The 576,716-nt window shown below is 39.8% G+C and overlaps 1 protein-coding gene across 1 annotated transcript; it reads right to left on the minus strand.

The window, feature by feature from the left end:
- Positions 1–27,803: 27,803 nt before the first annotated feature.
- GRIN2B (glutamate ionotropic receptor NMDA type subunit 2B) lies at positions 27,804–432,801 on the minus strand. Its single transcript, XM_070755979.1, has 13 exons — positions 432,632–432,801; positions 349,040–349,468; positions 242,326–242,924; positions 165,040–165,154; positions 79,735–79,943; positions 76,734–76,905; positions 74,473–74,626; positions 70,147–70,272; positions 58,927–59,156; positions 41,735–41,895; positions 39,198–39,385; positions 35,412–35,650; positions 27,804–30,300 (listed from the first exon to the last, which is right to left on the minus strand). Exons 2-13 carry the CDS (start codon positions 349,448–349,450, stop codon positions 28,402–28,404), a joined length of 4,503 nt encoding a protein of 1,500 aa, XP_070612080.1. The 5' UTR covers positions 349,451–349,468; positions 432,632–432,801; the 3' UTR covers positions 27,804–28,401.
- Positions 432,802–576,716: the final 143,915 nt, after the last annotated feature.

A 576,716-nucleotide genomic window follows, 5' to 3' on the forward strand; every position in this document is an offset into this window, starting at 1 on the left:
ACTATAATTTCCAGAAAGGAAATTCCATGTGGATGCCAAAGAAGAAAGCATATGATGAAATCACAGAAACCAGCTTTTATAAATAATGCATTTTCTTTTTCATCAGTGGGAAAAAATTAAGTTCCAACACAGAATTATGTTACCCTTAGGGAAGATACAAGCCAGTTGTTTTAGAAAATCAAATGTTGGGTTTTTCAATATCCCTTTCAGAAATGATTTCTGAAAACTTAGGTGGAGATACAGAGCTCATTCAAATCATTGAACATCAGATCTCAAAAATGGATGAATACATTTTTTAAAAATGGTATTAAATATTCAAATTATCTGAAGACACAGACTTTTTTACTTGGACATTTCAACTTATACTTTTTATTTTGGGAAAATAAAGTCGTGAAGATTCTCGCCTTCATGATCCCTTTGGGTAAGGAGGAATGACTCAATTCTGAAACATACACTGAGAATTACAGATTCAAAATCTACTGAAGTAAATAGATATAAACATGCAGAACTGTGTTGGAAAATAGCCATTATCTGATTATTCCATTGTTATGGCTGATAAATGAGCATTGTTCATCTTAGCTTTCCTAATATATCCCTGATCAACTATAATTCGCCTCAGCCAACTTGCTGCAGCCTAATCTATAAGGCTTTTGATACAGTAGGATATGATAAACTGCTGTTAAAATTAAAAGTCTTACGGAATTTCTGGACCTTTGCACAAATGGATTGCTGCTTTCCTATCTAATAGACTGCAGAAAGTCAAAATAGGGAACTCACTATCTAATCCTGCATCAATTAACTGGTGTTACACAACACAACATTCTAGATCCCACATTTTTTTTGTTTTATATCAATGATATATGTGATCAACTTAAAAGCAATTGTGTTCTCTTGAGGATGATGTAAAATTACTCAATTCTACATATAATTCTGTTGTTTTGCAAAATAATCTCGACTATGTGTCCGAATAGTCATTTCTTTGGCAACTTCAAATTTTGAGTCTTCGGAGAGGGACGGCATACAAATCTAATAAATAATAATTAATAAATGCTCTGTCTTACATATTGGTACACATAATCAGAATGTCAAGTATAAGCTAGGTGGCATTGATCTAGCAGATGAACCTCACTTTGTTAAGGACCTAGGAGTACTTATTTCTAATGATTTATGCTCCAAAGCACACTGTAACACTGTTGCTAAAAAAGCATTAAAAATTATAAACTTAATTTTGCTAAACTTTTATTCTGGAAACATTGTATGGGTAATTGGAGCTTGTAAAACATAGACCAATTTTAGAGTATTGTTCAACTGTTTGGAATCCCCACCATATATCTGACATCAGTATGATTGAGTGGGTTCAGAAGTACTTCACGAGAAAAGTCTTGCACTTTTCTGAACACAATAGAATTCCTTATGCTACTCAGCTCAAAATTCTCGGTTTGGGTAACTTAAAACTATGTTGCTTGCAGTCAGATCTAGGTATTCCCCACAAAATTGTACATAGTAATGTTTTACCTGTAAATGACTTCTTCTGTAATATAATATTACGCGTGCAAACAACCACTTTAATCTCAATGTAAATTGTTCTAAACTTGACTGTAAAAATATGATTTCTGTAATAGAGTTGTCAAAGTCTGGAATGCCCTACCTGATTCAGTTGTTTCAGCTACAAATTTTCATAGTTTCAGTTAAAAAATTGACTTCATACTTAAGTAGTCAGTAGAGGGGGCCTATTATTTCTGTCATTGTATTTTTATTCTCTTACTCTTGTTCTTGTTTTTGTTTGACAAGTTCCAATAAATCAATATTTTAAAAATCTCCATGGGACAATTTGCTATAGCCAAATTGCCACAGGACAAGAGTTATGCTAATAGCAAAGAAATAGTGGAATAGAATCATTAAAGAAATGATGACAAGGAGGAACAAAACAAAATGTGAATGACAAAAAATAAAGTAATTTTTAAAACTGTTTAAAAAAATTAAATGAATTGTTCAGTTGAGTTGTCCTGTGGCAAGTTGGCCGTGGTGAGTTGGCAGTGGAGAGTTGTCCCATTCTGGACTGAGAAACAAATTAAAATCTAGCACACCAGGAAGAAACCATTTTATGGAAAAGCATGTTTAGTTGTCTATCTCAGTGTTTCCCAACCTTGGCAACTTGGAGATATTTGGACTTCAACTCCCAGAATTCCCCAGCCAGCGAATGCTGGCTGGGGAATTCTGGGAGTTAAAGTCCAGATATCTTCAAGTTGCCAAGGTTGGGAAACACTGGTCTATCTGATAACAGAATGTAGATATTTTCAATGGCAGCTAACAATCAGGAGATAAAACTTAAAGAGTTTAAACGCCAGTAAATGTTTATATCTGTGTTATCCAGAGATCTGGAGATGGAGTTTATTAAGAACACTATATCTGAGTTTGAGGCAGCTAAGGGAATAAAGGAAGCTGTATCTGAGAACTGAATCCAGTTAGAGAAATGAGGAGAAAAAAATTACATAAGTGGTATCATACACCTGCACAACTTGCGTATATTTATCGTGCCTGGAGATAGGTGTGTTCATGCATATGTTTTGGGAGTGTCTGGGAGTGCAGAAATTCTGGAAAGAGGTGCAAGAGGAAATTAATAGGATGTTAAACATAAAATGGGTGATTACAAAGGACACGGCAGTATTAGTAATAAGGAGTAATAGGAGTGAATTCAGAGGAATTAAAGAAGCAGTTATAGAAAGTGCCCAAGTGGTAATAGTTTTGGGTTGGAAGGATGCAACAAAATGGGCAATACAAAATTGGTACGTGGTGGAACACATTCAGTTTGAAATTATAGATACAAAGATGAATATGATTAATGAAAATAAATTGCGGGAACTGATGGGATTATGGGACAGGGCTAGAGGTTATACGGTTAGTAGAATTTGAGACCAAGATATAAAGAATAAATTGGAATCACTCTATAACTTGTAAATATGGTAATGTTCTTGGTTTAAAATGATATTAAAAAGTCCACCCTCATTTTGGTGGAGGGGTCTGAATGAATGATGTTGGGCGGTAGGAGCACACATCACTGTGCAGTGTCTTTTATGTAGTGTGTATCTGTTATTATTAAAAAGTAATAAAAATTATTTTTTTTTGAAAAAGAGAACTGAATCCAGAATTTTAATACATGGGCGTTTGGCGTTTAAAAAATATTTTTAAAGAAAAGATCGCCATCATGTGATACATATCCAGTATTCTTTCTTTATAATTATTCCAAAGGAAACTACGTTGAGTAGTATTCCAGTCCTATAGATCAGTGGTTCCCAACCTTGGCAACCTGAAGATATCTGGACTTCAACTCCCAGAATTCCCCAGCCAGCATTTGCTGGCTGGGGAATTCTGGGAGGTGAAGTCCAGATATCTTCAAGTTGCCAAGGTTGGGAAACACTGCTATAGATGGCCCTGTACAAATAGTCCTCAACTTCTTTTGTTAAGTGAGACAGTTATTAAGTGAATTTGCCCCAAGTTTACAATCTCTCTTGCTATAGTTGTTAAGTGAATCACTGCAGTTGTTAGAAAGTTAATAATATACGGTGTTAAATGAATCTGGCTTCCCCACTTACTTTCGTCTGTCAGAAGGTCGCTAAAGAAAATTCTCTTGTGTGACCCAGGATACTGCGACTGTCATATATATGAATCTGAATTTTTGATCATGTGACTATGAGGATGCTGCAAAGGTCATAACTGTGAAAAACAATCATAAGTCACATTTTCCATGCCTTTGTAACTTCAAAAATCACTAACCGAATGGTTGGAAGTTGAGGACTACCTGTGCTTCCTGTAAGAACTTACAGGAAGTTCTTAATATCAGTAAGAACAATGAGTTGCTTTCCCATCAGTGCTGCAGGACAGTCTAATAGTTCTCAGGAAATAAACGGCTTACTTCAATCAGCAGTTCCTAGCAGCTGAGATGCAAAACTAGTCCTGACGTCTTAAAAATGAACTCACAGTATAAGACTTTATATACACTGCTCAAAAAATAAATAAATAAAGGGAACACTTAAACAACACAATATAACTCCAAGTAAATCAAAGTTCTGTGAAATCAAACTGTCCACTTAGGAAGCAACTCAGATTGACAATCAATTTCACATGCTGTTGTGCACATTTAACTTTGTACAGAACAAAGTATTCAATGAATATTTCATTCATTCAGATCTTTGAGTGTTCCCTTTATTTTTTTGAGCAGTGTATTAGAGTTGCATTTTGCGCTGTTTAATTCCCTCATGTTGATTCCCTAATGCTAACCAGTAGTATCACACAAGCAATCTGCAAAGGTTTAAAGACACTTGTTTTAAATATTGATAACCCCCAAATCATTTTATAATCCACTAGAAGCAAGCATTTGCTCGCATGCTATATTGTTAAACATCACCCACTTTCCTAAATAATCAGGATTTTATTTTCTTTAGATTACTGAGGTCATATAGTGACTTTATAATACAGTATTTTATTTACAAATATGTAGGGAAACTTTGTGGAATCAAAACTGCTGATCTTGCAACAGCTTGGTGGAAAATCAAGCAGTGATGAGCTTTCGGGCCAAATGGCCATGGTCTAGTTTTATTTTGGTCTCACATTTTGCCAACAGCAGTGGCTGGCATCTTCAGAGACAGAGAGAACTGCTTTGTGGTATATCTTTCAGCAGCTTACAGGCAAGATTGCTATAGAATCACCATGTTAGAAGTGCAACCTTCTGGGCATCTTCCACTCAAGCTAAACTTCCTATCAAACATATAACATTCACACATGGCATAAATCAGTGTTTTGTGAGAAAATCTCATTGAAATGAAATAGTGATGGTATTGCTTATCTCCCATTCACTTCAATGAAGTTTGCACAATATTTTTTCTTGGTGAACTGTGCCCTTTAGAGATGAATAAGTCAAATTTAAAACTCCTTGAAGTTTTACTAATGGTTTAAGCATGTTATTTCCTTAGCTTAAATCAATGGGCCATAAAAGTATCTTAGTCTGCTTTCTGTGATGGTTTTTTAATATTATTTGCACATATCTAATTTATTCATTAGCAAATGCCACATAATTCTGTAAGATTGTGCAAAACAACTTGCATAATATACACTGCTCAAAAAAAAAAGGAACACTTAAACAACACAATGTAATTCCAAGTAAATCAAACTTTTGTGAAATCAAACGGTCCACTTAGGAAGTAACACTGATTGACAATCAATTTCACATGCTGTTGTGCACATTCAACTTTGTACAGTGGTACCTCTACTTAAGAACTTAATTCGTTCCGTGACCAGGTTCTTAAGTAGAAACGTTCTTAAGTAGAAGCAATTTTTCCCATAGGAATCAATGTAAACGCAAATAATGTGTGCAAACCCATTAGGAAAGAAATAAAAACTCGGAATTTGGATGGGAGGAGGAGGAGGAAGAAGAGGAGGAGGAGGAGAGTCACTGCCAAAGGAAGAAGGTGAGGTGAAGTGAATCCAAAAAAATCCAAAACTTTACGGCTTAAAAAAAAAAGAGGGACTCTGAGACAGCAAGGAGGAGCACATGCCTCCCATACAGCCGGCGCAAGGCTGCCTCCCATAAACTGGCTGCTGCTGCTGCCACTTGCTGCCTCTTCCTTCCCATGCTGAAGGACTCCCCTCTCCTCTTGCTTGCTTGCTTTGTAGCTGGTGCCTTTCCTTCGCTGTGCTGACTCCTCGGCTGCCCAGAGCGAAGGGAGCGTTTCTTTTCTCTGGGCGCTGGTAGAGGTTTATTCCCTGTCCAAGCGCCCAGAGAAAGAAAAATGCTTCATTTGCTCTGGACTGCCAAAGCCTCCTTAAGCGCCACCAAAAGGCTTCTTTGGCAGCTCGAGATGGCCGGGATTAAAGGGGAAATGGCAGGAAACTGGCCAGGCCTTCGTGCCACTCTTAAATTTCCTGGGAGATTTTTCCAGGCTTAGGTCCTTAAGTAGAAAATGATTCTTAAGTAGAGGCAAAAAAAAAATCTAACACCCTGTTCTTATCTAGAAAAGTCCTTAAGTAGAGGTGTTCTTAAGTAGCGGTACCAATGTACAGAACAAACTATTCAATGAGAATATTTCATTCATTCAGATCTAGGATGTATTATTTGAGTGTTCCCTTAATTTTTTTGAGCAGTATACATAGATGGTAGAATCTGTCAGTTTACCTGTTATTGTACATTCTAACATAAACACATTTAAGGTTAATGATTAGATGGTGATGGCTTCAAGGGAGAAGTCTACATCCTCACAGCTTTCCATTGTGAATAGGATCAGTTTTGGTTAAGGTTCAGTTACACTTGTAACAATAACCCAAACTGGTGCCAGGCTTGTGCTCTAGCTCAGTGTTTCCCAACCTGGCTGGGGAATTCTGGGACTTGAAGTCCAGATATCTTCAAGTTGTCAAGGTTGGGAAACACTGCTCTAGCTTATGATTTTCAGGCTCAAATTTTCAAATGATATGTCATATAAACAGAAACCGCGTTTTTTAACAGGAAAGAGAATAATTCAAGAGGTTTCTTTTTAAAAAAAGGAAAAGCTGAGTTTCGAAAACTTCTGAATGGTTACTAAAATACCATGATCTGCAATATTTTAGGGACAAAAGAGTGGGGCTACTTTTGCAAGCTAGTCAGAGGTGGTATTCAGGCAGTTCAGAGTGGTTCGCACATGCTCACATTTGCGAAAAACTATCTGCAATATTATCTTACTGACATTGAAAGCTGGCAGAAGAGGTGGTTTGTAGGCATGTAAAGTGGAGTTAAAGATTCTCAGTGAGTCCCTTTGGCTGAGTAACATACTATTAAAAAGCTAAGACTGACCTTTCCTGGTGAGAAATTGTGCAAATATACCTTCTCATATAGACATTACAATTGTAAGTAAAAATAATGACAGCAGCTGGCTTGGCATAATCCACAGTCTTTTCTGTTGGGTGGTTATTGTTGTTTTTTGGAAACAAAAGGAAGAAGCTTGGAAATAATAATTAAACCCCCTCAACTTCTTTGTTCAAGCAGAAAAGTAATTGAGATCATTAACTCTATTATTGAATGCTCTTTTCATAATTTTAGTTTTATACTATAGCCTTTCCATAACTTTCTTTCCCTGTTCTAAAAATGTTTTCTTTTCTTATAACAAGGGATAAAATGGATGTATTAGGAAGTAAGGCAGTATTAAATTGATAAAGCTGATCAAGTCAGCAGTCGATCGTATTTCAGAAAAGTAAAAGTTAATAGATTTTTGGCTAAAGTAGGAGGAGATCCTGGATGGTTATGGGTGCAAAGATGGAGGAAGGAAGGAAAGGGACAAGATGATATTATATGACCATAATGCAAATTTTGCGTTTGATGTGAATAAGATATCCTCTGTATGGTTTATTTATTCTGCAAATTGATACTGTTGTCCATCCTAATCAAATAATTCTGGGTGCTATCTGTAATAACCTTAATAAGCCATGATGATTATGTGTTGCTTATTTGTTTGTATTTTTACAGCAAATGTATCCAGGACATCTTCCTCCTACTATTTTTCCCATATCAACAACCTATTGAATTGGTTTGGGCTGAGAGAGAGTGATTGGCCAAAGGTCATATCCAACAAGAAGTGGTATTAGTAGGAAACTTCCAGACATTTTGCTAAAGCCTGTCTGCAGCAGAAAAGAAGGACTCTTATCAAATGTGGAAAAGGCACAGAAGCTATTCAACTCCAGTACTGAAAAACAGGCAAGATAGGCCCCAAGTGATACAGTGAGCTCTGGAAACAATGTTAATGAACACTCTTAATGCTTGTATTTCCCTACTAACACTTGTAAAGTTACAGGCATTTGTGTAAGGCAAAGAGCCATCAAAGTAGTCACTAAATAAAATATGCTTATTTGAACCTTCTTATTTAAATCAAAAGTGAACACTAGATTATACTGAATATACTGTAGAATACATGGATAAAATTGTATACTGCACACAAACTATGTCTACGTTTTCTTATTCATATGTTGAATGTGATATCTTGGAATAATTCTAGTATTCAACATTTTATCAGATCCTGCTTAAGCCTTTCCAGAAGAAGAAGAATTGACATCTTCTATCAATCATTATTCATTGTGTAAACAAAAGTCCTTATCCTGTCTTTCCTGTCTGGGAAAACAAAAAGAAAAAGGCAGATTATCCCTTTACTTCTTACGTTTAGCTTATTAATAATTTCACATCACTTTGAAGTCAGAACTTAATTTTGTCTTATTGCTAGGTTTCTCAAACTATCTAGCAACTCAAAAAGGAACAGGTTTCTGCTCGACTGAGAAAATTGTTTCCCCTTTCTCTTTCTTCTGCCTTTTTCATCTTTATCCAAAAGGAAGCTAATCCAGTTTCAATACAGCCAGAAAAAATTAAGAATTATTGCAATTTTCCTCTTTTTTCTGTCCACTTTGTTTATATAGAGAGGATAATGAGTCTCCCATTTAAATGAACAGCTATATTCTCTCTCTCTTCCCTAATTAGTATCCATCCTTTGCAAGACAGAAGACAATGACAAGTAACTGTTTTCTACTTCCTTATTAATTCAGAAATTAAGTAATTTCTGTACGTCTTTTTTCTTAAATTTCCTCCATGAATTTAGTTTCTTCCAAGCCTTATTCTTCTTTATTTTTTAAAAGATTGCTTTTAACCCCTTGTTTTCCAGTTTTCCTAAGTCATCTGGGCCATTGACCAAAGCAAGAATTCTGGCTTAGCCTCAGAAGTATTAACTGCTTATTTCTGGGTTAATCTCTGATGTATTAATTGCTTAAGACTTCCCCTAAAACTATCAACATCCCAAGACCTCTGTTAATCTTTAACATTAATTGTACCTATTAAATATTATGATTATGACCTTCTAAACCAAAAGTTTTAAATATTCTTAAATAAGTTGTATCTATTTGCTATTACAAGTTTCAGATCATTTCATTTAGCTGATAAAACAATATTTGCAGTTTCATTTACCATTAGGATATTTTTTTAGTGAATTATTAGAGACAAGAATATTTTCTATCGTTGGAATCAGTAGGGTAGGTTGTTATAAAGCAGATAAAGACTGAAATATTACCTATCATTCACATTAGGTCAAGTGCTTCTCCCAATGAAAATTCGGTAAAATGGCAAGCAGACATATGAATACATCCCAAAGAATGCTCAAGTTTTCAAGTTGTGGTGGGGAAATACAGTCCCTGCCCCTTCAATGCTAAACAGGAACATTTGAAATGCTATTTCCTTTGTCATTGGAAACTTTGTACAATCAGGATTTTCTTATACAAGGCTGATACTCAGGTCAACTGTAATAACAATCTCCCTTTGTAGGAGATTTGTGATGTAGGGGAAACAAGGAATGTACATTTCCCTGCTTCCCCCCTAGGGTTACAATGTTGAACAAGATTAAGATATCAAAACAAGAAGGACAAAATAAAATTGTCCAATTAATTCCCTGTGCAAAGGTTGCTGAAATAAATTAAATCTCTACAATCATTTGTTACGAGAGGATTCTTTGGAAATGGATAGTGCTTATTTGTAAAAAGAATAAAGAATAAATTAATGTGTGAGTTATAAAACCATCACAACCAAATATTGTCTGACTTTTGTTGGATCCGTATTATGATTACTCTATTAGCACAGTGATCGTAGAGATTCTGGAAGCTTCCTTTAAGTCAACAATGAAAGAGAAGCTCAAGTATAGTATGCTGTATAAATTTTTACAGTATAAATACAGTATATAATACAGTCTAAATTTATACAGCATCCACAAAAATGGAGGTACATTTTTAAGTTTTCATGTACCTTTACAATAAAAGAAAACAGATGCTTTATCATTCACACATTTAGCCATGGATCCCATGTTTTTTAAACTACTCTCAACCCCAATATTCATTTGAAACAAAGAATATACACTGGAAAATATGCAGGAATTTGGAAATGCCATTGAAAAACACCAAATCTCAAACTTATCTAAGAAGAGATGCTGAGTTAAGATTTTCTATTATCAGTCTTTGTTATACTGTATCTCACAATTGCACCTTTTTGTAGTTGTTGTTTACTTTCTCTCAGAGAAAATTTGTAAGAAGTTGCATCTTTATGGCCAAAACAATTTAGGGAAAAGCAAGAAAAGGACATGGTAACAGATTAACATTGAGGGATTCTGAACCAGAAACACCTGTAGGAAATTTTGAGCTGAGGCACCAAACTTTTATTGAAACTGCATTTCCGATGCCTTCTCTTGATACAGAGCAATTCCATATCCATAAAAATATTTTCTTTGTATTTTATATTCTTATCAACTAATAAAATATTCAAACCACAAAAAGAAGTAGGGCAAATCCTGATGTGCACACCATGACTTTCACATTTTGACTATTACACTATCCTCCCAGATATCTTACTTCCAAACAATACCATTCAGCTGTTCTGGAGTTTCCATAATATTCTCATATTTCTTTGCGCTACAGGCCTCTTCCCTGGGTCCCTATTTGCACCATATCTTAGTTTAAGTTACTGGCACCTTTGGTCTGTCCTTTTTTTCTCTACAATTCTGTTTGTTCTTTACACTGATGTGAATAGTAGTTTCTTTTTTTGATGGCTTTTAAGAGTTGATAAAACTTTATTTAACTATTATGTTAATGTTGATACTGATTACCCCATTCTATTCTCATTAATATGGACAGTTTCCAAATTAATCCTTGTTTCACTTTATAATGAATTATACATGTCGGTCTTATAACATGGTGTTGTTTTAAATATGTATGGTTATTGTGTGGGGTTTGCCCTAGGTAATATGTATTTCCTGGTTTAGCTTTAAGTTGTGAACTAATTTTATTGGTCACAACTTTGTAATTTACTGTGTCCTTCTATCTCACTCATTGTTTTTGAATACCAACAAATTGCAGGCCATACTGTTGCCATGTCCTTTGGCTCTACAAAATTAGCTGAGAATTTTATAAATAATGTGGGATTAGCTTGTAAAACTCCAAAGACTCTAATAAGAACTGAGCACTAAAATATCTTGCTCTTTCTTTACCCATACATTTGCTTCTGAACATATTTACACAAGGCAAATCAAATTTCTGACCAAAATCTTAGTCAAAATCAAATTTCTGACTCTGTTTATTGATCTTGTCTCCAATGAATTTTCCCCACCTCTTCATGAACCCCAATTCAGTTTTCATCTCTCTTAACCTTAAAAGGAGATATTCACTTTTTTGTTACCTTCATTAATAAGTAAAGGAGCCCAGTTAGCATTATTTCCCTGTCTCCCTTTCTCATTTTTTAAAATGATCCGGGAGGTCTGGAACAAAATTCTCAAAAATCTGGAGTAAAATGGCATTATTATTTGAAAAACAGTTGCTGGCCGGGCCAAACAGTTGTTCAAAAGTATCACAAGTGGTGAACCACCTCCTTGACTCATCCAAGTGCAAATTGAAAGGTTAGATAGGAAATAATTTCACTGTACACCATTTATATTCCATATTTGCTTTCAACAAAGCCTTTGATGAATAGAAGCTAACAGGTATTGACCCATATTTTACAAGGGACAAAATCACAATTAAAGGGGCTACTTGCTGAAGTGGGTGCATCTATACAAGGATAGGCAATTCAAATCCCTCTTGTAGTAATCCTAGTATCCTTCAACACTGGACTGGATGGTTAAAATTACTGAAAGTAGCTCAGCAATAACTGGAAAGCCAACAAATCCACATAATGATTTGGGGAGGTAGTTATGTCTCCATCTTTTAATTACTTAATTAAAAATGTGGGTAGCATACATTCATCCAATGTATTAGCGATCATAGTGCACTTCCTCTCCCTCCCTCAAATATATATACATATATATGGACATGCACATGTGCACATACACACACACCTCATTTAAAGAAAAATTAACAGTAAACATAAAAACAATTAGTAGTGCTGGACTACTGGTCTGATTAAAGATTTATATCCTTAAGTCTAGCATTTTGGTGCAACATCAGGCCTGCAGGTATTCATTTATTCATTTATTGGATTTATATGCCGCCCCTCTCCGAAAAGGTATGCTGGTTGTGGCTGCTTAAGTTATGGAACTGTGAACCTTTATCAAAAAGATCTTCCTCTGGCTACTCCACTTGCAGAAAATGTAAAGAATACCATGTGCCAAAGAAACATGGCTATTCCTAAGTGCCCCTCTTCCCTTCCACCTGATCTTCCTTCCTTCCTTCCTTCCTTCCTTCCGTCTTTCCTCCCTCCCTCCCAACACACTCATCCCGCAACCTTCACTCTTCCCTTTATTTTCAGCAACAAAATTTAAATCATGTTAAATTCACATTACTGCTTTCCTATTTTTAGGATATTCACAACCACCAATTTTAGGAAATTGGTAGAAGTGGATGATAGCAGTAAGAGTTGGAATCATTTTTGAACTAACTTTAGGGAAACTGGCAGGGAGGAGGCAGGGTCAACTTAACCTAGTCCTTGCACAGCCACAAGAGGCATAAGTTTAACCTCCTCCAAGATCCTTGAAGCCTTATCTGGTTATTCCCAGAGGAAGGCAAACAGTCTGGGAAGATTCTTGCAACAGACAGAGAACAATAAAGCTGCTTACTTTAGATATTTACGAATGACTTTGGTTGCTGGTGTCTAACACTGACAAAGCAAATGACTGGGAAAATCTCAGGTAAGTTTTCTGAAATGAAAGGACTTTTTACAAAATCAGTCTCAAACACACTACAAAAAATAAGACCTTGTCTTATAGTTTTTTGAACCCTAAAATAAGTGCTTGGCTTTATTGCCATGCACTCATAAGCGCAATTAGGCTTATTATCAGGGGGTGTCTTATTTTGGGGAAAACAGGGTAATATCCCACTTTAAATGTAGAATTAAACATTTGAAAACTCACTGAATTTTATAAATTTTATATCATCCTGCTCAGAAATGGGCAGCAAATTTGCTGCTGCAACTGGTTTATGGTATACCTTTCAGGCATCTACCTTTAAACTGCAACAGGAACACATTTTCAATGAATTTAGGTCATCAAATCTACTTATGTGAAACTGCCGAGAGTCACTGCAGAAGCATCAAAGGAAATGCCTCCAGTGTCATGCAGGATGCACAATTAACTCATCACTAACACCTTGGTATTATTTTGTTAGAAATCCTTTCTAATACATTCAGCACTATTCTAAAACAAAATCTCAGTAAGCAGCCAAACAATCAAATGCCATTATTTTACTTGATCTTCACCCACCCATTTTGCAGGCACTTTTTTCCCCACTGAAAACTCATTTCAGGATGCTCAGATAACACTGCTTGTCAAAAGGCTGTGACATGCACTACTATAACCCAGTATAGAGCAATCCCTCTCCATCAATTATTTGTGTTATGCAAATTCGGACAAGCATTACAGTACAGCATTAGAATACAATCTAGGTTTACTAATCCCTGAAAAAAACCCTCAGAATTAAAAATAAGGGAATATAAAATAGAATAGTACAATCCCATTTTACTATAATTTTTGAACAAGTGTTAATAAGATTAAAGCAAGAAAGCAAGGAAACAAGCAAAATAAAAAAAGAATAGTGAATGCGATAGAAAGGAAACAAAGACAAAAGAAAGGAAAAGTTATAAAGAAGTGGAAGGAGGGAGAAATATAGGATTATAAAAGTGAGATTTATCAGAATGCCATTCCAATATTGATGTGCGATGCATATAGTTGCATATGGATGTATATGAAATACTTGTATAACAGACAGTGTGCTACAGAGGAATTATAATGACACCAGTAGATCCTCAACCACAGAAGTTGAATGGATGACTTTGGGTTAGTTACTCTGAGTCCAGCCTTTCTCATAGAGCAGAGATTGCAGTGGAAACTAGGCAACATATAGTGTCTTGAGTTCATGTAAGAAAAGCAGTTTAGAAATCTAATGAACAAATAATATACTAAATGAAAATTTGCGCAATTATGTTCACACCATAGGAATTAATAACAAAATATAAACATGTTTATCACTAAACAGAAACAATCTTAATATTTTGGTACTGTTATGTATGGATGCTCTACAGTTAGATTCACACTCTAAGACTAGTGAAAACTTAATAATTCAAGTAATAACTTGAATAGTCTATGAATTATTACGATAATAATCAAGGTATTATTAGTATTATTACTATTATTGTTTTTACATACATCATCAAATCACAGCCGTCAGTTTTTTTAGCTAGTATTGGCCTTCATCTTCCCAAGAGCCTAGGATGTTATGTTTCAGCATAGCATATGAGCAGATCCATTGAGGCCTTTTGTAATTGATTATGACATTATTGATTGCTATAGCTAGTTGCTCAGTCAGCCACACATGTAGACTGAATTTGGCGTTTTTATCTACCTACAGAGCCCTTCCTAAGGACCTGGGATAGGCAAATGTTGTTGGTTTTTTAAAATTATATTCAAAGTTTAGTTGTAGGATGTAAGCTGTTCTAAGTAAAACTGCCTTTTATATTTTATTATATATGCATGTATATACATGTATGTCAACTGAAGGTGATGAACATACCTAAGTTTCCCACAATAAAGGCTGCATGAGATAGGTTGGGCTGAAAAAGATTGGCTGGCCCAAAACCACCCAGTCAAGTTTCACGCCTAAGGGAGGCCTAGAACTCAGAAACCCCTGGTTTGTACACCAGCACCTTCACCACTACATCAAACTGACCCTCTGTGTATGTATGAGGATGTGGGACAACAACAACAACAACAACAACAATAATAATAGTCTACGTAGAGGGGCGGCATACAAATCTAATAAATAATAATAATAAATTATTATTATTATTATTATTATTATTATTATTATTATTATTATTAGTTAGATTTGTATGCTGCCCCTCTCCAAGGACTCAGAGCGGCTCACAAAAACAATACACAAAACTAATGTTAAAAGAACAATTTTAAAGAAAGAATACCACAAAGTGGTTGTGAAAGTAGGGACGTTTTTGATTGTTAAAAGAAAATGATTGGAATAAAGACCACTGGAAGGTCATCCAGCCTTTATCTGAAACTGTTTTCTGAGCCTATGGAGAAAACCTGTACAGCGTAACCACTCTCTGTTGGCAAGTGAAGATCTGAGACATGGTATCTGCATGCAGATCTAGAGTTTGCCCTACTTTTGGGAGTGTTATCTATTCTAACCACTTAAAGGTGATGACAGATTGTAAGAATAGACAAAGCACAAACAAGAACACATTTTCTCCCATTTTAAGGGAGAACTGGGCCACTTCTAAGCTCCGGAAGTCCCTAGACATTTTAAAAACTGACATGTAATTTTAATATTTTTAAGTAAAAAAATTAAAACTACAGGACTTGAGATCCAGGCCAAATATCCTTCCTATTTTCTTTTCCTCTGACTAGCGCTGAACAGCAACTTTCTACTCTATCTTCATTTCTACAGAAATATATTTGACTAGGAAAGACTCCTACAAAGTTGATATTTGACATGCAGGTATCAAGTCTGATTTGCCAATCTGAATCTGAGACAGAGAAAATGAATCTTATTTAGCACTGGCATAAGATCATTTAAATTGATCAAATGAGGAATTCCCAAGTGAGAGAAGAGCTGTTCTTACAGGGATAACTTCAATGACACTAAGGTAGTTTACTTTTAGTAGGGAAAAAAGTGATTTCTTTGCATATCAATATGTTATGTTTATTGCTGCTTCATACAGCAACATCAAAATACATTAGAAAAAATAAATTCACTATTTCTTATTCTTAAAAGTAACAAAAGTGTACGTCTTACTTCAACAAATTTTGGCACACTGCTCCTTGCAATAAAATTAACATTCAATGTTTTCAAACTTAGGTGATCACTACATCCTACCTCTATTATGTACTTTTTGCCTCCTAAAGTATGATATAAAAATAAAAAATTATTACATTTTTATGCTGCCTAGAATCTAGCAATTCTGGGATACACTGGCCATTAGCTCACTTTTCTCTTTTGTTCAGTTAGAAATTAACAAAAATAAATGTATTAGATGAGATTAATATTCCTTGTTTCAGGTACTGAAACCTTGATCTTTCAACAGTTAATGTTGAGTATATGACTATTCACAGGAGGGTAATTTCTCGCTCTCCATTACAGCAAATCCAAGCAAATTTCAACAAGTAACTTGCCAGATGTATAATCACTGCTATTCAGCTCTGACTTTTTAATTCTATCTTAAATAGTTTCTAAATAAAGACCAGTTCCAGTCAAGGCTCTCCGTTATAGTTCAAATTTCAGATTCAAAATACAAGTATGATACTACAATCTCAGAATTTTTAAAAAAATGTTGCTCAGCTAAGGATAATTAGACCATATGGTACAATCTTCAGATCTGATTCTTTTCAGAACTGCTTAATCATTAAATTCATTCACTGTGATCTGTTATTCCTAGAGAAATTTTAATCCCTATGGTATAGGAAGTTTATTTTCTGTAAATAACTAACAATAACTATTAATATTATTTTGAACCAATCCTAAATCTTGAATATATTTTGAATGGGTTTATGAAGCCAGGGTTATACTTTGGAGAGCTGGATTTAAATTTCACTTTAATATTTTGCTTTTGGCATAATTTCCCTGTTCTGTGAGCATTTATAGAGAAGAAAAAAAATCAAAAAGCATGTTTATTTGCATAAAATAAATTGCAGTGAAGTTTTGGATGGAGCGGTTCATAGTGTTAAATAAAAAAAAATAACACAGCTAACAAGGTACATCATGGTGATACATATTAAGGCACATTGATACGATGTCTTTCTGGCACTTCAGAATCAGCTCTATGCTTATGTGATCATAAGTCATAATTTTATTTGGCACATGTACTGATTTATTTGCTGATTTATTTATCTGCTGTGGCATATTTGAAACCACAGTAAATATCACTATTTACTTTGTGCATTGTTCTTTCCTCATTTGTCCAATCATTTGAATCACCCATTTTCCATTTCTTAGGCAAATGGGAAAGAAGGGTTGTTGGCTTCTCAGCTCCTAGGGATTTCAGAGGTTGGGTTTTTTTTTTCCAGATAATTGGATAAATGAACATAATATGAAATAAGGACATGGATAATGGTTAAGATGCAAGCAATTTATTCATCCCATTTATATCGATCCTGTTTTATAGAGTCCAATATGTTGTGCCTTGTTGGGTCATTGTTTCAGAGATATTTCCCAACCAGGTCCTCAATGCCTTCAACAGTGGCAGAGCTTTTAATATACTGCTTTTACTGAAAAAAGCTGGGATACATTCCCAGATGTATATGCCTTGGGGAAAAAGCTCACGATGAATGGTATAGCCAGTTAAACATAAGCAGGAAGCCTTTTATAACATTTTGTATTAGGTTATAAATTGCTTTACGATAATGCTTATATCATAAAGTGTTTTATAAAACTTGCCAAATATCAATTCCACGGAAGTCGTGATCCTGGATTTTGAATGTAAAATAGCCTATTTGAGGTACCTTGGTTCAAAATGATGCATTGTTTTGCCCAGTTAAAGGTTACTGAAATCAGAGTAGCATATATAGTAGATAAGATGGACATCTCACAGGGCAGAGACAAACACGGCAGTAATGAAGTAATACATTTTGTTCCCTATTCATATAGTTTTTAAAGACTAATAAAATCATAAAAGTGGGACTTTTTTAATCCAAACTCTGACCCGAAAGAAATCCTCAAATCTTTCTTCCCCAGATAAATGTTGTCCAACCTTTGCTTGATTCCAGGAGACAAATTGCTCTACTATTTAATAGCTTCATCGTCAGAAAAATCCCACTTATTTTGAGTTTTAGTCTCCATCTAAGAAGCTTCCTCCCATTGATTCTTGTCCTACACCCAGGAGTTATGGAGAATAAATCTACAGTTTCTTCTCTGTAATCGACACACCATTAATTTTTGAAAGAACTACTATTACATTTCCTTTTAGCCTTCTCTTCTCCAGGTTAAACATACCCAGTTCCTATAACTCCTCTTCGTATCATTTAATTCCACGTTTTTCGTCATTTTTGTCTCTTCCTCCCACCTCCAAACTTTGCCTGACTCCTCAGCCTCCTCCTTGATTTGTGGCAACCAGAACTGGGCACAGTATTCTAGACTGGGTTTGATCAACACAAAATACAGCATAACCACCATTTCCTATGAAATTTACATTACAACTTTGATGTAGCAAAATATTGTTTTGGCTGTTTTGTTAGCTGCAGCACACTGCTGATTCATGCTTAATTTGTAATAATCTAGAACAGTGATGGCGAACCTATGGCACAGGTGGCACAGGTGGCACGCAGAGCCATATCTGCTGGCACGCGAGCTGTTGCCCTAGATCAGCTCCAACGTGCATGTGTGTGCTGGCCAGCTGATTTTTGGCTTGCGCAGAGGCTCTAGGAGGGCATTTTTGGCTTCCAGAAAGCCTCGGGGTGGTGGGGAGGGTGTTTCTATCCTCCCCCAGCTTCAGGGAAGCCTTTGGATCCTGTGGAGGGCAAAACACAAGCCTACTGGGCCCACCAGAAGTTGGGAAACAGGCTGTTTCTGGTCTTCAGAGCGCCTCCAGGGGGCGGGGAAAGCTGTTTGCTCCCTCCCCGGGCATTGAATTATGGGTGTGGACACTCGCGCATGCATGATAGTGCGCGCCCACGCTCTTTTGGCACCAAAAGAAAAACAGATTCGCCATCACTGATCTAAGATGCCCACAAGTCCTTCTCACAAGTACTGCTGCCGAACCAGATTTTGCCTTGCTGCGCACCTGTCTTTTCCTCCCTGCTAAGCACAGAACCTTACTTATTTTTGCCAATGAACTGCATATAGTTGGAGAGGACCCACTAGTGTCCATGTTCAGTCATGTTAGCAGTCTTCCCATCCCATGGCCTAAGATTTGTGCCATCAACTCTTAAACTGGCAGGGCTATTTTAAGGAAGTCAAAGGTAGAAACATTGCTAGTGATCTTTTGCTTCATAGAAAGTTAGACCCACTCTAGGCCAGTAAAATGTTGTTAGTAATACAGGAAAAAAAGTGAATTACAAATTGCTACATTAATGAAAGGCACTAGTGACATTTATTCTGATAAGCACCACACATAAACCAACAGATAAACCATGAGAACTGGATGGGGAATTGGTCAGCCAATTTCAGCAAGAAGTCTCCCATGGGAAAGTATTATTAAGCAAATCTTTATAGAGCAGAATTTTTTTTAGAAGGCACAATAACTGAAATGGCAGATTGTTTAGAATAGTAATCTACATTGAGCCTCACTTGACTTTAAAAGATGGCCAGCTTATATATCAACTTGAAAACAAACAAATTAAATAACATTCTAGAATTCTTTTCAGTCTATGAGAGAGGGATCTGAATACTTTTTTTTAATAGTTGCTGAAGATACATTTTAATTATATTTCCTTTTCTCTTTTATTTTCTAGCTCACATTTTACCATACTAAAAATATTGCTTTCCCACATCATTCTCTACAGAATTCCCCAACCAACTCCCATAAAAAGCCATGCATCTACAAATTGATTATGGACATAATCCAAAAATGTGTCTTCAATATCCTGGTGGATCCCATTCTATGGATACCATGCTATTAGAATGCAAACCAATATCTGGACCATTAAGTCTCCGAATAAATAGAATTAGAAGAAAAAAGTCCTGTTCAATAGGACAATGTTAAATATTATCATGCAGTGCTACAAACCCTTATCAAATTATGATTTTTTTAAAATTCTATTTTCAATCTTTAGAAAAAGGTGCTGATAAATTCAAAAGAGCAAAGAGAAGAACAGCAAACCACTTAAGCCACGATAGAGTGGTTAATGACTGGGCATTGAAAAGAGGATGATAAAAATGAAACTTTATGAGACATTATGAGAGGTTTCTCATAAGAGAACACAAAAGACTGAATAGGTAAAATTGATTAACAGTGAGTACAGAAAATTCAGATGAAATAAGAAGTCATTTTGCAGACTACTGATATGTGTGATCACCAAACTGCTTGTCTATATCTCCTGTGATGTCGTGCTTCCTGTTACACTGATTGTATTTGATAAATTTAGATGTACATTAAAAGAAGAGGAAGTCTGGCGGCCTATTAAAAAGTACCTACCACTTTATTGACAAGAATATCTCTGGTAACGATAGAGACATTCTTAGAAAATAATGATGTGACTACAACCATGTGCTTTGTTTGGGAATATTCCCAGATGCCTTCATTGGGTTTTCAACCCCCATTTTAAATCCTGTTCCTAAGAGAGCACTGAGTTTGCCCATCCTGTAATGCTGGTTTGTTTCAAGGGATGAATCAGCATTTTTCTGTTCTATTCCTGTCTAATTAAATCCTAAGGAAATTGAATCTTATTGTTGCAGTGCTAATACATGTCAATGATTTCCTTTTCTTTCCTGTTGTTTTACCATGTTACATGCTACCCTGTCTTAGGAAAGGAATACAACTAACATGATCAGAAAACATGATCTTAATTCTTGTAGGCAACTTCCCTAATCCTTACAAAATCTGTCTCAGCTATCCTCACACATCATCCAAATATCAAGCACCAAAATCATTTATCTTTCTTTTTAAATTAAATTAATTACTGGCATCATTGCGACCAGTAAGGGGCCATAGAATCAGCCTTCTCCAGATCCCATCGTCCAAGCAATGTCGGTTGGTGGGACCTCGGGGGAGAGCCTTCTCTGTAGCTGCTCTGACCCTATAGAATCAATCTCCTCCCTACTGGTCTTCCGGAAAGCCGTTAAGACCTGGCTTTTCCATCAGGCCTAGAATTAGATTGCCTGTAGTGTATGAATGGTTCTTTTAGGGTATTGTTTTATTATATTATTAATTTTATTCTGATTGGTTTTTTAACTATTTCTTTATTTTTCTATTGTTGTATTTGTTAGCCACTCTGAAACTGTTTTGGAATGAGCGTCAAATAAATAAATAAATAAATGAATGAATGAATGAATGAATGAATACATACACACACACACACACACACACACAAACAAACAAACAAACAAACAAACAAGTAAGTAAATATTCTATTTGATAACCCTATTCCTGCCTTTAGGCTCAAGAAAATCATTTAAGTCCCTCATAGAAAGACTCATGCTGCAGTGTCGATCCATAATACCACATAGATCCATTTACCATGTTAATATGGTGCTGCATTATGTTTCCAGCATCATAGGTATTTTTTTTTGAGAAAGAGAACTGACTCTTTCATAATATGAATAACAACTGCTCTGGTTTGTTGGCAGATAGTCCAATATCCACCTTATGTAAAGAAAATGTATAATGGAGGGCGTTAGCCATTAATTTTCTTTTTATTCGAAGTAGGAACAGAGGAATTGTCATTATTCCAGAGTTGCAGCAATTGATGAGGCAAGATACTGATTAAATCACATTTGTAACTCTCCTATTGGTCAACCTCAGTGAGAACAGATTGATTTACAACAATGCCTACCTGATGTTATGAGGTTGACAGAAGTGAAAACAATTGAAGATTGTCTTCCAATTAAGAATTCACTATGGAATTAATTAATGTCATATGGAAATAGCCTAAATGTTTCAGACAGCCTGCCTAGCATAATCTGAACTGTGATCAAAAGATCATATTCTACTATCATGGCTTAAGATTCAACTACAGTATATCAACTTTTAACCATGAATGAAATGATGGTGAAAAGACAATCTTATATTCTTTCTCAGGCAATAAAAGAGGCCCTCGTCTAAAATTATTAATCAACTGACATTTTACAAAAGAAGAAAAGATACACAATAAGAAACCATCTCTCTAGTTGTCCATGCCTTAATTTTATAATAACTTCAAGTATTTATCACAGTCACAAATTAAACATATTCGTGTTTGTGCCATTATCTAACTAGCTGAATTGTAATATTGGCTCTTATCTTAATACAAATAGCATAAACTTCAAGGAAGTCTGATATTATGAGTAATGAGAATAGTGAATAAGAAAGGTAACGTTGCAATCATGGTTGTATACAACAGTCCTGTCACAGTCCTGCACTCTATAGTGAACAATAATGCACAATCCCAGGCCACATAGAAAACTCAAACTGAGAAAGGATTCAAAATTCCAGTCCAATTTCAGTCTTTAATCCACTCCACATTTTCTCTGTGGTTTAAATGTGTGTGTTTCACAAACATACACGCATTTGTTTGGGTGAACATAGCTACCAAAGAAGGGGGAAAGGGAGGAAGGGAAGAGGGGAAGGACAGCAAAGACTCTAAAGATTTTGAATGGAATATGGGAGAATCTGAACATGAGAAGAGAGCTACCAGGATGGATGTCAAATTGTTCAGAGTTTTATCACCAATGAACAAAGGGAGGTTATTAAAACAGGAAACCTCTCTGCAAAAAAAGAAAAAAAGGAAGAGTGATAGAGACCATGAATTAAAAACCCATGGGTCTTGAGACAGTGAATGCTGCTAACAGCCCAGAACAAGGAAAATAGAAACAACCATGATTTTTAGTTGGAAGAAGAAGAAGAGTAGATGGCCCTGAAGTAGGAGCTTGTCTGGTGTTTCAAATATATCATCTCAAACTTATAGTCTCTAGCAATCAATACATGTTCTAATTAAGGAAACTATTAACACCCTTTCCTCCCCTCCCAACACTAGACCCAACCTCCCCTAACATGAGTCCCTTTCTTAGCACACATATAGAACATCCAGATAAATTTCCCAAACTGGCAAAAGCAATCACTGAAACAACTTCAAACACCACAGATCAAGGAAAACCACAACTCATAAGTCAACTCCCCTTCCCCTACCCCATGCCTTTGCTTAATAAGGAAATACTGTACATATAAAAAAATTACCCTCTTCCCCTAACCTGAATATAACGCTATAATAAGCCTCTATACATATGTACATTTATATCTACATACAACCGCAATTAAATAAGCGGATGATATATATGGCACAACATGAATACAAAACATTAGTAACAATGTTAAGAAATGTTGCATTGTTTCTGCTTTGAAAAAAAAATTGAATTAAAACGAATCAAGAAAAATAGTGAATTTTATATTTGGGGTGTGCCCATGCACACTCAATGGGATTTTGAGATATACATTTTTATATTAAATTATCTTCATCTGTCCCAGAGGTTATTATGAAGTAACACAGTTGACTCAATAGGATTGGGTGTTCAAAGAATTTAACCTAGCATTTGCCATAAGTTAATGAATAGAATATAATAGAATTTTATTGGCCAAGTGTGATTGGACATACAAGGAATTTGTCTTGGTGCATATGCTCTCAATTATGTAATCACTGACTTATAATATAAGCATTTTTTTAAAAAATTGAATAGTTCAAATTATCAATTTGCTATACTGGTTTGACTGATTGGATGCAAATTTAAATTGGCCTTTGGTAAAAAAAATATTCATGAGTAAAAATTTATTTCGAATAACTTTGTAGTGGTATGGTAAATATGTGTTAACTTAGCACACATGTCAGTTTTGCCACATACAAACCACCTTCTGGATCCATTCAGCCCACTAATTCATCATAAAAAACAACAAATCTGAAGTTCCTCAATTTAGTTCAAATGTTGACCTTTGTACTCTTCAGGAATTTCAGGAAATAAGTCTAAAATATACATCATTTAGAAAAGGCATGCCCCTTGCCTCCCTTGGCTATTAATCTGTTATTATTCTGGTTATACAAATTGACATTTCATCTTCTTATTAAGTTTTGGCTTTCAGTGGTCTTACTAATAAAGCATAGCTCCTTTATATAAAGATGTATGCATATAGTCCATAGGATAATATAATAAATCATATTATTGTACATCAGTATAATCCAGGAACATTTAAAATGTAGAAAGTGGTTTCAGATTTACTGTCTATTAAGAGATGCTTGAGCTTTGTTTGAGGTTTAGTTTGATAGGTTCCAAAAATGGAAATGAAGCTGGATCTCTAACTGGTGATTATAACCCCAACCAACCTTTCCAGTGGTGAGGATGTAAGGAATATTAAGAACAGGGATTATGGCTTAAAAGCCTTTTTGGCTACAAATGGGAAAGAAGCCCTTGAGGGACAAGGCTAGTGTCCCATTAATACGTTCTTCATATTGGAGTAGTGTCCAACAGGACAACAGACACAATCACTTGGACAAACCTAGCATGTTCAATTGCAGGGAAGCACTTACAGGAGAGGACATAAAAACAGATAAGAAAAGTTTATTTCCCTCTTCTTTTGATGTCAGGAACTTGAGTTCCTGGTCATCCGGTGGACAGAATTGGCTGAAACCAACAGAAGTCCCATTTTGTAGCAGATGGGAAATAGACATAAATAACATACTAGCTTTTTCTGGCAAGAATGCTATGCTAAATGATGTAAAGGAACTCATACATGCCTGTTCTAGTTTCTATATAATAATAATCTCAAGAAAAAGACAGTGATCAGTTTATCAGTATCATGTTAATGGCTTCATTTAGAAATCCTGGAATATTTTTCAGATTTAAATGAAGAAATCTGGGGTTTTACTCATCCTTCCCCACTCCCTGCCATGAGCAGTGTTAAAAAAACAAACATTTGAATCCAAATTGAAAGTATGTTGGATTTTTGCAAGTAGAAGAAAAACAGATTTACCTATTAGAAGACAATTTCAGGAAAACTTTTAAAACCAGTGGATTAGCGTTGAAACAAGGCAACACATTTTCTCTGATGTTTTTGGTGACATACAAAATATTCCACTCACCATATTCCTGAAGTACCACACATTATGGCAAAATATAACATAAGATGGTGTATTGCTACATTGGCAGACATTATATCACATCTGTTATAGAATGCCAGAATAAGTGGTCTGGCAGCATGCCATACTCAGTTAAACAGCTTGGAAAATCTGCCATTTTTAAAACAAGAAGAACAACTTCACATCCCTTATCCCCTTACACATTTACAACATATGCCATGGCTCTAGAATTAGTATTAAGAAAGTATTTCAATACATTATCCTAAAGCATCTGAATAGCAAAAATGTCAATTATGTATGTTCAGGTGCAGAACCACTCACCCAAGCAGAAGGCAATGAATCTTAGTTCACGGGAAAATCAAGTTTATGCAATGAGAAAACTGAAGAACACATCCCATTTTTCTAAGCAGGAGGAGGAAGCTGAGTTTTTAAAATGATGAACATACAATTTTGTGTGTGTATTATACAAAGTTTCATGTATTTTTGGCAAGTTAAACAACCAACATCACTGTCGCCATAAACAGCACCTGCAGCTAAAATGTTCCATCATGTCCACATTTGATATTTTTAGTGGAATAATATCCAGAACTTTAAATTATAAAACCATAATAAAATTTAAAACATAACCTATGTATGTGGTTGAACCAACCTTCTTCTTCTTGGCCAAATTTCAAGAGAAAGAAAAATAAGGTAGATGGAGAGATCAAGAGGCTAATTTCTTATATTAAAGCAGTAGACACAATACCTGCTTATTAACTGTTATTGAAAGTCCCCCAACATTTCTAATCATCTTTAAGCAGACATGTTTCATGCTCTGTGCACGCAAATTAACATTGGTAATTTAATATTATCAAATCTTAGGTATAGTGTAAACACGTGAATTTAATATCAAACTGAGCTAGATTGCAAGAAACTTAAAACCAGAATAAACCTATACCCCCAATATACATCTAAAATCATTCTGAGAGTTCAGTTAATATCTTTTTTGGCTTGCTTTTTAGTGGACTTTAGTGAGCAATACTAATATTTTTGGTTTCAGCTGAGAAAGGAAGTGACCCAGAGGCACGCTTATCACTAGAACCAAACCCAGCTGTTAAATAAATTTTAAGTACTGTTAATTGAGATATTTCTCAGTCCCAAGATTTCCAAGCTAATATAACTTTGGAAAAGTTTCTGTAATTTGGGTGAGATTTAAACTGAACATTCAAAATGAATTTATTCCATCTGAAGGAAAACAGCACAATGCTTCAGGGCCCAGATTGTAGAGAAAAAATATGAGTTTATAATCAAGCAAGGAACATGAAGGCCTTGCTAGTGAGGTTTAAGATGATCCATTGCCATTTCCTAAACATGAGGAAAAATGTGACAAGTGTGATTTAGAAAGAGGTATTCAATACATGCAGTTTTTTTCTTATTATTTCCCATTTGTAACGGCATGGGCCAACATAAAGCTACTTCCATATACAAAGACTGAAAACTGTTGGGGAAAATGCAACAACTAAAAACCCATATCCTCTCAAAACCTGAATATTCACAAGAAGAGAAGCACTAGTTTTATACAAAATGCAATAGAAAAGAAATCTCAATTTACAAATGAGATGAATGCCTTCCCAAGTGCCCTTTGTTAAAGAATTCATCCTCAGTTACTTTGTGTGCTGCAGACTGCTAGGAAAGTAGCTTTTTCGAGAGGGACAAGGAAAACGAAGGAAAAGGCATTCGGCTCTTCCAGACATCACTCCTTCCATAACCTAATAAAGTTCAAGCCCATATTTACCCTCTCTACCAAAAAGACAACACCTTCCCATGGCTTCAATGCAGCAAATATATTTAAAAATATATAAAGCCCGATGGTGTGTGTGGATGAAAGGACATGAGAGGAGAATCAGTTGCTCAAGAAATGTGGCTCAAAAAGGAACAGCTGCTTCCAGAGTTCAGAGCTTGTGCCTCTCTCCGTTTATTCAGTTCAATTGCAATCTGCCCGCTCTTTCAGAAGAGATACTTCCGCCCTCTTGTTTTGTTAGGAAAGCAGTTCAACAGACCCAGGAAAAAGTGAGATGTCTTGCCACATATTTGGGAGGCAACAGTTAGCCTGTTGCTCTTACCTGAGGGTTCCTGATGTAAATGAAACAATCTCACTTTAAGTAGTTTTACTCACATTTCCAATTATTCCTCCTTGAGAGAGAGAGGGAAAACCTGCTGCAAGCATTACTGCATTACACCAAGAAGACGTCCAGAACAACTCTAATGCTGCCAAATAATACTACTTTTCCTGTTTAGCATCTCCTGGCCTTTCTTTCTTAACTTTCTTGCTTCTTGCTACCTCTGCTTTTCTGATCTCCACTACAGCAACTGTGGGAACTAGTATTTCACCTCCTCATGCCCTGTGGAAGACAAGCCATAGTTCCACAACACTATAGTTATCAAATATAAGTATATATTCAATAAATATACATATACACATGGTATGGGTTGTGCTGGTCCTATTCTCCCCACCAGCAGCACCACCTCCTGCACTTTCTACTCAACTCCAACAGCAGAGAAAGCCTTTTTTTTCCTGTAGTCTCTCAAAATCTCCTTTTGCAAGAGAAACAAGGACATGGCAGATGTGAAACCTCCCTTCCACCTTTAATTCATCAAAAGAACAGTGGAGTTTATGGAGCTGCCAGCCTTCTTTTCTAATTGTTCAGCCTTTTTATTCATCCACATTGCAGAGGCTTGTTCTGCTGGGGTGTGTAAGAAAAATACTTCAGTGATGTTACATTGGTTTTATTTTTTTTGTCTGTATTTGATGTAAATCATTATTTAAGAGAGCTGTGCACAAATCAATTCACATCCAAAAGTTTATGGTTTCAAAATTAACAATGAGTTTTCGTGAGTAGAGAAAACCAGACAGATTCCCCACCCTGGGATCCCACCTTATAATTTTCTCAAGACTCTTGGTAAGAATTTCCTGTTCTCACTTGTCCTAGCTTCTGTAATTTCAGCCCATCCTTCAGAAATGGCCTTGCTGGACTGCCGTAACTGAACTTCCAAGCAGATCTCCACACCTCCTTTTCCCGCAAGATACACTGCATTCCTGGATGTAAGTATCTACGCAACTTTTTACCCTTTCCCTAAAGTCTTTATAAAAGATCTGAATGCTTTTTTATTAAATAAATTCCACATTAGTTGTATCTCACATTTTTCTTTAAAGTACAAATGTAAAAAGAACTAATCTTTCTTTCCTCTGCTCTTTACCATACACGGCATCCTCCTATCAATACTAACCATCCCTGTTTTCCGCCAAGAAAAAAACCCCAATTCTGTATCGGGGTATTGCCCCTACCCATGTGCTGACCTCACCTGATCCATGCCCTGTCTTTCCAACTGTGAAAACACAAGCTAAGCTAGTAAGCTCTGACATGTGATGGACAGGAATGGAAATGTGAGTAGGGAAATGAAAAGAGATAATTAGGAGTTCAGGTGTGGGGAAAGAAAGAAGTGGCACTTCTCAGCAGCTCTGCCTAAGCAGAACTCCAATATTCCACTTTCGTTTTGTTTTTTTTAAAAAAGGAAAGAAACAGTAGCAGAAGAGTAGCAAATGGGAGCTAGGACTAAACCCACCACTTGCCCCTCCCATGCTTTGCATTTCCTGCACCATCCCCTCCCATGCTTTTTTTCCCATCACTCAGACATCAGATTCAATACTAGAAAGTTTCTCATAAACATGCCCATTGCTAGAGCCATTGAAAGCCCTGGGGTTTTTGTTGTTAGGCACACAGGGGTTGGACTGGTTCCCTATACAGATGTCCTTCTGGAAACGGGCTGGCACAGCTCCATGAAGAGCTGAGACCACTGGCTTGTTGGCGGTGACAATGGCTCGGAAGTCTGGCCTGGCCTTGGGCCCTCCTGCCACCACAGGCTGCCTGAAAAAATAGGATTTGCTGCCATGGAGCAAGCACTGGTCATCCCCAAAAGTGGGGATGAAAGGGTTTTGAGTGACCCGATCGGGGTAGAGAGACTTGCTTAGCATATAACCACCACTAATGCCAGGATTGTTGTGGTGGTGGTGGCTGGTGGCAGGCAGTGAGGACTTGTTGTTGGCAAAAGTGGACTCGCTTGCTGGCATTTCAAACATATGAGCATAAGGGCTTCCCTCCAAAAAGCGGCCTTTGTCCTTTAAGCTCACACTGCGTGGGGCCAAGGCTGCTTCTTCCTTCTGCAGATCCACAAACGTGTCATAGGAGTGCTGCCGGCGGAGCTTGTTGCGATTCTTTTTCTGCACCTTGGAGGCAGAGTTGGAAGGGCTCTGAGGGTACTTGGTGGTGGAGGTGCTGGTGGCCACTGGCACGGGAGCAGATGGCTGGTCCAGCTCTTGAAGGGAGTTGTCCTCACTGATATCATAGAGGTTGCCTGCCTTCTTGCAAGCTTCACACCGGATGCATGGCTGACGGGTGGAGTTCTGCCCTACCACAGCTGGGGTGTAGTTGTGCAGCTTAGATGGGCAACTGCGGCAATAATTAGACCCTGGCCGTTCCTCCCAATCGAGATTGGTAAGGTTTTTTTCCCATGGCACTGGTACCCCACTCACAACACTGTGCTTGTGCTCATTGTTTACTCCAAATTCCCCTGACCCGTGTTTGTGATGGGTCCTGTTTGTACACGTCCCTGTTCCCCCTAGAGTGTCACGCTTAAAGTCATCTCCCCGTTCTTTATAGATATCTGTCAGATCTACATGTTCCCAATGTGGTGAGTTTTCCTTAGCCCGGAATTGGTCCAAATAGAAATCCCTTAGCCCTTCCTTGTCTCTAAAGTAGCGCTTGTGATCAGGGGAACGGGGACGCCGTCGATAGGCCAGTTCAATCTCATCGAATTCTCGCCGTGATTTAGCCGAGGCTGGGCGTTTCTTTAAACTATCTTTATATTGCTGTTTTCTCCGCTTTGCTGCATTGCCTTCAATGTTGCCATATGTTACCGTATGAGTGGATATATCAGAAACATCTGAACGGATTAAATCATCATGTGCCCCTCCTCCACTATATCGATCACTCTTGAATGAAAGCTTGCCATAAAGGTCACCTAACTGGCCATGCTTGGCTGGTGGTAAACCAATATCTAGTGGCTTTTTACTGATGGATCGAGACTGGGAAGAGAAAGGTGGATTATCACAGTCATATAGTCCATCAATAGAACTGGCACTACCAATGCTATGGGGGCGATGATGATGATGATAATGGTCTTGATAAACATTACTTTCTTTCAGTTGTAGATTGCCGAAAGTCCTTTCTACCTCACTAATATAATCACTGAAAAGATTCTCCTCACAAGGGGGGTTATTATAAGACTTGCAATCAGAGTGGGTGAAGCTACGGCGATGTTCAGAGATATCGTAAACTGATGATTCACGGCGGATGAAATCCAGGGCACTTTGTGGTGATCCATTGACACCTGAAAGGTTAGCCATGTTCTTTGCTGTTCGGAGCAGACGCAAAATATTAGAATGGGTATTGTTCATGGTGGCTGTGGGAGAATTCATAGAAGACTGACGGTCTTCAATAGCCACTCCATGGATGCAGCTGTAAATACCCTGAAATGGGAAAAAGAGAAAAAATGGTTATCAGAGAAGCTTAGCAGAGAAGCTACAGAACTGGAAGTTGGGAAAATGTCTTTTGGTAAATAAGATTTTATCTTTCAAGGTTTCTTACGGTATCCCTTTCAAATGAGCAACGTATTTACTTAATTCTCATTCTGCTTTCAGAAAGAAGGATCACTTGCATTTGTGTACATTGATTCAGATCATTAATTATTTCACTTTTACCTCTAATTGTGCTTTTAGTTCCTTTATATTTGGGGATCTATTTCTTTATTTACAAGGTTTGCTAAAGAGCATCAATCAAAATTATTCTGGTTTAATATACAATAATAAACACAGGAAGAACAAGACAAGAAAAACACCAACACTTAATATAAAATCAGAAAGCCAACCAGAATCAATCTATAAACCCAAACAACATTGAAATAAATTCAATGTTCAAAAATGTATGAAGAGCTGTGCCAAATTGAGATACAAGGACAGTATGATGATGATGTTTGTCCATCGTTTTTGAAGACATCTCGAGGAGGATCCCTCCCAGGGACAGTATATCGTGTGAAGGGAGATTGCCCAAGAGACAATCCCATACCTGTGTTATTCACATGAAGTGGGTGACTTAGCAGGCCCTCTCTTAATATTTGGATTGGGTGGGCAGAATCAAAGTCTCTGGTATATCCCGTATAAGACTTTATAAATTATTGGGTCCAAAAATCAATTGACCTTAGGATTAGAAATAAATAGATTCTTGACTAATCAAATGTGGTATTTTGCCCCTGATAAACAGTAGTTTACAAGTTTCAAAGGTTCCCCCAATTTCAGGATATTGTGGTAGACAGGTTGTGAAATGATCACCAGTTTAGACATTGTCATCAAGGCTTCTTGAGCAAGTAAAATCCATATATCAGTATGCTGATGATTTACAGCTGTATACCTCTACTTCTACCTAGCTAAGCAATGATGTTGACATCTCAGTGTTTAGAGACTGTGGTGATCTGGATGATTAACAACAGCTAAACCCTGAAAATTAAGTGGCACCGAGTTTTGGGGCCTTCTGGAGCTGAAACTTTGGCAGGTGGCAGTCACGTAAGGGGTTTTAGATTTTTTTTTTAGATTTTTAAAATTAATTTTGCATATGTTTTTTAAAGTAACTAGATTTCTTATGTATATTGTGTATTTACAATGTTGTATGCCACCCTGAGTCATTTTGAGAAGGGCGGCATAGAAATCAAATCAAATCAATCAATGTATAAGATACCCTTTGAACAGCTTCACAGTGTGTGCCAGTTGTGCCCCTTCCTGGACTTTAAAACTTTACAACTCAGTTACTCAGGCTTTGCTCACATCCACGACGATAAAGCACTCTTCATTGGTCTATCTTTGAAGAGCATCTGAAAGCTTCAGCTGCTGCAAAGTGCAGCTATGCAGATATTATGTATGTCCCTATTATGTGGTGCATATTATACCTATGTTCATGACCTGCACTGGCTATCAGTTTGCTTCGGGGTCCAATTCAGGTTGACTTTTTTTCCTATGGCCCCCACCTCATTGCCCCTGTGATTCTTCCATAAGTCTTGGGGATGCCATGGTGAGCTTGCAAGCCTCCTTCAATAAGGGGGTTTGTTTTTTATTCATATTTGCATGTTTATTTTTTAAAATTGTCATTATGTTTGTATTCTGTCCAGAATCATGTTTTGTAAAATTGACTGTTATGTTAATTTGATCCATACATATATACATCCATCCATCCATCCATACATTCTTGGCATACCAGCCAAAGATTCCCCTGAACATAATTTCTAGCTGTTGCTGTAGCAGGAACCAAATCACAGATTATCTCTAGGATAATGCAACCCTATCAAGGGCTGATGTTACTGGATAGACATAATGTCATTTGACTAGCAGTAACTCTGTTTCGCAGGAATTAATTTGAATTTGTTACATCTTATCCAGTTTATGAGAACCTTTGAGCATCAGTTTAAGATCTCAATAGATTTGTTTTGGATTAGGTACCTATATTAGATTACTTCTCTCAGAAATTTCATATAGATTTTAAATAATGTTGGAGAGGAAATCGAGTTGAACTGTCATGCCACATGAAAGCACTTCAGCAACCAACTTGACCACTCTTTGCCTGTGACTATGAACCAGAACTGCCACTTGAATGGGAGTAAAACCTTTCGAAAAGGTGCCTTTGACTTGAAATCCTTGCAGATGGCCCCAAAACCACCATGGTTGAGTATATTTAATTTTGTTAAGATATCTATGAAGACTAGAAAGGTATTAGTACCCACATTCATTTCCCAATAAAGATTGACTGCCAGAATGAACATTATTGTTCAGTCTCATGATCAGCCCTGAATCCAGAGTTAAAGGAATCTAGATAATAGTATCCTCCCCGATATTATAGAGATGAATCAGGGAAGACTGACACTTTGTGAAAGTTATTAAAAAGAGAGAGATGGTTTCTTTCCCTTTCAGTAATTTCAGTAAGTGTGACCATTTTTTGTTATATTATTTTTGTTTATTTGTTTGTCTGTTTATCTGTTTGTTTGTTTGTTTGTTTATATTTATTTATTTATTTATTTGTTTGATTGATTTTTATGCTGCCCTTCTCCTTAGACTCACCTTACAACATGTTAGCAATAGCACGTTTTAGCAGAGCCAGCCTATCACCCCCCCAATCCGGGTCCTCATTTTACCCACCTCGGAAGGATGGAAGGCTGAGTCAACCTTGACCCGGTGATGAGATGTGAACCGCTGACCTTCAGATCTACAGTCAGCTTCAGTGGCCTGCAGTACAGCACTCTTTCTGCTGCGCCACCCCGGCTCTGTTAACTAACTCATCTGCTCATTTTAAACATGGTTGCAAATATTCTGGTAGATTAGAAGTTCTGCTCAGGAATGATCTTAAAACATACATTTATTTCCAATATATTCATTGTTCTCGCCAAGAATGTTGTTCTTAATTTACATGTGACATATTTCATTTCCCCCCCTGAATAATAAAGTCTACCAGGTCACTGCCTACCATTATCTTGTTACCTCTCTCAAAATACTGCTACTAAAATGCACTAAGAGACTACTCTGAAGCTCAAGATACCTTCAATTCCATTGTCTCATACTGTATATTTATTGAATGATGAGACTGATAATTGATCTATGGTTTTGACTACTATTTAGCTTCTAATTCTGATTGAAGGTGCTCCTTCTTAGTTATAATACCCTAAATGAGGCCAACCTTACACTTTGTAGATGTTCTTGGGTGCTGTCCTGAGATTTGTTAACTCGGGAATCAAGAAACTGTCAAGCCAAGTAGAATATATGGTATTAGTTCACTTGGCACCATCTCCAGTCCCTCTGCTCAGCCCAGTTTTTGTTATTATTTGAATCACAGCTTGTGATCTTACAAAGTCACACTTGCTCTAGTCCTTCCTCAGCAATTGTGACAAAGAAAACAGAACATACTGTAACTCTGTATCTAACATATCTTTCTCAAGCAAAACCCATTTTTGTTCAATATCTGAATTTGACTATTCTGGCTACATAATATGATATTTAAAGAATTTTGAATTAATTTTATAATTTTATAATCAAAATGAGATATACTTTAAAGCTGAATGAATTTGCAACTTTATAGTTTAGGTTTAAAATATTTCAAAATTATATTTGATGACGTTTCACCTAATTTACAATATGAAAGCATTTGCAGGAATATTTGATTTTTAATGATCATTAGAAGAGCTGTGTACAGCAGAATTAAAGCAATGGTATATCTACTCCAATATTTTGTATTTTATAGTGATCAGCTACCTTTTCCATTAAATTGTGTTTTCATTATCCTTGAGAAAAAAATGCTAATAAAATTGTTTGAAAGTACTGTGGTTTGTATTTAATGCTCCTGATTATTACCTTTGCAGGAATGAAAGGTTCTTCTAATGAGGAAAAGATTCCTTTCAGCATAATGGATACAACATATCTCTCTTTTTTTAGGCATGGGGTGTGCAACCTATGACCCAAGGACCACATGCAGCCTCCCAAGGTCATGAGTGAACATAAGAACATAAGACTTTCAATCCTGGGCCTAGAAAGCTTAAAACTAAGACGCCTTAAACAAGATCTAAGTATTGCCCACAAGATCATATGCTGCAACGTCCTGCCTGTCGGCAACTACTTCAGCTTCAACCACAACAACACAAGAGCACACAACAGATTTAAACTTAATATCAACTGCTCCAAACTTGACTGTAAAAAATATGATTTCAGTAACTGAGTTGTCGAAGCGTGGAACTCATTACCGGACTCCGTAGTGTCATCCCCAAACCCCCTACCCTTAGATTATCCACAGTTGACCTATCCAGATTCCTAAGAGGTCAGTAAGGGGCAAGTACAAGTGCACTAGAGTGCCTTCCATCCCCTGTCCTATTGCTCTTCTATATCTCTTATACCTTTCTTCTATTCCTATATCTTCTCTTCTATTCTTTCTTAGATATATTTTACTATGAGTATATCCTCTATAACCTTCATCATGTATTTTACCCTGTGTATACCCACTAAAACCCTCATTGTGTATTGGACAAAATCAATCAATAAAAAATAAATAAGAAGAGCCATGCTGAATCAGGCCAAAGCCCATCGAGTCCAGCATTCTGTGTTACACAGTAGCCCACCAATTGTCCTTGGGGACCTTGAGCAGAAAGAGAAGGCAAGACCCTCCCTTTCCCCTGACCCCCAACAAATGGTACTCAAGGGAATCCTGCCTTCCTCAACCAACATTGAGGCGGCACATGGACATCGGTTTCAATAACCACCGATACACTTGGCATCCTTGAATCTGTCTAATCCTGCCTTGTTACTCCATTGGCCATTCATAAGTTGTTATCAAACCATGATTTTAAATGTGACAAAAGGAGGATGCTCTTAAATTCATGAAGATTACTTATAGAGATAATAGTTTTGTTTTAATTTACCTCCTTTATCCACTTCTTTGATCTAGCTCTCTATCCATTTTCAAATGCATGCTCAATGATCAAATGTCACCCTCAGTTTTATATTGGACTAAATACACCACTGTATCGTAATCCCTGTATTAGATCGAATACACTTACCCTGCTAATGGAGAAGACAACACCGGGCTTGCCAGAACAGACTCCCATGAAGCAGTGGCGAAATTGCCAATAAAAGAGATGTTCACAGATGAAGGTGATGAGGCTGAGGGCCATGGCTGCTCCCAACATATAGAAGACTCCTGCCATGTTGTCAATATCCAGCTGACTACTCATTACCTCGTTCTTCTCGTTGTGACAAATCCCAGTGAGCCAGAGAGCTTCCAGTTCCTCCATCTCCCCTATAAAAGAGTTTGGGGGGGGGGATGAAACATGAAATCCATTTGGGTGTGTGAGAGAGTATGAGTGAGTGAGTGAGACAATCCGAATAATAGAGACTTCTATTTTTAACTAATTTTATTTGGTATTTTAAAGCATTCTTAATGACAAATAGGCTCTGCAGTCTTCATCCCTGTGAGTCACAAAGCTTCTTTTCTGAGATTATTCCCCTTTTCCCATGAACTGAGGGGGCTTATGGTGACTTGACAAATATTATTTGTGAACACACAGCTAAAGGTGATCAGAGATTCATGTCTGTGAGGCCATAGCTGATCTGCAGCCTCCTGGATAAGACTGGCACTTGTGTTCATTTGTAAAAAGGGAATGACAGAAGGGGTAAACTATGTTTTTCTTCTTAAATCAGCTTGGACTTCGCTCTTACGTGGGACAAACCCCCCCCCCCCCTTAACATATTCCAAGGAATTCATTATTATTCTCTATTATATGGGTAAGTTTAAGATAAGTACAATTTTCCTTAGATCTCCCGCCTTATAAATAAAATAACTTGGTCATGCAACATTCAATACTGTTCAGTTAGTCTCTTCGGCTGCTTGAATAGTAGCTTGTTTAATAGCAGCTGTTTTGGTTTTTTTTTAAAAAAAAAAGATCATAAAATAAGATATTGACAAAATTGAACGGGTCCAAAGACGGGCTACAAGAATGGTGGAAGGTCTTAAGCATAAAATGTATCAGGAAAGACTTAATGAACTCAATCTGTAGAGTCTGGAGGGCAGAAGGAAAAGGGGGGACATGATCAAAATATTTAAATATGTTAAAGGGTTAAATAAGGTTCAGGGAGGAAGTGTTTTTAATAGGAAAGTGAACACAAGAACAAGGGGACACAATCTGAAGTTAGTTGGGGGAAAGATCAAAAGCAACGTGAGAAAATATTATTTCATTGAAAGAGTAGTAGATCATTGGAACAAACTTCCAGCAGATGTGGTTGGTAAATCCACAGTAACTGAATTTAAGCATGCCTGGGATAAACATATATCCATCCTAAGATAAAACACAGGAAATAGTATAAGGGCAGACTAGATGGACCATGAGGTCTTTTTCTGCCGTCAGTCTTCTATGTTTCTATGTTTCTAAATTGCATAACAGGTGCTGTATTCGGAGTATTCTTTATATACTTTAATTCCTTATCAGTTCAGTGCCAGATGGCATATTTGCAAAGTAATGACCTCAAATTTGTGGTGTGGACAACTACATTGGGAATACATTTTGAGACATAATTTACCATTCCCATGGTCCTCTGAACTTCATTTTGGCATGTCAGTTTTGATACATCTGCAATTGCTTTTCCCTTTGTGTGGAAAAAGGTCTGGTTTAATGCCATCTTTAGTAAATCTCTCAGATACTGTATTTCTTCAAGGTTTGCTTTTGTTCAATTTTCAATGTCCTTGAGATTTTCCAATGCTGCCCTCTCTGCAGAGAGGCCCAGCCTATTTAAATGGACTCGTCCCAGCGACTGATGGACTCAGGTTCCAGGGGAAGATGGGGGATATTTAGTTATTGGTCAATTCTTGCAAAGCAACATTTCACTGAAGATTCTTATTCATCAAATTCCAAATCTCAAGCCCTTGGATAATGTCATGCCGAAAACGTTTTCAAACTGCAGATTGAGAAGAAAAACTGGAGGAACTGTGGATTTGTTTTAAAATGTATTGGGACTAATTGGCAATTTGGAAGATAGAAGATGTGGCAGAAATCATTAACTTTAATAGCTGAGTAATCTTATTTATATCTGCACCACATGCAACATAGTCCTCCTGATTATAAAGACATTATACCAGTGGTTTATTGCACATTTTGTTGGTGTTCCATAAGTACAATCAAAATCCAGCATTACTCCAAACTTGCTGATGGTGTCTTATGCTTACTGCTTCTTACATCTTGTCTGTAGTTCACCCAAAAAAGACTTACATGATTGACATGTACAGGGATGGGTTCTACTTACTTTCCACACTGGTTCTCATCAGGATGAAAGTGCACATTTTGTGTGTGCGCACTCTTATTGCTCGCATGCGTCACTTCCCAGAAATTACCCTCTGTGCATGCTTAGAAGCAAAAAACAAGATGAGAACTGGCCCAGTGATGTGGCAGGCTGGGTGGCTGCTGGTTCCAGTGACCTTGCCATGTTAGTACCAGTTATGTAGAACCAGTCCGAACCAGGAGGAACCCACCTCTGGATATGTATGAATTTATGTACTGCCGAGGCTGGAAATACTTGTTGGAGTTCCTATCAAATACAGTGGTACCTCATCTTACGAACGCCTCTTCTAACGAACTTTTCAAGATACGAACCCGGTGTTTAAGATTTTTTTGCCTCTTCTTCCGAACTATTTTCATCTTACGAACCCAAGCCGCTGCTGCTTGGATGAAGGAGTTTCTTTTCCCCCACTTTTTTGAAGAAAGAAAAGGGAGGGGCGGCTTGGAGGGGGAAAGACTTTGCATTAACAAAAGTAGGAGAACAGCGTGCTTGCAGGCACTGAAAGGGTGTCTTTTGAAGAAAGAAAAGGGAGGGGCGGCTTGGAGGGGGAAAGACTTTGCAGAGAACAGCAAAGGGTGTCTTTTGAAGAAAGAAAAGGGAGGGGCGGCTTGGAGGGGAAAGACTTTGCAGAGAACAGCAAAGGGTGTCTTTTGAAGAAAGAAAAGGGAGGGGCGGCTTGGAGGGGGAAAGACTTTGCAGAGAACAGCAAAGGGTGTCTTTTGAAGAAAGAAAAGGGAGGGGCGGCTTGGAGGGGGAAAGATTTTGCAGAGAACAGCAAAGGGTGTCTTTTGAAGAAAGAAAAGGGAGGGGCGGCTTGGAGGGGGAAAGACTTTGCAGAGAACAGCAAAGGGTGTCTTTTGAAGAAAGAAAAGGGAGCCCCCCCCCTTGCCTTTCTTCCTTCCCACTCACCCTTTAGCCTAGCCTTACTTCTTCCACCTGCCCCCTTTAGCTGCTCCTCCCTGCCCTCTGTTCGCCTCCCTTCTAAAGTTTGGGATTTTCCTGAAGGATTTGCACGCATTATTTGCTTTTACATTGATTCCTATGGGAAACATTGTTTCGTCTTACGAACTTTTCACCTTACGAACCTCCTCCTGGAACCAATTAAGTTCGTATCATGAGGTACCACTGTATGCCAAAATGATTTGACTGTCTTTGACATACATTTGCCTTTTAATGTCTTTAGTCTGTATTCATAATTACAAAGTATATTTTATTTCTCCCTCCTAACTTCTCTGGGTGACAGTTAGGATACAATGAAAGTATAGCTTCTGTGTCTTTGAGATTTCTGAAACTCCTCCTAATGATGTTTATGACTACAAGCCACTTTAGTAATTGCCACTGAAATATTGAACTGTAAATCTCCCAGATAAATAAAAGGCTGTAAAACTAAATATTCACTATGATGCAGTGGGCCAGAGTCTTTGAAATAGTATTCTCTATTAGGCTAAAACACTGGAGGGTTTAATGGAGTAATCTTAGTAAAAATATCTTTTTTCTTCATTATCCAAATTACTCACCATCGCCAAAAAGCTGTAAAATTGCAAGATCCACTTGCCGCTTCCAGCCAGAATTCTTCTGGATGGCAATGCCGTAGCCAGTAGAAGCAAAGACCTTTCCACTGCCAATTGTCACTAGCTTGCAGCCTTCATCTCTGCCAGCCATATAGTTTAGCACAGCAGCATCATAAATAAAAGCATCCAGTTTCCTACATAATGTCAAAAACACAAAAAGGGGAAAAGAATAACAGAAAAATGTACAAAGTCAATCCACCCTTTAGACATCAACTGTGAGAAAGGATGAATCCAGGTAATACAAATATTTATGCAGAATTAAATTTGAGCAGTCATGGGATCAATGCACATATTTCCAGCATCTTTCAGTCTTTAAAGGTATCTTCATAACCCAAGCAAGAAAATATCTTCCATTTCTCTCCATGACTCAAACCTGAAAACTCCCTCAATCACTACAACATACCCTTCCTTAACTATGAAAACCATGTAGCAATAATTCGGCAACATGCCTAGGAAAAGTACACAGTGATTAAAGCAGTAAAGCATACCATTTCCCAATCAAACAGCTGGAGAGATAGAGTTAAGCAAAATGTAATTACTCAAATTAGATTTGGCCAGGACCCCTGCTCTTGTGAAGAGTCCCATGAGCATCTTTAAATATGACAAGTGGCTGGAGATCATGTTATATCTCAATATAAGGGCCGAAATGTAAACTTTATCTTGCCCAAGCAATCTTGTCGTGAAGATGGAAGTGGTACTGAATATTTATAGACAGACAACTTTTGTCACCAAATCTATATTGATGATGGGGAAAATCATTCTGTTTATATTTTTGAGAGTCTTTAATCCCTGAAAACAGGGGTTTTATTCTGTCACTTTCTTAGAGAGTCAATTTCTTGAAAAATATGTAGAAAGCACTATTCAAAACAAACCCTGCTTCTTACGACACATATAAACACTGCAACAAGAATTGCGATAGCACAACTTTGGAAGATTGACCAGACCCCAACGGAAAATTATCTATAATTAAATTTTCCGTTGGGGTCTGGTCATTCTTCCAAAGTTGTGCTATCGCAATTCTTGTTGCAGTGTTTATATGTGTCGTAAGAAGCAGGGTGGAGATGGACGAAATCACTAATTCAATCAACGGAAACAAAATCATGGAATTAAAGCGAACATGGCAAAAATGGCATGAATGGGTCCAAAAGAGAATATAGAAATAATATAATATGAAGCAATAGTACAATTGAAACAAACTATAGTTACCTTTTAAATAGTTTTATTTATCGTTTAGTGAATGTAATAAATATTAGAAAATAAATGTACAAAGTTTAATGTATACAATGCAATGTACAGTAACAGGTAAAAAAATCTACTATAAGAACATTAACAGAGATGGTTTATAATCTGTAAAATGGAATAAATTGTGAGTTGAATTATATGTGAAAACTTAATAAAGATATTTTGCAAAAAAAAGATGGATAGATAAAAAAATATGTAGAGAGAAAGAAGGGAGAGACATCCTTCATCTTTCCCCACTTTTCTTTCTTTTTCCATCTCTTGTTTTAAAACAACTCTCTTGTGCACTAGTGGTGGCACTAATTTCTTTTTGCCTCATTTAGTGGTCAATCTTCTTGGAAGAGTGGGTCTCATGCTGTTGGTTTTAATGTGCCTCCAAAGTTAACGAATGTTTGTGGGGAATAGATTAAAGGGAAATGTTTGATATGGCATTCTTTAACACTAGCTATATTTCGACACGTTGAACCATTTCACTGGTTCGGTTCACATTTTATTCTTATTATTCACATATTTCCATAAGGTTTTTGTATTTATCCCAGTAGGACACTCTTGGTTATAAACAGCATAAAACTCTTAACTGGCTCATAAAACGTGGCCCTGCTTTTAGTCTTTATTTCATCTCAGGCCCTTCTTTCTGGCAGCTTGTCAAAGAGCTGCTTGGTCAACTGCTGTGGAGGTGCCAGTAGAGTGGCGAATGGTGTTTCTGGTAGTCTGCCAGTGAGTTCTTTGGCAAGTCTATTGCTCTCTGTAGCTGCCTCCTCCTCCTCCTCCTCCTGGGATTTTCCCCACGTGCATATATGTACCCAAAGAAGGTGTATTTTTCTGTTCATGTGTGTGAACTAGATTTTACATCCTAGTAACAATGGGGTGTTGTGCCCAAAATATTTATCTATTTGAATTTATAAAGTGTGTTGTTCTTTGAACATATGCAATGGACAGTTTGTCCAGGATCAACACCAAAAAATATGTTTGCCCAATTCCTCAATAGTACTTCCTTATTTTGTCTTCATTCCACTCTGCGTCCCTTGTTTCATACTGCTGATCCTCCTCCTGCATTTGACTTAAATGGGTATAAATATTTATGCTTTAAAATTTCCTCAAACATCTTCTAGACAATGGAATGGAATGGAAGGCATGCAATATTTTGGCAAAATGAATATTTTGAAGAAGTGAGATGTCTGAAGAGGCAAATTTATGCAGTCAACCTTATTATATATGCTAAATTTGGAAGGCAGCAGTCTCACCCTGTCTTCAGTGATGATAAAGCATCTTGTACCGATTTTTGGTTGAACTTCACCATATAGGCATGCATCAGTTCATAATTGTTGCGAATATTCCTCTCCGTACTGCCATTGGGAACTGTTCCAAAGCGGAAAGGTGGTGAGAAAGCATTTGGATTTTGGAACTATAAGAGGAAAGAAAGAAAGAAAGGCAGGAAGACAGGAAGGAAGGAAGGAAGGAAGGAAGGAAGGAAGGAAGGAAGGGTCTTTCAGTAATTTATTTGAAAATGGATTAGATTGCCTGAATTTAAGCAACATTAATGTTAGACGTTATCAGTTCATAATTGAGGTCCATGCATGAAGTGGCAGCTCTTTTTGAAGTCTTTGTTGCTGAGGTTTATAGAATAAAGTATAATTTTAGTGGAACTAAATGAAGCGGGTTTGTCTGCTACTTACCTTCAACAACTGAATCAGAATTATGTATTTTGAGGCTTGAGATCATTTATGCGTAGTGTCATCATGTAAGTTTTCATCAATTTATATCATTTGAGTAATGATACAATACAGATGGTATAAACTGATGCAATTGATTTCCTCCACATAATAATAACAATAAATTGCAGCAGAAATGTATCTATTGCATGCAAAATTCATTGAGTTTTAATGTTCTGCAAAGAGACAAGTTTCTAAATTAAAAAAAGCAGTACTGCACTTTAGGCATCAAAATGATTCAAATAAATCAGCTGCACTAGCAAACACATAAAAGATATTCTACCTGCAGTATACATAGTTTAAAACTGACACACACACACACAAAAATTCAAACAGTAAAATATTTATGGCAAATTATTAGGGTAGGATAAAACAGTGCTTTGATTCAAGAACGCTTCAATTAAATCATCTTGACTCACTAATCATAGCCCAGACTTGTTTTAAAGCAGCAAATCAAATTGGGTGGCTTTGTCTACTCAGTGATTTGGGAGCTGTTACAGATAATGAAATTTCTTTCATTCCTATATGGAGAGAATGCTTCTGAGCATTGACATTGCCATATTCAATATAACTTATTCAACCAATCAATTTAATCTTTCATTAACTCTCTGCCTATAAGAGTTCTCTTTTGGGGTGGCAAAGTTAACATTCCTCTAAGCTTTAATAATTTCCTTAGCCTTCAAATTCTTTAAGGCAGCAGGTCACCATCCTAATGCAACGTTACAAGTCTATGCTGATCATTTGAACATAGCCTGAACTCAATTTTCTTTTCAATATTGCGAATTTAGGCTCAAGTCTGGTGTTACTTGTAAATTCTACATGCTTGGTTAAGTCTCTTAAAAACGAATAAATATGTGCCAGGGTACAAATCACAAGTGTTGAGTTAATTGATTTCTGCTTTGGGTTATATTGTATTCTTAAGTATTCCTATTTGTTCTCTGTGTCATATTGTGTGATTATGTTATTTCCTTATATTGCCTGGAAATAAAGTCTTAAGTATTCATATGGATATGGCTATTGTTTTCAAATCCCCCCCCCCCAAAAAAAACCCTGCAGAACCAATGAGCCAAACCTGCTGAGATGGGAATGAAGAAATATAGTACTAGATAGATTTTTATCCTTATCTGATATGGTTCACCTTGTATCCCAGTGTTTTTTCTGCCCCTGATAAATACATCCTTTAGAAAACTGGATACAATATTGCAAGTGTGGTCTTATCAAAGCATTTTAAAGTGGTATTAACTCTTGATTCTATCCCTCTGTTAAGGCAGACTAGAACTATGCTGGGTCATATTTAAGTGACTGTCCACTAGGTTGCCAAGATCCCTTTCACAGTTACTACTAGTCTTCTATACCTGTGCATTTTATTTTTCTTCCCTAAGTATAGAACCTTACATTGTATTTCATTTTGTTAGATAGGGCTCAGTTTTCAAGATCCTTCTGTATTTTGGAGTGTCAGCCATTCCTGACAGGTTGGTGTCATTACTAGTGTTGGGCAAACCGAAGTTGCATTGTTTGGGTCCATGTCGAACTTTGCAGGATTCAGCATACCAAACCCGAACTTTTCCAGAAGTCCGTGTTCAGGTTCGACGTTCGTGCCGAACCCCACGGTGGGCAGGAGGGGTGGGTGGGGAGGGCTTTGAGGCTCAAATTGCCGAATTGGCTTGGGGGGGGGCAGGACGGGCGACTCCAGACCCGGAGACCAGTGTTTGTACTTCACAGAGAGAGAGAGAGAGAGAGAGGGAGGGAAGGAGAAAGAGAAGGAGAGAGAGAGAAAGAGAGGGAGAAAGAGACAGAGAGACAGAAACAGGGAACCTCACAGCGATGGAGGAAGGCACGCAGCAGGTGAGAAAAGGGGGACAACAAAGCCCGTCGCCCGCCAGCCTTCCTTCCCTGCATGGTCTCTCTCTCACTTTCTCTGTCTCTCTCTCTGTGAAGCACAAACACTGGTCTTCACAAACACACTGGCTCACACCCAAAAAACGAGCCAGGCTGCAAAACTCTTTGGAGACTAAAAGGTAAACTCCTTCCAGGTGCCACTGCTATTGCCTGGCTCAGTTTTTGGATGTGAGCAAGTGTGCTTTTGTGTGTGTGTGTTTTCGCTTCGGGAGAGCCAGGACGACACGGAGGATTAAGGCAGCCGAGCAAGGGGAACCAAAAATAGCCTTTCCCTGCCAAGGAACAAAAGCAGAGTCCTGGTGTGTTTGGATAAGATCACTCTTCCCCCTCTTTCCCTTTCTCTCCCATTGGCATCCTTCCTCCCCGGTATCCTCCTCCAACTTTGCGCCCCAGACCTTTGCGGGGTATGTGAATGCACAGGGCAGGGGGATACAACCACCCCCCTTCAGTCTTCTGTTGGCTTCTCAAAGAGCCTTCCCCCTCCTGCCCACCACCCACTTGAAGCTGCCGGCTGGGATCCTGAATAGCCGGACAACAGAACCTACCTCCCGAGTCCTCTTGCCTGGCAAGAGGCGAAGCGCTGGAGGGGCAGGTCAGGCTCCTGGGTCTGGAGTCGCCCATCCTGCCCACCCAAGCCAATTTGCCAGCTTGGTGGAGACTGACACACACCCTCCAGTGCTTCGCCTCCCGCCGGGCAAGAGGTGTTGGGACTTGGGTTTGGCAAACTTACCCGAAGTCTGCTGGCAAGTTCGGCTGAACCCGCCAAACCTGAACTTCAACGGATTCACCCAACACTAGTCATTACCTTAATTATGATGATATTGAAGAGTACTGGGTCTAACACAGAGTCTTGGGGTACCCACTTCTACTCCTTTTCATGTAGATACAGTTCCATTACAAATTTCATGTTGGTTGGTCAACCAGTTACAAATCCATTTGATGGTGATGCTGTCTAACCAAGTAGTAAATTTTGGTCTACTTTATCAAATGCCTTACTGAAGTCCAACTAAATTATATCCACAGTATATCTCTGGTCCACTAATTTGGTTACTTTGTCAAAGAATGCAATAAGATTTGTCTGGCATGGTCTGTTTTTGACAAACTCATGTTGGCTTCTAGTTATGACTTTATTTGCCTCTAGGTGTTTGCAGATTCATTGCTGGATTATCTTTTCCAGTGCTTTCCTGGTATTGATGTCAGGTTGATATGTCTAGTTTTCTGGATCAGTTTTTCTTTTTCTTTTCTTTTTTTGAAGATGGAATCACATCAGCCCTTTTACACTGCTCTGGTAGTTCCCTGGTGCTCCAGAATCTTTGAAATATATGGTTCAATAGTTCTGAGATCACATCTGCCAGTTCCTTTTGAACCTTGAGTTCTAATTCATCTGGTCCTGGTAATTTGAAATAGTCTAGAGTGAATAGGTGAGTAAGTGTTCTCTTACAATTTTCCTGTTCATTAGTACGAGAAGGGAATGAGGTTTGCTCTTATTTTTTAAATACTAGTGGCTTTCCCTGTCAGTGTTGCTACCCTATATATAAAAATAAAAGCAAACCCTAGCCTGGATGCAGTTACAATATCTGCAAGATATCACTTGTTTTTATCCATTGTATTTAGTATTTTAACCTTTGCTACTATTTTATTGCTATAAGTCACCGTGAGTGCACTAAATAAGAAAATTAACAAGCTCTGAAGAGAATCAAGGACAACTTAGTTCAATCCTAAACTACAAATATTATCTTATACTGATATGGAAGATGGCATGAAAACAACACCAAATTGAGCTCTGAGCTAGGAGCCACAAAATTAATATTAAAAGGTAGAATTATGCCAGTTTATTAACTAAATGGAAAAGTTCTTCAGTACTGCAGAAATATTTTGCATGGCTTAGTAGCATTTTTTGCCAATGTAGTATCAAGCAAAAATGCAAGAACTGAAATTTGCTTAACACTAAAACAAGGCAATGTTATGTAAAATAAAAGACTGATGGGCCAAGGCAATTGACACAACAACAAGCTTCTAGTCCTGTGATGGCGAACCTATGGCATGTGTGCCACAGGTGGCACACGGAGCCATATCTGAAGGCACACAAGGCCAATGCATGTGTGCCTTGTGTGTCTTTGTGCATGATGGCCAGCTGATATTTGGCCTTCTGGAGGCTGGGGGAGGCCTCCGGAGCCTGTGGATGGTGAAAAACAGGCCCAACAGGCCTACTGGAAGTTTAAAGGCTTCAGTGAGGCCTGCACACATGTGCATGGGGGAAGTGCAGTGGGGTTGTGCACACATATGCAAGGGGAGGGTCTTGCATTATAGATGTGGGCATGAACATGCATGCTATCACGCACACACATGTCCTTTTGGCATTAGAATTAAAAAAAGGTTCACCATCACTGTTCTAGTCTATTGAAACGGTAGATGTACATATCAACGTATATATGAACCATCCACTTTTGCTGTAAAAAATGTGGTCTTTATCCATGTTGCTAAAATTAGAATTTTCTAAAATAGATTGAAGTGTATGGATTTCCATTCAAAATGATACTGTTTTTGTGGTTATCTCAATACCTTCTTAAGTAAACATTTTCTACTGAAAAATAAGCATCTGTAGATAACTGTGTTTTTGCACTGGTAATAGTTTGATAAAAAATATTAGGTTGCACATATCTTCAAAGGAATGCTTCAGTTCAACATAGCTTTGAATGAGCCATCCCATTAAAACAAAAAAGGAATAGTTACAGTATTATGGCAAAACCCTTGAAGAAATCCAGCTGGAACTAGACAGACCTATTATTCTCTAAAGAGTCTACCATCTCAGCTCTCTCCGCTCCATTCTGTCAAAAAATGTAACAGCTGCAGGCACTCTGATGTTTCCTGATTATAGGCTGTGGACAAATTCTTTTTATGAATCATATTTTGCATCTCAAAGGAGTGGGAATCAATTTGCCTTCAAATCACAAATTTGAATTGAATCATGCTCCCTTTAAATCTCTAATCCGAGTAAAATCAAACTGCCTGCCTGCCCCCTTGTGTGTGTGTGCTCATATTCCCAGTGAAAGAAAAGTTTATAGTATACTTGTAGCATACTACAAGTATGCTTTTAAAGGAACAAAATTATACGAAAAGCAAATGTTATGGCGAGTCTATAAATCAGTGTAAGAGCAGTAAAACGTGGATGTGCAGTGCTAGGGAAAATGGAAGCGATCAGAATGACCTACTGTAGAATATCTGGTACGTTTCATTACTACATAAAGTAGTACAGAATAAGTCCCTCATTCCCAAAACTCAAGGGCTATATTAGAAATATCCCAAAGTAAAGTAAAGCTATATATATAATAATGGTGATATTGGACAGTGACATTGGGTGTTGTTCCTTCTTTCAAGAGGTGGGCATTGGAATTTCATTTTAATATGTGCCTTGATATATACAGTGGTACCTCTACCTAAGAAGGCCTCTACTTAAGAACTTTTCTAGATAAGAACCAGGTGTTCAAGAACCATTTTCTACTTAAGAACCCGAGTCTGGAAAAATTTCCCAGGAAATTTGAGAGCGGCACGAAGGCTTGGTCAGTTTCCTGCCATTCCCCCTGGGTTTCTCTCTCGGGCACAGTGTATGGGAGGCAGCCTCTTGCTGGGTGTACAGGAGGCATGTGCTCCTCCTCACCACCTCAGAGTCCCTCTTTTTTTTTAAGCCTTAAAGTTTTGGATTTTTTTGATTCCCATCACCTCACCTTCTTCCTTCAGCAGCAAGTGTCCTCCTCCTCTTCCTCCTCCTTCTCTCATCCAAATTCTGAGCTTTTATTTCTTTCCCAATGGGTTTGCATGCATTATTTACTTTTACATTGATTCCTATGGGAAAAATTGTTTCTACTTACAAACTTTTCTACTTAAGAACCTGGTCATGGAATGAATTAAATACTTAAGTAGAGGTACCACTTTATAGGATAATGACAATAAAAGTTAGTGCATTTTATTATTTATCTATCTATCTATCCATCCATCCATCCTTCCTTCCTTCCATCCATCCATCCATCCATCCATCCATCCATCCATCCATCCATCTATCTATCTATTAAATTGGATTTGTATGCCACCCCTCTCTGAGGACTCGGGGCGGCTCACAGCATATATAAAAAAAGAACAGTAATATAATCCAATTAGTACTACAATATTAAAAACAATTAGAAAAAGAAGATTAACCTAAAAAATTAACTTATTAACCAAACATTCAGCAATCATACTTAAGGCATTCAGTGGTCAGGGGAAGATCTAAGAGTCCCAAGCCTGGCGGGAAAGATGAGATTTTAAGCTCTTATCTAGTCTTATCATCTTATCTTGAGCCAATACATTCAGTTATTCCAGAGCCATGATGGCAAACCTATGGCATTTGTGCCACAGGTGGCACACGGATTTGTATCTGTGAGGTGTTTATTTATTTATTTATTTATTTATTTATTTATTTATTTATTTATTTATTCAATTTTTATGCCACCCTTTTCCTTAGACTCAGGGCGGCTTACAACATGTTAGCAATAGCACTTTTTTAACAGAGCAAGGCTATTGCCCCCACAATCCGGGTCCTCATTTTACCCACCTCGGAAGGATGGAAGGCTGAGTCAACCTTGAGCCGGTGATGAGATTTGAACCGCTGACCTTCAGATCTACAAGTCAGCTTCAGTGGCCTGCAGTACAGCACTCTACCTGCTGCGCCACCCCGGCTCTATGTGTTGCCCTATGTCAGCTCCAGTGTGCATATGTGCACTGGCCAGCCGATTATCAGCCTTCCAGAGGGAGAGTTAGGCCATTTTCATCCTCCCCAGGCTTCAGGAAAGCCTCCAGAGCCTGGGGATGGCAAAAAATGGGCCCAATGGGCCTACAGGCGCTCTGGAGGATTCAGTGAGGCCCATACAAATGCAAGGGTGGGGACAGCACAGGTTGGGTTGTGTGCCAAGCCACAGGGCATGGCATTATGGGTGTGGGCATGCACGCATGCGCTGTCGCGCACGCACATGCCCTTTTGGCACCCAAGCAAGACAAGGTTCGACATCACTGTTCTAGAGGGAACAGTAGAATCAAATTCTTGGTGGGAAAAGCAATAATACTTTAGCAAATTAGGAAGAACATTAGCTGGGAGAGTAATAGCTATATTAGCCCTTGTATCTGCAGCTTGCAATTAGTCCCCTTTGCAAATCTTAGCTCCAGCTCTGTAGCCCAATGAAAATAAAATGCAGAAAAGCGTATGTTGCCTGAATTCAAATGTATTTGACTATAAGTTTGACTATTCACGCATAACTCTTCTTAGTTTGTAACACTTGCCGCCCAACTGCATTTACCAACCTATGGGACCTAAGAAATAAAGAATCTAAAGAAATGTTTTACATTCACAAAAAAAAAATCTATTCTTTTTATAGTATAAGAACCTCATTTCTGCTCTTGAGACTAGAGATTTCAACCAAGTATTCTGAGCATCTAATACTAGGAAATTCAATATGCTTTAAAGAGGCCAGAAAAATTAGGATCGTGTAAAGGATTGATAATCATCATACTGCTGAATTGAACCAATTAATGAAAATCCAAAAAAGAATTGTTTTTGTAAAATTGCAGTAACTGTAATTACTTAATTGCTGAAAATATATATACTGTTATATTACAATATGATGTATTGTAGAACATGTGCCAGCTCAATTCACAAAAGGTAATGCAGGATCAAAAGTCACTTGGAGGCATGAAAAGTAGCAATTAATGCTTTACACACACACATACACACACACACACACACACACACGTTCTTCCAGTAGAACCCCTTTAAGAAGTTCTGGGTCTAAACTAATGATGATGATGATGATGATGATGATGATGATGATGATGATGTATTATTATTATTATTGTTGTTGTTGTTGTTGCTGCTATTATTATTATTATTATTATCATTATTATTATACAAATGGATAAGGTACTGGTGCATAATACACAAGCCATTACTCTGGTTGAGAAAAACAAGGTGCCTATCATCGACATCACAATACCAGGGGATAGCAATGTCAATAGAATACCCTATGAGACTAGACTTTCAATCCTGGGCCTAGAAAGTTTAGAACTAAGACCCCTTAAACAAGATCTAAGTATTGCCCACAAGATCATATGCTGCAACGTCCTGCCTGTCGGCGACTACTTCAGCTTCAACCACAACAACACAAGAGCACACAACAGATTTAAACTTGATATTAACCGCTCCAAACTTGACTGTAAAAAATATGACTTCAGTAACCGAGTTGTCGAAGCATGGAACTCATTACCGGACTCCATAGTGTCATCCCCAAACCCCCAACACTTTACCCTTAGATTATCTACGGTTGACCTATCCAGATTCCTAATAGGTCAGTAAGGGGCGAGTACAAGTGCACTAGAGTACCTTCCGTCCCCTGTCCTATTGCTCTCCTATATCTCCTATACCTTTCTTCTATTCCTATATCTCTTCTTCTATTCTTTCATTGATATGTTCTATTCCTATATCTTCTCTTCTATTCTTTCTTAGATATATTTTACTATGAGTATCTCCTCTATAACCTTCATCATGTATTTTACTATGTGTATATAGATATATATCCACTAAAACCCTCATTGCGTATTGGACAAAATAAAAAATAAAATAAATAAATGAAAAGGAACATGACAAAAATTGCAAAATACCAGGACTTAAAAACCGAAATCCAACGATTATGGCACAGACTAGCAGTGGTACTTCCAGTGCTGATTGGAACACTGGGTGCTGTCCCAAAAGCACTGGAATTACATTTAAAACATCTTAAAATCAACAAAATCAACATCAGTCAAATGCAGAAAGCTGCACTGCTCAGTTCAGCACATATGCTTCAAAAATATATTATGACATCCTAGGCCAGTGATGGCGAACCTATGGCAAGGGTGCCACAGGTGGCACACGGAGCCATATCTGCTGGCGTGTGAACTGTTGCCCTAGCTCAGTTCCAAAGTGCATATGTGTGCCAGTTACCTATTTTTGGCTTGCACTGAGACTCTGAGAGGGCATTTTTGGCTTAAAGAGAGCCTCTAGGAGGATGCGGGAGGATGTTTTTACCCTCCCCCGGCTCCAGGGAAGCCTTTGGAGCCTGGGGAGGGTGAAACATGAGTCTACTGGGCCCACCAGAAGTTGGGAAACAGGCTGTTTCCGGCTCCCAGAGGGCCTCCAGGGGGTGGTAGAGGCTGTTTTCGCTCTCCCCAGACACTGAATTATAGTGTGGGCACTCGCACATGCACGCTCACACTCTTTTGGCACCTGAGGAAAAAAAGGTTCGCCATTAATGTCCTAGGCCCTTGGGTGGGACTCAAATAGTAACTAATGCAAAATCCGGCGAAACAACTAGCTGCTGTGATACAATTGTAGATAATAATGTATTATTATTGTTGTTCCATGTGATTTTATGGTTTGATTATCTATAAGCAGAATAAGTTAATTTGTAATTGTTATTTTTCTTGATTCACTTTAGTATTTTAACTGAGTCCATACTTCCATTTTTCTTCTTTAATCTGTTCACTATTTAATCTCTCTGTCCATTTTTCCAGAGATGTTATGTATGACAAAACTTTTTTTATGTATGACAAAACTATTTATATAGATCTGGAACTTGTCAGGTGCAAGCCATCAGAACCACACACGAAAAGGCCCAAGTAGATATTTTATTGTTGATCACCTATATTACAAGAATCTCGCCAGACTGTGTACCTTCTCTTTGGAAATGGCTGATATAGACCAAAAGGTCTGACATCAAGACAGTTCCTCTACCAAATTGACTCCAAGCTGGAATGTCTCTTTATTGTTCTAGAAAGGCCTTCTCCTTCAGTTGGTAATTCCATCACAGAGACAGAAACCATTTTTTTATAAAGAACTCACATATTTATAGCCAACATTTAAACTTAATTTTATAATGTGGAAAATTAATGATGAGGTATATAAGAACAGTTTTTTCCCGAACGCCATCACTGTCAGACTTTCTATTAAATCTGCACTTCTATTCTACTAGTTTTTCTCATCATTCCTATCACCCATTTCCTCCCATGTTGACTGTATGACTGTAACTTGTTGCTTATATCCTAAGATTTTTATTAATATTGCTTCTTCATTGCTTATTTGACCCCTATGACAATCATTAAGTGTCATACCACATGATTCTTGACAAATGTATATTTTATTTTATGTACGCTGAGAGCATCTGCACCAAGACAAATTCCTTGTGTGTCCAATCACACTTGGCCAATAAAATTCTATTCTATTCTATTCTATTCTATTGTGCAATGCTGAGACCACAATCTCATGACAATGGGATTGAGGATAAGAACAGAAATAATTAATCAGTTATTTTTTAAAATTAAATGAAAATTCAATATAGCAAGATTAAAGGAAGTTGGCCTTATTATCGAAAATCAGATTGGCAGATGAACCTTCCATATGTTCACACATGTTTACTGAAAGCAAAAATTGCTTTGATAGTTTGCCAAGGAGATCACTATATATACATTCTCTGCATTAACCAGAATATTTAAGAATTTGGGCTGCAGCCAATTTCTAGGATGGTGCTGAATTTCTAATCCAAACAGGAGCCTGCAACCAATTTTAATTAAACTATGCTGTCACTTCACAAGAACGGTATTGCCTAAAGATTAAAAAGTTGGCTAGTAGTTCACACTAACAATTTCCTAGGCTCAAATTCTATTCAACCAGAATTCAGTTTTAATTCTATCACAGAAATTATTCAAAATATCCCCAAAACCCCTCCGGTAATGAAATCTACTGTGTCACAATAAATTTATCAAATCTGTAAGGCTGCCCAACACCATGAGCACATACAATATTAAAAATGCATTAAACAATACATAACCAAAGAATTAGATATGCTTATCTGAGTTAAGTCTCACCAAACTACATCCAGACATAACATTAATACTTATATGCATTGTATGTTGTTTACAGAAAAAAAAGTCCTGTTTTTTGTGCACCGAGTATGTAGTTAACAAAAGCAGCAGCTTGAGTGGTTGCTGTTCATTACCGAACTCCATAGTGTCATCCCCAAACGCCCAACACTTTACCCTTAGATTATCTATGGTTGACCTATCCAGATTCCTAAGAGGTCAGTAAGGGGCGAGTACAAGTGCACTAGAGTGCCTTCCGTCCCCTGTCCTATTGCTCTCCTATATCTCCTATACCTTTCTTCTATGCCTACATCTCTTCTTCTATTCTTTCATTGACATGTTCTATTACTATACCTTCTTTTCTATTATTTCTTAGCTATATTTTACTATGAGTATCTTCTCTATAACCTTCATCATGTATTTTACTATGTGTATATAGATATATACTCACTAAAACCCTCATTATGTATTGGACAAAATAAATAAAAAATAAAAAATAAAATAAATAATAATAATATTTTTTCCACATATTTAAATTCCTAGAAATAATTCTGAGAATCAACATCGGGGCATAAATGACATATACTTAATTTGGCCAACAATATGTGTGTTAGGCCTAAACCCCAAAATTACGCTGCAAGATCCAATTTAGGCCAATTTTTTATTTGCTTACACCTAATGGACAGAATCTTGCCAACTAAAGCTATAATATTTTAACCTACTGTGTATAGCAGTGGTCCCCAAACTACGGCCCGCGGGCCGGAAGCGGCCCAACGAGGTCTTTTAACCGGCCCGTGGCAAGCTCACGAGATTTTACTGGTCGATAAAATAAGCTCCCGAATCTCCTGTCAACTCACCGCGGTCGGCTGCTCAGCGAGGAGAAGATGGAGAGGCAAGGGGGCGGGGAGGAAAGCGGGACTGCAATTGGCCCCTTCCTTTGTCGCCTTTAGGGAGAGAAACTGTTGCTGCCCTATGGCAGAGCAGCAACAGTTCCTCTCCCTAAAGGCGAGAAAGAAATTGGCCAATTGCAGGCCCGCTTTTCTCCCCGCCTCCTTGCCTCTCCACCTCCTCCTCCCCTCCTCCTCCGCGGTGAGGGACGCGAAATTCATGAAAAGGCGATTTGCAATTGAAAAACTGTCCACTGAAAGTCACAGCTAAGTGCACCATGGCTAAGTTTGTGTGTGGGGGGGAGGCGGCTGCTTGAAAACCCCTGACCTCCATCGCCTCCCCCCCATGGCACAAGGCAAGCACACCTCGCCGCTGACACAGGCGGCGGGGACTGCCCTGTCCCCCTGTCCCCCCTGCGCAAAACTACGCAGCCCCAGATCGCTCGCTTCTCCAGCCAGCAAAGCCGACTGCCCGGCTTTGCTGGCTGATGCAGGAAAGGAAAGCGTCACATTTAAAAAGCACGCCACTTTCTGCGACTGCGGCACCGTGGTGGCCTTCAAGCGTGGCCCTTCGCGGCGCCCCACCACCCGTTCCTGCAGGAAGAGATCGGGCACTTTACCGGGAGGTGGAGGCGGCGTGGGGCCGGACGCTGGGTGCCGGGGAGGGCGAAGGCGTGGACGCGCCTCTCAGCTGCAGAGCGGAACGGGGGTGGAGATCAGCGGTGGAGTCCGGCGCTGGGGCCATGCGGGACCGCTCATCCAGGCGCGCGTGGACCGGCAAGCCTGGATGAGCGGTCCCGCATGGCCCCAGGCCCCCAACGCCGGACTCCGCCACTGATCTCCACCCCCGTTCCGCTCTGCAGCTGAGAGGCGCGTCCACTCCTTCACCCTCCCCGGCACCCAGCGTCCGGCCCCACGCCGCCTCCACCTCCCGGTAAAGTGCCCGATCTCTTCCTGCAGGAACGGGTGGTGGGGCGCCGCGAAGGGCCGTGCTTGAAGGCCACCACGGTGCCGCAGTCACAGAAAGTGGCGTGCTTTTTAAATGTGACGCTTTCCTTTCCTGCATCAGCCAGCAAAGCCGGGCAGTCGGCTTTGCTGGCTGGAGAAGCGAGCGATCTGGGGCTGCGTAGTTTTGCGCAGGGGGGACAGGGGAACAGGGCAGTCCCCGCTGCCTGTGTCAGCGGCGAGGTGTGCTTGCCTTGTGCCGTGGGGGGGAGGCGATGGAGATCAGGGGTTTTCAAGCAGCCGCCTCCACCCCCCCACAGAGATAAGAGAGAGAAAGAAAGAGAGGGACAGAGAGAAAGAAAGAGGGACAGAGAGAAAGAAAGAGAGGGACAGAGAGAAAGAAAGAGAGGGACAGAGAGAAAGAAAGTGACAGAGAGAAAGAAAGAGGGACAGAGAGTAAGAAAGAGAGGGACAGAGAGTAAGAAAGAGAGGGACAGAGAGAAAGAAAGAGGGACAGAGAGAAAGAAAGAGAGGGATAGAGAGAAAGAAAGAGAGGGACAGAGAGAAAGAAAGAGGGACAGAGAGTAAGAAAGAGAGGGACAGAGAGAAAGAAAGAGGGACAGAGAGAAAGATAGAGAGGGACAGAGAGAAAGAAAGGGAGAGAGAGAAAGAAAGGGGGACAGAGAAAAAGAAAGAGAGGGACAGAGAAAAAGAAAGAGGGACAGAGAAAGGGAGAGAGAAAGAGAAAGAAAGGGAGAGAGAAAGAGGGAGAGAGAAAGAGAGTGAGTGAGAGAAAGAGAAGAGAGAGAGAAAGAAAGAGAGAGGGGGGAGAGAAAGAGGGAAAGATAGAGAGGGAGAGAGAAAGGAAGAGGAGAGATAGAAAGGGAGAGAGAGAGAAAGAAAGGAGGAGACAGAGAGAGGGAGAGAGAAAGAGGGAGAGATATAAAGAGAGTGAGTGAGAGAAAGAGAGAAGAGAGAAAGAAAGAGAGAGAGAGAGAGGACAGAGAAAAAGAGAGAGAACTAGAAAGACAGAAGGACAGAGAGAAAGGGAGAGAGAGAGAAAGAGGAAGAATAAATATTAAATATTGTATTTGTTCCCATTTTGTTTTTTACTTTAAATAATGTATGTGCAGTGTGCATAGGGATTTGTTCACACGTTTTTTTAATAGTCCGTCCCTCCAACAGTCTGAGGGACAGTGAACTGGCCCCCTGTGTAAAAAGTTTGGGGACCCCTGGTGTATAGTATATACTGAGAGATTCTAGTGTGTGGTTATATTGAACCTCTTCTTATCTCGCCCATTCCACTTAGGACTGTGCAGTCTCTTAATCGGGGCTCCTCTCTCGGAATGCTCTGGGTTCCCAAAGCTTTCCCCACTGCTTTTCCAGGTGCATATTCTATCACATCATGCATCATTTAGTGTTCTGTCGAGCTCTCTGGTAGAATTCTCCCGAAAATTCACAGATACAAATTTCAGACACACACACATTTGAAAATTCAAAACAATGTTCTTTATGCCGAAAATTCAAATAAACTAAGCACTCTTTTTACATAGCAAAGAGCACTTGTCTCCAAACAAACCGGTAATTTGTACAAGTCCCTTATCAGTTCTGAGATACTTAGCTTGCAGCAGTGAGGCAATTCACAGCCCTTCTTCTTTCACAAAGTGAAACACACTTCGCTCTGGTTTAGTTTCAAAGCGGGGAACAATCAGCACACAAAGGTCGAAGTCAGCAAGGCAGGCACGAAACACAATGATCAGATAATCCTCCACAAAGGCCAAACCCACAGGCTGCTATTTATAGCAGCCTCACTAATTATCACAGCCCCACCCAACCACAGGTGGTCTCATTTTCTTCGCTCTCCGCATGCGTGGCTCTATCATTAACTCTTGTTCCAAATCCAAGGAGGAGGTAGATAATTGATCTCCTTCTGAGCTGTCTGCCACACTCTCTTCCTCCCTGTCACTCATGTCTTCTTAGTCAGAGGAGCCTTCATCATCAGATTCCACCGGGAGCAAAACAGGCCTGCGGCATGTGGATGTCTCCCCTACATCCACAGTCCTTGGGGCAGGAGCTGGGGGGGCAGTCCTTGGGGCAGAGCTAACCACAACAATTTAGCATGTGAATCCACAGTCCTTGGGGCAGGAGCTGGGGGGGGCAGTCCTTGGGGCAGAGCTAACCACAACAATTTAGCATGTGAATCAACTTTGCGGCTAAAACATATAAATACGTACCCCAGTGGGAGATGTACAAGGTTCCTCTTTCTACTTCATATTAGACATGAAAAAGCAAGTGATTCTTTCCCTTTATCCCTTTCTGCATGCCAAGTAAAATTGATCTGATTCCAGGTGTACCAGAAGTGGGATTCAGCAGGTTCTGACCAGTTCTAGAGAACTAGTAGTGGAAATTTTGAGTAGTTTGGCGAACTGGTAGAGGAAATTTGGAGAACCAGTAAATACCATCTCTGACTGGCTCCACCCCCATCTATACTCTGCCTCCCAAGTCCCAGCTGATTGGAAGGAAATGGGCATTTTGCAGTAACCTTCCCCTGAAGTGGGTAGGAATGGAGATTTTACATTATCCTTCCCCTGCCATGCCCACCAACCCACACCCACCAAGCCATGCTACACCCACCAAGCCATGCCCACAGAACCGATAGTAAAAAGAAAAAAGAATCTCACCACTGTAAACATAATTCTACTTTATTGAAATTAGGTGTGTATTGAACTTACTCCTACATTCATCGACGGAAATCGAAACATCCAGTGGTGGAATAAAATAATTTTATTATTATCTTCTGAACTAAATATAACACTCAATTTAGATTTTTAGTAATATCAATGGAATATGGTGTTCCCAAACTCCTGCAATTTAGTTTTAGCTAAGCATATAATCTTCATTTCAAACGCTATAATTTTAGTCTTATTTTTTATTCCTAGATCAAGTTTTAGATATTTTAAACTTAATATTATTAATAGCATGTTAAAATACCACATACCCATACAAAGAAAAAAAAAAATCAAAATTGGCATTTTCTTTGATTGTTTGATTGATTCTAGTTTTTATGCTGGTATTTGACCTAACTAAAATGAAACGGAAATTGATTTAATTTTATGCAAGAGGAAAAGGTTAAGAAAATTATGGGAATTTGTTTTTAAACCTACATGGCACTTATCTTTTATAACCTACTTATACTGCAGAAAAGAAATGCAATGCTTTTGTCTCCTCATCCTGTTAATATACTGGCTTAAGAGTCAATCTACCATGTTTTAAAACATTTCTCTTATAGGAAATTATAGGAAAATTGATAATCAATGGGGGGAAATTAGTGAATAAGGGAGAAAAAGCATTCTGCAACTTTATCCATATTTTTAAGTAGTTCCACTTTTAATTAAGTGTTAGGAGAAAAGGCAGGATTTTTCACACGTTGATAACAAAAGATCCATAGCTCTACAACAAGTCAGTTGTCAGTAGAGAGTGCAAGAACATTAAAATGAAGAAAAGTTGAATCTGAAAATTCTGGGGGAAACTTAAAATACAGGTCCTTGTATTACTACTTCGTGTACAATTATGTAAAGGGATAAATCACTTTATCTATTAATTAAAATAGGATAGGTCTAATATCTGTTACTGTGGAAGATCTCAACAAATAGTTTGTGATTCTTCCAAATAAGTTCTTTCTGTTTGAGAAAGATGCTGTTAGAGAATCACAGCCTCATAGCTCACAGGTAATAAGAAACATTTGCTGCACAATTTCTGTAATATGTCAAGTATTATAACATACCGTTTATACTATATGTTATCATTGTTAAAACAACATATGCCAATTGAAACCGCCCCGAGTTTTCGGAGAAGGGCGGCATACAAATCTAAATAATAATAATAATAATAATAATAATAATAATAATAATAATAATAATAATAATAATAATAATAATAATAATAGGAAGAAGAAGAAGCAGAAGAAGAAGAAGCAGAAGCAGAAGCAGAAGCAGAAGAAGAAGAAGAAGAAGAAGAAGAAGAAGAAGAAGAAGAAGAAGAAGAAAAAAACTTGGAATGGGGCAGGAGGATTACCTTTCTGTCACTCAATCCAGACACCTGGTCAACATATTCTTCTTGGATCATAAAGGCAGCCAAATTGGCAGTGTAACTGGCCAAAAAGATGACAGCAAAGAAGGCCCATACTGATACCATGATCTTGCTGGTAGTCCCTTTGGGATTCTGCACTGGCACAGAGTTGTTGAATACAAGGCCCCACAGTAGCCAGATAGCTTTACCAATAGTGAAAGATGGACCGCCAGGCTCTGAAATGACCAAAATATAGTAGAAAGTGTAAGAACTGGCACAACAAATTAGTCTAAGTAACGAATGAAATGGAATTTTAGCTTTATCCAATACCAGATGTTATGCTGTTGGCTAAGATTGTGATAAGACTGTGATAAAAGTCAACTCTAGTTCAAATGATGCTGCATTAGTTTACAGCATAATTTATGTACTAAAAGGTTAATTCCACAGTCCTCCATAATCCTGTTTGTGAATGTGGGCACAGAAGTGCAATCTCAGGATTAAATATGATTTAAATTGAAACCAGCAGTTTGTACTAGCTATACTCATCAGGCAATAAATGACAATAAATGGCAGACCTTCCTAAATCATTCTGTGTGCATTTTTAAGAGTTTGTGAGGAGTCCTTGGTGCTCTCTGATCTTGGTTGTTTTCTTGCAAACTTTCATTACCCAAATCAGTGATGGCAAAGCTTTTTTTCCCTTGGGTGCCGAAAGAGTGTGTGCACGTGCCATTGCGCATGTGTGAGTGCCCACACATCTAATTCAATGCCTGGGGAGTGTGAAAACAGTCCCCCCCCCGGAGACTGGAAATGGCCTGTTTTCCAACTTATGGTTGGTCCACTAGGCTTGTGTTTCACCATCCCCAGGCTCCAAAGGCTTCACTTGAGCTGGAGGAGGGTAACCACGCCCTCCCCCATCCCCCAGAGGCTCTCTGGAAGCCAAAAACACTCTCCCAGAGCCTCTGTGTGAGCCAAAAATCACCTGGCCGGCACACACATGCACGTCGGAGCTGAGCTAGGGCAAAGATTTGCGTGCCAGCAGATATGGCTCCACTTGCCACTTGTAGCACTGTGCCATAGGTTCGCCATCACTGACCCAAACTATGTTAACAACATTGATGATACCTATTTTGGGTAATGAAATGTCAGCAAAAACCTCCCCAACAACAACCCCAAGCTCAGAGGGCACCAGTGACCCCTCATTTCAACCCGAAGTTACAAATATTCTCCTTTAAGAGTTTGTGTATTGTAACATCTACATAAATGAATACATTGCATAAAACAGGTGCATATATTCCTTTTTTTAACAGTTCTTCTCCATCAATCGTCATCAAACTTTTGTAACTTGGTACCTAGAAATATGCTGGATCCAAAACTCTCATACCCAACATGACGGATGGCCAAATTAACTAGAAATTTGGCTGTTGGAGGCTTGATATATCTGAGTGTATCAGATGGGAAGGCTGAATTAATATATTTTCTCAGTTATTAAGAGACGTCTTTCATACATTATTCACATTTCTAAATAAAGAAAACACATTTTGCATGCCTAAGATATTGTAGTTGGAAATGTGACAACCCTAAAATGGAATAGTTGCCTTGAGAAAAGTTGGGTAGGTCATCAACAAAAATTAGTGAATAGAAACATGAGCTTGGGGTTAAGATAGTCCAATACAGTTGGAATTTGGACTGAGAGGCTTGTTAGATAACCAGTCACTGCCTGGCATCCTAATAATCAAACCCTGGACTGTTGGGTAGATGAATTCTATTTATTATGAGTACCCCAAAGAAGTATACAAAGAATAAAGGATGGAACAAAAATATCAATTAATTTGCTTTATATTAATAGGCATTATTATACACCCTGAAAAACTACTAACTGCAAGCCATTCCAGCAACAATTGTTAGGCAGGGATTTACAGTATATGCAAGTGCAAATATAAAGTCAAATGCAAATGCACATATGCAAATATGCTATACTACTCTTAGCATTTTTCATTGTAATACAGAGACAGGTATATTTTTCATAATATTTTTCTGAGATATTTAGAAATACTCCCTTGAGGAAATATGATTTCAAAATGATACAGATTCTGTAATGGCTATGAAAATATCCCCATACATGGAATAGACATACACATGGAAAAAATATCATTAAAAAAAAATTGGTTTCTACAATGTCATTATGAATTGAGTCAGCATTATCCCTTCAGTGAACTACAAGATAAAAATAATATTGTCAATTTGAAGCATATAAATTGTTATTGAGATTTCATTTATACAAAAGGTTTTGTGATGGGGGTCGTTACATTTCAGACTGAAGCATATAGGCTTCAGTCAGGTCCTCCATTCTGGAGGGAAAATTCTGACTGTTGATTGGCTAGGCTGGCAGCTCCCTATAAAAGGGCTCGTTGTCAGTCTTTGCTGGGTTGTAAATAGTTGCCAAATAAAAAGCTGTTATTTGGAAGCCACTTCTGTCTGCCTCTTCCATTCACCCTGTCTAACACTGGTGACGAAGGTGGGATTGAAAGGTAGATAGGCCAGAAAAGGGCTTACAATCTCGCAATAAGTCTTTGACAAACTGCCTTTCTAAAGCACCATCTCAGCCAACATGATGATACTTCCAAAGACCACCCTCACTCTCCAGATTGTGTTGGATAAGGCCAGGGCAGCTGAAGCATTCACTAGGTCGAGTGAGTTACTACAGCAACCAAGCAGCCTGAAAAGCATGTGAAAGATGGTCAATGTGTGTCACAAGAGCTCGGTGCGAAATTCTCACCTGACAGAGATGAGGAGGTTTGCCGCTTTTAATTCAAAAAGGGCAAAGTGGCAAACACATCTGATGATAGATTTCCATCATGTGCCAGCTGCAGAGGGCACTATCACTGAACCAACTGCCGATACCGTGAGGCCATCTGACAACATCATGGTCATCTAGCAAGAGTCTGCCGCGCCAAGCTACCTTCACCACAGGCAACATGAAGAGCAACATGCAAACCTGGCTATGTCAAGAAACGTCAACATGGTGGTTGACAGCCACATGGCTATGTCAAGCAGTCTCAACATGGTGATTGGCAGTGAGGCCTGCCAAACAACAATCTGGCAAACAACCACACCACACCGAAAGAAGCTGCAAGTCACCATCCTGCTCAAGGGGTCACCATGCAGCCACACTGCAACAAGCAATCCCAGGGATCCAGAAAAAAACATCTGTGGCGCCAAGAGCTGGGCTGACTGACTACCAAGACAACTGCATTCCAGTCATTGGTTGCAGCACCTTCCTGAGCTGAAATCCAGGAACTTCCATTGGTTGAGGCCGGGATCAACAGAAGCTCATCCAACCTGACTGCTCACCCACTCCGATTGAGCTGCGCAAGTCAAAGACCAACTAAAGGCCTTGCCTACCTGGTGACTATTTCATATTGAGTTAGTCCAACTAAGAGGGGAGGGATGTTACATTCTTAGATGAAGCACATAGGCTTCAGTCAGGTGCTCAACTCTGGAGGGAAAATACTGACTGATGATTGGCTAGATCAGTGTTTCCCAACCTTGGCAACTTGAAGATATCTGGACTTCAACTCCCAGAATTCCCCAGCCAGCATTCGCTGGCTGGGGAATTCTGGGAGTTGAAGTCCAGATATCTTCAAGTTGCCAAGGTTGGGAAACACTGGGCTAGATTATCTGGCAGCTCCCTATAAAAGGGCTGGCTGTCAGACAGAGCCTTTGCTGACTTGTAAATAGTTGCCAAATAAAGATCTATTGGTTTTGAAGCCACTTCTGTCTCCCTCTTCCATTCACCCTATCTAATGGGGAAGTGCTGGAATGTTCTCTTTGTAACTAGGCAACAACATTCTACTTTTCTTTGACCTGTTGCCCTCAACTGTAAATTTTGTCAAGACAGTTGGTGGTCTTTGTGCTTGCCTACTAGTAAGGTATTTGACTTGAATCTTCTTATATATTCTTCTATCACTTCATATAATGATTTGTTTAACCAACCACATAGTTTTATACTTATTCAAGGGTGCAAAGGAATGGTGTGGAAGAAAGATTTTCTTGAGTCACAGTTTCTCTCTTTCTGCATTTGTACAGAACTTAGTTGAACCAATTCCCTAGTGTCTATTAACCATACTATTAATACATGCAGCGACTTGGACTGACTTTCAATAAGAATTGAATGAATGTACCTAATGACAAATCTGGCTTCTCTGTATGCAATTCAGATGAGATGTTATTATGAGAAACATTCATTTTGCATTTCATGGCTTTTTGAAAATTCAACAGTGAAGTTTTTCATCAACATTAATTTTTCCATACAAATTAATTTATAGGTCTTATAATTTGCATTTTTAAAAATCTGAATATGCAAGTGAGGGCCATTTAAAAGAAAGAAATACTGCAGAATTATAGACTTCATATTTGTTTATTACACTGAAACACTACTGAAAATTTGCATTACTTTAAGTTATAGGAGTAGTATAAAATTTCCATGTGCTATTGGCATTAAAATAAAAAATAAAAATAAAAGCTTGTGTGTTGGGAATGTGATGATAGAAGCATGATTAGGATTCTGAATGCATATTTATCTTGAAAAAATCTATTTGTGACCACACTATGGTATACACTTTGCTGCTAAAATACAAAACAAAAGTACTCCACAACCTTAGCTAAACCTCTAAGCATAATTTTTGAAAAATCCTTCAGGATTAGCCTCTTACCCAACTTGTGGTCACTAGACACACATCCTATTTTCGAAAAAGAAGATTCAAGTAACGTTGAAAATTACAGACCAATCTCTTTGGGTTGCGTCACTTGTAAAGTCATGGAATCAATCATAAACCAATCATAAAACACTCTGCTTAGAAACTAATAACCTATTCTCCAACAAACAATTTGGTTTCAGGAAAAAATATCCTGCAATCTGCAGCTCTTACAATGCAAAAAATATATGGACCACTCAACTTGATCAGGGTAAAACAATATACGAGAATTTACACATACCTTTGTAAAGTCTTTGATTCAGTAGTACACATCAAATTACTTCTGAAACTAAAATCCCATGGCATCTCTGGACCACTACATGATTGGATAACTGCATTCTTGTCTAACTGACAACAGTGGTCAAAATAGGGATGCCATATCAAATCCTGCTCCTGTCAATAGTGGTGTCCCTCAAGGAGGTGTTCTACGACCAACACTCTTCATACTCTACATAAACAATCTTTGTGATCATATATAAACAACTGTGTTCTCTTTGCTGATGATGTTAAACTATTTAATACCGCTGATAACGCTGCTACCCTTCAAAAAGACTTGGACCATGTAGCAGAATGGCCAGACAACTAGCAACTTCAAATCTCAACCAACAAATGCTCTGTCTTACACACTGGCAAAAAGAATCAGAATACAAAATACAAACTTGACCGTCACTCTGTCAAAGACCTTGGAGTATTCATAACCAATGACCTAAGTGCTAGAGTCCATTGCAACAACATTGCCAAAAAAGCAATAAGATTGTTAATCTAACCTTACTTAGCTTTTTCTCTGGCAATATTATACTGCTAACCAAAGCTTACAAAACATTTGTTAGACCAATTCTGAAATACAGCTCACCTGTCTGGAACCAGCATTGCATATCAGACATTAATACAATCGAGAGAGTCCAGAAATATTTCACAAGAAGAGTCCCTCACTCCTCTGCTCGCAATACAATACCCTATTCCACCAGACTTGAAATACTGAAATTAAACTATTTATAACTACGTCGCCTTTGATCTGATCTAAATATAGTTCATAAAATCATATACCAAAATGTCCTTCCTGTTAATGACTAGTTCATCTTCAACTGCAGCAATACATGAGCACATAATAGATTCAAACTAAATGTAAACCGCTCCAAACTCAACTGCAGAAAATATGACTTCAGCAATAGAGTGATCGGTGTCTGGAATGCACTACCTGACTATGGTTTCTTCCCCAAACTCCAAAAACTTTAACATTAGACTGTCTACAGTTGACCTCTCCCCATTTCTAAGACATCTGTAAGGGGGGGGGGTGCATAAGAGCTCTACTGTGCCTATTGTCCCTGTCCTACTGTCTTATTGTCCTCTTTTATTATTACTTTATACAAACTACTACTATCCTATACATGTTTGACAAATAAATAAATAAAATAAATAAAGCTTCTTAAATGATTATCAGATGCTGATAATAAGTGTTTCATGGCCAAGTACCTACTATGGATGGTTGGATGGATGAATGGTTTGTTTTTATTGGTTTTGTTAGCTTATTGTGTTTCACTTCTACCTTACTATGCAAAAATTTTAAAAAGTTATATTTAAGATTTGGAATACATTTTCTCACAAGATAAGATATTTATGCAATTACTTTCCTTCAAAAATAAATATTTGTAAACATTTTATCACAATTTTTTTTAAAAAGTTAGCATCAGGTTTCTGACACACTTATTTGTTTTTGTCATAACTGTAGTGCAACATTTAGAGAAATTCAAAATCTAAAGGATAACATTTTAGTGAGCACATTATATAAGTACTACAATATAAATATGGGTTTTTTGGGAAATACACAGAGAATAGATGCCTCAAAAAAATTATTATAAAGGATTACAAGGAAGTGGATGGAAGTTTCACAGAATCTTCAAACATATTATTTTGAAATAACCCACTAAACCATTGCTGGAGCAAAAGTCTGTAAAGATTCTCAGTCATCCAGGCCATGGTTGTCTCAAAGGTGCTTTCTCAAGAGGCAACTGGACTTTCTTGTTTTCCATTCTTTCATTCCCCATTATCCTATCAGAGTTGAAGTAGCTTCTTGGATGAAAAGCGAAACGTCTTCAAAAGAAAAAAAAAACAAGAAAGTCTAGTTGCCTCTTTAGGAAATTAGGAAAATGTTCCTAATTACAACCTAAAATAAATTGAAAGGTAATTATATTAAGAATGGAATATTTATAATATTATATCATCATCATTATTTTAACCATTGTCTATCCACTGCAGGGTGTTTCCAACCAATACGGTCCTGAGCTTTCCTTGACCAATTGGGTTCATAATGTCCTTGATCCATCTTGTTTTAGGTCACTTTTGTGGATGCTTTTTATCAAGTGGGATCCATTCTATGACTTGGTCCATCTGTCATCAGTTTTTCTTGCTATGTGACCAGTCCATTTCCATTTCAATTCTTTTAGTCTCTTGATATTGTATACTTTTGTTTGTTCTCTAATCCATTTGCAGATCTTTCTATCTTGACTTGTAATGCTGAACATGTATCTTCCCATGGCTCTTTGTGCCACTCGTAGCTTTTGTATTGATTTTGAGGTTAGTGTCCATGTGTTCATTGGCCTATGTTAGAACAGGTAACTGATCACAAACTTTTCTCTTCAGGCATAGGGGGAGGTTGTTATTGAAAATTTTGCTTAGCTTGTGAATGCCTGCCAACCACATTTAACACGGCATTCAATTTCCTTTATTGTATCATCTTCCACCCGAAATTCATTGGCCAAGGTATACTGTATATAGTGGTCTAGTATGTCTAGTTCTTCTCCAGATATAAATTATTTTCTTCTTTTACTGAATTTATTAAACATAAGTTGGCTCTTTTTCAGATTTATTTTTAAGCCAAATGGTTCTCCTGCTTCATGTAGCTCTTCTGTGTATCTTTGTAGCTCTTCTGGGTCTTGTGAGAAGAGAATAACATCATGTGCAAATCTTAAGTGATTTAAAAAGGGGCCATTAATTTTTGTTCCAACTTTTGTCCAGTTTAGTATGCATAATGCTTTTTCAAGGCAGGCTTAGAAAAGGATAGGTGATATTTTATCACCTTGTTATACACCTTGTTCTATGTTGATTTCCATTTTAAAACTATTAAGGCAAATTGTCACCATTGGTTTTTTATATATTGACACTAGTAAGTTTATGTAAACAGTGTCTACACATTGGTTGAGCAATGCATTAATTATTGCTGGCTGGAATACTGAGCCAAACGCCTTTCTGTAGTCAATGAAAGCCATGCACAGAGGCATAGTACATTTGCTGTGTCTTTCAATGGCTTCCTGAACACCTGGATGTGATCTATTGGGCTGTAACCACAATATTATATAGACACTTATATAACACAATAATAATCTTAAGCAAATGTTTTTCTTTCAAGAAATACACAGCATCATATTATCATATCCATCATAACCACAAAGGTATTACTATTTAAATCATTTTTCTAACAAAAATAATTACATTACCAATTCCTTTATAGGGAGGGCATCATTTAGCCAAAATATGTGTTATCATGATTTATTTATTCATTCCACTATCTATCCTCCACATAATTGAATCCTTGTGTATACATACCAATATTGTGTACATTAATGTGTGCCTACATACATCCTTTTAGATATGTATACTAGTCACACACACAATCCACAACACTCTAACATTGCTTTATTTTAAGATTTGGCAAAAATTATATTAAAACTGTCCTTTTTTCAAGATGTAGAAAGCTGGAGACATAAATCTGCTTATGGCAAAATTGACAAACATTTGAAAAGATGTTCCAGAAACATTCCTTTCTAAATATGTTAGCACTATTGTCTTAGAGATAAAACAGAACATACTAAGGAGGGGACCATTTAACAGTTTAGAGAAGCCAGAAGTACACCCACTTCTTTTCATCTGCTCTAGTATCTGTCTTAGTTCTCTAATCATAAATCAACTGGTTAGACTTGCTCTTTTCATTTTTATTCTCCCCTTCCTGAGTTTCTGTAAATTTCCGGATTTTCACCTTTTGAATTGATTTCATTCCATTTCTGCATTAGTTTGAAAATACGTGGAAATATTAGCAGAAGCAAGGCAGGGAAACTGATAAAAACTTTCTATCCATCAAGTAATCAGGGATACAAATAATAAGTGCATTATGTGCCTACCATACCATTAGAAACATAGAAGACTGACGGCAGAAAAAGACCCCATGGTCCATCTAGTCTGCCCTTTTACTATTTCCTGTATTTTATCTTACAATGGATATATGTTTATCCCAGGCATGTTTAAATTCGGTTACTGTGGATTTACCAACCACGTCTGCTGGAAGTTTGTTCCAAGGATCTACTACTCTTTCAGTAAAGTAATATTTTCTCATGTTGCCTTTGATCTTTCCCCCAACTAACTTCAGATTGTGTCCCCTTGTTCTTGTGTTCACTTTCCTGTTAAAAACACTTCCCTCCTGAACCCTATTTAACCCTTTAACATATTTAAATGTTTCGATCATGTCCCCCCTTTTCCTTCTGTCTTCCAGACTATACAAATTGAGTTCATTAAGTCTTTCCTGATACGTTTTATACTTCAGACCTTCCACCATTCTTGTAGCCCGTCTTTGGACCCGTTCAATTTTGTCAATATCTTTTTGTAGGTGAGGTCTCCAGAACTGAACACAGTACTCCAAATGTGGTCTCACCAGCGCTCTATATAAGGGGATCACAATCTCCCTCTTCCTGCTTGTTATACCTCTAGCTATGCAGCCAAGCATCCTACTTGCCTTTCCTACTGCCCGACCACACTGCTCACCCATTTTGAGACTGTCAGAAATCACTATCCTTAAATCCTTCTCTTCTGAAGTTTTTGCTAACACAGAACTGCCAATGCAATACTCAGATTTAGGATTCCTTTTCCCCAAGTGCATTATTTTACATTTGGAAACATTAAACTGCAGTTTCCATTGCTTTGACCATTTATCTAGTAACGCTAAATCATTTACCATATTACAGACCCCTCCAGGAATATCAACCCTATTGCACACTTTAGAGTCATCGGCAAATAGGCAAACCTTCCCTACCAAACCTTCCCCTATGTCACTCACAAACATATTAAAAAGAATAGGACCCAGAACAGACCCTTGTGGCACACCGCTTGTAACCTGTCTCTGCTCAGAATACTCGCCATTAACAATAACTCTCTGATGTCTATGCTTCAGCCAGCTTGAAATCCACTGAACTATCCAGGGATTAAGTCCAATCTTCACTAATTTATCTATCAGCTCTTTATGTGGAACCGTATCAAAGGCTTTGCTGAAGTCCAGATAGGCAATTCTCTATTATTAGTACCAATATGCTGCTGATACAGTTCTACAGAGGAAATTGACCTCTGTACCTCTATAACTGTCTGGTTTGGTTCTGCCACCCAACAAGACCGACACAGACTTCAGGGGATAATCAGAACTGCAGAAAAAACAATTGCTGCCAATCTGCCTTCCACTGAGGACCTGTATAATGCGCGAGTCAAAAAGAGGGCTGTGAAAATATTTACTGACCCCTCGCATCCTGGACATAAATGGTTTCAACTCCTACCCTCAAAATGTCACTACAGAGCAGTACACACCCAGACAACTAGACATAAGAACAGTTTTTTCCTGAACGCCATCACTCAACACTGTCAAACTCTTTACTAAGTTTGCACTTCTATTTATACTAGTTTTTTCTCATCATTCCTACTATTTAGGAATAACTTGTTGCTTGTATCCTAAGATTTTTATTAATACTGATTGTTTCTTCATTGCTTATTTGACCCCTATGACAATCATTAAGTGTTGTACCACACGATTCTTGACAAATCTATATTTTCTTTTATGTACACTTAGAGCACATACACTAAGACAAATTCCTTGTGTGTCCAATCAGACGTGGCCAATATTCTATTCTATTTTTCTCTATATCAGGTATATAAACATTGTAATATCTTTGTATACTACCAATACGTACTTGACTGACTAACTAACTGACTAACTAACTAACTAAATAAATAAACTAATAAACAAACAAACAATAACAAAACAATAACATTTTACACAGTTGTTAATATCTCCAACTAAATTAATATTTCCATTTGACAATAACTTTACTTTTAAAACGTTGCAAAATAAATATATGCAAAAGATTTGGCTTCTAGTTTCTAATCTTGTTAGAAATGAACATTTCAGTATCTTGTGCTGCAGAGCTGCTTTATCATTCAAAGAGATCCATTCAGATTTGCTGCTGTTTGTGGACTATTTTTTCTTCCCTTTAGGCATGAGGGAAAAGGTCTGTACATGACTGATTTCTGGAGAACATCTATTTATGTGGTCACTAGAGTTGACATCAACCATGGTTGACATGTATACCAATGGAGAAGAAGTGTATTTCTGTCCAATATGGATTATAAAGATTGCATGATAAAAGATGTGTCTCCTTACCTCTGCCATCAGCCAGACACCGATTGTATCCCACAGGGCTGAAGTATTCAAAGACAAAGACAGCCACCGCAGAGATTATAAGCAGCATTACAAACATCATCACCCACACATCAGCACTGAATGGCTCTGGACAGAAAAGGACAGGTAATTATTTCCACAGGAACCTTTCCAGCATACACCAGAGTGCAAACCACTAGACATCTAATTATATCTTCTGAAATAGCTTGACTAAACTTATAGAGGGATCTTATATATCGTCTAAAATGTTGTAAACCAAACCTCACAGTGACTAAACAATGTTGAGTTGGTCTTCTTACATTTCTGTTACATTATGCGACGGTGGCAAATATCTGTAGATCGAGTGTAGGTTGAGGGTGGAGGTTCATTGTCTGAACTTGTGGGTTGGTTTCCCAAAGTTTTGTTGCCAAGCTATGTAACATCTTCAATGGGGTATAGTGCTCTAGGACAGTGATGGTAAAGCTATGGCACGGGTGCCACAGGTGGCACACGGAGCCATATCTGCTGGCACACAAGCCGTTGCCCTAGCTCAGCTCCAATGTGCATGTGTGTGCCGACCAGCTGATTTTTGGCTCACACAGAGACTCTGGGAGGGCATTTTTGGCTTCCAGAAAGTCTCTGGAGGGATGGGGGAGGACGTTTTTATCCAGGAAAGCTCTTGGAGCCTGGGGAGGGCGAAACGCGAGCCTACTGGGCCCACCAGAAGTTGGGAAAAAAGCTGTTTCCATCCTCCAGAGGGCTTCTGGAAGGCAGGAGAAGGTGTTTTTGCCCTCCCCAGGCAATTATGGGTGAATCATGGGTGTGGGCACTCGCACATGTGTGATAGTGCACCTGCGTGCCCTTTTAGCACCCAAGGAAAAAAAGTCTTGCCATCACTGCTCTAGGATGTTACCTAACCTGGTAAAAAAACATTCGGAAATGAACTCACAAGCTCGGAGAATGAACCCCCACCCTCATCTGTTACATTATTCTAGATTACTACTAGTTATGGGAAAGAGGGAGCATTCATTAATGGCTCCACCATTAAGCTACATTTTAGCATATATACATGGACATTTACCTTCACCTGTACTTTCAAGTACTTCTTCCCTGTAAGAATTTGAAGTTGGCTTTTATAAAAATGAATACTGAAATGTATAGGAAGCTAAAGCATTCACTTAGTATTACATTCTGCCATCTGACTTTCTCAAACTGCAGCATTCTCGGCATCCTGCCTGAACATTGCATTAATCACAAAGTCCTACTCAATCACAGGGTTGACGTGTCTTTTCTTTCAATCTCCAATTTTGTGTCTTTAACAAAATTAAATGCAGAAGTAGACAAAGAATCCAAAGAAACATAAGCACAATTAAAAGTTTACGGAACATAGAGGAATATATCTTATTGATAATCTTAGCAGTTTTCAATGTCATTAATCACACTAGCATTCTGAATTTGCCATGTGGCTGGGCCTGGGGATGTATATGTGACTCTACCCCTACATACTTTTTTTCCTGCTTGCTTTTGGTTTATGGATTTGGAGCAAGTCACTGGATTTCTCACAAAAAATATCTTGATTAGTGATGGGCGAACCCAACGGTGTTCGGGTTCGGCAAGTTCGGACGAACTTTGCACAAAATTCGGCTGAACCCAAACCCGAACGGTTCGTGGCGCCAAAGCTCCGCTCCCGGAATCCCATCATTTTTTATTTTTATGGATTTTTAATTTTTATTTATTTTTATTTTTACGAAAAAGGATGCCGCAGCGGCGCTGCAAGCAAAGGGAAGTCCTTTCACGTAAAAATAAAAACTTTTATTTTTACATGAAAAGATCTCCCTTTGCTTGCAGCGCTGCTGTGGCATTCTTTTTCGTAAAAAAAAAAAATTTTTTTTACATGAAAAGACCTCCCTTTGAAGGAGCTGGGGAATCCCTCCCACGAAGAGATTCCAGGGGCGGAGCTTTGATGTCATGTATACTGGCAGGTTGCTAAGGATGCCAAAGTGATCCCTTCCTGGATTCCATGGAATCCAGGAAGTGTTCACTTTGGCATCCTTAGCAACCTGCCAGCATATGTGATGTCAAAGCTCCACCCCCGGAATCTCTTCATGGGATTCCCCAGCTCCTTTTGTGCCTCCCTCCCAGCCTCCCGACCGGCCGACAGCTCCCCGGTGTTCGCCTTCCTCCGCCGCCACCGGCGCCCAGCTCCTCGTCCTCTTCTCAGCAGATGACAGACAGGCGGTGGCTTTCGCGGTGTTTGGCACAAACGCCGAACTAAAGCATGATTTTTTAAAATAATTCAGGTTCAGGTCCAGCATGCCGAACACCACAAAATTCTGTACGGACCCGAATTGTGCGGGTTCGGTTCGCCCAACACTAATCTTTAATGCATAATTATGTTTCCCTTTCTATCTAATCCCTGGAAGGCAGCAGAAATTTTAAATCAACATTTGGGAAATTGGGATAGGTGAAATGTTAAAACATTGAAACTTGTATCAAGGTAAAACTGAAATATTGATCAATAGAAAAGTCTACCAATGATTAATGATGTGAACTATTTTGAAACAAAGAGCTTTGTTTCCAAGAAATAAGCTTCAGATCATCTTTGGAAGTATCTTTGATTAGATTTAGTTAGTGAAGCAAATAGAAAAAGCATAATGGTCTATAGTCATACATATGTAACATAGATGACAATAGATAATTATTAGTATATATCAGTATATCCATATTAATATATTTGTACCTGCATGAACAATGACACGCAGAGAGAGAGAGAGAGAGTTGTAGAGACAGAGACAGACGGAGAGACACAGATAGAGATACAGATAAGATTGAGAATATAAGGGACCTGGTCGTAATATAGTACCAACCCTTAGCTTTAAATTTTTTTTTAAATATCTATGAATAAAAAAATCTATCTCATCTATAAAATGTCAAATAGTGTGTCTTGGCAATCAAAGAATGGCCCATCTCTGCTCTATTTGAATGTGCTGTTCTGGGCTGCTTTTGAAAAAGTGCTTGGAATGCTGTTGTCACTGTTAAAAGGCCTCTTATATAGAAATTGTGATTTCATGGCTGTTCATGATACTTGTAGAGCAGGGATGGCAAACCTATGGCATGCGAGCCATTGCCCTAGCTCAGCTACAACATGCAAGTGTGTGCCGGCTAGCTGATTTTTGGCTTGCACAGAGTCTCTGGGAGAGCGTTGTTACCCTTCCCCGGCTCCAGGGAAGCCTTTGGAGCCTGGGATGGGTTAAACACGAACCTACTAGGCCCACCAGAAATTGGGAAACAGGCCGTTTCTGGCCTCCAGAGGGCCTCCGGGGGATGGGGGAACCTGTTTTCACCCTCCCCAGGCATTGAATTATGGGTCTGGGCACTCGTGCATACACGATAGCACACACTCACACTATTTCGTTACCCGAGGAAAAAAAGGTTCACCATCACTGTTCTAGAGTATTTCTAAATTAAGTTCAAACAACTGGTTATAATATTTAAGTTCTGAGTATTTTGAGGATTGAATACTCAAAATACCATATTGTATTGTTCATGTGCTGAAACTTGCAGAGTGAATTCTACTTTAAATTCGACCATTGTCTAATGAATAGTGACAACTGCTTAGGACAAGGCTTTCAATTTGGTTGAATCTCGATTCTGGAGTTCCTATCACCAAAGAGATACTTGGGGTTTTCCATGCATAATTCCAGAGTCTAACAAAGATTGACATAATTAATAGACCCTTTAAAATGCTATAATATGCAACATTTTTAGGGATTATATAAATTATTTTGATGATTATTTACTCTTATTTATTTAAGAATCTTGCATGCATCTGAATTCCCAAAGACATTTGGGAAACTTTAAAAAAAAAAAAACTATATCATTGCTCTGAGGGCTTTGCCAAAATGGGTTTTATAAATCCCCAAAATAGACTGCTATATTCCAGAAATAAACTCCTGCATTTCTTTACATACAAGACAAAGTAATATTTCTGCATGGCATAAATCTGGGGCTAGCAGCAAAACAGTTAGAAATTTTACTGTAACAAGCGTTACCCAGCTTAAGAAAATACAGGTAAAAGAAAAACTGAAAACATTTATTTTAATACAGTTATACAATGATGTTCACTAGAAATATATAGTTTGAGAATCTGGTGTTTGTATTTCTAAGTTAATTTCTTATTCTCTTATCGGGTGTTGATTCTTGAATTTGACTCAAGCTACAACTTCAATACATCCAAGACTGAATATAAATGCATGCTTGTTTATTTAATCAGAAAAAAAGGCTGCCAAGATGTTTTTCTCTGCATGTTGCCTCTGAAGAATGCCTTACCTAAAAAGGCAGAAGGTGAGACAGTCCCATTACTTCGTGACACCATTACACTGATTCCTGTCTCAATGAAGGGGACGGAAAAATCTACCACTTCTGAACGCTCTGCATTTATGGTGAGGGATCCCACAGCCATATAGGCACGTTTGGCAACCACCTAGGATAAGGGGAAAGCACAAAGATTATTTTTTTAAAAAAATAATAATTTATTGATTTATTGAAAAAGGGACGGGAAAGGGCGGTACAAATTTCAAAAGGGAGGGGGGGAGGGGGAGAAAGGGAGTACAAATATAGGGAGTTTGAAAATAAAAATTACACATATCCATTATACTCTATAATATATATACCCTGTTGTAAACCAGTTCGTATTGTTACAATAATTCTATTCATGTTACATTCACGGTTTACAATTTCAATGAGCAAATAGATAAATTATTATCTATACCCTATGTTGCTTAATATTTGTCAGTTCAAGACATTGGAATATAATTAGTCTTATTGTATTCCATAATTTTTTCCTCTGATACATATTATGGTTGGGAGTGAGGTTAGTAAGGAATTGTGATTTTTAGAAAGTACTTAAAAGGGTAGAGATTGGGTAAGGAGATTATTTTTGACATGAAGGCTGCATCTTTCCCGTTCTTGATCACTTCTCTACTGCCCATGATAGTAGAATAAGGGACTCAAAATTCTTTAAGAATAATAGAAAGTTTTAAAACACATAATTCCAATATTCATGACAGTAAGTTGAGTGTGTAAGCACATATGAAACACAATGGATAGACACATATTAATCAGTATCTATACAACTGGTCTAGATAAATATAAAATATGCAATAAAATAAGTTTCCAATTTAAAACATGATTTTAATGACAGGAGACAGAAAGCAAGGGGAAAAAGTAACAATACATTCAGAGGAATGAAAATTAAAAGAAATCAAATGAGAACTATCTCATTGTGTTAGAGTTAGTCAATGTAATATAGTAGAAGTCTTCAAACTTGGCAACTTTAAGACTTGTGGATTTCAACTCCCAGAATTCTCCAGCCAGTATAGCATAGCTGGAAAATTCTGGGAGTTGAAGTCCACAAGTCTTAAAGTTGCCAGATTTGGGGACCCCTGTAATATAGCAACTAATAGGACCAGGGAGATCAAGATTCATGTCCACTTCAGCCTTGGAAGCTCACTTAACCAGGCATTTTCTCTCCACTCAAAATAACACACAACTGAGGAACAACTTGAAGGATGGAATGTTACATATGCAACCTTGAGCACTTGAAGTAAAGGGGGTATATAAATTTAACAAAAAAAAATGGAACCAAAGGAAAGTATGTGGTTTAAGAATTAATGTACATATTGAAAAATTATTTCTTTTTGTTGTGATTCAGCCTGAGGCTCCTCAGGGACCGGCTGGAGCTCTGTTGGATCCATGCTCAGAGGAGGAGGACAGTGACCAGGAGGGGGAGGACCAGGCAGATGGGGGAGAGGAACGTCAGGAAGAGGAGGAGGGAGAGCAGCCTGAGACCCCCGGGGGGGGGGCTCTCCCCAGCTAGTAGCCTGGATTCATTGGATGAAGACGCACAGGCTATAATAGACATGCGGCAGAGACGTGCAGCTCAAAGAAGGGGCCAATTAGAAAGGTATTTCCATCCCTGAATTGACAACAGCTGGGTTTGGGTGTGGTTCTCCTCAGCAGGGTTGAAAAGGCAGGCCCGCCCTTACAGTCTTGTGGAGAGTTATCAACTGGGAGTCCTGTGACCTTGCTTCGATTCTTGGTGTCTCTGATCTTGGCTTGTGGCCTAGAAGGCTGAAAGACTTGTGGGAGGCATGTGTTTTATTATCTCCAGTGTTGTTTTTGCCAGCAAGAATCCTGTTTTATTGCCTGGCCTTCGTGAAACCTCTGTGAAGCTTCATCGTGTTCCTGTCTGTTTTTGTTACCTGTGTTTGCTTTCCAGTATATAAACTGCCTTTGCTTTTTACCAGTGTGTCTGGATACTCTTTTTGGTTGGTGTTGGCGTCTGGGGGGACCCAGACAGAACACCTTTATTGGCAGTTTTCCATTTTTAAACTATTTATTATTGTGTAAAGCAGAAATGGAAATCTGTGGACTTCCAGATTTTGTTGGATTGTCAGCAGCCCTAGTCAAGTATGGGCATGATAAAACCAAACTGCAGTTTGGCGATGTGTGTGTGTGTGTGTGTTCAGACATACTCAGTTTTGTGAAAAGCCTGTGATGAGATAAAACTTCAGTCTGTCTTGCCTTACCTCACCAATCATTCCATTCCATGTTCCATTGACCTTCTTTCCATGTTTACCATTGGTTACCAAATAAAGATCATAGGTGAACTTCACAAACTTGGAAATTTTTTTAAGAATGTCAATACAAAACCCTTTGCAACATTTCTTGATATAGGCAGTCTCTTCATCTGTTTTGTTTCTAGACAAAGACAACGAGATATATTTTTACAGAATAAAAATATGCTACATCTAAAAACCAAAAAGACATTGGTCCATGGTTAGCATCATGTTGTATTTAAACTTTTTCTTTAGAAATATTTTGATGAACACCACATATTTTTAAAAAGAATTCCCACTCTTGATTCTAAACTGAAATCTAAATCTAGCTTTCAAGGATAGCAGAAACTGAACAACTTTAATAGAACTATTGATAAAACAAATGTTTTTTTCTTTAAACAAAAGCACAATTTTTTTGCCAAAATATGATTGAGAATTGAATATTTAGCTTATTTAAAGAACTATCTCAGAATTTACACATGAACATGCATAGTAAGCAAACACAGAACTTTTAAGAGATAAACGTTTGGATAGGATTCCCTCCTTCCCTTTATACACTAGATCTGACTTCAACTTTCCCCTGATTTCCAAATACTGGTAGATCAGCTCTGGAAGAGAAGAGATGAAAAAAAAAGAAACTATGTAAGAGGGAAAAAGGGTTCTATGAATTTACAGGTGGCCATCAAAGAAATTCTAATCAAGTTTCTTTCTGGGAAAAATAAAGAATGATCTCTTTCTTATTGATACTGCTCAATAACCAGTTCTTCTTTACTGGGATCCATATAAATTACAAATATAAGTGAGTAACAAGTTACCTGATGATGGGAAGTACTGTATTTTTCAGACCATAAGACACGCCTTTCTCCTCACTAAAAGAGGCTGATAATTTGGGTGTGTCTTATACTCTGGATGTAGCTTTTTCCAAAGCCTTTTTTCCAGCCCTAACTAGGTGCTAAGATGATGTGCTGAAACCGACCAGACTAATGATGCTAGCCAGATGAATATTGTGTAAGCAGATTCTTTTCCCTATTTTCCTCCCCAAACTTAGCTGCATCTTATATTCCGGTGTGTCTTATACTCAGAAAAATATGGTAAGGATCCAGAGAAGGTATTCATGCTCTCCTAAAAGCTACATATTAATGGACTGAAAGTCAAGCCTCTAATACTTAATAAAAGTGGAAGGGTGCAATAAAACAACTTGAAATGTATCGCGAGGCCATAGCAAAACTGTGGACAGTGCACATTGAGTGAAAGCTGATGCCTCTGAATACAGGATCCTGACAGCACAGCATAGAACATCAGGATCAGAATCATAGCCTACTTGGAAAACTATTGCATTAATAATGACAATTCCTGCCTTGAGTTATCATAGAAATAGATGTGGAATTCTACAGAACAATATTATTTCCCGAGTCCTTCGGGATTGGGCAGCATAGAATATATATCATGTTTTTGCTGAATTTTAAAATTAAGGGAAACTAGGATAGTACTATTTCGGCCTTGTTCTGGCCTCATCAGCTAGCCATACTCTCACTGGGATTTGATCCTGCAGCTTCTGCCTTTTCCGACAGAAAAAACATATATACACTGCTCAAAAAAAATAAAGGGAACACTCAAACAACACATCTTAGATCTGAATGAATGAAATATTCTCATTGAATACTTTGTTCTGTACAAAGTTGAATGTGCTGACAACAAAATGAAATTGATTGTCAATCAGTGTTGCTTCTCTAAGTGGACAGTTTGATTTCACAGAAGTTTGATTTATTTGGAGTTATATTGTGCTGTTTAAGTGTTCCCTTTATTTTTTTGGAGCAGTTTATATAAGATAAAATGCAATGGAGGGGCTTGTCTGAGATGGATGCTCAACATTACATTCTTGGCCCCGGTGTCTGCACCCCATTGCCTTCTGTAGTGTTTTTTCCTTCTGCCGTCAAAGCCATTCCCTCTTTCCTTTATGTTCTATCCTGATGTTCTATCCTTGATGTTCTATCAACATCAAAGTGGAGGAGGGTTCAAAGGGAGAGAAAAAAATGAGAGGGAATCAGTTATCAAACCTGATAATCCCACCATCATACAGCTAAGTTAGCAGTCAAATAACACAAGTGCCAGATAAGTAAATAAAACTAAAATAAATAGAATACTGCATAGCAGAATTGACTCAGGGAACACTTTGCATATTTTGGAAATGTTATCACTAAGCTGACCAAAAGAGAACTGAGCAATAGGTGGAAGCCGAAGGCAGAGCTGTATAAGGAAAAAGGTTGGTTCCTTTCCAGGCTCAAAAAATAAGCTGCACACAAACAAAACAAATTAATTAAAACATAACACTAGAAAATTCCACATAAAGATATCATGCAAGGATACAGATGTTATGAAATTAGATTTATTCTGACTCTCAGAACTAAGTGAAACTTCACTTTTTAATTCCCAGTTTTCCTATAGCTGTGTTTGCATTCCTTGATATAATATTGTACCATTTGAGTTAAGGCTGGCTCTGACCCTGCTGGACTTTCAGAAAATCCTTAAGACCTGGCTATTTTCCCAAGCATGAGGGCTGGAAAAGCAGGAGAGCCCAAGAAATGTGGTTTTATTAATTTCTTTGGTTGCCATTTTATGCCCCATTGTGTTTGGTTCTAATTCTTTTTATGTTATTTTTGATTTGTACAGATTTTTAAAACATTGTTAGCTGCCCATAATTATCTTTACAAGATAAAGAACCCTATAAATTATAATAAATAAATAAATAAATAAGTAAGTAAATAAGTGAGTGAGTGAGTGAATGAATGAATGAATGAAAGAATGAATGAATGAATGAATGAATAAATAAAATAACCACCACTGAAAAGCCCACTTGATTTAGATAATGCTTCAGAATGGAGGGAGAGAAAATGAATTAAACATACTCTTCTGTAGATGTATTACCATTGTTGCAGGAAGAAACATTACAAAAGGTTTTTTTGGTACCTACTCTGATACAATTCGCTTTTGACATGGAACCGTGTTCCTCATACAGGTACCACTTAATGGGTCCACGTTTTCCACAATAACAAAAGGCGCTTCTTCAAGGGTTACTATGCTAAGATGGTCATCTTCACGTTCCTCACAGTTTGGATATAGCTCAGAACGTGGCCACACATAATACTTCATCTTGAGGCGTTTGTCCTTCCACCATCCCACCTGAAATGATACGACAAAGAAAGAAAGAAAGGTATCATTGCTAAAACCATGCTTCAAATTTTAATTCCAAAGGAACAGCTGAATACATACCTACAGAATACAGAAAAATGATGTTTAAACCAAGAACTCCTCGCATCTATTTATAGATTTCATGTGCTTGTTAGTATTATTTATATTCCCGTTTTCTGTCAGTTTTGCTCAAGACAGATAATTATATTCCAGTCAAAACCAGATAATCAAAACCAATAATCTAATATATCTTCATTACTTTGAACCTAGCCCAACCTCTGAACAAAGGAAAAGAGTTAGAGTCATATCCTAACAAAAAGCAAGACTTTAAAATAAAAGTTGATCTGAAACAGTTCTGGCTGTTTTTCAAAAGCAATAGCGCTAAATAGAAGCCCACTCTCAGAAAAAAAATTGACCATTGACAAAAAAAAGACCCTCTTTTTCCTCTCATGCATTTTAGGGCTTGGCTCTGACAAGTCAAGTTTAAAATCTCTCCCTTACATAGTTCTTCATGTAATTTAACATGGAAGTAAGTTGGCTAGATAAATAGATGAGGTCAACTTCAATTTTTCCAGGGAGGTATATAGTTAATATATACAGCCCCAACTCCATGGAAAGGGGCAGCATATAAATCAAATAAATAAAATCAAATGAATGAATGAATGAATGAATGAATGAATGAATGAATGAATGACAGTCTATCAGCTAAAATGCCTGTAGCCATCACTGTTTTTAACCTCTACCATTCCAGATTTTTGCATGAAGCTGAACCCTGATTTTTAGCATAAATTTGAGCTTGGTACCAGGGGCTTTAAAAATCAGAAACAGAGCCAATTGTACTGGAATACTGTACTATAAAAGATCCCATTTTAGGGCTTGGCTCTGACAAGTCAAGTTTAAAATCTCTCCCTTACATAGTTCTTCATGCAATTTAACATGGAAGTAAGTTGGCTAGATAAATAGATGAGGTCAACTTCAATTTTTCCAGAGAGGTATATAGTTAATATATACAGCCCCAACTCCATGGAAAGGGGCAGCATATAAATCAAATAAATAAAATCAAATGAATGAATGAATGAATGAATGAATGACAGTCTATCAGCTAAAATGCCTGTAGCCATCACTGTTTTTAACCTCTACCATTCCAGATTTTTGCATGAAGCTGAACCCTGATTTTTAGCATAAATTTGAGCTTGTGAAAATTACTATGTGTGAGTTGGGTTGACAACAAATGAAAAGTTGCACACCTATACTTACATGAAATGCTAGAACAGCAAAGAAAAGTGGATAAAATTCATATTAAGAAATGAAAACACATAGAATCTAATTTCTAGACTGAATTGATTGAGTACTTGCATTTCTTAACCATTAATTTGATTTTTTTTTGTCACCTCAAATGTAAAGCAAGTGGTTAATTGTCTGAAGCATAAAACAGGGCTGTTGTCGCAGTCTGCAGCCCTAATGCATCATGTCCCCAATTGGTTTAGCAAAGGGGGGGCAGGGGGGGCTACTGCCCAGACATGGGGGAACGCAGTGGGGTAGCGAAAAGGGAGCTCCACCTCACAGCAACCAATTTGCACTGAAAGATGTTGAAAGAAAATGCATAAGCACGCCCACAGAATAGAATAGAATAGAATAGAATAGAATAGAATAGGCCAAGTGTGATGGGACACACAAGGAATTTGTCTTGGTGCAGATGCTCTCAGTGTACATAAAAGAAAAAGATACATTTGTCAAGAATCATGTGGTACAACACTTAATGATTGTCATAGGGGTCAAATAAGCAATGAGGAAATAATCAATATTAATAAAAATCTTAGGATTCAAGCAACAGTGTGGTAGTAAAAATTTTGGTAGCCCTTCACTGGGGGCGGGGGGAGTCCCAATATATCACATGACACCACTATGGCAACACAAATTTGACAGTCCTGTTTTAAAGGATGCTCAGATGAGGCAGCAATAAAGTATGAAATACCACAGTTCCTGAGTTACTATACTTACTAAATATTTTTCTATCAGCATATCTATTAAACAGGAACGTTTAAATAAAATAGTTTCTTTCTCTATGACTGGATCAGGACTGATGATCCCCAACATGCAATATTTCTTTAAGATATGCCCAAATATTATGTACAGCATTTTTTCACACACAAAAGCTATTGCACCTTGTATCTCTAATCGCTATCTTATTTAACACTAATCTTGATTACTTGACATCATCCAAGAAGCCATAGGCTCAATGAGTCTGGAAAAAACCTCTTGTTTGCTGTAGATGCCGTTCTCTACCTTCTCCCACAGGGCTTAAGTTGAGGCAAACTGACAGCAAGGGTGGCGTGGGTGGAAGACTGCCATCAACTCCAGTTGTTTCCTCTGTATCTGCTCTATGAGCTTCAGTTCCCTGTGGTTGTCAATTCACTCTTTTCTGTTGTTTCAGAATCACTAAACAAAAACACCTTTTTTAGTTGGCAAGAGGTCACTTTTCTACAGTCAAGAATTTTCTGGTGTTTTAATAATAGCATCCAATGCTATCATTAAACATTTACTGCTTCTTTAAGGCCTTGATTTGATTTTTTTTAAAGACAAGATCCAATGTGAACTATATGAATACCTTATTTTAAGAAATAGAAAGTCATTTATATGCATCTGTGACATTCTTACACGGTCCCAAAGGATATCGATTCTATGACAATAGAAGGCTTAAGCGCTGAAAGGCATTAGGTCAACTCTTCAGTTATTTCAGGAAGTGGCATGAAGTGGTATGAACCTCTTTACTTTCTCTTAAGAAGCCACTACTATCATTCTCAGAAAAAATGTTTCTTAATGCTATTTCATCCCACTTAATATCTCATTTATTTACAATATTAAATAGGTGCCATGTGTAATGCATATATTTGTGCATGTCCACATGCACATGTACTTTCTTTGCCCAAATATTTCAGTTCTGTACAAAGGAAGAGGCGATGGGAGTTATCACCATTAACCTTTCAAAATTCTGCCTTAAAAATGAAACCAGACACAATTGTTTGTCCTGTCAATTTCTGCAAGGTACATCATACATTTTATGATCCAAAAGATCAAGAAGAACAATGATGTCATGTCGATTGGGCTATTATTAAAATCATCCCCTAATTTCCGCGACCCAAACAGTATTGATCTCTCTGCAGAGCTGGCTTTTGTGATTGTGTTCTGAAATAATTATAGAAGTACAGTGGTACCTCTACCTAAGAACGTCTCTACTTACGAACTTTTCTAGATAAGAACTGGGTATTCATGATTTTTTTGCCTCTTCTCAAGAACCATTTTCCACTTACAAACCCGAGCCTCCAAAACTGTAACCGGAAAAGGCAGGGAGAAGCCTCAATGGGGACTCTCTAGGAATCTCCTAGGAGGAAACAGGGCTGGAAAAGACAGGGAGAAGCCTCCGTGGGGCCTCTCTATGAATCTCCTGGGAAGAAACAGGGCCTCCACCCTCCCTGTGGTTTCCCCAATCGCACAGTATTTGTTTTTACATTGATTCTTATGGGAAAAATTGCTTCTTCTTACAAACTTTTCTACGTAAGAACCTGGTCATGGAACAAATTAAGTTCGTAAGTAGAGGTACCACTGTACACAGTTCTATTTAACTGATTTTATTAAAGGTTGATAAAGTTTCATTTAAGGAATTAATAAAAAGAGCCAATTTAGGGTGATTGGATAATTTCTGTATTATTTGGTTTTTTCTGCTATTACTTTCTTGTCATCTCCTCAGAAGACCTCCTTGTCTATCTTTCTGCTATTGTTTTTGCCGTCCCATAGAACACATCACTGATATTATCAGCTAGCTATAGGTGAATGGTATGTTAGAAATCTGTTTCCAAATACTTAGAAATTGGTCGAAAGAGATTAATGTTGCTTGTAGAATTAATTAGCATGAAAAATGTTCTATCGTGAGCCCAGAGCTAACTTAAAGCAGGGTATACTAAACACCTTGCAGTTATTAATGGGATTTCAGTTTGACAAAATAGGATAGCTACATAGCCAAAGATCATTACTGCTTCCTCTTATTTATCAAAGTGGCTATACATGAATTTAATGCTATAAGGAGAAAATGATATTTTAGTGTGTATACTCACTTCTTTAATACAAATAATCATTTCCCAGAAATGATTCTTCATTCTCATTGTCTCAAATTGGCAACCATCCTGGATTATACAAGTACCACAACTTTGTTAAGAGGTTATTAATTACTAGTTTCATTATTGCTCAATTTCCATGCTTTCTACAACTGCTAAAATCTTGCCCTCTGACTTAGTCTGAAGAGGTTAAAAAGGTATATCTTAAAAGCTTCTATGTTTAGCACACTACACTAAAATATAATGGCACATAAGGAATAAGGGCTTTGGGTATTATGGATGGTGTTGTGGTTGGCTCTGGCCCAACTCCTGCTCCAAGGAATGTGGAGGTGGATGTGGGGGAAACATCCACATGCCACAGGTCTGTTTTGCTCCCGATAGAATCTCCCAACGAAGGCTCCTCTGATGAAGGAAGCATGAGTAGTAGGGAAGGGGGGAATTTGGCAGACAGCCCAGAAAGAGATCAATCATCCTTATCATCCCTGGATTCTGAACAAGAACTTATGACAGATCCACGCATGTGTAGAGTGATGCATAGGAGAGAACAATTGAAGGATTATTACAGGAGATTAGTGAGGCCACCTGTGGTTGGGTGGGGCTGCTGTAATAGGTGCTACAGATAAAAAGAACAGTGTGCTGGTTTAGCCTTGTGGAAGTTTGTCTGATTCATAGTTTCGTCAAGATCGTGGTTTTTGCTGTTTCCCTCTTCAAGATTGTGTGTGGACTTTCTGGACTTTGGAATTGGACTCAATTTTCCCAGTTACTGGGTGAGAAATTGGATTGCATTTAACCTGTGCCTTGTGTGTATCAGAAAATCCCTTTGACATTTAAAAAGGGAGTTTTTTCTGCTTTTCTGTTGATAAAGACTTTTGGTTTTCCTTCAATCGTGTGGTGTGTGTCTTTCTGGACTAATTACCCTGTAATTACAGGCGGTTGGGACACGCCGGCAGAATAGGATGGTACCCTCCTAAAACTATTTCCATTTTGTTTAGTACTTTGGAGGTTGTAAAATTGACAAATTTGCTTAAGGACCACTAACTACGAATAATGACTTTCAGTTCACATGGAAGAAGGCATGACAACTACAATATCATTGGCTTTTTCTGCAGGTTTTCTACTCAGTGCTGGATATGAACAAGCTGAAACAGTGGATAGCATACATGAGCCAATTGAACCTAACTTGGTGTCCAACATTTATTGCCAATGAATCAAAGAGGTAATCTTGGATTTTTCTATAGGTTTTTAGGTTTTTCAAAAGATTTTGGATAGGTAGGTAGGTAGGTAGGTAGATAGATAGACAGACAGATATAGATATAGAGATAGAGATAGAGATAAAGATAAAGATAAAGATAAAGATATAGATATAGATATATAGATATAGATATAGGATATAGATATAATTAGTTTTTTTAATCTTGTGTATATTATATTCAGGGGTGCCCGGACAGGGGAGAACGCAGTGGGGTAGTGAAAATGGAGCTTCACCCAGAGCACCAAATTAGTACCAAAAGATACTGAAAGAAAATGCAAGACGTCCTCTTTGGGCAGCCACTGAGTTCTTCCCTAAAGCGTTTAAAATCCCGAAAGCCGGCGATTCTGCTACAAATAAAAGTGTCTAGGAAAAGTATAAAGAGATAAGATCTGGAATTAATTCTATGTGATCTGAGTTTCTGCCTCCCCCTTCTTTCTGAATGGCTAAGGTATTCTCTAGAACAGAGGTCTTCATTCTGGGAGAATTCTGGGAGTTGAAATTCACAAGTCTTAAAGTTGCCAAGTTTGGGGACCCCTGCTCTAGAAAATAAAATGAATAATGCTTGAAATCTAATGTTTTGCCAGATTCCTTGAGTTTGTTTGGTAGTCTGCAGGAGGAGGGTTAAGACTGTTATGTGGAATGGAACATTTTGGGATATTTACTTAGCCTGTGAAAGTAGCAAGGAACACTTTAGATTGTTGTCTTTGAGTAAGTGATTATTTTGTGAGTGGCCATTTTAATCACGAAGGTGCCTGTATGTTAATGCTCAAAATGTGCTTTCAAAATTTTAAGTGAGATGTTTCTGTCATTTCACTGTTCTATAGCTGCTCACTGCTTGCTTTGAGTCCATTGATACGGGTATTGTTTTGAGGTTCTTGGTAAATCCTTGGTCAAGTCACATGATCATCAAGCTACTCCCACTTGGTCACATGACCATCAAGCCACACCCACAAAATAAGCCACGCCTACAGTGTGGTAGTAAACATTTTGATAGCCCTTCACTGATTATATTCTTTTGTAGTTTTTAAAATTATTGTGTTTTACCCTTCCTAAGCTTGTCTATGACCATAATAAAGAATTGATTTGATTACTTAAAGCAGACAAATATCTACAGAAGGAGGATTCATGTAAATGAATAGTCCAAAATGTACGATATTCTATATACAATATAGAATAAAATAATAAATATATGGTTATGCACATATTGTCACAAGATGTAATGTAATGAAATGGATTCAACATGATTAAAAAAGAATTAGACAAAATAATAGTTTGTCTGTAATTGTTACTATTTATTCAGCTTTATTAAATTTTCCATTTATTGGAGAGTTTAAAAAATAAAATTGCTCCAAGCTATACTTGTAGAATTTGCCATAATGTGTAATAAATAGATATTTCTTCAGGGCAATAATTGCATCACCACCTTGGCATTCAGTAAATGTGATTACAGTGGTCCCTCGACTTGCGCGTTCTCGATTAGCGCGAAACGCTGCAACGCGGTTTTTCAAAAAATATTATTTAAAAAAATAAAATATTAAAAAATAATTTTTTTTTTATTCTGTTCCCTGAATGGAGACCGCCGGCCGCTCAATCGGGCCGGCAGGGAACAGAATGGAGCCTTCCGCGGCGGGGCTGGTAAGGGGGGGAGCCGAGGGGGGAGCCGAGCCCAGCCCCGTGGCATTCGCTTTCCTCCCGCCGGCAGCTGACTGATCGTGGGCTCCTTCGCAACCTCGGAGAGCTTCCTGGTTTTCGTGAGCTTTCATGCCCCGGAAGCTCTCCGAGGTTGCGAAGGAGCCCACAATCAGTCTCGGCTGCGGGTGGGAGGAAGGCGAATCCCCCGTGGGCTCCGTTACATCTTCCGCTGCCAGCCAGGCCATGCTGGCGGCAGCGGAACAATCGCTGGCTGTCAACTTTTCTTTTTAAAACTGGGCAGGAGCTGACTTGCCTCCCCAGTGCTAAAAAGAAAAGTTGACAGCCAGCGCTACGACTGACGGAATGCTGAGCCTCCCGGTGGAAGGCTGCCGCTTGGCCGGGGAGGCTCGGCCGAAAGGGACTGGAGCGGCAGAGCCAAGCACGCCTTCCGCCCGGGAAGTCCTGCCCCTTCATCCCCACCCCTCGCCCCTGTGGTCGGCGGGGATGAAAGGGCAGGACTCCCTGGGTGGAAGGCGTGCTCGGCTCTGCCGCTCCAGCCGCTTTCGGCCGAGCCTCCCCGGCCAAGCAGCCAGGGAAGTCGAGCCAGGCGTGGCGGCGGCAGCGCTGCTTCTCCGGTCGCCCGGTCCTCTCCTGCCTCCTGCGCCGATGTTCCCTGCTGCGACGGAAGGCAGTCGCTTGGCTAGGGAGGCTCGGCCGAAAGCGGCTGGAGCGGCAGAGCCGAGCACGCCTTCCACCCAGGGAGTCCTGCCCTTTCATCCCCGCCGACCACAGGGGCGAGGGGTGGGGATGAAGGGGCAGGACTTCCCGGGCGGAAGGCGTGCTCGGCTCTGCCACTCCAGCCCCTTTCGGCCGAGCCTCCCTAGCCAAGCGACTGCCTTCCGTCGCAGCGGGGAACATCGGCGCAGGAGGCAGGAGAGGACCGGGCGACCGGAGAAGCAGCGCTGCCGCCGCCACGCCTGGCTCGACTTCCCTGGCTGCTTGGCCGGGGAGGCTCGGCCGAAAGGGGCTGGAGCGGCAGAGCCGAGCATGCCTTCCGCCCGGGAAGTCCTGCCCCTTCATCCCCACCCCTCACCCCTGTGGCCGGCTCATCCAGGGGGGCGTGTGTGGACTGGCAAGCGGCAAGCGGGAAGACCAAGGGAAGGTTCCTTCAGCCGCCCAACACCTGATCCGCTCCGCAGCGCGGCAGCAGCGAGGAGCCGAAGATGGGGTTTCCCCTTTGCCTTTACCCCATCTTCGGCTCCTCGCTGCTTCCGCGCTGCGGAGCAGATCAGCTGTTGGGCGGCTGAAGGAATCTTCCCTTGGTCTTCCCCGCCGCCCACACGCAAACTCCACCATCTGCGCATGTGCGGCCATGAAAAAAATGGCGCACATGCGCAGATGGTGGTTTTACTTCCGCATCCAATATAACACGGAAATCGGTTAGCGCGGGAGGTCTTGGAACGTAACCCCCGCGCTAACCGAGAGATCACTGTATTTGGATTTCAGATCCAGTCACCTGCATGGTGCCAAATTGGGTGAGGCTAACATGCAATATTTATAACAAAAGTCACAATAAGGCAAAATTAACAAAAAGTCCTTCATCTAGTTATGCATGTTCATACAATATGCATAAAGACAACTACAGTATTTTAAAAGCAGATTAATCACTTTATAAAGATAAAAGCGTAATAGTCAATGGATACAATGTTAAACTATACAGGAGGAAAACACTATATAAAATTTGTAACTTATTGCAGCATATTACAGAGATGTTCACTTGTGTTCACTGTGTGAGATGGGTAGACATATAACTGTAGTTAATAATTAAACAAAAGTTTCACTGATGGCACTGTGATTTATTTAGCAATCCAAGAAAGAAAGAAAGAAAGAAAGAAAGAAAGAAAGAAAGAAAGAAAGAAAGAAAGAAAGAAACTAATTTGAAGTTTTAAGCAAACATTCTGAAAGCCAGTTCAATATAAGTGGTTAAGACACCAGACGAGAAATTGGGTGATTGTAAACTGTAGACCTGCTTTGTACACAAAGATGGTTAGCTGACTTTGGACAGTTGTTCTCTCTCAATCCAAGTAAGGCACTGGTAAACAATTTCTAAAAATCTTGCCCAAAAAACTTCTATAACAAATTTTTATTAAGTAAAATATTTAATTATAATGTTTAATTATAGCAAAGAATCAGGAAACTGTACTAGAAATGTTATAAACATCAGATTCTTCATTATTTGCCATATACAACTTACATTTCATGACCATTCGAAGTTACAATCGCAGTAAAAAAAAAAGGTGACTTATGATTATTTTTCACACTTAACAATTGTTGCAGTATTCCCATGGTCATGTGATCAAAATTTGGACACTTGGCAACTGGCTCAAAACTATGATGGTTGCAGTATCCTGAGATCACCTTTTACAGCCTTCTGACAAACAAAATCTGCAATGCTCTCTACAAGGGTTTTGTCTTTGAAGAGTGTTCAAAGACTGCAAATTGTGCAAAATGCAGCCGTGCAAGCTATTGCGGAGCTCCCAAGATCTGCGCACATTTCAACATCATTCCGTGAACTGCATTGGTTGCTAATTGGTCTCTACGCTCAATTCAAAGTGCTGGTTATGACCTACAAAACCCTACATGGCTTAGAACCAGACTACCTACAGGTCTTCTGCCTCATGCATCCCAGCGGCTGTTTAGGTCCCACAGAGTTGGCTTTCTCCAGGTCCCGTCGGCCAGACAATGTCAGCTGGCGGGGCCCAGGGGAAGAGCCTTCTCGGTGGAAGCCTGGCCCTCTGGAATGAAGTCCCTCCAGAGATACGTACTGCCCCCTCCTCCTGATCTTTGGCAAAGCTCTGAAGACCTACCTCTGCCGGCGGACATGGGGGCTGTAAGCGATGAGATTGTCTCTGGCTGATGTTGTGAATGATTGAATGTGGATGACTATGCATGAGGTTTTTAGAATTTTGCTAATTTTATATATTTCTTTTAAAATAATTAGATTTCAACACATATATTGTTTGTATTTACTATGTTATATGCCACCTTGAGTTGCTTTGAGAAGGGTAGCATAGAAGTCTAATTAATTATATCATAATAATAATAATAATAATAATAATAATAATAATAATATAATTTCGCTAGAGAAATTAGTGAAATACGAAGATCTACGATGACTCTGGCATAAGCCAGTGAAAGTGGTCCCAGTGGTACTTGGCATGCTGGGCGCAGTGCCAAAGGATCTCAGCAGACATTTGAAAACCATCGGAATTGACAAAATCTCCATCTATCAATTACAAAAGGCCGCTTTAGTGGGATCGGCAAACATAATTCGCCGCTACATCACGCAGTTCTAGGTGCTTGGGAAGTGCCCAACTGGTGATGAAATACGAAATCCAGCATAGTGATCTCGTTTGCTGTCTTGTATTGACATAATAATAATAATAATAATAATAATAATAATAATAATAATAGGGAAACCAGATTCACTTTACAACTGTAATGATTTACTTAACAGCTTTGACAAGAAAGATAATAAAACGGGGCAAAACTCAATAAACGTCTCACTTTGCAAAAGAAATTTTGGGCTCAATTGTGGTTGTAGGTTCAGAACTACCTGCATTGAATTTAAAACAATACAATTTCTAGAATCATTTTGTTCGAAGCATTTCTAAGATACCACCTAATATGCATCACATGATTAAATTATATGGAGGTTCTAACCAGCCAACGAACCCTTATCTCAACATCAAGCTAAATGCAGAAGTGAGAAGGGAAAATAAAGATTGTATAACATAACATATTTTTCTATTTTAAAAAAAATCTCTGCAAGTTAAAATTTTCCACCTCAATAACCAGATTAAAACTGAGGTATGAATCATACAATATAAGAAGGCCATCAAGTCCCTTTAAACAATTCTAAGTGAAGGTATGTCTACCACCTCCCAAGGCAATCTGTTCCATTTTTTAACAGCTCTTACCATAAGGAAAAATTTTCCTGAAATTCAACTGTAACCTATTTCCTTGTAATTTAAATCTATTGTTTCTTACCGTTTTTTCTTGAACAACTCTGTATAATTCTGCTCTGCGTTATACATGATAACCTTTTAAATAACTGAACTGAAGAACTTGGATGGCACAGTGGTTAGAGTGCAGCACTGCAGGCTCCTTCAGCTAACTGCTAGCTGTAGTTCAGCAGTTCAAATCTCACTACCGGCTCAAGGTTGACTCAGCCTTCCATCTTTCCAAAGTGAGTAAAATGAGGACCCAGATTGTTGGGGACAATATGCTAATTCTGTAAACTGCTTAGAGAGGGCTGCAAAAGCGCTATGAAGCAGTATATAAGTCTAAATGCTATTGCTATTGCTAACAAACCTGTAAACTTCTCTAACTCAGGCTAAAATATGACCAATGCCTAAAGCTTTCCTCACGGGTCTTTCCATCCACATACTTGTATCAACTACCTCCCATTTGGAAAAGTCATTTCTGAAATGAAGTGCCAGAACCAGACATAATGTTTTAGGCGTGGCTTCATTAATATAGAAATGAGAGAATATAACTTCTCTTAATCTCGGTACTCTTCTTTTAATGTTGCAACCTAGGATTATGTTTGCCTATTTTGCAGATGCTATTGGCTCATACAGTGTTCCCTCGATTTTCGCAGGTTCGAACTTCGCGAAAAGTCTATACCACGGTTTTTCAAAAATATAAATTAAAAAATACTTCAGTTTTTTCTCCTATACCACGGTTTTTCTCGCCCGATGACGTCATATGTCATCACCAAACTTTTGTCCGCCTTTAATAAATATTTTTTTAAAATAAACTTTAATAAATAAACATGGTGAGTAATAATCTAAATGGTTGCTAAGGGAATGTAAAATTGCAATTTAGGGGTTTAAAGTGTTAAGGGAAGGCTTGTGATACTGTTCATAGCCAAAAATAGTGTATTTACTTCTGCATCTCTACTTCGCGGAAATTCGACTTTCGCAGGCGGTCTCGGAACGCATCCCCCACGAAAATCGAGGGAACACTGTATTCAGCTTGTATTCATCAAGTCACCCAAATTCTCTTCACATGCACTCCTGCAAAGTATAGTTCCCCATTGTTCTATATTTACATTCTTTTTTTTTCTTATATAAATATAGGATTTGGCATTTGTCCTTGTGGAAATTCATTTTTCCTGCTTTCTGCACAGCGTTGTCAGGATCTTCCTAATTCTTCATGCTTTAAACTTTAATAAATAAACATGGTGAGTAATAATCTAAATGGTTGCTAAGGGAATGTAAAATTGCAATTTAGGGGTTTAAAGTGTTAAGGGAAGGCTTGTGATACTGTTCATAGCCAAAAATAGTGTATTTACTTCTGCATCTCTACTTCGCGGAAATTCGACTTTCGCAGGCGGTCTCGGAACGCATCCCCCACGAAAATCGAGGGAACACTGTATTCAGCTTGTATTCATCAAGTCACCCAAATTCTCTTCACATGCACTCCTGCAAAGTATAGTTCCCCATTGTTCTATATTTACATTCTTTTTTTTTCTTATATAAATATAGGATTTGGCATTTGTCCTTGTGGAAATTCATTTTTCCTGCTTTCTGCACAGCGTTGTCAGGATCTTCCTAATTCTTCATGCTTTCCTCTAATGTATTTGCTATCCTACCCTAAGGTTATGTCTTCTGTGAATTGGTTAATCATATTTTATAACCAGTCATCTAAGTTGTTTATAAATATGTTGAAGAGCACAAAGCCTAGAACAATATTCGACCTACCACGCTTAACTGAACATCTTTTCAGCTTGAATACAATTGTTGCCTACAATTGTTCAGCTCAATTTTGGTCTAATGATAGCATACGTCCAGTTCACATTTGGCCCTCTTCTGTACTAGGATCTTTTGAAGACTTGTTGAAAGTTTTGTCAAGTCAAATGACAATTATGTCAACCATATTCTCATGGCCAGGACAACTAAGCTAGTCATTGTATTAAGAAGCAAGGTTGAGTTAATTTGGTATGATTTGTTATAGAATAGAATTCTTTATTGGCCAAGGGTCATTGCACATACAAGGAAGTTGTCTTTGGTGCATTTGCTCTCAGTGTACATAACAGAAAAGATACATTTGTCAAGAACCATGAGGTAAAACACTTAATGATTGTCATGGGGGTCAAATAAGCAATGAAGAAACAATATTAATAAAAAAAATCTTAAGGATGCAAGCAACAAGTTACAGTCATAAGTTGGAGGAAATGGGTAATAGGAATGATGAGGAAAAACTAGCAGTGATAGTAGTGCAGACTTAGTAAATAGTTTGACAGGGTTGAGGGAATTATTTGTTGAGCAGAATGATAGCATTCGGGGGGGGGGGAACTGTTCTTGTGCCTAGTTGTCTGTAGCGACGTTTTGAGGGTAGGAATTGAAACAGTTTATGTTCAGGATGTGAGGGGTCAGTAAATATTTTCACAATGGAGGATAGAGGAGGAGATATAGAGATACAGTGGTACCTCAAGGTACGAACTTAATTGGTGCTGGGAGGAGGTTCATAAGGTGAAAAGTTCGTAAGATGAAACATTGTTTCCCATAGGAATCAATGGAAAAGCAATTAATGCGTGCAAGCCCAAAACTCAGAAACCGGGAAGCCGGCCGCCACCACCAAAGGAGGCTTGAGCCTCCCTTTGCCCCACGCTGCTTCGCCCTGCCTGTTGTCCTGGGTGAAGTGCTGGGGGGAGGGAGTCAGGAAGGTCCTCCTGTTCCCCTCGCCAGCCAAAAACACAAAGACAGGCAGGGCGGAGCAGCGTGGAGCAAAGGGAGGCTGAAGCCGCCGGCGGCTTCAGCTTCCCATTGCTCCGCGGGAGCGGCAGACCGCCTTTGTATTTTTGGCTGGGGGGGAAGCAGGAGGCGCAGGATCGGGCCGGCGGTGGGTGCGCCGTGAGGTAGCAGGTCAGCATCCTGGGCGGCTAGGCGGCGGGCGAGGAGGCGCGGCCGAGCAGACCTGGCTCCGGCTCCGGCTAGACCTCCAGCGAGAATGGGGCGGGCAGTGGGCGCTGCGGCAGCGGTATCGGCGAGGGTGCGTCCGATTCGGGGCTGGCGGCCCCCGACGCAGTGGGGAACATCGGCGCGGGAGGCAGGAGAGGACCAGGCGACTGGAGCAGCAGCGCAGCTTCTTTTTGCCTGGGAGGGAAGGTGAAATGCCGCCGGCTCTAGCAGCTGCTACGAGCGGCATTTCACCTTCCCTCCCAGGCAAAAAGATGCCGGGGAGAGGGGCACGCCTTCCGCCTGGGAAGTCCGGCCCCACGCCTTCCGCCTGGGAAGTCCGGCCCCATCATCCCAGAATGCCGGCATCTTTTTGCCTGGGAGAGAAAGTGAAATGCCGCTCGTAGGAGCTGCTACGAGCGGCATTTCACCTTCCCTCCCAGGCAAAAAGATGCCGGGGAGAGGGGCACGCCTTCCGCCTAGGAAGTCCGGCCCCATCATCCCAGAATGCCGGCAACTTTTTGCCTGGGAGAGAAAGTGAAATGCCGCTCGTAGCAGTTGCTACGAGCGGCATTTCATCTTCCCTCCCAGGCAAAAAGATGCCGGGGAGAGGGGCACGCCTTCCGCCTGGGAAGTCCGGCCCCATCATCCCAGAATGCCGGCAACTTTTTGCCTGGGAGAGAAAGTGAAATGCCGCTCGTAGCAGCTGCTACGAGCGGCATTTCACCTTCCCTCCCAGGCAAAAAGATGCCGGGGAGAGGGGCACGCCTTCCGCCTGGGAAGTCCGGCCCCATCATCCCAGAATGCCGGCATCTTTTTGCCTGGGAGAGAAAGTGAAATGCCGCTCGTAGCAGCTGCTATGAGCGGCATTTCACAGCCGGGCTGGGGGGCTTCCCAGCAACCTCCCGAACCCCGAACTTCCGGGTTCGGGGTTGGGGGGTGCTGGCATGCCCCCCAGGCCGGCTGCGACCTTTTAAAACACCCGTGCCGCTTCGCAGCTGTCTCCTGAAGCCGAACGCTAAAGCCGAACTTCCGCGTTCGGCTTCGGGAGACAGCTGCGAAGCGGCGCGGGTGTTTTAAAAGGTCGCAGCCGGCCTGGAGGGCTTCCCAGCAACCTCCCGAACCGAACCCGGGGTTCAGCAAAATTTTGCCTCTTCTTACGAACTTTGTTCGAGTTACGAACCGGCGTTCGGGAGGCTTCTGGGAAGCCCCGCCGCCCGGCTGTTACCTTTTAAAACAGCCGCGCGGCTTCCCAGCAGTCTCCGAACACCGGTCGTAACTCGAAAAAAGTTCGTAAGAAGAGGCAAAATTTTTCTGAACCCCGGGTTCGTATCACGAGTTGTTCGTAAGACGAGGGGTTCGTATCTTGAGGTACCACTGTATATGAGTGGAAGAAAAGAAACATGAGATATAGGAGAGATAATTGGACAGGGGAGGGAAGGCACCCTAGGTGATCACATTACCTCGGGGTACTGCAGCTAATATAAATATGAACCAGTTGGCAAACATCTGAATGTTGCAATGGTCATAAATGTGAAAAAATACTTATGTTACTTTTTTCAGTGCCATTATAACTTTGAATCGTTACTAAATAAATGGTTGTAAGTTGAAGACTACCTGCATAATTAAAGCATTCTATTATTATTGTCTTGTCTTTGATATATTTATTTACTTACTTACTTACTTACTTACTTACTTACTTACTTACTTACTTACTTACTTACTTATTTATTTTGTCCAATAGACAATGAGGGTTTTAGTGGGTATATATCTATATACACATAGTAAAATACAATATGAAGGTTATAGAAGAGATACTCATAGTAAAATATATCTAAGAAATAATAGAAAAGAAGATATAGTAATAGAACATATCAATGAAAGAATAGAAGAAGAGATATAGGAATAGAAGAAAGGTATAGGAGATATAGGAGAGCAATAGGACAGGGGACAGAAGGCACTCTAGTGCACTTGTACTCACCCCTATGTGTAATTTATTCCAAGAATACAAAATCTTTTGACTGAGATGACTGCAACAACTTACCTGTATTATTATCCAAATTACAAACTACAAGGGTTGCCCAGGAAGTCATGCACCACATTTTTTTCTTCAACAATTATTTATTGTACACAATGAAACATACACACAAGAAAGAATGATGTTTCTTCTACACTCCCTATTTTTCCACATAATCTCTGTCCTGTTCTATGGCCTTCCTCCAGCGAGACACAAGGGTGTGTATGCCCTGTCAGTACCACTCCTTGTTCTGATCACAAAGCCATTTCTGCACTGTGCGAATCACCTCTTCGTCATCCTCAAAATGTCTTCCACGAATGGCATCCTTTAATGGCCCAAACAAGTGGAAGTCTGAGGGAGCTAGGTCAGGGCTGTAGGATGGATGGGGTAACACTATCCAACCCTGTTTAGTGATGTGTTCCGAAGTCCTCAAACCTGTGTGAAGCCGAGTGTTATCATGTTGAATCAAACATTCACCTGGGTTTTATGGTGCCGAAGTCGCTGAAAGCGCTTTTTGAGTTTGGTTAATGTCTTCACATAAGCTTCAGAATTAATGGTGCTGCCTCTTGGTATCACATCAATGAGTATGACACCCTCACAGTCCCAAAACACAGTGACCATGACCTTACCGGCCGAAGCACTTGCTTTGAATTTTTTCTTCTGTGGAGATTGAGGATGATGCTCAAAATGGTGAACCCTGGTTTCATCGCCTGTCACAATCCTGGACAAGAATGCTTCCCCCTCAGTTTCAAAATGTTTCAGCAGCTAAGAAGAAATGTTTTTTCTGAGAGATTTGTGGTCAACCATAAGACAGTGCAGAACCCATTGTGCACACACTTTTGAGTAATCAAGAGCACGGATGATTGCATCCACACTTCCTTTGCTGATTGACAGCTTCAGCGCCAACTGCCGAGTCATTATTCGTCAGTCCTTGCAAATGAGCACATCAACAAGCTGCGTCTTGTCAGGTGTGACAGCCATGGCTGGCAGCTCTGAACACTGCAAATCTTGGAGCTTTGCAGAACCATCTAATGGCCTCGCCCTCTGTGCCCAGCGACTAACCGTACTTCTGTCGACTGCAGATTCGCCATAAACTGTACACAAATGTTTGTGAATGTTCCCAACAGTTTCTTTCTCCGCAGTGAGAAATTCAATGACAATACGCTACTTGTAACGTACATTACTTACAGGTGTCATTTCGAAACACTGCTGCAGCTACGCTGTCTGAAGAAATGCAAAATTTACACACACACTCCTGACAATTCAAGTAATGTATATCTAAAATTTCACATTTGTGCCATTACTGTAGGCTGAGAAAAAAAAAATGGTGCATTACTTTCTGGGTGACCCTCGTAGATCCTTCTGATTAATTTCTTAGATCTCACAGTATGTGGCAATTCTTTCACATATAATGCCACTTCTTCTTGCCCTTTATTTAGCCACCCTTCAATGAATTAATTTCTTCAGTCTATGAATTCTACTCATGAATTTTATGCCACAAGATTTCACTAATGCCTTTTAAATTATATTCACATTTGGCATTAAGATTTTTATTTGCTCCCTAAACTCTGCGTATTGTATTGGAATGCTTGAATTACTTAACTTAAATTATTCCTTCCTATAGGTACGCCATGCTCTTTTCTGGAGTCTATTCCTTCATCGCCAAAAGGTTTTAACTTCAAACTCTCCAGTTCAGATTTGCAAGACACCATCTAGGGACATTCTTCCTAGCTTTTGTTAGGTGCCACATATCTTTTACCAGAAGTCCTTCCACTTAGAACTGTATCGGATTATGAATTTGCAGAATCCAAACTCTTCCCACTGAGTAGAATCGAAACCAGGGTAGCCAGTATTCTTGTCTCTCTTCCTGGGTTACTCCCAGTGAAGGGCTACCAAAATTTTTACTACCACACTGTGGGCGTGGCTTATTCAGGATGCCCTGCATTTTCTTTCAACATCTTTCAGTGCAAATTGGGTGCTCTGAGGCAGAGCTCCATTTTTGATACCCCACTGCGTTTACCCCCCATCCAGGCAGTAGCCCACCCCTGGTTACAACCTTCAAACATGAAGGATTGAGGAAAACATAACTTGTGTATCCATCTCCTTCATCCACCTACCCAGTGTTTATAACACCTTGGGGAGTCATCAAGGCTCTGCCTTGCTGTCACATTCCATCTTGTGTGGTAAAATGTGGGTCCAACAGTCATAATGGAAAGCATAAAGAACATTCTCTATGGGGAATCACTCCTCTATCAATTACACAATGCTATTCAAATGTAAAGATTTCATTGGATTGTTGCTAGAGCAAGCCATGTCAGATATTCTTGTGATGGCAAACCTATGGCACGCGTGGGTGGCGCAGCAGGTGGAGTGCTGTAATGCAGGCAGACTGTAGATCTGTAGATCAGCAGTTCAAATCTCATCACTGGCTCAAGGTTGACTCAGCCTTCCATCCTTCCGAGGTGGGTAAAATGAGGACCCAGATTGTGGGGGGAATATGGTGGCTCTGTTAAAAAGTGCTATTGCTAACATGTTGTAAGCCACCCTGAATCTAAGGAGAAGGGCAGCATAAAAATCGAATGAATGAATAAATGAATGAATGAATAAATAAGTACATAAATAAATAAATAATAATAAATAAATAAATAAATAAATAAATAATAAATAAATGTGTGCATGCATACATAAATACATACATACATACATACATACATACATACATACATACATACATATCTGAAGTCACGCAAGGCATTGCTCTATGCCAGCTCCAGTGCGCTTGTGGGCTCTGGTCAGCTGATTTTGGCCTTCCAAAGGGCAGGGGGAGGTCTGGAGGGTGATTGGGCCATTAGGTCCTTTTTTTTTACAGGCTTCAGAGACTTTCATGAAGCCTGGGGAAGGTGAAAATGACCTTCCCCCACTGCCCTTCAGAAAGCCTAAAATCAGCTGGAATCCATGTTTCACCATCTACAGACTCTGGAGGCTTCAGGGAGCCCTTCAGTGAGCCCTGCGTGCATACCCAGGGGTGGCAGCTCAAGGGGGTTGTGTGCGCAAGTGCGGGGAGCAGGGCATTACATTGCGGGCATGGGCACACATGTGTATGCTATTGGGCACGCAGACGCCTTTTTGGCACCCAAGCAAAAAAAAAAAAGATTCACCATCACTTTTCTAGCTTATTAGAAAGGTAGAAAAGTCAGGACAGGGAAAGGCATGACAGGCAGAAAATGTTAAACAACTGTAATATTTAGTATGAATGAAGATTTTCTGGCTTCTCAAAAGATATCAGCCTTGTTATACAGATACATGATCATTGTGTGTATTGGGCATTTGTTCTAAAACAATTGTGATAAGTCATAGCAGTATCTAAAATAGTGGTGGGAAAACAATCAATTAAATAGAATATTTAAATAGAAATGATTAAAAATACCAAGAAACAGCAGAGGGCAAAGAAAGAAAGAACAAGAACAAAAAGAGTTTTCAGATAACCTTTTGGGGGGTTTATATGTTCTATTACACTAATACAATTGCTGTTCTATTTTTTAAAAAAATTGGATTCACATCTAAAATAATTAGAATATTGAATCCAAAGAACGGATTAATAAGGCGGACAAAACTAAGGATTTTGACTAATCTTACACATTCTCTTATTCTTATTTCTTAAATTAGAATACTGCAAAACCTTTCTGGATTTCCATTGCTGTCTTAGACCAATATAAAATACATTTAAACATTCATTTTGAACAGGGGGAGAAATATGTATAAATATTGTAAGCAATGCACAGAAACCAGGATCATTGATCCTATTTATTTAATTTACTTGGATACCTGACTCACAAATAGAAGCCATGGATAATTTACATTTGATTAGAAAACTAGGTAAACCAATAACAGAATTATATAGGATAGATGTGATTAAACATGTGACAGCATATTCCAATCCAATGTCATGTCAGGCAGGTTCATCCAACCCTTTGGCCCAAAGTTTGGGGAGAAAACAAGTTTTCAGGCCAACAGAGTAATATCTTGAGTTTGGCTCTTCCAAAGAGCCGATACTTACACAGAAGATGCATTCTCCTAGGTCTCATAAGGTGTCATTATTTCATGGAAGGAACCTGGACAGAAGTGGTATTCAACTGGTTCAGGCTGGTTTGGGTGAACCAGTTGTTAATTTGTGCAGTTCAAAGAATCGGTTATTTGCATCACTGGCAAATAACCTATGCCACCTGCCCCTTCCCTCCCACTCACTCCTTATCTCACCTCACCCACCTGGGCTGCTCACCTAGAGTCACACCCGCGGTATAGCTGCTGCTGTCCAGTTCCCTCATTTGCCTCAACCAGAGAGTACAGCTGATCTCTGTCTGGTGAGCCTTCCTTGACTCCTCACCCTGCTGGCTCCCACACAGCCCCTACAGCCTGGCTTGTTTGCCTACTGCCACTGCCTCATTACCTGCCCATTGGCAAACAATGTGTGCTGCATAGACAGGGCGATTTCCTACATACCATTCTGAGCCCCCTCCTCCCCTTGGACTGACAAAATAAAAGCCCATTTAAAGACCTCAGCTGCCTGCCAAGACTGCCTGGCACATGACGGCAAAAGGAGGCTGGGGAGGAGGGAAATGGCTGATGGAAACCTCCTGTTTTCTGCATCCATTGGGTGATCTGCGCTACACTGGATCAGGATGGGGAGGTGGGGGAAAAAAGCAAAAAGCCCACTCGGTCCATACTTACTAGCATGGTGGTGAATCTCTTTTCCTGAAAAATCCAGAACGCTTACTAAAGATACACTACCTACCCCATCTTATCCTGCCCAAAATCATTGTTGTAAACATTTGAACATGTTTGAATACAGTGATACCTCGTCTTACAAACGCCTCATCATACAAAGTTTTCAAGATACAAACCCGGGGTTTAAGGGTTTTTTGCCTCTTCTTACAAACTATTTTCACCTTACAAATCTACCACCGCTGCTAGGATGCCCCTCCAGACTTCTGTTGCCAGTGAAGCACCCATTTTTGCGCTGCTGGGATTCCCCTGGGGCTCCCCTCCATGGGAAACCCCACCTCTGGACTTCCGTGTTTTTGTGATGCTGTAGGGGAATCCCAGCAGGGGAATCCCAGCAGTGCAAAAACGGGCGCTTCGCTGGCAACGGAAGTCTGGAGGTGGGGTTTCCCAGCGAGGGGAGCCTCAGTGAAATCGCACCATTGCAAAAACACAGAGGTCCGGAGGTGGGGTTTCGAGGACTTTGGTGTTTTTGCGATGCTGCGATTTCACTGATGCTCCCTTTGCTGGGAAACCCCACCTCCAGACTTCCGTTGCCAGCGAAGCACGCATTTTTGCGATGCTGGGATTCCCCTGCTGGGATTCCTCTGCAGCATCACAAAAACACAGAAGTCTGGAGGTGGGGTTTCCCATGGAGGGGAGCCTCAGGGAAATCCAAGCAACGCAAAAATGGGCACTTCAGCTGTCAAAAGGAGTGAATTTGGAGCTTGCACCCATTAATTGCTTTTCCATTGATTCCTATGGGAAACATTGTTTCGTGTTACAAACTTTTCACCTTAAGAATTAAGAGACCGGGCGATTTCGCCCGGTCGATAGTTGCGCCGGCGGGGAGGGGCGAGAACACCGCCTCCCAGCTGGGCGTGCCTGCGCAGAGCGCAGGCGCGCCCACGCGCTGCTTTAGGCAGCAAAACAGCTTGCCCGGCCAGCAGGGGGAAGAATCGCCCCGGCTGGAAGCCCGCCGCAGCTGGGAGGGGCAGGACGCCGCCTCCCAGCTGATTGGCGGGGCGCCAAGCATCTGAGCCACCACGAGCTGTGGTTGGCTCGCAGGGGCCGCCGGGAGCGAGGGGAGGGGTATTTCAGGGGCTGCACCCCTCGCCCTCGCCCCTTTGCTCCCGGCTCGCCCTCCAGATCGGTCCTCTGAGATCCGGAGTCGCCTTTGGCCTTTTCGCGGGAAAGCAGGATCATCGGAGGACGTCTCGCCGCCATTGCTTGTGACCGCAAGTAGTTGGGTGGTGTTGGGCTCTTGGTTTTCTTTTACTTTTCTTTTAGAGTTTAATTAAGTTAAGCTACTGGGTTAACACTTGGGTTTGCGTTGGAAAATTTCCCTTGTGGTCCTTTAAGAAGTTTAATTGTGGTTATTAGCAGGATTAGCCTTTTAACCCGGATTTCCCTCGGAAGGTCCGGAACTGCCTGCAGCCTTTCGGATCGAAAAAGAGGAAGTCAGGATCACCGGAGGACGTCTCGTCGCCATTGCTCGTGGCTGCAAGTAGCTAGGGGGGGTGGTGTTGACTCTCTGGTTTATGTTTTGGCAGCTAATTTAATTTTGTAGTTAATTAGTCGGGACAAGCTAATTTGATTAGCCTTGTTTTCTTGTGTTTGAGTCCGCCGGGTGTTTTTGTTTTGTTGGTGGAATTTGCATCTTCTGTGCTTTGTTACAAATACCCCTCCTTCCCCTAGAATTTGTTTGGTGATTATTAGCAGGCTTAGCCTGTTTATAGTTTTTTAATTGTATACGTTTTATTTTTGGAAGGGTCTTTTTACAAACCAAGCCGAAGTTACCTTTTGGAATTCGCATAATCTTAAGAATTATTAAACTAAGTGAACTTTGAATTTATTATATATATATATATATATATATATATATATATATATATATATATATATATATATTTAAACAATTATACTTTAATTGCTTAATTGAGGCAATAGTCTCCTCTGTGGGGCTAATTTAACCGAGGATAAGGCAAGTTTAAGCCAGTGCCAATTAGGCCGGAGTACTAGCTGAGCCATAGCCTTTTATTACCAGCATTGTTAATTTTTCCAGTAATCCAACAGTTTGGTGCTTTCATTTGGGTGTTGCCTTGCATTACTTTCTCATTTATCGTGGACCACATCATTTTGGGTGCGTAAAGGGCAATTTACCGGTCGTTTGATATATACATTTAATTTTATTTTTATTTTTATTTTTTAAAAAAAAAGGGGGGGGGGTTACCTGCCTAAGGCTTTGTTTTCTTGGATTTAGTATTGAGGCATTGTTACTTAGGCTAAGTTGATTTATTACTTATTCAGAGCCATTGGCTTTACGGTCACGGTTACTGTATTATAGGATACATTTTCAATTTAAGTAAGCGTTGATAGTATTGGCATTCATGGCTCCACGAAAGGATAAGAGAAAGAATGTGGAGCCTCAGGCCATATCCCGCCCCAAACGTAGAACGGTTCCCACGCAAAAGGCTAAAGAAGCCAATGTAGCCAGAATGGCTACGAGTAGCAATAGTGGGAGAAACGAAGGTGAAGGTCTCAACAATAATTTACTTTCTAAGATATTAGACCACATGGAGGTGATGCAAAGTTGGATGCGAGCCGGAGGCAATCAAGCATCAGGAGGAGGTGCTGGGCCTACATCCCAGAATGTAGCCGGGACATCAGCGGGCACCAGTGGAACTTCAGAGCCTCCTGGGGTGTCAGGCGGGCTCCCAGGGAACCTGCAGGGAGAACAAGGCAGAGTCGCACTACCAGTGGGTGAGTATAGCAGCACCACACCGATCTCGAACACTGACTTGGTTTGCAACAGGGTTTGGTCTGGTGGGCAAGGCACAGGGTCACAGCCTGCAGGCATTTTTACTGGGAAGACAAACTTGGGGGCCCCCCAAGGCATCAGTACACCAGCCCCAACCCCGATCATGGCAATTCAGAGCGGGGCACAAGCAAACACCCAGTCAGGGGGGGAGGCAGAAACTTCCCCCTCGGCCTGGAACTACTCTCCCACGATGCTCGGGTTCCATCTTCACCCCACTGTGAAGGAGAGAATTTGGAGGGGGGAATACGTGGATGTGTTCTCTTTACTGAACAGGGAGGTCCCCAAAAAGGAAAAAGAGGAAGAGGGGGGCACAGAGAAACAAAAAAAGACAAGGGTGGACAGAAGCATTAGCTCCTGGTTATATGGGTTCATGACCTATTTTTATGTTAAATTGGAGAAAGAACCTAACCAGGCCAAAGCCATGCTGAAATACATGGACATGATTGTAAAGACCCACTACGAATATGATGGCCCGGCCTGGCTTCAATATGATGAAATGTTTCGTATGCGGGCCGCAATAGACAAAAGACTATCATGGGATGGGATGGTCAATGATTTATGGACTCATATAATGCATTCATGCCCCCCCCCGCAAGGGCGAGCGCACAGAGAGTGGACATCTTATGCTGGCAAAAAATAACACACCGGCAGCACCCCGCCACTGGGCGGGGCAGGGGGTTCGGACACCCCTGCTTTGTTATGAATTCAGCGCCAAAGGTGTGTGCAGCCGGAAACAATGCAAATACCGCCATGCGTGCTCCAACTGCGGGGGAAGGCATGCAACGCATGCATGTTCCAGACATAGGCCTGGGAAATTTAATCAGGACGGGTCAGCGGGGAACAGAGCCCACCCGCAAAATCAATGAAAAGGGACCCAGCCCAATTAAATTGTCACGCCTTGCACTCTGGCTGCGGGGGTATGGTGTGGCGGATCATGCAAATGAGTTAATTTTGGGTTTTAAAGAGGGGTTCAGGATACCATACCAGGGCCCCAGGAAAGTATTTGTGGCAAACAATTTAAGGTCTGTTAGAGGTTTGGAACATGTTGTCCGCAATAAAATACGCAAGGAAGTAAAAGAGGGTCGAGTAATTGGCCCATTCCTGTCTCCCCCATTGAAGAATCTCAGAGTGTCCCCACTAGGGGTAGTGCCCAAGAAAGCCAAAGGCGAGTTCAGGCTGATTCATCATTTGTCATTCCCCCCGGGTGAGTCAGTAAATGACTTCATTCCAGAAGCAATGTCTTCGGTAAAATACACCTCGTTTGACGAGGCCATAAGAATGGTCCGTCGTTGTGGGATGGGTGCTTTGATGGGCAAATGTGACATCAAATCCGCTTTTCGGCTGTTACCCATCCACCCCGATGATTTTGAACTTCTGGGGTTTCGCTTCGAAGGTGGATACTATATTGACAGGGCCCTACCCATGGGCTGTTCAATCTCATGTTCCCTCTTTGAGTGTTTCAGTTCATTTCTTGAATGGGCGCACAAGCAGTGGATGGGCTCTGATTCCATTGTCCACTACCTAGATGATTTTATGATGGCCGGCCCGGCTGAGAGCACCCAATGTAAATGGTTAATGGATGCTTTTAAGGCTCTGTGCGCTGATCTGGGCGTACCCCTCGCGGATGAAAAGACGGAGGGGCCCTCTCCTGTTATTACTTTCCTTGGTATTGAAATAGACTCTGTGGCCCAAACTTGCAGGCTTCCCCAAGATAAATTGATTAAGCTCAAGGATAGGATATCAAGAGTATTGACAGCTAGAAAAGTGACGTTGAAACAATTACAGGAGATCTCTGGCTTGTTGAATTTTGCGTGTAGGGTGGTAGCCCCGGGCAGGGCCTTTGCCAGGAGAATTTTTTCAGCAGCCAAGGGGCTTAAGAAGCCACACCATAGGACCAGAATCAGCCTGGGGGCCAAGAGAGATCTGCGTGTGTGGGAACAATTCCTTGACCAGCACAATGGGGTTTCCTTTTGGAGAGAGGAACGCAGGTTGGAGGCTGAACTACAGGTCCATTCAGATGCTGCAGGGGGGGGTCGGTTTTGGGGTTGTCCTGTCCAACCAATGGTGCCAATCCCCCTGGCCTCTGGATTGGCGGGAAAAAGGCATTTGCAGGGATCTGACATTCCTAGAATTTTTCCCCATTGTAGTGGCTGTTGAGATCTGGGGGGAAGAGTTTAGGAATAAAACTGTCCTGTTCTGGTGTGACAACCTAGCCGTAGTACACGTCATTAACTCATTATCATCCAAGAGCGAACGCGTGATGCGTCTAGTTCGCCACTTTGTTAGCAGGTGCCTCGAAATCAATGTTTTATTCATGGCCCGTCACGTTCCGGGCGTGGAGAATGGCCTAGCTGACGCTCTATCACGGGGACAGCTGGCCAGGTTTCGGGAGATGGCGCCGGATGTGCAGCAGTCTTCACACAACGTCCCACCTCACCTGTGGCAGCTTGGGAACTTGAGGTCAACAGAGCGGTAAGCATGTCGGTGGCTCCTGGCACCAGACAAGCATACTTCAAAGCAGGTGAGGATTTCTGGGCTTTCGGGCAGGGCAGAGGACACACACAGAGCTGGCCCATTCCGGTAGAACACCTGCTGGAATTCTGTGTTGAGAAGCACCAAGCAGGGTGCGCTCCCAGGACAATACGTGACAAATTGGCTGGTTTGGCATTTCTAGCAAAAGCTAATGGCTTCCTAGACACAACCAGGGAGTTCAGAGTTAGAAAGATGCTGGAGGGATGGTCCAGGGAGCAGGTACCAAGAAAGGTTGACCTAAGGAACCCGCTTTCTGTTGCCCAGTTAGTGAGGATCTCTCGGCAGTTGCAGTTGTTATGTTCCTCAGGTTACGAAACACACCTGTTTCGGGCGGTAGCTTCCATACTGTTTTTTGGGGCTTTTAGAGTCAGCGAGGCCCTCGCCTCTTCCCGCAATGATGCATCCTTAAGAGCATTTCAGGCCAAAGACCTGTCTATGGCCAACGATAGGGTGTCGCTACACTTAAGATTCTCCAAGACAGACCAATTAGGTAAAGGCAAGGTGGTCCACCTCTCGGCAGCCGGAGTTAAGGAAATATGTCCTGTCTCGACTTTAATAAGTTTTTTAGAAGCAAGAGGAGACAAAGAAGGTTACCTTTTTTGTCACCAGAATATGGCACCTTTAACGATATATCAGTTCTGGACCATCACCAAAAAGGCCCTATCAGGTATTGGTTTGGACCCCCAGCTATTTGGGACACACTCATTCCGGATTGGGGCCGCATCAACAGCGGCTAGGTTGGGGCTCCCGGCGAGCCAGATCCAGGACATAGGCAGGTGGAAATCTTCGGCTTTCAAGGGATACATAAGGACAGCAGTGGAAACATCCGCTTTGCCCGGTAATTAAACCTGCTTTGTTTTTGTTTTTTCTCATTGTTCTAGGTCCTGGCCCAGCTCCACGGTGTGTTGTACGACGGGTGAAGGAAATACCCATGAGGCCGCCCACAATACTGTTGTGTGGACACAGTATGATTTTCTGGGCTGGCAGAAGAGCAGCAACATCCCATTGGGGAACACAGTTGGCGTTAAGTCGCTATGCGAAGGTGGAGTGGCTGGGACGAAGAGGGCTGCGTTGGGATGGACTCCTCCCACTGCTGAGTGGCTTGAGCCGTGCAAGGGCTGAGCCTGGTGTTTTGGTGTTGCATTTGGGTGGCAACGACCTCGGACTGCTGAAGGGCTTGGCACTGGTGGCCCAAGCTGGTGAAGACCTTAAGGTCATAAGGAAGTGGTGGCCGAGCAAGCGGCTGGTGTGGTCTTGGATCCTGCCTCGCAAGGTTTGGAGGTTTGCACAGCATCCAAGTGCGATCGACAAACAAAGGATTCAAGTTAATAAAGAAATTGGGAAACTAATTTTGGCAGAAGGGGGATTTATAATTAGGCACCCAGACATTCGCATTCATATTCCCGATCTTTACATACCAGATGGGGTACACTTGACAGATGCTGGCAACGACATCTTCTTGACAGACCTGCAGAGGGGCCTGCTGGAGCTGGTGCAGGCTTAGGGAGGGAGCTGGGGGCCAAGATAGAGATCTGACCCCCAGCTGTGGCAAAAACGGGGTGGAAAGGGTGTCAGTTGCAACCGTGTGTTCTCCCTTGGGCATCTGTTAAAAGGTGATGGGCTCCTTCTTCTCACAACTCACGCCTCCTCCACGGACGGAGTGGTGGGAGGGAGGAGCACTTGGGGCTCATCTACGTCACTTCCGGTTCCGGGTCATGGAGGTGAGCCCTCCCACACGCTGGGCTTTCAATTTGGGTGAAGGCGGGGCTCGCTTCACCCTTACCAAGCTAGGAGTTCGCCCATTGGTTGCCCAAGTATGTTTTGTTCAGGGTTTTTCACCCCATTTAGCACCCTCTACAGGTCTATTACTGTAATCAATAAAGTGACCCATTTTTCATCCAGCTCTTGTGTTCGAGTTTCATTCCCTGTCCGGTGCAATTAAGAGACCGGGCGATTTCGCCCGGTCGATAGTTGCGCCGGCGGGGAGGGGCGAGAACACCGCCTCCCAGCTGGGCGTGCCTGCGCAGAGCGCAGGCGCGCCCACGCGCTGCTTTAGGCAGCAAAACAGCTTGCCCGGCCAGCAGGGGGAAGAATCGCCCCGGCTGGAAGCCCGCCGCAGCTGGGAGGGGCAGGACGCCGCCTCCCAGCTGATTGGCGGGGCGCCAAGCATCTGAGCCACCACGAGCTGTGGTTGGCTCGCAGGGGCCGCCGGGAGCGAGGGGAGGGGTATTTCAGGGGCTGCACCCCTCGCCCTCGCCCCTTTGCTCCCGGCTCGCCCTCCAGATCGGTCACCCACCCACCCTCCGCTCTATCCAGGGTGTCTGGCAGAGGTCGCCCTTTGGGGCCGAGAAGGAATTTTTGGCAGTCTGGAAGCTTTATTTCGGATTGTTTTTTTCGCCTTCTCCATCCTGGTCAGGTGTGAGGTTTTTTATTGGGTTAGGGGGTGTATCGCTGTAAATAGGTTGATTGAATTTTCTTTATCTGGTCACTATTGGCAAAAACGGGGTGGAAAGGGTGTCAGTTGCAACCGTGTGTTCTCCCTTGGGCATCTGTTAAAAGGTGATGGGCTCCTTCTTCTCACAACTCACGCCTCCTCCACGGACGGAGTGGTGGGAGGGAGGAGCACTTGGGGCTCATCTACATCACTTCCGGTTCCGGGTCATGGAGGTGAGCCCTCCCACACGCTGGGCGTGGCTTTCAATTTGGGTGAAGGCGGGGCTCGCTTCACCCTTACCAAGCTAGGAGTTCGCCCATTGGTTGCCCAAGTATGTTTTGTTCAGGGTTTTTCACCCCATTTAGCACCCTCTACAGGTCTATTACTGTAATCAATAAAGTGACCCATTTTTCATCCAGCTCTTGTGTTCGAGTTTCATTCCCTGTCCGGTGCAACCTCATCCCGGAACCAATTAAGTTTGTGAGACAAGGTATCACTGTACTGTGAATTGTAATGTTTTGGAAATGGAGGTATTTATTAATCCTGATATGCCCCCTAAATCCTCATCTATACTTCAATTAATTTAGTGATGAATTGGAGCCAAGTCTAATCTTTAACCTGCTCCAGCAGATTGGTTGACACTCTTGTACTCTACAGCATTCATTTCCAAATCAACCATTTTCCAATAGAAGAGACTAATACCTTTGCATTTTCCTTGAGCAACTGCTGTTGCCTTCCCAGATATGGAAAGACATGCTGCAGTTAAATCAATAAACTAACTACCCCATGTCTTTCCCTCTTTTGAAAAAGTACAAGGCATCTCAGAAAATGTTAATATATTATGAACTTTCCCTGTTGGAAAAAATACATTGCTGGCAAACAGAGAGAAAGCATGCTGCTTCTTTTCCCATCAAGAAAAGTATAAAATGGTAACAATAAGTGCTTTGAGGGAAACCAGAAGCCAGACTGGAAAACTAAATTAGAACCACAGGTATAAGGTTTCCATCAGGTAATGGGTAAAGGAGAAAACTTAGTTCAACCAGAATCAAAGTAATATTTTGTCAAGTCAGGATTATCAGCCCATCTGCTAGGAATAGTTCAAAAGGTGGACATCCCAAGTAGACTCTTTTTATCCCCTCCCTAAGCAACTTGCTCATTAGGCCACATGGGACAAAACCAAAACATTTTGTGTAGGGCAGGGGTCGGCAAACTGCAGCTCACGAACCATATGTGGCTCTTTGGGCCTTATGCTGTGACTCCCTGTCCCATCACTGATTGTCCCTGCCTCTTGTTGCTTTTAGTATTTTTTTGGATATAAACTTCAGCTTGAAGTGACAGGAAGTTTTGCCTTCTTTTTCTGCTCAATGTGACCCCATGGACAATTGGTGGGCCACTGTGTAACACAGAATACTGGACTCGATGGGCTTTGGCCTGATTCAGCATGGATGTTCTTATTATTATGTTATTATGTTCTTATTGGGGGAGAGAGAGGGGGGAGGGAAGCCTCCCCCACAGGTTGCACACATTGCTTCGTTGCTTATTTCCCATAGAAAACACGGAGCCCCAAAACTTAGGTAGGTGTGGCTGGGGGGGAGGGGTGTTATGTGACTGGGTGGAAGTGAGTGACATTGAGTTGGCCACGCCCATCCAGTTTTGTGACTCCGGGTGTTTTGTTTCCTCTGGGAAACTGGCCCAAGTAGCTCTTTGACCATTTAAGTTTGCCGCCCTGCTGGTGTAGGGCAATCCTGGAACTGTCTGAAAGAGTCAGAGATTTAACTTGCTAACAAGAACCTAACATTACAGCTTTCTCAATTTGATTGGCCTTTATAAAATATGAAAAAATAATAATCTCACCTCACCCACCTGGGCGGCTCAACCTAGAGTCACGCCCACGGTATAGCTGTTGCTGTCCGGTTCCCTCATTTGCCTCAACCACAGAGTCCAGTTGATCTCTGTCTGGTGAGCCTTCCTTGGCTCCTCGCGCTGCTGGCTCCCACACAGCCCCCATGGCCTAGGTTGTTTGCCTGCTGTTGCCGCCTCATTGCCTGCCTGCTGGCAAACAATGGATGCTGCATAGACAGGGTAATTTCCTACATACCATTCTGAGTCCCTCCCTCCCGTGGGCGGACAAAATAAAAGCCCATTTAAAGACCACAGCTCCTTTGCGAAACTGCCTGTTGCATGATGGTAAAAGGAAGCTGGGGGAGGGAGGAAAATCCCAGCGACCAGTTAGGTCCCACAGAGTTGGCCTTCGCCGGGTCCCGTCAACTAAACAATGTCGTTTGGCGGGACCCGGGGAAGAGCCTTCTCTGTGGCGGCCCCGACCATTTGGAACCAACTCCCCCCAGATATCAGAGTTGCCCCCACCCTCCTTGCCTTTCGTAAGCTCCTTAAAACCCACCTCTGTCGTCAGGCATGGGGGGATTGAGACTTTCCCTCCCTCCCTCTAGGCTTATAAAATTTATGCATGGTATGTTAGTATGTATGATTGGTTTTTAAATTGGGGTTTTAAATTAACTTAAACTTAAATATTAGATTTGTTTACATTGTATTATTATTGCTGTGAGCCGCCCCGAGTCTGCGGAGAGGGGCGGCATACAAATGTGATAAGTAAGTAAGTAAGTAAGTAAGTAAGTAAGTAAGTAAGTAAGTAAGTAAGTAAGTAAGTAAGTAAGTAAATAAGTAAATAAATAAATAAATAAATAAATAAATAAATAAATAAATAAATAAATAAATAGGCTGATGGAAACCTCATTTTCTGCCTCCATTGGGCAGTTTGCACTACACTGGATCAGGATTGGGAGGAGGAAGTAGCATAAAGCATACTCGGTCCGTACTCACTAGCATGGTGATGAATCTCTCTTCCAGCTTGCCAGTTCGGGCATAGGGAGCTTGAGGGATAAATTGTCCGTCTGCTGGTCCTCCAAGTTGCAGCCAACCATCCAGACCCTCAGCTACCAATGGGCTTTTAAAGGCATGCAATATGCTACCACTAAACTTCTGGATTCCCTGCATGAGCGCTGGAAGTCCAGGTTGGCACATTGCTCCTTTGCCTATTTCCCATAGAAAACACAGAGCCACAAAACCTAGGTAGGTATGGCTCGGGGGAAGTGTTATGTGACGGGGTGGAAGTGAGTGGCATTCTGTTGGCCATGCCCAGATTTTGTGACTCCGGGTGTTTTGTTTTCTCTGGGAAACTGGCCCAAGAAGCTATTTGACCATTCAAGTTTGTCACCTCCTGGTGTAGGGCAATCCTGGAACTGTCTGAAAGAGTCAGAGATTTAACTTGTTAACAAGAACCTAACATTACAGCTTTCTCAATTTGATTGGCATTTATAAAATATGAAAAAAATAACATCACAAAAATACCATAAGCTTATCAAGGAGCTCCTTTTAAGGAAGCCAATACCAGGTTAAATGTGTTTATATGCTTCTGTAATCCATGGAGACTCACAGTGATTTACAAACATCCTAGATAAGAGGATTAAAAACAATACATCAAAAGAAATAAGCCAAAACAATGAATTTGAAATTGTTTAGAAATAAACTTCACGCTAGAGGAATAAGTGAACACCAACACTTGCTATATCAGAGGGCTTCCTTCTTGACAAATATTGCCCTCCCCACAAGCCTTTGAGAATAGCTAGCTCCTAATGATTTCATACAATGTGAATAGGGAAGGAGAAAGTCTAATTTCTACCATTGCAAAGAAGGGGGTTACAACTGAGAAAGCTTCTTGCCAGGACTTTGGCATGTGACTTTCTCTTAAAGAAGGGCACAAGAAAACCCAGTCTTCCTAATCTTATTGGAGAGAGAAAAACCAATGGGAGTACGAAGATACTTGGATCCCAAGCCATGGATGATTTTCTGGACTAAAATAACAAACCAGCACTTTAACTTGTTTTTCGGTTATCTGTGTTGCCATGGTGTAGGTCTGGATCTGTTGAGAAATACAAGCATCTTTGGCATTTTCAAATGCCCAGATCACAAAAGATTGTAAAAATGCTAAATCTGGCTTTTGGTTTTGTAAAAAGATGAAATCTGTTGAGCTATAAAATGTGATGTTCATACTAACAATACAAAAATATTAGCTTGTTTCTAATTACCATATAAAAATAACCAATTTTTGAAAGTTTGGAATTTGCATTACACAAGATTCTGCATACAATATGTGTCCATGTATGTCACTTTTTGGCAATTTTTTTTTTGCTGAGGCTGAGCTTTCTCTGTTCTCATTCAGTTTTTTAAAACATATTTTTAGCAGGAGATCTTTCTAGTGTATATGATAACCTGGCGAACAGCATTAACACGTTTACTAACCAGAAATGATTGTGGTGACTGTAGAGAAGACTTGTTATAACTGTACTGTGCATTCTATGAAGCCATGGCACAATTTAAGTTCAAAACTATTTCTGGGCTATTCTGAAATCATTTATTGACACAAGAAGCCTAAACAATTGACCAGAAAGACTCGATGTTGAAAAGTGATGCTGAAGCCAATGTAGCTTGGTGTAGTGATTAACATTTTGGACTAGGTTCAAAGAGACCCAGATCCAAGTCCACCTTTAATTATGGAAATTCACTGAGTAACTTTGGGCCTGTCATTCTCTCTTCACCCAACTTATCTCAAATAATGCTGTTGTGGGGAAAATTGCAGAGACTGCAATGCCTGTTCCCTTATCCTGTTGGAAGAAAGAAGGAGTAAAATCAAATAAATACATTTTCACTTTTATTTACTTAAAATGCCATATTTAGAAATGTAATTAAGAAAATAATAAGAACATAATTACAGCCCTGCTGAATCAAGCCAAGGCAAATTTTAATCCAGGATTCTGTTTCTCACAATAGTCAACTACTGGAGATTTTCAGGGGAGCATGAAAACTGAAGAAAGAGGGATAACTTTATTTTACCTTGATTTCACTACAATTGGGTTTTGTTTTGTTTTTGAAATTCAGTTCCCAACACAGTGGGAACATTGAGGCTTCAACATTAATAGTCCTTCATAGATTGTTTTTTTTTGTGAATTTATTTAAACTCCCAACATCAATGCCCATTAACATGTATTTAATATAGAACCAATAGGTTCTTCTATATTAAAGTAGGACCAATACTATTAAACAAAATAAATTAATTTGCTAATGTAGCAGATCGTAAAATTAATAAAGGGAAATACAAATCTAAATAATAAATAATAAATAAAATAAACTAAAAATTTAACGAATATACAAAATCTGGCAACCAGTGCAATGCTTTAAGCACAGCTGTAATACCTTCTTTTCGGTCTTTTTAAGATTGTTGAGTTTTATATCAATTCAAATTTCTAAAAGTAAAACAAGATGGTATTTGCATGACGATGTCACTGAATATGTGTCAAAACCTTCACAATGTCATGACTTACGGTAATCATCACTATTGGGGTTATGATCTGTAACAATAATTAAATATCTATTCTGTGAGCCGCCCCAAGTCTTCGGAGAGGGATGGCATACAAATCTAAATAATAATAATAATAATAATAATAATAATAATAATAATAATAATAATAATAATAATAATAGGAATAGGAAGAAGAGGAAGAGGAAGAGGAAGAAGAAGAAGAAGAAGAAGAAGAAGAAGAAGAAGAAGAAGAAGAAGAAGAAGAAGAAGAAGAAGCAGCAGCAGCAGCAGCAGCAGCACTGTTTTGCCTGGATTGAGTTCCAGTGTATTCTTCCTATCCAGCTTATTACTGATTTAAAATAGATATACAGGGAAACCACGCTAAAATTACAAAGAAATAGATATGGATGTATCATGTATTGAGAATATCCAGCTACACATCTCCTGGGGATCTCTCCCCGTAGCCTCATACAAATGTTCAAAAGCACTGGAGACAGAAGAGCAACCTAAGGGACGTCTATAACAGCTCTTATTTCAAGGAGCAACTGTCTTTAAATTGCACTATTTGAAAACTGCCTGAAAAGAGCAAATAGAATAATTCCAGATCTGTGTTTACTATTCCTAAATGAATTGGGCAATTCAACAGCATACCATTGCTGACAGCACTGAATGACACTGAGATGTCAAGAAGAACCAACAGACTCAAACCCTTTATCAAAAATCATCCATTAGACTAATCAAAGACATTTCAACCATATAACCCATATTAAAGTCAGAAGATAATTCTTCTAGGATCATCTGTGCTTAAGAAGCTACTACTATTGACAGCACTTCAATCTTTCCCTTACCTCTAAACCATCCAGCTTTGAAGGATACCTGTCTTATATAAACTAGGAGATTTTCTACCCTCTCTTAGAGAGGCATTTATAACGTTTAGCAAGTCATCTCTAATAACCTTCCAGCTGGAAGTTAGACACCAACTTGGGCAAGAATCCAGAGGACAACTGGAGGAGCATATTGCTTCAAGCGCCCTGTATACATCCTCCAAGCAGCTTGCCTAGAAATTGAAACTGATCCAATTTAACTATGCAAGAAAAATTATTAGACACCTCCATACTGTCTAATAACTGGATCTCTTCCAATCAGAATTCAGAGTCTGGTGGATTACAGTATTTTCAGTTCAACCATGGTATGTGTCTTGTTCTGAATCAGAGGTGGGTTCCTCTTGGTTCGCCTGACTCGGTAGTGACCCACTAGTGATATCATGATGATGTCATGGAATCGATTCAGTCGGTGCCAGTCCATGGGTGCCACCATCTTATTTATTTTTTCAGATTTTTTTTTTTCATTTGGGAGGGATTTTTTCTGGGGTTTTGTCACCATCTTGTTTTTGCTGCTTTTTTTTATTTTGGTGGGATTTTTTTGCCATTGTACATATGCAACCATGCAGCATGGGAGGAAGCAAACTAGCACAGTTAGAACCCACCCCTGTGCTAAATGCATACTAGCTTGCTGCTTTAATTCCACCAGTTCAACCATGTAACATTCTTCCAAGGAGGAAGATGAACGGATCTTAGAAATAAGCATTCAACCAGGACATTAAGAGATGCACTAATAGAATCTTCTCCAAACACTTTCAGTGTGTATAAGAACCCAGCTGGATCCAGTAACTTTTCAGACAGATCACAATAATCTTAAATCCAGGGGAACAAAGGGTTATCACTAACCTAACATTAATCATTAGTGAACTATCCATGATAGTGAGAATAGAATAGCTCCCTGATGCAAATATCAATTGATTGTTTTATTTATTTATTTATTTATTTATTTATTTATTTATTTATTTATTTACTTATTTATTTAGACAGACAGAGAGACAGAAAGACAGACTTCTATGCCACCCAATCTCGAAGGACTTGTGTGACTTGCATGAAGTTTTGGACCTATGATCAAGAGGGATGCACCCATAGTTTGTTACTATAGATCCCTGAGTTACTCCCGATACAGTGACCTCGAAGTAGGTATTGAAATCCCTGGGCACAATGACTCTAATTTCGGATACTAAGTCAGGATTCAGAGAAGAATTCCATTAGGCATTGCACTAAATGGATTTTCCAGTCTTTCATTGATCCTAAGATTAAGTACATATACTAAACAGGAAATAACTTTCTCTTGCTCCTATTTTGATTACTATTATTCTAAGAAATCACAACCACGTCATATTCAAACTATTTTTTTCTGGCTTCCTCTATTACAGAAATAACCAATAGAATCTAGGCACACACTGGCTAATCTTCTCACCAGGTTTCCTTTACCAAATGATGAGTCCTTTATTATTAGTGGACTTCAACTCCATGGCTGGCTCAAGAATTCTGTGAGTCCACAAGTCATAAAAGTGCCATCACTCCCAATCCATTCTTTAGACAAAACAGGTCAGTTTTTTCAACCTGAAACAAATCTTGAACCTATATGGTGTTCTGTCTGGGTGCCCCCAGACTTCAACACCAACTGAAAAAAGCAGCCAGACACGCTGGTAAAAACAAAGGTACTTTATAGTTGGGAAAACAAACACAGAGACAAAACTGTTCTTACAAACAGGGTTGTTAGGAGGCTTCACAGCAGAGTCATGACGGCCAGACAATACAACAAACTTCTTGCTGGCACACACACCTCTGTAGAGAATAAGACCCACGCCTCCCCCCAAGGTTTCAGCTTTCAAGGCCACAAGCCAGAATCAGAGACGCCAAAGAGCACAGCCAGATCGCAGGACTCCCAAAGATAATACTCCACAATTAAAGGAAGGGTGGGCCTGCCTTTTCAGCCTTTCTGGGGAGAACCACACCCAAAACCAGCTGTTGCCTATTTAGTGCTGGAAATACCTGGCTAATTGTCCCCTTCGCTGGGCTGCTCTTCTCTGCCTTAGATCAATTATGGCTTGTGCATCCTCAGCTAAGGACTCCAGGCTGCTTGCTGGGGAGAGCTCCATCCCAGGGGACTCAGGCTGTTCTCCCTCTCCCTCGGCCTGATATTCCTCCTCCCCATCTGCCTGGGCCTCCTCCTCCTCCTCCTGTTCCTCCTCCTCCCCCTCTGAGCATGGAGCCGGCAGAGGTTCAGCCGTTCCCTGAGGAGCCTCAGACGGAATCACAACATATGGCATACAGAACTCCAGTCTCTGAACTATTATCTAAGAGCTGAGAGCTGAGAAAACCACCAGAAAGGCTCTTAAACGTCTATTCTGCCATAACAGCCTGCTGGCTTATTACCTATCAAATCTTCTATCCCCCACCTGTTTTGTAATTGCACTCCAAGTTCTATTGATACAGACCCCTTTCTTGGTGTTGATTCATTTCAATGCATACTTTAACAAAATTACTTAATTTTTTAAAATCATGTGTGTGCAGCCCAACCGTTAGGAATATTTGGTAGCTTAGTACCCATCAAAGAGACTACATTGAATTTGTAGTGAAAACTATCAATTTCCAGTATTCCAGAGGCTTAAATCCCTCATCACTGCCCTGTTTTCACCCAGGAGCAGCATCAATTGCATACACAAAAAATACAAAGCTTTCCAAGTTAACTGAATCATCTTAACCATACTATGAAGAATTTACCCACCACTTTGAAGGGTGGAAGAAATATAGAGGTAAAGGTTGAGAAGAGAACAGTTAGTTCACATTTCTTTCTTTGAAATTTCCACTGATATTAAACAGAGTCTCCTCTCCTGTGTCTACAAAATCTATTACAATATTAGTAAAGCTAGTGGAAAGGATCACTCTTCACTTTCTTTTGTACCTATGATTTTTTTTTAAATGTGTGTAAACATTTATATTTCCATGGTAATATTTTTAATGTAAAACAATTATTTAATAGCTCTTAGCATAACTTCATAAATGGACATTTATGAACTGTACAAAACAATTAAGTAGGCTAAAATGTCATCAACGAGATTATGAAAGAGCTATCAAAAAGGCAGAAACAAAAGCAAAGAAAACAGTCCCAGGAGAAAAGTAAGTAATAGTCAAAAGCAACAAGTCAGACAGGTAGGGTAAAAATAGAAGTATATTGGAAACAGAGAAAACTGAGTAACATGAAGTTACAGCATAGGCTGAAATTGAAAAAAAAAAGTTATGAAAAAATGGGGGGTATATAAGGAATAGCAAGGCTACCTTCTCTCATTTGATTTTTTGAGAAAAGTAATAGGAGATATAGTGTGCAGAATTTCTGCTGATATCAGCTGCAAGGAGGTTGTTATTTTTCCAGGAAAGATTGAGAGAGGATAATGTTGCTTAATTGGTACAAATATATGTAATGTATAGGAGTGGCTATTAAACTTTTGGTCTAATACTTCATAGAAAAAAACCCCTCTGTTCATAAAGCATCTTCCTTTCCTTTCCCCTCCCCTCCCCTCCCCTCTCTCCATATTCCAGAAAAAAATAATCAGGCTGATAGATTTTAGTTGGAGAGAAAACATGATGCTAATTTTTATTATCCCAAATAAGCCATTTAACCTCTCTGTCACTCATTTTCCGCATCTGTAAATTGGGAATAGCAATTCGCAGTGCATCAAGGCTAATTTAATCAATGTTAATGCACCAAAATAGGTGTCTTGGATGACAATATCCTAATCAACAGCCTCTTTGATTTGAGAAGTTAACACTGTGCATTTAGAGCAGTTTTAAAAATGTAATAGCATCCCACGTTCTGGTGCTGTGTCCATTAACATGTGAGTTTGCAACATCAAAGGATGTCGAAAAAATTAGAAGGGAAAGAAGATTCAGAATATTATAAGATATGGGGAAATTTTTATGACTGGCTAGAGGAAAGGACAACGATAAAATAAATAAATTATAAATTTTCAAAAGACAGTTTTTTTAAAAAAAGGCAAAAGCAATGCAAAGCAATACGTTAACAAAATAATAACAAGTTATGGGGAAAAATTCTCCAATTGAACATTCAAAGAGTGGGGAAATTACTTTTCCCAAATGTTTTGTGTATGTTTTGTTTTGTTTTCTGTTATGTTTATTTGTCCATATGTTTGTTTTGTTTTTATTTACTTGTATTTAGTTTGTTTGCAAAATAAATGTCTTTGTATGTATCAAAATATAAAAAATAAAATAATAAAAAAACATGTGAGTTTGCAATATCATGCCTCTTACTATCCAAAATAGCAATAGTACATAGACTTACATATCACTCCATGGTGCTTTATAGCCCTCTCTAAGCAGTTTACAGAGTTAGTATATTGCCCCTAGCAACCTGGGTCTTCATTTTATCAACTTTGGAAGGATGGAAAGCAGAGTCAACCTTGAGCCCAACTCTGTGAGCTGTGGGCAGAGTTTGCCTCCAGTACTGCATTCTAACCATTGTGCCCTCCAAACCTCCAAAATATACTACTATACTAGGGTTAATTTGAGGAGAGGTTTTTCTCTTTCTAATCATACCATTTTTAATATGTTCAACTCAGAGATCTATTCCATTCTGTTTCCACTTTATGGCTGGTTTAAAAAGCCATGAAAATTTATTTATCTATTTAGTAGATTTATTAGCTGCCCAACTCCTTCCGGACTCTGGGGGTTGTACAAGAATTCGTTATTATTATAAAATATTTTTTTAAAATATGCACATTTTGCTATTTTTTTTCCAAACTGAAATAAATTAATAATACAATATAAAAGAATTGTAGATTTTACAGCTTTTAAATGCCTGTAAGTTCAATACCTGTAGGTTTTAGTCATGAATTTTATTATTGTCTAACTCATTGTGAAGATAGTAATTTTTAGCTCCAAAATATAAATAATTTTACAGAATGAGTATATAAAAACACAGTGTTTGAGCCCTTAAAAGTTCCTTCCTCCCTTGCTTCCTTCCTTCCCCATCTCACCAATAAAGCAACTCCGGGCGGCTTACAAACAGTAAAAAGATAAAAACAAGAACAAGTGAAATATTTACAAAATGATCAAAGCACAAATGACCTCCATGAAGGTGATATAGAAGAAATGTCACATCCCTTATCAGTCTGCAAAAATGTTCTTCTAACAGGAGGCTAATAAGTTTAATTATTGAAATATAATTGGCTTGCATAGCTATGAAGTCTCCATTTTAAAGGAAAATATAATTGGGGTACTATTTAAAATTTCAGTGTGTTTAGCAGAGAGAAAGGAAGGGGTGAAGTATTTTTTCCAAATTAAATAGATTTTTACTTGATATTGTATATATATATATCTGTGTGTATGTTTGAATGCATCTTTAAGGGACAAAATGGTATTCTTTGTAACTGAGCTAACAATAAAGAATAGCATTTAATCTGAATTTAAACCTACATTCATAAATAGTGCATGTTTATTTCACTGTATGTCTGTATGCCTGTACGCCTAAAATATGTATACTGGTAGCATAACCAAGTTTATCATGTACTTTTGTTTCATATTTTTGGCCTTCAAATGAAACTCTAAAGTGATTCTTACCAAAATACAGTATTTTCTATTATTATTACTGTAGGTCATCTAACTTCTGTCACTCCACAGTAGCATCAGAGCAATTTTTGCATACAATTCACTCTTCCAAAGATAAGAGATAAATAGAAGCAGTAACATTCAGTCATCCATATGAATTGGTTCAAAGATACAAGAGGTACGTTTTGGCTAATTCAACACTAGAAAAACAGTATAAATGTCTTGCTTTCTGATATACAGTACTTTATTTTCCATTAGCAGATTTTAGTAGGTATACACATTAAATACTCCTGTAAAGAGAAGCAAATTTTAAAAACTTTGGGAGAAATAGATACAGCAGTACATATGAAAGGGTGAAATGCTCCCAGTTTGGATTGGTTTGTGCATACCGCTAGTGGTGGATACCAGTGGTTCACCAAACTAGTAGCAACCGCTGCCCAACCCGAACCAGTCCGCTGGTTGCCACTCGCTTGCCCTGCCCCGCCAATCTCTGCTCTGCAGCTTGCCTGCCTGAAGTGCTGCACCTGTACCCCTGATCTGCCTGCCAGGTAAGCCTGATAAGTCACTTAGCTGCCCCTGCCCCCCCCCCCCCAACATCATCCCAGCCATTCCCTGTGGTCCCCTGACATGCTTTCCTGCCTTCCACACACCCTTCTCAGCGGTCCCCCACACCTGCTTGCCTTCTGAGATCAGCATCCAGCCTGGCCCAGCCAAAGATTGAGCAGGGGGCTATTGGTGGAGACACAGCCATGAAACAAAAGTAAATGGTGCTGCCACGGTGGTACTAAAGGAGAGCATGTGCCAGGTGGATGAGAGAGTGCGGGGCTGGCCCTGGCCAACAGCAGCATCCTGCTGCAGCCCACTTAAGAAGTCTTTGTCTCCATGTGCCATGCCTATGGAGGCTCGGGGAATTCAGATGAGGAGCTATCACACACCCCAACCCTGAGGCTTTGATGATGAGCTAAAAGGTGCTCATTTCTCCATTGCTCTAGTATTCAAACCCTCCCTCTAAGTAAATGTGACAGGCAACAGGGAATCTTGTGCAAGTTCTATTACTCCTTCTCAATATGCCTGGACTTTTCCCCGTGCTCTCTCTGTCCCATGCTCAGTTTGTTTTCTTTCCATGCTCGCCCTTTAACATGTTTGTAGACCTCAAATAGACTCTCACTTCACAGGACTATTTCTGACTGCAGAGCTAATGAAATGCAATCTGCTTGGCAAGTTGCAACAAGGGAGCGCATGCTTGGCAGTGTTCCCTCTCCCCAAAGTCTCGGAGTCTCCGAGTCTCCGGAGAGGGGCGGCATACAAATCCAATAAATAAATAAAGTGTCCAGCATCTTTTTGGCCTGAAAAGAGGGTGAAAAGCATGGCAACTGGCTAACCCAGTTGGCACCAATATCAAGTGCTCAGGACCATGGACAGCTGCCGTCTCCCTGCCCCTTTGCCGCTATCAGCTTGTTGCAACTGGAAGGTCCCTGCCAGTTGTTCATCAAGTGGTGCCCAGGGAAGCTGCTGCTATCCTTCCCCCCCCCCCCACTTCTCATCTTCTTTTTTGGCCAACAAGAATTTTCCTTCATTCACTGCAGGGACTGAAAATCAGCTATGAAAGGAGTGGGAGGGAAGCGAGCACACCCAAAAACAACCCAGAGATTGAAAGACCACGTTTGCCGCTTTTTTTTATTTTTGAGGTTTAGAAAGACAGTTTAGTGAGTTTTACCTCATTTTCAAGTTGGCCATGCCCACCTGGTCATGTGACCACCATGCCATGCCCACCATGTCACTGTATATAGGTATGTATGGATACACACACTCCATATACAACATTCTTGAAGACCTAAGAATAAGGATGTGATAAATGATAACTTTTAAATTTAAATGCACTTGGTTATAAAATAAGCTCAGAAGGATGAAGGATCCAATACAAAGCACAGTGTTTATTTCAGTCTTAAGAGACTGACTGCTGACATCATATTAAACATTACTTAAGACACTAGACATTTCCGTTATGCTTTTGACAGCATGTGATTAAAACTCTTGGATAACAACCTTGGAAAGCAGAGCCAAGCTCATAGAAGTACAGGCTGTTCTTATCATTGCTTCCCCAAAATGACCCCTTGCTAATAAAAGCCAATCAATTCAATTTTGCTAAATTAACACCTGCAGCGCCCCCACATTCAACTATTTTAGACTATGTTTGTCCATATTACTTGATGTTCCCCAGGTCCCAAAGTAAGAGAAAGTTTGAAACTCACACAGCCTGGCTGAAAGTAGTCAGGATTTGCAACAATTAATGGGGGGTTTCTCCATAGCTTTCATTTTCAAATCAGTTTCTATGCTGATGGGATGAGAATAACAGAATAATGGAGTTGGAAGGGACCTTGAAGGTCTTTTAGTCCAATCCCCTGCTCAAGCAAGAGGCCCTATACCAGTGTTTCCCAACCTTGGCAACTTGAAGATATCTGGACTTCAACTCCCAGAATTCCCCAGCCAGCATTTGCTGGCTGGGGAATTCTGGGAGTTGAAGTCCAAATATCTTCAAGTTGCCAAGGTTGGGAAACACTGCCCTATACCATTCCAGAAAAATAGCTGTACAATCTCTTCTTAAAAACCTCCAGTGATAGAAGAGGACATAATGATCAATGACTGCTGGTGACTTCTGTATACGAGATAAGACCATTCTTTTCACTTCCTGCAATTAGCTTAAACTAATCTAAGTGCTAAAATGTGCAGGTGGAATTTAGTGCTCTGTCTATATAATGGTTGAATCAAACTTAATGTACAATAGATTTTTAGTAACTCCATTAATTAACTTTCTATAAATCAAAAGCTGGTCAATTAAATCCATATATTTCTAACTTAAGTATCATACTTATGATGCCCTTTGGCATAAATTGCATATGTATGCAAATCAAAAAACCTTGTTTTTAGAATCCAACATATTCATTTTCTAAAGGCTACTATTTTTTCAAAAACAAGGCTGACAAAGTTAGGTAATTCAAAATACAATTTTAATTAAACATATTTATTTGTTTGTTCGTTCGTTCATTCATTCATTCATTCATTCAATTTTTTTATGCCGCTCCTTAGACTCAGGGTGGCTTACATGTTAGCAATAGCCTTTTTTCACAGAGCCAGCAAATTGCCCCCACAATCTGGGTTCCCAACTTAGCCTATTTTAGACATTTCAAATTTGTATACATGGGTAAAAAAATGCTCAGTCTTTGCACAGTCCTTCGTAACTTTAAATACTGCATACATCTAAGAAAACAAATCTGGTAAACCTCTTTATGGAATCTTTGTTGGCAAATTCTCTTGCTAATTTCATACGTATAGCAAAATCTAGAAGGATTTTTTTTTGTCTGAGTACAAGCTAATGTAAAATGTATCTTCACTGATCACTAAAAATGAATTAAAGAAATGAATTTTATATATAAAAAATAGATTTACATCTAAAACAAATAACAAAGAAAGAAAAGATAAGGTGTAGGAAAGGCTCTAGACAGAGCAAACAGGATATTCAATAGAGCAATTTAGATAAACCCGACCATGATAATCAATTTTGACATGTACCCGACCATGATAATCAATTTTAACATGTACTTATAAGTCAATTGATTACCATTTATAATGTAAATTGTGATTCCTTTTTTTGCCCTGTATTTGTTCTAAAGATTAAGTTGCAAATCATTGCAATATGTGATCATTTCAGAAGAAAACTATGAAAAGCCTAAGGACAAAAAAGTGTCCAGGCTATTGAAGGGAAATAAGAGATGGAGAAAAAAGGAAGCTGAAGATATCTGGCATATCTGAATTATTTTAGATAAAAGTACAGTAATCCCTAGCTACTTCCAGGTTCACCTTTTGCAGATTCGCTACTTCACGGGGTTTCAAAGGGGGTTTAAATCCATTAAATCCATTGAAAATTTTAAATCCATTAAAAATTCATAAAATTCTTCTACAGTACTACTGTACTCTACTGGTAGGGTATCATATGTAGTTCCAGCTGAGAAACATTATAGAATGACTGTTTAATGCAAAGGGTGGGTTTTAAAAGTCAAAATACTCGTTAAATATTTTCCCTCTACTTCACGGAAATTTGTTTTTCACGTGTGATATTGGAACGCATCCCCCCGTGAAAAATGAGGGATCACTGTATCTCCTTCAAGATCTGCATGGGCTCTGTAAAGGGACTTGGTTTGCTTACAACACTTTCTTTTTCTATAACAACAATTAAGTTAGTTACATTTACCCATGTTACCCATCAGCAGCCTTTCATGGAACAAGAAAAAAATTAGTAACACCACCCAATGATCAAGAACAAAAGCAGGTTCTCTATTTTACCCACAGGAATCCAGAACACCTGTATTTTTATCCAATTTTGTATACAATCTGGCAGGCAGCAAAGAACATAGGATATAAAGAAAACTTGCTGCATTGTGAAATGATTAAGTAGTGCAAGCGGACACATAATTTTACTCATTTCAAATTGCTGCATATAAAACTCATTAATCCACAAGACTGCTGGGTTGCTATTTCATGTCTTCTTAAGAGGGCTCAGCAGCTCTTTCTGGAAACATAGTCCGTGTTCCTGACCTTTATAAGGGCAATTAAGAGGAACTTAAACCTTCTACCAGCGGTATATATCGAGAAACTCTTAAGTATTTTCAAGTTTAAGGGAGGGAAAAGACACCATGGAGAAACGGTAGATCGAGTAATCATGTTAATTTCAGTAGAGGCCTGAATCTGCAGCCAAATTAAGTATTCTCAAACAAATTGAAATGCACGTTTTGAGCACTGCAAAATGTTGTTGTGACTTCGCTTAGATTAATTCATGGGAACAGAAAAGGAGAAAGACAAGATACTATCATGATAGTTATTAGAATCTCCCTTGCCCCACAGCTTCTTCAGATAACTTTCTAAAAAAAAATTAAAATTAAAACTAATGAAAATTAATGCATTGTAACTAACAACAAGCACTTCAAATTCAATAAGGAAGACGAGTGCACACAAGCATTGAACTCTACCCAGCCCAAGAAATCGTGCTTCCTGTTTGAAATAACTGATATCTTCACTAATTTGGGATTCTATAATGTTTGTGGTGACAGCTGGTTTAAAGTATTGGGATTTTCTTTTTCCTAAATACCACTTATGAGCCAACCCTCTGAATTTCCTATAGACCATGCTGGCAGAAGATTGTAAACATTCTGGAAGCTAAATTGAGGAAGACATAAACAAACTCTCATTTACCCTGCAAAATGTAATCATTCCATAATCCACGCTCTTGTTCAAAAGCACACTTTTATAATGTGCTCTATTTTCTTCAGCACCACAATACTTTATAAAACATTTTGTAATTTTATTTATCTTTTAATAAAATATGTTAATTCCGTTGCTATTTTATTCATCTTCACCACCCCTTAGATCAGCTACCATCAGCCTGAAATGTGTTGGGATAAAACAAAAATTTGAACAGCATAACCTTTAGCTGTTTTGATTCGAATTGCAAGAATTGTAGTCCAACACAGCTGGAAAATATTAAACTTGGAAATAAAAAGAGATAATATCCTATTAGTTTATGATAGCAGTTTAATGTAAATTCACATGTACTTTTCAATTTATTTTACCCCCACCTGACATAAATATGCAAAGAATGGCAGTGCAAAACAATGCACTATAAATTCAATTTCTGATTATCTATGCATAGCTAAATGCCTACATTTGAAGTCTGTTTTTCCTTTTCCTTTTTAAAATATATCTTGTATAAACTATTAACATGAGAAAAAAATAAAGCAAATGCAGTTTACTAACACTGAACCAATTGTGTTCAGACCAGAAGAAAAATTGTACCAAACAGAAAGTATGAATGCGTCAACTTTTTTAAAAATGATCAAAAATGTTAAAATACAAATTAACAACAAAAATTAACAACAACAACAACAACAAAAACCCTAATGGATAGAACATTAAAAATGTGCATAAAGAAGATAAACAAAAATACAGATACAAATATGATTCCCCCACCGGTTGATTACTGATATATTGAAACAATGTTAGTTTCTCCTTCTTGCAAAGCAGGCCCACAATCTATGAACTTCTACATCTATTTATACCTACCTTAGCCTGCCATCTATTTACTATATGTAAAAACAAAACAGGTAACAGGAAAATCAATAGCAAAGTTAAACTTAAAATACCTTTATTAAAAATCTGTCATTATATTTAACCTGTAGAAACTCTACACCAGCTTTAATTATAATCTCTGATCTATCTGGGATCAAATATTTTTGTTTGGTTGTTAATAATAAAACTTGCCTTTAAGACTTTTAGTGGAAGCTTTCCCAACAATATCTCATCTTCTAATATGCTAAACCTCTGCTAAAAATATCTCCAACACATCCATTGTTGAAGCAGTCTCACTGTGAACCAAGCTTTAAACTTTCTTGTAAGTTGTTGTCTGGTTAGGTATAATAAATCAGTTTTCAAAAATTGATCCATCTTCCCAGTAAAGTCTACTCCAAATTGTTCTCCAACCAGGTTTGATAATTCTCCCTCATTAACAGAGTCCAGTTCATCTCTCATTGAATCTGCCAATTCTAAATCTGTAAAATTCAAATATCTTTCAAATATCTGCAACAGGTCTTTTACTTTCTAGCCAAACTTCTCCTTCTTTAAATCTGTCAGCACAAATTTAGATTCCAGTCAATCCAATTATAGTTCTAGCTTGGTTGTGATTGTTTGTATCTGGATATTCTCTTTAGATTGATTTAAAACCCAGCTAATTTTATCAATGATTTTTTTTTAACCACATTTTTTTCTGTGAAGTTAGCCCAATAGGCTTTAACTTTAATTTGATACAATAATTGCATTTTTAACATAGAGCACAATCAAATGTAGGTACTTGATCTGGGATTAAATATCTTCGTTTAGTTCTTAATAATAAAACTTGCCCTTAAGATTTTTAGTGGAAGCTTTCCCAACAGTATCTTATCTAAATCTGTGCTGTAAATATCTCCACCACATCCATTGTTAAAGCAGTTTCACTGTTTCTAGTTGTGTAAGTTCTGTATCTGAACTTACACAAAGAAAACAATTTCTTTCAAAGACTAAACGGATACATATACTGTAACAAATAAGCATTAAAATGATATTTCTCACAATGAAGGAGTGAAGAAAAAAGGGAAAGAAAAAGTCCCATTAAAAATTTCAAAACAACAACACCAAAACCAAAAAACCAGAACTTTTAAAGAGTTCAATCCTATAGTGAAATCCAATATATAATATGAATTCAGTATGCTCAGTTTCGTTACTCAGAAAAGTTGCCTGTTAGCTTCCATCCTGAAAGTGAAAGTAGTTCAGAGTAAACTAATAGTAGTTTACTATTTGGGGGAAATAGTAAAGCTAGGAAAGAAAGTTAACAATTAAAATCTGGCAGAGGGTTAGAATAAATCAAACTTAAACCAGTCATTTAGCTTACTGACTGAATCAAAGAAGATTCAATCAAATTTTAAAAACTTTGAAATGTGCAATTAAAGACTTGTGCTTAAAAAACCTGAACAGCTGAGAGAAAAGATGGAGACTGGGACTCTTCAACCACCCCTACCAGGAGTGTCCATGGTCATCCAAGAGTCATCTTGGATCATTCCTAACTCCTCCCATTTGATCTAGGGAGCCTGTTGCCAAGGAACCCACCTTAGCAAGAAAATTAAGAGGCCAGGCGATTTCGCCCGGCTGATAGTTGCGCCGGCGGGGAGGGGCGAGAACACCGCCTCCCAGCTGGGCGCGCCTGCGCAGAGCGCAGGCACGCCCACGCGCTGCTTTCGGCGGCAAAACAGCTTGCCCGGTCGGCCGGGGGAAGAATCGCCCCGGCTGGAAGTCCGTCGCAGCTGGGAGGGGCAGGACGTCGTCTCCCAGCTGATTGGTGGGGCGCCAAGCGCCTGAACCACCACGAGCTGTGGTTGGCTCGCAGGGGCCGCCAGGAGCGAGAGGAGGAGTATTTCAGGCTCTGCACCCCTCGCCCTCGCCCCTTTGCTCCCTGCTCGCCCTCCAGATCGGTCATAGTTGGCGGATTGTCCTCTGAGCTCCGGAGTCACCTTTGGTCTTTTCGCGGGAAAGAGGAAGTCAGGATCATCGGAGGACGTCTTGCCACCATTGCTTGTGACCGCAAGTAGCTGGGTGGTGTTGGGCTCTTGGTTTTCTTTTACTTTTCTTTTAGAGTTTAATTAAGTTAAGCTACTGGGTTAACACTTGTGTTTGCGTTGGAAAAATTTACCTTGTGGTCCTTTAAGAAGTTTAATTGTGGCAGGATTAGCCTTTTAACCCGGATTGCCCTCGGAAGCTCCGGAATTGCCTGCAGCCTTTCGGGTCAAAAAAGAGGAAGTCAGGATCACCGGAGGACGTCTCGTCGCCATTGCTCGTGGCTGCAAGTAGCTGGGGGGGGGGGGGTGTTGACTCTCTGGTTTCTGTTTTGCAGCTAATTTAATTTTGTAGTTAATTATTCGGTACAAGCTAATTTGATTAGCCTTGTTTTTCTTGTGTTTGAGTCTGCCCGGTGTTTTTTGTTTCGTTGGTGGAATTTGCATCTTTTGTGCTTTGTTACAAATACCCCTCCTTCCCCTAGAATTTGATTGGTGATTATTAGCAGGTTTAGCCTGTTTATAGTTTTTAATTTTATACGTTTTATTTTCTGGAAGGGTCTTTTTACAAACCAAGCTGAAGTTACCTTTTGGAATTTGCATAATCTTAAGAATTATTAAACTAAGTGAACTTTAAATTTATGGGTATGGCTAGCTGATGAGGCCAAAATAAGGCCGAAATAGATCTATCCTAGTCTCCCTTAATTTTCAAATTCAGCTTAAACATGTGACATATATATACTGTGTGTATATATATATATATATATATATATATATATATATATATATATATAAACAATTATACTTTAATTGCTTAATTGAGGCAATAGCCTCCTCTGTGGGGCTAATTTAACTGAGGATAAGGCAAGTTTAAACCAGTGCCAATTAAGCCAGATTACTAGCACATTACTAGCTGAGCCATAGCCTTTTATTACCGGCATTGTTAATTTTTCCAGTAATTCAACAGTTTGTTGCTTTCATTTGGGTGTTGCCTTGCATTACTTTCTCATTTATCGTGGACCACATCGTTTTGGGTGCGTAAAGGGCAATTTCCTGGTGGTTAGATATATACATTTAATTTTTTTTTTTAAAGAAAAAAAAGGGGGTTACCTGCCTAAGGCTTTGTTTTCTTTGATTTAGTATTGAGGCATTGTTACTTAGGCTAAGTTAATTTATTACCTATTCAGAGCCATTGGCTTTATGGTCACGGTTACTGTATTATAGGATACATTTTCAATTTAAGTAAGCGTTGATAGTATTGGCATTCATGGCTCCATGAAAGGATAAGAGAAAGAATGTGGAGCCTCAGGCCATATCCCGCCCCAAACGTAGAGTGGTTCCTACGCAAAAGGCTAAAGAAGCCAATGTAGCCAGAACGGCTACGGGTAGCAATAGTGGGAGAAACGAAGGTGAAGGTCTCAACAATAATTTACTTTCTAAGATATTAGACCGCATGGATGTGATGGAAAATTGGATGCGAGCCAGGGGCAACCAAGCATCAGGAGGAGGTGCTGGGCCTACATCCCAGAATGTAGCCGGGACATCAGCGGGCACCAGTGGAACTTCAGAGCCTCCTAGGGCATCAGGCGGGCTCCCAGCGAACCAGCAGGGGGAACAAGACAGAGTGGCACTACCAGTGGGTGAGTATAGCAGCACCACACCGATCTCGAACACGGACTTGGTTTGCAACAGGGTTTGGTCTGGTGGGCAAGGCACAGGGTCACAGCCTGCAGGCATTTTTACTGGGGTGACGAACTTGGGCCCCCCCCCCCAAGGCATCAGTACACCAGCCCCAACCCCGATCATGGCAATTCAGAGCGGGGCACAAGCAAACACCCAGTCAGGGGGGGAGGCAGAAACTTCCCCCTCGGCCTGGAACTACTCTCCCACGATGCTCGGGTTTCATCTTCACCCCACTGTGAAGGAGAGAATTTGGAGGGGGGAATACGTGGATGTGTTCTCTTTACTGAACAGGGAGGTCCCCAAAAAGGAAAAAGAGGAAGAGGGGGGCACAGAGAAACAAAAAAAGACAAAGGTGGACAGAAGCATTAGCTCCTGGTTATATGGGTTCATGACCTATTTTTATGTTAAATTAGAGAAAGAACCTAACCAGGCCAAAGCCATGCTTAAATACATGGACACGATTGTAAAGACCCACTACGAATATGATGGCCCGGCCTCGCTTCAATATGATGAAATGTTTCGTATGCGGGCCGCAATAGACAAAAGACTATCATGGGATGGGATGGTCAATGATTTATGGACTCATGTAACACATTCATGCCCCCCGCAAGGGCGAGCGCACAGAGAGTGGGCATCTTATGCTGGCAAAAAATAACACACCGGCAGCACCCCGCCACTGGGCGGGGCAGGGGGTTCGGACACCCCTGCTTTGTTATGAATTCAGCGCCAAAGGCGTGTGCAGCCGGAAACAATGCAAATACCGCCATGCGTGCTCCAACTGCGGGGGAAGGCATGCAACGCATGCATGTTCCAGACATAGGTCTGGGAAATTTAATCAGGACGGGTCAGCGGGGAACAGAGCCCACCCGCAAAATCAATGAAAAGGGACCCAGCCCAATTAAATTGTCACGCCTTGCACTCTGGCTGCGGGGGTATGGTTTGGCGGATCACGCAAATGAGTTAATTTTGGGTTTTAAAGAGGGGTTCAGGATACCATACCAGGGCCCCAGGAAAGTATTTGTGGCAAACAATTTAAGGTCTGTTAGAGGTTTGGAACATGTTGTCCGCAATAAAATACGCAAGGAAGTAAAAGAGGGTCAAGTAATTGGCCCATTCCTGTCTCCCCCATTGAAGAATCTCAGAGTGTCCCCACTAGGGGTAGTGCCCAAGAAAGCCAAAGGCGAGTTCAGGCTGATTCATCATTTGTCATTCCCCCCGGGTGAGTCAGTAAATGACTTCATTCCAGAAGCAATGTCTTCGGTAAAATACACCTCGTTTGACGAGGCCATAAGAATGGTCCGTCGTTGTGGGATGGGTTCTTTGATGGGCAAATGTGACATCAAATCCGCTTTTCGGCTGTTACCCATCCACCCCGATGATTTTGATCTTCTGGGGTTTCGCTTCGAAGGTGGATACTATATTGACAGGGCCCTCCCCATGGGCTGTTCAATCTCATGTTCCCTCTTTGAGCGTTTCAGTTCATTTCTTGAATGGGCGCACAAGCAGTGGACGGGCTCTGATTCCATTGTCCACTACCTAGATGACTTTATGATGGCCGGCCCGGCTGAGAGCACCCAATGTAAATGGTTAATGGATGCTTTTAAGGCTCTGTGCGCTGATCTGGGCATACCCCTCGCGGACGAAAAGACGGAAGGGCCCTCTCCTGTTATTACTTTCCTTGGTATTGAAATAGACTCTGTGGCCCAAACTTGCAGGCTTCCCCAAGATAAATTGATTAAGCTCAAGGATAGGATATCGAGAGTATTGACAGCTAGAAAAGTGACGTTGAAACAATTACAGGAGATCTCTGGCTTGTTGAATTTTGCGTGTAGGGTGGTAGCCCCGGGCAGGGCCTTTGCCAGGAGAATTTTTTCAGCAGCCAAGGGGCTTAAGAAGCCACACCATAGGACCAGAATCAGCCTGGGGGCCAAGAGAGATCTGCGAGTGTGGGAACAATTCCTTGACCAGCACAATGGGGTTTCCTTTTGGAGAGAGGAACGCAGGTTGGAAGCTGAACTACAGGTCCATTCAGATGCTGCTGGGGGGGTCGGTTTTGGGGTTGTCCTGTCAAACCAATGGTGCCAATCCTCCTGGCCTCTGGAATGGCGGGAAAAAGGCATTTGCAGGGATCTGACATTCCTAGAATTTTTCCCCATTGTAGTGGCTATTGAGATCTGGGGGGAAGAGTTTAGGAATAAAACTGTCTTGTTCTGGTGTGACAACCTAGCCGTAGTACACGTCATTAACTCATTGTCATCCAAGAGCGAACGCGTGATGCGTCTAGTTCGCCACTTTGTTAGCAGGTGCCTCAAAATCAATGTTTTATTCATGGCCCGTCACGTCCTGGGCATGGAGAATGGCCTAGCTGATGCTCTATCACGGGGACAGCTGGCCAGGTTTCGGGAGATGGCGCCGGATGCGCAGCAGTCTTCATACAACGTCCCACCTCACCTGTGGCAGCTTGGGAACTTGAGGTCAACAGAGCGGTAAGCATGTCGGTGGCTCCTGGCACCAGACAAGCATACTTCAAAGCAGGTGAGGAGTTCTGGGCTTTCAGGCAGGGCAGAGGACACATGCAGAGCTGGCCCATTCCGGTAGAACACATGCTGGAATTCTGTGTTGAGAAGCACCAAGCAGGGTGCGCTCCCAGGACAATACGTGGCAAATTGGCTGGTTTGGCATTTCTAGCAAAAGCTAATGGCTTCCTAGATACAACCAGGGAGTTCAGAGTTAGAAAGATGCTGGAGGGATGGTCCAGGGAGCAGGTGCCAAGAAAGGTTGACCAAAGGAATCCGCTTTCTGTTGCCCAGTTAGTGAGGATCTCTCGGCAGTGGGAGTTGTTATGTTCCTCAGGTTACGAAACACACCTGTTTCGGGCGGTAGCTTCCATACTGTTTTCCGGGGCTTTTAGAGTCAGCGAGGCCCTCGTCTCTTCCCGCAATGATGCATCCTTAAGAGCATTTCAGGCCAAGGACCTGTCTATTGCCAACGATATGGTGTCGCTACACTTAAGATTCTCCAAGACAGACCAATTGGGTAAAGGCAAGGTGGTCCACCTCTCGGCAGCCGGAGTTAAGGAAATATGTCCTGTCTCGACTTTAATAAGCTTTTTAGAAGCAAGAGGAGACAAGGAAGGTTACCTTTTTTGTCACCAGAATATGGCACCTTTAACGATATATCAGTTCTGGACCATCACCAAAAAGGCCCTATCAGGTATTGGTTTGGACCTCCAGCTATTTGGGACACACTCATTCCGGATTGGGGCCGCATCAACAGCGGCTAGGTTGGGGCTCCCGGCGAGCCAGATCCAGGACATAGGCAGGTGGAAATCTTCGGCTTTCAAAGGATACATAAGGACAGCAGTGGAGACATCCGCTTTGCCCGGTAATTAAACCTGCTTTGTTTTTTCTCATTGTTCTAGGTCCTGGCCCAGCTCCACGGTGTGTTGTATGACGGGTGAAGGAAATGCCCGTGAGGCCACCCACAATACTGTTGTGTGGACACAGTATGATTTTCTGGGCTGGCAGAAGAGCTGCAACATCCCATTGGGGAACACAGTTGGCGTTAAGTCGCCATGCGAAAGTGGAGTGGCTGGGACGAAGAGGGCTGCGTTGGGATGGACTCCTCCCACTGCTGAGTGGCCTGAGCCATGGAAGGGCTGAGCCTGGTGTTTTGGTGTTGCACTTGGGTGGCAACGACCTTGGACTGCTGAAGGGCTTGGCACTGGTGGCCCAAGCTGGTGAAGACCTTAAGGTCATAAGGAAGTGGTGGCCGAGCACGCGGCTGGTGTGGTCTTGGATCCTGCCTCGCAAGGTTTGGAGGTTTGCACAGCATCCAAGAGCGATTGACAAACGAAGGATTCAAGTTAATAAAGAAATTGGGAAACTAATTTTGGCCGAAGGGGGATTTATAATTAGGCACCCGGACATTCGCATTCATATTCCCGATCTTTACAGACCAGATGGGGTACACTTGACAGATGTTGGCAACGACATCTTCTTGACAGACCTGCAGAGGGGCCTGCTGGAGCTGGTGCAGGCTTAGGGAGGGAGCTGGGGGCCAAGATAGAGATCTGACCCCCAGCTGTGGCAAAAACGGGGTGGAAAGGGTGTCAGTTGCAACCGTGTGTTCTCCCTTGGGCATCTGTTAAAAGGTGATGGGCTCCTTCGTCTCACAACTCATGCCTCCTCCACGGACGGAGTGGTGGGAGGGAGGAGCACTTGGGGCTCATCTACGTCACTTCCGGTTCCGGGTCATGGAGGTGAGCCCTCCTACACGCTGGGCGTGGCTTTCAATTTGGGTGAAGGCGGGGCTCGCTTCACCCTTACCAAGCTAGGAGTTCGCCCATTGGTTGCCCAAGTATGTTTTGTTCAGGATTTTTCACCCCATTTAGCACCCTCTACAGGTCTATTACTGTAATCAATAAAGTGACCCATTTTTCATCCAGCTCTTGTGTTCGAGTTTCATTCCCTATCCGGCGCAATAAGTTGTTCTACGGTAGCAGAAGCAAAATTTATTTTTGGGGAAATGCCATCAAATAGGCAATCTGGGTGAACCTTCCTGGTAAGAAAGTCTGGGGCAGAGATTTATTTAGATGTGATATGAGAGACATCTATAAGTCAGAAGTAGGTATTAGACATATAAAAAATTCTAAGAATATAGAAATTCTTAATGAAGAGGCAAATAAAATGAAATAAGGCTGTCCAATACAAACTATTAAAGACGTTTAAAGCAGAGGTGAGTTCCTCCCAGTTCACACTGGTTCTATACCATTGGTAGCAAACCATTGGCAATGTCATGGTGACGTCACAGAACTGGTTCTGTCAGTGCCGGTCTGTGGATGCTGCCATCTTTTTTTTTTAAAATGTTTTTTTGATTTTTTTTTTGGTTTTTTTTCTTCTGTGCATGTACAGAAGCCATCTTGTTTTTGGCTTTTTTGGGGGGGGGATATTTTTTTGCACTGTGCATGTGCCCGCGCGCCCATGAGGCACAGCCACACAGTGTGGGAAAAGGTGAACCGGCAGGGAGGTAAGTTAGAACCCACCCCAGATTTAAAGTTAGAAAAGTTATAGTCAATTGAACATGTAAACTAAGAGGTTGTGTTTCTGTTTGTGTGTGTGGCATGAATGCATATGTGTCTATATGCATTTTTCTCAGTAATACATGGAGGTGCTAATTAATATTTCACTCCAGTGACTACATGGACATGCTTGCAAAAAATGCATTGAAAATTTTGGTCTTCTTCTACAATGGTTTTTAACATCTTAGTCTCACAAGCCAGGGATTTCCTGGTGACCTATCATTCAAACATTAATATTTTTTGAACCTGTTTAATCAGCCAGATTAAACGAGGAGTAGTTAGCTGCTCTGACTTACTCTCTTTTGTTGAGAGCTCTCTTTTAAACCAGTGGTCTTCAACCTTGGCAACTTTAAGACTTGTGGACTTCAACTCCCAGAATTCTGGGAGTTAAAGTCCACAAATCTTAAAGTTGCCAAGATTGGATAATCCTGTTTAAAACGATGCAGATGTTGCATCATCTCTGAGCTACTTGTCCTTTTCATTTCTTAATGAAAAAGTTTACATTTCTTAAAACGTTTACGCTTATAATTAAGGTAAATGAGAGTAAAAATATTGATTTCTAATTGTAATGCATTTCTTGACTCTTAGAGCACAGACAGAAGCACCTGAAAGACAGCTTCCTGCATATTTACCTTAAAGGATTATAAAGTAGTAGTGAAGCTGAGTTAAAATACCTTAAAAGCTGACAAAGATAATTAAATTCAGGATTAAACATTTACATTTAACTTATTTTAATTTGCACATGTTTTGTTCAATTTTTAGCCAACAATCATTTTTTTAATTTCGGTACTTTCAATAAATGTCCTTTGTGAATTAATCCAACAACTCGCAAAAAGTGGTAGTAGACAAATTTCTCCATGCTTGTTAATAGACCTCTTTCCTTTTATAGTTTCCATGTTGGTGTATATATTTTATTTATTTATTTATTTATTGGATTTGTATGCCGCCCCTCTCCGCATATATAAGTGCATGTGCATGTGCTACTTTAAATACTAGCATTTTTATTATGATTTTATTTTTCAGACTACAAAAAATTCATGTGCAGAGAAGCAAATTTTTCCTAACCTTTCCCCAGTGTTATATTATGGTGCTATTCATTATTCTTGAGTCAAGAGAAAATAATAACCTGCCTGAAATTTCTTGTCCCCATTTTTTTATCTTGGTCTTGCATCTCTCACCTTTACTCTCAGTCACTGCTATTCGTCTGATTTTCCTCCAAGATAATGGGTCATAAAACCTATCCAGTTTTGTAATCTTGAAGCTGTCCTTGGACATATTGGTGCAAGAAGAAAACTATTAGTTCGGAACTGTATGGCTAACATAAAACTGAGGCTGTTTCATTCATTGGCTAAGAACAAGATGAAGTCAATGTTGTAGAGACAAAGGAGGAAATAGCTGATGTCAAGGAAAGCTTGTACCATGGTTAGGTGCAAGCTGGGACACAGCCACAACCCCATCATTTACCATATTAAGTAGTGCGTACATTATGTGCACTTTCAGAAAGATTCAATCTATTCTTATCACACTAAATTGGAATAGTTGCTTTCTTAATTAAAAAGGACAGGCAATTTCACTTGAAGTATCATAAACAACATAGTGATTATGGTCTTGTTTGATTTTCACCAAGATGCTTGTAATTATGGGGCAAAGGGGGAAACAAGAACTGTACATGGAATAACATTTCATTGCCTGACATATTTTGAAAATGAAGTTTAATAGAGAGAGACATGGGGAAAATCAAGACAGATAATCATTGCTATCTATCTATGTAGAGAGACACGATGGCTCAAGGATTAAGATGGTGGGCTTGTCAAATGGAAAGTTGACAATCCAGGTTGAGACCCAAGTGCCATGTGACAGGGAGAGCTTCCATTACTGGCCCCACCTCCTGCCCACCTAACAGTTCAAAAGCATACAGATAGATATCACTTCAGTAGATAAGTAACAGCATTCCGTGCACCTGGGCATATTGTCATGCTGGTCAAGTGACCACGGAAGTGTTTTCAGACAGCGCTGGCTCCCTTGGCTAAGAAGCAGAGATGAGAACCTGTCCCTAGAATTGGATACAACTGGACAGCTTCTACCTTTATCGTTGTGTCTACAGGACAGTTTAATATGGATACCCACCTGTTCTGCCGGTGTGTTTCAACCGCCTGTAATTACAGGGTAATTAGTCCAGGAAGACACACACCACGCGATAAAAGGAAAACCCAAAAGTTTTTATAAACAGAAAAACAGAAACAGCTCCCTTTTTAAATGGCAAAGGGATTTTCTGGTACACACAAGGCACAGGTTAAATGCAATTCAATTGCTCACCCAATAACTGGGAAATTGAGTCCAATTCTAAAGTCCAGAGAGTCCACACACAATCTTAAACTGCACACAAACCACGATCTTGACGAAACAATGAATCAGATAAACTGCCACAAGGCTAAACCAGCACGCTGTTCTTTTTATCTGTAGCACTAATTACAGCAGCCCCCCCCAACCACAGGTGGCTTCATTTTCTCTTATAATAATCCTTCAGTTGTTGTCTCCTATGCATCACTCTACGCATGTGTGGATTTGCCATTAATTCTTGTTCAGAATCCAAGGATGATACAGATGATTGATCTCCTCCCGGGCTGTCTGCCAAACTCCCCTCTTCCCTGTCACTCATACTTTCTTGGTTAGAGGAGGCTTCGTCAGCAGATTCCATCTGGTGTATTTATGTATTTTCCATTCCTTGGGTGGGAAAATACATAAACAGGATTGGTTGGCTCAGCCTGGCAGCAAGGATATAAATAGCTGCCAGGCACGGTCATGTTGTTGTATTACTAGTTCCAGTTACCTATAACTTCGTTCAATGGTTCACAGACTATGCTGTCTCATTCCTGCACTGATCTAACATTTACCATTATCTATCTATATACACATAAATAATATGGAAAGAGAGCAAAACAAGAGGGAGTCTGACATATGAAAGGGAGAGGGAAAGGAAGAGAATGCATAATATCAACCTACAAAATGGCTGCACATAAACAGGACTTTTGAGTTGTCAGGTTACTAACTATGGGAGCAGTCAAAGGACTGGAGGAAAAGGGTTCTGAATGTGAGTTTTATCTAGCTACAAAATAAAGTTGCTAGATGACAGACACCATCACAAAATCCTGTCTTCTTGGCATCCAGTTGCCTGCTGTTTCATTCAATTTCTCTTGCTGATTTAAATTCTGCAATGAGTGAAGGAAGTCATGCTCCATCTTTTGGCATGAAGTTTTCAGAAATTATGTCATTGTTATACATATTTCACAAGCAGGACAGTTTTCTTTCATAACTAATACACATAGAAATCCTTGGTCTCCAAAGAGGATTAATCCCCAGTCTAACAATTGATTTAAGAAAAAGGAGACAACAGAGAAAGAAACATATCTGTACCACTCTCCTAAATTTTCTGAAGATTTGCTTTCTTTAAAAGACACAACTGCAGTCACATGAAACATGACTTTAATTTCAAAATATGAAAGGTTTAGAAATTTTACTATTTTGATAAGGTACGAGTGGCAATGACATTTGAATGAAGTTATATTTATAGGAGTTCTGTTAAAGTTTTTATTTATAGTTTCGTATCATTTCTATCTGTCAAAATGGAGGCTCATTTTCAATCTCCTCATATAAAAATGAATAAATCAAATAATGTGGACCTAAACATTTAACTACTTATAAATAAATGATTCATAGGAGGACCAATTTGCATATGCTGAAAGCATTTTATATAGTGTTTTGCAAATAAAACATACTGCATACAGACCTCTGGAGGAAAGATGTTTCACTTGTCACTGTAATAATTAATGTGCTAATATTAATATGTCTCAAGATTACAAACACTGTGAATATGATATCAGGGTAGCTCCTCCCAAGAGAATTTCATTTTTGTCACACAATCATTGTAAACTCATTTATTCAAATTTTAATTATATCCCTAAAGTGCATCTTTTTCAGGTTGGCTAATGCTGGGCTTTAGCTGTCTTGCCATGTTGTACAAAGTTCAGTCTAGTAGATGAATACAAAAAAACAAGGCCTGGCTCAGGAATCAGGTATCTCTTTGTCTAAAAATGCAGGTAACTAATTAGAAACCTTTATCTTATTTCTTCCCTTTGGGACAATTGATTTATAAATGGTGCAGTTAGTAAAACCTCCCAGACCTTCCATGCAAAACCCGAACTATTTTTATTAGGAATCATAAGACAAAACTTTAATAAAGAAAACAGATATATTATAATTCATATTATTACAGCCGCAAGGATTTTATATGCACAATTCTGGAAACAGGAAAAAACCCCAACCATTCTATCCCTTTTGGTTAAAATAATGGAATGTGCAGAAATGTCCAAGCTAATAATGGAATTGCAAAACAAGGATGAGACAGATTTCTACAAAGCATGGGACAAATGGTACCATTGGTTAAAAAAAAGAAATTACTTAAAAATTATTCATCAAGAAAAATATCCAACAAAAACAACTTGTAAAACCAGCAATCTACGTTACAAATCATAATATCAAATTGAAACGACAAACTGTAAACATCGATTGACACAAATTTTGAATAACAAAGAAACTGAATGAACAAACCCTTAAACCACTGATACGTATTGGCACTAGCAATTACCTCAAAAACATATGCATAAAACCTTAGGGAAATCTATACCACCTATGTGTTTAAACCACAGGCCGCAAAGCATGGAAGCCCCAGTTCTAACGCTGGCCCTTTACACTCTTCTTACTATTCTTCTTTTATATCTCTTTCCCCTCTTCCCCAACCCCCTCCCCTTCTTCTTTTCTCCCTCCCCACTTGCGTGTACTATATAAGTAAATTATAATTGCTAGAATGTACATTACATATATTCCCTTTGCCTTTCTGTACCCTGTTTTTAATGTATATATTCAATAAATTTTTTTTAAAAAAGTAAAACATTTAAATAACATTTTTTCCAATTGTGCCCACTGTTTTGCTAGACTTATATTATTTTTCCTTTTAGATTTTTGATAAGTACAATGTGACATGTTCTCTCCCCTGATTTTTCCTTTCCCTCTTCCTTGGGTGAAAACATTATTATGATGGGAAAAGAGAACAACAAATAAATCAATTTCTGATTAAGAAAATACAGTATATCAAAACAAGGCCTTTCCCCAGTGCTGAATTAAATGTTATCCACCCATATTTGAATGGGCAACAAACAATGCTAGTATAAAATACAATGTCTACATTGCTTATCCTACTCAGGACTATTCCCAGGGGCTTCTGAATAGCATTATATTGATTTGTGAGTAAGTTTACTATTGATTTGATAAGTAAGTTTACTATTTTGCTTCTCTGGTTTTCCTATCATTTCATTTTAGCACAATACCAAAACAGCAAACATCTTCCAATCAAGGTCAATCAAACTGGAATTGAGCAGGTCTTGCATCAGGGTTGTGCTTGAGCTTCTCTAAGCTAATTTACAAAATATTGCCCATATGGATCATGTCAAGCTAAAAGATTATGTGAAATGAAGAACAATATGGGAAGAAAGACACCAAGGCAGGAATAGTTCTGGACAGAAAGGAGGCAGGTCCTACCTACAATTAGGCTTTATAGAGTGAGATAATTGAAACTATCTGCTAGGAAACCAATCTCTTGCTTCTGGGGATCAGGAGACAGAATAGAAGGAATTTACTTACTGTTCTGTCTGGGTCACTCCAGAAGCCAATACCAACCCAAAAAGAGAAGCCAGACACACTGGTAAAAGGCAAAGGCAGTTTTATAAAATTCAAGAAAAACACAGGTAACAGAAAATGTCCTTACAAACAGGAAAATGCTGTATCTTCAGATATATCCACGAAGGCAAAAGTCCATGCAGCAATACAGAATTCTTGCTGCCAAGCCGAGGCTGTAGATAGCAGACCTACACCTCCCACGGGTCTTCCAAAGCTGCTGGGCCACAAGCCAGGAACAGAGACGCCGAGAAACAAGACAGGATAATGCAACTCCAAACTGATAACACTCCACATGGCTTCAAGGGCTTGCCTGCCTTTTAAACCCTGCTGATGAGGACCACACCCAAACCCAGCTGTTCCTAATTCAGTGCTGATAATACTTCTTTAATTGCTCCTTTCTTTGATCTGACCGTCTCTGTCGCATGTCAATGACGGCTTGAGCTTCATCACCTAATGACTCCAAACTACTGGCTGGGGAGAGCCCCCCCCCCCCGGGGGCTCTCATGCTGTTCTCCTTCGTCCCATTCCTGATTTTCCTCTCCCCCGTCCGACTGTTCAGCCCCCTCCTCTTCGTTGTCATCCTCCTCCGGGCATGGAGCCAGCAGAGACACAGCCGGTCCCTGAGCAGCCTCAGGCTGAACCACAACACTTACTTACTTACTTACTTACTTACTTACTTACTTACTTACTTACTTACTTACTTACTTACATATTTTAATTGGAAGGGACCTTGCAAGTCATCTAGTCCAACCCCCTGCTGGTGCAAGATAGCCTCAAAAAGTTCCTCCTTATTTACAGGTTGAATTTCTCCTTGGATAGCTTCCAACCATTGCTTCCTGTCTAGCTCTCTGGTGCTTTGGAAAAATAATGTGTTCCCCTCCTCCCTGTGGCAGCCTCTCAAGTATTTGTACACTGCTATCATGTCACACACACACACACACACACACACCGAATCTAGTCCCTTTATCATTCTGGTTGCTCTATTCTGCACCTTTTCTAGAGTATCAATGTCTCTTTTGTAGTGTGGTGACCAAAACTGAATGCCGTACTCTAGGTGTGGTCTAACCAGGTAACACTGATTGAAGCTAACAAATTTTAAAAATTGCCAAATAAGTACACACACCCCAAAAAACCCCAATATCCTTCATTTTTTGCTGGCTACTGCAAAAGGGAGAAATGGGGTGATTACATCGAAATAAACAGAAATTTTGGTATAGCGTTAAAGCAGAATATGCTAACACATGCTCTCTTTTGAATGACAAAGCATTACAGATTTTTTACACCTTAAAGCTATGGCAGAATAAGTGTCAGCTTAAAGGAGAAAAAATTACTTTAAAGATACTGTATACATATCATGATGTTTCTCTAATAATCTTGAACTGAAACGAGAGCAATGTCATGAGTCTAAGAAAAAAGACTGGCTCTTAGGGCATGGTGATTCAGTTCAGATAGGGACAGAGCCACGGCCTCAGCATAGAACAAATAAATTTATTTTAATATAATTCATTGTTTTCATGGTTTTATATGCTTTTCATTATTACTCTGTGTGTGTCCAGAGTCACTATGGGAGAGAGGTTATACAAATATGATTTAATAAATAGATTTTAAAAATAGACCTATTCTTTCAGAGTTTCCCTCAGCAGCCCAAGGTAGCATTCTTTTTTTATTTAAATGTATTTTTAGTTAGAATTATATTCTCCCAATTTTCTGCCAATTACAGACTATTTTGGCAATGTATACATTTTCTTGTTTGTTTTCTAGTTATTTGCTTGAATACCCAGAATCCCAAATGTTACTCACAACTCACAAATACAGCACTCCATCTATAATGATCAATGGCCAATCCAGTATTAGAACCTTACTATATAATCCCACTCACAGAGAAAGGCCAATTAAAATGTCACATTTTATGGTACAAATAACCTGGAGTACCAAAACAACAGTACGGTTTCACGCGCATGGTAACCAAACAGTTCCCAATTCTATAAGATATATTATTTAGTACTCAGAAACAAAGTACAGTAGGCATTATTCCATTCAGAACTCAAGGAACCACAAATGAAATGTATTTATTAATTTAATTTTGATAAAATTGACTTTTTTGTGCAACAAAAACTATGAAATAAATCGCCAGCAGAAATTTCCTAATTTACTTTATCTCTTGAAAAATAAATATGTTACATTTTCAAAACAAATTATTCATATCTATTCTAATGAGAAGAAGCACATGCATAAAAAGCAGAAATATAGATAAGACATCTCAGATAAGGAATGGGAACTATCTATATAGCACAAAATTCTGTCTATATCATAAAAAAGCATCGTCATATTCAGTTAGTACTGCTTGGTAAATATACATGTAATGAAGTTAGAAAAAATTATGAACAGCACTCTTAGAAAAATATTACAGAGTTAAAATGATCTCAATTTCAACAGTTCTAACTCCACTAATAACAAGATCTCTGAGCTTGATTTTTTTTAAAGGACATGCTTAGGTTATGTTTATAATGAACAATTTAAAATAACAATAAATACTGCAGTGTTTTTATTAAATTAGTAGCCCATTTTGGTTCTTCAGCTTGCTTAGTTTTTTCCTCATTTGTAACTAAATATTGTTTTATTGCCTTCAATAATATATGTTCGAAGTATGCTGGCCATCAGCTATAAAGCCTTTCATAGCATAAGATTCAGTAATTTGAGGAACTACGTATCTTCCATGATTTCTGCCTGACCAGTAGGTGTGGCAGAGTTGACATGTTCTGGATTTCTTTTACGTGCAAAATCAAACTTCTGGGGAGAGATTTCATAGTAAATTAGATGTCTCTGAAGGAATGGAGATTGTACTGTAGCAGAAATCAATGGCTAGGTGATGAATTCTGACTGGCAAATTTTCACCAGAAAAAGGAGAGATTATGAAATTGGGAGATTGCCCATATGTACGCCAGACAGCTGCTCTTATAGGTAGACTGCATGGTCAACCTATCAATTAAGCAGCTGGTAGTTAAGGGATTTCAATGGAGATAATGTTTGCTGCACATCATTTCTTAATCATTTTTGGAAATTATTTCTTAACTGCTTCTCAACTAATAGGAATCTTTCGATCTACATGTTTTATAGAATAGAATAGAATAGAATTTTTATTGGCCAAGTGTGATTGGACACACAAGGAATTTGTCTTGGTGCATATGCTCTCAATGTACATAAAATAAAATATACATTTGTCAAGAATCATGTGGTACAACACTTAATGATTGTCATAGGGGTCAAATAAGCAATGAAGAAGCAATATTAATAAAAATCTTAGGATACACGCAACAAGTTACAGTCATACAGTCAACATGGGAGGAAATGGGTGAAAGGAATGATGAGAAAAACTAGTAGAATAGAAGTGCAGATTTAGTAGAAAGTCTGACAGTGTTGAGGGAATTATTTGTTTAGTAGAGTGATGGCGTTTGAGAAAAAACTGTTCTTGTGTCTAGTTGTCTTGGTGTGCAGTGCTCTGTAGCGACGTTTTGAGGGTAGGATTCAACAAGTGGGTTTCCTTCAGACTTTAGCTAAGAAAGTTTAAAGATTTTGAAGAGATTTTTAATTTTTTTTAATAAATAGCAAAACACTGATTAGAATATTGATTTTGGAAAGTTACAAATGGACTAAGGGTCCAGATGGATTTGAAATATCATTTTGAAATTAATTATAAGAGCTCTTCCCATGGAAAAATGTGGTTGCTCTAAATTCTTTAGAAAAGTTTACAATGGGAGTTTGAAGGTTGGATGCTAGAGGGGACCAAAAGGAATTAGTTTACAATTAAAGAAGAAGAGTTAAATTTGACTTACTGATACAAAATGGACATACTGAAGAATATTTGTGAATAATGGAATCAGAAGTTAATTTTAAGAGTGTCTGTCATTACAGATAAAGTATGTTTAAAAGGGACAAGTTATATCAAACAAGACTAAGACTCCTTTGAGAGTAGATTTTAAAATGATAGCTTAAAATAATGATGACGTGGAGTTAGAGACTTTGGCCTGCCACAGTAGAATAGTATTAGGGGAACTGGGAGGGGTAGTTGCATGAGAGGAAAAGTTACTAGCCACAACAAATTCCTTTCTTAGAGTCCAAGGTCATCTTTTGTTCTGCATCAACAGAAGTAAAGAGGAAGTCTGTGAAATCCCTGCACTCGGACTGGTCCTCGTGATGAACTTGTGGGTGTGGGGATAAGGGACAAACTTTGACTTGGGTGAGGAACTTGAAGGAAGATAGTATCAGGATAGCAATGGCATGACCAACTTGGCTCTGTTAATAAATCGAACCTTGAATGAGAGAATTGGACTTGAATCTGATTTATTTCTCAGATGCTATTTGCGGCACTGACAAATGATATGGCAAAAAGATGCTACACTGGATATACAAATGAAATCAGTTGATATTTTAATAATTAAAATGGATGTACAATTAGCAAAGCAAAAGACATCTTATATTGGATTTACAAAAAGGTTTTGAAGTATTTTGTGAGACAGGACAAAGAAAAAAATAAAGTTCTGGAATGTTAGTTGAAAGAAATTAAAGATCACAACTGTTAAAACTAAAAGAAAGGATTTTTTTATCTGATCAAAGTTATTATTATTAAGTTATTATTAAAGTGACTTCCGAAGGCTTCAACACAAGATTGAATTTATAGAAGGATTTATGAATGTTCTGGGGGGGGGGAATTTAAACTATCCAGAGGAACAAGTTGGTTAGCTTTGGGACATAAAGATTCATGAATATTGAACTTTTTGAGAAGTGATTTTAGGTTTGAAAATATGGTTTTTGAATTATTGGACAAAAAAGGAACAAAATAAACTATAATGAGATGTTCCACCAGCAAGAAATTTGAGGAGAAACTGTGTCGATAACTCATAGAATTAAGGGTACTTTGACAAGAACCTATAAGGAGATTATGAATAAAATTCAGAGCATAGATGAAGAGCTGGAAAACATGACACAAAGGACAAGGAGTGATCAAGACAGCCAGGAAGAGTCAATTGAAAGAGTAGATGAAAAAACAGAATAGACAAACCAACAAATAAAAAAAGGAGGGTATTTTAAGGGAGGTAAAAAAGGAACTGGAGTTGCGGGAAGACTTTTTTGGAAGAGACATAGGGGCAAGAGTAGCTATTTTGAAAATTAGACAATGGAATAGGAAGGGAGAAATGTTTAAAATGATTGGTCAAGATATGGTAAGAAAATAGAGATAAAGATCCAAGAGTAATATGGGAGGCAAGATAAGAAATGAACAATTGAAGTTTTAAAGCAGTCAAGAGATGATGGATAGAAAGGGAACATTTTTTAAATATAATAGTGGCATAATTTAAAATTAGAATAAGGATGGAAACTAGAGGGAGGGGGTTTAATGAAGTAATAACAAGAGGGGAAATCAGAACTTGAACAATGGTAGTATTAAGCATGTTTAAATAATATAATGATTGGCATAAAAATAACATACTGAAATATTGAATAATTAAATAATGGGTGATTATAACTTAACATAAATGTGTATTATTAGATCCATATAAATCTGTTAAATGTAACAAATATGATTATTAATATTTTATTTATAGTAAAAGGAATGACACTCAGAATATGATGATTGGCATAAAAATAACATGTTGAAATATTGAATCACTAAATAATGAAAGATTATAACTGAACAAAAAAATGTGTCCTATTACCAGAACTATATAAGCTTGTCAACCATCGTATATATGATGAATATTATTTTATTTGTACTAAAATGTAAGACACTCAGATGCAACATTGTTCGTGCATTGATACGTTTGTAAAAAATAAAAAAAACTTTTTAAAATGGGCAAAAAGACAAAGATACTTATTTATAAAATTTATTGGTTGCCCATCTTATCATAGGTTAACTCTGGGTGTCTTTCAGTCATAAAAATGTATGTATACCTATACTTTAAAACAAATTAAATTAAATAATCTGATACACACCTTTGCAGAACCACCTCTATTATCCTAAAGAGTCACAGAATCATCCTGCTACATGTAAATATACTTGGGAAAGGGATGTAGGAGGCAGCTAAGATTTTACCTGAATGAAGAGAATTTAGAATGGCATATTGATGTCATAGAGTTTTGGTGTGGGATTGAAAATTGCTGACTGAAGATTTGTTACACAGAAGAGTAGATAGGAGATTGCTGAAGATGACATGGAGTACTCTAGTCTGTGACTCTGGAAGAAAATTGAAGACCTAAAGAAAGGTTAGCCTAAGTAAGTTTTGTGTAGTGCAGAGCTATCAAAACTCCCAGCTCCTGGGCCGGATGCGTCACACACTGGTGATGCCCACACCCGGTTTAGCGAAGGTGGAAAAGTCCTGATACATCATGTAACGTCACTGTGACGATGTGAGTTTGACATCACTGATGTGGTGGGTTCCAGGAGAACAAAGCAATCAAAGTTCGAAAGAGAATGACAATAGCTCAAGATTGAAGCATCAGCTGAAAGAAATCATGGCAGAGCAATGAAATGGTGGGTTTTCTAGGGAAAAAAAGTTGTCAATGCAGAGGCAAAATTTTGAGAGAGATCAACTAGGTAGTTCAATCAATGATGAGTGGAAATATCAAAATGCTATTGGTTTTGGTAGTTGACATAGTAAAGAGGAAGAAAGCCAGAGACTAACAAACCTTGACAATTGCTGATCGTGTCTGGCAATATATACCAAAGCAGGGAAGAAAGCCAGGAAGGTCAACTGTAGATGAGGTCAGGGATGAGTTCCAAGTTACCTTGCTGCCGGTTCGCTTCCTCCTGCACTGTATGCAAAAAAACTTCAAAAAAAACCCCTCCTGCCAAAAACCAAAATAGCAACACATGCAGACTGCTGGAAACTTTTAAAAAAAAACCTGGGAAAAAATGCATTTTTTAAAAAAAAAAAAGATGATGGAGCCCACAAACTGGCATTGACTGATCCAGTTTGGTGACATCATCATGACATCACCACTAGATCACTCCTGGTTCGAGTGAACCAGTCTGAACCGGGAGAAACTCACCCCTGGATGAGTTAGAGCAGCCACAGAACTAGCCAGGCCATCAGTAATAGTTAATAAAGGGGAATATTAACAGAGGGGAAGACAAGGAGTTTTTAGATTGGGTTCTTCTAAACTTAGTCCCAGATAGCAGCACCCCTTCATGGATGGGTGTGTTTGTCCCAGATGAGGGACAAATCAGCAATTTTAACTTTCACAAGGAAACAGAGGGAGAGGACTTACATTTTAGCTCTGTGTCGAAAAATAATTATCTCTAACAAGTGAATTTTTCAGCTTTTCATGGAAAAGTTCTGGGAAAGAATCCAAGGTCAAATCACCCAGCTGGAGAGATTGCCAGGTGTTAGATTGGAATGATGCCCAGAAATTAAAAGTGAAAGCCAGAGATCCAGGTAGGAAAGACAAGAAGGATGAGAAAAAGCAAACATTTACTGTATCCTACTTATTGTTTACACAATAAAAAAGGGGGGGGGGAGAATCTTTTAGCCTGCTACTCAGAACTCTGTGACATAATCAGATTCCTCCCTTTTCTGAACTTTCAGTATTTCTTCACATTTTTAGATGAAAAGCTAACACTTTTCAAGTATTTAAAGCACTTCACATCTATTTTATAGCAATCATTAAAACAACACTATAAGTTAAATCAGAGTTATTATTCCCATGCTGAAATTGGAGAACAGGAGTATACTGAAAGAATAACAGATTGCCTGAGATAGTAAATGAATCACAGAAGTAAAATCTGAATGGATTTTTTCCTGTGGGGTCTTTCTCACAGTCCAATTATAGTACAATTCACTAGGGCTCGAGCCAGCGGAAAAGTAAGCCAACAGAATGCTGCCCTATTGTTGACCCCCATCAAGAGTGTATTAAGAGATCATTGAGTGTTGCAGTCATGGGGGAGCAGCTGTATGAGGTTGCTCCTAGAAGCATTGTCAGGTTAGAGCAACATCTGCATCATTTTTTCAGATATTTATAAAAATAAATTAATAAATGTGACAGAAGTGTTTGACTTAAATTAAACATTTTTTATTCTTAAGACTGTTTGATTAGGATAAGTAGCAAATCTAATAATGTTCACAACCAGAAAGTATTTTTTCTTTGTTGAATTACTCAAGGAGAGGGATAAGAATTGACCGGTTGGAGCACCTTAGCCCTGGGTGGAACCATCCCAGGATGCTACTGCTCTTTGGAGAAAAATATATAATGTACTGAGAAACACAACATTATATCCCACTCCCAAAGTTTTTTAAGCAACAAAGTCTCTCAAATTTGACTAGCATTAAATGCCTGTTAATGATTAGTGCAGATGTGTGAAATCTGCAGGGAAAATTCTGATGCCGGTTCATTTTTGCTGCTTCAGAACTGAGAAATTGCATAGGAGATCCAACCCAGCCCAAATATTTTACTATATGATTGTAGCTGCTTCTTCTATTTATTCAAGGAAATAGATGTTGCATGCTCCTGGGTTCTAGAAAATATGGAACTGCCCTCCTTGCTTTCCGCCCATTTCTATATAATTTCAGCTTGAGCCTACATTGAAACACAAAATCTAATTCCACCACAGTAATGAGACCTGGGACTACTACTGACCCTTCTATTTTAATGCAGACTGTCAGATGCAAACAACTAGAGCCACCGTAGAGTTCAAACTAGGTGCAGTGATCCCTCATTTTTCACGGGGGATGCGTTCCAAGACCACCCGTGAAAAACAAATTTCTGTGAAATAGAGGAAAGATGTTTTTTTATGTATTTAACAAGTATTTAGACTTTTAAAACCCACCCTTTGCATTAAACAGTCATTTTATAACATTTCTCAGCTGGAACTACATGTGATAACCTACCAGTTTCTTTAATAGAGTAATTAATGGATTTAATTAATTTTTAATGGATTTAAAATTTTTAATGGATTTAATAGATTTAAGCCCACCCTTTGAAAACCCGTGAAATAGCGAATCTGCAAAAGATGAACCGTGAAGTAGCGAGGGATTACTGTACTTGAATCTTCCTATACTGACAGCTTTCACATGTGAAAAAAGTAGATAAGGCTTAAAATCATGTGTGTGTGTATGTGTGTGTGTGTGTGAGAGAGAGAGAGAGACCTTGCCCGCTTGTTTCCTCATTGAGTCCTCCTCACAACTGGGACACTTGCTGTCTAACACAGACTAATGAACGAAATATTGGTGGATTCTCCAGCCTTAATTTCCCATCTCACACAGTATCATTTGATCAGTGGGGAAAAAAATAATAATATTGCCAAATGTTGAGTGGGGCAGATTTATGCAAGTGTAGGACAGTAACAAATGGTAACCAATTAACAAATGGTAACCAATTAACTAATCCTGTAACTTCTTAGTCCAATGATGGCAAAGCTTTTTTTCCTTGGATGCCGAAAGAACGTGGTGCACATGCTATCGTGCATGAGTGAGTGCCCACACCCATAATTCAATGGCTGGGGAGGGCAAAAACAGCTCTATCTGTTCCCTGAAGGCCCTATGGAGGCCAGAAATGGCCTGTTTACCAACTTCTGGTGGGCCCAGCAGGCTTGTGCTTTGCCCTCCCCAGGCTCCAAAGGCTTCCCTGGAGCTGGGGAAGGATAAAAATACCCATCCCCCATCCCCCATAAGCTCTCTGGAAGCCAAAACTGCCCTCCCAGTGTCTCTGTGTGAACCAAAAATCAGCTGGCTGGCACACACATGCACATTGCAGCTGAGCTAGGGTAACAGGTCACATGCCAGCAAATATGGCTCTGCGTGCCACTTGTGGCACTCACGCCATAGGTTCGCCATCACTGTCTTAGGCTATTGCTAAACACAGGTTTAGCATTCTTCTAAAGCAGTACTAAACCTGTGTCCAGAAGCAGACACCTGACAAGTTACAAATGCTGCAAGGAAATGCCCATGCTGGTAGCCTGTCCAGTTCTCTCCATATGGCCAGAATACTTGGGGATACTTTGGGGATACTATGGCCAGAATACATGGGGATACTTTGTGGGTGGCTACGGATCTAGAACAGAGTAGAAGCAAAAATGCATCTCAATAAAGTGATAAGAGCAATAAAAAGTGCAATCATGCAAAAGTCCTTGTTTGCCAAACCTCTAATGAATCCAACAGTGACAGAGCCAGCAACATACAGCCGGCAGAACCCTGCTTTCTTTCCTAGTTTAAATTAACTGTCTGTGCAATATGGGAGTGTTGCATAGTCTTCTCTCAAGAGAAAGCCGGTTATACATTTTTAAACATTTTAAAAATATCACTAAACTCGTGTTTATAGAAAGTCATACATAAGCACTTTAGAAAATTATAGCCAAACATTATAGTGGCAGATGACTCTGCAGAAGCCAAGTGTTTGCTCCCTCCTGCATGCAACCTAAATGGATATTGTGAGAGGTTCACAACAGCTGGAGGAAATAGGAGTTTCTACAGAAGCTAAAACGGCCAAAAGAAGCTGGGCAGATTCCACCACCGGCTGCCACATTAGCCAAGTGATGGTTAAAGCATGGAAGAATGAGAAATCTTCATTTAAAGACAGAACAGCAGAAAATGACTTCACACTTTCTCAGATGTGAGTGGAGTATGAGAAAAAGGCAACCCCATATTATTTCTGCCATGATTAAAGTATTTGTGGGCATGAGCCTGAAATACTCCATCTTCAACTGAAAATCACTTCAATACCATTTGCTGCCATGGTAGTGCAGTGTTGGAATGCAGTATTGCAGGTTGATTCTGCCCATTGCCAGGAGTTCGATCCTGAACAACTCAAGGTTAACTCAGCCTTTCATCCTTTTGAATTGGTAAAATGCAGACCCATATTGTTGAGGGAAATATGCTGACTCTGTAAACTGCTTAGAGAGTGCTGGAAAGGATTATGAAGCAGTACACAATTCTAAGTGCTATTGCTATTTTAATAAATACTGTAATAAATATTTGTCTGGTATATCAGCGAAATTATGGTACAGGCCAAATTAAAATAATGAAACAAATCTTCACTATGTTTCTGATAATCAAAGATAACTGATTTTGTGATTGATGCATTACGAGTAACAAATAACAAAATTGTTTTACCAGCCTGTAGGGAACTCACTTCCCAATAGGACATGGCAACTGTCTTCCAGGCTGGCCTTTAAAAACATAGCCATCAATCAGCTTTTAACATTGTCTAGTTGTAAGCTATAAAATTTCATTTGATTGTGGGATTTAAAAAAAAATATGTATCTGTTTAATATTTATTACAAATCTAAATAAACAATGATAAAAATGGGTTAAGAATTACTAAATAAAGGAGAAGGCATGGTCATCCACCATGGCAACACAGCATTTTTCTGCTCCTGCATGAAATTGCCGAACCCCCACTGTCTGTGGGGTGCTGATTTTTTTGAATCAGCCCAGAACCTCTCTGAAGGGGAGGGAAAGAAGGGGACCCAGTCTGGTGCCTGTTTTGGGATTTTTACACACCCCACAGGCGTTGTCCAAGAGCCTTCACCAGCAGTGGAGTGGAAGCAGTTTGCTGCCTTTAGCCTTGGGAGACTGCGAACGGAAAATCGGACTGATTAATTGATGTCATCCGGAATGAAAAGGAAAGTAAATTTTGTGCTGGAGGAAGAGAAACAGAGAATTATTGCACTGGCTGGAGGAGAGATTTTGTTAAAGAACTGTGTTATGATAAAGGAACTTTCTGACTAATTGGGGTAAGTGGCTAAACTGAAACCAGAACTTTCTAACTGCAAATTAAGGAGAATAAGGAAGCGATTCTAAAACCCATTTGCACAAAAATTTGATGGTTGGAGGCTTTGAAATTGGATTTTTTTAAAAAGAACTTTAAGAGTTTAAATAGTTAAATGGAATCATTTTGGTTTAAATGATCTTTAATTGCTGTTTCATAACAAATTGGTGGAGCCATCTGTTGGTCAAAGCTTATGAGAACTTTCATTTATTTAGAGAATTTGTCATTTAAGCCCTGGCCTTGGGAAAGAGAAACTAACTGGACATTTTATCTGCAAAGGAGACCTTGCAAAACTTGTGGGAGTCTGAACTTTGTTTGTACTGTTCTGCAAAATATAACTAGGCTGCTGGGAAGAGCTTGCAACATCTGGAGATACGAGACCTGAGAAAATGGAAATGGAAATTCAAGATATAAGAAAATTGTGTAAACATTTATTTGATGACCTCAAAGAATTGAGAGGAATGATGAATGGATTTTTTCAAACTACTAAAGAACTTACAATTGAAGCTAATAGAAAATTACACAATGTGGTAGAATTAAAGGAGACTTTTGAAGACAGAAATATTATAATTATGGATTTGCAGATTGAGGAAACAACAAACGAACTAAGCAATGATAAGAATTAAGTTCCACTAGTTAGTGGACATGATATTAAATACTTTGATCATCAAATTTTGAGTGATGATATAACATTTTTTTTAAAGAATTGGCTGGATATGGAAAGGGCTGATGATCACAGATTTTACTATGAGCGCATTGAGATAAATATAAATGGGGAAAGATGTGGTCAAAAGCACTGGAATTTCCAAAATAAAAGAAGAGTTAAAAATAAAATTGATTGGTTGGGATTTGTAAGAAAGCAAAGGAGACAGAATAAAAAAGAAAGAGAAGGAAATGGGGATTTAAAATGACTAGAAAGAAGTTTAAATTTGGATTTATACAAGCGATTTGGGATTATGAGAATGGTTGCAATTATGAAAATGGTTGATTAGATTTAGATTAATTTCTAATTATTGGCTTCTATTGAATGTCTTATTTAGGATTTGATGTGTGGATTTTATGGAAATTTTAGGTTTATTGATTATATTAAAATAGGTTTAACTGAATTTAATAAAATGTATTAAGTATGCTCAGAATTTTGGGAAATATTTGATTGTTGAATATATTAAAATAGGTTCAAACAATTTTAATGAATATATTAATGAATTATTAGGTTGGTTCATTATATTAAAATAAGCTTAATTAATTTTATTGAAATGTACAAATAAAGGAAATTGAATATGATAAGTAAAATTGGAATATAAGAATAGAGATATTTTAAAAGAAATATATTAATAAAGCAAGTCAAATTTGATAAGTAAAATTGGCATATAAGAACAGAGATGGTTTTGAAAAATTCATAAACATGGAATTAATGAACAATAGATGATATATGGTATACTGAAAAAAATATATGAAATTGGTTATATATATTTTCTTTTTTTAGTATTTTCAATGTTTGTGATTTGATACAGGGGTTGTTAGATTTAAGTAAAATGTGTAAAGAGAAATAGGAGGCACTGTGGCCTATCAATTAATTAGAATGTTAGAAATATTACTTGTCAGTATATATTTGAGGGAACATTAATGAAGAGAGGTAATACATGATGATTGTGATTGCTGGATGACAAGATTAGATGAATATTTTTATTTTGTAATAAGGGACAAAAGATCTATAGAGAAATTAATAATTTTGTATTATGGGTTTTTTTCTGGGATTATACAAAAGTTACTAACAAAATACTGCATTTTATTGTACTGGAAAAAGAAGATATTTGACATTGTACTAAAGCGTATGAAGGGGAAAAAAATATATACTTAAAAAAATTAATAAATAAAAAGAAAGGACTATGAATATTTGCATCAGTATCTATTGGCAATAGATTGCTTGAATAGGTCCTAAGAGCAATTAATGATTATATTTATGGAAGTTAAAATAATTGAATAACGGCATCTTGCCAATTCATGTAAAAAGATCTGGTGAGGTATTGCTCACACATTGTTGCTAACACCCAAATCTCTGAAGTGCTTTTTCTTGGCTTGGTTTTAAAACATATATAGCAAAAAAAAAAAAAGATGCTTAAAAAAGAAAATAATGAATGGGAGGAAATAAAATCAAACTGGCAAGGAAAATTGAACATTGTGCATAAATTAAGATCAGTACAATCAATCATTTCATTTATAAAGCCTTGAACTTGCAAACGTAAAAAATAAACAGCAGGATAAAGGGAATGTATTAAAATCAGATATTCTTTAGAATATAAGAAAATCAAGGGTAACACTCAATGGTTGAATATTGGGCTTTCATCCATATTCTCATGTATTCAGGTCCCCCTTGCTGTTTCTGATTCATCCAAATCAAGTAATTTATAGACTGAACAATAAATCATATAATGATATATATCTTCTCCCTATTCTGGAATGAGGATAAAATTGAAGTATGTGAGAGAAGAAGAAAACAAAGAAATGTGGAATTAGTGTACATCAGAAGTGGAATTCAGCCGGTTCAGACCAGTTCAGGCAAACCGAAGGTAGTGACCAGTGGGTGGGTGCGTCCACCCATTCTGGTGCTATGCCGTCCTATTTAGGCATGTTTTTAAAGCTACGAGCATGCATGCAAGCTGCGTGTGTAAGTAAAACGCCTGCATGGAAGGCTGTGCGCATGCCAGGAAAAGAACATGTGTGACCAAACTGAGCGAGTGAGCGCACACACTCACATTTGCGAAGTGGTAGGGAACGTAAGTGGATACCACCCCTGGTTTATATAATTGTAAAATAATATGATCCAATATAAGCTAATGCTATTTATAGATAAACACATGATTTGTCATTGTTTGCTTTTGTGTGGCAATGAGTGTTTAAATAACATTCAATTTTTAAAAAAAATAAAATACAATAAGGAATCACGATGGGAAGGAAGAATACTGAACCCTGCCATGCCACCATCTGTCTCATGTGCAAACCAGTCCCAAGTGCATTTAATATTCATTATCGAGTCTGGTGCTACTAGAATGCCTTCAGCTGAGACTGAGCCAGCATATTCCACAGAATATGAACCAATTAGCATCCCCCATTGATACACATTCAAATTGTTGGTTTACAAAGTATTGAACGAATTTTTACTTTGCTTTATCTCTATCAGGAGAATCACTCAGATACACTTCCAGGAAATGTCCATTACACACCAAGATGAATTCCTTGTGTGTCCAATCAAGCTTGGTGAATAAAATTCTATTCTATTCTATTACATTCCTTATAAAATACAGTAAAATAGTACAGAAAGAGTGTATTTTATGAAATAAAGTATAATCAAACCAATACAAAAAACTCCGTAAGTAACATATTTGTTACATTAAGAGAAGTCTTGCTAGACAGAAATCTGTTGGGTTTAACCACTCTACTACATGCTTGCACTGTCTTGTAAGCACATCTCTATGGTCAGGTCGCAATTATATAAACCTCTGCAGAGTAGATGCTCCCCCCTCTTCTGAACTCTTTTGCCTTGATGACCCTTCCTTGTCCACCTCCTGTGTGCTCCTTTTCTTCGGCTGAGGACACATGTGTGAGATGAAATCCAAAGCCATCCTCACACATGGGACCATCCAGAAGTTATTAATATGGACTGGAATATAAACCTATCTGCCTGCAATTTGTAAATTGCATGAATCAACATAATTGTAAGTAAAGATTGTATTTTTCATCTTTATGAAGGAGTGATCATTCATTGCTAACAAATGGGATTCTGAACCACGTGTTATTTCTTGCCATGCTAAATCCGCTGCAAATTAAGCCAGCTGAACTCTGATAATACAAATAATATTAATAATAATCAAAATACCCAACAAAATCTTCAAATATTTTTTGAAATTATATATTCCTCTGATATAAGGTTTGGGTTTTGTTTTGTTTTACATGAAGCAGCCTAATCTAACTGGATGTCCTTTGGATGTGTCAAAACTTACCCATAATTCCCATAATATCCAACCATATCCGTTGTGTTCTAAAGGGGAATATGAGAATATGTCAATTTCTGTTTGTTGGGTGGAATGTATGGCTTCAAATTTCACAACTGTGACTTGGCAGTATACAAGGATTAATCTCTTTATAATTTCATTTTCAAATTTAGGTCATGCAGGAGTGCTATGACAAGACAAGACCCTACATGCAATGTACCATCAAGATACCATATTTTTGGGAATATAAGATGAACTGGAGTAAAAGATGCACCTTAGTTTGGGGGGGAGGAAAACTGGGGGGAAAGACCTCTGCCTCCCAGCAATTTGCCAAACAGCAAACAGCACAGAAGATATACACTGTTTGCTGTGCATTTCTGTGCATGTGTGCCTGGCCCATAGACAAAGCAAAGAATTGGAGAAATGTATACTATGGCAATACATTAATCCCAGAAAGATTTCTTAAATGGAATCATGCTAACTTGAGCCGGGGTGGCACAGCAGGTAGAGTGCAGTACTGCAGGCCACTGAAGCTGACTTGTAGATCTGAAGGTCAGCGGTTCAAATCTCATCACTGGCTCAAGGTTGACTCAGCCTTCCATCCTTCCGAGGTGGGTAAAATGTGGACCCGGATTGTGGGAGCAATAGCCTTGCTCTGTTAAAAAAGTGCTATTGCTAACATGTTGTAAACTGCCCTGAGTCTAAGGAGAAGGGTGGCATAAAAATCAAATAAATAAATGAATGAATGAATGAATAAATAAATAAAAATAAATAAATTCATCCCAATTATTTAAATAGATCTACTCCAAACATGACTAAGTGAGGGCTTAACTAAGCTGCTTTATCTTAATACTAAAACAGGGCACTGTTACATTTCAGATAATACTTTTACAGATCTTTAAAACTGATGTGGCTTTCTGAAAGTATTCTCTGCTATTTAAAAGAAGATACAATAGCATTGGGATTCATCAGATGAAGCATTTATTTTAAAATTTTTCTTCATTTTGCTAAGTTCATAACAAAGCAGTCTTTCAAAAATGACTAATAATTTGAACATTCTATAGGCATTTGTAGTTATTGACTTACCTCCTTGCAGCAAAAAACAGCCAGTTTCAGCATTTATTTATTTATTTATTACTTGGATTTGTATGCCGCCCCTCTCCGAAGACTCGGGGCGGCTCACAACATAAGTAATCAACAATTTAAAATTTTAAAGATTTAAAAAACCCCACAAACTAACAGACTCACACACAAGCATACCATATATAAATTCAACGTGCCCAGGGGGGGGGATGTTTCAATTCCCCCATGCCTGACGGCAAAGGTGGGTTTTAAGAAGTTTACGGAAGGCAGGAAGAGTAGGGGCAGTTCTAATCTCCGGGGGGAGTTGGTTCCAGAGGGCCGGTGCCGCCACAGAGAAGGCTCTTCCCCTGGGGCCCGCCAACCGACATTGCTTAGTTGACGGGACCCGGAGAAGGCCCACTCTGTGGGACCTAATTGGTCGCTGGGATTCGTGCGGCAGGAGGCGGTCTCGGAGAGTCTGATCCCTCCAGCAATTTGCCTCGTGCAGCTTTAGTTTCACTTTCATTTTAGCATGTGGCTTGCCGGCAACTTCAATCAATCAGCTGAATGTCGGGAGGCAGATAATCAATGGCTTGTGCTAAGCAGGCTCTGCTGGTGTTTGCTGCGAGGAGGTAAATTGCTGGCAGGCAGAGACCAAAAAATATGGGGGTGGGTGGGTGGGGCTACATTCAGTGTATAAGACACATCCAGGTTTTCACCCTCTTTTGGGGGGGGGGCAAGATGCAGGCAAGAACAATTTACACTGAATGGCATGACCAAATAACTGGCATTGTTGCACAGAAACTTCTGCACAGAATATGGGTTACACCCAATGAAGGGCTACCAAATTTTTTACTACCACACTGTGGCCGTGGCTTATACAGGATGCCCTGCATTTTCTTTCAACATCTTTCAGTGCAAATTGGGTGCTCTGGGGTGGAGTCCCAGCCCACCCCTGGTTACACCCTCCTATATCCAGATGGGAGATCCTACAGAAGGTTGAGGAAGAAAGCTTAAATCCTATAAAACTTCCAGATTCAGACAGGCAGACATGTACTTAACAAGGGTTAGGAAAGCCTTTAGCACGACTTAACACTATTCACTTCACTCCACCCAAAAATGTATTTTATCAACAAAGTTGATTTCAAAATAAGCTACGTTTTTTTTATGTTCTCTTCTCTTTTACTGATCCCATTGATGAAGGGTCCTTGACACTCAAAAGCTTGTAATTGTTTGTGCTATTTAGAAGGTACTGACGCTATGTGAAAGCAAGCTTCTCATCTTTACAGTAATAAAGACTTAATAAAACACTTGATGTGTCTAGTTGCACTTAAGGAAAATTAGAACAAATGCACAGGAAGACTTTATTTTTTTAAAAAAAACATTTGTTAAGTTCTACACAGAATAGAATAAAATAGAATAGTAGTGCACAGCCATGTTAACAGCATTATCTGTCAATCTATTTGCTCAGTATGCAAATTGCAAGAGGTCTAATAATGTATCTATGATGGCTTTCAAGGTTTTCATAACTACAGATATTAGAGCAACTAGTCTGTGGTCATTCAATTCTTTGATGGAGGGCTTCTCCAGCACTGGGATGATAGTGGAGCATTTGAAGCAAGAAGGAACATGGCATATCTGTAGTGATTTATTGAAGATTTGGATGAAGATAGGAGCCAATTGATAGTACAGACTTTTAAGCAACCTCAAGCATCTCAGGGATTGCCACGAAGAAGGAGTCACCCTATTCTCCAAAGCACCTGAGGGTAGAACAAGAAGCAAGCCTCAACAGTCATAAGTGTAAAAAGAACAAGAAGGTGGAGACTAAAAAAGGAGAGAAGTAACTTAGAACTAAGGATAAATTTCCTGACGGTCAGAATGATTGATCAGTGGAACAGCTTGCCTCCAGAAGTTGTGAATGCCCCAACACTGGAAGTTTTAAAGCAGATGTTGGATAACATCTGTCTGAAGTAGTGTAGGGTTTCCTGCCTAAGCAATGCAAATGAATGTTTTAAAGTTAGAATTTTAAAGAATCTTTTTAGTATATTAATTGGATAAACTGTATTGTTATGTTTTTGGTATATGCTGTGAGCTGTCCTGAGTCCGTGGAGAGGGGCGGCATACAGGTCCAATTAATAGATTCATTTGAGGGTCAAATTGAAAGTCTACACTATGCAAATAATGTAACAGAAACATAGCTTACTATCTCTAATGAAATAATACAGTCCCTTTTAACTACTCATTAATCTTCCATCTTTAAGTATCAATTTATCAAGCCCCATCACATAGTTGTGTAGCAAAGCACAGGTATCAGCTAATAATTAATATATCTATTATATGGCTAGATATTTAAACAGGTAAGGGTTGCACCACGTTCAAGCCTAATAGAATTTGATCAGTTTAGCTTTTTCTAGTTATTCTTTCCAAGTTAATCAGGCCAAATAGTTATAAAGTGACTATTCTTTAAATCTTTACCTGCACAGTATTATTTGCAGGCGCAATTTTTTTTGTCATACATTCTTTTAAAAATATATGCCAGGCTACTAGAATAAGGGAATTTACCAGGCAGAATGATTGATGCTGTCATCACTATGCTGATGTTATATTACAGTATTCAGTTCTACATGTCTTTGTTTGACTTCTTATCTAACAGGGTTGATAAATTGCCAAGGAGTAACTAAGTTGTTCATCAAATACTGTATATACAGAAAAGGACATGATATTTTATAAAACCAATACATTCATTACTAGAAGCTTTTATGGATCATAGCCCACTTCGTTTGATGTATGAAGCATGTTGACTATGGGGAGAAGCAAGGAGGCACAAGTGCAAAATGTATGTCATAATGTTGCAACAAAAAATGCATTTCATGATGCAAATTCAGAAAGACAAAGATGCATATTTCTTAATATTGGTATCATCATGGTTAGAAACAGATCCAGATCAGAGGTAGGTTCCTCTTGGTTCGGACCGGTTCTATGGAACTGGTAGTAACTGTGAGCTGCACTGGCTACCGATTGGTCTCCGAACACAATTCAAAGTGTTGATTATGACCTATAAAGCCCTTCATGGCATGGGACCAGATTACTTATGGGACTGTCTTCTGCTTCATACATCCCAGTGGCCAGTCAGGTACCACAGAGTTGGCCTTCTCCAGGCCCCGTTAGCCAGTCAATGTCGTATGACAGGGCCTAGGGGAAGAGCCTTCTCTGTGGTGGCCTCGGCTCTATGGAATGAACTCCCCCAGAGATCCGTACTACCCCCATTCTCCCTGCCTTTCATAAAGTTTTAAAGACCCACCTTTTCCAGCATGCCTGGGGCCATTGAAATTTTTATACCTTGCCCTTGAATGTTTAAAGCATGATATCCGAATCTGCTTTGTTGGCTTGTTTTTAACTATAGGGATTTTTAGTTGTAATTTTGTAGAGATTTCTATCATGTGTATACTACTTGTTGTAAGCTGCTCTACGTTCCAGGAGAAGGGCGGCATAGAAATTGAATAAATAAATAAATAAATAAATAAAATAAATATAAATAATAAACTTGGTGACCTAGTCCTGCCACACTCCTGAATTGGCGACTTGGTGGCACCATAGGCTTTTTAAAGCACTGTGCATGTGTACGCACACACAAACCATGTGTATGCCGTGCCCCTGAATGGACCAGGAGTGGGAGAAACCAGAACCCCTCCCTGATCCAGATGATTTTAACTTGTATTGGGATACAATCATACAAACAAAAATATATGGGGAAAATAATCAGGCTCTTTAACCATTAATTTTATATTCTGCTTTTCAAGGCTAGCCTATGTCAGATTTGCCTTTCTGCCTTTTTCCTAACATCCTATGAAGTAGCACTGATGGGAGATTTTAACTGTCAGGATTATGATTTTTCTAGACTTCTCGTGATTTCTAATTTGTGTAGCTGGCAAAGTGCAATAATCCACTAGTAGATCAGCTATTCTAGTTCTGAAACCAACAACAATCAGGCAATGGAAGTAGCAGAAATTTGAGAAGAACGTGACAATGTGATACTAGAATTCTTTATTGTAAGGAAAAATAAAGCTGTGAGTAAATGAACACATATCTTGGAATTTTTAAAAAACAAACTTTAGCAAACTTAAAACCACAGCAGGGCAGGTTGGGGGTATCCAAACAATAGCTGAGCAGAGCTTCTTTCATTTATAGTTCTGCACTAAAGGAAATGTTGCATTGCATGGCCTAAATAAACCCATGCAACTGATACTAGATGGTTTAGGCTAAGAGATAATAACTAGGCTAAAATCATCCAATGAATTTTTAGGGATGACTTAATATAAAATTAAGTATCCTCATTCCCCCCCCCCAGGTCTTAGATCCACTACATCATAGTCATAAGACAAAACAAAACAGACAACATTTAACATGTAAAGGAGCTACAATTGGTCCGCTAAGTATAGAAGTCTTCTTAATGCACACAAAAAAACTAATTCTAGTTTAGATCAATACAGAAAGGTAAACTTGTCAATGAAATATCTCTATGTATACAATAATAACATAAAAAATCTAAACTTTCGAATACTTTCTAGTCATTATGTAGTTATAGTTAAAATGATTAAAATCAATTAGTAAAAATAAGCTTATCTATCGAATATCACTATATAATATATTCAACCTTATAAATTTAACTATTCCATGCTTATTTTAATACCTTTAATTATCCTTTTTTGCATTCCACCAATTATAAACTTTCTCCCAAGTTTTATAAAATTCTGTTTCCGCTTGGTTATTTATTTATTCAGAAAATAACTTAATTCTCTGAAATGCAAATGTCATCTAATTCAATTCATAAACAAGGAAATGATTGATACTTTTCAGTACTAAATATAACTGAATTTAGAATTTAAAATAATCTCTATCCAAAACCTGTGCAGCCATTTCTTTGAAACCTAGCAGACCTCATTTTCAGAGCAATTCCAACAAAATTCACTCTATTTTATTGAAAGCAAGGACAATTGTAGTGATATAATTATTTTATCAAGATATACAGGTAATCCTCATTTGGCAAGCACAACTGGAACTCAGCAACGAAGTTAAATCACAACTGTACTTATGGAGTTACTTTAGCTATTTTTTTTTTGTTTTACAGACCTGCAAATCGTGAAACAAGGGCTATCTATATAGTCAATGGCAAGCACACATCTTATCCTGAATTAGCTGTGAAATTAAAGAAAGAGAACTCTGATGTGATCTATTCCAGCATGCTTATTTATGTAAATGAAGTCATAGTATTAGCAGCATCCAGTGACTTCTCATGTGCAGTGGCTTTCAAAGGTGGGATAGAAGCATATTGTTATATTGGAGCTCTTCGGGCACAGTGATTAAACTGCAGTATTGTAGGTGAACCCTGCTCACAGTCTGGAGTTTGATCTTGATGGGCCTGAGGTTGACTCAGCCTTGCATCCTCCCAAAATCGGTAAAACAAGTACCCAGATGGTTGAGTCAATATGCTAACAATATGCTAACAATATGCTAACTGTTCAGAAGGTGCTGTAAAGCACTGTGGAGAGGTATATAAGTGCTACTACTATCAATATTGCTAATATCAGCTTTAGGACAATTTATAATTCATTTAATTCCAAATGCAATTACTGTTCAATCTATACATTTTTATTTTGTAGACAGGCTGAGAAAAAAATATTTCTGCTTCAGGAAAAATTGAATGCTATTTGTTTTTAAGACCTCTCAAAGTTTCCGTTTCTAAAAGTCATTGCAAAATATTGAGAAAAGTAACGATATATTACAGTTTTAATATGTATGTGTAAATGTGTGCATGTTCTCAGATACAGTTAAAACATAAAGCCCTTCGTGGCACTGGACAAGATTACCTCAGGGACCGCCTTCTGCTGCATAAATCCCAGCGACCAGTTAGGTCCCCCAGAGTGGGTCTTCTCCGGGTCCTGTCAACTAAACAATGCTGCTTGGCGAGACCCAGGGGAAGAGCCTTCTCTGTGGCGGCCCCGGCCCTCTGGAACCAACTCCCCCCAGAGATTAGAATTGCCCCCACCCTCCTTGCCTTTCGTAAGTTGCTTAAAACCCACCTCTGCCGCCAGGCATGGGGGAATTGAGATACTCTTTCCCCTTAGGCCTCTACAATTTTATGCATGGTATGTCTGTATGTATGATTGGTTTTTATATAATGGGTTTTAACTGTTTTTAGTATTGGATTATACTATTTTGTTACTGTTGTTAGCCGCCCCGAGCCTGCGGAGAGGGGCGGCATACAAATCCAATAAATAAATAATAAATAAATTATAGGAGGACTTAATTCTTAAATAAAGGAATGTCTCCAGACGTGGAAGGGACAGATATTTGTGAAATAGGAAACTGAAAAGTTCTGGCATCTTATTTACAGTAGCATACAAGCTTTTCAAGAACAAGAAACTTTATATTTATTACCTCAACCCCATTACTGAGATTACCCTGCAACATAGCTAATGATTTATGAACTTCCCATTAGGAAGTTCAATATATCCAACTGAAATATTGCTCTTATATATAGCTCAAAATCTGATTTGACTAGAGCTTGCAGTGCAGTTCTACTCACGTGCGCTTATTGTAACCTTATTGTAAGCCTGATTGTATTCATTGGGGCACATTGTCAAGTGGGCATGCATGGACTGCAGCTTCTTTGCAACAGATAACCACTAGCCTAAACTTTATGAATCTTTAGATAGACCTAATTTCACCTTGCTCACCCAAGCATCTTATTCCCATCAGTGTTTATCTCATTAGTAGTTAGCTTTAAAAAATATTTATTCATTGGACTGGCAACACTCAGTTAAAATTTATCAGACTAGGAAGGAAAAATTGCATTTCATCTGTTTTATGAGTTTTTTTAATATAAGTAAAACTTTTAAATTTTTAACATTGGAGAAAAGACTTTACATCCAAAAATTTTATGACGATTTTAGATTAGCAATACAGAACCTCCCCCATCACAAAATGTCTATTTTTCTAAATTCCACCCACTCATCTTGGCCATGTCACTTTACTTACTTCTATCAAAAATCTTGTAATACAAGAAAATATGTTCTTTTCCTACACTGGTTGTTCTGTTGAAGTCCGCTCATTAAAAAGTGTCAGCTTTTAAACAACTAAAGTGATGAATAAAATGTGATCAGAAGTTTGCAAACTGAACCAGTAACCACCAGGTGTCCTGAAAAAATCTCTGAGATGATGAGCATCCTGGTAACAGGACCAAAGAAGAACATCTTTGCCCCAATTCTAGTTCAAAAAGTAACAAATGTATCTTACTCTATCCCATGTTCTCGTCTTGGTCAGAAGTATGATAACCAGTTTAGGGTGCATCTGATAGCCATCTTCACTGAATGATAAATTCCTTCCTTCAAAGGTGACATTAATCAGGTATCTGAAATGAAAGAAGAAAAAATAATGAATATCATCAGGATGAATAGTGTGGCCACTATGGAAAATAGTAAGACCCTTGGTACAAGCTAGATAATTAAAACAAAACACAGAATACTATTGCCTGGAATAGTCCAGCAAATCAATTAAAAGTTAAAATGAGAGAGAAAGGAAGGAAAAACTGGAAGAATACAAAGAACATTTTTAAATTCAAAAGTTTTGTAAATCTTACCTATGTCATAAAAAGGTCCTGCTGACATATTTTCCACATTGGTTCATACCAAGTTCCTGCCTAAAATACCATTAACTATGATATTTATATAAATGCATCTTTGTTATTTAATTCATTTATATATACAGTACTTCATAAATATCATATTTGTTACATTAAGAATGACCAAAGATTAGTACACTCATACTGATGGTTGTTGTTCTCCTCCACCAAGGTTGCAGTTTCAAAAAGGAAGCAGAGCGGTGAGGGAGGAAGAGACCAACCTGTTTAGCCAGCTAGATCATCTGAATCTACCTTAGCAATGAATAGAGTGACAGATATCACAGCCAAATGACTCTTATATTGGTAGGCCCGTTTTTCCAGGAAAGGCTTCCCTGGAGCCTCGGGAGGGTGAAAACAGCCTCTCCTGCCCCCAATCCAGGTCCTCTGGAGGCCAGAAATGGCCTGTTTCCCAATTTCTGGTGGGCACGGTAGGCCCGTTTTTCACTCTCCCTAGGCTCCAGAGGCTTTCTGCAAGAAGGTTGTCATCACAGTCCTATAACATGAAGATTCTTCAAGAATAAATATACATGTGGCAGGCTTAAATGTGCTCATCATTTATTTATTTATACTTCTATGCCGCCTAATCCCGTTGAGACTCAAGGCAGTTTACAACAATAAAATGCAATACAACATTAGTAAGAAGTCAAATATAAACATCAAACTATAAAACCCCATTATAAAACATTATAAAATCCCATAATAAAACCCACCATACAGTCCTATGAAACACATACCAACCAACCTATTTTGATCATGACAGGTGTTAATATTCACGCCCCAAAGGCCTGCCAGCAAAGCCAGGTCTTCACAGCTTTCCGGAATGCCAGTAGGGTGGGAGCAGTACGGACATTGGGGGGAATTGGTTCCATAGAATTGGGGTAACCACAGAGAAGGCCCTCCCATGCGGTCCCGCCAACCTGCACTGCTCAGTCGACAGGACCCGGAGAAAGCCAGCCCTGTGGGAACTTATTGGTCTCTGAGAGATATGCAGCAGGAGACAGTCCTGTAAATAGTCTGGTCCTAAGCCATGTAGGGCTTTATAGGTAATAACCAACACTTTTAATTGTGACTGGAGGCTAATCAGTAGGCAGTGCAGCACGCAGAGCGTTGCTGTTATATGGGTGTACCAAGGTGCACCCATGACGGCTTGCGTGGCTGCATTCTGGACTATCTGCAGTCTCTGAACACTCTTCAAGGGTAGCCCCATGCAGAGTGCATTGCAATAATCAAGACGGGAGGTGATGAGGGACTGAGTGACTATGTATAGAACCTCTAAATAGCACTGGAACTGGTAAACCAAGCAAACTTGGGCAAAGGTACTCCTGGTCACAGCCGAGAGATGGTAATCAAGGCTCAGCTGTGGATCCAGGAAGACACCCAAGTTGTTCCACGAAACACCCCTCCCCCCCCCAGAACAATGGACGGACAGATCGAGTGGTCCTTCGGAGGAAATGCCCAGAGCCACTCGGACTTGTCTGGGTTGAGTTTGAGCCCAATGGTGTAATTTAACAAAAGTCATCCATGTAAGTTGCTTTTAGCAATGCATAGGAATGTTTTTCACACTTATTTACTTATTTAAAGTTATTATCAAATTAAATTTATTTTAATTTGCAATTCAATTGTTTATCCTCATAATTCTAACTATTCTTAAGAAAGTACTATATTGCATACAGAAGTATTTTATTCTGTAATCTATTTTTTATTTATTTGTTTATTTAATCAATTAATTTATATGCTGTCTTCTCACAATCCAAGGCAGTTCTGGCTAACTAGTTGATAACTATTTAATTAAGTTATCTTGCATAGACAATCTTTCTTTACCATCATTTTAAAATTAAAACATACTTATTTAGTTATTAGAAATTGAATACAATAGACTACAGCAGGCATGCAAAAGTTATAAACACTCACGGTCATGTCTTCTATCTTATAACAGATACCGCGATCTCAATATAATTTTGATTTTTTTCAAACTAAGAACTGTTTAAAATGTTTTTCTATTTAACGTGAGCCTAATTCATCTCACATGGTTCTTGTTTTGTGGGGAAAAAGAAAGGAAGTGATTATGTATGTTCACCATCTTGAGTTACTTTTAAAGTGAAACAGGTAGTCCTCAACTTATGACCAAAATTGAACCCAAAATTCCTATTCTTAAGCAAGACAGTTGTTAAGTGACTTTTGCCTTGTTTTGTGTTTCTTGCCACAGTTGTGGCAAGACTGGCTTCCCCATAGACTTTGCTCATCAGAAGGTTGCAAAAGGCGACCACATAACCCTGGGACAAAGTAACTGTTATAAATGCAGGCCAGTTGCCAAACATTCAAATTTTGAACATGTGATATTGGGGATGCCTCAACAGTCATAAGTGTAAAAATGTTCATAAGTCACTTTTTTCAGCGACATTGCAACTTTTAATATTTTAACCTTTTAACCACTAAACAAATGGTTATAAGTTAGGCCTACCTACAATAGTGGGATAGAAGTGGAACATATAAAATAAAATAAACATTTTCTTTTCTAGCACATCATAAAACATATTGATTAAGTAACAAATACAATGGAACAATTAATAGGTTATAATGTTGATGCCCTTTGGAATTCATTTCTGAAAGTATGATGCATAGAAGATGAAAATGTGAATATATTTGTAAAAAAACAGTCCAACGAAATGCTTTGCCATGAGTGCCATTATACTTTCTTTCTTTCTTTCTTTCTTTCTTTCTTTCTTTCTTTCTTTCTTTCTTTCTTTATTCAGTCAGTCAGTCAGTCAGTCAGTCAGTCCAATACACAATGAGGGTTTTAGTGGGTATATATATATATATATACACATAGTAAAATACATTATGAAGGTTATAGAGGAGATACTCATAGTAAAAAGTATCTAAGAAAGAATAGAAGAGAAGATATAGGAATAGAACATATCAATGAAAGAATAGAAGAAGAGATATAGGAATAGAAGAAAGGTATAGGAGATATAGGAGAGCAATAGGACAGGGGACGGAAGGCACTCTAGTGCACTTGTACTTGCCCCTTACTGACCTCTTAGGAATCTGGATAGGTCAACCGTGGATAATCTAAGGGTAAAGTGTTGGGGGTTTGGGGATGACACGATGGAGTCCGGTAATGAGTTCCATGCTTCAACAACTTGGCTACTGAAGTCATATTTTTTACAGTCAAGTTTGGAGCGGTAAAATATTAAGTTTAAATCTCTTGTGTGTTCCTGTGTTGTTGTGGTTGAAGCTGAAGTAGTCGCCGACAGGCAGGACGTTGCAACATATAATCTTGTGGGCAATACTTAGATCTTGTTTAAGGCGTCTTAGTTCTAAGCTTTCTAGGCCCAGGATTGAAAGTCTAGTCTCGTAGGGTATTCTGTTTCGAGTGGAGGAGTGAAGGGCTCTTCTGGTGAAGTATCTTCGGACATTTTCAAGGGTGTTAATGTCTGAGATGCGATATGGGTTCCAAACAAATGAGCTGTATTCGAGGATGGGTCTGGTGAAAGTTTTGTAAGCTCTGGTATTTTATTTGGTTAGATAAGAAAATTTTCCCAACAGAAAGCATCAGAGCAACTATTGTATAATAAGAAGGGGGGAAATGGTCTGCATTAGTGTCAAGGAAGAGAACACGAGGAAAGACCAAAGGCTTCTACTGTATATGTACAAACAACTAGGAAAGCAAAGAAAAAGAATGGGGGCTAATTAAGCAGGAACAATCCTCAAAGAAGAAAGCAGGTACCGATAAACCCATGTACAGAGAAGCCTTCCTTACAAAAATCGGGAGAATGATCAGTCAGGTCCTGCAAGGACTGTAGTCCAGAAGGAGCACCAACCAGGTCCTGTTGCCAAATCACTGTCATTTGGACTGGAATATTAGCTGACTTCAGAAACAAACTGGAGTTGCACAGATGAAAAACAGTTTAGACTGCAAAAGGAAATTGCCCAAAGAATTGGAATTTTTAATTTCCTTTTTTAAAAAAAACTCCACATGTTTTATTTACAGTTTTCTTTCCACGCCATACATATTTTGTGGACAATGTATTGACTGGGTCAAATCTTTTTTTAAACCATGTTAACAATAATAATACAAATAAGTATGTGTAATCCTAATCATCCAACTTCAACAATACTATTCTCTCTTTCATTTAAACATAGATAATATTTCTTTGCACCATGTATTTGTTATCCCCTACTAAATTACTAATATTTAATATTTTAAATATTACTCATTATTCCACCATAACTTCGATATTCCAAATGTGTAGGATTACTAGTAAAGCCAAATATTAACAATATTTAATCAATCCTGGGAGTGTATCTCAAAATCCCCACAGTTTCTAATCCTTAATGTTTTAAATTCAGAATATACTTTAGCACACTATTAATGTTGATAATACAATTAGATTACCAAATCCTAAATTTCCATCTACTAAATTTAATTTCCTTTTAGTTATAATAAGTTATATTGTCTGTTAATATATATACTACTATTTTCCCTATTTGTATATTTCCATTTTATTAGTATATTTTCTCATTATCCATTGTCTCTTATTGACTTTTTAGTCAGCCTTTTATATCTCTCTCTCTTGGAATCTTGTAGCTCTTTTTGATATACAGTAGTACCTCTACTTCTTAAGTAGAAAATTTTGTAAGCAGAAGCAATTTTTTCCATGGGAATCAATGTAAAAGCAAATAATGTGTGCAAACCCATTAAGAAAGAAATAAAAGCTTGGAATTTGGGTGGGAGGAGGAAGAAGAAAAGGAGGAGGATAGTCGCTTCCCAGAGCAAAGGGAGCATTTCTTTTCTCTGGGCGCTGGCAGAAGTATATTCCCTCTCCAAGAGCCCAGAGAAAGGAAAATGCTTTGTTCGCTCTGGACTGCCAAAGCTTCCTTAAGCACCACCAAAAGGCTCCTCTGGCAGCCCAGAAAAACCTGAGATGGCCAGGATTAAAGGAGAAATGGCAGGAAACTGGCTGGGCCTTTGTGCTGTTCTCAAATTTCCTGGGAAAGTTTTCCAGGCTCGGGTTTTTAAGTAGAAAATCGTTCTTCAGAAGAGGCAAAAAAATCCTGAACACCTGGTTCTTATCTAGAAAAGTTCTTAAGTAGAGGCGTTCTTAAGTAGAGGTACCACTGTATTTGCGTCTACTGAACATTCCCTTGTAGGTGCCTCTTGTCTCTTTCTGCTGCATTATTTGAACATCCATCCACAAGACTTCCTTTTTCTAAATAGAGATTTTACTTTTCCTCCCTCTAAATCATTTTTTGAAGAGATTATTTTTCTCACTGTTCTCTTATAAGCTTTTAAAGAGTTACCTAGTTGAATCCTATTTATTAATCCTTTCTCTTGTTTATTTTTATCTTCTTGCATCTCATTTTGATTTTTCCCGTCCACTGCTTTTTCTAATTTCTCATCTATTTCCTGAATATCATGTTGCTCTTACCTCTCCCCCAATAATTAACATTTATTTCTGTGTCTTTAAACAATCTCTTCGTCTCCTTATTGTTCTTTATAGTTTTATGCACACTTTTTAACATCAAGAATATTTCTTCATATGTCTCAATCATCCCCTGTAAATCTATTTTGTAAGAGTTTAATAAAAATTACTTGGCACATTTCTATAGTTCCAACATTTTAATATTTCAAAACTCCTGCTTAATAATATTTCATCAATACAATAATTGTACCCCCTAAACCCCTAAATTTATTATCTTTAAAATTCTTTAGTTATTTATATCTTCCCAATTGTCCAGATTTTAAAGTCTTATTTAACTTTCCTTCTTTTCTCTTTCCTTCTATTGCCTTACTTCTTTTGTCTCGCAAAATATTCTGTTAAATAACATTAATAGTCCAAATTCAAATTAATCCATTAGATTCTTCCAATCTTTCAGATCCATAATACAATTGTCAATTAAATACACTAAGTAAATACATAATTTAATACTATTTAGTTATTTGTAAGTTAGTTCCTTTAAAAAATCTTCAGAAGGGGAAAAAAACTCTCATTAAGTATTTTCAAATTATCCAAATTATCTTCTAACATAAAGTCAATGTCAGTCTGTCTTCCAGATGTTGTTACTTTTATTCTGTGTATTAGACTTTGTGTGTATTGGGCTCACTTTCACTGAGCATACTGTGACTATTGTGCTGTAGCATTTCTCTTCTTCCAATAGATGGCGCTCTTGTTCCCAAATCCAATGTTAAACAATCTGTCAAAAACAGCTGATTATTTGATAAATCCATGGGGGATAGAAATACAAATATGCAAGACAGTTTTTCCCAAAAATCACCTTTGCAATTGTTTAAGGGGTTTTTTGTGTTTTAAAGCTGCCCTTGGGCTTCTTTTGCTTCTTGATTTTTAGTTTCCCTCCCCCCTCTCCATGTATTTAATCATCACTTTCTTAGACTTTGAAGTTCTCTTTTAAAATTCTTGTACTTAAATCAGATCTTTAGAGTAAAACCTGGTAATTATCTCACCCAGTTTCAATGCTCTGTCCAGGATCTACTCCAGCACAAATTTTACAGTGTCAGTTGTCCCAGCTTTAGGACTGCCAAAAAATGGTCGTTGTCCCTACTGCTGTTCTGGAGAGCTTGCATGGACCTAATGAGGAAATTGTAAATTCCTCACTGTAAGAAAAATTCCCCAGACCATGAGAATAAAAGTAAAAAATCTTTATTAACCACATGATATATATATTATAGAAACATTTATCAAACATAACATAAAGATCCTAAAGATGCCAGCATGATAATACCGTATCATACCAGGACCAATTGAAGTCACAGGTATTTTCCCCGTGTACCTCAATAGGTAAAGTACCTAACTTCGGGAATCATCTTATATAGAATTGTCATGTCTGGTTTACACCCCCTTCCTCCTGTCCATATATGGGATTGTCTTGCATCCAATTTCATCATAGTTCCTTGGAACTCTCTAGATTAATCCATCAAGTTGTTGTCCTGCCTTTATGAATGTTTCTTGGCCTACAAAATAGGATTTCTTCATCTCTGATACAGGATGTAAACATGTTATTGTACTTGCTTTTCTGGCAAGGTCTGCTGTCCAAAAGGTCGGAAGTTTAGTACTCTAATAAAAGTGTTTTGTATCTATCTAGGCCTTAGATGCCTAGATTCTATAGATAATTCTCACACTCACGGTCAGCAAAGTACATCTCCTTCCTTCATTACCCCTGCAAGGTAGCTATTATAACTCCATAGGGTCTCCTAGCAGCAATTACCAGATGGATTTCGCAAGGCTCGACAGAGACGACTATTTTCCAGACATTCTCACCATGACGTCAACCAGAAGTAGTCAGAATTTTTAATTTCCATTATTATCTATAAAAGTAGTGAAAAGTTGAACTTTAAGACCAAATACAGTATACTATTTACCTGATGTTGTGATATTAGAAAACAGAAGATGCTAAAAGCTGTATTAATATAATTCATTATTCCTTTGCATTGAGAAATTACCAAATCCACAGATTTTCTAAAGTACCATTTTCTAAAAAAATAAAATTTCCTAAATAGGCGAGGTTGTGTACAGACAGAACTCAGTGCATTATATCGTATAACTATCAGTCCATTCTGTGGTGTAATTAAAACCGGCACTAATTATTAGAGAATTATCATGATTTTGATTTAGGAGGTATAAACTGAGCTTTTTAAGAGCAGTTTCACAGTTCATTGATAGGATTAATCTCCCAATCTGAATTGCTAATGTTTCAGAAAGCAAATGAATTCCTTACTACTTTAGAAAATATGTATGCATAAAATATTTATACTTCGAAATGTTGCCTTTTCCTCCCAACAAGTTTACCAACAATATAGAAAGCATAAAAAAAACATATTTATATAAATTTATTTCCCCTTATATTAGAACTAGAAGTCTGAGGGTTTTTTTAAAAGAGAAAACATGATTCCTCTTGAACAAAGTCAGTTAAGAAAAAAAGTCATGTTCAACTCCATCACATATTTCATTTCGCCATAATTATCAACTTGCCATATTAACTAAGTGGCTCTGTTCAGCACAATTGGACTGAGATATCATCAAGGAGTATTAAAAGATCAAATAATGAAGGAGTCTAAAATAAGCTGCATGGAGAACAATAGGAAAACTTATTTTCTCAAGCAGTTAAATAAAGAATTGAAAGCAAGGGCATATCTAGCATTTCATAAGAGATCAGAGACAAAACAAATGATATAACACACTGATGGATTATGGATAATGGTAAAAACATCTGAAGCACAGGACATAACCTTGATTAATATTTGCACTATGATACAGTATCACCATTTGTGACCTCTGTCATAATACTAACATATAGAAAACTTTTGAGTTGTGAACAAAGGCACTAGTGGGCATGCACAAGAGGGTGCATAAACACACACATACAGTAGATCCTAAACTGCTACGCTTTCATGCTGTAGCACAGGTGGGTGGGGACAACAAAGGAACTGGGAAAGAATCCCAGTTCCTGAACTCAGACAGAAGGCATATGAAGATAGAAGACATGTGTGCAGTAGGTGGTAAACGTGGGTGAATAATGTTAGAAGGATAAAATCACAAGCTGTAGGTTGTAAGGTTTGGTTAAAGGCTCTAATGATTTCCTTACTCTTTATAGTTGTTAGTAACAGATATGCAATGATGCCGGGTTTTGGAACTTGCTGATTAGAGTATGAAAAGGGATTCTTTCAAGATTAACAAAGTTAGAGTGCAAGGGTTTTTTTACCCCATCAATCTGCAATTTCAATAATAATAATAATAATAATAATAATAATAATAATAATAATAATGGATAAAGTGGCTAGAGAAAAGACCTGGTCATGGCTCACAAGTGGAACACTCAAAAAGGAGACAGAAGGACTAATACTGGCGGCACAAGAACAGGCCATTAGAACAAATGCTGTCAAAGCCAGAATTGAAAAATCAACAGACGATCCAAAGTGCAGACTCTGTAAAGAAACAGATGAAACAATCGATCACATACTCAGCTGCTGCAAAAAGATCGCACAGACTGACTACAAGCATAGACATGATGCTGTGGCACAGATGATCCACTGGAACTTGTGCCGGAACTACCATTTACCAGTGGCAAAGAACTGGTGGGATCACAAGCCCGAAAAAGTGGTCGAAAATGAGCAAGCAAAACTACTGTGAGACTTCCCACTTCAGACTGACCGAATTCTGAAGCACAACACACCAGACATTGTGATCATGGAGAAAAAGAAAGTATGGATCATCGACATTGCAATCCCAGGAGACAGCAGAATTGAGGAGAAGCAGCTAGAGAAATTAGTGAAATACGAAGATCTAAAAATCGAGCTGCAACGACTCTGGCATAAGTCAGTGAAAGTGGTCCCAGTGGTACTTGGCATGCTGGGCGCAGTACCAAAGAATCTCAGCGGACATTTGAAAACCATTGGAATTGACAAAATCTCCATCTGTCAATTGCAAAAGGCCGCTTTACTGGGATTGGCAAACATAATTCGCCGCTACATCACGCAGTCCTACGTGCTTGGGAAGCGCCCGACTGGTGATGAAATACGAAATCCAGCATAGTGATCTCGTTTGCTGTGTTGTACTGACATAATAATAATAATAATAATAATAATAATAATAATAATAATAATATTATTATTATTATTATTATTATTATTATTATTATTATTATTATTAATTAGATTTGTATGCCGCCCCTCTCCGGATTTGGCCTTCTAGAGAGCAGTCAGGGCTGATCTCCTCTAGAACTGACTGGTTTGATCGCCTTGCAATCCATTTCTACCTCCATTTCTTGTCAGAGTTATTTTGAATTTGTGTTGGAAACATGACAGATATCAGGAACAAGATAGTTTTCTCAATAAAAACACAACAGCAGGAGTTCTTTTTTCAGAAAGCTCTTTTACTTCTTCAGTAGTATCAAAAAGTAACTATTTATTCTACACTATATTACAGAACAAACCACCAACCAACCAACCACTATTAGATCCCACTACACTAAAACACTATACCAAACCATCAAACCAAACAACACCCACACAAAAGATGTATTACATTATATATTGTACATGTACTGACCAATCAGATCATAGAACAGATATCAAACCTACAAAGCTTTATTTTTATCATAGCAAGTGTCAGCGGCAGAGTAGTGGAAGCCTCTATGATAATATTACCTGTGCACAGATGTTAAAAAAGGGTGGGAAGGTGGTTAAATATACCTTGAACCTAAATTCCTTTCATGTTGATGGTGCAAAAACATTGTTGAATGATTTGAGAGTGGTTCTAATTTGTATGAGATTAGCAGTTGCTGTCAACTTCTGACACATACATATGAAAAGCTGTATTAATAGATCTTGCACTTGTAACCCTATTACAAGGCCTACTGTTCCATTGGTTGACAGCTCTTACCATCAGAAAAACTTTTAAGTGTCTAATCTCAATTTAGTTTGCTGTAGATTCCACTCATTCTGGTAGCCAGAATTGGATACTGTATTCCAAATAACCAAGGCACAGCAATATGGAGCAATTATATACCAGCATATGGACTCCAATTTAATTATTAAATCTATTAATACCTCCAAAATGGCACACGTCTTTTTAAAAGCTGTATCATGCCATTGCAGGGCTATCAGACTCCCGTCACATAGGGCAGATGCATCATGTGCTGACCACACCCACGCCCAGTTTAGCAAAGGGGGAATGTCATGTGATGTGATGCCAGTGTGATGACATGAGTTTGACACTCCTTGGGTTATATTTAATTTGTGATTTACTGATCCAGAACTTCCAGTTTCACATGCCAAGTCCCCCTCATCATTGCATTCTTCTTTTTTCAATTTTTTTTGAGTTGTACAATTTTATATTTTATTGTTCAATTTGATCTGCTGAGATCTTTTTGAATATTTTCTTTCTCTTCTATAGTTACTCCTCTTAAATTTGTTTTATTTGCAAATTTGATCATCATCCTCTCAATCCTTTTATTCAGATCATTGATAAAAATATGGAACAGGCAATCTAATTCATATAATAATTGTATCTTGTAGACAAGGGGCGTACATAAGTGCACTGGTGTGCCTTTCGTCCCCTGTCCAATTGTCTTTCCTTTCTTCCAACTATCCTATATATTCTCTTCCTTTCATATATCCTCTCCTCTAAGTTCACTTTCACCCTCTTTTATATTATCACATGTCTATCTTTCTTCCTATGTATTTCTGTATTGGACAAATGAATAAAATAAAATAAAATAAATAAATAAATTTTGACATCATCATCATCATCACCACCGTCATCATCATCATCATCATCATCATTATTATTGCAAGAGTTCAACAATATTTTGATATAATCTACAAATATATTTCCCATGATTGCTGCATACCATATGCATTGTCATAAAGTAACTCCATCAACTGTTTTCATCACAAGCTCCCACCTAAGGCAAAGATCTTTGTAATTTCTCCGTCATTCTGTTTTGTAGGAATAGAAAATAAATCTTTAATGTGCCTGCTGAACTAGTATGAATGTAACTAGTAGATATTATAGCTCTCCCGACCCCCACTTTGAAAAATATTGTCTGCTTTGTGATGAACATTTCACGGTCTTATTAATGTCACCTCCAACAGACAGAACAGGTTGGGGTATTATTATTCTGTGTTGGGCCAATATTGGGACTAGATGCATCTTTGATCTGACAGTACAAGACAGATATTAAGTACACTCTGGCTACTCAATGTATGTTCTTGTCATTAATATACAACAGTAATGTGAAGGGATAACATGGTACAATTGCTCTGTTAATACTGGAAACATTCCCCAATTACTAAATACAGTACGTAGTACACAGAATCTACAAATTAGCAGTTAGTTTATATATAGACCTATATAGGTAATAGCTAAAAAATCCAATTGTTCTGATTTTAGCCACTGAGGTATAAACGAGAGTGGCTAATTTGAACAATTTAAAGGATTGGTTATATAATGAAGTTAATTTGGGGAAAACACTTAAACAAATTATCATGGTTTTCCATTGTCTCAAATACTGGCCCGGATTCTGAATTCAGAAGTATCCTTGAATTAAATTGATTGTTGTTGTTGTTGTTTTCTAAATATTCCAGGGGAGCAATAGAGAGATCTCACTCATCCCTTGCCATTGGTGTTTTGACATTAGCAGTCAGCAGGTGCAGTCATTCTGAAAACCTTATGCTTATTTCCACATTAGTTATAAAAACAGTTAAAAACAAATTAATAGTCTTCATCTAACATCAGTATAGAGGTTGTCAGTGAAGAGTGATCGCTTTTTATCCTCAGCGACAGAATACAATCAATTTTTTAAAAAATTAGAAAAGCTATATTTTAGTCTGCAATACAGACGAAGCATAATTCATAAAAAAGAATGGTGTTTTTGATGAATGAAGAAAAAAAAGATACTGAGAATTATAGCTATTGTGCACACTTGAGATTGTCTAAATTTTAATAACTTATCATTTAACAATTGATTACATTTGTTCTTTTAGCCTCTTGAAAAAATTGAATCAGCATGCGATTTCTTTTTCTTTCCGTTCCATTTAGATCAATACTGACCAAAAAAACCCCAAAACCCAATATTTTCCTCAGTAATTTGAAATGACAGCATTAGAGAAAAATAGTACGCAAAACAAACAGTACATTTTCACAGCTTAATTTCTCCTCCAAATTACTGCATTATTGTTAAATACATCTTTATATTTCTTCAACATTTACCTTTGCTCTAAAGATGTACTTATTGAGAAGCAAAATTATGAATCAGTGACAAACCCTCCATAGTTATGCTGCTTTAGAAATATGTGCAGGATAATGCAAAAAAGCAACAAATCAGAAACTGAGCCTATATGCAACAGGGGATTATTCAGCAAGCCCCCACCCACCCCCAGGAGCAGAATAACATTTTTCAGTCCTAATAAAGCACCAAACTAGAAAGCAGTGGAGCTAGGAAGCATTCCACGATCCTATGATTGCCCTGGAGATTGATATCATATAATGCACCAAAAATAGATCAGAAAAATATGGTTTTAACTATAATTCCCAACATTGCACAGTGTTGTTCATCCTTTCCAGAGATGCTAGAAATTGTATGTTAACAACATCTTAACAACTGCTTGAAAGCAATTGTGAAAAGTAAGTTAAGGATATTACCAAGTCTTTAAAAAAAACCAAACCAACTCTAGGTTTACATTAAGTACAGGATCCTTGTAATTAATTGAATTAGAAAGATAGATTTGTATAATATTTATTAAATAGTGATGGGTTTTTGCTGCCACAATTCCTAAAGTTGCATCTCAGACTATTCTGAGCTACTTTCCTTGTACAATTTATGAAAAATTGGGCCATTCCCATTTTACAAATTAAGAATGAATATAACAAACACGCCCACACGGACGGACACACACACACACGCCTGCTTTACACATAATAGTTCACACCCTGTAAAATATGAAGTGCTCTTAACCCATAAATTCTTACTGTCCAAAACAAAAACAAAAAAATCCAGCACAGCTATACTGCTATCCTCTTCAAATTGAATGGAAGAGCTCTTCTGCTCTACTCGCGATCAGAATAATAGTATCGATTTTGGTAAATTACAAAATTGGGATACTAAATAACGGCAATGCAAAAAGGGACTTCCTGTACTTAAACATGAAAATTCTGATCTAAAAAGATTAATAAATTAAGCATCTTAAATGCTTATCTCAGTTTGTCACTATTGTTTCTGCATTTTGTATTATTTTGTATTTGATGGGTAGCAATCTCAACCCCCTGATATTTTAATTTTTAATTGTCAATTAAAAAGTACAAATAATGATTTATCAGTATAAAGTAAGGATATAAATATGGCTGTTCCACCTTTCTCAATTTCTCCTTTCTCTATTCTTACAGTTTCTCCCTTTGTGGGTTGCTGTTTCCATAGAAACATGTTCTTCTATGCTTTCAAAATTATTTTGCATTTAATCTGTTTACTCCTTTTTAGCCAACTTGCGTCTTTAAACTTTCCCCCCCCCATTTTCTTATCTATTTTCTTGACATCAGGTATTCATGGTTTATCTTATAAAACCAGAGGGGAGCATTTATGGGAAATAATATACAGAGTAACTTATTATTATATATCTACTTTTTGTACCATTTAAAAATACAATTTAACTATACAAATTAAATCTGAAATCAATTGCAACTATTATGATGTGTGCGTGTGTGCGTGTGTTACTGAAAAATGAGCATTTCACCTAGGCAAATATTTTTCGAGAAATGCTGAAATCACATAGAACTCACAAGCTACCTACCAACTGTTGAAACATTGCTTGCATTAAGCAGCTAAGGCATTCTTTTCATTTAGCTTTGCTTCTTCATCCCACCTCAATTAGTTACTTTCATTCACATTGTTACATTTAAATTCTCATTTATCTGGAACAATCAGTGGTTCTTCAGTCTTACTGGGACTAAGCCATTTTTCCATCTAACCTATTTTCACTACCATTCTTTTGCGCTTATCCTGTTTTCATCATTTTGTGCTTATCCTATGTATTAACAGAAATGCGGGGTTTTTTAGTCCAACAACTCTTTCCATTTTATCTCCCACTCTTCTCTACCTTTTGTTGTAAAATAAGAATTGGACATTTAGAAATTAAACATAGTTGAACAGGAGAGAGGATAAAGGAAATTCATATGTCCAGGTACATGTGAATAACCGATTTTAAAACTGGCTCAAATTTTTTTTCTTGGAGAAAATCTGTTGAAATCCTAAGTACAATATACACTAGGAGCTGCTATACTAATGAATTGTAAGCCAGAAGACTATTATATTTTTATTGATTGTTGTAAATTCAAACGTCTGTCTCAATGAAACTGAGATGCGTAGCCTCTCAACCTAATGAGTGTCATCTTTATTTATTTATTTATTTATTTATTGGATTTGTATACCGCCCCTCTCCGTAGACTCAGGGCAGCTAACAACAGTAATAAAAACAGCATATAACAATCCAATATTAAAACAGTTAAAAACCCTTATCATAAAACCAAACATACATACAGACATACCATGCATAAAATTGTAAAGGCCTAGGGGGAAAGAGTATCTCATTTCCCTCATGCCTGGCGGCAGAGGTGGGTTTTAAGAAGCTTACGAAAGGCAAGAAGGGTGTGGGCAATTGGTTCCAGAGGGCCGGGGCCACCACAGAGAAGGCAACATTGTTTAGTTGACGGAACCCGGAGAAGACCCACTCTGTGGAACCTTGTATGCTTCTTTAGGTGTACTTGTCAAGGGTATCATTGGACTGAACTGCCAAACGTAGAGAAGAAGTTTACAGAGACAGCATATTGCTCTCAACAATTTGGGTCCTCATTTTTCCCCACCTCAGAAGGATGGAAGGCTGAGTCAACTTGAGCTTGGTGAGATCTGAACTGCCAAATTGCAGGCAGCCGGCAGTCAGTAGATGTAGTCTGCAGTATTACATCTAACCAGTGAAAGGCTACCAAAATTTTTACTACCACACTGTGGGCGAGGCTTATGCAGGACGCTCTGCATTTTATTTCAACATCTTTCAGTGCAAATTGGATGCTCTGGGGTGGAGCTCCATTCTCACTACCCCACTGCGTTCCATCCCGTCGGGGCAGTAGCCCACCCTTGACTCTAACCCACTGTGCCACTGCGGTACAATGTTTAACCCCAGCCAATGTTCAGTGATGCACCACAAGGTTCTCCATATGATTTTGTGCATTTGAAACCTTCCTACTTTTCCCCATCTCTTTCCTCCTTTTCTCTGACATATGCACATAAATGCATTCTCTGTAATATGAACACTTAAGACTTCATGAAATCCTTATCCATCACTAGCAGATTTTGTCATTTTTGTTTAACAAAAAATTGCAACCCCCACCTCCAGGTTTCTAGAGCATTCGGCTGTTTTACCTTAATGTGTTTTGTCTCAATAAAATAAACCAAAATGGGGGAAGGGGATGATTATTGAAAATTATGGTGGATTATAAGTTTTTCCATGGCAACAGGCTTCAGAAAAAGAAGAGGGTGGGATAGGAAAGGCAGAGAGAAAGCAGTGTGCTGGATTCTGTTTCCATGGCAACCCTATGACATACACAGTTAACTGTCAAAGTAAGTCAGGATCCCAGAAAAGGAAGGAGAAGGAGGTAAGTAAAAAGGCTGGAATAGTGTCACACCAGGTTTAGAAAACCCAACTGTGCATATATTTAACACGACGACTATTTAGTAAAACCCAATATCCCCAGATATTATTTCCACATAAAATGGAATGAAATTTGCTAAAGCTATATACAGTGTACACATATGCACGTATTTAGGGGTGAAATTCACCAGGTTCTGACAAGTTCTGGCGAACTGGTAGCTGAAATTTTGAGTAGTTTGTAGAACGGGCAAGTTCCACCTCTGGCTGGCCCCAGAGCAGGGTGAGAATGGAGATTTTGCAATATATTTCCCCCAGGAGTGGGCAGGGAATGGAGATTTTGCAGGATCCTTCCGCCCACAGTCACGCCCACAGAACCAGTATGGAAAAATTTTGAATTTCACCCTCTATAACTGTCTGGTTTGGTGCTGCAACCCAACAGAACCGACACAGACTTCAGAGGACAATCAGAACTGCAGAAAAAGCAATTGCTGCCAACCTGCCTTCCATTGAGGACCTGTATACTGCACGAGTCAAAAAGAGGGCGGGGAAAATATTTACTGACCCCTCGCATACTGGACACAAATTGTTTCAACTCCTATCCTCCAAACGTCGCTGCAGAGCACTGCACACCAAGACAACTAGACACAAGAACAGTTTTTTCCCAAACGCCATCACTCTACTAAACAAATAATTCCCTCAACACTGTCAGACTTTCTACTAAATCTGCACTTCTATTCTACTAGTTTTTCTCATCATTCCTTTCACCCATTTCCTCCCATGTTGACTGTATGACTGTAACTTGTTGCTTATATCCTAAGATTTTTATTAATATTGCTTCTTCATTGCTTATTTGACCCCTATGACAATCATTAAGTGTCGTACCAGATGATTCTGGACAAATGTATATTTTATTTTATGTACGCTGAGAGCATATGCACCAAGACAAATTCCTTGTGTGTCCAATCACACTTGGCCAATAAAAATTCTATTCTATTCTATTCTATTCTATTCTATTCTACATAAGCATTCATGTGCCAAACCTGCAAGTCAAAGTAAGAACAGAAAAGTGAAAGGTGGAGGAAAATGGGACTAAATGTCTCTCCTGCCCCCCCCCAACCCCCCACCCCCCGGCTAGTCCAATAAGTTTCTTTAGTCTTTCTGGATCCAACTGAACTACACAGATGCCTCTGTTTTCACTGCACAGATGGTTCAAGAACAAAGACATAATTTGTAATTGCAGGAAGCAATATAGAAATGTTACTTCCTCATAAATTAACCATACTTTGGGGGGGGGGGTTTGGAATTAACTCATTAACTCCTACTTCATTTGCTCCATTTTATCTTGGATGGAGTTGATGTTTAAAATGTAATCAAATGCTATATATTAAGACAAATAAATGGAACCAAATAATAGAGATACTTTAGTTCTGTTTTCAGAGTAAACTCAGGAAGGCGCCTGGTCCAGAGCCAAATGTTCTACATACAATGGAACTGTGATTGTTTGAAACAAAAATAAAATTCTAGGAAGAATAGCCATGCTGTATGCAGCTATTCTATCATGCAAAATTAACAACACAAAAAGCTGATATGACTTATATTCAGTTTAAACTTTTAACAGGTGAGGATCACCAATTTTTTGTAGTGAGTACTGTACTCCTAAATATCTACATGTGTGTGGAGTGAGATGAAGGCTGGAAGATCACTGAAGCTGCCTCTGTGACTCTTCATGTTAATTAACACAGTGGATAACTTATCAAAATTAACTTCTAAACCAGCTACTCCATAATATTTAATTAAAAATGTAATGACATACCTCTTTTAGAATTTTTGTTTTGGGGGGGATAATATCATCTGCAAATGTATTATATGACATTCTATTTTTTATAACATGATCTTGAATATTACTGTTCTCCGTATAATTCCATGTTAACATTTCAGTGAGGAGATTGAACAAAAGAGGAGCGAATGGACATTTTTGTGTTTTTAGATACAGACTATTCTAACAATTTGCTGCCATCTGGGGGCTGCCAGGTTGGATTTTTGCAGTCCAAATCTCTCTGTATTAGATTTGTATGCCGCCCCTCTCTGAAGACTCGGGGCTGCTCACAAGAATAATAAAAAACAATATTATAGCAAAACAAATCTAATATTAAAAAAGAAGATGTACATAATATAATTAATAATAATAATAATTTATCAGATTTGTATGCCGCCCCTCTCCGAAGACCTTTATTATTCATATAAACTCTATATCCGCATAACACCAGAGTTAGCCATGCCAGTAATATTGAAATCCTGAACTGGGGTATTAGATTTTATTTATTTTATTTATTTATTCATTTGTCCAATACACAAATACATAGGAAGAAAATAGAACTTAGAGGAGCAGATATATGAAAGGAAGAGAATATATATGATAGGTGAAAGAGAGGAAAGACAATTGGACAGGGGACGAAAGGCACCACCAGTGCACTTATGTACACCAAAGGTTTTCCTTTTTCTCCCACAAAACACGTCCTCTTTTTTGTTCTTATATTTGCCTTTTCTTCTTGCCCAGTTATGGCAATTATCTCTGGATAGGCCTGATTACAAACTATACATGACTCCTTTGCATCTGCAGGTCTTTTTTCTCTGAACAGCTTAAGAAATGTATGGCAGCATTTGTATCCATCTGCTTCTTGAGAGAGACTACTTTGGTAATAATGCCTATGAGTCAAGCAGTGCTCTAGCATCTTTTGGTACAACACACCATTCATGAAAGAGCCTCACGGTGCAGCAGGGATGGAGCATGGTTGCTCATGAGGTTAGGACCCTCGGCTAACAATTAGCAGGCTTATTGCCACAGGACAGGGTGAGCTGCTGCTGACCCAACAGCTGGAAAGCAGGTGACCAAAACTAGATAAATGGGTACCACTTTGGTAGGCAACTTAACCCTGCTGTCATGTTTTGAGTCTGTGGGACTCGAAATCAAAATTTGAGACCCTGTAAAAAAAATTCCCTGCATTTCTGAAACTTGAAATTTCATGACTTTTCATCATTTCAGGGGTTCTCTCTATGAAAAAAAATTTTTTTGGGGGGGCTTAGTTTTTTCTGGGCAAAAAAACCTCATGTTGAGTCTGTTTCGGGTCGTATACTGCCCCCCCCATTTTTTGAGCATTTTGTGTCAGTTTATATTTTTTTAGGCTACAAATCTCTAAGGAATTCCCCCCCCAAAAAAGTTTTGATATACTAAATTGAACATTCCTGATCATAAGAAAAATAGAAATGAACTGAAAAAAATGATGTTTATTTGTTTATTTGGCTCACAAATTGGACACCCCCCTCGGCCTTTGAAAGGCTAGTGATGTTCCACTTGAAAACAATCACAGATCCACTGTTAGACCCCCTGCAATTTGCCTACCGAGCAAATAGATCAACAGATTTATTTATTTATTTATTTATTCATTTGTCCAATATACAAATACATAGGAAGAAAAATAGACATGTAGTAATATATATAAGGGTAAAGTGAACTTAGAGGAGAGGATATATGAAAGAAAGAAAATATATATGATAAGTGAATGAAAGGAAAGACAATTGGACAGGGGACGAAAGGCACACCAGTGCACTTATGTACGCCCCTTACTGGCCTCTTAGGAACCTGGAGAGGTCAATCGTGGAGAGTCTAAGGGAGAAATGTTGGGAGTTAGGGGTTAGATGATGCTGTTAATATGGCTCTACACTACATCCTTCAACATTTTGAATCTCCAATGATCTACGCTAGGGTGTACTCTCACCATTTCTCTTCTCTATATACACTAATGACTGCATCTCAAACGATCCGTCTGTTAATGTTAAACTACTGAAGTTTGCAGACAATATAACAGTGATCGGATTCATTCGAGACAATGATAAATCTGCATACAGACAGGAGGTTGAACAACTATCCTTGTGGTGTGACCGTAACAATCTAGAACTAAACACACTCAAAACTGTAGAAATGGTGGTAGACTTTAGGAGAAACCCTTCCACACTTCCGCCTCTCACAATACTAGACAATACAGTATCAACAGTAGAGACCTTCAAATTTCTAGGTTCTGTCATATCTCAAGACCTAAAATGGTCACCTAACATCAAAAACATCATCAAAAAAGCACAACAAAGAATGTTTTTTCTGTGCCAGCTCAGGAAACTCAAACTGCCCAAGGAGCTGCTGATACAGTTCTACAGAGGAATCATTGAGTCTGTCATCTGCACCTCTATAACTGTCTGGTTTAGTGCTGCAACCCAACAGGACCGACACAGACTTCAGAGGACAACCAGAACTGCAGAAAAAGCAATTGCTGCCAACCTTCCTTCCATTGAGGACCTGTATACTGCACAAGTCAAAAAGAGGGCGGGGAAAATATTTACTGACTCCTCGCATTCTGGTCACAAACTGTTTCAACTCCTACCCTCAAAACGTCGCTACAGAGTACTGCACACCAAGACAACTAGACACAAGAACAGTTTTCCCCCGAACGCCATCACTCTACTAAACAAATAATTCCCTCAACACTATCAGACTTTTTACTAAATCTGCATTTCTATTTCTACTAGTTTTTCTCATCATTCCTATCACCCTTTTCCTCCCACTTAGGACTGTATGACTGTAATTTGTTGCTTGTATCCTAAGATTTTTATTAATATTGATTGTTTCTTCATTGCTTATTTGACCCTTATGACAATCATTAAGTGTTGTACCATATGATTCTTCACAAATGTATCTTTTTCTTTTATGTACGCTGAGAGCATATGCACCAAGACAAATTCCCTGTGTGTCCAATCACACTTGGCCAATAAAATTCTATTCTATTTTATTCTATTTCTATTCTAGCCTTTTAGTTGGGCTATCAAGATCTCACTACACTCACTACACTGCTTGATTTGTGTCTGGCATATAGCACTTAGACTTATATACCACTTTACAGTTCTTTACAGCCTTCTCTAAGTAATTTACAGAGCCAGCATATTGCCCCCAATAATTTAGTCCATATTTTACCCATCTCAGAAGGATGGAAGGCTGAGTCAACCTTGAGCCTTGTGAAATTTGAACTGCCAAATTGCAGACAGCTGATAGGTAGCAAAAGTAGCCTGTAGCACTGTACTCTAACCATTGCATCACTGTGACTCATATATTTTCTTGTATTACTGCCAATACTCCTTATTTTGCCTATAACTTTTTGTTTACTTCTTGTAAATAAACTTTTTGTTTATTTCACTGTCTGGGAATTTGAGAAGTATACCTAGTACATACTCATGGCACTGACACATTCTGTCCTATGTATGAGTACAGTTAAGGGCTTTTTTCCCATCCAATTCTAGTTATATAAGGCAAATTTACACTTGGAATCAATTAGCTCAACATTTTAAAATGTTGAGACTAGAACACTTCTTTTTCATGATGCCCTATGAAGTTGTTTCAATATAAATATATTTTTATTTATCATTTTAAATATTGAAAGTTTGCTATTATGCCACTTTTTAAAATAATGATTTTATTGTAAGCCATAATTGTTTTGGATAGTGAGATTGATAGCATATGAATCAATCAATTAATTAATAAGAGCATTTGCATTTAAAAGATTATACAGTGGTACCTCGAGATACGAGTTTAATTCGTTCCGGACCTGGGCTCTTAAGTCGAGCAGCTCTTATCTCGAACGACTTTTCCCCATAGGAATTAATGTAAATAATTTTAATTGGTTCCAGCCCTCAAAAAACTCACAAAGTTAGTCTAAATTATGCAGAAAGACATGTTTTTAATGAAGAAATGTACATGTACATATAAATGAATAATGAAGTTTCTTTCACTTAACTTGTAAACTTTCTTAAACTTTTAAATTTACATATGTTCAACTTCTCTGCCACCCAATCCTGTAGGACAGAGGTCCCCAACCCTTTTTGCACCAGGGACCGGCTTTAAGCGATCAAGAGAGGAATGGGTGAATGAATGGACGGAGGGTGGGAAGGAAGGAAGGAAAGAGGGAAGGGACAGGAACAGAGGAAGGAAGCAAGGAAACTTATGAAAGGGGAGAGTAAGAGAGGAATGAGTGAAGGGAGGGAGGGAGGGAAGAAGGTGGGAAGGAGAAAGAAAAGAAGAAATAGAGGAAGGGAAGGTAAAAGAGAGAAAGAAAAAGAGCAAGAAAGAAAGAAAGAAAGAAAGAAAGAAAGAAAGAAAGAAAGAAAGAAAGAAAGAAAGAAAGAAAGGGGGAAGGGACAGGAACAGAGGAAGGAAGCAAGGAAACTTATGAAAGGGGAGAGTAAGAGAGGAATGAGTGAAGGGAGGGAGGGAGGGAAGAAGGTGGGAAGGAGAAAGAAAAGAAGAAATAGAGGAAGGGAAGGTAAAAGAGAGAAAGAAAAAGAGCAAGAAAGAAAGCTGCAAGCACCCCCCCGAGCCCCCCAGGCCGGCTGCAACCTTTTAAAACACGCGCGCCGCTTCGCAGCTGTCTCCTGAAGCCGAACGCGGAAGTTAGCGTTTGGCTTCAGGAGACAGCTCCTTGGCGCTTGTATCTCGAATTTGGGCTTGTAAGTAGAACAAAAATATCTCTCCCCTCCCAGCTCTTATCTCGAGTTGCTCTTAAGTAGAGCAGCTCTTATGTCGGGGTTCCACTGTATAGGAAAGATTCTGGAAAAGACAATCAAGCAACAAATCAGCGAACACCTAGAAGCAAACAAAGTAATAACCAAAAGCCAACATGGGTTTATCAAAAAACAGATGAAGGACAAAAATGACAAGTATGAAAAGTGGAAAGGGAGCAGATTACTAAGGCAAAATATCAGCAGGTAGCCCGAGCCTGTAAAACAGAGGTCTTCAAACTTGGCAACTTTAAGACTTGTGGACTTCAACTCCCAGAATTCTCCAGCTGGCACAGCTGGCTGGAGAATTATGGGAGTTGAAGTCCACAACTCTTAAAGTTGCCAAGTTTGGGGACCCCTGCTGTAAAAGATGAAGTGAGGAGAGATAAGGCTCACAATGAACAAAGGTTTGTAACAAAAGAAGAAGAAGAAAGCTTCATCCAACATGTTAAAAACAAGAAAAAAGTCAAGGAAACAATTGGTCCATTGCTGGGAGAAAGTGGCAAGAAGGTGACAAGCAACAGGTAGAAAGCAGAACTACTTAACGTTTTTTTCATCTGTCTTTACACAAAGGGAAAAATCCAGTCCAACCTATCAAAAACAGCACCACTAAAAACAGATTAGGAACACCAATTAAAATAGGAAAGAAAACGGTAAGTAAACACCTGTCTAACCTAGATAACAATAATAATAATAATAATTTATTAGATTTGTATGCCGCCCCTCTCCGAAGACTCGGGGCGGCTCACAACAAGCGATAAAACAATATTGTACAGGCACAAATCTAATATTAAGAAAAAACTAAAAAACCCTATCAATTAAAAACCAAACAGCACATACATACCAAACATAAATTATAATAAGCTTGGGGGAAAGGTGTCTCAAATCCCCCATGCCTGGCGGTATAGATGGGTCTTAAGTAGTTTACGGAAGACGAGGAGGGTGGGAGCAGTTCTAATCTCCGGGGGGAGTTGATTCCAGAGGGGCGGGGCCGCCACAGAGAAGGCTCTTCCCCTGGGGCCCGCCAGACGACATTGTTTAGTCGACGGGACCCGGAGAAGGCCAACTCTGTGGGACCTTATCGGCCGCTGGGATTCGTGCGGTAGTAGGCGGTTCCGGAGGTATTCTGGTCCAATGCCATGTAGGGCTTTAAAGGTCATGACCAACACTTTGAATTGTGACCGGAAACTGATCGGCAGCCAATGCAAGCCACGGAGTGTTGTAGAAACGTGGGCGAATCTAGGAAGCCCCACGATAGCTCTCGCGGCTGCGTTCTGCACGATCTGAAGTTTCCGAACACTTTTCAAAGGTAGCCCCATGTAGAGAGCGTTGCAGTAATCGAACCTCGAGGTGATAAGGGCATGAGTGACTGTGAGCAATGACTCCCTGTCCAAATAGGGCCGCAACTGGTGCACCAGGCGAACCTGGGCAAACGCCCTCCTCGCCACAGCCGAAAGATGATGTTCCAATGTCAGCTGTGGGTCGAGGAGGACGCCCAAGTTGCGCACCCTCTCTGAGGGGGTCAGTAGTTCCCCCCCCCAGGGTAATGGACGGACAGATGGAATTGTCCTTGGGAGGCAACACCCACAGCCACTCCGTCTTGTCTGGATTGAGTTTGAGTTTGTTGACACCCATCCAGGCCCCAACAGCCTCCAGGCACCGGCACATCACTTCCACTGCTTCGCTGACTGGACATGGGGTGGAGATGTACAACTGGGTATCATCCGCATATTGATGATACCTCACCCCATGCCCTTGGATGATCTCACCCAGCGGTTTCATGTAGATATTAAATAGCAGGGGGGAGAGGACCGACCCCTGAGGTACCCCACAAGGGAGAAACCTAGAGGTCGACCTCTGACCCCCCACTAACACCGACTGCGACCGACCGGAGAGGTAGGAGGAGAACCACTGGAGAACAGTGCCTCCCACTCCCAACCCCTCCAGTCGGCGCAGAAGGATACCATGGTCGATGGTATCGAAAGCCGCTGAGAGGTCAAGAAGCACCAGGACAGAGGACAAGCCCCTGTCCCGGGCCCGCCAGACATCATCCATCAACGCGACCAAAGCAGTTTCCGTGCTGTAGCCGGGCCTGAAACCCGACTGCTGGGGACCTAGATAATCGGCTTCTTCCAAGGACCGCTGGAGCTGGAGTGCCACCACCTTCTCGACAACCTTCCCCATAAAGGGAAGGTTGGAGACTGGACGATAGTTGTTAAGTACGGCTGGGTCCAGGGAGGGCTTCTTGAGGAGGGGGCGCACAAGCGCTTCTTTATAGAGTGATGGAAAAACTCCCCTCCCCAAGGAAGCGTTGGTAATCTCCTGGGCCCAGCTCCGTGTCACCTCCCTGCTGGCCGAAACCAACCAAGAGGGACACGGATCCAGTAAGCAGGTGGCAGAACTCACAGCTCCAATGGCCTTGTCCACTTCATCAGGTGTCACCAAGTCAAACTCCTACCAGACAGATGGACAAAGACGTTTAGCCCCAGTCACCTCGACTGACTCATTGTCAGCCGATACTGCTATGCAATTGGAGTCGAGTTCAGCTCGGATCCGAGCGACTTTATCAGCGAAAAACGAGTTAAATTCCTCAGCACTGCCCTGCAAGGGTTCCCCAACTCCCCCCTGATTTAGAAGGGAGCGGGTTACCCTAAACAGGGCAGCCGGGCGGGATTCCGCTGATGCAATCAAGGCGGCATGGTACGCGCATCTTGCCGCCTTGAGCGCCACTTTGTAAGTCTTAATAAAAGCTCTTACAAGTGTTCGGTCGGATTCGGACTTACTCTTCCTGCATCGCTTCTCTAGACGTCTCTTCTGGCGTTTCAACTCCCGGAGCTCCTCATTGAACCATGGAGCTCTACGGGGTCTAGTGCCACAGAGAGGTCGCAGTGGCGCAATTCGGTCAAGAGCCTCCGCTGCAGCCTTGTTCCAGGCCTCAGCAAGAGACTCTGCCGAGCTGTGGACGAGCGAATCTGGTAAAACCCCAAGCGCCTTCTGAAAGCCCTCAGGATCCATCAGGCGTCTGGGGCGGAACCTCCTAATCGGTTCCGCCTCCCTGCGGGGGAGGATTGGAGCCAGGAAGTTGAGCCGCAGTAGAAAATGGTCTGACCATGACAAAGGCAATGCTTCTAAGCCCCTTAGTCTCAGACCACTATTCAATTGCTCCGAGAGGAATACCAAGTCGGGTGTGTGTCCACCCTCGTGAGTCGGACCCTGAACTACTTGAGTCAGGTCCATGGCTGTCATGGTGGCCATGAACTCCTGTGCTAATCCTGAGGAACCGCCGAGCGACGGCAGATTGAAGTCCCCCAGGACAATAAGTCCGGGGAACTCCACCGCCAGCCCGGCCACCTCTTCGAGCAGCACAGGCAGGGCTGTTGACTTGCAGCTGGGAGGCAGGTACGTGAGTAACAAGATCAGGTCAAATCACAAGGATCAGAATGCAGCTGCGAGAGCAAACATGGGCTTCCCCAGGTATGCCCATGTTACACCAACACTCCGCAGTCTGCATTGGTTGCCGATCAATTTCCGGTCACAATTCAAAGTGTTGGTTATGACCTATAAAGCTCTTCATGGCATCGGACCAGAATATCTCTGGGATCGCCTTCTGCCGCACGAATCCCAGCGACCGATTAGGTCCCACAGAGTTGGCCTTCTCCGGGTCCCGTCGACTAAACAATGTTGTCTGGCGGGTCCCAGGGGAAGAGCCTTCTCTGTGGCGGCCCTGACTCTCTGGAACCAGCTCCCCCCGGAGATTAGAACTGCCCCCACCCTCCTTGCCTTCCGTAAACTCCTTAAAACTCACCTCTGCTGTCAGGCATGGGGGAATTGAGGCATTCCTGCCCTCCCCCGGGCCTATACAATTTATGTATGGTATGTCTGTGTGTATGTCTGGTTTAATAATCGGGTTTTTAAATGTTTTTTAAATTTATTAGATTTGTTGTGAATTGTTCTATTGTATGTTGTGCGCCGCCCCGAGTCTACGGAGAGCGCCGGCATACAAATCAAATCAAATCAAATCAAATCAAATCAAATCAAATCAAATCAAATCAAATCAAATCAAATAAATAAATAAATAAATAAATAAATAAATAAATAAATAAAAATCAGGTGGATTACACCCCAAGGTTCTTAAGGAATTGGCAGACGAGATATCAGAAACCCCTGAACTATCAGTGGGACTCTTCTGGGACTGCCAAATGTAACTCCTGAGATGATGGAATATATTAGGTACTGTTTCAATAATTATTTTATTTTAGACCTATACTGTATTTAGTTATAAGTACATAATAAATCAAAACTAATGTTATTATTACCCAAATAAATCACTCTAATGAAGGGCATGTTTTAAGAAGATGTCATGTGGACACTCATGTCTGAGCACATCCAGCAAGCTCACCAAGTGAGGAGGAGGAGGAACAACAGCAGCATCGAATTCAGGCACTTTGCACTTAATATTGATTCTTCAAAAACTTATCATCATACATGCCAAAACCCTGTCTACTTTTTTGCACATGCTTAAAGTGACAAAGGACAGAATTTCAGATATGCAAGAATGTTATCAGGAAAGTCTTAATGAACTCAATCTGTATAGTCTGGAGGACAGAAGGGAAAGGGGGGACATGATCGAAACATTTAAATATGTTAAAGGGTTAAATAGGGTTCAGGAGGGAAGTGTTTTTAATAGGAAAGTGAACACAAGAACAAGGGGACACAATCTGAGGTTAGTAGGGGGAAAGATCAGAAGCAATGTGAGAAAATATTATTTTACTGAAAGAGATGCTTGGAACAAACTTCCAGCAGACGCAGTAACTGAATTTAAACATGCCTGGGATAAACATATATCCATCCTAAGATAAAATACAGGAAATGGTATAAGGGCAGATGAGGTCTTTTTCTGGTGTAAATCTTCTATGTTTCTATATGTTCATGGAGGTTTGGTCCCATGTTATCACTTAAAGTCATGCAAAACTTTGAGTAAGGAAACCAGGATTAATCTGTGTGCTTGTGTACTCATGCAAAAAATAAAAAATACTGATAATTTTTAAAAGCACATAAAATATTTCTAATGAGTTTGAGAAATTAAAATAGGTATAATTTTGCATTGCCTAATAGGGACGTTAGGGGATTTTAAGGATGAGATTGGAATCAGTTTATTCCTTGGAAGTCTTAAAAGCCTGAAGAAAAATAAAAATGGGTCATATCCTTTTTAATGCTATCACTAGACCATGGATAGTCTCCTGCATTACTGTTTTAGGGATAATCAAAAGTCAAGTTCATTATCACATAGTATTTAATATGACTTAGACATCAAACTACCCCTACTTTTAATTTTAATATTTACATATTTCAGCTTTTTGCAAAATATGTCACTCTTGGATAGAATGCCATTATCAATTACTATTAGCGTTTGTTGTGATAATAACAGTTGCGATAAAAATCAAAGAATTTCCAAAGCTGCTTGTATGAAAGCAATATAACAACTAGAAATATTGAAGAATATTACTGCTGAAAACTGAATCTACCTTATACTGTGAGAAAGGGGCATGGTAATAGTGATTTTGCATATGCATTCACTTATCCAGTCAAAGTTTTGTTTTTATTTATTTTATTTAGTTTTCAAACATGTATGAGATAACAGGTATAAGTATAAATTATAAACATGAATACACAAAATGAGTACAAATAAATGGGGACAGTAAGATAGGGATGGTAAGCATGCTGGTGCCTTTATGCACAGCTCCTTACAGATCTGTTAGGAATGGGGTAAGGTCCATGGTAGACAGTTTAAGGTTAAAGCTATAGGGGTTTGAGGCTGTAACAGAGTCAGGTAGGGCATTCCAGGCATTGACCACTCTGTTGCTAAAATCGCATTTTCTGCTATTGAGTTTGGAGTGGTTTACCTTGAGTTTGTATTTATGTTTGCCTGTGTATTATTGCAGTTGAAGCTGCAGTAGTCATTGACAGTTAGGATGTTGTAGCAGATAATTTTGTGTACTATGCATAGGTTGGACTGTAAGGTTGACAAAGCCCCAAATTTCAAGCCTGGTGGCATAAGGTCTTCTATTGTGAGCAGAGGAGTGGAATACTCTTCTCATGAAATACCTCTGGACCCACTTAATTGTATTAATGTCTTATATATAGTATGGATTCCAAGCAGACTAACTGTATCAAGAATTGGTCTGGCAAAGTTTTGTATGCCCTAGTTTGCACTACAATGTAAAATTCGCAAAATTAGGTTAACGACTCTTAATGCCTTTTTTTTGCAATGCTGTTGCAGTGAGCTCTGGAGCTTAGATTGTTTGAGATGAGTATTCTTAGATACTTGACAGAGTGAGGGTCCTCTATGAGGTCGTACCCGCCCAGCTTGTATTTGGTGTTCTGATTTTTGTTGCCAATGTGTAAGACAGAGCATTTGTTGGTTGAGATTTGGATTTGCCAATTGTTTGACCATCTGATACATATTCAAGGTCACTTTGTAGGGCAGCAGTATTGTGGTGGTGTTAAACAGTTTTACATTATCAGTGAAGAGGATGCAGCTGCTCATAATATGATCACATTTATGTAGAGTAGAAAGAGTGTGGGTCCTAAAACACTACCTAGGGGGACACCACTATTAACTGGCGCAGAGTTTGATAGGATGCTCTTTATTTTGACTACTTGTTGCCTGTTCGACAGGAATGCAGCTACTCACTTGTGCAGGGATCCGGAAATGCTGTAAGAGCTTAGTTTTAATAGTAGTTTTCATGTACCACTGAGTCAAAGGCTTTGTGAAATCTATGTAAATTGCTATTGCTTTACCTTGGTAGAGTTGTGTTGTCCAAATGTTTCCGCAGTGTAGGAGTTGCAGATTACAGGACACTTATTTCCTGAAACCAAACTTTGTTTGTTAGAGAGTAGGTTGTTTGTTTCTAAGTGGTTAGTGATTGGTTGTTTATAGTTGATTCCAGGTGATGCAACAGGGTGAGATTGGTCTGTAATTTTCTTTCTTTTTAAATTAAATTTATATACATCTAAAAAGACATCACATCATTCATTACTTAATTGTGTTATAACCATTAGTTCGTCTACTTTTAAACACATACAAAAGAACTTAAAGGGGGAAAAAACTAAAAAAAACTACACACATTAATTCCCCTTGCTGTCCCCTTTGGCCACCTATTCCTTTTCTTCTGAAGTATTCTATGGTGCATGACATCAATGGTTCGCGTTCGGTTTTATGTATAAACTACTTTTTCAGTTACTTTCCTATTAACTTTCATACTCCCATAATTTATGTCTTCCTATTTAATTATAACAATATCTTTTACTTTCCTAACATTAGATTTCTATAACTATTTAACTATTTAACATATTTACAGTTCTTTTAAACAGCTTCCTTTTCTTTCCTCTTTTCCATAAAAATCACTCCATATCTCATAGTATTTCGAGTCTTCCCTATCCTTTAGCTTCAAAGTCATTTTATCCAATTCTGCACATTTGAATATTTTTCTAATCATACTTCTATTTGTTGGTATTTCTTCCTGTTTCCAATGTTGAGCTATGTTGATTCTTACAGCTGTTCTAATATGCTGTATTAAATAGCTCTTTTTATTTTTGCTCAATTAGTCCAAGTAAAAAAAAATCCAGTTTCAATACAAGTTTTTGCAATATCACTTTCTTTTCTTGTCCTAATAAAATTTGATTCAATACTGTATTTTGTTTTTGTATTCCATATTTTTTCTTGTCACTTTGTAAACTTGATTTGATCTGTAGCTATGGCCACCAGTCTATATTAATTCCTTGTTTCTCTAATTGTTGTATTGATTTTAAGTTTCCTTCTTCATCTAGTATCTGTGAGTATTTGACCATTTTAATTAAATTTTGTTCCATATCTCAAGTAACACATCTCTAATTTAGTGGTTTCTAAAATAATGTGTTTTATGTTTATCCTCCCAGAGAAATCAGTGCCACCCTGCTTGTATATTATTTATTTATTTATTCATTCATTCATTCGATTTCTATGCTTTCTAGGTTTTAATTATATAGATTCTTAAATGTAGCGTATTGTTGATTTTGTACCTTTTATGCTGTAAGCCGCCCTGAGTCCCCTGGAGAAGGGCGGCATAGAAATCCAAATAATAAATAAATAAATAAATAAATAAATAAATAAATAAATAAATAAATAAACAAACAAACAAACAAACAAATGTAATAAATAAATGTAATAAATAAATGTAATAAATAACCAAACCTGCTATCTCTGTTGTATAGAACATTTAAAATAATTTTTCAGCTATTACAGAAGCAATCTTTAGACATGGAGTTACATCTATCCTTTAGAATCAGAGAGACTCCACAAAATTTAGAAAATAGAAGCATATACAGGTATAGAATGAGGAAATGTCTGTTTCAGTAATAGTACTTTTGAAAAAATCTGGGAACATTAGTTTTCATAAATTTAAGTGTAACGTGACTACAAAATGTAATGCAACAGGAATGATCAGGGAACTAGAAATTATGTCATATAACTTGAGATCTGTGTAGTTGGGAATGTTTAGCTTGAAAATTTAAAAATTAGAAGCAGGAAATGATTATATTACTCAAATTGTTGAAAGGATGTTATGACGAATGTCAGGCCAGTGTTGTGCCTATCCACAAGAAGGGCAGTAGAGAAGAAGCTGGTAACTACAGGCCAGTTAGCTTGACATCAGTGGTAGTTAAAATGATGGAGACTCTACTCAAAAAGAGGATAAATCAGCACCTAAAAAACAATAACTTATTGGGCACAAATCAGCATGGCTTTACTGAAGGCAAATCATGTCAGACTAATCTCATTGATTTCTTTGACTATGTCACAAAGGTGTTGGATGAAGGTGGTGCCGTGGATATTGCCTACCTGGACTTTAGCAAAGCCTTTGATACGGTTCCACATAAAGAGCTGATAGATAAATTAGTGAAGATTGGACTTAATCCCTGGATAGTTCAATGGATTTGCAGCTGGCTGAAGCGTAGACATCAGAGAGTTATTGTTAACGGCGAGTATTCTGAGCAGAGTCAGGTTACAAGCGGTGTGCCACAAGGGTCTGTTCTGGGTCCTATTCTTTTTAATATGTTTGTGAGTGACATAGGGGAAGGTTTGGTAGGGAAGGTTTGCCTATTTGCCGATGACTCTAAAGTGTGCAATAGGGATGATATTCCTGGAGGCATCTGTAATATGGTAAATCATTTAGCTTTACTAGATAAATGGTCAAAGCAATGGAAACTGCAGTTTAATGTTTCCAAATGTAAAATAATGCACTTGGGGAAAAGGAATCCTCAATCTGAGTATTGTATTGGCAGTTCTGTGTTAGCAAATACTTCAGAAGAAAAGGATTTAGGGGTAGTGATTTCTGACAGTCTCAAAATGGGTGAACAGTGCAGTCAGGCGGTAGGGAAAGCAAGTAGGATGCTTGGCTGCATAGCTAGAGGTATAACAAGCAGGAAGAGGGAGATTATGATCCCGCTATATAGAATGCTGGTGAGACCACATTTGGAATACTGTGTTCAGTTCTGGAGACCTCACCTACAAAAAGATATTGACAAAATTGAACGGGTCCAAAGACGGGCTACAAGAATGGTGGAAGGTCTTAAGCATAAAATGTATCAGGAAAGACTTAATGAACTCAATCTGTATAGTCTGGAGGACAGAAGGAAAAGGGTGGACATGATCGAAACATTTAAATATATTAAAGGGTTAAATAAGGTCCAGGAGGGAAGTGTTTTTAATAGGAAAGTGAACACAAGAACAAGGGAACACAATCTGAAGTTAGTTGGGGGAAAGATCAAAAGCAACATGAGAAAATATTATTTTACTGAAAGAGTAGTAGATCCTTGGAACAAACTTCCAGCAGACGTGGTTGGTAAATCCACAGTAACTGAATTTAAACATGCCTGGGATAAACATATATCCATTGTAAGATAAAATACAGAAAATAGTATAAGGGCAGACTAGATGGACCATGAGGTCTTTTTCTGCCGTCAGACTTCTATGTTTCTATGTTTCTAATGTCAAGTTCTACTTTTTATCATCCTAAAATACAAGACTCAAACTTTAGAGATAACTGTATAGAAGAGAAGTAAAGCTTATAAGAGAGGAATCTTAATAAGGCATGAAGCAAAACAGAAGAAAGAACATAATAGATAAAAATTAGAATTAGAAAATAAAATAAAGAAAATAGAACAGATTCACAAAACCAATACAAATCAACAAGCATTAGAATGTTAAGTAAAGTTAAATAGCAATTAGATTTATTGGAAACAGCAGAACTTCAAAAGAAGATAAAATGTATCAAATAAAATCATTTTGAAAAAGTGAACAAGCCAGGGGACCTCTGGCATGCTGAATTAGAAAAGAGAGGAAAAAAGGAAGGTAACAGATAAAAAGAATGATGAATAAATCATAAAATAATAAATGTTGGACATGCTGCTGCAAAGAAGGAACATTTTATCATAGATGTGGTTGTGCAAAATCACTCAAAATACTGGAAAGAAATATACAAAAACATTTTGAAAATTCTGAAAATAAATTCAAATTAAAACCACAACTATTTATATTACGTATATTACTAATATATAAAAAGTAGAAGCATCACAATTTATTAAATATATGCTGACATGGCAAGAATCAATTTGGCACAATACTGGAAAAGGAAAACCATGCTATCAGTACAAAATAGGGAGACTAAAATAAACAAATATGATAGTAGAAAAATTGTATATATTTAAAGAGGGAGGGAGGAAGCAAGGAAGCAAGGAAGCAAGGAAGCAAGGAAGCAAGGAAGCAAGGAAGCAAGGAAGCAAGGAAGCAAGGAAGCAAGGAAGCAAGGAAGCAAGGAAGCAAGGAAGCAAGGAAGCAAGGAAGCAAGGAAGCAAGGAAGCAAGGAAGCAAGGAAGCAAGGAAGCAAGGAAGCAAGGAAGCAAGGAAGCAAGGAAGCAAGGAAGCAAGGAAGCAAGGAAGCAAGGAAGCAAGGAAGCAAGGAAGCAAGGAAGGAGGAAGGGCTACTATGAGCTTTTTATAATGATTTTTTATCTTTTTGTTTATTTTGCTTTTTTAACTTTTTTTTAAAAACATGGATGGAAGTTGCCCTGAGAACTGAGGAAAAGAAAGAGGACCATGCACACTAGCTTTGCCTTACTTTCTCTGTTTTGTGTGAAAACCAGAACAGCCAAAGTTCTGGGATTCATTTTTGGCAAAGTGTGGCTGACTTGAAACCAATTGGTAGAACTTGTGGAACATGATAGTTTCTTCTGGGTTTGAAACAAATTATTATTGCTGTTTCATATATTCTCCTGGTATTAAGATTATTTAAGGCTCTCATGTTAAAATATGTTAATACTTAGAACAAAAGATATAAAAACAAGAATTCGTTTCAACATGAACTTTATGTTTGCACTTCAGTATAGCTTAATATCAGAATATTGTCTGCATATCGACAGTATCTGCATATCGATAATATAATAATAATAATAATAATAATAATTATTATTATTATTATTATTATTATTATTATTATTATTATTTATTCGATTTGTATGCTGCCCCTCTGCAGATTCAGGGCGAATACTATTTTCAAGAACTTTTCTGGCGCAATCATGGTCTGATATTTTGTAACTATGATACAGAGATAAGAGACATCTTCTTTTCCCCATATTCCACTGACAGATCAAATCTGTCAGCTTGTCATCTTTCATTGAATCCAGCTTGACATAAGTCCACGCAGGGCCATGAAAATCTGTTTGCAGTCAGTTCTTCCAAAAGCTTCAGTGAATATAAAAGTGGAACTTTTTCAAAACATAATATCTTCGTTGGCTTTAAAAGGGTCCACATTTTATGATGGTCTCAAAAATGTCTTTCACTGTTGTTTCGTATTCCTTATAGATCTTAGAGCTAGAGTTCATGAAATTTTTCAAAATGTAATATTTGGGCTTATCAAGCTGATATTGAAACTTCTTAAATGCTACTAATAAATTAAGCTATAAATTCCAAGTAACCGTTTGCTGAGGAATGTCTCTAAATTATACCTTTGTAATGAAAATCACTGAAACCTTGGGAATAGATAATGCCTTAGCCATTCTCAAGTTTGTTCAATGAAGGCATCGTCTGACAGGGATCCAAAACAATTGGCAAAACCTCATGTAGCACTAAGAGGTAAATTACTGTGGTGCTTTATGTAGACAGTCATTTAAAGTAAGATTTGGGGTTCTTTTGTCTAAAAATATATATTTTCAAAAACTAAATTGCCTCATATTTTTCTAGCATCTATCTTTTGCGCTTTCATAGAAGATCAACTCTGAAATAAAATGTGATGACAAAATATATTCAGTGCTGGAATTCATTAAAAATTATGAATATAGACTCATATTTCCTCAAAGTTCAAAATAATTAGATAAAAAAAACCTGCTGAAAGAAGTCACTCATATACAATGGAGTTCAGGATAACAGAGGTTTTTTGGGAGGGGAATCAAGGTGAACAGCATACACACAATTCAAAATCTTGATAGATAAACAAATCTTAAGATAGATTATTCTGAAAAATGAGGTATTGAAAGCAGAGACACAACTATGAGAAGAAAAATTGGAGACAAAGCAGCATACAGGGAAGAGGTCCAGAGGTTGTCCACATGGTGCTCAGAAAACAACCTGCACCAGAACATCAGCAAGACAAAGGAGACGGTGCTGGACTTCCAAAAGGAGAGCAAGGAACCTGCCCCACTTTACATCGAGGGGGCCTGTGCGGAGAGAGTCCCCTCCTTCAAATTCCTGGAAGTCCATCTTGGTGAAGATCTCACCTGGAGAAAACAACACAACCCAAATTGCCAAGAATGCCCAACAGAGACTCCACTTCCCTAGGGTCTTGCGGAAGAACAAGGTGGAACAACAACTGATGGTGGCATGGACTCAAGTCAGTTCCTGAGGTGTGTGGGGTGGGGACATGGCGGTGATGTCTTCAGGTCATCACCAGCAGGCCATCACTACAAGTGCGTGTGCACCGAACTGCACTGGGAGGAACCCACCTCTGAATGTTACACACATATATGTATAGAGGATTGTGTGTTGTTAGAATGATTTCTTGTGATAGGTATTTTCTTTCTTTCACTGTCAAGTTATTGATATATATTTATGTTTGGGGGTTGCACTAGGGGAGGCTCAGCCAACCTCATTGAACACATGTTGTGCATTGACAATAACAGTTGAATTGAATTGAACATTTTAATTGGACTAATTAATGAGACTATTATTCTGAAGGAGATGCATAAGAACTGGAAACCTGGGCTAATAACTACAGTAAGGAGGTCTAAAATGTAATCTCAGTCCCAGAATACTAGTGAGGGAATGGAAGAAGTGCAATCATAGAATCATAGGGCTGGAAGGGATCCTGGAGGTTTTCTAGTCTAATCCTCTACCCAAGCCAGGAGATCTTATATTATCCTTGAAAATTGAAGTCCATTTTTGTTCTTGAAAATCTCCAGCAATGGAGCACCTACAACTCCAGGATGTGATCTTTTCCTCTAATTAATTGTTCTCAGATCAGGAAATTTATCCTTAGTTTCAGGTTGGATCTCTCTTTAACAAGATTCCACCCATTGCTTCTTGTCCTGCCCTTGAGTGCTTTGGGGAGTAAGTTGATCCCCTCTTCTCTGCGACATCCCCTCCCCTCAAGTACTTCCTTAGGCTAGACATACCTAGTTCCCTTAACCATTTATCATGGACTTTAGCTTCCAGATCCCTTATCATCTTTATTGCTCTTCTCTGAGCATCTTTTAGGGCAGTGATGGCAAACCTATGGCACAGGTGCCACAGGTGACACGCAGAACCAAATCTACTGGCACACGAGCTCTTGCCCTAGATCAGCTCCAACATGTATGCTTTTGCCTGCCAGATGATTTTTGGCTCACACAGAGGCTCTGGGAAGGCATTTTTGGCTTCCAGAGAGCCTCCAGGAGGATAGGGGAGGACGTTTTTACCCTCCCCGGCTCCAGGGAAAGCCTGGGGAGGGCAAAACATGAGCCTACTGGGCCCACCAGAAGTAGGGAAACAGATCATTTCCAGCCTCCAGAGGGGCCTCCTGGCCACAGGGGAAGCTGTTTTCGCCCTCTCCAGGCATTGAATTATGGGTGTGGGCACTCACGCATGCACAATAGTGCATACCCATGCTCTTTCAGGACCAGAGGAAAAAAGGTTCACCCTGTTCTAGGGTCTCAGCATCTTTTTTGTTTTGTGGCAACCTGAACTGGATGCAGTATTCCAAGTATGGACTCAAGTGCAGTATAAAGTGATACTATCACACTCCTGGTGATCTTGTTGCTATCCCCCTGTTGATGCAGCTGAAGATTGCATTGGCTTTTTTTGGCAGCTGCAGCACACCACTGGCTCATACTTAAATGGTGGCCTACTAGGATATGTAGATCCCTCTCACAATACTGTTGAGCCAGTACATGTGGGGTTTTTTCCTGCGTAAGCTCAGTAGCTTACTTTTCTCATCACTTAACTGCGGCTTATTGAATAGAATTGCCTCATTTAGTCCTAACAGTCAAAATGGAGAAAGGAAATTGTACACATTGAACAGCTGTAAGTTATAGATCTAAATAAATTATTTGTAACCCATCTTGAAATTGACTACTTTAGCTGCTGCTGCAAGAGCTGGAAAGTTCCTGTGGCAATAACTTTGCACATTAATCATCTGGACCAGTATAAAATCAGAGCAATAGCTTCCAGAAACCAAGCCAAGTTTATTACTAATAGCAGAGCAAATTTATTATTTTAATTTAGTGATATTCTGATAGCCTTCCGTTTGTCCAAGAAAGTCAAAATGAGACATAAAATTCATCTCCCAATTTTTACAATCCCTAAACCATTTGAGAAAAAATAAAATCTGATATAATAACTACTTCTTTAACCACCAAGAATCTGCTGTCTTTTCCCACCACTCTGATCAATGCAGCATGCTGGATTTCATAACAAATGGGAATCATTGTAATGATCAAATTGGTGGGCAAAGATTTTTAAAACATTGTTTAAATAAATTGATTTCACTCATCTGGGGGGGGGGGTTGTAATAAACAAGTAGCAAAGACAACTTTTAAAATATTTTAAAAACAAAACATAAAGTTCAATATTTCTAATGCAATAAAGTACCAACCTTGGGGTATTTTATACTTTGAATGACAATAGACAAACAGTTTTAAACACAGATTATTACTATAAGAGATTTGGCCTAATTGTCATAGCAGCTGGACACCAATACCTCTAATTTGTTGCCCAAATTAAAACAGGAATGAAGACTGCAAAGTCTGCATATAATATATTTCAACACGCTCATTCAACTATTTTAGCCTTCTTTCCGAAGTATTAAAAACATAAGACAGAAAAGTTTCAGTAATTCTAGTTTATTCTTTTTTCAACTATCTAGATGGCCCCAACAGTCCCCCCCCAGAAGAATATCTATCCTTTTTACACAGACCATTTTATATTACAGTGTTCCCTCGATTTTCGCGGGGGATGCGTTCCGAGACCGCCCGCGAAAGTTGAATTTCCGCGAAGTAGAAATGCGGAAGTAAATACACTATTTTGGGCTATGAACAGTATCACAAGCCTTCCCTTAACACTTTAAGCCCCTAAATTGCAATTTCCCATTCCCTTAGCAACCATTTAGATTATTACTCACCATGTTTATTTATTAAAGTTTATTTAAAAAAATATTTATTAAAGGCAGACGAAAGTTTGATGATGACATATGACATCATCGGCCAGGAAAAACTGTGGTATAGGGGAAAAAACCGCTAAGTATTTTTTAATTAATATATTTGAAAAACCGTGGTATAGACTTTTCGTGAAGTTTGAACCTGCGAAAATCGAGGGAACACTGTATACCCAATCAGAATGATACCCAATGAATATGTTAAAGCTGAGAATTGTCAACAGTTTTATTCTGCAAAGAGAATCAAAGACCTTCCTAAAATAGCCAGAACTACAAACTCTATTTCCCAATGAATATAGGTTGGCACAAGATGTATGGGATAATCGACACCTCAAGAGAAGCTAATGTACTTTTACCTTCTGCTCTAAGGTATTTTCACCTTCTACCCCAGCATTCAGCATCATCACTCCAATAGCAAAAGCAAAGTTGTGATGTGAGACCAAGAGGATAGATTTTAAGAAATGCAGATAGATTTCTATATCAACATAATTAATAGGAAACAATTTACCACCTAAATGTACGATTTAAATAAAATCAAGTCAAGTCAATATATTTTATAAACATGTCTGTAGTTTGGCATGGTGCAAAGTACAAGGCCAAGCATAAAGCTTATGAGACTATCTCTCTGCCACATAATGACATGATTTGCAGGGTACTCACTTCCTGATGAATACCGCTCTGATACTAAATTAGGGAAGATTGAGAAACCCTAATGATTATGATCACTTGTTATCAAACATGTCAGACATTTCAGGCAGAAATAGTAGGTCCCATTTAGAACAGTGAACAGGAAAGTTATAGAATGTAGCAAAGTTGGTCTATCACAATTAAAATAAACTACATAATAAAAATATTCTAGCCTGAATTAGATCATACATGATCATTGTGTTCATAATCTAAAATAATTTAACTGCACCATCGCCCAAGCACTGTTTAGAATTGAATTAAACCTGTGAGCAGCACACTAACTATAGAGAATACTATCCTAAGGGAGCAGACCAACCATTTTCCAGACTTTTCTTTCTGTTTTCTTCTTATGGATATAATTATGTTTAAAGTCACATGGAGAATGCAAATGACTGTATAAGCAATATATTTCTGATCTTGCTTAACTAATCACTATATGGGTCAATTGAAACACAAAGATGGCAGGAAAGCATGAAGGCAAAATTCCCTGGTTTTATGCTAGTGGTAAAAATTGATTTCTTGGATGATGAGATATGGGAAAAATCAAAAGAAAAAGACAAAAGACATTTTCCCTGTGAACTGATTCATTTTGCATGGGTTTTGGAAGCATAAATGTCTAACTAGACTGAGTTTTTCCTTTTCAATTGACGGTGTTTAATCTTGCAAATCTCTGCAATACATTGGAATTTACCACCTTTTGACCTAGTTAACAAGTGCATATGCAGTCTGATTCATATTAAGTTGTGTAAGACTAGATGCTATCCAATTGCTTTAAACTGGCCAGATAAAATTTTATTATTATTTATTTTATTTATTTATTTGTCAAAACATGTACAAGATAATAGATATGGTATAAACATAAATAAAAGCAAAGCAGGTATAGGTAAATTTGGACAATAGGACAGTAGGACAGGGATGGTAGGCATGATGGTACACTTATGCACGTCCTGTATAGACCTCTTAGGAATGGGGTGAGGTCAACTGTAGATAGTCTAACGTTAAAGTTTTTGGGGAAGAAACCACAGAATCAGGTAGTGCATGCCATGCATTGACCACTCTCTTGCTGAAGTCATATTTTCTGCAGCTGAGTTTCGAGCAGTTTATATTGAGTTTGAATCTATTTTGTATGTCTGTGTTGTTGCGATTGAACTGAAGTATTCATTGACCAGTTGGACATTGTGGTAGATGATTTTATGAACTACAGTTTGATCAGATTGAAGGCAACATATCTCCATGTTTTCTAAGCCCAAAATTTCAAGTATGGTGGAATAAGGTATTCTGATGTGAGCAGAGGAGTGAAGGACTCTTCTTGTGAACTATTTCTGGACTCTATCAATTGTATTAATGTCCGATATGCAGTGTGGGTTCCAGACAGGTGAGCTGTATTTGAGGATTGGTCTGACAAATGTTTTGTATGCTCTGGTTAGCAGTTTAATCTTGCGAAGAAGCTATGCAAGTTTAGGTTAACAACTCTTAGTGCCTTTTTGGCAATGTTGTTACAAAGAGTTCTGGCACTTAAGTCATTAAGATATGAGTATTCCAAGGTCCTTAACAGAGTGAGGGTTGTCTACAAGGTTGTGTACTCCAAGTTTGTATTTTGTGTTCTGATTCTTTTTTGCAAATGTGTAAGACAAAGCACTTATTGGTTGAGATTTGAAGTTGCCAATTATCAGACCATCGTGATACATGGGCTAGGTCTTTTTGAAGGATAGAAGTATTGTTGGTGGTGTTGAATAGTTTAACATCGTCAACATAGAGAACGCATTTACTTATAATTTGATCACAAAGGTCATTTATGTAAAGAAGAATAGTGTTGGTCCTAGAACGCTGCCTTGAGGGACACCACTGTTGACAGATGCAGGATTTGATAGGGCACTCTCTATTTTAACCATTTGCTGTTTGTTTGACAAGAATGCACTTATCCAATCATTTAGGGGACCAGAGATGCCATGTGATTTTAGTTTTCAAAGTCATTTGTACTACTGAATCAAAGAAGTATAGTAAATTGCATCTATTGATTTATCTTGATCGAGTTGTGAAGTCCATATATTCTTGCAGTGTAGGAGTTTCAGGTTAGTGGATATTTTTTTTTCTGAAACCAAATTGTTTGTTAGAGAGTAGGTTGTTAGTTTCTAGGTGAAGGGTGATGGATTGGTTTATGATTGATTCCATGACTTTGCAGATAACACAACATAAAGAGATTGGTCTGTAATTTTCAACGTTACTTGGATCTCTTTTTTTGAAGATAAGGATTATTGTAGCTAGCGACCACAAGTTGGGTAAAAGGCTAGTCCTGAAGGATTTTTCAAAAATTATGCTTAGAGGTTCCGCTATGGTTGTAGAGTGCTTTTTAAAGAAATATGCACATAGACCGTCAAGTCCAATGGATAGAGATGGTTTTATGTTGCCTAATACTTTTCCAACATTATCTTATGTAAAATTGATTTGTGTTAGAATGTTGCAATTGTTTGGGGTGCAACTAGGAAATATTGGGCATGAGCCATTGCTGTTCACAAAGAGAGAGCCAAAGAATGTGTTAAAGAGGTTGGCTTTAACAATTTCATCATTATATTCTTTACCATTTGGTCCTTTGAAGGGTGGGATGGATCTCAAGTCTTTGAGTTTGTTGTTTACAAAGTTGTAGGAGGTGCGTGTGGAATTTGTGCGCATAAGTTTTTCTTCTTGATTGATGTGATAATTGATACATTCGGTCTTTAATTTGGGTAGAATTTGCTAAATGAGAAAATTACAGAAACTCATAAATCACATGGTATAATACATGTGTCTAGACTGCAAAATGAGATGTTTGTGGCTTCTTGGGTAACAGATCGTATTATATACAATTTACATTTAGCAATCATTCTTAAACTCCAGCCATTGGTTAGAATGAATGCCTATCATCAATTAAACGGGTCTTGGATTTATCATTGTCTAGACAACTCTTGGATTTAAGAAAACGCTGCAGAACTAATGACCTAGAGGCCAATCAAACTAATAAAATTACAATAATTTATAACTATTTATAAATTATTAGTTGTTGTCAGCCTTTTAAAAAAAACAATTCAAAACAGGTATATGTGTGGGTTATATTATGCAAAACACAGAAGACATATTGCATTTTGATATATTGTTAGCTCTGCCATTATCTGAGAAAAAAATGTTGTTAATCTTGTTGAAAAAGTTTGTTGCATTAGAAACATCCTTTCAGGATGAAGGGCAGAATAAAGGCACAAAACTGGACTGTGCCAGTGTATGATGCAAATAAATTATACTGATATACTATATTAATAACAAAATTTAATTAGGACAAATGTTTTGCAATACATTATTACAAACAGAAATTTCTGGGGGGGAAATGTCAGACTGTTAAAATATCCTACAGAGCTTTTAAAAAGTGCAATGCCTAAGCTATTGCTTCTTCATTAGAGTTCCTGCTGGTTTTAGAGCATGAACAGATTTAAGGCTTCATGATTCTCATGCTTTGATAAAAAAAAAAGTGAGGTAAATACTTGCTTTAATGAGCCCAATTCATCTGAGCACATAATGATTTAATCATTCATATTATCATTCATACATACATTTTAACCGATTCCATAATACACCGACTGAGAAAGCCATAAGCATAAGCTCATTTGCCCCCTCAGTAATTTTGCACAGAAATGATGCTTCTCATTGCAATTGATAACATTTTCCCTATTATATATTTCAAAAAGAATGATTTAACAGTATCATTTCTATATAGAAATATAAAAATTGATAACTGAATCAGAATTGTGTTGGGAAATATTGCATTTTCAAAACAGGTATCAAAAAGACAATATGTAGAGCCCATATAAGAAAAAAACACCCCATTCTTTTTTTCATAAAACGCTAAATCCCTGTTGGAAAAGGACCATATCAGACCACTTCAAAATTGGATGAATATATTTGCCCTGAAGACATTTAAATGTATAATAATAAGTACAGTTCTTTATGTAACTATAATTTATCTACCTCCTTACTTGTATTCACATTTATTATGCTCTGTTATAAATACCAGCCTGCAAAGTATTTTCTTATTTAGAATTAAAAATCACCTCCCATATTTTTCGGTGTATAAGACCACCTTTTTCCTCCCTAAAAGAGGCTGATGGGGGTGCTCCCTAAAAGCAGCTAAAAAAAGGTGCGTCTTATACTGTGAATGTAGCCCTAACTAGCTGCTAACAATCTTCCCAGCTCTTACCTACAGGCTCTTTCACTGTTTCTCTCTGCGAAAAATGTTTTCCAAGCCCTAAGTCTTTGCAGAGTTTTTTTCATTGCTCTAACTTGCTCCAAGTAAGTTTCTTTCCAGCTCTAACAGGTACTAACAATGTTCCCAGCTCTTACTGCTTGCAAGCTCTTGTTACTCTCTGCCAAGAATGTTTTCCAAACCCTGTCTTTGATTCCCACCACCACCACCCATTCTCTATTTGCTCCAAATGTTTCTTTCCAACCCTACCCAGGTGTTAACAATGTTCCCAGATTTTACTGGCTTGCAAGCTCCTTCATTGTTATTTTCTGCAGTCTGGAGAAAAGCTCTTTCACAAACCTGCAAATACTCCAGTCCAAATACTGTAAATCAAATACTTCCAATCAATCACTCCCATAAGGCAAGATAATGAGTTCCAGATGGGAAAAATAATTCCAGCAAGACAAGATAAGCAGGCAGTAGCATAGCATTGATTCAGGCAGTCCAGGAGTGCAGGATACACTCTCAATACTAGATGAAATCAGGATTTGTTTCCGACAAATGCCTCTTCCAACTGCCTCTCCTTTAAACTCCATCCCCAGGTGTGCCTTGTGAAGGGAATCAGGGGCCTTTCTTTCCTTGTAAGTAACACAATCATGTTGCTCTCTTTTGTGTTCTTCCATGTGTGCCCTAGGATGAAGAGGGGGTGTGCCTTGGTCTTCATCTGACGCCCCTACTTCTACTTCTTCCCTGCTCTGTCGAGTCTGACTTTGCCCTTCCCCAGTTTCCTCCACAACCAACAGAGCCACTCTCCTGCTCTCTGTCAGCTGTTCATCTTCCATCTCCGATTTAGACTCCAATGGAGGCATGATACATATTTGGTTATTTTATTTATTTGTATACAGTACAATTTCTCAAATATTAGAACTATGTTAATATCCATATATCTATAATGTTGAAATATACAATATTTCTGCATTTTATTTCAAAACATGGATATCACACCAATCCATTCTGTCCACAATGGGCAATTTGAATAGAAGGTTTTACTATTAATAATGTGCAAAAAGGAAAAGGAGCATTTTTACTGAGATAAGTAAAGAAGCATGGCAGGGGAAGTCTTAACTTTATTTATATACAGCATACGTATAAACATGCACATAAAGATATGTGAATATGGAAAGCACCTATTTATTCAGATAATAAAAATGGGCAAAATGATTGCTTCAAACAGAAGTTTAATCTTCTGTGTTGTGTGTTAATTTGACAGAGGAATTCATTTGATTAGGGTCTCACAGTAAAATAGGATATTATTATTATTTATTAGACTGGTATGCCGCCCCTCTCCGAAAAGCTGGGGCAGCTCACAACATACAATGCAAAACAATATGAATACAAATCTAATAGTTAAAACAGCAAGATAAAATCCCATTATGTTAAAAAAAAAACACAGTCAGTCTACTCAATCACATCCATATATAACATTTAATGGTCAGAGAAGAAGGGGGCATGATCTAGCTGCCCCATGCCTGGCAACATAGATGGGTCTTAAGGGTCTTACGAAAGGAAAGGAGGGTGTGGGCAGTGCGAATCTCTGGGGGGAGCTTATTCCAGAGGGCTGGGGCCACCACAGAGAAGGCTCTTCCCCTAGGCCCCACCAGATGACTTTGTCTGGTCAACAGGACCTGGAGAAGGCCAACTCTGTGGGACCTTATCCGCCGCTGGGATTTTTGCGGCAAAAGACGGTCCCATAAGTAATCTGATCCAATGCCATGTAGGGCTTTATAGGTCATCACCAACACTTTGAATTGTGTCTGGAAACCAATTGGCAGCCAATGCAGGCCGCAGAGTAGATCATATTTTGGTTAAAGTATTAAAGAAAATGCGGGAAAAGTAATATAAATAAGACCTTCTCAAACATAACTAAATCAATACCTGAAGGAAGCAGGACCTTTAATCCTGGGAGTATAATAATCATTGCATCCACACAATAAGATATTTTGATTACTAAATACAGAGCATTCCTCTTTCGCAGGCACACTTAGGCACATTGCTACTCTTTTCAATGGGTTTGTCCATTCATGAAATGATTGTCATATTGAGTATAGCCACCAGTCATTGGTTTAACAGAAGGCCAACTGGTGAAATCAAGCTGCCTTATCTGTTACTCTCACTGAATTAATTTTCCACTAATTACAACATACTTTCTTCTTTTCTCTGGATAAACAAAGCACTGGATTGCAGTCACTTGACGTATTTATTTTCTAAATGGGACTGAGAGAGAAATATTTAGAAAGGAATGTAGAAATCTGGCACTTTATCATTACAACATGCCAACTTTCCTTTTAGAAAAGATTAAATGAAGTTTTTAAAATGCCTAAATGTTCAGGGGGACAGAAAGTCATATCACCTCAGGACCTCAGCTGTTTTTCTTGTGCTCATTCACTTCCAATTATCTCTCTCTTCTCATATTTTACTCCCAAAATTGTCAAGAAAGATAAACTACAAATTAACCCAATATGTAAGAAAATGTTTTTTTTTCCTAAAGTGGTGAAAAGAACCAGCAAAGAAAGATCTACTGACCATAATGACCCCCTTAAAAGAGATTAAAAGAGAGATTGATGATGAACTGGAAGACTAAAGCATGAACACAGGATGCTACAAACCTGGATTTGGGTAAAGTAGATTAGAATTTAGGGGGGGAAATAGTACAGTATAATTTGATGATTTCTCAACCGTTAAAAATGGATACGGCTGTGAACAGAGAAATGTGAAGGAAAGTAATTAAGAAGAGTGGGTGCATGAGGACTGCATCATGAAATAAATATATGAAGGGAAATGAATGCGTTGAGAAGAAGTAGAAGATGGAGAGAGTGGGAAAGAGTTAGTGAGATCTTCATTAAAAAATGTGAAAAGATTAGAGCAAAAGAATAGAGGATGAAGGATGTAGATGTGGTGGAAGAATAAAGGAGGGAAAGATGGAAAAACAAGAGAATAAATGTAAATGGTTTGTGTGAACTGGACACACAGACTTCCTTTTCATTTCATTTTATTGGTAAGTTTAATTTTTTTTTTGCCTACTACATCTAAGATTCTGCATTTCACATAATAGTTTAACTCAGAAAGGAATAAAATGGCATGCTTTAGTATGGTCAACATCAGATGTACAATTCACATACAGTGGGGGGGGAAGTATTTAGTCAGATATCAGTTGTGCAAGTTCTCCCACTTAAAAAGATAAGAGAGGCCTGTAATTGACATCATAGGTAGACCTCAATCATGAGAGACAACATGAGAAAACACATCCAGAAAATCACATTGTCTGATTTTTAATGAATTTATTTGCAAATTATGGTGGAAAATAAGTACCGTATATACTCGAGTATAAGCCGAGTTTTTAGCCCCAAAAATGGGCTGAAAAACACAGCCTCGGCTTATATTCGGGTCATTGACAAAGTCACCACACGAGGGCGCCATTGCTTGAGCCAGAGCGAGGAGGCACCAGCTTTTGTCCCCTCTGGCACGCCGTAGTTCCTCTCCCTGCCTCAAGCAAAGAAGGCAGCCATTTGCAATGGTGAGTCGGATTAAAAAGGCCCCCTGCTGTCAGATTCTCCTCCCCCTCCTTTGAAAGGATTTAAACTGTTTAAAAAATGGTATTTTGTGGTAGTTGCTGTCCTTGCTTGGATAGGATCTAATAATGTGTTATGAGGCAGAGCTAGACAGGAATTCTTTTTCTATCTGTCTATCTTTCTATCTATCTATTTTTCTATCTATCTATTTTTCTATCTATCTATCTATCTATCTATCTATCTATCTATCTATCTGTATCTATTTCTTTCTATCTATCTATCTATCTATCTATCTATCTATTTTTCTATCTGTCTGTCTATCTTTATATCTATCTATCTATCTATCTATCATCTATCTATCTATCTATCTATTTCTATCTATCTATCTATCTATCTATTTTTCTGTCTGTCTGTCTGTCTATCTTTCTATCTATATCTATCTATCTATCTATCTATCTATCTATCTATCTATCTATTTGGTTTTCTATGCTGATAACCTCACAGCAGCTAATGCTGAAGCTCTTCTTTGGATACACTTATTTGTTTGTTTGTTTGTTTGTTTATTTATTTAATTGGATTTGTATGCAATCCCTCTCCAAGGACTCAGGGTGGCTCACAGCATATATAAAAACAGAACAATAATGTAAATCCAATTAATGATGAGAAGGAATCCAGTTTTGAAGGATTTTAACTCTTAGGTTTTAGCTTTGTTCCTGATCGAGCTACTTTTTTTACTTTTTAATTTATTGTTAATATTGTTAATTTGTTTACCCTCTTTTAAATTTACAGAGCTAGTTTACTGGTTTTCTTTAAAATAAATATTCTAAAACATGTCTCAATTAATGTAATTTTATTGTTTTCCATTTTTATAAGTTACCAGTAGCCACTGCATTTTCTAACCTCGGCTTATACTCGGGTCAATACGTTTTCCCAGTTTTTGTGGCAAAAATTGGTGCCTCGGCTTATACTCGGGTCGGCTTATACTCGAGTATATACGGTATTTGATCACCTACAAAGAAGCAAGATTTCTGGCTCTCACAGACCCGTAACTTCTTTTTTAAGAGGTTCCTCTGTCTTCCACTCATTACCTGTAGTAATGGCACCTGTTTGAACTTGCTATCAGTATAAAAGTCACCTGTTCACAACCTCAAACAGTCACACTCCAAATGTCACTATGGTGAAGACCAAAGAGCTGTCGAAGGAAACCAGAAACAAAATTGTAGCCCTGTACCAGACTGGGAAGACTGAATCTGCAATAGGCAAGCAGCTTGGTGTGAAGAAATCAACTCTGGGAGCAATAAAGACATACAAAACCACTGATAATCTCCCTCAATCTTGAGCTCCATGCAAAATCTCATCCCATGGGGTCAATATGATCACAAGAACCGTGAGGAAAAAATCTCAGAACCACACTGGGGAACCTAGTGAATGACCAGCCGAGAGCTGGGACCAACATAATAAAGGCTACCATCAGTAGCACACTACGCTGCCGGGGACTCAGATCCTTCAATGCCAGATGTGTCCCCCTGCTTAAGCCAGTATATGTCCGGATCTAGATGAAACCAAAGTAGAACTGTTTGGTAGAAACACAACTCGTCATGTTTGGAAGAGAAAGAATGCTGAGTTACCTCTAAAGAACGCCATACCGACTGTGAAGCATGGGGGTGGCAATATCACGCTTTGGGGTTATTTCTCTGCAAAGGCACCAGGACGACTGAGCCATGTACATGAAAGAATGAATGGGGCCATGTATTGTGAGATTTTGAGTGCAAACCTCCTTCCATTAGCAAGGGAACTGAAGATGAAACATGGCTGGGTCTTTCAGCATGACAATGATCCCAAGCACACTGCCAGGGCAACGAAGGAGTGGCTTCATAAGAAGCATGTCAAGGTCCTAGAGTGATCTAGCCAGTCTCCAGATCACAACCCTATAGAAAACCTTTGGAGGGAGTTGAAACTCCATGTTGCCCAGCAACAGCCCCAAAACATCGCTGTTCTAGAGATCTGCATGGAGGAATGGGCCAACATACCAGCAACAGTGTGTGGCAACCTTGTGAAGACTTACAGAAAATGTTTGACCTCTGTCATTGCCAACAAAGGATATATAACAAAGTATTGAGAAGAACTTTTGTTATTGAATACTTATTTTCCACCATAATTTGCAAATAAATTCATTAAAAATCAGACAATGTGATTTTCTGGATGCGTTTTCTCATGTTGCCTCTCATGGTTGAGGTCTACTTGTGATGTCAATTACAGGCCTCTCTCATCTTTTTAAGTGTGAGAACTTGCACAACTGGTGTCTGACTAAATACTTTTCCCCCCCACTGCATAGAAGGATTCTACTGATAACCATTTCTATTTCCTGGAAAATCCTTTTTTTTTTTTGACAGTTTTCATCTGCTAATTCTAGAAGAATGACTAAGTAATAGCTAAGTAATACAATAGCTACTGTTGATTTAAAAAGAAACACTATTTCTATATTCACCTCAGCATAACAATGTCCCAGCTAAGCTTGACATTTGATAAATTATGTTAATAAAATGCTAATTTACAATATTAATAACACAAACTTCCCATACAAATGATTTGTTGACCTTGAATACAAATTTCTATTTCTGTCATTGGGATTGGATCTCATTGAATGTCAATTCATACAATCAAACCATAGTGTTGAGAATGTAAACTGAAGAGCACACAGTATGTCTGCTTACATGTAACTACCGTGAGAGACATGAGACATCCCCTGATAATAAGCCCAATCGGGCTTTTGAGTGCATGGCAATAAGGCCAAGGGCTTATTTCAAGGTTGAAAAAAATATAAGACAGGGTCTTATTTTCAGGGTGAAATGCTCCCAGTTTGCTCTTCCTTGTTGGTCATCGGAGAGCCAGTCATCAAGGGAGTATGAGGCTCCGCCCACCTGCTCGGACACCACCATCTGGGGTTATTTTACCTTCTGCACATGCGCAAAGCATTCTGTGCATGTGCAGAGGGTAAAAGAACGCAAATGGTAGCGTCTAAGTGGGTGGGCGGAGCCTCACGATCCCTTCTCAACCAGCTCTCCAATCACCAACAAGCATGAGTGAACTGGGAGCACTTCACCCCTGCATGGGTACATGTACATTCATAAATAAATATGCACAGGGAGTAAGAATGTAGATTGTTTATTGTTTCACCATTAAAATAACCATTTATTTGGGAGAAGGAGGAGACAGCATCAAGGAGAAACAAGGATATAGATTAAAATAATTTTCAACTTTTAATTTAATCTGGTTCTAGATTGCAATGAAACCTGCAATTTTCTAAAAAAAAAATTTTTTATTTGTTTTGTGCAGCTCCTAACCAATGTATATCTTTATCCTAAATTTCTATTAAAGAATAATATATTTCTTGATTCATATAATAAGTTATTATATGAATAAATTAAGCAGTTCAAGAAGGCATTTATTTTAATTTATTTGATAATATTAACTAAATAAAGCAATGAAAGTGAGGATGTTTTTACGCCCGACTCGCTGTGGTCTTCTCTTCTTTTTCCCAACATCTCTGACATGAAGTTAAAAGAGTAGAATTCTTAAAACTATTCTGTTAATCTGCATCAAGGTACTAATTACTATGACAGTAATAATATCATCCTTATGCACTGATGTCCCTTATTCTCAGACTCATGTTTATTATTATCAATGTTTGCAAGTGATTTTAGAGTTCTGATGATGAATAGCAGGGTAATTTTATGATAACTACCAGTATCTGATCTATTGACAGAAGGTATTCATAACAAGTATCAAAACAGAAGTCAACAATTGCTTTCAAAACACCAGATTGGATCTCAGCATGTCACCCACAAAGTAGATCTACTAAAACCAAGTAATCCCATGGATTTCAATAGATGCTAAGCATGACCATACCTTTATAATACACACAAGCCCTCAAAACAACATTTTTGTCTCTAAGATTCTGAAGCTATAATTATCATTAGAAATCCTGATTCATTAATGAAATGCTGTAAGAAATGTCTAAGTGCTGATAATGACCAAATGCAGTCCCATTAGTGTTCAAACAATCCAAACAGTTTTTAGCACCTTTATGTAAAAAATAATGGTCGTGACATTGTGAAAACAAACAGGCTCATCGTATTCTTGTTGAATTCAGCCACATAGCAATTTCAAAATTATTCATAAAATGTCACAATATAGTTAAGTAAATGTTTCCCTTCTAGCCTCAGTACTACTTGAAAAATTACCCCTGCAGTTGTGGATGAAGCTTTTTCTCTGTGGAGAAAACATTGTATCAAAAAATATGTATACCAATCTTTGTTAAATTGATAAGCAAGAAACCAGTCAATACTTTGGACTAAAAACTGTTTTTTAAAAAGGAATTACTTAAAGATCTCTATAATAGCTGTTTATCCAGTCTTCGATGCACCGTTACTTTCATCTTTCATCAGTGAGATTCTGTTAATGATATACAGTGATCCCCCGCTCGTTGCGAGGGTTCCGTTCCAGGACCCCCCGCAACGAGCGGGTTTTCGCGAAGTAGCGCTGCGGAAGTAAAAACACCATCTGCGCATGTGCAGATGGTGTTTTTACTCCCACAGCGCTAGCGAGGAGCCGAAGATTGGGGGCGGCGCGGCTGTTTGCCGCCGGCATGGAGGGCTTCCTAGCAGCCCCCCAAACCCGGGTTGGGGGTCCGGGGGGTGCTGGCTCTCGCCGCTTTCGAGCTGAATCCGGGAGCGAATTCGCTCCCGGATTCAGCTCGAAAGCGGCGAGAACGAACGGCAAGGAACCGCTTTTCCACGCCGTTCATTCTCGCCGCTTTCGAGCTGAATCCGGGAGCGAATTCGCTCCCGGATTCAGCTCGAAAGCGGCGAGAACGAACGGCAAGGAACCGCTTTTCCACGCCGTTCGTTCTCGCCGCTTTCGAGCTGAATCCGGGAGCGAATTCGCTCCCGGATTCAGCTCGAAAGCGGCGAGAACGAACGGCAAGGAACCGCTTTTCCACGCCGTTCGTTCTCGCCGCTTTCGAGCTGAATCCGGGAGCGAATTCGCTCCCGGATTCAGCTCGAAAGCGGCGAGAACGAACGGCAAGGAACCGCTTTTCCACGCCGTTCGTTCTCGCCGCTTTCGAGCTGAATCCGGGAGCGAATTCGCTCCCGGATTCAGCTCGAAAGCGGCGAGAACGAACGGCAAGGAACCGCTTTTCCACGCCGTTCGTTCTCGCCGCTTTCGAGCTGAATCCGGGAGCGAATTCGCTCCCGGATTCAGCTCGAAAGCGGCGAGAACGAACGGCAAGGAACCGCTTTTCCACGCCGTTCGTTCTCGCCGCTTTCGAGCTGAATCCGGGAGCGAATTCGCTCCCGGATTCAGCTCGAAAGCGGCGAGAACGAACGGCAAGGAACCGCTTTTCCACGCCGTTCGTTCTCGCCGCTTTCGAGCTGAATCCGGGAGCGAATTCGCTCCCGGATTCAGCTCGAAAGCGGCGAGAACGAACGGCAAGGAACCGCTTTTCCACGCCGTTCGTTCTCGCCGCTTTCGAGCTGAATCCGGGAGCGAATTCGCTCCCGGATTCAGCTCGAAAGCGGCGAGAACGAACGGCAAGGAACCGCTTTTCCACGCCGTTCGTTCTCGCCGCTTTCGAGCTGAATCCGGGAGCGAATTCGCTCCCGGATTCAGCTCGAAAGCGGCGAGAACGAACGGCAAGGAACCGCTTTTCCACGCCGTTCATTCTCGCCGCTTTCGAGCTGAATCCGGGAGCGAATTCGCTCCCGGATTCAGCTCGAAAGCGGCGAGAATGAACGGCGTGGGCGGGCGAAGGGCGGGCGGCAGCGAGGAGTTTGCGTGGGCGGTGGGGAAACTCCTCGCTGACGCCAGCAAGAGGGGGAAGACTCAGGGAAGCCGCCCAGCAGCTGATCTCCCGGTTGCCATCTACGCATGCGTGCCCACGGGCACGCATGCGTAGATGGTATTTTGACTTCCGGGTTGAAAAATAGCGAAGTACCCTGTTCGCAATGGTTGGGGACGCAATAAACGGGGGATCACTGTAGTCTGGTTATTTTCAGTTCTTTAGATTGTGCCAATGCTTCCTCACTACTTCTTTAACCCAACAGTGAAACCATTTAATCCTAGAGATCTAAAGATTCTAAATATATTTTGAAGGCTTTGGGTAATGCCTGTTACTGATCCCTGCATTGAGCCCTTTCATTTATTTGTTTTGTTCAGTGCAGCGCAAGGCAACCAAATGTAGCCATCCATTTAAATTTCCATAATATCCTCAATCTAACTTCATTTTGAAGCTTGTAAACAATTAAAGGGGTGACTAGATCCAATTATCTTGCACTGCTTTGAATGCTGGCAATGTAAGGACAAGAATAAGGCCCGCCAAAGGGCACTTTAGATGAGATGCTGATGGGATCATCAATAACCAAGTGGAAGAAAGCTTGGAAAGCCTATATCTTACGTTTCAAGTTTTTTGACAGAAGAGAAGCAGTGTATAATTGAAAATGCTAAGAAAAAATAATTAGCTAAAGATCAAAGTAATACCACATACTTCTATTGTGATGTTAGGTACCGGAGTAAACAAGATGGAAATCAGGGCAGAGTATTTTATTCCATAGGTATGGCTATCTCATCAATTTACTGTGGAGCTGATATATTCAAAAAATAAAATAATGTGACCATAATTTATACATATAACATATAGACTATATAAATAATATATACCTTCGGAACTGCCTTCTGCCGCACGAATCCCAGCGACCAATTAGGTCCCACAGAGTTGGCCTTCTCCGGGTCCCGTCGACAAAACAATGCCATTTGGTGGGCCCCCAGGGGAAGAGCCTTCTCTGTGGTGGCCCCGGACGTCTGGAACCAACTCCCACCGGAGATTAGAACTGCCCCCACCCTCCTTGCCTTTTTAAAGCTATTAAAGACCCACCTATGTCGTCAGGCATGGGGAAGATGAGCCCCTGGGTTATATTATTTATGTATGGTATGAGTGTATTGTATGGCTTTTAAATAATGAGTTTTAGACTTCTTTTAATGTATTAGATTTGTTACATTGTTGTTATTGTTGTGAGCCACCCCGAATCTTCGGAGAGGGGCGGCATACAGATCTTATACATATATATATGAGACGGTCTTGGCATATGTATGTATGTATGTATGTATGTATGTATGTATGTATGTATGTATGTATGTATGTTATAATAAGAATGTAGTAGTCTGAGTGAAATTAACAAGCTTGTTGCTTTTTTGCTAAAAATAATAAGAAAAGAATTAAATCATCCATAACATCCATGTAATAAATTAATGGTAATTATTTCAGTTCCATCTACAGAATTTTTTGAAATTAGAAAAAAAAGCCCATAATAGTATGAAAATAAAACCTAATATCCAATTTTGCTTAGACTATCCATTACTACCTTTGAGCCACTTCCAATGATTCATAATGGTGAACTGATGTCCCTCTAAAAGAGGGAGACGTTGCCATTGAAATAGTGTCCAATTGCAGGAATCTAACTCCAGAGGCATCCTCAAATTAGTCACAGGTACTTCTAGTGATGGCCTGCTTCCCCACGAGGGAGGGGGACACACAGTGGGGGTAGTAAGTTTATGCACTATTTTTTATTGTCCTTCCTTCTCTAGTACCTTAGTATGATACTTAATTACTTTTTAAATAGGAAATAATTAAATAGTATGTTTTTACCTCTAAATTTTTAATCATTTTAATCATTATCTAAAACTGAACTTTTATAGCAATTAAAGAAAATTGAGCTACTTGCCTAATCTTGCATCATACTGAACCTTGTGGATTCAGTAAAAAACCTTAGAATGTTACTGTGCTCGTCAACAAATAATGCTGTCTATCATTTGTCCTTTTTCTGGCTATTCAAATAATGTGAATCAACTGAAAAAGAGTCCAAGCACCTATTTGAAAACTTATCTTGGTCCGTAAGCCATCCCACCCAGTCACATGACATTTAAGCCATCCCCGATCACAAGATTGTCAAGCCACTCCAACCTGATCACATGGCCAGCAAGCCACTCCTACCCAGTCACATGGCCATCAAGCCACACCCGCACAATAAGCCATGCCCACAGTGTGGTAGCAAAAAAATTGCAGCCCTTCACTGGGTACTCAATATAGTTATTTTGAGAGAGTGAGCGAGTGAGTGGATGGCAGGAACTATGTTTTTGTGATCAGTTTGGGGTCAGCTGGGAATGGCAGGATTCCATTGTGCTTATGAGTAATGTTGTCTATATGAACTCTGAGTTCAACTGTCTCCTCTTATTATTTCATACTTTATTTTTTATCCTTTGGTTTTCTTTAAACATTAAGAACTTCAGACTGGTAAGTGATATTGGAATCCCTGGGTGAGTATCCTTCAATCCTTAAAAAAAACCCTATAAATTTAACAGTTGTATTTTTAAAAAATATACACCAAGAGGAAGATTATTACTGGCTTTATAAAGTTTCACATGGATTAAGGATTCCAGGGAGCTTGATTTAAGATTTTGATGTTGATTGAAAGGATCTTCTCCCATGAGGAAGATCTCTTTTTACATTCTGTACTGACAAAAAGTCTTTGAAGATTAGACATTAGAGGCACCAGATGACTCCTTTGAAAGAAGTACATGACTTATGGCAACAGGAGATTTTGGAACTACTTAACTCTTTTTTATCATCTGCTGGTATAATTGCAGAAAATCAAGTCCCAATGAATAAAGTAATTTACAGGTAGAATTAAAAATTCCAGCTTACATGAAAAGATGGAAATAATGGATTTGGAAATGAAAATCATCTTGAAAATGGAAAAAGAAATACTAATAGTAAACCAATGGTACTATTTACCAATAGTAAAATTATTTGGATAATTTCCTTATACTGAACTTACAAAAGGGTTTCCTGGAGTTGCTGCACTAAAATATAAAGAAGGCTTGATAAAGATGGGAAAAAGAACTGCAAGAAAAGACAAGAATATGAGAAGGCAGATGTTAGGATTTCTTTGAGAACTTTAAAGCCTTTTCCAAAAGAAGAAATACTATAACAATGATTTATTTGACCAAAGTTAAAAGTATGGGCTGTTATTTGGTGGGAGGGGTGTTTAATAGTGTATTGATAAAGATTGGATGACAATGGTTACTTCTGGTGCTATTTAATTATCTTTGAGTGGGGCTGAATTTTCATCATTTGAAGAAAACAAATGAGATTTGTTTAAAAGAAAATGAAGGATTCAGATTGAATCCACAATAGATGCAATTTATAGTGCTTATGTGGTTATTTCTAATAAACCTTGATTTTTACTGTTTAATAAGGAGAGATGAGGTTTAGAGAAGAGATTCACAAAAATCAGTTGAGGTATGGAATGAAGAGATTTTGGTTTATTTTAATAGATACAGTACTGGCAAATTCTTAATTTTGATTATACTTGTTGGGGATGAATGAAGAGGTTTCTTTTTCTATTTTTTACCATTTTCTCACTTTTTATTTTATTTTTAACATACGGTTATCAGGATTCCAAATAGCATCGGAAATTAAATCAGAGTCCGAGGCAAAGTATTCCTCAAAGTTCCAATTTATTAGCAAAGCCATGTTGGTACATCAGGGAGAAACCTGAATTTGAAGTCCCAGGGGTTTCTCCACCCAGTTGAAAGTTCAAGCCCTTGTCCTCACAACCCCAAGTCCATCATGTTGACCAATCTTCATCTGCCAACTTGGCAGCAACTCCCATCTCCTTCAGTGCAGGTGCAGAAGTGCAAAGACAAAGGATGACTTTGACAATCTAGAAGGAATTTGTTATGGCTACATGCAGACATCCCTCAAGCAATGACCCGTCCAAAATTCCCATAGCAAAGAATACATTTTAAAATAGCATAAAGTGTGGCAGGCCAAAGACCCCAAGTAAAATGGCTTCGGACTGACAATGGTACTTTTATTTAGTTTTATAAGTTTTACTTATATATAAGGCAATCTTTTATAAAATTATTGAAAAAAGATTATGCATGCTACCTTTAATTAACAGAATAACAAAGTTGGAATGGACCCAGTGATGGCGAACCTATGGCACACAGGTACGCGAGCCGTTGTCCTAGCTCATCTCCAACAAACATGTGTGTGCCTGCCACAGAGGTTCTGGGAGGGCATATTTGGCTTCCAGAGAGCCTCTGGAGGGGTGGAGGAGATCATTTTTATCTTCCCGTGGCTCCAGACAAACCTTTGGAGCCTGGGAAGGGCGAAACACAAGCCTACTGGGCCCATCAGAAGTTGGGAAACAGGCCGTTTTCGGCCTCCAAAGGGCCTCCAGAGGGCCTCCAGAGGCATTGAATTATGGGTGTGGGCACTCTTTCGGCACTCTAGTAAAAAAAAGTTCTCCAACACTGTACCATACCATTCCAGACATGTGGCTATCCAGACTCTACTTAAAAGCCTCCAGTGAAGCCTCTGAGGGAAACCCATTCCAATAGTTAATTGTTCTCACTGTCTAGGAAATTTCTCCTTAGTTCTAACTTGCTTCTCTCCTTGATTAATTTCCATCTACTGTTTATCGTCTTGCCTTCATTGCCCCCATCTTCTTTGCGACAACCCCTTAAATATTGGAATATTACTACAATGTCATCCCTGGTCCTTCTTTTCACTAGAGTAAACATGCCCAATTCCTGCAGCCATTCTTCATGTTTTAGCCTCCAGCCCCCAAATCATCTTTGTTGCTTTTTTCTGCACTCTTTCCAGAGTCTCAACATCTTTTTTATAATATAGTGGCCAAAACTGGAGGCGGGACTTTAAGTATGGTTTTACTAAGGCTTTATAGCATGGCGCTAATACTTCACATTATCTCAATTGTACTCCTCTGTTAATGCAACGTAGGATTGCATTGGCTTTTTTTAGCACCTGCAGAACACTGCTGGCTCAAATTCAAGTGATTCTCCACTAGGACTCCAAGATCCCCCTCACAGTTACTGGTATTGAGCCAGTTTTTATCTAATCTGTTTTGGTTTTCTTGACTAAGTATAAAATCTTACCTTTATCCACATTGAATTTCATTTTGTTAGATAGGGTGCAGATTCAACGCTGTTGAGATTTATCTGGTTCTTAAGTTTCATCTTTTCATAAATTTTGCATTTTTTTCTTTATTGCATATAGTTATTCTATTTTCACAAATCTCTAAGATGATTGTCACTATTCAAATTATCAAGGCAAATGTCAGACATTTTAAATCTGTTTGCACATGAGAAAGAAAAACATATATTGCAGATGCTGTTCAGTATAATTACTAGATACCGTAAATGAAACAGTCAGACTCAAATAGACAATTAAATACATTTTCCTCCTATATTAAATGTTTCAATGTCATCCCTGTATCAAAATTATAGATCTCTAGGAATGAAAAAGCATTATTTAGCCTATTTATATGACTCTCAGATGGAGTATATAATGCAACACCCCCCCCAAACCTAGACACATGTTCCTTAAAACTTGGGGGAACAGTTTCTATATATGTTTCTAGAATTTAGTTATCTGACATTCTACAGCATAATTGAGCTGTATCTCCAATTGTTGCCAGCTAAAACAAGCATTCTGAATGAAGGAACATGTTGTAGTCGAAAAATAACCTCAAAGACATTAGGTTTCAGAATGTTCCAATAATGTGTTACTCTTCTAAATCATCAGGGCTGGTAAAATGGAAAAATACATGATTTAAAAAATTGTATGCTAATGCTGCCCACACTCCTGAGATAAATGGGATTCATCATATTCTGCAATGCTGAAGAGTTATAACAGAAAATAATAGATATTAATTATATATATCGACATCAAAGCTCTTTGCCCAAACAAGCACAGTAATAGGAACTGCTAAGACCCTGTGCAAAACCCTCAAACTCGTAGTCCTCTAGCAGAGGACAAGTGATAGAAGATGACACCTACCATCCACAAGGGTGAGAAATGTGTGTGTGTGTGTTTAACAAAATACAGTGGTACCTCGGTACTCGACCACAATTCGTTCCAGAAGTGTGGTCGAGAACCGATTTGGTCGAGTACCGAATTTATTTATCCCATAGGAAATAATGGAAATGGATTTAATTGGTTCCCAGCCCCTGTTAACTCGCTGGGAACCAATTAAATCTATTTTCCTTATTTCCAATGGGATAAATAAATTCGCTACTCCAAGCTGCAGGAAAGGTGGGGGCTGCTGCAATCCCGGCAGCTTTGGGGGGCTCCTTTCCTCATTGCTTCCTTTTATTACCTGTAAGGAGCTTCAGAAACTTTTTCCCTGTGGCTGCAACAGCGGCGATTTCCCTTCCAGTAGCAACAGCGCCGGGAACGTCACGTGATGAAGGGAAGCTGGCGGAGCCATCTTAGCAATTGCTGCCGCTCCAGCAGCTTCCCTTCATTACGTGACTTCCCGGCGCTCTTGCTACTGGAAAGGAAGCCGCCGCTGTTGCAGCCACAGGGAAAAAGTTTTTGAAGCTCCTTACAGGTAATAAAAGGAAGCAATGAGGAAAGGAGCCCCCAGAAGCTGCCATCCCGGCAGCTTCAGGGGGCTGAGGAGCTCTCTAAGAGCTCCAAGCTGCAGGAAAGGTGGGGGCTGTTGCAATCTTGGCAGCTTCTGGGGGCTCCTTTCCTCATTGCTTCCTTTTATTACCTGTAAGGAGCTTCCGTTTGAGCATGTTGATCAATTTAGATCATACTGCAACAGCCATTTACTTTAAAGGTTAAATGCATATAAAGTGGAAGAGGCCTAGAAAAATGAAGCAAACTGTTTAGTTCAGGGGTGCCAACTCAAGACCCAGGAGCCAGATTCAGCCTGTGAGGTACTTAGACCTGCCCCTGGGGGCCACCCTGGAAAAAGTGAAGGACTGGCCCATGGTGCCTTTGCCAGACAAAAGAGAGCTTGGGAGCCCATTTTTGCTGGCAGAAAGCTTAGGCCGCCACAGGCGCCCCCAACTTGAGTGATGTCAAGCTGGCGATGCCCACCCTGGCCATGCCTCCTGGCCACCTGAGGTCAAACACAACCCTGATGTGACCCTCAATGAAATCAAGTTTGACATCCCTATTTTAGTCAAATTGTGACCCTATAATGTAAGGGATTTCAGGAGTCTGCAACCTTAAACACTCAAAGAGCCATTTGGATCCATTTTCCACAGGAAAAAAAAAACACTGGGAGCCACAAAACATGGATGGCCGTGGCTAACTTGATGTCACTTACCCAGTCACATGACCCTCCAGCCACACCTAGGAAGGTTTTGTGGCTGCAGCTGTTCTCTTTGCTGTGGGAAATGAGTCTCTCTCTCTCTCTCTCTCTCTCTCTCTCTCCCCCTCCTCCCCCCCTCTCTTAATGAGTTGATAAGCAAAATGATAAAACTACTTCCAGGACTTTCAGAGACCCATTTCACCCTTACAATACACAACATCTCTCTCTCCCTCTATGTCTCTCTCTCTCTTTCCCTCGCTCTCTCTGTCTTTCTCCCCTTCTCAGGATCCCAGGAGCAGCACACCAAAGACCAGCTGGCTGGTGGGGAGGTGAGGCATCACAACACTGGCAACTCTGCAGGAAAAGCAACTGACATCCAGGACACAAGAGCGAGCCCACGACAACACTGCTCTTGCCAGGGGCACATGGGGCAGGTGTCATAATGGGCTCCAGGAGAAAGAGACCTCATCTCCCCCATTGTGAAGCACATTAAATTTTACTGTGCTGCATAAGGCACTCACACAACTGGGTGACAGGGAGCTGCAGCAGAGGAATGAATGAGCCTGATGCGGCTCTGGAGCCACGGGTTGCCGACATCTGTTCTAGCCGAACCAGATGCTACACTGAGCACTTCCAATATTTGCACTGATATTCCTGATGACCAGATATTTTTCTTTGATATGTAAGTTTCACAGGACATACAAAGCTGATCTCTTGATAAACCAGCTTTTTAAGAGAAAATGTACTGGGGGTGAAGATGAAAAGAGGTTTTAGAAATATTCAAGGAGCCATAGCAACACAGCAATTTCTATTTTTATATCATGAAATATAGTTAAAAGAAACATTGGGAGCAGCAAGGAATGACAATTAATAAAATGAAAAAGAGGTCTTTGTGTTCTTTCAAAAATCAAATTATTTTTACAGGACACAAAATTATCAGTAGCAATTTACTTAAGTAGCATGATCATTTACTCTTTTCACTTTATTATTCTGATGTTTTGAGGCAATTATTCATTGTCTCACATCAACAAGCTCATAGGATCATAAGCATTTTAGTTACTAAAAGGGAGTTGTTACCTGTCATTTAAAGAGGGCTTTCTCATGTAAACTGTTGAATATTCAGAAATAAATGTGTACACAATTATTAGATAGGTTGTATTTTGGAGGATTAATTTTATTATTGAACAACTACAGTGGTCTTGGTTAATCCAAAATAAACCTCAAAATTATATATTTAAGAAAGTAAAAGTGAGATTTTGACTTTCTTAGAAGAATATATGTGCATAATTATTGGGCAATTATTAGTGTGCAGAATTCTTATGCGACTAAATGAAAAACTAAAATTAGCCCATCTCACTCATTTATTTGCATCTGTTAAAGTGAGAACAATAGACAAACAATTCAAAATGTACAAATAAACATTTCTGACATGCAGTAGCAACCACAGCCTCCCAGACATTGTTTAGAGAGGTGTACTGTTTTCCTTCACTGTAAATCTCCCATTTAAGTTCTCAATGGGGTTTAGGTCAGATGAAGAAGGGGGTCATTGTTCTTTCATCTTTAAGGCCTTTACTGGCTAGCCACACCGTGGAGTACTTCAATGCCTGCGATGGAGCATTGTCCTGAATAAAATTGATGGTTGTCTTGAAAGATGAAGACTTTTTCCTGTACCAGTGCTTGAAGAAAGTGTCTTCTAAAAACTGCAGTAGGTTTGTGAGTTGATTTTTGAATCCATCTTCAATCTAAAACGGTCCAACTAGCTCATGTTTAATAATACCAGCCCACACCAGTATCCCACCTCCATCTTGCTGGTGTCTGAGTTGAAATGGAGCTTTGTGTCTGTTACTGATCCAGCCACGGGGCCATCCATATGGTCTACCAAGAGTCATTCTCATCAGTCCATATAATCTTTGAAAAATCTGTCTTCAAACACTTCTTGGCCCTGTCTTGCCATTTTAACTTATGTTCAGTGATTATCAGATTTCAGACTTACTTACTGACTTGACTTGACTTGACTTGACTTGACTTGACTTGACTTGACTTGACTTGACTTGACTTGACTTGACTTGATTTGATTTGTATGCCGCCCCTCTCCAGAGACTCGGGGCAGCTAACAGCAACAATAAAGCAGTGTACAATAGTAGTCTGATGTTAGAAACAATTAAAAACCCATTAATATAAAAAAACCAAACATACATACATACATACATACATACCATGCATAGAATTGTAAAGGCCTAGGGGGAAGAGGGTCTCAATTCCCCCATGCCTGACGGCAGAGGTGGGTTTTAAGCAGCTTACGAAAGGCAAGGAGGGTGGGGGCAATTCTAATCTTTGGGGGGAGTTGGTTCCAGAAGGCCGGGGCCGCCACAGAGAAGGCTCTTCCCCTGGGTCCCGCCAAGCGACATTCTTTAGTTGACGGGACCCGGAGAAGATCCACTCTGTGGGACCTAACTGGTCGCTGGGATTCGTGCAGCAGAAGGCGGTCCCTGAGATAATCTGGTCCGGTGCCATGAAGGGCTTTATAGGTCATAACCAACACTTTGAATTGTGATCGGAAACTGATCGGCAACCAATGCAGATTGCGGAGTGTCGGTGTAACATGGGCATATTTGGGAAAGCCCATGATTGCTCTCGCAGCTGCATTCTGCACGATCTGAAGTTTCCGAACATTTTTCAAAGGTAGCCCCATGTAGAGAGCATTACAGTAGTCGAGTTTCGAGGTGATGAGGGCATGAGTGACTGTGAGCAGTGACTCCCGGTCCAAGTAGGGTCGCAACTGGTGCACAAGGCGAACCTGGGCAAACGCCCCCCTCGCCACAGCTGAAAGATGTTTCTCTAATGTGAGCTGTGGGTCGAGGAGGATGCCCAAGTTGCGAACCTTCTCTGAGGGGGCCAGTGATTCTCCCCCTAGGGTAATGGACGGACAGATGGAATTGTCCTTGGGAGGTAAGACCCACAGCCACTCCGTCTTGTCTGGGTTGAGCCTAAGTTTGTTGACACTCATCCAGGCCCCAACATCCTCCAGGCACCGGCACATCACTTCCACTGCTTCGTTGGCTGGACATGGGGTGGAGATGTATAACTGGGTATCATCGGCGTATTGATGATACCTCACCCCATGCCCTTGGATGATCTCACCCAGTGGTTTCATGTAGATATTAAATAGTAAGGGGGAGAAGACCGACCCCTGAGGCACCCCACAAGGGAGAGACCTAGTGGTCGACCTCTGACCCCCCACTAACACCGACTGCGACCGACCAGAGAGGTATGAGGAGAACCACTGAAGAACAGTGCCTCCCACTCCCAACCCCTCCAGCCGGTGCAGAAGGATATCATGGTCGATGGTATCGAAAGCCGCTGAGAGGTCAAGAAGCACCAGGACAGAGGACAAGCCCCTGTCTTGGGCCCGCCAGAGATCATCCATCAACGTGACCAAAGCAGTTTCTGTGCTGTAGCCGGGCCTGAACCCAGACTGTTGAGGACCTAGATAATCAGCTTCTTCCAAGGACCGCTGGAGCTGAAATGCCACCACCTTCTCGACAACCTTCCCCATAAAGGGAAGGTTGGAGACTGGACGGTAGTTATTGAGTACAGCTGGGTCCAGGGAAGGCTTCTTGAGGAGGGGGCGCACAAGTGCCTCCTTATAAGGGGCCGGAAAGGACCCACTCCCCAAGGAAGCGTTGACAATCTCCCGGACCCAGCTCCGCGTCACCTCTCGACTGGCCGAAACCAACCAAGAGGGACATGGATCCAGTAGACAGGTGGCAGAACACACAGCTCCAATGGCCCTGTCCACTTCCTTAGGTGTCACCAAGTCCATCCCAGACAGATGGACAAAGATGTTTAGCTCCAGTCACCTTGACTGACTCGTTGTCAGTCGACTCTGTTTTACAATTGGAGTCGAGGTCCGCTCGAATCCGAGCAATTTTATCAGCGAAAAACATGTTAAAATCCTTGGCACTACTCTGCAAGGGCTCCCCAACTCCCCCCTGGCTAAGAAGGGAGCGGGTTACCCTAAACAGAGCGGCCGGGTGGGATTCCGCTGATGCAATCAAGGTGGCATGATACACGCATCTTGCCGCCTTGAGCGCCACTTTGTAAGTCATAATATGAGCTCTTACAAGTGTTCGATCGGATTCGGACTTACTCTTCCTCCATCGCTTCTCTAGACATCTCTTCTGGCATTTCAACTCCCGGAGCTCCTCGTTGAACCATGGAGCTCTGCGGGGTCTAGTGCTGCGGAGAGGTTGCAGAGGCGCAATTTGGTCAAGGGCCTCTGCTGCAGCCTTGTTCCAGGCCTCAGCCAGAGACTCTGCCGAACTGTGGACGAGTGCATCTGGAAGAGCCCCAAGTGCCTTCTGAAAGCCTTCTGGATCCATCAGGTGCCTGGGGCAGAACAACTTAATCGGTTCCGCCTCCCTGCGAGGGAGGATTAGAGCCAGGAAGTCAAGCCGCAGCAGAAAATGGTCTGACCATGACAAAGGTAACACTTCTAAGCCCCTTAATCTCAGACCATTACTCAGTTGCTCAGAGAGGAATACCATGTCGGGTGTGTGCCCCCCCCCTCATGAGTCGGACCCTGTACTACTTGGGTCAGGTCCATGGCTGCCATGGTGGCCATGAACTCCTGTGCCAGTCCAGAGGACCGGCCGAGTGATGGCAGGTTAAGGTCCCCCAAGACAATAAGTCTAGAGAATCCCACCGCCAGCCCGGCCACCTCCTCAAGTAGCACAGGCAGGGCTTGTGCCACGCAGCTGGGAGGCAGGTACGTGAGAAGCAAGCCCACCTGAACCCCTAAGTCCAACTTCACCAGGAGGGACTCACAACCCGCAATCTCCGGAGCAACGAGTCTGCGCAGGCAAAGGCTCTCCCTGGCTATAATAGCCACTCCTCCCCCCTTCCCTGGGGTCGGGGTTGATGCCATATCTGAAACCCGGCTGGGCAGATTTCAGAGAGAGGGACTCCTCCCTCCGGGCCCAGCCAGGTTTCAGTTACACATGCCAGGTCGGCCTCCTCATCCAGGATTAAATCCCGGATGAGGAGAGCTTTATTTACCACTGACCTGGCATTGAGCAGCAGCAACCTGAGTCCAGGGCCAGAGTTACACTCATCACCAGTGTCCAGGGTTGAGCTCATGGAGCCAGAACAAGGAATCGTTATTAAACAGCGATCTCTTGTTCTCCTTGAACGGCTAACTCCGTGGCTCCCGCCATATCTGCCTCTCCCCAGCAACACCGGGATATTCCGACCCTCCGCCACCCCAGAGATCGATGCCCCCTCTCCTCCTGCCTTTCCAGCGTCAGGTGGGCCAAATATATCATTCATACTATTTCCAATCATCTCATCCATGCCATAACTCCACTCATCCCATCCATCCCACTCATACCAATCATTTATCCCATATATATTATTGCACTCACCCCAGTTATCCATTAGTTTTTTTAAAAAAAAAACCAATTAATTAAAAAATGAATTAATTCACAGTAATTAAAATACTAATTAATTAAGAAACTCACCAATAATTTAGTTAAAAAATAAGTTAATTATTAAAACACAAATTGGGGAGTATAAGATCTAATAATTTAAGATAATATATATAAATATAGAATGGAATATAGGAAATTGGTCAATGGCAAAACAATGTTGAGATCTTAGATTATTAAGTTCTGGATTATTTAAAATTAATTAGGGTGTTCAAAAAAACCCGGGGGATTTGGCTTGGCAGAAAAAGTCTCCTCTTGATGCCAACTACCCTTCTTCCAGTTCCTTGTTGTTAGCCTTTGCCACCAGCCGACATTCCCAGGTCTCTTCTCTCTGTTCTCTGTCCGGCAAATGATATTGTTCGGTGTCCAAACACTCCTAGCACCACCTCGGCGTCGCCTCAACCTCATCCCCAGCCTCCTCACTCCTCTCATGGGTCTCTTTCTCAGTGGCAAAGCCAGCCCGGTCTCTTCACCTGACAGATCTTCTGACGTTGGGAGTCCCCACCTACCAGTGCACCAGCGTTCCTGGTTTGTCCGGAGGGTCCCGCTGTTTTTGGCTGCTTCAGGCAGCAACACCTCCAACCAGCAGCCTCTAAGTCTCCCGTTCTCTCAAATCATCCAGGGCGGCCGCCATGATTACTCAGCAATATCCCCGTTGCGAAAGTGATTAAACCAAACGCCACAGAGCAGGGGGCACCGGGGTCTTCGTAGACTGGATGCAAAGAAAAACTTTCTTCTGGGAGTTCGTGACCTCCTCTCTGTCCTCCCCAGTGTGGATGTACGAGAGGAGGCAGCAGGCAGCGTGTCGCAATGTTACAGATGACAGGCAGCTCAGTTTGGTGTCGTGGCCGCCATTTTCTGACGTCCAGCTGATTAAAGTACTGATTCCGGGGCGAAGAAAGAAACAGAAGAAAGGAGCAGAAAACAACACGGGGAACAGGAAGCGAGGGTTTTTTTTTGTTTGTTTGGTTTTTTTGTCCAGCGGCTGCTCACCTCACCAAACTATAGGGTCGCAGATGACAGGCGGCTCAGTTTCGTCTCTGTTTCGACTCACTGTCAGTTTCATCTCGCTGTCATGATCGCGGTCGCCATTTTCCGGAGCCCAGCTGATTATAGGCTCCAAACAAAAAAGACAGCGCAGAAAAGTGCAGAACAGCGTGGAGAGACAGAGAATGTGGATCTTCTTGGGCAGTAACTGCTCACCTCTCTGAACTATAAGTCCAGTGCTGAATAAAACCACAGTTCCCCTATATTTCTTGATGTTATCGCCATAGTCCTCAGATTGTCTACAGTTGACCTCTCCCCCTTTTTAATAGGTTTTTATACACCATGAACTGTAATTTTCTCCATTCAATTTGCTTAGTGACTTTTGTAACCAATCCCCAGACATTTTGATAAATCTTCAGAGAAAAATTTGCACTTTTAATACTGTGCCTTTAAATTTTCTCCTCACACACTCCCCAACTGTCACAGAAATTCCATCTACTGCAGTTAACACCACCAACTGCCACAGCTTTGCTGCTCCTCTTGGTTGTTGATGTTTCTTTTGCTCAGAAAACACTATTCCTTCTAGACAAATTTGACCCAATTCACTAGCTATTATCCTGATTTTATCCTGTTATAAGTTGGAGAATATTTTTTTAGCTTATTTCCTGTTTTTAATCTATTTTGACCTAGCGTTAGGACTAGCAATGAAACCTAAGTATCTACCCAGGTCGCCATCTTGTTTTCTCTATCTTTGGCATGTCTCTGAGCACTGAACACCTTGTACTTCTAGGCACAACAGGTAAGTTGTAGTTGTGGAATATGACACAACTCAAGGATAATGGGTCCCTGGTAGCTTCATGTTTGATTCTTCTCAAATCTTTGGCAGTGAATTGCATCTTTTGTTCTCAACATGTTTCTTGCAACCCTGTTGACTATTTGCAACAAAATGTTTGTTGGTTCTGTGATCACACCCCAATATCTTAGCAATTTCAACAGTGCTACATGCCTCTGAAAGACAGTTTTAACTTAGTTAAATCTCCTTTTGGTTCATTTTGCCTGAGGAAAAGAAGTGGCCTAATAATTATGCACTCCTTGATACAGGGCTTGGTCATCTTGGGCCATACTCTCCCTCATTACACAAATATACATCACCTGATATGCTTATATCAACTAAGCATTCACGTCTATACAGCTTGCAGTGGTGCAGTGGCCTAGAGGTGGAGCTGTTGCTTCCCAATCTATAAATTCAACCCTAGGTAGATGCAGATATTTCTCTCTCTAGGCACAATGAGAACATATCTACTAAACAAAACTCCACATTGGCAACAAGAAGGGCATCCAGTCATTAAACACTCTGCTAGCTCCATTCACTGCCCAGACTCCTCCCTGCAAGGGATTACAGGGGGCCATTAAAAGACGATGATTCATGTTTATATAGCCTAAAGGTGGAAAATATGCATAAAATTACAACATGATCAAAATACTTGCCTAAAAACAGTTCAGTGTGTGTGGATTTCCTTCATAAAAGGCAGATGGACTAAAAGGAAAAATACTGAAAATACAAGACCTTATACAGTACAGGAATACAGTGCATCAGTTGCGACCCTATTTGGACCGGGAGTCACTGCTCACAGTCACTCATGCCCTCATCACCTCGAGGCTCAACTACTGTAACGCTCTCTACATGGGGCTACCTTTGAAAAGTGTTTGGAAACTTCAGATCGTGCAGAATGCAGCTGCGAGAGCAATCATGGGCTTCTCTAAATATGCCCATGTCTCACCAACACTCCGCAGTCTGCATTGGTTGCCGATCAGTTTCCGGTCACAATTCAAAGTGTTGGTTATGACCTATAAAGCCCTTCATGGCACCGGACCAGATTACCTCAGGGACCGCCTTCTGCCGCATGAATCCCAGCGACCAGTTAGGTCCCACAGAGTGGGTCTTCTCCGGGTCCCGTCAACTAAACAATGTCACTTGGCGGGACCCAGGGGAAGAGCCTTCTCTGTGGCGGCACCGGCCCTCTGGAACCAACTCCCCCCAGAGATTAGAATTGCCCCCACCCTCCTTGCCTTTCGTAAGCTACTTAAAACCCACCTCTGCTGCCAGGCATGGGGGAATTAAGATCTCTTCTCCCCCTAGGCCATTACAATGGTATGCATGGTATGTTTGTATGTGTATTTGGTTTTGTATATTAAGGGGTTTTAATCTGCTTTTAGTATTGGATTATTATTGTATACTGTCTATGATTGCTGTTAGCCGCCCTGAGTTTTCGGAGAGGGGCGGCATATAAATCCAATAAAACTAAACTAAACTAATACACCTCAGGTGATTTGGAAAGACAAATAAGATAATAAATTGGGAAGAAATGGGTTTCTTTGCAAAAGCATTATTGGATTTGAGAGATTTTTCTCACCTCCTCCTTTCCCTTCTCTCTTTTTCTTTATTTCTTTGGTCCCAGTCTTGCCTATTATCGCACTACAACTCTTTTCCTGGCCACTTACCACTTCTGTTGTTTCCACTGCTACAGACCTTTCCTTCCTCCCTGCTCACCAGCCGACCAAAGAAACATTATTATAATACCATACCACTATAATAGGCATCCAGAAGCTGCAAATGTATTCACAGCTGCAGCCACTGACTCATTATAGTGGGGATTCTTTTGCCTGATATCCAACTTTGGGTCCAAACGAATGATGCCATTCTCGCTATGAAATAATCCAGGAGGTGGAAAGAAAGAAAGTGAGTGGAAAAATAGACCAACAGTACTGTATATCGCAGATTAAGATGGGAAAGAAAGAGAGAAAACTAAGCATCTCTGGGAATTTTGAAGGAATCATATGGCAATGCAAGCATTTATGAGACAGCAGCAACAAATCTGTCCCTATTTTTTTAAGCACTCAACTTTGTTCTTAAAAATTATTGTAGTACGTAAAACTATTTCAAAAATTACCATAATTTAGGCACATGGGAGTGTTATTATTAAAGTATTTTTAATAATATTAAATAATATTCCTGCTTTCCAAAGAAACTTTAAATAGGAGCAGCAATTTGCAGTTGTTGGAATTTGTTTGTTTGTATTGCTGCCTATTCATACATGGTGACTCAAAGTAGCTTATGGAATATAAAGTTTCATACAAAAACAATAAATCTAATAAATATGGGCAGCAAGAAGGAGCTGTATTAAATAAATACAGTAAAGTATTTAATGGCTCACTATAGAATTTGAATAAAATGTAATTGCAAAACTGTTCTTCTTTTTCATGAATCTCGTTCCATGCACTGAGAGGTGGCAACCCTGCTCTCTTACTCCCGTTTAAATTATATGAATGGGAGCTGCTGCCCAAAATAAAAAGGCGCAACTGGATATACTTTATAATCTTTGATGTCTGCAACATATTGGATTATAATCTTCTTTTTCATATTTGTATCATGGGATGCATATAGATGGGAGGTTGAACAATTAGCCTTGTGGTCCAACCAGAACAACCTTGAACTAAATACACTCAAAACTGTAGAAATAGTGGTGGATTTTAGAAGAAAACCACCTATACTTCCACCTCTCACAATACTAGACAACACAGTATCAACAGTAGAGCTGTTATGTCCTGAGAAGCAATTTTCATTCCAGTCCGCCCGGGAACTCAAGCAGATAAATTCTGATTGGCTCCTGAGTTAAAGCGTTCCCTATTTAAACTCCTGCCTTTGGCAGGACCTTGCTGATATTTGCTCGCTACAACCAATAAAGCGCTGAAATCACTAAACCGTCTCTTGCCTATTCAGTAGAAGGGTTTAAAAGGAGTCAAAAAGAGGGCTGTAAAAATACCTGTGGACCTCTCACATCCTGGACATAAATTGTTTTGACTTCTACCCTCAAAAAGACTCTATAGGGCACTGCACACCAGAACAACTAGACACAAGGATAGTTCTTTCCCGAATGCCATCACTCTGCTTAACAACTAATTTCCACAGTACTGTCAAATAATTTACTAAGACTGTATTATTATTATTATTCTCTTCCTTACTAGTATCAATCTCTTCCCATTTATTACTATAACCATGTTGCTTGTATCTTTCAATTATATTGTTTTTATTTGTTTTCTAGTACGATTTGATAGATTACTAGTAACCTTGACTATTACTAAGTGTTGTATCTTTTTATTATTGATGAATGTATTTTATTCTCCTTATGTACACTGAGACCATATACACCAAAGACAAATTCCTTGTACAGTATGTCCAATCACACTTGGCCAATAAAGTATTCTATTCTATTCTATTCTTTCATATACAGTGTTCCCTCGATTTTCGCAGGGGATGCGTTCCGAGACCGCCCGCGAAAGTTGAATTTCCGCGAAGTAGAGATGCAGAAGTAAATACGCCATTTTTGGCTATGGACAGTATCATAAGCCATCCCTTAACACTTTAAACCCCTAAATTACCACTTCCCATTCCCTTAACAACTATTTACTCACCATTATTACTGGTACTCAACATTGAATAAGACACTTAGTGATCCTGATATTTATAAACATAATTATTTATTAACAATATTTTTTTTGCTATTTATTTGCAAAAAATATTAGTTTGGCAATGACGTATGACGTCATCGGGTGGGAAAAACTGTGGTATAGAAAAAAAAACCTGCAACGTATCTTTTAATTAATATTTTTTTAAAAACCGTGGTGTAGGCTATTCACGAAGTTCGAACCCGCGAAAATTGAGGGAACACTGTATTTGGGATTATCGGTTGCTAAACATTAGGGGAATGTTCAAGGAAAGAACAGTATTGTAGCAGCATAATTATTGTTGGGAATCATTTTTTCCCCTATAGAAACTTGTTATTATATATTTTCACAGAAACTAAGCAGCAATATTGTTTTTTCTGTGGGAATGAACTTATTATTGTAAGGCATTATATGATGAGATTATAAGACATTCATATAATCACATAAAGGCAGCCCATAAACGTTGCTCTTTTATCCCCCTTTTTTCCTCATCATCTTGTCAGCAGTTCTTCAGATTTATTAAACGGGGCAGAAAAAAAGGCCCCTCATGGAAATACTTTATGAATAACAGTTTCATTTAAAATTTATAACCTTCTGCTTACAGTACATGGACTCTTCTTGCCAAAGAGACAGAATCTCCCATGTAAGAGTATAGTGAGTTTATAATGATGTCTAAAATTTCTTGCTTTGGCAGTTTCAGAGCTTCATCTCTCTCTTGAACCAGAAATGAAAGTGACACTGTATGTATGCATGGCTGCCTTCAAAACCAGCAGCCCCACATTTTCTGCTCTCATCTTCCCCATAAATGTGAGGAATCACAAAATATCAGCTATGTCAGCATTACATTGTGAGCCTCTCATTTCACTGACTGCTACTTATAAGGCAAGTAAAACCTGTAACCACTAAAAATGTAAAACCTCTAACTTTCCTTAGAAAAGCAGCTTAAAACTGTGATTTCAAATCTTTCTCTTTTTTTTTGCATGTCCTGTGTGAGCTTGTCATAATTATCTTTTTTCAAAGTATTGTTGTTTGCTGAGATCGTGATGCCTAAGTATTTGGTTTTTTTCACTATTTTTATATTAAGGGCTTGTTCCAGTATAGAATTTTGTTCTACTGTCATGTTTTTGGTTATAATTTGAGTTTTATCAAGGTTGATTTTAAGACCGGTTATTTCCCCAAATCTATGGATTTCACTCATTAAAATGTGGGCTGATTTGAGGGGGTCTTGAATTGTAAGTACTATATCGTCTGCGAAGGCTTGAGTTTTGAATTGTTCCTTTTTTATTTTAAGTCCAATTATTTGTTCATTGTTTCTTATATTTTTTAGAAATGTTTCAATAGCTAATATAAAAATTAAAGGTGCTAAAGGGCATCCCTGGCGTACTCCTCTCATTATTGCTATTTTTTCTGTAATGGCTTTGTTGAAAAGTATTTTTGCTGTTTGTTGGGAGTAAATAGATTTTATTAAGTTAGTAAAGTTATCTCCAAATTTCATGTGTTTGATTTGCATTATAAAATATTCCCAATAAAGGGAATCAAAGGCTTTTTTCAAGTCAATGAACATGAGTGCCGCTGATTTATCACGATTTTCGTTATAATATTCTATGGTGTTAAGTATAGTTCGGGTATTATTGCTTATATTTCTTTTTGGTAAAAATCCGTTTTGGTCCGGGTGTATGATATTGTTTAATATATTTTTGAAGCGTTCTGCAATTATGGATGAAAAGATTTTGTAGTCTGTGTTTAGTAATGAGATTGGCCGGTAGTTATCTAAGTATTTTTTGTCTTTGTTTACCTTTGGTATGATGGTAATGTAGGCTTCGGACCATGTTTTCAGAAGCTTGCCTTGTTGTAATGCCTGATTATATAAATTTAGCATTATTGGTTCTAGTATGTCCTGGTGATGCTTATAGAATTCTGAAGGAATACATACCGTCAGTTCCTGGTGTTTTGTTATTATGTTGTTTTGCAATAGCCAATTTAATTTCTGTAGAAGTAATATTTCTATTTAGTTTTTTTCTTTCTTCCTCTGTTATCTGAAATGTTTCATTTAGAACTAAGTATTTTTTTAATTGCAAGATTATCTGGTTTGTCTGAGTTGTATAGGTCCTGATAATATTGTTGTATTATGTCTTTCTTTTCCTCTGTGCTTGTTTTCAGTAAGCCCGAATTATCATAAAGAGATTCTATAATTTTGTCAGCTTTTTGTTGCGCCAGTTTAAAGGCCAACCATCGACCAGGTTTATTAGCGGATTCAAAATTTAGTTGTTTTAGGGTTTTATATTTAGCAGTAACTTGTTGTTGGGTTTCTAGGTTTATTTCATGTTTTATGGTTTTGATTTTAATTAGTGTTGCTGGGTCATCTGGATATTGCTGTAATGTTGTTTCTGCTTCTTGTAGTTTTATGTTAAGGTTGTTAAGTTTCTCTTTTTTTTGTTTGTTAGTGTAGGCTGAATAGGATATATATATTCCATGTATATAGGCTTTCATTGCATCCCAAACTACCTGTAAAGTTGTATCTCCTTCACAGTTAGTCATTATAAAAGGTGGCAATTCATTTTCTATTTTGGTTTTAAAATGTTCTTCATTTATGGTGGAATAGTTCATAGTCCATCTTTTGTATGTTATGGAGTCTTGATTATTGAGAGTTATGAGTATGGGGTTATGATCAGCCCATGTGGCAGGTAAGATTTTTATTTCTCTTGTTTGATTTATTATATAGGAATTGGACCAAGCCATATCTATGCGCGACCAGGATTTGTGTGGGTATGAGAAAAAAATGTATTGTGTATTTTCCAGGTGGTGTGTTCTCCATATATCTTTAAGGGCAAATTCATATGTTAAGTGATCAAATGTAGATGGGAGGATTTTTTGAGAACAGTGGTGTTTGCTAGTCTTGTGGTCTTTGTTTTTGTTGTGTATCGCATTGAAATCACCTATTATAATAAAGTTTGTTAAATTTAGTTCTAGAATTTTTTTATGTAATTGTGTGTAAAATGCTGGTTGATTAATAGTGGGTGCATATATTCCTATTATTGTTAATTGTTCGCTTTTTATCGTTATTTGTACTATTAAAATTTGGCCATCAGGTTCTTCATATATAAGTTTTGGTTTGTATTGACTTTTGACGTATATTGCTATTCCTCTCCTTTTAACTAATGCTGATGAGGTGAAAAGTTCGCCAAGACCTGGGAGTAATAAGGTCATGATGTCTTTTTTTACGATATGTGTTTCTTGTAGACATGTAATATGAAAATTATGGCTTAGGAGTTTGTGGAAAAAATTTTCTCTTTTTCTGACTGAGTTCAGTCCATTAGGGTCAATGATTGCATGGACACAAAACTTTGGATACACAGTAACACTCACGGAATGGGAAAAAATATACACAATTAAAACTGATTTCAATCATTTTTCTGTTGCACATATTGAATGTTTATGTGCAGACACCATTTTCTATGAAAAAAAACAAAAAAATGAACAGAAACTATGCAAAAGAATCTACTTCTCATAGAATAAATCAAAGGAGTGCTGTGAATAAAGGGTTTTTGATAAATTCTAGTACAGTGATACCTCGTCTTACAAACTTAATTGGTTCCCGGAGGAGGTTCATAAGGCGAAAAGTTTGTAAGACGAAACAATGTTTCCATAGGAAACAATGTAAAATCAATTAATGCGTGCAAGAAAAAAATGCAAAAATGGCGTTCCGCTGGGCGCTACTGCCCGGCTGTCACCTTTTGAAACAGCCGTGCGCTTCTCAGCGTTCTCCCAAATGCTGGACCCGGAAGTTCGGCAAAAGTTCGGGTTCGGGTCGCCGCCCAGAAGCCCCGCTGCCCGGCTGTTGCCTTTTGAAACAGCCGGGAGGCTTCTCGGCATCCCCCCGAACCCAAACGCTGAACCCAAACTTTTGCCGAACTTCGGGGTTCGGCATTCGGGAGAACACTGAGAAGCCCCCCCGGCTGTTTCAAAAGGCGACAACCAGGCAGCAGGGCTTCTCAGTGGCCTCCCAAACGCTGAACCTGGAAGTTCGGCAAAAGTTCAGGTTTGGGGTTCGGGAGGACACCGAGAAGCCCCCCGGCTGTTTCAAAAGGCAACAGCCGGGCGGCGGGGCTTCTTGGCGGCCACCCAAACCTCAACTTTTGCCGAACTTCCGGGTTCGGCGTTCAGGCGGCGGGTTCGTAAGGCACAAAAAGTTCATAAGAAGAGGCAAAAAATTTCCGAACCCCGGGTTCGTATCTTGGAAAGTTCATATGACGAGGGGTTCATATCACGAGGTACTACTGTATGTATATTTCATGGATCAAACATAACTTCCGCTCTTGGGAAAAACAAGAAACAAAATCTGTCTTATTTGTACTACACACTAATAAAATATTCCAACAAGAAGGTAATTCTAAATGGGTGAACACTAGCTTTTATTTCTAGCTAAATATTTTAAATTTTAAGGCCATAATCCTTAATAGGGATATGCATCCCATAGAAATTAGAATATGATGTTTATTTTCTTAATAATGGGTTCCTGTAACTTCATCCCAGAGTGCAGATGTAATGGCAGAGATCTAATGGCTCAAAATCTCAAATACCCAATAGAATTCTGGAAAAATAGGCCTACTAAAACAGATTGAAGTAAAATCCTGTTTCTCCTGCATGTTGCCCTAAGAAACACCCAGCCAAGCCACAGATTCAAAGTCTGAATCCATATTCATCCCAGCATGTAAAGGTTTTCTTCTCACTTCAGGCTTAGAAAAGGACTCTGTCTCTCTTGGTTAGTTCAGGCTAATTACATAGTACACCAAATATGTATCATACCAATTGATTTACTAGATATTACTTTCCTACATTATAAGTAATGCAAATCAGAGAACGTGCATTATATTCCCTCCATGTGCTACTTTCCCCACAATAACAACTCTGAGGTGGGTCAAGCAGATGGCTTTCATGCATAAATAAGAGTAAAACCAGTGATGGGCTCTTATGAGAATGGTCAGGAACACAGTTCCGGTAGCAAAATTTGGAGCTCCAGCCCAGAGCACCCAATTTGCACTGAAAGATGTTGAAACAAAATGCATAAGCCACGCCCACAGTGTGGTAGTAAAAATTTTGGTAGCCCATCACTGAGTAAAATTTATAATCTCCTGATTTCTAGGCCAGCACTTTAACTACTATCAACATACCATACTCCAATCCTATCATTCCTATAGTTTGCTTTTTCATACTGACCTGTGGCGTTTTTTTGTGTGCCAATCCTGTGCCTAATACCTTCTCCTGATGATCTCATTATCCTTGATTTTTTCCCCCTTTCTTAATGTGACTCATGTGTTCTATGGTATGTGAACTTTGTTCTTATCGTCCTGGTACAACAGTTTTTCTTCCCAGGGTCTAGCAGCTTTTTGCTTTGTAGCCATGTTTCCCTATTTATCATATGTTGCCAAAATTTCATTGTACTTAGAGGTAACTTAAATTATTTTTTAAAACATTTATTTTAAAATAAATGTTTTCACTGGTTATACTTAATATCTTACAGAAGGGCTTGAGAATAGTTCCAGAACAACAGTATAATTTACAGCATTAGAAATATGGAGTTGTTATCATCCCATTACCAAGAAGTTCATATTCATATACATGTTCCTTATTGCTAAGTATAGATTCAATTAGTTTTGCATTGGATGAGAATCATATACAAGTGGGGGGGGGGAGATTCCACAAAGCTACCCCAAAACTCCAACTATTTTAATATCTTTTAATTATGATCTCAATTCGTGAGTAACCAAGTTATTATTAGATTTATTTCCCTTACCTATTTAACATGTTAGATTGGTAGATCCTCTTGTCTTGTGTATTGTAGCAGCTACTCTTGGGCTCGGGAATAAAGCTATGTTCAGACAGCATATCAGAGGCAGCCGTGGTTATTATGGCTATTCCATCTTTCACTCTGTCACGAAGACCATAGTCCCACTCATCGTATGACACAGAGATGAGTCCAGGGGGAAATTCAGACGGAACTGTGTCTGTATCTCCAGCCACCAAACTGGGCACAATCCATGTGTAATCATACCCAGTCAGACCAACCGAGTTAGCCACCTCAAAGATATAAGTGGCCTCTTCCTTAGTACAATACAGTAACATGACAGGACTCTGGAGTTTCTTGAGTTGATTCTGGATCTTTGAATCGCCATCATCCAGAGACATGTCCAGCAAGAGGACTTCTTCTAGCTCCCAGCCAACAAAGCTGTTCTCAATAGTGCTACGGACCTTGTTGACAAAATCTTGGTAGCCAGGAAAGTAGGTAGTGACAATGGAGAAAATATACCAGTCATATTCTTCCATGATGTTCAGCATAACAGAAGCCTGTTGTTCTATCGATGGGCCAAACTGGAAGAACATGGATGATTCATCCTATTAGAGGAGAAAAAAGGAGGAAGAAAAGTCAAAAAGAGAACATAATTTAAAAATTGCTTTCTTTCACTGAGATACACAGAGAAGAGAGACTCTAATGTGCTGATTTGCTTTGCATTTAAAACATGGCATGATTGCATATAATTATGCATGCACACAATCATAAATTTTTAATTTTATAAATTATTTTTAAAACCTGCAATCATATTGGAAAAGATACAATAAATCTTGATACAATGGCTTCTCTGAAAGCATGCCAACTTCTCTTACTCAAGTTCTGCTCAACAAGTATTAAAAAGTATCTAATATAGAACCACACACACACACACACACACACACACACACACACACAAACTCCCCCCTTTCCTTCTACTTGGAAAGAAAGCAGCAACAAATCTAGGGGAATGACTGTCTTTCACATTTTGTTTAATCTAAAGTCCATGTTAATGGTTATAACAAATTATGGGGATCATATTCTAGATCTTTGTTATTTGTTATAACAAATAGAACAATTTATTTTGCATGTTTTCAAAGCTGATGTATATTCCTCCTCAAACTCACAAGCTGCTATTGAAGAATGAATGGAGAGCCATATCCAGATATTTACTAAATAGAAAATATTCTAACTATGAAGCATATAGGCTAAATATTAAACATATCAGGATTTTTTTCCTTAATAAGAATTAATTTGTGTGTGTGTACATACTTATACACACTTATAATACATACTTATACTTATATATGTATATATACACACTCATACATACATTCATTCATACATACATACATACATACATAATGTAGTATGAAATTAATGTAAACTTAGACAATCTGTTCTAATATTCCAGAGTCAGTGAAAACATCCAAGCATATTCCTTGAAGTAGTAAAAACTCTATACTGTAGTCTACATTTCCTTTAATTTTTCCTCTGGTTTGAGCAGCCTCAGGTTGCCTTTGTATTCTCTCATATCAAGTGAGAATAGTCAAAAGAAATAGTGATAATTTAGCAATCAACTAATTAATCATACCGAGGCTAGAATGCTACAGAAAAAGACAGAATATTTCAAGGGAACCTCGTGGATAAGTTAAAAAAAAGAACATGGGAAGAAGGGATAGATCGGGTGCTGGCTCCACCCCTTCCCGGTTTAGCGAAGGGGGAAAAGTCCTGATACGTTATGTGATGACACCATGACAACGCGGGTTTGACACCCCTGGGGTAGATGAAGAAGGTAGAAAAGAAACAGTCATTTGGCTTCTTCTATTGCCAGTCTTCAAAGAAAAAGATAGCAAAATATTTGAGAGCTGGCTGCTGGGTAGTTATATCTTATGATGTTAAGTAGCATAAAAATAAACGAGAGTGCCAATAAAAGTTCACCATTTTCTTTTTTTCCCTCCCATCTGGAAAACTGGAAAAATCTTCACCCTACCCAAATTATAAGCCATTCAAGGTTTGTTGATGATGGACAGACCGTATGTTAAACCAGCAAGAAACTAAATGGGATGAAAAAAAAATTCCAAGTTTTGTAAAAGAAACCCAACTTTCAATTTAGAACATCATTCCAAATGCTTTAAACTATTATTTGTGGAATGGGGATGCTAAATGAAGTACTTAGAAAACCACTTCATCTCATCTATCCATTATTTGTACAAAAAGAAAAATAAATCACCATTACCAAGCTTACATTACAGGGTAAAGAATGAAACCACATTGACTGTGAAGATAGATTTGTTAGCAAAATATGTTGCTACTAAAAGTTGTTTTACAAACCACATATCTCATTAGTGTGTTTATAGTTTATTCCTATAGTAATAGTTTGAATCACTAGATATATTTTTTTTTGCATTTATTAGATTTATTGAAACATCAACAGAGTGGCTAAATTTTAAAACTTGGAATTAATACAAAATTTATAGTGATATGCTAAGCAATTTTTGATTCAATAATTATAACCATTTGGCACTAATTCAATATAACTGCCAGCTTTATGATTTAACTGAAGTTATATACAGATTAACAGAGTTGGAAGGGACCTTATAGGTCATCTAGTCTAACCCTCTGCCCAAGCAGGAGACCCATTTCTGACAGATAACAGTCCAGCCACTTTTTGAAAGCCTCTAGTGATGAAGCTCTCACAACTTCTGGAGGCAAGCTGTTCCAATGGTTGATTGTTTTCACTGTCAGAAAATTCCTATTTCTAGGTTGAATCTCTCCTTAATCAGTTTCCATCCATTATTCCTTGCCTGGCCTTTAGGTGCTTTGGAAAACAGGTTCATTTCTTCCTCTCTATGACTGCCCCTCAAATATTGGAACACTACTGTCACGTTTCCCCTAGTCCTTCTCTTCACTAGATTAGCCATGCGCAGTTCCTGCAACTGTTCGCCATATGTTTTAGCCTCCAGCCCCCTAATAATCTTTGTTGCTCTTCTCTGCATCTTTCTAGAGTCTCAACATCTCTTTTATAGAAAAAGCAGGACTGCAAATTGTTTGTTTGTTTGTTTGTTTGTTTGTCCAATACACAAATACATAGGAAGAAAATAAACATGAAGTAATATATATAAGGATAAAAGTGAAAATAGAAGAGAAGATATATGAAAGGAAGAAAATATATATGATATATGAGAAAAAGGAAAGACAATTGGACAGGGGACGAAAGGCACACTAGTGCACTTATGTACGCCCCTTACTGGCCTCTTAGGAACCTGGAGAGGTCAATCATGGATAGTCTAAGGGAGAAATGTTGGGGTTTAGGGGTTGACACTATTGAGTCTGGTAATGAGTTCCACGCTTCGACAACTGGATTGTTCAAGTCATATTTTTTACAGTCAAGTTTGGAGCGGTTCGTATTAAGTTTGAATCTGTTGCATGCTCTTGTGTTGCTGCGGTTGAAGCTGAAGTAGTCATTGACCGGTAGGACGTTGCAGCATATGATCTTGTGGGCAATACTTAAATCACCGTAGTTTAATTTCAAGATGTCAGAAAACACACAAAACCAATGTGAGTTGGAAACATGGATGTTTTGATAGAAAAATGTTGGAAAATTATTGCATCTAATAAGATTATGAGTTTGTTTGATCTCCCTGGTAGCAAGCATTTGTTTCTTTATTAATTTAATTTATTAATTTGAAAATGTTAGATCAATGTTTCTGTATTCATTCACAGAAAGCTTCAATTATTCTCAATAACAGGAATAGTAAAACTTGGGAGGGAAAATTCTGCCCCTTGTGCATACTATGATTGTTTATTGGTTGCTGTTTCAGAAGGATGTCATCACTGCCACTAAACTGACAAATCCATTATAAACTCCTACCCAATTTTTGCGATGTGTTAGAAGCTGCACAGCAGAAATTAGAGGAAGTGTTATAGGATGGATATCAACATCTTAGTTTTACTATGTACAGTATGTACATATTCTGATAAATCCCCAAGAATATCCAGTGACATTAGTGCTACCAATTAGCATTATTTTACATTTTCATTATCTATCATTAAAATAGTGAATATAAGAATCTTAATATAATTGTCCTTTGATTTTGAAATTATAGTTCTTGAAATCTTCTTTCATTGAAATACAGAAGAATACATAAATACACAAATACTGTACATTGAGCTACATGTAAGAAATGTTGGGGGCAAAACCACAGGAAAAGTAGTTCTATTTTAGAGTTTCTGCAGTTTTGACTGTTATAATATCATCAAGAAGTTACTTCAGTTCAAACAGAAGAGCTAGAATTGTTCAAACCAATCTATATTAGTACCTGGCAGTATTCTTTAACAAAATCAGCAAAATCAGCTATTACAAAAATGAGATGTACTAAAGTAAAATATTACATTGCAAAGAAAAGTGCTTTTCCAGAAATTAAACTGAACAAAAATCCTAATACGTCATTATGCTAAATTAGCCATAAAAACATGTTGAGGACCCCAAATGCTTTGAAACTTATCAGAATTTTGCCTTCTTTTCAGTTACAACAGCCATTAAAAATTAAGATACAGTATATAAAAAGCTATAGCTCAACAGCAGTCATTCAAGATTAGATTAGGCTTTATAGTAAATGCTAGGAAAAATAATATAAGCTATAATTAGCATCTATTTATTTATTTATTCAAAGAAAATTATGCCGCCCTTCTCCTTAGATTCAGGGCGGCTTACAACATGTTAGCAATAGCACTTTTTAACAGAGCCAGTATATTACACATTACCCTAGGGGGAGAATCACTGCCCCCCTCAGAGAAGGTTCGCAACTTGGGCGTCCTCCTCGACCCACAGTTCACATTAGAGAAACATCTTTCAGCTTTGGCGAGGGGGGCGTTTGCCCAGGTTTGCCTTGTGCACCAGTTGCGACCCTACTTGGACTGGGAGTCACTGCTCACAGTCGCTCATGCCCTCATCACCTCGAAACTCGACTACTGTAACGCTCTCTACATGGGGCTACCTTTTAAAAATGTTCGGAAACTTCAGATCATGCAGAATGCAGCTGCGAGAGCAATCATGGGCTTTCCCAAATATGCCCATGTTACACCAACACTCCACAGTCTGCATTGGTTGCTGATCAGTTTCCGATCACAATTCAAAGTGTTGGTTATGACCTATAAAGCCCTTCATGGCACCGGACCAGATTATCTCAGGGACCACCTTCTGCTGCACGAATCCCAGCAACTAGTTAGGTCCCACAGAGTGGATCTTGTCCGGGTCCTGTCAACTAAAGAATGTCGCTTGGCGGGCCCCAGGGGAAGAGCCTTCTCTGTGGCGGCCCCGGCCCTCTGGAACCAACTCCCCCCAAAGATTACAATTGCCCCCATTCTCCTTGCCTTTCGTAAGCTGCTTAAAACCCACCTCTGCCGTCAGGCATGGGGGAATTGAGACCCTCTTACCCCTAGGCCTTTACAATTCTATGCATGGTATGTATGTATATAAACATAAACTTTCAGTACAATCTACAAGGCAACTAATTCTTCAAAAGACTACATTGATTTTCAATAATTCCACTTGTAACACACAAATACTATAGAATAGATTGAATAGTCAGAACCCTGAAACAACTCCCAATTTTAAAAACATCTATTTTGTAGATGGGAGAAAGGTCCAGACACTGTCATTCTAATATACTTCTAAGATACTTCTAAAAGGGATTCCAACATTACTGACCTAATCTTACCAGAAATAATTTGAAGTTATATTTCAGTGAACTGTGTAGTACTATATTATTTATAAAGCTAAATATACTATACCTATTTCACTACTGCATTTTTGTTTTTGCTATATGCTGTGTTATAAATAAATTAACACTCTCCAGCAGTGAAATTAAGGAGCTCATTCATAGTTATATGGTGTATTGATAGATGTAATGCTGCATATGTTTCTCGCTATATGTTTTGCCCTTGATCTGTATTATATGCTCTCAGCTATTGCTAACGATTCAACTCTAATTTACTGCAACCCTAATTGTTTCAAATCTACTGTTTGAAAGAGATTAGAATTTTAAAATACTTGAAAGAAAAAGACTTCTGCTGTTTTCAAAATCAATGTTCTTGATATTCAATGAAAAAGAACATGAAATTTAAGAGGAAAAATAGCAAAAAAGAAAAAAAAATCATGTTAATTTTCACTGAAGTTAGACTTGACCAATAAATTCACTGTTGCATTTAATATGGAATTTAAATGTGAAATATTGTATATAATGTTTGAAAATGTTAACTCTAGCTATCGAATTGCAGACTGAAAATATTTTAAAAGAATATGATATACAAAATTAAGTGCCATTATTCATTATATTTAGCTGAAGCATTTTTCAATGGATTCCACCTTTTATTTTCTTTATTTATTTTAATTAATTAATTTATTTATTTATTCATAGGAAGAAAATACAGTACATAGGAAGAAAAATAGACATGTAGTAATATATATAAGGGTAAAGTGAACCTAGAGGAGAGGATATATGAAAGAAAGAAAATATATATGATAAGTGAGAGAAAGGAAAGACAATTGGACAGGGGACGAAAGGCACACCTGCCCCTTACTGGCCTCTTAGGAACCTGGAGAGGTCAATCGTGGAGAGTCTAAGGGAGAAATGTTGGGGGTTAGGGGTTGACACAATTGAGTCCGGTAATGAGTTCCACGCTTTGATAACTCGATTGTTGAAATCATATTTTTTACAGTCAAGTTTGGAGCGGTTTGTATTAAGTTTGAATCTGTTGCGTGCTCTTGTGTTGTTGCGGTAGAAGCTGAAGTAGTCATTGACCGGTAGGACGTTGCAGCATATGATCTTGTGGGCAATACTCAAATTGTGTTTTAGGCGCCATAGTTCTAGGCTTTTTAGTTCTTTTGAAATCAATTGTAAATTAATTGATTGCATTCCAACATAAATCCTATATGATCTAAAACAGGCAGATAAACTTTATGTGTTCTTTGACCAGCATGAGCCCTAATGTAGCTCTTTTTTATAGAGAGAGCCTGACCTTGGAGAAGGAATCTCTCTTTCACACAAATAAACAAGCAAACAAACAATTTGGATTTTGACATACAACTTCACACATCAGAAGGAAATCCCAAAGAAACTATGAATAAAATATTAGACGGTCACTACTGTTTAAATAGAAATTGAAAGAAGCTGGGCTTTTTCAAGAACAAATAAAACAGTCTATAGAGTACTGTATAGGCATTTTAACTATAAGGTGAAAATTAGGATATGAAACTTCTAAGCGTTAGATCCTGTTCATCTTCCAAGATGTGCCAAACGTCCCTGAACAGCCCAGCTGGGAAGCCATAGAAGGAAAGCCAGCTGCCACAGTCCAAGGGTTGCTCCCTTCTCCCCCTTGACAATTAAAAGAAGTGGTTTGATCAGTGACACCCCAGAGTTAAAATGCTCGCTGATGTAACCTATGATTAATTCCCACTCAGCCAACAATGAAGCCAATGTATTGGAAAATTATATAAGCCAAATTATATATTAAGGGTAGTTTCTAAGTATAGCATGTAGATAAACCAAAATAACTGTAAAAACCTCCCACCAAATTTTTTACCCAGTCCCAACAGTTTATAACTTTATGCTCAAAAAATCCCTGCTCGAGAAGTATATGCTGCTGAAAGCTGGCCAGATTGCCCTATGAAGAAGTCATCATTCCTTCTTAACTGGCTTAATTTTTTTTTAAAAAAAAAGACTAGATGGGATGCCTTTGATCCTTTCCCACCTCTTTCTCCCCTATTTCCAATATCAGGCTGCAATACGAAGGAAATACTGTACTGACAAGTTGGAATTTGAGACCTATGGGAAGTGGAGGGAGAGAATTCTTGACCTAATTTTAGATACAAAAAAATTCTCTTGATACGCAATCAAAATATCGAGATGTTTTTCACTTCAATGGCTTTCAAAATACAAACGTCATTATAATTATAGAAAACGCAAGATTTATGTAATGCGGATTCAGTTCAGATGTGTACATTATAACATACACATTTAAATAGGTTTAAATTTAAGGTGGTGGTTGTGGGTAAAATGGGAGAAAGGAGCACTAGTTCTGTTTGTTGCCTTCTAAAGTAATAAAAGTAGGACGATATATATAATAATTAAGTAAATGTATACAGTCCAAACCTAATACAATGGCATTAATACATTTTTTTTTCAGATGCAGAACAATGGCCAGAGATAAACCGTTTCCTCGTCACTACCTACTAGCATCCAGTCAACGATTAAGCTCATAGTTACACCTTGTGTGTTGCTCCCTGCTACAAGCATCATATTTCCTATTGCTGATGCTTCCGAAGAACAGCAAGATACTTCACAGATTCCTCAAAAGTCTGAAGCAGAATCACTGCCTTATCTTCTCCCTTCTTAATATAAAAAGCTCTCTCCTTCTGAATTTTTAATCAGCATTCTTAACTCATAGGAGTTGAGAAAGTTGTGGATCCAAATTATACAGTGTATTAGCCAAGTCAAATAGATTATTACCCTGAAAAATCTGTTGTGAAATGATTACTGCTAGCATAGCAAATATCCTGCTTTGTTCCAATAATTATTCTCCTTTGCAGATTACAAAAAAATCTACATGAAGTCAGTGGGGAATGGTCAGAAAGAGTTTTGGTTAAAGATGTCAAGAATATACATATAATACTTGGCTGGTGGCTTTTTAAAATTGTTTTTATTAAGTAATTTTAAAATCACATATATAACACACAAATATTAAAAAGGTAAACATATATGTACATGAATACATAAAAAACAATTACAGATCAATACAAAGGACAGAACCAACCTAACAATTTCCATAACTCAACAAGTCACAAAATCTACCATTTATTCTTCACTAAGCAGTCAAATCTATCATTGTGTTTCTATATATCGCTATTACTCTCCTCTTATTTAAAGAGAAAAAAAGACACCCAAAAACTTCTTATATTCCTTAGTTCTAAGGGTTTTTAAAATCTGTGTTTCACTTAATTGCCTATTCTTTTATTTCTACATATCTCATGCAACTTACATCTTTTGGTTTTTATGATTCAACTACTCAAATAGGTTATCCCAAATTTTATAAAAGTCAGTTTCCTCCTTGTCGCTGGGATTCACGCGGCAGAAGGTGGTCCCGCAGGTATTCTGGCCCGATGCCATGTAGGGCTTTATGGTGGTACATGCCCAGTTCTTTTTTACACTTCCAACATTTTGGTGGTAACTTGGGAGAGGCTTTTGCCAATCTTGTCAGAGATAGATGGCATCTATCTTTACTGTAACATTGGGTGAATGTAAGATGTGATAGACATGAAGCAAATGGCAAGTGGATGGGTATCCACTTTATTATGAGAGTATATAAAGAGTGATTTAATTCAGGCCAAGGAGGAGCTGATCTCTGAGTGCTAGTAATCTTGTAACTAAAGACGGTATAATAAATATTATCAAGTATTTTTTTTCCCCAGCTAAAAGGGTTAGACTGTAGGGAACATGTCCAAGAACTATTTTCCAGTGCTACAGAAACTGGGAGCAGAAATATTGGGTAAAAGCTGCAGCTACCAGATTTCAGTTAAATAAAAGAATTAACTTCCTGATTGCAGTCAGTGAAACAGTGAACAAGAGGTCGCAGGTTTTCCATCTCTGGAGGTTTTTAAGAAGAGGCTGGAGAGCTACTTCATAGACAGTTTAATTGGTTTTCTTGGACATTGCCAAATGTTTAACTACTAGATGAGCCTTCTGGACTTCTCCAACAATTCTACGGTTCTCTGAGCTACGAAAATAAAATCCACAGTAGATATACCAAGGCTGGGCAAAGCATTTGAAAGAGAAGAATGAAGCAGCCCTCTTCAAAGAGCTAAAACAACTATTTCTTTTGTGAAGTTTGCACAGCTGCTGCAGAAGCTATTCTACTGTTGCACTGGCCCATATCTCAAGCCTCAGGTGTGATTTTTTTTTTAAAGGTTTTTTTGTATTTCAATACTGTCCTGTAAGACATTTAGCTGCCCGCTACCCATGTAATAACTCTTGTCAGTTCATTTACCTATAAACATATTTTCTAGAGGTCTCTGGTCATCAGCGTAGAAAGGTTTAGTGCCCTGTAGAACCTCTTCAAGTGGAACTTTTACTTCATACAGAGTGCAGCAGCTATTTTTCAAAAGGAGGCAAAGAATGCAGTTTTGCTTGATTTATTGATCAGTAATTCCCTTTAGCTTGTTTTTCAGACAGACTTACCATCTATCAGTAATAATAGCCAGGCTACAAAACATGCAAACCTGGATGTATGCACGTATGACAGAACAGGAGGACACCTAGACTGCATATACCTGATTTGTTTGGGACAGTAACACCCCATCCAGACCCAGAGATGGGACATCCTTGTCTCCAAGGGTCTAAATTCCTACAGCCACTTTGTCTTGTTAAACTTGAGTCAGTCTAGTCCACCCCATCCAGTCCCCAACTGCCCCTAGACACTGGGATAGGACATCCACTGCATCACTCAAATGATGGGTAGAGAAATAGACCTGGGGGTCATTCACATACTGAGAGAACAGAGCTCTTAATGCAACCCACAAATTAGGGCCCTTGGGCTAGATCTCTCTCCCTCAATCAACACCAACTGGAACTGACCCTATATGAAGAAGGAGAACCAACATAATACAATGCTGCCCACCTCCAGTTCCTGAAGCCGCCCCATAAGGATGCCATGATTGATGGAGCCGAGGTGGCCCAGTGGGTAGAATGCAGTACTGCAGGCCACTAAAGCTGACTGTAGAGCTGTAGGTCAGCAATTCAAATCTCATCACCGGCTCAAGGTTGACTCAGCCTTCCATCCTTCCTAGGTGGGTAAAATGAGGACCCAGATTGTGGGGGCAATTTGTTGGCTCTGTTAAAAGGTACTGTTGCTAACATGCTGTTATGCCCTTTGTTAAAAGAGCACTATAAATAAATGTTTATTATGGTACTGAATGCTGCCGAGAAATCAAAAAGACCCAGGATGGATACATTATCTCCATTCCATTCCTGCCTGAGGTCATCCATGACTGGGATCAATACCAACTCAGTCTGAATCCTGACTGAAAAAGGGTGTAAATACTCTGCTTCACCCAGAGTTCCCTTGAAAATGTCCAAAGATACTTCACAAGAAGAGCCCTTCACTCCTCCACTCAAAATAGAATACCCTATGAGACTAGACTTTCAATCCTAGGCCTAGAAAGTTTAGAACTAAGACGCCTTAAACAAGATCTAAGTATTGCCCACAAGATCATATGCTGCAATGTCCTGCCTGTCGGCGACTACTTCAGCTTCAACCACAACAACACAAGAGCACACAACAGATTTAAACTTAATATTAACCGCTCCAAACTTGACTGTAAAAAATATGACTTCAGTAACCGAGTTGTCGAAGCGTGGAACTCATTACCAGACTCCATAGTGTCATCCCCAAACCCCCAACACTTTACCCTTAGATTATCTACGGTTGACCTATCCAGATTCCTAAGAGGTCAGTAAGGGGCGAGTACAAGTGCACTAGAGTGCCTTCCGTCCCCTGTCCTATTGCTCTCCTATATCTCCTATACCTTTCTTCTATTCCTATATCTCTTCTTCTATTCTTTCATTGATATGTTCTATTCCTATACCTTCTTTTCTATTATTTCTTAGATATATTTTACTATGAGTATTTCCTCTATAACCTTCATCATGTATTTTACTATGTGTATATAGATATATACCCACTAAAACCCTCATTGTGTATTGGACAAAATAAATAAATAAATATAATAAATAAATAAGGTGCCATGTGACCATTCTCTCCACACCTTCCATAGAAAGGAGAGATTGGACAAGAAACTGTCCAGGCTAACTGGGCCAAGTAAAGTTCCTTTAAAGAAGAGGTGCACCATTCCCTCTCTCCTTCGTCGCCAATGAAAAATACTGAGGCTCTAGTCAGTTTCAAGCAGCTTTTATTCTTGGCATAGTAGAAACAAAGTTGCTATGCGAGCTCTAACCCAGGCGCAAACTGAAACAGTATCGACTCTTCCGCTTTTATACATTGTTTCTTCCCGCTCAAAGTAACTGACGCTTATTTGAATTTCCCGGGCATTTTAAACCAATCACTATTCAACATTTTATGACTCAACTATTTACATCATGGTAATGAATATTCAACAGATTCCCTCACATTTCTCTTCCCATGAGGCTTTAATTAGGCAGGAGGAGCACAGGCTTAACACACAAGTTGCCGATCTATGTAGCAGCTGAGAGAGCCCTTTCCACTTGCTCAGGTTCAACAGGGTCAATTTGTTCCTGGTTGGCTTGCAAACCTTAGTTCCCATCACTTCCATAGATTCTGCTCCAAGATTGGAGCCTAAAATTGAGCAAATGCAACAGATTTTATGTGCCAGATGTGCAACAGCATATTCTTCACAGCAACTCTTTAAGCAGACTTCAGTTTTACTCCCTTCAAAGAAGGACTGAGTCACCCAGACGAAACTGCTGGACAGCTATCAGCAGATACAATAAGGGCAGAGAAATAATCATGTTTCATCACTCTTATCACCATGAGGAGGGCCTTAATAGCTTGTGTCCAATTGTCATCAGCAATGCTTTAGGCATCACTTAGCCTGTTTAAGTTCCCTTAATTCTATTGTGTACCATAGGGAACATCAGAAACAGAGAGACCTTTCAGGCACAATCTGTTCTACAGCCACTTGTTATTGCATGGCTTCGTCTGGACCGAATAACAGGCTTTCCAGAATACGTTCCCTCTGGAACTCAATAGGGTCCATTAGTCACCTTGGATTGAGCACGGTGGTTCATGTGGTCAGAATGCTAGGTGGACAATCTGCAACTGTGCACTTGTTAGACCCAAGTGCTGCTGCGTAGCAGGTGAGTTCCCATCATTTGCTCCTGCAGACCTAGCAGTTTGAAACTGTGCAAATGCAAGTAGATAAATAGGTACCAATTTGGTGGGTTCATTTACAGGGACATGCAAGGAAACCCCAACTAGGTGTCCTCTGGGCAACAGGGATGTCACCAGTTAAGCTTTTCAATCTGGCAGTGCCTTGCTTTCTGACACAAACACAACAAAATGACAGTCGCTTATTTATTTATTGGATTTGTATGCCGCCCCTCTCCGCAGACTCGCTTGGGGCAAGACAGTCCAATAGGTGCAGGATTTCTGTGGAGGAGGATGGCTTCCAACAAAATGGAGTTTCCCCAGTGAATAGACTGTCCATGGCAGTGGAGAAATCAAAATCTCTCCCAATTCCATTGCTCCATCAGAAAAATCAGAACAGGTTATTATTGCTACTATGAGATGGGTCCTGGATACTTGGGCCAAACTCATGGCTCCATAAACCCTCAATATGCCTCTGACCCCACACCTAGGGACAGCATAAATATTTTATTCTAACAAAACTGATTAATTATAATTAATAATAATAATAATAATAATAATAATAATAATTTATTAAATTTGTATGCCGCCCTTCTCCGAGAACAAATCTAGCCTTTGATTACTTAAGACCCGAACAGATCTGAACAGAAGCATGAGTCTATTCAAGGATTTTTTAAAATCCTAATCTAGGAAAAGTGGAGAATAATATTTAATTTACAAAAATGCAACCATAAGGGTTTTTGTTTTCCAAAACGCGGTTATCTTATCTGTTGAAAGAGATGAGGGGTCTATTTATTTAGATGTGATACTATTATCAATTGAAATCATATCAATCTATGGTCCGTTCTCAGTATGATAAATAGGCTGTAACACAGCATTCATAGAATCATTTAAATGCCTCATATTTAGAGGAGAAAAACCGATGCCTGTATTACTAGTTCCAGCTGAAATTTGTTTGTTTCCCTAGCAACCATTCACAAATTGCATATCTAGCTCAGAAGAGCTAGCAATAGCCAGAAGATGCCAGTTCCTACTGCGATATCTTCATGGACATGGTTTGCTGCTACTCATTTTCTCTTCCAAACCTGAGAGGACAATCAAGTACATTCTGGTTGTTGTTGTTTTTTTTTAAACTGTCTTAAAAATTAGGGAGCTTATTCATTTTTAAATATGAAGAAATCTTCTCAGAGACTTAATCTCATTCAGGCTTTGCAAATGTTCTTTGCAAAGAAAAGGAGAAAAAGGAAAAGGGGAAAGGGGAAAGGGGAGGGGAGGGGAGGGGGAAGAAAGGGGAGGGAAGGGGAATCTCTGAAGCCCACGGGAGCAAAAAAATGGAACTTCCGGTTCAACCGGAATGTGGCAAACGGGTCATTTCTGGCCTCCAGAGGGCCTCCGTGGGAGGATGGGAAAGGCTGTTTTCACCTTCCTCAGACTCCTAGAAAGGCTCTGAAGCCTGAGGAGAGTGAAAAACGGATGTGCCATCACATGCTGGGAGTGGGGGGGCTGTCAGGCAGGCATGCGTGGGGGGGGGATGGAATTATGGGTATACTATGGCAGTGTTTCCCAACCTTGGCAACTTGAAAATATTTGGATTTCAACTCCCAGAATTCCCCAGCCAGCATTCGCTGGCTGGGGAATTCTGGGAGTTGAAGTCCAAATATCTTCAAGTTGCCAAGGTTGGGAAACACTGTACTATGACATGCCCATTAGTGCCCAGGCCTCTGTATTATGAATCAACTGTAGCATCTAAGTACTCCTCAAAGACAGTCCCATGTAGAGCACATTGCAGTAGTTTATTTGTAAAGTGACTAGAGCAGTGATGGCGAACCTTTTTTTCCTCGGGTGCCAAAAGAGCATGGGCATGCATAACTCAATGCCTGGGGAGGGGCGGGAAACGGCCTGTTTCCCAAGTTCTGGTGGGCCCAGCAGGATCGTATTTTGCCTGCCCCAGGCTCCAAAGACTTCCCTGGAGCCGGAGGAAGATAAAAACTCCCCCATCCATCCCGGAGGCTCTCTGAAACCCAAAAATGCCCTTCCAGAGCCTCTGTGCAGGCCAAAAATCAATTGGCCAGCAGACACATGTATGTTGGAACTGAGCTAGGGCAACAGCTCGCATGCCAGCAGATATGGCTCTGCGTGCCACCTGTGGCACCCATTCCATAGGTTCACCATCACTGGACTAGAGCATTAGTAATCATCTGGATGGCCTCCCAGTCTAGCAGTGGGTTCAATTGTCAGTTTTCTTCCTACACCCAATTGGTGTCCCTTCAAAATAATTCTTCCTCAAAACAGAAGCTGTTGTGGGATGTTCCTTGCAGTTTCATTCTGCTTCACAATACATATATTATTCAATATCCTCAGAACCACAGATATGAAATCGTATAGAATTATAATAGGATTATAATTCCCAGAAGGAGAAGATATAGAGTTTATATACTGTATTCACGTGGCTCTGTGGTATCCCATACTCATCTCGATATTGGCTGGAATATCTTTCATCAGCTTTGGATAACATCTACTGCATATTCTCCTAGAATAAAATTAATTTAAAATAAAAGTACACATGCTAGTAAATTTCAAACTCAGTTGTCATAATGTAACCTATAGTTTTACATGTTTACATTAAGCAACTTTAGGGAGGCCTTTGGTATGTTTCTTCTGCCTTTCATAAAAACATCTTCCAGCAGAGTAGAAGAATATACAGTATTACACTAGTACTGAAAGCACTATACTGAGTATTAATTTGTTTCTGTGCAGAATATAAATGCTAGGAGGGAACAGAAATCCAGTTTGTGGTGCAGAAAAGGTTCAAAGTACAGATGGTTGCATACATAGTGTTGTGGTTAGCTCTGGCCCAGCTCCTGCCCCAAGGACTGTGGATGTGGGGGAGACATCCACATGCCGCAGGCCTGTTTTGCTCCCAGTGGAATCTGTTGATGAAGGCTCATCTGACCAAGAAGACATGAGTGACAGAGAGGAGGAGAGTGTGGCAGACAGCTCAGAAGGAGATCAATTATCTAGCTCCTCCTTGTATTCGGAACAAGAGTTAATGATACAGCCACGCATGCAGAGAGCGATGCATAGGCAACAACAACTGAGAGATTATTATCAAAGAAAATGAAGCCACCTGTGGTTGGGTGGGGCTGTGGTAATTAGTGAGGTGGCTATAAATAGCAGCCTGTGGGTTTGGCCATTGTGGAGGATTATCTGATCGTTGTGTATCCTGCCTGCCTTGCTGACTTCGACCTTTGTGTGCTGATTTTTTCCCACTTTGAAACTAAACCAGAACGAAGTGTGTTTCACTTTGTGAAAGAAGGACTGTGAATTGCCTCACAGCTGCAAGCTAAGTATCACAGAACTGATAAGGGACTTGTACAAATTACCAGTTTGTTTGGAGATGAGTGCTCTTTGCTATACAAAAAGAGTGCTTAGTTTATTTGAATTATTGGTATAAAGAACATTGTTTTGAATTTTCAAACGTGTGTGTGTGTGAAATTTGTATCTGTGAATTTTCGGGAGGATTCTACCAGAGAGCTCGACAGAACACATAGGATCTTTCAGAAAGCCTTTAACATACGTGAATCCTTTTCTGGGCTCATTCCACTACCTGTCCATTGCAGATGTGCAATCCCATGGTGGAGGGAAAGTACTTTTAGTTTATGGTATTCTGACAATTGCAGTATGTATGGCCATTCATTCTTCACATCACATTTAACCCTTTGAATTCAGATCTCTGCACAGCCCTACAAGAAGCTGGTTATTGTATAATTAGAGGTTTTATTATACCTGATGCCCAAGCAGAATCACTGATTATATTCAGAGTCCATTTATTTCTCCAAGCAGGAGCAGTTTATAGTTACCAGCAATTAAAAGAAAATATGACACCATGGAAAAAAAATCTTCGCTGTCACCTGTATTGTTTTCCAATTGACCAACAAACAATTGATGCATGTGAAAGTGGCCGTTATACATTCTAAGCTCAGTTAATTGATTTGTTTAACACTTACTGATTTTCTCTCTTCCCAAATGAACAATTCTAGTAAAGCTCAGATACTATTTATAAAAATATCGAGGGAGTCAAGATACTCCTAACTATATCTCAGTTATTTCTGAGAATAGAAAAGTATTATTATTATTATTATGTCAGTACAACACAGCAAACGAGATCACTATGCTGGATGTCATATTTCATCACCAGTTGGGCGCTTCCCAAGCACCTAGGACTGCATGATATAGCGGCGAATTATGTTTGCCGATCCCAGTAAAGCAGCCTTTTGCAATTGACAGATGGAGATTTTGTCAATTCCAATGGTTTTCAAATGTCCACTGAGATCCTTTGGCACTGCGCCCAGCGTGCCAAGTACCACTGGGACCACTTCCACGGGCTTATGCCAGAGTCGTTGCAGCTCGATTTTTAGATGATGATGATGATGATGATGGTTATTATTATTATTATTATTATTATTATTATTATTATTATTATTATTATTTATTGGACTTTTATGCCGTTCCTTATGTCCTTGTTTAAACAATAACAGCAAAACATTTCATACATACAATATATTATTTTGTATATGAATGCATCTTATTTTCTTCATTATTCATATAATTAGGATAGGCTGGGAAAATTTTTATCTTGCCAGTTCTAACCAGTAAACAGGCTGAATGATAATTTTACATATTATCTTTCAAATCAAAGTAATGGATTTTCTAGAAAATCCAAATATTATCTCCTTTATTACAAATATAGGAATAGGATGCATACAATTTTGTAGTTCCTTAACATATTATATAACCATAGATATAATTTATAGCACTGCAAATATGTAAAATAATATTAATGACTATGACAGACACTTCCTGGGAATGGGTTCTTGAAATTTCTTTTCTTTTAACTCATTTTGTCTTTGAATCACTGTTCAGCCTAATTATTCTGATAAACATCTCAATTTATTTTCTCAATGCATAATTTTTACGCTATATTTTACTGATTTAAAAATAAAAAGCCAATATTGTAGCTTTTTCTCATTCAGAGAATAACTATTCCAAGCCTTTGATAATTAGGTAGCACATTTTCCAGTTTTTCAATATTTTCTTTGAGGTGTAGGAAGGAAAATGGAACATCATAGACTATAGTGGCACTTTCATTACTATTTTTTTCTTGATACTGTACATGGAATGGCATCATTCACAGCAGCTGTATTCTGAACTGATATAGCTATGCGAAGTGGTAGTTTTTATGAATGTACAGTGGAACCCCGACATAAGAGCTGCTCTACTTAAGAGCAACTCGAGATAAGAGCTGGGAGGGGAGAGATATTTTTGTTCTACTTACAAGCCCAAATTCGAGATACAAGCGCCAAGGAGCTGTCTCCTGAAGCCAAACACTAACTTCCGCGTTCGGCTTCAGGAGACAGCTGCGAAGCGGCGCGCGTGTTTTAAAAGGTTGCAGCCGGCCTGGGGGGCTCGGGGGGTGCTTGCAGCTTTCTTTCTTGCTCTTTTTCTTTCTCTCTTTTACCTTCCCTTCCTCTATTTCTTCTTTTCTTTCTCCTTCCCACCTTCTTCCCTCCCTCCCTCCTTTCACTCATTCCTCTCTTACTCTCCCCTTTCATAAGTTTCCTTGCTTCCTTCCTCTGTTCCTGTCCCTTCCCCCTTTCTTTCTTTCTTTCTTTCTTTCTTTCTTTCTTTCTTGCTCTTTTTCTTTCTCTCTTTTACCTTCCCTTCCTCTATTTCTTCTTTTCTTTCTCCTTCCCACCTTCTTCCCTCCCTCCCTCCCTCCCTTCACTCATTCCTCTCTTACTCTCCCCTTTCATAAGTTTCCTTGCTTCCTTCCTCTGTTCCTGTCCCTTCCCTCTTTCCTTCCTTCCTTCCCACCCTCCGTCCATTCATTCACCCATTCCTCTCTTGATCGCTTAAAGCCGGTCCCTGGTGCAAAAAGGGTTGGGGACCTCTGTCCTACAGGATTGGGTGGCAGAGAAGTTGAACATATGTAAATTTAAAAGTTTAAGAAAGTTTACAAGTTAAGTGAAAGAAACTTCATTATTCATTTATATGTACATGTACATTTCTTCATTAAAAACATGTCTTTCTGCATAATTTAGACTAACTTTGTGAGTTTTTTGAGGGCTGGAACCAATTAAAATTATTTACATTAATTCCTATGGGGAAAAGTCGTTCGAGATAAGAACTGCTCGACTTAAGAGCCCAGGTCCGGAACGAATTAAACTCGTATCTCGAGGTACCACTGTATTCATAAAATTACAGTATGCATATTTTGCAATACTATAATATCTCATTGTAGAAACATAGAAGATTGATGGCAGAAAAAGACCTCATGGTCCATCTAGTCTGCTCTTATACTATTTCCTGTATTTTAGCTTAGGATGGATATATGTTTATCCCAGATATGTTTAAATTCAGTTACTGTGGATTTGCCAACCACGTCTGCTGGAAGTTTGTTCCAAGCAGCTACTACTCTTTCAGTAAAATAACATTTTCTCACATTGCTCCTGATCTTTTCCCCAACTAACCTCACATTGTGCCACCTTGATCTTGTGTTCACTTTCCTACTAAAAACACTTCCCTCCCGAACCTTATTAACCCTTTAACATATTTAAATGTTTTGATCATGTCCCCCCTTTCTCTTCTGTCCTCCAGACTATACAGATTGAGTTCATTGCCACTAGAAAGACACTATAATAATCACAGGCTTTATAGGGCAATCAGCTGAGGGATCCATTAGCAAAGCACTATCCAATGGGGCCCCATCAGTTGCAACCACCAAATTTTAGTACAGCAGTATTCCAGAAGTGACTTTATTCCAAAATAGCCTAAAGATCATAGAAGTTATTATGAAAAAACACACTAACAAAGGAAATATGATCAAGCTGGGGTGGCGCAGAAGGTAGAGTGCTGTACTGCAGGCCACTGAAGCTGACTGTAGATCTGTAGGTCAGTGGTTCAAATCTCATCACCGGCTCAAGGTTGACTCAGCCTTCCATCCTTCTGAGGTGGGTAAAATGAGGACCCAGATTCTTGGGGGCACTATGCTGGCTCTGTTAAAAAGTGCTGTTGCTAACATGTTGTAAGCCATCCTGAGTCTAAGGAGAAGGGTGGCATAAAAATTCAATGAATGAGTGAGTGAGTGAGTGAGTGAGTGAGTGAGTGAGTGAGTGAGTGAGTGAGTGAGTGAGTAAGTAAGTAAGTAAGTAAGTAAGTAAGTAAATCAATAATATGCATTCTCAGAAAATAAACATGATGGCCATGATCAAAGGACACCAGGGGTGAGTTCCTTCCGGTTCTGACAAGATCGCCCAAACTGTTAGTGACCCACTGGTGATGTTATTTTGGTGTCATAGATCTGGTTCTATCTGTGCCAGTCCATGCTCCCCACCATCTTAATTTTTGGCTGATTTTACCAAAATCAGTGTGTGGATGGCTTCTCCTCATTGTGTGCTGTGAAAAAAGCCCTCCTCCTGCCCCGGGGTTAATACTCACCTTTATTTCTTTGCCCAAAGCACTTAGCTTTGTTTCACACTCAATCCACCTTTGAAGCATGCACAGAAGTGATATTGCACGAGGGGATGCACATGGACGAGCGGCATGAGAGCACATGCACAAAATGTCATGATGCGAATGGTGGGCATGGTAAGTGGAACCCACCCCTGAAGGAGACCCAGAGAAGAAATTCTAGTGTACGCTAATATTAATGGTGATTTTCAGCAGCTGTTGAAGATGTCCAGTAAAAATAATGAGCCCTGTGGACAAAGTTCCCTCTAAGCTGCAAGGGCACGCACCCGCGCAGCCATCAGGAACTCCCGTGCAGAAACCTTTGAAGCAGTGCAAAGCTGTGGAGTCCCAGATCACTCGCTAGCTTGCTCGCTTCTTCTTGGTTAAGATTGCTAAGATCTGCCGAAGAGAAAGTTTGGCCCTGCGTGGTTACTGTCCCAAGCAAGATGATGGCACCCATCAGGCACTTCCGCCCCTCTTTCGGCTGGCTTCGCTGAATCCAGGCAGCGACGGCGTCGGCACTCGACAAGCAGGGGCGGAGGGATGGGTGCTGCTGCTACTGATCAGAAGGAGCCAGCCAACCAGCTGAGAGTGAGAGAGGCGAAAACAGCCTGCTTTCTCCTGCCAGGGTGCCCGGCTGTGCTCACTCTTGGCGATGACCAGGAGGGCAGCTCTGCCCTTTTGATTTAATATTAACCACACTACCACAGAGATTTGTGTGCCACTTAGACACTATACACACCGAAAAAAAATTAGAGGGAATTGCCTGTGGATATTATATTCTAAGCATTAACATAAATATGTATTACTTAAACATTAACTTACCCAATATGTAAGAAGCCTGAAGTAATTATAAAATTCTCCTATAGGCATGCTTTGGATAGAACATTTCCAGTTCTTACATCCCCCAATAGAACCAGGTAAAATATATGTCTCAATTGGATAACAACTACTATTCACTTTTCTATAAGCCAGGATTAAATAGAAAACAATCTGAATAAAACTACTGTTATGAAATTTATATGCTGGTTGTCTTCCAACAATTCTGGACAGTTTCAAAGAAAAATGTTGCAAACAAGAAAAAAAGATAGGAAAAAACCGAAAAGTATAGCTAGCAAGGATTACAATAACAACAATAGCAACAAGACTAAAACAAATAAATAAATAAACCGGTACAATCCAAATACAAAGCTAACATGAATAAGCTCATATGTCATACTAAAGTACTATATAATAATTAACTTTGAAATTTAAAAATATACACCTTATTAAGAATTAAATCAATCAATTTTCTTTCTTTCTTTCTTTCTTTCTTTCCCCTTTTTATTTTCTACTCCTGGCTTCCTCCTCCTCTCCATCCAGATTTAGAATGTTCCCTTTTGATTATAACTACCCAACTTCAGCTGCAGCTTTTTCCTAAGAATGATGCATGTAAAGAAGAAAAAATAGATCAGTGGCATATGTGAAACAAGATTTCTAACACAGAGACTGAGCAGCAGGAACATTTGCCTTGGTTGCTAAGTGCAGGGAGAATAGCATTAAGAATAAAAGGACTTGGAAGAATAAAACCCGAGGAGAAGCTTGTAAGGTTTTGAAACATCCTTTACAGGCTTAAAAAAGAATCCCAAAACATCTTGTTTTCTGCATCTCCCATTGCCCACTCTCTTTCTTACACACGTTCCAGCACAATGGCAAAGTGGGGTGTAGGTAGAAGCAACAGCAGGAGATACAGCTACTAAGAATGAAACGGGCTATTCAGGCTGAAGGCTTCCACAGTTTGAACGCTCAACAAAGGAAGATAAATATAAGAAGAGAAAGAAAGTATTGGAGGGTATTTAGATGAACAGAGATCAAGGGCTAGCTGAACCACAGAGAATCCATGTTTGAACAGAATGTAACCTCTTTGCAGACTGGCCCAGCAAAATAATACGTATTTTCTAGTGATTATGATAGATACTGAGCTTAATGAACCATATGATGAATAATCAAATCTAATGAAGCACATACTGACCATATGAACACACAGTGTATCTAAAGTGCAGCAGCATGCAAGGTGGATAAAACAATGATATGCCAAATATAGGAAAAGATCAAAGTATGACTGATGGGTTAAAAAAACCCACCAAGAATTGAGAGATGAGGGTTTATAATCAAGAACTGCCCAAGAAAAATTAGATGCCTCCAAAAATTGTAAATTAAAACATTCTTCCATCACAACACTGATGAAAGCCAGACCACCAGAATCCGTTTTTGTATATATGTGTAGCATATGCAATATTTTTCTTGCTGCTTGTTGCCAGCAACCACTTTTGCCAACTTCACTACACAATTTTCTATATTTATGGAATGAAAAAGTAATAAGACATTTGCCATCTACTTTACATAACCTTTCTGTGTACATTAGTTAGGAAAAGCATGTTGGCCAGCGTCATGTCCCTCTAAAGATAGAATTGAGAAATGTACTAAAGGAACAACTATGCACAGGTGCAATTTAATTCTATGCAATTGTGTTGCTTTCCATGATTCCAGTGGGAATCTGCATCCCAGTGGGAACAAGAATTCTTAGAAATAGGGAAGGCATTCTGTGTTTTTGCCCTCCTGAGAGAAAATACCATATTTAGCAACCCCCAACACTTTACCCTTAGATTATCTACGGTTGACCTATCCAGATTCCTAAGAGGTCAGTAAGGGGCGAGTACAAGTGCACTAGAGTGCCTTCCGTCCCCTGTCCTATTGCTCTCCTATATCTCCTATACCTTTCTTCTATTCCTATATCTCTTCTTCTATTCTTTCATTGATATGTTCTATTACTATATCTTCTTTTCTATTCTTTCTTAGATATATTTTACTATGAGTATCTCCTCTATAACCTTCATCATGTATTTTACTATGTGTATATAGATATATACCCACTAAAACCCTCGTTGTGTATTGGACAAAATAAATAAATAAATAAATAAATAAATAAATAAATAAATAAATAAATAAATAAATAAATAAATAAAATAAAATAAAATAAAATAAAATAAAATAAAATAAAATAAAATAAAATAAAATAAAATAAAATAAAACAATTTGGCCATGCTATACCTGGCCTTGCAGAGCTTCAAGCAGCCACAGACCTGCACCGCTCTTGGGAGGCTTGCAACTTCACAGCAAGCTGCAGCCATGCCAGCTTATTCCCAACCTCACAACCCTGCAATCCAATTGTGAGGTTCAAGATTTTTTACAACCGGTTCTCGGTGGGCATGGCGTGGCTTAATGAGCATGGCATAGCAGGTGAAGGACATTGTTAAATCTGTGTTAGATAGGGTGAATGGAAGAGGCAGACAGAAGTTGCTTCAATACACTAGTTCTTTATTTGGCAACTATTTACAACTCAGCAAAGGCTCTGCCTGACAGCCAGCCCTTTTATAGGGATCTGCCAATCAGTCTAGCCCAATGTTTCCCAACCTTGGCAACTTAAAGATATTTGGACTTCAACTCCCAGAATTCCCCAGCCAGCATTTGCTGGCTGGGGAATTCTGGGAGTTGAAGTCCAAATATCTTTAAGTTGCCAAGGTTGGGAAACACGGAGTTAGCCAATCAAGAGTCAATATTTTCCTTCCACAATGGAGCACCTGACAGAAGGCTATGTGCTTCAGTCTGAGATTGTAACAATCTCCACTCCTAATCCAGGGGAAGGATACTGCAAAATCCCCATTTCCTCCTGATCAGCTGGGACTCAGGAAGCAGAGAATAGATGGGGGCGGGGCCAGTCAGAGGTGGTATTTACCGGTTCTCTGAACTACTCAAAATTTCCCCTACTAGTTCTCCAGAACTGATCAGGACCTGCAGAATAACACTTCTGCTGCGGTTTCAGAGACCTTCTGCTCTATGTTCTACCATCTCAGCTGACCTTTGGCATCTTCTTTCTCTTGCTTTCTCTTCTTGGATCTGATTGATGGGCCTGTCTGGGGCTGGGCTTCATGCTCCAAAAAATTTAAATGCCAAAAAGAACCCCCAGAGCAGTGGCACCAAAAAGGCCCTTCACCTTGGGAAGAGGAGGGAAGGCAAAAGCAGCCCCAGAGCCACAATGCCAAAAAAGGCCCTTTGTGCAGGGGCGGGGGAGCAAACTCAACCCAGACAAGACGGAGTGGCTGTGGGTCTTGCTTCCCAAGGACAATTCCATCTGTCCGTCCATTACCCTGGGGGGAGAATCATTGACCCCTCAGAGAGGGTTCGCAACTTGGGCGTCCTCCTCGATCCACAGTTCACATTAGAGAAACATCTTTCAGCTGTGGCGAGAGGGGCATTCGCCCAGGTTCGCCTGGTGCACCTATTTGGACCGGGAGTCACTGCTCACAGTCGCTCATGCCCTCATCACCTCGAGGCTCGACTACTGTAATGCTCTCTACATGGGGCTACCTTTGAAAAGTGTTCGGAAACTTCAGACCGTGCAGAATGCAGCTGCGAGAGCAATCATGGGCTTTCCCAAATATGCCCATGTTACACCAACACTCTGCAGTCTGCATTGGTTGTCGATCAGTTTCCGGTCACAATTCAAAGTGTTGGTTATGACCTATAAAGCCCTTCATGGCACTGGACCAGATTATCTCAGGGACCGCCTTCTGTTGCACGAATTCCAGCGACCAGTTAGGTCCCACAGTTTGTGTCTTCTCCGGGTCCCGTCAACTAAACAATGCCGCTTGGCGGGACCCAGGGGAAGAGCCTTCTCTGTGGTGGCCCCGGCCCTCTGGAACCAACTCCCCCCAGAGATTAGAATTGCCCCCACCCTCCTTGCCTTTCGTAAGCTACTTAAAACCCACCTCTGCCGCCAGGCATGGGGGAATTGAGATACTCTTTCCCCCTAGGCCTTTACAATTTTATGCATGGTATGTCTGTATGTATGTTTGGTTTTTATAATAATGGGTTTTTAATTGTTTTTAGTATTGGATTATTATATGCTGTCTTGTTATTGCTGTTAGCCACCCCGAGTCTCCGGAGAGGAGCGGCATACAAATCCAATAAATAAATAAATAAATAAATAAAATAAAGCGGCTTTTGGTGCACTGTGACTGGGGCTGCTGTTAGGCTGTTGTTGTTTTTTGTCGTTGTTATCTTTTCCACAACACAAAGGAGCATTTTGGTGCTGCAGAACTGGGACTGCTTCTTGCTTGCTTGCTTCTGCTTCTTGCAATGTTCCAGTTTGGGTCTGGGCTTCCTGGTATGATGCAAAAAGGCAAAAGCAAGAAGCATCCCCAGGCCAGAGTGCCCTAAGAAGCAACATGACTAGCACTGATGATATTACCTGCCGGTAGTTTGGGTAATGAAATGTCTACAAGAAAACAAGCAATCTCAGAAAGCCCCAAGAATTTCTCAGGTCAACGATGAGCTACAATATTCTCTTTTATTTGGGCATGAGTTGGCCAACAAACTATATATCTATACCTTGGAGAAAGGTTAGATTCTACCTACTCATCTACCTTTAAATAAGAGCATTATAGTAGACTAACATTAAGTATATATTTTATTTTATTTACATTTAATGCAAATCTAAATTCAACTGGTTTTTCTTCTCTCCCACCCACTTCTAAATTCTGTTCCTGTTTATTTCTGAGTTACAAAGAGATGTATGCCTTCCAAGGGCCAATAGGGCTCCTGAGCATAAGTTCTGGATTCACATATAGGTATAGTCCTAAATTGTATATGTAATGTGTACATATGTATATGTTTTGGGAGTATTGATATCAAGTGCCTCAGGGGTCGGTCCTCTCCCCCCTGCTATTCAATATCTACATGAAACCGCTGGGTGAGATCATCCAGAGGCATGGGGTGAGGTACCATCAGTACGCAGATGATACCCAGTTGTACATCTCCACCCCATGTCCAGTCAACGAAGCAGTGGAAGTGATATGCTGGTGCCTGGAGGCTGTTGGGGTCTGGATGGGTGTCAACAGACTCAAACTCAACCAGGATAAGACGGAGTGGCTGTGGGTTTTGCCTCCCAAGGATAATCCCACCTGTCCATCCATAACCCTGGGGGGGAATTATTGACCCCCTCAGAGAGGGTACGCAACCTGGGCGCCCTCCTCGATCCACAGCTCACATTAGAGAACCATCTTTCAGCTGTGGCGAGGTGGACGTTTGCCCAGGTTCGCCTGGTGCACCAGTTGCGGCCCTATTTGGATCGGGACTCACTGCTCACAGTCACTCATGCCCTCATCACCTCAAGATTCGACTACTGTAATGCTCTCTACATGGGGCTACCTTTGAAAAGTGTTTGGAAAATTCCGATCGTGCAGAATGCAGCTGCGAGAGCAATCATGGGCTTCCCAAGGTATGCCCATGTTACTCCAACACTCCGCAGTCTGCATTGGTTGCCGATCAATTTCCGGTCACAATTCAAAGTGTTGGTTATGACCTATAAAGCTCTTCATGGCATCGGACCAGAATATCTCCAGGACCGCCTTCTGCCGCACAAATGCCAGCGACCGATTAGGTCCCACAGAGTTGGCCTTCTCCGGTCCCGTCGACTAAACAATGTCGTTTGGTGGGGCCCAGGAGAAGAGCCTTCTCTGTGGCGGCCCCAGCCCTCTGGAACCAACTCCCCGCAGAGATTAGAATTGCCCCCACCCTCCTTGCCTTTCATAAGCTTCTTAAAACCCACCTCTGCCGCCAGGCATGGGGGAACTGAGATACTCTTTCCCCCTAGGCCTTTACAATTTTATGCATGGTATGTCTGTATGTATGTTTGATTTTATAATAAGGGTTTTTAACTGTTTTAATATTGGATTGTTATATGCTGTTTTTATTACTGTTGTTAGCCGCCCCGAGGCTACAGAGAGGGGCGGCATACAAATCCAATAAATAAATAAATAATATATTTTATTTTATTTACATTTAAATGCAAATCCAATCTAAATTCAACTGATTTTTCTTCTCTCCCACCCACTTCTAAATTCTGTTCCTGTTTATTTCTGAGTTACAAAGAGATGTATGCCTTCCAAGGGCCAATAGGGCTCCTGAGCATAAGTTCTGGATTCACATATAGGTATAGTCCTAAATTGTATATGTAATGTGTACATATGTATATGTTTTGGGAATATTGATATCAAGTGTATATACATACAAATTGAGTTAAAAATTCACAAAATTCATTTAGGAATTTAACTGTTGAATAGTTCTACCATATCCCTTAAGGAAAGGAGAGAGGAAAAAATGGGAAATACTGATATGGCTTATAAAACCATTGTTTGGCCTCATTCACTGGGCAGAGAAAGAGGCAGTTCATTACCTCCCACAGCAGGATCCAAAGAAACAGTGTAATTTGCTTTAGAAAGGGTCAAGAGAAATAGTTCTTATGTGAAAGGAAAAAAACCCCAAGATGTTTCCTTCTCAGCAGGGTTCAATTAAGCAAATCAAATTATCACCTAACAACACTTTACTTGAACAAGTCAAGTTTTTGAACTTTCAGTCTGTGCCATGGGACATCTATCAGCACTTTCATTCAATGTTACATATGAATACACTCACCCAAGCTTTGCCTATTTTGGATTTAATGTAATGTTAGATATACAAAAACACACCAATCAGTACCTCTTTTTTTGTTTAATTATATACACTGCAATATCACTGGACATCATGTACCACATTTTAGAGGCAAACCTTGGCTATAAATTAAGTATGAAATGTTTCATAGTACTTTATATTTTTAATATACAGTATATTAAAGCTGTGTATTCCTTGATAAAGCCCTCCAGCAAGGAACTGAATGACTACAGACCAGTTGCTCTAACATGTAGTTATGAAAACCTTTGAAAGATTATTGATGTCCCACCTGAAAACTATCACAAATCCACTGTTAGACCCCTGCAATTTGCATACCAAGCAAATGAATTGACAGATGATGCATTTAATATGGCTCTGCACTACATTCTACAACATTTTGAATCTCAAAAGATCTACACAAGGGTCCTCTTTGTAGACTTTTGTTCAGCATTCAGTACTATCATACCGGACATTTTTCTAACTAAGGTAAATCAGCTAGTGGTACCTAAACACACTTCCTAACAGACAGGAAGCAGCAGGTAAAGCTAGGCAAAATCGCATCAAATACCTGTACAATTAGCACAATGATGGTAGATATTAGGAAAAACCTTCCCATTCTACCACCTCTTACAATATTAGACAACACAGTATCAACAGTAGAGGACTTCAAATTTCAAGGTTCTATCATATCTCAAGACCTAAAAAGATCACCTAAGATCAAAACATCATCAAAAAAGCACAACAAAGAATGTTTTTTCTGCACCAACTCAGGAAGCTCAAACTGCCCAAGGAGCTGCTGATATAGTTCTACAGAGTAATCACTGAGTCTATCATTTGCACCTCTATAACTTTCTGGTTTGGTTCTGCAATCCAACAAGATAGACACAGATTGCATAGGATAATCAGAACTGAAGAAAAAACTATTACTGCCAACCTGCCTTCTGTTGAAGATCTGTATACTGCGTGAAAGAGGGCCATGAAAATATTTACTGACTCCTCACATTCTGGATATAAATTGTTCAAGCTCCTACCCTCAAAACGATGCTATAGAGTACTGCACACCAAGATAACTAGACACAAGAATAGTTTTTTTCCAAAATGCCATCACTCTGCTAAACAAATAATTCCCTCATCACTGTCAAACTATTCACTTAGCCTGCATTACTATTATTATTAGTTTTCCCATCGCTCCTATCACCCATCTCCTCCCACTTATGATTGTATAACTGTAATTTGTTGCCTGTATCCTTACAATTTATATTAATATTGATTGTTTCCTGATTGCTTATTTGTACTCTATGACAACCATTAAGTGTTGTAGCTCATGATTCTATTCTATGTTACTGTCATATATTAGTCAATATTTGTTGATTATCCATCCTTATTTTATTATTTAAATTTATCATAATCATCATTTTAGTGTCTATATTTGTATATCCTTTTAAAACTTTACTTATATTTTATTACATGTTCTCCTTGAAAATTGTAACATATAGCTTGTAAGAGTATCTAAATGGTGTGAGGGGGTAAAAACAAAAAATATATATTATAGGAACGTATAAGGGTTGTAAGGGGAAAAGAAAACATATGTCACTGTATGACAGAAAAATAATAAAACAGACTTCCTGTGCCAACATTCATGTCCTTTTATCATACTCCCTTCTATGTATGGTACATATGTTTGTGTGGAAAGTAGTTTATAATAACTTATTGAACTGAATAAGCTGATCCAATCCTGTATTTTTTTTAAAAATGCATTGTTTCTATTCTAATCCTATTAACTTCAGCCTTGCAGTCAATAAGATACAGTGACATTCAAAGTGAGTCTTACTACTCAGAGGTGAGCCTTTCATTGTTCAAAATTATTTATTTCTAGGTTGTACTCAAAGAATGCAACTATAGCCATTATTGAAGATCATAAAAGAAAAGGATTGGAATTCATTTGAGTCTGCATTTTTGCCTTTGCCTTTAATTTTTGACTTGCCAAAATATGTATTTCATTTGGCACTTTCATTTCAACCTCACTACTGTATAGAAAGCAAATTTCAGGATTCTATGCATAAGCACTCACAAAAATTAAATTTACTCATACAAACAGTTTTGCCTCCTTTCTTCTTTTTTCAATCAATACTTGATAATGACCCAACCATGCATAACTAAGAAAATTTTAAATATTGCAACTCTTTTATTTAGTACAAATTTGCAAAATTAGATCAAAAGAAGGAAATTGAGATTTTTATTTATTTCAAGAATGTATTGATAGTATACAAATATATAACAATGTTTACATACATGATACTGATAAGAGAGAAACATTAGGACAGGAGATGGAAGGCTCACTGGTGGAGTTATGCATGCCTCTTACTGAGCTCTTAGGAATTGGGAGAGGTCAAAAGTGGATAATCTAAGAGTAAAGTTTGGGGGATTAGGTGATGATACTACAGAGCCAGGTAGTGAGTTCCATGCATTAACTACTCGGTTACTAAATTCGTATTTCCTGCAGTCGAATTTGGAGCAGTTTATCTTAAGTTTGTATCTGTGATGCAAATATAACTGCAAATATACCATATTTAGGAATACTTACACAAATTCTGTAACACAATTCAGACCAAGTTAGTCATATTTTAATCCCATTAAATTCAGTAGCCTTCAAGAAAGGCTTGACTATCATGGTGCCTTAGTTTCAAAATATCTATACAATGAATACTGGTAACAAAGCCTGGATCAAATACACGATATAGCTCTAAATCTCATTCTAGATTGAGAGTCATATTCAAAGGGAAATATTTTTTTTAAAAAATAATGATGTACTACAGGATGATTGTAACTTCATTAAACAATAGCTTACAGTGGAAACATACTGTATGTTTTAATTACCTACATTCAGACTTTATAGGTCATAACCAACACTTTAAATTGTGTTTGGTAGCTTGTTTTTTCTGAAGTTCTAATTATCCATTGAAGTCTGTGTTTGTCTTGTTTGGTTGCTAAGCCAAACCAGACAGTTATGGAGGAGCAAGTGACAGACTCAATAATTTATTTGTAGAACTGAATTAGCAGCTCTTTGGGCAGTTTGACCTTTCTGAGTTGGCGCAGAATGAACATTCTTTGTTGTGCTTTTTTGATGATGTTTTTGATGTTAGGTGTCCAATTTAAGTCTTGAGATATGATGGACCCTAAAAATTTGAAGGACTCTACTGTTGATACTGTTCTCTAGTATTGTAAGAGGTGGTAGTATAGGTAGTTTTCTTCTAAAACCCACCACCATTTCTATGGTTTTTAGTGTATTTAATTCAAGATTATTCTGTTTGCAGCACAAGGCTAGTTGTTCAACGTCCCATCTGTATGCAGATTCATCATTGTCTTGAATAAGACCAATCACTGTTGTGTCATCTGCAAACGTCAGTATTTTAACAGAGGGATCCTTTGAGATGCAGTCATTGGTGTACAGAGAGAAAAGAAATGGAGAGAGTACACAGCCCGGGGGGGTGGGGGCTCCTGTGCTAATTGTGTAGGTATCTGGTGTGATTTGGCCTAGCTTCACCTCCTGCTTCCTGTCTGTTAGGAAGCTTATGATCCATTTATAAGTGTGTTTAGGTACTGCTAGCTGGTTTAATTTATTTTTTAAAAAAGTAATTTTTATTAATTTGTTTTTAAAAAGCATAATCAAGAAAATATATACATTGACATATTTGCAATATTTGCAATACACAAAAAAGAAAATAGAAAAACATACATACACTTCTAAACCAACAAAAAACACCTGGACAATTACAAAATTACAAACAACATAGAAATATCATCAATTTCCTCTTGAGAGAAGGAGAGTTACAGTCTTGTTGTATATCAAATTATTTTCTGGTGAATAGAAATCATCGGCATTCACTGTTGTTATTTTTGGTTATCAATGTCTTCTCTATTATTATTATTATTTTTAAACCGTCTTCCGTACCCTTTTAAATTAATTAATTTAGTTAAATAAAGATTTGTTTTCACAAAAAATCATTGTAATTGCATCACATTTCACCTTTCTGTCAATAAATACATATCTTAAAGCATCGTTATTATCGTAATTCAATTTGAACTTCTATTTCTCCTCTTAAACCAATCATAAAATATGTTCCATATTTTATAATAATCAGAGTCTTCTTTGTTTTTTAACAAAGTCAAGAATTTCAAGCTGGTTTAATTTAGTTAGGAGTCTGTTCTGGAATGATAGTGTTGAATGCTGAGCTGAAGTCTACAAAGAGGATCCTTGCATGGGTCTTTGGAGATTCAAGATGTTGTAGAATGTAGTGTAGAATCATATTAACAGCATCATCGATCTATTTGCTTGGTGGGCAAATTGCAATGGGTGGGTCTGTGGTTCTGTGATAGTTTTCAGCTGGGACATCATTAGCCTTTCAAAGGTTTTTATAACTATAGATGTTAGAGTGACTGGTCTGTAGTCATTCAGTTCCTTGATGGAGGATTTATTAGGTATTGGGATGATATTAGAAAGAAGGAACATCACTCATCTCTAGTGATTTATTAAAGATGCGGTGAAGATGGGGTCCAGTTGGTGAGCACAAGTTTTTAAAGAAAGAGGAGTTATCTTGTCTGTACCTGGTGCTTATCCTGGCTTTTGTCTCATTCATGCATTGCACCTATTCTCTGTAATCACCAGAGATGGGTGGCCCAATGAGATTGAGTAGGTTGTAGGAGACTTAGCTGTTGTTGGTATATCTGAGTTGGAGATTGTGGAGATGGGTGGCAGTACTGGTAGTTTTCTGTCAAATCTGCAGTAAAACATATCGAGGACATCTGCGAGTTGTTGATTTCCTTCAGGTTGGGAAGAGGATTTGCTGTAACTGGTGATATTTTTATAAGTTTTCCACGTTTGCTGGTTCATTTGTTGAAAACTGATTCCTTAGCTTTTCAGAGTAGCTTCTTTTTGCTACTCTGATCTCCCTTGTTCATACGTTTCTCACCTGGTTGTACAGCATTCCATTGCCTTTTCTGTAGGCTTCCTCTTTGGAACAATGTACCTGCTTAAATTCAGCTTTGACCCAAGGTTTATTTTTACTGTATATTTGCAGATTTCTGGTCAGCACACATAGGTCTTCACAAAGACTGACATATGATGTTACAGTATTTGTGAGTTCATCCAAGTCTGAAGAGGTATCTTCAAATACATTCCAATCAGTGCAGTCAAGGCAAGCCTGTAGCTTTAACTTTGCCTCTCTCAGTCCAAGTCCTCACTGATTTAATTGTTGGTTTGGTGGTTTTAAGTTTTTGTTTGTAAGCAGGTACAAGGTAAATCATGCAATGATCAGAGTGTCCCACAGCTGCTCATGGTAAAGACCGATAAGCATCATTTAATGTTGAGTAGCAACATTATATTTTATAATATATTATTTATATTAACATATTTTGTGAATTTCTCCAGTTCTTTCTCTTCTCTTCTGCCCTCTCCTGGCATTGCAACATTCACTATCCAGAATTTCCTTGTCTTCTTTATCAACAATTGTTAAGTTTGGGTTATTGTGTGACAGGTGCTTGTCCATTTGAATTCTAGAGCACTTAGTTTCATCATTTTCTATTACTATGTTCATTTTGTGATCCCACCAGTTCTTGCTTGCAGGCAAATTGTATTTTTGGCAGATCTTCCAATGTGCCATTATTTCTACTTTGTTGTGCCATTGTTTGCAGTCAGAGAATAAGATATTCTTTCAGCAGTTAACTAGGTTTCCATTGTTTCTTCAGTTCCATTAGAGTGACAGCATTTGCTGTCTATTGCTGTTTCTCAATTCTGATTTTCTATGCATTGCAGCCAAAAGTAGACCTTGTTCTTTCTCCAGTTTTCCTGCTCTTAGCCACTGACAGCCCTTGTTATCTGCTTTGCCTGCTAAATTTTTCTTTTAAATTACTGGCCATATAATACTTTGCAATGTCCCTTTTTTATTCTTAATTTAATCTTTTTTGACAGCCAGTTGGATTTTCTGAGATATGGTAAGCCCTCATAGTATAGCAGCTTCAGTGGATGTTGTTCAGACTATCTTCAATGAATATTCTTAAGACTAGCTTCAGTGGATCTCCTTCAGATCACCTCTTTCCTTCTCCCTCCCTCTCCTCCTCCTCTCAGCTACCTCTGCTCCTTGGTAGAGTCAGTCAATATTGCTGTATGCATAAAAGACATAATTCATTGTCATTATATTGCTTCTCTTCCTTTTAGATCTTTTAATTCTATTTGAACTCAGTCCACTACTGCAGTTGCGTATCTAATGACTGGAATTGCCCAGCTGTTAATTGCTATCATGATATTTCCACCAGTTTGCTGAATGTAAGTGAAGATCTTCATCACTTTGTGAAGTACAGTAGAACTTTTCTAGATAAGAACTGGGTGTTCAAGATTTTTTTTTGCCTCTTCTTAAGAACCATTTTCTACTTAAGAACCCGAGCCCAGAAAAAATTCCCAGAAAATTTGAGACCAGCATGAAGGTCCTGCTAGTTTCCTGCCATTCCCTCTTTAATCCCATCCATTTCAGGCTTTTCTGGGCTGCCAGAGGAGCCTTTCGGTAGCGCTTAAGGAGGCTTTGGCAGTCCAGAGCGAACAAAGCATTTTCTTTTCTCTGGGCGCTTGGAGAGGAAATAAACCACTTCTCTGGGGTGACTCCCTCACGCTGCCTCCCACACACCCGGTGCTAGGTTGCCTCCCGGAGCATCTGGGTGTGGAAAGGCAAAAGGGGGCACTTCGCCCAGCCAGATCAACTTGGCTTCGGCCAAACTGAGGAGTCATCACAGTGAAGGAAAGGCACCAGCTACAAAGTGAGTGAGCGAGAGAAGAGGGGAGCCCTTCAGCATGGGAAGGAAGAGGAAGCAGCTAGCAGCAGCAGCAGTAGCAGCAGCCGCCTTTCAGTCAAAGGAGCGGGAGTTCCCCCTTCTTGCCCACCTGGTTTCTCTCTCTGGCGCAGAGGTGGGCAAGAGGGGGAAACTTCCCGCTCCTTGTATGGGAGGCAGCCTCGCACAGGGTATATGAGAGGCGTGTGCTCTTCCTAGCCGCCTCAGAGTCCCACTTTTTTTTTTAAGCCTTAAAGTTTTGGATTTTTTTTATTCACTTCACTTCACCTACTTCCTTCAGCAGTGACTGCCCTCCTCTTCTTCCTCCTCCCACCCAAATTCTTTTATTTATTTCCTAATGGGTTTGCACACATTATTTGCTTTTACATTGATATGGGAAAAATTGCTTCTACTTACAAACTTTTATACTTAAGAACCTGGAATGAATTAAGTTCTTAAGTAAAGGTACCACTATATTAACCTCTAACTTTCTTTATGCTTCAATATGCTTGATCGAGTCAGCTTGAAGGATACGTGGATCTTCTTTATCAGACTCATGATATTATTTCCTTAGGACAACTTGATTCATTCAGTCCTTCAGTTTTACATATATATTTTTTTTTTACTGAAGAAGAATTTTGTACAGAATTAAAAACTACAAAAATATAAGAAAAAAAGACAAAAAAAATACCAAATACAGTAGTAGAAGAAAAAATGAAAAAAAAATCCAAGTCAAAGAAAAAGAAGAAAATATTAAAATTATATAACATTACATATAATTCCAATTACATATCATAGTATTCTTTTTCTTGTAAACAATCTTTTTGATCAGTAATCTTAAAATATCAATTTGTGTTTATCCATTTCCAGAAAAAAAATCCATCAAGGGTTTTCAATTTTTTATTAAAAATGGTTATTATTCCTTCCATAATCAAAGAGGCCTATATAGTCATTTTAGTCTACCATTGTTCCACTCCATTCTTGATTGTGGTTAGTTTCTTCAAATTTCTCCATCTTTGTGCATATATGAGGGTCGCCCAGAAAATAATGCACCACATTTTTTTCTCAGCCTACAGTAATGGTATGAATGTGAAACTTTAGATATACATTATTTGACTTGTCAGGACTGTGTGTGTGTAAATTTTCTGTTTCTTCAGACAGATAACGTAGCTGCAGCAGTGTTTCAAATTGGCGTCTGTAAATGATGCATGTTACAAACAGTGTGCCGTCATTGAATTTCTCACTGCAGAGAAAGAAACTGGAAACTTTTGCATCTCATTTGGAAATCAAGGACCCAGAGTATGGAGGAACAATGGAGAGGCACACACTGCAAGATGCTTGAGGTCCAGTGTAACATTTCCACAGTCTGTGTTGATTTGGGGAGCCATGTCATCTGCTGGTGTTGGTCCACTTTGCTTCAGTAAGTCTGGGGTCAACACAGCTTCTATCTGTATATGAGCTTTATGGGGATGGTGACTTATATTTTCCAGCAGGACTTGTCATCTACCCACACTGCCAAAAGCACCATCAATGGTAAAATATTCTTTCATACAGGTGATTCTCAATTTAAGATTGGCCAGTTAGTGACCCAGAGCTGATGACGATCCGATTCCAAAGTTCCAACAGCCACTCCCTCTCCGTGGTCACACTGACTGAATTTCAGGTGCTTGATAACTGGCCCACATATATGGCAGTGTAAAACATCTCATAATCATTTGACCATGTTTTACTATCTATCTATCTATCTATCTATCTATCTATCTATCTATCTATCTATCTAGTTGTCGGCTATAAATAAATTAACTGCCTTAAAGTGGCCCTGGGTTGGGCCTAGAGGCAAAAAGGAGCTGTGACGTTCCTTGAAATATACCAGGGTGATCCGACATAAAAAAAAACATATAGCCCCTCCCTGGTACACAGCTGGAAGGGATCTGATCTGATAGCACCTCTGCTAAGTCTCTGCCTTACAAGGCAGAGTCCACAGGATCAAATCCCAGTAAGGAAGGGTGTGGCTAGCTGATGAGGCCAGAACAAGGCCGAAATGGGATCATCCTAGTCTCCCTTAATTTTAAAATTCCAGCCAAAAAAAAAACAACATTTCACACACACACACACACACACACACACACACACACACACACACACACACATATATATATATATATATATATATATATATATATATATACTGTATATATATTCGTAAATTTTCACGGATATATGTATGTAGATTGTTCTGAGTTCGGGTTTTGCCCCGTGTAATATTTTGAGTGTCTATGCGACGTTTCGGTGAAATCACATTCACCACAATCAGGCTGAAGTTATAAGCTTCGTGCTGCTGTAAATATATTTACAGCAGCACGAAGCTTATAACTTCAGCCTGATGATGGTGAATGTGATTTCACCGAAACGTCGCATAGACACTCAAAATATTACACGGGGCAAAACCCGAACTCAGAACAATCTACATATATATATATATATATATATATATTCGTAGATTTTCATGGGTACAGGTATGTTGGTCTTGGTATATTCGGGTTTCTTCCCGTGTAGGATTTAGAAATTTCTGGCGATGTTTCGACGAGGTCCCTAAATCCTACACGGAAAGAAACCTGAATATACCAAGACCGTCATATATATATATATATATATTTAAACTAGAAGTAAAAGTGGTTTTTGGAAAACAATAGCCTATAAAAAAACAATTGGTTTGCTTAATGAGAAAAAGTGTTTGTTTAATGCAGACCTGGGCAAAATGCGGCCCGAGAGCTGGATGCAGCCCACCCACTATCTGTGACCAGCCCGCTGAGGTCAGTCCAAGTTTTCTAGATAAGAACTGGGTGTTCAAGATTTAATATTTAATATATGTTGCATAGGCAACAACAACTGAGAGATTATTATAAAAGAAAATGAGGCCACCTGTGGTTGGGTGGGGCTGTGGTAATTAGTGAGGCTGCTATAAAGAGCAGTCTGTGGGTTTGGCCATTGTGGAGGATTATCTGATCATTGTGTTTCGTGACTGCTTTACTGACTTTGACCTTTTGTGTGCTGATTTTTCCCCGCTTTGAAACTAAACCAGGGCAAAGTGTGATTCACTTTGTGAAAGAAGAAGGACTGTGAATTGCCTCACAGCTGCAAGCTAAGTATCACAGAACTGATAAGGGACTTGTACAAATTACCAGTTTGTTTGGAGACGAGTGCTCTTTGCTATACCAAAAGAGGGCTTGGTTTAAGTGAATTTTCATTATAAAGAACATTGTTTTGAATTTTCAAACATGTGTGTGTCTGAAATTTGTACCTGTGAATTTTTGGGAGGATTCTACCAGAGAGCCTGACAGAACACTATACTATACTATACTATACTATACTATACTATACTATACTATACTATACTATACTATACTATAACTATAACTATAACTATAACTATAACTATAACTATAATATATATTATAATTATAATTTATAAATTATAATTATAATATAATTAACTCAGTTCTACCGAATAATATACAGTATTGCGTAGAACTGAGTTAATTATATAAGTCCGGACCTCTATAACAATCTCAATTTCTCATGTGGCCCTATGGCAAAATTAATTGCCCACCCCTGTGTTGGTCACAGATTCCATTATGGTCATAAGTTGAGGATTACCTGTACTTTTCACATTTCCAGGAACAATTCAAAGTTCTATACCTGGTACATTTTAACCATATTAAATCTCTCAATTGTACACATGAAAGCCATTTTCCTGTACTAATAAGTCTTGATATGTTAATCATTTATCTTTTCTATAAATGTTTCTTGAACCAAGGCCAATAAAAGACATAACTTGGGTTTACATCTATTCTATATTCATATTACATTCCTAATATAATTTTTAAATTCCATATTAACTTTATCATACCATAAAAAAACGAGTAACCCAAACCTCAGCCCATGCCCTGCTAATTTCAACATTCTTTGATTTCTTAATAAAATCCATTCCTTCAATAGGCCATAAAATACAATTTAAAATCAAGCAATCCCAGTCCTCCTCTTTTCTTTGCACCTCAGAGAAGCTTATATTAATCCTTGGTATTTCTCCAATATAAAAATCTGAATATATCTGTTTGCCATTGTTTAAAGGATGTATCATTTCTCAAAACAGATTTTGGCTGGAATAAAAACAACATTCTAGGTAACACATTCATTTTGATCATATAAATTATTCTTATTAGTGATCGTTGTAATCTTTCTCATTTTAATAAATCCTTAATTTCATTCCTTATTTTCATAATTATTCTGAAATAACTTACAATTACAATACAGTACAATAGTTTATACAATTGGTTAATTTACTCTCCCTCCCTTCCCCACTTCTCTCAGTGTAGATTAACGGCTTCCAATCTGCTGGCCCCTATATTGTTTCAAGTTTATGGGCATGGTTTGCTTAAACTTTTTACTGATTCTTCTGTTGTTTGCTATATTTCAGGAGGTGTGCTGTCCCCAGAGACAGAGATAGTTGGACTGTATCTGGGCATGTCTCTTTAAGATATTGCATTAGGGGAAATGTAGTGAAATTGCACTCCAGATAATGTAGTTTTACATGTGACCACATTTGTGTATTGCTATTGGCTCTGACTCAGGATGAGGGGTAATTGGAGAGAACATTCCAGCAGGTCTTGGTCTTCACTCACAAAGCCAGCATGTAGATGCTACACCTAGAGCCTGGGTCAATTCAACCTCTTTTTACCTGCACAATGGGAAAGATTATACTGCAAAAGAATCGCATCATAACTGTGAGTTATTGTGAGAATTCCTGTAATAAAATGATCTGGGATATCTCGTGCTAAGTTATCTGACTGGGAAAAGTTGATTTGTACCAGAACAGGAGGTATTCTAGTAGTTTGTGTAGATCTTCAGCTTGATTTTATTTTTATTTTATTTGTTTGTTTTGTCAAGTACGTTTTAGTGGTATACAGAGATATAATATTTATACACATGACATTAGTAAAAGAAAAGCAGTAGGACAGGGGACGGAAGGCACTCTGGTGCACTTACGCACGCCCCTTACTGACCTCTTAGGAATCAGGAGAGGTCAACAGTGATAACAATATCTTCATTGACATTGATTATTATTTATTATTAGACTTATATGCCGCCCCTCTCCACGGATCCGGATTGATATGTTAATGAAGACTCAATTTTCCAGGCCAAAGGTTGAATCATGGCAACTTTACAAAACTTTGCTAACGTAAGATGTTTCATTGCTAATACAAGCAACTTCATCAGTCAAAGGAAAATCAGTTAGGCAGGGATTCCGAGAGTCGTTGGAATGTACCAACTGTTGCCACACCCACTATAGGGGTTTCTCCCTAAAATGTGTTGCAATATGTCAAAAGACTCAATCATCTTTAGACATCTTTGACCTGGATGATTGAGTCTTCATTGACATATTGCAACGTATTTTCGGGAGAAACTCCTGAAGTAGGTGTGGCAACAGTTGGTACATTCCAACGACTCTCTGATTCCCTGCCTAACTAATTTTGCTGACTGCTGATGTTGCCATGATTCAATCTTTATACATACTTCAGCTTGATAATGACCACCGTGCTGATCTACTGTAATTTCATCTTCTAATACTAGAGATTCTTGTAAGTATGGAATATATTATAAGGTATCTTGGATGGTTGCCAGACCATACCTTATTTTAGAGTACTCCTTCCATCTTTCTTTGACCTCCTTTGAATAAGTTACTATCTCTCCATTGGTATCCTTTAGCAAACCAGTGTGAGCCTCCTTCTGTTCAAAGGTCTTTTAACAGACTTGCCTTGCTTTCCCATGCCTCTTTCCTCTTCAGTGTCTTTACAGATGTTGTTTTAATATTGCTTCTTGTACTACTGTAGCAGCACTCAGAAATTATTTAAGTTCCTTTTGAGATTTATCTTCCTTGGCTTTATCTTCTCTGCTCTTCTTGGCAGTTTCCAGGCTTTTCTTCGAAATGCCATTTGCTTTCTTTTGTTTCTTCATCGTTTAGTCTCTTTTCACATTCATCTTAACAACTTGTTTCATTCTATAATTCCACCGTTGCTCTATGTTCAACTAGAATAGAAGACTTGTGCACATAGACATGTGCAACCTAATAGAGGTAAAGTTGTAAGTCTGCTAGTGTTGTATTTATCTTATTTAAGTGTCAATTAATTGTAGTTTCATTGCTTTTAAGGTTCTTTTCATTTTTGAAATATTAACCATTATTTATTTAATTACGTTATATGCCATGTGAATGGGGTTGATATAGATTCCAGAATAAAATAAATGATTGACAGCATTATCAGTATAAAATGGAGAGATATTCGTGTCTTCCCCAAACCGCAGTAATGAAATACAATGTATAGAAAAGCAGTAGTTTCCTGTTTAAATTATATTAAGTGGAGATTAGATTGAGTCAATAGGAAATTTGAATTAGGATTCCTGCACTAAAGATCTATATTAATGTTTCCAACTCTATGGTTATGTGAAGCTTCACTACTGTAGCACATTTCCTCAGCTATCACTCCTAAAACATTTTAAAGTTTTAATTAAAGCCCCATCCCTTTACACTTCAATTATTGATAGGCATCCTCTAGAAATCTATATGATGAGCACTGAGGACATTAGCAATAGAAAACTGACCGAATCAGTCTCAAGAGAAAAGAGTTTACTTTTTACACACGAAAGTTTTTTTAAAAATAGCGATGCCTCCAAGAAAGACAGTGTGTAAAAGACAACTTGAGGTGATTCAAAATTTTCCCAAAGAACATAAAGTTGTTAAGAATACTTGTGCCATGGGTGTCAAGATAAAGGGGTGTTTATGCATATGATTTGGGAATGTCCAGTAGTGCAGAACTTTTGGAAGGAACTGCAAGAGGACACCAATAGGATGTTAAACATACGTTGGACAATTACAAAGGAAATGGCGGTACTAGTCAAAAGGAACGAGATGGAAGAATTTAGAGAAATAAAAGAAGCAGTGATAGAAAGTGCTCAGATGGTAATAGCCTAAGTTGGAAGGATGCGACAAAATGGACAATACAAAATTGGTATCAGTACATGGTGGATCATATTCAGTTTGAGATCATGGATAAGAGGATGAAATTGGCCGATGAAACTGAGTTGCGGGAACTGATGGGACGATGGGACAAGGTAGGAGGATATGTCGCCAGTAGAATTCGAGACCAAGCTATAAAGAAAAATTAGAATTACTTTATAATATATAAAAAGATATATTGCTCTTGAGTTAAAGTAGTATATAGAAAATATGTCCCGATTTTGGTGGAGGGGTATGAATGTTGTCTGGTTGCAAGCACTTTGAACACTGAGCACATTGTTTTATGATGTGTGAATGTTTTCTTGTTATAAAAATCAGTTAAAAAAAATTAAAATAAACCATAAAGTTGTTTTAATCACTGACTGTTGCTATAATGTTTTTCAAAGACAGAGGAAGAATGGTTTTCTGATATTAGGTAGGACTGAAGTACAGTAGTTCTACCCTATGAAACTTGAACATCTATGATGCAGTCAAATTATTAATGATTGTGTAGTATAGGGGATGGATTCAAATGATGTGCTAATCTGTAGCAATATGGAATATTTTGATGGGGTTATGATTGCCAGCAGTTGCTGTTTTGGGAAAAATACAGTATCTGAAAATACATATTTGTCCAAAATACTCCAACAAATTTGACCATCACGATGGCAATAAATTTAAGATAGTGGCCACAACTGTGCAATTGAAGGCTTACTCCTTTTTTGACACACTGTGATCAATGTTTGTGGACATCTTTATTGATAGGAGTGATAATTTGCTGTTCGTTTCACAATTATTTATATAATACGAAGTTTCCTGCACTCATTCATCCAAAAGAAAATAAATAAATAATTTACATATTTGGGAGGGGGAAAAACAGTTTGATTTTTATGTAAAACATCTTTCTTCACATGAGTATTCAGGATGCTGCTGATTTTACCAAAATAACTAAAGTTGTGTTATGCCATTGCATCCCAAGCTCTACTCAGGTCGTACGAAAGTCATGTCAATTATACGTTGCATAGAGTACTTTTATCATTTTAACAATAACACCACCACTGTTTCTCCTATGGGCATTGCTGTTTCTCAGTTTTAATTTTAAGCGTTATATTAAGGATTATTTTCAGAAATTACTGAGATTAGGTAGCCAAGCACTTTAAAACCTAATAGCAATGGTGTACATTGCTACAACTACTACTGTACATAAACTGATAGCATTCTGGTTAGAAACTTAGATGCTTAGATTCCATTTGTGAGAGAAATGTCTCTTTCCAAAAAATATCCATATCCTCATATTTAATTCCTTCTTTCTTATTTCTAACAGATCCCTACTGCAAAGATCACTACACTACCATTTTTCAGCCTGAGGAAAGGGAGGAAAAACATTCGTTGCTACACGTAGAAAGAAAATTCTAGGCAGAATGTGATTTGCCTTATTTTTTGCAAGCAGAAACAGGGATGGGAATAGTCTAAATTAAGCTGCTTGATTAGAAAAATTAATCTTGTCATTTAGTGTCCCTGTTCCAGAGAACAGGGCCTTTGATTAGCCTTCTTGTTTCAGAATATTACAAGCAGAAGGCACTTTTCCAAATAAGAATAGAAGAGAGTGAATGAGAAGAGCACAAGGCCACTCAGCTAATTCAAAACCCAAGACATTTGGCAGATAACGCAGACTGTCTCTTAGAATGAAAAGCTATCAGCGATCGCAAGAAACTACAGGGAGCCCTCATTTAGTGACTGCCCTTTAGCAACTGTTCACAGTTATGGCAATGATGCCAAAATAACTATGCAATCTTCCCAGAACTGCTGTATATACTATATGTTTAGTTCTGTTATGTCATGTTGTCATCATATGTTAAGTAATAATAATAGGACTATTTATTTATTATTTATTTATTAATCAGATTTGTATGCCGCCCCTCTCCGCAGACTCGGGGCAGCTCACAGCAATAATAATACAATGTAAACAAATCTAATAATTAAGTTAATTTAAAACCCCAATTTAGAAACCAATCATACATACTAACATACCATGCATAAATTTTATAAGCCATGGGGGAGGGAAAGTCTCAATTCCCCCATGCCTGACGACAGAGGTGGGTTTTAAGGAGCTTACGAAAGGCAAGGAGGGTGGGGGCAACTCTGATATCTGGGGGGAGTTGGTTCCAAAGGGTTGGGGCCGCCACAGAGAAGGCTCTTCCGCTGGGTCCCGCCAAACGACATTGTTTAGTTGACGGGACCCGGAGAAGGCCAACTCTGTGGGACCTAACTGGTCGCTGGGATTTGTGCGGCAGAAGGCGGTCCCGCAGATATTCTGGTCCGGTGCCATGAAGGGCTTTATAGGTCATAACCAACACTATAAACCAACACTATAAAGGAAAGCTGAACTAGATCATAAAGAAAGCTACAGTTTCATATTATGACTACTTCACTTAATGACTGAGTGTACAATCCAAATCCAAGGACTAACTGTAAATGTGTTGTACATGTTTTCCACCCTAGCCTAAAATTTATATAGCAAAGGCATACGTCCTATCACTTGAACCTATCAATTCAAAAGCTTGCAGCATAAAAATAACAATTTTTGCTGAGCTGGACACACTTGAGTTTGTCATTTATTCACTGATCCTGATACATTTCTTATACACATGAATATAATATATCTTTCTGACATCTGAATAATAATTGTGTGTGGAAACTTATTTGCTTTAAAATGAACAGAAATATTTCCCAAAATTGGAAAACTAATGTGTCGACCCATTTAAGAAGAGGGAAATGGATGTTACATGACGGGAAAGAAACAAGCCACCTCTTTAAATGTTAATTGAAGTTCTACTGTTAGAAAGCTTATTTTTTTTCTCTGCCTGTCAAAACAAGTTAAGAAAACAAGGTTATTCAATTAAAATTATAATCTACAAGTATTTTAAAAACATGTCAGAAATAAGAATGATGATTTATTTTTCTGATTGTAGATTTTGTTTTTACAGAAAATTGAGCTTTGTGTTAAATTGCTTATTGTCAAACATTTGTCATCATGTTAAATATTTGTTTCTTTAAAATTAGGGAAATTGCACAGTAGAAATTTTGGGAACAGTTATGGAATGAGTAATACTCTGGATCATTTTGTTATTTTCATAAATTCTTGAACAGATCTGAGTATGTAAGAGAATGGTGGTGAACAGGGTTAGGATTTGTACATTTTTAAAATGAATGCACGTATGCTTTTTTATTTCTTCCATTTTGCAGAATCATCAAGTCATAAAATAAACTTTCCAGTACTGATAAAAATCTATATAAACTGAAAATTGCTTATGTAGAAACTGAGTTAATACAAGGCATTCATGATAGAAACATGTGGTTCAGAATCTGATTTAAATTAAACTTCAGGAAGTAAGAATATATTACTAGTAGGTATACACAATGATTATTCCATGTTGATTAGCTAAGCGGAATTCTTAGAATATTTTCTGTTCCAATCCCTCCTTTCCAGCCAATTACAAAAAGTAATCACTCAGCAATGGGATATGGATCCTATTAATTGCCACTATCCAAGAAAACAGTCCCATTACTGTTTACCTAACAACACTCCTTTAAATTCATTGGAGCTCTTCCATCATTGGTAATGGCTTTGTTTGCATTGTGGATGCTTTGGGAAGCTTGAAGAGGCAAAATCAAGGTACAGTGGTACCTCTACCTAAGAACTCCTCTACTTAAAAACTTTTCTAGATAGGAACCGGATGTTCAAGATTTTTTGGCCTCTTCTTAAGAACCATTTTCTACTTTCTACCCAAGCCCAGAAAAATTTCCCAGGAAATTTGAGAGTGGCACGAAGGCCCAGCCAGTTTCCTGCCATTCCTCCTTTAATCCTGGCCATCTCAGGCTTTTCTGGGCTGCCAGAGGAGCCTTTTGGTGGTGCTTAAAGAGGCTTTGGCAGTCCAGAGCGAATGAAGCATTTTCCTTTGTCTGGGTGATTGGAGAGGAAATAAACCTCTGCCAGCATCCAGAGAAAAGAAACGCTCCCTTCATTCTGGGCAGCCCAGAGCGAACGGAGTGTTTTCCTTTCTCTGAGCACTTGGAGAGGAAATAAACCACTTGGCTGTGGTGACTTCCCTCACGCTGCTTCCCATACACCCAGCGTGAATTTGCCTCCCGGAGCTTCTGGGCGTGGAAAGTCAAAAGGGGGCGCTTTGCCCCGGCTCGATCAACTCAGCTTCAGCCAAACTGAGCGAGAAAGAGGAGAGGGGACACCTTCAGCATGGGAAGGAAAAGGAAGCAGATAGCAGCAACAGCAGCAGCAGCCGCCTTTCAGTCAAAGGAGCGGGAGGTTTCCCCCCTCTTGCCCACCTGGGTTTCTCTCTCTAGCGCAGTGTATGGGAGTCAGCCTCGTGCCGGGTGTATGGGAGGCGTGTGCTCTTCTTCACCACCTCAGAGTCCCTCTTCTTTTTAAGCCTTAAAGTTTTGGATTTTTTTTTAAATTCCCCTCACCTCACCTTCTTCCTTTGGCAGCTCCTCCTCCTCTTCTTCCTCCTCCTCCTCCCATCCAAATTCCAAGCTTTTATTTCTTTCCTAATGGGTTTGCATGCATTATTTGCTTTTACATTGATTCCTATGGGGAAAATTGCTTCTACTTACAAACTTTTCTACTTAAGAACCTGGTCGCAGAATGAATTAAGTTCTTAAGTAGAGGTACCACTCTATCTTGGTTTCAGGAAAATTAAAACATCTATTACATCCCTTAAAATTCTTGAAACCCCTTTCAAAAATGGTCCCTATCCCTGCTTGCAGTTAAATTAGACACAAAATCTAGTATGGCTCTCTAGGTGACTACAGTTCCAGAGCTCAATTCTAAATTCAGTTTCAAGATCTACATTCTAAGGACTATATTGACAGAATAAATAAACAAACATGTCCATGGTCAACAATATGGGTGATGGTGAGACAACTGAAAAATACACACCATATTCATATTTTTTTAATTGCCATCTTTTAGAAGACCCTCTTAAAATCCTATTCAATATCTCAAATGAGGAAAAAACTATAAAACAAAGATAAAATGTTAATAGGTTTAATAATAATATTGTCAAAACCAAATAACCAGTTAGCCAGTTTGATCTAGTACATAGAACACCAGGCTAGAAAGCAGGGGACTATGAGTTCCACCTTAGCCATGAAAGCCAGTTTTGGGTGACTTGGGGCCAGTCATTCTTTCTCAGTTCAACCCATCTCATTGTATTAGTATGGGGACAATAGGAAAAGGAAGGTATATTGGATATGTTTGCCATCTTGAGTTATTGGGAAATATAAGAAAGATGGGATACAGATAGATAAATAAAAATAAATAAATAATAGCAGATGCAGACATTCTCTTATATCCAAAAATGATTTAAATAAATCATTTAAATAAATGATAAATAAAATAAATTTAATTTCTACAAGCAAGCACATAACCATGACTTCCAGAAGAGTTTAGTATGCAAAATTAATCCTTTCAATAATATTGATTTAAACTATGCGTGGGCTTAAAAGCTAATGCCAACACTTTAATATAAACATGTCACATGATCTGGCAGCCTGGCACTTACTAGAATTTGAATTACCATGCTTTGTTTTAGATGAATTTTCTAAACAGTCCTTAAACCCAAACACATATAGACATTACAGTAATATAACCTTGAAGTACCTGGAGTATCAATGTAAAACAATGAATGTCCATCAAAATAGAATCTCTATATACAGTTATTTGTAAATAAGCCTTCAACTCACAACTGAAGTTCAAAAAAAGGAGGAATCCAAGACAACTTTCAACCTGTGAATCTACTTGTCCTTTAGGAAGAATAGAACCATCTTTTGTATATTTCTATCCAGATAGTGATATATTCTTAGCTACAATATCCCTTATGTTGTTTGTGCTAGATTTAAACTTGATTGCTCTCTTCAATCCCTACCTCTTGATTCAAAAGTTTCACAATCTTTCTAGGATGAGAAAATGGAAATGTTGAGTTGAACATCATTTGCTTGCTAGCCATTTCTCAGTACAAGCTGATGCACTTAGGTAATTTTTTAAATGCTGAACTTCCTTGGTCTAAAACAGCCTTCTTTTAAATGACTATGAGAATAAAATTACTATTTATCTTCCTTCCCGTAAAAAGCTACTCAAAACTTTACTAATAAAACTACTTCTTTAATGTCTTAGAACAAATGAAACAACTCTGAAGTTAAACTCACTTGAACCACACTATTATCAACATTCAGGAGTAAAATAAAGCTCGCTTTTAAAACATTGATGAGATAAGCAACGCTTACTGATGCTTCCCAAGAGCCCAGACATGCTGATGCAGAGAAGATGAAAATGCAACATCTATTTGTTACTGAGACCATTCACCTGCATTCTTGGGTAGTCATTAGGGAATCTAATGATGGAGTTTGAACTTTGACACAAGACCCTATCCAAACCATTGTTCAGAATATACTTTAGATTACTTCACTAATTATTTGAGGATACAGTATATTTAAAAGAAAACTAATTGTTCTTCAATGTCAGCTCCTGTATGATCATCTAAGAAAGACTGAAATTATTGTACATATTCATTCATTCATTCATTCATTCATTCATTCATTCATTCATTCATTCACTTTTTTTAATCCTTAGACTCAAGGCGACTTACAACATGCTAGCAATAACACTCTTTAACAGAGCCAGCATATTGCCTCCACAATCCGGGTCCTCATTTTACCCACCTCGGAAGGATTGAAGGCTGAGTCAACCTTGAGCCGGTGATGAGATTTGAACCGCTGACCTGCAGATCTAGCAGTCAGCTTTAGGGGGCTGCAGTACCACACTCTACCCATTGCACCACCTCGGCTCATATAAACATTCCAGACCAGAAAATACCATTGTTAATTATACTGAATCCTGAAAGACATCCAGATATACCAGTAGTTGAGCTATGACAAAAAGCATCCACCTAAAACAAGATGGATCGGCGACATCAGCAAGTATTGAGGACCCAATTGGCAAAAGTAAGCTCAGGGCCATATTGGTTGGGAACATGCAGAAGGGGTCTTCATCCTGCAATGGACAGACAATGGCTAAAATGCTGATTGTACAGGTAGTCCTCTACTTACAACAGTTCATTTAGTGACCATTTAAAAATATGCTGAAAAAAGTGACTTTTTAAAAAGCTTTTTTCCCCCTTCCACACATCAAGTATTTACATCACCATAGACAAAACATAATAAAATATCAGCACAAATACTGTACATTGCTTTGGCTTCAATCTATACTGTTACTGTCAGTCTGAACTTCCATTGCCTTTTCACTCATCCCTCCTCACTCCCCCTCCTCTTCCATCTAGTTTCTTTCCATTTCTCTCCCCCTTCTCTCCCCTCTCCACCATCTAGCTCCTCCCTCTCTTCCTACTTCCTCTTCCTGTGTGGCTTTGGCCAGGATATGGCAAGCAGCAGCCCCAAAAGGCAGCAGGATCCCCAGTACCACAGAGCAGAGTCAACACCACCTCTGCCAAAGGCTGCCTACTCTTCAAGTGTAGTGCCCACACCATCACATTTCAAGTGTAGTGCCCACACCATCCCATTTAATTTGCAGTTTACTGGTGGACACCATGCTCACAAATAAACATACTCATGAGTAAAATGCATATATGATTACAGGCAGCCGGCACATCCTGGCTTGTTCGCTCAGCTGCTCATCCCCCGGAGCTCGCAGGCAATAAATGAAACTGCCCCTTCCTACCTCCACGCATCGAAGAGCCCAAGCAGCAGAGGGAAGAGCATGGACTTCAGAAGATGCCAGTGATGCCCTCAGGGAAAGATGTGAGCAGGGAGGCTCGATCCCATTTAGGAGCCTCAGTTTACTCTTGAGCATTATTGGTCTTTCTCCCTGCTTCTCCCGGCTACGCCGTTCCCTGACATAAGAAATCTAATGCAAAAAAGTTACATCATACTCCAGGACTCTGCTATTTGGGATGCATTATATCAGGGGTATCGAACTCAAGGCCTGTGGGTGACGTGGTCAGATCCAGCCCACGCAGCTGTCTTGGAAACAGTAAGGATCCGGCCCACATCACTTCAGCACAACCCTACCCATCCCAGGAGGAAGTGGGTGCATATGCGCAGAGACCCAGCCCATGCCATCCCAGCAGGCACACATGTGCACAGGAGGCAGAGGGCACACACAAACCCGCCAGAATCTTTTCATTCATACAATTATTAACCACATTTTAGATGTGCAAAGTATCCAAATGCAGTCTGTGCAATTATAGTCGAGTTATCATATTAACCTACAAAGTTGAATAATTGGCAGGTTCATGTTAAGCTCAACATGAAGAATGCATTGTGCAAACACAGACAAAATGTATATATACTGTACTCCAAAATCACACGTGAATTTGTTCTTAGCAAACACTTCCCTCTCCTTGGAATAGAGAACTATCTTTTAGAAGTTATGTTAGGATGTAGAAAACTCCCCCTCTTAAGCTTCTTTATCTAGTATCCCATTTCTTTGCTCTTATGATTAAAAAAAAAACAAGGTAGTAAGTTATAAGTAAGTTATCAGTTATAAGTCACTGATTCAGGAATGTTATAAGTCACTGATTCAGGAATGTTTGAAATAATTAATACTAAATGCCCAAATTATAGAATTTATAATGTACCCTAAAATATGCTGAAATTAGATATGTATCTAAATCATGTTTAAACATAGTTTTCCAAAACAAGCAAGCTAGGGCATATTGGCCTTTTTAAAAAGTAAGCATAAATACATATGAAGATCACTATTAGATACATCTAAAAGTCCAACCACATTTAGCATTTGCTCCAACGAACTATTGCTAATATTTAGGGTTAAAAAGACCTCAGAGAGGACTATTATTTTAGGAGTTTCCCACCCAAAAGGTAGTATCATTTCAACCATATGAGTTGAAAGGAACAACATGAGTTACACCTTTTTTCACACAAAAATAGAGGAAATCACAATTTCTTTGACAACTTGCTATTATCTAGTTAATAGAGCCAAGATTCAGTTATATGTTCTTACTAAATTAGGATGTGTACAGTAAACAATAGAAGTAGTGAAATAATGAGTTACTATTGTGAATAATTATAATGGCCTTGTCCATAATCCATCCAGGATGTATCATACTAAGAAGTACAAGTCAAATCTGATCCTATCTTGTATTGGTAATCATTGGAGATTTTTTTAAATTTAAAAAATACCTGTGTGTTTGGTGTTGAAGTTATTAAGCAACATTATTTTAAACATAATTTTTAAAAACCAGTTTGGCCTAGTGGTAAAGGCAACTGACTAGAAAGCAAGAAAGTGAGTTTGAGTAATTCCAGCACACCTTGTAGGGTTGTTATTGTGGGAAAAATAGGAGGATGAAGCTGTGTTGATTGATATGTTTGTGGCCTTAAGTTATTTATAAAAATAATAAAGGCAGGATCTGTCTATAGTGTGATGTATGTGTGTGCACAGGAGTTTTCTTATAAAAGAGAGTTGGGTATTTGGCTCATTTTTCAGAATGTAGATTTTGATTCAGCAAATATCTGGCCAGAGAATACTATTCATTATTCTGGCTGGGGGGGTGGAATTCTGACCTTCTCAGAGAGGGTACACAACTTGAGCGTCCTCCTCGATCCACAGCTAACTTTGGACCATCATCTTGCGGCTATGGCGAGGGGGGTGTTTGCCCAGGTTCGTCTGGTGCACCAGTTGCGGTCCTATTTGGACAGGGAGTCTCTGCTCACAGTTGTTCATGCCCTTATTACCTCAAGGTTCGACTACTGCAATGCTCTCTTCATGGGGCTACCATTGAAGAATATTCAGAAACTTCAAATCGTGCAAAATGCAGCCACGAGAGCTGTCATGGACCTCCCTAGGCATGCCAATATTTCTCCAACACTCGCGGACTGCATTGGTTGCCGATTGGTTTCCGGACACAATTCAAAGTGTTGGTAATGACCTATAAAGCCCTACATGGCATCGGGCCAGATTACTTGCGGGACCGGCTTCTGCTGCATGAGTCCTAGCGACCGATTAGGTCCCACAGAGTTGGCCTTCTCCAGGTCCCGGAAGCCAGACAATGTTGCTTGATGGGGCCTAAGGGAAGAGTCTTCTCTGTGTGGGTCCCAGCCCTCTGGAATCAGTTCCCCCTGGAGATTCACACTGCCCCCACCCTCTTGCCTTCCACAAGAGTCTTAAGACTCACCTAGGTCGCCAAGCTTGGGGCAATTAAGTCTCAGCCCCTGGCCAATGAAATGAGATATACAGTATGTTGTATGATTGAACTGGTACGATTGTTTGTAAATATTGGATTTTTAGATTGTAATTTTAAATTTAATTAGATTTGCCATTGTACTGCCATTGTTATATTATATGCTGTTAGCCGCCCCGAGACCTCGGAAAAGGGAGGCATACAAATCTAATAAATGAATGAATTAATGAATGATACATCATTAATATATTCTTGTTCATTTGTGTTCATTACCTAGGGGAAGAATGGATGGATGGATTGGTGATCTTGTGAAATTATGAACAATGAAAATTAATTAGAGACTATCAAAGCCTGATTATTAGATTCTTATATTTTTTAAAAAGTACTTTAATATTAAATAACAGGCACTGAAAAAAATCCCAGGGAAAGTAAGGAATGCTTTTCAAACTCCACATTTGAAGATTACTATTTAAAAATTGATTGTATAGTCTTGTGCCGCCTGGTATGTTTATGTAGGGGAGCAACAAAAAGTGAAACAAGGAAAGAATCCACATGCACAAGAAACACAAGTGATCCATTATCAAGTCTCCATGGAAATGTACATGTCTATTCATACAGACTGAAACATATATTCCATTAAATACATTGGCTCAGTGTTAAAGTTTTTAATTTTTAATAGAATATGCTTTTACAGAGAGCTCTGTTGAATTCTCATTTACTTTAGTGTATATTCCTCCCCTGAATTCTTTGGTATCACATTAACAATTCACCTGTTATCAAGTTCTTACTAAAGAAACGAAAGCTTATTCATATCTACGTTCATTCAAGTGGAAGATTTACATTTTTTAAACAAGAGAGACACTGGCATCCACCAGCCACCTGTTTGTAAAAATCCAATCTTCAACCCAGCTCTATTTCACCCATGAAAAGCACAGGCCTACAAACTCAAATCTTGTCAGGAGAGAAGATAACTGGCATAAAGCAGCAAGATAACCAGTAGAGTTAAGATATGAGATGTCTTCAACGCTAAAAAAAATGATAACTGAAATGTCAAGAAGAAAAATGTGTTGTGTTGTTGGAGAATATTGATGAATAAAAACAGTTTTCTCTGAACAAAAGAACAACTTTCTCACAAACTGCAATTTTTAAATATAAAATGGAGAATGAACCAGGAATAAAGCTTTAAGGGCAAAGTAACTTGTGCAACAAGAATTAAATAAGCACAGAGGATATTTAAAATAACCCTATTGGAGCAACTAAATAGAGGCCACGTTGTGCTACACTCTATATCTTGGTGTTTGTATATATGTACAGAGAATTTTTGACAGTACCAAATTAATTTCCAAAACAGAACACTACAGCAAAAGAATAATCATGGAAGCCATCGAGATAGAAAAACATCCCCAAAATATGAACAAGCGGGATGATACCTCTCGCTTACCAGACATCTGGAAACCAGCCCTCAAACGTATCCCAGCCATAGAAACCAGACTCAGAACACACATTGTAAAACAATCAAGTAGCCTGCAAGTTCCAACTACTCAGGATCACGCCTAATCTACAACCATTAACTAATCAGCATACCTCAGCTACATCAACGACCCCAATTGTTACCCCACTGACTCACCAGGAAGTTTCTACACAGCAGGCAATTGCTGAGCCATCAAACCACACCCAGCCACCAGTATTTATAGAAGGAATGCAGCTCAGGTCTCGCAGTGTTCGCCTGAGAACAAGGACAGAAACACCAGCCTGAAGATGACGAGTGAGACCTCGTCGAAACGTCACCAGAAATTTCCAAATCCTACGCGGGAAGAAACCCGAGTATACCAAGACCGTCATACCTGTACCCGTGAAAATCTACGAAAACAAGTACAGAGAATTTTATATATACATAGAATATTCTTAATTAAACTTTTAATAAAATGTGCTGTGTATTTGATCCTGGGCTTGTGCTTGGATTGCTTAACATTCTACTAAATTGAGCAATATAAACTTGATCTGTTTGAAAGTTTAAAAAAAAAATAGGACAAATTTTCATGTAACACTATGAGCTGAGTATGTGATCTCAACAGTTGGTCTAAAAACCCAGCTACAAAATATGAGAAATACCATAGAACAGATGAGCAACAGAAAGAAGGTTGCTATGAAGAGTGGCAAACAATGGAAGAAACCAAGGATTTGTCCGTTCAGATGCCCATGGGCAAAACGTAATACAAAAAGTGTTATAACTGAAACTTGCAGATCAGTGCTATGAATGACGTAAATTGCAACCAGAGAATGCAGAATATATTTTACAGATTGCAGAAAACTCCTAGAAATGGGAAAAGAAGATTAAGCTGAGTTGGAATAATGTGGCAGAAACAAGTGTTGGCAACAAGAAGCTGCTGTTAATATCTTCTCCAAAGGAAGAAAGGGACAGGAGGATAAAAACACAAGAACACATGTTGAATCTTGCCACAACAACTGTCTATTTATCCAGAAACCAATGAACTCTCAGATCCAGTCACAGTATCCAGCAGGTGGGTGCTGTATCTGAAGTGACCTTTGCCCAATTTCAGCTGCAGCCCGAACAGGAGCAAAAACCTCAGCAATAGCGATTCTAGTCTTATCACCACTAAACTACAGAAATGAGCCTGCACATGAGGCCTGTCTTTGTAAACCACTTGGAAGCTATAATTGATGCAAAATGCAATCTCCTGCATACCAGCAATTAAGAGTATTTCGGGGGTGGGGAGAACAATGTCACAGGTGTTGCATTGGATTCATCAGTTACTGGAGTTTATTATTATTATTATTATTATTATTATTATTATTATTATTATTATTATTATTTATTCAACTTCTATGCTGCCCAATCCTGAAGAACTCAGGGCGGTTTACAAAATAATATAATAAATACAAAAAGATACAAGCGATAAAAAGCAGTCAAATATAATATATCTAAAACTAAACCCCATTATAAAGCCCATGTGTATAAAAAACAGTCATAGTCCTAAGCATACACACCATTCATACAGTTTGGGAAACATGTACAATTCATGGTCCCCAGGCCTGCTGGCAAAGTCAGGTCTTCATGGCCTTGCGGAAGGACAGTAGGGTAGGAACAGTATGGACACTAAGGGGTAGTTGGTTCCATAGAGTCGGGGCAGCTACAGAGAAGGCCCTTCCCCACAGTCCTACATTGTTTAGTCGACGGGACCCAGAGGAGGCCAACTCTGTGTGCTCTTATTGGTCTCCAGGAGGTATGTGTACCCTTTAGCTACTATGGGTTTTTTTTGTATGGTCTGTTAGGTTGTGTGATTGTTTTTTATAATAAGGGTTTTAAATTGTTTTTAACAGATTTGTACATTGTGTATTGTTGTGAGCTGCTTCGAGTCCTCGGAGAAGGGCAACATACTACTGTGCCTTCCGTCCCCTGTCCAATTGCCCCTCCTATATCTATATATCTTTTCCTCTATTCTTCATTGACGTATTCTATTCTCATATCTTTTCTTCTATCCTTTCCCTGATATTCACTACTACATGTTTTTATTCTCTTTAACTTTAATAAATTATTATTACATAATAGATATCAAACCAGTTTTAAAAACATGCCAAGAGAACTGCCGGAGAATTGTGTGGGCAGTTGCCAGAGGTCAACACTGATTTAAAGGTAATGACTGCTCTGCTTGCTGTTGTGTTGAGGAAAAGGCCTACACCTCAGATACACTCTTCTGAATGTCCCAAATATATGATGGTTCTCCCTCATTAATAATTTTATCCCTTCTTGTCCATCACATCTCAGTGATTCCTAGGATATCAATATCATAATTGTAGAATTCTCATAGTAGTTGTTGTAGTCTGCAATAATAATATAATGTAAATACATCCCACGTTCCAATTCAAGCAATTGATTTTGCATTAAAGATTGAATTCCATTTCATGGGTTGGGCAACCGACTCCTTCATAGAGGATGAGGCCTTATCATCTGGAGCCAATCCATCATGCTGCAATTTATCTCTTAGGACAGGAGTGTCAAACCCATGTCATTAGGGCAGCATCACATGATGTATCACAACTTTAAAAAAAAGAGGTGAGAGCATGCTAGCACATGATGGAGCCAGCCTGTGGGCTGCAACTTTGACACCCCTGTCTTAGGACATTGCTTGTAGTTCTTGTTGCAAGAATTTTTCATAAGGCTGAGTTGCAAACCTGATGCCCATGACTAGGCACTGTGTAAAAACTTAAAATGGCAGTACTGATTTCTTTATGATTGATACCAGGGTAAGGCAGGGCTTTGTCCTATCCGCATTTTCATTTCTGATTACCATGGACTATACAATGAAAAGGGTAATAAATAAATTGGAATTCTGTGGAAAAAACAAGTCAAACTGACTGACCTTGATTTTGCCGATAACATTGTTTTGCTTGCGAACACTAAGAAACAGTTGAAAAATATGACAGTTAAAGCAAAAGAAATAAAATGAGCTTAAAAATTAGTGAAGACAAGACCAAGCTGATGCAAGTTGGCAATGTTCAAGACAGCATCCAAATCTCATTAGGAGTACATGCTTTAATTTTTTGGGACAATTCAACTATTTTTGTATTATCATGAATGGGAGAATAGACACAGATGCAAAATTCCAAATAGGCAAAGCAATTGCTGCATTCCAACAAATGTACTCAGTATGGACCACATCCACCATAAGTACAGCAACCAAGATCAAACTATTTAATGGTATTGTCATACTGACTGCCATCTACACCAGTGAGACCTGAAAAATCTACAATTCATAAGATCAACATCTTCTAACAACATTGCCTTAGAAGGATTCTTCATATCTCATATTAGGGCCATGTCACAAATGAGGAAATTCTACAAAGAAGTGATTCCCAAAGACTCTCTGAGATAGTGGCAGAAATTGCTGGATGCATATTGCCCATGAGTGAACAGCGTCCAGCAAAAACCGAATGTCAACTCGCAAAGCTTTCAAGTTGCCATAAGCAGGAGAGGCGGAGAACTATCAGAGCTTCTGGGCTGTCCCAACTGAAAAGACATTCCACACATCCCTTTCTCCAGATAGTACCCTGAGTTACTAGAGTCAGCAGGAAGAGTGGAGGTTTTATAGCCAACCAATGTGATCCATTGGAAAATGTGATTTATGACATGGCCAGGGAAGAGGGAGAGACAGGATCATGAGGGTCTGTAAATTACATGAGGTCAGAGCTGACTCCACCTGAGTAATTGCTGGAATGTTGCTCCTAATAAATGACTGTATTTCTTTTGAAACTTGGCTTGCAACTCATGAATTAATTAGGACAACTTTCAGAAACTTCACAGAGTCAGCTCTCATAAATCAAATGAGATCACTGGGCTACCTGAGCCCTGGACTCCTAAATTGCTCAGTGATATCTGTGGAGCTTGGAAAGAAGATCAGGCAACCATGGCAGAGGGCAGGCTATCTGAAGAAAGTCTGCTGCAAGTGACTGAAAAGGAGGTAAATCCAGAATTAAAGGTGATATAATATACGGTAAAAATCTTTTAAACCGGCTAAATTGACAACATGGAGTTGTATATGTATGAGGAATCATTTAAAATATTAAAAAATATGGTGTGAAACTTTAAAAGGTAATAAAGAGTCAGAAATTTTACTGAAATATACACAGCAGGAAATAGGAGAGAAGGTGGTCAAAGAGAATATAAAAGATGAACAAGAAAACAACATTGAAGAAAAGGGGACTGGAAGTAAAAAAAACCTGTTTGATGATTTCACTGGGATTAATAATGGCACGAAAAGAGTAGATAGAAGAGAATATCCCTCAAAAAAGTATCAATCAAAGGGTGAAGACGGTGATAGTAGGAAGAGACCAGGGAAAATTTGGGGGAGAACTACACAAATAATATATTCCAAAAAGAGAAAGGGAAATCAGGATAAAATATATAACACATATAAAAAAGAAGAAACTAAGGGAATGGGACAAAAGGAGAAAATTAACAAGAAGTGAAATTTTTTAGAGACCAAAAGAAAAAGGTTAAAGAGGGGAAGTGGAAAGGAGGAAGGAAAATCAGGTTCTTATTAGTAGATTTAAGGAAATTGTATTAATATTATTAACTGTGGATAGTCAATCAAGTTAAAGGCTTTTTATGTTAGATTTGAATATGATGATGTATATTATTTATAGCAAAATAGATCAGTAGAAAAGACTAGCAGAGCACATTTGTGAACACCGACCAGCAGTCAGAAGACACAATAAATCCTTAATTTCACAACAAATGTGACTTCACTTTAGTTTCTGTAGTTTCAATTGGTAAATTGAGAGCATCCTAGATCAAGCTAAATCCAAAAACACTAAAGAATTCCTGGAAGTTTGTCACTCAGATAAATTCGCCTTCAACAGGCACGTAGAAATAAATAATATTTATATACTATTAAAAAAAACAAAAAAAGAAACAAAAACATATATAAACAGAGATTATAATCAATAATAATAGTTTGGCTAGACTAATAACTAAAGTTAATATACTATATTAGTCAATTTTTGCTATGTGTGTTGAGGGAATAAAGATGTTTTCTTCAAAGCCAATGACAAATTGTTTTGCATTACGCATATAGTACTGTTCTGTGTTTTGTTAAGTATATTTTGCTCCAAGCACTACTATGTGTTTTTCCATGCTCTAAAGCAGGGGTCTCCAAACCCGGCCATGTTATGACTTGTGGACTTCAACTCCCAAAACTCCCCAGGCAGCAAAGCTGGCTGAGGAATTCTGGGAGTTGAAGTCCACAAGTCTTAACATGGCCGAGTTTGGAGACCCCTGCTCTAAAGCACGAAAGGTATATCACAAGATATCTGATGCATTTATTTAGTACTCCTGACATCTTGTTAGGGAAATAATAATGATTAAAAAAAATACTGCCATGGGTAAACAATTGACAATCACTTTTCTTCCTGTGGGATCTTCCTGGATATGTATAGATGTGTGTATTCGCATGTGTGTGCATGTGTGTGTGTGTGCAATATTTTTCTTGTTTTTAACTGCATTGCTGGACATTTAAAATATGTAACTAGCTCAGAGTTAAATGGGTGGATAGATTTGTATGCCATTCGATACCTGATGACTCTGAGTGACTTTAAAGGAACAAAATGATCCCTCGTCAGGAGCAACTGTCTGGGACACTTGGAGGTGATCTCACGTCCCCTCATTGTTTGGAGATTTATTATGAACAGTCAAGTCTACTTTCCGGCTCTTCATTCTGCTGGATGTTCAGTTCACCATTTCTTCCTTGGAAGTTGCGACCAAAGCAATCCTATAACAAAATAAGTCTGGTTGCCAATCATAGATACACATGGCAAGACTTATTCCCTAACATTGGTGTCATGCGTCTATCATTGTCATAGTCAGTTTAAATTTTTGTGATTGCCATAATGGCAAGCATTTTTGGTTATTATTAGATATTGTACTTGGTATCTCATCATCATGGATAAAAAAAATAAAACCTAAACAAAATTGTATCTGCTCTTCTAAGAAGTAATCGTGCACTTTTTCAGAATAGAAATTTTTCAATTTGCTGGTTACTTTAGTTTTACATATTTGTGCATCACTACTGTAACTGAATATGCAAGATAATCTGGTACTATGAATTCATTGGTCTTCAATATTCCAGCCCAAGAAAAATGCTTGATGACCTCCAGAAAGTTACAGGGTTCTAACACTTGCTAGTAACATCTTTGTTACTTAACTTTTGTCAATGAAATGGTTTCAGCTACAATATTTATTTATTTTAGTGTGTTATGATGAGGGGATTATACAAAGCAAACAGAGCTCAGTCGCTTGTAGTATTGATAAATATTTATCACAGCACTTCTCTGGCTTTAGCATCTTCTGTAATTTCAAATAACGAAACATTGGCTGTAGTAAATAAAGAGAAGAAAGATCTACTACCATGCAATAATCAGATAAGCTGGTCAATTAAATGATTTGCAAAAATCTCTCAAACTGTCCCCTCCCTTCAATTCTCATAAAAAGATAAAAGATGGAGAAAAGGTAGCACATTCAGACTTGCAATATTACTTTATTATTCTAGCTGTTTTAATAGGTCTTAAGGTCTTAAGCATAAAACGTATCAGGAAAGACCTAATGAACTCAATCTGTATAGTCTGGAGGACAGAAGGAAAAGGGGGGACATGATGGAAACATTTAAATATGTCAAAGGGTTAAATAAGGTTCAGGAGGGAAGTGTTTTTAATAGGAAAGTGAACACAAGAACAAGGGGGCACAATCTGAAGTTAGTTGGGGGAAAGATCAAAAGCAACATGAGAAAATATTATTTTACTGAAAGAGTAGTAGATCCTTGGAACAAACTTCCAGCAGACGTGGTTGGTAAATCCACAGTAACTGAATTTAAACATGCCTGGGATAAACATAGATCCATCCTAAGATAAAATACACAAATAGTATAAGGGCAGACTAGATGGATCATGAGATCCTTTTCTGCCATCAGTCTTCTATGTTTCTATGTTAATACATTGAGAATACTTTTAGCCCTATTTCTTTCTCTGGTCTATCTGTCAGAGCTGACATGCACTGAATTGATAGCAGTCAATTTGAGTGAAAACTAAGGGGAGGAAATTATTCTTCTGGTGTAACTAATTCATTAAAGGAAATTGACTTGAGGAATTGGGATGAAGGGTTGGGGTTTGATTTCGAGGGGGAAACAGGTTCATATTTCCAACTCAGATAGCAGATCTGCTTTATATTCAATTTCCAATGCTGAACAAGCAAGTTCCTTTCTTACCCTACCCAATTACCCTTTTTGCAGAACAAATGAACAGCAGCAAACAGGGAATTCAAAGAAACATAACCAATGTTCACAAATCAGTGGTAATTAATATATAGTTCTGGGGATGAATGAATGAGATAGTAGAAACCGAGACACACTATAAATTACTTGTTAACTGGCATTTGGAGGTTTGTTGAGCCACTCTCAGTCCCCCAAACCAGGGGTGGATTCTAACTTACCATGCTGCCAGTTCACTTCCTCTTGCACTGTGTGGGCGTGCCTTATGGGCAGGTGTGAGCTTTGCGTGCGTGCATGCACAGTGTCTCTGCTCCAAACACACTCCCTATAGTACAAATAAAGCCCACAGAGTAGGAGCATGATCATAGTGCAAGATCCAGGTTTCCAAGTCCAGTCCACAAGGCACAGTCCAGGCTCAAGACAATGGCAGTCTTCAGGAGAAAGAAAGGATGCAACAGAAGAAGTAGTTCCAAAGACACAATGAAGCAAAGGCCAAAAGCAGTCCACAAGAGAAAAGGTGAAGAGCAATCTTCCAAGCATGGCAAGGCAAACAGCAACAGGGATGAATCAAAGCCAGGGTAGTGTAAGCCAAAGCAAAGACTAACTTCCCATGGCTTCTCCTTAAGTTATTCCCATCCAGATGTTCCTTATGAGGAGGGGTGGGGTGACCTCCTCCCAAGAAGTCTTGCAGTCCTTCTCTGACCCTCCTTACCTTTGTATCAAGTGAAGTAGGCAGCTGTTCTTCATCAGAGCAAATCTGTTGCCTGTTAGCACTATTGCTTGTCAGCAGCTGATCCTCTCCGGTGTCTGTGCAGGCAGGCAGCTCTCCATCTGGTCGACCATCTCCCCCAATGCTTGAGGGACCCGGGACAGCATCATCCTCAGCCCCTAGCCCCGTGACGGCGATGGAACAAGGTGGCAAAATGTTGCCCTATGTCAGCTCCAGCGTGCATGTGCATGCTGTCCAGCTGGTTTTTAGCCTTGAGAAAGGCCATTTCATCCTCCGGATGCTTCAGGGAAGCTTTCCTGAAGCCACGGAGTGCAAAAAAAGCCTCAATCAACTTACAAACCGGAAATTCAGAAAATGCACTTCCAATTTGCTGTTGTGCTTTTTTTTTTTTTTTTTTTTTGCATTCCAGGGCTTCAGGAAGCTTCCCTTAACTCTCCAGAGTTCAAAAACCAGCACAACTGCAAACCAGAAGTGCTTTTTCTGAACTTCCGGTTTGCCCGTTGTGCTGTTTTTTTTGCACTCTGGGCTTTCAGGAAGCTTCCCTGAACCCTCTGGAGTGCAAAAAACAGCATAACATCAATCCAGAAGTACATTTTCTGAACTTCCAGCTTGCCGTTTGGCCGGGGTTTTTGTGTGTCCCAGGCTTCAGTGAGGCCTATGCACAAGCACGGGGACAGGAGGGATTATGTGCATGTGCGGGGGCAGCCTGGGGGTGCACATGCATGAGGGGGAGGGAAGGGGTGTGGCATGCTAGCACCCACACACACACCCTTTTGGCAGGCGAACAAAAAAGGTTCACCATCACTGCCCTAGTCTCCCCAAACATGCCAAGGGATGGTTGGATGTGCCATCCATGTCAGACGGTCCCAGTTCCAGCTCTTCCTCCTCCTCCAAAGGGGGCTCCGATGGGGCCATGACACTTTCCTCCAAGAACTCAAGGGGACATTTTATCTCAATAACAGCAAGGACTGAGAAAGAGGGCCTAAAGTCTCCACGCAGTTTCCATGCTAGGGGTAGAGTTGAATCTGGTCTCCCTCTTCCAGTTTCACTACCACAACCGTGATTATTCAAAGGAATGTCTAGATAAAAATGAAGAGGCGGTACTATAGATATTTTAAGAAGGGGGAGGTTGTAAAAGATATTTGAAATATGGCAGGAAATGTTAGGCCTCTGACCCAAATGCTTTAGGTTTCACACTTTGAAATATTGCTGATGTAGATTAATAAGAAAAACAAAATTCTTTTTGTTTATATATATTACAGTGCATTTGTTAAAACCCATCCAAATGCCACAAAGCAGCTGTAAACTTCACATGCTCAATGGCCTATCTGGGTTGGTAAAAATTAAGCAAAGTCCCTCCAACAGCAGATTCTTCATTCTTTTAAAAGCACTCTGGAATGATTCTTGCATTTTATGAGCAGAGCAGAGCTTGTCTTTCATTTACGGTAAGTATAAATAAATTTAAATTGTACACAGTATTGGGAAATTTGGGATGCTATTTATTTTGACAAACATTCCATAAGAATTAATTCACAATAATTAAACTATATTCCTTTCCAATGTATAAATGGAAAAGTAGGCGATTTTTGCAGGTTTAAAACCAATGAGATAAAAAATAGCAAAGGGGGAGGGGGAATGAGGTAGTAGACATTTTCATCTAGTAAAGCAGCAGAATTTTTTTTCTGATTTGGAGGATGGTTCTCATTGCCATAATAAATCTGAATCACCCCACAGCAGCTAGAATCAGCTTTTCGTAGTGTTAAATGGCTGAACAATTATGAGGAAAATACCAAAGGGGATAGTGAGATAAATTACACGTTTGTATATGCTATTTAAAATATGAAACCATATTTTATATGGTGTTTTTAAGACTCAGAAGTTATTTTAATGTGTCAATCCCCAAGCACATGCACTGAAAGGAAAAAAAATGCAAAAATGCAAAAAAAAAGTATTTTAGAATGCAAAAAACCATAAGTTCTTTTAATTTCCTTCTTTTAATGGTATACAGTACTTCAAAAGAGGCCCAAGTGAGTAACTAGAGGTTTGCAAATCAACCAAAATCCTATTCAGATGTAATACTGCAAAATGGCAAGATTAGGTTTAAAACTATGTGAGGTTCATGTTAAATTCAGACATTGACTATAATGAGAAATCATTTAAATACAGTGGTGCCTCTACTTACGAACTTAATTCGTTCCATGACCAGGTACTTAAGTAGAAAATTTTGTAAGAAGAAGCAATTTTTCCCATAGGAATCAATGTAAAATCAAATAATGAGTACAATTGGGGAAACCACAGGGAGGGTGGAGGCCCTGTTTCCTCCCAGGAGATTCCTAGAGAGGCCCCATAGAAGCTCCTCCCTTCCTTTTCTGGCCCTGTTTCCTCCCAGGAGATTCCTAGAGAGGCCCCACGGAGGCGTCTCCCTGCCTTTTCCAATTACAGTTTCGGAGGCTCGGGTTTGTAAGTGGAAAATGGTTCTTGAAAAGAGGCAAAAAAATCTTGAACACCTGGTTCTTATCTAGAAAAGTTCGTAAGTAGAGGCATTTGTAGGTAGAGGTACCACTTTATATACAATTATTTCCCCTTCTTTTGCAGAGTAGATTGAAAATAGCAGATTATTAAAGATGGAAATATCAGTAATTTTGAATATAATTTTTTAAATAAAATTAAGTATATGACGTTAGTAACTAATGTGCACATTTACTGAAACATTTTCACTTTGCATTTTTATGACTTTGCTCAACACAATATGATTAATTCATTTACTTGGTTTAGTGATTAAGATACAAGCCTAATAACCAGGAAACTGTGAATTCTAGGTGTCCCTTAGGCACCAATGCAGCTGGGTGATTTTAGGCCAGCCGTTCTCTGTTATCTCAACTAGGGGTGAAATGCTCCTGGTTCACTTGTGCCTGTTGGTCATCGGAGAGCCGGTTGCAAAGGCAGCGCGATGTTCCACCCACCCGCCTAGACGCTGCCATTTGGATTCTTTTACCCTCTGTGCATGCGCACAATGCTTTGCACATGTACAGAGGGTAAAAGGACCCAAATGGCGGCATCCAGGCAAATGGGCGGAGCCTTGCACTGCCTTCGTGACCGGCTCGCCAATGATTGACAGCCACGAGCGAACCAGGAGTATTTCACCCCTGACCTCAACTCATTTGCAGAGTTGTTGTTGCAGGGAAAATAGTATACTTAGTATGCTTGATGCCTTGAATGCCAAAATATATACTATTCATATATGGATTAAAATATACTGCTCAAAAAAATAAAGGGAACACTCAAATAACACAACCTACATCTGAATGAATGAAATATTCTCATTGAATATTTTGTTCTGTACAAAGTTGAATGTGCACAACAGCATGTGAAATTGATTGTCAATCAGTGTTCCTTCCTAAGTGGCCAGTTTGATTTCATAGAAGTTTTATTTACTTGGAGTTATATTGTGTTGTTTAAGTGTTCCCTTTATTCTTTTGAGCAGTGTATTATTAGGGTTGGTGGCACAGTCAACCAGATGTTTAGACTGAATTTGCCATTCTCTTTCTGTGAATATTTTGTATTATAAATCAACATTAATCTGTTAATCTCTATTCTGTTATTTCTGATTCTGGATGTTGTTGTTTCCAGAACTAGTGCATTCTTTTCAAATATCCTCTTCTTGTCACCATTGGTGCACTAGATGAACTTGTGCAAAGATCCCTCTAGCAACAGTTCCAAATGTTGATCTAGTTTTAGTTGTGAGTCTAGGAGGACCCCCAAATTTCAAACCCATGAGAGGGAAAATTTCTGCACCCCTCCTCAAGTGTCAAGGATGGACAGTTGACATAGTCTTTAGGAGGCAATATACATAGCCACTAGGTCTTGTCTGGGTTGTCTAAGCCTGTTGACTCCCATCCAGATCTTCACAGCCTCAAAGCACTGGCAAATCACATCCACTGCTTCACTGAATTGATGTGGGGTAGAGATACATAACTGGGTATCTACATATTGTTGATACTACACCCCGAATTGTTGGATGACCTCACCCAGTGGTTTCATGTAGATATTAAATAGGAGGGGAGAGAGGACCGAGCCCTGAGGCACCCCAAAAATGAGGGCTCTAGGGTTCAATCTCTGTCATCCTACTAACATCCAACTGAGATCGACCAGAGAGATAGGAGGAACCACCATAACACGGTGCCTCCTAGCCCCAACCCTCTTAGTCGTCTCAGAAGGATACCATGATCAATGGTATCAAAAGCAGCTGAGAGGTCAAGTAGCACCAAGATTGAGGAGTGCTCCCCTCTCATGCTCACCAAAGATTGTCCATCAGAGTGACCAAATGAGTTTCGTGCTGTAGTCAGGCCTGAAGCCAGACTGAAAGGGGTCAAGATAATCTGTTTTATCCAATAACCGTAGGAACTTCAGTGCCACCACTTTCTCAACAACCTTCCCTGCAAAGGGTAGGTTGGAGACTGGACTAAAGTTCTTTAATTCAGCTGGGTCCAGGGGTCATACAACCACTTCCTTTAATGATTGCGGAAAGGATCCCTGATTCAAGGATGTGTTAACTAATGCCTGGAGCCAACCTCATGTCACCCCCCTGCTGGCTGAAACCAGCCAGGAGGGCACGGGTCCAAAGACAAGTGGAGGAACTCATCAGTCCTACTGCCTTGTCCAGTTCCTCAGGAGTCACAGATTCAAATTAATCCCACACAATGGGACTAAGACCCGCCCCTGTCATCTCAGTGAAAACTGCCCAATCAGAGTCCAGGTCCATCCCAAACTGAGCAACTTTAACTGACAGAAACTGCACAAATTCCTCAGTTTTACCCTGCAAGGGTACATTAAGGAGGGAATGAGTCACCCTAAAAAGGGCAGCTGGGCGTGAATCAGTGGATGCAATAAGTGTGGAAAAATGTGAGCATTTTACCATCCATATCACCACTAAATAAGTCCTAATAAAGGCTCTTAGAAGTGTTCAGTCAGATTAGGAGTTACTGGTCTTCCAGCATCGCCCTAGATGTCTCTTCTGGCGCTTCATCTCCCAGAGCTCCTCAGTAAACGAGTGAGCTCTTCTGGATCTACTGTCACAGAGAGGTCGCAAAGGCGCAATCCAGTCCAGTGCCCCAGATGCTGCCCTATTCCAGCCACTAGAGACTCAGCCAGCTTGTGGACAAGAGAGTCAGTTACTTCTAGAACCTTCCAGGGTCCATTAGACATCTGGGGCAGAACCACTTAATCAGCTCCGCCTCCCTGCGGTGGGAGAGGGGTGCCTTAAAGACTAACCTCAACAGGAAATGATCTGACCATGACAAGGGAGAAACAACTGTACCCGTTAATTCCATATCATATCTCCACTGCCCTGAGAGGAACACCAGACCAAATATGTGTCTCTCCCCCCCCCCATGAGTCAGACCCTGAACCATTTGGGTCAGGTCCATGGTTATCATGGAAGCCATGAACTTCTGAATTGCATCTGAGGATTCGCCAAGCGATGGCAAATTAAAGTCCCCCAGTACCATAAGCCTGGGGAATTCTATCTTTGAATTATCTCCTATGTACTTTTTTTTGACAGAGATAACAGATATAAAGAAACGGCAGCATAGCCATCTCCAAACTGTCCAATATAGACCCTAAATTGTGCTTGGTCAGTGCATAAAGTGTCATATTTCAACTTCCAAATATAAATATTATTTTTATTAACAATAACAATACCTCTGATCAATTACTTTTCTGGGCTTGTATGCTTTTTGGCATGACTCATTGGCAATTTTATCCTTTTTCTGGAATATAATGTTATATTTATTGTATTTATTGTATTTATTCATTTTTTTTATGCCGCCCTTCTCTTTAGACTCAGGGCGGCTTACATGTTAGCAATAGTGCTTTTTAACAGAGCCAGCATATTGCCCCCACAATCTGGGTTCTCATTTTACCCACCTCGGAAGGATGGAAGGCTGAGTCAACCTTGAGCTGGTGATGAGATTTGAACTGCTGACCTGCAGATCTACAGTCAGCTTCAGTGGCCTGCAGTACTGCATTCTACCTGCTGCACCACCTGGGCTCTTATATGCTCTTTATGCAACATTTTTGTTTTAAAAAAAATGCATATTGGTCAGATACTACACAAAGATATAAATAATTTGTGTGTGTGGTTCCTTTAAATCAGTTTTGATTTCTGGCTACTACCTGGGCAAGTCTCTACTTGACAAGATTTCAGAAGTGGATTGCCATTTCCTTCTTCCTAGAGCTGAGAGAGAGTGACTGGCCCAAGGTCACACAGCTGGGTTCATGTGTAAGGCAGGATGGCCTTTCAATTTCTAACGTTTTAACCACTACACCTAGCTGGCTCTTGACACAAATTGTCTGTGTTACATGCAATAATCTAAGAGCAATCAAATCTACTCATACAATGAAGATTAGCACATTCAGTTTAAGACAGAACAATTTGTGGGGAGTATAAAGTGTAAAAAGAAATAGATTAGATTAGATTAGATTTATTGGATTTATATGCCGCCCCTCTCCGCAGACTCGGGGCGGCTCACAACAGTGGTAAAAATAGTACATAGTAACAAATCTAATATTTAGCAATCTAAATTACAGTTTTAGGTTAAAAAGTCCAAAAAAGAAACCCCAATATATAAAAAACAAGCACACAATCAATCATACACCAAAACTACATGGGCAAGGGGGAGATGTTTCAATTCCCCCATGCCTGACGGCAGAGGTGGGTTTTAAGGAGTTTATGAAAGGCAAGGAGGGTGGGGGCAATCCTAATCTCTGGGGGGAGCTGGTTCCAGAGGGTCGGAGCCACTACAGAGAAGGCTCTTCTCCTGGGTCCCGCCAGACGACATTGTTTAGTCGACGGGACCTGGAGAAGGCCAACTCTGTGGGACCTAACCGGTCACTGGGATTCATGCGGCAGAAGGCGGTCCCAAAGATATTCTGGTCCGATGCCATGAAGGGCTTTATATAAAAGCAAAATTGCTGAAAAACTATAAACAAAATACACACAGAGACTAATAGCTTTAGATTGTTGGTCTGACAAATATACTGAGAGGTACAGAACGATAAAGGTAAAATATTGCTTGGTAAAAGGTAAAATCACATAAAAATAAGCAAACAAGATAAACAAGAGCAGCAAAATAAATATTTAATATTTATTACAGGATTTATACTGCCCTACACAAGGCAGTGGAAGGAAAGCTGCAGTAAAACTTGTCATTCTAAAGAGCCAGACATTCCGTTGAATCTTCAAATGACCTTTGCATTTTTTCAAGGCGATGCAAAGACTTGATTGTATTCACCTCAAATCAATTCAAATGGCCAATTAGAATTTGAAAACTCAATTTGATCAAATCCCTAACTTTACATAACTCTAAGAGTAACAACTGATGACAGGTACAGATAGTAAGAAACATTCTCAAGACCCTGCCATTAAATATTTAACATGTTTCATGGCTGTGCTTAATCATAGATCTTTCTTAACAGTTGAAAAGATATGTGTCCCTTTTGCTGTGTGTTCATTTCAGCAATTTCTTTAATCTTTGTATCTCAATGAGGAATGAGCAGTCAATTTCTAGTCATTATGATTCAAAATCTAACAAATGCACACACCTGTGCCTACATGAATACGTATCTAAGAATCACTGAATATTTGGCAGCACGGTGGCTCATGTAGTTAGAATGCTGGGCAAAAGGTTAGCAAGCCCATGTTCGAGACCTGACATGTGCTGTGGACAGGGACTGAGCTCTCATCTTTCATTCCAGCCTCTGCTAGGGACATGAAAGGAGGCCCCCAAGGCAATGGTGATGTCACCAGTTAATCCTTTCAATCCAGAAATGACCAAAAAAAACCAAACCCCAAACCCTATCTATTTTCAATCCTAAAACACTGTCTTCCTCTGCAGAAAATTATACATCTATAATTATTGTTTCTTTTTTGGAATAGAGAGTTGCTATTATTTTGTGGCCAAAGTACAGTGATACCTCGTCTTACAAACCCCTCATCATACAAACCTTTTGAGATACAAACCCGGGGTTTATGATTTTTTTGCCTCTTCTTCCAAACTTCCAGATGCCCCGCCTCTGGACCTCTGTTGCCAGCGAAGCGCCCGGTTTTGCGCTGCTGGGATTCCCCTGAGGCTCCCCTCCATGGGAAACCCCACCTCCGGACTTCCATGTTTTTGTGATGCTGCAGGGGAATCCCAGCAGGGAAATCCCAGCAGTGCAAAAACGGGTACTTCGCTGACAACGGAAGTCCGGAGGGGGGGTTTCCCAGCAAGGGGAGCCTCAGCAAAATTGCAGCATTGCAAAAAAACGGAGGGCCGGAGGTGGGGTTTCGAGAACTTCCGTGTTTTTGCAATGCTGCAATTTCGCTGAGGCTCCCCTCGCTGAGAAACCCCACCTCCAGGCTTCCATTGCCAGCGAAGCACCCGTTTTTGCACTGCTGGGATTTCCCTGCTGGGATTCCCCTGCAGCATCACAAAAACATGGAAGTCCAGAGGTGGGGTTTCCCATGGAGGGGAGCCTCAGGGGAATCCCGGCAGCGCAAAAATGGGTGCTTCGGCTGGCAAAAGGGGTGAGTTTTGGGCTTGCACTCATTAATCGCTTTTCCATTGATTCCTATGGAAAACATTGTTTCGTCTTACAAACTTTTCACCTTACAAACCTCGTCCTGGAACCAATTAAGTTTGTAAGACGAGGTATCACTGTATTTGGTATTAAAGCAATAAACCATAAATCAGTATCATTAACCTTAAAAAAATGGAAACATTTAATATGATGTAATGACAACTATGTCAGTTCTTGAAGCACACAAAATAGATGCTGACATTTTATTGACTTATTCATAGTACTTCTATCCCACCACAATCAAATGCTTTATATAAATGTGTTAAAACTTCTACAGTGAAGTTAGAACCCATCAAACCAGTAATAATAATAACCACATCAGCCCCCAACTGAAATATAATGACTCCAAAATAACAAGAAACAAAGCAATGAAATAGGAAGCAAAAACAAGATGGCAGGTTAAAAATAAATCAAGAAATCCAGTTATTTAGTCCAGGGGTGAGCAATTAATTTTTAGTTTGACTGAGCATGAATAAACACAAAGGAAGGAAGGGAGGGAGGGAGGGAGCGAAGGGGGGAAGGGGGGAAGGGGGGAAGGAGGGAAGGAAGGAAGGAAAGAAGGAATGGGGAAGGGCTGGATGCTGACTACAATTTACACTATGTCCATTTGTGTGACCTGGGAGAATGTTCCTTATTCAAATTATTTATATATTAATTTATATATTGCTTTAACTTCTGAAAGATTGAAAGCTCAACTGTCCCTTCCAGCTCCATTTTTCTTTCTGCTTGCATTTCACCCTGTTTCTCCCTAAGGCTGCAAAAGTAAGGATTACTTATGTAGACTTAATCAAGTGATATCTCAGGAGACTGATATGTAGGAACTTCAAACTTATTTAACAATAACATTATAGCTGATTTAAAAATGGCTTCTAATTCGGTTCCAGTTTTCTAATCTTGCTCTATTCTTATCATTCCCTTACATGCGGTAAAAATACCCCCTTTTTAAAAAGTATTTGGTTTTCAATCTACTTAGGTTTTGTTAGAAGAATTTTCTTGTTCCAATTCCAAACGGAGTTACGTGATGAAAAAAACACAGGGCAATTGCTCAAAGTAGAAGTAGAATTTTATTCAAAGAGCCAGAATGGAGAGGCGGCAATTTGAAGGTGTCCATACTGTTAAGAAAGCGATATTACTCACAGTGGCAGTACTCTCCGTGACAATGGGCTTTGAAGTACTAGACCAGTGATGGCGAACCTATGGCACCGGTGCCACAGATAACCCACAGAGCCATATCTGCTGGAGCGCAGGCCATTGCCCAAAATTTTGGTTGCTATGCAAGAGGGTTGTTAAGTGAGTTTCACCACATTTTACAAGTTGGTCACGCCCACCCAGTCACCTGACCACCAAGGCACACCCATCTGACCTCCAAGCCACGCTCACAAAATAAGCCATACCCACAGAACCGGTAATTTAAAAAACCTTGGAACTCACCCCTGGTATCTTCCTATTAAAGTTTTAAAAAATTGTTTTCTGTAGCTTACTTTGGTTGCCAGACTCTATTTTTTAAATAATTTTTAAAAATGCATTGTTAAAAATTATACTTTGCCAACATTTCTTTTTCTACTGAAAGTTTTGCTGTTTAGTAATTTGTATGCATATACAACAAATTAGCTTTTCTTCAAAAACAATCAACTAATTCTATAAATTGTCTACTCATTAGCCCTTAAGTCCTACTATATTAGCTGCTAAATATTTTTGTGTAGAATTGCAATTGGATGCATTTGTACTAAGTAAAAAAAAAAGTTTTTTCAGCTATCAGTTTTCTTCATGGTATATCAATTGCTGCCATCTTTGGAATTTAAAATGATTTGTTGCTTGGACTGAGCATTTTAGCAATGGCTCCTAACACTTTTTGGGTGAAGCTATGTCTTGGGCATTTTAGTTTTTTAAAAATCAATTTCTTTGACACAATATTGATACAAACTTGTATATATTGTATACAAGTGCATACAGTACACTAAATAGGCTTGTGCTTGTTTTTTTAACTAAGCGATATAACATACAATGGTCTTCACAAGAACCTGCCTTTTATTCTGGAGGCCAGAAACAGCCCATTTCCTGACTTCCCGTGGGCCCAGTAGGTCCATTTTTTGCCCTCCCCAGTCTCCAGAGGCTTTCTTGGAGCCTGGGAAGAGTGAAAATATCATCCCTGCCCCCCCCCAGGTCGAAAACACTCTACTGGTGAGCCAAAAATAAACTGGCCGGTGCACACATGCACACTGGAGCTGAGCTAGGGTAATACTTGCATGCCGGCAATTTAGGAATGAGCCCGAATATTACAAATCTATGAATCTTCTTTAATCATAGAATAAATCCTTGAGAATGAAGTCGATTTGGTATTTAAGATGGATAGGAAAAAATATTCCACATGAAGAATTTTATTTCAGCTTCATTTCTTGATAATAAAAGTTTTAAAAAGTCACTCCTAGTTGCTTTGAATAAATACCAAAGCTACAGTACAGTGGTACCTCGAGATACGAGTTTAATTCGTTCCGGACCTGGGCTCTTAAGTCGAGCAGCTCTTATCTCGAACGACTTTTCCCCATAGGAATTAATGTAAATAATTTTAATTGGTTCCAGCCCTCAAAAAACTCACAAAGTTAGTCTAAATTATGCAGAAAGACATGTTTTTAATGAAGAAATGTACATGTACATATAAATGAATAATGAAGTTTCTTTCACTTAACTTGTAAACTTTCTTAAACTTTTAAATTTACATATGTTCAACTTCTCTGCCACCCAATCCTGTAGGACAGAGGTCCCCAACCCTTTTTGCACCAGGGACTGGCTTTAAGCGATCAAGAGAGGAATGGGTGAATGAATGGACGGAGGGTGGGAAGGAAGGAAGGAAAGAGGGAAGGGACAGGAACAGAGGAAGGAAGCAAGGAAACTTATGAAAGGGGAGAGTAAGAGAGGAATGAGTGAAGGGAGGGAGGGAGGGAAGAAGGTGGGAAGGAGAAAGAAAAGAAGAAATAGAGGAAGGGAAGGTAAAAGAGAGAAAGAAAAAGAGCAAGAAAGAAAGCTGCAAGCACCCCCCCGAGTCCCCCAGGCCGGCTGCAACCTTTTAAAACACGCGCGCCGCTTCGCAGCTGTCTCCTGAAGCCGAACGTGGAAGTTAGCGTTTGGCTTCAGGAGACAGCTCCTTGGCGCTTGTATCTCGAATTTGGGCTTGTAAGTAGAACAAAAATATCTCTCCCCTCCCAGCTCTTATCTCGAGTTGCTCTTAAGTAGAGCAGCTCTTATGTCGGGGTTCCACTGTATAAAGAAAACTGCACACAGAACCACTGATCATTTCAAAATTCGGAAAGGAGTTCAGAAAAACTGTTTACTGTCACCCTGCCTGTTTAATTTACATGCAGTGCACATCATGAAAAAGACAGAGCTAGATGAATCACAAATTGGAATTAAGATTGCTGGGAGAAGTATCAACAACCTCAGATATGCAGATGATACCACTCTAATGGCAGGAAATGAAGAGGAACTAAAGAGCCTCTTGATGCGGGTGAAGAATGGGAGTGCAAAAGTTGCTTGAAACTCAACATTAGAAAAACTAAGATCATGGCATATTACCCTCTCAATTCCTGGCAAATAGAAGGGGAAGAAATGGACATAATGACAGATTTTATTTTCTTGGGTGTTTTGCCCCAGCGCCAAGCCCCCAAATAATTATGCATACATAAATGTCCAAACACAGTTTATTTCAGTAAGTAAAGCAAAATCTCATAATAACGTCTTCGAAGCATACGCGGCACAAGATAGGCAGAAATTATTCTGTTCAAAAACCCCAGCTGTTAATACACTATCTTAACAGCTGGACAAAGTCCAAGAGATAATTGGCAAGTCTTATTGTACTTGGCACAAGTCCCAAAACTAGAAAATGCAAGAAGCAAGATCCGGGATGGAATGTAAACTGGTACTGCGCAGAAGTCAAGATTCAGGAACGACATTGCAAGAAACAAGATCCGGGCTGGAATGCAAACTGGAACCGTGGAAGTCAAAATTCAAAAACTACGATGCAAACTAGAAACACAGAAGTCAATATTCAGGAACGATGATGCAAGCTGGAAACGCCGAATTCAACATTCAGGAATGACGTTATTCTCTGCAACTAGGCTCAGAGTGGTTAGGACTTAAATAGTCTAAGGGTGTGGCCAATTAGCCTGTAGCTCTACTCTCGAGGAGACCTCCTCCAGAGTAAACCTTCTTGACTCTTGGCAGCCCCATGTGCTCTTGCATTCAGAAAAGGAGTAGCCACTCCTTTCCCATCACTGCCAAGAGGTGCTGGAGATTCCAAAGGCCCTGGTTGAACAAGCTGCTGGGCAGGCCACAACATGGGCTCCAAGATCACCGCAGATGGAGAGTACAGCCAGGAAATTAAAAGACGCTTGCTCCTGGGGAGCAAACCTATGGCAAATCTAGACTGCATACTAAAAAGTAGAGACATCACCCTGCCAACAAAAGTGTTTATAGTCAAGACTATTGTTTTCCCAGTTGCAATTTATGGCTGTGAAAGTTGGACTATAAAAAAGGCTGAGTGCCAAAGAATTGAAACCTTTGAACTATGCTTCTGGAGAAGACTCCTGCAAGGCCCCTGGACTGCAAAGAGGTCAAACTGGTCAGTCCTAGAGGAGATGAACCCTGACTACTCTTTAGAAGGCCAGATCCTAAAGATGAAACTCAAATACTTTGGCCACCTAATAAGAAGGAAGGACTCACTGGAGAAGAGCCTAATGCTGGGAAAGATTGAGGGCAAAATAAGAATGGGACAACAGAGAATGAGGTGGCTGGTTGGGGTCACTGAAGCAGTCAGCATGAGCTTAAATAGACTCTGGGGGATAATAGAGCACAGGAGGAATGTTGTCTATGGGGTCGCAATGGGTTGGCAACTAACAACAACAGTATAAAGACAGATTGCTTGATATTCTTCTTGAGCATTGGTAGTCTGGAATCCTAAATTCACTACACTTTTGCTTAGTACTGGATTGATGTAAAAATCACATACTTTCATACCTAAAGTTTAAATAGGCATGTGCATATACTTTATAATAATTTGGATAAACTTTCTCTATATTAAGTTTTTATATTAAAAGGTAATGAACAAAAGTATAATTTTTCGTGTATGTCTAAGTCCAGGATTTTCAGTGCAATGAGAAGTAAGCCAAAACTTTGTCTTTTTCTTATTCTGCACCAGCAATTTGTCTCTCCAGAAAGCTCAGAGTATATAGATTACTTAGGAGTGTGACTTTGCTGACAGATGCAAAGGACAATTCCTGTCGGAGACATATGTGAACGTTGTGTAACTATGTAACAACACATTCTCATAATTTGGAAAAAAACAGCTAAATAACAGCACTGCCAGCTTATCTACACAAAGATAATTATGTCACCTCATATATAAATCATATCAGCAACTCATATATAAATTACATCATGTCAGCAACTCATGTATAAATTATATTTCATTCACTATTCTCAAATGACAGAGCCAGGGAACATGAAACAAATCATTAAAGTTAAATGATTTTAAAGTTTTGTGGAGTTACAGATAGTCCTCATTTAATAACTACCTTGTTTAGTGACACTTGCAATTACAACTGTGATAAAAAAGTAACTTTGGATCAATCCTTGCATTTACAACTTTCACATACAGTGATCTCTCGGTTAGCGCGGGGGTTACGTTCCAAGACCTCCCGCGCTAACCGATTTCCGCGTTATACTGGATGCGGAAGTAAAAACCACCACCTGCGCATGTGCGCCATTTTTTTCATGGCCGCACATGCGCAGATGGTGGAGTTTGCGTGTGGGCGGCGGGGAAGACCAAGGGAAGATTCCTTCAGCCGCCCAACAGCTGATCTGCTCCGCAGCGCGGAAGCAGCGAGGAGCCGAAGATGGGGTAAAGGCAAAGGGGAAACCCCATCTTCGGCTCCTCGCTGCTGCCGCGCTGCGGAGCGGATCAGGTGTTGGGCGGCTGAAGGAACCTTCCCTTGGTCTTCCCGCCCAAGATCGCTTGCTGCTTTGCAGCTTGGAGCCTTGCTTCGCCTCCTTCGCTGCAATAGGCAAGCGGCAAGCGATCTTGAGAAAGAGAGAGAAAGGAGGGCGACTTGCCAGTCCACGCCCCCCTGGATGAACAGCCTCGCATGGCCCCAGCGCCGGGCTCCGCTGTTGCCTCCGCCCCCATTCGGCTCTGCAGCTGAGAGGCCTTCCCGGCAGAGCCCTCCCCAACAGCTCCCGCCGCCAGCGCAAAAAAGAAAAGAAAAAAAAATCCCCAAAAGAGGCAGGCACAAAGCGGGGGCACAAGGGGAGCTGCCCGGCAGAGGTTGCTTTTTTTCTTCTCGTGGGCAAGTGGAGGGGGGGAGAGAGAAGGGAGGAAGAGAGTGTGAGAGAGGAAGAAAGAGAGAAATGAGAAAATGATTGAAGCATAGTGACAGGAAAGAAAGAGAAAGAGACAGAGAAGTGACTCTTGGTGATGACGTATGACGTCATCGGGTGGGAAAAACCGTGGTATAGCAAAAAAACCGCGGACTTATTTTTTAATTAATATTTTTTGAAAAACCGCATTGCAGCGTTTCGCGCTAATCGAGAACGCGCAAATCGAGGGATCACTGTATCTCTAAAGCAAAGGAAAGCTGAAGTGACAGCATATGAACAGTGACAGTTGCACTTAGTGATTGCTTTGCTTAACGAACAAGTTGCCAGTGCCACTTAATTGTGGTCAATTAAACAAGGATGTCCTGTATTCAAAAGTACAAGATTTTTTTTTTCTTATTTTCCTCCAAAAGCATACATTCAACATTTTCTCTACGCTCTTAATGTTGCCCTTAATTATTCTCTGGTTTAGTTTCTTTCATTTTTCAATCAATAAACTCAAATTGTCTTGGCATGCAACATAGTATGGTTTGAAACTTTTCAATTCAAATTTCAACTTCAAAGCCTTTTAATTTTTAATTGCAATGTACGAGCGTCGCCCAGAAAGTAATGCAGCACATTTTTTTTTCTCAGCCTACAGTAATGGTATGAATGCAAAACTTTAGATATACAGTACTTTATTTGAATTGTCAGGAATGCGTGTGTAAATTTTGTGTGTCTTCAGACAGATAGCATAGCTGCAGCAGTATTTTGAAATGGCGTCTGTAATCGATGTACGTTACAAGCAGTGTGTCATCATTGAATTTCTCATTGAGGAGAAAGAAACTGTTGGGAACATTCACAAACGTTTATGTACAGTTCATGGAGAATCTGCAGTTGACAGAAGTACGGTAAGTCACTGGGCACAGAGGGTGAGGCCATAGAAGAACAGAACAGAAGAACAAAGGGTGAGGCCATTAAAACAAGGAGTAGTACTGACAGGGCATACACACCCTTGTGTCTTGCTGGAGGAAGGCCATAGAACAGGATGGAGATTATGTGGAAAAATGGGGAGTGTAGAAGAAATATCATACTTTCTTCTATGTAAGTTTCATTGTGTCCAATAAATAAATGTTGAAGAAAAAAAATATGGTGCATTACTTTCTGGGCAACCCTAGTATTACGTAAACTAGGGGAACCCACCCGGTTCGGACCAAGTTGCCTGAACCATTAGCGACCCGCTAATGGTTCCAGTTCAGCCGATGGCAGTCCATGGGCGCCGCCATCTTTTGGGAGGAATTTTGGGAATTTTTTTCCATTTTTGGATGGCCTCTCCTCTTCTGCTGCTTGAAAAAGAGCCGTCCTGCCCACCCCCAGGTTAATATTGACCTTTGGGCTGAATTCTGCTACTGACCATGCATGCAAGTGAAGTTGCACGAGGGGACGTGCGCATGCAATGCGAACCGGTGGCAAAGGTAAGTGGAACCCACCCCTGAAGTAAACATAAACTGTACCTCATTGAAGATTTCAAATACTTTTGAAATCAGATTCTTCCCCAAATATAGAATCTACATATGTAAATTATCAGTGTTTTTTGTTATGTTAATGAAAAAAACTCAGTCGTATTTCATGTTCTTGTACATAGCTACGTAATGTTGGTTATTTGCAATAACATAAGACAGTGTTTCCCAACCTTGGCAACTTGAAGATATTTGGACTTTAACTTCCAGAATTCCCCAGCCAGCATCCGCTGGCTGGGGAATTCTGGGAGCTGAAGTCCAAATATCTTCAAGTTGCCAAGGTTGGGAAACACTGACATAAGGTATGTCTTTCCCTGTAGTATAGCGTATTTTTCAGAGTATAAGATGCACGTTTACCCCACCCCAAAAGAGGGTGGAAATGTTGATGGGTCTTATTATCAGGATTAGTACTCTCCTGAAGTAATATTCCATTTACAGTTGAAAGGCTGTAATTATTCAAGATGGAAAGACTGCTGAGCCACAATGATGAAGCTACAACCTGATTGGTTTAGAATTGTATAAAAAGTAATGCACCTTTGCATAGGCGTGGTTAGTTTTGGGTGGTTCGCTGTGGTTGATTTGTAGTGGTTCGTTGTATAGTGGTGGTGTTGTATAGTATTGTGTTCTGTACATAGAAAATAGAGAATATATTTTTGATACAAAGAAGGGTAAATCTTCTTCAAAAGAATTCCTGCTGCATTGTCTTCGTTCTTCAAAGTCTCCAGTTCCTGGTAATTTTTCTACATCTAACCAGTAAGCTTCTGAATGTAACTCTGATACTTATACACCAAATACGGCCATTTTTGGTCTCCTGAAGCCCCACTCCCATGTCCCATTTTGGCAAAAAAATGGGCCTGTTTCTGTTAATAAAAGAACCAGGATGTACAAAGGATTTGGGAGTTCTGCAGAGTGCTCCTGGAAGGCAGGAAGGCCAAAACTTTTTTTTCTTACTTACCTCTTCAAAATAGTGGTGCATCTTAGATACTGATGCCTCTTATAGTCTGGCAAAAATGTGAAGAAGAAGAAGAAGAAGAACTGTTGAAATTAGATCACTGAAACAACTGGATGGTGAGGAAGTCCAACTGTTGGGATGGGAATCCCTGTGCCACATCTTGCCTCGCTGAGGACCGAATCAAACTGGTAAAGGGCAGATCCTGACAGTTTAAAAAAATACTCGGTCCTTATGGCTGACAGGACAAGGACTTCCCATCCTGACTGCTGGCTCCTTCCATGATGGAGAAAGTCTATATTTTATAACTGCTGCATTGGGAAAGCTGTCAGCTTTGTTTCAGAACATAACACTGTACAACTTCTTCCCACCCTCTGAACATTGGAAGCAAATGAACATGCACAAAATTCACGCTGTAGGTAACAGCTGCTGCTGCCATACAGACCTGAAGGCAAAGCGAAGATAAACACAACAGTACATTAACTCAGTGTCTGGATTTCATATCTTTTTTTTTTGCCTGCATTAGAAGCTGCTAGTCAAAATTAATATTTGTAGATAAAAACTGGCCCATTTTCACCCGTTTTTGCAAAAAACAGGGCATGCAGAGGGTTTGGGATGCCTGCAGAATGCTTCTGGGAGCTGGGAAGGGCAAAAATATCCCCATTTTTGCAAACAATGGAATATTTTCACAAAAGTTTGGGGGGGGGTATTTGCCTTCCCCCCAGCCCCCAGAAGCACTCTGCAGGCCTCCCAAACCCTTTGTGCACCCATTTTTTGCAAAAAACAGATCCATTTTTTGCAAAAATGGGACATGGGTGCTGTTGTGGTTAGCTCTGGCCCAGCTCTTGCCCCAAGGACTGTGGATGTGGGGGAGACATCCACATGCTGCAGGCCTGTTTTGCCCCTGGTGGAATCTGCTGATGAAGGCTCCTCTGACCAAGAAGACATGAGTGACAGGGAGGAGGAGAGTGTGGCAGACAGAAGGAGATCAATTATCTAGCTTCTCCTTGGATTCAGAACAAGAGTTAATGATACAGCCACTCATGCAGACAGCAATGCATAGGCAACAACAACTGAGAGATTATTATCAAAGAAAATGAGGCCACCTGTGGTTGGGTGGGACTGTGGTAATTAGTGAGGCTGCTATAAAGAGCAGCCTGTGGGTTTGGCCATTGTGGAGGATTATCTGATCATTGTGTTTCGTGACTGTTTTACTGACTTTGACTTTTTGTGTGCTGATTTTTCCCGCTTTGAAACTAAACCAGAGCAAAGTGTGTTTCACTCTGTGAAAGAAGAAGGACTGTGAATTGCCTCACAGCTGCAAGCTAAGTATCATAGAACTGGTAAGGGACTTGTACAAATTACCAGTTTGGTCGGAGACGAGTGCTCTTTGCTATACCAAAAGAGGGCTTGTTTAAGTGAATTTTCATTATAAAGAACATTGTTTTGAATTTTCAAATGTGTGTGTGTGTGTGAAATTTGTACCTGTGAATTTTTGGGAGGATTCTACCAGAGACCCCAACAGAACAGGTGCAAGGTTTCAGGAGGCCAAAAATGGCTGTATTTCGTGTATACGATGCACCAATATTCCACCATTTTTTAGGGGGAGAAAGGATGTGTCTTATACTCTGAAAAATATGGGATGCTACAGGGAGAGACATACCTTATGATATTAAATTATTTGAAGCAAAAATTAGAAACTGAGGGCAGCTCAATTATTATATGAGAGAAAATAAAGCATGCTTTTGATCCTGAATATCACAGCCAGGCAATGAAGATTATAAATTAACAAACATATCTATTGCCATTCTTTCTATTACCAAAACTTATTCAATACACTAAATAATTCATAATTAGAAATTCAGTACCTAAGAAAAAAATACGGGAAATTTTAAGGAATCATCAACACAGAAACCAGCTAAATTTCCCAATATCACTGTTTTCATTTTTCTTGTCTATACTTCTTTCTGTGAAATATTGTTTTTTAATCATCTGAAATCTATGTGTTTATCTATTAATTTGTACATACAGTACTTCACCAAAGACATATCATATGGGACAAATCTTGTCTCCTTCTTTGGCATGACAGTTATCCTAAGTCAGAGGTACCCAACCAGGGGGGATGACCTATTCAGAATTGGGCCACGCGATTCTCTGGCTGGAGAGTGCATGGATGCAATTCAACTTACGTGAGCAGTGGTTCAGTGGACACTCATGCACATGCACGTTAGTCCACTGCTCACACAAGTCGAGCTGCGCATGCATGCACCATCCCACCACTGCCTGTGCTTGCATGGCCCAGTACCCCTCTCCCCCGCAGTCAGGCTGCCAAGCCGCAAAGGTGGGGGGAAAAGAATGCTGTCAATAGAAACTACTGATTTCAGCCAAACGTTTGATGAGATTCCACATCATATTCCCATCTACAAGCTGCCAAAGTGTGGTTTGCATTCAGAAGATCAGGTTCAATGAGCTTTGTCAAGTTGGAGAGAAGTAACCAATGGGATTCTACAGAATCTGTTTCAGGACTAGAATTATTTGACATTTTATCAATGGTCTCAACGATGGGATTGAAGGCTGCTTATCAAATCTATGGATAACGCAAACCTGAGAAGTCAGGCCAATATCTAGAATGACTGTAGGAGTTTGCAATGGAAAGTTTGGAAGACTGGGCTGAACAAAACGAGATGTCAATTCAGCAGGAAAAAATAAAGTACAGTGGTACCTCTACTTATGAACTTAATTCGTTCCGTGACGAGGTTCTTAAGTAGAAATGTTTGTAAGAAGGAGCAATTTTTCCCATAGGAATCAATGTAAAAGCAAATAATGTGTGTGATTGAGGAAACTACAGGGAGGGGTGGAGGCCCTGTTTCCTCCCAGGAGATTCCTAGAGAGGCCCCATGGAGGCTTCTCCCCACTTTTTCCGGCCCTGTTTCCTCCCAGAAGATTCCTAGCGAGGCCCCATGGAGGCTTCTCCCCACTTTTTCCAGCCCTGTTTCCTCCCAGGAGATTCCTAGGGTGGCCCCACAGAGGCTTCTCCCTTCTTTTTCTGACCCTGTTTCCTTCCAGGAGATTCCTAGCAAGGCCCCATGGAGGCTTCTCCCTGCCTTTTCCGGTTACAGTTTCGGAGGCACGGGTTTGTAAGTGGAAAATGGTTCTTGAGAAAAAATCTTGGACACCCAGTTCTTATCTAGAAAAGATCGTAAGTAGAGGCGTTCTTAGGTAGATATACCACTGTATACATAAGGAGGAAAAACATAGGACATATACAAGGTGGCTTGGAAACTCTACATCTGAAAAGGACTTTGGGTAATGTCATTGATAACAAGCTGAACGTATTAGACAGCTGCTAAGAGGGCAATAGTGGAAGAAGCATTATATCAAAGATTAATGGAAACATTATTCCCTTCGGTTTAACATTGGTAAGATCACACATGTATATAATTCTGAACACCACTAAGAGAGTTCAGAGGAGCAAGGATGATGCAAGAACCCAATGAAATGCTCTACAAGGTTAAATCAAATGAAGGGACCATGGGGCTCCCTACGCTTGGTTGTTTCCTTGTAGATGTCTCATTTCATAAACTAGATAACATCATCAAACAATGTTACCTAGTTTCAGTAATGAAATGTCTGCAAGAAAATAAACAAGCTCAGAGAATACCAAGGATCCCTCATTTCAACCCTGAGTTACAAATATTCTCAGGATAAGTTAAAGGAAGCTGGAAAGTTCAGTCTGGAGGAAAGAAGGCCAAAAAGTTAGCCTAGGTAAGTGCATTAAGAGAAACAATATGAAAGATGTTCAAGAACTTTTTTCCAGTGGTCACAGAAGGTACCCTGTTTCTCCCAAAATAAGACATCCCCTGACAATAAGCCCAATCAGGCTTTTGAGTGCAACTATTTAGGTTTCATGGAAAACACTTTTTGACAGTAAGATGTGGGTAACATGGGAAAAGTCTACATATAGAGAGACTGCGGATCTCCACATCTGAACATTTTAAAGAAAAAAACGGACAGCCATTTCACTTTGATGGTTTAATTATTTTTCATGCACTTTGTAGGAGATTAAATTAGATTATCTTAATAGCCCCTTCCAACTCTGCAGGTATATGATGAAGATAAAATTTCTTCTACTCTTTGGCATGTTCCTATCCACTACATTTCTATTTTTCATAATAGAAAAATAATAATTAGGTAATAAAAACAATTTTGAGGGGAACTGGAATTGTATACATCAGCAAGCATTTTTCAGAAATATTTTTAAAAATAGAGAGTTCTCTTATATCTTCTACAAGACCTTACTTTTGTTTTTGTTTTGATTATTCTGAGGAATAGAAAACATTAAACAGCATTCTTAATATTCAGATAAAAGAAGATCTGGTGTTTTGAATTTTGTGCAAACACCTGGATATAATCACGATAGCTAACACATTAATAAGTAAGCTAATCATTGATTAAAATAAGGAATTTTCATTAATTAATTTATAAATGCATAAGCAATGCTCGGGGTAAAATATCTACAGTACGATGGGTGATAGTCACTTAAAAGAATAATATAATAAACTTTCAAAGCATATACTTTGCCAAAGATAAACTCTAAACAACACATTAACAATTGGATCAAGTGTCAATATATCATTAGCTTCCTTCATATCCTGTTTACTAAGCAATAATTGACAAACATATACAATTGCCCTTCTATTGTTTCTAAGTTAAAAGAACCATTTACTATACAAACAGTTGCAATAAATACTCCATTAAACAACTTAAACAAGCATATCTCCTCTGTAGGAACCAGAAAGAAAAGGAATACAAGGAAACAAATGCAAAGAGAAGTACCACAAAGAAACAATAACACTTAGAATTCAATACAACACTTTGTAGTTTGAAATTATTACCATACAAATGATGTTTGTCCATCATGTTTGAAGAGGGCCTTGACATCTAATGGGTTGTGGGCTGTACGCAATAAAAATACATTACAAATACCATACAAATAGTATTAAGTAAAAAGCAGTTAATGAGAGATAGCAAACAAAGTACTAAAGCAAAAGCAGTAGACAGGATGAGGTGTCCGGATATGAGCAGCAGCTGGATAGGGCTTGTCTAGGTACCAGAATTTATAGTGTGGTAATTCAGGAACCAGTTCAGATAAATAACAAAGTCACTTTTGTAGAAAAAGAGTAGTAAACAGTTTTACTCTTCAGTGCAAGCAAAATATCTTCTATCTTAGTCTTCTATTTACAAGAATAAACTTTACTTTGGCTATATGCAGTAAATACTAAACCAATCTAGGTTTCTCCATATAAACACCACAGTCCTAACTCTAAGTTTGGAGCGGTTTACTTTAAATTTGTATCTATTGTGTGTGAGTGTGTTGTGGTTGAATCTGAAGTAGTTATTGACAGAAAGGACATTGTAGCAGATGATTTTATGGGCTATGCTTAGGTCATGTTTAAGGCGACAGTTTTAAGCTTTCTAAACCTAGGATTGTAAGCAGGGCTGGGCTGCTGCCTGGACAGGGGGAATCCACCCCAGAGCACCTAATTTGCACTGAAAGATGTTGAAAGAAAATGCAGGGCGTCCTGCATAAGCCACGCCCACAGTGTGGTAGTAAAAACCTTGGTAGCCCTTCACTGATTGTAAGTCTAGTTGTGTCGGGTATTCTGTTGCAAGTGGAGAAGTCAATTCAGTGCATTATGGTTCCAAAAATCCCAATTCTGCTTATCCTTCCAGAGATGAAAGATATAGTTACCCTGAAGGAGGATGCTCAAATTTAGTATAAGCCTATCTCCAGATGTGACAAATATGTATTAATCAAGAAGCAGCCATTCAGAAATATGGCAATGATTTTAGTAGTTCTTGCCTAAGGAGGATGTTATTCAATACAATTTGGACATCAAAACAAAGTAATTGGTTGCTTTACAATTCGGTCTTTGCCTCACCTCAAGCTGAATGGGAAAAAGAGGTTTAGCACTGGTGGTTGATGCCCCCTTTTTTCTAAGGTGCTCAGCAATTTGGAATGCTTTGTAGTGTAATGCTCTGGACAATCAACAGAATCCTCAAAAAATAAGGAGCTATAAGCAGGCCACTCATTTAGAAGCACAATGTAATGTGATGAGAATAGAAGAGAGCAGAGATTCATGGAACAAGTACAGATGGCAGCAATTCTGAACAGCAGCACTCAAGTTCTGTCTTTTTTTCCTGTTAAGAGCCATATGAATAAATACCAGGTATCTAAAAATTGATTCACAAACATTTGGTAGTATTAAAGAAGCTGTATTTAAAAAAATAAATAAATCTGATTTCCTAGGTTTTCCTAGCCCAGAGTCAGGGGTGGACAGCAGGGAGCAGAAATGAAGATCCGTGTGCAGCTCCAGGTGATTGGCAGCTGACACTTCCTGGATTACAGGTCTCAGTTCGGCTCTTCTTTTTTCCTCTGCTGCTGCTGCTGTGTCTGCGCTCCTTGCTTTTTTCCTCTTTCCTCCTTTCTGGCCTCGCTCCTGCCCAGCTCCCCTCCAGCCTCATGCGGCCCCCTCCCACCTAAGTTGCAAGCAGAAGGCGTGGGTGGAAGCAGCGCTGGCAGCATTTATGCTTCTGGCAGCACCCATTCACCTAGCTACCCAGTTTGAGGCAGGGGGTGACCCAGGAAGGAGAGCACGGAAAACGCAAAGCAAATTGTCACCCCAGCAAGTAACACTGGTAAGGTTGTAAGTCGAGGACTTAACAGTTCACTTGAACAATGATGATCGTTCAAGCCACTCCCACCTGGTCACATGGCTGACAAGCCACTCCTACCCAGTCACATGACCATCAAGCCACACCCACAAAATAAGCTACACCCACAGTGTGGTAGTAAAAAAATTTGCTGCACATTACTGCCTAGAGTATGTCTTCTGTATTTAAAAGTTGCATGAAATTATATACCCGTACAATTTGCAAAATGAATAGTCCATGTATTTGAAAATAGAAGCAAATGGGTAGTTTCATTGTGAACTGCCTTTCTATGGAGCAAGGGGGGAAAATCCTTTCTTCTTGCTGGTGAAATCACAGCAGAGACCAGCAGAGACTCCTGCATCTTTTATAAGTTTAGAAGCAACTTTTCTATCTGAGCCCCTGTACATACAATAGAGAAGAAATGTATAACTTTTTTTGAAAGACTAGCGTTGACATTCATAGCCACCGACTGCATGAACAAAGCTTACCTCGGAGAACAGAATCCCACTGAACTCAGGCTAGCTAGGATGGATGGCAGTTTGAGTTTTATACTTGGAGCCAGAGCACCCAATTTGCACCAAAGGATGTTGAAAGAAAATGCAAGGCGACCTCTTTGGGCAGCCTCTGCGTTCTTCCCAAAAGCATTTAAAAACCCTAAAGCTGGCGATTCTGCTACAAACATAAGTGTCTAGGAAAAGTATAAGGAGATAAGATCTGGAATTAATTCTATGTGATCTCAATTTCTGCCTCCCCTTCCTTTCCGAATGGCTATAGTAGAGGTCTTCATAGCTGGCTGGACAATTCTGGGAGTTGAAATTCACAAGTCTTAAAGTTACCAAGTTTGGGGACCCCTGCTCTAGAAAATAAAATGAATAATGCTTGAAATCTAATGTTTTGCCAGAAACCTTGATTTTGTTTGGTAGTCTGCAGGAAGGAGGGTTAAGACTGTTATGCGGAATGGAGCATTTTGGGATGTTCACTTAGGCTGTGAAAGTAGCAAGGAACACTTTAGATTGTTGCCTTTGAATAAGTGATTGTTTTGTGAGTGGCCATTTTAATCATGACAATGCCCAAAATGTGCTTTCAAAATTCTAAGTGAGATGTTTCTGTCATTTCACTGTTCTATAGCTGCTCACTCCTAGGATGTGGGTGAATTCGATGACCTGCTTGTTTTGAGTCCATTGATATGGGTATTGTTTTGAGGTTCTTGGAAAATCCTTGGTCAAGTCACATGATTGTCAAGCCACCCCCACCTGGTTACATGGCTGGCAAGCCACTCCTACCCAGTCACATGGCCATCAAGCCACACCCACAAAATAAGCCACTCCCACAGCGTAGTAGTAAAAATTTTGGTAGCTCTTCACTGCTTGGAGCCGTCACTACTACAAAATCCTTGACCTGTCTTTTCAGCAATTATGTTTCCACTTGTAAATCAATCAAACCTATAAGGCTGATTTTTGCAATCTCATATCAAAAATAACTCCAACAACCCTATATAATATTAATGTCATTCCCACAGAGTTTAGTGAAGCTTAAAGCCAGGCATGCTTTATCCATTTAACTTAACTTAACATTATCCTATTCTTCAGAATTCACTCTCTACCATAAGCTGAACTATATCCCAAATATTGGTTTCATTTATTTATTTGGAAGATATACTACTCTCACCATAGCCACAAAAAAGTATTATTGTTATCTGTTGGTAGTCGCTTTGCTGAGAAGGGCAACCATATAAATTAAAATATATATATTTTAAATACACATACAAAAAAAGTGAATTGATCTGGAGTCCCTAAGAAGAAGCAAAGGGCACCAATGTGCCCATAGATATCTCCCTTGGCACTCAGTGGACTTCCTTTTTAATAGGATACTGGCATGTTGCAGGAATCACACCACCCAAGCTCCCAATTTCACCATTATTTGCAGGAATCCTTTAGGCTTTAGACTGGGAATAAATAGTTTCTTAGATAATCAAAATTCTAGAAGTGTGAACTCTTTGAAAATGTAGCAGCATATCCAGAAAAGAGAGAAAGACCTGTAGATGTAGTACAAAACATCAGGTAGGCTAAAATAGCATTCTGGAAAATCAGAATCTAGTAACCAGTTTTGTCCCCATGGCAACCCTTTTGAGAACTGGAAAGTCAATCTCCCATTCTAAAATTGCAAAACTCTTTTTGCAGCCTTTCTTCCTGTGCCACACAGTAAAATCAGAAGTTAATCAACTTAGCTACAGAAGAGCTGTGACATCTTAAGAACAAAGGGGCCTGGTGCCAATCCTGGATCAGCTCCTGGATCATCACTAATGCTGCAACGAGAGAATCACTGAAGAATGTCTTAAAGTATATCAATCCAAAAGAAGAGGGCTACACTTATAGGATCTGTTTTGCTGGCTAAAGTCCCTTCTAGAACCTCAAAAGCAAGATGTCATATCTGACTTTCAGAGCATGAAATTTGCATTAATATTTAAGAGAATTTGTACAATACAATAAGCAGTGTCACAAAAATTCATGAGTAATTACATACTTGTGCCAAAATGCAGGGGCTGAAATTTGCAAGTATAATAGTAGAGGCTTGCATCATATCTTAATGCATGTTTTAAAATTTCTGCTCTGCAATGTTACCAAAATATATACAGTAGGGTCTTTATATTACTTAGTATGTGAACGTGATGACAATTGATCTATTTCTTCCATCATTTTTCCCTCTTGCCCTCTAATATATAGAAACAAACTTAAGCGCTCATCTTTTATTAACTTAGATCATCATTACATCAATGTAATTTCTCATCCATTATCCATCTTTAGCTCCATGTAAGAATATTTATTGTTTCTGGGGTTTCTTTAAAGTTATCATTAGTGTTGGGCGAACTGAACCCGCACAATTTAGGTCCGTACCGAATTTTGTGGTGTTCGGCATGCCGGACCCGAACCCGTTTTTTAAAAAAAATTCGTGATTTAGTTTGTCATTCGTGCCGCCGTCGAACACCATGAAGAGATTCTGGGGGCAGAGCTTTGACGTCACATACACCGGCAGGTTGCTAAGGACACCAAAGTGATCACTTCCTCCTTCAAAGGGAGGTCTTTTCATGTAAAAAAAAATTTCTTTATTTTTACAAAAAAGGACGCTGCAGCGGTGCCGCAAGCAAAGTGAGGTCCTTTCACATTTATTTATTTATTAAATTTGTATGCTGCCCCTCTCCGCAGACTCATGAACATAAAAACTCTTATTTTTACATGAAAAGACCACCCTTTGCTTGCAGCGCTGCTGCGTCGTCCTTTTTTGTAAAAATAAAAATAAAAATAAAAAATCCGTAAAAATAAAAAATGATGGGATTCTGGCGGCGGAGCTTTGGTGCCTTGGAATCCAGGAAGTGATCACTTTGGCGTCCTTAGCAACCTGCTGGTGTACGTGACGTTAAAGCTCCGCACACGGAATCTCTTTGTGGGAGGGATTCCCCAGCTCCTTCAAAGGGAGGTCTTTTAATGTAAAACTAAAAGTTTTTATGTTCACGTGAAAGGGCCTCACTTTGCTTGCGGCGCCGCTGCGGCGTCCTTTTTCGTAAAAATAGAAATAAATAAAAATAAAAATAAAAAATCCGTGAAAATAAAAAATGATGGGATTCCGGGGCGGAGCTTTGGTGCCACAAACCGTTTGGGTTTGGGTTCAGGTTCAGCCATAACTAGTTATCATCAAGAAATATGTTCTAAGATCTGACTTACATTTTGTCTATGCTCAATTTTGCTGCACTCCTAATAGTTTTTTTCAGAATATTCTGAGTATTTAATCCCACTTAAGAATTAACCATTGAACACTATTTTTTTTCCAAAGAGGAATGTATTGTGTTAGTTGAATTGTTATAATCTCCACTGTTAAAGTAGTGTATCATAAATCACTGCATAGTACCAGTGTTTTGTAGTAGCTGCTTTTTTTGAAACATAGGGAGTAGCACGAAGTAATTAGTGAAGTTACTTGTCACGTACATGTTATTTACTCACATAACACTGAAAAGTGAGAAGAATGTCATTTGATAGGATATAAAATGTAAACTTTAAAAAGCCTTTAAAAGGGTCTATTTTTAATGACAAGCATTCTGTTGTGCTCCAGGTATAGCTACAAAAATACCACTCTGTAATTAAGGATAAAATAGATGAAGTAATTTTAATATTAGCTTTAGCTGAGAAAGTTCTTAATAGCTTAGGGCCAAAATATCTAAAGTTGGTGTCCAGAGAGAGAACTTCTAAGATCCAAGCTCAGGTCAGGACATTTATAAACATTGCAAAATTTCCTTTGCTTGAGATATTCTAGTATAGTACAGTATATATATTTTTGTTGTCTTTCTAACAAAGAAACATAAATAACATTTTACATATTGTTCACTGCCTACAACGTACTGCTTCCTGCCTCTGCTTACCACTACCTATTTTGGGAGGACAGAGGGGAACTTGAAATCCCAAAAGGAGTCGGCTCGTCCCAGCTCAGGAGATCCTTGCTGCCCTCCTGCTCCGCGGCGTTTCTGCTCCCCCCCCGCTCCGCAGCGTCTACTTTACAACATCTTGGCCGCAGCGACTTTGTCGAGGATAGGGGGGCTTAGAGCTTCAGAAGGAACCCTGTGCCCAGCCTGTGCCTTGCCTAGGAAGATCCCGTTGCCCCCGGCTCCGCGGCGTCTGCTTTAGACTGTCATCGCTGGAATTTGCTGAGGAATCAGCTGGGGCGTGGAAAATGGCGGCCGCCAATTAGATCGAAACTATCTGCAGCCCTTTCTCTCTTTTCCTCACTGAGTTACGACCTGCAGAGACTGAGAGCTTCAGAGACTGAGAGGCTGAGCTGAGCTATCGAGCCAGCCAAATTGAAACAGCCAGACCCACCAGACACACTAAACGATCCTGAGACGCGGGAACACCGAATGGTGGGGGTGTTTGGCGTCAAAAGATCAGCCAGGTGGGGAACTGCAGGAGGAGGAGAGAGAGGAGACAGAGGGCTAGAGGGCTATGGGAAAACAAAGAGGCCAAGGAGGAGAGTACCATTATGGCCATCAAAGGAGCATACTGTGGCTGCATGGAGGTTTGGAATGCCATTCTGGCTATTGCTGGGAACACAACAGACTGGACATGTTAATTTATGAGATCTATAGTAATGAGACTCTGCTGCAAAATTACTGGGAATCAACGGAGGGCCGACCAGTGCGGTCTGGAGGCACTGTAAGAGTGGATGGGACAAGAGAGAAAGATCTGAAATCATTGACACTAAGGAGTCTGAGAGACAGGGAAATTAATTTAATAACCAGCATACTCGGGATAAGGACATTCTACCGCCCCTTCTCTGAGGAGTGGGGGAGATATAGAATGACTCTTGACTCTGAGCAAATTGTGACTTTACCACCTGAGACCTTGGTGCTGTTGTTATTTGCTGCTGACTGGGTTCACTTTAATCAACTGAATTGCTACACTATTACCTATATTTTATATATTCTATATTTTCTATTTGTATTTATTTCTTTTTATTAGTATTTTAACCTCCAGTATTTTAATTATAAATTGATTCATATTTTAACTAAATTTTTTGGGGGGACTGGGGTGGGCATAGGGTGTATGGAGCAAATGATTGGTATGGATGGGACGGATGGGATGGGTGGGGTCATAGTATGGGTGAGATGAATGGGAGTGATGTAAATAATACACTTGGCCAACCTGGCGCCGGAGAGGCAGGAGGGGGAGGGGCAGCTATCTCTGGGGTGACAGAGGGTCAGGATATCTCAGTGCTGCTGGGGAGAGGCAGATATGGCGGGAGCCACGGAGCTAGCCGTTCCAGGGGAAGGAGGGATCGTTGCTTAATAACGATCCCTTGTTCCGGCTCCGTGAGCTCAACCCAGAATACTGGTGATGAGTGTAAGTCTGGCCCTGGGCTCAGGTTGCTGCTACTCAATGCCAGGTCGGTGGTAAATAAAGCTCTCCTCATCCGGGATCTGATCCTGGATGAGGAGGCCGACCTGGCATGTGTAACTGAAACCTGGCTGGGCCCAGAGGAAGGAGTTCCTCTCTCTGAAATTTGCCCAGCCGGGTTTCAGATATGGCACCAACCTCGACCCCGGGGAAGGGGGGGAGGAGTGGCTATTATAGCCAGGGAGAGCCTTTGCCTGCGTAGACTCGTTACTCTGGAGATTGTGGGTTGCGAGTCCCTCCTGGTGAAGTTGGACTTAGGGGTTCAGGTGGGCTTGTTTCTCACGTACCTGCCTCCCAGCTGCGTGGCACAAGCCCTGCCTGTGCTGCTCGAGGAGGTAGCCGGGCTGGCGGTGGGGTTCCCTAGACTTATTGTCTTGGGGAACCTCAACCTGCCGTCACTCGGCGAATCCTCTGGACTGGCACAGGAGTTCATGGCCACCATGGCAGCCATGGACCTGACCCAAGTAGTTCAGGGTCCGACTCATGGGGGGGGGCACTCACCCGACATGGTATTCCTCTCTGAGCAACTGAGTAATGGTCTGAGACTAAGGGGCTTAGAAGTGTTGCCTTTGTCATGGTCAGACCATTTTCTACTGCGGCTCGACTTCCTGGCTCCAATCCTCCCCCGCAGGGAGGCGGAACCAATTAAGATGTTCCGCCCCAGACGCCTGGTGGATCCAGATGGTTTTCAGAAGGCGCTTGGGGTTCTTCCAGATACACTCGTCCACAGTTCGGCAGAGTCTCTGGCTGAGGCCTGGAACAAGGCTGCAGCGGAGGCCCTTGACCGAATTGCGCCGCTGCGACCTCTCCGTGGCGCTAGACCCCGTAGAGCTCCATGGTTCAACGAGGAGCTCCGGGAGTTGAAGCGCCAGAAGAGACGTCTAGAGAAGCGATGGAAGAAGAGTAAGTCCGAATCCGATCGAACACTTGTAAGAGCACATGTTAAGACTTACAAAGTGGCGCTCAAGGCGACAAGATGCGCGTATCATGCCGCCTTGATTGCATCAGCGGAATCCCGCCTGGCCGCTCTGTTTAGGGTAACCCGCTCCCTTCTTAATCAGGGGGGAGTTGGGGAGCCCTTACAGAGTAGTGCCGAGGACTTTAACACGTTTTTCGCTGATAAAATCGCTCGGATCCGGGCGGACCTCGACTCCAATTGTAAAACAGAGTCAACTGACAACGAGTCAGTCGAGGTGACTGGGGCTAAACGTCTTTGTCCATCTGTCTGGGAGGAGTTTGACTTGGTAACACCTGATGAAGTGGACAAGGCCATTGGAGCTGTGAGTTCCGCCACCTGTTCACTGGATCCGTGTCCCTCTTGGTTGGTTTCGGCCAGTCGAGAGGTGACACGGAGCTGGGCCCAGGAGATTGTCAACGCCTCCTTGGGGAGGGGGTCCTTTACGGCCCTTTATAAGGAGGCACTTGTGCGCCCCCTCCTCAAGAAGCCTTCCCTGGACCCAGCCGTGCTTAATAACTACCGTCCAGTCTCCAACCTTCCCTTTATGGGGAAGGTTGTTGAGAAGGTGGTGGCACTCCAACTCCAGCGGTCCTTGGAAGAAGCCGATTATCTAGGTCCTCAGCAGTCTGGATTCAGGCCCGGCTACAGCACGGAAACTGCTTTGGTCGTGTTGATGGATGATCTCTGGCGGGCCCGGGACAGGGGCTTGTCCTCTGTCCTGGTGCTTCTTGACCTCTCAGCGGCTTTCAATACCATCGACCATGGTATCCTTCTGCGCCGGCTGGAGGGGTTGGGAGTGAGGGGCACTGTCCTTCAGTGGTTCTCCTCCTACCTCTCCGGTCGGTCGCAGTCGGTGTTAGTGGGGGGTCAGAGGTCGACCTCTAGGTTTCTCCCTTGTGGGGTGCCTCAGGGGTCAGTCCTCTCCCCCCTGCTATTTAACATCTACATGAAACCGCTGGGTGAGATCATCCAAGGGCATGGGGTGAGGTATCATCAATATGCCGATGATACCCAGTTATACATCTCCACCCCATGTCCAGTGAGCGAAGCAGTGGAAGTGATGTGCCGGTGCCTGGAGGCTGTTGGGGCCTGGATAGGTGTCAACAAACTCAAACTCAATCCAGACAAGACGGAGTGGCTGTGGGTCTTGCCTCCCAAGGACAATTCCATCTGTCCATCCATTACCCTGGGGGGAGAAACATTGACCCCCTCAGAGAGGGTTCGCAACTTGGGCATCCTCCTCGATCCACAGCTCACATTAGAGAAACATCTTTCAGCTGTGGCGAGGGGGGCGTTCGCCCAGGTTCGCCTGGTGCATCAGTTGCGACCCTATTTGGTCCGGGAGTCACTGTTCACAGTCACTCACGCCCTCATCACCTCGAGGTTCGACTACTGTAACGCTCTCTTCATGGGGCTACCTTTGAAAAGTGTTCGGAAACTTCAGATCATGCAGAATGCAGCTGCGAGAGCAATCATGGGCTTTCCCAAATATGCCCATGTCACACCAACACTCCGAAGTCTGCATTGGTTGCCGATCAGTTTCCGGTCACAATTCAAAGTGTTGGTTATGACTTTAAAGCCCTTCATGGCATCGGACCAGAATATCTCCGAGACCGCCTTCTGCCACACGAATCCCAGCGGCCAGTTAGGTCCCACAGAGTGGGTCTTCTCCGGGTCCCATCAACGAAACAATGCCACTTGGCGGGACCCAGGAGAAGAGCCTTCTCTGTGGTGGCCCCGGCCCTCTGGAATCAACTCCCCCCAGAGATTAGAACTGCCCCTACCCTCCTTGCCTTTCGTAAGCTACTCAAAACCCACCTCTGCCGCCAGGCATGGGGGAATTAAGACTTCTTCTCCCCCTAGGCTGATACAACTGTATGTATGGTATGTTTGTACGTATGCTGGTTTTATACATTAAGGGGTTTTAAGTTAGTTTTTAGTATTGGATTTTTACTGTATATTGTTCATGTATATTGTTCATGACTGTTGTTAGCCGCCCCGAGTTTTCGGAGAGGGGCGGCATATAAATCCAATAAATTGAATTGAATTGAATTGAATTGAATATGTTTATAATAAGCAATGAAAACACATATCAAAAGATAATAATCTATTGCCTAAAAATAATAAAGCTAAATGAAAAATTGAAAGATTAGATATTTCCCAAGTACTTTTGGTGAGTAAATGTACTTTAAATAATTTAATGTGTACAATGTAATTTTAATCCCAAATTAAAAATCATGATCAATCTATTCTTCTGAACATGATATCAATATTTATAAAACTATAAAAGTTTAATTGCAACTTTCAGAATATGTTGATACACATGCAAAGCTCCTAAGCGTGAAGAAGAATGACTATATGTCCTTCATTTACAAGTCAGTTACAATGCTAAAGATGAACCATGGACTACAAGTGGCCAATTAGCACATATGAGCTATTAGATGGCATTAGTTTATCTATCATTCATCTTTATTCACCTACTAGATAAAATGGGTCTTTTTAGCAATAGAGCACTATACTTCTACAATATTAGTTTTAAGACAATAGACAAGACATCTTCTTAACTCACTGCTATCCATACTTTCTACATTCATTTTTCTCTTATAAGCTTCCATTGAGTAAAATGATGATAGAAGCTCATTTTACTTTGAACACTGTTCTAGCTTGACTTGCCACACAATCTTCTTGCTGACTAGGGGTTGTACTTTATGACTTTTATTTCTTTAGCCATGAAGAGTGATTATCAAACTAGTAGGACTGAGGAAAAACTTTGAGAAGATGATTGCTTTCTTTCTTATTTGCTTCCTTGTTTGCTTCTTTGCTCCATTGCTCACTCATTAATTCATTCATTCATTTATGCATCACTCATTCAATCATTCACTTTATATAGCCATCAATCTCACATTCGTCTCTGGGTAGCTCTAAATAATTTAAAACATCTCTGAAAAACGGGGGGAAAGTACAAAGAAAATTGGCAAAAAGAATCCGAACTACATATATGAACTGAATAAACAAATTCTTGCAGCCAACCCACACTCAGTAAAAGACCTTGGAATACTAATATCAACTGACCTAAGGGCTAAAGCCCACTGCAACAATATCGCCAAAAAGGCTTCCAGAGTTGTTAACCTGATCCTACGTAGCTTCTGCTCTGGCAATCTCTCACTACTGACTAGAGCCTACAAAACCTATGCCAGACCCATTCTCGAATACAGCTCATATGTCTGGAACCCACACCACATCTCAGACACCAACACTCTCGAAAACGTCCAAAGGTATTGCACCAGAAGAGCCCTTCACTCCTCCACTCAAAACAGAATACCTTACGAAAATAGGCTAACTATCTTGGATCTTGAAAGCTTAGAACTGCGGCGCCTAAAACACGACTTAAGTATTGCCCACAAGATCATATGCTGCAACGTCCTTCCGGTCAACGACTACTTCGGCTTCAACAGCAACAACACAAGAGCATGCAACAGATTCAAACTTAATATTAACCGCTCCAAACTTGACTGTAAAAAATATGACTTTAACAATCGAGTTGTCGAAGCGTGGAACTCATTGCCGGACTCAGTGGTGTCAGCCCCCAGGCCCCAACATTTCTCCCTTAGACTCTCCACGATTGACCTCCCCAGGTTCCTAAGAGGCCAGTAAGGGGCGTACATAAGTGCACTGATGTGCCTATTGTCCCCTGTCCAATTGTCTTTCCTTATCTCATATATCATATATTTTCTCTCCTTCCCTTCTACTTCTCTTCTTTCTTACTTTCTATCTTTATATATATTACTTAATGTCTATTCTCTTTCATATGTATTGTATATTGGACAAAGAATTAATGAATGAATGAATGAATGAATGAATAAATAAATAAATAAATAAATAAATAAATAAATAAAGCAAATAAAAATATAAACATGTTAAAATCATTAAAAACAATATAATCTGCTGCCATATTCACAGCATTCAATGTAACCACTCAGCAGATTCTACACTACAATTGGATGACCAAACCTGGTTGTCAAAACCAGCCCTTCAAAAGGTCAGGAAGGTCCGGAACAATGTAATCTCCAGATGGGTTATGTTCCAAAGGGTGATGGGCACTAGGACAGAAAAGTTCTCCTCGGGGTCATCAGACATTATTTCTTAACAAATGGGACAGTTGGACCTAATGGAATGGATAAATGTAACAGGAGAGAGGCAGTCCCTCAAATAACCCAATCCCATAAGCCATGTAGGGCTTTATAGTTCATAACTAGCACCTTGAATTGAATTCAGAAGCATGGTGGCAGCCAATGTAGTTCACAGAACAGAAATGTAGTCTAGTGAATGAAAGATACATAGCAACTCATCACCACATTTTGTGCCAGCTGCAGCTTTACTCCTCAGTCTCATAGTACATAGAACAGTGTTTCCCAACCTTGGCATCTTGAAGATATTTGGACTTCAACTCCCAGAATTCCCCAGCCAGCTTTCACTGGCTGGGGGATTCTGGGAGTTGAAGTCCAGATGTCTTCAAGTTGCCAAGGTTGGGAAACACTGACATAGGGCACATTACTGTAATCCATGGAAGGTGATCAAGGCATGAATGACTGAGATTAGAGTGTCCAGATTCAAGAAGGGGTGCAACTGGTACAAAACACAAAGTTGTGCAAAGGCCCTCCTGGTTACCACTGCTATCTGCTCTTCAATCAGGAGTTGTGGGTGAAGGAGATTTCTCATAAAGCCTGTTTGGAGGAGTGCTACCCTACCCAGAGCAAGGTGTCAGTGTTAATTTGGAGCAAGAAGTTCTGCCCTCTATTCCTCCTTTTCAGGATCCTGGAGGGTTCATTTCTCTGCTCCTACTCCTGTTAAACATCTATATGATGAGCCGGGGTGGCACAGCAGGTAGAGTGCTGTACTGCAGGCCACTGAAGCTGACTGTAGATCTGAAGGTCAGCGGTTCAAATCTCATCACTGGCTCAAGGTTGACTCAGCCTTCCATCCTTCCGAGGTGGGTAAAATGAGGACCCGGATTCTGGGGGCAATAGCCTGGCTCTGTTAAAAAAAAGTGCTATTGCTAACATGTTGTAAGCCGCCCTGAGTCTAAGGAGAAGGGCGGCATAAAAATTGAATGAATGAATGAATGAATGAATAAATGAATGAATAAATGAATAAATAAATGGGGGGGAAGCATTTTCTGCCATGGGATGAGGTATCACTAGTATGCTGAGCATACTTAGTTATACATCTCTGCTTCTGGTGAATTAAGTAATGCTGTTCATGTCTTATCTTGCTAGAAGTTTCCAAAACACAACGACATTCAGTCTTGAGCTGAAGCATGTTATTCCCCATTCCAGATTCAACAGCAAAGAATGGAAGCACATCTCCTATCTTGCTCATGCCTGAGATAACCCAGTAGTGCAGTCAATGCAGTTTCAATATCATACCCAGGTTTGAAACACGGTTGGTAGAATTCCACATAATCCATTTCATCCATGATCCTCCAAAGCTGTTCCATAACCATCTTCTCATCCCTAAAAGCCTTCTCTGTGGTGGCCCCGACCCTCTGGGACCAACTTCCCCCCTGAGATTAGAACTGCTTCCACCCTCCTTGCCTTTCGTAAAGTTCTTAAGACCCATCTCTGCCGTGAGGCATGGGGGAACTGAGACATCTCCCCCGGGCCTATACAGTTTATACATGGTATGTTTGTGTGTATGTTTGCTTTTAATAATGGGTTTTTTAGTGTTTCTTAAATTATTAGATTTGTTCTTACATTGTCTTTGTTATTGTTGTGAGCCGCACTGAGTCTACAGAGAGGGGAGGCATACAAATCTAATTAATAATAATAATAATAATAATAATAATAATAATAATAACAATAACAATAACAATAACAATAACAATAACAATAACAATAATAATAATAATAATAATAATAATAAAATGGAAGACTGGACACTATATGGAAATTATCTAATATAGTTGTATCCATCAATGGCTTTTGAGGAAGGAGTGAACCAATGACTCTTTAATTGATTGAAGACAGATATTAAGATATTGCAGAAACATGACTGTTTTTTAATAGATATGTGTATCTTCCGGCACATGGATACTTGCATGCACCCCCACATCTGGAACCGACTTCTGTCCTGTTTTCTTGAGGTAATACATAGTTCCTGATCTAGGAAGCTATATTTTATTCTATTAGCCTTCCTCTGTTTGGGTGCACACTTTCTTATCAACATTTATTTTACAGAATGGCAAGTTTTAGTTTGTTTTTTTATTGCATCTGCTTGGGTTTTTATTTATTTATTGGAATGTTTATTGTATTTTATTATATTTAATTTTGTTTGGACACCTTGGGTGACACAAAAGTAACTATAATAACTATTAATAAAAGACATAAACTATCCAGCTATATGCTCAAAACTGAAAAAGTCATGCTGCATTCATGTCAGCACCTAGCTATGAAATGTTGTTCATAGAAATAATCATTTCAATTATTGACCAACCTTATAAATTGAAACAAACTAAAAAATGAAGTGAGCTCAGAAGTCGTTGTAAACCAACTCTAAGATGTAGTATGCAGTGCTTATGTAAAGGAAAACTTATTTAAAAGACTCCATGATACAGCCAATCAGATTAAAAGACTCCATGATACAGCCAATCAGATTAAATCAACTTTGGTTTTCGCTATTTTTATTTACTTAACTTTTAATAATTCTGTGGAAGGGAGGTGATTTTATAGAGCTTTGCTTTTTCTCAAGTAATTGTTAATGGTTACAAAAATAAAGAAATATTGAAAAGAATTTTCCCACTTGACAAGGACTATCTGCCTGCTGCACAATTTTAGAAGCAAAACATTTCATTTCAACCTATTCTGGAAAAAAAAGAGTATGTACTTCCAAATTCCAGCTACTCGCATGAAAAATATAGGATATGAACAATAACATTAAAAGGAAAACAAGTTAGAAGATATCTTGTTTACAATTTATTTGGACCATAATTCATTCCACCCTTATTTTTCAGGCCTTGTGACCTGAAGATGAATTTATAATCCCACAACAATGATGTAGCATAAATAAACAGATGAAACAATCCAGCAATGACAAAAAGTATCAATGTGATTATCAATCAGACACAAGGAGACAGCAAGGGTCAAGTACCAACCATGCAGGCATAGAGCTGCTAATTGGTCAATTACATTTGTTTGTAGCCAACCAGTAGCTATTAATTAGGCATTGCTGATTTCACTCTTCTTGGGCTTATCCTCATTGCCTTGTTGCCAGAACAGACCCCCAACCATTATTTAAGATAGGAACAGATGGTGTTACCCTCCATGTACCCTCTATTCATCATAAATAATATTCAGCATGCTTTCCTGTTACAGTTTTAAGGTACTCTTTTCCCACTATGTCACCTCAGATGCTTCAATCTGGCAATTAATCCGTGGAAGAACTTGCCTCCAGAAGTTGTGAATGCTCCAACACTGGAAGTTTTTAAGAAGATGTTGGATAACCATCTGTCTGAAGTAGTGTAGGCTTTCCTGCCTAGGAAGGGACTAGAAGACCTCCAAGGTCTCTTCCAACTCTGTTATTCTGTTATCCTTATGGCTAGAGCAGCTTCCTTACAAGCTAACCATAGCAGTTCATTGGCTACTTCACAGGGTTAGGAACGTCCTGTCAATTGAGTCAAAATGGGTGAACAGTGCAGTCAGGCGGTAGGGAAAGCAAGTAGGATGCTTGGCTGCATAGCTAGAGGTATAACAAGCAGGAAGAGGGAGATTATGATCCCACTATATAGAGTGCTGGTGAGACCACATTTGGAATACTGTGTTCAGTTCTGGAGACCTCACCTACAAAAAGATATTGACAAAATTGAACGGGTCCAAAGACGGACTACAAGAATGGTGGAAGGTCTTAAGCATAAAACGTATCAGGAAAGACTTAATGAACTCAATCTGTATAGTCTGGAGGACAGAAGGAAAAGGGGGGACATGATCGAAACATTTAAATATGTTAAAGGGTTAAATAAGGTTCAGGAGGGAAGTGTTTCTAATAGGAAAGTGAACACAAGAACAAGGGGACACAATCTGAAGTTAGTTGGGGGAAAGATCAAAAACAACATGAGAAAATATTATTTTACAGAAAGAGTAGTAGATCCTTGGAAGAAACTTCCGGCAGACATGGTAGATAAATCCACAGTAACTGAATTTAAACCTGCCTGGGATAAACATATATCCATCCTAAGATAAAATACAGAAAATAGTATAAGGGAAGACTAGATGGACCATGAGGTCTTTTTCTGCTGTCAGACTTCTATGTTTCTATGTTTCTATGTTTCAAATTGGCAACCCATGGGCTGGATGTGTCACATGTAGGCCACGCCCACCCAGACTCCGTGAAGGAGGAAAATGTTGCGATACGTCACGTGAAGGTAACATGGCTCTGCGAGTTTCACATCTGTGCTGTAGTTGCTCTGAAGTTGCATTTCCTGCGTAGTTTTCCTATTACAGCAGTATAGCCAGCATATAGAATGTTGCCAGTTTAAAACTCAGCACAGTTTAAAACTCATGTTTGTCTTTCTCTGAACCAACTAGCTTTTCCCCTGGGCTTTAAAAAAAAAATAGAAAACTCCAGCAGTGAACCATCTCATTTTTTCTTCTGACCCTTGAAGTTATAATGTTTTGCAACTTGGGAAACAATGAAGCAAATGCCCACAAAAATATTTTAAATATGAATAAACATTAAGTATGTAGTAAGAAGGTGGGGATTTTTTATGAACTAATTGGGAAGTATTACTGACACTTCTCTTTAGATACTTAACTAATTTAGGGTATGCATTCTAAAAAGCTGGTACAGCATGTCTTTAACACCCCTTAGTGCAGCGGTCCCCAAACTACAACCCACAGGCTGCATGCGGCCCGCTGAGGCCATTTATCTGGCCCGCAGGTGAGTGACAGGAACACAGGATGCCTCTGCATCCTTTGCTTCTGGCCACTGTTCCCTCTAGCGAATAGGGAAGCTGGGAGTCGGAGTTGGGGCGGGGAGTAGCAAGGAAGTGCGGGGAAGCCTTGCACCAGTTTTCTGATTGAATGGGAAGCCGGCTCTGTTTTCTGAATGGGGATTGAATGGGAGTCCAGGATCGGAGGGTGGAGGCTTGTCGGGTGAGTCCTCCGCAGGGAGAGAAGATGGAGGGTGAAAGAGGGAAAAGATAGAGAGAGAAGTGGAGAGAAAGAAAGAAAAGGGAAAGAGAAGGGAAAGAGAGGGAGGGAAAGTGAAGTGGAGAGGAAGGAAGGAGGGAGGAAGAGAAATAGTAAGAGAGAGAGTGAGAAAGAGAGAGAGCAAGAGAGAGAAAGAAAGCAAGAGAGAGAGAAAGAGAGAGAGAAAGAGAGAGAAAGAGAGAGAGAGAAAGAGTGAGTGAGAAAGAAAGCAAGAGAGAGAGAGAGAGAGGAAATGAGACGAAGTACAACACCAATTATATTTCTAACTTATTAATCATTGTGCCAAAGTGCTTCCTTCTTTCTTTATACATTTTTCTATAAACCAAGAAAACCTTGTATAGCCAATCAGATGTTAACAAAAGAAAATTAAAAAGAAAACATAAACATATATGAATTTCAGACTTCTTCTCCCCCTCTAAATAGTACATTCCCATTTTGTTTTTTATTTTAAAATAAGGTATATGCAGTGTGCATAGGGATTTGTTCATAGTTTTTTTAATAGTGTGGCCCTCCAACAGTCCGAGGGACAGTGAACTGGCCCCCTGTGTAAAAAGTTTGGGGACCCCTGCCTTAGTGTAATGAAGGCATGATAAGATGTGGGGAACAAATCTCAGTATCCTAAGAGATAATGGTAAACAAACATTACTAGACACAGGAGAAAAAGGAGTCAGAATCCCTCTGAGTAGACCCTCATTCCTTCTGTGAAAATCTCTGCAACATAATTTTCATGATTGTTTTTCAAGTTAAACCACAAAAAGCTACAGTCTACATGCTGTTTCTATGTGTTATGTCATTTCTGGATCTCAGTAAATATATATATATATATTGGACATTTTAAAAGAGAGATATCCACATGCAATTCAAACAGCTTGACTGTACTATTTCTAAGTGGCTAAGAAGAACCTACTCTCTAATTATCCATCCTAGCTTTACTGTAAATGAATTTTTTGTATGTTTATATTTCAATCCTTTTTAATGCTTTACATATATTTACACTAGAAAATGGCTCAAAGAAATAAACATTAGATAACTTTCCCATGGAAGCTCCACTGCATTTATTTATTTTATTATTTATTAATCTAATTTTATATAGCTACCTTTTTACCAAAAGCAATTCTGGGAGGCACAAAATAATCAAATAAAACAATAACAGTATAAAATATAAAAGCCATATTAACAAACATCATAAAAGCCAAAGAGTTATGTTAGTTCAGAGCTTATCTGCCTACATACATACTTTCTTCCTTCTTCGTTCTTTTATTTGTTTCTTGCCCTGAGGTTTGCCCTTATTTTAAGGATATTTGTCTGAAAATGTTTGGCTATATCATGTGCATCAAACTTGCCACGTCACATTGCCATCATGTGACGTTTCATGACATTTTCCCCATTCACAGAGCTGAGGTGGATGTGGCCTATGCATGACACATCAGTTTGACACCTCTGGGCTATATAAAGGCACATATCAATGCAAATTTATAACTGTTTTTCTTCTAAGTCTGAAACTGCATTTACGTGGTCATGATAAAATATATACTATGAAATTACACATTTTCTACAATTACTAAATAACTAGCTATGTTAGTCTACTGCAACAAAAACAGCAAAGAAACTTTCAGCACTTTCACAAGTGATATTTGTGTGATGTTCACTGTTCTGGACTACAGAAAGTTTATGTCATAATGAAATTAGTCTTTATACCACTACAAGATTCTTTGCTGATTGTGAAATTAATATTTATACACCAGATTAGCATAGCAGTGTTATTTTCATTACCATGGTACATACATCTATTTTATTCCATCAAAACAATTTATGTTTTTTTCCCTCTCTCCTGAAAATGCTGGCAGGCATGTAATTTCAATTCTATCTTCCTTTGGACCTCATTCCCTGTGAGTATTTATAATCAGATTCAATAGGCAACACGCTGTATTACAGAAATCATTTACATTAATGGGGACAGATATGGAAAACATAAATCTTAGAGTCCTCAATCAAATTATTTTGTATAGAACAAAGTGAAAGGCAGACTAAATAAAGGAAAAGTTTCCTTAGGTTTCTTTAATTGAGGTGGAAATATTTGACTTCTAGATGTACAATTGGACAATTTGTATATAACATTATATGTTGTAAGCTACCCTGAGTCCTCAGAGAGGGGTGGCATATAAATCCAATAAATAAATAAATAAAATACTTAATTTGAAAAGTTTCTACAGTTGTTTAAAAGTGAAGTGATAGGATAAAAACAATTTAACTTTTCCTTTTATTCAGTCTGAATCAAGACCCAAGAACATTAGCTCCATATCTTTCCCTAGAGTCAGCAAACTGTAGCTATTATAAATAGCTATAAAGCTATTTGATAACTACAAAGCTGTGGTTTACCTCCATTAATAATTGAGATCACAAATGTTCCCCTTTCAATTACTACAGGAGGATTTCATTTTTTTAAAATAAAAGTTTTTCCTGTTGCATATGCCACCATTCTTATCGCTTTAATCCCACTACTCTTACCATCATGCTATAAAGAAATTCCTTCACCCCAAATCCAAATGAGTTCTTAGAAACATAGAAAACTGACGGCAGAAAAAGACCTCATAGTCCATCTAGTCTGCCCTTATACTATTTCCTGTATTTTATCTTACAATGGATAGATGTTTGTCCCAAGCATATTTAAATTCAGTTACTGTGGATTTACCAACCATGTCTGCTGGAAGTATGTTCCAAGCATCTACTACTCTTTCAGTAAAATAATATTTTCTCACATTGCTTCTGATCTTTCCCCCAACTAACCTCAGATTGTGCCCCCTTGTTCTTGTGTTCACTTTCCTATTAAATACCTTTAACATATTTAAATGTTTCAATCATGTCCCCTCTTTCCCTTCTGTCCTCCAGACTATACAGATTGAGTTCATGAAGTCTTTCCTGATAAGTTTTATGCTTAAGACCTTCCACCATTTTTTAAGCTCATCTTTGGACCCATTCAATTTTGTCAATATATTTTTGTAGGTGAGGTCTCCAGAACTGAACACAGTATTCCAAATATGGTCTCACCAGCGCTCTACACAGCGGGATCACAATCTCCCTCTTCCTGCTTGTTATACCTCTAGCTATGCAGCCAAACATTCTACTTGCTTTCCCTACTGAAACCACTACCTCTAAATCCTTCTCCCTCTGAAGTTCTTGAGACAAAACAAATTGGGCTTGATGCTATTTTTCCTCTATTTGTGGGGGGAAGCTTGAATAGCCAGCAAGAGTTCTAGCTACCATAGAAACAACTAAACTGAAACGTCAAAGGTGAATGAGAGGAAGAAAAGCGTTCTGTTAGCCCAGCAACTATGTAACCAACTTGATGTGGGAAGAAAAAGAGGATGTGCCTCAGTAAGATACTTCGCAGACTGTTGAAACATGGCTTTATATCTTACATTTATGCTTAACATGACAGGATAGACAGTAGTGTCTCTCTTATGACCAAGAGAGACAATTGACATTACCTATTTCTATGGATCCACAGATCTGCCACTTCTTTATACAAAAAAAAGGCATGCAATTTCTTAGAATTACCATTTCCTTATGGTCAATCTCAAGAGGGCAATATTAGTTCTGCTAATGGGAAATGGAATACTTTTTAATAGGAAAGTGAACACAAGCACAAGGGGACACAATCTGATGTAAGTTGGGGGAAAGATCAGAAGCAACATGAGAAAGTATTATTTTACTGAAAGAGTAGTAGATGCTTGGAACAAACTTCCATCAGACGTGGTTGGTAAATCCACACTCACTGAATTTAAACATGCCTGGGATAAACATATATCCATCCTAAGATAAAATACAGGAAATAGTATAAGGGCAGACTAGATGGACCATGAGGTCTTTTTCTGCTGTCAGTCTTCTATGTTTCTAATACCATACTACAGGGGTCCTCAAACTTAGCAACTTTAAGACTTGTGGACTTCAACACCCAAAATCCTCCAACCAGCAAAGCTGGCTGGAGGATTTTGGGAGTTGAAGTCCACAAGTCTTAAAGTTGCCAAGTTTGAAGACCTCTGCTACTACCGTATATCATCATTCATACCACAGAAAGGTTTGAAAGGAAACTATAACACAGAAATACAATAGGTAATTGTAAGAACTGACTCTTAATGAAGAGATTAGTCCCTACAGTTGAAATAACAGAATAGCACTAATTAATTTGGAAGGATTAATATAATAAAGGGGGCAAAAATTATATTAGAATGCAAACAAGGGAGTTTACTAAATCTTTCTGCAGTACACTTATATACATATGTTCATAGCACGCCATGATTTAGATTACATAGATTCAGATCTATGATATGTAAATTATCAGTCCCCTGGCCATCAAAGGAATTTATATTATCTGTAATATCTTCTAGTTTTGAAAGTCATATTTTTTCTCCTCTAATCAATTCAGTCAGCCCTGCATTGATAGCATTTTTGTAATTCATATATTCACATCTTTTAAGTTAAACAGTATATGAAAATAATCTGTGATGTTTTCTTTAAAAAAAAAATAAAGCCGTCTCAAAATTAATGAGCAATAGCTTCCCAGCAGCTTTGTAAAACTTGGGAAAATCAAGATCTTTAAAAGTTTTCTCTAGATAATTTTCAAATCAGTAGCATATTTTCTCTTGTGTAAGTCTGTCTGTCTGTCTGTCTGTCTGTCTGTCTGTCTGTCTGTCTGTCTAGTCAATCTGTCTGTCGTGTGATTTTGAGAATTCATGCATTGGTAAATGAATAATAAGAAAAACAATATTTGATGAACTGATATAAACCCCAAACTATGGCACCTGTAGTGGGAACACTGACATCACCAGCTTTAATCTAGGACCATAATGAAAAAATGTATAGTGCAATAACCTAGAATTTACCTTGTCTGCCATGATCATAGAGGAGCCTCCATGGATTCCTAGAATGGGTGTGAGGGTCTGGGCAGAAATGAAGTCCAGGATCTGGGCAATAGCTTCCTGGTCGGTATCATCAGCAAACACCACACCTTGCACCCTCCGTTCAGACATGATATCGCAGATGCGGGTGATGATGCTCTTGGGATCTGTTTCATTCATGGCAACGAGTTCCACCCGAGGTATGAGGGAGAGGTGATGGAAATCATCCTTCTTGTGGGCATCTGTGATAGCTACTTCATCAGAGGTACCCACCAAGACGACAGCAATGCCAATGCTGGGATGGTTCTTTTGAGCCCAAGCCATACCGCCTGTTGTTGCTAAGACTGCCAGCATAAGCCAGAATTTTGAAGAATAGCACTCTGCTCTGGGCCTCATCTTCAGCTCTTACACTCCCTGAAACGAGACAAAAAACCCCCAAAAGTTTCAATAACATATATATAAATCACAGAGATTTAAGCACTCACAGGCTTACACTGTTAGCCATGTTACTTATAGAAAGAGCTGTGGTGCCGCAGTAGTTAAAGTACAGTAATGCACGGTAATTCAGCAGTTCGATCCTGACTGGCTGAAGGTTGATTCATCCTTTCATCCTTCCAAAATTGGTAAAATGAGGACCCAGATTCCTGTGTTTTATGCTGATTCTGTAAACCACTCATAGAGGGCTACAAAGCACTATGAAGCAGTATACAATGTTCCCTCGCTTTTCGCGAGGGATGCGTTCCGAGACCGCCCGCGAAAGTCGAATTTCTGCAAAGTAGAGATGCAGAAGTAAATACACTATTTTGGGCTATGAACCGTATCACAAGCCTTCCCTTAACACTTTAAACCCCTAAATTGCAATTTTCCATTCCCTTAGCAACCATTCAGATTATTACTCGCCATGTTTATTTATTAAAGTTATTAAAAAATATATTTATTAAAGGCAGACAAAAGTTTGGCAATGACATATGATATCATCGGGTGGGAAAAACCGTGGTATAGGGAAAAAAATGGCAAAGTATTTTTTGATTAATATTTTTGAAAAACCATGGTATAGATTTTTCGCAAAGTTCGAACCCGCAAAAATCGAGGGAACACTGTATAAATCTAAGTGTTATTGCTATTGCTATGAAGATACAGATTATTGGTCTATATAACTTTACATTTTTTGTTTTGTGTGACAAAGACTTTCCAAGATTTCCATGCTCCTTTCCAAGGAGGGTTTTTTTTCTCATCCCATTGTCTAACATTGATTAATATCATCCCCAAAACACATACACGTATACACAGAGCAAGTGAGCAAGCGAAAGAAACATCTGGTGTTGGTTATTACCAAAACTTATTTACTATGACTTCTTTCAGACTTCAGTAACCATTGAGGAATTTTTTAAAATTTTATTTTATCAATAAAAGTATGTGGGGGAGGACTAGGGCTCTGATCAGAAAGATAATAATCAAATCTGTAGTTACTAACTATTGTTCTACCTTAAAATCACATGCTGAGACATTAATGTCCTCTGGGGATCCTTATGAAATTATTTCAGCTATAGCTCTAGATTATAATTAAATTCCCATTTATTTTTCCAAAGTAACTTGCCAGCAGTTTCCCCTCCCCCCAAATAATTCAAAAAGAAGGTAAGAAAAAATCCCTTGACAATAAAATTTCTCTCCTACCAACTTGGTGTTCCTTGAAGAAAGTTTGAGGTATTCTTTTTTTGATCGTTTTAATTATAAATTGTCCTACTAATTTTCATTATTAATTATAAAGGCAAATTAATACTTTCACAATAAGGAATTGTAGTGAAAATGTCTTCTGTCAATACTAATTTTTTTTAAAAAAATAATCTACTAGCCTCAGGTTGTATTTATTTTGTTTTTCAAGAACTGGTACTGGTTGCCTTAGTTTCAAATCTTAGAACTGGTAGACATCAAACCAATACTATAGCTGATATATTCTGATTCATGCCTTGGAAATGTTGTCTTTTTCTAAACAATGAAATGATGAAGACCTATGAGGTCATCAGTGCAACCCTACTAATGCCACAGTCCTCCCTTCAGGACACTTTATCTTGTTTTAATAACATTGAGCTCTTTTCATCTGCAAAGCTCTTTCCAAGCCACATCTTATTAATCCTCATAGTAACCCGGTAGCATACATATTGTTATCATTGTTTTCAATGTCTGAAAATCATAGCATTGAGGTTTACCTTGTAGGTTCTAAGGCATCATTTATCAGTAAAAATATAGTAGTAACTGGCATGTAAACTGATGCTCAAGCCACAGATCAATGCTACTTACTTTGCTAATATAAAATCCTGAAATGATTGGAAAGTAGTACAATTCAAATCTAAAATCTGGCCTAATTCTCCTGTGGTGATTTATAATATATCACAAGTGGTCAGATTATCATTAAATTCTAAAAGCTCTTTTCTTTCAATTGCATCAGAAGCTAAGAGCTCAGGGCAACTTGCATAATCTCTTTGATTACAATCCATCCCTAGATTCACCATTAGATTCCAGATAAATATCAAGAGCCAGAGAGGAAAACATTACTACACTGAAGGGAACCTCTTTACTAATAAAGTAAGTGAGATGAATCTAATACAGTTTTGTATTTCATTTAGTCCAGGGGTGTCAAACTCAAGGCCTGGGGACCAGATCTGGCCTTCAAGGTGTTTAGATCTAGTTGTAGTGTCGCTCTGGAAACAGCAAAGGATGGAGATTTAGAAGCGCCCCCCCCCCCCCCGCCCCTAAGCTCCATTTTTGCTGACAGAGGGTTTCAGGAAGCTGTCACAGCTGAAAATGGAGCTCCGGAGACCATTTTAGTTGGCAGAGCATTCAGGCCACCACAGGCACCCCTGACACGAGTAACATCAAACTGGCCACACCCAAACTGCCCCCCCCCCAAGGTGAAGCACAATTCTGATGCGGCCCTCAAATGAAATTGAGTTTGACACCCCTGGTTTAGTCTAAATAGAACTAAAAAAATTGCTGCCCATGCAGTAACCTCACTACAGATATAGTCCCATGATAATAAAATAGTCGTAGAGCAAGAGTGTCAAACTCAATTTCATTGAGGATCGCATCAGCATCATTTGACCTGAGGGGCTGGGATAGGCATGGCCAGCTTGACATCACTCTTGTCAGGGGCGCCTATGGCGGCCCGAACGCTCTACCAATGAGAATGAGCTCCTGAGCTCCATTTTTAGCTGTAATGGCCTCCTGCAATTCTCTGCCTGCAAAAACAGAGCTTGCGAGGCTCTTGCAAGCTCCATTTTCCACTGTGATGACCTCCTTCAACCCTCTGCCAGTGAAAATGGAGCTCAGAGGGCCACAAGCTCTGTTTTCGCTGGCAGAGGCATCGCAGGCTGGTCCTTCGCTGTTTCCAGGGCAGCCCTCTGGGTCATATTTAAGCACCCCATGGGCCAGATTTGGCCCCTGGGTCTTGAGTTTGACACCACTGTCCTAGAGGATGCTGTCGCATCATATGTGCCCAATGCTCCCAATAAAATATTCTGCACAATCAATCTGTCTTCTCCTACTTAATGGATATTCTCTGATGAGATTGGTAGAAAAATATAAAGGAATAGTTTCCTAGTGGAAGACCATGACATATGGATAACCTCTTGTTCTGTTTCACAATAGAAATCCCATCAGCAAGCAGTGATCACATTAATGGTACTAAAATTACACCTATGTATGAAACTCACTCAGTGCCCTCAAAAATTATTGTCAAAACCATTAAGCTATCATTAGACAAATTATCATTGGACAAATGGGTAGCTATAAACAGTAAATTGGACAAATAAATAAAAACAAAACTCATACCAATAACAGATATTGCTACTACTTTTCTATTTCCAACAGGAATCATATCCACTTGCCAAACGTGAAAGGAAAGAGTGCATGAAATATCTACTGACATCTTCAAACTAGAAGACCTTGAGAATCTGACAAAATGTACTGCTAATTTGAGTAGGGCAGAACTGTTGCTATCAATGGCTGTTGATTGATTATATGCCATCAAGTTATGTCAGCATTTAATTAGCACATAGATAGACCTGCTTCCTAAGCTAGCCTTTCAGATCTTACAGTTGTGTACCCATTCTACTGGAACCAAACCCATTTGTGTATTTCCTTCCACCTTTCTCCATATTGTACACTTATTCAAATAATGCCTCTAAATTTTATAATTTGAGTCTGATCAAATGAGAAGTCTGGATTAATTTGTTCTATGTTCCATCTGCTTACGTTCTTGCCCATCCATGGTATTCTTGGGAGTCTTCTCCACACCACATTTCAAAGCATCAATTTTCTATTTTGACTCTTCAAAGATAGAGTAACACTCCATAGAGTGACAGAGCAAAACTACTACTGCATGATTCTGATCTTTGTGGATACAGACATGTTACTGAGTATCTTTTCCAATCCCTTCATGGCAAACTTACAATTGTTCATTTGTTTGCTATTTCTCTGCTGTTTGTTCCTTTTCTGCTGATAATCAGTTGTAAACACTGAAGTCATCCACTATCTTAATATCTTCATTGTCTATTTTTTATAATTATTAAAATGTATATAGAAACCATCTTAATGCCTCTGGGTAGCTAACAAAAAAAAGCATAAACCATGTATAAAAAAATAAAAGACAGACAATTAAAAAGCATAGCCAAGGCTCCCTTACAAAATCTTTAAAACATAAACCTGTCAAGCATAAGGAAAAACAAGAGATCCAGACAGTTCAAATGGGTATAAAGATTTAATGAGGTTTCGTGAGCTCTCTACAAGAATCTGAACTACTAATGGCCAAGGGAAATTAGCAAGGAATGCAAGGTGGGCAGGAGTTAATTTTTTTGTGGACATTTAGGGACTCATGGCTGATGATGCATTTGACCCCTCCCTTGGGCTCAATCTGGTCATCTCCTACAAAAACCACAAGCTCACAAATTGGGCTCCAACACCTAGGAGGAAAACCAAGTTGTAAAAGGCCAGTAGAGTTGAAGCCATCCAAATCTCAGAGGGGGCTGTTTCATAGGGCAGGTATCTCAAAGAGATGACCAATTCCTTCACTGGAACATGCCCACTCTTCCAGATCTGGTGAGATGGACCAAAACTACTAGACAGGCAATGCTGTAAGTAACCTGCCCCTGCCATTTAGTCCTTTAAAGATAACAACCAGCACAATTAATTACATTCAGAGCAGTTGACATACAGCATTGAAGTTACACCAGGACATCATGGTGCATTCAAAACTGCATGTGCCACAGCTTTCTAGACCATTTGAAGCTGCCAAAAGTTTTTCAAGGAAACCCCATATAGAGCACATTACAGTAGTCCAGACAGAAGGTCCTTAGGGAGTCCCTAGGACCGTGATGGTGAGCTATGGCAGAAGTGCCACCGGTGACACACGGAGCCATATCTGAGGGCACGCAAGGTGTTGCCCTATATCAGCTCCAGTACACGTTTGCACTGGTCAGCTGATTTTTGGCCTGCTGGAAGGCAGGGGGGAGACAGTTTTCACCTTCTCCATGCTTCAGGAAAGCCTCCTGAAGCCCAGGGAAAGCGAAAAATGTCATAACAGGCCTATCGAAAGCATTGAAACAAATTTTTGGTAGGCCCCTTGGGCCCGTTTTTCACCATCCATAGCCTCCAGAGGCTTCTGTGAAGGGGTAACATGGATGCATGGGGGGGACATTGTATTATGGGTGTGGACAAGCACGTGTGCACTATCACAGGCACGCACACACTTTTGGCACCGGAGCATAAAAAGGTTCGCCATAGAGTCCCTAGGGATATGGGCAGCATACAAATTGAACAAATAGGTAGGTAGGTAGGTAGGTAGGTAGGTAGGTAAGTGACTAAGCCACCAGTGACTGAAAGCAGTCCTCTCAATCAAGGAATAGGCTCAAGTGGCAAAAAATGAATTTGTACATGTAAAATTTATTTATTTATTTATTTATTTATTATATTTGTATGCCGCCCCTCTCCGTAGACTCAGGGCGGCTCACAGCAACAATAAAACAATGTACAACAAATCTAATAATTTAAGAAAAAACACTAAAAAACCCATTATTAAAAACAAATATATATACAAGCATACCATGCATAAAGTGTATAGGCCCGGGGGAGATGTTTCAATCCCCCCATGCTTGATGGCAGAGGTGGGTTTTAAGGAGTTTACGAAAGGCAAGGAGGGTGGGGGCAGTTCTAATCTCCGGGGGGAGCTGATTCCAGAGGGTCGGGTCCACCACAGAGAAGGCTCTTCCCCTGGGTCCCGCCAGACGGCATTGTTTAGTTGACAGGACCCGGAGAAGGCCAACTCTGTGGGACCTAATCGGTCGCTGGGATACACAAGGGAAATACACAAGGGAAAGGGGAGAGTTATCAGTGTAATGTTATCAAGGTAGCACAGGACATTGATATTTCTTCGTTCAGTTTAGAAACCATTCTCATTTTCTTCCAATTTTTCCTTTCTCAATACATATAGGTACGAAAGGGAGGGAGGGAGGGAGGGAGGAAGGAAGGAAGGAAGGAAGGAAACACAGTCTTGCTTCACTTCTTTCCTGACTGCAGACAGTCTCTTTTGCTATATACTGTGGCTTATTGTCCTGTATGTGAGTGAAAACAACAATGTTCTGGGATTTCCTTTTCCTAAGCACATTCCAGCTTGACACGGTTGACACAATCAAAGGGCTTTCTATTGTTAATGAAACACACATTGACTTATTTTGTATTCTTTGTCCTTCTCAATTATTCAGCATGTATCAGCAATATTGTGTCCTGTTCCTCTGCATTTTCTAAAATGGGCTTGAATATCTAGCATCTTTATTTATTATTTATTTATTTATTCGACTTCTATGCCGCCCAATCCCGAAGGACTCAGGGCGGCTTACAACATAATAACAATACAAAAAGATGCAGCAATAAAAAAGAAGTTGAATATAAGCTCTAAAAAACTAACCCCAATAAAACCCATTTATATAAAGACCAATCAAATCTTATCTTCCCTTTCCCCATAGTACTATGCTTTGCATTAGACCAGTGTTTCCCAACCTTGGCAACTTGAAGATATCTGGACTTCAACTCCCAGAATTCCCCAGCCAGCATTCGCTGGCTGGGGAATTCTGGGAGTTGAAGTCCAGATATCTTCAAGTTGCCAAGGTTGGGGAACACTGCATTAGACAATCTGAAACATTTTTTGTTACAATATGAAATTAAGCATATTTTATAATAATTTGAACACTCTGTTAAATCTTCTTTCTTTAAAAATGATTATTATATTGATCGCTCCAAAATCAGTTGACCACTGTGTCATTCTCCAGATCTTCTGGTATAATTTGGTTAGACCCTTTGCTGATTATTCTCCTCTGCTTGCCATATTTCTAAACATATTTCATCGATTCCTATAGTCTTCTGACTTCAGAATAACCAATGTGCCAAGATCATTTTATCTTCTAGCAGTTGTAAGTAGGGAATATATTTTAAGACCGTGGTGCCCAACCTTTGCAACTTGGCAACCAGACTGAGGTTGGGGAAGGAAAACTGGCACATGTGAGCATACATGTTATTGCCCACCACTTGCACAGGATGAGCTGCATGCCAGCCAGGCACTTGTGTGGCTCAATTCCAAATAGGCCATGGCCTGATAGTGGATAGTGGCCCAGGGATTGGGGACCCTGATAGTGGCCCAGGAGTTGGAGATCCTTGCTTTAAGACATCTTGGATGTTAAGATCCCTACTGTATAAAATTTCAATGTACAGTGGTACCTCGGTTCTCGACCACAATTCGTTCCAGAAGTGTGGTCGAGAACCGATTTGGTCGAGTACCGAATTAATTTATCCCATAGGAAATAATGGAAATGGGTTTAATTGGTTTCCAGCCCCTATTTCCTTTATTTCCTATGGGATAAAGATCTGAGGTCTAAGCACTCCAAGCTGTAGTAAGGGTGGGGGCAGCTGCAATACCGGCAGTTTCGGGGGGGCTCCTTTCCTCAGTGGTTCGTCTTCTTCCCTTTAAACAGCTACACCAACTTTCTCCTTCCCAGCGACGGCGGTGGTGGCTTTCCTTCAAGCAGCAGCAGCGCCGGGAACGTCACATGAGAAAGGGAAGCCGCTGATGTTCCCGGCACTGCTGCTGCTCGAAGGAAAGCCGCTGCAGCCATCAGGAAGGAGAAAGTTGGTGTAGCTGCTTAAAGGGAACAAGACGAACCACTGAGGAAAGGAGCCCCCCTGAAACTGCCGGTATTGCAGCCGCCCCCACCCTTCCTACAGCTTGGAGTGCTTAGACTAGAGACTGGGAGGCTGTTTGGTGGGCAGCCAGGATGGGCGTGTCGGATTCCGACTCCCATTCCATCTCACCCCATCCCCTGAGATCTTGTAGCATTTCGCTGTTGTAGCATTTGGCTGTTCGGTATCCGAATTTTTGTTCAGATACCGAAGCAAATTTTTGCCAAAAATTTTGTTCGGTATCCGAAATGTACAAGAACCAAAGCGTTCGAGTACCGAGGTACCACTGTACTTCTATCTTTATTTGAGCTTCTTTACATTAGTTATTGTCTGCCATTGACTTCCTTTAGCATACCAGGAGGAGTACAGTAGAGTAGAGTAGGGTAGGGTAGGGTAGGACAGGACAGGAGAGAATTTTATTGGCGAAGTATGATTGGACACACAAGGAATTTGTCTTGGTGCATGTGGTCTCAGTGTACATTAAAAAAATAAGTTTGTCAAGAATCGTAAGGTACAACACAATGATAGTATGGGTACAAATAAGCAATCAAACCATATTAGGAACCAGTCAATATAAATTGTAAGGACACAAGCAACAAAGTTACAGTCATACAGTCATTAGTGGGAGGAGATGGGTGATAGAAATGATGAGAAGATTAATACTAGTGCAGACTTTAACAGTGTTGAGGGAACTATTTGTCTAGCAGAATGATGGCGTTCAGGGGAAAACTGTTTTGTACGAGTGGGTGCTTATAAGTCTTTGGCTTTATGATCTTTTTTGTTTCTATGGTAACAAATGTTACATCACATGAAAGCCCTATGTGTCTAATATATGTTTTCAAAATTTTGTGTTTGTAGCTTATGGCAACAGTGTTCTACACATGCGGGGAAAGGAAATGGCAGAGTGAAGCATACGAGTGAAAACTTCCCAGTCAATTTGTCAGAGTTTCCGGATTGATAAGAACTTCCTGGACCAACTGGTCACTATGGATGAGACCTAGATTTATTTGTAGGACCATGGATTTGACCTGATTTATTGGTCAAAAGAGAGGAGGCACAGTGGTTCTCCTCGTCCAAAGAGGTTCAGGTGCAAAAATCAGCCACTAAGGTGATGGCGTCTGTGTTCTGGGATAAGGAGGGTGTGCTGCTAGTGGACTACCTTCAAAAGGGTTCCACCATCAATGCAAGGAATTATATTGAAATTTTGGACCAACTGAAGGAGCTCTGAAGGCCAAAAGTCACAGCAAGCTGCCCAAATAAATCTTATTCCTGCAAGACAATGCCTCCATTCATACTGCACAAGTGACACAGCAAAACTGGTGTAGCTGGGCTTCCAGCTGGTTAACCACCACCACCACCACTTTTATCCACCAGATCTAGCTGCCTCCGACTATCATCTGTTTCCAAACCTGAAGAAACACCTCAAGGGTACCAAATTTCACACTTGATGCCATGGCTGCTACAGATGCCCGGTTTGAGGCGCAACCAAAATCCTTCTTTTTTGCTTACAGAACTTGGAATACCAATGTAAGAAATGTGCTGACATCAGTGGAGAGTATGTAGAATAAATGTAAAGTTTGGTCTTCCTATCCCATTTCTTTCTGGGTAAAGCCAAAGACTTATCAGCGCCTCCTTGTATTTAGTTGTTCTGGTGTGCAGTGCCTTATATATTGTACTATTACTGTTGTGAACCGCCCTGAGTCTACGGAGAGGGGCAGCATACAAATCTAATAAATAATAATAATAATAATAATAATAATAATAATAATAATAATAATGTGTCATTTTTAGGCAGGGGTGGGCTACTGCCCGGATGGGGGAAATGCAGCGGGGTAACGAAAATGGAGCTCCTACCCAGAGCACCCAATTTGCACTGAAAGATGTCGAAAGAAAATGCAGGGCATCCTGCATAAGCCACACCCAGAGTGTGGTAGTAAAAATCTTGGTAGCCCTTCATTGTTTTTAGGGTAGGAGTTGAAGCAGTTTGGGTGCAGTATATGAGATGTTTGTAAATATTTTCACTTTTTGACTTGAACAGTATACAGGTCCTCAATGGAAGGCAGGTTGGTAGCAAATGTTTTTTTTCTGCAGTTCTTTAAGAGTTCTATTAAGAGACTGGACGTTTAGAAGATTTTCTTCGCTTTTTCAATGTCTGTTTCCATCTTTGATGCCTATTGCTCCTTGTCTCTTTCAGAATGGTTTTTCTGAAATTTTATTTTTACATTCGGTCCCAAGTTCTTTGTTTTCAATATGCTTTGACTTCTCTACTCTTCTTGGCAGTATCCCTGCTTTCTTCTAACATTTAGTTTGCTTTCTTCTGTTTCATTACCTTTGACAACCTTTCACAATTCTCTTGTTCCTTATCCATTAGTATCAGAACTTCAAGGGATTCTGTTATTTTCCTCGAAAATGGAACATGTATGCATAAGATCACATCATGCAAACTGATTGGCCTTCTTCTGCTTAGCATAACTTAGAACCTGCACATAACTATCCACAATTATCTTTGGCCATGTCTTTGCTCTTACAACAGAGCTCTTCCAAGCCCTTCACCAATAAAATAATCTATTTGTTTTCTGCATACTCCAACTGATGATGTCCATTGCTTTAGATGTTATTAAACTGTATTTGCAATTAATAAATCATTGGATTAGTAGAAATTATTAATTCATTCTCCTATTTAATAATGTCTGTTTTCTAGGTCAGGTGGCCAAATATGTTTTCCTCTTGCTATAGAATATCATTGATTTGTGACCACAATTGAAACCAATTGGCCCTATTTTATGACCTTTCTTGCCTCGGTTGTTAAGTGAATCACTGCAGTTGATAAGCGAGTAACCTGGTTGTTAAGTGAATCTGGCTTTTGCATTGACTTTGCTTGTCAGAAGGTTGTGAAAAGGAATCATATGAACCTGAGACACAGCAACCATCACAGATATGAAACATTTGCCAAACATCTGAATTTGTATCACATGATCATGAGGATGCTGGAAAGATCTCAACTGTGAAAGGTGGTGATAAGTCACTTTTTTTCACTGCTTTTATAACTTTGAACGGTCACTAAGCAAACTGTTGTAAGTTGAGGACTACCCGTATTTCCAGTTTTACTATTCCAATCTCCAACAACACAAAGCACACCTTGCTGTCAAGAAATTGACTATAAAACCTCGTAGCTACTGATCAGACAACCGTTTGAGATAACTGTCAAAAAGTTGTCTCTGTTCAATCATTAAGTGCATTGTACAGTGCATAATATTGTATTTTCTGCAACCCTCCTGACCATGACACTAATACCATTCTTTCTTTGTTTCTCATCTTCTGAATAGTGAACAATATGATTAACTGACTGAAAACATCCATTACAGTCGGGCTGAGATGTTGAGAATATACAGGTAGTCCTCAATTTATAGCCATTCATTTGGTGATTGTTTAAAGTTACAACAGCACTGAAAGAAAGTGATGACCAGTCCTCGCATGGATGTCACAGCATCTGCACAGTCACTGGTTGAAAATTTGGGAGCTTGGCAAATGGCATATACTTATGCAGCACCCGTGGGTCATGTGGTTCTCATTTATGACCCTCCCAGCTGACGTCTGGCAAGTGAAATCAATGGGGGAAGCCATATTTGATGATGGCCACAGGGGTGGGTTCTAATTTTCCTCCCTGCCAATTCACTTCCTGCCGATTTTCCTCCCTTCCTGATTCGCGACATGTAGACAGGTGTGCTGCGTGGCCACGCATGCGCAGTGCTATAACACAGCTTCTGTATGTGCGCAGAAGCAAAAAACAAGATGGCACCACCGAGTGAGCTGGTTCAGAGGGTGGCAGACCTGGGTCGCGTCCAGTTCCAGTAACCCAGGCCGCCAGGTTACTACTAGTTCCATAGAACCGGTCCGAACCAGGAGGAAACCACCTCTAGATAACCACGTGAGTCCCTTAACCAGTTCAATGCAAGAAAAGGTTGCAAATCAGAAGTGGCTCACTTAACAACTGCCTTGCTTAGCAACAGAAATCCTGGTCTCAGCTGTGATTGCAAGTGGAAGACTACCTGTAATCAGTTCATTGAATTTTTCATTATATTGAGCTTTTCCACATAAATGCCTCTTACATTACATGTTCCCGTTATAATTTTGTCTTTACAGTTTTAGATTTTATTTTCCTCCATTCACAGCATCCGTAACTAGATGCCCCACAGGCTTTAATCTAACAACTCACTGCACCATTAGCAATTCTCAGCTCTTCCTCAGTAGAGTTTTGAGTGCTTTGACCTGAGGAGCTCATCACCCAGCACTATATCATCAGTCACTGTTTATCCATATGATTTTCTTGGTAAAATATTGGAGTCGTTTATCATTACATTCTTCTCACAGTATGAAATGATGCTTCGGTTTCCATCATCTTCCTATAGTGTGGTTGCCCTATATAGAAGCCCATTTGTTTTAGGTAGGCAGCTGGGATGGCCTTGAGAATACTGGGAATATATATATATATTTGGCATCAGTCCCCACATGCTATGCTTAACCTTCTCAACAACATGCATACATACGGACACAGAGAGACAAAGCCAGATATACCATGAAGTGGCAAAATAGCAGGGAAAATACAGTATGAAAGTTGGTTAATTTTCATACACTCTGCACATGTTCTTTTGCATACTTTAATGTTGTTGATTTGTTATTTTCTTTTAGTCTTTCATCCCCTGAGGATTTTAGTGGTATTTTACCTGGTTGTGCAATGCCAATTAACAAGTGTAAACAATATTAATGCACTGCTTTGAAGTATTTTATAAAATAGGATGCTAGATTATAGCAGCCAAGAATTAGGAAGGCAAGCAAGAGAAAAAGTGTAGTGCGACCATAAACTCATATACGGCTTTTGATTATCTTGATATGAAACTGAAAAAATATATAATTAAAAATTATGAATTTATTGTAAAAAAATAAAAACAATCAAGTTATTACATGAAATATTTTTCAGATGTAAGTTTATATCTTAAGATATAGAGGGGTTACCAAAAAGTCAGGCCCCACAGGCCAATCATAATTTTTTTGGCAAACATGTCAATTGAGGCTCATTTGACAATGATTAAGGAAATGTTTAGAAGAAAATAGCAACCAAATTTAATATTTAATATAACACATATGATAAATGTCTGTGAGACCCAACGTTTGATACAATGCATATTTTGTATTGAATTAATGAATTTCATTAATTTATGTAATTCCATCACATATGATGGAATTCTCTGACCCTGGAAATGAAAACATGCATTTCTAAAATATTATATAAAGTGTGACAATTTTTGTTTTCTGTGTTCCTGTTGATACATTCCCCCCAAACATTTTCCATTTAAAAGGTCCAGTATACTGCTGGCTCTTCTTCTTTGCAGGTTTAATCTTTCCACAATGGATTGTTACTTTCTTCCTCTCTCTTTTGTCAAAGCTGCAATATCAGAAGAGGTGTGATTTTTCAGCTTTTTCCTTGGGGCCATTACATTTGGGCTGGACTAAACATGTAAGTTTAGGATTTTAATACCATTCTAAAACCTATAGTACAGTGTTCCCTCGATTTCCGCGGGGAATGTGTTCCGAGACCGCCCGCGAAAGTTGAATTTCCGCGAAGTAGAGTTGCGGAAGTAAATACACCATTTTTGGCTATGGACAGTATCACAAGCCATCCCTTAACACTTTAAATGCCTAATGATTTGATTTGATTTGATTTGATTTGATTATTTGAATGCCGCCCCTTTCCGTAGACTCGGGGCGGCTCACAACACAATAAAAACAGTTCATAAGAAATCTAATAATTTACAATTTAAGATATTTAAAAAACCCCATTATTAAGCAGACATACATACAAGCATACCATACATAAATTGTATAGGCCCATTTCCAATTCCCTTAACAACCATTTACTCACCATTGTTACTGGTACTAACCACTGAATAAGACACTTAGTGATCCTGATATTTATAAACATAATTATTTATTAACAATAACTATTTTTTTGTTATTTACTTGCAAAAATTATTAGTTTGGCAATGATGTATGATGTCATCGGGCGGGGAAAACCATGGTATGGGGAAAAAACCACGAAGTATTTTTTAATTAATATTTTTTGAAAAACCGTGGTATAGGCTATTCGTGAAGTTTGAACCCGCGAAAATCGAGGGAACACTGTATTACAATAGCACTTAATTGGTGTTTTTCCAAAAAAATGACACTTTATTTATATAACGAAGCATTTATGATGCAAAGATTTATGATGCAAAGATAATACCTCCCAGAGACCAATTAGAGCACAGAGTCAGCCTCCTCCAGGTCCATCAGCTAAACAATGCAGGCTAGCGGGACCGCAGGGCAGGGCCTTCTCTGTTGCGGCCCTGACTTTATGGAACCAACCCCCCCACTGAGGTCCTTATGGTCCCCACCCTGCTGGCTTCCTGTAAGGCCATGAAGACCTGGCTATGCCAGTGGGCCTGGGGGCCCTAAAACAACCACTAGCTTGTCTACGTGTTCGAATTGGTTTGAACGATTAGTATGTATGTTATTATATTGTCTTAGTTTTAATGATGATTTTAGAAATTAGGTTTTTTTCCTTGACTTCTTTTTATTATTGTTGCTAATTGAAATTTTTATACTGCTGTAAGCCGTCCTGAGTCCTTCAGGATTGGGCGGCATAGAAGTAAAATTAAATAAATAAATAAATTATAAATAAATAAAATATATCGAGGTTTTAGATACTATCAAATAACAGATACCCAAACTGCATGAGAAAGTCGCAAGCAGAATATGACAAGAGCCTCCTTTACCTATTGTTCCCTTAGCAACAAGCATTCAGCAGCATACTGCTTCTCATACTGGAAGTAATATACAGCTGTCATAACTAGGTAGCTTTAGTTTTATTCAGCATGGTTTGCCGAGACACTTTTTAAAGCCATTTAGGTTATCAGTCATTACTGTTTTTTAAGGGACAGAATCCCATTGTTGTTTGTGTGAAATAGTATTCAATTCTGTCCAACCTGAGTATACCATCGCTTAGTTTCACTGAATGATTCCCAGGGGGTGGAAAGTACTTTTCTGTGTCTCCCTTTTCCCACGCCATGCATGAGTTCATTCATCCTTATCAAACCTTTATTTCTCTTTTCAAAGAAAGCCACATCCTAAGTTTTTCTTAAATGGGCCTTGCTCAAATGCTATAACCATCTGACTGGAGTAGCACATACATTTTTTAAAAATTAATAAATACCGTTAAGATGCAGTGAAAGGCTATAAAAACCGAGATGTCTATATTTGAAATGCAGCTCTAACAAACAGTTCTTCTGGCATCTCTGTTTTTCTTGAGATTTATATAGAATTTAATGTACTTGTTTTCTCAGTTTGTATGTTCAAAACACTCTAATGCAATTTTTTTTCCTGTTTCAATCGTCATATGAACATTTTTTTTCAAAACTACATCCTTGATGCTCTTTTAACTGCAACAAATGAAAAAGCAAAAGCAAAACAATTTTTTGCTATTTATATTTATAGGATATTTATGTTCCCAGCTATGTAAAATTAATAGGGTTATCAGTGCACGTAACATAGATGTTTGTGCAGGTAAGATTATCAACCTTGCTGTCAAGCAAAGCCAAGCATTTAATAGTGAGGGCCATACCATGTGCATTAATCAAAACAGGTAGCAAGAAAGTAGGGACAGTCAGGCACAACACTGGTTATGTAGACAGTAATAATAATAATTAATAATAATTTATTAGATTTGCATGCCGCCCCTCTCCAAGGACTTGGAGCGGCTCACAACAGGACAATACACAATATACAAATCTAATAGTTAAAAAACTATTTAAAAATGCTTGTAAAAATAACCATACAACTCAAACAAACTGTACATAAATTATAATAGCTAAGGGGTATATTAATTTCCCCATGCCTGGCAACATAGATGAGTTTTCAAGAATTTATGAAAGGCGAGGAGGATGGGGGCAGTCCTAATCTCCGGGGGGAGTTGGTTCCAGAAGGCCGGGCCTGCCACAGAGAAGGCTCTTCCCCTGGGCCCCGCCAGACAACATTGTCGACGGGACCTGGAGAAGGTCAACTCTGTGGGACCTAATGCAGCTAATGTAAACACAGGATCAATCAAAATGGACTCAAATATCTATACACCAATGCACAGAGTATGAGGAATAAACAGGGTGAATTAGAAATTCAAATAAATGAGAGCAGATATGATATTGTTGCCATTACAGGAACTTGGTGGGATGAAAGCTACAAAGGGAACATACAGCTAAAGGGATTTAAACTATTTAAAAGAAATAGAGCAAATAAAAAAGGAGGTGGAGTTACACTATATATAAAAAATAACTACATCTCTACAGAAATGGAGCACAACAATGATGAAAATTACCTTGCATGCATTTGGGTCAATATTAAAGGGAGGGGAAATGACATTGCCATAGGTCTATACCAGTGGTGGCGAACCTATGGCACGGGTGCTCACATCCCTTCCCTCACGCTGTGCAACCCTGCGCATTGCCTCCTGCGCATGCACACAGGCCTTGCTGAAGCCTGGTATGTGGAAAATAAATGCCCAATGGGCGGAAGTTAGGGAAAATGCACTTCCGTTTTGCCACTGTGCTGTTTTTAGCACTCTGGAGGGTTCAGGGAAGCTTCCTGAAGCCCCGAAGTGCATAAAAAGAGCAAAACGGCAAACTGGATGTGTGTTTTCTGAATTTCCGCTTTGTCAGTTGATTGGATTATTTTGCATTCTGTGGCTTCAGGGAAGCCTTCCTTAAGCATCTGGAGGGCAAAACAGCCTTTCCCAAGGCTGAAAATCAGCTGACCAGTGCTGGAGCTGACACATGGTGCTTGAGGTCCAAGAGCTACACATAAACCAAAAATGGTTATACCTAAGCTTCTTTCAGCACAATTTTTTAAATGTTCTTTAATCAGCTTATACTATATTAGACAGTGGAGAAATGTAATAATGATTTATGGTTCTGATATCTATGTATAGTGAAGATCAGTTCCTAATGCTCAACATAGTGCTATTATCATAGAACATACCACATTGGTCTGTTAATTTTTGTAGTCTTTTATAAAAGATAGAAATTATTAAATCTCTTATCTAAACTCATTAATATTTGAGCTTAGGAGTTTATACCTAATATTAATATTATTCAGGGAAACAATGTTTTAATAGATATCTAGACCGCCTCCTGCCGCACGAATCCCAGCGACCGATTAGGTCCCACAGAGTGGGCCTTCTCCGGGTCCCGTCAACCAAACAATGCCGGTTGGCGGGTCCCAGGGGAAGAGCCTTCTCTGTGGCGGCACCGGCTCTCTGGAACCAGCTCCCCCCAGAGATTAGAACTGCCCCTACTCTTCCTGCCTTCCGAAAACTCCTCAAAACCCACCTTTGTCGTCAGGCATGGGGAAACTAAACATCTCCCCTGGGCACGTCAATTTATGCATGGTATGCTTGTGTTTGTGTCTGTTATCATATGGGGTTTCTTTTCTTAAATCGTTAAATTTTAATTAATTGGATTGTTGTGACTGTTTTTACATGTTGTGAGCCGCCCCGAGTCTTCGGAGAGGGGCGGCATACAAGTCCAACAAATAAATAAATAAATAAATAAATAAGTCATGCAAGCATTTATTGTCTAGGTACATCCAAATAATACAATAACTTACGGTGTAAGAAAATGGGCCAGAAATATATATATATTTTAAAAACCCATAAGGTTAGCCTGTGATGAAATGACTTGGTTAATTTTGCAGACACACTTAGATTTATGAATAGCTAATAACATAACCTGTCAGGTATACTAGCTTGAAAGAGAAACAAAATTGCTGGATATTTTTATACCCACATATCTACCTACCAACTTTACAACATTTTCGATGAAATATTCTGGATCTAGTTTAATGTTCCTTAAAGTCATAGGATTCTGTGATAGGATTCTGTCCTCAACATTTATAATTGCACTTTCTTTTTTATCTTGTATTTTTTTTAAAAAACATATATAATTGAAAGGATTAAGCTAACTGCATTGAAACTAGTTCCAAAGTATGCAATTTAGGTAATTTCCTGAGGTGGATGGGTTGCTATACTATTTCAATCAGACCTGACTATCAGATTTATATTGTTGTTCCACTTCACAGCTCATTTTCTTAACTTGACTAAATGATAGTTTATAGTCGTATGTATGTATGTATGTATGTATGTATGTATGTATGTATGTATGTATGTATATCACAATACTTCTTCCAACATATTTTTTTATTTGTTTGTTTTGTCACATTTGTATGCTGCCCTTTTCACGGATTCGGGGCAGCGAACAGCAATACAATGAATATAAAATTAAAACCCCACAATAAAAAACATTCATCCATCAATATTCATCAGTAGACTGGAGCAAGATGTCGGTATTCAATGACCTTCCGAGGCCTGTCAGCAAAGCTGTGTTTCAGGGCCTTTTGGAAGCCAGGAAAGTGGGGGCAGTACAAATCTCCAGAGGAAGCTGGTTCCAGATTGCCAGAGCCATCACAGAGAAGGCATTGTTTGGCTGACTGGACCCAGGGGAGGCCAACTCTGTGGGATCTGATCGGTCATTGGGATGTGTGAGGCAGAAGAGAGTCCCGTAAGTAACCTGGTCCTTAGCCACGTAGGGTTTTATAGGTAATGACCAATACCTTGAATTGCGCTTGGAGATCGACCAGAAGCCAGTTTACCAGATGGAATGTTGCAGTTATATGGGTGTATCTAGGTGACAGCTGACACGGCTGGGTTCCGAACTAACTGAAGTCTCCGAACGCTCTTCAAGAGTAACCACATGTAGAGTACAGTAGTTGTGCTTTGGGTAACCACATGCAGGGTAACCACATGCAGTAGTTGAGCTTCGAGGTGATGAAGGTGTGAGTGACTGTGAGTCTCTCTGTCCAAATAGTGCCGCTCCCCCTTTAAGGGAGTCAGAAAGGACCCCTCCCTCAAAGAAGCTTTGGTTACCACCTGGATCCAGCCTCCCCTCCCTGTTGGCCGAAACCAGTCAGGAGGGGCACAGGTCCAATAAACAGGTGGAGGAGCTCACAGCTCCAATGGCCTTGTCCACTACATCAGGCATTACCAGCTCAAACTCGTCCCATTTAACCAGACTAAGACTTGCCCCGGTCATCTCTGTTGATATTGCCCAGTCAGAGTCTAGGTCTGTCCGAATCTGAGCGATTTTATCCATAGAATAAAAATAAAAAATAAAATCATAGAACAGACTGATTCATAGAACCATAGAATACCCAAACTTAGAAAATGTTTCCATGGTTATTCAATTGTTCTCCCCTAAATATCCCTCACAAATTAGATGGTTTGAAATTATTCAGATAGTGGTGCTTCGATCATTTAAAGATTAGTCTATGTTCTGATAAAAGCACATCATTAGGAACTGTTCTATGCTAAACTAATTTGCTTAATTCTTCCTATTTGTCCCATTATTTTAATAGTTTTGCAGATTGGCTTAAAAAATTTAACATTTTTTGATTCTGCCCTAAAAATTAATATCTGTGGTTGCTACATTAAACTAGACAGAAAAATATATACAGTATTATACTGCAAGAGTGAAAAGAACTTGTCTCAATCACCTTTTCTCTGATACTGAAGATATCAAGACAAAGAATATTAAGGTGAGTATTAATCAATAAGGATGCAACTAATCCTACCTGATTTATATGAACTGGAAATTTAAGCAAATTTATCACATGCACAAAAGCCATTCAGTAATATAGTAGGTCTCTTTGCAAAAAAAAAAAAAAAAAAAAAGCAAAAAACTGTTGCTCAAAAAGCTTATTCTTTCCAGTTCAGTTTTAAGTTAGCATTCACATGCAATATCCTAAATCTCAGATACTTATCAAGGAAATTAATATGACTGTTGTCAAAGGAATGAAATCCAATATATGAAGATACTATGCAACTTTTTTTTAAAAAAAGGATTCACAACGCTGTGCATTCTGTTATTAACTTTTCCTTGTGACATGGGGAATATGACCTATTTTAAGGTTTACAGCTTACAGTTGTGTAAAATGAGGCAGGAAAATGACAAATACAAAACATTTGTAACTATATATTCCAAGCAAAGATCAGTAGCAAAACCGCACTGTCAAGATTACCTGGTGCTTCTACATATAGAATTCCAGAATACAAAGAATTTTTTCTCTTAACCTTGGAGACATCCTGTATGGACATCATAGCAAGTGGAGGAAGTGGAGTAAAGCAGTTCTGCAACATCATAATTTATTTATTTTATTTTATTTTATTTATTCATTTGTCCAATACACAATACATATGGAAGAGAATAGACATGAAGTAATATATATATAAAGATAATATGTAAAAATAGAGGATAAGATATATGAAAGGAAGAAAATATATATGATATATGAAATAAAGGAAAGATAATTGGACAGGGGACGGACGAAAGGCACAGTAGGGCACTTATGTACGCTGTAGCCTGAGTTTTCATAGTAGAGAAGCAGGTTCTAATACATGTTAATTATATCTTGCTAAATTTATTAATCTTGGCAGCCCATAATATTTTTGATGGTCATAGGTTAATCTAAAAAAATCATACTTGGGTGAGAGGCCTAGTACACTTGACTGGAAAAAGGACCGGCTCAATCAAAGGAAGTCTTTATAAGTGCCACAACACTCATGGGTTTCCTTTCAAATAATATGTTTATCCTTCCAGAAATTATGGACATGGGAGATCCAGGAAGAAAAGATAAATTTTGAAACTAGATACCCTGAGCACATATAGTTTTATGAATGGTATGATTGTATTGAATGGTTTTTAATGATGGGCTTTTAAATGTTTTGTTTCTTTTTAAATATTGGATTTGTATATTGTTGTCATTGTTGTGAGCCGCTCTGAGTCTACGGAGAGGGGCGGCATACAAATCTAATTAATAGATAGATAGATAGATAGATAGATAGATAGATAGATAGAGAGAGAGAGAGAGACAGACAGACAGACAGACTAATTAATTAATTAATTGATTGATTAATTAAAATAAATCAGTAATTTCTGCCATTGTCCTAACATTGGTACTTTTGTTGGCACACAATTGGAGTTCAATTACAGATCAAAAGTGGTGATTCAGCACCCAGAGTTTGTATGTTTGTTATATGCTATCGTCCCAATGCAAAAAATAAAAAATAAAAAATGGGAGTCTGCTTGCTGAATTTCCTTAACTTCTGAATGGGCAGGATTTTATGCTATGGAGAAGGAGAAGAAGGAAGAGAGGAGAAGGAGGAGGGGAATCCATTCCTTTTCAGGAGAGGGATTACTATTTCTGGTTCTTCATTCCACTGTCAGTCCTCAGCTCCACTTTTCATAGAATAGTGCTCAGTTTATCATTGCTTTCCCAAATATGCCCATGTTACTCCAACACTCCGCAGTCTGCATTGATTGCCGATCAGTTTCCGGTCACAATTCAAAGTGTTGGTTATGACCTATAAAGCCCTTCATGGCACCGGACCAGAATATCTTCGGGACCGCCTTCTGCTGCACGAATCCCAGCGACCAATTAGGTCCCACAGAGTGGGTCTTCTCCGGGTCCCGTCAACCAAACAATGTCGCTTGGCGGGACCCGGACGAAGAGCCTTCTCTGTGGCGGCCCCGACCCTCTGGAACCAACTCCCCCCAGAGATTAGAATTGCCCCCACCCTCCTTGCCTTTCGTAAGCTTCTTAAAACCCAACTCTGCCGCCAGGCATGGGGGAATTGAGATACACTTTCCCCCTAGGCCTTTACAATTTTATGTATGGTATTTTTGTATGTATGATTGGTTTTTATATAATGGGTTTTTAACTGCTTTTTAGTATTGGATTTTGTTATACTGTTTTACTGCTGTTGTTAGCCGCCCCGAGTCTGCGGAGAGGGGCGGCATACAAATCCAATAAATAAATAAATAAATAAACAAACAAATAAATAAATAAGTCCCATCAATGAATCCTAATGCTAATCACTGGGGGGGGGGGATATTTAGGTGCCATTCGAAAAGCCTCAGTGAAAGGTAAAAAAAATGAAAAATTTTAAAAAATAAATAAAAAACTTCTCCATTGGCGATTTCTTAACTGAAAGCATCACTAAACATTCACTCATTAATTCTGCAGAAAATTGTGCAAAAGAAGATGGAGCATTTTAATTTTAGAAGGTTTGCAATTTTTGATAGGGCGTTTCTGTTTCATACATGCAAGGAAAAAGTACTGGAATACTGTACATACAAAAATATTGGTTAGCTATTTTATGAAGTTAACCAATAGAAATTTATTTTATTTATTTATTGGATTTGTATGCCGCCCCTCTCCACAGACTCGGGGCGGCTAACAACAGTGGTAAAAGACAATATGTAACAATCCAATTTAATAAAACAACTAAAAACCATAATTATAAAAAACCAAACATACACACAAGCATACCATGCATAACTTGTAATAGCCTAGGGGAAGAAATATCTTAACTCCCCCATGCCTGGCGACACAGGTGGGTCTTGAGTAGTTTGCGAAAGACAAGGAGGGTGGGGGCCGTTCTAATTTCTGGGGGGAGTTGATTCCAGAGGGCCTGGGCCGCCACAGAGAAGGCTCTTCCCCTGGGCCTCGCCAAACGACATTGTTTGGTCGACAGGACCCGGAGAAGGCCAATTCTGTGTGACCTTATGGGCCGCTGGGATTCGTGCGGTAGAAGGCGGTTCCGGATGTATTCTGGCCCAATGCCATGTAGGGCTTTAAAGGTCATTACCAACACTTTGAATTGTGACTGGAAATCGGAAAGTATTTGTGTTAATCAGGTGTAATTGATACCCAATCATGTTTTCTCAGGACAATCGACTGTCTTATTTGCTATACTTTCTAAAATAGCAGGAAATGGGGGCATCATGATGGAAAAGTGAAATGTGTTTCACATGAATACGTCCAACTTTACTACAGTATAGCGAAAATACACTTTTAAAACATTGCTGGCTCTTCTTAGAGCTTCCTTAAAACATCCATAAATATTTCTATATTTTCCTAGAATAAATTGGCTGCTCTTATGTTAAATACTTGTTAAACATATAACATCCATGTTACTTCTTCACAACACTTTGGAAATTGCTTTCTCTTGGGATGATTTTTTTTTTTTTAAGTTTCCCAGTCTAATCTAAAAACCCTAAAATTATCTCCTGGTCTTCCAACTGATCAGATCTCCTGCTTTATTTTTCAACATAAGCCAAGGTTGGTTAGATGGTGCCACCTGCTGAGGACCTGTGGCTGCTGCTACATGATTGCAGATACAGGACTGCATTACAGCTCAGAAATAAATTGTCATTTTCAGAATATGCAAAAGCTTAATGCGCCACTTACTGCCCAGTTCACCCAATTAAAAATAGGACAAAAATCATTCGAAGATTATTAAAGCAATAACTATTTTCTATAGTCATCCTAATCTTTTCCCATCTTCTTCTCTGTTATTCTTGACTGGGTGTTCATTAACTCACTCTTTTATTTTCATATTTTTCTTTATCTTGCATTCCTGGATCTTTTAGGACTCGTCCTCATGTCCTGTAATAACTGGACTGGAAAAATACTTATTTAACTATTTTTAAAAGATGTGTTCTCATAAAACAGACCTTGTCTCATCCCCTGTAACTTGCTCGGGATGCGACAAAGTCTGTTTTATGAGAATACATCTTTTTAAAATAGTTAAATAAGTATTTTTCCAGTCCAATTATTACAGGATATGGGGATGAGTTAAATTTCTCTTTAGCTGTTAAAGTTTTAAAATAGTGTTTTTCATGTTGTTGAAACAGAAGCTTTGCCCTATAAACCAATGTTTCCCAACCTTGGCAACTTGAAGGTATCTGGACTTCAACTCCCAGAATTCCCCAGCCAGCATTCGCTGGCTGGGGAATTCTGGGAGTTGAAGTCCAGATATCTTCAATTTGCCAAGGTTGGGAAACACTGCTGTAAACGATCTACAAAGTTAAAGCAACAGTTAGGGTCATGAGCTGTTCAGGGATTGGGATCTGCCCAGCTCTTATTGATATTATGAAATTGGGTGGTATTCTTGGATAGGACAGGAACAGGCGGGGAGCATGCCCCCCCCCACACACAGCGCACACGCCCTCACGCAGTATTCAGCTTCTGCACATGCTCAGAAGCCGAATCTCATGAGAGGATGCTTGTGTGTGAAATTTCCAGGATTTTTTGCGTCTGCACTTGCGGAGAAGCGAAAAGAACCCAGAAATAGGCAAAAACAAGATAAGTGCCTGCTCACCGCTGCCCGACGCCATTTGCCCCTCCCCGCTACACTGCCGCCCCCTCAGCGCCGTTCACCCCACGTGCAGCGGTGGGCTTCTAGCTGGAATGCTAAATGGGGCTCGCCGCCGCAGCTTGTGACTGCTTGCAGGACCAGCGCGATTTTGCTTCTGCACCTGTGGAGGTGGGCCCATGTTTCAGTGAGTTTTTTTGCTTCTGCGCATGCCGAAACATGGGCACACCTGTGGCTCCATGCGTGATTTTGCTACCTCCGCAGGTGCAGAAGCAAAATCGTGCTAGCCCCACAAACACTCACGAGCCACAGCAGTAAGCTCAATTTAGTGTTCCGGCTAGAAGCCAACCCCTGCCCATGTGCCGCACTGCGAGCAGCCTGTCCGGTCCTTACCTTGCTCCGGTGACCTCCTGCAGAGGTGCCCAGAGCATGCAGGCCAGGTGGCCCTGATCTCTGGCCACGCGGCCTGCTCTGTGCTCTTCTGCACCACAGGCATCTCTCTCCTGTGGCACGAGAGAACAGGCATGTGGCCGGAGCTCAGGCAGGCTGCTTTTGCCAGCTGCCACTCTAGGCACCGGTGAGATTCCAGCTGCTGCACATGTGCAGTAGCCAAAATCTTGTGCACGGACATCCTTCCGGCAGCAAAAATTGCTAGTTTCTTTGCTTCCATATATGCACGGAAACAAAAAACCGGTAATTTTTAACTGGAATTGCACCGGTTGCGCATGCAGAGTGCGTGCATGCCCGGTGACAATGGAGCAAGCCTACGTACCCCGTTTCCACCGGTGGAATGGCGATTCCGGCCATTCTGGCTGCTGCCCATCACTGGGACAGGGATGCTTTCTGGGATCAGAGATATAGAGAGTAAAAAAAACGATTCCCCTCTCTCGCAGATGCTTCTCCCTCTCTTGAGCTTAGAAAGAAAAATCTGACAAAGGAGAAAAGCCAACTCTTTAAATGACAATCACAAAGTGAGCAGCTAATAAGGCTGCCTTTGAAAATACATACACAAAAAAAGTTTTTGCAAATCTAACCCAATGTTTAGGAAATGGCTAAAGCATCAGTGAAGCCATCTGTCAAAATTCATCTTCTCTATAATTCTGTACACCTTCTTGTTTAGAGTTCCTCCCTCTCTCTAGTAGCTGATAATGTTCAGTGGGAGGACAAGCAAAACCTACAACCAGGTGTGGGCTGCTGCCCAGACAGGGGGGGACGCAGTGGGGTAGCGAAAATGGAGCACCACCCCAAAGCACCCAATTTGCACTGAAAGATGTTGAAAGAAGATGCAGCCACACCCACAGTGTGGTAGTAAAATTTTTGGTAACCCTTCACTGCCTACAACCCAATAATCTTGAGACTCATTAGAATAGCACCATTCTCAGGCATATAACTAAAACACAACAGGACTCAGTGCTGAGATCAGAACAAAGTATGCCATCATAATTCTCTGCCTTTCAAAGACTTGAAAAAATACTTTAGCAGAACCATGGAGAAGTTCTTATTTGATCAATGAGTAGTTTGTCAAACTGCTAGTTGTAACATATTTTCACAATGCACTGGAATGTGAATTCAGCCATTTTGTTCTAATTGTATGGTAAATTCAAATCCTATTCCTCTTTCCAACATGTTCTAATAGTAGTCATGAAACAATATAGCCAGCTTCAAGAACACAGTACAGTAGAACATTGCTGGCCTGTTCCATTGTCCAAAGTAATGGTCCATTTGTAATGTTATCCACATACAAAAACATAACAAGCAATGCTTGCAGCACTTAAGGGAAATAAAACATTAGATTTTGATGAAGAGACAGATTTCATAACGCAATGTTCCCTGGGGGGGGGATCTTTTCTTTTTGACCTGGTGCCCTCAATTTTCATTTTTTCTATAAACAGAAATCAAGCTTTATCAATGAAACCCATCTTACTCAATGTTCTTTCTCCAATGGAAATTTCTTAACTGAAAGCATTATTATTATTATTATTATTATTATTATTATTATTATTATTATTATTATTATTGATGATGATAATAATAATAATAATTCATTAATTCTGCAGAAAATATTTAATGCCGTTGAGAAAAAAAATAAATTGTTCATTGATCATCTTTTATTACTACTTTTCAGATGTTATCTCAATTCTAGGTTTTAATTATCTAAAATTACAAAACAAATCATAATAAGAAACAGGAGAGTGTATCTGCTGGGTTGATGTGACATAATACAAAGATGAGTTTAAAATAATGGAAACACAGGGGAGAAGCAATGAGAAGCACAGCCGACATTTCTTTTTAACAATAACCATCATAACTGATATGGCTGATGGTTAGTTAATTTGACATAACAATATATTTAAAACTAAGTCTCAGTGGCTGTGTTCATATTGCAATTTAAGTCAAAATATTGGCTGAATAAAACACATTATGAACTAGCTACATGGTGAGTCCTTTTTTTCTCTGCTGATATGTAATTAAAATAGGAAATAGTTTTATGTTAGCTAAAGACAAACAGCAGAATTATAATATATACTAAATGTTACTTAGCAAGAAGAGATTTTGTAAAATCAAGCTTGTATGAGCATTTTTGTGAACTAAAATTCCATATAAATTAAACCTTTCAGGATTTCCCCCTCCCCCAAAGATCACTTGCATGCAATATATTACAATGGCTCAGATTAAGACCTATGCATCAGAATATGGATCACTGCAGTAAGGCTGGCTGGAAATGCTTCAAATTTATTAATCTATTTATTTATTAATCTAATTTATATGCCGCTCAACTCCTCAAGGACTCTGGACTCATATGTCACCTGTGCTTCTGGTGAAGGATTAATCAATTATAAACCTAACTCTTCAAAAAAATGAAATTCCTTCCAGATTAGATTAAATGTTTTTCATTTTTGCGAACAATCAAATATTTGTGTGTGTGTGTGTGTGTATTTCCAATGAATTTCATTAGGAACTCATTATTATTCAGTTGAATGTATCACAATATTTTCTTCACTATCTTAAGCTTAGTTAGGTGTACTTCAAGGACTCAATGTGAGAGGGCACATTGGATCATTTTAATATCTCATTTAAAAACCAAGGATTCAACAGCCACACCCGAAAATCATCCACACCTCCCTGTAATAAACCTATATTTAGATGTAGCTCAACAGTGCCCCCTAAAGTATTTGATAAATTGATTCACTACAGGGAAACTTGAATAAACAAAGAATACATGTTACATCTTTTACTTTTAGATCTCCATTTCTCCAGCCAAGGAAAGCAAAATAATGGGAAAGATCTCTTGTACCAATCTCAGCCTGGGAAATAATATATTTATTCTACATAAAATAGATTTGTGTGAAAATTGAGATATTCAAGAGCAATTATTCAAAGAGATTACACTTTGAATCTGAGAAAATCTTCATTGGTTAAGAGAAAGAAATAGAGGAATTGGGAATGTATTAATTTTTCATGGAAAAACATGGTAAATTTCTTCTAATACTGTGTTCAGCATTTCCTTTAAAAGAAACAGCAAAGGTGTAAATCAGATTTTTATCTAAGAAAAACATAAGGAACGTATACAACTACAGTGGGGGGGGGATATTTGGTCAGACACCAATTGTGCAAGTTCTCCCACTTAAAAAGATGAGAGAGGCCTGTAATTGACATCATAGATAGAACTCAACCATGAGAGACAACATGAGAAAACACATCCAGAAAATCACATTGCCTGATTTTTAACAATATTTACTTTATTTATAGCATATATCCTTATATACATATCAGCTGGGAGTGGGATCCTAGAAGGAAAAAAATGAAAAATGAAAGTTATATGGAAATAGGGGTTTTTTTTCTCATTTCCACCGAGGAAACATAGGTTAATATGGGTCTAATATAAAGGAAATATGGTGTTTTTCAGACTATAAGACATACTTTCCTATCTAAAACAGTGGGTGGAAATGTCTGGCGTCTTATAGAATAAATGTTGTCAAAGCCAGCCCCCCTTCGGCCTCTGCTTCCCAGCAATTTGCCTCCTTGCAGCAAACAGCCTGGTCAGCTTCAGCACAGCCTGATATAGCACAAGCACCCAATTGGCAGATTGCCTCCTGGAATACCAACAATCAGCTGTTGCAGGCTGTAAAAATCACTGCCACCCATTGGTGCCGTGGCTGCCCATTGCTGCTGCCACCTATTGCTGCCTCCGCGTGCCCTGTTTTCGGCCTCTGTGCATTCCAGAACAGGCTGAAAATTGGATACCCAGAGGCTGAAAATGGGGCGCACAGAGGCAGCAATAAGTGGCAGCGGCCATGGGCGGCAATGAGTTGAGTTTGAAATATATAAACAAGCTAACAAAGCACGTCTGTATGTATTGAAGTACTATAGCTTTAAGAGATAGTGTTGCAAATTGCCATAAGAGGAAGCCAGAAAGCATGATTCTCTCTCTCTGCTCTCTCTGTTCTTTCTGCTGATTCACTGTGACTGATGTAGTAAGCTCTGTGTGTTTGATGTTAGTTTGATGTATTTGTAAGCTGTAATGTATGTCTGACATGTAAGACAAAGACAAACTTGTAATCTTATTGTTGTATTGAGAGTTATTGACTGATTTGAATGTGTATGACCAGACTGTTTAATTTGACTGTGCTATTTCTCAAGTAAACACTATTTTATACATTTTAATGTATCTGTCTTGTATGCCTGAATAATTCATATCTACTGGATATCTGCTGGAATCCCACGTTTTCCTCTGTACATGTCCTTGATAACTCAAAGGTTCTGCACACTCCTTATTAGATGGCACTGATGGGCAGCAGCAATCCCCGAGGCCTGGAACAGCTGATCAGTGGTATTCCAGAAGGCAGATCCAACCGCCAATCAGCTACTCGTGCTGAATCACACACGTGCTAATTCAAGTGCAGGGTGAATCCTCTTTTATCAATATTGTTTAAATGCTAAATTGGTAATAGAATGGAATATCTTGTTTCACATCTCAGGCAGTGAAACATATTATGCCAGTCCTATCTGTCCTTGAGGATACTTAGGTATATTCCAATATTCTTTTCTAAGGGAAACAAAAAGTTTCAGTCGGGGGAAAAAATGCAGTGCAGCAAACATACATAGCTGTACTCAATATTCATAACACAGATCATGCACGATGCAATTACAGGTTTTAACGCAAACGTCTATATTACTTAGCAACAGCTATTTTGCATCTCTGGAAATAGAAGCATACAGAAAAAGACAGAGCTTCTTTGACATATGTTAACAATTTAAAAGAAAACTACAGTGGTATATGAAGTCAGGGGTCGACAAAGTTGTTCAGAATCTAGGAGCCAGCCAAAAAATTTAGGAGCCAGAATTTTTTTTAAGCAAACTTGGTTTTTAATTTAACAAAAAAAACATTACAAACGTTATAAACAACATTTTACTTTTAAAGATAATAAATATTATATTTTGATATTTTAGATTTTAGGCAACATTCTAGTGTTTTTCACTTTGCGTTTTGTGGCCATGAACATGCCTTGTGATTTTAGAGCTGAAGTACCAGTGGTCCACAGCCTTGGCAGGATCAAACGCCTTCACAGATGGCCCATTCATGGTGATCATAAACAAGTCACTTAAACTTTCTTCTTGCATCCTTGATCTGAATTTATTTTTGACCATGTTCATCAAACTAAATCCTCTTTCACAACATGAGGTTGAGACAGGGAGCACCGCTACAATCGACAACAGGTTTCCCAGAACTGGAAATCTCTCGGTGTTGGAGAGTGCCAAATCCAGAAGCTCACACAGTTTCTTTCCTTTTCCAAGGACCTTAAACTCATACCACTCATTGAGGAGTGAGTGAATGCATTGGTCATCACTTTCAGGTGGAGATAGCTGTTTACGAAAATGATGAGCCAATGCAGTAATCTCAACCACACCGTAGTCCGGTGTGGTTGAGATTACTGGCCCGAAGGGAAGGAGCGGTTCGGGTTCCCCCCTCTCTCTTTCTCTCTCTCTCTTCTCTTTCTCTCACTCACTCTCTTTCTATCTCTCCCTCTTTCTCTCTACCTTTCTTTCTTTCTCTCTCTCCCTTTCTCTGTCCCTCTCTTTCTTTCTTTCTCTCTGTTCTTCTCTTTCTTTCTTTCTCTCTGTCCCTCTTTCTTTCTCTCTGCCCCTCTCTTTCTCTCTCTCCTTCTCTATCTCTCCCTCTTTCTCTCTCCCCCTTTCTATCTCTCCTCTTCCTTTCTCTCTCTTTCTCTCTCCCTTATTTTTTCTCTCTCTCTCTTTCTCTCTCATGCACCACACCAGCAGCAGAGAGAGAAAGAGAGAGGTAGAGATCGGGCGCGTTACCGGGTGGTGGAGGCGGTGTGGGGCCATGTGTGTGTGTGTGAAGATGGGGAAGGGGGGGAGTTTTGAGGAAAAGATGGAAACGCCTCGCCCCAAAGAGGGAGCGAGAGAAACGCGCTGGAAGCGAGCTAGACAAATGGGTGGAGGCCAAGGTGAAGCCGGATGACAAGCAAAGCAGGTCCGCCTCCTTCGCAGAGGGGCGCGAAGAAGGTTGGCGCAACCCAACGTCAAAAGTTTGCTGAAGTCCACTGGCAGCCCATCTTCGTGGGCGGGTGGGCGGGCGGAGGGGCGAAGTGTTCAGCGAGCTCTTCGTCGCCCTCCGCTCTCTCTCTTTCTCTCTCATACACCACGCCAGCAACAGAGAGAGAAAGAGAGAGAGCGGAAGGCGGCTTGCTGGTCCACGCTCGCCTGGATAAGCGGTCCCGCATGGCCCCAGCGCCGTAGCCACCACCGGGAAGTCGGAGAGCAGCTTCTTGACGAAGCAGCTCGCTGAGGAAGTTTGCCTGGCCCACACTCGACGACTCGTCCACCAGGAAGACCAGCTCCAAGCGGTCGCTCTTCTCTTGCAACTGCCTCACCTGCCGCTTGAAAGCACGCCCGAGTTTCTCCACTCGTCCCGGCGGCGCCCGTCTTGAACGGAGCCGAGAGCGCCGCTAGGGAGCTCAAGTTGAAGGGGCGGTAGAGGTTGCGCGGCTGCCCGGGCGTCCATGCCAGAGCCCCGCCGACCCACAAGCACATCCCGGCGAGCCACCACATCCCTCCGGGCTCGTCCACCGTCTATGATTAAAGTCATTTTTAAAAAAATTCCCTCGAGTTTCCTCATGTCGGGCCCGCGCCTTTCCCCCCCAGACGGCGGAAATCTCCTCAGTCGCCTCACCACGGCGCGCACGTGGCGAGGGCTGGCGCGCGTTTGTCTCGGTTTGGCGCTTTCCCGCTTAATAATAATACAGCAGGCAACATTTTCTAGGCGCCAGACAACATTTTCTAGGCGACCAGGCGCCTGGGTTTGTCGATCCCTGTATGAAGTAGACTCAGAGATGGTATTCAGCTGGTTCGGACCGGTTTGCCCGAACTAGTAGCGGAAATTGTGTTTGGGCCTGCCAACCCACCTGGCTCTATGCCATCCTATTTAGGCACATTTTTTAGGCCAGGCACATGTGTGGAAGGCACATGCACAAGCAAAGCACTGCATGGAAGGTGCATGCATGGAGGCAGGCATGTGAACTGGGCGTGCATGTGCACAAAGCGATCGTGCACAAAGAGAGCATGTGTGGCGAACCAGCAGTAACATAATGTGAAACCTACCAATATATGAACAGAATATATGTACAACTGAATTGAACAACTGAATAGAATTGAATAATATCGCTTTTAAAACACAAAAGGAAAATAAAGTTAAACTTTGTGGATGCATGATGAAGTCCCACCCTCAGGCAATGTCAGCTTGTTTCGTTTTTCAACATATCTGTATCCATTTATCACAGAATCGTTTAAGGCAAGTGCTATAGATTTCGTTACTTGAGCAGTAGTATACTCCCGTACTGAGAGCAAAAGATGGTATTCTATAAAAATGGGCAATTCTTGTCATTATTTCCTCTATGCGACATATATGTATGCCTCTTGAGGCTTTTTTTGCAGTTGCAGAAGATATTATCTCTATGTCTTAATTAAAAATGCTAACGTGTTTCTTTTATTTCTCTCTCTCTCTCTTTTTTTGCTTCATATAATACAATCCCTGGTCAAATACTGATTGTCTCTTTTTGTTGACCTAATATATTTTATAGAAAAATATTTTGCATTTTTGTGTCAATATGCTTATCAGGTATTGCCTCAGTCAAATAATAAAACAACACTCCCAAAGAGTAAGTAAAGTAAAAGTAAAACATAATTAATATTTGGTTTTTCCATCATACACACCTAAATATCAAGCCCAGGTTCAGTTTAAATAAAAGCATGTTTTTTTTAATAACGAAGAGTACAGTATGTGAGTTACGCCTATGCAGTAAAACAAGACTATATGTGATTAAAGAGAAGTCTGGTTAAAGAGAAAATAAGAAGAAACTAAGAGGATAATGTAAAAATCAAAAGATGCCACTATGTTCAAACTGGCTTTATATCTACAAAACATTTAAAGCAAGTAAGAGAGTTTCATGAGTAAGATACCCATCACCCATAATTCCTGTATATTTAATCTGACTTGAAAGTGTAGAAACAGATAGCATCAGGAGGAACAGAGGTTTCTAGAAAGTCATGTATATTTTGTTCAGGAAATTAACTCTAGTTTCTTTATAACAAAATTAATTACCCATGCCAAAGAATGGAGGAAAATTTATCTGATAATAATTTGTACTACATTTGGAGAAATATAATATAAACTTGATTTATTCAAGTTTCTCATGTTTTAATTTTTGAATTGAGCATGCTTGTATCTATCTATTGAAGGAAAGTTTAATTTTTATAACCATCTGAAGTTAATTTAGTACACTTGATATGTGATCAACCTATATAAGTTTCAGTGTAGTATTTCTAGCTAGTCCAGGATACTAGAAAACAGAGATCTATTGTATCCAGGCTTCTAATCTCTATATATATATTTAATCCAAATACCACTCACGCATCATCATGAAAGCTCCAGAATTGTAAAGCCTACTAAATTGAAACTTGTCACATATGTTCCTGTTGGTTTCTAGGTGCTTACTAAGAATGGATTTTTCGAAATGACCATCAGATCATTGTTATCTCTTATATTATTGTTAACATGCTCTGAAGCTAAGGAGATAGACTTCAACTCCCTCTCCCCATCTGAAAAGAACTCTGCTCCAACTGCCAGTAGATGTGGCCAGCACGTGACTCATCCAGTCTGCAGGCTGGGAGTTTAGGCCTTCAATTCCATGCTAAGGAATTCAGTTTAGAAACATAGAAACATAGAAGACTGACGGCAGAAAAAGACCCCATGGTCCATCTAGTCTGCCCTTTTACTATTTCCTGTATTTTATCTTACAATGGATATATGTTTATCCCAGGCATGTTTAAATTCGGTTACTGTGGATTTACCAACCACGTCTGCTGGAAGTTTGTTCCAAGGATCTACTACTCTTTCAGTAAAATAATACTTTCTCATATTGCCTTTGATCTTTCCCCCAACTAACTTCAGATTGTGTCCCCTTGTTCTTGTGTTCACTTTCCTGTTAAAAACACTTCCCTCCTGAACCCTATTTAACCCTTTAACATATTTAAATGTTTCGATCATGTCCCCCCTTTTCCTTCTGTCTTCCAGACTATACAGATTGAGTTCATTAAGTCTTTCCTGATACGTTTTATACTTCAGACCTTCCACCATTCTTGTAGCCCGTCTTTGGACCCGTTCAATTTTGTCAATATCTTTTTGTAGGTGAGGTCTCCAGAACTGAACACAGTACTCCAAATGTGGTCTCACCAGCGCTCTATATAAGGGGATCACAATCTCCCTCTTCCTGCTTGTTATACCTCTAGCTATGCAGCCAAGCATCCTACTTGCCTTTCCTACTGCCCGACCACACTGCTCACCCATTTTGAGACTGTCAGAAATCACTACCCCTAAATCCTTCTCTTCTGAAGTTTTTGCTAACACAGAACTGCCAATGCAATACTCAGATTTAGGATTCCTTTTCCCCAAGTGCATTATTTTACATTTGGAAACATTAAACTGCAGTTTCCATTGCTTTGACCATTTATCTAGTAACGCTAAATCATTTACCATATTACAGACCCCTCCAGGAATATCAACCCTATTGCACACTTTAGAGTCATCGGCAAATAGGCAAACCTTCCCTACCAAACCTTCCCCTATGTCACTCACAAACATATTAAAAAGAATAGGACCCAGAACAGACCCTTGTGGCACACCGCTTGTAACCTGTCTCTGCTCAGAATACTCGCCATTAACAATAACTCTCTGATGTCTATGCTTCAGCCAGCTTGAAATCCACTGAACTATCCAGGGATTAAGTCCAATCTTCACTAATTTATCTATCAGCTCTTTATGTGGAACCGTATCAAAGGCTTTGCTGAAGTCCAGATAGGCAATATCCACGGCACCACCTTGATCCAACACCTTTGTGACAAAGTCAAAGAACTCAATGAGATTAGTCTGACACGATTTGCCTTCAGTAAAGCCATGCTGATTTGGGTCCAATAAGTTATTGTTTTTTAGATGCTGATTTATCCTCTTTTTGAGTAGAGTCTCCATCATTTTAACTACAACTGATGTCAAGCTAACTGGCCTGTAGTTTCCAGCTTCTTCTCTACTGCCCTTCTTGTGGATAGGCACAACACTGGCCATTCTCCAATCCTCAGGAACATCTCCTGTTAACAGGGATTGGTTAGACAAATCAGTCAGGGGGGTAGCAATGACAGATCTGAGTTCTTTAAGAACTCTGGGATGGATGCCATCTGGACCCATTGCCTTATTTATCTTTAATCTTTCAAGTTCTTCTAAGACATCGGCTTCTAAGATCACTGGAGCTGAATCCGTACAGCTGGAAGCAATGCTATATCCCTCTATAGTATTATTTTGTAAGGTGTCCTTTGAGAAAACTGAACAGAAGTAGCTATTGAAATGGTCAGCGATCTCCTTATTCCCATTAATGCATGTATTATTCCCGGTACTAAGCTTTGTGATGCTGCAGTTTTTCTTCTTCCTATCACTAATATATCTGAAGAAGGTTTTATCCCCCTTCTTTACAGATTTTGCTATTTCTTCCTCTTTTGAGGCTTTAGCAGCATATATTATCTGTTTCGCCTCCTTCTGTCTCATTTTATACACCTCTCTATCAGCTATACTTCCAGACTCTTTATACCTCCTATAGGCAGCCTTTTTTTCATTGACTATAGCCCTTACATCATTGCTAAACCATAGCGGTTTCTTCTTCCTTTTACCTTTAGTTACTTGCTTTACATAAAGTCTTGTGGCTTTTAAGATGGCCTTTTTTAATACAGTCCACTGGGTGCTCGCTCCTGCCATTTTATCCCTCCCCTTTAATTCATTATTTAAATATTCCCCCATTGCATTAAAATTTGTTTTTCTGAAATCCAATACTTTGGTTGCAGTATAGGATTGCTCACAATCAGTTTTTACATCAAACCACAAACATAGATGGTCGCTGCAACCTAAATTTTCTCCCACCTTGACCTCTGAAACCCGATTCCCATTTGTAAAAACTAAATCTAGAATATTCTCCCCTCTAGTTGGTGTCTTAACTAGCTGTGCCATAGCTGCTCCTGTAAAGGCCTCTACTATATTCTTACTTTTGCATGTAAGGGCACTGGGGATATTCCAGTCAACATCAGGCATGTTGAAATCACCCATAACCACAATATCTCCCTTTACTGCCATTAGGGTAATCTCATCCACCATCTTGTTGTCATGTTCCTCAGATTGCCCTGGAGGCCTATAGATCACCCCAATTCTAATGACAGAACCGTCTTTATTTTGCATGCAAATCCAGAGGGTCTCCAGATCTTTACATGTATTTTGAATTAGTATTGTTTTTAGACTTTCTTTAACATAAATGGCTACTCCACCTCCCCTTCTCTCTATTCTATCCTTCCTATACAGTGTATATCCTGGTATGGATATTTCCCATTCATTGGAATCCTTAAACCATGTCTCAGTTATGGCAACCAGATCCAAATTATCTCTAGATATTATGGCCATTAACTCACAGAGCTTGTTGCTCAAGCTTCGAGCATTCGTGCACATTACCCGAAGAACATTATTTTCATTATTAGTTTGCCCCTTATCATCAACAACTACATCTATTTTATTTTCAGCTCCCTTTTCATAAGCTTCCAGAAACTGATGTATCCTCATTGGTCGGGGACAGAAATCCTCCACATCTGGTACATCTCTGTCCCCTTTACCTAGTTTAAATGCCTGTCCAAAAAAGCTCTGAATTCCTCACCGAGCACCTGGGTACCTCTGTATGATGGATGCAAACCATCCCTCTTAAACAACTCCCTATTAGACCATCTACTGACATCATGACTTACATAACCAAAACCTTCAGCTTTACACCACTGCCTTAACCACACATTAAACTCTCTGATACAACTTGTTTTACCCTCCTGGCCACAAACCGGTAACACCTCTGAGAAAGTCACTGAATCAGTTATTTTACCCAGCTCCACACTTAGACTTTGAAAATCTCTTTTTACTACATTAACATTTCTCTGGGACAGATCGTTTGTGCCAAGATGCACCACCACATCAACTTTATTACCTTTACTCACAGCCCTGACAATGTTTGTAATCCGTCTGCTGTCCCTGTGGGCAGTGGCTCCTGGAAGACACCTCATCACCTTCACCACATCCTTCTTCTGTTTTGTAGTGAAACATGGGTATCAAGTTACTCGTATATTAATACAGCTTCTTGGACAATATACTCATAGAGTTGTGAGGCAAGATACTGAAAGCTGAGATAGAGACATGGAAGTGAGAAAAATATTTATCTTAATAAGTAAATTAATTCTCTTTAATTTTTTTTAATTATTTATTATTATTTTAATAATTTATTATTATTATTATTTAATAATTTTCATACTTTTCACCCTTAACCCTAGTTATTTCTTATTCATAGTCCCAGCCAGGTCAGAGTTCTAGACAATTTCTTCTTTATGTCCTCATTGGCCTAATAAGTAACTTAATTCTAATTCAAGGGAGAAAATGGAGGTTAAAATAGAACATGTTCATAATTATCAAAATACCTCAGACCCCCCCAGACCCATGTTATATAGTCCCCTATTATAAATAGCAGAGGATTACCTTATATAAATCAAAACATAGTGCTGTGAACTAGTTTGCTTATACCACACGAATACACATATACACACACACACATACACACACACAATGCAAACTAAATCTGGGACTATATTCTTATCTAGGAACCTAAAGTATTTTATAACTTAAATTTTCACAATGATGCTTTGACTCCGGCTTTATCCTGTGGAGGCTCATAGTCAGCAGCACCCGCAAGATCAATGACAAAATCAGTGTCCCTGTCTCACACCACAAGCTGTTTTTTTGGGCCATACAGTGCAGTGCTCTGATATATATATATATAAAGAAGTGGGGCTACACTGCAGGACCATAATGCTTATTTCATTAGTCAGATCCCCTGTGCTCCCCCTCCAAGGTTATTATTTATTGTACCATCACTGCCTAGAACTTGAATTGCATAACTTGAAAAAAACAAATAAATTACTTTCTTTTACAGTCTGCTATTTCTTATAGCAGTGGTAGCACCATGGTTAGAATGCAGTACTGCAGGCTACTTCTGCTGACGGCCAGCAATTTGGCAGATTGAATCTATTATTTATTTGGTTGGTTGGTTGGTTGGTTGGTTGGTTGGTTGGTTGGTTGGTTGGTTGGTTGGTTGGTTAGTTAGTCCAATACATAATACACATTGAAGAGAATAGATATGTAGTAATATAAATAAAGAAAAGAATAGAAGAAAGGGTATAAAAGTATAGGGGAACATATCTGAAAGGAAGAAAAGATAAATGAGATAAGGAGAGACAATTGGACAGGGGACGGAAGGCACACTGGTGCACTTATGCATGCCCCTTACTGACCTCTAAGGAACCTGGAGAGGTCAATCGTGGATAGTCCAAGGGGAAAATGTTGGGGGTTAGGGGTTGACACCACTGAGTCAGGTAATGAGTTCCACGCTTCGACAACTCGGTTGCTGAAGTCATATTTTTTACAGTCAAGTTTGGAGCGGTTAATATTAAGTTTGAATCTGTTGCGTGCTCTTGTGTTGTTGCAATTGAAGCTGAAGTAGTCATTGACAGGTAGAACGTTGCAGCATATGATCTTGTGGGCAATACTTAGATCGTGTTTTAGGCGTCTCACCAGGCTCAAGGGTGATTCAGCTTTCCATATCTGTAAACTGTTTAGAGAGGGCTGTAAAAGCACTGTGAGGCGGTATATAAGTCGAAGTGCTATTTCTTATATTAGACAAGAGATTTGTGAACATATGTGAGCAAGTATTTTAACAATTTCCGAAGACAACTTCTTTTGCCCTTTAGCAATAAGCTGGACTTCAGTGTTCAATCTGCAACATACCCTTTCCTTACTGCCTCTGGGTTGTTCCATGTATGTACCTTTCTCTAACCTCTACCTCTAACTCAATACAGTGATCCCCCGGGTATCGCGATCCCGATCATTGCGAACGGGCTAAATCGCGATTTTTCAACTCGGAAGTAAAAACACCATCTGCGCATGCGCGCCCTTTTTTTTTATGGCCACGCATGCGTAGATGGCGCCGGGCAGATCAGCTGCTGGGCGGCTTCCCTGGGTCTTCCCCCTCTTGCTAGCGGAAGGGTGAGAAGCCCCACCCAGCACCCGCTCGCCCGCCCTTCGCCGCTCGCCCGCCCTTCGCCCGGCCACCCGCCCTTCGCTCGCTGCTCGCCCGGCCACCCGGGTCCGGGGGGGTGCTGGCAAGCCCCCCATGCCAGCGGCGACGTTTTAAAACAGCCGTGCGGCTTCCCAACTGAGTCCCGAAGCCAAACGTCAAAGGCGAACTTCCGCGTTTGGCTTCGGGACTCAGTTGGGAAGCTGCGCGGCTGTTTTAAAACGTCGCCGCCGGCATGGGGGGCTTGCCAGCACCCCCCGGACCCCCAACCCAGGTTTGGGGGGCTGCTAGGAAGCCCCCCATGCCGGCGGCGACGTTTTAAAACAAGCGGCGGGCGCGGCAGCAGCGAGGAGTTTGCGTGGGCAGCGGGGAAACCCCAATCTTCGGCTCCTCGCTGCTGCGGCGGAAGTAAAAACACCATCTGCGCATGCGCAGATGGTGTTTTTACTTCCGCAGCGCTACTTCGCGAAAAACCGATCATTGCGAGGGGTCCTGGAACGGAACCCTCGCGATAATCGGGGGACCACTGTATTTTCATTATTGCTACCGAAAGAAAGCACACAGATCAAGAAATGATGTTTACTTAAGCTTGAAATCTTCTAATTTGGGGTTTATTGGTTGGAAAACCAGAAAAATGTCAGAGGTTCTAATTATATGGCATGAATTTTCCATTGAGGTCAAAATAACTACAAGAGTACTGCAGGCCACTAAAGCTGACTACTAGAACTTCAGGTCAGCAGTTCAAATCTCATCACCGTCTCAAGGTTGACTCAGCCTTCCATCCTTCCGAAGTGGGTAAAATGAGGACCCGAATTGTGGGGGCAATATGCTGGCTCTGTTAAAAAGTGCTATTGCTAACATGTTATAAGCCGCCCTGAGTCTAAGGAGAAAGATGGCATTAAAAAATCAAACAAACAACAAATAAATAAATCACTTAAAGTTTTACAAATAGAACATGCATATCCATTGTTTATTCTGCACTGGAATACAGTTGCTACTGCAACTTAAGTTCTACTCAGAGATAAGAATACTGTATTACTCTATATAGTGTTATATTTTTTCAAGAATAATTCATTATAGGATTATTTGTTCCATGACACGTTTGGCATAGCCCTACATTTCCAAGCTCAGTGGAATGAAAGATAGATCTATTACAGTATATATTTCTATTGAAAAAGTTTCTGCTTCTGTCATACACCAATTTACATTCTCATTCAAACTAAACAGGTAGTACCACAACTGTAATCCCTATGATACTCTTTTCTATAGAGTAAGCCCGCTGAAGACATTCGGATTTATTTTTGACTGAACATAAATAAGATTGCATGCAAAGCTAATTTGTTCTGCAACAAAGCAAGATCTCCGAGGAATTATTGGAGTTCAATTCTTACAAAAGCTCATTTTGGTGAAAACAATAAACTAAACCTCAAAGAACTGCTTTAGACATAGCCAAGGGTTTGTACACATCCATCAGTGCAGCTTTCTGTGTTTGATAAATATTCTGTGTCATGTTCCAGATTACTTTTAACATTCTCCCTTGCTTTCAAAAACATGTTATGGTGCACGGGGAGCCTCTCTAACTTAATAGAGCCTTCCAACTTAATTGAAGCAGCATATTTTCAAGAATAATGACTTTTATGTTTACAGTTAGGAAGCATTTTTTAAAATGTATTTACTAAATAAAAAGAAATTGCTAATATAGGTTTATTTTAATAACTTATTTTTCTGAGGCTAAAGCATCTTTTTTAAACTTCGGTCCTGTATGCACCCATCTATGTGCTTCTTTACACATTTTAGAAACATGGAAACATAGAAGACTGACGACAGAAAAAGACCTCATGGTCCATCTAGTCTGCCCTTATACTATTTCCTGTATTTTATCTTACAATGGATATATGTTTATCCCAGGCATGTTTAAATTCAGTGAGTGTAGATTTACCAACCACGTCTGCTGGAAGTTTGTTCCAAGGATCTACTACTCTTTCAGTGAAATAATATTTTCTCACGTTGCTTTTGATCTTTCCCCCAACTAACTTCAGATTGTGTCCCCTTGTTCTTGTGTTCACTTTCCTATTAAAAACACTTCCCACCTGAACCTTATTTAACCCTTTAACATATTTAAATGTTTCGATCATGTCCCCCCTTTTCCTTCTGTCCTCCAGACTATACAGAATTTCTGAATAAGCGTGGAACTTGTACTGTTATCTGGATCTAATTTATAACATATATATTTAATTAGAGCGCAATCGTTTATCTTATTTATCTAAAGCAGGGGTCTCCAACCGCCGGTCCGCGGACCGGGACCGGGCCGTTGGGGGTTTTCAGCCGGTCCGCGGCGCCAGGGCCCCCTCGGCCTTTCCGCGCTGCCCACCGCCCGCCCGATTTGCCCCCTCTGCTCCTCTGCCACCTCCTGCCTTTCACCGCAGCTCCTCCCGCACCCGGAACGCACGCCCTGCCCGCCTCACATTTGCCGAGAGGACTTTCGCCCCGGGCTCTCAGCAAGGGGGCTGCATGAGAGGCGGGGCCGGCGGAAGGTGATATTCAATGTCGGGGGCGCACGGGCGGTTTTGCGCGCGCTCCCTATCTCCCTGCTAGCCCACTCGGAATACTGTATTCAAAATAAGAAAAGCCTTCGCCGGCAAAGGCTTTTCTTATTTTGAATACGTATTCCGAGTGGGCTAGCAGGGAGATAGGGAGCGCGCGCAAAACCGCCCGTGCGCCCCCGACATTGAATATCACCTTCCGCCGGCCCCGCCTCTCATGCAAACCCCCTTGCTGAGAGCCCGGGGCGAAAGTCCTCTCGGCAAATGTGAGGCGGGCAGGGCGTGCGCGCGTCACTGCTGAGAAGAACGGAGAGAGAACGAGAGTGAGTGAAAGCAACAGACAGCAAGATAGAGAGAAAGTGAGAAAGAGAGAGTGAGAGAAAGGGGGGGAGAGAAAGAGATAGCAAGAGAGAGAGAACAAGAGAGAGAAAGAGTGTGAGAAACAAAACAAGAGAGAAAGAGTGAGAGAGAGAGAAAGCAAAAGAGACAGAAAGAAAACAAGAGAGAGAAAGTGAGAAGAAGAGAGAGAAAGAGGGGGAGAGAGAGAGAAAGAGAGAGGGGGGAGAGAGAGAAAGAGAGGGAGAAAGAGAGGGAAAGGGGGGAGAGATAGCAAGAGAGGGAGAGAGAAAGAGAGAGGGAAAGGGGGAGAGAGGGGGGAGAGAAAGAGGAGATAAAGGAAGAGGAGAGAGAGAAAGGAAGAGAAAGAAAGAAAGAGGGATAGAAAGAGAGAGAGAGTGAGAGATGCTCAGTGAGCCTTTCTTTGAAGTTGCCTTTCTTTCTTTCTTTCTCTTTCTTTCTTTCTTGCTCTTTTTCTTTCTCTCTTTTACCTTTCCTTCCTCTATTTCTTTTCTTTCTCCTTCCTCCCTTCTTCCCTCCCTCCCTCCAGTCCTTCCTCTCTTACTCTCCCCTTTCATAAGTTTCCTTGCTTCCTTCCTCTGTTCCTGTCCCTTCCCTCTTTCCTTCTTTCTTCCTTCCTTCCTTCCTTCGTAGCCTCCCTTCCTTTCCTCCCTCCATTTCTTGCTTTCCTTTTCCTTCCTCCCTTCTTTCCTCCCTCATTCCCTTCTTTCACTCCTTCCTCTCTTACTCTCCCCTTTCACACCTTTCTTTGCTTCTTTGCACCCTTCTTCTGTTCCTGTACCTTCCCTCTTTCCTTCCTTCCTTCCCACCCTCCGTCCATTCATTCACCCATTCCTCTCTTGATCGCCCCTTTTACGGCGCCGCTGACAGCTAGCTCCCCCCCCCCCCACCGGGCCATGGAAAACTGGTCTAGCTGAAAGCCGGTCCCTGGTGCAAAACAGGTTGGGGATCTCTGATCTAAAGTATGTCTTTGTAACAGGAATCATTACATAGGATTTCCACAAGATAAATTCTAGTAATCCATACCTGATCTTTTTAACTAATCTAATATTGTTCCTTTTTTTTTTACATTATTTTACCATAAACTTAAATTTAATGTTAGGTAAACAAGAAATGGATAATATTGTAAGCTTTTTCTGGCCAGCATACATCTAGCATTTAATTTAATTCCCCCTCTTCCTCTTCCTCCTCATCCCTCTTCTTCTCTAGATACTATATATATATAATATTATTTATATAAATACAGTGGTACCTCGAGATACGAGTTTAATTCGTTCCGGACCTGGGCTCTTAAGTCGAGCAGCTCTTATCTCGAACGACTTTTCCCCATAGGAATTAATGTAAATAATTTTAATTGGTTCCAGCCCTCAAAAAACTCACAAAGTTAGTCTAAATTATGCAGAAAGACATGTTTTTAATGAAGAAATGTACATGTACATATAAATGAATAATGAAGTTTCTTTCACTTAACTTGTAAACTTTCTTAAACTTTTAAATTTACATATGTTCAACTTCTCTGCCACCCAATCCTGTAGGACAGAGGTCCCCAACCCTTTTTGCACCAGGGACCGGCTTTAAGCGATCAAGAGAGGAATGGGTGAATGAATGGACGGAGGGTGGGAAGGAAGGAAGGAAAGAGGGAAGGGACAGGAACAGAGGAAGGAAGCAAGGAAACTTATGAAAGGGGAGAGTAAGAGAGGAATGAGTGAAGGGAGGGAGGGAGGGAAGAAGATGGGAAGGAGAAAGAAAAGAAGAAATAGAGGAATGGAAGGTAAAAGAGAGAAAGAAAAAGAGAAAGAAAGAAAGAAAGAAAGAAAGAAAGAAAGAAAGAAAGAAAGAAAGAAAGGGGGAAGGGACAGGAACAGAGGAAGGAAGCAAGGAAACTTATGAAAGGGGAGAGTAAGAGAGGAATGAGTGGAGGGAGGGAGGGAAGAAGGTGGGAAGGAGAAAGAAAAGAAGAAATAGAGGAAGGGAAGGTAAAAGAGAGAAAGAAAAAGAGCAAGAAAGAAAGAAAGAAAGAAAGAAAGGGGGAAGGGACAGGAACAGAGGAAGGAAGCAAGGAAACTTATGAAAGGGGAGAGTAAGAGAGGAATGAGTGAAGGGAGGGAGGGAGGGAAGAAGGTGGGAAGGAGAAAGAAAAGAAGAAATAGAAGGGAAGGTAAAAGAGAGAAAGAAAAAGAGCAAGAAAGAAAGCTGCAAGCACCCCCCCGAGCCCCCCAGGCCGGCTGCAACCTTTTAAAACACGCGCGCCGCTTCGCAGCTGTCTCCTGAAGCCGAACGTGGAAGTTAGCGTTTGGCTTCAGGAGACAGCTCCTTGGCGCTTGTATCTCGAATTTGGGCTTGTAAGTAGAACAAAAATATCTCTCCCCTCCCAGCTCTTATCTCGAGTTGCTCTTAAGTAGAGCAGCTCTTATGTCGGGGTTCCACTGTATGAACAAATTAAGTTGAGATACTTATAAGGGATATGTACTAATAGTTTATTAGGGTTCTTATAATCCCTTATCCAATTCTGTTTCAAATATATCCATTAAACATGTTATTATAAAAATTGCATTTTATATTACTGAGCCTCATTGTATAATCAAAGAATGCATGTTTTGCTTTACTAAACTTTCACTTAGATCATTTTCTACTTCGTATATTATATTTTTCCTTTTTAAATCAAAATTTTAATTTAGATAATAGTAACTCCCATCACTTATGATGTAATTATGAATGCAATAATAGTAGAAAAATAAGATTTGCCAATCTGCATATATTGTGGTGATCTAAACACTTTGCTAAAGACTTAATTAATAAACTCTTAAAATATAATCCCTGATATCTACAATAGTTCATAACAAATGTAACAAATGCATCATAATTAACAAATGTAATGTAGCAACATCAAGCTGGCAGAATTCAGCTCTCTTTCCAAGTTTCAATCTGTGCAGCTCTTAGGAGAGAGCCTTTGCCCTGTTTATTTAAGCCCATGCCAAGATGGCTATGGAGAACAGTTCCCAGCAACCAGTGGCTTAGCCCAAAGTGACTAATAGAGATTGGGTAGAATCCAATCTCGATCACATAGTTGATGAAGCATGCTAAGTTATCTCCATGGCCAACAATTTTAATTAATTTAAAATATGCACACTCTTCCCCTTTGCAGTAAGCCATCTATTAATTCCTATCCAGCCTTTGCATGTACTGTTTTGAACAAAGTTTTGAACAAAAGATAATACAAATCACCACTAACAACAAAGAGATTCCCCCTATAACACACATAAGCATATATACTTTGCCAGTCTATCAGTATAAATATGTCCCTTGAATTATATACGAGGTTCGCCCAGAAAATAATGCACCACATTTTTTTTCTTCAACAATTATTTATTGAGCACAATGAAACTTACACACAAGAAAGAATGATGTTTCTTCTACAGTTCTTATTTTTCCACAAAATCTCTGTCCAGTTCTATGGCCTTCCTCCAGCGAGACACAAGGACATGTATGCCCTGTCGGTACCACTCTTTGTTCTGGTCACGAAGCCATTTCTGCTCTGCCGAACCATCTTCTAATGGCCTCAGCCTCTATGCCCAGTGACTAACCATACTTCTGTCAACTTAAAATTCTCCATAAACTGTACACAAATGTTTGTGAATGTTTCCAACAGTTTCTTTCTCTGCAGTGAGAAATTAAATTATGACATGCTGCTTGTAACGTACATCACTTAAAGATGCCATTTCAAAACACTGCTGCAGCTGCTATCTGTCTGGAGAAATGCAAAATTTACACACACACTCCTGACAATTCAAATAATGTATATCTAAAGTTTCGCATTCGTACCATTACTGTAAGCTGAGAAAAAAATATGGTGCATTACTTTTTGGGCGACCCTCGTACATAGGCACTTTGAAAAAGCAATATTGGGTAACGTAGCAACAAGGTCACATCCCTGAATAAGACTGAAGTTTCTGAGGTTTCCATTTTTAGATTTAAAAAAGAATCCCCTTTGCCTTTTTCTTTTTTTCTTCTGTTTGTCACTCTACTTCTCACTTGGAAATGAAAATGAGATTCATGCAGTTAATGTAGAAACCCTGTTTTTGCATCGTATGGTATTTATGCCATTTTTTTTGCAATTATATCAAGTATTGCATACTAATGCAATTAACTTCTTCCTATGAGCTGAAGTACTTACAAATGTTTTAAATGTGAATTCTATTCAGAGAAATTGGGAGGTTTGGGAAGGATCCCCCTTCCCCCTTAAGAGTAGCTTTTCTAAAAATAACCAACATGCTATTCACAGTCTTTCAGGATAGTTTGTCAAGTGATACCTATTTGCAGACTCGGGAGAAAGAGACAGTCAGGAAAGAGAGAGAGAGATACATTCCTGCCAAGGTATCTGAGTTTTTCTAGAGCAGGGGTGTCAAAATCGTTGTGTCATGATGTCACATGATGTATAGCAACTTTTTTCCTCTTCATTAACCAGGTGTGTGTGGCCAGTGCATGATGCATCCAGACCATGGGCCACGAGCTGCACACCCCTGTTCTAGAGTATTTTTGAAATGGGTATTACAGCATACCTAGTCTCTCAGAAATGACCTTAAGAATTATACTTCAGATCGTGCAGAATGCAGCTACGAGAGCAATCATGGGCTTCCCTAAGTATGCCCATGTCACACCAACACTCCGCAGTCTGCCTTGGTTGCCGATCAGTTTCCGGTCACAATTCAAAGTGTTGGTTATGACCTATAAAGCCCTTCATGGCACCGGACCAGATTATCTCCGGGACCGCCTTCTGCCGCACGAATCCCAGCGACCAGTTAGGTCCCACAGAATTGGCCTTCTCCGGGTCCCGTCAACTAAACAATGTCATTTGGCAGGACCCAGGGGAAGAGCGTTCTCTGTGGCGGCCCCGGCCCTCTGGAACCAACTCCCCCCAGAGATTAGAATAGCCCCCACCCTCCTTGCCTTTCGTAAGCTCCTTAAAACCCACCTCTGCCGTCAGGCATGGGGGAACTGAGATATTCTTGCCCCCTAGGCTTCTACAATTTATGCATGGTATGTTTGTATGTATGATTGGTTTTATAACAAGGGTTTTTAGCTCTTTTAGTATTGGATTGTCACATGCTGTTTTTACTACTGTTGTTAGCCTCCCCGAGTCCACGGAGAGGGGGTAGAAATACAGCCCACCCCATAACTATGCTTATGCTACATCTGATCAAATATGACATCAACAGAATCTCTCCCAGGAGAATGAATTTCCTCTCTTCCCTGTTTCAAATTTATCTATATTTCAGGAGGACTTTTATGAAGAATGTGTTTACCCAATGTTCTTATTTTGACTCCATGTTGTGGTGTTGGTTGTTTTTGTAATTTTAGCTATTAACTAATTTTTTTTTTAAAAACTTTGTTTGTATAGAGATATATAACATAAAGATTTCATTTCCTCATACTGTATGGTGTCTGGCATCTTGAAAAGGAGAATTTACAATCATTGTACCTTCATAAATTTCATAAACTGCAGTGAGCTTTTTAAGAAGTGTTTTTGCGATGGTGTGTTGAGAAAATGACAGTCTTGCAAATTCAGCCTGAGTAGCATGTTGCATAATTAGACAAAGCTACCTGATATCTTTACAAAAGAAAAGAATTCATAAAATGGAATAGGCATGTGTTGCAAAAACAAAATCTTCATCCAATATCCTTTTCCACAAATTGGTAACCTAATATTTTAAGAAACATTATTTAGAAAAAATATATCAATAAATGAGTTTTTTAAAGATTATGATTATCATTTACTATACAGTAAGTGTTGCTACCAACTAATGGACTTTAATATCTTTCCACCTCAGCTCAGCTATGAAGATCAAGCATGTCTTTGATTGAGCACTCTTTTTGCTTAGACAAACTTACAGGATTGTTGTAAAACTGGACAATAACCAGAAACTCATTGTAGAAAGACATATACCTACTGGTATATCAACAATAATAAATGTCATACAGACCTGTTTTTGTTGCAAAATATTTTTGTCTGCAAGTATATAATATCTATACAAAGCACTTTCTTCTTGGACCCACACCAATCACAATCATATATTTTTAGATAGTCCTGTTGCATTCACAATAACATTGACACAGTGTTTAATTTCACCAACTAATGCTTGGGAATCAAGCTCCTATTAGGAGAGACCTCAAATCAATTCTGCTTTTTGTCTTTGCAGTCTTGTGGGTATTCTTTTGAGAGCTTATCTCTGAAGTTAGATGTGATCACAACAGCCAAGGGAATTCCATCATAAAGTTAAACAACCTATTTGCTGAAAGAGGCAGAAAGTGACAAAAATGAAACAGGAATAATTGAAGCTTATAGAAAGTTAAGAATGGATAAAATATTTGTTAACTTGGTCCTATAAATGCTATCCCCTGCAGTAGAAAAGAGTAAATAAGCAGAATAAAGCCGAGAAAGTGCATAGCTAAATGTCTACGGAGATTCTCAGTCATCCAGGTAACAGTTGTGCTTTTTCAAGAGGCAACTGGACATTCTAGTTTTTCTTTGAAGACATTTCAAGCTGGAAAAGGTGTCTTGGATAAGAAGTGAAACATTTTCAAAGGCAAACTAGCAAGTCCAGTTGCCTCTTGGAAAAACATCTTTGAGAAAATGGAGAAAGAGAGCATCAATCTAACATCCTATTGTTCTAGTCCAATTCTATAAAAAGATTCTATTAGCTTACTATGTCTGTTATGTCCTGTTCAGTTATGTTTGTCTCTCTTAAAAACTATACTTTGTTTTTTTCACTAAGAAGCCTATTTCAATCTTCAAATCCACATTAGTTACCATACGTATTTGGAAGCTAACAACAGCTTTTAATGCATCACTTTTCTATGACTTTCTACTATCAGGAATGGCCAGTTTTCTTGATATGTCATAAACTACCATAAATTAATACTAAGTGTATACAATTTGGTGGAAACATCTGAAACCCAGAACAATAATCAAGAGAAAAGTTATCTCAACTCTTTTCACAAGATATTATTATCATTATTAGGGTATGCAATTATTCAGTTACATTGTACATATTCCTAGTGTCCTATAAGCCTTAAAATTGCTCATTGGTAGTATACTGACCAATCAACAGGCAAGACCAAAGAAATAAACTTGACTACAGATCTACATTTTTACTATAGCAAAACTCATGAGAATTACTGCTATTACCCACCAGTGCTTCAGATCAAGGCAACTTGTTAATTCTGTGTCACAAGATAACAAATATGTATCAAATAAAATAAAATAGAAAAAACAGCAATGACATGTAATGCAATACTACCTGCCTAGAACTGTACCGTATGACTTTTTTCCTCCAATCTGTATCTCATAATGTCACAACAAACAATTTGAGAAATTATGGAAGTGCCCAAGGCAAACCTTCTAAGACAGGGGAGTCAAACCTGCATTGTCATGGCATTGTCAGGTGACACATGAAAACTTTTTGCCCTTTGCTAAACATGGCAGGAGTGGGGCCAGTACAAGACGCAACCAGATCACAGGTCAAGAGTTTAACACCCATGTTTTAAGATATAGCAGATTCATGGTAATTTTTTTATTAATCCCAGTAAACATACAACATAATTAATTCACTTTAATACCTATCCTAGGCATTCTTTCATAGGATAGAGTAGAGTAGAGTAGAGTAGAGTAGAATAGAATAGAATAGAATAGAATTCTTTATTGGCCAAATGTGATTGGACATACAAGGACTTTGTCTTTGGGGTATATGCTCTCAGTGTACATAAAAGAAAATATACATTTGTCACGAATCATGGGGTACAACACTTAATGATTGTCATAGAAGTCAAATAAGCAATCAGGAAACAATCAATATTAATAAAAATCTTAAGGCAACAATTTACAGTCGTACAGTCATAAGTGGGAGGAGATGGGTGATACGAATGATGAGAAAAAAACTAGTAATAATAGTAGTGCAGAGTTAGAAAATAGTTTGACAGTGTTGAGGGAGTTATTGTTTAGCAGAGTGATGGCATTCGGGGGGGGAAACATTCTTGTGTCTAGTTGTCTTGGTGGACAGTACTCTGTAAGTGACATTTTGAGGATAGGAGTTGAAACAGTTTAGGTCCAGGATGCAAGGGGCCCTCTTTTTGACTCATGCAGCATACAGGCCCTCAATGGAAGGCAGGTTGGCAGCAATTATTTTTTCTGCAATTCTGATTATCCTCTGAAGTCTGTGTCGGTCTTGTTGGGTTGCAGAACCAAACCAGACAGTTATAGAGGTGCAGATAACAGACACAATGATTCCTCTGTAGAACTATGTCAGCAGCTCCTTGGACAGTTTGAGCTTCCTGAGTTGGCGCAGAAAGAACATTCTTTGTTGTGCTTTTTTGATGACATTTTTGAAGTTAGGTGACCATTTTAGGTCTTGAGATATGATAGAACCTAGAAATTTGAAAGTCTCTGCTGTTGATACTGTGTTATCTAGTACTGTAAGAGGTGGTAGGATAAGAGGGTTTCTCCTAAAGTCTATCACCATTTCTACAATTTTGAGTGTGTTCAGTTCCAGATTGTCCCAGTCGCATCATGAGGCTAGTTGTTCAACTTTGCATCTGTATGTGGTTTCATTGTTGTCTCAAATGAAACCAATCACTGTTGTATCATCTGCAAACTTCAGTAGTTTAAGAGATTTAGTTTAGTTTGAAGAATGTCCAGTATGATGGTGTTGAATGCTGAACTAAATTCTACAAAGAGGACCATTGCATAGGTCTTTGGAGAGTCAAGATGTTGTAGGATGTAGTGCAGAGCCATATTAACAGCATCATCTATTGATCTATGCAAATTGCAGGGGGTCTAACAATGGATTTGTGATGGTTTCCAAGTGGGACATCGCTACCCTTTAAAAGTTTTTCATAACTACAGATGTTAGAACAACTGGTCTGTAGTCATTCAGTTCCTTGATGGAGGGTTTCTCTGGCACTGGGATGATAGTAGAATGTTCCTAATTGCTTATATGTGGAGATTTATTGATCATTTCTTTTATTGCATTATATATTACTATTTAGCCTATTAAAAAGAATTTATTGCCTATGAAAATTCACCATACTGTAAAATCTTTTACTGTCAGCTGTCTTTAATTTTTTTAAAAACCCTTATTGTGTTCCATGTTTTACCTGCTGGCAATTCCAAAACAAATCTCATTATTAATCAAGGTCTTGAATCTGCAAAAATATTTTATTTATTATGTTTATTGGTATTGAAAAAGATTCTAGAGACTACCCTGGTTAGCCAAGAAAACAAGCAAACAAAACATAACAATCCAGAGTTCTCGTGAGACAGAAATGATCAGGCTCAAATTGCCTTATTTTTTATACATTGTATGAAGACTCAGCTCCCTTGAAAAGCCCCTAATGCTATGAAAGATGGAAGAAAAGTGAAGAAGAGGACAGACAGTCAATAGCAAGATAGGTGCATGGACTCAATTACAGCGGTGTTGGGTATATAGTTGGAAGACCTAAATTGCCACACAGGGGCAGGTCGTTCTGTGGGTCCATTTAAGTAGCCACTAAGAGCTGACACCAACTTTAGCACTTAATCAATCAATTGTATTTGGGCTCCATGAGCAAATAACAATGTACTTGAATTGTCCATCTTTCATGGCCAAATTTTATTTTATGAATGGTGTGCATGCATAAGATTTGATTGGTTTTTATATAAACGGGTTTTATTGGGATTAGTTTTTAGAGCTTATATTCGACTTCTTTTTTATTGCTGTATCTTTTTGTATTGTTATTATGTTGTAAGCTGCCCTGAGTCCTTCGGAATTGGGTGGCATAGAAGTTGAATAAATAAATAAATAAATAAATACTCGTAGCTTTATCTGCATAAAATTCCCAAATATCTGTTCAGCCTCCCAAAAATTCAAGGGTAAAAAATTCAGACACACACACACTTGAAAATTCAAACACAATGGTTTTTAACACAAAATTCAAAAGAAACAAAGCACCCTTTTTGTATTGCAAAGAGCACTTTTCCCAAAACAAACTTGTAGGCTGTAAAAAAACCCTTAAACAGCCCTTAAGTACTTAGCTAGCAGCTAAGTTGAAACACACACGCTTTTGCTCTGCCTTGGTTTCAAAGTCTTGAAAAATCAAGTCAGCAAGTCACGGTCCAAACTAGTACGATCAGATAATCTCCACACTGCAAGGCCAGCACGCTGCCAACTTAACAGCAGCCCTAATTACTTGAACCGCACCCAACCACAGGTGGACTCAATTACCACCTATAATACTTTTGAAGCTGTTCACTCCTATGCATAGCTCTACGCATGTGTGGGTCTATCATTATTTCCTCGTCTGAATCTAAGGAAGATAAGGATGATTGACTTCTTCCTGGGCTGTCTTCCAAGCCCCCCTCCTCCATCTCATGATCACTTCCTTCTGCAGAGGACAACTCACCGTCTGACTCTGTCGGCAGCAAAACAGTCCTATGACATGTTGATGTTTCCCCCGCATCCACCTCCTCAGTCCTTGGGGCAGGAGCTGGGCCAGAGCTAACCACAACAAATATCTACCAACTGAATTAATGTTCTTATATCTATATATCCAGAGCAGTTTAACGAGGGTGGCTCAGAAAGTAATGCACCACATTTTTTTTCTCAGCCTATAGTAATGGTACGAATGCGAAACTTTAGATATGCATTATTTGAATTGTTAGGAGTGGGTGTGTACATTTTGCATTTCTTCAGACAGATAGCGTAGCTGCAGCAGTGTTTCAAAATGGCATCTGTAAGTAAGGTACATTACAAGCAGTGTGTCATCACTGAATTTCTCACTGAGCAGAAAGAAACTGTTGGGAACATTCACAAACGTTTGTGTAGAGTTAATGAAGAATCTGCAGTCGATAGAAGTACAGTAATCCGCTGGGCACAGAGTGTGAGGCCATTAGAAGACGATTTGGCAAAGCACTAAGATTTGCAGCGTTCGGGATGGCCAGCCACGGCTGTCACACCTGACAAGATGCAGCTTGTTGATGTGCTCATTCTGACACATAATGACTCGGCAGTTGGTGCTGAAGCTGTCAATCAGCAAAGGAAGTGTGGATGCAATCAACCGTGCTCTTGATTACTCAAAGGTGTGTGCATGAAGGGTTCCACACTGTCTTACGGTGGACCACAAATCTCTCAGAAAAAACATTTCTTCTGAGCTGCTGAAACGTTTTGAAGCTGAGGGGGAAGCGTTCTTGTCCAGGATTGTGACAGGTGATGAAACATGGGTTCACCATTTTGAGCCCAAAACAAAACGAAAGTCAATGGAATGACGTCATCCTCAATCTCCACAGAAGAAAAAATTCAAAGCAAGTGCTTCTTCCAGTAAGGTCATGATTGTCAGAATGAGGGTAATTATAGCCCGTTTGGACCACAAATCATTCCGGAAGCAACGGATTGAGAGAGAGAACATTTGTTGTCAAAGCAAGGTTTCTTTTTATTATAAAAGTAGAAAAGTAAATATGTCATGAGAGACAAATAAAAAATACATCTTCACATTATGGCTTCTAATACAGGACTGACTATATCAAAATGGAGAAATTCATAAAGACGGATGTGAGCTTTGATGACGTGGCAGGATTTTACATCATAATAGGAGGAGCTAATAAAATACACACACAGTCAACTATTTAATTACTGAAAGACTCTGAATGTCTCTGGGGCTGTCAATATTCAGCGTGACAATGATCACTGTGTTTTGGGACTGTGAGGGTGTCATACTCATTGATGTGATGTCAAGAGGCAGCACCTTTAATTCTGAAGTTTATGTGAAGATATTAACCAAACTCAAGAAGTGCTTCCAGCGACTTCAGCACCATAACAACCCAGGTGCATGTTTGATTCAACATGATAATGCTCGGCTTCACACAAGTTTGAGGACCTCAGAATACATCACTAAATAGGGTTGGATAGTATTACCCCATTCACCCTACAGCCCTGACCTAGCTTCCTCAGACTTCCACTTGTTTGGGCCATAAAAGTATGCCATTCATGGAAGACAATTTGAGGATGACGAAGAGGTGGTTCGCACAGTGCAGAAATGGCTTCGGAACAAGAACAAGAAGTGGCACCGACAGGGCATACACGCCCTTGTGTCTCACTGGAGGAAGGCCATAAAACGGGACAGAGATTACATGGAAAAATAGGGAGTGTAGAAGAAACACGATTCTTTCTTGTGTGTAAGTTTCATTCTGTTCAATAAATAATTGTTGAAGAAAAAATGTGGTGCATTACTTTCTGGGTGACCCTCATATATGTCGGTATAGTGCAACTTTCCTTAACAAATGCTTTTATTTTTACTACCGAAAAAAAACCACTCCAATGTGTAAAGGTGTTGTTTAGATGCACATTTGTACACTAAACAAAGTGGGGAAATCATGATACAATGCAATTTGGCACAATAATTTGAAAACATTCTTTATACTGCAAAACCACAATATATAAAAAATATATCTGTAATTTAACTTTTGTGCATACATATCAAAACTCTTTAAATTTTTACCCTAAATGGAAATATTTATTGATTGGTGATTAATTTTATTTGACTTCTATGCCGCCCAATCCCAAAGGACTCAGATATATCTACTAGAAATTTTATCTTGCTTATTTTCATAGTATCATTTGATTCTTAAAAGTTATTCTTTTGATCACTTTGGCATTATTTTCATGGGGTTAATGGCTATACCACAGCAATGAATTTAATGAGTTGAAATCAGTGGTCTTTAGAGGGTCTTTAGAGGGTGACAGTATGAAACTTTCATCAGTGGTTTTGATGCCAATTTGATGCCGTCAGGAAATTCATGCATAAATATAGGAGCTAGACGGAAAGGGTTAATTCCTGTTCAAAGCGTTTGTCAAGAACTCTGGAACTGGAAGAGTGTATTTTCTCCAATTAAAATAAGAGCCATAAAGTTACAAAGATAATAATAATTATAATAATAATAATTTATTAGATTTGTATGCCGCCCCTCTCCAAAGATTCAGGGTGGCATACAAATCTAGTTACTAGATGCTAGTTACAAGCTTGGGAAATTTTGAAAAGTGAAATGATAAAAGCCCAGTGTAGTACAATACCAATGAAGAAGAAAAATAACAACTCTTAAAAGAAACCAGCATGGCTGCATAAAGAACCAGCATGTTTTTTACGCAGCATACACACCCCTTTATGCAACCAGCATGGCTGCACAAAGGGGTGTGTATAAGCGCACCAGCGTGCCTACCATCCCTGTTGTACTGTCCTTATTTATCTGTATTTACTTTGTTTATGTTTACACCAATACTTGCTATCTTGTATATGTTTTGACAAAATAAATAAATAATAAAATAAAAATAAAAAGAACTCTGACAGTGAAAGACAAAATGGACGAGTATAAAAAGTGGAAAGGGGAACAAATAACTAAAGGAAAATATCAGCAAATGGCCCAAGCCTGTAGAGATGAAGTGAGAAAAGCTAAGGCTCACAATGAACAAAGGCTTGCGAGAAAAGTAAAAAGATAACAAAAAAAGCTTCTTCCAACATGTTAAAAACAAGAAAAAGTCAAGGAAATAATTGGTCCATTGATGGGAGAAAGTGGCAAGAAGTTGACAAACAAAACTACTTAACTCGTTTTTTGCATCTGTCTTTACACAAAGGGAAGAAACAGTCCAACCTATCAAAAATAGAACTAAAAGAACAGATTAGAAACACAAGTTAAAATAGGAAAGAAAATGGTAACTGAACATCTGTCTACCCTAGACGAGTTCAAATCATCAGGACCAGATGGATTACACCCCCAAGGTTCTGAAGGAACTGGCAGACGAGATCTCAGAACCATTGAACTATATCTTTCAAAGATCCTGGAACACTGTGGAACTGCCATAGGACTGGAAAAGAGCTGATATAATTCCCATCTTCAAAAAAGGGGGGGGGTATATCCAGGAAACTACAGACCTATCAGCCTGACCTCAATACCAGGGAAGATTCTGGAAAAGATAATCAAGCAATAAATTAGAGAACATCTAGAAGCAAATAAAGTAATAATCAAATAACCAGAAGCCAACAAAGTAATAACCAAAAGCCAACAAACATGGGTTTGTCAAAAACATATCCTGCCAGACTAATCTTATTGCATTTTTGACAAAGTGAAAATATCAGTAGACCAAAGGAATACTGTTGATATAATTTACTTGGACTTAAGTAAGGTATTTGATAAAGTTGACCATAACCTACCACTAGATAAAGTAGAAAATGTGGTTTGACAGCATCGCTACCAAATGTATTCTTACTGACCAACAGCACTCGACGTATAGTCCTCAATAGAACTGCATCTACATGGAGGTAAGAAAGCAGTGGAGTACTCAAGGCTCTGCTTTAGGCCCAGTACTCTTCAACGTTTATTTATTTATTTTTATTTATATTTATTTATTTTGTGATATTTATATGGCGCCCAAATCCAGCAGAACTCTGGATGGCTCACAACAATCTGTCAAAACATGTAGAAGATAACCAAGGTATAGTATAAACATAAACAAAAGCAAAGTAAGTATAAGTAAATTTGGAGAATAGGACAGTAGGACAGGGACAGTAGGCACGATGGTGCACTTATGCACACCCCTTACAGACTTCTTAGGAATGGGGTGAAGTCGACTGTAGACAATCTAAAATTATCTTCATCAATAACTTGAACAAGAGGATAGATGGAGAACTGATCAAATTTGCAGATAACACCAAGCTGGCAGGAACAGCCAACACTCTAAAACAGTGATGGTGAACCTTTTTCTCCTCCAGTGCCGAAAGAGCATGCACGTGTGCTATCATGCAAGCGCGAGTGCCCACATCCATAATTCAATGACTGGGGAGGGTGAAAATAGCTTCCTCCACCCCTCGGAGGCCCTCTGGAGGTTGGAAACGACCAGGTTCCCAACTTCTAGTAGGTCCAGTAGGCTCGTGTTTCGCTCTCCCTAGGTTCCAAAGGCTTCCCACATCCCCCTGAAGGCTCTCTGGAAGCCAAAAATGCCCTCCCAGAACCTCTGTGCAATCCAAAAATCAGCTGGCCAGCACAAACATGCACCTTGGAGCTGAGCTAGGGCAACGGCTCACGTGCCAGCAGATATGGCTCTGCATGCCACCTGTCGCACCTGTGCCATAGGTTCGCCATCATTGCTATAGAAGATAGTCTTACGATACAGAAGGATCTTGACAGACTTGAAAATTCGGTGCTATCTAACAAAATAAAATTCAATGGTGAAAAAAGTAAGATTCTACATTTAGTCAAGAAAAACAAAATGCTCAAATACCTCATTTAATAGTAGTAACTGTGAGAGGGATCTTGGAGTCCTAGTGGACAACCATTTAAATATGAGCCAACAGTGTGCAGCAGCTGCCAAAAAAGCCAACACAGTTCTAGACTGCATTAGCAGAGAGATAGAATCAATATCACGTGAAGTGCTAATACCACTTTATAATGCCTTGGTAAGGCCACACTTGGAATACTGCATTCAGTTTTGGTTGCCACGATGTAAAAAATATATTAAGATTATTAGGGGACTGGAGGTTAAAACATGAAGAATGATTGCAGGAACTGCGTATGTCCAGTATTTAATGAAAAGAGGGGCTAGGGGAGACATGATAGCAGTGTTCTAATATCTCAGGAGATGCTACAAAGAAGATGAAGTCAACCTATTCTTTAAAGCACCTGAAGGTAGGACAAGAAGCAATGGGTGGAAACAAATCAAGGAGAAAATTAACTTAGGAGAAATTTCCTGACAGCTAGAACAATTAATCAGAGGAACAGCTTGCCTTTTTTCAAGAGACAACTGAAACAACATACATGTTTAGATATCGCAAAATGCTACCAGAAGATGTACAATAACATTTCTATTCAGAAGAGATGGACTAGATCCGTGATGGCAAACCTATGACCCACGGGCCAGAGGTGGCACGTAGAGCCCTCTCTGTGGGTGTGCTGTCCTCAGAGACAGAGATAGTTGGGCTGTATTTAGGCATGTTTCTTTAAGATATTGCATTAGGGGAAATGTAGTGAAATTGCACTCTGGGTAATGTAGTTTTACATGTGACCACATTTGTGTATTCCTATTGGCTCTGACTCAGGATGAGAGGCAATTGGAGAGAACATTCCAGCAGGTCTTTTGTCTTCACTCACTAAGCCAGCCGGCATGTAGATGCTACACCCAGAGCTGGGGTCAATTCAACCTCTTTTTACCTGCACAATGGGAAAGATTATACTGCAGAAGAATTGCATCATAACTGTGAGTTATTGTGAGAATGCCTGTAATAAAATGATCTGTGATACCTTATTGTGCTGAGTTATCTGACTGAGAAAAGTTGAGCTTATACCAGAACAGTGGGTATGTGTGCCTTCGCCAGCTGTTCTTCCCGGTTTCATCGTGCGCATGCACACTGGCCATCTGGTCTTCATGCAAGGTTGTGTCAAAACCTGGAAGAAAGCCACTGGTTGGTGCGCATGCATGTAATAGAACCCGGAAGAGCAGCTGGCCACCACACATATGTGCACTGGCAGCTGCTCTCTTCCAGGTTTCCAGGCACGCTCAAGTTTTGGCACTCAATGCCAAAAAGGTTAACCATCACTGGCCTAGATGGTGCAGATATTATGCTTTCTACCATGTAGAGAAAACTAGGTTGATATATTCTTCAAGTAAAGTTCCTACTTAAGATCTGAAGTGTTCTCTCAAGCATATCATCTCAAGTTATATGGATTCATATACCATTTCGGTTGTATGGATTCTTCATATTTTACAATTTACAGAGACATTAACTTCAATGGGGAATAAGATTATATTAACAGAATAAAAGGACTGGTCTGATCTTTTCTACTGTATTTTTGGATATGGAGAAGAGAGAAAGATTATTGGAAGGCCAACTTTTTAAGGGCAGCTAATAGAGTCATTGTAGACACAAAATTGAAGACAGCAGCTTCCTGGTTTTTAGGTCAGTTTCTAGCTATTATACTATCTCAGTATTTATTCAATGCACTGTTTATTAAAAAGGCAGAAAAGGGTCATTTTAATCTTTATTCACTAAAGAAAGAATTGTAGTATCATGGAATGTGTTTACACTATCACAATGTAAGATGTACTTATAGCTTACGCTATGATGCAGAAAGTTCCTGACATTTGAATTAAATAGCTGTTGAAGACATGTTTGAATATATATTATATTAAAGCATATAATGCTTTTTTTATGAAGAGAAACAAAGTGGATTAGCTATGTAGTTTCCACATAGCAATTACTGGTCAAAGAGATAGGACAGGGATATTGCATATTTAATAAATTTGTTGAAAAGATATTTCACAGATGTAGCTTGCACTGACAGCAAACATCTGGTGAAATACCCTTTTATAGAAGAATCCTCTCTTCAATCTTGTAACCTTAAGATAGAGATGTAATTAAACCAGACTTAGGAAAGCAATATACCTGATAGATAATAACTACCATAACTAGCATTCAAAGGAGTAACATTTAAGAATTATTTGTACACTTTTTAATTGAAGATGTTTACATGCATAAAAGACAAATATAAAGGAAGGGGAATAAGCTTTCTGAAAGAAATATAGATATAGAAAGAAGAAAAAAGAAGACATTAAATAAATTCATTTGAGCAGTTGCGAACAAACTATTTTCCCCTCTTCCCTATAAGATTATGTTACATAATTCCCCTTTATCCCTTATTCCCTTCTCTTTAATCTAAAAGTCTAAAAGTCACCAATTCATTTATTCCATTTTCAGCAAAAAGTCTATAAAGGATTTTCAGGTTTTTAAAAAAGTACTTACCGTAGTTTTATCTCTAAAGAGATCGCCCTTGCCATCTTTGTGAAATCTGACATCGTCATCACAGTCAATTCCTCCATTACCAAAATCTATAGCTGTAGAACTATAGCTGTAGATAATTGATCTCCTTCTGAGCTGTCTGCCACACTCTCCTTCTCCCTGTCACTCATGTCTTCTTGGTCAGAGGGGCCTTCATCAACAGATTCCACCGGGGGGGGGGCAAAACAGGCCTGCGGCGTGTGGATGTCTCCCCCACATCCACAGTCCTTGGGGCAGGAGCTGGGCCAGAGCTAACCCCAACAATCTTATTGTCCAAAATTTTCATTTTTCCTTTAAATTCTTTAACATTATTAAATTATTTTTTTTAAAAAATCATCTTTTTTTCATATTTTAACATTTTTCCTCCATTTCTCCCTCAAATGCTACCAGATTCCTTCCTTTAACTGATATAGTCACAGCTCTAGTTCCAACCCCAATCTCTGATACTGTCACTAATACTGTGACGATCTCCCCCACTTCTTCAAACATCTTTTCTAATATCATTGATTAATGATATTTGGTTTCTGATATTTGCTCTAATCTTTTGCTCCTTTCTGCAATTTTTTGGTGCTTTTTAGTAGTAGCCATTTTTCTCTTTTAATATATAATCCAGAAAGAAGTCGAGAAAAAAGGCTTTTCCCCCCTAAATCCTTAACTCCTAAATCCCTTTCAGCACTCGGTAGTTCTAATAATGGGATTTTTCACAGCTTCCAATTCCTTTATTTAGGAAAAATTATTTAGGAAAATATTGAATTCTACGGTATAGTGCAATATCGGGTTTTCAATTTCAATTATATCAAATGTAAAGGATGTACATTATTTTTATAGTTATAATGTACACTGAAGACTGCATAAGCAATATTTTCCTATGCAAGTATGTATTATTTACTTAATAAGTCCAAAATTATCTTAATAAACAGTGTTCCAAATTCGGCTTTTCCTTTTGTCCATTTTAAATTTTCATAGTTTCCATTCTTGGAAAAAACTTTTACTTTTCAGATCAGATCAGATTAACAGGGACCTTGCAGGTCATATAATCCAACCCCCTGCACAAGTAGGAGCCTTTACATCTGCCTCTACCTAAGATGGAACTCACAACCTCCTGATTGTGAGGCAAGAACTCAACCTCTAGGCCACATCAGCTGGTTAATGTTTCATTCTGTTTAAATCCATATTGTTCTGGTCCAGAACTTACACTCTGTGACAAAGCTACTCCAGCTGAACCATAGAAGTCAGCCTGAGGAGATATCAAACCAGGAATCACCCAAAGCTGATGAAACATAGGCATCATTAGAACAGTTGGAGCACTCAGATGATGACATACAGCCTCCTAGTTCTTATACTTAGCAAGTGGAGCAGAGAGTAGAGCGAAGATGCTCAATGAGGCTCCTTGCCAAGCAAGGGAATATTTATCATACTTAAAGAGCTGGCTACGGCATGATATAACAGCCAGCTCTGATCTTCCTCTCCTTTGGATCTTCTGCTCTGGTGGTTATTCCTGTGAATTCTACTTGTGAACTCTGCAAGTTGAAACTCTTACCTTCAAACAGGCTGACAAACCAGCCTTGGCTCTCTGTGTTTTGGACTGGATTTTGACTTTGCTTCTTTACAATCTTGAAAGTGAGACTATCCAGACCAATTTTCTTTCTGGGAGACTGTTTTGATTTACCAGTATATTCCTTTCCTTGTCTCCTGATTATCCATCCAGTCTTGAATAAACAGCTATTTTTACTTATCCACCATAAATGTATGAGTTTAAAACTTGAAACAGGGCACTTGTAATTATTGTTTTACTTTAATCCTTTGGGTCAGAGATACACTCATCAAATGGTTTAGGTGTTTTGCTGGTCTGGAGATCTCTATAATTTTAAAATCTTTACCACTCTAGCAGGCTGTAAAAAGTGGAGTGTGCAAACTCCACCATGACCTTTAAGCAGGTTCCACTTGAGACAGTGAAGTTGACCTTTCTTCTGTCCCTGACAGTCTACATCTACAAGGTCTAATGATATCTTGCAGGTGTACTTCATAAGACAGTCTTCCAGATCCCAGGTGGATGATCAAGAAGATTGACAATATTAGTGCTAACTTTTCTTCTTCTCCTCAGGCTAACTTGAAGCACCTCATCTGACTTCCTAATAATTTTTATTAGCTCCTTGCTAACTTCATTACTACTTATTGAATTGATTTCTTTACTTTTCCATTTATTTCCTTCCATTTTTACCATTGTCATGCAAATGGATCTTGTCCCTTTGATACAGAGTGAAACCATTTCCAAATGCAAGATTAAAGCAACGGGAGTCACAAATAAGAGAACTTAACTTAAGCAAGTTCTCTTATTTTTGACTCCATTGCTTTAATCTTGCATTTGGAAATGGTTTCACTCTGTATCAGAGGAACAAAATCCATTTGCATGACAATACTAAAAATGGAAGGAAATAAATGGAAAAGTAAAGAAATCAATTCAATAAGTAGCAGCTAGGGAAAATGGAACACTGAGAGCAAATAACAAAGAAGATTAACTGAAAATTGCATCAGGTGCCTCATTAGTGACCCAGATATCACAGTAATGGACTAACATGTTTAAACAGCCTTAGTGGAAAGTTAAGCATTCATACAGTAGTCTTAATTTTGCCCAGAAACATGCAGCAGCATTATATGTACTAATCTCAAGAAAATGTTCCAGAATATAAAACCAAAGCCACATTTTATTGACAGAAACAAAAAAAATGAGAATGGACACATTTATCAGTGAGAAAATTATGTGCAAGAGCCAGAACAAAATTTATTATCTGAAACTGAATATGAAATTGAATATTATACGTATGTATGTATGTATGTATGTATGTATGTATGTATGTATATTGTATCTATATGTATATGTATGTATAATGTTCCTGAACGTCAGCAACATCATATTAATAATACTTATTATTATATTTAGATGCTGCAGGATTCCCATCAACTCTGGGCAGTTTACAACTATACAGTTAATTAAAAAAACAGAATACAGAAACATAAAAACAGCATAAGACAAAGGGCAGACACTGCTACAGAGAAGAGGTCTCAATAGTTGGCATTGTTAAATAATGGAACCTGGAGCATGCCAACCTTGCCAGATCAAATTAGGCAGATACTATTAAAGACAGGCTTTCAAATAACTACCCAAAAGCAAACTAGCAACCAGTACAGCTCATGAAGCAGAGGTGCTACATCAGCATATCAAAGCATGCCCATTGTTGCCTGCATCACTACACTTTGGGCCAGGTGAAAATGTTGGCTGATCTTCCAAGGGCAACCCTAAGCAGAGCACATTGCACCTTAAATCATGAGCTGACCAGGAGATGAGTGACTTTTTGAAGCCCTCCCCATCTAAGAAAGGCACAATTGGTACACCAAATGAAGCTGGCAAAGGCCTTCCTGGTCACAGCTGCTACATACTAATCGAGCAATTTGAGTCCAGGAAGACCCACAAATTGCACATCATCCTTGAATTGGGGAAGTGCAAGTCCATTCAAGATCTACGTTGGAATATCCACAGATCTGGGTAGACTAAATACCCATAGCTACTCAATCTCAGTCAAATTGAATCTGAGAAATTTTCTCCAAATCTGTACAGTTCCCATCCACCGAGAAAGAACCTCAATAGCTTCACTTGAGTAGTACAAAGTTGAAAGACCATATTAAATTTCAAACCACCAGATGAGTTCATCCAGCTGTTTTATACAGATGTTGAAAAGGAAGAGAGAAAGAATAGTATCCTGTGTCATCCAACATCCTACCAACCAACATCGACTGGTACTGATCTTGTAAAACAAGAAAGGAATCATTGTAAAAAATAATGGGGCTGGCTCAGAAGGATACCTAAGTTGACCCATCCCTTTGTTTGTTTGTTTGTTTGTTTGTTTGTTTGTTTGTTTGTTTGTTCACTTTTTTATAGATATCCATCTCATATAGTGATTCCAGTCACTCTAATCACTGGTTATTTTGTAACCAGCATTTTAAACAAAGAGCAGCAAAATGAAGTGCAATCTAGCCATTATTATCATTAATTTTTTTATCGTACATTTTTATCTATAACTCAAAATGACAAACATATATAAGATTCCTGCTTCTTATCTTCACAACAACAACCCTCTGAGAGTAAACGACTGGCACAAAGTCACCCAACTAGATTTCATGCCTAACGCAGGCTTAGAACTCACAGTTGCTGGTTTCTGTAATCATTACAATTCATTACTCAAAACTGAGTCACAGTTCAGAAGAGCTGCAGCTCATAAGTTTTATTATAGATTGATTGATTCATTCATTTCATTTCATTCAGCTTAGGTCCTACAAAATTCCAGATCAACTCTGGATGGGTCACAATGCAATAAGCTATGAAAATGCAGTGTAAAACAAAACAAGTTAAAGAAAATGAGTCCATTCACTCAGTACAAAAACTCAGACAAAAACACATCCAACAAGAAGCTCCACGCTTCTTCTTTTTCTTTATTTTTATACAAATAACTTTTCCCCAAATTCCTTTTCTTCCTTTTAAGTGTATTATTAAATTTACTCTCAATTCCTCCTAATCTTTTCTCCCTATTACCCCCCTTATTTTTAACTGATTCTTCTGAAAACATACACAACATACAAACATATATACCAATCATTATTATTACAACTGAAGGTCAGTTAATCAAAGTTAATATGAACACACACATACACATTCAACTTTGTACAGTTTTATTCATTCAGATCTAGGATGTGTTATTTGAGTGTTCCCTTTATTTTTTTGATATGTATGTATGTATGTATGTATGTATGTATGTATGTATATAAATAAATAAAGGGAACACTCAAAGAACACATCCTAGATCTGAATGAATAAAACTCTCATTGAGTACTTTGTCCTGTACAAAATTGAACGTGCACAACAACAGCATGAGAAATTGATTGTCAATTACATATACTGTATATATAGCATTTAATTGAAGTAACCCTAAGCATGCGAAGAGATCAAAAATAGAATCCAGCAGCACAGGCAGGGACAAATCTTAGCAGCAGCAGGGGGCAGTATACCAGCTACAAATCAACTGTCCCTTACAGCCTGTCTTCAACCAAAGTACAGTGGTACCTCTACTTAAGAACGCCTCTACTTAAGAACTTTTCTAGATAAGAACCGGGTGTTCAATATTTTTTGCCTCTTCTTAAGAACCCTTTTCTAGTTAAGAACCTGAACCCGGAAAAATGTCCCAGGAAATTTGAGAGCAGCACAAAGGCCCGGCCAGTTTCCTGCCATTCCCCCTTTAATCCCGGCCATGTTGGTCTTTTCTGGGCTGCCAGAGGAGCCTTTTGGTGGCGCTTAAGGGGGCTTTGGCAGCCTAGAGTGAACAGAGCATTTTCCTTTCTCTGGGCGCTTGGAGAGGGAATAAACCTCTGCCAGCGCCCAGAGAAAAGAAACACTCCCTTCGCTCTGGGCAGCGACTGTCCTCCTCCTCTTTTTCCTCTTCCTCCTCCCACTCAAATTCTGAGCTTTTATTTTTTTTCCTAATGGGTTTGCACACATTATTTGCTTTTACATTGATTCCTATGGGAAAAATTGCTTCTACTTAAGAACGTTTCTACTTAAGAACCTGGTCACGGAACAAAATTAAGTTCTTAAGTAGAGGTACCACTGTATCTTACATCCAGTTATCAACTCAACATAGCAAATAATGGACACCCCACTTCTCCTAGTGTGCCTTGGCTAATGCCAAACCCCAAGCCTAATGAAATACTGTATATAATTATTTCTATCTGTTTCCTCTGCCATCATGCATTGCTTTACTGTAAAGTGACACAATTAAGTGGAACTTAGCTGGATTGCTCTGGAATTCCTGTCATGTGTAGTAACTTAAACTTAAGAAAATATAATAGTATAAAATGTGATAAAACTGCTACTTGGTTAGCTCTGCTTCATGTTTATTCTCAGAAATAGTCTCATGGGTAAATTAAAAAACTAAATTATCCCAGTACAGTATAATTCTCACAATTATAGGACATATACATTTTTCAGCAAAACTGTTGCCTGACATAACTTTGTTTCTTCTATTTCCTTGATGTTTCTAACTAGGTATCCTCAATTTCTTTGTTATTTCATTTAGGGGGCTAAGCAAAGAAGAAAGCTTTTATTAGATGAAAGATTTATGCCATCTAATCAGAATATTTCAGTGTTACAAATCTCCCATTCATTACGTTGACTTTCCTCCATATTTTCCTTGGTGAATAAATGAACTAAGTTGTCATTTGGTAAAACATCATTCAGTTTTAATTTTAAGTAGTATCAGAATTGACTTTATCTATTCTTATACTAACTGTAATTTTATGCGTATAACTTCATCTAATGATTGCACATATTCTGTCCATAAGTGACCTTAATAACAGCCCTGATCCTTTCCTTAAAGATACTACAAATAGATGTTCTGGATATTAAACTGGATTATTTTCTAGTTTTTAGTCCAGTCCAGTACTATATCAGGATTAATAACCAGAAGCAGCGATAGGCATGGAAGTTTACTGGTTGGTTTTGTCATTGTCTCTACCTCTAGCCCACCTCACAATTTGTCATTGTAGAAAAGAATTAGAGAACAGAGTGATGCAAAAAATGCCTTACAATTCTGAAGAAAATATAAATTTAACAAAAACTGAATATTTTCTAGATTAGTTTAATTCTGCATTTTCAAAATTCATTGTCCAAATAAAGCATTTAAAACTGTAGTAATAATAAGATCTAATAAATATCAAGCGAAGAATCTTTCAAATATACTCACTATCAGCAATACTGTTTGTCATTGCACTGATTTCCCTTATTAATAATGTTGAATAACTCATTTATAGCTTTTCAAACATCAAAAGCATCTCCCAGGCTATCCCACGTTTTTTAAATTGAATAATCTGAAGCTGCATGGAAAAATAACATCTGAAATAGAATCAGTGCTCAACATTGCCCGTATATATTGCCATGATATTTCAATGGAGTTTGCACTGGACAAATGTGCCATGCTCACCATCAAACTGGGAAAATAGTGAAACTGAAAGAATCAAAATGCCCTATGGAAATAACATCAAGAGTCTGGATAAGGATAATCACGACAAATGCCTGGGAATCTTCAAGCTGATAACATCAAGCACACTGAAGTCAAGAAAAGTGTTAGAAGTGAATAGATCAAGACAGTGAAGAAGAAAGACCAAATTCAGTGGAGGAGATAAACAATTGACACCTGGACAATTCCAGTCATTAAATACACAGCTGGAAGAGTGAACTAGACTCAACTGGAACCAAAATCCCTTGTTAGGAAGACCAGAAAAAAATGACAATGAATCATGCGCTGACTAATTATTGGAGGGATCAAACTGGCCTATAAGAAAGAAATGATGCCCAATACATGGCCATTACATTAAAGAAAAACATAGCAACAAGACTTGGCAATGCCTAAGAGCAGGAAACAGAGGGGCTAATTCTGTGAGCCTTAAGCCTTAAGATGCATACGAAGCCAGAACTGAGAAGATGGCAACAGACAACAAATGCCACCTCTGCAAAAAAGCTGGAGAAACCTGGTTATCTGCTTCAAGAAGATCGCACAAACAACGGCGTGACAAAGTAGCAATAATGGTGAATTTGAAAATCTGCAAGAAATTCTTGAGTAGTTTTCAATTCCTCCTTATCAGTTAAAATATTCTAATATCTTGCAATATTCCGCCAATTAAATCTGTTTGGATGAATTAGTGCTTCCATTATTGATAGCCAATATGGTATTTTCAACTTGCAGCCAAAAATATGCAGGCAAATAAATAAAATAGAGAAAGTAACCGAAAATCAATAAGTTAAACTGCCTCGGGAGTTTAAAATTCAAACAATCAGGCACCTGCCACATAACACCCCAGACTTAACAAATGTTGATAGAAAAACAAACCCAAAAAACCTCTAGGTGGTGGATATGCAGTACATGGAGACAGCAGAATAAAAGAGAAAGAACTGGAGAAGATAACAAAACAGCAAATGAAATCGAATGACTGAAGCAAAAGAAAGCAAAAATACCAATAATAATAGCAGCTTTGGGTGCAATCACAAAACAACCAGAGCACCTCTTGAGCACCATCAGTGTTGACCAAACCACCATCTCTCAATTGCAAAAGACAGCCTTGTTAGGAACAACTTACATCCTGCAACGGTGCCTTTATTAATAGCATCAAAAATCATGTCTGTCTATCCCATGTCCAAATCCAGCTGACTGTGCAACCAGTCATAATAATAATGAAGAGCATATAATAAACCTTTTTTTTTAAATGGTAGCAACGACAGAAGAAAGGAAATTTCTAAGAGAAATGCTACAGGTATTCCTCAAGCCACAACCATATGTTCAGTGACCATTTGAAGTTACAGTGCCACTGAATGAATGGTTTGTACACCAAAGTCACAACTATTTGCGTACCTCCACTGTCACAAGATCAAAATCAAGGTGATTGGCAGCCTGTCCACTGCGAGGGCATTTCAATTCCCATCTCTTGCTTATCTCCCCCAACCTGTGTCCTTTTGCCCTCCCACTCTGCACTCTGCTGCCCCAGTTGATCTTCACCAACGTCTTGCTTCCCCTGTAGACCAAGCACATCTGCCCCGGTCCTTTGTGAGGCAGCTCTTGGCCACATAAGACTTAAGAACATAAGAAGAGCCATGCTGAATCAGGCCAAAGCCCATCGAGTCCAGCATTCTGTGTCACACAGTGGCCCACCAATTGTCCATGGGGATCTTGAGCAGAAAGAGAAGGCAAAACCCTCCCTTTCCCTTGACTTCCAACAAATGGTACCCAAGGGAATCCTGCCTGCCTCAACCAACATAGAGGTGGCACTTGGACATCCATTTCAATAACCACCAATACACTTGGCATCCATGAATCTAATCCTGCCATTTAGAACTTAATGGACATGGATTCTGCTTTATTGACATATGCATGGGTGTGTAAATATTCAGATGTGGATATGCTACACTACAATATAATTTGATTTTTCCCTCTTTATTGTTTCCAAGCCACTAGGTGCTAGAAAGAAATTATGCAAAGAGGATTTACTACTCGTGTCTGTTGTCAGTTAGAAGGATAACTCTCAGAAAATAGAACTAGATAAAATTTGGTTTCCTTCTGGCGCAGATTGCTGGGCAGAGCTGAGAATGACGCCGGCTTTCGTCCTTCCCTTAGGCCTCCTCTCCTTCCTTTGTGCCCATGTAACCCAAAGCAAAATGAAAATACGTGCACCATAAGAAACAACATGTTAACTCACCATAGCCACTGCTTGTAAACGGATTAGAAACAATTCCAGAATTCTTATCAGTTTTGCCAAGAGGTTGCCCACTAAACTTTTTGTACTTTTTCTGGAACTGGACTTTCTTGTTTTTCTTTGAAGACATTTCACTTCTCATACAAGAAGCTTCTTTAGCTTTTCAACAATGACCTGGATGACTAAAAATCTCCATAGACATTTCTTACTGCCAGTTTTTCCAGAAACTTCTGGATATCCAGAATAACCTATTTTCTATATTTCAGTATAGTAATACATGAACCCTTGAAGTAACCAGATGGACAGAATTTAAGCACTATAGTAAGCCACAATAAAAGTAACTATGAGCAACATAAGCTTAGCGTGTTACATTAATGAAACTGCTAGAACTTCACTGGGTTGCTGGTATTAGTAAGTACCGCTGTACCAATGGGCTAGATTAGTTATAGTTATAGTTTATTAGATTTGTATGCTGCCCCTCTTTCTTGTATAAAGAAAGAAAGTTAATTATAGTTACTGTAGTTAAGTTTGGGTTGCTGCGACTTGTACGCAAGCTTTTTTTATATAATTTTTTTTTATTAAATTCCTTTCACTGATTAACTCTTCACACGATAGGTGACCTGTCCTTGTTTTCTATTTGTCACTCTTGTACAAAGCTCAGCCAAAAGCATCAAGATATATTTCTGCCAAAAGCATTCATTAGGATGCTAAAATAAGTCTACAAACATTGCCAACAATTTCATCACCACTATAGCTGTTAAGGCAAAATTTCTCAGTACACACCAAATACAGAATAGTGGCTGTTGTAGCACAGATGCAAAACATGCTTCTTCTTAACTATACAGAACCGAGAAAGTAAAAACTGTGTGACTGCAGTACACAGACCTGTATTCCTCACCCTCTGTAAAACAAATTCTTCTCTCCCACACCTTAAGAGATTGGCATGGCATAAATCCTTAATCAAATTAACATTTGTGCTTTGAAAACAACACTTATGTGCTTTCAAATGTTAATTAAATAAATGCTGATTGTAGTTGAGCAAAAAGTTATTATTGCAAGGAGTGGATTTGCCCTTCGCAGAAATATTTTAAAAATGAAGGAATACATATTTTTCCTATGCTTTTATATGAGCTGTTGAGAAATTTCAAAATGCCAGCAAAGACTGAAATAATGTATATTATTTAAACATATGCAAATATATCAACTACATCCTGTATTCTTCAAGATGATTACTACAATCGCTTGGAACGCCTATAAAATTTTGTGAATGTGGTGACAAAAAAACACAACAAAATACTTGCTATATATTAAGTGTGGGTTTTGTTTGTTTTTTAAAGTGTTAATGAACAGGAAGGTTTATGTTACATTCTGAGAAGTTTATAAACTAACTAGCAAAAAGAGTCTTCAAAAAATAATGAATTGGCCAAGAATAGAGCTAAAGAAACACACTATTTTGGCAATATTTTTATAATATTCTAACACCTTATTGAGAGAGGCAGGGGGCAGTTTAAAATGCAGTTTCCACATTGCATTGAAGACACTATAATATTTGCTCCAGGTGGTCAGAAAGGGTCCAGACCAGAATAACTCTCTGGTGTTAACAAATTGGATTTATTGACATTGTTTTCAATCTCAATAAATCCCATTTTGAACTGAAGTCGCAGGTCTATTGACAGTCATTTAGAAATCAGCCACTCTGAAACAAGTGGGATTTTCTTCTGTATGTGCAAGGGAAAAGAAGGTTATTTTAACCATAGACAAATGGATAATAGCATACATACACTCGTTTTTCTGCTTTGTCTGAAATTTCATTTTATGCTACTATGTTAATAAAAGTACAATCAACAAAGGCAAAACAGAGTGCTAATTTTGTAATGGAAGAAGTGTAAGAAGGGTATGTACACTAATCTATACTGCAACCAATGTTTGTCTGAGTTATCCAGTCCATCTTGTTTTCAATGAGTAGGTGATAATTTGAATTATGTAGAAACATTAATAGGCTATACATTTGCACCAAATGATTATTTAACAGAGAAGCAAATTCTGAGAGATTAGACACTACAACAAACTCAGTTGCCAAACCTGATAGTCATTACAAGATGTAATAGTATTAGTTTTTCCATCAGAGGCACATTGACCATTCAGCCACCAACAGGATTCATTCTTCATCTGGCAGCAATGCTTTTCTGCTACTTATGCAAAATGAACAGGTTACTCCCTATGCAAATGAATCCATGCACAAAATCCTGGCATCTATCATATGCAACGCTGAAAACTCTGCTGCTAACTAGACAAAGATGTAGCAGTAGATTTGACTATCAATATAGAAGCCTGTCAATTTATATCTCACAGTTTTTCACAGTTTTTTCCATAGTCAAATGTAAATAAATAACCCAAACATGTGCACGAAGGGGGGGGGGGCATATTAATATATTTATTTTACAGCTTATATTATAGAAAAATAAGATGACACAACATTATTTTTATACCTGTTCATTTTTCTACATCTTATGCAAATGTTTCATTGTCTCTTATTGAAAACTGGTCCATATAATAAACACAATGCAGATAACATATGCATTGTACCTTGATACAGATTTGTAATAAGCAGTAATTACACTACACTAATTCACTGTCACATCTCTACTTTTTAATTCTTTATTGTTTACTTCTGTGTCACAGTATGCCAGCACTAATATCAGTAAGTAGGATATGAATGCTATATTCTTATTTTTAAATCTGATATTATACCTAATGCACCTCAAAAGGGACTAAAAACGTGGTAAGATTTGTTTCATAGCCATGTAGAATTAAAAGAAATACTGTATTATGAATATAAAAATGAGTTTGATGTTTAGTAACTTGCAGCCAGTGGAAATATTTCCATATAATTCTACCACAATTTTATTGTACAGTGGAAGAAATGTCCAGCAGCGATAATTATCAAAGACATAATTTTGAATTCTCTCCCTTTAAATTTTTCTTTAAAATTCTTTCTTTACATTTTAAAATTATTACTGCAAAATTTCATAGAGCTCTTTGAAGACAACCCAGAAGCTGCAGATGGTACAAAATCAGTGGTGGATTGCTCCCGGTCTGGACTGATTCTTAGAACCGGTAGCACAGGTAGCAGAAGGCTCCACCCACCTGCCCAGGATTCTTCTGAACATGCTCAGAAGTGTTGCAAGCATATGCGTGAACCATTAGCAAAAATATTTACAACCCACCACTGTATAAGATGGTGCAAAAAAAGCTGACCAGTAAGAGTTAATATCCACAAATTACTACAGTGTTGCATGCTCTAGATTGGTTAAAACAGGCTTCAGGATACCATTCAAAGTGCTGTTTTTAACCTATAAAGCTTTATAAGGTTTGGCACATCACCCACATCTTCCATACAGGTTCAGAAGAAAGCTAGATATCAATGTTTTTTGGCTGTGACACCAAACCTTTGGAACAAGCTCTCATAGGATTATATCTCATCCTATCTCCTACCATTCAGAAAGGCAATGAGAGTTTTTAATGGTTAAGATGTTGGTCATTTAAGATATCTTCCAATATTTTATAGGGCTATGATCATTTTTACTACTTATTATTGGTTACAATTGGCTACCTATCTTACATATAATAAATATCCAATTAATATTAAATGAGTTAACATTCAGCTAATTCAATGTTTTGTGATACTTGGGGGAAAATGTACAAATGCTCACAGGATCATGTTGTAAATCAGCAGGTGTCTTTGAGAAAGATGGTAGAATAGAAATACAATTACAGTAATAAATAAATGGCTATCATTTGTTTCATTGGTAGCTCTACTCAAATATAGATTCCACTTTTTTAAAAAGTCAACCTGTTATATTGGATTGCATTGATTCCACAAGTTATGCATAAACAGAATCTGAAACCTTGTGTTAGGAGATCCCTCTTGGAAACTGGTCCATATAATAAACACAAAGGCACCATAAGCCTCCCGTATTCACAGCACTCTTGTAGAGCAAAAAAGGACATCCCGTAGCCTTCTAGCCACTGTTTCATTAACCTTCGTCAGCATGGCTAATATCAATCCTTATAGAAAGTACAGTCCAACATCTGCAGGGCTACAGAATGTTTATCCTTTCTATGAAGACTTCTTCCAGAATGCACTAGTAGTTCATTATTGTTTAAAATTCTAAGCAAACCTTATCACATACATTTTTCTAAGACATGATATAAAATAAAATTGGGCATGAAGAAAAAGAAAATCAGAATGCAGTGGGAGGAGAAAAACAGTCAGTGGGGCAACAGTTACTTTTCTGGCTGATAGATGAAGCCATGCTTGTATTTCTTTCCTACTTAACTTCATTGCATACAAAGTAGGATACGTACGAAAAATATTACTTATGTATATGAGAACTGCTGATGACTATTCATGCTGACCCTCAAAATATTTTATTATTCTCTTTATCAACTATAGGGATTTTTTTTTAAAAAAAAAATCCTTCAATATGACTTTGAACTGGTCTATTCTGTCTGAAAGGCAAATAGAAACACATAATATTCATATTAATTGAACGGATGCAATGCACTCGTGAAATATCTCCCTATTCTATTGAGCCTTGTAAGAAAGATACAAGGTTACCTGGGATATATGATATTTCACATGACCTTTGCCACTTTGTAACTTTACTGAAGCAAAAATAATGTAAACATGTCTTTCCGTATTACATATACAATCAGGACAAAACTGGAAGATATATCATGCCCTTGAGTTGCATGCTGTTCTTTAAATATTACTGAAGAATCTCTTTCGTCCAAAACTTTTGCTCCTCAAATATTACATGGTTTCTAAGGGTTTTTTCCCCATCTTTCCACCACCCTTTGTCAGGAACCAAAAATGAAAGTTTGTGACAACTGTAAAAATCGGTGTATTCCTGTTTAAAGAGGAATGTATACTGTTTCCCTATAATGCAATTGAGTAAGATAAATGCACATAACAAACCCTGAATAATTTGAATCTGATACCCTAAAAGTTGTGCCACTAACAATATGAAGTCTTGGAATCTCACTGTAAAATGAAATGGATGTGTAACAAAAAGTAATTTTTGGTTCACTTCTAATCTGAGGCCTGTATCATTCCCAATCCAATCCAGAGCATTCATCTAAATAAATGTGCAACATTCCTTGGGCTGGGCTCATATTCTCTTGTTTCTTGGCCCAAGCAAAAAGCAAAATGTTCAAGAGAGCAGATTGCCACAAATTTCATTGCTCTAATAATTGGAATCTTTGTTCACAATCACAGTATCTTAACAGATGGGGCAGTTTGCCTGGTTAGCAGCCAAATAATTCAATCTCACCAAGCAAAGATAGATTTACCTGGCAATGCCTTCTTCTTTATAAAGGGTAATGAACAAAGCAATCTTATAAACAGAGGAACAAGAGTGGACTGTGCCACACCATTTATAGATATATAGATATATATATTTAATAATCATAATCCTTCAATGTGGGAGTTAGAAGTTAATGGGCAGCTGCTTATGAGAGAACGAGGCCCAAATGCACAGCCAGTCCAAGCGGATGGCTGTGTTTACAATAAACAGAAGACAGATTAAAATATATGTCCTAGAATCTATCACAATGGCAGAAATAATTCCATGGTATAACTCTCACATTGTACACTACAGTCTCTTGAAGGGATTGAAGCACAAAGATATAGTTCTCAAAATAAATATATCAAGGACAGGCAATCATAGGTGTGCTAGAGAGAAAAGATTTATAGTTTAGTAAAGCCCACTAAATCTAAATGACTATACGAGCTATATAAAATGTGTGTGCGTGTGTATGTGTGTGTGTATTTGTAATCCTTCATTTTGAATTATTTAATCCAAGAGAATACATATTTTTTTAATCTTCCTCATGTATGATAGCAAATGTATACTAGATACTAAACATATGCTGTAAACAGTGTACAGTATACAAAAATAAATCACTGATTTAAAAAATATATTTAGATATTTCTTGTATGTTAATAGACAGAAAATGTAGTTATGCATTTAACTAAAAACTGTATATGCTAGCCTTTTTTCTGCAAGTTTTAATGCAATGTTATAGCCTTTAGTGCTATCAATGAAGGTATGTTTCTCCAAAAAGAGAAAAATAATGAACATAAGAATCATTATATGAGGATCATTATGAGTGTATATAGGGAATCCAGCTGTGGTCCACAAGTGTATATAGGGAATCCAGCTGTGGTCCACAAGTGTATATAGGGAATCCAGCTGTGGTCCACAAGTGTTTGGGTAGTCAGAATCAGAACTGCAGAGGTACAGTAACTTGTCAATATAACTGTTCAGTGCTACTACTTGTAATGCCATTTAGATATGTCAACCTGTAGGGCAGCATACTGTGGGGAATAGGCAGAGGGACAGATTGATGACAGGATGTGAAAAAGGCAAGGAAAGGACAGGAGCTGGAAATATTGCCCTATATGAGAAATAACATACACCTGGAAAAAAATGAGTGGTAGATTAAGTTAACAACAAGAGCTTTGGGATTTTGTCAGTGGCATAGAGGTGGCAAGATTAACTGCAAACAAAACAAGTAGGCAAGAGCAACTGGTTATTGTGTGTTTTGCACCTCACCAAGGCATATCCTTGCCATTTCTCTTTTCTCCTTTCCAATCCCCATGATATTATTATTATTATTATTATTATTATTATTATTATTATTATTATTATTATTATTTGATTTGTATGCCACCCCTCTCCGAGATGAGATATTGTATTCATCTCATCTCCAACTCATGAATGAAAAAAAACTAACCACTCTTTAGTTGCACCTATGTTAAAGTAGTATTTTCCCCTAATTCTGACACCATCCTGTTAATCTTCCATTACCTTGGAGGGAAGTTAGATTTGCCTCTGTTACTTCTGTTCCAGGCACAGCCAAATGATGTCCATCTTTGAAAGCACCATTATTTACAGAGTGCTAAAGGTTTTCTCCAGTTCCTTTAGTTTTGGACCATCCCTTTTCCACATGTCATCAGCCAATGAAAGAAACATCCACCAATCTGGGCACCACAACAGAAATAAGATGGATTTCATTTCTAGGCACTCTATGACTCTCCTTAGACAATTGCTTCTGTGAGCAACTTTTGGGGATCTCCCAAGTTAAAACGGTGTGAAAGAAATAAATATATGAGATGAAACCAGCCAAGATGTTACCCCAGAAAGGAAAGAGGCAAGAAAGAACTGAGACAAGGTAAGTCCTGTAGACATCTAAAAGAGAAGCAGCTGGGCAACTTTGGGCCAGTCAATTTCTTTCAACTCATCTCATATTCCAGGATTATTTTGGAAAAAATACGATAAGGGAGGAATATTATTGTTTGCCGCCTTAAGTCGCATATGAAAAAAAAAAGCAGAATAAAAATCTGTCTTCCTTGTAGAAAGCTTGCAGAGTATGTGGCAATGAAAGCAGGAGAGAACGGATAAGATCAGTGTGAAAGAGTCTCAAAAATAAAGTGTTTTTGAGGGAGAGCAGACGTTGCCAGAGAAATGGCTGCAGTGAATGTTAGCTTAGAGACAAGATGGAAGAGCAGGCAACCACAACTCCTCTCTGAAAGAAGAGAGAGCTCTTCCTGCAAGAAATGTTCACTGATATGGATTTCCCAGGTTGTTTCCAGTGTTTAATTAATTATTATTGTCATTGTTACTGTGTCCTTTTAACCTAATTTTTGAATGAGCTGTCTGAGCCACTCAGAATACTTTGTTGCTTGGATGGATAAATAAATAAATAAATACATACATACATGCATGCATACATGCATACATGCATACATGCATACATATTTTATTTATTTATTTATTTATTTATTCAATTTTTAAGGTCACCCTTCTCCTTAGACTCAGGGCAGCTTACAACAAGTTAGCAATAGCACTTTTTAACAGAACCGGCATATTGCCCCCACAATCCAGGTCCTCATTTTACCCACCTCAGAAGGATGGAAGGCTGAGTCAACCTTGAGCCGGTGATGAGATTTGAACTGCTGACCTACAGATCTACAGTCAGCTTCAGTGGCCTGCAGTACAGCACTCTACCTGCTGCGCCATAAGAGTCATACTATAATCTCTTTGTAAATTGTAAATTTTCCAATCATAACTCTGATTACACTCATGATGTTCGTCCATCGTTTTTGAAGAGAACCTTGACATCTTTGGAGGAAATTGATGGGTGAGCTCCAGCTTTATACACCTTGAAGCAGTGGGATAGCACCAACTCAAGGGGAAAATAGCACTTTAAAATCACTTCACCTAATAATGTAAGGCACGGTGATAAAATTAAAATGACATAAAGCCAAATGAATAAAATACTGTTGTTGGGGCATAATTGTATACAGTAAGCCACAAGCTGTGGCAAGCCCTGAATCATAATATCGGGTTTAAATTTATTTTCATAATCTTTATCATAAGATTTCACAAACAGCAAATCTAATCTGCCAAACATTGCCCCAAAGAACAACAAATAAAGCATAGGAGCAAGAAATGCAGTAGCCCAACTCTGTGGATACACTTTGCAAAATGTAACTATCATCCAGTTAACATTACTTCTCTCCAGACAGAGCTTATTTCCAGGTGTCAGGAGTATGTAAAAAAAAAATGAAGTGACTCACATAATTTTTCCACATATTTTAACAGATGGAGGGGGGGTTAAGTAGGGGATATCTGGAAATTTGACTTACAGAGGTTCATGAAATAAAATAATTTATCAAAGCATTTACAACTGTGAGAGTGTATTACATATGACATCTACACGGAAGAAACAATACCTGGATGTATTAAATCTGCACATGATTTTTACCCTTGTTTCTAAATGAATAATTCTTTATAAAGAAAATATAAACATCTCATGTGTGTTTTGTAGTTAAAAGGACATCTAGAACATCCAGAATAAGTAAAACAATAGTAAACAATTAGTAACTTAAGACTTTCTTTTACCATTCTTTTTTTTTCTATGTGTGGAAATTTCTATACACCAATTAGATTTATACTATGTATGGATGAGCACATGAATGATTTGCTAGGTAGTGGTGCTACAATATCTTTCATTATACATTCCCATACTAGTCATCCTGTGTATTATGTACGCTCATTTAAATTCACTCCCAGAACAAATCAAATTTCTAGAACGAAATCCATTTGAGCTCAAGTGATGCAGTCATTCAGCGAGTCATTACAAACCCAGATCCAATTTTACAACTATTTTTATCATAGTCATTAAGTGAATCACATAACTGAATCAGTCATTAAGCAAATTAACTTTTTCCCCATTATAACTACTATCTTATTATTACTTCATATATTTGAAGCCAAGCTTTTAATGTGCACTGTATGCTTCTCAGAATTACACAATTGTATGTATCACATATGCATATATGCTACTCTATACTTGTTTCTTTAACAGTGTGTGATTGACAAGCTGTGGGTTTATACATGTACTGTATGTTTCTATTCTATTTCTAAATCATTTTTCTCTTTTATCAATTTGTGTAGAACTACGATATCCAAAGATATATGCTATTTATCTCTCTGTGTGTGTGTGTGTGTGTGTGCGTGCGTGCGTGCGCCCCCCGCTTGCTTCAGTGTGTATATAGCACACTTTGGTGTATATACCTCTTGACATGTGGATCAATCAATATTTTAAAGATAGCATCTGTACATGAAACTTTGTACCTTTATCTGTACATATTTCAGATGTATATTTATCCTATAAATCTGTCTTTGAGGATATACATTATATATCACAGAACGCTTTACTGAATCCTATCAAATGTTGTATCTTTGAGTTTTATAATGGCAACGTGTGTTCTATTTCCATGAATTTAACCATAACCTTAAAATTAATTATAATTAATTAAAAATAAATCCATCTTTTATTTCAGATGTTCATTCTGCATCCTGATTTGGTAATGTGTTTGTTTATAGCTCTTAGAAGCATCTCACATTTATTCACACTATCATTTTAGTATTATAGCAGCTCACAACTGTGTTACCCCATCTTGGCTTTCTGAAAATTTCTGCCAGATTAAGGGTTACCCAGGTAAAAATTATAACATTTTTCTTTATTTTCTCATTCTCTTCCATTATCACAGTTTGCTGCGAATTAAAACTTTTTTTTAACTGTGGTTCATCTGGGGTGCGGGAGAGGCATTCTGTGCTAGCTTGTGCTTTAAAATTGAAGATCTTCCATTTATAAAAGTTCTTTTTAAAAAAAAAAAACCTTTATTTGGGGTTTATGAAGAAAGAGACCCTATCTGTGAAATAGTTTCCAAACTGGAGAACAAATGTGGTGATACCTTTCTTTTAAAAGCCTTGTTCTCCAGGATATTCAAATTATAATTCATTCCTGTTGATTTGTATTGGCTGGTATTGCTGTAATATTTTAGATATGTTATTTAACATCATCACAATAATAATGAGGTGGTAGTACAAACTAGCATGAAAAATGGTGAATAGATTCAATATTATGAAAACATTGAAAAGGACAACTAAATGCAGAGAAGTACTAGAGAACTTGACACTACGGCTTCTTCTATGCCCTCACCTAATCACACCAAATCTTCACTCCTTCCCAATCCTGCCAAACAAGTATGCTTTATTTAAAAGTCAAGGGCACTGAATACATGCCATATATGATTGTGGAGATTGTGGAGATGTTTCTCTGCCAAAGTTCAGTTTGGGATCTGGAAGAATCCAGATAAATTCTCACAATTGAAACACTGGTCACCTTTGAGTCCGATTTCTTCCAATTTGTCATTTGGTGCTATGAATGGAAATAGTGGGAGACACCAGTGGAAAAAATTGTTCTTATATCATGCCCAAAATCCATTTGAAGCTGGTTTTCCTTAGACAGTTTTTGTGAATGTGTGCATGACATCAGTGTTGGAAAAACAAGTGGCTTTAGTAAATTGTCCATTCTAAGTGGCTTTAGTAAATTGTCCATTCTATCTCCAGGGGATGCTGAAGAATTGAAGAAAGGAAAACCAAATGTCGATTCCCGAGTCGGTAAGGAGTTGGGCGACTTATAAATTTGATAAATAGATAAAATCCCATGTATATGTTACGATTTGCATCGAGATTTTTTGTTGTTGTTGTTCTAAAATGGAAACGCTGGAAAGAATTTGCAGCTCGTTTCTTTCCTTCTAAGCAGCACACACAATCGCAGGTTTTAAGCCTTCTCAACTGTCCTTGGGAATCAGGGGTAGAAAAAGCAGCTTCTCAGCCTCGTACTCGGCCTGAGGATTTCCAGCGCCAGGAAAGTTTGCCGGGCAGGAGCCTCGCTTACAACTGGATGCGCATCGGGGAAAGAGGACCTCGCCTCGCTCTGCCGAAATAGCCACAGCCGGAGGAGGGGGGAAAAGGCTCAGGTGCCAAGCTCTCCGCTCTACCCAACGCAGATTCCCACGCGCGCCCCGAGATAAATGCCAATGTTCAAGAGGCGCTGAAAATTAAAATATTTTTTGTAAAAATACACCGTCTTAGCATCGATCGATCCGAAATCGCGAGCTCTTCTCACCGGGCCGAAGGTGGTGCGCTCTAGCCAAGCCTGCCTTCTGCCAAAGAAACGCCCGTGAACCGACAGCCTCATCTCCCCAAGCGAAACCCGTGCCAAAAATCAAAAGCGGCAGGGCGAGTAGGTGCGCTCCCCCCTCTCCACTTTCGCGCGTGGCGCTGCACGACGATCGCGCGCGGCGCTGCGAAGACAGACGCAGGGAAAGAGCGCCGGTCGCCAGAGATGGACTTGCTTAAATTGGGACGGAGAGGTGTGGTCGCCCCCGATGGCTGCGGCTCTGAGTGTTAGCGGAGTCCAGCGCAATTCTGCTCCTGCACCTGGGCAGGTAGCGAAATCGCGCGCGGACGGGTCCGCGCGCGATTTCGCTACCTGCCCAGGTGCAGGAGCAGAATTGCGCTGGACTCCGCTAGCAGTCAGAGCCACGGCGTGCGACCACACCTCCCCGTCCCACCTTAAGCAAGCCCACCTCTGCGGATAGGCGCGCACCTGTCGCCCTACTAACTCCATCCAGCGAGTGGGCTAGAAATCCCCGCCCCTTTGGGCCTGCACTGTCCACGCCCCCTTTCGGCCACTCCCCTCCCCTCTCGGCTCCGCCCTTCGCTCTCACACACACACACGCGCGCACGCACGCGCTCTCCCGGCGGCAGGTAAACTTGAAGGCTCCCACTCGCGAAAGGGGGAAACGTAGGTAGATGTCAGCGAGATCCTGGAGCTATTTATAGAAGCGCCAGGCGAAGGCGGCTGCCGGTGTTGGGGGTGGGGATTCTACCTTCGGCCTCTGCCTCTCTCTTTCTATCTCGCTGGAGCCGGGAAAGGACCGTCCTCCCTCGCCTTACAACCACAAGCGGAGCCGAGAGGGTGGGAAGAGAAACGGTGCCAAAGGCGGTTACAACCGTTGCGCTTTCGCTCGCTCGCTCGCTCGCTCGCTCGCTCGGCGTTTTTGTCACCTACCTGGGAGAGATCGGAAGGCAAAAAGGGATCCTTTTTTCTAGCCTTGTGGCTGGCAGAGATCGCAAGGCGAACGGGGTCCTTTTTATAGCCTCGTGGGCCTTTTCGGCGATCCCACCCCCACGCCCAAGGTTTTACGGGGGGGGGGACAGGTTACCTTCCACCTGTTTCGCAAACGGGAGGCTGGCGAGCCCAAAGGGGTGTGGCGATCGCGGAGGGGAGCCCTCCAGCCCGCACCTGGCTCCCTTGGACCGTTCGCTTGTCCCGTTACCGGCCACCACCTCCCACCATCAACCGTTCTTGGGCCGCTTCTCGGAAGTTGGGAGTGGAAGAGGGTCAGAGAGGGTCGCGCTTGGCGTGACATCTGTTGGGGGTGCTATTTAGGACCACCTGGCGAATAACCCCAGAGGTTGCCTCGAAGCCCGGCCAAGGACTCTCCCCGTCAATTCAGAATCCCAGGTAGAAACAACAATTCAGCGCATCGCGATGCCAAAGGGGGGGGGGGGGAGAGATCATATAGTGGCGGGCTCTAACGGCCACGAGAGGTTCTCTAACGGCCACGTAACCGACCAGGTGGGAACGATCGGTGGGGCTGAAACGCCACGGTTCCCCGTTATTTGTTGCTCCTACGGTTTGGGAAGCTGCATCCACACCCACTCGCGAGAGGACCCGTCCGCCTTTGTCTTGCCACCATCTTACCCCTAGACTGGCGTGCCCAATTTCAATCCCGCATTTCAACGGGTCTGTGTCGCGTAGGCAGGCACAGCCGAGCAAGGAGAGAGAGCGAGCCATTTTACATCCCATACTGGGGGGGGGGGGAATAAAACGAGCGTGTTTGTGTGTGTGTGTGTGTGTGTGTGTGCGCGCGCGCGCGCGCGCCAAAGCGAGCCAGACACGGAGGAAGGGAGAGGAAGAAGAGAAGGGGGGGGGAGACTGCAGGGCTCGCGCCAAGAAGCGAGAAGTCAACGTGGCTTTTTTAAAAAAATCCCTCCAGCATCAGTCGGGAGGAGAATAAATGGCAGGTGCAGGTTTTTGCCTTGGGATGAAACACGCGGCGGGGCGGGAGGGGGGGAAGAGGAGGGGTTAGAGGTCTCCTAACGTGCTTAGACTCCTGATCGCCGTCCACCTGCAAACAGGCAAGCGGTTTGCCTCCCCATCAGCAGCCCCCCTCCGCCTTCTCTCGGGACTGGCTGGCCCCAGCGCCCGCTACAACTGGCTTTTGCGAACGAAGGCGGCCACGTTGGCTCGCCCTAAAGCTCCGGGGCCTGCTTTGCACTTGGACTGGAAGACCACCTCTTTTGCAGAACATCATCACCACCACCACCATGTTGCATACATTCCCGAACAGCCAGGCTGCCTAAACCGAGCTGGAGAAAGACCCATTTTGATCGGGAGGTAGCCAAGCTCCATCTTTGCCCTCCCCGCTGATCCGCTGCCTCCTGCCCCACCTCCGCCTCCTTTGAGAAGCACGAAAGCGCTGTCGTATCAGGTGGGGAAGGGAGGGAATGAGCTCGTGTCTCTTCTCCCCCCACCCACCCGCTCTCCTGACGAGCCAGGGAAGGGAGGAATCAACATGTCTGAATGACTCCTTAAAACCGAATCGCATTCCAAGCAGCATCTCTCTGGCTCGTTGGTGAGAGAAGCCTCAGAGGTTGGTTTTGTGCCATCAGTGCAACATTAGTTGCTTAAAACACGAGTGGCTTTTTAATATATATATATATATTAAAAATATATATATATAGCGTATTGGGGAGGGAGGGGGGATATTCGCCAACCTCTCCCCCCCCCCACCCTGAACAAAATCTCCTACCTGGATTCGTAGAAGCAGAACCTCTAGGCGGACAGATTAGGGGAGTGAGCATGTTGGGAATATCCAGTCTCCTCTTCTCGCTTGCATATCCACATAAAGAAGGGTGAGGTTCGGGGAGCAAACGGGGAAGGGGCGACGCCAGATGCACATAGAAACCGCTTTCTTGCAAGACGCCCCGACGCCCTGGCAATCTTGCGTCTGGAAGTGGTGCAAAGGCAAAGGCAGCTCCCGCCGCCTAAGACGACTCCGATCCGGCAGAGGGGCAAGTCGAAAGATGCGGGATCCAGAGCGATCATTCCATTTTTTCCCCTTTGGAAAGAAGGGAGGGAGGAAGGCGAGGAGGAGGGATGCGAGAACGCCACAGCGGCGATCTGGCGATCCTTCTATCGGCGCCGAGGGTGGAAGAAATTACATTCCTGGGAGCTTAGCAAAGCGGGCTGAGTCGGGGCGCCGGGCGGGTAGATCGGGGTCCTCGGCGAAGCATGGTGGTTCTCCACGCGCCCCCTCCTGAAGGGAAAAAGAGGGGAGAGGGTCGGTCTGAGAGAAGGGCGAGAGATCGAACCGCTCCCCGGCGGAGACGCTAGCACGTTTCGAAGGAGGGGAAGGAAAACGCATTTCCCCCCACGCGAGCCCGCGAACGAGAGGAATGGCAAACAGCTGTTACCCGGGCTATAAATATGTCCAGAGATGCTCCGGCTGTGCCATGGCTTCGTGGAGGGGCGCGAAGGCGAAGTGGAGAAAAACGGGCGAGCTATAGAAACCACCGAAGGAAGGAAGGAAGGAACTCCGTAACACGCACACACACATGCACACATGCGCGCGCGCACCAAACACACGCGCACACACACACACGTACACACACGAGCGCGTGCGCACCGAATTCAGCCCACCACTCGCGGGGAGCCGTTCAGGGGCGAGCGACCGCCGTTCCTGAGCCCCATCTGCATTGCTGCTGACATGTCGGCGGTCTCCTCTTTCTCTCTCTCTCTCTCCCCACCCACCCGCTTCTGCCTCCCTTCCTCGTCCCACCGCCAGCTCCAGAGGAATGAATGAAGTGGGCGGGGGGGGGGGGGGAGCTCGACTCTCCAACCGAGCCTCCCCGAGACCGCATTTGCTTTTTCGGGAGAGGTGTGCGGACCGGGAGGGGGAGGCAAGGAGGGAGGCAGGGAGAGACACGCACACGCGCGGCCGGCTCGTCACACGCGGCCGGCCGTTGCCGCCAACCGACTCCTGCCGGCCAGTTAAACTGTTGCCGCTCGCTGCCACGGACCTCCGAGAGAAGGACCAGAGCTGAGCCTTCTTCCTCGGCTACCTGTTAGGCTGTAGGCTCTTCTATGTGGGGGATTCGGGGAGGATTTGGGGGAAAGGGGGGGGGGGCGAGAGAGAAGGAGGACCCTCCCTAGAGGAGACCCCATTTTGCCTCTCCTGAGGGCGCGCGAGGCGGGGGGGGTTGTGGTTCGCCTCAGGGTTGCGGCGAGGAAGGCGGGAGGGGGGGTTAGCCCCCCGAGCGTATTTTACAATTCACCTCAAGCGCTCTTGAGGTTGGAAGGCTGAAGGAGCTCGGTCCCATTTTGCCTGGGGGGGGGGGAAGGGGAGGGCGCCTCGGGCCAAAAAGCACCGTTGCCTCAGCTGCGACCTCTTTCAAATACACGCCCACACCGCCACGGCGAATGCCGCCGTTTTCCCCGGAAAGCGAAGGAAGGTGGAAAACCAGGGCGGGAAAAAGAGAGAGAGAAAGGACTAGAATAATGGCGCTGTATTTAATATTTTTTTTAAAAAACCCAACCACTGGTGGCGAGGGAGGAAGAGGACTCCCTGTGAGTCAATAGTAGAAGACAGGCCCGGAAAAGGGCGGGAGTCTCGCAAAAGTGACCTGTCACCCAAGGGTGCGAGTGGGTGGGAGCAGTTGTGGGCTGGAGTTAGCCGGCTCTTTCCCCCAACCGCCCGCCTACGAAGCCAGAGACATTCACACACATCTACCGGATTGTCTATTGGGGGGTTGTTCACAAGTGAGCGTTGGAGGAATTTCTCCTCCTCCGCCTGGATTTTTCTCCCCCCCCCCTCCCCCGCGTTATTAGCGAGATACTGGCTGAGGCAGCAATCAACGTCATGTAGCCGAAGGGCAAAAAAACACAGGCTTGTCCTGGCCTTTTGGCGCCGCCTACTGGCGACCGTGAAGAAAGCGGGCCACGGGGCAAGGGAAGCGGGGTCCCGCCGGACACGGTCCAAGTTGGGGTTCCGTTCCTGGCCTTCCAGAAGCCGAATAGGTGCCACGCCGTCCGCGTGGGCGAAGCAGGATTTTCCTCCCGTGTTCTTTCCCGGGAAAAGCAACCGTATATATTCTTGGAGCTGGTTGCCTTGCACGGGAAATCAAGCGGCGGACTGAATGGTAACGGGAAGATGGGAGAACTTGGCAGCTGTGAACAAGTGGTGGATTTGAACCGTGGTAAAAGGATTTTTTGCAGGAGGGGCTTTTTCTCAGGATTGAGTTAAAAGGGCTTCCTCGGCCAAATGCTGGGCTGCTTGTTATCGTTGTGGACCAAGCTGGTGGATTCCGTAAGTTTGTTTCTTCTGCCAAGGGCAGCCAAACCATTGGCAATCACTTTCCTTCACGTGGAGTTGGATGGGGGACCACCAAGTTAGGTGGATGCCTAGAGTGATGGATGTAACTACCTATCAAGTGGCAAGTGTTAAGCCGGGACATGGAATAATGTGGGAAAGAGCTCCCCCAATGCTCCTCACAGCTCCCCCTCTGCGTGTGTTGCCTGGCAGCCAGACTGTTTTTGAATGTGGCTATAGCTTTCTTCCGAAATACAGATCTACACTTGGGTTCAAGGTTAACCTGGCTGACATGTAACAGGCAGAAAGCAAAGGCGGGTTGCTAAGATGGGGCGGTGGCATGTGCTCGGCCCCATGGCTCTGAGTGCTAGCACCTAAGCAGGTAGCGAAATCATGCCTGTGGCCCCCCTGCGTGTCCATACACGATTTCATTACCTGCCCAGGTGCAGTAGCATCATTGCGCTGGGCTCCGCTAGCACTCAGAGCCACAGGGGCGAGCACACATCACCATCCCACCTTAGCAGGCCACCTCTGGCAGAAGGGGGCAAAGTATGAGAGGAATAACAACAAAGCTCCATTCCCAACTAATGCTGCAGGGAAAATGACACTGCTGCCAATGGGTGACCCAAGAGTTCTGTTTCAACCCCATGGCCAGAAGTGACTTGTCTGGAGAACAAGCCGTACGAGAGCATCATGCAAGTGGTAATTGGTCCAAATGAAATAACAAGGGTCATTGCCATGGCATCTAGTGCTGCCAGAGCCATAGGCAAAGTAGTTGCGCTAAGTGGCCATAACTAATTGTGGTTCCCGCATAGTCACAGAAACTGCACTTGCCGGAAACTGATCTTGTGCAAATCTCCAAATGGAATAAAATAGAAATAGGAAAAAAACTACCAAAAAAAATACAACCCCACAAAATCCTCCATCATCAGAAGCAGATGAAAACTTGTAATGTACTCAGTGGCAATAAAGCCAGCAGTGCACAACCTGGAAGTGTCTGGCTGTCTCTTCTAATTTAAACTGAACTTCTACGTATCGCTATTCTAGTGAGCTTTTGAATGTGTTAAACCCAATAAGGAGCTCGCAGAAGGCCCAATAATGCTCAGGTAAGATGCCTCTATCAAAACCATGTGCCTCGTTCTTCCTCTTGCACAAGCCAATATTGCCATAGAGGGTTATGCCCAGTGATTAAAGGGAAAGGTTGTGTCCAGAGCAGACCAATGTGTCAACAGGAGCTAAGCAGACCTGAACCCATGACTGTCAGCAACCAGTAGTCAGTGTAGCATGCCAGATAATATAATCAGCATGGTTTTTTATTAGGAAAAGAGAAAAGAATACAGCTAAGGATCACTCTGATTTACCTCAAGCACACATTATGTAAGCTAAGGCAGCATCATGAGGAAATGGCTGGGGGGGAAAGAGATGGCAAGGTTTGTATATTCTGTACTTTGGCATTTATTTATTTCTAGAGAACATGCTGTTTGTAACAATGATCTGCTCTCCTGATTTTGTCTACAGTATTAGTTAGCTAACAAAACATATGTTAAATAGAAAATGTTGAAGGCACCGAATGGCTAATTACAACATACAGTATTTTTTTTTAAAAAAAGTTATTCATATTCATTCCATCACACACACACACACACACACACATACAGTAGAACCTCTACTTACGAATTTAATTTGTTCTGTGACCAGGTTCTTAAGTTTGTAAGAAAAAGCAATTTTTCCCATAGGAATCAATGTAAAAGCAAAAAATGTGTGCGAGGATGGAGGCATTGTTTCCTCCCAGGAGATTCCTAGAGAGGCCTCATAGAGGCTTCTCCCCATCTTTTCTGGCCCTGTTTCCTTTCAGGAGATTCCTAGAGAGGCCCCACGGAGGCTTCTCCCTGCCTGTTCCAGTTACAGTTTCAGAGGCTCAGGTTTGTAAGTGGAAAATGGTTCTTGAGAAGAGGCAAAAAAAATCTTGAACACCCAGTTCTTATCTAGAAAAGTGCGTAAGTAGAGGTGTTTGTAGGTAGAGGTACCACTGTATATGGATAGAATAAAATACAACCTATATGAAAAATAAAAACACATTTCCTAATTGATTAATAGCTCCTAAACACACCATTCACAAATAGCAATTACACTCCTGTCTCTCCACTGATGTCTGTGAAAATAGCCAGATCTTCAAGGCTTTCTGAAAGATGAGCAGAGTCAGGATCAGACAAACCTCAGGCTGTAAAGTTTTCTAGAGGGTGAGTGCAGTTACAGAAAAGGTGCACTTCCTGGATCCCGCTAGATGACAATGCCTAATAGATGGGACTTGTGTGTCTTAATGAGTCAGATATAAATGATTGGAGTAAGGTGGTCCTTCAAATATTGTGGCCCTATGCCACAAAAGATTTTGAAAATAGTAACTGATATCTTGAAGTGCACCAGGAAGCATACTGGAAAACAGTATAGCCGTTGGAACAATGGGATAACATAGGAAAAGCAAGAAGAGATTCCCTTCATTTTTGCCGGTGCTGCTTTGAATCCCAGCAAGGGGAGCCTCGAGGGGAATCCCCACGCTTCGGCTGACAGGCGGGGCATCCCAACAGCGGCGGATCAGGTTCGTAAGGTGAAAATAGTTCGGAAGAAGAGGCAAAAAAATCTTAAGCACCGGGTTCGTATCACGAAAAGTTTGTATGAAGAGGGGTTCGTAAGATGAGGTATCACTGTAATTGAGTATGTGCGTCACTACTTACACAAAGGCTTCTGATTGAATTTATCAGGTCAAGCTGTCTGAAGGCAAACTGCCCTCCCCCAGTGGGTCGACCTCTAGGGAGGCACAGAATGCCATGATTGCCACATCAAAATGAAGCAACGGAGAAAATTTTCTCAATGAGACGACCTCGATTGAATCAAGATCTCTCCTTTTATTGTATTTTACCTTTCCTGACATGTGGTACAGAATAACCAATTCACGAATGCCACATACATTAAGCCATCCTCCAACTACCATTCACTCATGCACTGTATAAGGCAACCTCCATGACTTCCCTATAGATAATTAACAGAAGCTCCATTCTTTGCCTTTTCCTGGATTGTGTGTTTACTGGTGATTAGCAAAGGAATGAGAGTAAGGCATATATTTCCTTATATGGAAGTTAGCTATAGGTTTTCTTCATGCTGTATATCAAGTTAATTATTTTCCACGTGATCATGGATTCTGCAACTTGCTTACACAGCCTGGACTTTGCTGCCTTTCGATAGAGGAAGAATAAGGTTTATACAGCACCCATTAGGCTAAAACATCACCCTTCAGCAATATTCCATCCCAGAGTTCAGTGCCTAAAAACCTATGATTACAACAGCATAGGACAGGAACTTGTTGAAACAGACTAGCTCCAGATCAGCAAAGGAGCATACATAACGTGTAGGACAGAGCATTTGTTAGTTAAGATCTGGCAACTCCAAATCTCAACCAACAAATGCTCTGTCCTACACCTTGGCAAAAGAATCAGAACACCAAATACAAGCTGAATAGACAAGACCTTGCCGACAACCCTCACTCTGTAGAAGTTCTTGGAATACTCATATCCAATGACCTAAGTGCCAAAGCCCCCTGCAATAACAGTGCCAAAAAGGCTTCAAGAGTTATTAACCTAATCTTATGTACCTTCTTCTCCAGTAAGATCACACTACTAATCAGAGCATATAAAACTTTTGCCAGACCAATATTTGAATACAGCTCATCTATCTGGAACCTACATCATATATCAGACATAATGTATTTTTCAGAGTATAAGATGCACCTTAGTTTTTGGGGAAGAAAATAGGAAAAGAATCTGCTTAACAGATATTCATCTGGCTAGCATCCTTAGTCTGGTCAGTTTCAGCACCTTATTTTATCCCCTGGTTAGGGCTTTAAAAAAACCTTATTTGGAGAGAGTAACAATGGAAGAGCTTGCAAGACAGTAAGAGCTGGGAACATTGCTAGCACCTGGTTAGGGCTGGAAAGAAAAATTCTGACCAAGTAGAGCAATGAAAAAAAAACTGCAGTGACCTAGGGCTTGGAAAACATTATTTGCAGAGAATAACAATGAAAGACCTTGCAAGCCGGTAAGAGCTGGGAACATTGCTAGCACCTGGTTAGGGCTGGAAAGAAACATTTGGAGTGACTACTTCAGCTTCAACCATAACAATACATGAGCAAACAACAGATACAAAGTGAACCGCTCCAAACCTGACTAGAAAATACAACTTTAGCAACAGAGTGGTTAATTCTGTGGTTTTGTTACCAAACCCCACAAACTTTACCCTTAGGCAGTCCACTGTTGACCTCACCCGATTCCTAAGAGTCAGCAAAGGGTGTGCATAAGTGCACCAGTGTGCCTACTGGTTCTGTCCTAATGTTCCCTCTCATAGATATAAACAGTGTTATATCTATTACCAATACTTACCTGACAAAATAAATAAAATTATTGAGGAAGGCTATGCTAATGACATTTCTCTAATTCCTAAAAATGCCAATAATTTGCAAATTCTAGTCAGGAAAATCAAGGATCATATTGAGCAAAATGGAACTACCGTCAAGTATAAAAAAGGGCAATGTACAACAACTTGCTTAGAACTGACAGTAAAGGCACAGAAGCAGTGAATAACTTTAACTTTTTAGGATCAATTATTAAGGAGTTCCTTAGACCTCCCCCCCTGACCGATGAATGCTTAGTTTGACTGCTGAATGAATGATATTAATAGTTTTTAATTAGAATTTTAAGATTGTTTTTTTAAGGTATAATTGGATTGTTATTATTGTTTCCTGTTTTTTCTCTACACGCTGTGAGCCGCCCCGAGTCCTCGGAGATGGGCGGCATACAAATCCAATTAAATCTAAAATCTAAATTTAACAGTAAAATAACCAAAGGAGAAGAGCCAAAAGAACCAGAAATATGCTGCATATTAAGCCTTCATAGCAATGAAGGCTGAGGAAAAGATACCCAGATTGCCAGGAATTTACATATACGAAGATCAAAATGGTGCAAGTTATAATATTCCCCGTAATACTCTGTGGAAGAGACAGTTGGATTTAGGAGAAACAGGAAAGGGCAAGCTCTGATACACTTGAACTTTACTGTTGGAGAAGACCCTTGAAAATACCATGAATAGCCAAGAAATCAAACAAATGGATGACTGAACAAATCAATCCATCTTATCGGGCTCAAATTATCCTATTTTGGACACATCATATGATTATACAGCTTTCTTGGGAAGGCTACAATGCTGGAAAAAAGAAGGAAAATGAAGAGGATGATCAATAGCAAGGTAGATGGACCCAATTATAGTGATGGGGAAGTATCACTAGAATACACAGAGGTACTTTTTCAAAAAGCAACTGGACTATGTTTTTCCTTGAGGAAGAGGTTTTGCTTCTCTTACAAGAACTTTTTGGGATAAGAAACGAACCATTTTCCTCAAAGGAAAAACAGTTCGGTTGCTTTTTTGAAAAAGCACATTTGAGACAACTATGAGTTGGATGACGGACAATCTTCATATATATCATTGGGATAATTGAAAGGCCAGATTGATCGTTCATTCTGTAGTTGGTCTGTATGATTGCTAACCACTGACACTGATTTAATGGGACAAAATATATGAATTTAACCTACAGGAATGAGCTCCCTCCATTCCCAGTATAGTTAGAGTCACAGTATTTCCTGGCAAAAACTAATCTGAATAACATATCACATTGGCAGAACATATTCTTGATACAGATATATTGTTATTGGTCTGAATCATACGGAATATGCTGGACATATACAGTGAATGCACCCACTGTATGTATTCTAGCACTGTCAGAAGGCACTATATATATATTATGTTATACAGGCTATATACTTGAACAAATTATATCTGTCTGTAATTAAATTGTATGTTTTACTTAAGATATTTTTAATTCAAATATTACTAATATTGATCACCAATTTTTCATTTAAGCAATGGCAAGACAAAATTACTAAATTCATATAGCAAGGGGGGGAAATAAGAATTAAATATAAACTGTTCAGGATGTGAAAGAGAAAGGATTGTGTCTACCATTCTTAAAATTATACGTTGATGCTTGCTCTTTGCTTTGGATGAAGGATTGTGTGACCTTAAAGGGTAAGAGGTTATTAGATTTGGAGGATCATGAATTGAGATTGAGTGGCACACTTATTTGTGGTATGAAATCCTAAATGAAACAGATTTAAAAATCATTTTGTTGGACATGTTAGCCTACGAGTTTAGAACAAATATAAAACAAATCTGTCACCTAAAATACCAGTTTGACTTTGTTTAAAAAAGCAACAACCATGACAATTTGATGGACCTACAGTGAAATAATGCATTTTAGGCCCATCAAATTGGTCATTGTGGTGTTTTAGGTGACAGATTGCATTTTATTTAAGGTGGACCAAGTTTGAAAAGGAAATAAGAATTGGAGATAGGAGGACATGTTTGCCATTGGCTCACATATCTACAACTAACCCAAAAAAATAAGTATGGTAATTTTGATAATAAATGCTATAGTTTTGAACTGGCAAGATGTGAATGTGAAATTACATTTCACATTTCACAAATTACATTTCTGACAGTCTCAAAATGGGTGAACAGTGCAGTCAGGCGGTAGGGAAAGCAAGTAGGATGCTTGGCTGCATAGCTAGAGGTATAACAAGCAGGAAGAGGGAGATTATGATCCCACTATATAGAATGATGGTGAGACCACATTTGGAATACTGTGTTCAGTTCTGGAGACCTCACCTACAAAAAGATATAGACAAAATTGAACGGGTCCAAAGACGGGCTACAAGAATGGTGGAAGGTCTTAAGCATAAAACGTATCAGGAAAGACTTAATGAACTCAATCTGTATAGTCTGGAGGACAGAAGGAAAAGGGGGGACATGATCGAAACATTTAAATATATTAAAGGGTTAAATAAGGTCCAGGAGGGAAGTGTTTTTAATAGGAAAGTGAACACAAGAACAAGGGGACACAATCTGAAGTTAGTTGGGGGAAAGATCAAAAGCAACATGAGAAAATATTATTTTACTGAAAGAGTAGTAGATCCTTGGAACAAACTTCCAGCAGATGTGGTAGATAAATCCACAGTAACTGAATTTAAACATGCCTGGGATAAACATATATCCATTGTAAGATAAAATACAGAAAATAGTATAAGGGCAGACTAGATGGACCATGAGGTCTTTTTCTGCCGTCAGACTTCTATGTTTCTATGTTACATTGTGCTAATCATGGACATATTTTTGCTAAGTTTTATAAAATATTGAAATTGAATTGGAAAAAAGAATATGTTAAATATGAGATGAGTCAGTGGGTAAAGAATTTGGATATAATATTAAGATTGATTAATAGCAAAATAAGTGAATAAATAGACTGAGGTTTACATTGAATTACAAATTTTTATAATATGATCTGGCATTTAATGTCCAAAAATCGTCACAGGTGTATAATAGACTTTCAAGTGCATTCTGAAATGCAACTGTAAAAGTTGTATTGTTTTCTTTAATCATACCTGGTAGATTTGTGACAAAGCAAAGAAATATTGGGATCAGATATTTATCTTAATTCAGAAGATTCTTAAAATAAACACAAAAGCGAAATCAGGGATTTTCTTTTAAGTTTGATGGATAAAGGGCTTGAAATAAAATTTGAAGCATTATGGTTTGTTGCACAGTCAGCCACATGTTCAGACTGGATTTGGCATTTTTATCAACCTATCAAGGGCCTGGGATAGGTAGATATGGATGTTCTATGGCATTAATGGTATGTGGTCATAGGATGTATGCTGTTCCGTGTAAAGCTACTTTCTGCAATCCAATGGTGGTGGATTTGTCAATGCCAATGTGTGTTCAAATGGTGCTCCAATTATTTTGGGGTACACCTAAGGCATCTGTTACTTTTGGTATTACCTTTGCTGTCTTTTGCCATGGTTGTTCTATTTGCATAGATGTTTTTTGTATTTTCTTAGCTTCTCCAGCTCTCTACTGTTCTGCTCTCTTGAGGTATTGTCACCATAGTTCCCTCTAAGCTGAGCAGTGAGCAATCGCTCACTTAAAAATCATCATCAACTCAGAGTTTTCCAAACCTGCCCAGAAGCCAAGAGGGAAAGAGTGAGAGGGAAAGAGAGAGAGGGGAAGAGAGGAAGAGAGATAAACAGATAGAAAAAAGAGAGGAAGGAAAAGAGAAAGAAAAAGAATGGGAGTAAGGAAGAGAGAAAGAAAATCAAAATCTAGTTTGAAACTAGCTCAACTATTTAAGTGGCATTTTGATATTGATAGAGTTGCCCTATTATGAGCTCACTGTTATAGACACACAGTACAGCATTTTATTTTTAAATTCTATTTATTTATTTATTTATTTATTTATTTATTTATTTATTTATTTATTTATTTATTTAATATTTCTGTGCCGCCCAGTCCCGAAGGGACTGCCGCTCAGACACTATACTTTTCCACCCCCCCAAAAAAAAATTAGAGGGAACACTGATTGTCACATCAACTAACCAGATTTTTTTGTCTTTATTATCAATAATTGTTAAGTCTGGAGTGTGACAGGTGCTTGCCTGTTTCAATTCTACAGTCCCAGAGCACTTTAGCTTCTTCCTTTTCTATGATTTTTTTTCTTGCTTACAGGTACATGGTGTTTCTCACAGATCCTTCAAAGAATTATTATTGCTACTTCGACATGCCATAGTTTGTAGTCAGTCTGCAGCCAGAGTTAGCCCCTCAGTCTCTTTCTTCAACTTTTATGCTCTTAGCCAGTGCCAGGTCCTGTTCTTATCTTGAAAAAAGTGCCGTTGAGCGTTGACACCTTACTCCGGCTGAATAGTACGTTTGTGATGAGATGAATGTTGGTTGAATGGTTTTTAAAGTTTGGGTTTTTAGATCAGTTTTAAATGTTTGGATTTCCAACTTTAGCTTTTAGGATTGGATTTTATTATTGTCTATTTTACATTCTTTTTATGCAGTAAGTCACCCTTTTGCAAACTACTTAAGACCCACCTATATCACCAGGCATGGGGGAATTGAGACATCTCCCCCAGGCTTTTTATAGTTTTATGTATGGAATGCGTGTGTTGCATGGTTTTTAAATGAGGGGTTTTTAGATGCTTTTTTAATATTAGATTTGTTTACATTGTCACACTGTTTTATTATTGTTGTGAGCCACCCTGAGTCTTCGGAGAGGGGTGACATACAAATCTAATAAATTATTATTATTATTATTATTATTATTATTATTATTATTATTATTATTATTATTATTATTATTGAGTCCCCTGGAGAAGGGCAGCCTAGAAATCCAAATAATAAATGATAAAATCTGTTTTCCCTGCTACTTTTTAATGTATTGGCCATGTAATGTTTTTTCTTTCTAGATCTTTTTTCTATTCTTCATTTGATATTTTTTGTAGACCAGTTTGGTCCCTCTAATACTCAGTAGGCCTTTCTATTATACTACCTTCAATGCACCTTCATTACTATCTTTGAAATATTTTTCCAATGCCCTTTTTTTCTTCTTCAAATGTTTGATGTACTTGCAACATTCCATGCCCACCTATTTTCCTTAGAAAGTAGTCTGTCAACATCCCTGCGTGGATGAAGAACATGATTAATTGTATTATTTCTTTATAGTCTTTTAGACTTTTAGCATAAAAATCAAATAAATAATAAATAAATAAATAAATAGGGTTATCAAACATCCAAAACATCTGCCAGATTATTCCACCTCCTTTATATGGATAATCTGAAGTTTTATCATGTTGACAGTGGCAAGAACCTTATGCACACGATGATGAAAAGATACACTAATTCCCACTGTGAAAAAATGGATAGTAAGGGTGATGTAGTTGATGGAGCGGGCAAAGTTGACTGTTCTAATTAAAGATAAGAATTTATCTAGTTTTGTTTCCATTTGGAAACCCTTTTTTAAAAAAAACTGAAAAAATGGAACTTTGATTTTAGATTTTGATGTAAATATTTCTGTATATTTCTGTATGTATACTAAAAGAAGTGGGAAGTCACTTACATTTATTTCTGAACTTCTCTATTCTTTAACATCCTTAATTTGGATTTCTATTAGTATTTTATCATACAATAAACTTTAATAAAATACATGAAAAAAGAAAAGGCATCTGTGTAATTAAGTCATATTAAGAAATAATTTACATGCAAGAACATATAAATAAATAACTCAAGAATATATGTTTATCATTTTTACTGTCTTTGAAATTTAAAATTCTAAACAGCGCTACATCTGTCATCTATCCGTTGGACATACTGCAGAAAAAAAATCAGTAGGCTTGACAGTAGATGAATGGGAATAAGTAAAAAGAGGAAAATAAACCTGAAAGTTTCTGATAAAATGGAGAAAATTGATTCCATTGTCAGAATAGAGCAAAAAACAACAACAATAGTCTTGATTAGTTTCATACAATCTTGGACTTTCCTTTTTAGACAATGTCCATCACCCCAGAAATCATGGCCATTGGATACTGTATTTTTCAGAGTGTAAGACACACCGGAGTATAAAACACACCTTAGTTTTGGAGGAGGAAAACAAAGAAAAAAGGCCTCTACCCCCCAGCAATTTGCCAAACAGCAAGCAGCATACAACAAACAGATGATATACACTGCTTGCTGTGTATTTCTGTGCATGTGTGCCTGACCCATAGAAATAGCAAAGAATTGGGGGAATGTACATTGTACATTAAATGTACAGTTTAATGCCAGAAAGTTTTCTTAAATGTAATCACACTAACCTCTCCCAATTATTTAAATAGATCTACTCCAGACATGACTAAGTCAGGATTTAATTCAGCTGCTTTATCTTAATACGAAACAGGACACTGTTACATTTCAGACTATACTTGTACAGAGCTGTTAAAATTAATGTGGCTTTCTGGAAGTATACATTATTCTCTATTATTTAAAAGAAGATACAATAGCACGGGTTCTCTTCAGATCAAGCATTTATTTTAAAAAGCTTCTTCATTTTGTTAAGTTGTACAGAATAATAATAAAGCAGTCTTTTCAAAATAAATCTAATAATTTGAACATTCTACAGACATATATAGTTATTGACTTCCTTGCATTCAGATTCAGCAATTGATTAGCACAAGAAAAAAAAATTCTGTCTCTGACTCTTCCTTCCAATTTGTCCCCTTGCAAATTGGGTTGCTACTGGTTCACACCGGTTTGGTGAAGCAGTAGCAACAGTGGTGGGAGGCCTCCTTGCAGCTTTAGTTTCACTTTCATTTTAGCACATGGCTAGCCTGTCTGCATCCTCAAATCAGCTGAGAGTCATGAAGCTGATAATGAGTTGCTTGGCTTAACAGACTCTTCCCTGTTTGCTGCAAAGAGGTAAATTGCTGGGAGACATGAGGCCAAAGGGTGGGTGGTACTACATTCAGTGTATAGGATGCACTCAAGTTTTCACCTTCTTTTTGGAGGTTTAAAGGTGCATCTTATACTCTGATAAATATGGTATCTGGGGATAATAATAGAAAAGCCCAATAAATACTGGTATATTGAATAATAGATGCTGCTCAGTCTATGTACGCACCTCTTTTCTCTTGATAGGATAACATGCAATAGTAGTGTTTTATACAGACACTAATATATCATGGTTCACCAATAACTACATATGCTAATCTATTTTACAAAAAGAAAAATAAGCATCCAAATGTTCAAAGCAGGAAAGGCCTACATCTCAGCAACTGCTTAATATTTTATTTTTCCATTTAGGTCTGAAAGATATACGATTTGAACAATGAAACTGGAAATGGTCATTATTCTATTGTTTTTTAGACAAAAGAGGAAAAATCAAAGATGTTAGCATAGCTTGAAGTGGCAATATGACGCTGCTCAACACCACCCAACTCTCATAATGTTGAGAAAATCAGAGTCAGAAAACTTTAAAACCCTGAAATCCAAACTATAACATTTTGTTACAGAATGCCATGTGTCAAACATTTATGACTTTGCAATGTCTATTTCAGTGAGAAAAATGAATTAAAGGTAAAAGATACTATACAATTTTATAAATCTTTTTAAATAAAATCTTATACGATAAAATGTTTTTTAAAATATTTTTATTTATGGCTCTTTTGTTGTAGTTTTTAATCTCAGATGCTGATTGTCTATTCATTATGCATATGTATCAGTAGTGGGTTCCACTTATCTTTGCTACTGGTTCAGGAATGGGGGGGTGAGCATTCGCACAACACTTCTGCGCATGCGCAGAGTATTTTTGATGATGTCTGGGCAGAGCCTCCCATCACCGCCGCTACCACTTCACCAAGCCGGTCTGAACCAGTAGCAACCCAACACTGATATATGAAGTGTGTGTGTGTTTATATACATATGTATGTGTGTACGCAGGATGTCCAGGTTCAAATTCCATCAAGAGCATGGCTAGCTGATGAGAGCTAAATAGCTTGATAGATATCTATATTAGTCCCCATTCTCATTATCAGCAAAAATAGGTTACATACATACATACTCTTTACTCAACAGAAATAAAATACAAAATAAAACAAAACAAAAAATGAAGATCCAACACTAACAATGAAAAGAAAAGAAGTGTACAAGGAAAAGGGAAAAAAATCCCAAATGATAAATAGACCTAACATAACAAAAAAAAGTAATTGGTTCTCGCTCCTTATATAATGGGTCTACAAATAATTATAAGCTTTCAAGTTGCCATAGGGTAGGGGGGATGGGAAACCAGACATTACGTTGCCGTCACATGATGTATGGTGATGTTCATTCCTTCACGGAGGTGGGGTGGGCGTGGCCTGTGTGTGATGCATCCGGCCAATGGGCTGCCAGTTTGTCATCCCTGCTCTAAAAGAAGAAGCCTCCAAATTTATAATAAACCCACATCCCTAGAGATTAGACAGAAGATATGACAACCCTTCATCTATCTTTTTTTAACCATATTTGCAGTTAATGTAAGATCCCCATCTCATTTTAAATGTAATTGATTTGGGGAGAAAAATCTATTCTTCCTTCCATCCTCCTTTTCAGGGAAATATAACCCATAGTATCTAACTACTAGCCTCAAATACAGGTATTTCTCTATTATAATTATAGTAGCTATTAATAAGACAAATATCCCTATAGTTCCATGGCACTGTGGATATAGCTTTGAGAATTATTTGAAACCAAAGCTCTCTTGCACTTTGTGCAGTGACAAGTCTTAATTTATACCTACAATCACTATAACGACATATTTATTAAGCAACATGACTTGTAATTATTGAGTGTCACTACCATTCCATACCTGGAAGTCCTGTTTTCCATTTGATAGATTGAACACAGTTATTCTTTTGCTTTTCAAATGGGGTAACACAATCTGGGTTTTATCAACAATTCTGCTTATATCGTTGTTACATAACATTTATGTTGTGCGTTTTTAAAATTCTTCATTCTGTTGAATCCCATTGAATTCCACTGGATCCTAAATGTCCAAGTGCATATCCTGGATGATTTCTTTGCCTAAGAAGACAGGAAAATAATAGCAGTTAAAACCTTATATAGTGTTCCCTCGATTTTTGCGGGTTTGAACTTTGCGAAAAGTCTATACCACGGTTTTTCAAAAATATTAATTAAAAAATACTTCACGGTTTTTTTCCCTATACCATGTTTTTTCCCACCTGATGACATCATATGTCTGCCAAACTTTCATCCGCCTTTAATAAATATTTTTTAATAAAGCTTAATAAATAAACATGGTGAGTAATAATCTAAATGGTTGCTAAGGGAATGGGAAATTGTAATTTAGGGGTTTAAAGTGTTAAGGGAAGGCTTGTGATACTGTTCATAGCCAAAAATAGTGTATTTACTTCCACATCTCTACTTCGCGGAAATTCGACTTTCGCGTGTGGTCTCGGAACGCATCCCCATGAAATTTGAGGGAACACTGTATATTTATATGAATGGTAGAGAACAAATGTTTAAAATAAATTACACAAAAAGACTTCTGTCGTCTTTCTTAAAAGCAGAAATTATTAGAATAGGCAAGCTCACCACTTAGAAAGATCAAATGCAGATGTTTGAAGAAAGAGCGTGGGCTGCAGACATTGTGTGGACTTCAGACATTGGAAAGGAGGACTTTAAGATATATAGATCCTTTGCCTTAATTAGGAGAGTGGACTACAGTAGTCCCTCACCTATCGCTGGTGTTATGTTCCAGACCCGGCCGTGATAGGTGAAATCCGCGATGGGGAATTTATCGACTGATAGTACTTATTTAAGTATTTATATTGTAATTGTTTGGTAAGTTTTCATTGTTTTAAGTGTTTATAAACCCTTCCCACACAGTATTTATTTTAGATACAGTATTTAAATACAGTATTTACAATTTTAGATATATATTTTTTGAAAAACTTGCCGATCGACTTCCTCAAAAACCCGCGAACCAGCGAAGATCCGCGAATGATTTTTCTCATTAATATTTCTTGAAAACCCGCGATGAAGTGAAGCCTTGGTGGGTGACTACTGTACTGGGTTAGCCTTACTAGGATAAGGACAGCTGATACATGTCTCCATAGAAATTTTTGGGTAAAAAAGCTCAAAAGTTTCCATAGTATAGATTTTATTTTTTTTTGCAGTTGTCTATTTGCATGTTTGTGGATCCACCTGAAGATGGATAGAGGAGTGATGTCTCGGTTACTAAGACAATCGGAAATATGTTTTTTCCGGTGGTCTTTGGTGATTCTTGTGAAAGGGTCATTCAACCCCCAAAGGGGGCATGACCTACAGGTTGAAAACCACTGTGTTAAATTATATCCATATTCAGGCAAAACACACCGGTTTCTTTCAAATGGAAGACGGAAGTGAAGAAAAGAACTGGCTTTGTTTTAATTAAAAATGGAAAAAAATAGCTGTATTATACAAACAAAGTTTTAAATATGAATATAGCATGGAGAGCACTACTGCTCAATTGAGGTTATTAAAAATAGAATTCAAACTGAATACTTTCTTGTAAATATAGAACTAATTACAATAAAGCACAGAATGTCTTGATTCAATACAGCTATAGAGGCAATCTATCTGAAAGCATATTCATCTATTATTTTCCGCTACTGATACAGTCCTCTACCAAATATTCTGAATTGTTGGTGGCATCATCCAATCTTTGCCACTTCGGTGACCATGAGGGACTCAAGAAAATGTACTTTAAATAAAGCACTTACAATTGTAGTAAGACACTTTCTATCCTCTTCAGCACATTCAGCAGTTAAGAGAACCAATTATTAGATGAGAAATCAAGTATATTACATATGTAAAATTTGCTTGAAGTCGACTTGTTTCTACTGAAAGATATCTAGATACAGTGGAACCCCGACATAAGAGCTGCTCGACTTAAGAGCTACTCGAGATAAGAGCTGGGAGAGGAGAGACATTTTTTTATTTTATTTTATTTATTACTTGGATTTGTATGCCGCCCCTCTCCGCGATACGAGCCGAGAAGAGCCGGGCTGGCTTACTTTCTTTCCTTCCCGCACTGATGCAGAGCCACTTGAACAAAGCGTCGCGCCCCTCTGATGCTTTCGGCGGCTTCCGAAGCGACGCTGGGCTCTTTTGCCGCCAAAAGCGTCAGGGGGGGCGTGACGCTTTGTTCGAGTGGCTCTGCATCAGCGCGGGAAGGAAGGAAAGTAAGCCAGCCCGGCTCTTCTCGGCTCGTATCCCGGCACTTGGTGAGTGGAGAGGCGGTCGCCTCCCCTGCCGCCCCACTCTGGGGGTCCTTGGCTTCTGCTGGGGGTGGGGGGATCCGAACGCTGTTTTGAATTTCACATTCCGAGTGGCCCAAATGCCAAAGGCGAACTTCCGCACCTCAGGAGTTAGCTCGCAAACGGCGCGGCTGTTTTAAAACATCGCTGCCGGCCTGGGGGGGGAGAGGGAAAGGGGGGAGAGGGGGGAGAGAAAGAGAGAGGGGGAGAGAGAGAAAGAGAGAGGGAAAGGGGGGGAGAGGGGGGAGAGAAAGAGAGAGGGATAGAAAGAGAGAGAGAGTGAGAGATGCTCAGTGAGCCTTTCTTTGAAGTTGCCTTTCTTTCTTTCTTTCTTTCTCTCTTTCTTTTTCTCTCTTGCTCTCTTGCTCTTTCATTCTTTTTTCTTTCTCTTTCTTTCTTTCTTTTTCTTTCTTTCTTTCTTTCTTTCTCTTTCTTTCTTTCTTTCTCTTGCTTTCTCTCCTTCCTTCCCTCCTTCCATTTCTTTCATTCTCCCTCTCTATTTTTATTTCTCTTTCATTTTCTTTCTTTCTCTCTTGCTTGCTTTCTTTCTTGCTCTTTTTCTTTCTCTCTTTTACCTTCCCTTCCTCTATTTCTTGCTTTCCTTTTCCTTCCTCCCTTCTTTCCTCCCTCTACAGGATTGGGTGGCAGTGAAGTTACTCTCCCCTTTCATAAGTTTCCTTGCTTCCTTCCTCTGTTCCTGTCCCTTCACCCTTTCTTTCTTCCTTTCTTTCTTCCTTCCTTTCTTTCTTTCCTTCCTTCCTTTCCTCCCTCCATTTCTTGCTTTCCTTTTCCTTCCTCCCTTCTTTCCTCCCTCTACAGGATTGGGTGGCAGTGAAGTTGAATAAATAACTACAGTTTAATGAATAAAAATAAAAGTTTGCCATGTTGATTGTTTTGGGTAAAAAGAGGAAGGGAAGGAAAGCTCTCAGCTTATCATCTTATTAATAAGTAAAGTTACATTTATTCTTGCAATGTCTTTTTGCATAATTTAGACTAACTTTGTGAGTTTTTTGAGGGCTGGAACCAATTAAAATTATTTACATTAATTCCTATGGGGAAAAGTCGTTCGAGATAAGAGCTGCTCGACTTAAGAGCGCAGGTCCGGAACGAATTAAACTCGTATCTCGAGGTACCACTGTACTGTACTTGTAGAGTTTTGTTTCCAAAGCAATGGGAAATAATAATACATAATTTTGTTCACTTTGTTATATTGTGCACTTGTGGGTATGTGTGTTATCAGGATCAATTAATCAACAATTCACAGCATTCTCTGCAAAGTGAAAAATATTTTTCAGATCTTAATAACAGCATGTACCTTCCAATAATTAAGTGCTTTTGACTAGCTTATTATATACTTATTTGCTCAGTCATATTTTTCTAAGGTGCTATACAAAGAATTTTTTTATTTTTTTCTCTCCAATCACAGTACAATAAAAATTATAACAGCAACATACAAATGTTTTACAATAAATCAATTTCGGGAAGTTATAAAATACAATGTCTCCACCTTCACGGTTGACATCTGAATAAAAATAGCTGCCCAATTTTTTAATGCTATAGAAATATACTATTAGCTAAGACCCCATTTAAGCAGTTCCAAATTCTAGTATCTCACATTGAATAGGCTGAAATGTTTCAAATCTCTCCTAATCGCTTCCATATCAATTTTCATACATAATCAATACCCTTTAGAAATAGTTAACACCTATTTTTCTTGAGTGAAAGATTTGTTCATTCAAATGTTTGTTTCCAGTAAACACATACTGGACCATATTTGTTTCTAATATCTGATGATAGATTTGCTAGGTTTGGGAACAGTGTAGAATATTCAAGGAGATCATTTCAAAGGCCTACTGAATACTACAAGATAAAGTATAGCAGGGCCACCATCAGGAATTTTGGGGCCCCATACAGCCTAAATGTCTGCGCCCCCCCCCCGCCATTTTAAAACTATTTTAAGTCGCCAAGCCACTCCATCCCCCGGGGATCATTTCCCGCTTCACGCCAAGCGAGGTGGTCCCATAGGCCAGTGTTTCCCAACCTTGGCAACTTGAAGATATCTGGACTTTAACTCCCAGAATTCCCCAGCCAGCGAATGCCACTCCCAGTAGTACCGGTCTATCGGCGGCCCTGAAGTATAGTGTCAAAAGACTCAGGCTTTGTTAGTAACACAAGCCCTACACATTCGTGATGCACAGCACTATAGCAAAAACTACATAAAAAGACAATAGATCCGTGTATTCAACAGATGTGGTTAATCTCCCATTAATGTTTGTGTCCGTGTATCATTTATTCTAATTGAAATAAGATTCACTAATCACTATTCTCATAACATCTGTATTTATTAATGTCTAGTACAAGACATTTACACAAACATTTCAGAATATGCAAGGTAGATAAATGGGAACATTTATTGGAAGCAGAAGTGACATCATAAAGTTGAAAATACTGAGCTGATAGAAAATTTCTAGGTTACCAAAAAAAGAAGTAACATGCAGGCTGAGATCTCCAGAAAAATCACATTCTGAAACTTACAGAAGTACAGAAGCTGAAGATATTTCTGGGAGAAAATGTTGATCAATATCACACACAAAAAAACCCTTTAGAAATTGCAGGCATGTCACTGGGATTCTTACCCCTGAAGTAATGTAACATACTCTGAAGATAGACCTCCTCTGATGTTTCAGTGATTGAATGTTGTAGCACAAAGCATAACTAATTCATTTAGTTAAAGTGAATTGCACTAAACCAGGCACTTGTCTTAAACTTGGGTAGTCCAACAACTCTTTATAATGATCCTGCACTGCAAAATTTAATATTGTACTTTCATGATGGAAAGCAAAGTCAGTAAAGCTGAATAAGGCTTTAATGTTGCATATAACGTATCAAAAACAATTCAGTAAACAGCATTCTCTTGTCCTATAGCAGGTAGTCCTCGGTTTATGATAGCAATGGAGCCTACCCATTTGTGTTGGAGCTTGAGGACTACATTAAATGAAGTGGGTTATTAACAACCTTCCTGTCCCTGCTTTCTCCAATGCATTCGTTAAATGGGCGCACAATTGTTTGGTAAGCATGGAATGACTCGGGGTTTGGGAAATCAAGGGAAGCCTAGTGCAGGCCTCCCCCGCCCTTTGAAATATCTCATGCTCTTCCTTCTGTCTCCTGGGTTCCCCCAAAGGCCTTTGGGCCTCCTCCATACCCCAGTCTGTCACAATTGCACACTTGCCCTTTGAAGATATACAGAGATCAGGAAGTTGGAGTAGAGAAGGTTGCTCCCTTGCTGGGCCACATGGCACAATTGAGAAGAAGTCCTGTCCCTTTTGCCTCCCTTGCAATCCTTTCCTCCCCAGCCAGCACAAATTGGTACAATTTCTTCTTATCTCCACCAGAACTATCTTTATGCTAGTCTTACACTTATTTATTTATTTATTCATTTGTCCAATACACAAATACATAGGAAGAAAAATAGACATGTAGTAATATATATAAGGGTAAAAGTGAACTTAGACGAGAGGATATATGAAAGGAAGAAAATATATATGATAAGTGAGAGAAAGGAAAGACAATTGGACAGGGGACGAAAGGCACACCAGTGCACTTATGTACGCCCCTTACTGGCCTCTTAGGAACCTGGAGAGGTCAATCGTGGAGAGTCTAAGGGAGAAATGTTGGGGGTTAGGGGTTGACACAATTGAGTCAGGTAATGAGTTCCACGCTTTGATAACTCGATTGTTGCAATTATATTTTTTACAGTCAAGTTTGGAGCGGTTCGTATTAAGTTTGAATCTGTTGCGTGCTCTTGTATTGTTGCGGTTGAAGCTGAAGTAGTCATTGACCGGTAGGACGTTGCAGTGGCAAAGCTAAGAAGAAATCGTGCCTATTTTAGTCTATTGTAATCCTTTCTTCCCCAGTCAGCGTAAATCGGTACAATTTCTTCTTAGCTTCATCAACATTAGCTGTAGTTTCTGAATGATGATCCTAGAGCAGCCCCACAGACAGCACAGTATAGTAATCCAATCAAGAAGTAGCCAAGGCACAAATGACTGACTAAAGATCTTCCCAGTCCAGCAACAGCTAAACAACTGGTGCCAATGTCAATCTACACAAAGATCTTAGTCTTAGTAGCCGCCTATTTTTCAAACAGAAGCCATGAATCGAAGAGGACCTCTAGGTTGTACAGTGTTCCCTCAATTTTCACGGGTTCAAACTTCTCGAAATGTCTATACCACGGTTTTTCAAAAATATTAATTAAAAAATACTTCACGGTTTTCCCCCCTATACCACGGTTTTTCCCGCCTGATTATGTCATATGTCATTGCCAAACTTTCATCTGCCTTTAAAAAACATTTTTTTAAATAAACTTTAATAAATAAACATGGTGAGTAATGATCTAAATGGTTGCTAAGGGAATGGGAAATTGTAATTTAGGGGTTTAAAATGTTAAGGGAAGGCTTAGGATACTGTTCATAGCTAAAAATAGGGTATTTACTTCCGCATCTCTACTTCGCGGAAATTCGACTTTCGCGGGCGGTCTCAGAACGCATCCCCCGCGAAAAACGAGGGAACACTGTATACCAGTCTATCAAGGGGAAGTGCAAACCCATTAAAGACTAAAGATGAAGGAATTGGAGAGAGCAAGCATAACATGCTACTCGATTTTATAACGATTAGACCGGAGTCTGTTCCCCCACACCCAGGCCCACATGGCCTCCAAGCACAGCCAGCATCACTTGATCAGCCTAGTGTTATAGTGTATAATTGGGAATCATCAGCACAACTGACAGATGATTTCACCCAGCAGTCTCATGTAGATATTAAACCAAAGGGGAGAGTTGACAAATAATAGGCTATGGTTCTTTGAAGTTTTTTTCTTTTAACTAATCAAATGTCAAAAGAAGAATTGTTGAATGTGTAGCAGACAAAATATAGCAATGGTAACAATACTCAGCATTTCAAAACCAGACTTTGTTTCTGCCCAGTCCTAAAGCCTCTGAGATGTTACAAAGAAGCTTTGTAGAAGAAGGGTATCTCTCAGCCAGTCACTTATTTCAGGCATTGACCAGCAAAATCTTTTTAAAAATGAGTTAAACATTTAACTCACTGAATATCAGTATAGACTATACAACACAGAAATTGAATAGAATAAAGCAAGCCATACAATCTTATAACAATACAGTGGAACCCCGACATAAGAGCTGCTCGACTTAAGAGCTACTCGAGATAAGAGCTGGGAGAGGAGAGACATTTTTTTATTTTATTTTATTTATTACTTGGATTTGTATGCCGCCCCTCTCCGCGATACGAGCCGAGAAGAGCCGGGCTGGCTTACTTTCTTTCCTTCCCGCACTGATGCAGAGCCACTTGAACAAAGCGTCGCGCCCCTCTGATGCTTTCGGCGGCTTCCGAAGCGACGCTGGGCTCTTTTGCCGCCAAAAGCGTCAGGGGGGCGTGACGCTTTGTTCGAGTGGCTCTGCATCAGCGCGGGAAGGAAGGAAAGTAAGCCAGCCCGGCTCTTCTCGGCTCGTATCCCGGCACTTGGTGAGTGGAGAGGCGGTCGCCTCCCCTGCCGCCCCACTCTGGGGGTCCTTGGCTTCTGCTGGGGGTGGGGGGATCCGAACGCTGTTTTGAATTTCACATTCCGAGTGGCCCAAATGCCAAAGGCGAACTTCCGCACCTCAGGAGTTAGCTCGCAAACGGCGCGGCTGTTTTAAAACATCGCTGCCGGCCTGGGGGGGGAGAGGGAAAGGGGGGAGAGGGGGGAGAGAAAGAGAGAGGGGGAGAGAGAGAAAGAGAGAGGGAAAGGGGGGGGAGAGGGGGGAGAGAAAGAGAGAGGGATAGAAAGAGAGAGAGAGTGAGAGATGCTCAGTGAGCCTTTCTTTGAAGTTGCCTTTCTTTCTTTCTTTCTCTCTCTCTTTCTTTTTCTCTCTTGCTCTCTTGCTCTTTCATTCTTTTTTCTTTCTCTTTCTTTCTTTCTTTTTCTTTCTTTCTTTCTTTCTTTCTCTTGCTTTCTTTCTTTCTCTTGCTTTCTCTCCTTCCTTCCCTCCTTCCATTTCTTTCATTCTCCCTCTCTATTTTTATTTCTCTTTCATTTTCTTTCTTTCTCTCTTGCTTGCTTTCTTTCTTGCTCTTTTTCTTTCTCTCTTTTACCTTCCCTTCCTCTATTTCTTGCTTTCCTTTTCCTTCCTCCCTTCTTTCCTCCCTCTACAGGATTGGGTGGCAGTGAAGTTACTCTCCCCTTTCATAAGTTTCCTTGCTTCCTTCCTCTGTTCCTGTCCCTTCACCCTTTCTTTCTTCCTTTCTTTCTTCCTTCCTTTCTTTCTTTCCTTCCTTCCTTTCCTCCCTCCATTTCTTGCTTTCCTTTTCCTTCCTCCCTTCTTTCCTCCCTCTACAGGATTGGGTGGCAGTGAAGTTGAATAAATAACTACAGTTTAATGAATAAAAATAAAAGTTTGCCATGTTGATTGTTTTGGGTAAAAAGAGGAAGGGAAGGAAAGCTCTCAGCTTATCATCTTATTAATAAGTAAAGTTACATTTATTCTTGCAATGTCTTTTTGCATAATTTAGACTAACTTTGTGAGTTTTTTGAGGGCTGGAACCAATTAAAATTATTTACATTAATTCCTATGGGGAAAAGTCGTTCGAGATAAGAGCTGCTCGACTTAAGAGCGCAGGTCCGGAACGAATTAAACTCGTATCTCGAGGTACCACTGTACCAGTAAAATTGTAAGTTTGAGAATTTGGGGCATAAAAATTAACATAGTAAAGCATTATGCAAATAAATAAGGATTTAGAATAATTAATAGTAAAATTACCAATCTAAGATGTAGAATAATTATGCTAAAGTCTGTCTGGATAATTTACCTATGGATAAAATAGACACAAATAAGAATCAATTGAAAATAGAATACATTGTTACAAAATAATGACTAAATTGAAAGCAGCATTTGAAATGTTTCCAAATGAAGACTATCTAGGGGTGTTTGAGAAAAGAATTATGGCAAATTGCACAAGCTTTGAAAAGTATTTGGCTGCAATCACCAAAGTATAATCAGATTGATCTGATAGCAGTTTGAGAGGAAAGGAATCAGTGTGACCAGGGTATTTGGTAATGAGTGCACATAATAATTCCTGGCAAGCATCAGCCTAGACAATGTAACATGCTCCAGAGTTTCAATTGCTCCTACACCACGTGGCACAATCTCCTCTCAAAAGGGATGCTGCAGTCTCTCTCCTCAATGACTGCTATTTGAAAGTCATTGAATCTAGCCAAAGAAAAAAAAATCCTTCTAAATTTAGGATGATTCTGAGGCCGAGTTATCTGGATGGGTGAAGAAAATGTACCGAGTGTCTTAGAAAGATGTTCCTGAGCAAGAATGACAAATTGGATTCTAGCTCTATGTCAATGGCGTTTTATTTAAGATTGGCCAATGCACAGTCATACCCTATCAGGGTGATGGCTGCCCCTGAGAAACCATCAGATTTTAATTTTTCATGTAGTGCCTGACACCAGGGAGAGTGGAAGCTGTCAGCCGTAATTAAAGAGACCAAGCCAGCTGGAAAAAAAGAAGCTTAAGCCAGTATGAAAGAATGAGAATCCAGGTGGAAATTTCTATTTTGAGTGGACCAACTTCAGGATGAAAGTCCACATTTGCAACGCAGCAGGGTGGAAGAGACATCTCAAGAACTTAGGCTGAACTCTTCTTCAAAGGAGAAGAAATGACTTGTAAGAGCCTGACTGGATTCCAAATAGGAGCTGAGCTCAAATGTTGCCTGAGAAGGTTTGGAGTGCTGTAGTACAAAAGTTATCATAACAATGGGACCCCTAGTTATCATTTTTTTAAAAGCCAATTATGATCTCATAAACATTGACCTCTCATCTCTTGAGTGGCAAACCCTATTTTCTGGCTGTATTACTGTTGAAGACCATTATAACATTTTCCTACTTGAAGTCAAAAGTCACTAAACTATACATACCACTAATAATTTCCCAAAACAAGAAAAACAAACTACCCGTAATAATAACAAAGCTCCAAGCACACAAAAAAAATTCTTTGGTGAAAAAAAAAACTGGCTACATAGCCAACTTCAAAAAGCAGCTACAAAAATTATGCCAGCAAATAAATGTACCAATTATCATATCAATCAAGAAGAAAACCTCCTGCGCACGAAATCCAACTCTGCATTCTACAATTTTGGAAAAAACAAACTTAAAGAGATGAGAACCATCCCACCCTAAAAGGACCTAACAATAAAGACTGTAATGATAAACCATTAAAACTAACCTCTAACAATTTATTTGCCTCAGTCTTTGTAAATAGCAACAACTTATGCCCAACATTTGCTAGTCGAACCACAAATAATCACAATAATCTGATACACACTGATTTCACAGAAACATAGAAGACTGACCTCATGGTCCATCTAGTCTGCCCTTATACTATTTCCTGTATTTTATCTTAGGATGGATATATGTTTATCCCAGGCATATTTAAATTCAGTTACTGTGGATTTACCAACCATGTCTGCTGGAAGTTTGTTCCAAGCATCTACTACTCTTTCAGTCAAATAATATTTTCTCATGTTGCTTCTGATCTTTCCCCCAACTAACCTCAGATTGTGCCCCATTGTTCTTATGTTCACTTTCCTATTAAAAAACACTTCCCTCCTGAATCTTAGAAGATAACGTAGGAAAGGCACTATGCAATCTAAAACCATCTCTATCCATTGGACCAGATGGACTATGTGCCTATTTCTTTAAATAACTTTCCACCGCCCTAGCAGAATCACTGAGCATATTTTTTTATAAATCTTTCAGGATCAGCTCCCTATCCAACCTATGATCACTAGCCACGGTCATCCCTATTTTCAAAAAGGGAGACCCCAACCTAGTTTGCATCACCTGCAAAGTCATGGAATCAATCATGAACAAATCCATTACCTTCCACTTAGAGACAAACAACCTACTCTCTCGCAACAATTTGGTTTCAGGAAAAAAATATTCTGCAATCTACAACGTCTACACTGTAAAAATATATGGACTATATAAATCGATCAAGACAAAGTAATAGACACAATTTACATAGATTTCTGCAAAGCCTTTGACTCAGTAGTACATGACAAACTACTTCTATAAAATCTTATAGCATTTCTGGACCAATACACAAATGGATTACTGTGCTCCTGTCAAACAGGCAATATGTGGTCAAAATAGGAAATGCTTTATCATGCCCTGGCTGTACCTGTTAACAGCGGTGTTTACCAAAGCAGCATTTTAGGACCAACTCTCTTTATTCTTTTCATAAATGACCTTTATGATATAAAAAGCAACTGCATCCTCTTCGTAGTTTATGTAAAACTATTCAACACCATTGACAATACTACTCCCCTTCCAAAAGACCTTGACTGTGTATCAGTATGATCACACAAGTGGTGACTTCAAATCTCAAACAATAAATGCTCAGTCTTACACATTGGCCAAAATAATCAAAACACAAAATACAAACTAGATGATCACAACGTTGCTCACTCAGTAAAGGACCTTGGAGTACTCATTTCTAATGATCTGAGTGCCAGAGCTCACCACAACAGCATTGCTAAGAAGGTATTAAGAGTGGTCAACCTAATCTTGTGTAGCTTCTTTCTGGTAATATTGTACTTCTAACCAGAGCATATAAAATATTTGCTAGACCAATAATCAAATCATTCTTTGACAAAATTAATGGACCAGGGGAATGCTGTCAGTTTACTTGGACTTCAGTAAGGCTTTTGACAAAGCTTTTCACCATAACATGCATACATTTGTGCATTTGTATATCAGCACTGCAGAGCTTTATGACTCCTATTTGGTGTATGAGCTTGTCTCCCTTCCCATCTCTCCTTACTTTGTTATTTGCCTTGCTTTCTAGGGTTTTGGGGGTTTTTTTGCTTGGAATTAGAGTCTGGAGATCCTAAAGATTGGTCAAACCCCCTCCCCCCCCTCAATTTGAATTTAAAACTCTCCTGATAAGTTGAGCCAGTTGTTTTCCAAAATTATTCTTCCCAGTCTTTGTGAGGTGCAACCCATTCCTTGCCAAAAGCCCATCTTTTAGTTAGTATAGTCTGTAGTCCAGGAATCCAAACTTTTTTTTTGGTGACACCAACCCTTTAGCCCGTGGTTCATTTCTATAATTCTTTGTTCTCTTATCCTTTATCTCTTATCTCTTATCCTTTCATTGGCAGTATAGATGAGAAAGCTATGTTGTGAGCCGCTCCGGGTCCTTGGAGAGGGGTGGCATACAAGTCTAATTAATAATAATAATAGTAATAATAATAGTAATAATAATAATAATTGTCCACCCAACTCCTTGACTTTCTTGCCTAGTTGCATTAAGAATTACTAATGCATTAATTAAGTCAGAAAAGGGGCTTCCAGACTTCTGATTTTTGACAGTGGGAGACTAAGTATAATGAGGGCTTCCTCAACTTGCAATGAATCCACTCCAATAAACTTTCAGCCAATCAAAGTTGAGAAAACATTATGGGAGTTACAATCCAAATAACTGCAGGATATCAAGCAGGAGAAACCAAGAATGAGAAAACAGATACTGTTAACTTAGGAAGATGCTATCATGATTTTTTCCACTTCATAACTACTGTAATTTTGACAAGAACCAGACTTTTTGCAGGATGTACAATTTGTGCATTCTGTACACAACTACAGCCCACCAATTGGTCATCCAAAATGACCAAATGTTCTCTTTTACCCCTAAAGTGAGAATTTTGCTGGCAAGCAATTGTTCTGGTCAATGAAATTGCAATGAATTAGCAACAGCAAGAAGCATGGATATAAATAACAAATGTGTTCTGTCTGGGTTCCCCCAGACCTCAACACCAACTGGGAAAAACAGCCAGACACTCTGGTAAAAGCCAAAAGTATTTTATAACTGGAAAAAAATAAGCACAGAGGAAAACCTGTTCTTCCCAACAGACAGGATATAATACGGTACAGCAGGGTCCTGATGTCCAGACAATACAGCAAGCTTCTTGCTGGCACCCCCCCCCCCCAAGGTTTCAATAGTCAAAGGCACAAACCAGGATTCCAAGACACCAAAGTTCACAGTCAGGTCCCACGACTCTCAAAGATAAAACTCCACAAGCCAGGAAGGGTGGGTCTGCCTTTTAGCCTTTCCCAAGAGCACCACACCCAAACCCAGCTGCTGCCACTTTAATGCTGAAAGTATTTAGCCAATTGACTCCGTCTCTGATTAGCTCTTCGTTGTCGCAGATCAATTATGGCTTGTGCACTTTCCTCTAAGGAATCCAGGCTGCTTGCTGAGGAGAGCTCCCCCTGGTGGGACTCTGGCTGTCCTCCCTCTTCTTCAGCCTGGGATTCCTCCTCGTCTGTCTGCACCTCCTGTTCCTCAGCCTCTCCCTCTGAGCTGGAAACCGACAGAAGGTCAGCCGTTCCCGGAGGGGCCTCAGACGGAACCACAACAAAATGTAATTACTTACAGGAATTGGTAAAATACTAAGAGTTGACAACAACTTGATGGCACATAAGCATTGCACCTTTTCTCCTCAACTAATTTGATTCATTCAGTTTTGACAATATTAGACTTGTAAATACTTGTAAATATACTTTAAACATTCACTGAGTTAACAAATATAAAGCCTGATACCACATCATTAATAATATGCATACACTTTTTCTTATACATGCCAATTAAATTTGTATTCTTAATTCTGCTTGATAATATATTATGTTCAAGGTAAAAGTATTTTACTTTTTTACCTTTGTACATGTTGTGATTCAGCCTGAGGCTCCTCAGGGACCGGCTGCGTCTCTGCTGGATCCATGCCCAGAGGAGGAGGACAGTGAACAGGAGGGGGAGGACCAGGCAGACGTGGGAGTGGAAAGTCAGGAAGAGGAGGAGGGAGAGCATCATGAGAGCCCCCGGGGGGGGGGGCTCTCCCCAGCTAGTAGCCTGGACTCATTGGATGAAGAAGTTCAGGCTATAATTGACATGAGACAGCGACGTGCAGCTCAGAGACGGGACCAATTAGAAAGGTATTTGCATCACTGAATTGGCAACAGCTGGGTTTGGGTGTGGTTCTCCTCAGCAGGGTTTAAAAGGCAGGCCTGCCCTTGCAGCCTTGTGGAGTGTTATCAACTGGAAGTTCTGTGACCCTGCTTTGCTTCTCGGCATCTCTGATCTTGGCTTGTGGCCTAGAAGTCTGGAAGACTTGGGGGAGGCGTGGGTTTGTTATCTCCAGCGTTGTTTTTGACAGCAAGAATCCTGTTTTATTTCATGGCCTTCGTGAAACCTCTGTGAAGTTCCAGCGTGTTCCTGTCTGTAAGAACAGTTTCTGTCACCTGTGTTTGCTTTGAATTATATAAACTGCCTTTGCTTTTTACCAGTGTGTCTGGCTTCTCTTTTTGGTTGGTGTTGGCTTCTGGAGGGACCCAGACAGAACAGTACATAAGGAATGTTATTTGAAGTAAAGGTGTCTATGTTAGTTGTGATGAATTAACTATAGCATATTAACTACTGATAAATTAACTACCATATAGAAAACAACATTTCTTATGGTTGTGTCACACATAGTTTATGTGACTAGGTGTTCAGAGATGCTGCCTATATTTTTCTTTCTTGACGACACACATAATTACACATGCTTTCACCCTTAATTTGACTTCAAATGGCATTTCTTAAATTATTTATCAAAATTCAGAAAAATACTTAAAAACACTTGCATTCCAATTGCAATTAATTTCAATTATGCCCGGGTCTCCAAAAGAAGATCCTTGTAAAAAGTGAGTGGGAGACTAATGTTTTCATAGTACCGTTTGGTTTTGGCTTTTCAGTAGCCCTATTGGCAATTGGTGTTTGCCTTCATTTCACATTTTAATGTGAAAAGGCACTTTCACAATAAAATGCAGGCATTGATATGTAGACATCATCAAGCACCATTAAAAATACAGTATTAAAATTATCTGCATTTATAGTGGTAAAAATAATATAGTAGTAATTTACAATTTGTAATTTCTGGATTTACTCCAATTCATGTGAATACAACTTTTGATTATTATTATTATTATTATTATTATTATTATTATTATTATTATTATTAATTAGATTTGTATGCCGCCCCTCTCCGCAGACTCGGGGTGGCTCACAATAGTGATAAAAACAATATATAATGACAAATCTAATAATTAGAATCTAAAATAACAATTGTACATTTAAAAATCTAAAAGCAAGGAACCCCAATATAAAAAACATACATACAGTCATATCATGCACAAAGACTACATAGGCAGGGGGAGATGTCTCAGTTCCCCCATGCTTGACGACAGAGGTGGGTTTTAAGGAGTTTACGAAAGGCAGGGAGGGTAGGGGCAGTTCTAATCTCTGGAGGGAGCTGATTCTAGTAGGTCAGAGCCGCCACAGAGAAGGCTCTTCCCCTGTGTCCCACCAGACAACATTGTTTAGTCGACGGGACCCGGAGAAGACCAACTCTGTGGGACCTAACCGCTGGGATTCATGCGGCAGAAGGCGGTCTCGCAGATATCCTGGTCCGGTGCCATGAAGGGCTTTATAGGTAATAACCAACTTTGCTATTTAGTATGGAGTTTATAACACATCAAATATTACATATAAAAAGTAACAAACACAGATAAGAAGTCAAAATCTGCAAGATGAAAAGAATGGTATTGTTGGTATCACAGGCATCTACCAAAAGGGTGGAATGGATTATAATGCTACTATATTCATCATCTTCACACTCCATTAAGATTATTAATGCCAGATTAATTAACTTTAGTCCTGATTCATTTATCTGTCCTATTAATGGAAAGATTTTCCTCTGAAGCTGAAATCTTCTGTTGGTCCTGAGAAATCATTGGATTAGGAGTAATTTCTGAGTACCTTAATATGTCTCAGGCAGATAAAAGAATTGTGGAGTACATGCACTTGCTTTTTTTCCTGCAGACATTTCATTACTTGACTAGATAATGTGCTAGACCTGACTAAATGACATGCTGGGTAATGTGCTCTTCAATGGTAGAAGGGAGTGGGGTGTGCTTTCTGTTTACAGTATATACAACGCCTTGCCCTCTCAGTATTGGTGGGAGTGGTTTCCTTCTTGGCACTTCCTTGACTAAGCTATTTGTCTATGCTGTCTATGCTGGGCTGTTTGTCTAGCCGCCCTGATTGGCCGGGATTGGGTGGCACAGAAGTAAAATTAAATAAATGCTAATAGTTCCTTGATTACGGTATTGTTTCCTGAATGTTTGTTGGTCTGGTGATAATCCCTGCTTATCCTGTGTGTTGATTGTTGATGAAGCGGTGTTCAGGTCTTTTTATTTCCTTTTTAGCTTATTATCTGTTTTGAATGGTATGTAAGTACAGTGGTACCTCTACTTAAGAACTTAATTCGTTCCATGACTAGGTTCTTAAGTAGAAAAGTTTGTAAGTAGAAGCAATTTTTCCCATAGGAATCAATGTAACAGCAAATAATGCATGCAAACCCATTAGGAAAGAAATGAAAGCTCGGAATTTGGGTGGGAGGAGGAGGAGGAAGAAGAAGAAGAGGAGGAGAAGAGTCGCTGCCCAGAGTAAAAGGAGTCTGTCTTTCTTTTCTCTGGGTGCTGGCAGAGGTTTATTCCCTCTCAAAGCACCCAGAGAAAGGAAAATGCTTCATTCGCTCTGGACTGCCAAAGCCTCCTTGAACGCCACCGAAAGGCTCCTCTGGCAGCCCAGAAAAGCCCGAGATGACCGGGATTAAAGGGGAAATGGCAGGAAACTTTGTGCCACTCTCAAATTTCCTGGGAAATTTTTCCGGGCTCGGGTTCTTAAGTAGAAAATGGTTCTTAAGAAGAGGCAAAAAAATCTTGAACACCTGGTTCTCATCTAGAAAAGTTCTTAAGTAGAGGCGTTCTTAAGTAGAGGTACCATTGTATTACCGTATTTTTGGAGTATAAAATGCACTGGAGTATAAGACGCACCTTAGTTTTTGGGGAGGAAAATAGGGGGTGGGATTTGGTTACCAGATATTCATCTGGCTAGCATCCTTAGTCTGGTCAGCTTCAGCACAGTATTATATCCCCTGGTCAGAGTAAATAGAGCAATGAAAAAACCACTGCAAAGACAGGGTTTGGAAAACATTCTTTGCAGAAAGTAACAATACAAGAGTTTGCAAGTGGGTAAAAGCTAGGAACACTGTTAACACCTGGTTAGGGCTGAAAAGAAACTTATTCGGAGCAAGTTAGAACAATGAAAAATACCGTGCAAAGACTTAAGGCTTGGAAAACATTCTTCACAGAGAAAAACAATGAAAAATCCTGCGAGGTAAGAGCTGGGAGGATCAATAGCACCTAGTTAGGTCTGGGGGGAAAAGCTTCCAAAAAAAGCTACATTCAGAATATAAGATGCACCCAAATTTTCAGCCACTTTTAGTAAGGAAAAAGGTACGTCTTATATTCTGAAAAATACAGTATTTATCTTTATGTACTTGTTGATGGCTAATTTATCTGAATGTCAAGCTTCCAGGATTCTCAAAGGTTTTTGGATTCAGCTTGGTCCAAATTTTCCAATTGAAACTATGGTTAACTCTGCCCATGTGTTGTAAGATTAAGGAATGTTCATCATATCTTCTGAATGCTAGTTGGTACTCATGGAAGTACCAAGTACCTTCTGCTGCACGAATCCCAGCGACCAGTTAGGTCTCACAGAGTGGGTCTTCTCCGGGTCCCGTCAACCAAACAATGTCGCTTGGCGGGACCCAGAGGAAGAGCCTTCTCTGTGGTGGCCCCGGCCCTCTGGAACCAACTCCCCCCAGAGATTAGAATTGCCCCCACCCTTCTTGCCTTTCGTAAGCTGCTTAAAACCTACCTCTGCCGCCAGGCATGGGGGAATTGAGATACACTTTCCCCCTAGGCCTTTACAATTTTATGCATGGTATGTCTGTATGTATGATTGGTTTTTATATAATGGGTTTTTAACTGTTTTTAGTATTGGATTATTGTCATATACTGTTTTATTACTGTTGTTAGCCGCCCCGAGCTTGCGGAGAGGGGCGGCATAAAAATCAAATAAATAAATAAATTCTGCTAGTCTTCTGCCTTTCTATCCTCCATTGTTACAGTTCTTACACTGTAGGTTGTAGATGATTCCTGTTTTTCCTTCTTGGGCTATTTTTATTGTTTTGCTTTATATAGGAAGTTTTGGAGGGCCTTAGCTGATTAGTGTGCTATGATGATGCCATATGGTTGCAATGCAATGGTCTCTTGGTTGTTTTCTGACCTGGCTCCCAAACATGACAAGCACACTGTTTTTAACTAAACATTTCCTTTATTAGGAGGGCAGCTCCAGGAAAGTCTCTCTCTCTCTCTCTCTCTCTCTCTCTCTCTCTCTCTCTCTCTCTCTCTCTCTCTCTCTCTCTCTCTCTCTCTCTCTCTCTCGCACAGCAGGCTAGCAAAGTCTCTAAGTGCCTGTGGAAAGCAAAGCTCAGTCCCTTTCCCCCTGAAATGGCCCCAAAACACCAGGAGTCTCTCTCTGTCTCTCTACCAGCACTCGGAAAGGAAGTCCTAGAAGCTTGCTTTTATCCAACACACACACACACATGCTCACAAGGCGTGCCTGACTCTCAGCACCACAGATTCCAAGAAAAAATTCCGATAAAGTTCCCAACAGGATTCAGAAGTTCAGAGTATCACTGGCTGACCGACAGGGAGATGAATACATCTTCCTAGCATAGTGTTCAAGCTAGTCTGAGACGGGGCAATCAATTTATTTATTTTATTTATTTTATTTATTTTATTTATTTTATTTATTTTATTTATTTTATTTATTTTATTTATTTTATTTATTTTATTTATTTTATTTATTTTATTTATTTTATTTATTTTATTTATTTTATTTATTTTATTTATTTTATTTATTTTATTTATTTTATTTATTTTATTTATTTTATTTATTTTATTTATTTTATTTATTTTATTTATTTTATTTATTTTATTTATTTTATTTATTTATTTTATTTATTTTATTTATTTTATTTATTTTATTTTATTTATTTATTTTATTTTATTTATTTATTTTATTTTATTTATTTTATTTATTTTATTTATTTTATTTATTTTATTTATTTTATTTATTTTATTTATTTTATTTATTTTATTTATTTTATTTATTTTATTTATTTATTTTATTTTATTTTTTATTTATTTATTTTATTTATTTTATTTATTTTATTTATTTTATTTATTTTATTTATTTTATTTATTTTATTTATTTTATTTATTTTATTTATTTTATTTATTTTATTTATTTTATTTATTTTATTTATTTTATTTATTTATTTATTTATTTTATTTTATTTATTTTATTTATTTTATTTATTTTATTTATTTTATTTATTTTATTTATTTTATTTATTTTATTTATTTTATTTATTTTATTTATTTTATTTATTTATTTTATTTTATTTATTTTATTTATTTTATTTATTTTATTTATTTTATTTATTTTATTTATTTTATTTATTTTATTTATTTTATTTATTTTATTTATTTTATTTATTTTATTTATTTTATTTATTTTATTTATTTTATTTATTTATTTATTTTGTCCAATACACAATGAGAGTTTTAGTGGGTATATATATACACACACACACACATAGTAAAATACATGATGAAGGTTATAGAGGAGATACTCATAGTAAAATATATCTATGAAAGAATAGCCCAAGTTTTGAATGTCCAAGTAAGTTTGTCTTCAGCCTCAAACAGTGAGATGAAGAGGACTAATCAAATGTTCCAACAATGTGTCAGAGTGTGCGTAGTATAGACAAAATTTGTGTCATAATTTTTAATTATGACAACGGTATCATCTACATACTAGATCAGTACTTTTGGTTGTATGTGTGGAAGTCCTACCATTTCTAGATGCTGCAAAACTGTCTCTTCTGAGTCCCGAGTGTGGTGATCCCAAAGTATGGTTAATCCCATGAGTATTCCTCTGATTTGTTGGTATATTTGTCAATCAAACTGAAAGAAAGTAGTTAGGCAGAGGATAATGAGATCTATGATTCTGGGTATTTTGATCTTAGTGAATTTGGCTAGGTTGGGTGTTTTGTTACAGTTCTGCTGCCATGGATTCTTTTGCTAGATCTGGAACTATAGATGTGAAGACTATGTAGATAATCTACAGTTAGATTAAAGTCTATGATTAGTGGAAAATTAGTAATTCAAGTCCTAATCAACAACCTAATAATTATTAAGATAGTGTCTATTTATTTTTATTTATTTTATTTATTTATTTTGTCCAATACACAATGAGGGTTTTAGTGGGTATATATCTATATACACATAGTAAAATACATGATGAAGGTTATAGAGGAGATACTCATAGTAAAATGTATCTAAGAAATAATAGAAAAGAAGATATAGTAATAGAACATATCAATAAAAGAACAGAAGAAGAGATATAGGAATAGAAGAAAGGTATAGGAGGTATAGGAGAGCAATAGGACAGGGGACGGAAGGCACTCTAGTGCGCTTGTACATTTCCAAAAAGGGTGGAGGGTTGTTGTTGGGGGGTTTTCTTTGTAAAATTAGGGTTGTCAAGTCTGATAAATACAACATTTCCAGATATTGATGAAGTTTTTTAGATATTACTCTGAGGGCTCTAATCACAATTATAATTATTTAAATTTATTCAGGATCTTAATTCCCAAAATTGCTTTACATTTTAGCATGAGAAAGTAAACAATTTTCTTTACAAATACTGTAGTTTCATATTTGTACTGGAAAAAATTGTCAGAAGTCCCAAATGTAAAAAGATAGGCATAGCAATAGCTTTGCCTAAGCTGAATCTACTATGGAACTAAATAAAGGACATTATTGTCTAAGGTCTGCCAGTCTTTTACCTGCACATTTAATTACAAAAATATTATCTCACAGGAAACAGGCTTCTTTCTGAATTTTCCATTGCTTTTAAAGGAGCCAGAAAGATAGATAGCTTTTCATCTCCCCTTGCAAGATGGTCACACTGTACTGAGAATGAATTGCTTTCTAAAAGATAATGAATTGGGGGAGTAGAACTGGAAATACCAGGCTAGAATCTATCACTCATTCCAGAACTTTGAAATCCATTAGGAGTTGCATCATATAAAATTTTATTTTATTTTATTTCTTATTTATTTATTTGTTTGTTTGTTTGTTTGTTTTCACTTAGATTTCTACGCCACCCTTGTCCTCAGACTCAGATGAAGAGCCAAACTGCATGGCAAATATAATTTGGGCTGCAGGCTGAAGCTGATTAAGAATGCAGGACAATTAAAAGTAACATGTATTGCATTTTCCAAAAAGAGCTTCTTTCATCTTTTGGGAGGAAGAATCCAAATATTATTTGTTCTGCTCTAATGATCCTACTCTGTGGAATTAATACAGTTTAACCAGAGGGATGGCCATTATCAAGACTGAATTATATTTCTTATATATTTTGCTTTCTCTATGTTTCTCAACATTTTTCCATTCATCTACTTTTTCTCTCTCTCAATAATAAGAGAGAACTCTCATTCCATTTCCTTCATTCCATAATGCAAATGGAGAGTTTGTGTTTTGCCATGGTTATTAAACAGCTACATTCACTTCACCAGAATTAATTTTTCAGCTCTACTTTTACCATCTGACTAATCATGGTTCATTTTCTGCTTTCTTCTTAGAATGTAACTTCCCTTTTGAATTGTAGAGTTGATTTACTATTTGGGTCTAGTAAGGCTAATATAATAGAGCTGGGGTGGCGCAATAGGTAGAGTGCTGTACTGCAGGCCACTGAAGCTGACTGTCGATCTGTAGGTCAGCGGTTCAAATCTCATCACTGGCTCAAGGTTGACTCAGCCTTCCATCCTTCCAAGGTGGGTAAAGTGAGGACCCGGATTGTCAGGGCAATATGCTGGCTCTGTTAAAAAGTGCTATTGCTAACATGTTGTAAGCTGCCCTGAGTCTAAGGAGAAGGGCGGCATAAAAATAGAATAAATAAATAAATAAATAAATAAATAAATAAATAAATAAATACAATTCAACAGATTCCACTTACTGTTATGGAGTTATGTTTTCTCCTTAGGGTTTTTATTAAATGGAGGACTAGGACAGTTTTTTTGCAAATAACATCACAATAAGTGGTTTAGTCCACTATTAATCTTGTTTAGTCCACTATTTAGTCCACTATTGTTCTGCCAGCGTGCCCCAACCGCCCGTAATTACAGGATAATTAGTCCAAAAAGACACACACCACATGATAGAAGGAAAATCAAAAGTCTTTATCAACAGAAAGCAGAAAAAACTCCCTTTTTAAATGCCAAAGGGATTTTCTGGTACACACAAGGCACAGGTTAAATGCAATCCAATTTCTCACCCAGTAACTGGGAAATTGAATCCAATTCCAAAGTCCAGAAAGTCCACACACAGTCTTGAACAGAGAAACAGCAAAACCACAATCTTGACGAAACTATGAATCAGATAAACTTCCACAAGGCTAAACCAGCACGCTGCTCTTTTTATCTGTAGCACTAATTACAGCAGCCCCACCCAACCACAGGTGGCCTCACTTATCTCCTGTAATAATCCTTCAGTTGTTCTCTCCTATGCATCACTCTATGCATGCGTGGGATGATAAGGATGATTGATCTCCTCCTGGGCTGTCTGCCAAACTCCCCTCTTCCCTGCTACTCACGCTTCCATCATCAGAGGAGCCTTCGTCGGGAGATTCTATTGGGAGCAAAACAGGCCTGTGGCATGTGGATATTTCCCCCACCTCCACATTCCTTGGGGCAGGAGCTGGGCCGGAGCCAACCACAACAACTATTAATCTTGTTTAGTCCACTATTAAATTCACTTTCTTTGTTTCAAGCAATTTATGAGAGCACAATGACTATATGGAGACAAAACTGAATCACAGAGTGGCTTAACTTTCAGTGACAAAATGTTTATAGGAATGAAGTCTAATAAACTGTTGCATGTAGATAAATCCAAGTTTCTTACATCATAAGAATTTTGGAAATAGTAAATCAGAAACTAGATGTTTGTTAAAATTCTGAAATATATCCTTCTTTCTTCAAAGTTAGAAAATTCCTGCCAATAAAAGGAAAAGATTAAAAGGAAAAGATGGGTCCAAGTAGTTTAAGATAACCTGGACATCTTAGTAATAATATTTGTCACATCGTACTCATGTTGGAGGCACCAAAGTGCTTCTGAGTTGAAAGATTAGCCATTGACATTACTGTTGCCCAGGAATTGTCCATAATAGCAATAGCACTTAGACTTATATACCTTCACTTCACATTGCTTTACAGCCCTCTCTAAGCGGTTTACAGAGTCAGCATATTGCTGCAACAATCTGGGTCCTCGTTTTACCGACCTTAGAAGGATGGAAGGATGAGTCAACCTTGAGCCATTAAGAATCCAATTCCTAGGGTGAGCAGTGAGTTAGCCTGCAGTACTGCATTCTAACCACCTGTTAATATTTTTGTAGCTGCAACTCCTACTGACATCACCAAAGGAAAAAAAAATTGACAATGGGAAAACAAAGGATGGGAGGAGGAGTTACATACAAATTCTGAGAGAATAAGTATATTACTGATTCTGCTTACTGATTACATAATTATCCAACCTCATGCCTCCTGCAGGATCATTCTAATTCAATTATTTGGAGCTGTATCTTGCAATTGAAATAATCCCAACTAGAATATTTTTATATTTCACATGAACATCTTGATTGTAAACCAACCTTTATATCCAAATAAGCATGTTGAGAAATTCAGCCCTTCATTAAAATTCTAATTTAAGAATTGTAATTTCTAGTTACTGTTCAAAAGTGCAAGTATTTTTTTTTCCTGAATAGAATGCTATAATCAGAAACCTCTTTAATCAGCCTTGAAGCAGTTTTCTATAGGTGGAAAGTCCTGTTTTAACAGCTGGATGGCTAGAATTCAATAAGAGAAGTTTATTCAGGGCCTCAGCAGCTTTTCCTCGAAATATGGAGAAAGCAAATTTCCAGATGGAGCTTCAAAGGAATGAATGAAAAATTAGTGAATAGTTACTTCTCTACATATATAGAAACGTCTATAGCTATCATGTTGATTCTAATATGTATTTGAATTTAAGTGTGGAGTAATCATTAGAAAAACAGGAATACAGCTTTAGTAATTATTAGAAAAACAGTAAGATGTAAAGATAAAAGCTATTTTAAATTTATTAACTTTGAATTGATTATAAGTAATGCTGTTTTCCAATAAATATCTTTCCTAAAGACTGCTTCTACTACATTTCTTCAGGAATGAAAAATGAATTTACTTTCTTCCTCCTCTGTTCCTTTATGGAACAATGAGCCTGTAATCTTTTCACTTCTAGATAATGCTTAAATTTTAGCTACATGGGATAAAGGAAGGAAGAAGAGGAAATGGGATATTTTTCCTTTTTTTGTTTAGGAAAAGGGGTAAAAAATCTTTTTTGTTGAATTGATGCTCCAGTTAATGACTGGAGTAAGTCTATACTGGTTATTAATCTGCCAGGGAGACATTGCTAGTTTATACTACAATAGTTTAGGGCTGCAAAACATTTAACAAAAATGTTAATAGATATTTCATTATGTCAGTACAGCTTAGGAAACAATTCAATAAACAATCCACAAAGCTGAAATCCACCAATTATCACATAGGATAAATAAATAATATGTCATTTTAGTCTTCATTAGTTTTGCTTTCCCAATAATCTTTATTTTACTCCTCCTTCCTTCTGTTAAATCAGATATGAACTTAGGATCATATGTTCCTTTGTGGCTTTCCAAGATTTTGCTCTCCATTTTAATAGCTTACTCTTAATTCTTTTTATTTTGAATTATTAAATACACAATCGTATCAAGTCTCCAATTTCACAGTCAACACCGTCCCTGCATTTTTCTTTCAATTTTGTGAGAATATGATTTTGATATGTGCATGTCACACACGTCAGTGTGTGTATGGATATTCCAGTTGGTAGAATATAAGCAAGAGCATGTTGTTTTGCAAGATAGTCTCTATATTACAGAGCCTAAATTGCATAGCTTAGTGTGAGTATAAGTAGAGGTGATTTGACTTTTGTGTATACTAACAAGAATGTGCTAAATCCTAACATTTTTTCTCATTAACTGAGGATAGTATAGGACGCATGAGTCAGCTAAGACCGGTAACCTGTATTTCTCTTACAAAAATCATTATGTGAATGGTGTGATTGATCAAAGCCAAGGTGGCAGTTGAGATCAATTTTTATGGCCAATGTGGTGAAGACCACTGCAAATGGAAAATGAAAGTTGGAATGTAAGAGGTGCAAATAAGAAAGAGCTTGAATTAACAAACAAAATGAAAGAATCATAAATATATTGTGTGCACATCAAACAAAGAAAAAAGTGAAAGTTGTAATAAATATGAATGAAGAAGGCCTGATCTTTTAGAATGGAATTAATAAATATATGCATGGAATTACAAGTGAAAAGACTAAAATGTATCTCAGAAAGTATGAATTGATGTAATGTACATAGTTATCATTGTGTATGAAAGTAGAAGTGCATAGGTTGGAGACAATCATATATTACATGGCAGTAAAAGGTGATGATAAAGGAGGCTGAGGTTCGGGAGAAATGTAGTAACCCTCCAAATGCACGTAATCCAAGGAAATATTATTCTCCTAGGTGATACCAATGGCAGTTTGATAAAATCCTAGTTTTAAACAAATGATTGGGTCATTCTGAGTGAGAATGGGGATTGGTAAAAATGATAGTTGTGGAATAAGACTGCCAATCAACTCACAGTAGGGCAGCGCCGGACTTACCCGGCTGGCAGGCTTTGCTGGAGGGACCGGGAGACACGGTCCCTCATGGCGGCCGCCATCTTGGATCCCGGGCGAAGTCTCGCGATGCGAGACTTCGCTCGGGGGAGCCGGACCTGATTGGTCGGCTCCTTGTTTGGTCCGGGCGGGGCCTGCTTGCCCTATATAAGGGCGAGCAGGCCCGGGGCTCTTCCTTTTCGCCCGGACTGAGCTCTGTAGCAGACGTTCGTTCGTCTGCTCCGGCGGCCATTTTAGGTGGCGACCTCGTGCGAGGCGCCATTTTGTGGCCTGTGGTCAAGCGAAGAGCCTTTCAGTGTTTAGCGGAGCCAGCATCGGCTGGACTCTGCTCCGGTTTGGAGCCTCATTGCCTGTTTGTGGGTGGTGGGGGGTGCTGCCTTTGGGAGGCCCCGCGGGCTTGCGGTGTTCTCGGGGTGGCTTGTGGCCTGGGATAAAGGCCTGGTGTCGGGCCTTGTTGCCCACGGGGAGGAGGAATTAGCCTCCTGAGGGGGTTTTGTTCTGCGGAGGCCTGCTGCTTCAGGCAGGCCTTTGCCCACGGGGTGCAGGGTCCGTTGGTGGCTTTGTTCTGCCCTATCCCTTCTGGTTAAAGTAAATTTATTCTTGCTGTAATGGCCCCTAAGAAGCGGCCAGCTAAGGCCCTCCCGGCCCAACCAGTGGTGCGGCCTAGGAGGGCTGCCAGGCCGTCTGCCCGGGCTCGGGCGGCGGCAGAGGGGCCCCCGGGGGGGATCCCGGTGGGGGTGGTGGTTGGGTTTATGCCCACAGTCCCTCAACCCGCGGTGTCCCCTTCTCTCTCCTGGGCCAGGGTACTGGAGCGGCTCGATGAGTTGGAGAGGTGGCGGTCGGGGGCAGGCCCGGAGGGGCTTTCCTCGGCTGCCACCGCAGCATGGGGCGCAGACCCCGAAGAGGAGTCGGCCCCAGCAGGGCAAGTGGCCCACGAAGTACAGATGGCGGGCACCGGACAGGCGGGCAGCACCGGGCAGACGGGCCATGCTGGACAGATGGCCCAGCCTGGGCAATGGTCATCGTTCCAGGGCCCAACCAGGATGGGCCCACCGTGGATGGCTTCTACCCCTTACGGGGCAGGTGAGGTTGCACCACATACAGGCACATCTCCGCTCCTGCCCATCCAGGGTCCCGGGTTCATCCCGCCAGCTTTGGGGGGTGGCAACAGCTTCACGGGGGCTGCTGCAGGCACCTGTGGTCAGGTCTGGTCCCCGCCAGCTCCGCCAGTGGGGGCGCTGGGGGTACCTGTCCCAACTGGGGCGGGGGTGGGGGGTTGGATTCCTCCTCCACCGGCCATTATGCCACCGGTCCCATTCATGTATCCACCGGGGCTTGGGGTGCTGGGCTCGGGGGCCACCACGGTGTGGGACCCGTTCGCCAGCATCAAGCCTGGGGCCATCCCTTGCGGGTTGCCCGCCACTCCTTTAGGGTACCATCTGCACCCGTCAGTTAAGGAGGCAATCTGGCGGGGGGAGTACGTTGATTTGTTCTCCATCTTGAACAGGGAGGTCCCTAAACAGGACAAGGAGGTGGTCCCTGGGGAGAAGGTGAAAAAGACAAAGGTCACGAAATGCTTCAGCTCGTGGCTGTATGCCTTTCTGACCTTTGCGTCGGTGGTCATTCAGAGGCAGCCGGGGAGGGCCGCTGCCTTGCTGAAGTACATCGACCTTATAGCGAGGGCCCATTTTGAATATGGGGGCACCATATGGAGGCATTACGACAAGGGTTTCCGTATGCGTATTGCCCATGACCCCTACTTGCCTTGGGATATGGTGGTTCCGGACCTGTGGTTCCAGGCCACGCATATGTCAGGGAAGGAGGGCTGTGATAGGACCGATAGCGGTCACTTTATGGAGGAGGAGCCGGCGACGCCCGCGCCGGCCAAGGCCGTGGCGGGTGTCGTTGGTAAAGGGGCCTCTCTCGTGTGCCACGAATTTGCGGTGAAGGGGGCGTGTTTTCGCCCCATTTGCCGGTTTCGTCACGCCTGCGGAAGTTGTGGGGGAAACCATTCCGCAGCCGTGTGCCCCCGCCCCAAGAAGGGGATTGAAAAGAAAGGCTCGGGTCCCCCGAAGCCTCCCCACCTGCTGGGGGAAAAGGGGCCCAGCCCAATTAATTTAGTGGTGCTTGAGGGTTGGTTGGGCGACTACCACCCTCGCTCGAGAGCGGCCGCTCTCTTGCTAGGTTTTTCAGAGGGATTTAGGATCCCTTATCAGGGTGTTAGGAAGGCCTTCATGTCCGACAACCTTAGGTCGGTTGTTGGTCATGAGGACATTGTTAGGGAGAAGATTGGGAGGGAGGTTGCCGAGGGCAGGGTCCTCGGGCCCTTCTCGGAGCCGCCCTTCCCGAATCTTCGGGTGTCTCCCTTAGGTGTGGTCCCCAAAAAGGCGAGTGGTGAATTTAGGTTGATTCACCATTTGTCTTTTCCAAAAGGGGAGTCAGTGAATGATTTCATTCCTGACGAGTTGTGTTCAGTCCGGTATGCGTCCTTTGATGCAGCCGTGACCATGGTTAGGAAGTGTGGGGTGGGAGCCCTTATGGGTAAATGCGACATTAAGTCGGCATTCCGGCTCCTCCCCATACACCCAGACGATTTTGAGCTGTTGGGCTTCCATTTTGAGGGGGGTTATTACGTGGACAGAGCTTTGCCCATGGGGTGCTCTGTCTCGTGCTCGCTTTTCGAGAGTTTTAGCACCTTCTTGGAGTGGGCGCTCAGGAGGCAAAGTGGTCTGGGTACGGTCGTTCACTACCTAGATGATTTCCTGTTGGCGGGGCCTGCGCATTCAGAGCAATGTTTTGCTTTGATGCGGGACTTCGAAGCCCTTTGTGCTCAACTGGGGGTGCCTTTAGCCTCTGAGAAGACCGAAGGCCCCGCCACCAGGATTACCTTTCTGGGTATTGAATTGGACTCAGAGGAGCAATCTTCTAGATTGCCCCTGGAGAAGTTGGTTAAGATTAAGCGGAAGCTTGATGAGGTCCTGGGCTGCCGGAAGGTGACCCTACGGCAGCTTCAGGAACTGGCAGGCATTCTTAATTTTGCCTGTCGGGTAGTTGTTCCTGGAAGGGCTTTTTCCAGGAGGTTGTATGATGCGATGAAGGGGCTCCGTTTGCCCCATCATCGTACCCGCCTTTGCGCTGGGGTCAGGGCTGACCTCGGCGTGTGGCGGGATTTTTTGGATAGATTTAACGGGTTGTCTTTCTGGAGGCACGAGCTTCTGTTGGAAGCTGAGTTGCAGCTCTGCTCTGACGCCGCGGGGACTTGTGGTTTCGGGGTAGTGTTAGGTGACCAGTGGTGCTGGTCGGCATGGCCTCCGGAATGGAGCGCCTCTTCGTTGGTTAAGGACCTTACGTTCTTGGAGCTCTTCCCCTTAATAGTGGCCTTAGAGCTTTGGGGGGAGCAGTTTAGGGACAAGACCGTGCACTTTTGGTGTGACAACCTAGCGGTTGTCCATGTGGTGAATGCCCTGTCCTCAAAGAGCGACAGGGTTATGCGGCTTGTCCGCCATTTTGTGCACAGGTCCTTGTCTCTAAACGCATTGTTTTTGGCTAAGCATGTCCCCGGGTTGGATAACGGGGTCGCTGATGCCTTGTCCCGTGGTCAGTTGTCCAAGTTTCGGACCCTGGCCCCGTGGGCCCGAGAGTTGCCAGAGGAGTTTCCCGGCCACCTCTGGAGTCTGGGAGGGATCCAGAGTGGTGGAGAGACTAGGCATCCCGGGCAATCCCCTTGTCTGTGGCGCCCGGCACCTTGGGGCATACCAGCGTGCGGGCAAGGAGTTTGGGGATTTCAGGCAGGGCAGGGGTTACCAGCTTAGCTGGCCCGGCCCTGTATAGCGCCTGGCCGGGTTCTGCGTCCAGCTTGGGCAGCGTGGCCTGTCAGTTAGGATGATCCGGTCCTGGTTAGCCGGCCTCGCCTTTCTGTACAAGGCGGGGAGGTTTGCAGTTTTTCGGGTGACTTTGCATCCGGTAGGTGCTGGAAGGCCGTCTGAGGGAGCGAGCGGGGGCCCCTGGTGACACTCGTCAGGCTCGACGGTGGAGCAGCTGGCTTTAATCAACGTGGTTTTTGGCAGTCTGTGTTCCTCATTGTAAGAGGCCCGTTTTTTGGGGGACGCGACTTGTGTCATATGTTTTGGGGGCCCTTGGGGTCAGTGAGGCCTGGCCTCCTCTCAGGCTGACGATTCGCTCCGTGCCTTCCAGCACGCTGATCTGGCCTTTAGACAAGGGGGGGTGTCCCTTGTGGTAAAGCGGTTTAAGTCAGATCAGCTACGCAGAGGGGTTACCATCTAACTTAGTGCGGCCGCCGACCAATCGGTGTGTACGGTGGCCGCCCTACAGCTTCTGTTGTTTTCTGCGGGGGTCGGATCCGGGGTGCCCGTCTAGGCATTGGGACGGTACCCTTTCCGACCCGTTTACAATTTTGGGCGTTAGTAACCAGGGCAAGGGCCCAGGTGGGCACGGATCCCGCCGGTTATGGAACGCGTCGTTCCGTATCGGCGCCGCCACTAGCGCGGCACTTTCTGTTTTCCCGGCCCACTGGATTCGGGTGATCGGCCGCTGGCGGTCAGCGGCATATTTGGGTTATGTTAGGCCCGCTGAGGATCCTAGGCAGGGCTTAGGCTAGGTGACCTCTCTGCGTGTGTTTCCTCTTGCAGGTCCCCAGGCTGACGTGACACCGACGGCGCTGCTGTGTGGCCACAGCATGATTTGCTGGGCCGGCCGCCTGGCGGCCAGGAGCGCCGTCGGGACCCAGCCGTCCCTGGGGCGGTGGGTCAGGGTTGCCTGGATGGGCCGGAGAGGTATGCGGTGGGAGGGTCTCCTACCGGTGTGGCTGGGCGGTCAGCATTTTGTGGCTGCGCCCGGCAATATGGGGGGCGGCTCCTGGAGTCGTTCCCAAGTGGGTTTGGGTGGGCAGTGTCCTGTGGCCGCACCCAGGTGGCTGGTATTGCACTTAGGTGGCAATGACCTGTGCATACTGGGAGGCCTGGCGCTGTTCATTTAGGCACGCGAAGACCTGCGAAGGCTTCGTGAGGTCTGGCCCACCACGCAAGTGGTGTGGTCAGAACTATTACCTAGGCTTGTTTGGAGGGACGCCTCTCCCCTTAGGGCCATTCACCGGGCTAGACGACGGGTGAATAGGGCTATGGGTAAGACGGTTAGGGAATTGGGTGGAGTGGTAGTACCCCATCCCCTTATCTCAATAGGCCGGCCATGGCTTTACAAAAAAGCGAGATGATGGCGTTCACCTGTCTGAGCGGTGGAACGCCATTTTCTTACAGGACCTGCAGTGATCTCTGCGTGAGCTGGCGCAGCTAGAGGGGGGAGTCGGGGGGCCAAGATAGAGATCTGACCCCCGCTCCTGTGGCAGGTTAGGGGCGGAAAACTGGGTGGTTTAGCAACCGCGCGTTCTCCCTTGGGCATCTTTGGGGATGATTGACAGGTTCTCCGCAAGCTCATGGAGGGAGTTTCTGCCTGAGCAGCTGGGGGGAACCTGTCTTTGGGTCCTGCACCTTTAATTCCCCGATTCGGGTTAGCAGGTGGGACCCCCCTCATGCACAGCATGGCAGAAAAAGGTCACAGGTGACGGCCTGGCCCTCACCTGGACCTTGCATCGAGATACGCCCATGAGTTGCCCAGGAATGTTTGTTGGCATAACGTCATTTCCGCCCCGGAAGTATTTGTTTGACCCTGCAGGTCCATTTCCGGGTCATAGTTGTTTATGCTAATTTATGCAAAGTATTTGAATAAATTATGCAAATTTATGTTAATAAAAATGACCCAATTTTAAATCCAGCTCTGGTGTCCGTGTCGTTACTCCGTCTCTCCAGCAAGGGCAGCGCCGGACTTACCCGGCTGGCAGGCTTTGCTGGAGGGACCGGGAGACACGGTCCCTCATGGCGGCCGCCATCTTGGATCCCGGGCGAAGTCTCGCGATGCGAGACTTCGCTCGGGGGAGCCGGACCTGATTGGTCGGCTCCTTGTTTGGTCCGGGCGGGGCCTGCTTGCCCTATATAAGGGCGAGCAGGCCCGGGGCTCTTCCTTTTCGCCCGGACTGAGCTCTGGAGCAGACACCCGCCCGCCCTCCACTATTTTGCAGTGTGCTTCTGGGTCGCCCTTAGGGGGCCGAATGGGAATTTTTTGCAGTTCTGCCTCTTAGCTGAGCTGTTTTTTCGCCCATTCCACACTGGGGTGACGGATGTGCGGTTAGGGGGTGCTTGCATTAATTAGGTTAATTGGCTTACCTTTGGTCATTTGGGTAGGCAGGTTAGGGGCGGAAAACTGGGTGGTTTAGCAACCGCGCGTTCTCCCTTGGGCATCTTTGGGGATGATTGACAGGTTCTCCGCAAGCTCATGGAGGGAGTTTCTGCCTGAGCAGCTGGGGGGAACCTGTCTTTGGGTCCTGCACCTTTAATTCCCCGATTCGGGTTAGCCGGTGGGACCCCCCTCATGCACAGCATGGCAGAAAAAGGTCACAGGTGACGGCCTGGCCCTCACCTGGACCTTGCATCGAGATACGCCCATGAGTTGCCCAGGAATGTTTGTTGGCATAACGTCATTTCCGCCCCGGAAGTATTTGTTTGACCCTGCAGGTCCATTTCCGGGTCATAGTTGTTTATGCTAATTTATGCAAAGTATTTGAATAAATTATGCAAATTTATGTTAATAAAAATGACCCAATTTTAAATCCAGCTCTGGTGTCCGTGTCGTTACTCCGTCTCTCCAGCAATCAACTCACAGTAATACGGGGCACATCCTCCTAGACTTTATTCTGGAAAGAGAAGAGAAGTTGAGAGAGGGATTTGGGAAATGTGGTAATTATAGCATAAATCCATAAAATAGCAACCATGCTGTTATAATGTCAGCATTGGCTCAAGGTCCCTACTATTAAATTCTTTGTTGAACTTTTAGTTATTTCTTTAGTAATCAATTTTTATATCTATTAACTAAAACTAAAATCTGTGGTCAAATTTTATTTGCAGATTTACCCAGTAAATAATTCTATATTATCACTGTTTCCATTTTCTAATCCCTTTAAAGCAATTTATTATAGAGATTATCTATAATAAGATAGCCATGGTGGCACCATGGTTTAGAATGCAGAATTACCAATGAAACAAACAAAATATTAAAAAGTTATGGTATTTATAAAGTTACTTGCCAAGCACATCTAAATTATATTAAAATAATCAAAATATCTTTACCATCCCTAAAGCAGGTTGCAACTTTCGAGCATCCTTAAGGGTTGAAAATTGAAAGTTGAAAAAATTGACAAGCGTACAGATTACAGGCTAATTCTGCCACCACCAGGAGTTTGATCCTGACCAGCTCAATGTTGACTCAATCCTCCATCCTTCAGAGGTCAGTAAAATGTGGACCCAGGTTATTGGAGGTAGTATGCTGACATTTGTAAACCTTTCAGAGAGTGCTCTAAAGGTATATATCTATAGTAAGGTTAATGTCAGGCTTCCAAGAATTACACCCGTAGCAAGCAAAATGCTGAGGCAGGTAGGTTACTCAAATAATAGTTTTATTGGATATATGATATTGGCACAGTTCTGGTGAAAATTGACTCTGAAGGTTCCCGAGGTTTTCACCTAATTAAAAGTAAAGTTTTTCCCCTTTGCCAAACGATCAGTCATATGGCCCAACTAGGTTGCCATCCAGTTGCCTGGTAATGCAATTCCTCCTATCTCTGGCCAGGTGTGAGAATGTAATTCTCCCGGTCAACTCAATACCCAATCAGGCGCGAGCATTTAAATTTCAACTATTTACATTTTGGTAATGAATATTCAACAGTTCCCAAGAGAAAGAATTTTGCTTTTACTGCAAACTACAGCTATCTCTAATCCACCTTTTCTATCCCTCTGTGGCACCACTGAAGCCTCAAAATGGCTTCAGTCAAGTCAACTTCACGGTTGACAGTTAGCCTTAGCTAATCTCAAAATACTGAAAACTAGAAATTTAAAAAAAAGATTTCCAGGGGATGCATTGCAAACTATACATGTCTCTGTGGGGAAAGTGACGATGGGGCAGAGAACAAAGAATCAGGGAGGATAAACCAGTTCTTTGAAACCTCTCTAGACAAAAAGAGAATGGGAGATCACCTACTTGTGCTCTGGACAATTGCTCTTCATGAGGATACCATGCTTACTTATTATTTAAAGTTATTTGAGATCTCCAGAATGGCAAGTTCAAAAAGCCATCTGAAAAGCCATCTATGGTGCTTCTTGAACAAAAGAAAAAATAACAAGAATTGAAAGAATTGAAATTAAATTGCCAAAAGCAAAATAAGATTTTGATATAAGAAAGTTCACATGAATTAAGAGTCCACACAAATTGGAAACATTGAGACTTTTACTTTTACGATTTTGGAAATAATTAATTAAAATAAATGACACCTCACAAGAACCAAACTTTTAGTTAATATTAAGTCAAAATAGAATCTTGAGACCGTATGATTTCAGAAATTAAACAAATTAGACAAAAATGATCTGAATAATGGCTTTTTACTGGGTTTACAAAATTGCTTCTTAAAGCTTCAAAGAAGATTTTGAAATGGGAAAAAGAAAAACCAAAGAGATCAAATTCTACAACAACATCTGAATGAATCAAAGATCGAAATTGTTAGAAATAAAAGGATATAATATAAAGTTGGTTTGTTTGACCAAGGTTAAAATGTGTTTTTTAAAGCTCTGGCAACTTTTTACAGAATTTTTGCTGACATCAGGACTGAAAAATTATTAATGTATGGATTTGCATATAAATACAGTATGTATTATTAGAATATAGATTTGTAATATTTTAGGAGTTAATTACATTTGTTTCTACTTGTGATACAGATTAGAAGTCAATTCTTTACATATTTCTTTACTTGTCCTTATCTTGCTTTTCTTTCCTTTTATTTTTGCAATTTTTATTCTTTCTATTTCTTCTTTTCTAAGTTTAGTTTATTTGCTTTTACTATTCTAAATAAAATCTGTAATAAAAATTATAGAAAACAAACATAGGAACAAAATGAAACAAAATGGTGTTTTATTGTTATTCCATGCAAAAGATTACATTTAAAAATTGCTTGTACATGTGTTTATTTAAGATAAAAAAGGATCATAAATCTAGCACACTAAGTAAATGTATTTTATTAGATTTGTATGCCATCCCTCTCCGTAGACTGTAATTCCTATGGACGTGCCTTGAAAGATCTGCTAAGGGCCAGGGGATATGAAGATAGGAGTTGAGTTTATGCAGATGGGAAACCCCCACAATTTCCACAAAGCTGCCGTATTTCCAATACCAATTTAACTGCAAATTCGGATCCATAGCTAGAAAACTTGTGCATCGGTTCAGCTCTTGAAGACGGACAAAAGCATGAGAACATACAGTACTAGCACACTGCAAAATTATGTACAGAATGGGGAGGATAGGAAGTGTAATATGTTTATGCCAGAGAAATCTGTCAATTATTATAAATGATGACAGCTGTAATACATCTTATTTTTAAACCTAGCATCTTCTCAACGAATCGCTTTTAATTTTTCTAGTTTTGATTTTACAGACAAAATGGATTTTTAAACCAATGCATAAGGATAATCTGTTTGAACACTGACATTTGAGTGTTGCAATCATTAGACTTTACCTTATCTCACTCTCCTCCTCCTCCTCCTCCTCCTCTTCCTCCCCCTCCTCCTCCTCCTCCTCCTCCTGTATTATTAGCTTTGGAATGATCTTTCCAGAGGAAAAGTTGAATCTCTCTGAAGGAAGAGTATAATTACACTGAGGATTAATTAAGCCATCTGTGACTGACAGCCTTTCTTGCTTCCTTATTTTGTGGCAGAGAGAGCTGCAATGCCAGCTGTCCTAACTTTTTTTTCTGTGCAGCAAAAAGGAGAGGAAAGGCACATTTTGTTAGCATATTTCCTTCAAAAACTACCCCAGTTTTATTTCTTTAGAGAAAATCATTTTCCATTTTTTCTTTCCAAACCAGCTGAAAATATTTGAAAAGGGTAATATTCTGAGTTTAGGATTCTTAAGCCAAATAAAATATGGCCAAATTGTTTCCTATTAAAATGTGCAAGTGTTATGAATATGTTCAAATACACCTTTATCTTAAAAACACTTCTTTATCATTCCACTCTCACACGCTGTAATGTAAGTTATTTTGGAATAGCAAAGTCTACACTGGAAACCCCACTTTCCCCAAGCTACCACTGGATACATTCACACACAACTGCTATTGATGGATCAAATAATTGTGAATACAGCCCATTCCCTGCATGTATACATAATCAAACAATATACAGTGATACCTCATCTTACGAACGCCTCGTCATACAAACTTTTCGAGATATAAACCCGGGGTTTAAGATTTTTTTGCCTCTTCTTACAAACTATTTTCACCTTACAAACCCACCACCGCCGCTAGGATGCCCCGCCTCTGGACTTCCATTGCCAGCGAAGAACTCATTTTTTGCACTGCTGGGATTCCCCTGAGGCTCCCCTCCATGGGAAACCTCCGGAGACTTCCGTGTTTTTGTGATGCTGCAGGGGAATCCCAGCAGCGCAAAAAGGGGCGCTTCGCTGGCAATGGAAGTCCAGAGGTGGGATTTTCCAGCGAGGAGAGCCTCAGTGAAATCGCAGCATCGCAAAAACACAGAGGTCTGGAGGTGGGGTTTCGAGGACTTCGGTGTTTTTGCGGTGCTTGCGATTTCACTGATGCTCCCTTCGCTGGGAAACCCCACCTCTGGACTTCCGTTGCCAGCGAATCACTCGTTTTTGTGATGCTGGGATTCCCCTGCTGGGATTCCCCTGCAGGATCGCAAAAATACAGAAGTCCGGAGGTGAGGTTTCCCATGGAGGGGAGCCTCAGGGGAATTCCAGCAGCGCAAAAACGGGCGCTTCGGCTGGCAAAAGGGGTGGATTTTGGGCTTGCACGCATTAATCGCTTTTCTATTGATTCCTATGGGAAACATTGTTTCATCTTACAAACTTTTCACCTTAAAAACCTCGTCCTGGAACCAATTAAGTTTGTAAGACAAGGTATCACTGTATATGGTACTACAACAGTAGGTGAAATTGGTGGAATTTAAAGGAGACAGTATATGTGTGTGTAGGTATGTATGTGTATATACCTGAGCCTTCAAATCAGTTTTAAACTCCTGGCAACTGCCTGCACTTTTCTTTGCAAGATTTCAGAAGTGGTTGCCATTGTCTCCTTCCTAGGGCTGAGAGACACTGACTGGCTCAAGGTCACCTAGCCAGTTTCATACCTAAGATTGGACCAAACTCACCATCTCTGGGTTTCTAGCCTTAACCTCTACACCAAACTGGGTCTCAAAAGGTCATGTGCTTATTAATATTTGTATGTAGTACTAAATTTAGATCTGGGAGAACACAGAGGTCACTATGGACTTTTTCTTAAGTCTAGTCAACACATGTTCATAGCTCTCTAAGATGGCAAGTTTTGGAATAAAAATATTGCATGGCTGTGCAAGTAAATATAAATTACTTCTCCCATAAAACAAAACAAAATAAGATTATGAATAACCTTTCATGACTTTTTAATTGTATAATCTTACAGAATTTCCAACAGTTTATATGCAATTCTCTATTTTGTTTGCATAACCACCCTGTAAGATAGATGGAACTGAGACAAAACGGACTGACTCAGTGTCAGCCAGAGAATTCCCATAGTTGAGAGTGGACTTCAATCTGATTCTCTCTAGTCTTGGTCCAAGTTCTTAACCACTATGACATCTGTTCCACTTTCTTAGAGAGGAGGTAGAGGATAACCACACATTTCTTTTCCATAATGACCTGGCCACCTATCCCCAGCTTAGGCTAAAGATAAGAATGGAAGAAAGTGGGGGAAAGCTAAATCTACAAAGCAGCACAATTGGTACTGCCTAGATAAATAAAACTTAGACCAATGTATTCAATTGTAAGAAAAAGATTAAGATATAGAACACATTGCGTAAAGCAATGGAACCATATCTATATTGTATTGTATAAGAATGAATGGGATGTATGAGCAGGGAAGGGGAAACTAAAGCAAATTGATTCCAATCCTTCCGAAAAATAGAAGGAACATGGAGGCAAGAATCTCCATCCTCAGCAGATTGCCACTGATTTCAATACATCTGGACATGATAACTATTATTTCCTAAAAAGGAAGCATGCTTTGACCTGATTACCTACATACGTGTGAACTAGGTTTTATTGAAGCAAAAAAGGTGAACTATAATCTTGGCAATTTGAATATGTGTGAACTTCAACTCCTAGAACTTCTCAGCTGCCTGGGAACTCTAAGAGTTGGTCTATACATCTTCAAGTCACAAACATTGAGAAACACTATTCTGATATAAAATATATTATTAAAGTATAGCTCATAATAAACACAAATTCTCTTTCTTCTATTCTTCTACAACAAATCAGATCCATGTTCCAAGTATGGTTTTAAATGAATTCCAGCTGCTAACAAGAGATGAGCCCTGCCTTTGATCCAGCTAACCCAGGGTACAATTCAAATGAAAAGAAGGTGGCCTCTGTGCTCTGGGTAGGTTATATGTATTCTTCCCAGGCATCTCTAACTCTGACAAACTTCATCAGTTCATAGATTCATCTTAAGAAAAGATCAGGTGCAAATTTTCAGATTTAGTATGAGCCCTGCTTTTTCCTCCCTCTTTCATAGCTATTCATAGGATTCAAATTCTCATTTTTATTTTTTCAAGTGATAAGTCTGTAGATTTTTTAAATATGCTTTCCATGCCTGGAAAAATGTTGGACAGCTATCAGAACTGTTTGATAATGGAATCAATCATAATATCCATCCTCTCCCCCTCCCCCCACCAAATAAGTATCTCTTCCACAGCCTTTACTCACCTGTCAGTCATCTGTTGTGTTGGATTGCAAGCCCTAGTTTGACAAATCTGTGTGCTGGTTGGAGATAAGGCTTCCTATCTCCTCCGAGCCACAATCGCAGCCAGCGTGGGAATTTCTTTCCTTTGGGGCTTCTTTCCCCCTTGGTGCCAGGAACGTTTGGATGCTCTTCGGGAACCCCAGGATGGAACCCCGCCTTTATAAGGGGTCTCCCCAGCATCACCAAGCAAAGGGTGGGTGGCCCCTGTCTCCCCTCCCTCCAACCCAGGATTTCCCTCCAGGAAAGAAGCTGCTAGCGGCATTGCGGGGGGGTCCCTGCAAGGGGCTGGCAGAGGGTGGGTGTTTTGGTCCCCGTCCTGAGAGGGAGAGAAATACAAGTCTCTCCCCTCCTGGTTTTGTGTGTGTGTGTGTATCTGGGAATTCCGTGTTCTTAAGACGAAGGCGTGGGTAGGATATTGTTGCTGCGATGTTGTGGCTGCGTGTTGCATGCAGGAGAAGGAGAGGAGAGGAGGGGGAGGGGCAGGAGGAAGGGCGTCCCTGAGCGCACCAACACCATGACCAACCCCCTTCCCTCTTTTTTTTCTCTTTCTCTGTGTGTGTTTGTTGCGGTCTTGGTCTCTTCCACCTTATTCCTCCTTCCTTCCACCCTCGTCCCTCCATGGGCCGGATAAATGGCCTCAGCAGGCCGCATGTGTCCCGTGGGCCATAGTTTGGGGATCGCTGCTCTGCGGTCATTCATAAGGGTGAATGACTGCCATGATGCTGCAACGTTCGTAACTTCGGGACAATCATAAGTACTTGGGGGATTTATGTCATAAGTTCAAATGGTCGCTAATCAACTGTCATAACTCAAGGGTTACCCATACAGGGTCATAAAAAGGAGGTTTACCTAAAAGTATGATTTCATGAAACTTTACTCAATCATCACATATAAATGGAACATATTGATTTTCTCTCATTTTTTAACATGGTAGCTATTAGGCTAATAAGCAATGTAGTTTTGGACTACAACTTGTAGATTAGTGAAATTGTGTAATTAAACTACACAAAAAATCCCAACATAATAAAATGAATATCATAAATCATTTTGGTAAAATGGAGTGGGTTCTTGCCAATTTTAACTTCAAATAAATTGTGCTCAAAACAAAAGATGCAATATTTCAGTTCCTGGAAACTTCCCTGTCCACAGGATATGCCTGATTCAACCAGTCACCAATTCAGTAAACATTTTTGCAAATGATTATACAGTGATTAATTACACTGTGAGTTAACAGTCTCCATTGTGCAATTAATGGACCCACTGAAAATGGTATTCTGAATATCCCATGAGTGTTTTCATCAGGAAAGTATTTACAAGTCTTCATGACATCTCTGACCTCTTCCTTATTGAGCATACAGAGAACAAACTGCATGAGAGAGAAGGGAAGATAGATAGATAGATAGATAGATAGATAGATAGATAGATAGATAGATAGATAGATAGATAGGGAGAGAGAGAGAGAGAGAGAGAGAGAGACAGACAGACAGACAGACAGACAGACAGACAGACAGACAGACAGACAGACAGACAGACAGATAGATAGATAGATAGATAAATAGATAGATTTTTATTGGCCAAGTGTGATTGGACACACAAGGAATTTGTCTTGGTGCATATGCTCTCAGCGTACATAAAATAAAATATTCATTTGTCAAGAATCATGTGGTACAACACTTAATAGGGGTCATAGGGGTCAAATAAGCAATGAAGAAGCAATATTAATAAAAATCTTAGGATATAAGCAACAAGTTACAGTCATACAGTCAACATGGGAGGAAATGGGTGATAGGAATGATGAGAAAAACTAGTAGAATAGAAGTGCAGATTTAGTAGAAAGTCTGACAGTGTTGAGGGAATTATTTGTTTAGTAGAGTGATGGCGTTCGGGAAAAAAGCTGTTCTTGTGTTCTTGTGTCTAGTTGTCTTGGTGTGCAGTGCTCTATAGCGACGTTTTGAGGGTAAGAGTTGAAACAATTTGTGTCCAGGATGTGAGGGGTCAGTAAATATTTTCCCCGCCCTCTTTTTGACTCGTGCAATATACAGATTGGGGGGGGGGGGTCAAAGGAGCAACAGCCCAAGCATTGATCTCAATAAAAACTTACAACTTCCCTTTAGGCTCCATCCATCCATTCAAATTTGTGTCCCATCTTTTTTTCAATTTTTTTTAAATTTTGTTTTAAAAATTTCTTCTGAGCATGTGCAAATGCCAAATTTCCGGCACTGTGCATGCAATCACCATCTTGTTTTCAGCTTTCTTCTCTCTTTTTTATTTTATTTTTTATTTAAATTTTATTTTAAATTTTATTTTTCTTCTGAGCATGTACAGAAGCCAAGTTTCCAGCACTGTGCATGTGGTCACCATCTTGAGGAAACAAACCGGCAGCAAAGTAAATTAGAGCCCACCCCTGCTTGTGTCCCCTCAACTTTTCAGTCCCAGAAAGGCTGTAAAATGTCCTTCTCCTGTTTTGCAACCATGCGCCATTTTCTGTCCTTGCCTCCTTCCCATTTTTATTTGGTTTTCCCTCTCTCCCTGAAAGGAACTTCAAGCAAAAAGAAGTGAGGGGAGGGAGAAAAGGGAGAAGGATCCGGGAGTGGGAAGGGAAGGGATTGGGAAGAATGAGAATGAGGAAGGTTTCCCAGCTAAGGGAAGGCTTGGAGAATCCAGAGCGTGCCTTTCCCCTTCTCTCTTGCATGCTTTTATTTCCAAAGGCCCTCCCCCAACTCCATTTCCCTAAAAAAAATTGAACTCTTGGTCAGAAGCAATTGGTGTGAAATGAAAGCAAGATTTAAAGGAACAAATTTAAGCTAGATTGTATGGAAAACAAGTACTGTCAAGGTCAGTGCAAGCCATACTAATATTCTAAATCAATAAGTCTTACTGTCTGGTTAAGTACTTCCATTTAAAGAAGAAAACCATAGCTCAGACTATTGCTATGATTTTTTGCTCCTATATTCTGTTGTTTAGGTATAAATTTTGTTAATGTGGAAATTTTACTTAGAGTCTATTAAACCAGCGTTTCCCAACCAGTGTGCCGCGGCACACTGGTGTGCCGCGAGACATGGCCAGGTGTGCCGCCAAGCTCCAGCTGGGTGGGGCACTGCCGGTACTTCCGTCCTGGGGCTCCCGCTCGCAGCTGTCCCCCGACTCCTGCTCGATGCCGCGGTTTTCGGCGCTCTCCTGCTGGGCCCCAAAGAAGGAAGGCAGGGAGAAGGAGAGCTCCATTCTTCGCGCCTTTTCCCCGCCTTCCTTGTTTGGGACCCAGCAGGAGAGCGCCGAAAACCGCGGCATCGAGCAGGAGCCTGTTGACAGCTGCGAGCGGGAGCCCCAAGACGGAAGTACCGGCAGCGCCCCGCCCAGCTGGAGCTACTCTGGCGTCGACGGCAAGTGTCCGATGGGAGCGGGGGGGGCGGCCGCAGCGGCCGCAGGCAGTCACGGGGAGATGGCGGTGGCGAGAGGGAGCGCTCTCTCTCTCTCTCTCAGCTGACTGCAAGCGGGAGCCCTGACGGTGGCGGTTGGACGTGCTGCTAGACGTCGTACATGCTGGCGCTGCGGGCCTGGCATATACGGTGTCCAGCAGCACGTCCAGCTGCCGCCGTCAGGGCTCCCGCTTGCAGTCAGCTGAGAGAGAGAGAGAGAGAAAGAAAGAGAGACATATAAGAGAGGCAGAGAGAGAGAGAAAGAGAGACATAGCAAGAGAGGCAGAGAAAGAGAGACAGAGCAAGAAAGAGAGGCAGAGAAAGAGAGAGAGAAAGAGAGACATAGCAAGAGAGGCAGAGAAAGAGAGACAGAGCAAGAAAGAGAGGCAGAGAAAGAGAGAGAGAGAAAGAGAGAGAGAGAAAGAGAGACATAGCAAGAGAGGCAGAGAGAGAGAGAAAGAGAGACATAGCAAGAGAGGCAGAGAGAGAGAAAAAGAAAGAGAGACATAGCAAGAGAAAAAGAGAGACTTAGTAAGAGAGGCACAGAGAGAGAGAGAAAGAGAAAGAGAGAGACATAGCAAGAGAGACAGAGAGAGAGAAAGAGAGAAAGAGAAAGAAAGAGAGATAGCAAGAGAGGCAAAGAGAAAGAAAGAGACATATAGCAAGACAGTGAAAGAGAGAGAGAGAGCAAGAGAGAGAAAAAAGCAAGAAAGAGATAGCAAGAGAGACAGAGAGAGAGAGAGCAAAGGAGAGAGAAAGACATAGAGGAAGGGAAGGAGAGAGAGAGAAAGAGAGCAAAAAAGAGAGGAAGAAAGAAAGAAAGAGGGATGGAGAGAGAGAAAGAAGGGAAGGAAGGAAAAGAGAGAAAGAGGGAGAAATAGAGCGAAAGGGAAGAAGAGAGAGGGGTTTTTTGTCCAAACTTTTCTTTAGCCCCCCCCCACCCCCCCACCCCCCTTTCAGTGTTCCCCAGGATTTTGAAAATATGAATAATGTGCCGCGGCTCAAAAAAGGTTGGGAAACACTGTATTAAACAACGAAGCTAGCTGCCTGCCTGCAATCATGTGTATCTATTAGAAGTAAATAGTACGAGAATAGCCTTACTTATTGATATATTATAGAGAGAAATGAAAACTTCTGAGAGGGGGGGGAGAGAGAGAGAGACAGAGAGAGAAAGAGGGAAAGAGAAAGAAAGGAAGGGAGGGAGGGAGGAAGAAGAGGAAGGAAGAAGAGGAAGGAAGCATCACAAATCCTTATAACAAGTGGCTTCAGAAGACACTTGTTATAAGGAATATCCTTTTGGGTTCAGTCCCAAGTGGGGAAAAAGACACTGGATTCATGGAAGCCGCTTGGAAATAAGGTTTAATGGAGGACAAGAGCACATGGCATAAGCTCCTGAACAGAAAAGGTGGATCACATGCTTCCAGATGTTTGGTGAACAGAAAAGGACCAAGTTGCCAAGAATCTTCTGGTTTTATGCCCTCTTGTGCCCCACCTCGAGTGTTTCCTGTTCCTGTAAGAAATATATCCCATTGGCTGCCAGACACCCAGGGGGAAAGGAGGCAGACTTCAAGTGTAGACCTGGTCTTTTGCACGTGACAAATTTGGCCCGACAATCTTTTGCTGCCTGGAAATGACTGTGAATGCAGCCTAAAATCCTCCACCTCCCAGCTGGTTCATAGCAAACCTAGTTTCTTTTAACAAATTGCTTTCTTTTTGTTTGCACATAAATGAATCTTGAGGTGAAAGGGAAAATTCAACTCATACACCATTTATGTAAGATTAAACAGACTGAAGATTTATCTGTACCAAGTACAAACTGAAGCAAGGTAGTCAATGTTTATTGCCAGCTTCCGCAAGATCAGATCAAGCTGTCTTTTCAAACCCCAAACCCAAAATATGCTAACTTTTACACCATGGGCTCTACTCCAGAAACAATAGGACCACATGTTGCACAACTGTTCATTCTCCTCTTCAATAGTCTGGTTGTGCAAATGGCAAAATGAGTGGCCATGAAGAACAGGAGGAAGACCCATTACAGAAATGTCAGGACTAAGGCAGCTTGTTGCAGCAGAAGACTAGTGGCGTGGAAAAAATAGGTATCAAATTCAGGTACACCCGCAGTCAAAAGTGGAGTGGTGGAACCTGGCAATCATGCCAATTCTTCCAGAAATGCTAACAACTGAGAGCTATCCAGCCATCCAGCAGCTGGAAACAAACCTTTCCCCTCCCACCAAAAGACTGAAAACTATGAGATGCTAAACCCCCTGCAGCAGTTTAAGGCAAAGAAAATTAGTATTTGGCTGGAAATGCTACAAGGTCTTCCAGGAACAAGGCCAATGAAACCTAAAATGACTAAAGTTTGAATGAGAGGTGGTTATATCTTCAGTCAAGAAGTTTTTCCAAAAATCAACAGCTGAGAGCAGCCAAAAGGACAGGGGTAATTAAACTTATTTCTTTGCAAAAGTAATATTTTAAAAAATGGGGGGAAGAAAAAGAGCATGATGAAAATCATTCTAACAGGAGATAAGAATCCTCAGAATAATAATAATAATAATAATAATAATAATAATAATAATAATAATTTATTAGATTTGTATGCCGCCCCTCTCCGAAGACTCTATGAGATACATAGCATATATACAAAAGTTCATAAGTAAATATTTACAGGCATAGTGATAAGGATTAGTAAGCAAAGATTTGGTATGAGAGTCATTACAGCATAATAAAACTTCTCTAGTTTAGAGGGGAAAATAACACACCCTTGTTTGCGATCTGCACTAACTACCTCAAAAAAAATGGGGGGAAGGTGTCAATGCCCCCCCCCCATGGTATGCACACTCTGTCCATATCACCATCCTATCACTTGGGCATATAATTTGAGGTGAAACCTTTCAATTGACCCTGCAAGGCATACACATGCTACACTAAAAACTGTAAAACCCCACTAGCTACCTGAAGGGGGCACTATAGAAGGTTGCCTGCAACATGTAGGAGAGCACGGATATCAGAGATCAACATCTCTAACCCTTGAATAGCTGCTTCTGATTCCACTATTTCCTGAGGCTTCTCGGGAAACAACTGAATGAAAAACTGCTGGCGGCTTTCTATCGCTGCACCATAGAGAGTATTTTAACTTACTGCATCTGTTTATGGTTTGCCAATTGCATAGTGGCAGATAGGACAGCACCCCAGAGGGTAAACATCATTGCCCAGAGGATCACTGGTTGCCCTCTTCTTTCTTTGGAAGAGCTTTATAGCTCCCATTGCTTTAAGAAAGTTCAAAACATTCTTAAAATCCATCCCATCTTGAGCACTGTTTTTTTTGAACTATTACCATCTGGCAGACGGTACAGGATAATAAAATCAAGGACAAATAGACTGAAAAACAGCTTCTATTCCAGGGCAATAACCATATTGAATTCTACAGTACAGTACAATACTGGGTTTTCAATTTCAATCATAAAGAATGCAAAGGATGTATGTGTTTTTATTTTTATATTTATAATGTACACTGAAGACAGCCTTTAATTTTGTTGTACCATGTGCAATGACAATAAATTAAAATATAATAAACTATTAGGAATTGCTGAGAGAAGCAAGGACAAATAGGATCTTGTATCTTATTCCACATGGTTCTAAATGGCTTGTGAGATTTAGAAATGTACTCAGCTACCTCTGAAGGATGAATAACTCCTGGTAGTGAATGGAGTGCTAACTAAGTGACAATTTGCTACAAAAAGGGTAGAGTTAAATGTGAATGATTTATTTTATTGGGGTCATATTTAAGCCTGATAGGGTCTGATGATTGGCTCAATTAACATATTTTCTGTGTTTGTGTGATGCACATACCCCTCCCCTGCCCAGTTAAGCATATCACTTGAAACCAGACAAGAGGAACATCCCTCGTCTTAAAATTAGTTTTAGCTTGTTAAAAGTTGAATCTAACGGGAGCAACAATTAGTGAAACAGGTTTTATATAGTAGCTACATTAGAAAGGACTTTAAACTTTTTTTTTCTTTTTTGTCTGCCAAAAATGTTTTGCACTTATTACAAAATAAAAATAGTAGTGATCGAACTCTAGAAGGAAGGGAATAGCCACAATAGCCAATTGGAGCATTGGAGATTGCTTCAGGCAAACTAAACACTACAGTTTGAACCAACACAAGATAGATAGACAATACTACTTTTGACACAGGACCAGAAAATACTGGTGGTTGTTGCATTACTGGATGGCTGGTGATGGGCTGAGGATGATTTCATCGATTCCTCCCTTCCAGAAATGTACAGTATACATTTCTGGAAGGGAATAGATAGTGGGATAAGCTGGAAGTGTGGATCTGCCCAAAGAGAAACATAGAGGAAGTGCTTTTATCTAAACCCTACTGCCCAGTTAAGAGTTGGTAAGTAATGAGGTGCTGAAGACTCAGTGCATTAATTTGGATTTCCCTCGCAGCTTACAGATCCATCTGGCTGGTGGGCATATGAGGCAGCATTCATTCAGTTTTGATCTCAAACTTATGGAAGTTTGAGATATAAGTATGTCCCAAACTGTGGTAATCTTCAAATGCACTCTGAAGACTATTTCACTTTGACAAATTTAGCCTTATTTTCCTTTTTAAAAATATTGGATGGAGATATGTCTCTTTTTTAATACTTTTTTAATACTTTGTGCCCAAAAAACCTGATATAAATCTATTACTAAATAAAATAAGCAATCCTAGCCAACTTATTTAAAATCTTATGTGTTCAGATTTATTAACATTTTTCTTTAATATGTGGCTGCCAGTTAATCTATATATCTATGTCAAATCCTTATAATTGGACAAGGAAGGAAAAACTATATATATTTCAATAAGATGTATTTTTGTTAGCATGGGGTAGATATAAAATTTTGGAAATGTTATTAAACGTTTCTTACCCTCATTTGTTATTTAATCAAGGTGGCATCTCTGATTTGGAATTCTACTCAGATTTGATACCACCTGGTCTAAATAGTTATTTATGAAATAAACTGATCACTGACTTGCAGTGTCCATTTGATCAATAACTTGGCTGGTGTAGATATGGCTAGTTCCTGCACAGATGTCCATTAAATATACATGGAATTTCAAAAGGAATATATGTGTTCACAAGATGTGTTAACTCATGGTTAACTGAACCATGATTTACACAATTATACTAATTTTATGAATTTGAATGATACAATATGTCACAAACTAATTACATGGACTGGGTTCACAAATCAAACTAGGTTATAATGTGTTTAGTTAATTTATACTTCTGTAAACATTACCATTTAAGGTCAGACTGAAAAATAGTTTCCTTATAAAAATAAAAGTTTAAGCTACAATTAAAGCTGATCTACTTTCAACATGTAATATGACAAAAAAAACATGCTATTCTATGCTATGGATTTACACCCTAATTCCCCACCTTTTTTTCTTTTTCTTCTTTTCTTCTGTAGACTCCAGTCTCTCCTTCAAACTATGTTCCCAAAGTTAAAGCTGAATTCGAATTTTGGGAACAGTAGACTGAACATATCTAGAGGGTACCAGATTAGGAGAGATGTTAATTTGTAATTTTCTATTTGACATATGAAGAAAATGACACATAATAATACCCATACACATAAGTACCCATACACATAAGTAGAAAACATGTTAACATGCATTATAGATCATTGTGCAGATTTTTTTTTATGCTGAATTGAAATGTTCTAGACTACCAGGACTGTCCAGTGGGGAAATTATTTGTAAAACAAAGCTAGTATGGAACATAGGGATTGGAATTAGACAGGGAACATAGTATATTACAGTATATCTGTAATATTTGCTATCTCTTCTACAGCCCACTCTGTCCCTACAAATCAATTATTTGAGGCTGTGCCTTGAGCCCCATTACCCCATAAAATGCATTTGGGTCTCCCGTGGCTCGGAAAGAAAGGCTTCTATATGCACGACATGCCAGCAGCTTGCTTTTCTTTTAGGTTTTTTTTTGTTTCCCTGTACTTCTCTAAACGCTATCCTTGTGCTTCTCTTCTGATTTGTTGCCACCCCCGTCTTCACCTCATTTTTAATAAGTGCTTTTCATGTTCTCCTGTATTCACTCCCAACTCAGAGGACACACCAGCTGTTCCATTTGGAATGATCCGTTTTTTGCAATTCTGCCAGGTTCTGTATGTGCTGGTTATAGGAGGAGGAACAGAAGAGAAGGCAAAAGGTGGTGGGTTGAGAAAGGAAAGATGGGGGGGGAAGCAAGGGGAAAAGAGGAGGAGGAGGAGTATGGGAACAGAAAGAAGCAAAAATAGGAGTGGTGGATTGCTTTCAAGTTTAGACAAAGTGTGGGGATCAAGGAAACAAATACCAGGACTATGTATGCGTTTAATCAATGTCTTAAATTATTTTTAAGCATTTTTAAAGCAACGTACACTGCATTTAACACTGTAAGTATCTCAGCTTTCACTGGGTAGGAGATAAAATACATAATCCTTGCTTATTTTTATAACTATATAGATGTAGACTAAAAAAGAATGTTTGCAATATGTGAGGGGGGACCTTAAAACGGGGGGACCTCTGATTAAAAAAGCGGTATCCCCATTTGCAGTGTACAAGGGGTGGTATTTGCCCTCCCCACATAGTCATTTTCATATACTTCGGACCTCAAGTGTCAGGTGTTCAACCAGTGATATATGTGGCTGTCAAGTGTTCCCCCCCCCCCCATAATACAAATATAGATTAATTTATATTGGTAGAGGTTTCTTGGGTTGCTTAGTTACAAGAGAATCATAATGGATAATAAGCTTTTTAGCCTACGTTCATGGAGAAAGATGACTGTTGAATATGACTGGAAAACAGGCGCTGGGATCTAGGATAGCCCTCATCTTCTGCATTAAATACACTTTTAGAACATAGGGGTATATCAGTCATGTCTGTTCCACCCCAGTGAGTGAAAAGTTACAGATAAGGGGCAAAATCTTACATTGACTTTTGTATTTACATTTTGAAGCTTTCTCCTGGCATCTCTATCAGAACAAGAAGCAAAGCTTTTTGCAGTCTTGAAGGAGATGACTTTAACTCCCATCATGGACTCTCCATTTAAAATTCTGCTTAATGAAGTTGATGTGCACTAAATACAAAATCCTTCTCCTGCAAAATGTAGACTCCTGCTGCCTAATAACTCCCATCACTATTTTAACAAGGAAGAACACCAATAAATCAATGAGTCAAAAAGGATAAAACATTAACAGAAATGGAAAGCAATCACTCCTAAGAAAAATAAATTACACATGATATATTACTTTTGATGTACCCTGGAACCAAATGAATTAGGCAGGTTCAGTTGATTCCATCCTTGGAACCGACTGAACCTAATGCTGAGGATCCTCTAAAGTTTTACTTAGAATAAGCAAATGATTCTTTTTTATGACATGAGTCTTTATGACATGAGGATACTTTTTATGCTAAGGAGCAGAAATTTCTGCAAAACTGCAGAAAAAGTAAACAACATGCACAAATGGCACACACAGAAATTGTATGAATTATATACATAGCAGAAGGGAATTGATATGGAGCCCAGGCTACAAAAATGGAAAGCTACAAGATAAAACTAGATACGTTACTGTGGATTAATTATTTTTAACACTATTTTTATTTTATTTGAAAAAAGGTAAAAATACAAAACTGGCAAAAAAAAAGAATAAGAAAGAAAAAAACATAAAACAAATTAAACGTTTTAAAAGTGAATTTTTAAAAAAAAAAAAAATCCAGCGTATACACACGTATTAACCTCCCTAGGTGTACGCTGATTACTATATTACTACAAAGTTGGTTTTTTGACCCTTATAAAACAGGCCCGATTTTTTTAAAAACTGCTAAATCTATTTGCAAATGATTGACCTAATTATATTAATAGTTAACAGGAAAACAATAATATAAAAAAGCAAGGTTAAAGTTTCAAACCCTCTGTTCATAAACTGTTATTGTTATCAACTCATAAAAAATTTACTATGGCATCTTATCTATCCCAAATCTTCCCCAAAGTTAAGAGTAATTTAACCTGGATCAAAATGTTCACATTTGTTTCTTAATGCCATCACATATCAATTGTTATCTAATTCAATATAATAAATTCAATCTCCTCAATTGGTCTATAGTTCCAACAAAGTTGTGATGTGGTTTCTGATTAAGTGTGATAAATCCATTCCCCAATTTGCTCCAGTCCTTCTATGGAAAACGGTTTTCTTATTTCTTCTTTATTTCTTCTTTATTTATTTATTGAATATATATTGCTGCCTATTCACCCATGGCAACTCAAGGCGGCTTGCAGAACATAAAACCACATTTAAAACAATAAAAACTAACAAAAAGAATCAAATAAATTTATATAGTAAAATCACTCTCCACCTCCCACCCCAGTGACAAGTCACGCAAGCCATTTGGGTTCCCCAGGCCCGCTGGCAGAACCAAGTCTTCCACATCTTCCAGAAGAGTATTAGAGTGGGGCCATTCTAATCTCTAGGGGAATGGTGTTCCAGAGAGTGGGAGCCACCACAGAGTCGGTCCTTCCGAGTCCCACCAGTTGTATCTCTCTCATGGATGGGACCTGCAGCATTCCTTACCTCCCCACTCTGATGCGTTGGGTAGATGTGACTGGCAAGAGATGGTCCCTCTAATAACCTGGTCCCAAGCCATGAATGGCTTTAAAGATGACAACCAGCACCTTGAATTGCACCCGAAAGCGAATTGGCAGCTAATGCAGCTCCTGCAGGAGAGGTGATACATGTGCACACCAGGGTCTGCACAAAACTATGTGGGTCGCTGCACTTGGCCCCAATTGGAGCTTCTGGATGCTCTTCAAGGGCAGCCCCAGGTATGGTGTATTGCAATAGTCAAGATGGGAAGTGATTAGGCATGAGTGACTGTGAGTAGAGATTGTTGGTCCAGGAAAGGGTGTAACTGGTGCACAACTCACAGTTGCGCAAAGGCTCTACTAGAGAAGTTTGTCACTTCTCAAATCAATCAGTCTTCTATTGTAAAAGAGTGTGGGCTTGGACTTCAGAGAGGCATGTACAATCAGCTCAGTTAGTTCGAAATCTATATACTGTAATCTATATCGCTGTCCAACAGGTCTGTAACTTTCAAATGATATTCCTTTTATGAATCTAATCCAGAGCTACATGCATCTGAATATTTCCCATAACCATTATCATTTTATCATTTTTTTCAAAAAACTTACAACTTAACCCCTCGCATCCTGGATATAAATTGTTTCAACTCCTACCCTCCAAATGTCGCTACAGAGCACTGCACACCAAGACAACTAGACACAAGAACAGTTTTTTCCCTGAACACCATCACTCTACTAAACAAATAATTCCCTCAACATTGTCAAAACTTTTTACTAAGTCTGCACTTCTATTTCTACCAGTTTTTTCTCATCATTCCTATCACCCTTTTCCTCCCACTTAGGACTGTATCACTGCAACTTGTTGCTTGCATGCTTAAGATTTTTATTAATATTGATTGTTTCTTTATTGCTTATTTGACCCCTATGACAATCATTAAGTCTTGTACCTCATGATTCTTGACAAATGTATATTTTCTTTTATGTACACTGAGAGCATATGCACCAAGACAAATTCCTTGTGTGTCCAATCACAGTTGGCCAATAAAGAATTCTATTCTATTCTATTCTAACTGCGAATTGTATATTACATAAAGGTCCTGTGATGAGAGTCCATTATTAATATCAATCAAATAAAAGCACTTTCACTATCCAAAACCACACTGTGTTTCCTTATAGGAAAGCAAAAATTATTCAAGACAACATAAATCAAAGCAAAAGAGAGAGAGAGAAAAGAAAGAATAGCTAGAATCCAGCAGAGGGTTACAATCAGGGCTGAAATGCTACCAGTTTGGCCCGGTTTGGTGTACAGGTAGCAGCCGCCGCCAGTGGTTCAGAGAATCGGTAGCACTAGCAGGATGAGGCTCTGCTCACCCACCTGGATGTCACCATTTTCTTGTTTTTAACCCTCATCACATGTGCAAGGCTTCCTGTGCATGCGCAGAGGATGAAAAAGCTTCTGAACCGGTAGGGAAAGTAAGTAGATTTCACCACTGGTTAAAATAAATGAGCATTCAATCGTCAACTTCAAAATAAAAAGCAAAGTAAAACAGGACATTCAAAAAGTGAAGTTAAAACCCAGGCAGGCTTAAGAACATGAACTACCAAGAAGAAGATGGATGACCAGTACTTCTAATCACATTCAAAGGGAACTGGAATCTTCAAGACTCCGCTTCCTAGCTGGGGCCATTGCCATCCAAAACCTGTCTTGGGTCATTCCTAAGTGTTCCCATTCAAATCCAGAGAGAAGCCATGGCAGAGAACCACTTTTGGCAATAAAATCAGCATTGATTGTCAACAAACGATGAAGGGGAAAAAACCTTACCATTCAACAGGCATCTTGGGGAGGAGTTCTTTTATGTGTGTTTATATATGTATGTATGTATGTATGTATGTATGTATGTATGTATGTATGTATGTATTTATTTATTTATTTATGCCGCCCTTCTCCTTAGACTCAGGGCGGCTTACAACATGTTAGCAATAGCTCTTTTTAACAGAGCAGCATATTGCCCCCACAATCCTTTTTTTATTTTTTTATTTTTTTATTTTGTCCAATGTACAATACATAGAAGAGAATAGACATGAGGTAATACAGTCATACCTCGTCTTACGAACCTAATTGGTTCCAGGGGGAGGTTCGTACATAGGAAACAATGTAAAGTCAATTAATCCGTGCAACCAAAAAAAACCCCCGCAAAAAAAACGCTGCCGCCCGGCTGTCACCTTTTAAAACAGCCTGGGGGCTTCTCAGCGACCTCCCGAATGCCGAAGCCAAACCCGAACTTCCGGGTTCGGCATTCGGGAGGCCGCCGAGAAGCCCCCAGGCTGTTTTACAAGGTGACAGCCGGGCGGCGGGGCTTCCCAGCAGTCTCCGAACGCCGAACGCGGAAGTTCGGGTTTGGCGTTCGGCTTCGGGAAGCTGCTGGGAAGCCGCCCGGCTGTTTTAAAAGGTCACAGCCGGGCTGGGGGGCTTCCCAGCAACCTCCCGAACCCCGAACTTTTGCCGAACTTCCGGGTTCAGGGTTCGGGAGGTTGCTGGGAAGCCCCCCAGCCCGGCTGTGACCTTTTAAAACAGCCGGGCGGCTTCCCAGCAGCTTCCTGAAGTCGAACGCCAAACCCGAACTTCCGCGCTTGGCGTTCGGAGACTGCTGGGAAGCCGCGCGGCTGTTTTAAAAGGTCACAGCCGGGCTGGGGGGCTTCCCAGCAACCTCCTGAACCCCGAACCCGGAAGTTCGGCAAAAGTTCGGGGTTCGGGAGGTTGCTGGGAAGCCCCCAGCCCGGCTGCGACCTTTTAAAACAGCCGGGCGGCTTCCCAGCAGCTTCCAGAAGCCGAACGCCAAACTCGAAAATATATATGATATATGAGATAAAGGAAAGACAATTGGACAAGGGACGAAAGGCACACCGGTGCACTTATGTACGCCCCTTACTGACCTCTTAGGAACCTGGAGAGGTCAAATGTGGATAGTCTAAGGAAGAAATGTTGGGGGGTTAGGGATTGACACTACTGAGTCTGGCAATGAGTTCCACGCTTCGACAACTCGATTGTTAAAGTCATATTTTTTACAGTCAAGTTTGCAGCGGTTAATATTAAGTTTGAATCTGTTGCGTGCTCTTGTGTTGTTGCGGTTGAAGCTGAAGTAGTCATTGACAGGTAGGATGTTGTAGCATATGATCCTCATTTTACCCACCTCGGAAGGATGGACAGCTGAGTCAACCTTGAGCCGGTGATGAGATTTGAACCGCTGAACTACAGATCTACAGTCAGCTTCAGAGGCCTGCAGCACAGCACTCTAACTGCTGCGCCACCCCAGCTATTCTGCATTAATTAATTTATTTGGACTCAATTGGATTGATTCCAAATAAATTAATTAATGCAGAATATAACCCAAGAATAATATGTGCTATTACAAGAATAGTATGGTTTTCACATTCAAATGAAATGGCAATACTGTATTAGATAATGCAAAATTTTCACTATAATCATATTGTGTGAACATGAATAATAAATATACATTCATCATCTGATTAAACTCCTCGTGTGGAACAGCCTTTGAACAAGAACCATGTGGAAATGAAATGATTTTTAGCATCAAGCTGTTTGAGGAAAATACAAACACCATTAATTTAGGGACCCCACAAATAGAAAAACTTAATGTAAATGTAGCCATAGTATATTTTACATTTCACTATAAATCAAATCAAGCACAAAGGGAACAAATTTGAACAAATTTGATTTGAAAAAATATGCTGATATACAAAATTTATTATCAAAGACAACCTTACCATTTCAAGTTCTGGTGATATTTTTCCAATTCATGCCGTTCACACTTTAGCCTCAAGTTCAATCTCCTTTTAAATGGTAATTTTATTACATTATCTTCCTCTCATTCTTTTAGGTGACATGCATATTACTTTCCTCACTTCAATATTAAGCAATCCAGACTGTTGCATTTGAGATGTGCCTCATCTGGCACATGTACCTTCATCAAGACTGCTTCTTATGCTTTGTGTTTCACAGGTAATTTAAAGAAGGCATAAGATGCATAAGAAATAATCTACAGGGTGGCTTAGTTGTCAGCGAAAGCTCCAATATGTGCTGAGCTTAAATTTCAACCAAGTTTAATATGCCACTTGTACTAGCTATGGGCTAAGCATGTGCTGAAATTGTAATGCCATTTGATATTAGCTAAATCTCATGCAAAATCATTCATCTCATGTTCAGAATATGGTTGTTTGTAGCTTTCTGGCTTAATCTAATACCACTTGCTGAAGATCACACTCAAATCAGTTTAAAGCTAATCATGGCTAACTTAATGGCTGTTAAGTCCGCTAGACTTAGGCTGACATGATTAAGCATATCAATAAATTTACTATGCATTCTTCCAGTTTATAAACATATTCTAGAATAAATTTCATTCCGTTTTATGTATTGTTTTTATGTATGGTTTGTCTGGGATGTAAGACTGTTTTTATATTAAGGGTTTTAAACTGTTTTTAATTATTGGCTTTGTACTGTGCATTGTTGTTGTGAGCCGCTCCGAGTCTTCAGAGAGGGGCGGCATACAAATCTAATAAATAATAATTAAATAATAATAATAAATTTCCATTATTTCTCTAACTACTTTGTTCTCTATTTAACATGGACCAGATTAAGAAGCAACAATTGGAGGTTAGTTTCATCCACCAACATCCCCATCCCTACCTGCCCAGCAGGAAAAACAAACATCAATCACTTGTAACGGGCTAGGGGAGGAGGGAGGTTTTGACAGATGGTTAGACTTATGTGTTTAATCATCTATCAGAATCTGATCTTTGGGGTGGGTGGCTTCTCTATCTCTTATTTACTGGAAAGCTCCCACTTGCATTGTGCAGAAGGAGCTGCATTTGGTCTGACTGTCCCAAATTCTTTTATTCTATTGCTCTTGTTTAACTTTCTCACTTGTCTTTCCCATTGACCTGTCACCTGTCCATTGTCATTCCACTGCTTTCTCTTCTGCCTCGTGCTTGCTATCTCTCACTGGGATGTTTGACTCACAATGATCTGTGTTCACTCATCTTTTCTTAACTTTCGCTTATCCATCTCTGTTTCATTCACTCATCCGTCTTGCACTGTCCCATCACACTACTTCATCTCTTGTATGCATTCTCTTATTTTCACTCATCTCTCATCTGTCTGCTGTGGACTGTCTTGCTGTACTCATTATATTGTGTGCTGATCAGTTTCACTCATTGTTGCTCATACATCTTCTGTGCTCTCTCTTGCTTTCATTCATTTGTGTCTAACATCTTTATCATTCTCACTCTGATATTTTCACTCAGCCACCTCTATAATGGCAATTCTCCTACAATCAAATCCTTTCTCACTCTGCCCAAAATACAGGCAGTGGCAGATGGACTTCAGTTTCAGTCATTGCCATTCAGCCAAACAAGTTGCCTGTCAAATAGGGTACTTTTTTTACCCATATAGTCTATGTAAAGAACCCTGCATAATGCAGGGTGGTTCTAACCTTGCTTCCTCCCGCACCCCATGGGTGCGCCCAAAAAAATCCCCCCCAAAGCCAAAAACTAGATTGCAACACATGCACAGTTCCAGAAACCCAGCTTCCACGCATGCGCAGGAGAAAAATAAATAATTTTTTTTGCAAAAAGAAGCCCAAAAAAATGGTGGCGTCTATGGACTGGCATTAATCAAACCAGTTCTGTGTTATCATTGTGACGTCACCAGCAGTTTGCTACCAGTTCAGGTGAACCGGTCCAAACCAGGAAAGAACCTACCTCTGATAGAATGCCTGTTTAGTGTTTTGCAAAGTATCAGTTAGGCATCAGAAGGGCAGATTTCTAGCATCTGCTTACTCCTGCTGCACAAGCTAAATTTACCCTGGGAGAAAATTACTAATGACTGGAGAAGGAGCATACTGCAGCACCAAAAAGTAGCCAACAGAAACTGCAAAAATCCCAGGCTCTGTAATGTCAACACTACAATTGCTGCTATAATGTCACATATCACACATATAGGAGAGTTTGTCTCAGGAAATGATGGAAAAACTACCACTTGTTTAAAATTCTAACTATTAGAATTTTAAACAGGATTAAATTTTGTTTATTAGAATTTTAAACAAGATTAAAAACTACCAAAAGCTAATATTTAAGATAAAGGAAAGGAAAAGTAAAGAACAAAGAACAAAACGTATAGGGAAATGACTTCCAATTTTCTTTTACATCAGTTAGGTAAAACATTCATCTCAATCATTTTATATCTTATATCTTAATCATATTTTTCATTGTATATCTTTTTATCACAATTTTTATCTTATCACAATTATTTTAAAATAACATACAATTCATATTTGTCAAACTAACATTCAAATATTTTACCTTTTTCTCAATCTTGAAGCTTTTGTTAATTAATTATGTCTGGTTTCTAATCTTATTTTGTTGACATCTTTATTTCCTGTTTATCAATCTTAAAACCAAGTAACATACCAAATTGTTTTAGTCTTCCCATTAATAATTCAATTCCTTTTAAAGGATTTTCTAAAAACAGTACCACGTCATCTGCAAAAGTTCCCAAATTGTAAGTTTCTTGTTTAATTTTTGCATCCATTATCTTCTCATCTTGATATCTCCATTCAAATTTCAAGAAACAGAAAAGATGTCTAGTCATGTTATTTTTTTTTTGTCTCTCACAAGGATTTGTTAAATCTCCATTAACAATAATCTGTACTTTCTATGAGGTATAAACCAACATTTTGCCCAGTCCAAAATTCATACCTTCAAAACTTTTTTTAAAGGACAAACTTAAATTGTCAATAGTTTTCTCTGTATTTTTTTTAAAATGACAATGTTTTTTGTTACGTTTTTCCAAGTACAAGTATTCTAGATATTAGATGTCTAACATCTGACATTAAATGTATTTTGGATAAAATCCACATTGATCCGTCTTCATGAATGTTCTTGCAATGTTCTCTTCCTATCGGTTTTGGGGAGAAAGTAGTGTATTATATAAATATGATTGTGCAACAAAAACTATTTAACTATCAAACATTGAAAATTAATTATCTATGTCCTTACTTTAGCTAATAGACTGCAGCACTGGAAAAAATAAATCTATGGCTCCATTGATTCAATGCATTGAAGATTTGATTGCATTTGCCATTTATGTGGATTGCCTGGAGATACAGACTTTGAACAGACAAGTATAATGAAATATGGGACTCATTTATACAGAATACGGTAGGTTTTTTAAAAAAGTAGCCACAAAAATTTGTTAGAAACATATATGCATTTTAATAATATTTACATTAAACTATGGTATATAGTTGTAACTCTTTTTGTTATCAGTTACCGTATTTATTAAAATATACCGTATATTTTATATTTATATTTACATATTTATATATAAAATATACAAATGAATTTATATAGCTACCCATCTCACATAAAGTTATTCTGAGCAATATACCACAATTATAGCTATTATTTTTTGTCCATCGTAGTTCTTTTACTTTTTTGTTAAAGTACTTTTTGGTGTTCTTTATTTCTTCTTTTTGACAATGCATGCCTCTCTATCACATTTATGTGTGTGTTTTGCTGCTTTCTGAATCTTTCTGTTAAAATAATTGTGAATACTTAGAATCATTATTCAAAAATGATATTGCTCAATAATTTCTTGTTAGAAGTACCGTACATCTTGCCTCTAATGTTATATTAGCCTCTTTTCAAATCTCCAACATCTTTCCTCCCTGTAATACAGAGTTCATCATATTTTACAGAGGATATAGAAGTTCATCCTCAAAGCACTTGTAATAGGAAACCGCTAATCTATCTGCTCTTGGTACTTTTCCTTATCTTTTTTATCGCTTCAGAAACTTTCCTTATTTTATGGATTTATTTATAACTTGTCTTTGTTTCGCTGTAAGCCTTGATCAGTTTTATTCATCTATTTTTCTAAAGAAATAGCATGCCTTTTATATCAGTTAGAATAATACTGATGAAACATTTTTGTGTATCCACACTGTCCATTAATACAATATTTCTCTCTTGAAGTTTTAATTTTCTTTTCTCTCTTTTCTTGGGACCAGAACTTCTGTTGCTAAGCAATTCAGTCATTGAGTCATCACATAACACATAACACCATAGCCTTTTCGTATCAGTTATTAAGTGATTCATGCAGTCCTTAAGCGAATCAGCTTCCCCCAAAGTAATGAAATATGTGATGACCTTGGAGGAAAAGGGAAAGCGATGCTACCTAGGAACAATCAGACAAGAGAGGGCAGGACTCATGGTTGCTTAACAGTTAGAGAAAAAAACTAAGGAAGAATCCACTCCGATTGAGCAGATGTTTAAAAATGGTAGTGAAAAATTTGTGTCTTCAGACTTGCAAGATTCAGTTAATGTAGTCTTAAAATAAAGTAGATTTAATTTATATGGTCATGTTTCCAATCTGGTTTACCTGGGATCTGATTATGCTTGGGAGCCACCTGGGAAGGTCACAAATGGCAATCATTTAAACACAGGATGCAGCAACTGTCATAAATATATGCTGGTTGCCAAATGCCCAAATCATAATCACATGAACTTGGGGACGCTGTGATGGTCCTAAATGCAAGGGCCAGTCATAAGTCACTAGTTTTAGTTCTATCTTAATTTCATACAATTTAGTACCCTCTATTTGCTAGCCATTTCCCTGGTTCATATGCAAATTCAAAAGGTTGAATTTGATGTGAAATACTTCTCTGATCATTTCTTTAGTCCATTTGCAGATAGACATTTGAAATCTCCAGTAAAACAAATCTATTATTATTATTATTATTATTATTATTGTTATTATTATTATTATTATTATTATTATTATTATTATTATTATGTCAATACAACACAGCAAACGAGATCACTATGCTGGATTTCGTATTTCATCACCAGTCGGGCGCTTCCCAAGCACCTAAGACTGCGTGATGTAGTGGCGAATTATGTTTGCCGATCCCAGTAAAGCGGCCTTTTGCAATTGACAGATGGAGATTTTGTCAATTCCGATGGTTTTCAAATGTCCACTGAGATCCTTTGGCACTGCGCCCAGCGTGCCAAGTACCACTGGGACCACTTTCACTGGCTTATGCCAGAGTCATTGCAGCTCAATTTTTAGATCTTCGTATTTCACTAATTTCTCTAGCTGCTTCTCCTCAATTCTGCTGTCCCCTGGAATTGCGATGTCGATGATCCATATTTTCTTTTTCTCCACGATCAGGATGTCTGGTGTGTTATGCTTCAGACTTCGGTCAGTCTGAAGTCGGAAGTCCCACTGTAGTTTTGCTTGCTCATTTTCGACCACTTTTTCGTATTATTATTATTATTATTATTATTATTATTATTATTATTATTATTATTATTACCCAGAGTGGCTCACAAATCTAGTGCTCATTCCTACACTTTTTTTAAAAAAAAACCCCATGCATATAATTCTCTTTAGTAAAAAGAAATTAAACGTTGCTATATTGTTGATTGTCTTTCCTTTCCCCAAAGGTTTCTGTCTTGTTTCTCACACATGTATTTTCTCTGTAACTCTGGATTATTTGCAAGAGTTCACTGCTGAGCTCAACCATGGCTGTAGACTTTTCCAGGATACTAAACATTATACTTGATTTTGCCTTATGAAACTTCCCTCGATGACTCTCACTTTGGATTTCTCTCGGACCATCCCAAAATATGGAAAATATTATATAATACAATGAAAATATCGAAAACATCTGAAGAAACTGTAATTCTGATTCCTGGGTCATATTTTGTCCCTTGGGATGCATTAATAGGAGTATCAAATCCAGATGACAGAGGCAACTTCTCTTCCACTCAACTTATCAGCCTTATGAGACTTGTGAGATAGACCAGACAAGGAAATACAACCAGATGTGTTAATTTTGTTTTATTATAAGGTAACCTTAGCAAAATCTTGTAAGTCTGAAAGTATCTCTTCTCCCACTCACCTACCCATTCATTCTTTTATAGCCCAAGAAACTAGAGAAGAACTTTTTAGAACATACTACAGGTACTCCTTGACTTACAACCACAATTGACCCCAAAATTTCTGTTGTTAAATGAGAGATTTATTTTGTTTGCCTCCTTTTATGACCTTTCTTGCCACAGTTGTTAAGTGAATCAGCACAGTTGATTCACAGTTAGTAGCATGAATGATTCTGGCTTCCACATTGGTTTTGCTTGTCAAAAGGGTTCAAAAGGTGATTGCATGATCTTGAGACACAGCAATGGTCATAAGAATGAGTCACTTACCAAGCATCTGAATTTTGCTCACATCACCATGGGACTGCTACAAAAGTCGTAAGTGTGAAAAACGGTCACAAGTCACTTTTTCAGTGCCGCAACTTCAAATGATCACTAAACGAACTGTTGTAAATCAAGGACTACATGAACAACATTTTTACTACTTTATGAACTTACTCTCTATTACTGCTTTTGCACACCACTGGAGTTTACATATTAAGAAAGAGGGGATTAACATAAATGATTAATTACTGAATTAAAATGTATAAAAAGGCAAATAAGTGGATAAAATTTTGGCATTAATGAAATTACAATAGTCAAAAGATGCCTGTAACACTCCCTCATCCACATTCCACGGTCACAGTAGCTATGAACAATAATTTTAATGAAAAATGTTCCCAGTAGCATAATTCTGAATACGTAGTGCATGGGGAAATATCCCAGTGAAAGAAATGGACTTCTATTGAAGATAGAGATTATGTACAATAAATAGGAAATAGTTGAATACCTTCATGGTAAATACTGATAATATGAACAGATTGTTAATTTGTCATAGGCATTACTTGCTTCCCAAGAACAGACAGATGAATTGCTGTCCAGAAATGATTTATTTTAAGCAAATCGTCTTTAACCAGTTAATGTTCCAATCGCAACAATTCTTCTGTTGAAAATAGTTGCTCTGGTGACTGTATCTGAATCATGAAGTCTTACAGTTTGTTGAAAAACATCAATTGTACATAATAAACGTACACAAGGAGAAATGTTTCATAGGTGCTTCATAACAGTGGTGTTTCCATAAAGTAGGAAAAACTGAGTGACCCCATTGGGAGAAGTTCAGAACGTTGGTGTTAGTTAGCACTTTGCCAGATTTGAGATCCTTTCCTCCAGCACATGGGATGATTTCCCCTCCATGCAAGGAAGGGAGGGGAATTCCTTCAGCACCCTGGAGAAATAGATTTCAAATTTATTTATTTATTTATTGCATTTGTATGCCGCCCCTCTCTGTGAACTCGGGGCGGCTAACAACAGTGGTAAAAACAGCATGTGACAATCCAATACTAAAAACAGCTAAAAACCCTTGTTATAAAACTAATCATACATACAAACATACCATGCATAAATTGTAGAAGCCTAGGGGGAAATAATATCTCAGTTCCCCCATGCCTGATGGCAGAGATGGGTTTTAAGGAGCTTATGAAAGGCAAGGAGGGTGGGGGCTATTCTAATCTCTGGAGAGAGTTGGTTCCAGAGGGCCGGGACCGCCACAGAGAAGGCTCTTCCCCTGGGTCCCGCCAAACAGCATTGTTTAGTTGATGGGACCCGGAGAAGGCCAACTCTGTGGGACCTAACTGATCGCTGGGATTCGTGCGGCAGAAGGTGGTCCCGGAGATAATCTGGTCCGGTGCCATGAAGGGCTTTATAGGTCATAACCAACACTTTGAATTGTGACCGGAAACTGATTGGCAACCAATGCAGACTGCGGAGTGTTGGTGTGATATTTAGGAAAGCCCATGATTGCTCTCGCAGCTGCATTCTGCACAATCTGAAGTTTCCGAACACTTTTCAAAAGTAGCCCCATGGAGAGAGCATTACAGTAGTCGAGCCTCGAGGTGATGAGGGCATGAGTGCCTGTGAGCACTCGATCCAGATAGGGCCGCAACTGGTGCACCAGGCGAACCTGGGCAAATGCCCCCCCCCCTCACCACAGCTGAAAGATGTTTCTCTAATGTGAACTGTGGATCGAGGAGGACGCCCAAGTTGCGGACCCTCTTTGAGAGTGTTAGTAATTTCCCCCCCCAGGGTAATGGACGGACAGATGGAATTGTCCTTGGGAGGCAAAACCCAAATCCAATGCTATCATCCACTAGTAACCTTTCCTGCCAACTTCCCAGTTGACTTTCAGGTAAACTGGCAGAGAAGACTGAAAACGATAAAACAGATTGCCAATCACCCAAAATGCAGTCATGTAACTGGGGGGACAGCACAATACTTTACAATAGCTGGACGTGCTTGACAGACTGTAAATCACCTGTTCTGAGACATTGTGATTGCAAATAGTCATTAATTAATGACTGGTCATAAATTGAGTTCTACCTGTACAGTTGTAGAAAATACATATTTGAGAAATAATTATAAGTTTCAGCTTCCTGACATTTGGTAGCATAGTTAAGCATACAGCATTTTATTGTATTTGATTTTTTTTTTTACATCAATGTATAGGGTCTTTCTCTAACTCTTCCATACCACAATTGTTACTGCAGTTCCTCAAATGGATGTTTCAGGTAACCCTAAGCATTTTCATACTCTGGCAATCTCACACTACATACCAGAGCTTACAAAACTTTTGCCAGACCCATCCTCGAATACAGCTCATCTGTTTGGAACCCATATCGCATCCCAGACATTAACACCCTTGAAAATGTCCAAAGATACTTCACCAGAAGAGCCCCTCACTCCTCCTCTCGAAATAGAATACCCTATGAGACTAGACTTTCAATCCTGGGCCTAGAAAGTTTAGAACTAAGACGCCTTAAACAAGATCTAAGTATTGCCCACAAGATCATATGCTGCAACGTCCTGCCTGTCGGCGACTACTTCAACTTCAACCACAACAACACAAGAGCACACAACAGATTTAAACTTAATATTAATCGCTCCAAACTTGACTGTAAAAAATATGACTTCAGTAACCGAGTTGTCGAAGCGTGGAACTCATTACCGGACTCCATAGTGTCATCCCCAAACCCCCAACACTTTACCCTTAGATTATCTACGATTGAGCCATCCAGATTCCTAAGAGGTCAGTAAGGGGCGAGTACAAGTACACTAGAGTGCCTTCCATCCCCTGTCCTATTGCTCTCCTATATCTCCTATACCTTTTTCTATTCCTATATCTCTTCTTCTATTCTTTCATTGAAATGTTCTATTACTTTATCTTCTTTTCTATTATTTCTTAGATATATTTTACTATGAGTATTTCCTCTATAATCTTCATCATGTATTTTACTATGTGTATATAGATGTACACCCACTAAAACTCTCATTGTGTATTGGACAAAATAAATAAATAAATAAATAAATAAATAAATAAATAAATAAATAAATAAATAAATAAATAAATAAATAAATAAATAAAATGACAATGGAAAGAGCAAAGGAGTTTTTTTGAGTTTCTCTCAGAAAAAGACCGCCTTCAGCCACACAAGTCTTGGAGAATAAAATCCCACTGTCATTGTTCTGAACAAACTGAAAGAAAATAAATCCCTGCCCTAAATCTTAATTCATGTTTTTTCACCATTTAACAACAGCTCCTAAATGGGCCAGCAATAAATCAGGATATCCACTTCCTCATAAAGCTATAAATTAGTTTTCATCATTTTGTCTTGGTTGCAAAAGCTTCGTCTATCGGAATCAGTCTGAGAGGCAAAATTCCAAAAAGTCGAAGAATAAAGGGCCGAATTCCAATAAGAAGTCACCTTCAACTGTCATGTCCAGCCTAGGGATGGGGAATCCACATAGCAGACATAACAGTCTCAAGCTATGCTGCTATAACTTTTCAGGCTTCTTCCAGGTGAGTTCAAAATATTCAAGGTTACTTTACTCACCACCTAAGTGCAGTTAAAGCCAAGCACTTCTTGTTTACTGTATGAGGGTTGAATTCTACAGAGTTTCAGCTCTCATTAGATGCTTTTCCTTAGAAGGGGCCATTTGTTTATCATGTCATCTCCTGCTCTTTACATATTGCCAATATCCTCAGAGAGTTTGTTTGCAATTTGAGGGTCCTTCTGGACTTGTGATTGTTGCTTGATGAGCAGCTGTAGTTAGGGGGCTTTTGTACAAATGATTGAGAACAGGTAGTCCCAATCCAGGAAAGGTCATAACTGGCACACATAAAGTTATGCAAAGGCTCTCCTAGCCATGACTGCCAGCTGCTCTTTCAACAGGAGTTGTGAATCCAGGAGAACACCCAAGTTGAGGACTAGATGTGTGGCTTCTGTACCAAGTCAGGCCAGACCCATTCCTAGCTACAGCTGCCAGTTGCTCATCAAGAAACAAACACAAATCCAGGAGGACCCCCAAATAGCAAACAAACTCTCTGAGGAAGTACAAACCCATCCAGTATCAAAGATGACATATGCCCACAACATGAGGGGCCAAAAATCCAAAGCCAGGGTTGACGAATGAGATAAATAAAAATAAAATTAGAAGTTTGGGAGAAATCAATCTAATATTGGGAGAAAGTTGAAATTCTTTTATTGTTAAAAATCAAGAATGAAGATATTGCACATATACAAATTATCTATGTGTAGATATTGCACATATATAATATCTATGTGTAGAAATTGAAATTAACACAAAGAAAAAATTAGATTTTCTAGACTCTGAGAACTATTTGTGTAGTCAGGGAATGTACAGAAAGTGGGTGTTTGAAACCACTTGAAATATATGAAAATCAAACTATGAAGTTTAAATGTTAAGAAGGTTAGCATCAGACTACAATAATGAATAGTAGTTATTTATAGACAACTGTTGAAATGAAAATTATATACAATAAAGGTATTTGGAAAAAAGCAGATTTAGAAACATGATTTGATTATGTTCATATCAAAAACTTTGAAATTAAGAAAGCAGAACTGGACTAAAAATTGAACTACTAAAAAGGACCACAATATAGAATTAGTATATCAAAAATCTGATAAAATTAAAGGAACCTGTAAGATATGCAAAACCTGTGGTGACAATATATGTATACAGTGATACCTTGTCTTACTAATTTAATTGGTTCCGGGAGGAGGTTCGTAAGATGAAAAGTTCATAAGATGAAACAATGTTTCCCATAGGAAACAATGGAAAACTGATTAATGCATGCAAGCCCCCCCCCCCAAAAAAATCGCAAAAACAGCACTCCGCTGGGCACCGCTGCCCGGCTGTCACCTTCTGAAACAGCCGGGCATTTTTCGGTGTTCTCCCGAACGCTGAACCCGAAAAGTTTGGCAAAAGTTCAGGTTCGGGAGAACACCGAGAAGCGCCACCGCCCAGCTGCCAACTTTGCAGAACAGCCATGGAGCTGTCGGCTAGTTGGGAGGCTCAAACGGAGGTGGGGAATCCCAATAGGGAATTCCAGGGGCAGAGCTTTGACGTCATGAAGACGTCCTTCCTGGAGTCCACGTTTCATCCGGCCAGGAAGGACGTCTCTGTGACGTCAAAGAAGAGAAGCCCCCTGGCTGTTTCGGAAGGTGACAGACGGGTGGCGGTGCTTCTCGGCATTCTCCCGAACCCAAACTTTTGCCGAACTTCCAGGTTCGGCATTCCCGGTGGCGGGTTCGTAAGATGAAAAAAGTTCATAAGAAGAGGCAAAAAAATTCTGAACCCCGGGTTCGTATCTCGAAAAGTTTGTATGACGAGGGGTTTGTATCATGAGGTACTATTGTATGTATATGTGCTCTGCATGGGGCTAGCCTTGAAGAGTGTAGATAGTCCAGAATGCAGCCGCATGAGCTGTTATGGGTGTACAGTAAGACCTCACCTATCGCTGGTGTTACGTTCCAGACCCGGCCGCGATAGGTGAAATCCGTGATGGGGAATTTATCGACTGATAGTACTTATTTAAGTATTTATATTGTAATTGTTTGGTAAGTTTTCATTGTTTTAAATGTTTATAAACCCTTCCCACACAGTATTTATTTTAGATACAGTATTTAAATACAGTATTTACAATTTTAGATGTATTTTTTTTTAAAAACCTGCCGATCGAGTTCCGCGGGCTGTTTAAATCTGCCGATTGACTTCCTCAGAAACCCGCGAACCAGCGAAGATCCGCGAATGATTTTTCTTATTAATATTTCTTGAAAACCCGCGATGAAGTGAACCCGCAGTAGGTGAAGCGCGGTATAGCGAGGGACTACTGTACGTGGGTACGCCCACATAACACCAGCACTCTGCATGCTGCACTGGCTACCGATTAGTCTCCGGCCACAATTCAAGGTGTTGGTTATCACCTATAAAGCCCTACATGGCTTAGGGCCTGACTATTTATGGGACCGTCTCCTGCAACATACCTCCCAAAGACCTAAACTCGGCCTTCTCCAGGTCCTGTCGACTAAACAATGTAGGTTGGCGGGACCGCAGGGGAGGGCCTTTTCTATAGCTGCCCTGGCTCTATGGAACCAACTCCCCTCCCCCCGATGTTCACACTGCTCCCACTCTACTGGCCTTTCAAAAAGCTGTTAAGACCTGGCTTTACTGACTGGCTTTATTGAATTTTAACATCTGACACGGCCGAATTATGTTCGACTGGTATGTATGTTGTAGTTAGATTGGATTTAGGGTTTATAATGGGGTCTTATAACTATTATTACTATTTGACTTCTTTTTATTATTGTATTGTCTGTATTGTTGTAAGCTGCCCTGAGTCCTATGGGACTGGTCGGTATAGAAGGCAAATAAGTTAAGTTAAGTTCAGTTACTCACAAAAGCAGTTAGTATGGAAATAATTTAGTACAGTGATATATTTTTGCTTCATAGCTAAAATTCTGACAATCATTTTCAAATGGGGAAAATACAGTAACTGGGTAATTCTAGCTACTTCATAAATATTGTGTATATGTTTTATGATATTATTACAAAGATAAAATTCAGTTCTGAAAAAAAAGTTAATTTTGGTACCAAATAGAAGGAAAATGTAGAAATACTGTTATTTATTATTCATTGCATAATGTAAAAAGTGGTTTTGATAGATTTCAGCATGTATATAAATAACAGTCATAACTTATTTTAAGGGAAATTAGAAAGAAAATTAATTTAAAAGGAATTGAATGAAAAAGTGAGGATGATCAAGTATCTTCAGAGTACCTGAAGACTATTTAAATCAATAATAAGAAATAGCAATAAAAATATAACATATAGCAACAGCCAAACAGAGACAGTCACAATATATGTTAAATAATAATATCAGAGTGAAGAGGAAACACTTTGAGATGTATGTGACTGAACAGGCAGTCATAATTTCTTGCCAAAGTACTTATCTTTTAAAGTCGAACTTTTGATAAACCTAAGATAAACCTAAAACCTGACAACTGTATGCAGGCAATAAGTACCATGAAAGAGCAGAATATGATAAGCTATGGTGAGGAGCCATGGTGGCCCAGGGTTTAGAATGCAGCATTGCAGGCTAATTTAGCTCACCACCAAGAGTTCGATCCTCACTGGCTCAAGGTTGACTCAGCCTTCCATCCTTCTGAGGCTGGCAAAGTGAGGATCCAGGTTGTTGGGGGAAATATGCTGACTCTGTAAACTGCTTGGAGATAGCTGTAAAGCACTGTGAAACGGTATATAAGTCTAAGTGCTATTGCTAGTCTTCCAACTTTATACCCTACTACCAAGGGTGGGTTCTAACTTACCTCGCTGTCAGTTCACTTCTTCCTGCGCCATGTGGCTGTGCCTCATGGGCGCACATGCTTTGCACACACACACCTGCACACAGCCAAAAAAAATTGTAAAAGCCAAAAAATGCCAAAAACAAGATGACAACTTCATGCACAGTGCCAGAAACTCAGCTTCTGGGCATGCTCAGAAGAAGAAAAAAAATTACAAAAACAATTTTTAAAACAATTTTATAAAAGATGGCAGCACCCACAGACTGGCAGTGACTGAACCGGTTCCATGACATATTTGTGACATCACCAGCGGATTGCTAATGATTTTGGTGAAGCAGTCCAAACCAGGAGGAACCCACCTCTGTCTGCTAGACTGACAGAAAAATAATTGGGTTACACATATAGAATGCTATGAAAGCAACAAAAAAAATCCCCCAAAACCTTGAGAAAAACAGCAGAACTGCTGGTGGAAATGGGATGAAATGTAAAAACATTAACCTTCATGTTGAACGCCTAGTTTATGCAGAAAAGCCGTCAATTTTCATGTAACTTCATTACAGAACATCCATCTGTTGTTGACATTCAGTATGTTCAGCATTTCTTTCAATCTGGTGATGCAAGTTCATTTTTCCCATCCGAAAACTTATTTCCTCTCATGAGACATGCTCATGCAGGAAGGCATGATGAATCATATGATTCCTAATCCCTCTGTTCTTTTTATTTTTTAATACTTAAAAATACACACAGAGATACACACCCCTTTATATTTATATAAATCTTTAGGTTTATATCTCCCACAATGACTTCATTGAAAACTTAGACTATCTTCACCCATTCAATTTTTGTTCATATATTTGTTCCATATTATTATTATTATTATTATTATTATTATTATTATTATTATTATTTTAATTGGATTTGTATGCCGCCCCTCTTCGCAGACATAATTCAAGCCTTGTTCATTTTCTTTGTATGAAACTCTTCCACACTTCCATACTAAGTGGACATTTAAACAGAGCTATTTTCGACTTTCAACATCATTTCTTACAACATACTGCCTGTCACTTTGTAGTAGTATTTGCATTTCTTTAAAAAATTCCATCCATTTTTCCCATCTACACTAAATGTTATACCAATATACACTAAATGTTATACCAAATTTAATTATTTCCTCTACTTTTTTGCATGTCTGCATAATTATGAGTCTTCTGTGCATAATTATGCATAATTATGAGTCTTCTGTGTTCCTTATCAAATTATCAAATTCTGTGTTCCTTATGATTTTTGATTCTCTCCCCCCCACCCGATTTTCAGATCTGTACTTCTCATTGCATCGTACAGTGTATCTAACATATGCTACAAATCCTTTGGATTCTCACAACAAATAACATTTTCTGTCTTCACTAGTACCAGTGGTAGGTTGCTGACAGTTCAGACCAGTTCTTTAGAATCGGTAGCGGAAATTTACCATTGCTCGGCAAACCAGCAGCAATGACTGGCGGTCCACGCTCCTGAACCGGTCCTCTAGTTGCTGCGGCTTGCAAAAAAACCATCATGATGTGAACCAGTAGGAAAGGTAAGTGGAACCCATCCCTGACCAATACATATAAGACATCAACACCACTAATACAATGGTAATGTCAGCACAAAGTAGTTTAATATATACTAAACAATGTCATCTGGCGGGACCCAGGGGAAGAGCCTTCTTTATAGCGGCCCCGACCCTCTGGAACCAGCTCCCCCTCCTTGCCTTTTGTAAACTTCTGAAAACCCACTTCTGCCGTCAGGCATGGGGGAATTGAGACATCTCCCCCGGCCTATATAATTTATGCATGGTATGTTTGTGTGTATGTCTTGTTTTTTAAATAAGGGTTTTTAAGAGATTTTTAATATTAGATGTGTGATACATTGTTTCTTATTATTGTTGTCAGCCGCCCTGAGTCTGCGGAGAGGGGCGGCATACAAATATAATAAATAAATACATAAAATTTATCCCTAAATTCATTAAATTATCATCACATTTCCTTGTCTTACTCCTGTTCAACAGTGAACCATTTGCTAAGCATTCCATTTATTTTTTCAGGCTTTACTTTCAACATATAACCTTTTATTGTATTCAACAACCAAGTTTCAACTCACTATTCACAGAAAACATTTCCTACCCTACCGTCAGAATATTGGCTCCTCCTAGTCACAGAATTTTAAAGCCTGTTCATAATCAGACGAGAACGCCAAAAAGGATTATATGTCTTTTTAAAAAATTAAAGATGCAGACAGAAGAAGAATGAATTAATCCTTTATTCAAATTGCTGTCTAGAATTCCTTGAAAGCTGCTAATTCTTGAGTAAATACAAGATACAGTCTTTTAGCTGGGATTTGAACTCTATGTGTTAAGTTTATGGTACAGTCACATGCCCAATTAGGAGACAGAGTAGTTGCTTCTTCTGCCTCTAAAATATCATCCAGCTCTGCATAACTTACTTGCAGGGAAGAAGGTTCAAGAGTGGTACAGAAAGGAGAGAAAGAAGTCCAATGCTTGCATATGATGCTATTGGCCATTTTGAGAGTGGAAAAAACTGTCAGCTAACTGCTAACTGTAGTTCAGCAGTTCAAATCTCACCACCAGCTCAGCCTTCCATCCTTCCGAGGTGGATAAAATGGGGACCCAGATTGTTGGGGGCAAAATACTGACTCTGTAAACCACTTACAGAGAGCTGTAAAAACACTATGAAGCAGTATATAAGTCTAAATACTATTGCTATTCCCAGTTAATAGCAGAACTATGTGTCTGAATCAAATCTCTCCCCAAAACAATAGGGATATAGAAGGAGGTATTCCAGTACAATTGCAAGACTTTTTCTGGATCATGTGCATTGGATGCAGAGGAATCAGCATGGGACTTAATGTGATGGAAAATAATAATAATAATAATAATAATAATAATAATAATAATAATAATAATAATAATTTATTACATTTGTATGCTGCCCCTCTCCGAAGACTCGGGGCAGCTCACAAAAATAATAAACAGTCTACAAATCCAATATTTAAAAAAACAATTTAAAAACCCTTATAGTAAAATAATCACACAATCCATTCAAACCATACACAAACCAAGATAGTTGGGGAATATGTCAGTTTCCCCATGCCTGGCTATAAAGATGAGTTTTCAATAACTTACGAAAGGCGAGGAGGGTGGGGACAATTCTAATTCCACAGAGAAGGGTCTTCCCCGAGGTCCCAACAGATGACATTGTTTATTTATTATTTATTTATTTATTAATTGGATTTGTATGCCACCCCTCTCCGAAGACTCGGGGTGGCTCACAACAAGTGGAACAAATCATAAATAATCCGACTAAATTTAAAATATTTGAAGATTTTTTTTTAAAACCCCATATACTAACAGACACGCACACAAGCATACCATGTATAAATTAAACATGCCCAGGGGAAGATGTTTCAGTTCCCCCATGCCTGACGGCAAAGGTGGGTTTTAAGGAGTTTACGGAAAGCAGGAAGAGTAGGGGCAGTTCTAATCTCCAGGGGGAGCTGGTTCCAGAGGGCCGGTGCCGCCACAGAGAAGGCTCTTCCCCTGGGGCCCGCCAACCGACATTGTTTAGTTGACGGGACCCGGAGAAGGCCCACTCTGTGGGACCTAATCGGTCGCTGGGATTCGTGCTACAGGAGGCGGTCCCGGAGATATTCTGGTCCAATGCCATGAAGGGCTTTAAAGGTCATAACCAACACTTTGAATTGTGACCGGAAGCTGATCGGCAGCCAATGCAGACTGCGGAGTGATGGTGAAATATGGGCATACCTAGGTAAGCCCATGACTGCTCTCGCAGCTGCATTCTGCACGATCTGAAGTTTCCGAACACTTTTCAGAGGTAGCCCCATGTAGAGAGCATTACAGTAGTCGAACCTCGAGGTGATGAGGGCATGAGTGACTGTGAGCAATGAGTCCCGGTCCAGATAGGGCCGCAACTGGTGCACCAGGCGAACCTGGGCAAACGCCCCCCTCGCCACAGCTGAGAGATGGTTTTCTAATGTGAGCTGTGGATCGAGGAGGACGCCCAAATTGCGGACCCTCTCTGAGGGGGTCAATAGTTCCCCCCCAGGGTAATGGATGGACAGGTGGGATTGTCCTTGGGAGGCAAAACCCACAGCCACTCCGTCTTATCCGGGTTGAGTTTGAGTCTGTTGACACCCATCCAGGCCCCAACAGCCTCCAGGCACCGGCACATCACTTCCACCGCTTTGTTGACTGGGCATGGGGTGGAGATGTAGAGCTGGGTATCATCAGCATATTGATGATACCTCACCCCATGTCCTTGGATGATCTCGCCCAGCGGTTTCATGTAGATGTTAAATAGCAGGGGGAAGAGGACCGACCCCTGAGGCACCCCACAAGGGAGAGACCTAGGAGCCGACCTCTGACCCCCACTAACACCGACTGCGACCGGCCAGAGAGGTAGGAGGAGAACCACTGTAGGACAGTGCCTCCCACCCCCAACCCCTCCAGTCGGTGTAGAAGGATACCATGGTCGATGGTATCGAAAGCCGCTGAGAGGTCAAGGAGCACCAGGACAGAGGATAAACCCCTGTCCCGGGCCCACCAGAGATCATCCATCAACGCGACCAAAGCGGTTTCCGTGCTGTAACCGGGCCTGAAACCCGACTGATGGGGACCTAGATAATCGGCCTCTTCCAAGGACTGCTGGAGCTGGAGTGCCACCACCTTCTCAACAACCTTCCCCATAAAGGGAAGGTTGGAGACTGGACGATAGTTATTAAGTACGGCTGGGTCCAGGGAGGGCTTCTTGAGGAGGGGGCGCACGAGCGCTTCTTTATAGAGTGTTGGAAAAACTCCCCTCCCCAAGGAAGCGTTGGTAATCTCCTGGGCCCAGCTCCGTGTCACCTCCCTGTTGGCCAAAACCAACCAGGAGGGACACGGATCCAGTAAACAGGTGGCGGAACTCACAGCTCCAATGGCCTTGTCCACTTCATCAGGTGTCACCAGATCAAACTCTTCCCAGACAGGTGGACAAGTACGTGCCCCAGTCACCTCGACTGACTCGTTGTCAGTCGACTCTGTTTTACAATTGGAGTCGAGGTCGGCCCGGATCTGAGCGACTTTATCAGCGAAAAACGTGTTGAAATCCTCGGCACTACTCTGCAAGGGCCCCCCAACTCCCCCCTGGTTGAGAAGGGAGCGGGTCACCCTAAACAGAGCGGCCGGGCGGGATTCCGCTGATGCAATCAAGGCGGCATGGTACGCGCATCTTGCCGCCTTGAGTGCCACTTTGTAAGTCTTAATAAAAGCTCTTACAAGTGTTCGATCAGATTCAGACCTACTCTTCCTCCATCGCTTCTCTAGACGTCTCTTTTGGCGTTTCAACTCCTGGAGCTCCTCGTTGAACCATGGGGCTCTACGGGGTCTAATGCCACGGAGAGGTCGCAAAGGCGCAATCCGGTCAAGAGCCTCCGCCGCAGCCCTGTTCCAGGCCAGCGCGAGAGACTCCGCCGAACTGTGGACGAGTGCCTCTAGAATAACCACAAGCGCCATCTGAAAGCCCTCTGGGTCCATCAGGCGTCTGGGGCGGAACATCTTCATTGGTTCCATCTCCCTGCGGGGAAGGATTGGAGCCAGGAAGTCGAGCTGTAGTAGAAAATGGTCTGACCATGACAAAGGCAATGCTTCTAAGCCCCTTAGTCTCAGACCATTACTCAGTTGCTCGGAAAGGAATACCATGTCAGGTGCGTGCCCTCCCTCATGAGTCGGACCCTGTACTACTTGAGTCAGGTCCATGGCTATCATGGTGGCCATGAACTCCTGTGTCAACCCAGAGGTTTCGCCGAGTGACGGCAGGTTGAAGTCCCCCAGGACAATGAGTCCGGGGAACTCCACCGCCAACCCGGCTACCTCTTCAAGTAGGGCTTTTGACACGCAGCTGGGAGGCAGGTATGTGAGAAATAAGCCCACCTGAACCCCTAAGTCCAACTTCATCAAGAGAGACTCGCAACCCGCAATTTCCGGAGCAATGAGTCTACGCAGGCAAAGGCTCTCCCTGGCTATAATAGCCACTCCTCCCCCCCTTCCCTGGGGTCGAGGTTGATGCCATATCTGAAACCCGGCTGGGCAAATTTCAGAGAGAGGAACACCTCCCTCTGGGCCCAGCCAGGTTTCAGTAATACATGCCAGGTCGGCCTCCTCATCCAGGATCAAATCCCGGATGAGGAGAGCTTTATTTACCACTGACCTGGCATTGAGCAGCAGCAACCTGAGCCCAGGGCCAGAGTTACACTCACCACCAGTACCCAAGATTGGGCTCACAGAGCCAGAACAAGGGACCGTTATTAAGCAACGATCCCTCGTTCCCCTGGAATGGCTAACTCTGTGGCCCCTGCCATAACTGCCTCTCCCCAGCAACACAGGGATATTCCGACCCCCTGCCACCCCAGAGATCGGTGCCCCTTCCTCTCCTGTCTCCCGAGCGTCAGGTGGGCCAGACCTATCATTCACACTACTATCACTCAACTCATCCATACCATAACCCCACCCACCCCCATCCACCCAATCATACCAGTCATTCCACTCATACCCACAAGTATATTTATCCCAGTCATCCATTACTTTAGAACCCCAATTATGTTAAAAGTCAATTAAATTAGTAACAGTGTAAAATAGCAGTTAATAACAATTTAAAACACTAAAACATTAAAAATATAAGTATATAAAATATAAGATAAAAATTGTAAGTTAATATAAATTAATTTTGTTTGATGGTATAATCAATTGTCCATTGGTACACAGGGTCTAAATACAGTTTGGTTTTTCTAGGACTGGTCAAGATCGGTGACCAGTACTGTAAAAATTCTGTCTCTTTGCCTCGATTGAGAATGTCCCAAGTTCTTCCTCTCTGGGGGCTCCAGTTTCCATCAGGTGCCCTGGGCAATCTCCAGTAGTCCTCAGTCCCACTTGTTTAGTCGACAGGACCCAGAGAAGGCAACTCTGTGGGACCTAATCGGCCACTAGGATTCTGTGTGGCAGAAGGCGGTCCCGGAGGTATATATGTATATGTTCAACACTAAAAGGCAAGGTATTCCAACAATAGTCCAAAGAAGAATCTAATCAGGCTGCAGGCAGCCAGTATGCTGAAAGGATCCCTATTTGTCTCTAGGGACCAAAAGAAGCACATTCAGTCTCCTATAGTTGAAACAGCTAAGTTGCATGCTAACAACAGATAAGTGTCCTAATAGATTAGTATCACTCTCCTCCCAGCACTGGCCTCAAAGCTGATGAAGACCCCAAAACCTAGCTAGAAAGATTTCAGATACCTGTTCCTCCACCACAAAATCATGAATATATGTGGCCCTATTGATAATTGATCTGGCATTTACCAGCAGTACCCTAAAGGCAAGTACACAAACAATCTAGCCATTGTCTTCAGATTTGAGATTGCTAAATCAGAAGATAAAACCACCACCAAATTGGAGATCACCCTTCTCCTGGAATGACCTACTGGTTGTCTCCTACTAGATCTTCCATGGCTCAAAATTACTGGGATACTATAGCTAAATGATGGCCCATTTCCCATGCTCTCCCAATATGAGTGTTGCTCAGTTGCACAAACGAATTACACCTTACAAACACACTTATGGTCAGGAGGTTGTAATATGGCAAATAGTGATGGGCGAACCCAATGGTGTTCGGGTTTGGCAGGTTTGGACGAACTTTACGCAAAATTCAGCCGAACCCAAACCGAACCCGAACTCGAACCCGAACAGGGAATCCCTCCCATGAAGAGATTCCAGGGGCGGAGCTTTGACGTCACTGGCAGGTTGCTAAGGACGCCTAGGTGATCACTTCCTGGATTCCATGGAAGCTCCGCCCCCGGAATCTGTTCGTGGGAGGGATTCCCCAGCTCCTTCAAAGGGAGGTCTTCACGTAAAAATAAACATTGTTATTTTTACGAAAAAGGACGCCACAGCGGCGCTGGAAGCAAAGGGCGGTCCTTTCACGTAAAAATAAACATCTATTAAAACATACATTACACACATTATTCCATTTTTTCCCACAAACTCTTACACATTTTAAACTACATATCTTCTTCCAAACCTTAATGTTTCATGTCTCTACCCTGTTTTCCCCAAAATAAGACATCCCTTGATAATAAGCCCAATCGAGCTTTTGAGCGCATGGCAATAAGGACAAGCACTTATTTCAGGGTTCAAAAAATATAAGAAAGGGTCCCGGTTCAGGGGAAACAGGGTAATATTTTTCATCCTTCATCAGCATTTTGAAAAAATATAATACTCTGTTTTATATTGTATACAACACATCTTATTTCAGAGGTGGAGGTACATTATAATGTGGTTAATGTCTATCCATATTATCATGCTTGAACAGCACTTCATATCAGTTCCAATTCTAGACTTTATAAGTGTCCTTAGCAAATCCCATCACTGAATAAGTATACCTTCTGACACTGTATTTCTGGGCATCTTTTTCTGGTACAAAATATTATATACAAGAATAAAAGATCAAGGCAAATGAAAGTTGCCATTTTGTTCTTCTTACTATTTTGATCTTGCTCAGAAAAAATTAGACCACCTCAAGTGACAGAATTGCAGTCAGATCAAGGAATTCCAGGAGTTGGCAAAAATATTGTTGGGATCTTGGCCTTGGCAAGTGACCAGTGATGTTATCTCTGATATTAACTAAGATGAACACGGTGAAGTGTAAAATTGAAGACTGAATAATAAATAGTCAAATAACCAAGACACTTTTCATAGCACTTATCTTCCTGAGAAACAGTCACAACGGTTTGGACTGGTTCTATGGAACCAGTAGTCACTTGGCTGCCTGCCATGCCTCCGAGCCAGTTCTCTTGGTGGCGCCATAGACTGTGCCATCTTTTTTGCTCCTGCGCACACACAAAAGCTTTGTTTTAGCACTGCATATGTGCACATACTTGCACCTGGGCAGCGCATTCCTGAACAAACCCGCAGTGAAGAAAACCCACCTGTGAACAATTATCCTCATTGTCTCATAAATGAACTTTAGTTTCTCCTCTAAGTAAACAGCAAACTTTTTGTATAACTGATATGAAATGTACATGTATAAGACCTTACTTATATATCCATATACACTCTATCTTGCTCCCAAACCATTGATATGAGAGAGAGAGAGAGAGAGAGAATGATTGGCAATTCAAAGGGGAAAAGTGAAGATGCATAATGTTTTGCATCCTCTTCTTTTCTCATCTCCCCACATAGATGGAGGGGCAGGGGAAAAAAGAATCTTAGCAACTATACAACCAGAGCAAGTATTGCTAAGTGGCTCACTGGTTACTATGGCAACCAACTCGCTCCACTCCAACTGCTTATCCCACAGTCCCTCTGTCACCCTATTTTTAGCTTGAAATGAAAGAATTGGACTTTTTAAAAGATGCATGCAACCTTACAAATTTAAAAGACAATGTTAGGGCCATTACTGAGATGCTTCAGATCTAGAACAAAAAACCTTCTCTAATTTTACCAGTGATGCTTTAAGTGACGTGGAATGAGTGAATCACTAGTCCTCCAAGTGGCAAGACCAGGGACTTTGATTTGAGCTTTCAAATGATAAAAAGAAACATTTTTTGGAAAATCCATAAGATAGGAGAATTGAGGAAACTTTTTTGTTGTTGCATTTTTACCCTTGGAGACTTAAACTTCAAGAACAAATGCTGTCTAAACGCTAGTGTACTATGACCCCTATAAATGTGATTAACTGGAGAGCAAGGGGAGATAAACCCCATCAATCTAGAAGGCTGCATCATACCAGACTGTACCAAAACCTCTACGAATAAGCAATATTAAACTACTTGAGTTTTGCTTTTTTCAAATCAGACTGAGAAATATGAAAGCATTACATTTCTTATTTTAATTTTTACAAAGTTCCTTAATAGCAAATTTTAATCTCTACATGAATACAATGAATAAAAATTACGCACAAAATTTCTAACATAATTTGAGCAAAGCCATAAAATATATGGTAGGTTTCCTTTTAACTAAATTTAACCTTTTCAAAGTAGTTTTAAGTTAAAACTTTTCTTTCTAGTTTTAATGTGGAAGATCAGGGCTAGTTAGCTCTTGTAAATGAATACAGATGTACTGATATAGCTCCAGACATTGCACATATACAGTATTTCCTGTTCTCACCTCAGTAATGTTGTCTTCTGTATGGCCAATTATGAATGCATTTAATTGACCTACTATCTGATATACTTAACTAAAGGATTTCACAGTTTGAGAATGGGAAGCCTGAATTATTAAACAGCCACCACGATCAATAACTCCTTTCAAGCTAGCAGATGAAAACAAAGTAAAACAAAAACAGTTCCTCATGTCTGGCATAAAGATGTTTACTTTGGACAGAAGGAGATGACATTTTTTTACAAAAGCAAGTACAAACTACACAAACAATTAGCAAGGATCAATATTATAGTTTATGCTAGGAACACTGATATTTTACATTTTATTCTCAAATATTTGTGTTCGTATCTACAATGCCAACACATTATTATACCAAAGGGAACTTTCCCCTGACAGCCAAACAAATCAAATGAAATGTTTTTATACTCTTTTAAGTTCTAGTGATATATTTTTATATGCTTGATTCTCTGTCCTACTTGTAGTGTAATATGTTCCAGAAATATCTTCAAATTAAACAAATCTCTCTCTTAAGATTTGACAGAAAAGGGGCAAAATGTCAGCCCTGCTAGGTAAAGCAGACAGGATACGTAACTAAATGAACTAATTCTACTTTATTGTATGATATTATAACAGAATCCTGCAAGTCTGAAACTACAATTGCTGCCACGTTGAATTGTTTGATCTATTAGGGTAGGTCTTTGTTTTTCAATCTTTTTTCTTCAGGGGAACCCTTTGGTGTTGTCAGATTTCTAGTGGAACCTGTACCATGTACCGGTACTGTTTATGTCCCTTCAAGGCGAGCCCCCAATTTTTTTGATCTAAAAATGTTCATAGGTGAGTTGAACTGTTAGAGACCATTTTGGCTTCAAAAAAGTCGACACTATGCTATAGTACATTTCACGCCTGCAATTCTTTCCTTGCACACTTCAGCAAATTAGTCCACTAATAGTGTAGTTGTGCAGTTTGCACAGCAAAAAAAGATCACTGATCATGCTAGTTACTATTAATCAACAGTATTTACAAATCTTACAAGAGTAGGTTGAGTATGGAATAATGTTCAGTGTGAACATTGTGCTTGGTGCCTTCTTCATAGCAGCTGTATTCTTGGCCAAATTTTGAATAGACAGACGCGAAGTTTTCCTCAATAGACAAAAGACGTTTTCGTTTCTTTTGCTTGATGTTGCTCATGGCCGAAAATCCAAACTCGAACATATATGAGGTGGAAAAAATCAACAGAAGTCACAAAGCTTTCTCACAATTGCAGGGGACTCATTTTCAACCAACAACCAAAATGTATCCATGCCGAGCTCTGCATGTTTGAGTTTAAGTATTCTGTCACTTGCAATGCTAGCTATTTTTCTTTCAAAGTAAACTGTCCTTCGCGCTATTCAAACTCAATGAATGTATTCCTAACCCAGTCATACTGGTCAACAGATATTGATGGGAAGTATTTGCCAAGACTGCTGGACAGACTTCCCAAGTAGTGGATGATCAACGGCTTAACGTTGGGAAACATTTGCAAATTTCCAGCAGCTGCGCACTTCTTCAACAGCAACAGTTTTTTCTGAAAAGCGTTTATTTTGTCACTTGAAGACAAAATGTTTTCATTTCTGCCTTGCAAACCACTGTTCAGAATGTTGAGTTCTTGAAATATATCATCCAGATAAGCTACTTTAGAAGACCAGCTCTCGTTGCTCAGAGCGTTTTCAAATTCCCTTCAGGTTTTCACTGGAACAGAATGCCAAAAGTTCCTCTTTCAGCTCATATAAACGAGATAGTACTTTTCCACGAGAAAACCATCGTACGTCTATATGTTGGATGAGTGTGATATGGTCCACTTCCATGCTTCGACAAAGTTTGGCAAACAAGCGACATTTAAGAGGTCTCATCTTTATGTAATTAACTATTTTCACCACCTTGTCCAGCACTGATTTTAAATCTTCTCCCACTTGTTCTGAATCAGGCCTGGACTGTTAATAATAACAATTATTATTATTATTATTATTATTATTATTATTATTATTATTATTATTTAGATTTGTATGCCGCCCCTCTACGTAGACTCAGGGCAGCTCACTACAATGATAAAAACAATACATGGTAACAAATCTAATAATTAAAATCTAAAATAACAGTTTTACATTATAAAGTCTAAAAAGAAAAAAAACAAACCCAATAGATAAAATACACAGAGAGAGAGAGAGAGAGAGAGAGAGAGAGAGAGAGAGAGAGAGAGATGGTTAATTTTCAGACAAATAACACTTCTTTTATTTCTTCTACTTCAATCCTAGTAAATTACAGTTCTGTTATGGAGAAAAATGCTTTCAAGTCTTTCAGAATGGATACAAGGTTATTTATGTCTCTAATTAGCTCACTGTCTGCTTAGAAACATTTTCTTATTTCTGAGCCAGTTTCTGTTGATTACAAAGCAATAAATCATGCAATAGAAAACTCACTTATCGGGAAGTAAAGACAAAAATTGCCATTTTGGCTTGATTTCACTTTGATGAAAGCGCTTCTGCTTTCGTTCAATTCCAGAAGTGAAGTAATTAATTAATTAACTTACACGCTCTAAAATAGCATCTCAAAACTTCCTCTCCCCCCCCCCCCCAAATTTCTTCCATTCTTTTCTGCACCCTTCTGAACTTTGGGTTTATCCATCTGCTATCTTCTATGCTTGAGCTGTCCGAAGATACATCTGTCTGCATATTTTCATTTGACAGCTGGTCTGCTTCCTCCTCCTCACCAACTCCTCTGCATCTCTTAAATCAGGTAAATTGACAGCTTCTATTTTGTCCCCATCTTCTGAATCTGAATATTCTACAGGCTAACAGGGAACACACACAACACCACTGTTTTAGCAACCAGTGTTTCTCTGTGTATGAAGTCGTGGGTGGCCATGATATCTGGATTCGTCTGTCGCACCAGTGACACAAAACCTTTAACGTTTCCTGTCATTGCAGGAGCACTATCCATATAAATGCCGACACAGTTTTTCCATGTGAAGTCACCAGACTGCAAATATACACTGATAACGTCAAAAAATCTTGTCCTCTTGTTGTTTCTGACAACTCTTTACAGCAGAAGTCTTCAACAATAGCACCATTGTCAATAAAATGCACAAACCCCAGCAGCTGTGCTTTAGCACTGACATCGGTGCTCTCATCCAGTGTGAACAATCCGCGATTCTTAATCTTCGACAGGACATTACTTTCAATGTCAGTTGACATGTCTGCTATACGCCTGCTTATTGTATTGTCTGACAGTGGAATCTTATTGATTTCAGATACGGCACTTTGTCCAAACATAATTTTAACCATCTCTTGGCACGCTGGTAAAATTATGGTTTCAGCGATAGTATGTGGCTTCATTTTCTTAGCTACAACCTCTGCAACTGCATAGCTTGCTTCTTGAGCTTTCTCATTAATCTTGACCTTTTTCTTTAATGTTGCTGCTTGTTATTTTTCAGGTTTAGTACTCTCAAAGTATGTGACATCTTTCTTTGCTGCATCGGGATGTAATGGAGTTAAGTGTTGTTTCAATTTAGCCAGCACCATGGCACTGTGCCGGCCATGGAGGCTGTTGGGGTCTGGATAGGTGTCAACAGACTCAAACTCAACCCTGATAAGACGGAGTGACTGTGGGTTTTGCCTCCCAAGGACAATTCCATCTGTCCGTCCATCACCTTGGGGGGGGAATCACTAACCCCCTCAGAGAGGGTCCGCAACTTGGGCGTCCTCCTCGATCCACAGCTCACATTAGAGAAACATCTTTCAGCTGTGGCGAGGGAGGCGTTTGCCCAGGTTCGCCTGGTGCACCAGTTGTGGCCCTATTTGGACCGGGAGTCACTGCTCACAGTCACTCATGCCCTCATCACCTCGAGGCTCGACTACTGTAATGCTCTCTATATGGGGCTACCTTTGAAAAGTGTTCGGAAACTTCAGATCGTGCAGAATGTAGCTGCGAGAGCTATCATGGGCTTTCCTAAATACGCCCATGTTACACCAACACTCCGCAGTCTGCATTGGTTGCCGATCAGTTTCCGGTCACAATTCAAAGTGTTGGTTATGACCTATAAAGCCCTTCATGGCACCGGACCAGAATATCTCCGGGACCGCCTTCTGCCACACGAATCCCAGCGACCAGTTAGGTCCCACAGAGTTGGCCTTCTCCGGGTCCCGTCAACTAAACAATGTCATTTGGCGGGACCCAGGGGAAGAGCCTTCTCTGTGGTGGCCCCGACCCTTTGGAACCAACTCCCCCCAGATATCAGAGTTGTCCCCACCCTCCTAGCTTTTCGTAAGCTCCTTAAAACCCACCTCTGTCGTCAGGCATGGGGGAATTGACACTTTCTCTCCCCCTAGGTTTATAAAATTTATGCATGGTATGCTAGTGTGTATGATTGGTTTCTAAATTGGGGTTTTTTAAATTAACTTAAATATTAGATTTGTTTACATTGTATTATTATTGCTGTGAGCCGCCCCGAGTCTGCGGAGAGGGGCGGCATACAAATCTGATTAATAAATAATAAATAAATACTGTTAGCAAGCTGTTCCCCGCAAACAATGCAAAGAGGCAATGGACAGTATGGGTCTCCTGTCCAAGTGAATCCCATAGCTAAATAATTGTTACTGTACTGACAAATCTTACGACGAGAATTGACAGCATCAATTTTCTGCACTGTCAGCTCTGTGGATTCGGATGCAACGTCAGGCGATTGCTCAGTAATGTCAGCTTCATCTAACTTTCGTTTTTTAATAAATCAGTCCATGTTAGCAGTAAAAATACATTTAGATTTAAACTATATTGAAAATTAATGCATACGACACCGTACGGCATATGGTCTAACAATGGAAATGGAAATAATATGAAGTTAAACAAGTGCAACAACTAATAAACCGCATAGTGTGCATGCATAGCATGGTGCAGGTACGCAGGTTAGGCATAATACAGTCCTGGTCAGTTTTGCTCTAATATTTTTTTATCATTTTTTTTTCTTATTATGTCGCGGAACCCCTGGTCCGTGGAACCCTGGTTGAAAAACACTGGGGTAGGTATTTCCTAAGTTTCTCTCTCTGACCGCTAAGCATTTCTTCTCCCCATTCCCCCTTGTCATCCACATATTCCATTAGACAAAGTCAACCAAGACTACAAAATTTGCTTTGTCATAGAAAAGTTATGATTTAGTGTAGCTTGGTAGTCTATTTTGTAAAAATAAACAACAGTGTTTCATTTTTCTTGCACTAATTCTCTTGAAATGTAATGGAACTTCTTTCACACAATAATATAATATGATTATATTCTACTCCACTAAAATGAGTCATAAGTCAATACCTTTTTTTTCTTTTCCCCTTCTACCACACACTTTTTCCTTCCCCCTTTTCCTCCCTTAATTTCTCATTGCTTCAAAAAAATTTGTATTTAATATTCTGATAAACTAATAAAATCAACTTCTATCTGAGGTTCATTTCAGTATCCTCTTCAGATATTCTAGCATTGTTATGGCTTTTTAAAAAAAAGTTAAATTAATTATTAGAAAAGTTTGCACTAGCAATGGTTCTCAATAATATTGATTGCAATTTTTGAATTGGCTATGTAGCTGTAGTTTTGTTATTTCTAGTTTGCCTTCAACTCAACTATAATATACCCTACAGCAGTTTGAGCCACGCTCCGAGAAAACCATCTTATTTATGTATTTATTTATTTATTTATTTATTTATTTAATTTTTATGCCGCCCTTCTTCTTAGACTCAGGGCGGCTTACACCATGTTAGCAATAGCACTTTTTAGCAGAGCCAGCATATTGCCCCCACAATCCGGGTCCTCATTTTACCCACCTCGGAAGGATGGAAGGCTGAGTCAACCTTGAACCAGTGATGAGATTTGAACTGCTGACCTATAGATCTACAGTCAGCTTCAATGGCCTGCAGTACAGCACTCTACCTGCTGCGCCACCCCAGCTCTTCTGGGTTCTAGCATGCATGTGCACCCAACGATCAGCTGGCCCGACTGGTTTTTGGCAGTGCTAGTTTTTGGCACTGCTATGCATGCATAGGAATTAAGCTCTGAAAAAGCCAAACAGGGTTTCTGACACACATGCCACCTGACAATCAGCTGGCCAGTGTGTATGCGCAGACTGGTTTTCAGCACTGGCAGTGATGTAAAGGACATCTGATTATCGTGTGCACATGTGCGCCAGAAACCCAGAAGACAAACAGGCAATGCCGCATGTGCCAGGTGACATGGTTTTGCGTGTCACTTTGAACATATATGTCATAGGTTTGCCATCATGGCCCCATAGCATCAGGGAATGTAGGTAATCTTCAACTTACAACAGTTTATTTAGTGACCGTTCAAAACTATAACAGCACTGAAAAAAGTGACTTCTGATTGGCTTTCAGAGTTATGATCTTTGTAGCATCCGCATGCTCATGTGACCAAAATTCAAATGCTTAGCAACTAGTTCATACTTATGACCATTGCAGTGTTCCAGGGTCATGTGATTACCTTTTGCAACCTTTTTGCCAAGCAAAATCAATGCAGAAGCCAGATTCACTTAACAACGTTACTTACTTATCAAGATTCACTTAACCACTGTGGTAAGAAAGGTCATAAAATGGGGTAAAAACATTTTGGGCTCAATTGCGGTTGTAAGTCAAGGACTACTTGTTCTGAAGATGATATTCTGCAAATAAAATCAAAGTGGAGCAATTTATATTTGCTATCTCCAATTAAGTACACTCAAAAAAGTGCTGAGAGTATTTATTTAATTATTCAGTTTCTATAACCGTCCATCTTGACCAAGTAGCTTACAGTTCTAAATTTACAATATTGAAAACTATTAAAAACAATAAAACAGTAAAAAAAATCCAGAGAACAAATATATACAGAAGCCGAGAAAGTTAACCAACTAACAGCAAGAAATTGGGCCCTTAATACCAGGCCCAGGTATATAATCATGCTGTTAGAGCTTTGCCAAAGACCAACATTGTGGCCATTCTGGTGGGAGGGATATTCCACAAAGCAGGGGATATAGCAGAGAAGGCCTATCTTCTAGTTCCTGTCAGTTGATCCTCTTTGGCTGATGCCTAATAAGGTTCCTAATCTCTTGGAGATGTTGAAAAAGCTGGGATACAGTATATCCTAATTTTGGATTCAAGCTGAAGCATTTAATTCCCATTTACCGGTAATCATTCTGGCACATTAGTCATGACTTCATTCCCAAGCAAGCTGAGAGTATAAATCCTTTAGTTCAACAGATCTTGAGAATACCTGGTTGTAAAACCTGTAACATTATATAATCTTTGAAAGAAAATTAAGAATTTTATTTTGAGAGACTTTGAAACAATTACATTTCTAAATCAGACCTGTTTCCTGTTTAAGAAAGACAACTCTGAACGCAGCCACATTTTTAATTCTAAATTAATTTATGTTTACAATTTTTCAACAGCAACCTTCTTTAAAATGTTGTTGATAATCATGCTGTATATAGTAATTTAGCTTCAGCCCTGAGAAGGAGTCACAAGGAAAAAATAGTTACTTAATTCTGGGAAACCCAAAGGTGCTTTTTCAAAAGGCAGCTGAACTTTGTTTCTCCTTGAAGATATTTCACTTCTCATCCAAGAAGCTTCTTCAGAACAAAATTTGCACAGTTATTTACTGATTATTCACAACCATCAATTTTCACAATCTCTCTTAATAAATTGTCCAACAACTCTATCTAAAACAAACTCTAATACAAATTCTAACTCTATATACAGTTAACTATCTTGATAGTTGTACATTGTTTCATTATTGTTGTGAGCCGCCCCGAGTCTACGGAGAGGGGCGGCATACAAATCTAATAAATAAATAAATAAATGAATGAATGAATGAATAAATAAATAAATAAATAATAGCAACTAACAGAATATCTACATCTTAAAAAGTAAACAGGATGACGAAGCAGTTCAAAGGATAGAAACATTATCATCTATAAGTTAAAAATTATTTATTACAAAATTAGAATCAATGCAATAATACTATGATTATCACACTGTGTTAAATGATGATTTAAATAATAATTGTGAATAAACCGTAATTGTCTGATTTAGCCACATGCTGAACTACAAGCCACTGTTTTCAAACTCCAATGCCTCATTTCTCATACAATATTATGCCAAAATCAAAACACAACGGATCAAAGCAGCATAAAAGGGTGATTAATTGATTGGATTGATTGATAAAACAAATAAATATACCCACACCCTTCTGTACATGTTTATTTTTCATGACCAAGGCCATTAACATAGCATAGGACAACAGGTGCTGAACGTTGCAAATCAGGAAGAGCTGCCCTAAAGCCCTAAATAAGTTGCTAAACTTAGTTCATTCATTTCAATTTTTTTTTCATTTTATTGGATTTGTATGCCGCCCCTCTCCGTAGACTCGGGGCGGCTAACAACAGTAATAAAAGCAACGTGCGACAATCCAATACTAAAGAAGCTAAAAACCCTTATTTTATAAACCAATCATACATACAAACGTACCATACATAAATTGTGGAAGCCGAGGGGGAAAGAATTAGTTACATAACATTTCTGATAAAGGGACATATTCAAATACTAATGCTGAAGTAAGATTAACGGGTTCCTAAACTATCAGAATACATTGTCCAGTTTAACAGAGAAAAATTGCTGAAGCCAACCCTGCTCATGCCTAATTGATGCAATATCAAAATGCATGAAGGGCAGGTAAACTGCAATTGCTAACATGCTTCTTTCATAATACTGTACAGATAACAAAAGTTATGAAATTTGGCTAGATAGCTAAATGTTTAGCATGGATTTTGTCCATTTCTACCAATCCCACAAAGTCCAATCTAGGGATCTCATCAATCAAAGACTGTTACCTAGCTGGTCTCAGAAAACTAACCTTCTCCGTTGTAACACCAATACTTTGGAACATTATAATCCCCAAGGTTCAACTTCCCCAACCTTACCAGTTTCCTTGAAAGTTCTGGTTTCCGGTTCTGTTCCTGGGCATAGGGATAAAAAGTTTGTTGGAGCCTGTGAAATGTTGTGATTTATATTGTTGTATGTATTGCTGACAACCGCTATTTAAGTGTGTGTGTGTGTGTGTGTGTGTGTGTGTGTGTGTATGTAGATTGTTCCGAGTTCGGGTTTTGCCCTGTGTAATATTTTGCATGTCTATGCGCCGTTTCGGTGAAATCACATTCACCATCATCAGGCTGAAGTTCCAAGCTTCAGCCTGATGATGGTGAATGTGATTTCACCGAAACGTCGCATAGACATGCAAAATATTACACAGGGCAAAACCCGTACTCAGAACAATCTACATACATATACCCATGAAAATTAATATTTTGAGTGTCTGTGCGATGTTTCGGTGAAATCACATTCACCATCATCAGGCTGAAGTTTCAAGCTTTGTGCTGTTGTAAATATGGATAATATTATATTATATTATTATTATTATTATTATTATAATATTATTATTATTATTATTATTATTATTATTATTATTATTATTAATATTATATTAGGGTGCTATAGGCTTTTTGTTTATACAGTATTTATTATTACATTGTTTGATTGCTGTTAACTGCCCTGATGTGACAGGATGGGTGCTATGTAAATGAAATGAATGAATGAACCAATGAATAAAATTATTCCATGGTAGCCTGCATTATGTATTGAATGCACAAACTATACAAAAACTTTGGCTAATTTCTGAAGCAGTAAGAAATATAACAATGACTTCCTTGTAGTGCCTATAGTAGAAGGCAAGCTAACTTGAATTGGAGCCCCAATTTCAAATAGATACCTGCTGTGATATGCCACAGGGATATTTCAAAACTGACTTAAGTATGATATAGAATGGCCTATTTTTCCCAAAAACTAATAATACTTTTATCCTAAAGTTTAGAGATTTATCTAAGAAAAAAATATGGTTTGAAATAATAGTTGTTAGCTGTCATATTAATCTGATATAACACAATTAAAATGCAGTATTCTATATGCTAAAGGAAAATATCTCAAGTCATTTTTCCATGATTGTTACTTGTACATAAAGCATATAAAAGTTTCCTTACTATATGTTATTGTACAGATTCAAATGACTCATACCATTTTTTAAAAATAATCCGTCAAACATTTTTAAAAAGACATTTCTTTCTAAATGAATGTAATTATTTCTGCTGCTGCCAATATTTTGCTGGTTTGCTGACACAATAAGTAAAATGACCTCTTCAACTCAAATATTACCTTCTGTATTAACCTCCATGACTTAGTCATAGCCATGAATCTTTATCAAGATATATACAACAGATCTCTGACCTTCTAGCTCACTTACTAACACTGTATGGCAGAGTTAAAGACATGTTTCAGCTAAATACATTAGGTAAAGTTAATGGCTATCTACATAAAGAAAGTCAGTAGGGGCAACTCTCTTATCAAAGTTCCAGAAAACTGCAGCAACTATCCAACACTACTTAGTGAGCAGCAACATTGTAATGAATTATGGAAAAGTAATATAATCTACTAGATAACTATCCAACAGGTCCCTCAAAAATTCAGCAATATACTAAATAAGTGATCAAAAAAGGAAATACGTAGTTCCAACTATTATGTGCTAGCAGTAGATGGCCACTGGCAATAGCACCCAGAATTAACCCATCAGGTATGAAAAATAACATTCCTCTCCTGAATTAATAAACTCAGAAGAAAATGCAGCCATATAGAACTCGCAAGTAGGCAGAAGTAGCAGAAAATCTGAAATGCATTCAACTGGGACAAAAACAAAAACAAATTGCTTGCGAAATCCAGTTCTCCTTCCAGTTTAAAACAACTGGAACTTCAAACCTTAAAAAAACAGAACTGTTTTTCCCCCCTGAAATGAATCAGACCCCCAAAGACATGTTTAAATACAAGTGTAGATTTTAAAAAAAAGAAAACTATGGAGCCTAGATTCTATATATAAAGAGCCCATCACAAGCAATTCTTGGTCAAGCAGTTTGTCATTCGTTGCATCTGCAGGAACCTGGGTTGCTATCTTTCTGCCTGAAGGAATGTAAATGTGGTCTTGGAATGGGGGAGGTATGAACAAATATTGGGAGTTGGGGGGATTTCTGAACAGATAAGTCAGCCTTGAGAAAGAAAAAAGAAATTCACAATAACCCAGCTTTGATTTTATTGGCATGTGTTGGGACAGAGATAACGTTTAAGGGACAAGCTTTTAAGAGTCTGTTATTCTATCCTACAAGAAAGAGCATTCTTAGAATCCCTGCTGTGCCTATTTGTTGACTTTCCCTACCCCGATCTTGAAAGTCTCTTAAGATTCTTATCTAGCAACTACAAATGAATGAAACCAGGAAAAGGAGCCAACAGAATAAAATTAAATTTAAGAATTTCAGCAGACCAGAAGATAGTGGCGATTTCCTATTATTATAGGAAAAAAATGTTCTTTTGAGACAGCAACAGAATAATATATTTGCTTTGAAGAATTTGTTCAAACCAACAATATATTTCTTGAATATATTTTTTTCTTCTGATTCAGTTTTATTGGACTTTATTTTGTTTTTCTGAAAATTGCAATCTTTAACCTGAAAATGAAAGAATTATCTCATTTTTTCCTCTCAATTCCAACACAGAACTTTGGGTCGAGGACAATTCGCTCTGGCCAACTTGCCCTAGCCAACACACCATGGAATAATCTCCACGACCAATTCGCCACAGGAAAATTGCAATGGGTCTTGTCTTGTCTTACATTTGAACCTCAAGTCCATCTTGTCTTTTGCTTCTGTGCATGTGCAGAAGCTTTTTTTATAGTACTGCATTGGCTGTAACTTTAAAATGGGTTAAGTGCAGCAGTGCAAGAAGTGATGGGCATGCCTCCACATAGCTATGTGACATCACCTGTTTATGATCTGTACTAACGGATACCATTCAAATGCTTATTATGCTGCATAAAGCCCTACATGGCATAAGCCCTACATGGCTATTTGAAGAACTATCTCCTTTAGTATCTATTGACTGGTCGGCATTTCCATATTACTTCAATTAAAGAGTGCCATCTACAGGTACCCTGAAGGACTGCATTCTCTATTGTGGTACCAGTCCTCTATCATTAGTTTTCCTTGAAATCCTGGCTCTTTAATGGTCTCAAAAGCCTTAAAAACATGGCTCTTCTGTTAACATTCTCTGTACCACTCTATATAATTTTCCCTACATTCTCTGGGCTTTTGAATCTTTCCATGCTATACATATACATGAGGGTCATTCATAAGTACACCATTGTGCCTACCATCCCTGTCCTATTGTACTCTTTTATTTATTTATTTATTATTTATTTATTATTTGAATATCTAAGTAAGGGCGGCTTACAAAATGGGAATAATACAAAAAGAACATGTGGGAAACCCAAGATTAAAACTAATCTAAAATTAATCTAAACCCCACAAAAAATTTTTTTTAAAGTTATTCACATTCATTCCATCACACTCACACACACACACACACACACACACACACACATACAGTATTACCTCTACTTACTCTACTTAATTTGTTCCGTGTGCAAGTTCTTAAGTAGAAAAGTTTGTAAGAAGAAGCAATTTTTCCCATAGGAATCAATGTAAAAGCAAATAATGTGTGTGATTGGGGAAACCACAGGGAGGGTGGAGGCCTTGTTTCCTCCCAGGAGATTCCTAGAGAGGTCCCACAGAGGCTTCTCCCCGCCTTTTCCAGCCATTTCCTCACAGGAGATTCCTAGAGAGGCTCTACTGAGGCTTCTTCCTGCCTTTTCCAGTTACAGTTTCGGAGGCTCAGGTTTGTAAGAATACAAGTGCTCAACGGCCCCAAGCCTGCCGGCAGAGTTGAGTTTTTTAAAGCCTTATGAAAGGCCAGGAGGATGGGGGTGATACAAATCTTTGGAGGGAGTTGATTCCAAAGGGCTGCGGCTGCCACATAGAAGATTCTACCCCTAGGCCCCGCCAGGCAGTATTGCCTAGCTGACAGGACCTTGAGAAGGCCAACTCTGTGGGACTTGACAGGTCGCTGGAATTCATGCAGCAGGAAACGGTCCCCGTAAGTAACCTGGTCCTAAGCCACGTAGGGCTTTATAAGTCATGACTAACATTTTAAATTGCGTTTGGAGACCAACTGGTAGCCAATCGTTACTTTACTTATGTTATGTTTATACAAACAACTACTATCCTATACATGTTTGACAAATAATAAATAAATAAATAAATAAACAAAACAAAACAAAAAAAATATAGTTAATATTAGCCATCTATCCTCATTTTTATTTTTATTTTATCAACCATCTAAATTCAATATCATTATTGCTATTGCTAGTCTTTTAAGACATAAGTCCTTTTATTTTGATATATCATTCAATTTGTGGCATTTTTTTCTGAATTTTATTATTTTACCATAGCATGTCTGTTTGGAATGGATTTGATTTCTAAATACAGTGGTACCTCTACCTAAGAACGCCTCTACTTAAGAACTTTTCTCGATAAGAACCCGGTGTTCAAGATTTTTTTGCCTTTTTTAAAGAACCATTTTCTACTTAAGAACACGAGCCCGGAAAAATTTCCCAGGAAATTTGAGAGAGGCACAAAGGCCCAGCCAGTTTCCTGCCATTCCCCCTTTAATCCCAGCCATCTTGGGCTTTTATGGGCTGCCAGAGGAGCCTTTCAGTGGTACTTAAGGAGGCTTTGGCAGCCCAGAGTAGAGAGTTTTCCTTTCTCTGGGTGCTTGGAGAGGGAATAGACCACTTCGCTGTGGTGACTCCCTTGCGCTGCCTCCCGTACATCCGGCGCGAGGTTGTCTCCCGGAGCATTCGGGAGCGAAAAGGCAAAAGGGGGCACTTCACCCCAGCCGGATCAACTCGGATTTAGCCAAACCAAGGAGCCACCACAGTGAAGGAAAGGCACTGGCTACAAAGCGAGTGAGCGAGAGGAGAGGGGAGCCCTTCAGCATGGGAAGGAAGAGGAAGCAGGTAGCAGCAGCAGCCACCTTTCAGTCAAAGGAGCGGGAGGTTCCCCCCTCTCGCCTGCTTGGGTTTCTCTCTCTGCCGCAGTGTATGGGAGGCAGACTCGCGCCAGGTGTACGGGAGGCGCGTGCTCCTCCTCACCACCTCAGAGTCCCTCTTTTTTTTTTAAGCCTTAAAGTTTTGGATTTTTTTTATTCCCCTCACCTCACCTTCTTCCTTTGGCAGTAACTGTCCTCCTCTTCCTCCTCCTCCTCCCTCCCAAATTCTGAGCTTTTATTTCTTTCCTAATGGGTTTGCACGCATTATTTGCATTGATTCCTATGGAAAAAATTGCTTCTACTTACAAACTTTTCTACCTGGTCACAGAACGAATTAAGTTCTTAAATAGAGGTACCACTATACAATCAACAATATTTCCTTAAGTTTTGACTGTGCTATATCACTTCACTACTGCCCATACTGATTCATTCACACAAATCATGAAACTTTTTACTGATATCTTCTTTCTTTCTTTCTTTCTTTCTTTCTTTCTTTCTTTCTTTCTTTCTTTCTCTCTCTCTCTCTCCCTCTATCTCTCTCCTTCCCTCCCTCCCTCCCTCTCTCTCTCCCTCTCACTTCAAGGCTGAAATCTGTACCAATCAGCAGGTGGAGCAGGTCATTCCACGCAAAGGACATTAAAAATAATCAAATGGGTAGAATTTTACCACAGTCTTGTTGAAGCCATTTGATTACCCATCTCAGACCCAATCTACTTTTGCTTTGAACATAAACTTCCCAAGCACATAAAGACATTATTTTACATAAATAGTAATTTAACTTTAAAAAGTCTTTCACTCTATTCAGCTTTCCAGCTTTTTCTTTGACAGAAAAATATTAAAATATCTATGTCTTAAATCTTAGCATTTTAATATTTATCTCTTATAAAATGGCATTTTAGCACATAACTAATGAAACCCAAACTGCTCCTCTTTACTGATCTATTTATTTAAACAATAGTAAAGCCAAAGAAAACATATTAGCCATGAATGAAAAATATGTATAGATTTTCTTTCTATGTATCTTTTTTCTATTGTAGTGGGTGTCCAACAAAATTCACAGAAACACACTAAAAATAAGCGTGTTCTGTTTTTCAATTGAAAATACATTTTCCCCAAATAGAATGCAATCTTGCAGCCCAATTGCTCCATCTAGTGATTGCTAGCTTTCACAACATCAATCTCTATAGTACCAAGGCAGCTTATCTTTGGAAAGTAAAATATTTGGTATCATTGAATGTCCCAAAGATATTTTTTTCAAGAGGCAACTGGACTTTCTCATCCAAGAAGCTTCTTCAGCTCTCAGTCAGAAGCTTTTGGACAACCAATTATTTTTTTGGTTGTCCCAAATTGGCTGTCCCAAAAGCTTCTCTTGGGACAACCAATTCTTGAATACAGCTCACCTGTCTGGAACCTGCACTCCATATCAGATATCAATACAATCAAGAGAGTCCAAAAATATTTCACAAGAATTCTCCACTCCTCTGCTCGCAACAGAATATCTTATTATACTTTAAATTTTGGGCTTAGATATCCTAGAACTTCGTGGCATTCAATCTGACCTAAATGTAGTTTCACTTACCACAATGTCCGACCTGTCAATGGTTTCTTCAGCTTCAACCACAACAATACACGAGTACACAATTGATTCAAACACAATGTAAACTGCTCCGAACTCGACTGCAGAAATATGAGTTCAGCCTGGAATGTACTACCTGACTCTGTGGTTTCTTCCCCCAACCCCAAAATCTTCGATTATCTACAGTCGATCTCACCTCATTCCTTAGAGGTCTGTAAGGAACATGCATAAGTACACCATTGTACCTATCATCCCTGTCCTACTGTCCTGTTGCCTAATTTACCTATACCTACCTTGCTAATGTTTATGTTTATACCAATACCTACTAGGCAGGCAGGCAGGCAGGCAGACTAAGATAATAAATAAAATAAAATAAAATAAAATAAAGAAATGAAATAATAAAATAAAATAAAATAATAATAAATAAAATAAAATAAAATAAAATAAAATAAATAAATAAATAAAATAAAATAAAATAAAATAATAAAATAAAATAATAAAATAAAAATAAAATAATAAAATAAAATAAATAAAATAAAATAATGATGACATAGATAATTGAGAATCTCCATAGACATTTAGGCATAACTGAATGTCTATTTTAAATGAAAACCTTTCTCGGGAATTGGGGGGGGGGGGTTATGTATCAGATCTAAAACTCTTTTAAATCTATCCTTAGAATCCTAACAAAAAAAACCAGTTTGTGGGGTCTGTATGTTCAGGTTTTAAACTTTATGGTTTGGTGCTGGGTTACCTGCAGAACAGTATGTCATTTCTTGAATCCACTCAAGCACTCTGATTGTGCCAAGTAAATAATCTGGCTGACCCCCCTATTTGGGGGAGATTGTGAAAACAACTTTTCCCATAATTAGGCTAGATACTTGGAATGGCCTTCCATGAGGATTCTAATATTATCCACTTCCCAGAAAGATCTGAAGAGAGAATTTTTCCAAAGGGCACTTGGGCATTGGAACCAGTGTTGTCATGGGATTTCCATATATTGCTTTGTATTTTTATTATTATTCATAATTATGTCATTGTCCTTTCTGTGTGTCACCAAGAGCCTGTTTATTATTGTAGAGGAAAATTTTACACACACACACATACACACACATGTTCAGAAGTGCTTCAGAAGTTCAATACTCAGAATTGATGCCGTTACAGAGTTAAAACCAGAGAAACCAGAGGACGGCATTTCGGCCTTCTGGAACGCAATACAATAAGAGGACGGAAGAGGCACTTGGTCTGGCTTGTTCAGAGGGATGAAGCTACAGCCAGGATGGGAAAAAGGAAATTGTTCTGAAAATCAATTCAATCAAAGATCATATGAAAAGAAGCTGTCTAAAAGGAAAAAAAAGAAATAAAAGTAGCACAAGGAGTGAGGAAATGAAATACAAAATTTATGAATGTTAAATACATTGAGTTTAATCAAAGCTATATTTCTATTAAGCAGAGTCACAGTTGGGATCAAGACAAAATGGCCTGACAGTGAAGATCTCCCAGAAAAGGATAATTCAGGGCCAAGAAAATAACAACAGAAATATATAATGGGATAATAGAATTATATCAATATTAGGATGAAGATAGGATTTCTGATTGGAATAATTTCACTCTGTGTTCCCTTTGTTTGTAATGGGGGAAAAGAAATCTTCTTCTAAGATTTCCTACCACTGTGAACAGCAGGTAGGCAGAAGAAAAATCTGGTTTTGATTGAAGAGACGGAAGCTTCAAGTATTCCGCTTATATGCCATAATTGTCAGTTCCCATCCACCACCACCACCCCAGCTATTTATTTTATTAACATAAGCAAATATCACATCTAATTCAGCTTTCAAGAGCTGTCCTAGATTTGATTCTAGGACTAAAAAAGCCAGTTTGAATCCCTTCAATGTTTCTGAAATACCTTTTATTGATTTTATGGAACATACGGCACAGAATATCATTGCAAACAGCATTCCTAGACTAAGTTATAAATTTTAAAGAATATATGTATTTCCTAAATTCAAATGCAATTTGCCATTTACGCTAGAGAATAACAGTTTAAAACAGAAAACTCTGGTCAGTGTTCTTGTAAGCTTATAGAAAGATAAAAAAGAGATCTCTCACCTGTTTTTTAAATGAATATACAGGTAGTCTTCAACTTAAAACAGTTCATTTAGAGACCATTTGATGTTTTAATGACAATAACAACGTTATTGACATAAGTCAATATTAAGTGACTTATGACCATTTTTCACACTTTCAACCATTGTAGCAATTCCAATGTCGTATGATCAAAATTCAGATGCTTGACAATTCACTCATATTTATGAAGGTTGCAATGTCCTGGTCATATGATCACTGATGATTGCAACTGGATGAGTTAGGATGAATGTATGGTTGGGATTTATAATGTTTGTATTGATTTTATCCTGTAAGCCGCACTGAGTCCCCTGGAGAAGGGCAGCTTAGAAATTTGATAAAATAAATTTAACAATTGCAGTTATTCACTTAGCAACTGTGGCAAGAAAGACTTCCTGTACAAATGGTTAATAAGATTTTAAGATTTAAATGTTATCGTATTATGTGTTTTTTGTGAAACATTAAGTAATTTTTAATAAATTTAGTGCTTCTCTTTGTCTTATCACTTTAGGGACTTGATAGCAGTATTCCAGTATTTCAGAGACTGCCACAAAGAGAAGGGGGTCAACATATTTTCCAAAGCACTGAGAGCAGGAGAAGAAACAATGGATGGAAACTAATCAAGGAGAGAAGCAACCTGGAATTAAGGAGAAATTTCCTAATAGTGAGGACAATTAACCAATGGAAGAGCTTGCTGTCAGAAGTTGTAGGTGCTTCATTATTGGAGTTTTTAAGGAAGAGACTGGACAGTCGCTTATCTGAAATGGTATTGGGCAGTGATGGCGAACCTATGGCATGGGTGCCACAGGTGGCACATGGAGCCATATCTGCTGGCACGAAAGCTGTTGCCCTAGCTCAGCTCCTCCATGCATGTGTGTGCCTGCTAGCTGACTTTTGGCTTGCACAAGGACTCTGGGAGGGTTTGGAGGAGGGTATTTTAAGTCTCCCCCAGCTACAGGGAAGCCTTTGGAGCCTGGGGAGGGCGAAACACGAGCCTCCTGGGCCTACCAAAAGTGAGAAAAAGCCTATTTCCAGCCTCCAGAGGGCCTCCAGGAGGCAAGGGAAGCTGTTTTTGTCCTCCCCAGACATTGAATTATGGGTGTGGGCACTCACGCATGGGTAATAGCGCACATCCACACTCTTTCAGCCCCCGAGGAAAAAAAGTTCACTGGTATAGGGCCTCCTGCTTGAGTAAAGGGTTGGACTAGAAGACCTCGGAAATCCCTTCCAGCTCTATTCTGACATTGATTGGCTGATTGACTGATTGATTGTAGAGAAGATATTGAAGCATCCATAGAAACTTCTGAACTAGAAAAATCTTAAGAATCATATTTCAGGAATCCTCCTATTTTTAAAGTACAGTGGTACCTCTACTTAATAATGCCTCTACTTAAGAGCTTTTCTAGATAAGAACCGGGTGTTCCAAGTTTTTTTTCCCTCTACTTAAGAACCATTTTCTACTTAAGAACCTGAGCCCGGAAACGTTTCCCAGGAAATTTGAGAGCGGCATGAAGGCCTGGCCAGTTTCCTGCCATTCTCCCTTTAATCCCGGCCATCTGGGCTGCCAGAGGAGCCTTTTGGTGGTGGTTAAGGAGGCTTTGGCAGTCCAGAGCGAACGAAACATTTTCCTTTATCTGATCGCTTGGAGAGAGAATAAATCTCTGCCAGCGTCAAGAGAAAAGAAACGCTCCCTTCGCTGTGGGCAGCTGAGGAGTCACCATAGCTAAGGAAAGACGCCGGCTACAAAGCAAGCAAGAGGAGAGGGGGGCCCTTCAGCTTGGAAAGGAAGAGGAAGCAGGTAGCAGCAGCAGCAGCCAGTGTATAGGAGGCAGTGTATGGGAGGCAGCCGTGCTGGGTGCATTAGAGGTGCGTGCTCCTCCTCGCCACCTCAGAGTCCCTCTATTTTTAAGCCTTAAAGTTTTGGATTTTTTTGATTCACCTCACCTCACCTTCTTCCTTCAGCAGCAACTCTCCTCTTCTTCCTCCTCCTCCTCCCACCCAAATTCCAAGCTTTTATTTCTTTCCTAATGGGTTTGCATGCATTATTTGCTTTTACATTGATTCCTATGGGAAAAAATGCTTCTACTTAAGAACGTTTCTGCTTAAGAACCTGGTCATGGAACGAATTTAGTTAGTTAGTTAGTTAGTTAGTTAGTTAGTTAGTTAGTTAGTTAGTTAGTTAGTTAGTTAGTTAGTTAGTTTAGTTGATTGATTGATTGATTGATTGATTGGTTGGTTGGTTGGTTGGTTGGTTGGTTGGTTGGTTGGTTGGTTGGTTGGTTGGTTGGTTGGTTGATTGATTGATTGATTTGTATGCCGCCCCTCTCCGTAGACTAAGTAGAGGTACCACTGTATTGACTTTTAACTATAACTTTGTTCTATGTGGCAAAATGGAATGATATTTTCAGGATTGTTTTTGGGGTTATTATGAAAAATGGGATAGAATACTAAGAAATTAATATAATTTCAGGAAGATTGATGAAGGTTTTACTTCAATGGGTTTTTTTCTCCCTCTTTCTTTGTCTCAAATAACTTACAAATTCAGATTTACCTTTTCTTTCCTTTTTCAGAACAGTTGGAGATGTTGTAGTTATAGCCAATGAAACATGTGTTTAGGATTTTGTGTTCTGCTCAGTTGGAATCAAAGTTGTAGGAACTACAATAGAATTGGGATGGACAATAGTTGAAGAGCAAATATTAGCAGCGAAGAAAAATGAACCTTTTTTTTCAATCAAAGGTGACATCTCCCCAAATATCTTCGATACCATGAAAATACTTTTTCCCTCTTCTGAAAGAAATTACAAAAAGCCCAAATTTTTAGAATAGCAGCCAACTTAATCTTATGGCAACTTAAGATAAATTTTTCACTACATAAGCTTTCATGTATCACAGTCCTCAAAGAAACCTGGGCATATAAATATTCCCTCAATATATTATTTCAATCCCGAAAGCTTTATAATTAGAGATCTGTGATGAAACATTTATAGTTATGATTAAGAACAACACTCATATTCATTCCTTCATTCCAGAATATACTTAACATAAAATATTGTGCAATCTTTTTCAAATGAAACCGATTTTCCGGACACTTTGAATTCCAAATCAATAACAGAACTATAGAAGCTCTGGATCTGATATGCTTTGAATTAACATAACTTAATTAGCTGAATTTAATGCACATTCCAAGTATACTGTACTTTATAAAGCAAGCATACTGTTTTCTCAGTATTCCTCCTCTGTTGAGGTTACCAAACATTTTCAAACTATTGAAATGGAAAAGCTTATTTCTAGTGTTTTTCCATTAAAATCTAGTAAAAAGTGAGAGTTTTATAGGAATCTATATAATACCATCAACCATGGTCTTCTCTTGGGATGGCTTTGGGGGATGGGAGTAGGAGGCCTTGTGCTATGCTGGTTCATTTCCTTCCTCTGAGGTTGCTCCCAGTCAGTGTTGGTAAGAGGGGAGAGACCCAGCCTCCACCCACTACTTTACGGACTTCCACAGGGCTTGGTACTCTCTCTACTGAACTGAGGTATCACCAATTGACTGAGGAATCACCAATATGCTGATCAGAATTGGGCTACAGCTGGCATGGTCTTCATGGCATCAGACCGGAATATCTCCGGGACCGCCTTCTGCCGCACGAATCCCAGCGACCAGTTAGGTTCCACAGAGTTGGCCTTCTCCAGGTCCCGTCGACTAAACAATGTCGGCTTGCGGGACCCAGGGGAAGAGCCTTCTCTGTGGTGGCCCCGACCCTTTGGAACCAGCTCCCCCCCCGGAGATTAGGAGACCATATATATATATATATATGGTCAGTGTGCAGTCCCAGTTGGAAAACTGGAACTGCATATGCAGCTCCAGCTGACCAGCGAGCGGGCACGCACATCAATGTGAGATTCGGCCTCTGCGCATGCGCAGGAAGCCAAATCTCACACGAGGATGCTCGCACACTCGCACACTCAAGATTACACCGATTTTCAGCATTTTTTGCTTCCTCGCATGATAATCAGTTTCTGCGCATTTGCAGGATTCTGAATCTCACACCAATGCATATGTACATCCCCGCAACCGCCTCCAGGAGTGCACCGGGAACACTGGCGAAGGGCAGCCCTTCCCTGATGCTGATGATACTCAGCTGTATGTCTCGACCCATGATGAGTTAAGTGATGCATTGTCCTCCCTCTTGCTCCAACTGGATGCAGCTGGATGCAGAGTAACGGGTTGAAATGAAACCCTTGTAAGACCGAGTGGCTCTTGGTTTGGGATTTGTTGGTTGAAGGAGAATTGTCACCTTTGGTCTTGGATGAGGTGGCACTACTCCAAACAAGCCCTGTCCATAATCTACTGGTTTTCCTGGACTCACGACTCCTGCTCGAAGAGCAGGTGGCAGTTGGGGCCAGAAGTGCCTTTGTACAACTGTGGGTTGTGCGCCAGTTATGTCTTTCCTGGACCAACAGTTCCTACTTAGAGTCACTCATGCCTTAATCACTTCCTATCCGGACTACTGCAATCCGCTCTATATGCGGCTGCCCTTGAAGAACATCCAGAAGCTCCAGTTGGTGCAAAATGCAGTGGCCCACATGGTTTTGTGCAGACCCCAATGTGCACGTTATCATCTCTCCCAGGAGTTGCATTGGTTGTCAATTTGCTTCCGGGTGCAATTCAAGGTGCTGTTTTTCACCTTTAAAGGCCTTCCCGTCTTGGGACCAGTTATCTGAGGGACTGTCTCTTGCTAGTCATATCTACCCAACACATCAGAGCAAGAAGGAACTTTGCCTTTTCACAAAAATGGGATGTTGGGGTGGAGTTTCAGGAGGGGAAAAATGGCTATATTCGGTGTATAAGATGCACCAACATTTCCACCCTCTTTTGGGAGGGGAAAAAGTGTGTCTTATGCCCCAAAATACAGTATCTTATTTATATTCCCCTTTTCACTCAATTACATATGAAAATTGCTAATGGCTTTTGGCCAGTAAAAGAAGTCAAAAGTGCCTTTTCACTCCCTATGGCAATTAGATCTGAGTGTTCCTTTTGGCAGGAAGAACAGGGAGCAAGCTCCCTATTGCTCTTCCTTCTCTGGTGGAATATAATGGCCCAACATGGTCTTTTCTTTGTCAAAATGTTCTTCCTGTAATAAAAGAATGATCTTTGATTTTTTTTAAAATCACATCGGCTAGAGATATTTTGCTAGATGCTTTAATAATACTCTACAAAGATTATAGAGTACTCTGCAGATGATTATGTGTTATTTCCAACACTAATAATTAGATATCAGGGCAAATGTAACTGATTTTTATTATTTTAGCTTTCTAGGTGTATCTAACCTAAAATGCTCACAAGTGCTCTGAAATATCACACTATCAAGGAATCAAATCATCAAATGAATTTTCCATATTTCTCATATATTTCATTTGGAGAACACTGAGTTTTGCAGCTGTAACTGACTTGTAAAATGAGAGTATTAACTTCCTTTTAATATTATGATGCGCGAGAAGAATTATGTACCGAAAGCAAAGAATATGCGTCAGAACTGGCACGCATTGACTACATGAAGTGTGCAAGCATTTTATCCCAATATAGAAAAGTAATGCATCTCCCTCTGTGTTGCTTGTGGTAACTTTGGCAGTCTATGGAATAATGGTAATTGCTTGTTACTGTGGAAACTAGACCTCCAGAAATATCACTAATGAGCCAGTGGGATTGAGGGAGAAATAGAAGTATGCAATCTACTGAAAACAGTCAATGTTACTGCAAAAAGGAGATGGAAGACAGACTTAAATGTAATGAAAATATGTACGGACTTTACCTCAACAGTTTGATATGTTCAGAAGGACAGTTTATTTAAAGTTGCTCATTCCATAAAAATTCTGGGAATTATAGTATACAATATAACAGTGAAGCAATATACTCTAGTACAGGATTTGATATTTCAAAAAGTTTCCAGAAAGTCCAGTTTCATTAAGTGCTGATAATAATGGCAATATATTTTCCTAGTTGACCTCCATAACAGTTGACTACCTTGTTCCAGTTCCTTCCACCAATTTATGTATACCTCAATATCTTCAGTATCAACTTAACAAATTTGAAATACTCATTATGTTGATTTTTGTTGTGCACCAAATTTATTTTATTTAATAATAATAATAATGATGATGATGATAGGGCGGCTCACAACAATAACAATAATATAGTACAAATCTAATAGTTAAAACTAAAATTAAAATCCCATTATCATTAAAAAAACAATCAATGCTACACAATCATACCATACTCAAATCTTACTAGTCAGAAGAAGGGGGCGCATTAATCTCCCCATGCCTGGTGACATAAATGGGTCTTCAGAGTCTTGCGGAAGGCGAGGAGGGTGGGGGAAGTTCAAATCTCCAGGGGGAGTTGATTCCAGATGGCCAGGGCCACCACAAAGAAGGCTCTTCCCCTGGGTCCCGCCAGACGACATTGTTTAGTCGATGGGAGCCGGAGAAGGCCAGCTCTGTGGGACCTAATCGGCCGCTGGGATTCGTGCAGCAGAAGGCAGTCCCGTAGGTATTCTGGTCCGATGCCATGTAAGGCTTTATAGGTCATTACCAATACAGTGATCCCCCGGTTATTGCGTCCCCGACCATTGCGAACAGGGTAATTTGCGATTTTTGAATCCGGAAGTCAAAACACCATCTGCGCATGCGTGCCCTTTTTTCTATGGGCACGCATGCGTAGATGGCGCCCGGCAGATCAGCTGCTGGGCGGCTTCCCTGGGTCTTCCCCCTCTTGCTGGCGGGAGGGCGAAGCCCCCCCCAGCACCCGCTCGCCCGCCCTTCGCCCGGGAAGTTCGCCAGGAGTCAGCGGAGAACGGCGCAACTGTTTTAAAACGATTGGAGCTTTCCAATGAGTCCCGAAGACAAACGTCAAACTTCCGCGTTTGTCTTCGGGACTCATTGGAAAGCCGCGCGGGTGTTTTAAAACGTCCCCGCCGACATGGGGGGCTCGCTAGCACCCCCCCGCACCCCCAACCCGGGTTTGGGGGGGTGCTAGCGAGCCCATGTCGGCGGGGACGTTTTAAAACACCCGCGCGGCTTTCCAATGAGTCCCGAAGACAAACGCGGAAGTTAAAAACACCATCTGCACATGCGCAGATGGTGTTTTTACTTCCGCAGCACTACTTCGCGAAAACCCGCTCGTTGCGGGGGGTCCTGGAACGGAACCCTCGCAACGAGCGGGGGATCACTGTACTTTGAATTGTGACCAGAAACTAATCGCAACCAGTGCAGGCCACGGAGTGTTGACAAGACATGGGCATATCTAGGAAAGCCCATGATTGCTCTCATGGCTGAATTCTGCACGATCTGGGGTTTCCGAACACTCTTCAGAGGTTGCCCTATGTAGAGTTTTTATTATTCAAAAAAAAAATTATGCCACCCTTCTCCTTAGACTTAGGGCAGATTACAATATATTAGCAATAGCATTTTTTAACAGAGCCAGCATATTGCCCCCACAATCTGGGTCCTCATTTTACCCACCTCGGAAGGATGAAAGGCTGAGTCAACCTTTGTCAAATGTATGAATTTTGTAATTTTAAATTGCATTGATTCTACTTTCTTTTTCCTCTGGTCTGTAGTCAGGTGCAAAATAAATAAGATAAGTGCATAACTAGAGGTCATATTTAGATGGGCTGGAATAGAGCAAAAGACCATTCTTGTCCATTCTTTTCATCCATAATTTGATTGTGGCTGTACTTACAATAACCTGGCAATGCAGATATGCCCTCAGTTTAAAGATAGAAAAGTACAAAAAAAATACAAATGTGAAAAATGATCAAACCCTTAAAATAATGTAGGAAATGAAATGGCTGCCCACACCTTGGCAACAAAATGCTGTTTGAAATTGTTTAATACCTATCTTATATTTGAAAATCAGATCTCTTTCCTTTAGGGAGTTTTTCATCTCTGCAGGTTTTTACAGCCTATTTAGAAAGCAGTTAGCATAAATATCTGAAACACAACCCACCCTAAACCATAAAAATACAATCATATTGTTCAGTCATGTTCCTAGAATTGTTTCATCTGGTACATGAAAAAAATTTCAGCAATCCCAAATTTTACAAAGAAAGGAAAAAGAATCTTAAGGGGAGTGGAGAGAGAAAAATGTAAGAGTTAAAAAAACCTTACAAGTTATTAAGATTTGGTATTTTCATCTGGCATTTCATATTGATTTAACTGTATGTTGGAAGGGTAGAAACTGAGTAGGACATAGAATGAAATTAGTGAGAAGCTGAAATGACTTTTATGCAAGTGTACTTCACATAATTATCTCATTTTGGATAGCTGAAAAGGCAGTTATAAAAATGGTAACTCTTTTGCCAAAGATTTTATCAATACACTTATTGTCCTCACTTATTACTGGCAATAAGGATTGGCAACTCCATCGCTAAGTGACACTTTCATTAAGTATGATGCTACATGAAAATGTTGACCTACAATGAGAATTGTAGTTGCAGTTAAGCAACTCACTATGGATCACGAAGCTCAGAGTCATATGACTCTGGCTTGCAAATTTCTGCCAGTTCCCCATTGACTGTTTGTCAGGAGCCATCTATGAAGTTTGCAAATAACAATCAGATGACCATGGTACACTCTGACCACTGTAAATGCACAATCATGATCACATAACTGCTGGGAAGCGGCAATTTCGAGGACAGGTTATAAGTCGCATTTTTAAGGCTGCTGTAATTTCAAACAGTTACTGAATAAGAAATACCCGTAAATGCTGCTACTTTATAATGTATTTTGTTTCAAAACAATTAAGAGGGAATAGTATATTTTTATTTTATTTTGTTCATTTGCTTATTATTATTTCAATATAAATCATAGCAAACTCTCCTGACTGTAAACATAATACAGAAATATTAAATAAATAGGTGACCAAACAAATTGCAAATTGTAAATTAATTGTAAAATTGTTCAACTCCAAGAAGTTTCTACTGCTCACTTGAAACTTCTAAAGATATGGTCCTCCTGATGTTTTTGGTAAATAAGGGGCCTCAATTATATATCTTTGAAAGTATTTGGTACCTTAAGGTGGTAAATAATTATTGGGAATTATTTTCATTATATGTAAAATTCATCATGTCACAGACAACAGCTAAACGTATTTCAGCTAAATCTTTCCAGTTGATTAGGATATAGATAAATCTGAGTAACAAAATCCTTTAACTGTCTTGAGCTTAACAAAGAACACAATATACCATAAATAGTTTTTGGGCAGAAATTCCAGATGCAATTTTTCATGTACTGTGCAAACATGGCTTTCTTCCATAATTCTACTCCTGATTTTCCTGTAAATTGCTTGAACACTACTGGTAGCCTAAGAATGGTGATTTTTTTTTTTACTTCAACCTGGAGTGTTTATTATTTGACCATATCAAACAGTGGAAATGTTATTTCAGTCTACTTCAAGTGATGGTAAATCTTTTTTGGCTCAGGTATCAATGCTATACCTATGCCCTACTCCCGGTGCATGCACAACCCCCACATGCATACGCACAGGCCTCACTGAAGCCTCCAGACTCCTGAACCCTGGGGATGGCAAAAACCAGCCAAAACGGAAGTTCGGGGAACAAACTTCTGGCTGGCCCGTTTGGCTGTTTTTCACCACCACCGGGATTCAGGTTTTTCTGAAGTCTGGGGAGAGTGAAAGTGGCCGAAAAAGAATCTGAAAATCAGCTGGCCAGCACGTGCATACACACTGGAGTTGATATACGGCAACGTTTTGTGTGCCCTAAGATATAGCTCCGCATATCACTTGTGGCATGCATGCCATAGGTTCGCCATCATTGGTCTACTTATTGTTTAGTGACTGCCAGTCTACTGTCTAGAAGGGACAATGAGTTATAAATAGAGAACTGGGAGTTTCCTCTGTATTTCATTTTGTTTCTTCTCTTTCTTCCTTCTTTTTTTTTTTTTGCTAGATCTTATGTTTCTTCCTTCTTCTCAATTCATTTGCATCTGGATTCTCTGCTGGAAAATAGCCAGCTAGGAAGTAACATTTTCCTATTCTGGGTTTTCCCTTCACTCATTTCCTGTGAGAAATCTTCTTTTCTGTGAAAATTACAACGAGCTACTTCACTAGTCCTTACTCCATTTAAATTCCCATTTTCCAAGGACATATTAAAATTGCTTCCTTTGGCCCAGTTATGGGCCCAAAGCAATGTGAACAGTTCTGTGAAATACAGAGTTCATTGTTTTTCAAATTGGGGAAAGTAGTAAAATTTCACCTTGTGGAAAAGTTGGAAGGATCATTGTTTTTCCCATGTCTTTCAAAATGAAAATACTTCTGAAGTCTCCCCCAAAACCCTCATAGATGGCAGGCATGATTCAAACAACTGGGATACTGCAAATAATTGCCGATCAGTTTCCGGTCACAATTCAAAGTGTTGGTTATGACCTATAAAGTCCTTCATGGCATCGGACCAGAATATCTCTGGGACCGCCTTCTGCCGCACGAATCGCCTTCTGCCGCACGAATCCCAGCAACCAGTTAGGTCCCACAGAGTTGGCCTTCTCCGGGTCCCGTCGACTAAACAATGTCGTCTGATGGGACCCAGGGGAAGAGCCTTCTCTACGGCAGCCCCGACCCTCTGGAACCAGCTCCCCCCCAGAGATTAGGATTGCTCCCACCCTTCTTGCCTTTCGTAAACTTCTTAAAACCCACCTCTGCCATCAGGCATGGGGGAACTGAGACATCTCCCCCTGACCTATATAATTTATGCATGGTATGTTTGTGTGTATGTTTGTTTTTAAATAAGGGGTTTTTAGAGACTTTTTAATATTAGATTTCTGATATATTGTTCGTATTATTGTTGTGAGCCGCCCCGAGTCTGCGGAGAGGGGCGGCATACAAATCTAATAAATAAATAAATAAATAAATAATAAATCAGCAGGAATGATCTGCCTAGGTGTGAGTAAGTCCATCCTTAAGAGTTGGATCTCACTAAGAACATTATGATAAAATGACAGTTTCAAAAGCATATTTTAGAGGCCGTGCAATGAGCAGGAGAAAGATCTAAATTTGCATATGAATAAAATATATTAAATGGGTAGGCAAATTGAAGAGAAAAACATGAGAATGAAATCTGAAAATATTGCCCTAGTCCTATATTTACTTCCAAAAAAGTATGATTTCTGTTATTGTTCATGCAGAAGGAAAGATGGAACAGATCTTAACGTTATAAGGAACTATCTGGAAGACTTCGATTTGAATAATTCTAAGAGAGAAAAGTCAAACTTTCTCCATACCTAGCTTACAAAGCCCAGCATAGCTGGAAGTGATGCCTCAGTTGTAATAGCCTGTATCAGGACAAAGGACAAAATAAACAAATAAACAAGATTTCCTACGTCCTAAATAATATGAGTCATCCCAACGCAGTGAAAGAATGGCAGAAAACAGAATGCAAATAAATAAAATGCCAAAAGAGTTAAATACAAAAATTTCCAAGTACTGTATCATTTTCTCAGTTGAAAGATGGCATTTGTATAGAGTACAAGCTACAAATATTTTTATTAAAGGAAGCTAAAGACTTCTGAAATTAGGCAGCAATTGGCAATTAACTTACCAGTCAGAAAGAAATTTTCAGTAAGCAGAGGATCAGTGAAATTATCTCCTGCCCTCAGTAAAGAAGAGGAAAACAATTTAACTTGAAAATGCATTATATATACTGTATTTTTTGTTTATAAGACACACCTTTTTACCTTTAAAAAGTGCTTTAAAAATTGGGTGTATCTTATACACCGAATGTTGCTGAGACCGCCTGGCAGCCCACGGTTTCCCTCCCCATGGAAGACCAGCAGGAGTTGGCCGAGGAGCTCTCCCAGCAGGCCAAAAAGCGGGTCAGGCAAGTGGCTACGGAGCGGGGCAGAGACGCTCGTCTAAGCCACTTTTCAGCCTGCTGGGAGGGCTCCTTGGCCAATGGTGGCTGGCAGGGGTCCCAGCTGGCAGAGATAACACATGCCACCCGAGTTATCTCAATTCAATTTAATTCATTAGATTTTTATGCCGCCCTTCTCCGAAGACTCAGGGCGGCTCACAGAATAAATATAAAACAAGCACATAGAAAAAATCTAATATATTAAAAAGTATGATTAAAAACCCTATTTTTTAGTCAACACCAGGACCATCTGCCTGCCCAGAAATGCCCTCCTCCCAGCCAAGCGGTCCTGGTGTTGGTCGCTGCCACAGCAGATAGATTGGCAAAACGGGCTGCCTGCTACAATCTGGAGACCCAGCTGGGTGCCGGGCTTGCAAGGGAGGAGAGGGGGCTTTTCTGAGCCCATCCAAGCACAATAGGCAGGCAATAGGGCACAGCTGGCCGCTTCCAGGAAGCCCCCTTAGGGCTGGGGAGGGAGAAGGGAGAGGCAAGGGGGTGATCTTTAGCCAGAGCCACCAGTAACTCCGTGGCCAGTGGTATCCCCTAGGCAGCTTCCTCCCGGATTTTCAGGACAACATTTCCCATGCTTCCCAGGCGAGCTTAGTTAGGGTGAAGGGTCCGGGCTGCGTCCCCGAGGGACAGGGAAGACAGAATAAACTTATGGCTGCCTGGAACAACCGTTCACTGGCTCCCGTTTGCCTTCGCTGGGAATGCTGCTCACTCAAGAAGGAAGCGATTCTGGAATTGAGCCGACTCCAAATTAAAACAAGGCTGGACTGTGGCATTCAAATAAGGGGCAGTTGGCATCTGGATTGCTCCTTTGGCATTCTTGAAGAGGGGATGAGCTCTTGAGAAAGGGTCCCCAGCAGACAGGGTTGCTGATATGCAGGGCGACCGCATTCAGCAAAAGTAGATCCATTTGCTGAATCCTCTCAGAGTCAGTACCTCCCTCTTCAGTTCTGGTTTAGGGGTTTCTGAACTGGATGGACTTGTGGCTTTTATCTGGGAGGGAGGCTTCTCGTGGCATGGGCTGGATTCTGGGAGTTGAGGTCTACATAGTGGCCAAGATTGAGAAACGCTATCCTAGAGCAGGGGTCTCCAACCGTGGCAACTTTAAGACTTGTGGACTTCAACACCCAGAGTTCCTCAGCCAGCAAAGGTGGCTAAGGAACTCTGGGAGTTGTAGTCCAAAAGTCTTAAAAGTTGCAAGGTTGGAGATCCCTGCTCTAGAAACACCCTTTTAAGGAATATTCCTTAAGGAATAGGAGTATACTCCGAGTCTCCAGAGAGGGGCGGTATACAAATCTAATAAATAAATAAATAATACTCCCTTTAAGGAGTATTTCAGGTTTATCATCATCACCATATATTTCCATGCACTTCAATTGTGAAAATTGAAGTAGTCAAGAGAGAGGTCTTTGAAAACCTCATGGTATAGTAGTAATATTAAGGCAACCTCAGCAGGGAACTGTAATTGTAAATGATTCTATCACTAGCCATTTCTGTGACTAAAGGAAGAATTAACAAAATGAGTTGTCCTCTGTTTGTTTGTTTGTTTGTTTGTTTGTTTGTTTGTTTGTGTTAGGGGTTAGGGCTGTAAGGGGTCTTCAAACTTGGCAAGTTAAAGGCTTGTGGACTTCAATTCCTATTTCTGAGCTACCATGACTGGTGGAGGAATTCTGGGAGTTGAAGTCCACAAGTCTTGAAGTTGTCAAGTTTGAAGTTTGTAAAAAGTGTACATGGTTTTAAAAAGTATACTTTGTTTTAAAAAGTATACATGGTTGTAACAAGTATTCTGCTACACTGGTATTTTATTGAACAATATAATACTACACCATTTGGTTCCGAATACTTTTTTCCTTGTTTTTCTCCTCTAAAATATAGGTGCCTCTTATACACCAAAAATATGATATTTAGATACAAATCCATTTTCACAAAATTATATAAACAGAAAGTATGTGAAATATGCAAGGACCCATCCACGGTCACACTTGGAGAAGGGGATAGCTGTATACAGTGAAGGGCTACAAAATTTTTACTACCTCATTATGGGCATGGCTTATGCATTTTCTTTCAACATCTGGAGTGGAGCTCCATTTTCGCTACCCCACTGCATCCCCCCCATCCGGGCAGTAGCCCATGCCTGGCTGTATAAATTTAAAAGAGACAGAGAACCACTTAAGCAGAGTGGGACCTAATACAGCAAACGCTGTTGAATTCAGAAGTGTGCTCATAAGTGCCTGTGCCATTTCCTTTCTAGACTAATTAACAGCTTCCAAATGTTCTTCACTCAGGAAGAGTCCTATGTAGACTTGTACTGCAGTAATATCCTTCCCTTGAGAGGTAAAAAAGGTATGAGTTGACCATGAGCAGTACCTCCCAGTCTAAGCAGTGATGCAACTGATAACTTAAAATAAATATATGCAAAAGCCTTCCTGGAACAAGAGCTATTACCTACTCTTGGTAACAAGTGTGCTGCGAATGTCAGCTCCACCAAGTAGATCAGACCAGTGAGGTAATTAATCACTGAGGTGGACTAATTAATAGGTGGACTAACCATTCTGAGACAGAGAGCATCAAAGAGCAATCAGAAAATGAAATGACTGTAACGGATCATGTTGCCAACATGAAAACCAGATCCTGCGAGCACCCATTCTTATGTACTCGAATCTCAATTAGCTGGATGAGATTCACAGCCAAGTACTTCAAAGCTAACCCAGATTCCATCTGCTACTTCAAAATTGAGTATTTGAAAACTTTGGCACAGAAAAATGGGACATAGGAATCCATATGCAGGTCACAAATTAGTTTAAAAGGACTCCAAATCTAGTGAAGTACAGCTAAGAATTACTGTACCACTACCTACACATTCAAAGAAGACAGGCAAGTACTAGAGAAATTCAGTGAACAAACTTCATGTGTTTGGAAGAACACCTGAAATCAGACCATGATGCTGTATGACCCAGAATTGAATAGTATAGACCCATGACGGTGAATCTATGGCACACATGCCACAGGTGGCAAATGGAGGCATATCGAAGGGCTTTGCCAGGTTTTAGCTCCAGTGCGCCTGCGGCTGGCCAGCTGATTTTTGGTCTTGAAAATTTTCGGCCTTTTGTCCTCTAGACCCTTCAGGGAAGCTTCTCTGAAGCTCCGGAGGCAAAAACGAACAAACCAGAAGTTCGCAAAAAGGCGCTTCCAGTTTGTCGTTGTTAACATCCTTGGCAGTGCGCAGGGGGGCTCCCAATCTGGCTTTCCATTCCAAGATAGCCACTGAGGCCATAGAACAGCTACCAGGCAGAAGGGACATAGGGGCTTAAGCTGCAGTAGTGGCTATCTTCAGCACAGACAGGTGGGTCAGAAGCGGCGACCGAAAGCTCTGTGCCCGCATGCTGCCAATCCTGATGGAATCGGCTGCTGTGTCAAGCAAGCCGCCCGCAGCAACCGCACTATGGTTGTTAGTGGTGGAGGGGAGGCACAAGCCAGGGGGTGGCAGCTTGCTTGGCGATGTGGCCGATTCCATTGGGATTGGCAGGGCACAGGACACAGAAGTTTTGACCGCCGCTTCCAACCCGACTCTCTGTGTTCAAGATAACCACTGCTGCAGCTTCAGTCCTGTGCACCATCAAGGAGCACCCTGTGCCCCTTCTGCCTGGCAGCCACTTTGTGCGGCAGCTGAAGTTGCAGCAGTGGCTATCTTGGTGTGAAAAGCCAGATCGGGAGCAGTGTCTGAAACCTCTGCACCCTGCATGCTGCCAATCCCGATGGAATCAGCCACAGTGCCAAGCAAGCTACCACCCGCCCAGCTTGTGTCCCCCGGCCCCCACTTGCCCCCGGCAGATGCACTATGGCTGTGAGTCAGTGGGGGGAAGAGGGCGCAAACCAGGCTGGCGGCAGCTTGTTTGGGGTTACAGCCGATTCCACCGGGATTGGCGGGGCTCAGATGTTTTAGCTGCAGTTCCTGATCCGGCTTTCCACACCAAGATAGCCTTTGCTTCAGCTTCCCATGGGTTTCTCCTGTTCTTAGCTCTGGGGACCTCAGCAAAAGGAGAAAGCAGCTCCTTTCCGGAAAACAAAAACCAAAAAGAACTTTTGCATGGTCCCAAAAGAACTTCTTCTCCCTCAAAGCGAAGCCAAGCTCAAAAGTGCCTGCAATATTTCCTAGAGCGAAGTCGGCGACGGCAAAGCTGTTAAGAGAGAAGAGTTCTAATCTACATCAGTCACAGGACCCCCAAATGGAATCAAAGGGGGGGGGTGCATGCACACAAAGGGCCTGCTTAGCTTTGCCTCCCTTTAAAGCAGACCTGGGCAAGGGGCGGCCCATGGGCCGCATCCCGCCCGCCGGCTGACTGTGACCAGCCCGCCCGCTATCTGTGACTGGTCCACAGGTCGGGGTCTGCTCCAGTGCGAGAATGAAAGAGCTCACCGCGTCTGCCGGGACTCCTCCGGTTCCTGCTTTCCTGATGAAACATGAGGAAAGCAGGAACCGGTAGAGTCCCAGTAGAAGCGGTGAGCTCTTTCATCTTTGCACTGGAGCAGACCTCAACCTCCTACCAAGAGCAGCCGAGCACAGAAACCATGCAAACACTCCAGTGCAGTGATTGTGGTGCACCGTGTTGCTGTAAAGCAAACAATTAGGGGTCTGTAGAGTGGGCCTGGGTGTTTAGGTCAGGCCAGGGAATGGGTCTTTACAGTATTGAGTAGAACTGAGTTAATTATATTAGTTCAGCCCTCTAAAACCATCCCAATTTCTCATGAGGTCCCATGGCAAAATTAATTGCCCACCCCTGCTTTAAAGCCACCACCCACAACCTCAGCTGATTTTTTCAATTTGTTTTTGTCCCAGCTCGTGTCTCTGGCAGCCTCAGGGCAGCTGCATTAATTCCCAGGTGGTGGACATGTGGGGCTGAGCCAGGCAACTATGCTCAAGCTTTGCACTGGATGCCCTGCTTTTCCCCACTGCCGGGCCAGCTCCGAGTGTTGGGTTTGCTCAAAGTGGATTCCTGTCAGAAGCCCAATCCCATGGAAAGGTCGTGCTTTGCAATGACGGAGTTGTGGATGTTCACCTGCCACGCAGCTCAGAAGGCGTCCCTCCAGGTCTTGGGATCAGAGGGTGGGAGGAGGTGCCTTCAGTGCATGGTGCACTCCTGTTGTGGTGGCCAGCTCCACTGGGGCAAGAGAAAGGGTGGTGTGTGGGAGAACTTCAATGAGAAACTAACGAGGTGATTCTTGCAAAGAGTGATTTTGTTTGGTCGCTGCTGGGGCAGGGGAGAAGAGGAAGGGGCGGGAGGAAACTGAGATTTTTTGGGGCGGTTACTTTTCACTGGCTTGTTCTTAACTTTGGAAGAGGGAAAAGTGATCAGGCTCTTTGGAAGGCTGAGGCTGCCGGAGATCCAAGCTGGGAGCCAAAGCACACTTAAACAGATGGGGGGGGGGGAATCAGCCATGGTAGTGGGGGGGAGGGTGAATTTAAGAGGAGGGAAAGCTAAGCAGTCCCTATATATAACCACCTGGGACAAATGGCTCTTCCTAATTCTTTCATGAGAATTAGGGGTGGGGTGGGATGGATTAGAATGAGCAAACTCCAAGGACTGGAAGATGGGGAGGTCAGGAAGGGAAGAAGGAAGGGGTAGAAGAGAGGAGATGCAATGGGGGAACCTTGGATTTCCAAGTTACAACTCTGGTTTGAGGCACTGCAGGGGGTGTTTATATTACAAAGTGACACTCCTCCCACAAAACACACACACATACACACACATACACACACACACACACAACAGGGAAACTTTTTTTAAAACAATACATAACTTCAAGCTTCTTTGGGAAGCTTGGGAAGTCATGCTTAATCTGGGCTAAGAATATCGTCCTTTCTGCATACCTGCTGGCTCTCTGGTATCCTTGTTGTTTTGACACAAAAGGGGAGAGGGAAGGGGGGGTGAGGGGGCGGGCTCTGTAATCTCAGTGAGTCTGTCTTCAGGAAGCAAATAAGGGAGCGAAACACATGTGGGCTTGGAGCTGCTTGAGGAGGGAGGGAGACCTTGACCTGCCTCTCTTCCTCCTCCTCGCCAGCCAGGATGCCTGGAATCCTTGTTGCATGTTGGGAGCTTCTCAGGCTGCTCAAGGCAGTGGGGGTGGGGGAGAACGAATATACTCCTGCTGCCCACCCCACCCAACAGCCTGAGAAGTCCCGAACGTGTAATCTTTTTTGCTCTTCGGCTAGGGTAGGAGAACGAAGATACCTCCTGCTGCACACACACACTCCTCCCAGTAGCCTGAGAAGCCCTGAATGCCTGCTCTTTTTTGCACTTCAGAGGGGTTTCCCTGAACCCTCCGGAGTGCAAAAAACGCTCTACAGCAAACCAGAAGTGCGTTTTTCCAAAGTTCCAGTTTGTCTGTTGGCAATTTTTTTTCACCTACCAGGTTTCGGAAACACCTGCGTGCATGCGCAGGGTTAGCACAGGGAAGGATGCGCATGAGCGGGGGAGGGAAGTGGTGATAGCATGTCACGCATGGTAGCACCCCCACCCCCCTTCTTTTTGGCATGCAAACCAAAAAAGGTTCGCCATCACTGGTATAGACAAAAGGAAAAACTGCTGCTCTCAGAAAGATGTTATTCATCCTTCAAAACACATTATTAGCAAGTGAATATTGGAGAGAAGTAGTCTACCTGCAAAATAGGATCCCAACCAAGCATCCACAAATGCAATACCATATGAGGTGTGACATAGAATGAAATCCAATCTAAGACTTATTAGAATGCTTGGTTCTAGTGGTGCAACATCAAGCTCTGATGTATTTAACTTTTCCAGAACTAAATAGGAGAAGACCGTATCTAGGACTAACGCACTTAAGCATTAAGCATGAAAGACAGTAATCAAACTGTATAATAATATAGAGAGAACATCATATTTAAACCCTTTTTAATAACAAAAACATAATTATTATTTTGGTGGTAAAAGTTGCACTTCTTCCTATCTCTATTCAGTAGATACCAGTGAAAGATCTCCAATATTTAAAGAAAATATTATCAATACCGTGTTTCCCCGATAGTAAGACCCCCCCGACTGTAAGACATATGGGGGGTTTCAGGGGTCGGCTAATATATGCCATACCCCAAAAGTAAGACATATGTCTTACTTTCGGGGAAACACGGGGGTATTGCGGGGGGCGAGCCCGATGACCCGCCGAGCAGGTGGGAGAGCTAGGCGGCAAGGCACAAAGGATTTCCCTCGAGAGAGAGAGTGGGGGATAGTTGTCGTCGGAGCGCTAAAGACCAGGGCAGAGAAAGCGCGAGCTGCATGCGGGAGAAGCGGAGGAGGAATCAGACAAGCCGAATGGGAGCCTGTTCTGTGTGAGTCCGGTCCGGGTTTTGCTTACAGCCCCGGGCATTAGCAATAGCAGCGGCGGCAGGAGAGGCAGCCCTTTGCAATGTGGTCCGCCTGTCTCGGCACTTGCAGAGCGAGGATGTAGAGGTGGGTTTGCGGAGGAGTTGCTGGCGGGGAATGGAGCGAGGGAGGGCAGGGGAGGAATTCCCATTCGGCTTGCCTGATTCCTCCTCCGCTTCTCCCGCATGCAGCTCGCGCTTTCTCTGCCCTGGTCTTTAGCGCTCCGACGACGACTATCCCCCACTCTCTCTCTCTCTCTCTCTCAAAGAAAAGCCTTAATTTCGTAGCCATCGGTTCATCGGCCTTCCGAGGCTGGAGTTCGTCCTTTTGGGGGATTACGATCGCTTAATCCAAACCACCGCCACTATCCCCCCCCCCACGCGATTCCTTGCACCTTCTTCCCAACGTTATATCTGCGGTTCAGCCTCCTTCCCCGTCGAGAGAATTCCGATAGCAATACTAAGTTCTTTCCCTTTAAACACAAGCATAAGCACGCGACCCAAAGTAGAGATGCAAAACTTTGATGCGCTAGTTGCGGGAGGTTAGAGTAGCTGGGCTGTTATTGCACCACATTCAGCGTTCGTCGGTCCAGTTAGGCAGGTGGGGCTGCCCAACTGCGCAGAGCGGCTCCTCCCCTCCAGACACACGCTTCTCCGACACGCGTCTGCGGCTCCACGCGTGCACCGAGGGAAATCCTTTGCCGCTAAAAGGACCCTTTCAATTTTTTTCCAATGTAAGACATACCCCGAAAGTAAGACATAGGGGGGCTTTTGGGGGTAAAAAGAAAGTAAGACACTGTCTTACTATCGGGGAAACACGGTAGATTTCAAGAAAAAATACAACTTTACTCCGTTTTGAGAAAAAACCTATAAAGCCTGTACAATGGATCAAAAGTTACCTTGTAATAAAAGAAAAGTTCCTAATTGAGCTTCTACTTTAATAGACATATAAACCCACTGCCCTTTATTTGGTTTTTGTCAGAATTTTTAAAAATAAACATTGAGGGATAATTCTATAGGCAGCAGGCACAAAACACCCATAAATTCTAACAGGTTACTATGGTGACAGTTTTGTGCATGGGTAGAAGATAACTGTTCTCTGTAGAAACTGCATTTTAAGACATAAAGCAAACATTAACTAGCAGTTTATTATCCTTTTTGCCAAATACACTTTCTATATGAATGATTATTGCTAGATAAAATAAATTCAGTTTGTCTGGCTAATTAAGTTTTATTTGCAAGTTGATTTATTTCAGTTAAATATACTTATCTTCAAATTCTATCCGTCACTGAGAATATTTTTTGGTAGGATATCTGATCGTCCATCTAACAGCACCAATTATCAGTTCATAATTACCTGCTCTTCAGGAGAGAAATGTAAATATATAATGGGTTTAGCAAAATGTGTAATGTAATATGTGTGACTATTATAATTTAAATCATATAACAACTAATGAAAGAATACAATGCATATTCTTCCACACCCAACCTAGAGCCAATTCATGTGCATTCACAGGTAATAGTGATGGATTAAATCAGTATTTTCCTGTCCATTTTGCAATCTGAATCCTACATAAGAAAACTCTCTTTAGAGTCTTATGATAGAGTAAATTCTACTCAATCATAGAGTACAGTTGAGTCAGCAGGTAATTTTACAATCACATAAGGCACAGCATGTTATCTAGTGGCAAGGGCATGCTGGGTTCAAACCTCAACAGGTGTAAAATGTCATACCTCAGATCAGCAGATTGATTCCTCAACTATTAAGTGGATATTACTATGCTGAAATCAAATCCACACAAACAGATTTTTTTCTCTCTGATAAAGTAGCCAACAAGCTTCCTTTCTCCCTAAGTATTTCTTACTAAACCATATCATAGTATTACAAATCTATTCCTTTTTGAAACAATGTTCCCGGGCACTGAGGTAACAGAAATACCTGATTCAACAACATGGTTTTATCTGCCTTGAAGTTGAAGCAAGGATAAGCTCTTGGTGGGAGGATAATCCACGTTTTAAACACAACACTTTCATAAGAATACAAAAGGGGAAACACCACCGCCAACACCCTGTTGTTCTTAAAATTACAGAGGAAGCAAAGTCATCAATGCCTGCTTTGTCTCAGTGTGTCAGGAGACTGGGGTAACAAGCGAAAAAAAATGCTTTGCCTTCTCTCTCTTTTCTTATTTTTTTGCCCAACCTACTAATAAAAAGCTCCCTACTCTAGTATAGCATTTTCACCATTACATATATCAAATATATATTTCCAATATTAAAGTTATTGCTACTAAGATAGTACAATAAGACATTTTTGCACTGACCATAAATAGTGAAAATAAACATAAATTCTGTGATGCCAGTTTATAGTGTAAGTTAGTAACATTTTCCCACAGAAGTGCATTCTGGAATTGGCACAAAACAATGTTAGCATAGCATTTATGTTAGATCAGGGGTGTCAAACTCAAGGCCCATGGGCCATATATCCAGCCCACAGGGTGCTTAAACCTGGCCCATTGGGCAGCCATGGAAACGGCGAAGGACTGGCCTCTGCCAATGAAAATGGAGCTTGGGAGGGCCACGTGCGGCTCCTCCAGACTCCATTTTTACTGGCAGGAGGCCATCCAAGCCAAAAACAGGGCTGACAGAGGGCTCCAGGAGGCCGTCCAGGCTAAATATTGGGCCCAGAGGGGCACGTACTCTTCCCTTCGGCATCAGTTTTTGCTGGCCGAAGGCTAGCAAAACAGAAGGCAAAAGGTTTCCCCTTTTGCATTTCAGCATCCAAGAAAGGACAGGAAAGGAGAATGGTAAAAAAGAAAGGGGGGGAAAGATGGGAAGACAGGAAGAGAGCTAGAAAGGAAAAAGGAGTAAAGAAAAGAAGGAGAATGAAGAGGGAAGGAGAAGGAAGAAAGGGAGGGAGGGAGGTCTTGCTTAGCACTTGGCCTCCAGCAGATGGCAAGGCTCCTCCGGTGGACAAGGGTTTGGTGTTCTCCCTGGTCTCTTCTTCATCCGCAGGAGACAATGTATCCCTCTGCCCCCTCCCAAATGGCCCCCGACACGAGTGATGTTGAGCTGGCCACATTTCCCCAGCCAAAATGGTGTAATACAGGCCACGCTAGGGGTCCCCAAAACTTCCTACTCTGCCACACTCTGCTCCAGTTATAACTTCTGAATGTTCTTCAGGCATAGTACAATGTAGAGAGCATTGCAGTAGTCCATACATGATCTGACCAAGGTTTGAATAAGGAGGGACTCCTGATCCAGGAAAGGATATGAAGTTGTGTTTCTCTTAGCCATGACTGCCACCTGCTCTTCCAGCAGGAGTCACTAGTCTAGGAGAACTTCCAAGTTGTGGACCAAGTCTTTGGATGCCATTCCATCCAAAACTAAGAGGAAGCTGAGGGAGAGAGTGAGACTAACAGTGACTGGGGAAAGTCAGAGGGGGTTGATGTGGCAATGGGAGATTGGTCTCTGTCAGACAGTTAGGAAGACATATTAGGGGAAGATACGTGGATTAACCCACGCTATCGGAGAATGACTAAAAGAATAGCTAAAAGGCGAGAGAATGGCTAAAAGAATGGCTAAAGACGAGAGGAGATCCAGAGTAAAAGGTATTAATCCACAGCCTTAACTCTTTGAGGTGTGATGTCACTTCCAGGCTATATAAAGAAGGGTGTCTTGGAAAAGGGAGTGTGGACTCACAATGTTCATTACATGGAAGAGCCGAGAAACTGTGGCGTGCCTGAAAAGAAATGCTAAAAATCATGGTCTTTATCTCCCAAGATATTCTGAGCTGTTTTCCCTGTGCTCACAAAAGTTGGCGATGAGCTTCTGATTATGCTTTCATTTATGAACAGTGTCTGTTATCTAGGAATTTAGGATTGGATTTTGGTGAGCTTATTTATTATTTATTTATTATTTAGATTTGTATGCCGCCCCTCTCCGAGGACTCGGGGCGGCTCACAGCAGAGAAAAACAAATCATAAATAATCTGAATACATTTAAAACATTTAAGATTTAAAAAGAAACCCCATATAGTACATACACACTCACAAGCATACCATACACAATTTAAACATGCCCAGGGGGAGATGTCTTAGTTCCCCCATGCCTGACGGCAAAGGTGGGTTTTCAGGAGTTTACGGAAGGCAGGTAGAGTAGGGGCAGTTCTAATCTCCGGGGGGAGTTGGTTCCAGAGAGCCGGTGCCGCCACAGAGAAGGCTCTTCCCCTGGGGCCCGCCAACCGACACTGTTTAGTTGACGGGACCCGGAGAAGGCCCACTCTGTGGGACCTAATCAGTCGCTGGGATTCGTGCGGCAGGAGGCGGTCTTGGAGGTATTCTGGTCCGATGCCATGAAGGGCTTTAAAGGTCATAACCAACACTTTGAATTGTGACCGGAAATTGATCGGCAGCCAATGCAGACTGCAGAGTGATGGTGAAACATGGGCATACCTAGGTAAGCCCTTGACTGCTCTCGCAGCTGCATTCTGCACGATCTGAAGTTTCCGAACACTTTTCAGAGGTAGCCCCATGTAGAGAGAATTACAGTAGTCGAACCTCGAGGTGATGAGGGCATGAGTGACTGTGAGCAATGAGTCCCGGTCCAGATAGGGCCGCAACTAGTGCACCAGGCGGACCTGGGCAAACGCCCCCCTCGCCACAGCTGAGAGATGGTTTTCTAATGTGAGCTGTGGATCGAGGAGGACACCCAAGTTGCGGACCCTCTCTGAAGGGGGCAATGATTCCCCCCCCAGGGTGATGGACGGAGAGATGGGATTGTCCTTGGGAGGCAGAACCCACAGCCACTCCGTCTTATCCGGGTTGAGTTTGAGTCTGTTGACACCCATCCAGGCCCCAACAGCCTCCAGGCACCCGCACATCACTTCCACCGCTTCGTTGACTGGGCATGGGGTGGAGATGTAAAGCTGGGTATCATCGGCATATTGATGATATCTCACCCCATGTCCTTGGATGATCTCACCCAGCGGTTTCATGTAGATGTTGAATAGCAGGGGGGAGAGGACCGACCCCTGAGGTACCCCACAAGGGAGCGACCTTGGAGCCAACCTCTGACCCCCCACTAACACCGACTGCGACCGGCCAGAGAGGTAGGAGGAGAACCACTGAAGAACAGTGCCTCCCACTCCCAACCCCTCCAGCCAGTGCAGAAGGATACCATGGTCGATGGTATCGAAAGCCGCTGAGAGGTCAAGAAGCACCAGGACAGAGGATAAACCCCTGTCCCGGGCCCGCCAGAGATCATCCATCAACGCGACCAAAGCGGTTTCCGTGCTGTAACCGGGCCTGAAGCCTGACTGCTGGGGACCTAGATAATCGGCTTCTTCCAAGGACCGCTGGAGTTGGAGTGCCACCACCTTCTCGACAACCTTCCCCATAAAGGGAAGGTTGGAGACTAGACGATAGTTATTCAGTATGGCTGGGTCCAGGGAGGGCTTCTTGAGGAGGGGGCGCACAAGCGCTTCTTTATAGAGAGTTGGAAAGACTCCCCTCCCCAAGGAAGCGTTGGTAATCTCCTGGGCCCAGCTCCGTGTCACCTCCCTGCTGGCCGAGACCAACCAGGAGGGACACGGATCCAGTAAACAGGTGGCGGAACTCACAGCTCCAATGGCCTTGTCCACTTCATCAGGTGTCACCAGATCAAACTCTTCCCAGACAGGTGGACAAGTACGTGCCCCAGTCACCTCGACTGACTCGTTGTCAGTCGACTCTGTATTACAATTGGAGTCGAGATCAGCCCGGATCTGAGCGACTTTATCAGCGAAAATCCTCGGCACTGCTCTGCAAGGGCTCCCCAGCTCCCCCCTGGTTAAGAAGGGAGCGGGTCACCCTAAACAGAGCGGCCGGGCGGGATTCCGCTGATGCAATCAAGGCGGCATGGTACGCGCATCTTGCTGCCTTGAGCGCCACTTTGTAAGTCTTAATAAAAGCTCTTACAAGTGTTCGATCGGATTCAGACCTACTCTTCCTCCATCGCTTCTCTAGACGTCTCTTTTGGCGTTTCAACTCCCGGAGCTCCTCGTTGAACCATGGGGCTCTACGGGGTCTAGCGCCGCGGAGAGGTCACAAAGGCGCAATCCGGTCAAGAGCCCCAGCCGTAGCCCTGTTCCAGGCCTCAGCAAGGGACTCCGCCGAACTGTGGACGAGTGCCTCTGGAATAACCCCAAGCGCCGTCTGAAAGCCCTCTGGGTCCATCAGGCATCTGGGGCGGAACATCTTCATTGGTTCCACCTCCCTGCGGGGAAGGATTGGAGCCAGGAAGTCAAGCCGTAGTAGAAAATGGTCTGACCATGACAAAGGCAACACTTCTAAGCCCCTTAGTCTCGGACCATTACTCAATTGCTCGGAAAGGAATACCATGCCAGGTGCGTGCCCTCCCTCGTGAGTCGGACCCTGTACTACTTGAGTCAGGTCCATGGCTGTCATGGTGGCCATGAACTCCTGTGCCAGCCCAGAGGTTTCGCCGAGTGACGACAGGTTGAAGTCCCCCAGGACAATGAGTCCGGGGAACTCCACCGCCAACCCGGCTACCTCCTCGAGTAGCACAGGCAGGGCTTTTGACACGCAGCTGGGAGGCAGGTACGTGAGAAATAAGCCCACCTGAACCCCTAAGTCCAACTTCAGCAAGAGAGACTCGCAACCCGCAATTTCTGGAGCAATGAGTCTACGCAGGCAAAGGCTCTCCCTGGCTATAAGAGCCACTCCTCCCCCCCTTCCCTGGGGTCGAGGTTGATGCCATATCTGAAACCCGGCTGGGCAAATTTCAGAGAGAGGAACACCTCCCTCCGGGCCCAGCCAGGTTTCAGTAATACAAGCCAGGTCGGCCTCCTCATCCAGGATCAGATCCCGGATGAGGAGAGCTTTATTTACCACCGACCTGGCATTGAGCAGCAGCAACCTGAGCCCAGGGCCAGAGTTACACTCATCACCAGTACCCAAGATTGGGCTCACAGAGCCGGAACAAGGGACCGTTATTAAGCAACGGTCTCTCATTCCCCTGGAACGGCTAACTCTGTGACCCCCGCCATATCTGCCTCTCCCCAGCAACACAGGGATATTCCAGCCCTCTGCCACCCCAGAGATCAATGCCCCTTCCTCTCCCGTCTCCCGAGCGTCAGGTGGGCCAAATCTATCACTCATACTACTGTCACTCATCCCATCCATACCATACTCCCACCCACCCCAACCATCACACTCATACCAGTCATTCATTCCATGTACATTGAATCTACTCCAATCATCCATTAATTAGAGAACCCCCCCAATATTAAAAAAGGATTAAATTAATAATAGATAAAAATGCTGATAAAATGTGACACAATATAAATACATATAAATAGAAAAATTCACAAGATTAATAATTAATAGTATAAAATAGTAAAAATGGTATAAAATCAGTTCTTAATATTAATTATTAGCTAATCATCGGTTAATCAATCGGCCCAGGTGTAGTGTCTTGTAGGTCTTCAATATAACTTAGATCTTAAAAAGTCTTTTAAAAAGTGCTGTTGTTTTTTCCAGCCGGTCCACTAGGGGGCATGGATTTTCTGTAAAGTGCATAGAAGCCAGGAGGGGGGGAGGGGGGGAACAAACCAAGATAGTCATTTGCAAAGTCTCTCTCCGCCTCAACGCCGGTCACTCTCACTCACCAGGTCGGGGGGGAGGTCAGTTCATCAGATTTCATTGTCCAGCAAGTCCGTCTCCACAGTCTTTCCCACCTAATCTTCCCTTGGCACCAGCAGCTCTCACCCGCCGGTGCCATGCAGGAAGGGCGGGGCGGGGGGGTTGTTATTCCAAATATACCCTGCTAGCAATTATCCTCCACTGGCAACAGGTCGCTCTTCGTCGCCTCCATTTCCCCTGGTCTCTCTCCGCCTCGACGCCGGTCACTCTCACTCACCAGGTCGGGGGGGTGGGTCAGTTCATCAATAGCCCCACACTCCATGCTCCACGTTCTTTCAACACCATCCACTTTCCTCCTTTCCTCCTTTCTTCTCCGGTTTCTTGGTTTTTGCGCAAGGCACCGCCGCCATCTTCCGCATCTCAGTCAGCCACTTCTCGACGCTGCGGTCTTTTTCGGTGCCTACAACACCCCCCGGCCCCCACCATCTCGACACCGTCTGCTCCCATCTGTCGGGCCGGGTCGGGGGGCTCGGCCCGACAGTCGCTCTGCATCTTCTCGGCCGCTCTCTTCCCTCCGATGTCAAAACTCCGTGCCAGGCACCGCCACCATCTTCCGCGTCCCAGCTGGTTCCGCGTCCCAGCTGGTCGCTCCACAGTCACCCACGCGCCTCCGGCCCCAGCCTCAGAGCTCTGCAGTTGGGGACACAGCAGCAACAGCGACAGCAGACAACCTTCCATCCTGGACCAACATTTTCCGACGATATACCGTTGTTCAAGGGAGCGGCGGACCCACCATCTCCCCACCGCTCGAACCGGAACCCTGGCTCCGTAGAAGCCTCCGGTCGGAGTAGACCACGCACGCGGCGGAGGCGCCCCCGCAGGCGGTGGGCGCGCCGGGAGAGCTCCACTAAGCACCCCTCCAGCTCACCCAGCAGCGCCGCCCAGATCCCAACCCGTGGCTGGGATCCCAGATCCCAACCCAAGGCTGGTTTCTTAATGAGATATAACTGTTTTTACTTCATGCTACTTGACGCTGCATTGCAATTAATATATATCCTGCTTGTTTGAAAAAATAAAGAGTTTTATTTCAAAGACGTCTAGCATAAAAATGCTCTGCTTCTATTATAAGCCAGGATAGGACGGCACTAACTTGCCTAGTCTGTATTACTGGTGAAGGGAAACAAAAGGGCTCAATAAACATCTCACTGATAAACAAGTTTACATCACTCCAGACAGGATGTTATACGATCAAAGGGGGAGATTTACATTGCCTGAAGCAAACACAGGACGAGAGGGTGATTAAGAAGATTGATTGTGGTAAGGCAGAAGGCTTCAAGAGAAATTAGGTGTGAGAAACATTTGCTCTGAGGAAGTGTTCCTAGGAAATGATATCTGGGGGAAAGGAAGAACTCAAAGATATGTTATGTTTGAAGTTATGTTATTGGATGTTTGTGTATCACTTGACATGTACGTGTAATTATCCCCGTCTGTTCATGCTCCCAAATAAAAAGAGGTACATGGCTCCATACTATGTCACTTCACCCAGAGAGAGAATGTGTCCAAGTCTTCTTTCTAGGATTCACGTTCGTGAGTGATCCCACACAGCTGGGTTGCTCTTAGCCCCTTTGAAGACATTGTCTTCATCAGGGACTTTGACAGCATCCACAGGTGGTGGAGAAATACGGGCAGGTTTATCCTGTTACCTCGGCGTGCCGATGCGGTCGTCACGTGCCTGAGACCCTCATCGCTTACCTGCGCATTCGTCATCCGTCGGTGGGAACGGGCAATTTTTCGTAAGTATGGGGGCAGAGTTGTCCAGGGAACAGATTGTTCATGCAAAGGAACTTGGGCAAATTCTCAGAGCTTTTGAATCTAAATTAAGAAAAAACTTAACTTATGTTTGGAAACATTGTCCCTCTTACCCTCCTCATGGCTCAATAAAGCCTGCCGTTTGGATTAAGATAGGTACGTATCTTTATCAGGAACCTCGTGATCCTGCTTCAATTCTTTTAACTTGGAAGGCTGTCCTTGCTGCCCTTCGTTTTAACAACTTTGATTTCCCCCTCTTCCGACATCTCTATCGCTCATCCCGCCGAGCCTTCAGCACCACCCCCTTATTTCCCCTCCCTTATGGATCCCTGCCTTCCTCAACCTATGCCTCCCCCAGACTCCGTGCCTATGCCCTCTCAGGATTTTCCTGCTCCCGTGCTTATACCCTCTCAGGAAATTTCTACTCCCGCTTCTGCTTACTTCACCTCCCCTCTTTGCTCAGATCCTTCTTCCGGCAGTGCGGTTGCACGGGGGCTTGCCTCCGCCCTGGCTGACCCATCTCTTTCTCCAGAGGATCTTGAAACTATTTCCCAATTCCCTGTTGATTTTGGGGGTAATGCCCCGCATTATAGGGCTATCCCCTATCAGGTTTTGAGGAACCTGAAAGAAGCTATCACTGAATACGGCCTTACCTCTGCTTATTGTCAGGCTGTTTTAAAAAATCTTAATTCAATTTATAACCTTCTTTCTATGGATTGGAAGACACTTGCAGAGGCATGTCTGACATCTACTCAATTTGTAATTTGGAAGTCTTTCTTCTACCAAAAATGTGAGGAAAAACATGCCCAAATTGGCCAATATCCTCTTGATCAGTTGAAAGGCAAAGGGGCTTTTTCCACTCAGCAACAACAGCTCACTACTAACTTGGCTTGTATTCTTCTTATCAATGAGTATGCCCTTCATGCCTTTTCAAAGATAGATGATCCTGCTTCTAAATCTGCCTCTTACTACCATCCGTCAGGGCCCCTCTGAAGCCTATGACACTTTCATTGAACGTTTGCAAAAAGCTTTGAAGCAGGATATTAACAATTCTGACACACAAGTGGTGTTGATACGCTTAGCCTATGAAAATGCCAATGTAGATTGTCAGCGAGTTCTTGAACCATTTCATGGAGACACCACTAAAAACCTGGCTGATTATTTACAAAAAGCTGCCCGGGTAGGCTCTCTTACTTATCAGGCTGAACTCATGGCCTCTGCCATTTCTGCCCTGCAGGTCTCTTCTTCCTGCCCCAGGGCAGGTGCCTGCCTCAATTGCAAATGCTATGGGCATTATCGAAGCCAGTGCCGCGCCCCGGGCGGTGGTGCCACCCTTCAAACCATGGGCACGCAACCACAAACTCCGTGAATGCCGTGCTAGCCACAGCTCTATTCCTAATCCCTCTCCTAGCAATGTCCAACCGATTTCGGGAAACTAGGTTCGGGGCATGTGGCTAGCCCCACTCTCAAGGCCACTTCTCATTTTGCTTTATCCTTACCCCCTGAATGAGACTCCATTCATTTGGGCGAAGAGCGCCCCGAGGATCCCCAGCCTATTGCCATCTTGACATCACCGGTTGCGGTGATGGATTCTGGTAAACTTACCACCTTTGTCCAATCCGTAATTGTTCAAGCTGCAGAAACTGTGTCTATGCAGACCCCTGGTCTTGTCTACTTTCTTCCCTTAAACATTCAGTCTCTCTCTTTTCCCCCTTCTTTGTCACTTATGCTGTATCCTCATCGTGATCTTATTTCCAAAGGGGTTCTTGCTTCCCCCTTTTTACTTTCTGCCCATGAGCTAACCTCCTTGGCTCTTGTCTATATCCCAGATTCTCCCATTGTGGTGCAGCAAGGCTCTGACGTTGCTGTCGTTGTGCCTGTACCACTAGAAATTGATCCTCATAAATACGATGATCTTTCCACTCATGAGGAACATCCTTGGAGTACACTTCTTCTCACTTCTTCTGTCTCTTCATCTAAACCTGTGCTGACCCTTTTTCTAAATGGCATCCCCTTTTCTGGTATTTTAGATACCGGAGCCGATGTCACTGTCATCCAGTCCTCTCTTTGGCCCACTGACTAGCCTTTGCAGTCTTCACCAGCCGTGAGGGGCATCGGCGGCATTCAGAGTGCACAGATTAGCACAGCTTGGATAGAAGCTACCATCCCCTCTTCTAAGACCAAGGCACATATCCGTCCCGTTGTTTTGCCCCTACACGTCAACCTCTGGGGATGTGATCTTCTTTCTCAGTTTAACGCTTCTCTTGTCCTTGACTAACTATGTCTGACCCCTTGCTTTCCCTTCAACTGCTCAATTCTTCTCCTGTCTGGATCGATCAATGGCCACTCTCATTGGAAAAACTGACAGCTCTAAACAATAACTCACAGTTATGATGCGATTCTTCTGCAGTATAATCTTTTCCATTGTGCAGGTAAAAAGAGGTTGAATTGACCTGGGCTCTAGGTAGAGCATCTACATGCTGGCTGACTTAGTGAAAGAATGAAGACAAAGACCCTCTGGAATGTTCTCCCCAATTACCCCTCATCCCGAGTCAGAGCCAATAGGAATACACAAATGTGGTCACATGTAGAACTACATTA

Source organism: Erythrolamprus reginae, chromosome 6, assembly GCF_031021105.1.
Source record: "Erythrolamprus reginae isolate rEryReg1 chromosome 6, rEryReg1.hap1, whole genome shotgun sequence".
Taxonomy (NCBI): domain Eukaryota; kingdom Metazoa; phylum Chordata; class Lepidosauria; order Squamata; family Dipsadidae; genus Erythrolamprus; species Erythrolamprus reginae.

Excerpts from the sequence above, each read along its gene's own strand:
- GRIN2B (XM_070755979.1), bottom strand. The coding sequence starts at position 349,450 with ATGAGGCCCAGAGCAGAGTGCTATTCTTCAAAATTCTGGCTTATGCTG. Across the intron at positions 59,157-70,146 it reads GTGTCTGGCTGATGGCAGAG|AGCCTGGCGGTCCATCTTTC; the intron begins GTAAGGAGACAC and ends TGGTCATTTCAG. Across the intron at positions 39,386-41,734 it reads TTATCATCACTGAAGACAGG|GAAACTGGATGCTTTTATTT; the intron begins GTGAGACTGCTG and ends GACATTATGTAG.